Genomic DNA, 487587 nt, shown 5'->3' with positions numbered 1-487587 from the left:
ACCAAGAAACAGAGCCTTGAGGATAGGGGACAAACTGATGGTTATCAGAGGGGAGGTGGGTGGGAGCATGGGTGAAATGACTGATGGGGATTAAGGAGGGCACCCGTCGTGATGAGCACAGGGTGATGTATGGAAGTGTTGAATCACTACATTTTACACCTGAAACTAATATAACACCGTTGGTTAGCGAAACTGGAATTAAAATAGAAGCTTAATCGGGGTGCCTGGGCGGCTCAGTCGGATAAGCACCCGACTCTTGATCTTGGCTCAGGTTATGATCTCGCGGTTCATGAGATAGAGCCCTGCATCGGGCTCTGTACTGATAGCATGAAACCAGCGTCAGATTCTCTCTCTCTCCCACTCTCTCTCCCCACCCCTGCCCTGCCCCGCCCCGCCCCGCCTCGCATATGCGCATGCTCTCTCTGGGCCTCCTGGTTTCCTGCACAGGCTCCAGGCCTCTCCCAAGCCCATCCCCTGGGGGACCCTCATTCCAGGGTGGGTGGGGGAATGGGGACAGTTGGCAGGGCTGTCCTTCAGCCTTTCTCAGAGCAGCCGTCCCAAGCAAGGTGGAAGGAGAGAAACGGCGTGATCAGGGACAACTCACACGACAGCCCTGGGGGAGTCGCCTGCTCTGGCCGGGCCTGACTTCTGCCATTTGGGAAACCAGGATGCTATTCAAGAATGGCGGGGAAAATATATGAGATGGAAAGGAATGGCTTCAGGAAACCAAGCAAAAGGACTTGGAGTGGGTTAACATGGCGGCTTCCGGCCCAGACTGTGCTTTCTTAGCCTTCCGCATTTCTCCTTCTCTGGCCACCGGAATAAGAATAGAGAACACATTTGAGAAATAACACATATAGATTCAAAGACATCTGTGGTGGGGCTTGGGCATGTGTCAGCAATACCATCTGTGATGTTCTTGCCATATAAACAGAGAGGGGAACTTAGAGAAAAGCAGAAGAAATTGTCACCAGACAGGGGCACGGGGGCACAGGTGAGGGACTAAGTAGACAGAAGGGGTGTGTGGAGCAAAGGCTGTCGGGGCTCAACTCCCTGTGCATCATCCCCCCTGCAAGGGCTGGGGGTGACGGAGGTATGGGGATACAGACGGTGCCAACTCCCAACACCTGCTGAAGGCGTGTGAGATGCCCCTGGAGCCGGACGTCTGGAGCTGATGCCACCGCGCAAAGATGTGGGGCTCCGGACCTTCCAAAGTCCTCCAAAGGACTGGACACAAGGCTCCCTCAGGGCCCTGCTGCTTTTTTCTCTCCTCCCTCTTTAACTTTGCTCATTCCTCCTCTCTGCCTTGGTCTCTGATCCCCCCCCCACCCCCCCCCACCCCCACCTCCTGCCCTGTGGCGCAAAGAGGGTGACGTCCTGGGATGCTGGCCTCACGCTCGGGCCAGTTTCCCCAGGGGGCCCAGTCTTTGGGAGGTAACCCAGGTGAGTGCTGACGGCAGGTGCTGATATAAACGGACAGCCCAGGCCTCCCGGATGCTGGACCCAAGACTCGGGGCCCATGCGCTGGTGTTCGGAGGCAGAGAGTGTCCCACGGTCCTGAACCAGCACCACTACCCTCCCCCAGAAACACACATAAATAAGCCAACCCAAACATCCTGTCCTGCTGCGTGTGACACTGAAGAAGAGTACTTCACTCTGGTAAGTTCCAGGATCCTTGCTGCCTTGTATTCTTAAGGGTTCGGCTTGGAGTACCAAGGACCCCCACATCCAGCGAGCATGCTAGAGCCCCAGAGGGTGTGGGCTCCTGTTCCGATAGAGAACTGAACAGGCCTCGAGGCTTACTTTGGTTTGAGGCCATTTGGCCCATTTCCTGTAGAATGAAGGATCCTCCCTGGTGCCCTCCCAGGCCTCCCAGGCCTCCCTGGGCCTCCCAGGCCCTCCCTGGTGCCTCACCGGGATTTGGGATCAAAACCTCAGCAAATGGTAAAACAGGATGATTCCTTCTTCATATTTGTACTTTCAGACCCACACAGAGGGAGTATGGGGCAGTCAGGGTAGGACTCCTCCCCCAAGGCATCACACTGTGATATGATCCCTTGAGCCCCGTGGGAACCTGCAGACGTTCAGCTCTTTTCACTTCACGGTCACCCCGAGACTCCAGCATTTTCCATCAGCACGCTCCTGGACCCTGATACTCCTAGAACCCGAAAGAAACATGGCAACTGCCATTGGTGCGCGTGTCTGTGTTTTGTGTGACGTCAAAGAAGACGGACCTTCTGGGCTTCTTCGAAGGGAAGAGGGACTGTCACAGCTGAGGGGACCCCTGACCGTGCGTCCCATACCCGTTTCCATGATGGAAGGCCTGGAATCTTTAAGGATTTCACTTTGCCACGAGCAGGAGGGGCTCGGCCAGGTCACCTCAACCCTCCTCCCCTTTTCCGCTTCCTGCACCAGCCTGAGCCTCCTAAGCTGGGGTCCGCAAGGGGGTTAGTACACGAGCACCAAAATGTCAGGTTCTGTCCTGCTTCGGGGGGTGAGTGCAAGTGAAGACCGGCTTTGTCTCAGCCTCGTGCTGCGAGCGACGGCTTTTGCTTACAGTAAGACCAAACCCCCCCACCCGAAACAGCCCTCTACCATGTTCCAGGAACTACCCCCCCCCCCCAGACCCCGGGCTCTGGAGGAACCAAGAAGCAAACAAGGCTGCTTGGGGAAGTGCTCACATGTATTTATTTCACAAGGGAGGAATTGGGGGAGGGGGATCACCAATAAGATGCCACCAGATGAGACACTGTGAACCCCAAACCGGGCAACTACGGGATTTGGTTCTGGGCAGGGCTTGGCCCTTGGGGACAGCATGAGGGACAGAGAGGGACCCGGGAGAAGGGACAGCCTTCCATCTGGGGCGCCACATGGGGCCAGGCTGGGCCGCGTCCTCCTGGCCACAGATGCGTGGCCAACCCCCCATGCTTCCGGCAGCCTCGCCCCGATCCAGGTGAGCGACGAAGCGGCAAGCCCGAGGCCACACTCTGACACCCGCTCTATCACACACTCGGAGGCGCACGCCCAGACACACACATGCACGCGCACACGCACACCACGCAGGCACACACACTCGTAGGCATGCACACGCGTCCATATATTAACTCTGATTTACAAGTGCACCCTAACCAGAGGGCAATCGAAAACAATTATTACTCTGCAGAGAGGAATCGACTGCCTTCTCCCCTGTCAGCCAGCAGAGCATGGGGTGAGATGAGATGAACCCGGAGCATTTTCCAGGGTCCTGCCCTCACCCCGCCCCGCCCCCCGTGCTGTGCTGGCCTCAGTCCTAAAGCTCCAGGTGGAGGCTCCCATGGCGGCCTCCCTGGTCATGAGTCAGGGCCCCCTGGTCTCCCGAGGGCAGAGCCGCACTGGCCCGGCTCCAGCCCGGAGGGCCCCTCACAGCCATGACCTCCCTACGTGCTCAGCCTCTTTCTGTCTCTGGCTCCCTGCGGACACGGGCAGAGCAGCTGGCCCCAGAACGCGAGAGCCTAGCGCCCTGGTGACCGTGGAAGCATTAATTCCTTCCAGGCCATCTAAGGGAGGGTCCAGAAAAGTCCAGGGCCGTAGCCGCCAAGGCCGTCTGCCGCTAAGGGTTGGGGTGGAGGCTGCCTCGGGCTGCAAATGGGCATCGGGGCAGAAGCAACCTCCAGGGAAACGGAGTCCCAGGGCCTGACTGCCTCCTCTGAGGAGGGGCAGATAGGACGTGACTGAGCGCCACCCCCCACCTTGCCGAGGGTCGGGGTGGCACTCAGAAGCTGCTGCAGCTGCAAGAGACGAGGACGAGGAGGGGCCCCTGCCGGTCCCAGTCCTGATTGTGGCTGCGAAGACGACGAGGAGGACGTGGGGGGTTCACTCCATGGTACGAGGTCCACATCCAGGCTGCAGAAGACACGGCTCCCGGGTTCCCAGAGAAGGGTCGGGGGGCTTTTCCAGGGGGCACGAGCCTCACGGCAGCTGAGCGCCCACTGGGGACACCAAGTCTCCATCCGGGGCCCCTGGAGAAGCCCCGGAAGGGCTGCTGAGCCCCGGCTGGCTCCTCGCTGTCTCTTCACCAGTGCGGCTGGCCCAGAAGACGGGCAGACCTTGTCCCGGGGGCCAGGCTCCGGGGGCCCCTGCTCCTCCCCGCTACTTGATCGAGTTCTTAATCGTCCACCTCTGTCCCGTGCAGCTGCGGAGGATGAGGTCGATGCCAGCCAGGCCCCGGTTCTCCACCTCGAGGCAGCGCCCCGTGCCCTTATTCATGATGGCTCCGTTCTGGGTAAAAGGCGGAGAGACAGATGGAGACATAGACAGGGAGACATAGAGAGACACAGAGACAGAGACACAGAGAACGGAAACAGATCGGCGGAGACAGAGATATAGAGAATAAGACCGATAGAGAGAGAAAGAGAGGGATCAGACCATGAGAGAAAAAGAGGCCGAAAGGCAGAGAGAGAGAGAGAGAGAGAGAGAGAGAGAGACAGGGACAGAGAGACAGGGAGAGAGACAGAGAAAGAGGCCTGGTGCGTGGCCTCTCCTGGGGAACAGTCCCACCAAAATTGTTTGCCCAGGGGGAGGGACCATCCAGAGACCCCGAAGTCGGAATGGCCATCGGCTTCACCAAGTCCGAATGGCTGAGCCAGGGGACCGGCCCCGATGGGCGACGGTGTGGGAATGCGGAATTTGCAGGGATATTTGAGGTCTGGCTTTCTCAATCGCAGCGGCTGTAGACACTTGGCAGATTTCAAGGACATCGCCCACACTCCCCTCCCGAGATCTGCCGGAGCCCAGCCGGCCTGGTGCTGCCGAAGGGACCCGGAAGCTGTCCCAGGTGGAAGGCCCCCGCCACCGCCAGTTCCCCCCGGACGTGCCCTGGGTTCACGAGGCTGGCCCGGGGCCGGAGACCTTTGGTGTGCTCTTTCCTGGGCACCGTTCCTTGGGGAGGTCGGACTTCCCCGTGGTCTGCAGCAGCCTTACCTGCTCTGGGGTGCTGGCCCTTCCCAGGGGGTACCCACCTGGATGAAATTCCAGCGTTTGAACAGGCTGCTCTTGACTTTGTCACAGTCGAGGAGCTGGGGCAGCCGACTCTTGGAGTTGTCCACCAGGCAGCGGGTGTCAGGGAGGAGCGTGGTGGTCCCCAGGGCTCCCAAGTGCAGGAAGCCCTCCTTGGTGTAGCGGGCAAGCTGGGGAGAGAGCAGACGAGAGGTGGGGAGAGGGGGCTCGGGCCCGCACGTCTCATCCAGGCCTCTGCCAGTGCCGCAGTCCTGGCCACCAAACACGCAATTCACAGGCGAGCCCTGCTCAGGAAGCCCCTTCCCTGGCTGGATCCTGCTCCCCCAGGGCCGGTCTGATTTTCTTCTAAGCATGCCCTCGGTCAGCGTCTCTGGATTCTAGTCTTCTGCTCAGCAACACGGGGGGAGCAGGGATCAGTAAAAGCGCAGGACATCTGATTTCAAAGCTTGGCTCTGCTTCCAGCTGGCGGGGCCCCCTCGAAGCAGTCACTTAACCTCTCTGAGCCCGCGTTTCCTCCCCATTTGTAAATTGGGATTCGTTCATTCATTCCACCCTGCTGTAAAGTGCCCAAAGAGGCAGCTCACCAAAAAAGGAACACATTAAAAAGCATTCAACCGGATAGGTGTCAAAATAAAGAAACTAAAACAGCAACGCGATACCGCATTAAAAAAAAAAAGAACAACAGCAACAACCCTATTCCCGTTTTTTCACGGTTAACAGAAAATGGGCTGGAGCGGGGGTAAGTTGCTACAGCCGGTCAAAAAGGGAATTTCAACATATAGGCTCCATGCTGTTAAAATGTTTTCTTCTCTTGACCCAATAAATTCCCCTTCAGGCATCCATCCCAAGGTGACGATCGCAACTGCAAACTCAAGTTCATGTCTAAGGTCTTTACTGCACCATGATTTACAGTGATGAAAAAGCAGAAGCGTCCTAAATGTGCGACACAGTCCTGGCACTTGCTGCCTGCTCCACGCACAACAACAAATCCTGGGGGATTGTGGCAGATTGCCGAAACAGCCACGTCCTCCACTCCTTCCTTCTATACACCCTGGGCACTGTGACATTTAGAGCCACGTGCATCGGGAAGTGGACTCTATCCCTTGAAAACCGGCGACTTGCTCTGGCCCACAGAACATAGCGGAAGGGAGGATGTGCCACGTGCTGGACTAGCCCTTTAGCCTTGCATGTTTCCACCCTCTTGCTCTTGGAAACCTGCTGCCACCCCGGCAGGAAGTTCTGGATGGCCTGCCGGAGGACGAGAGACAGGTGGCCCAACCAACAGCCAGCCAACCACCGGACAAGTGGATGAGGTTGTCCTAGATTCGGCAGCCCTCGGCCGGCCTCCTGGCTGCCAGGAGATGTGTGAACGAGCCCAGCTGAAGTCAGCCGAGCCTGGTCCAGATCACAGAACCGTCTGGCTGACCTATAGACTCATGGGCAACGATAAACCACTAAGGTTTGGAGTAGTTGTTACGCAGCAAGAGCTGACTGATACACAGATGCTGTTGCCTATCAATCCTTCCCGCGGCGGGGCCCATGCTACTTCAGTGGCCTCCCTCTCCTGCTCGTCCACGTTGTTTATAATCCTGGATACCAACTTTTGAGCAAATGCATCCATCTGTCTTTCTCACTCTTTTGGGGGCCAGAGACTGCGTCTAATTAATTTCATTCCTTGCTGGGGGAAAATGACAGACCAAGTGCTCAAAACGTGTTTGTGGATGTTATCAACGTGGTGAACGACATCATTTAAAAGACGCGGCCATGTCTATTCATTTAAACTCCAACAGGCAAGTTTTGAAGACTTCTCTGTGTGCCCAGCCTGGGAACAGGTTTCTGGGAATGTAAGGACGGGGCTATGTTCCCCCTGAGATAACGCCAATGCAGGCTGGTGAGGGCAATGAGACAGGAAAATACATCTCTCATTTTTGCTCTCATGTCCTAGGAGGTGGGTGGGGGCAGGAGTGAAGATTTAATATACAGCTGGTGCTGAATGAATTAAAAAACAAAATGACCAGCTTGCGTGTATTAAAGGCATACCCTGCACCATTTCTAAGCATCTCGCAGAGGATAAAGAATGTAATTCTTACGACAACTCTGAGATAGGTTTCTACTGCTCTCCGCATTTTAAAGACAAAGAAACTGAGGCATGAGGACATTTGGTCACCTGGCAAGGTCCTGGCCTCTCTCCTTGGGACCCTAGATACCCGATGGTTGGCCGCCCTGGGCCAGAGCTGGGCAGCAGAAGGGCCTCCTCCTACATGACCCTGGGCTCCTCCCGAGAGCCTGGGCATTTCTGGTCAGGAACGGAGCAAGGAGGCAGCTCTGCTCAGGGCCTCTTCTCCAGGGGACGGGATTTTCTGCAGGGGTCCTCATTCCTGAGGACAACCACTCAGAAACCCTTTGCTTTGATCGCCAAAGGAGAGCCCACCTGGTGCCCTCTGAAACAAGTGACAGGGGCTTTATTAAGTGCCCTTGTGAGAGATGCGGGTAACGTGTGCTTTAAACCCAAATTAGTTCCAAATCAGAGTGATTGTTAGAGGCAAAAAGATAAAATCAGAAGCCCTCCTTACCCCTCCCTAAACAATGTCTCTCTGAATATACTCAAATTCACCAAATGCAAAGTGATGAATGACAGCAGGCTGCCTTTATGTTCAGGGGAAAGATATACACAGCTGCTTATTGAAATTATGAATCAATCTATTATCCAGCAGGCAAATGAACAGTGCTAGGAACATTAATTAACTGAGCATATCTGTGACCCAGATGTTTAAAGAGCGAAGCTAAATGCCACCAGGAGTCAGAGGCTCTCTTTTCTGAGGGTCTGGGAGCAAAGGACGAGATCCCAGCCAGTAGGACCTGCAAAGGCCAAGTGCCAGCCCCAAGGGAGTTGGGCAGGGAGGGTTGAGGAGGGTCCTATAGGATTTCCAATCTGGGGGAAGGTGGTTTCCCAAGCCAAAGACCCATACGAGGAGGGCACATGCAGAGGCTCTGCGGACCTGGCCAAGGGGCCAGGGTCGTGGGAAGGGGGCCGTGGTCTGAAAGGACGATGGTACTAAAGTTACGCCAACAGATCTCACACTGCTTCTCATGCACGTGGTGCGTGTCTGGACCTCATGCCGACAACATCCTCCTTCTTGTCTCAGTCCCGGATCACGAGTCTTTGCGGTGTCTTTGGACCACTGTCTAGTCCACCTCCCAGCTCCCCAGACGTGGTATTCCTTCCTTAAGGACCTCTGCTCCCTGTCCTCTACAGGTACAATAGGCTTTTCTGCCTCCAAGGCTTTGCTCCAGCTGTTTCCCTGACTAGAAAAGCTATTTACTGGCCCTCCTCTAGAATATTCTGTCCTCAACTTTCCTAGACTTCAGGGTGGTTCTCTCCATTCCACAGGGTCTTCTGTAACTCTCCCACCCCCACGGCATCTCCTCTCAAGTCTTTGGTGCAACATGATCCTTACGCTCTGGTGTCTCCCTCCAAGGTGGTGTGGGAGTATCTCATTTTCCTCTTGACCATTCTGGGTACCCATGGACCAAGTGATGGATATTTGGGCTTTTTTCTACTTTTTGGCTATCATGAATGATACCACTATGAACATTCCCAGATAAGTTTTTGTGAGGCCTAGGTTTTCAATTCTCTTAACTATATAACTAGAAGTAGAAATGCTAATTGTTGGGTCATATGGTAAATTGGTGCTTCATTTTTCGAGGAGTTGCCAAACTATCTCAAAGCAGCTGTACCAGCTTACATGCCCAGGGTTCCAATTCATCTACATCCTGGCCAACTCTTGTTATTGTCTGGTTTTCTTTCCTTAAAAAAAAAAATTCTAGTCATCGACTGGGTGTGAAGTGGTATCTCATTGTGGTTTTGATTTACATCTCCCTAATAACTAATGCCATCGAGCATTTTTCATGTGCTTACTGGACACTTTGTAGATCTTCTTTGGAGAAATGTCAACTCAGATATTTTGCCCATTTTTTTTTCATGGACAAATTGTCCTTTTATTGTTGAGTTGTAAGAGTTCTTTATATATTCTGGATGCCAGATCTTTTTCAGGTATATGTATGAGTTCATGTATTTTCTCCCATTCTGTGGGTTGGTTTTCCACTTTCTTGAGAGTGTCCTTTGAAGCACAAAAGTTTTTAACTTTGAGGAAGTTCAATTTATCAGTTTTTTTCCTTTGGTTGCTTGTGCTTTTGATATCATGTCCAAGAAACAGTGCCAAACCCAAGGTCATGAAGAGTTACCTCTATGTCTTCTAGGAATTTTAGAGTTTAAGCTCTTACCTTTAGATCTTTGATCCATTTTGAGTTAATTTCAAATATGAGGTAAGGTATGGGTCCAGATTTGTTCTTTTTCAGGTGACTGTTTATTGTCCCAAGATCATTTGTTGAAAAGACTATTCTTCCCTGTTGAATTGTCTTGTCATCCTTGTTAAAAAAATTAACTGATTATAAATGTGAAGGGTTATTCCTGGACTCTCAATTCTGTTCCATTGATCTATGTGCCTATCCTTATGATAGCACCAGAATGGGTTGATTAGTATGGCTTTGTAGTAAGTTTAAGAATTGGAAGCGTGGGGGGGAATCTACCCCCAAAACCAAGAGCACACTGTACACACGGTATGTTAGCCAATTTGACAATAAATTATATTTAAAAAAAAGAATTGGAAGTGTGAGTCTTCTAACTTTGTTCTTTTTCAATATTGTTCTGGCCACTCTGGGTCCCTTGCATTTTCACATGCATCTTAGGATTATCTTTTCCATTTGTGCAAAAAAGGGAGTTGGAATTTTGATAGGTAATGCACTGAATCGGTAGATTAACTCAGGGAGTACTGCCATAACAGCAGTTAAGTCTTTCCATCGAAGACAGTGTATATTTTTTTTATTTAGGTCTTCCATTTTTTTTCCACAATGTTTTGTAGTTTTCAGTGTACAAGACGTATACTTTTTTGGTTAATTTATTCCTAAGTATTTTATCTTTTTTGATGCTACTGTCAATGATATTGTTTTCTTAATTTCCTTTTTGGAATGTCCATTGCTAGTGCAAGCAGGGTCTTTAATATATCTCTGTGAACCACAGGCAGCCACCCTGGTACCTCCTGGTCGCTCAGGACTGCTGGCTGTGCAGGTGCCCTTGGCTCCTGCTTCCACAGGGTCAGGGCCAGGTGCCGACTGCCTGAACCCGCTGTGGACCCATATTCCAATGGTGCCCCAAGTCATCTTATCATTTGCCTCACGTGACTCTGCCAGCCCGCATCCTTCCCATCCCCAGCAAGGTCTAGATTCTTAAAATGTGCCCTTCATCCTAATCTGTAGCGTGGTGTCTTGGGCCCTCACTGGTCAAGGGGATTTTTGCCTCCCACTTTGTGGAGAAGTTACCTTCTCTACCCTTCAATACTTCCCCTCCTTCACATTTGCTCATTTCCTTCAGCTCCGTCTCCTCCTGGCTCCGCAGGTACCTTAAGTCATTATTTCTCCCTTCTCCTTCATTTCTTCCAAGCTGCAAGCATAACCAGATCTTTATGCCCAGAAAATCTCCAGTCACAGCTTTCATTCTCCTTATTTTTTTCTTGGTTTTCTGCTCTCTCTTTCCTTAGTGCCTTGCAATTTGGCTGCTACCACCACTCTGCATTGACATTGCTCTCTTGAAGGTCAACAGGATTCATTAATTACCAACTTCAATTGTTTTTTCTTAGTCTTTCTGTGGGACACCAACTGTGGGCCAGACACTACACAGGGTGCAGGTGAAACCACCTCTCCTGAAGAGCCTGCCATTCTAGGGCCTATCAGTGGCATCTATATGCTAACTTGCCTAATTGCACCAAGTTTCTATCTCCGAACCAAACTTTCTCCTCAATTCCAGATTTGTCTATCTAACTCACCACTGGACATACTTTTGGGGCTCTATTAAACATTTCAGATTTATAGGATCAAAACAGTATTGGTTCTATCTTGGTAATGAGAACTCCATCCTTCCAGTTGCTGGGTCCAAACACTTTGGCCTCGTCCTCGCCTCTTCCCCTGACCCACCATATTCAACCATTAGCAAAATACACTCAGATTTCACCTCCACTGCTACCTCGCTGTACCCAGCCACATTTGTCTCTTGACTAGATTAGTACAGTGGCCTCCTAATTTGTCTCCCAGCTCTCACCCTTTCCTCCCTTGGTCTTTTTTTTCAATATGGCATTGGATTGCCATATTGGCAATCAATGATTGCTTTTAAAATATTACATTATTTAAAATTACGTTATTTCAAGTTGGAGTCAGGTCAACATCCTCCAAAGGCTTCCCATTTCCTTCAAAATAAAAGTCAAATCCTTACAAAGGGCTACAAAGACCCAGTGCAACCTAATAATAGCTGCTTGTGCTCAACTTCTACCACTGTATCATTTGCTGACTCCACTCCAGCCACACTGGCCTCCTTGTTGGTCCATGAACAGGCCATACTTGTTCCTGTTCAGAGTCTTTGCATTGGCCGTTCTTCTCTCTTGAATATTCCTTCCCTGGTATTTGAATGGCTCACTCTCTCACCTCTTCCAAGTTCCTGCTTAAATGTCATCTTCTTGACCATCTTACTTAAAATTTCACCCTCACCATGTATTCTATATCCCTTTTCTTGCTTTATATCCTTCCAAGCACATATTATCTCCTTATAGATGATATCTTCTCCTTATTTATAGGGTTGGTTGTCTGGCTCCATCCAGTAGAATATGAGAGGCGTGAGACAGAAGTTTTGTCTTTTTTGTTCATGGCTCTATCCCCACCTCTTAGAAGGATGCCTACACATAGTAGGCACTTGATAAATGCTGTTGACATCATGAATGAGTGACACTGTGCTCGTCTTCAAGGAGCTCGCAGCTTCCTCAGGGAGGCAGGCAAATAAAGAGGTGAGGATGACAGTGTGACATAATGTGATGAAATATGCTAAGTGGGCTCTTATAGCCAGAGCAGAAGAGGCCCTGATTCAGAAAAGGGAGGTCAGAAAAGGCATCCGAGAAGAAGGGGCATTTGAGTGAAGCTTTGTTGGAGTCAGCCGAACAACTGAGTAGGAGAGGGGAGATCAGATCAGACAAGGTAAGCACATATCCAAAGGCCTAGAGACCAGAAGAAATGCAGTGTTTTGGATGATCTAGGCATAGCTCACCATGAGGGAGCATGATGGCTGTGATGGGGCAGAATCGGGGAGGTGGGAGAGAGTGCAGATGAGACTGCATTATGTGGACACATGGTGCTTAGGGATTGGGGCTTTTTCTTGAGGAGCCACCTGACTTGTGGGAAAACCACACTGGCTGCCAAATGGGCAATGACCTGCCACGGGACATGATGGAAGGCGAAGGGGCTGATGAAGGTCTCAACTCAAGTGGTTGCACTGAAAGAGGGGAGAAGATAACAGATGTGAGAGGAGCACCCAAGCCGAGAAGGATTCTACCATCCTGGTGAGTTTCATTGTCATGAAACAGAACACTTCATTTTTAAGAATCCGTTTCGCGTGGAAGGTGCTTTGTTTAGTTACCCCAGCATCCTGCCCTTTAGAATTGCCTGTTTCCATGCTTTTACTTTCAACCTCTCTCTCCTATGTTTAGATGTGTCTCTTGGAAACAGAGTACTCCTGGATTAAAAAAAAAAAAAAAAAACCAGGGTGACAATCTATGTTTTTTAGCCAAAATGCTTAGTCAATTTGTTTTTATTGCACTTCATGACATATATGGCCTTATTTCTACCATCCTTCTTTGTGCTTTCTGTGCATCCAGCCTTCTCTGTTTCCCTTTTCTCCTTTATTTGCTTTAGTTGGGATTGGTTCAGTTTGATTTGTTGGAATATTATCATATTTCATTGTTCTCCTCTATGGATTTGGAAATTCTATTCATTTCTATTATTTTATGGTTCACTCTTGAAATTTAATATTAACTACGGAGCAAATTATTCAATATTCTAAATTTTATTTTTTTAATGTTTATTCATTTTTGAAAGACAGAGAGAGACAGAGCACAAGCAGGGGTGGGGCAGAGAGAGAGGGGGACACAGAATCTGAGGCAGGCTCCAGGCTCTGAGCTGTCAGCACAGAGATGGACGCAGGGCTCGAACCCATGAACCGTGAGATCATGACCTGAGCCAAAGTCCGATGCTTAACTGACTGAGCCACCCAGGTGCCCTGCAAATTATTCAATATTCAAATGTCTACTCCACTCAATAAAATTCAAGGATGTTAGGACACTAAATTTGATCACCTCCTTTTAACTGCTCAGCCTTTGGTTATATTTCCTTGCCCCAATGTAGACATTATTCTTATTACGTAAGAAACGTTTTTTTTGTTGTTTTTTTTTTTTTAATTTTTAACGTTTATTTATTTTTGAGACAGAGAGAGACAGAGCATGAACAGGAGAGGGGCAGAGAGAGAGGGAGACACAGAATCTGAAATGGGCTCCAGGCTCTGAACTGTCAGCACAGAGCCCGACGCGGGGCTCGAACTCACGGACCGTGAGATCATGACCTGCGCCAAAGTCGGACGCTTAACCAACTGAGCCACCCAGGCGCCCCAAGAAACGTTTCTTTGTATTTACTTGTATGTTTATAAATTTCTTTGTTTATAATTCATTCTTTCCTCAGGACACTCTTCTGAGCTCAATCTCCTTCTACAAGAAGAAGTATTTCCTTTGGTGACTATCTGTCATAGGAAACCCTCTCAGATTCTTTATCTGAAAGTGTCTTGGGGTGATTTGTTAATGCAGCAAATCATTGTAATGGATACAACCATTTTTTGTGCAGCTAGCATGGGTTTAAAATGATATTTGTTGTAGTTGATTTAGCATCTGGTTATGCAGCGGTGGGCAGACCCTTCAAAGTATCTAATCTGCTCTGTCGTTGGAAGCTGTCTTCTCACCTCCTGCCCACATGCTCCCCCACAAAGTCACGGCCAAGCCACTGTCTGTGGGATTTGCCACCTCAGTACGACGCTCACTGCGACGCTCACTGCGACGTTCTAGCGACGCAATCCCACAAAGAGCAGAAGCATGCACTCACCCATCACGTGCTCCACTGAGGAGCCAATGGGTGAAGCTTCCTCCTCTGAGTCGGTAACTGCCCGAAACTTGTTGCCTCTCGCTTCCCCAGTTATGGCCCACAGGCAATCAGCTCCCTGTTATACACCCGTACTCCTGAGCTCTTCCCAGGCTCTAGGTTTGCAACCTTGGGTCATCTTCCCCCCTATGCGCTCTCCCATCCCCAAAGCTACAAGTCTTCCCATTCCCCTCTCCTGTGTTTCCTCCTGATCTCCCACCTCCAGGCCCTTCCAGTTTCTACTTGTCCTTCCTACTCTTGCCGGTTCAAATCCTATCAGTCTCTGCTTCAACCTTCAGTTGCTCTAGTACCCTCTGATTTAAGAATAAACTTTTTTTTTTTTAACCATGATCTTCTATTGTAAGTCCCCAGCTTAGCTTTTCAGCTGTAACTCTTGGTTTCTTGGCTCGGTCCAACAGGTGACTTGAGGTCTCTCAAAAACAGCCAGAAGTCTTCCCTGTGTGGAAAATATCCCCACCCTACCCCTATCGGATCTCCCCTGGTTCCACAAAGCCCCCGCCCAGATGCGATCTCGTTCAGCTTGCCTACTTGTGTGTCCTGTGACATTCCTTGCTATAGCTTTTCGTTGTTGTTGTTGCTGCTACTGTTTTAGGACGGCAGCATCCTACTCGTTTTTATATTGCACAAGGAGTGGAAAGTATCTTGCAGAAAGCAAACGCTCTAGGGGCGCCTGGGTGGCGCAGTCGGTTAAGCGTCCGACTTCAGCCAGGTCACGATCTCACGGTCCGTGAGTTCGAGCCCCACGTCAGGCTCTGGGCTGATGGCTCAGAGCCTGGAGCCTGTTTCCGATTCTGTGTCTCCCTCTCTCTCTGCCCCTCCCCCGTTCATGCTCTGTCTCTCTCTGTCCCAAAAATAAATAAACGTTGAAAAAAAAAAAAAAAAAAAAGAAAGCAAACGCTCTATAAATGCCTTTTGAATTGAATGGGATTATTCTAGGTTTGGCTGCTGGGCCCAAGAGGAGAAACGAATGCCGTTATCCACAACCCTAGTGCATTAGGGGGAAAAAAAAACCCCTCTGAGCTCAAATACAATTAATTCTCATTTAGCAGAGAAAAAGAATTTTCTATTTGAGATGATCTAAGAGGCACACACAACTATTAACCCACATTGAACAGCCTTGAGGGAAAACTGAAATATGCAGGTTATAGCCAAGTAAACAAAAACCAGCCAAATGATTGTGGAATGACTCTGGAGCACAGCACAATCCATCGAATTGTCCATAAAAACATGGCTTGCAATTGCTTTCACATTAAGGGTCTTTCTCGTCATTTTAAAACCAGGCCTAGTCAGTGCAGAAACACACTGTTAAATGAAAAAAATGCATTTTCCCCACCTTCTACTCCGGACACAGGGAGACGGGTTCCATCGATTTGAACCTGCTGTAGGCTGAATGTATTTGTTTGCTGCTTGGCCGAAGGAGTGGTTTCTGGTGATTATGCGTGCATGTGTACATTCTTAAAAACAAACAGACTTTCTCTGTCACTGTCCAGAGTGTGCCTGATCCCAAAATGAATAGGGAAGAAAAATGTCTCCAACTGTATCTCAAGCAGACACATGGTGTTTGGCAGCTGGGGGCGGAGAAAGGGGGCAGGGGGGATCTTTGGGGGAAATGGAAATGTCGCGTAGCTTGATCGGGAAGAGAGATCTGCAGGCACGTACCCTGTCAAAACTCATCCAAGTGTACACTTTAAAGAGATGACGTGTATTGTGCTGATCTTCTACTTCAATAAAGTTGACTTAAAAATCTACCTGGGAGCTTAGAAGGTAGGCAATAGAACCAGATATGTTTTGTGTAGGGAGAGCTAGTTCCTAGGGGACTGGATGGTTCCAAAGGCCTCCCTCTTAAGTCTTCTTCCACCATTAGGACTCATCATGCTTGATGAAAGCATTAGATTTCCAGAAAATGCACCGCTACCAAGAACGAACGGAGAAACACATTCATGCCACAAAACCTTGGGGGTGGTTTTCCTGCAGAGACAGGTTGAGGAGTGGATAGACGAAAGGCATCGCCAGTGGAGGTGGGGGATGGCAGGGTCTGGCCGCCATAACTTTGTGGAGAGAGCTGGGAGCCTTCTGGAATGAGGGCAGCACCAGGATGAGGGTTAGAGGAGCCGAGTGGGAGAGGGGCTGGCAAGCAGGATAGTTCACTCCAATCCTCAGAGATCTGGAGACAACTCCTAAGCATGCCTCCAAAGCTCACCCTGAGTTACAGGAGGCAAAGACTCTATTTTGCAATGAACAGATACATTTCTTTCTTGCCTCTGTGGCGTGACATAGGAAGGTAGGATTGTTATCTGGGTGTAGTGTGGAAATGCCGGCAAACACTTGGCTCCCCTTTTAGCAAGATCTTAATTAAATCTGTCTCACCTTCTCATTTTTGCCAATTGAAACAGGGTTCCTGGCTTTGTGCTGTGTCATCAACGAGGCAGTCTATTATATGGCTAAAGACTTGGACCGTGGAGCCTGCTCTAGAAATCTAAGCTCTGCCAGGTAATGGTTTGATGATCTTAGGCCTTAAGCCCTGTGAGACTTTATTTCCTCATTTTCAAAATGGGGATAATTTTACAATTTAAGTCATAGGGTTGTTGTGGAATTAAGTAAATTAGTGAGAAGAAGGCATGGGGCATAGGAAGCCCTGTATGTTTTGTTGTTCTTATTCCCCCCTGACCTCATGTGCCAGTTGAAAACTGGGCCTTGTTTCTAACTCACCAGACTTCTTTTCTTTCCAATGGGCTCCCACGTGGCCTCATGGGGCCAGCATTTCCTGGCCCCGTTCCTTCCCGGCACTCAGCCACTCCCAGCTTCCTTCCCGTTCTCTGCCTGTTCTCAGAGCTATCTGTCCAAGGGTTGCTGGCCCGAGAGCCCTGACAATACTTCCGGGAAGCCGAGTACCCCCAGGTGGCTACCTGGACCATTGGGTTCTCTCTGCCTAGGTCTGTGGGTAACTTCTAGTTGGATCCCTGATCCGGAGAAGGCTGGATCCCACAGCAGGGTCTCCTGCTACGCTCCTGCCCTTCTCTTTCCCACCCCCCACTTCATTCCCCCAGTTTGATCCAGATCTCACATGCCCTTGCCTGGAGTGGACTTGGAGGGGACTCTCAGAACTCAGCTTTACATCTCTAAAGCCACCCCTTTAGAGGGGCAGCAGCATTAAATGTGGAGCCACGCTAGGGTCTGTCCTAGGATCGGCGCTCTGCTCTCCCTTGGTGCACCCCCCCCCAAAGCCCCATCTGCCTCTCCCGCTCTGTCCTCAGCACCTGGTTGGAATGTTCGGTTGCCTGGAGGACATCACTGTGGGGGTTTCCAAGACCCACCCCCCCCCCCAAACTCACACCGCCCCAAACAGAACTCACATCATCCTCCAAAACCCATGTCTCCAATCTCAACAATGGCACCACTATCTACCTCCTGGTGAAGCCAGGGGAGTATCACCTCCAACCTCCCTCACCCCTTCCCTTGACCTCTCCGCCAATAATTCCAGTCAACTAGACCCCTCAAAAGATGTTTTTTTAAAACTTTTTAGGTCAAAGTCATTTTAGACTTACAAAAAATTTGCAAATATAGTACGGGGAGTTCCAGTATACCTGGCATCCAGCTTACCCGAAAGTTAGTATCTTACATAATCATGGCATGATCACCCAAGCCAGGGAATTCACACTGGTACAATCCTATGGACTAATCCGGAGACCTCCCAGAAATTTCAGCAGTTTCCATCTATGTTTTCTCTTCCAGGATCCCCCACTGCATTCTGTTCTCACGTCTCCTTAATTTCCTCCTATCTGGGATAGCTCCTCAGTCTTCCCTTGTTTTTAATGACCTTGACACTTTTGAAGAGTACCGGGCAATTATTTTGTAGAATGTCCCTCAATTTGGGTTTGTCCGACGTTTTCTCATGATTAAAGTCATAGTTGTGCATTTTTAACAAGACAAACCACAGAGGTGAGGCTGTGCCCTTCTCGGGGCATCAGATCAGGGGTCTGTGAGGTCTCATTACTAGTGACGTTAACCTTGATCACTTGGTTAAGGCGGTGTCTTTTGGGCTTCTCAACTGTGAAGTTACTATTTTCCCTTTATAAAGGGAGATACTCAGAAACTGAAAATATCTCCGTTTTCATCATATTTTCACCCACCAATTTTAGCATCCATTGTTACTTCTGGACTTCAACAGATATTACTGGCATGAATGCCTCGGGGTGATTTGTACTTCCCACATTCCTTCTACATTTGCTAAGCGGACTTCTACTGAAGGAAGAGCTATCCTTTCTCTCCATGAGTTTATGTCACTGTGGACTCATGCATTTTTAAAAAGTCATATGATGGAACCACAAAAGGCCCCGAATAGCCAAAGTAATTTTGAAGAAGAAGACCAAAGCAGGAGGCATCACAATCCCAGACTTTAGCCTCTACTACACAGCTGTAATCATCAAGACAGCATGGTATTGGCACAAAAACAGACACACAGACCAATGGAATAGAATAGAGACCCCAGAATTGGACCCACAAAAGTATGGCCAACTAATCTTTGAAAGAATAACCAATGGAAAAAAGACAGTCTCTTTAACAAACGGTGCTGGGAGAACTGGACAGCAACATGCAGAAGGTTGAAACTAGACCACTTTCTCACACCATTCACAAAAATAAACTCAAAATGGATAAAGGACCTGAATGTGAGACAGGAAACCATCAAAACCCTAGAGGAGAAAGCAGGAAAAGACCTCTCTGACCTCAGCCGTAGCAATCTCTTACTTGACACATCCCCAAAGGCAAGGGAATTAAAAGCAAAAATGAACTACTGGGACCTTATGAAGATGAAAAGCTTCTGCACAGCAAAGGAAACAACCAACAAAACTAAAAGGCACCCAACAGAATGGGAAAAGATATTTGCAAATGACATATCGGACAAAGGGCTAGTATCCAAAATCTATAAAGAGCTCACCAAACTCCACACCCGAAAAACAAATAACCCAGTGAAGAAATGGGCAGAAAACATGAATAGACACTTCTCTAAAGAAGACATCCAGATGGCCAACAGGCACATGAAAAGAGGCTCAACGTTGCTCCTCATCAGGGAAATACAAATCAAAACCATGCTCAGATATCACCTCACGCCAGTCAGAGTGGCCAAAATGAACAAATCAGGAGACTATAGATGCTGGAGAGGATGTGGAGAAATGGGAACCCTTTTGCACTGTTGGTGGGAATGCAAACTGGTACAGCCACTCTGGAAAACAGTGTGGAGGTTCCTCAGAAAATTAAAAATAGACCTACCCTATGACCCAGCAATAGCACTGCTAGGAATTTACCCAAGGGATACAGGAGTGCTGATGCATAGGGGCACTTGTACCCCAATGTTTACAGCAGCACTCTCAACAATAGCCAAATTATGGAAAGAGCCTAAATGTCCATCAACTGATGAATGGATAAAGAAATTGTGGTTTATATACATGATGGAGTACTATATGGCAATGAGAAAGAACAAAATATGGCCCTTTGTAGCAACGTGGATGGAACTGGAGAGTGTGATGCTACGTGAAATAAGCCATACAGAGAAAGACAGATACCATATGGTTTCACTCTTAGGTGGATCCTGAGAAACTTAACAGAAACCCATGGGGGAGGGGAAGGAAAAAAAAAAAAAGAGGTTAGAGTGGGAGACAGCCAAAGCATAAGAGACTCTTAAAGACTGAGAGCAAACTGAGGGTTGATGGGGGGTGGGAGGGAGGGGAGGGTGGGGGATGGGTATTGAGGAGGGTACCTTTTGGGATGAGCACTGGGTGTTGTATGGAAACCAATTTGACAATAAATTTCATATATTGAAAAAAAATAAATTTATGTGCATTCTTAAAAAAAATAAAAAAAATAAAAAGTCATATGAGTGACAATCCAATATTTTATTGTTCCAGCTATATAGTTCCAGCTTTGGACATAAGGAACTCCTTTCGGGGTGGCTCCTACGTTCTATTGAGAAGACAACACCTTTTGAAGAGCACTTCCTTTTATTCTGACACCGCCCACAAGGTTTTCCAGGCTTACCCTGTATTTTCCGCTCCATCCCTGCGGTCATCCAAAATCTGGGTGCTAGATGTGTTCACTGCTACTGGATTGTATTGCTTCTAGACGCTCTCAGAGCTAGGAAATATATGTATGTACACTAACCCATAGGCACATTTGTTTTTATGCCTACATTTTCTACAAATTTATTTCTACACCTCACTCTATGTTTTATACATGTATATTTATATATTTTTACATGCACCTATAAAATAACTTCATCCTGATCCCTCACATTGCAACTCAACATTCATTCTAGCCATACCCTCTCTTTATTTATAACCTCTTTCTCTAACAGCAAGAGACCAGGTTCCCAGTATCCATACTTTCTTTTTCCTTTTTTCTTTTTATCCTCAAGTTAGTTAACACACCGTGTAGTCTTGGCTTCAGGAATAGACTCCAGTGACTCATCAGTTACATATAACACCCAGGGCTCATCCCAACAAGTGCCCTCCTTAATGTCCATTACCCATTTTCCCCACCCTCAACCCCCATCAACCCACATTTTGTTCTCCGTATTTAAGAGTTCTCCATATTTATGGTTTGCCTCCCTCTCTGTTTTCGTCTTATTTTTCCTGCCCTTCCTGTATGAACATCTGTTACGCTTCCCAAATTCCACCTATGAGTGAAATCATGTCCGTTATCCATACTTTATATACTTACTTGTTCACATACAGTAGTTTCAGAATTGTGAACCCAGACTCCTGTGGAAAACAAGCTTACTGACTAGAATGCATTATTGGCAATGGTTCTTTTTTCCTTTAAGTTTCTAGAATCCAGTCAAAACTGTCCAAACCGGTTCCAAGCCATTGAGATTGGCGTTATTCTTCCCCATCCAACAGTGCAGTTATGTTATTCATTTAGTTGGGTGAATTTTTTTTTTTCATTTACTGTTTGCATCCTATTGTGGGTCTTCTTCCTTACATCTTCAAATGTTGAAATTATTATTATTTCTCAGAGATTTTCAATATCACGGTGGTTCTAAGAGTCAGGACTTGACAGAAAACTGTGCTCAGAGGTGTCACTCCCCTTTTATTCCTTATTCTGCTCCCACGTTCTGTCCACCCTGTTCTCACCCACCTCCAGCAGGTAACCAATCTCATCTGTTTCTGGTTTATCCTTCCTGAATCTCTTGCACAGATGAGCAGATAAAGGTATTTACTTTTCAGAGGCCATTTGTCTTAAATAACGGTTAGCATACTAAGCATCTTCCTTTGTACTTTGCCTTTTGCATCTAACTGTATGGGGAAATCACTCAGTATCAGTTCACAGGGATGGCCCATGTTATGCCTACGAATAGGCATTAAAGTGGTTTCCAATGTTTTGCAACTGCAAATAATACAGGAGGGCACATGTGTGTTTTCACATTGTTGGAAATGTATCTTCAGTGTAGATTTTTGCAAGTGGATTGTTAGGTCAAAAAGTAAGCATACTGTAGCTTTGGTAAGGATTGCCAAACTCCCTTCAAAAAAAAAAAAAAAAAGAATGGCCCAATTTGTATTTCTATAGGCAACCTATGAGGCTGGAGTTTTCTCCAGAACCTGGACCATGTTCTCAAATTTTTTAATTTTTGCAAATATGCAAAAATTTGATAAGTAAAAAAAAAATACTGGTGGTTGGACTCAGCCAATCACCAAGCTATTTGATACAATAACACCTTAATTAACTACGAATTCCTAGGCGGTAGGAGTCTCCATGTCTCATCCATCTTTCCGAATAACCCGCTTTCCAGGTAACATTGCCTTGAAGAACTGAACCAAGCTAGAAGTCTAGCTGAATGATGGAAGGCTCATGTGTCCCAAAACCTGAGAACTGGAAGAAACCTTGGATATCACTGGTCCAATCTACTGCTTGCAAGGTATACGAGGATTTGAGGTGCTCAAAGTGCCTGGGGATGTTCAAGTTTTCACTGCTATTTGTTACTGGTTTTTATAGCCTCAAAAAGTAGAATACTGTGTACCTAACTGACTCTTGGAAAACTGAAGCTTTCCCAAGGTCTCACGTTCAGCACCATGGACATCATTTTATATGACATGTGCCGTGGACCTCTTCTAAGAACTTTTCATCGATTAGCTTGTTTAACTGACACAGCATCTCTATGAGGTGGATACTATTATGATATTTACATTACAGAGGAGGAAACTGAAGTACGAGGAGCTTCAGTATCTTGCCCAAGATCACAGCTTAGAAGCCAACCACTGAGGTACCTCTCAGCATCACCATGGAAAAATTAACTTTGATGTGAGATGTGGGTGAAGTATCATTTCCTGATTTCCAGTCTCGCTAAGGTGCAGAGATCAGAGATCTCCACTTAGCCATGCATGGCTCTTGTTAGCTCCTACCCACCTTGGGACTGGAATTAGGAGCCTCATTCCCAACAGAGAATGCCATGACAAAAAGTATCTGGAGTGCGAGCGTGGGCCTTTGGATGACCATACGTCCCCCAGGTTGAAATCTCCTATCCTGTGCATGGCCAAACCAACCATTTAAGTGGGGGATAGTGAGCCCGAGCTGACGAGAACCCACATCCTTGTGTACGAAGCCTTCCTACAAGGCTTCTTGGGAAGGTGTTCAGTTCTTGGCTGGTTGACATTTCCATTTCCATGGAGGGCCACAGATCCAAGCCCTGCAGACATTTCATGTTGGGAGCAGTATCAGGAAGGCAAGATAGGAATCTCTTGAAAAGTAGGCTCCGTCACCTGACACTTGGCCCCTGTAGCTGCAGGAGGAAGCCAGGAGGCCATGCAAGGCAGCACTCTCAGGAAGGGGGTTGGTGATGACACCACCACGGCACAGAGAAATCTGCAAAAGGCCCTTTTCTGGAACCAATGTCAGTGTATATGGCATCCTTGGTGGTCCCCATGTGGGTGGGATTCCAGAAAGTTGTCCCAAACCTGGCACCCCTACCTTCTAAGCCAGGCAGGTGGTAGGACGGTAGATAAGAACAGTCTAGAACATTGTGCTACTGACATTTGGTCTTCTTCTGGCCTTCTCTGATGGGAACTCAGACTTCGGAGGCCCTGACATCTTAGACCAATGGCCTGAGCTGCACTAGCAATAAACTCTTCAGGATCTGCCCTTAACTCTGACTGGCCAGGTTCTCAGACCGTCTCCATTCTGAACAAGCAACATCTTTGAAAATAACCATTCGACAGACATTGCTGTTCCAAAGAAGCGCTGAAACTCTCAGCACTAAATGGCCAGGGGGTGAGGCTACTGTAATGTTTTCCTCTTTCGCCGCTGCACCTGGTAATGCTAAGGCACTGAAGACTTCTTCACCAGTAGGTTCCACTTCCCTCTTCTTGTCCTTCAGAGGAAGGGATGTTATTAATTCAACGATTTGTGAACAGCCTAGGAAGCCAACATACTTCTTTGAAAACGCAAGGGCTGGAAGCCCACCTCGGAAATGATCATAGTTGTTTTAGGATGGCGAGATTATGGATGATTTAAATTTTTTTTTCCAAACTCATTGCAATGCTGTTGCATCTTTTAGTAGAAAAGGAAAAGATTAGCAGTGACTTTCTTTGAATTTAACAGCTCTGGGCAAGGAAGGGAGAAAGGTTCAGTTGAAAATGTGGTCACCATCTGACTACTCAGTGTGAGTTTTCCTTATTCCATACCTACCATTAACACAAAATCTACCTGGATCACTTTTTGTGGCTGGAGAAAAAATCCACTAAACTTCTAAGCAGACATAGAAGTTTTAACTAAGAATCTCTACTGGAGGGGCACCTGGGTGACTCAGTCGTCTGAGCGTCCGACTCTTGATTTCGGCTCAGGTCATGATCCCAGGGTCATGGGATCAAGTCCTGGGTCAGGCTCCATGTTGAGCATGGGGTCTCCTTGAGATTTTCTATCTGTCTCACCCTTTGCCCCTCTCCCTCCCTCAGTCTCTCTCTCTCTCTCTGAAATTGAGAAAGAAAGGAAAAAAGAAAAAAAAAGGATCTCTACTGGAAAAGAATTCTGATTTTCTGTAAAGAATAGTTCATCAACCCATTCTGGCAAGAGAGCAGTAATACAGTAATTCCTCCTTAACCCTGGAGTCCTCCTTAAGCAAGGTAAAATTCATGTGCATTTACTTCCAAATGCCATTTAGGAAATCGGGCATTCCTGCTTCCTGTACGTGGACCTCAAGACCCACTTGTCAGGGGTAATTTAAAAAAGTGAACTGGGGATTGGAAATCAAACAGGGAAGCAAAGCTGAAGCCTCGGGAAAGTCTCAGAAGTGCAAAGCGCATGGAGGTCTACAGAGAAGGTGGGTACCAGGGACGCTCACAAAGGCTGGATGGAGGCAGGGCCTGGAAGGCAGGAGCTAACAACCTGGAAATAATAAAATCAGAAGCAGTTTGAATATTTTGAGAGAAGACGAGTCAGAAGAACAACAACAACAACAACAACAAAAAAAGCACTTAATATTCCTGCTATCTGCAACGAGGCAAAATGAATTTATAAAAGTGTTGCACTGGGACGCAAGGAGAGGGTTTTTAAAAATACCGCACAGGAGATGAGAGATGGAAACGAATGGTACAGAGACTCGGTGGTGTCATATTTCGGATGTGTCCAAGAGCGCTGGCGTTTTCTTTCCCCTCCTCTCTCTTTTCCCTCCTCTTTTTGTCTCTGCAGGTTTCCTTAACATGGGTGGCTGCCCTCCCTCCTCCAACCCGATTTTCCCACAAGGTCTAAAGCTCCCCAGCTCTGGCCTCATGATGCTCTCCAGGAACTGAAAGGGATTCCCGGGCCTGCTTCTTACCAAATGCGAGCGGCCCGTCCCCCAAGTCACAGGTCTGTTTTCTGGGGCAAAGCCATCCTTCCGGGGGTGGTACCTTCAGTGCGCTCTCAGCCCTCAACGGTTCCAGCCCCTGAGCCCCAACGCTTACATGACTTTGCCTGGAAGCCAAGAGGCTGCTTGGATGTCATTAACTCCCGCGTTTTCCGAGTGCCTTCCGCGTGCTAATAGCTGTGGGAGCCCCGTCACTCCAGGGGGGCACCAGCGCCTTCCTGGCACAATGCATCATCGTGACAAGGTGTTTGGATGATGTATCACTTAAAAGATGAAGCCATCAAAGAATAAGTCGAAGATCAGATTAAATTTAATTACAGGATAAAAGAATTCTCATCTGTCATTCTGGTGATGAATTCACCGAGGGCAAGGAATGGGAGCTTCTCTGAAAAGGAGGGGGAGGAAGAATAAAACGTATTGATGGGGGGGGGCAAGCAGAAGAGAGACCTCCGATACCTCCCTGGAGTGCAGGGAGTCACAGGGGCCCTTGGGACAGAGCCTGACACCCCTCTCTGTGATACACACCTCCAAGAATGTTCCGCCACAGCTAGGGGCTGTTTCACGGGGAGCGCCTTGAACGCCCAGGGGACCACCGACTCCAACCTTGTGCTGGCGTGCTGGCTGTGGGCCTCGGCTCAGGGAGGAAACTGTACCAGAACTGTTGCCAGGTGGGCTGTTCCAGGAGGTGAAGTTGGGCCTCAAATTTGGGGACAGAGGGAGGGATTAATCACGAAGGGGCTCAAGGGACTTCTGGAGGTGGCAGGCCTCGATTGAGGTGGGGTGACCTGACGGCATGTGTCAGGGAAACCTTGCAGTTACGCTAACAAGAATGAATTTACCGCAAAAACAACAACAAAAAAAAACCCAACCCCGATTATATAGAAGTATTACTATTATAAGCTGGAAAGAAGAATTCGGTTGGGACACTGGGCCTCATGTCGGGCAAATACATATGTACCTGACCTGTAAGTCACACAGCCTGGCCCGTAATGGACGCCCAACAGACGGTGTTGACTGAGACAGGAAAACACTTGGAGACGACAGCATGCAGATTCTCAGGCCGTAGCTTCAGGAGGTCTGGGGTTGGACTCACGGGCCAGTCGGCTTTCGTGACGCGCTGTTGGTGGCTCACGGCTCTCCGGACCACACCCGAGAGGCTCAGGGGGGAGCCCCGGCCCCTCATCCTGGAACCCAGGGCTCTCAATACCCTGTCCCTACTGGTTGCCCTACAACAACCATATCACTGTCCCCCGAACATGCCATATGCATGTTGTCCCCACCAACCTCCGTGCCTCTGCCCTTACCTCTTGCCTAGCATTGTGTCCGTGCTCAACACAAGTCCTTCCACCATGCCTTCCCGTGGGCTAGCGAACCATGGGGGCTCACTCAAGGGAATGAGACAGGCTCCCCACAACGCACCAGATGCCACAGCCCAGGGTTCACGACCACCTCAATGTTCTCATTTTTGGGAAATCGGGGGTGGAGGGGGTGGGGGACTACCCACCCGGTAGGATTAAACATATCACTAAAAACAGAAATGGGTTTACGGCCAGCATGAACCATTTTTTAATGTTTATTTATTTATTTTGAGAGAGAGAGAGAGAGACAGCACGAGCAGTGGAGGGGCAAAGAGAGAGAGAGAGAGGGCGAGAGAGAATCCCAAGCAGGCTCCACGCTGCCAGCGCAGGGCCCGACACAGGGCTCAAACCCACAGACCGTGAGATCATGACCTGAGCTGAACTCGAGAGTCAGACGCCTAACTGACCGAGCCACCCCGGTGCCCCTATCGCCAGCATTTCTATTCCCTGTCTCCGCCCAGCCATGGCTCTGGCCCAGTGCTCAGGGCTGTGCCATGAAGCTCTGGGCCACAGTCCATTGGGACCTCAGCAACAGCTCAGCGGCAGGGGCTCAAGAGAGCAGCCCAGGGCCATTGGGGCTGTTAAAGGGTAAGAAGGAAGATGCGCATGTGCTTGGGGGCCCCTGGGGGCAGCACTGCCCACCCTTCTCTCTCCTTGACCTTGGTCCTCAAGGGAAATCAGAAGGAGTGGCCGGGGGTGGCTGACAGGTTGACCAGGTGGATGGGGAGGGAGGAGGAAGGGGCTGACAGAAGAGGCCAATCTCATGGCTGATAGGCCTGCAGGGCAACCACCTGACCTGGGCCCAGATCGGCAGCCTGGAGCCGGGTGGGGGAGCCGAGGGCCTCCTTAGCCAAGAACCCCGGCTCTCAATGAGGTCGAGCTGACACCAGAGGCTATTGCTGCATCGTTGACACCCCATTTTTAGGTAAAACTTGAGCTCGAAAAGAAACGGGCATGTGTCCAATCCAAATTAGTAACCGGACAAGAGCGAGGCTGGTCAGCAGCTCGCTGATAGACACTTGTGAGAGAGCAGGCTCTCCGAGTGGCAAGGAACCTTTTCCATTTTGTTGGCAAACACATGTTGGAAGACAGGAGATCACCCTCCTCGGTGCTTATTTTCTCTCTGTTTAATTGCTGTCGGATAATAAATTACGACCGAGAGTCCATTAATTAAGCTCACAATGTCCGTGGAACACCAGTTTCTTCTTCTGGGAGTTGCCTCGTTCCAGGAGCTTTGATTCAGTCTCTGTTTGCCCAAAGCACTTTCCGGAGCGGTTTTAAAAGATGCCAAGGCACGTGACTGGTGGGGAACTCACTCCCAGCGCAGAGGGAGTGGTTTTGCAAGGAGGGGGAGGAAACCTTGATGAGCGACGGTGGCGGGGGGGGGGGGCAGCCTGGCAGCTGGAGAGAAGTACCCAGGGTGCCTTCTCAATTCAGAACATGTGGTAGAACAGAAAACAACATTAGACTTACTTAAAAAAATCAGCTGATGGAAAACAACCATGGTCCCCTCCTAGGTGTTCATCCCAGCGCTGGGGTGCGGGGTGGGGGGGGCGGTCAATGGACAGCCTCCCTTGCTTTTTCATTCTATAATCCGCTAAATGGGAGGAGAATCCATTGGAAAAAGCCCTGTGTGCAGATGGAACCCAGGAAAGATGAATTTCGGAGCCGCACAGGGAAGCCCTCAGATCTCTGGGAGACATTTATTAGACCACCTTGATTCCTTTTCTCATGCCCAGAGGTTGGCCTCACAGGCCAGTTTTTTTGATTATGCAGATATCTAAACATGACAGGGTCTGTTATGCCACAGTTAGCAAGTACTTAGCTCAAATGTTACCTGTTCGGAACACTGGGTGGAGAAAACTGGGAGGTAAGTATTTTTCCAAACGCTACTCCTGGCATCTCCCGAATGACAGTCACATACAGCAGTGTGGCTCAGAAGCTGACATCCCCAGGGCTTAGCGTCCAGGCTCCCGCTACCCTCCCGGCATGATACCACCATGTCCCGATGTCCCCCTCCCCGCCAGCTCACCCAGCACCAGTTGGGCTCGATTGCCAACTTGTCATATGGCCTGTCCCAAGATGCGGCCTCTTAAATGTCTGACTTGACCATCCCCTGCAGGCCACGGCTCCCCACCTCCACTGCCCGGGTCACCAAGGCTTCCAGGGTCCTTGTCACCTCCAGACCCTGAGAGGGAAGAGCTGGAGAGTCAGCAGGGGCCGATGGCCAGGATGCTTCCGTAGCATCCACCCCTCTCTGAACTCCTCCAAGAGTTCAATCTAAGCCTGATCTAAGCCGTCACCACCACCCGCCTGGTGCCCCTGGTGGTTCCCTAGTACCCCCAGAGTCAAGTCCCACACTGCTCAGGCCAGCATCGTGGCATCATCTGAGAACTTGTTAGAAATGCAAAATCTCCCCTCCCACCCCAAGCCCCCTGACTCAGAAGCTCTGGGGGGGGGGGGGCCCAGAAGTTTAGAAGCCAGAAGGCTTTCACAGGCCTTCCAGGTGATTCTGCTGCACCATGAAGGCAAGGACCTGTGTCTTGGAGCATGCCTTCTCTGGCCTTGGGAGACCCACCTCTCCATCCCCTTCTGCATGATCTCCCAGCCAGCCCTCCCCTCTCGCAACTCTGAGCGCCAGCCATGCTGGGCCGCCTTCTGTGTTCCAGCCCCCGGGCTATCTTGTTCTTTCCACACTTCCTATGCTATAGAGTCTCCTGTCTCTTTGTCTCTTCCCTCAAGTGGAGCCCATCTGAGAGCAGGGACCAAAGCAACCCACCGCCATATACACTCGTGACCAGCACCTGCGGTCAGTGAGCGAACTGTTGAGCACCTGCGGTCTGTTGAGCGAACGGATAAATGGACGGAGACACTCCCTGGATTCGTTAGTCCCTAATGCCTTTGCTCGGAGTGCCTCCCTGTGGAGAGCCTGGTCGCTCTCCTGCTCCCCACGCGTGCTTTTAGCCAAGTAAATCATCTTGACGTACATGGGTTGGGTTTGAACGTAGAGCACTTTAGTCAGGCTGGAGGGCATGGGTTCTCGTCTGCTTTGCTCACAGGCACTCGCTCCTCTGTGCCTCAGTTTCCCCATGCTGCCTGTCTACCCCCCAGAAGCAAAGGGCTCAGGATTCGATCTGTCTCGCAGTACCCATTATCCACCTTCAGAGGACCTGTCACACACTGAAGGGATGCTGAGGGTCTGGACTATCAGAACTTCCTGCCATGGGGCAGCCCGCGTGGTTCAGTCGGGTAAATGTCTGGCTCTCAATTTCAGCTCAGGTTCTGATCTCACGGTTCATGGGATTGAGCTCCACGTTGGGCAGCTCAGAGCCTGCTTGGGATTCTCTCTCTCCCTCTCCCCTGCTCGTGCTTGCTCCCTCTCCCTCAAAATAAGTAAGTACACTTAAAAAAAGGGAAAGAACTACCTGTCATGATGGTAGAGAGAACACAATTCCTCTCCTTCCAGGTATTGGCTTAATGGGAAGCAAAAGTGCCAGGAACAGAGGAAACCCATGAGCCATAACGAATGCCTGCCTGAATGTGCGCGCGTGACTCCTGAATGTGAATTGGCAACTGAATGTCTTTGGGTTCACGGAACAAGAGACGGACCAAGGGAGCTGACGGGGCATTTTGTCCAGTGTCTTCCTATTACAGAGGAGCACACTGAGATCCAGAGAGAGGGAATCACTGAGTCTGGCTCAGAATCACCTGTCTGGTGCTCCACGAGGACTGCATCATAAATGTTTTCCCCGTTTGTAGCCTGCCTTTTATTCCTATTAGTTGACATAAAAAAATGTCTTAAACTTTTGTGAATGTCAAGTCTAATGACATTTTTGGGTACGTTTTCTCCCAAATCTCAGAGAATTTCTGCCAAGCTCTTTATTCACACACATGCACACACATACATACGTAAACACACACGTATGCATACATGTGCGCACACACCTTGGGTTAGCACAAAGTTGCCGAGGGAAATTCATTGACTAGGCTCTATTTTCACAATGTTGGTCGAACGTGTTGCCCTTTTTGAGTTATTCTGTGTTTTCCTGAGAAATCGGAGAAGGCGTGTGTTCTCTGAAATGTTACTATCGGCACGTTTCTCTTCCCCAGTTAGCGCTTAGCTCTTGTACTTACAGACCCGGTCACACTTACCACCCAGCTGGTCCTTCGGGATGAACATGTCAGGCATGTTCTCATGAGGAAGTCTGTTATTTCTTTGAAGTACGTGTAAGTGGGCATATTTAGTTATGATTAGAACGTATGCCCATGTGGCAGATACTTACCTAATTGCACATGACTCTGAAATGTATTCACATTCTCTATCCGGTATGCAGTGTGCCCATTGATCCTCTTAATATCTGTGCTGATGCAAACACTCATGAATCTTTTCCCAACTGCTATGCAGGAACAACCAGAATGCACCAACCCCTGCCCTTCTCCTTAAAATCTCAGAACACAGAACAGCTACGAAGTAGAGAACAACAGATGCCCCACAGATCCTCTGGAGGCTGGTGATTTTACTCCCCTCCTGGTCAGAGATGGGCTCCTACCTGGGGTCCCCAGCCATGGCATGGGTACAGTATTGCTGTGTGGTTCTCCAGTGGCCCCTGGTCCAAGCAGACGTCTTTAGCCTTGTTGTTTCGAAGCTGTAGGAATAGGCAAAACATCACCCATCAGAGCTCATCTGGTGGAAATTCCGCTGCCCAACCCTTGTTCCGCCATGACTTGGTTCGGACTTTTCTGTGAGGTGATCATTTTGGCAAGAAAGACAAAGTCCTTCAACGGACGGTGTGGGCATGAGTGCTCTGCCTGCGACACCCCTAGCCCCTGCTGACACACAGCTCCCCCGTCCCCAGCACAGAAGAGAAGCCTAGGGAACATCTGGACATAGGAACACTAGTTACCCACTGGTTATCCAGAGTGGGCCTCGACACCAACACTGCTTTTAATAACCCCGGGAATCATGGGTCAGTTTCTGAAGTCACTGCTGGCATGGAGGCATTAAAACCAGTAATCCCCAAAGCAAACAAAAACCCTGCCGCCGAGCAACAATTTATGTATATATTTCTGTACTTATCTACATATTCAAAAAATACTTACTGGATGCCTAGACGGTGGCAGGTACCATGCTAGGTGTTTGGAACGCATCTGTGGCAGAACGGACCGAAGTCCCCAAGACAAAAGCCCAGAACCTAGCTACGCACATCTCTCTGGGAACACGGAAGAATTTGTCTCGTTGGAACCTAGACTGGTGTCCATCCCACCCGCCATGTTGCAATCTCAAACCGGTGGGAAAAAGTTGTTGGTCTTACACTCGGTCTCCTCCATGGAAACCAAACTAACCAGAGACAAATCAAGAAGGGAGGCAAGGGGCACTTGGCTTCTGTGCTTCCAAACTGTGTTTAGGTTCAGGCAACTGAGCAGAGTTTCACTGCCTTTTTTTTTGTTTGTTTTAAAGATTACAAAAATAACCCCATCCTACTGAGATATCTCGAAAACTGTAGAAGAAAGTAACAATCGCTCACCATCCTTTCCCAAATTTGGTTAATTTTTTTCCCTAATTCTGAGACAATTTCGTTTTGTTCAAGTTGGACTGTAATGAGCAACTGTGTAAAGCTTGTTCACCCTTCAGGTTTTATTAAGAAAATAATCCTAGAACTGCGGTTACGGTAGCAGAAGGTAGAGCTGCCTTAATGTTCTTAAAACCTGCCGTCCAAATCCTTTCCAGGAGCTTCAAACTAATTTCTATTCCCATCCACAAGGTATGTAAATACTTATTAGTCCTGAGTTTCATGCTTTAAAAATATTGTGTTGGTCAAAGTATACAAACATCCAAACTTAGATGCTGGGAACCTAGTGCACAGCATGGTAATCATAGCCAATAATACTGTATCACATACTTGGAAAATCACCCAGCGATTAGATCATCTTAAATGTTCTCATCACCAAAAAAAGAGATGGTAATTAGGGGATGTAACAGAGGTGTTAGCTAACTCTATGGCAATAATCACTTTATAATATGTAAGTGTGTCAAATCAACATGTTGGACCCCTTAAGCTTATATAGCTTTATATGTCAATTATATCTCAATAAAGCTGGAGGGAAAAAAAAGAAAGCTGCTTGGAAGAAAAATTCTAAAGAAACTGGCGGGGGTATTGCTTTAAACCCAAGTTACCAAAAATGTATGCAGAGGGGTAGAAGTGATGAATCAGATATGTTGCACAAAAGGTCCCAAGCAAGAGATCTCTGCTGAGTCACCTTGGAGCCCCGTGCTGTGTTTTAGTTCTTTTGTAGATGCTTTGAGGACACGCTCACTGCCGATGCTTTCAATGAGGCAAAGGATAAATTACGTGGAAAAAAAACCCAAGCAAACTTCTGAGTCAAAAAGTAATTCAGAAGAATTAAGATGTTGAAAGTGATAACATCTACCAAATGTATTTTGCTTATGTCTTTTTTTTAATGTCTACACAAGAGCAATATTATAAAAATGTGTCCAATGGAGTCTAATGAAGCTTTTAAGAGAAGTATAAAATAAAAATTACAGGTGATAGAGAATATTGTTTTGAGAGGTGAGGAAAGACATTCTTGTTTTTATGAATTGACAATTAATAGGAAATTGGAGAGTTTCAAGTGTAGCAATTCTTTCCCTTTTTAAGAATTATCTGCTTATTTCCCCATTGGGATCTCCGGTGGTTTTATTGTAGATTTAGAAGCACTCCTAATATATTAAGGTATTGTTTTTATGGCATATTTGTTCCCTATAATGATTTCAGAATGCCAGGCTTTTCAATTTTGTCTGTAATGTTTATGCAAAGAAATCTATTATTCAGTAACTTAATAAATATTAGGGAGGGCCTCATATGTGCCTGGGACTGTGCTAAGTTCAATGAATGCAAAAATAAACAACACAGTCCTTGCCCTGAAACAGTCCATGGTCTGGAGAGACAGACACAGGAAGAGCTCATGCAAGACTGAATTTTTGCCAGGACAGCAACGAAAACACGTCCCCATTCCATCTGTATATTATTATATTGCTGTATATTATTATGCTGCACCTGTATGCTTTATGCATACCGTATGTGCATGGTCTTTCATATAAATAATGGTAAGAGAATAACAAAGATGAGTAAAATCAAGCAAGGGGCAGAGGCACTTCAGGCCACGAGGGCAGTATGAGCCAACCACAGAATTTTGACCAAAGACCCGGTGAATGTTTTTGTGCTCACTGAGTTGCTTTTACATGTGGAAAAGCAGTACATGGAAGAATCAGGACATAAAGCGGGCACATGTCTTTCTTTAAAAATTATGTTAAGGCAGGGGCGCCTGGGTGGCTCAGTTGGTTGAGCGTCCGACTCAATTTTGGCTCAGGTCATGGTCTCACGGTTCAGTTGATGAGTTCAAGCCCCGCATGGAGCTCCCCGCTGACGGTGCGGAACCTGCTTGGAATTCTCTCTCTCTCTTGTTCTCTCTCTCTTCCCCTCCCCTGCTTGCGCTCTCTGTCTCTCTCAAAATACATTAAAAAATTTAAAAAATCACGTTAAAGCATTCCAGCTAATAGAGGTGAATAGACATTTAAAAAGCAAGGGAAGGTGGCTTACTCTGTAAGTGGGCTTGGGCGCCATCGCTGTGGTCAGGATGAAAAACACTGGGGCTGACACCTGCTCAGACATGTCTGTCTCCCTCTGTCACCATGCTGGGGTCTGGGCATGGCAAACAGGACTGCTAGCAGTAAGTGTTAAAATACAGTTGCCTGAATAATCGTACATCTTGTTACTGAAATGAATTTAACCGTAAAGCTATTCTGAAAGGTATAAAATGGAAATAAAGGAAAAGAATGTTTGTGCCCCAAACCCCAGATAATATTAGCAAAGGCTGAGAAGTTGATGAACTTTCTCAGTCAAGGAGAAAGTGTGTTAACGTTCTTGTGTTACATGCCCCCTGACCCTTCATTTTGGAGACTCGGAGACGAATTAAAAACAAAACAAAACATTAGAGGTAGCGCAGTTGCTGGATCGTAGGGTTGTTCTCGTTTTAAATTTTAAGGAACCGCCATACTGTTTTCCGAAGCGGCTGCGCCAGTTTGCATTCCCACCGACAGTGCAAGAGGGTTCCTCTTTCTCCGCATCCTCAAACATCTGTTGTGTCTTGTGTTGTTGATTTTAGGCCATTCTGACAGGTGTGAGTTGCTATCTCATTGCATTTCCCTGATGATGAGTGAGGTCGAGCATCTTTGCACTACTAGGTACAAAGAATGCAAAAATGCTAATTTAAAGGGGGTACCTGCACTCTGATGTTTACGGCAGCACTATCTGCAACAGCCATATTATGGAAAGAGCCCAAATGTCCATCGAGTGATGAATGGGTAAAGAAGGTGTGGTAAAAAACACACAATGGACTATTATTCAGCCATAAAAAAGAATGAAACCTTGCCATTTGCAACAATGTGGATGGAGCTAGAGGGTATTAAGCTAAGTGAAATCAGTCTGAAAAAGACACACACCATGTGATTTCACTCACATGTGGAGTCTAAGAAACAAAACAACACAGGGAAAAAGAGAGAGAGGCAAACCAAGAAACAGACTCTTCACTATAGAGAACAAAGTGATGCTTACCAGAGGGGAGGGGGATGGGGGGTGGGGGAGGGATGGGGATTAAGAAGGGCACTTGTTGTGATGAGCAACAGGTTCAAAAACTAGAACCACCCCACGATCCAGGAACTGCATTGCTTCTAACGTTTTTTGAAAAAAAAAGAAAAAAATTCATCCCTGAGTCTCCAACATGAAGGGTCAAGTGGAGTGTAATATAACCGGGTCGAATCACTATATTGCACATCTGAAACTAACATTACACTGCCTGTGAACTAACGAGAATTTTTTAAAAATCTTTTATTTATTTTTGAGAGAGAGAGACAGAGACAGAGCATGAGCAGGGGAGGGGCAGAGAGAGGGAGACACAGAATCTGAAGCGGGCTCCGGGCTCCGGGCTCCGAGCTGCCAGCACAGAGCCCGACGCGGGGCTCAAACTCACGAGCTGTGAGATCATCACCTGAGCCCAAGTCAGACGCTTAACCGACCGAGCCACCCAGGCGCCCCTGAACTAACGAGAAGTTAAGTAAAAACTTAACAACAGAACGTTACAGGTTACCAGAATGCAATTAACAACGAGACACAGATAATTCACGTGACGAGGACGTTTTTTTTAAGCCAAGAAACAAGCCCGCTAAAAAATTGGGAAGGAGCAAGGAGCATTAAACCCAGAGATATTCACTGGCCTGGGGAAAGACTCTCAAACAGAATTGTACATGAAAACCGGAGGACATAAATTGCAAATATAGTACGATATTCACTCTGCCTTCTTCTTTTTCCTGTTGCTCGGGGGCCTGGTGTGGTGAAAAGAACCAGTAGGAGGGAGTGTTAGAAATAGAGTTGTCTAAATAATGGTAGATTTTGTTACCAAACTGAATCTGATTAGTTTGACTTCTTTCATTTAATGCTATAGTCCATATGAAATATATTTTAGCATATGTTGAGCTCAGCAAGCCGAGAAGGAGTAATAAAAGCAAATGCCCTAAAATGTTAACAACTGATCATATCTGGGAATTGGGATTTGGAATAACTTTTGTTTCATCTTTATATTTCCTATAGAGTGTATGCACTGAATTTCTTACTTAAAAGAGATAGAGAGATTTGCAAAAACAAAAGCCTCCCCTTTCCCCCAAACCAGTCTATGATTTCCACGTTGACTCCATGGCCACCCCACTGTTCAGCTCCAGAGACATCATTTACATCGTACTTCATGTGAATGACAGGCCCTGGAGCTGTTCAGTGCACAGCCTGTGGAACTGGGCCCTGGCCATCGTCTTTCATTTTCCTGTTTTTATTCCTTATTTTTTAATACTATTTTCCTCCTCATTAGGGTATTATCATATAAACATTAGCAATAATTGGGAACACATGACAAACTACCCTCACAAAAGCTGCCTGTCTCTCCACCCAGAGGTAACTACAACCCGTGTCTCCATTTCCCCATGCTATTTTCTCACTTGCTTTCAATCTAAAATAGTAAGTAGCTAATCCAATTTTATAATCCTGACCTTTTCCTTTTAAGAATTAGACTATCAACATTTCTCTCAAGTCATTAAACTTTTGTACATACCTTTCGACATGGCTGCAAATATTTCAAACGATTAATATGGTATATTTAACTAACCTTCAAGTGAGAGTCAAATTTTTTGATAAAAAAAAAAGTCACGGAGCTGAACAATTACTCTCAAATCTTTGTGCTCATTTCAAAGTATTTGCTTAGGATAAGGGTAGAGATGAGAGTGTGACTATCATTAAGCCTTTTAATCCATGTGGTTCAAACTGCTATTTAAAAAGCTTGTTTCAATTTACACCCTCACCAGAGGATCTGTGATTTTTCATATAACCAAGATCTTACTGGCAGGATGCCCACATGTATTCCAAAAATGAACCTTTGTTTATTTGGCAGAAGCACAAAGCTACCTCAATGCATTTTAATGTCTTCGATGATGAAATCAATGAAAAACGTCCATGTTTTTCAACCATTTGTGTTTTCTCTTATACTTTGTTTTTCTTTGGGGGTGTTTTAGTTTCTTATTTAAATTAATTATTAAGATGTAATTCAGTTTGTGGAGCTCATTAGATATTATTTGCATTGTCCATTCATCTATACTATTCTTGTGGTTTGGCATATTGTTTCTCTATTCAGCTGATGTATAGATTATTTTAATATTTATAAGCTCGGATCCATTACCCTTTACTTTTGCGTTTTCTTCCAAGGCTTTCATTCTTAGGAAGCTCTGGCCCTTTCAGAGACCAGCTGCACATGCATTTCCGTATGGTCCTATTATCATTTCTTTCATTTAACGCTAAAGTTCGTCTGAAATACACTTCAGGATATGGTGAGCTGCAAGGATCTCAATTGTTTTCTTCTCCAAAGAACTAGGCAATTCACCCAATTGTCTTACGAATAATCCGTTTACAGCCTGTTGTTTTTCAATGCCTCCTTTTATTTGACCTTACTTTGATAACCCTAAACCCCCAGACCACACTTTTGTTTTAAAGAAGAAAAGATAAGGCAATTTGCACCTGTTAATAGTCACTGCTGAGTGCCAGCTACTGGTCTAAAAACTCAACATATCCCGGCTCGTCTCACCTTCCCGATAGCCCTGTGCAGTGATTCAGTCTTCACGCGCCCCTAATCACTATATGGACTGTGCCTGCAAGGCACATGCTTCCCATTCCAGATTCTGGCTCCAGAGGGACACCTTGCCCACACCCTGACAGTTTAATCTGGCCCTTATTTACTTCCCATAAAAGGTATCGGGCATGAAGCGGGGAAAATACACAGTTACAGAAAAAGGAAACACTGTAAGTCAAAGAGAGCCTTAGCTTCAGCCGCAAGCAGCTCTGGGAAGCAGCCCGAATACTGGAGCTAGTGGGGGTGTCACCAGTGGGTCTGGTGCATCTGGCGCCCTGCGCCCTGGCCTCACTCTGTGCCTCATCCAAACACACAACGGAAGGAAGTAAAAAGAACATACACAGCATGTTCTCAGCGGTGGTGCTTACGATATTGAAAAAAATAGAAATAACATAAATGTCTGTATTATCGAGCAAAACACGGCACACAAAGGCGGTATCACGCACAGGTATTACTAAGGCTGCAGAAATGACACAGATATTCCTTGTATGTTATGATTTCAAATTATTACACACGTGGACACCATGGCTGCAGCAACACATAGATACAGATGTGTTTGTAAAAATATACATGTGTGTGTATTTTTAGTAAAAAATGCACACACGGACACACACACAAAGACCACACATCAAAATGTACGTATCACCTACGAAGTCAGAATGCCTGTGTCCAAGGCCGGCTTCATGACTTACAGCCTGAGACCTTCGGTAATTATTCAATTCATCCAAGTCTCAGCTTCAGCTTCCTTATCAACAACATGGACATAATACTCATAAAGGGAGGGTAAAATGAGTTCGCAGGTGAAAAGCACTTAGAATAGTGCCTGGTGCATCAAAAGCTCTTGTACGTGTTCGCTGCCCCTTATTAGTATTTTCAATTTTTTCTGAAATGCATACTAATGGCCTTTGTAATAAGAGAAAAGTCTATCTATTTCAATGTTTAGAGAGTTGATGTTATCTCATCATAGAAGATCTAAGAGCGTCTGTCCTTTTGTTGGTGGCAAGGGGTTCTGGCCGCCAGCACTGAGCAGTGGACAGCTCCTGTCACTGCCTGTCTTTATCTCCAACTTCCTGCTCAACGTCCCTCTTACGGGTCCCAGGGGACCTCAAAGTCAAAATGTCCCAAATAGAACTGATCATGCACTCTACACCCCAGACAGAACAGGTTACCAGAGCCTCTGGTCCCCCCATTGTAACATTTATTACATGTGTCCCCCCACCAGCTGGCGAGAGCCTTGCTGCCAGGTCTGTAGCTCCGAAAAACACTCAGTGAATGAATGAATGAATGAATGAATGGATCTGTCCTCTATTTTCCCCCATCAGAGCAATCCCCAGCCTACTGCACAGCCATCCAAGCTGAGGGCATGTGTGGTCTTAATTACCTCCCCATATGCAATGGTGTTATTGTATCTTCTCATTTCTGGGTAAACGTGGTCCAGGTACCACTGGAAATTCCTACACTTTAAACTTTTCCTCAAGGCTCTTCTTTCGGAGACATCACCGATGTCAATTCCTGGATTCTGAAAGTAGAGAGAAGCAAGGGGCATTAGTGACTGGGGAGCTCTGGCCGGAGAAGAAGGTGGGTGGCTTTTGAAGAAAGCCATCAGAGAGAAACCTGATGTCCTGCATCCTTGCTTGGGAAGTAGGTTTAAGGGGACTCATTTGATCCCAGAGCCCCAGGCTAGACTATGGTCCCCTGAGTGCAGTACGCGGCCCCCCAAAGGAGCCGTCCTTATCATCACCACACAAAAGGGATCCTAGGACGCACTGATGTTGACAACCCATGTTCCCAGCATCTTCCCTCGTTTCCTCAGTGACTCTCAGAGCCAGTTATTAGAGGAATTATTTGATTAAGACAGGAAAATAAATGCCTATAACCACCTCCTGTCTTTCTTCTCTATACACGTGTGATTCCCCCCTTTGCTGGCCCTTTGTGAAGTTCATTATACACCGAAGTGAAAATAATTTTCCATTGCAAAGCTTGTAATGATGTTCTAATGAATAATTCACTCTGCTTTTACAGAAATGAACCTGTAATGGGTTCATTACATGCTGACAAGGGAAAATAAACTAGCTGAAATAGGACTCCACAGGCTCCGCCGCAAGATGGCCGCGAACCAGGAGGGACAGGACGCTGTCTCCACAATGGCGGGCAGCCAGGCGGCGGCTCGGGGGCCAGGGGGAGTTCATATTATTTCGTTAAGATTTCTCCTTTCAACAGCCAAATGGTGGTGTTAAAGGAAACCCCCCCTAAATGTGCATCGGAAGATGGCCAGCCGCCTTGAGCGCTTATGACCCTAAGTCACACTGCCACTGTAAATTCACAAACGGGAATAATAATACCGATTGCACTGATTTCACAGGGCTGTGGGGAGAGTCGAGGAAGGACGTGAGTTCACAGCCCTGCCCTGCCATGTGCTACACGTAGGACCTTACGCAAGTCACACGTCACCTCCCAGAGTTTCAGTCTACTCACCTGTAAAATGGACGTCATAACAGGTCCATATCAAGCTAGCATGTATTGAGCCCTTCACAGTTGCTATACTCTAAGCCTTGTTTTTATCTTCACAAGAGCCCCAGGAGATGATGAATGTCAACAATCCCTGCTTTATAGGCAAGGAAACTGAGGCAGAAAGTTCTTCTGTCATGAGGTCGTTACGGGGGCGCTAAGTGAGATACTGCTTAGGGAGTAGGTTTAAGGGGACTCCTTTGATCATACTTCCTGAGTGCCAGGGACATAGCCAGGGCTCAGCAAGGGGTACCTATCTTTATATAAATGACCACATGTCAAATCACTTCTGGTTTAACAGCTACAAAGTGCTATTATGGCCAAAAGGGCTTCAATGCTTGGGAACATTATTTCAATAACTGTAACAACATGATACAAATTCTTCACTTTTACCCTCTTTATCTAGAAATCCTACACACATTCTGTTGCTCTGGGCTCCCGCCTCCTGAAACCTGAAATCTGCCGGTCCTCAGAGGGAACAATTCTAGGCGACTGTCTCAGGGCATGGCTGAGACACCTACAGGTACTCTGACTGAAGAGATAAACCCAACTTTGGGGGGTCACCCCGCTGTGCTGTGGATCTAAGTGCATTACATGCACCTAGATTGATGATTTTGGTACTCTGTACTTAAACTGAGTACTCTAGTACTTAGATGGGGGTACTTTAGTACTTATTACTTAAGCGAGTACTTTAGATTCAGTTCCCCCAGTCACCTTCAGAAGGATTTTCTAGGCAAGGAGCCTCAGGGACGGAGGCAGTAAATGGATTTGTTCAAGACTGCATAGCTGGTAAGCGGCAGAGCAGGGATTCCAACCAAATCAAGGCACAACCATCACACAGTACTCCTGTCAGGCTTTGGCAACACGGGGGTTTTCTTAGGCTGTATTCTGGAAAGAATATGGAGGAGACTTGAAGAGCCATGTAAACTGGTAGGGGTGTATGTCATGGGGCAGGTGGAGCTCCGTGGGAGGGCACAAAGTGAGGGCAAATCATGGAGTCGTTGGTTAAGAAGCTTCCAGAACACCATGGACGTTCAGGAGCAGGGCATCCGGATGACTACAGTATGGCTGGGATTAATTCAATAAGACCCTTCTACTCTTTGTAACTGGATTTCGAGAGTTCCATTGTGCCAGGCCCCACGTAAAGCAGGGTTTCCAACACCTGGAGATCTGTGAACCCCTTCAAAATGCTCTTACAATTTTGCAAGTGTAAGCATCTTTCTGAGGAGACACCATCAGTGACCTGACAGGATCACTGGTCCAGGGTGATGGGGAAGGGCTGCTGGGGCCCTACCTCCAGTGGCAGATTCCACGCTATGTACACGTGAGACTTGTAATCATCCATCCAGACCTCAGCAACCCGGAGAGCATTCCTCTTGGTGTAGAAACCGATGTTGCTGTTGTAGGGTTTCTTCTTCCGCTCAATGTGGGCCACCCGTGAGCAAGGCAGGACCTCCATGCTGCCCCCACAGAGCCATACCTGGAGGAGGGAGGACTTGATCAGCCTGACAGGGAAATCCCTAGAGGTCACTGCCCCTCCCCAAGGCCCAAAGGTAACGGTCAGGGGACGCAGCATGGGTGAGAAGTACATTTTAATGTATTTTGAGGTTGGTCTGTTACTGCAATGTAGACTAACCTAACTAAAACAGGTGTAAAAGAAGGCTTGGGAGACTTTTATAGATAAAATAGTTTAGGATATGAAAATAGAGCTCTGGGTAACTAAGGCCCAGAGCCTTAGTTAGGCGGCTCCTGGTGACACATGGATTTTCTTAAGCTCTTTGTAGCGCACAGTTGGCACCCATGGAGGTTTTCTTTCCCACCTGGCTGAAGTCAGGCCTTGCAGACCTAGAACAGAAAATTCAAACTGAAAAGCAAACCATATTTATTCATATCGGCACCAAGGGCACAACAGGCTACTTACGCATCGTTAATATGCTCTATGGAGTCCTAAGGGCACAGATGCCCAGCCTTCTGGAAGCATCTGCCCCAATGGTATCATGGGCGGGCATCCCTTGTTGTTGCCGGAATTGGAACATGTGGGTGGAAGGCTGATATGGTAGTTGCCTTTGACGGATACAAAAGCCCAAGGAAGTGACACCTGGCATTCTCTGCATGGGCATGGCAGGCATCCAGGCCCAAAAGGCCCTGCTTGTATGGAAAAGCTGAACTGTCCAACTTCTCTCAGTCCCAGGCAGGCAAAGCAAAGCACTCCTCATTGTCAGGAAGGACTACTTTGTGGAAATAAACGTCCTGGTGCTGGTGGGGAGGGTGTGCTGGTGAGCTGACCCGGTCAGCACAGACAATGTATATGCTCACCCCAACCTGGGATACTTCAAGCCCTTCTACCTTTACTTTCCCAGACCCCCTTCTTGAGGATACTGGGACCCTCCTGCAGGTTTGTACACCATCCTTGGATCTTCATTGATTGAATTTGGTGGCAAGATCCATGCGTGTGTGGTCTTCTGTTTCTATTTCCCAACTCTGGCTGCACCATAGGGAAATGATACAGATGGAAAATTCTGCCCATAACCATGAATCCTCACCTTCAAGGAGGAGACTGTAAGCTAAGGGTTTGTTTGGTAGACAGTGAGTGGTCCAGAGGAGCTTGATTTGGGGACCTGACAATTAGGTTCCCCTTGTGTCGTCATGGCAGCTGCTGACAGTGGAAGGAAGCCATGTCAAGGAGGCAAATATAGCCAATGCCTGTAGGGAATGGGGGCAAGAGACCTTACCAGGTAAAACCAGGTAGCTGAATTTCTGGGGTGGGCAATAGGCAAAGATACAGAGTGGCACAGGTATGTGGCATTGCGCAGTTTCAGGATTCAGGGAATGAATGGAAAGACATCCCATATTCATGGATTGGAAGGCCCAATATTGTTAAGACGGCAACACTTTCCAAATTGATTTAAAGACAACACAATCCTCATCCAAACCCCAGATGGCTTCTTTGCAGAAATTAGCAAACTAATCCTAAAATACATGTAGAAATACAAGAGACTCCAGAAACCTTGAAAAGAGCAAAGCTGGAGGACTTCCACCTCTGATTTCAACTTGCCACAAAGCTACTATAATCAAGACAGTGCGGTGCAGGAATAAGGATAGACGACAGGATAGAACTGAGAGTCTAGAAATAAACCCTCACCTCTACAACTGACTGACTTTCAACAAGGGTGCCAAGACAATCCAACGGGGGGAAACAGTCTCTTCAATAAGTTGTGCTGGGACAACATGCCAAAGAATGAATCTGGACCACCACATCACAACATATGCAAAAAGTAACTTGAAATGGATCCAAGACATAAATGTAAGAGCTAAAACTGTAGAACTCTTAGAAGTAAACATAAGGGCAAATTTTCATAACCTACGACTAGGCAAATATTCACCAACTGATAAAAGGATTAACAAAAGATGGTATATCCATACAATGGAATATTATTGAGCAACAAGTAAGTGATACACTGTGGATGAACCTTGAAAACATTATGCTAAGGGAAAGAGGCCAGTCATAAAGGACAGCGTACTCTATGATTGCATTTATGTGAAATGTTCAGTATAAGAAAATCCATACAGACAGAAAGAAAATTAAGGGTTGCCTAGGACTAGGGGTGGGGTTGGAGGAAGGTAGAGTGGGGATGGGGTTTCCTTTTACGGTGATAAAAAAAAATGTGCTAATATCAATTGAGGTGATCACTGAACAACTCCTTGAATATACTAAAAACCATTGAGTCGTGCACTTAATTTTTAAATTTTTTTCATGTTTGTTCATTTATTTTGGGAGAGAGAGAGGGCATGAGCAGAGAAAGGGCAGAGAGAGAGAGAGGGAGGGAGAGAATCCCAAGCAGGTTCCACGCTGTTAGTGCAGAGCCCAACGCGGGGTTGGATCTCACGAACTGTGAGATCATGATTTGAGCTGAAACCAAGAGCTGGGTGCTCAATCGAAGGCGCCTTGGAGTTGTGCACTTTAAATGAGTGAATCATAATGGTATGTCAAGATCTCAACAAAGCGGTGACAAAAATAAACAGATAGATAGAGAAGTAATTCCCCGAGAGATGGGAAAAGAAGATTCAAGGGGTAGATTCCAGTTTGGGAAGCTAAGGAGAAATAATGCAATCCAAAGCAGAGTTGTGTGAAAACCAGTTCCGGAGTAGGGATGACGTGTGCAGGTGTATGAGGGGCCTCAGAAAAAGCCAGAAACCCCGTAACAAGAACGGAGGTTCCAGGCGGGAACAGAACCCACAGGCAGACCAACTTGGTGCCAGTCTTCTGTAAGCAGTCCAGACCAAGGTCAGGATAGACCAAGATCGGGATTGTTCCAATTGTTTCAGGTTGTCCCTAGGGAAAGTTGTTTCAGAGGTCCCTTGCTAGGAGTCGGCTGACAGAGCAGAGGGTCCAGGTCAGACCCCAAGCCTCTTAAACAAGAGTGGGAGATGGTGTGCCAGCTGGGAGGCAGGCCGCACAGCACATCTGTCGTGTGTAGCAGGGACCGTGGCTTCCTCTCTTGGACTCTGTCATGTGGATACCAGTTGGCATACTCATGGACACCAACTCAGAGCCACTTAGGTTTTCCTGTATGGTCTGGGGAGAGGCAAAGGGTTCTCGGACTGTTTAGCATCTTGATGGTACAGAGAGCCCTCTCCTGGGCCCAGCAAACCTGGAGTGAATGACCAGTGTCAGCACTGGCCCGGATGCCTGTAACATCATCACAGACCTCTTCTGCCTGGAACACATTCCTGTTACCATCCTGTGCCAGCCTGGCCTTGGTCTACACCTCAGTCTGTCACCTCTAGTGACTCGGACTGGATTTAGGGTCGTAAGCACGAGCAACTAGCAACAGCAGATCTTGTATGAGACAGAAAATGACAGCACTGAAACACACAGGCTGCAAACTACTCTGGAGATACTGGGCAGAGGAGGTAATTTAAAGTTAGGGAAGAAATAAAGAGAGGAAGGAAGGAAGGAAGGAAGGAAGGAAGGAAGGAAGGAAAGGAGGGAGGAAGGGAGGAAGAGAGAGAGAGAGAGAAGAAAAAGAAGAAGAAGGAGGAGGAGGAGGAGGAGGAGGGAGAGGAAGGAAAAAACAGAAAAGAAAAAGAAGAAGAAAGACACACAAACACCCAGTAGGTGTGGGAGGCAAACTGAGCACAGTCCTTTGGGCCTTGAGGAGCAGCCCTAGCCTCCTCTCTGCTTTATCCTTCCTCCATCCCCCACTTCCACAGACCCTCCACTCACAGAGGTGAGTGTCTTCTCTAGGCCTGCTCCAAAACGTAGGACCAGCCAAATCCTTGCAACCAGGCACCAACACCAAGTACCTCATGAAATCCTCACAGATGAGGAAACCGAGGGTCCAAGAGGTTGATTAAGTTGTTTACAATCCATAGCCAGTAAGTGGGGGACCCAGAACCACAACCTAACCCCGGGCCACACCAACAGGCCAGCCCTTACTCAGTGGGCACCTGCAGCTCTGACCCCACCAATCCAGGGGGAGCGGGCCTGCGGTCATGGATCCTCCAGAATTTCCTCAGCCACAGCTTGCGCCTCTGGACCCGAAGTGGCACCAACGATACCCTCAGGGTTAGGGGTGTCATTGTTAGGGGTGCCAAGGTCAGCCTCCTGCCGCACAAAGCCCTCTCCAGTGCGAGGCAAGGGGAACGGAAGGAGCCGGTGGGTCAAGTGATTCTCAAGTCTTGGGAGGCTCTTCTCCAAGTTGGCAGGAGTGGTCACAGCAGAGCTCATGAGCTGGCCCTAAGTGTTGACAGGGTGACGTGAAGTCTGTCCGTGGTCAAAAGACTGGGTGTTAGATGGTAGAAGTGAAGCCATTCACGGGGGTAGACTGAATACCTTAGAAACAAAGCGACAGGTTAACTAAGGCAGCTGCTGAGGGCTGATCCAGGGGACTGATACTCAGGCAGTTTCCTACTCTACCTGAGAGCTATGAAAGCAAAAAGGTAGCTCCATAAACGGAGCGATCGATTCATCCTTCCGCCAGACATAAGCACTAGCTACACGCGTCCCAAGTACAGCTGCTCCCGAGGAAGTTATCTTTCCTTCCGTTACCGTCTGTTGGCCCAAATGGCGAGGTTCTATGGAGACTGGGGGACATTATACCAAGGGAAATGAATACGTAGGTGGGGATGAAAGGCTGATGGGCACATCTGTGATGCCAGGGAGGAAGCAGAGAGGAAACGACCATCCTGGAATAGCACTCCAGGCCCGGAGGTCCTCCCCAGAGGAGGAGGTAGGCCCTCCAGATGGGCTGGAATGGGCCAGGAAGATAGCACAGCCCAAGCTCGGGGACAAGTCCTGGTGGGATAGAAGCCATAGCAAGGCTCTTGGTGACCCTCTGCCTGGGAAGTGGTGGCCATCAGGAGACGTGCTGACCCCAATAACACATATTAATTAATTCATAGTTATTCATCCAGAAAATTCCACTCAGAGCCTACTTTCCAGCATGGGAATGTCATGGAGAGTGTCGAGGGACAAGTCCTTGCTCTCACGAAGTTGATGATCTTAAAAGGGAAACACATTAATTAAATAATCACAGGCAGATGTGCCTTCTCAGAAGCAGAGCCAATTCCAATGAAGGAAAGCAACACAGTGCTGGAAAAACCAGCATCCAACAAAGGGACAGGCCCTTAGGCTTAGGGAAAGCATCCCTGATGTGGGGCAGGTAAGGTGAAATCAGAAAGCCTAGACTGAGCTAACCTGGCTAAAGAAGTGGGCTAACTGGACAAGAGCCCAAGCCCAGGGGCAGCCAGCACAGATGCAGTGGCCTCGTGGGGGGGGGGGGGGGAAGTCTGGGTTCAAGATGGCTGCAACAATCTCTCCCACGCTCCTTTGCAATGTGGATTTTTTGCTCCTTCCATCAACAAGTTGGATCGACTTTCCCTCCTCTTGGATCTGGGCTCGTCTTCAGACCTGCAGTGGTGAGTAGAATGCGGTAGAAGCTTTTGCACTCTCCAAGGCCAGGCCTTGGGAGGGTTTGCAAGTTTTACTGTCCCCCTCTTGGGATTCTGAGTCCACCACGCTGTGAAGAAGCCGGGAATGAAAGACCATGGGGGCGAAGGGGGTCCAGCCTGGGCTCACTCACGTGCCCGGAGCTTCAGCTGGACGGGGCTCCTCCGGTCAATCCACTGGCTGACCACCCATGCGTGAACGAGCCCACCAATGCTATGAGGGGCACAGGAATCGGCCAGCAGACCCCAGCCTAGACTGCCAGACTCCAGAATCAGGAGCAAATCAATTGTTCTTTTAAGTCACTAAACTGTGGGCTTACACAAACAACTGGCATGAATGGAATATTCAAGGAGTATTCAAGGAACTGAAAGAACAGCCATGCGGCTGCGTCAGGGCAAGGGTGGAAGAGAGGAAAATAGCATGAAATAAAGCTGGGTGGGCAGGCAGGGTTTGCACCAGCCGGGCCTGCAGGCCACGGGAAGGAAACTGATCTTCGTTCTAAATGAGACACCACTGAAAGGTATGAGTTTGAAAACGTGAACTCTGGCTGAAGCGTGGGAAACAGATTAGCAGGAAGGCGAGGGGAGGCAGAGGAGGCAGGAGGGTCTTAACGTCACTGCCGGGAGAAATGCTGGTAGCTTTGGCTAGGGCAATGGAATAGAAGCAGATATGTTGACAGATTTGAGGCTTTTTAGCAGGCAAAATCTTGAGCAACGGGTTGGATATGGCGGAGACAAAGAAGGATCAAGAATGACTCCTAGGGTTTTTGCTTGTGTAGTTGGACGTAGGGTGGTAGCATCGTGCCCTGGGCCAGAAAGCCTGCCCAAGGCTCTGGAAGAAAAAAAGCATCACAAGAGTCTTAGGCGGGACACGTCCTTTCTGCTTAGGACAGTTGATACCCTGGGGGAAGAGGACACTATGGGAGACGGATGTCAAAGGGTGCCATTGATTTCTGAGTTCTCCACCATCACTCCAGGGGGAGAGTCTTCGAGGGTGCGCTGGCTTAATTCCATCTTTTGGTGAATTTCATTCATTCAACTCATATTGTCTAACAAGTATTTTACTAACTCATTAGAGTCTTAAAGATGATGGAAAGTATGTCATCAGACTAGGCAAAAGTTGGTATTTCCGGAATCATGCCTGGATCTCAGCCGGTCTGGCGGTCTCCCTGAATGCCCCCTGTACTTCCCAGAGTCTCCGTCTTCCCTTCAAGGGCAGGACGAGAAGCTGGCCTAGATTGCTGGTTCCCAAACCTGGCTGTTCCTCTGAATCCCCAAGGGATGTTTTAAAATAACAAACGCTTGGATCCCACCCGAGACCTATGAATCACATTCTCTGAGGAGAAGCTGAGGGACTACTGGGTGGTTTAAAAAATCCCCCAGGTGATGGTGATGTGTCCAGGTTTGGGAACCACTGGCCTAAACTCATTTCATGTCTTTTTCTGAGACTGTGGTTTTATGACTGGAGGCAAAGAGAAGGTAGGATGTGCCTGGCCAGAGCTCAGACCACTGGGTGATGGCTCCAGGAACGCTGGGGATCTAAAGTTCCAGGTATTGCCCAGACCATGCTCTCCCTGGTGCCTCCATCACCAAGGAGCTTGGACGGTAAGGGAGCAAAGTCAAGGAGCCGGAAGTCACCGCCTTGGTGGAGGTGAGCAGCCGTGGAGGAGGCCAGGAAACATGGCGGAAGCCAGGAGCTAAAGCCAATGTGGCTGATTCATTTATATCACCTACTGTAGGCAGTGGCCTCTAAACATTTTTGATATATGTTCTCCACCGGAAAAAGAACAGTTGAAGGCCAATATGTTGACTTTATCCATTTAAAAATATATGCCCGTGCTACGTACTGATGTATTTTACACACGATACATTTAAGGGCAGAGACATTTAAAAATTATACTGCCATGGAGGTGCTAATGTATTCCCCTCAGACCCCAGTGGATTATCCTGTGTCCATCCGGCTTTGGAAACCACTATGAGAATTCAAGTATTCGAGGTCTAGGTCCCATTCCACCATTTTTAGAGGGCAGCTGTTGCTCAAAGCAGCAGAAAGTATTGTTCAGGAACGAGTAGGTTTGGAGCCAAAGTAATCTAGTGAGAATTTTCAACCGTGACACTAGAGTGTGAACAGCGAGCGCCATGATAACATGAAAGCTACTTGTCCCGAGATGCCCCAGGTGCCATCTGGGGGCAGCTGTCTCTGGAAAAAGCCCTGGATGGTCTTACAGGGTCTTACAGGGTCTGCACCTCCATCTCCCCCACCCCCTAGTCATTAAGGTTCAACAGGAAGCTGCCGGATCCAGAAAGAAATCCGGGTGTCATGCTCAGCACTCACCTCCCCAGACACTGGTCAGTCCGACACCAAGTCCTGCAGACGAACGCCTCTTAACTGTGGCTGGATTGTAGCCACTTCCCCAAACACCCACCACGACCACCAGACCACCGGCTCCTCCGCCACCACTCCAAGCAGCCACCACCTGGACCGCGGCACCCACGTGCCCATGGCGCCATCCATCTGGCCTCTGCTCAGCAGCCAGAGTGCCGTGATCCGATCACGTCATTCCCCTGAACGCTTCGTGGGCTCCCACTGCTCTGAGAATGAAGTCCAGAATCCTAACATGGCTTTGGAGGACTCCCGTGCCCGCCTCACCCTCGTGTGCAGCTCCCCCACAGCGAGCCTTCTTTCTCTTCTTTCATGTGCCACAGTCCTTCCAGCCTTGGAGCCTTTGCTGAGCCCCCGCCCGGGACACCCTTTCCTTCTCTGCCTGGTTACCTCTTCCTCCAACTTCAGCCTTTAGCTCAACCGCTGCTTCCCCAGGGAAGCCCCCCCATAAAGGCAGAGCCCCCTACTGCAGACTCACGTAGTACTTGTACACACTTGTGCAAGTACAACTTACCGCAGTTGTGATTTTGTGAGTGTGTCATGCACACACACAGTGGGTGTGTGAGAGTATTACTCTCTCTTTTCCTTACTGGGCTGTTAGCTCGTTGAGGACCAGACCCATGTCATCCTGTGTCCCCAGTGCCCAGCGCTGGGTCTGGCACATCAGTCAGCACCTGACAAATTCTTGTTCAATGGGCGAATGTGAACGTACTAATGAATGCAGTGGGGACGGAGGGCGAATTCGTAGGATGGGTCTAGAGAGAGGGCATGTGACGGGGGGAGGGAGGGAGGAAATGGAGGGAAAAAATAGAAACGGTCTAGAGATACAACATAACAGGCACAGAAAGGACAATCAGGTTGACCAAGGGCCTTTATTATAGGACTCAACACCAGGAAGATCTGAGTCTCCCCAACTTTTCGGCCCACAAACCCAAAACCACCCTCGTGCTTCTGGGACTGCGGTTCCTTGGCACCCTGGCTAATAATGCAAAGCTACCCTGGAGTAGTCACCACCAGCCGGCCCAGTCCAGCCTGGACACCACCGGGAGGCATTCTCTAGCACAAGCTGAGAAATACTGAGCAGGTATCTGGTAAAGGAAGCCCACGGGCTCCATTTCTCCCAGAATTTGGGCACACTCACTCTACCCCACCTCACCCCCCAGTTTCCTCATCTATAAACGAGGGGGGGGGGCTACTTCTGAGCCTCTTTTGGCCCTGGTGTTAAGCCTGTGACTCCCTACACCATAGACCACAGGCCCAGGGTTCAGGGTCAGGGTCATCACCAGTGGAGGGCACCAGCTTCCTTATGCTGGCCACCCCAGCGTTGACCTTCTTGGGGAATAATATTGAGACTACCAAGAAGCCCCCAACTAATGAATTCAGGCATGTTATCTAGACCACCAGTTTATCTCTGAATCAGATCTCCAGGCTGCCTTGGTGCACCCTCTATCACAGGCAGCCTCTGGGCACGCACCGAAGCTGGTTTTTTCTCCTCGTGAACTAGTCGACATCCCCCGTGCCACTTACTGAACACATTTCTTGGATGGCACTTCCTTGTATTGGCATAGGGTGTGACACTGACTCTACCAGATCTCAGATCTCAACTAGTGCTGAGTGGGGGCACCTGGGGTGGCTCAGTCAGTTGCGCATCTGACTTTGCAGGGTTTGGTGTGGATATGGGCATATTTTCGTCTCCCTTGGGTATACACCGAGGAGTGGGATTGCAGAGTCGTATGGTAACACCACGTTTAATCTCTCCAGGGGCTGCTAATCTTTTCCAACGTGGCTGCACCGTTGGACATTCCCACCAGCAGTGTCAATTCTCCACATTCTCCCCAACCCTTGCCATTGTCCATCTTTTTGGTTATAGCCATTCTGGTGGGCGTGGAGTAGCCTCTTGTTGTGGTTGTGATATGCATTTCCCTGACGGCTAATGATGTTGAGCATCTTTTCACGGGCTTATGGGCCATCTGTGTCTCTTCTCTGGAGAAATGTCTATTCAGACCCTTCGCCCAATTTGTAACTGGGTTGTTTGTCTTTTCAGTATTAGTAGAGGCCGTGTGGAGGAAATGAAGTTGGCTTCCAGTGTCATTTCACTCCCTCTCCTTGCTTTCCATCATCCAAATGCTCTAGGGTTCAAGGCCTCTCAAATCAGTCCTTCCCTGGGTAGAGCTGCCATGGAGATGGCCATGAGGTGCAGAAAAAGAACTGTGCAGCAGAGGCTGGTGTTCTTTTTTTTAATGTTTACTGAGAGACAGAGTGTGAGTAGGCAAGGAGCAGACAGAGAGGGAGACGCAGAATCCGAAGCAGGCTCCAGGCTCGGAGCTGTGAGCACAGAGCCCGACGCGGGGCTCGAACCCATGAACCGCGAGACCATGACCTGAGCCGAAGTCGGACGCTTCACCGACTGAGCCACCCAGGCGCCTCCAGAGGCCAATATTCTCGTTCTACCTCCTCTGAGGACTAGCTGTGCGATGTTAAACAAGTCCTTTTCTTCTTTCCTCCCAGGCTTAAGGCATCCTCGCCTATAAGATGGGAGTTGTACTACCCACCTGCCTGTACCACAGAGCTGTAATGAGGGCCTACTTGAGGTTATAGAGGTAAAAATGTAGGGACACCGTAGAGCCTTCCAGCCCTTCAAAGGGAGATCAGTGATGTAACTTCTGGGCTTGGACCCAGGTTTCAGACTGCATGCTTCCGTCCCTGGCCCCACTGGTTGTTAGCTGCCCTGGGGCAACTTGTCCCAATGTCCTCCCCTGTGTAGTGAAGGACAATCACAGTCCTTACCTCTCTGGATCGTGGTGATGTTTAAATGAGATGTTAGCACATCTCATTGTCAAGTGCTTAGAGCAGCGCTTGGCTCCAAGAAAGTTCTCCATACACGTCATCTGGGCCATCGTTATTACCATCACTCCAAGTCGAGATTTCTGATCCCCTATTCTCTCTCTGCTCCAGGCACCAACTAAGAAGAGAATGGGCCGGATTGAGTTCCTAGAAGGTTTCTTCCTGATTGAGCACTGGATGCACTGGCAGAACAGGCATGCCGATGAGCTGTGCTGGTTTTTCCAGCCTAACGGTCTCCCCGAAACGTCCAAGTCTGTGTCTGAAGTGTGTGTGTGGCGGGGGGGGGGGGGGGGGGGTTCTGCCCTTCGGGGCCCTCCTCAGATATGTGCCTCTTGGCGTCTCTATCCGTCTCTCCTTGTTCAGGCCCCAAGCACAGCCACTGTAGGAGACCAGAATATGCCACCCTGAAATATGCCTCTTTGTCATAAAGATAATTTTGAGCTGATTATTTTGAGAAACAGCAGACAGAGAAGCTCTGAAAACAGAGCAGAAGTTCCCCTTTGGTAAGGGAAAATTGTATTTATAAAAGATCTCCATTTGCAAGGGTACCTTCTCCTCTGTACCAGGAAGAGAAGGATGCCTCCAAATCATAAGAGACCCATCCGTAGACAAAGCACTGACTTCACTCTGCATAATAAGACTTATCCTTGTTTACAGTACTATTCCCGGTCCTCTTCCCATAACTGGTCCCCTCTTCCTTTGTTTTAGCTAAAGATGGTATTCAAGCCCAAGTTCTTAAAAAAAATTTTTTTTTAAATATGTATTCATTTTTGAGAGACAGAGAGAGACAGAGCACAAGCAGGGGTGGGGCAGAGAGAGAGAGACACGGAATCTGAAGCAGGCTCCAGGCTCGGAGCTGTCAGCACAGAGCCCGGCGTGGGGCTCGAACTCACGAACCATGAGATCATGACCGGAGCTCAAGTCGGACACTTAACCAACTGAGTCACCCAGGTGCCCCTCAAGCCCAAGTTCTAAGCCACCTCTTGAAGTTTTCCCATCCCTGAGTTTCTCCCAGGTATATGTGAGATGTACATGTTAATAGATACCTGTTTGCTTTTCTCCTGCTAATCTGTCTTTTCTTACAGGGGCCCTAGCTAAGAACCTAGAAGAGTTGAAGGGAAGATTTTGTTTTTTCTCTCCTCTACCCCACCCTCATCCCCAGAGTCTGTGCCTGTTCTCAGGGCAACCATGGGTGTCCAGTGCTGTCCATCCCAGTCTGTCAGCCAAAGAGGCAAGCCAACCAAGGCAGCTCTTCAGACCCCAGTCACTCAGTGTCTTTCTCCGGTGTCTTACAAGAGGCTGCTTTTCACAAGTTAGAGTTGGCTTTGTTCTAGAATAGAACGATAAATATCTAGATTCCAATGGGAGAATCTCAAGGGAGTTGACAGGTCAGCCGGCCAGCAATGGGTACAGGAAATAAAATTTCCTTATAAGGCCTCCATTCTGTCTTCAGTAAGCTTTCTCCCCAACTCACGGGCACATATACCTAAAGTAACAGGGGACATCACTGACATCTCTCGGGAGAGAAGAAAACACGATTTTCTCTCTATTTTGTCATGTAGACTTGGAATGTAGGAGGAAAAAAATCTCGCCCCTTGAAAAAAAGGTGGCGGGAGGGGAGTCAAAGAGCCTAGAATTCAATAAACACTGATGTGTTCCTGTGGTTGGTGACCAGCACCTTGAGATTCTGGATACGGCCATCCCCCGAGGAGAGATGGACTTGACTGACCTTCAGCTACAGGATCTCCATCAGCTTGGACTCCTCTCACGGCCAGACCTGTGTATTTGATTCCACAGAACCTAGAAGTCCTAGACTGGGGGCTTCTCCTGTCCCTTCCCCTAGGGAGTCTAGCCCTGCCTCTCTGAAGCTGGTCTTCCTCCTTCCCATGGACACAAATTCTTCCTGGTATCACGCTGAAATCACTGTGGAAGCCATTTAAGCCCATTTACATTGCTAAAAGCAACACTAGAGGAACGTTCAACACAGAAATTATGTAAATAACCCCATTTCGGTAATCCAAATGCAGGCAAATGTTAGCCTTTTGTCTGCTGGTAAAATCTGTTCAAAATAACATAGATTTCTAGCTAAGAGAACTTTTAATTTGTTATTCCCATCCGGCCAATTCTTTTCGGGACTACCTGGGAACCCACCTCCCAAAGACACGGGCTCATCTTCGAAATCCCAGGGGGTGGCCCTGCTCCTCCGTGCTCCCCTCTGCCATCCTGGAGATGGCGAGCTGTCTTTTCGTGGCCGAAATGTCTGTTCTATCCCACTAAAATGGACAGATGCATAATGGCTTTCCTCCTAAAGTCCTTTAACAAAAATTCAATTTCAATCTTCTGCTTGATTTATTACCGTTTCTCAGAAACAGGATTTACAAATATGGACCTGAAGACATATCTCAATTTAAGCACCACAGTGGCAAGAACCTCTAAATACCTGGATTCTATTGCCAGTGGATGCGAGTCATTTCTCTTAATACAAGATGAGGAATTAAAATGAAGCTTGGTAAAATGGCATGTGAGGCAGAGGAGGAGAGAAATGCGTACATTCTGAAAGCAGCTTGACTTATCGAGCATGGAAGGTATGGTGGGAGGGCTCTTTCCTTTTCTTTCCACTTGTGCGGTTGCTGCTTATGTGTTTGAAAGCATAATATTGGGGGGCGGGACAAATAAGACCAGGTCTATGCTCTTACCAGTTTAAAATGTAGCCCAGCCTCGCTGCCCAGCCTGGTAGCATGTCACTGTTGGAGAGGACCCAGGGTTCTGTGTTAGGAAAAGAGCCCCAAACAGCCTCAATCATGCACTTTCAACTCATTCCGCCCCTGCCCTGCGCCTTCCCCACCACTGAGGATCTCCGTACGCGGGTCTTCTCTCATTCTTGTTTCTGTCCTCCCACTGTTCACAGACTCCTTCCCTTGGACAGTCCCTCCTTTTGTAAGAAGCTCCAGGTAAGTCGGTATTAAGCATGTATCCCTCTGCACTCCCAGCCTGATGCTCTCAACTTGTAATAACTGATCTTCTTTGGTCACCCAATTCAATACCATCTACGCGTTTACTAAGACCAGAGCTCAGAGCTAAATGCTGCCAAGGAACTAAAGATAATTTAGATGCACATCTGACACACAGTCTTTGCTCTTTTCTCAGAGCTTAAAATTAGAATTCCAGGAAAGTGTTGAAGATTGCTTTAGAACCTTGGTGTGGAAGCAGCCAGAAGGCGGGTGGGTGCTAACAGCCTTCATTCCCCTCCCTATGCATCCATGTTCTACTATCACTTAGCCTGCAATTTCACTTAGGATAAAAGAGGGGCTGGTAGGGTGCAATTAGAGATCAACTATGCTTCGCCATAGGAGGAAAGTGAATTATATTTAATTCTGTGTCTGTGACACCAGAGGGCTGGAGTTTTATCAAGTACGGTGATCTGGAAGGAGACGGGAATGTCCACATGCTTCAAAGAGTATCCCGTCACCCTGGTTCAAAATGTCCTCAAAGGGTGTCATTGCTCTTTCTAGAGCTCCATAACTGAAACCAACCTGGTCTGGGGTAAATGAAAGGCCTTGCCAATTACCACTCTCAGAAATCTGCAGAAAGGGACAGCGGGTACAGGGTTGCCGGTACTTTGGGGGTGGGGTGGGGTGGGGAGAGGCCAGGACTGACCCACTGACAGCTCCAGCAGATGAAATGGCCCGTCCGCCCCTTAGCTGTCAGATGAACCTCCCGTTCATTATAACGCGACCAGTAAGGCATGTAGTGTGCATGGGAGGGGCAGGTGGGAGATAATGACCCCATGATCGTGGGGAGAGCAAGGGTGGCTGATGCTGGGGCAGGGGACACAGGCCTCACCTTTGGGGCACCATGAGTCTCTTTGTGCACGTTTGGGTTTTGTCCAAGGCACATCTGTTATTGGATGTGGGCTTTCCTATGGCTGGCCCTGCCCTGCCTGGCTGGACAGACCTTCAGCCCCCTGATCCTTCCCCAAGTGGTCAGGCCGGAGCATTTCCTAGGGTGCACCTGCTTTAAAGTGGTGCCGGGTGTTCACGGAGGCTCAGAGGGCACTGGCCCGGAAGTCCACGATGACCTGAGGTTGGTCCTCCTGAGACTGTGGCCACAGATACCACCTGGGAGGTGCAGACAGGGCAGCGCTGGGGGGCTGAGAAGCTGCGGGGTTCCGGGGCCTGGCGGGAAGCCAGCCTGTCGATAACAGGGACTGTCACTGATGCTTTTTCTCTCCAGTTCTCCTAAGAGTGGGATGAATGGGGCGGGTTGGAACTGCAACCTGTTACCCCATCCCCCCCTTTTAAAAATTTTTTTTATGTTTATTATTTTTGAGAGAGAGCGAGAGACAGAGAGAGAGAGAGAGAGAGAGACGGAGAGCAAGTGGGGGAGGGGCAGAGAGCGAGGGAGACACAGAATCGGAAGCAGGCTCCAGGCTGTGAGCTGCCAGCACAGAGCTCAACGTGGGGCTTGAACTCACAAACCACAGGATCGTGACCCGAGCTGAAGTTGGCCGCTTAACCGACTGAGCCGCCCAGGCGCCCCCGTGTCCCCATCCCCGTCACCATCTACAAACAGCAGCTTTGGACGTTCCTGGAGGGACAGCATCACCAAACACACTGGCCTTCCCGGTAAGGGATCGTGAAGACGCACAGTCCGGGTGTAGGAAGGTTTCTATCCCTCCCTCTGCTTCTCCTAGAGCCGAAATGAGGAGCGTAAGCAACTCCCTTCCCCTGGGAACTGGGGGACACACACTCACGTTCCCAGGCTCGGCAAAGAAAAAGAGCGAGCGAGCGAGAGATAACCGTAAGTTAAATTTAAAGAGAAGCGGACTCCACCTCCCACTCGGAAGATATAAAGACACCGAGTCCCTCGCAGGTAGCCGATCAGTTAGCGAGAAGGTTCGTGGCGGGAGCCTGCTGATGCGCTGGGAGCAGCAGTCCTGGTCCTGCCTTCCTGAGCCGGGTCACCCACCGCTTCCTCCAAGGCTGGAGGTTCGCCAGAGCCCTTCCAACGATTCCCTACCAGTCTTTTTCTTTTTGCATACACTGCTAAGAGCATCAAATAGGTTTTAATTTTTTTTAATGTTGGAATTTATCTTTGAGAGAGCGTGCGTGTGTGCGCATGCGCGCGCAAAAGCAGGGAAGGGGCAGAGAGAAAGAGAGAGAGTGCACAGGTGGGGGAGGGGCAGAAAGAGAGAGGGACAGAGGATCTGAAGTGGGCTCCTTGCTGAGAGCAGAGAGCCTGATGCAGGGCTCGAACTCGCAAACTGCAAGATCGTGACCTGAGCTGAAGTCGGACAGGTAACCAACTGAGCCCCCCCAGGCACCCCTGAAATGTTGGACTAAAAATCGGGTTAGAAGCCTGAGATGTCGGGGAACCGTCAGGTCTCTGAAGCTGACGAGGAGCTGGAAGTCAGGAAAAGGTGGAGCGTTGGGCGCAGTAAGTCAGGGACAAAATGCCTGACCCGGTAGTCCGGGGGGACCTGGGTGTGCGTCCTTAGGGACAAGGAAGCTGCCAGCATAGTGGGGTCTGAAGACCAAAAATTACATGCCTTCAGGCCATTCGGTGCTCTGGGGGATGCTGGGTGACTGACAGCCAAGAAAAGGCAAACGGATCTGCTTCACTTGGGTCTAGGCACAAAATGAAACTCAGAACCCTAAGATGACCCTCCTAAGGGTGGCTTGCAACTTGATGAATTACAGCACCAGTAGATTTCACAATCTTGTCAGTTTTTCCGCATAACCGTTAGGATTTTGAGCAGGAAAGAATCCTAACACCTGGAAGGGACTCTCATACTGAGAAAATGATGGAAAGCAGTCCTTTTACTGAATTCCAACCGCTATTCTGGTTCCTAGAAGGACCAGGCAATCACGCGATGTGTCCAGGCTCCCCCGAAGCCAGGGGTCCTACAAGACTCCTCCTTACCAGCGCGGATGAGCCTGGGGAGTCGCGTCACCCAAGGCCTGACAGAATTGCCACTCCTTCTCTCCTGCTGCACAGGGACCTTGGAAGTCGCTCACGGAAGTCACCTGAAGAAGGAGCCGAGGTCCCTGAATGACCTCATTGGAAGGCTACCTGTCAACCTCGAACATCCATCCACAAATGGGCTTTTACGAAGACCTCAGGCAAGCCACCCAGATGAGGCGGTTCGATTTGCTCCAGCGGCGTGGGAATCGCTATCCCCTGTCTGGACTTGGAAGTGTGTAGAGTTTTAAAATGTATACAGGAATCCCATGCTTTGAATGGATTAGACGTCCCGAAGCAGGTGGCCTCACCGAGCGTCCTTCCGATCTGATCATTTTATTTCAGTTTCTCTCCCAGGAAACAATCTATTCCTCAGCTTCCATGGATGCTGGGTATTGTACATGGATATTGAAAATGTCACCAATTTGCCCTCTTCCATTCTATTCTCTGTTCTGCTTGGGGCCAGCTTTGCGTTCTGGAAATTGCTGGAATAGTAGCCAGCAGTGCAGCTGATCAAGGGAAAGGTTCTTTTAAATTTTTAAACCGTCCTTTCTGGCGCTGCTTTGTTCTTGCTCGCCTAACACAATGTCCGGCATATCTGCTAGGCCTGGGGGTCTATTTGAACAATTCTAAAATGTCATGTCCTACCTGCTGACTTCTGCTGCCGCAAGCCGCTTAGCAGCCTGGCTCCCACAGAGCCCGTCGGGCAGACTGTGTGTCAGTACTACGCGTTCACAGAAGGCTCGCTCAGAAAGAAAGCCAACTTGACTAAAATATGTCTCCCCGCTCTCTGGCTCCGAGAAAACACAAGGCTGACATTGTATGATCTTGAATGCACCCTTCTTTTTAACTTTTGTAAAGATGCCGGGGCGTGGGGGGTTGGGTTTTGACACTTCTTAGATAGGGTGCCATTTCAATAGCATTGATCTAGAAACCTTAAAGAACCATCAGCTCAGGGTATGTGTAGAGGCCTCCCCAGCTTTTGTCCTGGAGAATCTGAAGCATGATCCATCCCGTGATTGAAGTTCTTCGTGTGTGACGTTCCCAACGGATGTCACATGCACCCGTATTTTTGGGCCACCCCTGGGTCGTCTGAGGAGTGCTCAGGGAGGAGAAAGAAATCATGTCAGGGACTGAACCCTGTCCCCACCCCCACATTTATACTAACCCCCAGTACCTCAGAATGTGACTATATTTGGAGACAGGGCCTTTAAAGAGGGAATTAAGATTTAATGACCTCTAGACCACTAGAGTGGGTCCTAATCCAACACGACTGGTGGGTGCCCGTATAAAACGAGGAGATTAGGGGCGCCTGGGTGGCTCAGTCGGTTAGGCATCTGACTCTTGATTTCGGCTCATGTCATGATCTCGCGGTCAGGAGATCAAGCCCTGCATCGGGCTCTGTGCTCTCAGCACAGAGCCTGCTTGGGATTCTGCCTCTCTCCCTCTCTCTCTGCTCTTTCTGCACGCACACTCTCTCCCTCAGAATAAATAAAATAAACTTTAAAAAAAAAAAAAAAGAGAGGAGATTAGGGCACAGACACACACAGAGGGAAGACCGTATGAGAGTGCCAAGAAAAGATGGCATCTGTACGAGCCAAGGGGAGACGTGTCAGAAGAAACTGACTCTGCCAACACCTTGATCTCAGATGTCCAGCCTCCAGCCGTGTGAGAAAACTAATTTCTGTTGTGATGCCCACCCCGGCTGTGTGCTTTGTTAGGGCAGTCGGGGCTCACTAATACGATATCCCTCCTACATCTTCCCTGGATTGATGACAGGGTACTGCCTTAGGGGCATCCACCTAAGACAGGCCCATAGAAGGTTCTGGAAAAATCTAGAAGGAAGCCCGTAAAAGAAAACATTCCTGCCAAGCACTTAATCTTGAAAGACGCAAAGCATTTGGCTGCCCACGAAACCGCAGCACCTTCTGTTATTAGCTTGGAGGCCCGCTTCGGGAAACCATTTTAAATCCCCTCTCAGAAACAGAAGAGATTTGTTCCAAGTCCCTCCATGCAGAGGAAAAATAGTTTCTGGCTCGCAGACAGGAAGGGGCTTCTTTGCAGCAAAATGAGACGCTTGGTTTCATACCAAAAGAGGGGGGTGAACCAGGAGTGACATTGGACTCTCGTGGAAGGGGTGTCAGTAGGCAGCCCCAGACTCCCGGTGGCACGTCGGCCCCAGGCTGGAGCCCCCCTAACAGCAGACTGCCACCTCCAGCAGAAATGACCTACCAAGCTTTGGAAGCCAGGTCCTGTTGTCGTGCCACAAGCACCAATTCCCTCGGCAGCCTCGGAATTTCTAGCACCCAAACGAGGCATCATCAGCATCAACAGAAACAACGGCGGCTGACTTTTGACCCGTCCGCCTCCCTGCAAAGTGCTCCCTGTTCGTTATTTTCTTTCTTTCTCCCGACAAGCCTGTGTTGTGGATGAGGACACTGAGGCTCAGGGAGGCCGGGGACCATGCCCCGGCACACACATCTGGAATGAGGGGCCCAGATGTTTTCTCACCACACACACTTCCAGAAGTTAAGAAGACCCTGCCCCTTTGTGAGCAAGCCTCTCATCAGTGCCACCAACCCCAAATTCTGAGTCCTGGTTATTGGGATACAGATGATCTAAGTAAGAGGCTTCGTCTTTTTTTTTTTTTTAATGTTTATTTATTTTTGAGAAAGAGAGCACAAGTGAGGGAAAGGGCAGAGAGAGAGAGAAAGACACAGAATCAGAAGCAGGCTCCAGGCTCTGAGCTGTCAGCACAAAGCCTGACACGGGGCTCAAACCCATGAACTGCGAGATCGTGACCAGAGCGGAAGTCAGATGCTTAACCGACTGAGCCATCCAGGCGTCCCTAAGTCAGAGGTTTCTAAGTAACAGACCTCTGACATGGGCTGGCTGCACTCTCATCATCTGGGGAGTTGTTGTTGTTGTTGTTGTTGTTTTTTTAAGTTTATTTATTTATTTTGAGAGAGAGAGAGGCATAGAGAAAACTAGTTTCCTTTGTAATTCTGTGCATTTTGTTTTATTGAAGCATTTGTATTCTGAGAAGGGCTCCGTAGGCTTCACCAGACTGCACAGGTGTCCGTGGCACAAACGTTTTCAGATCTCTACGAAGCTCCAGATAAGTGGATTCTCTAAGCTCATTAAAATACACATGCCAGGCCCGCCACGCTGTGCGCATGCAGCCTGACGCGGGGCTCGAACCCACGAACCATGAGATCATGACCTGAGCTGAAACGAGAGTTGGATGCTTAACCGACTGAGCCCCCCAGGCGCCCCCATGTGATTCTTTAACACTTTCAGGAGCAAGATCTAGTGTGGGTTTAACGACTATCAGAAATTTGTACGCAGACGGGAGGATTTCAAGACGTCCACAAAGAACTGGGACACGACGTGTACAGGTCTGTGATTAGCGCTGGAGACAATAACCCGGGTTCGGCTGATAGTACGCAGACCTGTAGCACCAGTGCCAGATGGAGATTAGTGAACACAAACAGGTATTTTACATTCCTGACCAAGTTTACAGTCCCCCCTCGATTTTATCACAAGACTCCTCGGAGATGTGTGGACCCCAGGCTAACTGCTCTCGTTTCGGGGTTGTGGCCGCTTATAAAATCTGAGATATGGAGAATATGAATATGAAGAGCCTTCTCTCCACAAACACAGGTGTCACAAGAGGCAAAATCAAGCCGAAGAGATGCTTGATTTCCATTGCCAACGCGAAGCCTGCGTGATCTCTCCTTCCTCGCCAAGGGGCCGGACGAGATGATCGATATAAAAATTAACGATCACTGGTGGAAGAACCACCACAAGAAATCACGTTCATGCAAATCTCGCAGGGGAGAATGGCGCCTGATTTATCTTGTTGTCAGCGTTCTTGTATGCGAAGATGAAAGTTATTTTTTCCCCCCACTCTTGCTTTGTTTTGCACTTATCCTAATTTTCTAAATAACATGGTTTCCAGATTGCGAGAAATGATTATCCTTATTCAGAGCAAATGGTGCTGGAGAGATATTCATGGAAAGGGCTGCGTTCTTCCCCGCAATCAGCCACCCTCTCCTTCGCCTTGTCTGAGCGCGTCCCCCTCTGATGAGATTACCTGAAGGTTCAAACGGATAAAGCAAAAACGAGAAGCTCCACGTTGCAACTAGGAACGATGCTTTATGAGCCCCAGAAAGTTTGGTGCGCCGAGCTCTTGCATAGATACCGGGGATAATAGGATTTTTGTGCACGCTCACGAAGCATTTAAGAGCTTAAAGCATTTCCTTCCTGCTTGCAGTCCCAGTTGTGTGCTGCAGTGTAGGTGAGTCTCAGCGTTCCCAGGCTGCTCACGGTTATTCATCTCCACGGCAGAGGGAATAGGGAGTTCACGTTCACCTGTGGCAGTGAGCCGAGCTGTCCCCAAGGACTTCCTTGGGCAACTACTCTGCGTCAGAGCCTCTGGTGGTGGAACAGACACCAGCCTGAAGAGAAGCATGGACGGATGGCCATCTGGACACCTGTGGGCACAGCCGGGAGGAGAAGGGGAGCCTTTCTCCCAGCTGTGTGCATGGAGATGGGAGTGTGGGACTGTCTCATCAAACTGTCCTGTGTCCACTCAAACCGTTTTTCTGTGGACTCCTCTTAAAGCAATACTCTCCCATCCCATAGCGTCATGGGCCTCGGTACCCAGCATCCAGACTCAGCGGCCTCACTACACACGGAGGGCAGGTACCCACATCAGAATATCAAAAGGTCCATTTCATTCTTTCCATCTGTTACTGTGGCTCACGCCTCCACGTTCAGACTCACCTCCTCCGTTATCCCCATTAGACTTCACCACATGTTCTCCCGTCCGTTCTAACCTCAGTGACCACCCGCCCTGTGCCCATAGCAGAGGCTCCCTCTCCTGTCCTCTCTGCCCATCCAGATCCCACTCACCTTCCGAGGCCCAGGGACCCTCCCCAGAAAGCACCGCCCTGACCCTCCAAGGGAGGGCCAGCCCCCTATCTTCATTTTATAACACTCTGTGCTGGTGCCATTATTTCACAGATGCAGCAGATGGTCCAAAATGCTGGCTGTGCACGGGGACATCGCGTGTGGTTCCCGTTCGTGAGCTGCGTACTGAACCAGCGCGGAGGACTGTCCCCACCTCCTTCTCTCCACTGACCTCCCTGCTCCGCGGCAAGCCCCTGGTCCCACGGTTACACCCGGGCTGCATTCAGAGTGACCCACTCTGACCTCAGGCTTTTTTTTTTTCTCTGCCACTAAACCTGTTCCGGAAAGAGGGCCTCAGGCCGCTTCATGCCTGGGATAATAAAATAATAACAAAGTAACGAGCTAACACTTAACTGTGTTCCACGCACTTGGCATTTACTGACTCATTACTAACTCAATCACATAATGACGCCACGAGCTATGTGCTGTTACGCTGCTCACTTCAGAAACAAAGAAACTGAGGCAAAGAGAGTTTAAGCAAATTGCCCCGGGACACCCAGTGTCTTCACTGTGTTTTCTTAGATCGTGTATCTATTTGGTGTTCGTTAATCACAGAGCCAAACTAACAGCCAGGATCGTTTCCATCTTCACTGCGAACCAGAGCCCTAAACTAGGACCCCCAGCCCTAAATCTCCGGGGGTCAGCTATCGGGGAACCAGGGACAGCCCCTCTGTCCCAAGGCCGGCCTGAGTCATTCAAAGTAGGCAGTCCTCGGCTGAATGTCCTGCCTTGCCCCCTCCGTGGAAACCCAGTCACCCCTCTCTCGGCCTCCTGACCAAACCTGGTGCCTCCTGCTGTGGTCCTGTGTGGAGCGGACAACCTCTCATTCCTGGGGAACTATGAACAGAGTGCACTTCTGCCTCAGTGGCACTGACCTCTCTCTGCGTCATTACGCAGTCTCCTTTACAAATTAAGACCCAGGCGCGAATCGGCGAGCTGGACGATAGCTGAGCTGGGGTCCGAACCCTGGCAGTCTGCCTACACTGTGCCTCCGCCGTTGGCCCTCCCTTGCTCTCCCGGTGCCTCTTCAGCTCACAGGCCCTTCTCTGTCACTTCTTGCAACCTCTGCGCCACGTCCCTTCTTTTGCGTCCTCTTGGCAAAGCCACAATCTTGGAGGGGACCGACGGTCTGCATTCTCTGGACCCATACCCAAACTACTATTGGAGGAAAAGCATACAGACACTGGTTGTCGCCGTAAAGAGGTCCTCAGGAGGACCCCGGATGCTGCCGGAGGAGCTAAGCCTCCCTCTTCGGTCCCCGCTGCCGCAATTGCGAGCTTCCCTGTCTGTTCTCAAACCTCCAACCGCCCCTCACGTTCAGCTGATGACAGCAAACAGAAGCCAACCAGGTGGAAGCCGCCCCACCCTCTGTCACCAAATTAGTTCGCCTCCAGCCCTGCCTGGCTCCCCGCTTCCTCCTGTTATGGAGGGGGGGGGGGTGCGGCTTCCACCTGTATATCGGCCCCTCCAGCCCTGTTCTTCCCGCAGGGCTTTATCTCACTGGTTTTCTCTGCCCCTTACACCTGCAGGGTCTCCCTCTCTCTCTGCTGGATCTTTCTGATCCGTGCGAAATGTGCCCAAGTCTCTATTTCCCTAAAGGCAATACAAAGTAAATCCAAGACCAAAACCATGCAGTCAAGCTTCAGAGCAGTTTACGCTCCCCATCTTTACTCCCCGGTCACCTCGCTCCTGAACGCAGTGCAGCCCTGTCTTACTCCTGAATCCACTGTCCCCAGTGTGACGGATGGCGCCCTGTGCCGAATCCAAGGGCACTCTTAACCCCTTAATCTGTCTGCAGTGCTCAGCCCTATCTCACTCATTCATCTAGGGAGCACCTGCTATGTGTCAGGCACGAGGAAAAAAAAAAAAAAATGCTGACAGGTCCCTGCCCTGTGGAGCTGATATTTCAACAAGGGCAGAGAGACACTAAATGATACACATAAGAAGTAAGTAAGTAAATTATGTAGCACATTGGAAGGTCGTAATAAGTCTATAGACAAAAGAAGCAAAGGGAGGTGGGGGACTCAGCAGGGCTGGGTTATGGGCAGCGGAAGGGAGAGCTGTAACACAAAGGCGGTGAGAAAGAGCTGTGGGAAGAACATTCCAGACACTGGGGGGCGCTAGAGCAAAGGTCCTGTGGCAGAAGCTCAAGGAAAAGCCAGGAGGTCAGTGGGGCTGAAGGAGAGAAGGCGGGAGAATAGCCGGGCAGGTGGTCTGTCCCTGGAGGGTCAGTAGGAGACATTAAGGACTTTAGCTTTTCCTTCCAGTGAAATGGGGAGCTAGTGAAGGTTTTGGAGCAGAAGAGCGCTGTGATCTGACTTAAGTATTAAGAGTATCGACTGCTGTGTCAGGATGGGCTGTGGGGGGCAGGGGCAGGGAAGAGGCAGGGTGAGCAGGGAGGAGGCTCCAGCAGTGATCCAGACAGGAGGTGAAGGCACCCTCACCAAGAAGGGAGCAGGGAGCTGGTAAGAAGTGGCGGGCTTCTTGGTCCTTCCACCATGCTGGCGGCTCCTCCCTGGAGGGCATCTCCCCTGGACTTTATGTGCTGGGGCTCCCCCAGGGCCCCTCTCACCAGCCCCCCGTGGTGGGTGGCTGTGTGCACGCTGCTGACGCCAAGTCCCCAGCTTGTATTTCTCTGCTGAGCTTCTGACCTATAAATCTAACTGGGCTACTCGTCCCTCTGCCTGGATGGGCTGCGGATTTCAGAAACGTATCCGAAACTCACCGTGAAATGTGCTCCTCCCATCTCAGTGAATGGGACTCACCCAGTTGTCCAAAGGAGGAACCTGGGAACTTCCCTCTCCTTTCTTTCTTTATTTTTTAAGTTGTTTATTTATTGTGAGAGAGAGGCAGAGCGAGGGAGAGACAGACTCCCAAGTAGGCTCCACGCTGTCAGCGCAGAGCCCGACGCGGGGCTCAAACTCACGAACTGTGAAATCATGACCTGAGCTGAGATCCAGAGTCAGATGCTCCATCAACCGAGCCACCCAGGCACCCCCTTCCCTCTCCTATCATATCAAAGCTAACTTACGGCTAGGATCTGGTGGTCTTCCCTCTGAAACAGCTTCTAAAAGCACCTGCTTCTTTCTATCTCTGCTGCCACTTTCCTGATCCGCTGTCTTCCTGGGAGGATGGGGGGTGGGGGGTGGGGCTCCTGAGTGGTCTCACTGCATCTCCGTCACCCAACGGATGACGCTCCGTCACTCCGCCAGGATGCACTTTCTAACGTGCAAGTCGTGCCTTGCGCCCCCTTCTTCCATCTGTTCTGTGGCTCCGCGCTGCCCTGAGAAGGCCCACAAGGCCCGTAAGAGTGGGCGTCTGAGGATCTGCTCCCGTCTCCCCGCCACGAACCTCTCCTGCTCCAGCCCCAGGGTGACTGTGTCAGTCCCTGCCGTGGGCTCTGCCACCTGCAATCCCAAATGCCCACAGCACTCCTCACCCACCCCACCACCTCTCCCCCTCATCCTTGGGTCCCATCGCGAGGTCGCTTTCTCTAGAAGCTTCCCTGGCCCTGGATTGGGGCTGCCTGCCCGACACACGTATCCTTACTTCTTCAGCCGTAGCATCTCCATTCTGCTTGCTGTTCACTTGTTCATGTCCCCAGCACGCCATCAAGTCACCCAGGGAAACTTGGCAGTGCCTGCCTCTCTGATCCCTCGTCACAACTCCAGCACACAGACAGCGATGCCTCACACGTTGCGGGCATTTGCCGATTCGCAGAATATTAACTGGTGGGCTCCGGATTCTCAGGAAACCTGGTCTCCGAACATAAAACCGGCTCCTCAAGTCAACTCTACGATCTGCAAGGCCCCCACTGCCGACACGTGACATTGGGATGCCCTTGTTATATGAACGTTACAATCATCTGAAACCTAGGAATTCCATCGCCAATGCGCAAGGCCCGGGACTGGACACTCTGTAGGTTATTTCAGTTAATTCCCACAATTGGAATTTCCACTTCATAACGAAACCCTGCAGCTTTGAGAAGTCAAGCGACGTTTGCTTCGTAGCGAACGAGGCGCAGAATGTGGCCTGCAACTTCAGATTTGGGTGTCCTCGTTCCCCTCTGTGATGTCTTCCCCAAAACGGGGGTGGGGGGTGGGGGGAGGGAGATACCAACTCATGTTTTAATTATTATTACCTGTTGAACTCCTATCCCCCAAATTGCTAGAGCCCCTTCTTGAATACATTTCGCTTCTGGCTTGTCCACACACGTCGCCGTGTAAGGAAATATGCTCTCTGATTGGTCTTCTCCCCTGCGCTTAACGGTGGGGCTTCGCAAGGCAGGAGGGTGGACGTGTGGCACGCGATCCTGGTACCACCAGCCCCCCGGGCTCCCGAGGGAGCTCTAAGTGGGAACAGAGGTCTCCGTCAGCGGCTCCCCTGGCGGTGTTCCTCTGGGCCCGCCCACCTTCGGCCCATCTCACAGAAAGTGACCCAAACTGGGCACCAAAAGAGCCAGGCTGGCCAGTGTGGCTTCAGACCTGCAGCCTCAGGGCACAGACCGGGCCTGCACCTCACCCCGTCACCCCAGGGATGGCGGCTGGGCTGCTGCACAGGGCAGGAAGCAGGCCCTGCTGAAAACAGCATTGGAGGGGGAAAAATTCTGAAAACAGAATTCACTGAAACAATGCTCCTTGTTTATAAAGGGCCACCGAGCGGGGCGCCTGGGGGGCTCGGTCAGTTAAGCGTCCCAGTCTTGGTTTCGGCTCAGGTCACGATCTCACGGTTCGTGGGTTCGAGGCCCGCATCGGGCTCTGTGCTGACAGTGTGGAGCCTGCTTAGGATTCTCTCTCCCTCTCTCTGCCCCTACCCTGCTCGTGCTCTCTCTCTCTCTCTCTCTCTCTCAAAATAAATAAATAAACTTTAAAAAAAAAAAGTCACTGAGTAATGGAGGCCTGAAGACAACTGAGTCTGGCTGCCTCGCCCTAATCCTTGCTGAGGTACCCAGAACATTCTTCCGGAGAAAGCATGGGGAGGGAATGCCCCAGAATCAAAGACATCTGCAAACAATCCCATGGCCTAGAAGGTGTAAGGAGGTGCCAGAGACGACAGAGCCACCAAAGGGGTGGGCCAGCCCAGCCCAGGGGTCTGAGGGAAGCTGGAGAAGACGCAGGGGCCAGTGCCTGGGTGCAGAGGGAAGACCCACTGGTCCAAACAGCCCCCTCCCTAATGCCTCCTCACCCCTGCCCCAGGCCTCACATCCCCCAGGGAGCTGGTCCTCTGTCAAAGTGCGCTCCCTGGGGGGTGGGGATGGGAAGACATGGGATACTCCTCAGGACATAACTCCAGGGGAGCTAGGACCCGGGTGGGGTCTAGGACCAGGGTGGATAGGCCTGGCAGCCTCAGACACAGGCGGGGAGGGGAAGGGGCCTTCTCATAGAGGGTGGGGGGGCTCCACTGTGAGGCAGGTGCCCCCTCTGAGCGGGGTCTGGGCCCTAAGCACAAGCTTCCCCTCCTTTGTCCCTGCCTCGCCCAGCGCTGCTGCCCTCAAAATTCTTGATGCAGCTGAGAGCATATGGCTGCAAATGGAAAGTAAAAATGGGCTTCTTCCTTTGGTCCCCACCTGCCGATGCCAACTGTGCCCGGGATGGGCCATCCGCTGGCTTCCCTCGAGTACGACTCACTTCCTCTGTGGTGTTTCCAGGCGAGCGATTAATGAGCAACCAGAAACAGGACTTCGAAAACAAATTCAGCCAAACAAATGCTCCAAGCAACCTCTCAGGCCCTTCAGCGGGCAATGAGGCATGTTATATGAAGATTAGCAGAGAGAGCGGCCGATCTCCCTAAATAAATAAATAATGAGGTGGCACATACCCACAGCTGCATTCGTTTCCTCGGCCACGGTCCCCTTGAACGCTCCCTGCTGGGTCAAGGAACGGGGTCCCGCTTCGGATGGGTGCTGCTGGGCCCTCCCCAGATGTAACCGGCCAACCGGAGGGGTAAGCCCGGACCTCAGGACGAACCGTCCAGCCTGGCTGTCCCTTCCGTAAGGCGTCGGGTGCATGGGCCACGGTTTCGAAGGCCTCTTGCTATGATGCAAACCTCCCACGTTGCCCGTGGAGGCTGCCGATGGGGAAGCTTTCCCGGTCCAGAGCAGAGCTGCGTCTGGGGCTAGACGAGTGAGGCACTCCCCATACGCAGCGTTCCAAGGGCGCCGTAAAAACCCAGAAGTCGAGAGAAATGATGATTGATGCAGCATTTTAAACATCGAAAAGAATGCCAGAACCCCGGGCAGGGCGCCTCCGCTGCGACGCATGTGCGCACAACTCACCTCGCATGCCTCCCGCGGGGCCCGGCACCTGGAAGCCTGTCCGCCTACCTGAACTTGGCGCCTTGGGCATCCATCCCCACGGCTCCTTCCCACGCGCCACACCCCCTGCCGGGTTGTCGGTGTGTAGCAAGGAGCCAGGTCCTCTCCCCAGCCAGGCCCCCTGTACCCACAGACCCGCAGATCCATCCGGCACGGCTGATGGTGCTGTGCTCCCAACACTGGTCACAGCGACCACCCTTCTGTGCCCTCTTGGCACCCCACCCCCAGCACTGCCTCCCCTCTCCGAGGGCTGGGCCAGATCGTGTTCGATATTCACACCCTGTAGATTTCAGTGGTGAATCAATGAATGCACAGGCGACTCTGATTTGGGGCGGCTCCCAGGATGCATAGCATCCTGGCAGAGGGGCCCTCAGGGCTCACTCACTTCCGGTGACGGGACCTCATATCACCCAAGCAGCCTGTCCTTGCGGGGAGAGCGAGGCTGGACAGAGACACTTCCTCATCTACAGCCCTAATGGTTCTCCTCGTTAAGAGCATCTCTTCAGGTATCTGAAGAAAGGGTTCAGGCCCCCTGTCCCTTTTCTTTCTGTCTTTGGGCTAAACATCTCCAGATCATCTAAAGGATCCCCATCTGACATGCCTCTGGGAGCCCCGCAGAGGGTGCTGGAAGGTTTGCTTCAGGCCCTTAAAATCTTCAACCGGCTGCTGGCTAATTTTTCTCTTCTCCAAAGTCTGTCATCGTCTTCAAGTTGAGTCGAGGCCACCTGATGATTTCTCACCTGGATTATTAACTGCCTAACCGGGCCATTTCTGCTCTTGCCCCACCCACAGTAGAATCCCCACAAGAGCAAAGAGGGATCCTATAGGATGTAAACCAAACACATCACTCCTCTGCTCAAAACCCTCCCATGGCTCCCACCTTACTCAGAGCACACGGCAAACTCAAAGAACGGGCAATGGTCTGCCTCTTCTGTTCCGCCATCTCCTCTCACTCATGCCACTCCAGCCACACTGATCCCCTGCTGTCGCCAACTGGGCCAAGCTTGTTCTTACTACCGGGCCTTTGCACCTGCTGTCCCTTCTGCCTGGAGTAGTCTTCCCCTAGAAGTCCACATGACTTGTCCCTTCACTTCATTCGGGCCTATTACTTAAATACCTCCTTATCCCCCAAACATTCGCCGCCTACGTTACTCAAAACGGTCTTCTCTCCCCCCATCCCCAACCTCTGTCCCCTTATTCCATATTATGTATTTGCGTATCGTCTGCTCCATGAGGGCAGGGACTATGCTGCATTCCCGGTGCCAGCACGGGGCCTGGCATGCATCAGGTGCTCGATGAATATTTGTCGAACAAAGAAACGCACCAGAGATCCGGCTGCTGAGCCCACAGCCTCAGCACTCACACCTGGTATTTGGGGTACAAACCCAACCGTGCGGCCCATAGCAGCTCTGCCTCATTTCTTTACATCCAAAATGGCACCTCCCCCCGGAGTCCCCAGCCCCAACCTCCACCGTTTCTGGATTGTACCAGAAGATCCAAACATTTCATCCTTGCCGTTTTCAACTCTTGCTGAGTTGAGTCCCCTGGCCTGCCTTGCCAGTGTTGCCCCGGTATTTTTAGAAGAGTACTTCTTGTGTGTTTGTGAAGGCCAATTATCCCAGCTGCCTCTCTGGGTACATTTCCACTTGCTGGTTCGTTTTTTTTCAATCCGTACAAACACTGATGAAATTGCCCACTAAATATGTGCCAATCCCCAAAGCGTAATGACATCCCGGTCTCGAGTGGCCTCCGCCACCACAGCTCATCCAGTGGCAGCTCACGGGAAGTGCACGAGGGGATCCACAAGCAGAGGTGGCCTGACAGGGAGAGGTCAGGTGGGGGGGGGGGGAGGGGAAGGAGAACCAGACTGCCCTGGGGGCAGGGAGGTGGTGCGGGGAGAACATCAAGCCCTTGTCCTCACGGGATGTCTAGGGTTTAGTAACTCTGCTCCTCTGGCATAGAAGCCCCGCCAAGAGAAGGGTTTGGCTTTCCCCCCAGATCTCTGGTCAGCACACAGCTGGGATCCACGGACACAGACATAGGGAGGGAAGGAGCTCACCTCGGAAGGAGGGTTCAGAGGGATCAGCTCCACTGTCTGTACCCAGTTCTGAATCTGGAGCCTCCGATGGACCCATGGATGGCAAAACCATCCCCCCAGATTGTTCAGTCTTCGGGAAGGGGGTCCATGGGTGCCATTAGAGTCTCAATCTAGAATCTCCATTAGAATCTGCCTGGCCTCCTCTCCCCCTCGGCCCCCTCCCTCTGCCGGAGCCACACCTCGTCATTCATCTTCACCCATCGGGGCCACCAGCTTCCGACTTGGTGCTTCTGTCCAGGCTGCACCTTCTGCTAAAACACGCTTCTTCCTTCCCCACCAGCCAACTCCCGCTGCTGCTTCGACACCCTTCGGGGATGCCCTCCCCGAGGCCTGTCCCGAGCACCCCTGCTTCTCTCCCCTCACCAGCGTCCCCAGATCAGGGCTCTGCAAAGTGTGGCCCACAGACCACTGCCTGTCCCTGAACGGTCTGCAAAAAAGCTTCGGATGGAAATTGTGAATAAGCTTTGAAGGCATTTATAGTAATTCAGCTGAGTAACTTTCAGTCGGTTGAACTTAATAATAAAAACGTGGGCCTTGTGTTTGTTTCTCCCTACCCCCCCCCCCATTTTATTTTTCTAGACATCCATTTTTATTGTCTTTTATTAAAGTATCAGCTTGTGATCGACTGGAAGAAAAGATGTGGTCTGTTACTACACATCAATGTTTCTTAACCTTCTTTTCATTATTGCCACCGCCTTGCCCCTGCCGCCCCAAATCGGAACATTTGTAGCCATTTTTCTCCCCCTGGCAGCCACCCACTCTTTCTCCCGCCATGAAATTTTATCACCACAGACATTCTGTATGTCTGTTTGCATGCTGTCCCGTTGGGGACCATATCATTCTCAGTAAGCACGCAGGCCACATATGGTTCATGAAGCTCCTCATCAGGGAAATACAAATCAAAACCACACTCAGATATCACCTCACGCCAGTCCGAGTGGCTAAAATGAACAAATCAGGAGAGAATGTGGAGAAACGGGAACCCTCTTGCACTGTTGGTGGGAATGCAAACGGGTGCAGCCCCTCTGGAAAACAGTGTGGAGGTTCCTCAAAAAATTAAAAATAGACCTACCCTATGACCCAGCAATAGCACTGCTAGGAATTTACCCATGGGATACAGGAGTGCTGATGCAGAGGGGCACTTGTACCCCGATGTTTATAGCAGCACTCTCAACAATAGCCAAATTATGGAAAGAGCCTAAATGTCCATCAACTGATGAATGGATGAAGAAATTGTGGTTTATATACACAATGGAGTACTACTTGGCGATGAGAAAGAATGAAATACGGCCTTTTGTAGCAACGTGGATGGAACTGGAGAGTGTGATGCTAAGTGAAATAAGTCACACAGAGAAAGACAGATACCGTATGTCTTCCCTCTTATGTGCATCCTGAGAAACTTAACAGAAGACCATGGGGGAGGGGAAGGGGGAAAAAAAAGTTACAGAGAGAAAAGGAGGCAAACCATAAGAGACTCTTAAAAACCGAGAACAAACTGAGGGTTGATGGGGGGGTGGGAGGGAGGGGAGGGTGGGTGATGGGCATCGAGGAGGGCACCTGCTGGGAGGAGCACTGGCTGTTGCATGGAAACCAATTTGACAATAAATTTCATATTAAAAAAAAAAAAGCAGCAGCATCGCCCTGGTGCTGGGCTGCCGCCAGGGGGGATCTGGAAATGTGTGTGGGGAGGGGGTCTTGTCAGCTGGTAGTTGTGCTGGAGGGTTGAAATATACACATTCTTGCAAATCACCTTTCAATGTCCCTTGTGTGTTATAGTGAGGGTATACACACTGTTTTTTTTTTTTTTAACTATGGATTTTAGCAGGTTCCCTTATCTATAAACTACCTGTTGGGTTTTGTGATTCTTTGGCAGGGGAGGAGGAGGAGGAGGAGGAGGAGGAGGAGGAGATAACAGAGGAGGGAGAGGGGGAAGAGGGGGAGGGGGAGGACGAGGGGGGAGGGGGAGGAAGAGGGAGAGGAAGGGAAGGAGGAGGCAGCCACGGTCATGCATCTGGTTGGTCATGTTCAATATTCTTGCTCCTCTGCCATTTACCCTGTGACCACTCACTGCTCGTCCTCCGGACGTCTCAGGGCAGCCACGGGAGCCCCGTGCAGCATCTGGAGGGGCTGTTCTGGAGTGCACAGCAAGCTTCTCTGCAGAAAGCACCAGTCTGGGAACTGCTTCTCTCTGATACACCTGCAGCACACTCAGCATTGCAAAGAGCTGGGGAGCCATGCCCACTCAGTAGCGAAGCCCCCTTAACTTCCATTTCTGTCAGGATCTTCGAACCCTATTACTTTTGCTTACATATGACTACTTTACTTTTTCAGGACACCTATGACGACCCATGGAACTGGCGTTCCAAGGAACGCACTGTGGGGAGAAAAAAAAAGGAGCCCAAGGTTTTGTTAACTCATGTTCCTTTTCCCCAAGGCCACAGGTCATTGGAAGTCCATCAGTAAAAACCAGAACGTCTCCAGCTGGGCTCACGCAGATCGGCTGGAGGTGCCGACACCAGTGCCCTCACACCCCATCCGCCAGCTTTGAAATCCTGCCTAGAACTGCCCTGGTAGCAAGTCTGAGGAACATCATGGCTCCTACGGTCACCCTCTCTTCCCGAGGCTTAGCACGAGCCTTGGCCGGACACCAAAGACTCAAATTCATTTCCTGATTTCTCCTCAACCGAAGGTAGATTCATTCTACCTTGAAGATGCCTATCATTTCTCACCCTCTCTTCTCTTGGGAGACAAACCAAAGTTACAGAAGCATCACAGACACATTTAGTGCCCAGGCCCCCTGAGCACTCTCTGGAACTGCCCAGATGATGTATTTCTTCAGAAGAATCTTTAGCTTATGTTCATCTTCTCCCAGAGGAGCTGTTTCAAACGCAAAGAATTCAGACCACGTTCAAAGCAATAGCCCGCTGAACACTCGGATGCGGGCTCAGAGAACATCCCGGACGGTGCATTCATGCACGAGGGCTGCCGTAACAAAGTACCACAGACTGGGAGGTTTGAACAACAAAAATCAACTTTCTTGCAGTTCTGGAGGCTAGGAGTCCAAGGTCAAGGTGTTGGCAGGTTGCGTTTCTCCTGAGACCTCTCTCCCTGGCTTGCACATGGATGGCCATTTTTTTCCCTCTGTGCATATTTGTGTCCTTATCTCCTCTTCTTAGAAGAACCCCAGTCAGATTGGATTAGGGCCCACCCCAATGGCTTCATTTGAACTTAGTTACTACTTTAAAGACCCTGTCTCCAAATACAGTCACACTCTGAGATGCTGGGAGTTAGGCGCAAACATATGACTGTCAGGTAGAAATAATTTAGCTCGTAACAGGTGGGAGAACGTAGCTGGCCTTGCTGGTGTCGTCTTTTTTTCAAATTTTTAAAAAATATTTGTTTTTGAGAGAGAGACAGAGTGCAATCGGGGGAGGGGCAGAGAGAGAGGGAGACACAGGATCCGAAGGAGGCTCCAGGGAGCCCGACATGGGGCTCAAACGCATGAGCCCTGAGATCATGACCTGAGCCAAAGTCAGACATTAACCGACTGAGCCACCCAGGCCCCCCTCACTAGTATAAGTCTTAAAGAAACACACGCACTGTCAGAGCTTTGGAGGCCGTTGAACTCACTCATTTCAGAAACTGGAAAAATGAGGTCCAGAAAGGAGAAGTAATGCAGCTCATGGGCCCTGGACTCAAACCCAGGGTTCACAGAGCCCATAATTCCAGGAACCTTCCCGGGCACCCGTCAGACTCCCCCCTCTCTGAACCACTACTCTTGCCCACGCCCCCACCCACAGAAGAAACAAAACACAGAAACGCTAAAAACTTATAAGCAGTTTTAAAAAGAGAGGAGAAAAAATAAGTCTCTAAGGCAAGGCAAATACTTGGACAAAGATTTTTTTGCTTGACTAAACATTAAACAACCTCCTGAACCTGCTCCTGGGCCCCTCTGTACACTTCTTTGGACACTCCAACTCCAGCAAGAGCCCCACTAAGTCAGTTGGCCAAGAACCCCTGATGTGGGTATCTGACCAATCAGGCTCCTCGTCCTCCACCATCCCCCAGGTACTATCTGACATTCTGGCCCATCTTCAGCAAGAGTCCTGTTAGGTGGGTGTGGCCAGAACTCCCTTCACCCCTGGAAATTTCCTCTTAACAATGTCCTGTCCATTGACCCCCCCCCCGCCCCCGCTCCATTGCTGTAAATTCCTACCTGCCCACGCTTGATTCAGAGTGGAGTCCCGTCCCTCTCCCCGACCGAGACCTCCCACTGCACCGGCCCCTGCGCCTGTCATGGTGGTCCTCGATGATGTCTGCTTACCATCTTGCACAGGCGGCACTGAATGTTTCTGTTTCCTTAACAACCTGGAGTCTGGTTTTATAAAGGCTGCAGACCAAAGAAGCAACGCGGAGTTGGTTACGCAGTTCAGCCGCAGTTTTCAAAGTACGCTCCGGGAGACCCCGCGGTCCCTGAGACTTTCCAGGGGCCCCCAAGGTCAGAGTTATACCGAGATGTCATTTACCTTTTTCGCTTTCATTGTCTCACGAGTGGAATCTTCCAAAGGCCCCATCATGTGGGATGATGCCATTGCTCTGACGACTAATGGAATGCGCGAAGCAGGCATGAGAACCACCTGTTGTCTAGTAAGCTGGACATCCAGAGATTTGCAAGACAGCGGAACAATCTCCTTATAGCTTTTTTTTTTTTTTTTTTTTTTTGGAAAATACACTTAGTTTTCATAAACATGTGCTATGTATGTTGCTGTTCTGAATGATTTAATATATATTTTTGAAACTTCCACTTTAGTTTCTAACACAGTAAAAACGGATAGATAGGAGATACATACGTCAAAACCCTTTGAGGGTCCCCCATGATTTTTAGGATTGTGAAGGGGAGCTTACACCAAAGAGTTTGAGAACAAGGCCTCTGGACAACGGATGAAGGTTACTGATGAAATCACAGGTCATTTTCTTTAATTTTTCTTTATGCCATTTTTCCTTCCAGTGGATTTTTTAAAGTTGTTTTTTAAGTTTATTTATTTTGAGAGAGAGAGAGAGAGAGAGAGAGAGCAAGACAGACCAGGACAGAGGCAGAGAGAGAATCCCAAGCAGGCTTCACAATGTCAGTGCAGAGCTCAATGTAGGGCTCGAACTCACGAACCATGAGATCATGAACTGAGCTGAAATCAAGAGTTGGACGCTTAATGGACTGAGTCACCCAGGCATCCCCAGTGGGTTTGTTTTAAGATCTGGTTTAATTCCACCCGCCCCCTGGGCCCTCATTGAGAAGAGAGGCAGCAATTTGTACTGAGAACCCACGAGCACCTTGACCTAAGGGCTGCTCCCACCCCATGCTGACCTCCCCGCGCTCCATGGGAACTGCCTCTGCCATGATAAGAGGGGACCCCAGGATGGCATGTTGACTGCTGGGGCAGCTCCCTAACTCCCCATCGCTCACTTCGTTAGCCTCTGATAAGCCCCATGCCCTTCTCCAGGGAGCTGAGGAGCTCATCTTCTGAAAGAAAGGAGATCCAGGAAGATGGAAAGGGGCAGGTGAAGGGTGTCGGTCAAAAGACACTTAAACTTAGAGGGAGAACTTGGCCTTGAAGAGGCCAAAACGCAGGCGGGAGGAGATGGAGAGGAGGGGGACCAGGGGGGGATGTTAGGAGCAGATGGGCTGTGAGGAAAGTCTAAGCATGAGGACCCCTGGCTCGTCTCCCTTTGGACCCCCCAAAGTCCAGCCCGGGGTCTTGTGAGGAAGACTCCCATTGATACCCAAAAGCCGACTGTCCACTCCCCGCTGCCACAGGGTCTTGGACGTGGCTGGGAGAATCCACATTTACTGAAGAGTCGGCAGCTGGCCTCGGTCCTTGGATCTCCTCCTGCCAGAAGCCGGACCCGAAGGCCAGCCTCCCGGCCTATGAACGGTAGGGGTAAAGCCCCCACTGGACAGAGTCAGGTCAGCTTCTGAGAGAGGCCACATCCAGAAAGAAGCAGATCCCGAAGTGACACAGGGAGAAACCTCAAACTGTACTAGAGCAAGGGCGAGCACCTGCATCCGAGAATAAAGCCTGGCGAAGCTAAGGGAGACACAGGTGTGTGTGAGAAGAGGCCCATGGAGCACTGCAAACAAAGGCCACTCATTCTGGGGACGACAGGACTTCTTCTGAAGACCCAGGGTTCCGGCCGCTCGCGGTAAGTCTTCACGGCCGCTGTGTTCGGCGTTTGAACTGATGCTTCTATCACTTGGGAAAGCAGGCTCTCGTTTTTTATTTCAATGTGTAGTAAAACTATCACTCTGTGCTCAGAGAGCCCCAGGAAAAGAATGCCCAGAAGAGTCGGACGAATACACAGAGCAATCTGACAACGTCAGCCTGCAAAGCAGGACTTCTACCTGCCGAACATCACAGCTGTCGTGTGGCACGCTCCAGGGGCTCCGTTCACGTGCATTCCGTGCTGGGTCCCCCTTCCCCTGCGTGATATGCTCTAATGCCGGCCAGCCTGTGGCCCTGCCCCTCAGGCTCTTTTCCCGTAGGACCATCGTTCCAAAGGACTGAGTGTCGGAAAAATCCCCTGGCAGCAAAGGAGCTGGGCAGACGAACGCTTGGGGTCTACTGGTCCCTCAGCACCAAGGAGTGAACAATAAACAGGTTCTTAGACCTTTACCCGGGAGAGACAGTCTCTTTTCTTATGTTGACCCATTTTAAAAAATGAGCCCCAGAGACCATGATCGAAGAAAAGATAATTTTACTAAACTTCTAAAGGACAAGATCCCTTTCCTAGGGACCCAGTACGTGGCTAATCTGGAAGAGTAGCCAAGAGAGCGCTCTAAGGCACAGTGAAGGTTCTGTTTCCATCTCAGGGTCCTATGGTCTTATCACGGCTTTCAAAAATAGAAGACCGGAAAAGACACTTTTATGCATTTTCCATCCATCCGTCCATCCATCCATCCTTCCATCCATCCATTTCACAAAAATTTGTGAAGGCCTACAACAAGCCAGATACCAGGGGGCGCACTGATAAATAAAATAGATACTGGGGCGCCTGGGTGGCTCAGTCGGTTGAGCGTCCGACTTCAGCCAGGTCACGATCTCGCGGTCCGTGAGTTCGAGCCCCGCATCAGGCTCTGGGCTGATGGCTCAGAGCCTGGAGCCTGTTTCCGATTCTGTGTCTCCCTCTCTCTCTGCCCCTCCCCCGTTCATGCTCTGTCTCTCTCTGTCCCAAAAATAAATAAACGTTGAAAAAAAAAATTAAAAAAAAAAATAGATACAGACCCTTTTCTTAGGGAGTTTGCAATGTAACAGATAAGGATACTGATGAGGCTGTCACAAGTATCAAGTACAATGAGAAGAAAAGAAGATGTTCAGGGTGCTACAAAAGCATGGATATTAGGCAAGGGAGAGAGAGAGAGAGAAAAAAAAAAAAAGCCAGGCATTAAAATGAAAGTGTGTTCACACTGAATGAATACACAGTTGAAACTCTCTCTACCTAAAGATCCAATTAAAATGTGGGAATGTGGTATCTCTCCTATCTGCATTTGAATACATGACTTAAGCCTATAATTAACTGTGTTTCTAAAAAATGCAGCCCAGTGAAATCTGGGACCCAAATCCTGTCTCTTGGGCTATTTACTAAATCCCCAATTAGCAATCAGACAAAGGCCATTGTCCCAAAGGCAGTAATTTGGTCTTCAAGTGTGATCTGAATTTGCAAGCTTATGTGAATTGAGAATCAGAACAAACCTGATATTTATCCAAAGGGGGGGATGTGCTTTCTGATGCCAGAAAAGAAGGACAACCAGAATGCTGAAGAGGTGAGCGGAAACTTGACCCCGGAAAGGCTTCATGCTTCTGACAATCATTCCTTTTCTGTCAAATGGGTTTGGTGCCTTTTCCTATCAATTCTCCCCGTCTTATTTCAAAATTACTCTCTGAGTGAGACGAATGGTCTCGAAAAACTTTCAGAAATTGTGGAAAATGAGCAATGAATTGATGCAAGAGGGAAGCCAAGAGATTCACATTTCCCCGCATATAACAGCAGAAGGAAAGCGATGGGACCTATGTCACTGCACACATCCAACTTTCCCAGGGGAAAGGGGAGAGGGGTGAAACGTCACTTGCCTCCCTTCTTTGGCATCTCAGTCACACTGATGAAAGGACAAAGAGACTGACAAGGGTCCCACTTCCAGCTGCATGCGGGAGTCCCCAGGCGGAAGTGGCTGGAGAGCAAGTGTTTTCTTGGTTGACAGAGGCAACCTTCCACACCCATTCTCCAGAGAGGGACCTGTGGCCCAACGCAAACCTTAGGTACCAGACGCATGGATGCAGTCTCCATTTAAAGTGTAAAGTGTGTGGACAGGTGCCGACAGTCTCTCCTCCCCTTGGCCACTGAGCATGGGCAAAGTTTGACTCTAGTCTATAGGACCATCTGCAGAGAGAATCTCCATGGCTACCGGGAATCTATGAGTCCAGGGTTCTGCCCACGGCAGAGAAGGCCCCCCTCCGTCCATTCCCCAATCAAGGGGGGTCAAGATAACGTTGAGAATGGAGGGTGCATCTTAGGCGACTGGTGCATGATTGGCTACATGTGGGGGTGAGCTCCCATTCTTAAAGGGGGCATGTCGTCTTTTTTTCCCCCCATGGAAAATCTAGGTCTTTTTGCTTTCTGACCTTTAACCCCCTACCAGACAAGTTCAAGAATAGGACATCTTCTTCCAATTAACAGAGAAGGATGATTTTTTTAAATATGAAATTTATCATCAAATTGGTTTCCATACAACACCCAGAGCTCATCCCAACAGGTGCCCTCCTCAATGCCCATCACCCACTTTCCCCTCCCTCCCACCCCCCATCAACCTTCAGTTTATTGTCAGTTTTTAAGAGCCTCTTATGTTTTGGCTTCCTTTCTCTCTTTTTTTTTTTTTTTCCTTCCCCTCCCCCGTGGTCTTCTGTTGAGTTTCTCAGGATCCACATAAGAGGGAAGACATACGGTATCTGTCTTTCTCTGTATGACTTATTTCACTTAGCATCACACTCTCCAGTTCCATCCATGTTGCTACAAAAGGCCAGATTTCATTCTTTCTCATTGCCACGTAGTATTCCGTTGTGTATATAAACCACAACTTCTTTATCCATTCATCAGTGGATGGACATTTAGGCTCTTTCCACAATTTGGCTATTGTTGAGAGTGCTGCTATAAACATTGGGGTACAAGTGCCCCTATGCATCAGCACTCCTGTATCCCTTGGGTAAATTCCTAGCAGTGCTACTGCTGCGTCATAGGGTAGATCTATTTTTAATTTTTTGAGGAACCTCCACACTGCTTTCCAGAGCGGCTGCACCAGTTTGCATTCCCACCAACAGTGCGAGAGGGTTCCCGTTTCTCCACATCCTCTCCAGCATCTATAGTCTCCTGATTTGTTCATTTTAGCCACTCTGACTGGCATAAGGTGATATCGCAGTGTGGTTTTGATTTGTATTTCCCTGATGAGGAGCGATGTTGAGCGTCTTTTTATGTGCCTGTTGGCCATCTGGATGTCTTCTTTAGAGAAGTGTCTATTCATGTTTTCTGCCCATTTCTTCACTGGATTATTTGTTTTTCGGGCGTGGAGTTTGGTGAGTTCTTTATAGATTTTGGATACTAGTCCTTTGTCCGATACGTCATTTGTAAATATCTTTTCCCATTCTGTCGGTTGCCTTTTAGTTTTGTTGATTGTTTCCTTTGCAATGCAGAAGCCTTTTCTCTTCATGAGGCCCCAATAGTTCATTTTTGCTTTTAATTCCCTTGCCTTTGGGGATGTGTCGAGTAAGAAATTGCTGCGGCTGAGGTCAGAGAGGTTTTTTTCCTGCTTTCTCCTCTAGGGTTTTGATGGTTTCCTGTCTCACATTCAGGTCCTTCATCCATTTTGAGTTTATTTTTGTGAATGGTGTGAGAAAGTGGTCTAGTTTCAACCTTCTGCATGTTGCTGTCCAGTTCTCCCAGCACCATTTGTTACAGAGACTTTTTTCCATTGGATGTTCTTTCCTGCTTTGTCAAAGATGAGTTGGCTATACTTTCATGGGTCCAATTCTGGAGTCTCTATTCTGTTCCATTGGTCTGTGTGTCTGTTTTTGTGCCAATACCATGCTGTCTTGATGATTACAGCTTTGTAGTAGAGGCTAAAGCCTGGAATTGTGATGCCTCCCGCTTTGGTCTTCTTCTTCAATATTACTTTGGCTATTTGGGGTCTTTTGTGGTTCCATACAGATTTTAGGATTGCTTGTTCTAGCTTCGAGAAGAATGCTGGTGCAATTTTGATTGGGATTGCACTGAATGGGTAGATAGCTTTGGGTAGTATTGATATTTTAACAATATTTATTCTTCCAACCCATGAGCACGGAATGTTTTTCCATTTCTTTATATCTTCTTCAATTTCCTTCATAAGCTTTTTATAGTTTTCAACATACAGATCTTTTACATTTTTGGTTAGGTTTATTCCTAGGTATTTTATGATTCTTGGTGCAATTGTGAATGGGATCACTTTCTTTATTTGTCTTTCTGTTGCTTCATTATTAGTGTATAAGAATGCAATTGATTTCTGTACTTTGATTTTGTATCCTGCGACTTTGCTGAATTCGTGTATCCGTTCTAGCAGACTTTTGGCGGAGTCTATTGGGTTTTCCATGTATAACGTCACCTGCAAAAAGTGAAAGCTTGACTTCATCCTTGTCAATTTTGATGCCTTTGATTTCCTTTTGTTGTCTGATTGCTGATGCTAGAACTTCCAACACTATGCTAAACAACAGAGGTGAGAGTGGACATCCCTGTCGTGTTCCTGATCTCAGGGGGAAAGCTCAGAGAAGGATGATTAAGCCAAGCTACCTTTTGGCTCTTTCTTGAACTAGAAAGCAGATTCCCTCAGGAGAAGGAGGAGGAGGATAGCAAGGGAAGACCAGAAAGGAGAAAAAGGCCAGGACGGTTCAGGAGGACAAGAACTCAAAATGTTCACACAAAGTCTCTGGTGATTGAAGGGAAGACAGTTCCAGACGAGCCATCCAGAGGAGACAGAGGGAGGAAATCTGAAGGAAGGGGTGGTGGGAGCCCCATTTCCCCATTTCTGGGAGCCAGGAACAGGGGGAGAAAAAAACTGAAGCTAGAAGGGGAGGAGACTGGCCAACTTAAAAGGAGAGGGAAGGGTCGAAGAAAGGAGGACAAGAGCAGCCATCAAGTTCCTGAAGAGAAAGGAGGATAAGGAATCTTGGATTTGGAAGACTTCAAGTTTCTCTTGAGGTACCAGCATGAACTGTCCATCTCAGGCCCCACAAGCATTCCCAGATTCTCGTCCGAGCACCATTCTCGTCTGGTTGAGGCAGAGGCTGGGAGACCACCTTCTGGGCACAGGTGTGCAGATGGTAACAGTTCCCATGGTGCCGCCATATGTATTATCTTGGGGCCTCCCATCCCATCCACCTGTGAGGTCAGCTGAACAGGCACTTGCCCCATTTGGCAGAGGCATGGTGTTGGCCCATCAAGATCCCACATTCAGAACTGGGACCTGGGTTTCAGACTCCGACCTCAGGGCTCTTCCTGCTGCCCTGTGCTGCCCCTGCCCCTGTCAGAGGTGGGAGAGGTGAGGGTGATGCCTCCTGGAATCATCAGAGGAAGCCTCTTTGCTCTCCTCCCACCAAGCCAAGTAGAGGCCACGCCTCTTCTCATGGCCGCATTCATTAGAGTCCACTGGATAGAAAAGAAGTTGGTGTAGAGTAAGCGAGTAAGAAAGCAGGAAACACTCTGCTTCTCAAGAGTAGACAGAAGAGGGAGCCAGAATGCTTGAATCTGCTCCACGGGCTGGAAAAGCCACACCTGTGGCCAACAACCTAGGTGGCCTGGCAGGAGCTGGCCAGTGGACGCAGGGCTGGGAAAACAACAGAATCACAGACCCCAGGACGAGGGGGCAGAACAGGCTAGTGGGTTGGAAGCTAGTCTGGATAAGGTCTTGACTGAACAATTACATCTGAAATTGAATACGACAAACAGTCTGTTCGGTTACATGAAGCACTGGCAATGAGCTAAGCCCTCTGCGGATGCTGTTGCTCCATCACACCCCCCACCCCCCTCCCCCGCCTGGCACCTTCCCTTGGGGGCAATGATCCTCTCCACAAGACACTACCCCGCTAGAAACTACCACGGTGGTGCCGGGAGTTTCTTGCCAGTCACGCTGGTCTTGAAACAAGCTGTCTTGGTAGGAAGCAGTCATCCTTCCCTCCTTAAGGAAAACTAGACGTGTGAGGTTAGAAATGACCCCTGGGGGTGATCTCTTGGCTCTTTCCAGCTGGAAGAGAAACTGGACTTGGCCCCACTTAATAGGTACATACAGACACACAAAAGGGAGATTAAGGGGGCCGTTTTGTTTTGAAATGTTAATTTCGACGGCGATGAGGTTGAACCGTTTTATTGTAAAATCGTGAACCAAGAGGAGCAAACTAAAATGAGTCACAACTCCCAACACCCACCCAGAGAGGTTCAGCGACTTCGCCCAGATCTTACAGTGAGCTAGACCTTAAAAAAAAATCAGGGTTCACGACTGTCTGAAATTCTGTGTTCCGGAGGCAAGCCAGAGAGAGAAGGTTACGAGAAATACCCAGACATAACCATTCAACCAGTGGAGGAGACCATACGTAATGATCTGGAATGCCTCTTCCAGCTCTGGGTCCTTATTGGTCCTCCAAGAAAGCAGAGACAGGACAGATGCTGATCTGGCTGACGCACCTACAGAATGACACTGCTTCCCAGGGCTGGTTAATGCAGACCCTTTGGCATTTTCGCTTTTGATTTCCTTAATATGATTGCTCTGTTTCCTTGCTGTCTGACAAAGGTCAATTTCTATGTGTCCTCTAATAAATGGGCTGCTTAATGCTGGAGCAGAAAAAAAAAAAAAAAAAAAAAAAAGAACAACAGGAAACCCTCAGTGCCATCTACAAATAAAGTAAATCATTTACTATGGTTTCGTCTTTGAACTTCAGAATTTTTATCACATACACATGTACCATCATTAGCCTTCCCTGGCAGCATCTAGCCCTTTATGGAGTTACTGCCTCTCAAAAATGATCATGCTTTTCTGAACATGCTGTATTTTTGGCTGCAGCCTTGAATTACTGGGAATGCAATTGCTTTTTAATTGGAACCAACAACCAGTGCTGGCTTGGATTCAGAGCTGAGCCTCTCTGCATCAAAAATGTCTGCTAGATCCTAGAGATCAGAGAGAGACGGTGGCCAGGTCGTCCACCTTTGGGTTATGACACCCCCCCCCCAGCCCCCCCCCCTCCCCGCCGCCCTCCGGGGAAACTCTGTTTGTCTGTGGGGACTCTCCTGGCTTAGGAAACAGAATTTCCATTCTCTGACCAGAAAGAGAAGTAGCTGCCATTCAGGGGGCCTGGCAAATAGGAGTGGCTCATGTGGGAGCCTTCACCTTGCCCAGCTGATGTCTGCAGATGCGGGACTAAACCAGAAGCTCGGACGAAAGGAAACAAAAGAATCACCAAGGAAAGTTTTAGTCTTCTCTGTCAATGTGCCAGGACAAAAATGTCCCTTTCTTCCCAAAGGGAAGCGTCTGCAGGAATGGGTCCTCTTGCCTTCTGGGAGGGGAATAATCAACATTCTGGAAAGGAAGCCACAGCTTCAGGTTTTCATTCTATCAAGCAATTATTTAGAATTTGCAGCTTATTAATACGAGAGCACATCTCATTGACACAGCAGGCTAGAAAGCTTACACTTAATCAGATATCAGCACAATGGCTTGCTAAACACAATCTCTTTTCCACACATTCTTTTGATTTAACTAATTTTAACTGAACGCACGAAGGGCATGAGCTGAAGGCGAGTCGTCCATACCGAAATGTGGGCAGGGTAATTATGCACGATATAAAGTGACTAATTCTGAGCGCCTCAAGGGCGATTTCCATATGCACAGCCCTTAGGATGGGCTATGTGTTGTACTAGACTTAGCCTCCGTGCAGTGTGGGATGAAAACCAACACAGAGAAAAATCCAAACAATTCAGCCAAATTCTCTCTTCTCCCACTCACACGAACTCAGGTCTGACCTCACTCTCTTAGTCAAGTTTGCAAACAGTAGATAAAGACTTCTACATTGGGGGGGGGGATATTCCATTTGAACTTATAGACATTGTTGAGTCAGCTGAACGTTTTCAAAGAATGTAAGAAACCCTACTTTGGTCTGAATGACACTGGTGGCTTCAATCGCTGATGTTTTACAGATATGAGATTTGGCCCACGTGCCCCAAATTGTGATTGGGGGGTGGCTGTGGGAACCGTCCAAACTCATGTCCTGGGTTCCCCTTTGGGGACTCTCCCCTCAGCTAAGGCAGCCCCTCCATTGTCTTACTTACTTACTCCCTCTCTCTTCTTTGGATCATATCCCTCCAGCCATAAATCCCAGGCCATGAGCTCCTTCACTGTTCCAGGGTTTTCCCTCTGCCAAGCCAGCAACATATCATGGCACCCTGGGTCATTCTACACCATGATCCTCCTCTTTCCCTGAATTCCTGTGGCACTTTCACGGTAATATGGAGTTTCTCCCCTTTTCCCAAGAGTTTAATATATTAACACCAACAAGAGGAACAGCTCTTTGGATGCCTACATCTGCTCTAGGACCTGAGAAGTGTTCTCTGTCACATAGCATGTGTTCGTCTCGTATTTCTGTCCTGAAAGCACTGTGCGGGGGCCCAGCGAGGAAGACGAGGGGCAAAGCAATTCAGGGACATGGAAGAATACGGGAAAGCAGCTTAAAAGCTACCGGGGGAAAAAGACAAGTCAACAGACGCGCGTCGGTCTACAATCTAACACTTTCACACCAACCGTGAGCGAGGCGGGAAGTGTGGGCTGGACTGAACGGTCGGTTACTTGTAAGTTAGAGGTCAGCTGGCACTTGAGCTGGGATCTCGAAATCCAGTGTGTCCGACCGGGGTCCTCCGTGGGAGGGGCCTTGAAGGGCCCACCCACAGAGGACAGATTTCAACCTGACAGCAGTAGGGATACAGTACATGTTTCTCACAGGGGAACAGCAGGCCCGTCCCTGTTTTAGAAAGAGGAGGTTGCTGGAAAATCCCACGTGGGTGGAAACAGGGGACTCCATGAGGGCAGGCAATGGGCACAGAAAGTAGGTATTGCCGGCAGACAGCCTGAGGGTGCCCAGAGGGAACTCCTGGATGAACTGGATGTGGAACAGAGTACAGGGGTGGAGACACACGATTCCTGACCCCTCAGCACCACACATAATTACGGCCATGAAAGCCGCCTACCCTTTGAGCATTACTTGAGCAACATTCCTTGGGGTTCTGACAAGTACTGTTTCCACTTATTATTTTGTTAGCAGCTTTTAAGGATTTTCTTGGTGTTCTCCTTTGACCAACGATGCTGTATTTGGGGCATCTTTAAACACTACATGTTTTAAAGCTTATTTATTTATTTGAGAGAGAGAGAGAGAGAGAGAGAGAGAACGTGTAAGCAGGGGAGGGGCAGAGAGACAGGGAGAGACAATCCTAAGCAGGTTTCACACTGTCAGCATGGAGCCTGACATGGGGCTCGATCCCATGAACTGTGAGATCATGATCTGAGCTGAAATCAAGAGCCGGATGCTTAACTGACTGAGCCACCCAGGTGCCCAGAGAAGGCCAACACTTCTTTCCTCCCGTGCTCTTTTCATTTAATCCCATGTTACCAATTTCTGGTTTGATGATATTGTGATCAGAGAGCCAGATCTGAAACATTTGTGCTTTTTAAGATCTATGACAATTTTGCAGGCTAGGATACGATCAATTTTTTTGTGACGGATTCACGGGCATTTGAAAAGAAGTTCCATTCTCCTTCTCGGAGGTACTCAAGTTCTAAAAATATTTACCTTTATAATTATGTGTGTTCATTTGCTCATTCATCATGTAATTGATGAGTAAGTGTTTGTTAAATATGATTAAGTCTAACTAATTATACCTTTCCTATCAGCTATATAATTTCTTCCTGAAGGCTCTGGCTACTCACAAAGGGACATCTGTGTCGCCACTCCTCCTGCTTCAGGCCTGCTGGTACCTGACCACTCCTCAAATGCTCACTCACTCCGCATCCATAATATCCTTAGGCGAGCCCAGGCAGAAAATTCAGAACAGGCGAACCAATGTCAGCCACAGATATGGAATGGTAATGAAGGCCCTGGAGGCGAGGAGTTAGATAGGTGGCTTTGATCAGGAAGAATAAAGGATGTCCAAGAACTATATATACACAGTTGGGTCAAAAAATGAGATGGTGTTTGGTGTGGACCCAGGCAGGTAGTGTAAAAACACCAGGCAGAGTTTGGGTCCCTTCTGTGGTTATAGCGGATGGGCTCAAATTATGGGACTGTTCTTGGAGACTTCATTATTTTGATGCTGTATCTGTGTAGCTCTTTCCCTTTAATGTCGGATTTGACAAAGGTTATTGTGACAGCGACATTTCCCGCTTGTTGACTCTCCGTGTGCCCGCCTTCGGGTCCTGGCCTCCCTACAGTGAGATGAATAAATCACTGTGATTCCAATGAGCGGTAGGTGCAAACAGCAGGCATCGCACCTGGGCCAAAGCATTTAGGAACACAATCGGCACAAATGTCTCCAGTTTCTCTCTTCTCTGCTGCAGTGACCTGGAAGCCAGTTCCAGATGGTGCAACGATAAGATGACCACGTAACTTAATGCACTCACATGCACATTTCAGGGAGCCAAAGAGGCACTTGCCATAATCATGCCTACATGACTACAGGATTTTCCCGGAGACGCGGTACTGTGGGTGTCCTGGTTGGAAGCAGACTGGGTTCCTAAATGATCCCTTGAAGGCGACTTTCGTGGAGAGTGTCAAAGCTCTTTCTGGACTTTTTATGAGACAAAATTTTTAGGTATTAAAGCAACTCAAGATTCAGGGTGAAGTTGTTACCACCGCAGAGCTTATCCTGCCCTGACTAACACAGTTCTTTGGGAAGGATCGGTGTGGCTCCCAGCGTGTTGACCATCAACAAGGACTGAAGGGCTTTTGTTTGCACTTGGTTGGCTCTGTCGAGAAAGCACTAGAGGAAGGGTGAAATTGAACAGATGGGAGGAGATTCTTCTCGCCCTCTTTTCCTTGGAGAGGTTTCTTTCTCTTTTTCTTTGGGCACTCCTATTCTTCGTCGATTACACCTCTATGTCAGTTGTCTTTTCCCACAATCCTTCGGAAATCTTTCTTGTTTATCTATTTATCTTCTTCAGGGCCCTTTAAAATTTTTTTAGTGCACCCCCCAAAAATAGTTCATGGTCTCTTAGAGTCTTAATTCCATTTTCTTATGGTGTACCACCCTGTCTATGATTAACAGATATAAATCCCCCCTCTACCTTGTTGAGAACGTGTAATAATTGATTTCTAACTTTTCCATTGGTCTCAAGTAAGAAATTATTCCGGTGCAACTTTATGCTCTAATGAGTTTATTCTTTTGTGTTACAAAATATTTCCAGGGCTTTCGATGTTTTTTATTTTTTGTTTTTGTTTTGTTTTGGTTTTGTGTGTGTGTGTGTGTGTGTGTGTGTGTGTGTGTGTTCACATACCTTCTTGAGTTCATGAATTGATGATAACACCCTTTTATTCCTCGGGCAGTACTGGAAGCATTTTTTTTAAGTAAGTTTCATGCCCAGTGCAGACCCTAACGCGGGGCTTGCACTCACCACCCTGAGATCAAGACCTGAGCTGAGATCAAGAGTCAGACACTTAATCGACTGAACCAGCCAGGCACCCCGGTACCGGAAGCATTTTTCATAAGCTTGTCATCCTATCACAGTCTTGGTGACATCAGCTTGTATTTTAATAAGACATCCAAGTTGAGGAGCAGACCCTGTGGGTATGGGCCATTTATTTCTGACCACCAAGTAATTTTGTTGCTTTGCCCTCCCCCCACCTATTTCAAGTTCACCATACTCTCCATCGACACTGCTTGTGGTTTCTTGAGTGTATCAGTCTATTTCACCCTATCGTAGAGACCTGTGATCTAAGATTATAAATCAAGATGGGATCTGTGTGTGCATGCGTGCGCGCGTGTGTGTGTGTGTGTGAATGAGGGTTACAATGGCTAAAGCTAATTGAAGTAAACTCAGCCGAGCCAAGGATCTCCTAAGAAATATTCACCAATCTTACGACCATGTACATAAAGGCAGGACAGGGGATCATGAGGGTGGGTGTCAGGCCAACTGAGAGATGAGACTCCATAAGCAGACCACCAGGACACCACAAGACTTCCTTCAGAAACCGTACGAAAATAGACATGTATCACGACCGCCATGAGATGAGATCAGAGGCTATAAAAGATCAATGAAAAGAGGACATCCCCATGGGGGAAGGAGATGAGAGAAAGGACAATTTCACGAAAAGATAATATTGCTGAGAACTGTGGAGCCTCCTTTACTCTCTTCATACTAAGCGCTGGCCACCTGAGCGCACGGGCCACAAATGGTGACAGGTTTGGAATGGGGTGAGTGACGTGTGAAGGACTGTGTACCATTAGTTGCAGCCCATAAACATTTAAATTGGGAAACGCTTCCAATGTGATTTATACCAACGGGCCTCCCTTGGTCTTGGAATGTTTCCCTTAGGCGGAAGGGATTTCACCTTCCTCGGCACGTGTCCTTTCCTTCTCCTGGAACACCGTTACTCATGTGTGACTTTCAAGGCGTCCTCAGAAGCGCCTCCAGATCCTCCAGCCTTGGAAGTCTCTCCCGTAATCCCAATGATTCCCGGCACAGCTGTATTCTCGTGCTCATCGGGCCCTGTTGTAACTACGGGCGTCTTCTTTTTCTTCCTTGAAAACAGGACCTATGCCTTCTTCATGTGTATATCCCCCAAACTCAGTGCTCTGCTCGAAACCTTAGTAGAACCTCTTCCGCTCTGTCAAGAGTGAAGAAATAAATGGGTAAGGGAATGAATAAGAATGTTGGCACACGGGCGGTCGTCCTGAAGTTTACCTATACAGTGCCAAAGCAGGAGTCAAGTCTGGGCGTGAAGATTGGGGAGAGCTTCCTAGGTATCCCTGATTCATGTCTTGCCAGTGTAGCTTCCGTGATTCATTCGGAAGGGAATTCTCCCAAGCATCCCTTTGCCTGTTGAGAAAACAAGCGGGTTTATCCACTCCATCCACGGCGGGATGTGATCTTGGGTTTTAAGCATAACTTCGAGAACGGGGAACAGGCTGTGCTCTTTGTCCCCACCCCGGTCCCGCTCTTCGCCACATATGAAGAGTCAGCTTCTTCTCTGGGCAACACAAGAGGAGAAGATCCCGGCCAGTAGGATCTTGAAGCGTGAGATTCAAGGAACCAGGGAGGAACTGGGTGTGTTTACCTACATACTCTCTTCCTCCGGCAGTAAAGACTAAAGGGGGCGGAAAGGGGAAGGAGGGGAAGCACGCCTTTGGGTTGAATCAGCCTGAGGAATTTTGCGCAGAAGGGGAATTGAACTCGTCTGCCAGAGTGGCAACGGGCAGCATCAGTACCGCTGCATGAGAGCCACAGGCAGACGTCCTGCTGACACGACAGTGCCATAGACCATAAGGCGATATTGCACAGTGGTTCATTAGGCCTTGGGGTCAGGCTTCCCGTGGCCAAGACCCGGCTCCTGCATTTGCCAGCTCTGTGACTTCCCCTTCTCTGCAATGGTGATCGCGATAACAGCTCGCCGGGCAGTTCTAGGAATGAAGTAAGGTCGCAAGAACTTAGCGATAGGGCCTGGTCAGCGCTCTACGATGCAGGCTGCTAAAAACACGACTTCCAGGGGGTCCGAGTGGTTCAGCAGTAGGACGGGTGCTAGGTGGCAAGCCACCTCGTCGTCAGAGGGATTCAGGCACAGGCTGGCTGCCACCTGACCCGGTTCATGCTCCCATCACAGCAACCTTGAGGTCCCTCCCGACAGAACTCGACGGTGGATCCGGGAGCCCGCCAGTGACCTGGGGACACCTCCCCTCCAACGTGCCCGCAGCTGCTCTGGACCCTTAACAGCTGCAGAGAAAGAGGCAGGAGCGGGCTGTAATCTGCGTGCAAGAACTATTTTGGAGAGAACGACACGTAGAGTCAATTATCATAATTCCATTCCTAATTTGAAATGCTCCAATTACTCTCCGTTACCGTAACTTTTCAAAGTTGAAACACCCAAGAGGCAGCTTCTACCACCTTCGACGAGCAAAGGAGGGTCAGTCTGTTTTGAGGTACGTCCTGGGGGCTTGGAGCTGCCTCCCCGGCAATGGGACCTTCAAACTGGAACCTAAAACCCTTTCTCAGCATAGAGTGAGGATAAAAGAGCTAAAATTCCAACTCGGAGAAGACAGCAATATTTGCCAAAGAGAGAGAGAGAGAGAGAGAGAGAGAGAGAGAGCGAGCATGAAATAGTGTTATTTCTCTGTGTAGATATACAGCTTGGGAGGAAAATACTCTATGCATTTTTTTTTTTTTTTTTTAAATCAGGGATGCTCGCAAAATTCCTTTCCTAAAGATCACGAGCTTAGGACAAGAGCGAGCTCAGTTGAGACAGGCCCCAGAGGGAAGTCAGGAGCCATAGTGATTTACTTGGCGGGTGGGAAAAGAAGCGGCCAAGGCCAGCCTTGCATGGGTCGGCTGGAAAGAATTCAGCGGCCCGGCCCCGCCCACTCCAAACCCACAATGCAGCCACTGAGGCGGAGAGAGACAGAAGGCAGAAGAACCCGGAGAAGGTTGTATTAAGGATTTCACTGAACTCTGAGGCTGCTTCGCTAGCATGCCTCTTGGACTCTTGGCTCCCTCCCTCCCTCCTGGTCTAACCTCTCAATTTTCCATTTTCTGCCCACTCCTTCCCTGCTACCTTGCCTCCCTCTGCTCCCTTCCCAGCCCCCAGGGACTCTCTGGTCCCCCCACGTTCCTGAAAACCCCTCTGATGGGCTTTCGAGGTCATGGTCCTCCACCCCCGGGTTGGCCCTGGCCCACTGCGGTAGAGGGCAGGGTCTCTGGACGCTGTTTATTGTGAATCTGAGTGTGCCTCAGTTTCTCAGCTACGTCAGGGTGCTGCCGTGCACGCTCAAACCACTCGGCCCCATGCGTGGCACGTGATCAGTGATTACTGTTAGCCTTTGCTGTTAGTGATTACTTGGCCCTTCCTGCCGGGCCCTCTGGCTCCCCATTTCGGCCAGGTTTCCGGCTTCCTGGAAAAAAAAACCGTTCTCCCTTGGTCGAGAGCAGTGTTTCTCAATTTTGTTTTTTATTACTGCCCTCCCAAGAAGCCTTCTTAGACATGTTTTGTTTTCAATTGCCTTCCTCTCCCATGCAATTTTAATACCACGGGTACACTATATATCTGTTCACGTACGGTGGCCCTTTGGAGGGCTGTAAACCACTGTCATGTCGACGATTTTCACTCCTCAAGAACCTCCGCTTTTATCACCCGGGGAGCATTTTACCCCGTTGAGAAGGCATGGTCTAAATCAGTGCTTCTCCACCGAGGGCCAGCTCTGATCCCCGCCCCTCCCCACCAGGGACACTCGGCGATACCTGAAGATGTTTTTGGTCATCACAACGTGGCAGTGGTGGTGGGCACCATGGGCATCTGGTGGGCAAAGGCTGGGAATGCTGCCACACATCGTACAACACCAGGACGCCCCCTCCCCCCACAACAAGGAATGGCTCAGCCCAAATCGTCACTAGTGTCTACGCGAGAAATTCTGCTCTAATGGATGACCCTAGGAGCTCGATCAGGCAGAAGAAATATCACGGGTTTAAATTTCCACTGGCCACGGAGCCCCAAATTCTGGCCACTCCTGCCCAAGCCCTTGTCCCCCAGAGACTCAAGGGTCCGACCGCCACAGCGTGGCCTTGACCCGTTAAATATAAGAAAACAAAACCCCTATACACATTTGGTCAGGGCTTTCCCGATGTGATCAGACCAGCCTGCCTCCTCTTAACCCCGTCTCTACTCAAGTCTGTTACAGACCATGTGATTCTTCCTTCAGGGACTTCTCATTAACTCTAGACAAAGTCCCCAGTGAGCCAGGTGGCCTAGGAGACCGTGTAAGACCTGGCCCCTTCCTGCCTTTCCAAACTCGTCTCTGTCAACGTGATCCGTCTGCTCAGCCATGCAGGTTTTCCCCAGGGGCTGGAACCCAACGATTCCATTTGTCTCTGGAGATGTTATCCATCCTGCTCTTTGTCCGGATCACTCTTGGATGCTCCCTGCTGTTCCCTTGCCCCTTCAGGTCTTTTACAATACCACTCCTGAGAGAGGACCTCCCCACCCACAAATGTCCCCAGCACACCACCTTACCCCCCGTCCTTTCTTATCCTGCTCAATTCTCTTCCTTCACATAATTTACCCCAATGCATTACCAGCTATTTGCGCATGCCTCCTTACTTAACGCCTGATCCCCCAACCAGACCATCAACTCTACAACGTGGGAGACCTCCCCATACCCCAGGCCAGCACACAGGAGACGCTTACTAAGTATTTGTTGACTGGCTGAACTATAGGCATTTCCATAGGATTCTGTTCACCTCTCACTGCGTGCGAAAACATTTCTAGAAAGTGGGTTGAGGCACCTCGCTTCTGCAGAGGTATCTCCTAGGACTTTCTGCCTTACATCTACTAAATTAAAAAAGAAGAAGAAAGGCTCCAAACAAACCCAAAAGTCACCCTGGAAACAAAAAACCCCTCCCACCCACTGCAGACAAACGATAAACACAGCTGGTGTATCTTCACATGTGTGAGATCAACAGATACGTTCCGTGTTATCCATATCCCTGCTGACTGAGAAAAGCCAGTGGTCAACTGCAGGACGTCAAGGACCCACTTTGCCGTTGCTGAGGGCGTCAACCAATATCTGGCAGAGAGACCCACCTCTTCTAGAACGTGGACTGTTTCTGCCTTCTGAATTAGAAAACTACATCTCCCTCAGAGTAAGAAATGAGCCCAGGGCGCTAATACAGCTGAGTGTAGGAGACCCACAGGCTCCACCTTGTCATGCGAGGTGATCATGCAGCAACGGGTGTCGGGGGTGGGGGGGCTGACAATGGGGACCCCTTTCGGTCTCCTTGTTCCCCCACATTCTGCTTCCACGTGATGTACAGCAGTAAATCACATCTGGCCTTAGGGGCACGTCTGTCGTGGCCCATCACTAGGACTCCTCTGGGCCGGCAACCTTCTTCTCTGCAGACACAGGGCTTGCCACAAAATTTAGCTCGCTTTCTTGCACACAGGACCCCGAACATGTTTACTGGACAGAATTTAGTTCCTTCTCTGGTGGGGGACCAGACCATGGTTGCAAGGACCGAACGTGGCAGCACAGACATGCCATAAAGGAGATGGCAGAATCAAAAAGCCAAGGGAAGAAGGAGAGACGGTCCCTGCCTCTGCCCTTCGATGGGGCTGTCTAATCCACGCAGGCTGTGGGGTAGAACCTTCTCTAATGTACAGGCTGTATTTTCCACAAATGCTATACCTGTCTATCCCATTCCACACGCACTTTTGGAACGTGACCTGGACATCCTGCCCATCAAGAAGCGGGGTCTTCTCTTCTTGAGCCCAGGGCTTCCCCGAATGGAAACTACGATAGAAATGACACTACGTGATTTCGGTGGCAAGGTCATAAAAGGTGATACAACTTCCACCTGGCTCTTTAAAGATGCTCTTGGAACCCAGCACCACGATGTCAAATGGCCCAGAGGAGCCCATCCAAGAGACCACCCGGAGAAGCCACGTGGAGGTGTTCTACATGACAGCCAAGCTCAGGTTTTAGGTGACAACCAATATCAGCTGCCAGACATGTTAGTGAACATTCCAGATGATTCCAACTCTCATCCTTTAAATCCTTCCAGCAGATGCCCCAACCATCCCGGAACAGAGACAAACTATCCCCACTCTAATTAGTTTCCTTGGATTGCTGTAACAAAGACCTCAAACTGGTGGCTGAAAACAAAAGAAATACGTTGACTCATAGTTCTCTTCCGAATGAGGTCATTTCGTAGGTACTGGGAGTTATGACTTCAACATATCTTTTGCGGGGGGGGGGGGCACAATTCATACCCTGTGTGTCGCTGGATACTCTTCTGGATACCCAGAAGAGATAATAAAATGACTGTTGTTATTTTAAGCCATTTATTTTGGGGCTGTTGGTCATACACTTAGAACTTGAACATCAACCAATTCCCTCCAACCCATCTACCTCTTCTGCCTTCTGGTTCTCAAGAAATTGTGTGTCCCACTTTCCCCCCGGGTGCAGATCTCTTCCCATCTCAACAGCTTTCCTAGAGTTTGTCATGGCTGCTGGGTCTCTTTAAGTAGGCTGAGCATCTTCAGAGCACATCCCCACCCCTCAGAGCAAGCTTCAAAGCTGCCCCTGTGCCCTCTAACGCTGGCAGCCACCCTAATTTGTTCCAGACCCGCGGCATGCCTCTAGGATGACTCTCCCTTGATAACTTCCCCCAAAAAAGAGCTCCGAATTTATCACATCCATTCCAAGCCCGAAGAACTGGCTGATTTTCTGGGTGAGAAAAAAAAAAAGGACAACTTTGGGGGAAAAAAGAGAAGATGATAGCTCTTCCCTGAATGTGCACACTCCTCTTACCTCTTTTACATCAACTGGATGGACCTTTATCATTTCCTACCTGGGTGTCCTTGTGGGGGGCGGGGGGGAATGGAGTTGGAATGCACCTCAAAAAGGTTTAGAAGAGTCTAAATGCAAATTTTGAAAAGTATGCGAGGTTTTAATTCTTTCTATTCCTGTCGCATAGAGGAAGCACGGAGTTGCATTTCTAAGCTTGAGTATTTTAAAATTTATGGAGTTGTCAAATGCACAATATATTTCCCATTTAGATTTTCAAAAGGAGAGAGAATTAATTACAAAATAGTCCAATGGGAAGCCATTTCATACTCTGTGAAGCAGACAGTGGCTACATGTGGCTGTCAGCTAGAAGTGCCCACACACGGGCAAAGGGACAGGCAGTGGCTGCAAAGTTGAGGGTCCCAATTGGCAAATCCATCCACCCTATTTCCACTTAGGCTTCTTTTCCCCAAACGAAGTCATTTAAATAAGAGCTTCCGCAATAATACAGGCCATTTGCATATGCAAAGTTTTCTTGCTGAGCCAGACTGGCGTGTAACGCTTAGGATAAACGACCTTCTAGGAAAAATGGTTTCGATTAGGGAGAGCCCCCAGCACAAACCTTCCAGAGTCAGAATATGATCAAGAGAGGTCAGAGAGGCTTTCATGCCTGAATCTGGATTCCTCAGTGGGGACAACAGCTCAGGGATGAGTTGCCTTATCCTGAGGACCTTTTAAGTGCAGCCAGCCCACCCAAGCACCATACTGCAGAATGCACGGGAAAGCCCTCCCAGGGCACCAGATCTCACCTGCCTCCGGCAGTCCTCCAGGATTTCTCTGTGCATCGCTTGCCCCATCCATCATTTCTCTCTCTGGTCTTTCTGGAACTCCAGTTCTCTGGCTACAAACTCCAGCCCTGATTCCTGCTCACATCCCCTACCTCAACATTTTAGTGAGTATTCAGGCTCTCTTCCCAGTGCCTACTTTCCTGGTCCTGGAAGCAGCCAGATTTTCAGGCCCAAACAGCCTTGGTCCCAGGCAACTGACAAAAGGATGCCCCCGCTTGGCATCCTATCAAGGGAAAAAGGGATGAAACATGGGACATTTCCTAGACAAGCTCTTGTAGATGGATAATGTGGGTCTGCCTAACAGGCCATCCACAGGGCAGCAAATCCCTAAAAAGCCCCCAACTATTCGACCACTTTCCTGCTGAAGCCTTGAAATGTAAGCATTTGCAGTGGTGCTCTCTCAAGGCCGAAGCACATCACGGTGCCCTGGGTATATTTACAGACATCTCGCCCAACTAGGGGACCCAGAGCTGAATGGAGTGGCTCAGGACCCTAGGACTGGCCCTTGAGCCATGGCATTTAACGAGCCCACATGGTACAGGGAACAAATCAGTGACATCCTACGTCGAATGCGGACAGGTTGATTCCCACCCCCCTTTCTGCGGAAATAATGGAAAGTGGCAACAAACACCCCGGGCCAGGATGCCACTTTCCAGTTCCCTGCCCCGGAGACACAGAGCTATAAATCACCCACATGACTGACGTCCCAACTGGAGAGGATGGTGTAAATTCAGGTTCACATTTATAGAGAATCAAATTATTGCTTTATTCCCAGGGAGATGAATGAGAGTGACAGACTTTTCGGAGTTGTAAAAATAGATGGATGCTTCCTATAAAATAACTCACAGACGCCTACAATAATTTACAATAGATCTGGCAGCCTGGGAGCAGGCAAGTGGAATCTTCGGCAGAATACCACACCATTTTCCAGTGGTAGAGTAAATGGTTTGGCTATTATGATAATACATTTCAGCACAGCAAATATATCTCCCCTTAATAGAAATACATTAGACACCATTTATAAAAATATCAACATCGCGGTTCTGTTTCTCGAACTATAACTTAGACATAAATATAACACAATTTATGGATGAGGAAATCCAATTTCATGCTGTTTCAAACACATTTTTGTTTATTACATAACTACACTTCTCTATATATGAGATAGTGTATCACATGAAATAGATGTATGGGCATGGGGTCTATTTGTGTGTCTACATAGGAATTATGGACATCGTATCGACTACGAACGGAATGACTCTCTGATCCGCACTGTATACGGACAGCATTCTGAGCAGCTACTATATGATGACATCGGGGTATAATCTGCAGCTTTCACGGCTACCCAGAGGGTGGATGGATGAGGCTCTGGATGAATAAACACACCAAGCAACAGGTGAGCAAAGCCACAAAGAGCTCTAAAGTCGGATAGATTGGGGTAGAGTTCTGATTCCTCTATGAGCTGTGAGATCTCAGACCAATTAGTTGGCTTCTGCCCATCCTCGGATCATCTGCAGAACGGAATCGATAATGGCTACTTCCCAGATCTGTCATGAAGACTGACTAACCTGATGTTTATAAAGTGCCTAGCACAGTGTCTGGCCCAGTGTTACGCCAATCGACGGCAGGGATGATTTTTAGGTGCTTCCCTCTCCTATGAAAATGCAATGACATTCGTGGAAACCCATTCTCATCTACTACCCCCTTGCTTATCTTCTCAGGCACCATGAATACAGATTAGCTATGGTGCAAACACGCACCACGCGATGAAGGATACGGAGAAGGCCTGTGGGCTTTTCTCCCTGGTGTCCATTCTGTTCCCTCCCTCCACTCACTGATGACAGTCATGCTCTGTTCCCCCTTTTTAGAGCTCCGGGGGCCCTGTTTTAACCCCGGAATGGGCTATTTCTCCTCTCTGACATAGTTCTCGTATGTGAGGATTTAATTTAGCTTTGACAATCAAGAAGATGCTTTGGGGGGGAGGGGCTCAGTGTGCTTTTTATGCCTGGCAGTTCTTGAATTTTTTTCCCAACGCTCTAGCAATAATAATAATGATGATGACAGTGACAGACCTCCCTTCTCATTGGATCCATAAGCTCAGCCACAAGGAAGGTGGGCTGGGGCAGATGTACTAACAAAATGAATCCACGTGAAGTGGCTGTCCCGACTCGCAGCTCCTCTGGCAGTAAGCGTTGCCGGGCACCAGAACCAGAAAGCCCGAGAGGGTGCTGGAGAGAAATCAGCCCGAACACTGTGTTTGGTGCACGCTGCCGTGACTAGACGCAGGACTGCCAAAATTTCGCAGGGGTGTTTAGAGCGCTTTTATTCTTAACCGTCAAAGCTTGGAAACGACCAAGATGTCTTTCTTGAACAAGTAAACTGTGGTACATCCAGACAATGGACTTCTATTCAGCTCTGAAAATAAATTCCGACTCTACGATTCCAACTGCATGTACTATATGTACAATTCCAACTATATGACATTCTGAAAAAGGCAAAACTATGTACAGAGTAAAAAGATCAGTGGTTGCGAGGGACCGGGGGACAAGGGAATAAAGAGGCAGAGCACGGAAGATTTTTAGGGCAGCGAAAATACTCTGTATGATGCTAAATGATGGATACACGTCATTATACATTTGTCCAAACCCACAAAACGTACACCAAGAGAAAATGATGATATAAACAGCAGATTTTGGGCAATAACGATGTATCAATGTAGGTTCGTCAAGGGTAACGGACGTGCCACTCTGGTGAGGGATATTGAAATGGGAGAGGCTATGTATGTGCGGGGGCAGTGGGTATATGGAAAATCTCTGTACCTCTCTGTCAATTTGACTCTGAGCCTAAAGTTGCTGTAAACAAAATTTTCAAGCCAAAACTTTAGGTCAAATGACTCCAACCAACTGATTTGTCAAGGCTAAAAGAGAAAAGCAAGTGAACTTTACTGCCCATTGCCTTACAGTGCTGACATCCTTTATCAAGAATGTGAAAACAAACCACAAAGAAGTATCAAGTTTCACTCAGTTAACTAGCTAGCTGGCATTCTTATTTTGAAACCATTATTTATACAGTTGTAGAACCATGCAAATAAGAAATTACATGAACAGGAACCAAGTCTTTCAGTAAAAGAGAAGTATAAAAGCAAAGACGCAAAAACCCTGTAATCATAAACTTGAATTAGAAATAGGAGCATGAGGGGCACCTGCATAGCTCAGCCAGTTGAACATATGACTGTTGGTTTTGGCTCAGGTCATGGTCTCGCTGTTTCATGAGTTCAAGCCCCGCATCAGGCTCTGCGCTGGCAGCCCTTTTGGGCTCTCTGTCCCCCTCTCTCCCTCTGCCCCTCCCCAACTTGCATTATCTCTATGTCTCTCAGAATAAATAAATAAACAAAAATTCTTAATATTAGTACAAACTCATGATCTACATTTCTCAGTCTATAAAACTCAATATTGTCTAGCTTTGCTCATTGAAAAGGCAACACAGTGATACTCCAACAGCAATGGGCACCCTGACTAATAGGTTGGATACCAAAGTCTTACTATTTCCCATTGGAAGGAAATAGGGCTTCTTGTAGAAATGGCTGATTCCAGGTCAGGGATGAGAAATATACAAAATGAGACCAAAACTGAGAAAGTTCTGCAAAGTGGGTGTTCAAATCTCTTGCTAATTTTCCCTCACGATTTTTAAGATTTGTCATATAGAATCTGGGTAAAATTCCTTTCTCAGATACACACACTGTGAATATTTTCCCCAGTGTGTGGATTTGTTTACGCATTTAAAAAAAATTTTTTTTAATGTTTATTTTTATTTATTTTTGATACAGAGAGAGACAGAGCATGAACAGGGGAGGGGCAGAGAGAGAGGGAGACACAGAATCCGAAACAGGCTCCAGGCTCCGAGCTGCCAGCACAGAGCCCGATGCGGGGCTCGAACTCACGGACCGTGAGATCATGACCTGAGCCGAAGTCGGACACTTAACCGACCAAGCCACCCAGGCGCCCCTTACACATTTTTAATGGTATGCTTTGATTAGCTGACGTTTTATATTTTGATTAAGTCTCACTAATCACTTAAAAAATTGTTAGTGTCTTTTTGTGTCCAGTCCAAAATAGTATTGCCTACCTCAATATATTCTCTTAGGTTTTCTCCAGGGGTTTTATGGCTCATAGACCTAAATGTAAAAGCTGGAACCATAAAGCTTCTAGAAGAAACAGAGCAGAAAGTGGACAAACTACAGATTGGAGAAAAATATTCAGAGTACGTATATACGAAGTTAGTATCCACTATACATATAATGAACCTCTACAAGTAAACAATAAAATAACACAATGTTTTAAAAATGGCTGAAAGAAGATACACAAATTACCCAAAAGCACAAGAAAAGCTGCTCAGTGTCATCAGCCATGAAGGAAATGTAAATTAAAAACACACTGAGGTATGGCTTCAAACCTACTAAATTTGTTAAAATAAACACTGACACCACCAAATACTGATACAGATGTGACACCCCCGAAACTCTCATACAGGGCTGGTGGGAGTGGTAAATGACACTTTGGAGACCTGTTTGGTGGTTTCTTAAAAAGTTCAATATACATCTTCCCTATATTCTAGCTATTCAATTCCTAGGTATCTCCCCAAGACAAACCAGAACATCTGTCCAAAAATGACTTTCTCATGAATAATCATAACAGATGCAAATTGGAAACCAACCCACTATTCCTCAGAAAACAGGAAGGAAATGAATGAAGAAATTTATCATATATTCACACAGTAGATACCTCTCGGCAATAAGAATGAAGGAGTTGCTGACAAATAAAACGGCGAGGAGGAGTGTTAAAAACTTTACTCGCACTGAAAGAGTAAAGTATGTAAGATACAATCCCCTTTATGTGAAGTTCTCAAGACACAAACAAGTCGCAGAAATCAGAAAATGGTTGCCTGGATGATGCGGCGTAGGGTAGCGGTGGGAAATGATAGGAAAGGGGCAAAGGGGGCCTTTTTCAGGCAATGGGAATGTTCGATATCGGGTTCTGGGAGGTGATTATAGGGAGGTATACAACTGTAACATCTATCACACTGCAGACTAAAAATCTGTGTATTTTGGGGTCACTTGGGTGGCTCAGTTGGTTAAGCCTCCAACTTGGGCTCAGGCCATGATCTCATGGTTCTTAGGTTCGAGCCCCCGTGTCGGGTTCTGTGCTGACAGCTCGGAGCCTGGAGCCTGCTTCGGATTCTGTGTCTCCCTCTCTCTCTGCCCCTCCCCTCTCACACTCTGTCTGTCTGTCTCTCTCTCTCAAAAATAAATAAATATTTTTAAAAATTTGTGTATTTTATTGTATTAAATAATACCTCAACAAAAACATATATATAATGGGGAAACAAATCAATAATGACTGTAATGGATTTAGACACATTATATATATCCATAATATTACTGGGGGAAAAAGACCCCACTGGTCATCTTTGGGGGTTGCTATGGCACCAATTCATTATTCTACAAAATGTTTAAATAAAAGGAATGAATTAAGCATTTACCCTGCCCTTCCTATTTGAACTGTATTTCTGAGTATCCAAATAGTTGATGAGGGAAGGTTCCTTTTAAATAGAATTACAGCTAATAAATGCAGAATTAATGCAGAATTTACAAATCACCATTTTGTAGGCCTTAATGAAATAATGGATCTAGGCAATGATCATTACTGGCTACTAAAACCTTTAGGTGAAAGGTTGATGAGGAACTTTTATAATGGATGAATTAGGTTGACGATACACAAAGCCACTGCTGAAACTCAACATCACAAAATGTGATAAAAACTTGATAAAGTTTAATTTATAAATTAGGCGCAGTGAGAGATTAACAGGAAGAACTACTAATAACTTTAATAATTATGATAATATACTGTAATAAAAGTTATGTGAATGTGGTCTCTCTCAAAATATTTGATCGAATGGCACTCACCCTTCTTTCTTGCGAAGATGTGAGATGATAAGATGCCTACGTGATGAGATGAAGTGAGCTGACCGATGTAGGCACTGTGACATAGCGTTCGGCTACTACTGACCTCCTGATGACGACAAGTCAGGAGAGTCACCTGTTCCCGGACCACAGTTGACCATGAATAACAGAATCCACAGAAAGCGAAACCCCAGTTAAGGGGGGACTACCGCACAGCTTAGAGAAAATGGTGGTCAGAAGGAACACATTAAAGGCAATAAGAAGAATCAATCTTCCAAACCCAGATTGTGCAAAACTTTCCTGGACAAAGGACGTGGTGTCTTCAACAAATGAATGATATGAGAATAATAAAGGTAGGGAATGTTCTAGCAACTGTAAGTGTGTGTGTGTGTGTGTGTGTGTGTGTGTGTGGGCGGGGGGGGAGGGTGGCGGACAGAGACATTCTCAACAGAATGTTGAGAAATATTCTTGAGAAACATGGCCTGGGTATTGAATTTTACTAAATGTAATTTTATGTTGAGCCTGTGATGAAAAAGTTCTTTTTATGTTAAGCAATGCACTCTAAAGTTTTTACAGCTGAATGACAAGACGTCTGGGGATTTGCTTTCAGAAAGCTGAGGGGCAGTAACTGAAAAACACATAGCGAGATGTTGATATTTGTTGAAACTAAATGATTAGTACATTTGGATTCATTAGACTGTGCTATTTTTGTGTATGTTTCAAATTTTCCATAATAAAATCTTGAATTAAAATAAAAGAAATTAACATAAAATGTAATGACTGAGTTCTTCATTCTCCAATTTGTTCTGAGGGGGAAAAAAATAGCAAGAGACAAAATAATCAACACCCCCTCATCCGCTCACGGTTGGATTCCCAGCACATACAAAATTAGCGTTAAAAATGTTTAGCAACTCTATGGAGGCCATTTTCTTCTACAACCGACACCACATTGCTGGCTGTCCTTTGGGAGGTCTCTTGTGTCTACGGCCATACCACCCTGAACGCGCCCGATCTCGTCTGGAAGGTCTCTTGAGGTGTGTGTGCATGTACACGTGGGTGTGTGTTTTCAGCTTTCTACATATATGAGCTTATTTTTCATCTTTAAGGGGATGGTGATACATTTGAATAGACATAGCAGAGTGAGCCTGCTATCTAATGCCATAAACTGCTTAACTTAACTTTCTCTTGCTCTTTCCACGCCCTATAAAGCACAATTCTGCCCCATGGTGAGAATATCACCCAGCAGTGATAAGAGCAAGGTGTCATTGCAGATTTTAAATCTTTACAGGTAGGTGGCTCCTTGGCTGTTGCTCTGATAGTTTGTGGGGGCCTCACCATCTCCTTTTGGGAGGTGCCATAGAAACAAGCATGGTGGGACTGGAGGAGAGCCAGGAAACTCATGTACTTGGGTGAAATTAGAGTATGGAGCAGAGATATAAACGCTCTAAACATCCTGAAAAAACTAAAATCTTTTCCCAAAAATACGCAGTTAAAAAAATCTTTCCATGTGTTTGCTGGCCATCTGTATGTCTTCTTTGGAAAAATGTCTATTCAGGTCCTCTGCCCATTTTTTGATCAGATGATTTGCTTTTTTGGTGTTGACTTGTAGGAGTTCTTTATACATGTTGGGTATTAACCTCTTACTGGATATATCGTTTGAAAATACCTTCTCCCATCTAGTAGGTTCTGGCCATTTATAGCCATATGTAATATTATGCCATGACAAGAGGGAATAATGCTAAGTGAACTCAGTCAGTCAGAGACAGAAAGACAAACACTGTGGGATTTCACGCACATGCAGAATTTAAGAAACAAAACAAAATAAAAAAGAGACAGGGGCGCCTGGGTGGCTCAGCTAAGTGACTAACTTAGTTTCGGCTCAGGTCATGATCTCACGGCACATGAGTTCGAGCCCCTCACTGGGCTCTGTGCTGACAGCATGGAGGCTGCTTGGGATTCTCTCTCTCTCTCTCTCTCTCTCTCTCTCTCTCTCTCCCCTTCCCCTTCTTGCCCATGCACATCTGTGTGTGTGCTCGCTCTCTAAATAAATAAATGAATGAATGAATGAATAAATAAATAAATATTTTTAAAAAATAAAAAAGAGACAAACAGAATACCAGACTCTTAAATATAGAGAACAAACTGGGGGCTGCCAGAGGGGAGGTGGGCAGGGGGATGGGCGAAATAGAGAAAGGGGACCAAGAATATACTTATCGTGATGAGCCCTGAGTAATGTATGGAAATTGTTGAATCATTACACGATACACCTGAAATTAATACGACACTGCATGTTAATTGCATTTCAATAAAAACAACAATAGTAACACACTATTTTCCTAACTCTTCGATAAGCCACTGGCTCAAACCACAAAAGGAGTCACCCTGCCCCGGCTCCTGTAGGTCAGCCCACGCCTGAAGCACCTCACAGACCCCGAGGGCCACAGTGAACACCCCGCACTTGTGCTGGAATCTACCTCCCGCCAACCAACTCACACTCTTGGCTGGGACCCCATCCTACTCCCGCGTTCCCTTTGACATCTCACTACCGGGTCACAGGCCGCTGCGTTTTTAAACCCCCAACGTTTTTAATTTTTTTTTTTTCCAACGTTTATTTATTTTTGGGACAGAGAGAGACAGAGCATGAACGGGGGAGGGGCAGAGAGAGAGGGAGACACAGAATTGGAAACAGGCTCCAGGCTCTGAGCCATCAGCCCAGAGCCCGACGCGGGGCTCGAACTCGCGGACCACGAGATCGTGACCTGGCTGAAGTCGGACGCTTAACCGACTGCGCCACCCAGGCGCCCCCCCCCCCAACGTTTTTAAAATGGAACTCCTCGAGTCTCCACCCGCGGACCTTCCTCTGTGCCAGTGTTCACGACGTGAATCCGCCCAGGTGCCGGGAAACCCGGGAAACCTCCTTCAGGCTCGCCTCTCATTCATTCCTAAGGTTCGGCCACCCACCAGGTGCTGTTATACCTCCCCAGTGGTGCTCAGCTCCCCACCTCCTCTCCATGCCTCCTGTCCCTAGGACCAACTCTGGGTGATGACAGGTGGCCTTCTCTCGCCTGCCATGAGCTCACTCTCCCGGCTTCTCTCCTATTCTGTGCCCCCTTCTTAGTCTCCTTTCCAGCTGCTCCTTTCACGCCTTAAATGTTGAATTTTTTTTTTTTTTCTGGACTTCTGTCCTAACCTTTCTTGTCTTTCTCTATACAACCTCTTCCTTCTAGCGACTTCGAATGTGATCCCTGGACCAAAGATGCCCAGGCACCCCCCCCCCACCCACTCAGGCCTAGGCCTCTCTTCCTTGGCGTGATCCCTACAGAGCCAACAACCTGCTGGATGAACTCGAGAGTTTCAGAAACCGAACAGAACGTACTGCCTTTCTGTTTCTCCCAAACCTCCTCCGGTGGTGTTCCTTATGTCAGAGTAGCAAGGGCATTTCCTGGTTGCTCAAGCTAGTAACGTGGGAGTCAGCCCCACCCCCACACTTTCCGCCATTTCCTTCAGATACTCAGCCCTCCTCATACGCTGTCTCTTCTTTCTGAATCTGCCCATTTCTCTCCCACTGCTCCAACCAACCATAGTCCAAGCTCCCGCACTGAGGCTTTCTTCCTCTGAATCTAACTCAGGTTTACAATCCATTTTCCACACGGCAGTCGTAGTGATCCTTTATTAAAAAAAATAGTTGGGTGGCTCAGTCGGTTAAGCGTCCGGCTTTGCTGAGCTCAGGTCATGATCTCGCGGTTCGTGAGTTCAAGCCCCGCGTCGGGCTCTGTGCTGACAGCTCAGAGCCTGGAGCCTGTTTCAGATTCTGTATCTCCCTCTGTCTTTCTGACCCTCCCCCGTTCATGCTCTGTCTATCTCAAAAATAAATAAACGTTTAAAAAAATAGTTGGATGATGTCACTTCCTTTAAATCTCTTCAAAGGAGCTGGGTGATGGGTACGTGGGACCACACACACACACACACACACGTGTGTGTGTATGTGTATGTATATATATCTTTTTTATTTTTCAAAAACATTTTTTTTTCAAAATGTTCACACTGGTCCTTAAAGAAAAGCCAAATTCTTACTTACAAGAGTATTTCCCTCTCAGGATTCCAAACCTTTGCACATACTACTCTAACTAAAATATCATTTCTCTCTGTTAAGTCACTTAATTGAGGTATGACTGACATATAAAAAGCTGTACACATTTAATGTATACAACTTGATGAGTCTGAAGATATGTATATACCTGTGGAACCATCACCACAACCTATGCTAGAAACATATCACCTCCAAAATTTCCTGCCACATTCTTAATTAATTATTACTAATTAATTACTATTATTAATTCTTATTACTGTTAGTATCATGGTTATCATTTTGTGATAAGAACACTTAAATCAGGGGCACCTGCGTGGCTCAGTCGGTTGAGCACCCAACTCTTGGATTTTGACTCAGGTCATGATCTCACGGTTCACGGGATCGAGCCCCGCATCAGGCTCTGTGCTGACAGTGAGAAGTCTGCTTGAGATTCTCTCTCTCCCTCTCTCTCTGCCCCTCCCCAACTCAGGCACAGGTGTGCTCCCTCTCTCTCAAAATAAATAAACTTAAAATAAAAGAATCCTTGGGGTACCTGGTGGGCTCAGTCAGTTAGGTGTCCAACTCCTGATTTCGGCTCAAGTCAAAATCACAGTTCATGGGATCGAGCCCCACGTGTTGAGCTCTGTGTTCTCTCAAAGTAAATAAACATTTAAAAGATAAAAATAAAGTACACAAGGTAAAAAAAAAAAAAAAGAGAACACTTAAATCATACGATCATCAACAGATGCAGAAAAAGTATCTGACCAAACGCTGTTCATGGTAAAAAATCTAAACACATTAGCTACAGAAGAAACGTGCCTCAACATAATAAAGCCTATATATAATAAGCCCACAGCTAATATCATACTCCATAGTGAAAGGTTGAAGTCTTTTCTTCTAAGGGCAGAAACAAGACAAGTGTGCTTAGTCTCACCTCTCCCATTCAACCACTGAAAGTCCCTGCAAAAGCCATCGGTCAAGAAAAAGAAATACAAGGCATCAAAATTGGAAAGGAGGTAGCGAAAGTTTCTCTGTTTGCAGATGACACAATTTTATGTATAGAAAAAACTAAAGACTCCACCAAAAAAAAAAAAATGTTAGATCTAATCAATCAACTCAGTAAAGTTCTAGGATACAGAATTAACAGGGAAGAATGAGTAGAATTTCTATACACTAACAATGAAATCCAAAAAATATAAACAATCCCATTTGCAATAGCATCAAAAGCAATAAAATACTTAGGAATAATCTTAACCAAGGTGGTGAAAGATCTCCACTCTGAAAACTTTAAGACGCTGAGGAAAGAAATCGATGAAGACACGAATAAATGAAGATATAGCCCCCATTCATGGATTGAAAGAATTAATATTGTTAAATTCTTCATACTGCCAGGGGCACCTGGGTGGCTCAGTTGGTTAAGTGTCTGGCTTCAGTTCAGGTCATGATCTCATGGTTTGTGGGTTCGAGCCCCGTGTCAGGCTCTGTGCTGACAGCTCAGAGCCTGGAGCCTGCTTTGCATTCTCTCTCTCAATCTCTCTCTCTCTCTCTCTGCCCCTCCCCCACTTGTTCTCTCTCTCTCTCTCTCTCTCTCTGTCTCTCTCAAAAATTAATAAACATTAAAAAAAATGTTGTTCATACCGCCAAAAGCCATCTATAGAGTCAATGCAATCCCTATCAAGATTCCAATGGCATTTTTTGCAGAAGTAGAAAAAATCATACTAAAATTTATATGGAACCAAAGACCGCAAACAGCCCAAACAATCCTGAGAAAAAAGTTCAGAGAGAAAGCATCACATTTCCTGACTTCAAGCTATGCTATAAAACTATAGCAGTCAAAACAGTGTGATGCTGGCATAAAAACGGACAGATCATGGAAAAGATCGAGAGCCCAGAAATAAACCCCAACATATATAATGACCTAATATTTGACAAGGGAGCCGAGAATACTCAAAAGAGAAAAGATGGTCTCTTTAAATAAATGGTGCTGGGAAAGTTAGATATTCACATGTCATAAAATGGAACTAGCCACCTGGCTTACACCACTCACAAAAATTAACTGAAGATGTAAGCCTCAGAGCCATGAAACTTCTAGAAGAAAACAGAAGAAAAGCTCTCTGACATGGGTCTTGGTAATGATATTTTGGATTTGACGCTTACAGCACAAGGGACACAATAGAAAATAAAGTGGGGCTACATCAAACCAAAAAGCTTCTGCACAGCAAAATAAACAATCAACAAAGTGAAAAGACAACCTACGGAAGTATTTGCAAACTACATATATGATAAGGGGTTAATATCCAAATTTATAAAGAACTCCCACAATTCAATAATAAAAAAATACATCAATAAATGGCAAAAGGCCCGAACAGACATTTTTCCAAAGAAGATACACGAAAGGCCAACAGGTGCATGAAAGGATGATCAACATCACCCGTCATTCGAGAAATGCAAATCAAACCGCAATGAGCTCTCACCTCCTGCCTGTGAGAACGGCCATCATCAAAAAGACAAGAGATAGCAAGTGTTGGCGAGGATGTGGTGAAAAGGGAAGCCCTGTGCACTCCTGGTAGGAAGGTAAATTGGTGCAGCCACTATGGAAAACAGTATGGAGGATGTTCAAAGAAATGAAGAACAGAATGACCATATGATCCCGGCAATTCCACTTTGGGGAATGTATCCAAATGGAATGAAAACACGAACTTGAAGAGATACATGAACCCTCATGGTCACAGCAGCATTACTTACAACAGCCAAGACGTGGAAACAACCTAAGTATTCATCACCAGATAAATGAATAAAGAAGTTGAGATATATATATATATGGAATATTATTCAGCCATTAAAAAAATAATGTGGAAATCCTGCCATTTGTGTCAACATGGATGGACCTTGAGGGCATTATGCTACATAACGTAAGTCAGACAAAGACTGCATGATCTCATTTATATGCAAAATCTGAAAACAAACAAACAAACAAGCAAACAAACTCTTAGAAAAAGAGATCAGATTTGTGGTTACTAGAGGTAGGGGAAGGGGTGAGGGGGAAAGGTGGTCAAAAGGTACAAACTTCCAATGATACGATAAGTATTGGGGGCGCCTGGGTGGCTCAGTGCATGGGGCATCCGACTTTGGCTCAGGTCATGTCTCAAGGTCCGTGAGTTCAGGCCCCGCATCAGAAATGTGTGCTGACAGCTCGGAGCCTGGAGCCTGCTTCAGATTCTGTGTCTCCCCTTCTCTCTGCACCTCCCCTGCTCATGCTCTCTCTCTCTCTCTCTCTAACATTAAAAAAGGTATCAAAATAAAGCTGCATCCAATTATAAGATAAGTATGTACTAGGGATGTAACAAGTCCAGCACGATGACTATAGTCAACACTTCTAGGATTTATATGAAAGTTGTTAGTTCAGGGAGTAAATCCTAAGAGCTCTCAACATGAGGAACTTTTTTTTTTTTTTTTGCTTTCTCTTTTTAGTGTACCTATATGAGATGGTGGATGCTAACTAAATTTAGTGCAGTAATCGTGTCACAAAATATATAATTCAAACTATCATACTGTACAACTTAAATGTATACAGTGACATAGGTCAAGTCTATCTTAATAAAATAAGCTAATTAAATTTAAAAACCCCAAGGTATACCCTCTTAGCAAATACTTAAGTATACAGTACAGTATTTTTTTTAATATTTATTTTTTGAGAGAGAGAAGAGGGAGAGAGAGAGAGAGAGGGAATATAAGCGGGAGAGGAGCAGAGACAGAGAGGGAGACACAGAATCTGAAGCAGGCTCCAGGTTCTGAGCGGTCGGCACAGAGCCCGACGTGGGGCTCGAACTCACAGAGCGCGAGATCATGACCTGAGCCGAAGTCGGACACTTAACTGACTGAGCCACCCAAGCTCCCCAGTATACAACAGAGTATTAACCATAGGCATTATACTGTGCAGTGGCTCTCTAGGACTTACGCATCTCGTCTAACTGAAACTCCCTCGAACATTCTTTCTCCCACACTACACACCCACGCCTTCTTTGCCTATTTCAATTCACCTTAGTTTTAAAGTCTTAAATATCACTCCCTTAGGCAAGCTCTTCCCAATCCCTAGACTAAGTTATATTCCCTTGCTAGATTCTCCCATAGCGTCCTCCCAGCCTGTCTTTTCACACTGATCACACTGGTAGTTACTGAATTTTATCGCAGACACCCTCTAATCCTGCACTACGAAGTCATTTGCATGGCCAGACATGACCAACGCCAGTGGGGAAGCGGGAATAGATTCATACACTCTAAGGATCAGGAAAACTAAATAGAACCATTGGTCTGGTTCCCCCAGGAGTGACCGTTACCCAAATCACAACATTTAATAGATACAGCAGACTTGAGCCCGGGAGGTCCAAATGGGTGACGAGGCAGGTCTTCAGTGTCTTGAGTTCAAGCGGACTGGACTGGGCAAGATGGCGGGGCTGCCAACCTTGGGCCCTTTGGGTCATGACAATGGCATCCAAACTCCTTAGGAAAACGGTGTGGCCCGGGACCATTACGTACTCTGCCACCGGCAACTGTGGCGGCCAGGTCAAACTCTGCTGTTTAAGAACGTTATTGTGACTCTAAGCAAATTAAAATACATCCATCCTTTGCCATCACTCATCGTGATGGGTCTGAATCTCAGCTGCGACCGTTGTGGAGCCTCCTGCAAAAGCTGAACCACAGGGAAGGTTCTAGGCTGGACTGAGTCAGGTAAGAAGATTATCCCAGCTGTGCCTCCCCACACCCTCTAGATCACTGACCTGCATCCGGTCTCACAAATACTTGCCAACCACACACACACACACACACACACACACACACACACAAACAGGAACTCTGCCTTGTATCTACTTCTTGAGCTTCCTGACCAAGGAAAGATGTTTTCCAAGAGCCAGAGGATCTGATCATGTCTTTCTATTGTCTCCCTTTAGGGGCGGCTGTGCCCAACAGGATTCAGTAAACTTGTGTGTCACTCTTTTTTACGAGGCTTCAAAATAAGACAGTGCCTTCTCTTCCCAGAGAAGTCAGACATACTGGAGAAATCTGAAGCCATCTGATTTTTTACACCACTTAAAAGGAATCTAAGTGGTCTTCTCTCCTTGGAGAATTTCTTTGCTCCTACCATTTAGACATGTTACTATAATATGCCTTGTTAATAGTTTCTGATTAATGTTACTCAGAACAAGATGAAACCTTTCAATTTCTCATCTCATTTATTCTCTCAGTCCTGAAGAGCTTCCCCCCACCCCCACCCCTTCCCTGCATCAATCGTTTTGGTCACAGGCAAGCTGCCTTCCACCTGAGCAACGGCCCTGGAGTCAACCCTGCTAGTATCTTTCCCTGAACCACAGTGAGACTTTGCATGCCGATTCTCGTGATTCATCCTTACTCACTTAGGATGGAATGAAAAGGCAACAACAAAAATTTCAAAGAACAGTTAGAAAGATTGCAGGGGGACCTATTTCTTGGCGGAAAAAAAAATCACAAAGAAAGACAGTGTGCTCGTATTAAAATTTTCCTACTTAACTAAAGCACGAGATGCGTCATTTCTTATAGGTCAATGTGTATAACTGTATATGGGCACCAAACGAAAATTCCATACAGGTGTGTGTATATTCAACAAAGCTCTGATTTTCTTTTTCAAGCAGTGGGGATGGCTTTCTTAACAATGTATTTATTATTCACCTAATTCGTTTGTTTTAAATGTTTATTTATTTTGAGAGGGAGACAGAGAGAGAGAATGCCATAGTGCAAGCCGGGGAGGGGCAGGGAGAGAGAGAGGGAGAGACAGAATCCCAAGCAGGCTCCAAGCTGTCAGTACAGAGCCCAACGTGGGGCTCCTGATTCATGAGATCATGACCTGAGCTGAAACCAAGAGTCAGATGCTCAACCAACTGAGCCACCCAGGTGCCCCTTTTTGTCATCTAATTTGTGTTCTTACCAGCATGAAATAGCACAAAATGCAAGAGAATGAACAGAGTTTGTAAAATAGATTACATCGATGACCTCATGTAAAAGGGAGCCCTGTCCTCAAGAACCTTATAGTCACCTGGTCCAGACACCTGCCCTTGAAGTTAAGGACGACTTAAGGTGCTGACAGCTAAGGTGGGCTGGGGGTGAGGGGAGGGGGAAGGGCGCCCTGAGGGCCTGCAGTGGCCGCGAGGGGCACCCAGCCTTGAAAGGTGTGGATCCTCACCCGAGCTACTTTCTGAGAAAAGGCATGTGTTTAACCAGGAAGCTGGCTGAGGCTGCGGTGTAGACCAGCGGCTCTCAAACTTGGGTGTGTAATAGAATCACCTGGATGGTTTGTCGCCAGGTAGGTTGCTGAGCCACACCTCAGGGTGTCTGATTCGGCGGGTGCGAAATGGGGCCTGGGAATCTGCATCTGTAACAAGTCCCCAGATGAGGTCGATGTTGCTTGTCGGGGACCACACCCTGAGAACCACAGAGTACCACGTAGACAGTAACTACGTGGACCCTGAACCCAGGTCTTGGTCTTGGCACTCGACTCCTGCTTTAAGGATTGGCAGAAAACCGGGGCGCCTGGGTGGCTCGGTGGGTTAAGTGTCCGACTTCTACTCAGGTCATGCTCTCACAGTTCGTGGGACTGAGCCCTGCATTGGGCTCTGTGCTGACAGCATGGGGCCCGTCTGGGATTCTCTCTCTCCCTCTCTCTCTGCCCCACTCGTGCTTTTTTTTTCTCTCTCAAAATAAATAAATAAACTTAAAAAAAAAGAATTGGGGGGGGTGGCGCCTGGGTGGCTGAGTCAGTTAAGCGTCCGACTTCAGCTCAGGCCATGATCTCGCGGTTCGTGAGTTCGAGCCCCGCGTCGGGCTCTGGGCTGACAGCTCGGAGCCTGGAGCCTGCTCTGGATTCTGTGTCTCCCTCTCTCTCTGCAACCCGCCCCCCCCAGACTCGCACTCTGTCTCTCTCTCTCTCTCAAAAATAAATAAACATAAAAAAAGAGAACTGGCAGAAAACCAAGGCTTCTGTGGAGTCAGCTCACAACTGGCAGGACGACGTAATCTACGGGAATACGGCATAAACAATCCCACACCTCCAGCGTGGATGCTGGATATGCCTGGGTATACCGTAAGCAGCAGGTAAGTGCACAGGAGGGTGGCATCCATGCCTCGATCCATCTGAAGTGCTCATGAAGACGTGCAGAGAACAGCCAGGAGCTGAACCATAGGGAAGCCAGGACTGGGAGCAGACTCCATGGGCCGTTCACTCTAGCCTGTTCCTGGGGAGTGTGCAGAGTAGGACCCGCTGGCCCCTGGATGGTGGTACAGCCGGCTTTGGTGTCCTGGGCTGTGCTTTGGGGCGGAAGCCGACACACCCCCTGCCCCCTTCATGGCTGGGGCCAGCCACACAGGACCACCATCTCCCCGGAGCCCGGCAGAGCCCCCCACGCTGCCCTCTGCAAGGTCCAAGTCACTGCAAAGCAAATATTTTTGCAAATGTGGGGAGACCAACGTCTTAGCAAGCCTTAGCCCTGAATTCTGCTGTCACAGCCTCTGTTTCCCCCAGAACACAGCAGGCAGTGGCAATCAATCCGGGAGTCCCTCCTGTCCCCATAACTCCTCTACCTATGTGCCTGGTCACATAGGGGCAGTGTTTCCCCCCCATCATCTGGTTCTCCCCTCTCTTGGTGATGTCTTACCCTTCACCGGCTTCCTTCTAACAGCATATAGAGACATTCAAATCTCTCTTATCATAAAGATAAAATTAAAAACAAAAAAAAAAAGGTTAACTTTTTCAAGGCAGGGCTCCCATCAGCTCATTTCCTTTGCAGATAGGTACCTGGAACAAGTTATCACAGATTCCTAACAGACATTCAAGCATTAACCTAAGAGACACCTACCGGGCCATGTGTTAAGCATGGTTCTACATGCATGGAACACAAAGGTGAAAACAGCAAAGATCAGGGCCCCGTAAAGGGCAATCTACTGAGGGCAACGTCGACGAAAACCAACACTCCTAATAAGTAAATTCTATGGCAGGCTAGAGGTCAGTGAGAACTTTAAAACAAAAAAGAAAAGAAAAAACAAAGCAGCAGAACAGAACAAGGAGAAATGGACAGGAACAGGACGGGTAGAGGTTTGAGTTACAGGCCAAGTTCATCGTGCTGGGTCCAGATGTTTTCCTTCAATTAAATTCCAAACGGATGAATGACAAATGTATTCGCTACAATATCATATTCATAGGCTTTTTAATTGCTGGGCTTTACAAAGAAATCCTATGCAAATTCCATCGAGGAAAGAACCCAGCCTGACATTGACAGCACAGGAAGAGTCTGCAGTCTCCAAAAGGGAGCGATTTTAGGATCCAGGGAACATCCTCACCATCCCCTCTCACTCATGTATCCCAGGAGGTCATTATATCATGAGGGCATGACGCCTTTCGTCCCACAAAGGGGGATCCGGTACAGACGAGGGGCTGGTGGAAGGTATTGGGCAGTGAGGGACGAGAGAGTCAAATAGAGAGCAGGCTTTGAGGAGAGTAGGGGATCCAGACTGAGTGTCCGCCTGGTAGAACAAAAACGGGAATGCAGAAGAGGAAAGCAAAGGAAAGTCAATATATTTAAAAACTTCGTATTGTGTCCTGAGCTGTTTCCAACAAGCCTGATTCCCAGGGGCTCAGGCATGAAAAGGGTCAGGACAAAGGACAGTGGACACAGAGGCTCCAGCTAGGGACACAAAGACCACCTGCTCTTTGTGGTATGGAAGAAGACATACCAGTTCAGGGGTTACTGGGTCCTCAAGGAGCCACCCAAGCCAAACCCCTGGCTGGGGCTCATTTGACTTCACTCTAAAACAAAGAGGTCGGAATGCATCAGTGTGTTCAACTTTTATTTTTTTCTACACTGGAATTCGCTTTTCAAAGAAAATCTTGAGCAAAACACAGTACAACTGACCCAACACAGGGGTTCAGGGCACTGACCACCCACCTGCGTGCAAGTTGAAAATCCATGTACAAGCCTTGACTTTCCAGAAACTTAACTACTCACAGCCTACTGCTGAGCGGAAGCCTTACCAATAACGTACACAGCCGATTAACACATATTTTGTGTTATGTGTATTATATACCGTATTCTTACAACAAAGGAAGCCAGAGGGGAAAAAACCTGATTAAGAAACTCCTAAGGCAGAGAAAATACATTTACAACACTGTACTGTATTTATCGAAAGAAGTCTGCATGTAAGTGAACCCGTGCAGCTCAAACCCACGTTGTTGGAGGGTCAACTGTATCCAAAATATCTTAACAGTGAAGCTGATCTGGGTAATGTTCTATCATTACCCTTCCCTAATCTCCCCCTTAGAAGCATTTCTAAGGAAAGGAAGGGTCCCACAGAACATGGTCCTTCTCTCTTCCGGCATCTTATGATTCCATGAGGTACCTGAATTGTCGACATGTATACAATAGGATACTACTTCAGGAGACAGTTGAATTTAAGAAACATTTAAGGGAAGAATCAAAACTGGGTGGATGTGGGAACCAAATTCTGCGGCTCAGGTCCAAGCTGGGTCACCAAGGCGTGAAACACATTGTTCAACCTTTGGAGAAGGGAAAGCCCAGGGTTCCCCACATTCCCCCTGGGACAGCCGGGCTGGCGCACATCCTCAGGAGCGGAGGATGGGTGAACGATCCTGCCACTCACCAGCTAAAGGAGCTTTAAAACACACACGAAGGACGATCAGGCGGCGGTGCTCACAAACACAAATAAACCAGGGGGAAAGGATGCCATGCACAAACCTTGATTCCAAGTTCGATATTTTCTCCTCCATACACATCCATGCCAGGGTCAAGGAGACCGATTTCACCAAAGAACTTCCTGTTGACCACGAAGGAGCAGCCAATCATGGCTGGTGTCCTGCAGGAGAGAGAACGAAGTCACAATCAGCCGACGTATCATTCGGCCATGGGAAAGCGGGAAACGCCGCCATTTGCCACAACGCGGGTGGACCTTGAGGGCATCACGCTAAGTGAGAGAAGTCAGACAGAGAAAGGCAAACACCGTAGGTTGTCTCTTATGTGTGGACTCAGAGGAACCAAGAGTAGAATGGTAGTTGCCAGGGGCTGGGGGTGGGGTGGGGGATATGCTGGTCAAAGGGTCTAAACTCGAAAGATGAGTATGTTCTGGAGATCGAATGCACAGCATTGTGATCAGAGTCAAGCACACTGTACCATATATTTCAAAGATGCTAAGAGATTACATCTTCCATGTTTTCACCACAAAGTGAAATGATAATTACGTGATGTGACAGAGGGGTTGGCTAATGCTCTGGTGGTAATCATATGGCAATATATAATATTGCAATATATATGCAATATACGATGCAGTACATAATATCATATGCAACATATAATATACTGCAACGTATAAATGTATCAAGTCAACATGTACGCTTTACACAGCGTTATATGGTGATTACGTCTCTATGAAGAAAAAAGGGGGAGCTGAAGCCACTCAGGTGACAAAACCAGAAGCCATCACAACAGGTGCTGGATTTCACTCCGGCAAATCAAGTAGCTTCCCTGAAATCCTCGATGCCCACACGCCCTCTTTGCATAAAGCTCTGTTTGAGCTTCAGACCAACTCGGGGATCCAAACCACCTAGCTTCTGGGTGGCTTGCACAGGATGGGCTCCCATGACACGTGGGGTCTGCAAACATGGGAACGATTCTCATGGTATGTCCGGCAACAGCCATGTGACGGGATGCGCATCCCTGGGCAGCTGCGGAGAAGCTCAGAGGTGAGGAACGAGAAGGGAGAAGACTCATCCAGGAGACCACTGGTGCCCACAGAGAGACCGCCTCCGCCCGCCGAGAAGGGGATGCCCAGCAGGAAAGACGAAAAGGATCGGCAGGGTGGCCCGTGACCATAAAGTCCGGAAACAAAGACTCAGTCTTTATTTTTGTATATATTGATCCCCTTCATTCTGTCTTCCAGGGCAGGCCAAAGGCACGAGTTGGCTCACCGAAAATCAGAGACAGGGGCGCCTGGGTGGCACAGTCAGTTAAGCGTCCGACTTCAGCTCAGGTCACGATCTCGCGGTCCGTGAGTTCGAGCCCCGCGTCAGGCTCTGGGCTGATGGCTCAGAGCCTGGAGCCTGTTTCCGATTCTGTGTCTCTCCGTCTCTCTCTGCCCCTCCCCCGTTCATGCTCTCTCTTTGTCCCAAAAATAAATAAACGTTGAAAAAAAAAATTTATAAAAAAAAAAATCAGAGACAGACACCGTCTGAAGCAAAATATCAAGGACGTATGTGCGGAATTGACAGGATTGCGGTATTAATCTACTACGTTCACTGAAGTTCCCCATGGAGCACAGAACCACGCTTTCTTTAAATTTTTTTTTTTCAACGTTTATTTATTTTTGGGACAGAGAGAGACAGAGCATGAACGGGGGAGGGGCAGAGAGAGAGGGAGACACAGAATCGGAAACAGGCTCCAGGCTCTGAGCCATCAGCCCAGAGCCTGACGCGGGGCTCGAACTCACAGACCGCGAGATCGTGACCTGGCTGAGTCAGACACTTAACCGACTGTGCCACCCAGGCGCCCCAGAACCACGCTTTCTAAGGACAGAGAGCATGCCGATATCCATCACATATTGTCTGGTATTATATAGTATTACATCGTGTACTGCGGGGTCATACCAGCCGATCCTGGACTCTGCCCTTTCGCCTCTGCTCCTAGACTTTATGGGTACCCCGTATAATAAATTCACTCGGCAAATATTTTCTCCCACCTACCATATCTAAGGCCTCTTACCAGTGCTGTAGCAGGGAGAGAAAGACACAACAGACTTCCCGTGTTCAAGCAACTCTAAGTCTAATAACAAATTAATATTGTTATATACTAATAATATTACGTAATATGATTAATGTTACTATTTTCGTTACAGCCATTTATTAAGCAATTAAGGAGCCTCAAGCACAAGGGCAAAGCCCTCTTCGGGCACTGTCTCGTTTAAAAACCTCCACAGCCCTGGGAAGAAGGTGGGGCCATCGCCACGGAAGAGCTGAGGCCCGTGGATATTTGGTGACCTGAGTCACGGAGTAGGGCTGAGGACCCATCAAACTTCAAAGCCCTTGACCGTGGCCCTTCTGCTGCACTGTACTCTCCAGAAAAGTCTTCAGAGAGGAGCCGGCAAACGCCCACACTGCCAAAGGCCAGAGATGCTGTTGAGATGCTTTCCTCGAGAAAAGAGACAGGCAGGCAGGTGAAACCCCACTGGGGCCACCAGGAAGTATTAATTCGATGGAATTCTCTTGAGCCGAACCATAAACCTCCATGTCAGATCTTCAGTGGCTCCTGGTTTTGAACCTGACTCTCGCCTTAATGTCCAGATCTCTGACTCCATGGAACATCCCTCGGTTGTTACTCTTTTCATTACAGCCATTTATTAAGCAAACATTTTTTGCTGGAACACTGGAAAAATCAGTGCTCGGAGTTGATCAGCCTGGTGTGAATGTCGGCACCACCCCACTGGAAACCGTACTTATGGGATGTTAACGGAGTGCTCTGGATCCCAGAGAAGTCCTTACAGAGTACTGCTCTGAAGAGATACAGTCGGCATACAGGAGGGGCTCCGTGAATGCTGTTCCTTTGCCCTGTCATTGTGAGGCCCATCCATAATGTTGTCTCCACAAATCATATGCCAATCACACCTCTATATATGGGACGCCACCCTCTGCCATGCCCGCTACACCAGGGAAAGGAAGCACATCACTTGCTAATTTTCTCCCAGCCCCGCGCCCCTCAGAGAGAAGCAGCTGACCGTCCCCCACCCCAGAATGGAAAAGCACTATGCGGGCCCACCCTCCCCGAGCTCAGTGACCTAAACCGGGAATGCGCACCAAACCCCAAACTGGGTCCACCGAATCACGGTGTTCCTGAGACTTGGAATCAGGAGGCTGCTGGCCTCGTTCGTCTGTAGGACTCAGGGCGCCACTTTGGGGCAGCTGCAGGGGCCCCCACGTAAGTGCACGATTGTGCGGAGGCAGGACGCAGACGCCCGGTGGGGGTGTGAGGCCCTGGAGAGGGACTGCCTAATGACTTTGGCCTCCCATCAGCTGACAGGCCCGGGCTCTGCTCGTTGCCCCTGGGTCACGTGGGACCCCCCACGTCATTCTGTTCTACTTCCTTGACTCAAACCGTGTTAGATGGTTTTCCGTTCTTTGCAACCAGTGATGATAACACGGGCTGTCTCCTCCTACTTACCATTGGTGGGGGGGGGGGGGTGGGGGGAAGCAGGGGGGTGGAGGATGTGTTATCACACAGCCAGGAGGGGCAAACTGCAGGGGAGAGTCATTCCGGGAGAGCTAAAAGCCAGGGTCCCCCCCACCCCCCACCAGTGATAGAGAAATGCCAGCAACTTGGAGAAGGGCAGCCAAGTGCAGGGGTCTGCAGAGGAGGGGGACCATGAGGCAGCACCCGGGTCACCTCAATTTTGAGAGCAAGTGCTGAGCACATCAAGAAATTCGGGTATGATGGGGCGCCTGGGTGGCGCAGCCGGTTAAGCGGCCGACTTCGGCTCGGGTCACGATCTCGCGGTCCGTGCGTTTGAGCCCCGCGTCGGGCTCTGGGCTGACAGCTCAGAGCCGGGAGCCTGTTTCAGATTCTGTGTCTCCCTCTCTCTGACCGTCCCCCGTTCACGCTCTGTCTCTCTCTGTCTCAAAAATAAATAAACGTTAAAAAAAAAAAGAAAGAAAAGAAATTTGGGTATGCTAAGGCAATCTCCCCAAAGCCCATGCTCAGCATCGCCAAGTTCCCAACCTTCACAGACACGTGTAATGAACTCCTGCTCCAAGATGCGGTACTTTCTAACCCCTCGAGGGCAAGCAAGGCAGCCGACATCAGATGGCACAGTCAGTCAACAGACACGCTTGGACGGGTGGCTCTGGGCACAGCCCCATGGGCGAAAGAATGTTTCTCTGAGACTGGCCCAGGGGCACCAGCATCACCAGGACGGCTCTTTAGATAAATGCAGATTCTTAGGGCACCTGGGCACCTCAGTCTGTTGAGCGTCTGAGTTAGGCTCAGGTCCCAATCTCACGGTTCGTGACTTCGAGCCCCGAGTCAGGCTCTGTGCTATCAGCATGGAGCCCACTTTCAGATCCTCTGTCCCCCCCTCCCCACCTCCCCTGCTGCACTCACACACTCTCTCTCTCTCTCTTGAAAAAATAAATAAACATTAAAAAAAAGAGAGACAGACGGACAGAAAGAAAGCAAGAAAGAAAATGCAGATCCCTGAGTGTGGCCCAGGATCATGGAACCAGGTTTACAGAGAAGGGACTTAGGAATTTGTGTTGGTGCCAGCAGACCTATCCCGTGGGGCCATCTCCCCCAGAGCCATCAAGTTGTCCCTCTAATTTGTTTGTTCCCAGGACCTACTGCCCTTGCTGGCACAGAGCAGGTGCCCGCTGTCTACTGTTGAATAAACGAATGAATCTAACAGAGCTGAGCCGCCCCTGCTGGGGAAGGGCTCCGTGACATCTCTGGGACATGCTGGCTTGCTAACCTGGACCAGAAGCCGAGGACAGCAGGGGTGTGTGCCACAGCTGGGGCTGACAGGGAGAGGTGCAGAACGGAGAAGACCGAGAGAAGGAGGAAGACACGTAGAGGAAGGAGCGGGGGAGGGCGGGCGTCAAAGCACGAAACGTTCGCTGTCACGGAAGGTAGACGGGCTGCTCGTTCCCTCCAGATCCCTCTCGCATTGCCCTTTGGGAAACATTTTTCCCTGTCAAGCGGCATGATATTTTAGTGTAACTGGCTTTATCTGGATGAGATTTTTCACGCGTGGTGGCAAGGAGGGAATTCACAGTATGAGCCGCTCCGGGGCCCCTCTCTGCTGGTCACAGCTCTGTTCAGCACATTCGGCTAGGTTCTCTACCAGAAGCCCCAGGATCCTTTGCAGCAGAACTGAGAGGTCCCTTAGGGCCTCCTCGCTGAAACCGGGCCAGGGTGGCACCAGGGCCCATGGCCACGGGAAAGCAGGCCTCTGTATGCATCCTGGATGGCTGTCAGAAGCTGAAGGTGAAAGGCAAGGTGACCGGCCCTAAGGAAATGCAGACGTGGAACAAATGTGTGACCATTATCGTTGGTGGCAGCAGGTGGAAAGGTCCCCGAAAGGTCACGGTGAAAAAACTGCTGGTGTGTCAAGAAGAGAGAGCACGCCATTCCATGTCTCAGCTCTGTCGCGAGGTGGCACCTGACAGGACAGTGGACGAGGCAGGCCGGAACCAGAGGCGGCCTCTGCGAAGCAAAGACCACAGTGCTGGGGGCAGCGCAGGACTCCCGGCAGGTGGCCAACATCGAACAGGGTCTCCCCACCCCCCCCCCCCCCCACCCCCCCCCACCCCCCCGCCAGGCAGGCCGGCAATGCTGGTGAGGTCAGTGGGACAACTGCTTTGAGTTCTGGAACAACCCGGGGCGCCTGGGTGGCTCAGCCAGTTAAGCGTCTGACTTCAGCTCAGGTCACGATCTCACGGTTTGTGGGTTCGAGCCCCGCGTCGGGCTCTGTGCTGACAGCTCGGAGCCTGGAGCCCGCTTTGGATTCTGTGTCTCCCTCTCTCTTTCTCTCTCTCTCTGCCCCTCCCCCCACCTCAAAAATAAATAAACATTAAAGGAAAAAAGTTTTAAAACATTGAATTCTGGAACCACCTGGCCGCTGACGAGCCGCTGGGGCCCCGCCCGGGGAGAAGCGGGTCTCTGCTATAGCAGGCCATCTTCCAGCCCCACCTGGGAGCTGCCCCAGGGGTGGCAGGCTTAGCCAGACCCGGCCTTCCACTGAGAACCAAGAGGCAAACTTTGCCCCGCTTCCCCTCTGGTTTCCTCGCCACCTGCCCGGCCTTGCCGGCCACAGCCGACTGCGCTTTGGGGCGGACGGGATCCCGGAACGTGAAGTTCTTCAGACTCAACTGTGATTACCACCATTAGTGCAAACATTTCCATTCAGAATCATTCAAAAATGATAATCATATTAAGGGATCTGCCAAAGTCTAATAGCTCTATTACAGAGGAGAAGAACAGAAATTAAAAATAATCACTTTTATTGTTGCTGTCGCACAGAAGATGTGCAACACATACAACGGTTCCAGCTGAGAGGGAGGCGGAAGGGAGAATGTCCGCCAAATGCAAAGCCTTCTCAGCGTCCACACTTCCTCTCCTCGTAAGGGCCAACGGGTCCGTCTGGGTTGTAGGTATTTCCCCCTCCCCCCACCACACCCCTTCATTGGCTCCCTATTCTCTCCTCGGTTGAGGGCGGGCTCATCCTTCGCTCCCAAGTCCTCCTCGGTACCGTCCCAGCCACATGCCCCACAGATGCGACGGCCTGGCGACTCTGGGCTGTTCGTTGTTCAGACGGTGTGTCCCTTCTTCTGAACTGCCCTCCCTGGGACCACCTCCATCCATCCAAATCCTACCCGCCCTTCAAAGCACATGTCTTTCTTTCTAAAAAAAAAAAAAAAATGAATTTTTTATGTTAGGCGAAGTCCTGAGGACTTCTGTAGGTACTGTCCTAGTGAGCAAGCAAACACGATTTTTCGGTAGTGGGTTCTTAGTAAAAACGTTTCGTGGTTGCAGTCACGGCACCCTTGTTATCATTGGTGAGCGAGGCCACTGGAGGGGGAAGGGCAGGCACCAGGGGTAGAGGCGAAAGAAGGTGCTAGAAAACAGAGACTCTGCTGATCTGTGGCCCGTGGGACTAGGTGATGTGCTGTTTTCAGAAGGAAGGCCCCCACTGGCCAGGGTCTTTCTTCTGCCCCTCGGCCTCCTGATTTGCAGTGACTACTCCTACCAGGGTGCGTGCATGTCATGGCGTGGCTCACGATCTTGGTCACCGCGGAGGGTATTAGAGCTGAGGTATCCGCTCCTGCCTGCCTCATACCCACTGCCGCTTTCATAGGTCCCAGCTGCCCCCTGGCCCCCATCTCTGGTGGCCACGTCTCCAAATTCGTGGCTCATGAGTCAGGGATCCAGGGCTCGCCCTGTTTTCCCCTCTCAGGATTCCAGCTGGCCTGCCTCACCGGGACTCGCTGCCTTCCTCGGTCCTCAGACTCAAACACCTGCCATTTTCCTTGGTCCCAGCTCTGCTTTAGCTGACGGCCAGGTCTGTTTGCTGAGCACCTTCTAACGCCAAGACCCCGTTTGCAGGAAAAGCCTAGAAAACTCTACGCCATCCCTGGGGTTATCCTTCAAAGAATTTCCGCAAATCTCGTTCCCAGGGTACAACCAGCCCTGGGTATTTGGGTGATCTTGTCAACTTCTTCAGCAATAGACAGACCGCTTGCTCAATCACAATGTACTTACTCCAGTGCCTTTCTTTCAAATGACGAGGACTCTGACACCGTTTCCTCACACACAGAAGGGGTGTCTCACGTGGATGTCGCCCTTCCTCGGCCACCCCACGGCACAGATGCCGATGTGCTCAAGTGACCAAAGGACAGAGCAGGGATGGGGGAGGAGAACTGGGCACACCATCCAGGCCAACAACGCCCTGTGCCGAAAAAACGGACGTATCGATGCTGCATTAGCACAATTCAGCTGTCCCTGACCCTCAGAGCAGCTCTCGTTGGTAGATACTACTCGTCCCAGTTTCCAGCCGAGGAATCAGGGGTTAGAGGTCAGGTGAACTGGTCAAGGGCAGACACGTGCACGTTAAGCCCAGAGCCAGGAGCAACCTGGTGGTGTGTCTGACCCCACCCCCTCCTAGGTATCCCGGCTGTCTCCCAAACAAGATCACCAAAAGCAGGCAGCAGCTAAGAGCTCTCGCACTGGGTGGGGTAAGTGGTCCCGCTCGGAAGATTTCTGGGAACTTGCAGCTGCTACGCACTAAAAATACAATTTGGGGGAAGGAGCTGGCTGGCTTGCATAGAATTCTCAACTGGCACAGTACAGTAATTTAATACTCAGAGTTCCATTTGCCTCTGCTATACATACAAATACCAAAAGGGTAAGGACCACGCTGCCTTTTTAAAAAGCAAATGCTGTATCCGGCGCACAGATATCTCACAAGAAAATCGGACCCAGAGGCCAGTGATTCGTCTGTTAAATGGAGGCAGCACTTTTCCCTTTTGTTGCTGAGGAGATAATTCACACCGAAACAACAACTTCTTCCAGATTGGGAAGTGAACTGTCTGGGTATTAAGAGCCTTTCCTTGTGGAGGATAAAGGAAAGGCTCATCTCTCTGGAGTGTGATTTTTCACAGATGCAGAAAATGCCAGCGGGGATTGAAGTTGCCAGTTCCAAAAGCATTTCCTTGGCTGGCTGATTTTGCCCGGGCTTGTTTTATTAAAACAAAGACCACATCAAAACTCTCTAGTAAGATGTTTCCTCCAAGTAATCTTCTCAGCATAACACTTTGGCTCTTTGCTAATCACATTTTCTGTAGGCTTCGGGAAATCGATTTGCAAATAATCCTTTGAAGACAATTTTTGCAAAAGCACAAAGTTTCTAAAGAAGCGGTAACGCATTAAGCCATTATCAGCCATCAACACTTCATATATGTGTGTATTTAAGGGTCTGGTTAGCTACCTTGTGAGATAAAGTACAGGTTGGGTGAATGTTTGGGGAAGAGAAAAAAAGAAGAAAGGTCTAGAACAGAGGTCAGCACATTATACCGCCCGTTTTTGTCCAACCCGAGAGCCAAGAATGCTGTTCATAGATGAACATACGGACGTGCGGGTGAGAACACCGGCAACATGTTACCCCTCCCCCCAACAAAAATTCCATTATCCTCATTAGTAGACATGAACTCCAGAAATTTGTACTCATGATTATTACAGCTTGGATTTCATCGGTAAAATATTTGTGCAAACTGGTTTTTCCTCTTCTTTGTAGGCATCTATGTAATAGCCTTGAATTTGTCTTTTGGATTATAGCCTAATATATTTACTGTTCGGTTCCTTTAGAGAAAAAGTTTACTGAACTCTGTCCTAGAACATGAGGCCTGGAGGGAAGTAGAGACTCCATGTGGGGCCACATGGTACCAGGTGACTGGAAGAAAGGTAACTTTGAAAAGGACAGATAAGGGACTTGGGGAGAGAAAGACTTAAAAGATGGATGAGCATCCCTCCAGACACCGGGGCTGATGTCAGAGCAAATCTGATGAAGGCTTTGGGCCGCACACTCAAAAGTGCACACCCAGGCTGGCAACACACCTTGTTCTGCAAAGAAAGTGAAAGGGCACGTAATTTGCCCGCCCCAAATATGCCTCTTTGGCGCAAGGATTACCTTGAGCTGGTTATCTTTAAGAAACAGCAGACACAGGAGAAGCTCTGAAAACCTATCCTTCGGGAAAGAGAAATCTCCATTTATGAGGGAAAGCTCCATTTGTAAGGGTGTCTCTGTCTCTGTACCAGGAAGAGAAGGAAACTCTTATCAATAGAGAAGACACCCACTTAAATGACCATAATAAACCTTACCCTTGTTTGTGCTTTTTCTGGTACCCCCCCCCACCATTGACAGACCTCCCTTCTCTGCACCATATTTCTTTTGTGTTTAGCTGATGATGGTGTTTAGGGTGGTGGTTTGGGCCATCTTGGGAAGTTACTCGGTTTTCCATGGTCTCTCCCATCTATCTAGAAGGCATACATGTTATTAAACTTACATTTGTTTTTCTCCTATGAATCTTTTTATAACAGGGGGGACCTCAGCCAAGAACCTAGAAGGGTAAAAGGAAAATTATTTTTCCTCCCCTACTAAAGGAAGAGTACTGAGATGCGTGCGTGGTAGAGAATCTTTCTGAGAAGGTTTGAGGCCATCCTATAGAAATGCGGGCACTGTGGGATAAAATACAATTAGAACTAAATGGGGACACAGAGCAAAGGGGAAATGAGCAGAATAAGATAATGCCAAGGGTGAGCTTAACGTACGTAACGTATGCTTAATAAAGGTGTGCCAGAAATGCAGCACAGGCTTTCTGGCAGTCATTGCAAACACAGTTACTGGAATCATCTGCAGTGTCTAAAATATTTTTAAAAGACAAGTACAGACACTTGGCCCCTAAGTCCCCGCCCCCCGCCCCCCCCCCCCCCCGCCCAAATTTCTCCACTGAGGAACTTGGTCAACCGTCCCCTCAAAACACTACTTTAGTAACACCACACGCTCCACAATTCTGTTTCTTAAAACACTCTTCGGCATCGGCCCACAGCATTTATCCAAGTATAATAAGATGAGGACAATTGTTTTCAGGGCCAAAATGAGGTCAAAGTAAGAACATAGCTTTCTGATGGCTTTGTTTGTTTATGGTTAGATTAGCAGTAAAGTAGCTATAAGGAAGCAGGCAAATAAAATACGTATTTTGAAATATATGAGTATGCTTTTCTATTCTGGCTTCACTTTCATCCAGAGGCAGTCATAGCTTCGAGATGAGTAAAGACTGTCAGAACTAAGATGAAAAGAAGCAAAGAAGTGTTAATTTTCAGTTGTGACTGTAAAACTGACTCTTGAAACTAACTTCCGACACAGTCTCGAAATCAGGATTTTAAGTGCGTTAGCCATGCGCTGGAGAAAGATGTTTTCTGAATCTGAACCTCCTTTGAAATATCAGGCAAAGACAAGATGGAGGTTGTGACATGGCCATGGGTCTCAACGCTGGCTCACTTTGGGATCACCTGGGGAGCACTCATAAATGACCTGTGCTTGGGCTCACTTGGATTCAACTGATCTACATCCATATTCGATTCAAAAGGGCGTGCGACCGGGGTCTAGAACCACTGGCAGACGGAATCTTGCCAATCCCAAAGAGAGGCTACTTCTTTGTGGGTTGGGGGCAAAGTCCATAGAGAGTGGAGAAAGGGAGACAGACCTGAAGCCAGGCCTCCTCTGAGCGGTGTTTAGTTTAGTCCTACCACTCGGTTGGGAGTCCGGGTGGGGGAGAGAAACTCTGCAAATAGATTTGAACCTAGGAAAGCAAAAGTTTTGCTTGCTGCCTAAGGGTTAAAGACAGGCTACTCCAAGATGGGCCACTTCAGTGTGATGATTATTTTGAGTCAAAGGCAATAAAAACCCAGCAGATTCAGGAAAAAAAACTTTGCCTCCTTCTCAACTGCCTAAATTTACACTGGAAAAGACAGCCTGTACCAGGATGAGAGCTATTTTTTTATATATATAATTTATTGTCAAATTGGTTTCCAGACAACACCCAGCGCTCATCCCAGCAGGTGCCCTCCTCAATGCCCATCACCCACTTTCCCCTCTCCCCCACCCCCCATCAACCCTCAGTTTGTTCTCAGTATTTAAGAGTCTCTCTGGAAAACAGTGTGGAGATTCCTCAAAACATTAAAGATAGATCTACCCCATGACCCAGCAATAGCACTGCTATGAATTTACCCAAGGGATACAGGAGTACTGATGCATAGGGGCACTTGTAACCCAATGTTTATAGCAGCACTTTCAACAACAGCCAAATGATGGAAAGAGCCTAAATGTCCATCCACTGATGAATGGATAAAGAAGATGTGGTTTATCTATACAATGGAATACCACTTGGCAATGAGAAAGAATGAAATCTGGCCATTTGTAGCAACATGGATGGAACTGGAGGGTATTATGCTAAGTGAAATAAGTCAGGCAGAGAAAGACAGATACCATATGTTTTCACTCATATGTGGATCCTGAGGATGAGAGCTATTAACAGAGATTCCTCCTTACCTAAAACAATGTATCTGCATAATAGGGCAACCTTTGTTTTCCAAACAGCGCCTCTCTCCTTCCTTCTAGTGGTCTTCCTCCCCTTTGTATCCTCAGGCCCCCTACCACTCTCCTTAGCTCATAGAAGCCTCGCGTTGCCTCAGTGTCTTTAGAATTTCGTGTCCTTGTGGATTCCCCATAGGTACAAAACTAAACTTGATTTTCTCCTGTGAATATCTCCTGTTAATTTTGTTCTTAGTCCAGCTAGAAGGACTTTGAAAGGAAAAGAGAATTTCTTCCTCCCAACACTGCCTAGCACTCTGCAGGAGGGAGAATGCCTTGCAGAATACCCAGGCCGTGGGGCAGAGATGGTTGAGTGATGTTTAGGCAGACAGAAGACTTAAAATAGTGTTTCCAGTGCCCACAGCTAGCTCCTGACTTGCCGGAAATGCTGATGCTCCCTCATTTCCCAGAGGAATGGTAGCAAAAGGCTAGATCAAGGGAGTCAGGGAAATGGAGGGCATGGAATATGCAGATATTGTGCCTGGGGTTCAGGACCAGGACCAGGGGTATCAGCAGTGAATAGGGGATAAAACACGTATGAGAGGGATGAGACACGTCAACAAGGCCCAGGAAGGTTACAGAGGAGAGCCTGCAACCCAGACACCTCTCCCCATCACCACGGTGGAGGGCCAGTTCATGCTTGCTCCCAGGAGTTATTCAAGAGGGGAAGCAGGAGAGGAAGACCCTTTGACGGGAAAGAGCAGTGCTTACATAGAACAGCCCGTTCAATCATGATTTAACGGAGCAAATGCCTTCAGAGAATGCAGTTTTAAATTCAAAGAAACTGAATTTCCTTCAGACAACAAGATGAGTTTTCTTTTTCATCACCAGCGACAGCAGGGACTAGAGATCAAGTTGAATTCAAATACAGAAAAACAAAGTCAACGTTTTCCACATCTGACGTGCAACTACAATTTAAAACTTCCTACAGGGGCGCCTGGGTGGCGCAGTCGGTTAAGCGTCCGACTTCAGCCAGGTCACGATCTCGCGGTCCGTGAGTTCGAGCCCCGCGTCGGGCTCTGGGCTGATGGCTCAGAGCCTGGAGCCTGTTTCCGATTCTGTGTCTCCCTCTCTCTCTGCCCCTCCCCTGTTCATGCTCTGTCTCTCTCTGTCCCAAAAATAAATAAACGTTGAAAAAAAAATTAAAATAAATAAATAAATAAATAAATAAATAAATAAATAAAACTTCCTACAGGATTTGGAGCACTTAGAAGAGTGAACGGACTCTAAGACACCAACAGAAAACTAGGAGAGGAAAGAACAAAGGAGTCACATAAGAAAAACAACTTTTCTGGGAAGTAATTTGGCAAAATGTTGCACAAGTCGTCACAGTGTATATGTCTTACGTGTAGAAACCCCATGCCTGTGAATTTATCCCGGAGAGTAATAATGATTTCCGCCTCTGAGAACGTTGGATTACGTGATTTGGACAACTTTCCAACTAAAACCAATGAGAAAACACTGGGTTACAACTTTCGAATTGTAATGAAACCATTACAGATGAACAAGATGTAAAGTATTGAGTTGAGATCTAGCCGAGATTGGAAGAAAGGGAGAGAATCCCAACACTAGGTTTGCTTCTGCCAGAGCTATGTACTAGTACAGAAAGAGGGGCTGCATTTATGGCAGCCTCAAAAGACCAGGGAGTTAAAAGATGGATGTCAGGGCCCACCATGATAGGCAACCTGATAAACCACCTTCTATTTTTGGCCAGGACAATGAAAGGCTGACCTAAGAGTAACTGTCTACTGGAAATCAGCCTGCCCTCCTATATGCTACAAGTCTACTTCATTTCATCTGAGTAGCCCAGAGGACTTCAACTCTTGAATTTTGATTAAAGGAATCAGGATCACTAGTACTCCTGTGCTCCTGACAGAAGTGAACAAAAATTCTGCCTAGAGGCAAGTAATATCACCCTAGGTTTCAAATTCATTCAGTAACAAATTTTTCAAATACACTCTCCAACACATAATCAAAGACAAGCAGAAGCATTAGGGTCAAGATGTCAGACGTCAAGCTCGTAGAAATGAGAGACAACAGAAAGGTTTTAAGCAAGCTTAAAAATTCAGCAGGAAATTGGAAACTATATAAGAAGTGAGACAGCAGGTTTTGAAAAAGAAAAAAAGAGAAAATCTAGAACGGAAAAGTTAACTAAAATTAAGAGCTCAATGGACAGTTTAATAGCGGATTAGACACAAATAAAGAGAGCATTATTAAAGTGGAAGATAGGTCAGAAGAAACCTTCTGGAACAAAGCACAGGGAGACAAAAAGATGAAAAATACATAAAAGAGGGTAGGTTATATCAAGAATACAATAAGGCCTGACACAGGTTTGTGAGATCCTGGAAGAGAAGGAAAAAAGGGCGGAGGCAATACTTGAAGAGGTAATGACTGAGAATATCCCAGAACTGAGGAAAGACATCAATGCACAGAGTTAAAAAGCTCAACAAATCTCAAGCAGAAAAAATAAAAAGAAATCCACACCTAGACACATCACAATGAAATTAAAAAAAGAAAAAATGGAGATATAATCTTATAAGTAGTCTGATGGGGAAAGAAAAAGAAATAATGATTTTTTTCAAAAGTTGTTGTGTAAGAATTTTAATCAAAACATTATTTGTCACAGAGAACAAAAACCTTCTGAATTTCCACCAACAGAGAAACACTTAAATGTATTTCGGCATATGCCCATGATGGAGCTATTAAAACATCATTTAAAAAAAATACCGAATGATGTAGGGAAAGTTACATTTAAAAATATAACACCAGCAACCACTGCTCTCAATTTCAAACTAGGGCAGGACTCATTTGAGTTAGTAGTTATTTTGCATATGTCACATTCTACTTATCCTGTTTTTAAGTACATTAGTTTTATGCACTGAAAGGCGAGAGGGGGCCTTATGTTCAAACATGGTATTAAGTGAGCAGGGGGAGTATACAGCTGAGAATGTCACATATTCTCTTCTAGAGGCTTCTGTGGAGAATCTACCAAGCTTTTCCTCTCCACCTCTTTTTCTGTCCTCCCAGAAAACCCATGTGACAGGATGGGATTCTTTTTCCTCTAAAATTCTCCCAGGACTTTGTCATTTCCCCGTCCCCTACTGGGCCTGGCATATATCAAGCTGGGATGACAGAAAAGGGCTTTTTTTCTAATACAACTCAAGGAGAAAAAGAAATATTTTTTCAGTATACTAAGACATATTAAATCTTATATTATAATCAAATTTACATTAAGATCTGTTCTCATGGTCTTGTAGATGCCAAGGCCAAAGCCTCATGAAGGACCGTGATCCTTCGATCGCCTTCTCAACCCACATGGTCTAATAGCCTCTGGAATTCCACTTAAGAGTCAGATCAACAAAGGATCAGGTGTCCAGAGGGCCGACAGTCCTGGTCAAGCAGGCTGGCGGTGTCAGAACTCACTAGAATAACAGCAAGACCACATTAAACATGAACTGTGTCATCTCTGCCCTCCTGGAAATAATGGCACGAGGAAGGAGTTAAGCATGGAGGGCACATGGTTACCAGAGCTCAGAGGCTGCCAGGGGACTTCACCCAGAACTCCCAGGAGCTCAAAAGCAAAGCGATTTCTTACATACCCTCATTTACTCCCTGGCTCGGAGAAATAAACTGCGAATGTTGTCGGTTACTTCCTTAGAAGGCTGATGAGTTGATAATCACCAGGAGATGTAACATATGTCATTAAGCAAACCTCTACAGGAACAGGACTCTTGCTGCCTTTTTCCTTAATGAAATTGTTCCTTCCTAGCTGTGTTTGTTATGAGGAAGGAGAGACGAGTCGCGGATTCTAAGCACAGGTACACCCGCCGGCTCTGCCTGGGAACATTCTCCAATGCCTCAATTTCAAGGTGTCCCCAACACCTACCTGATGCATTCGAAACTTCTAGGCAGCGCTCCTTCAAGGCTCACTGAGATCTGGCCCTGTCTTAGCTTTCCAGCAGGAAAACTTTTCAACTTCTCTAGAATCTCCTCCCTCTCTGAATCCTCTGCTCCTCGCTCAAAGGCCAAGATTATTTGTGCTTCTTCCCCTGTGTTTAGACAGTCCCCTGCTGTCTTCCACTCAAGTCCTTGTATTTTATGGGGCTAGTTTTGGCCCAGCTGCCTCCATGGATCCTTTGACTAGCTTAGCACAGCAGCTCTCAACCCCTAGAGCCCCTGTTGTCCCTAGCACTCCTTTGGCAAGGGTATTATTCTGTTTTTCATTGTCTTGTGTCTCCCCACCCATACGTCCAGGCCCCAGGACTGGGGAAATGGCCACATTGCTCTTTTCCCCGTCATGGGCATTCAGCAATGGGAGAGCCTGGACAGCACAAATCGGCTGTAGAGCACGCTTTCACCTTTAATAGCTATGGTGACTGCACTGCTTCTCCGCCATCCACACTCATCAAATTGGGTCCAAAAGAGCAGAATAATTCTGTCACTGGGAGATTTGAGAAGAAGCCAAGAGGGAATGAGCTACTAAGAACAGCTTTGACTCATGATGCATTGGGAGCAGCTGGGTGGGAGGAGGGAGCTTGGCAGAGAGAAAGCCGGGGAGATCAGGCACGAGGCTGGCCATTTGTACAGGGCTGGGTTACGCCTGGTACCCCTGCCAGGTTCAGAGTTCAGAAGACAGGGCTCCAAATGTTTTCCAGTGAAGAGATCAGAAAGTCCAAGTGAAGTCAGAGTCAAATCCAGACCCAGAGAGAAGAGTCACAGAATGAAAATCAGAACAGATGCATGTTTATGTAGGACTGACTGGGCAGCTGTGATTTTTATATGGGCCCAGGGGTACCTCTCCCCGTGTGCCCTGTAGCCTCTGCTGCCTGGCTTGAGGGGCAGGGATTCCTGGGCAATTAAATTTACAGTTTTGCCATGAACCCCCTCATAGTTCTGACAGTTCTGTTTTATTGAGTACTTGGGACGTCCTAGATACTGTTCTAAGCGTTTACATACATTATTTCGCTTAATCCATCCAACAGCTTATGGGGAGGTACTATTAATATACCCAACTGAAAGATGGGGAAACTGAGGCACACAGGAGGTAAATCCTTTCCCCAGCAGCAAATCACTAGTAAGTGTGTAACCAAGACCTGAACCCCAAGCTCTCCCAGACAAAGCTCATGGGGTTTTCTCTCCCCCACCAGTCTGTGTCACCTTTGAATGGGTTCTGGCCCTGGCCTTAGGGAGAACCACTCTACTGGCAGTGGTCCACAAGGCCTACGTGGGTCGGGCCTCCCCTGGCACAGGCCAGCCTTCAGGCAGATTCCTCCTGTCCCATCTCAACTTCACAGCCTCCCCGTACTCTAAAGCATGTGTATCTTCCCAGCTCTGGTAGCCTCCATTCTTCCTGCCTCAGCCAGGCCCACTGCCTCCTGTTCTTTCTCTGAGACACTAGCCCTGTGGAGAGTCACAATCTCTGTTTTTGAGTCTGTGCGGTCAGGGCCCTGGGGAGAATGAGGTATATAGGGGAGTCCGGTGCCATGCGGTGGCCAAGCCACAGACCTCCTGGCCTCTGGGTCGGAGTATCCCTCATATCACCCTCAGGTTAAATTACTTACTCACTGGGAAGAGTCACAGGACTCGGTATATGGTCAAAGTCATGGCTATGATTTATTACAGCAAACAGAGAGAAGGAAAAGTCAGCAGAGGGAAGCTGCATGAAACAGAGCCGGAGAAACCAAGCACAAGCCCTCAAGATCCTCTCCCGCTGGAGTCCGACAGGATGTCCCCCAACCGAGTGCTGTGACAGCATGTGTGAAATGCCATCTACCAGGAAGACCCCCCCCCCCCCACAGACTCAGTACCCAGCGTTTTTGTTCACTATGGAGGTACCTTCTGCCTAACAGGTCCCAAAATTCCAGGCTCCCGGAAGGAAGGCAGGGGCTTGGCATAAACCACATTGTTTGTACAGTTTGGGTGAAATAAGCCAGTCTTATGGAGCCACTCCAAGATGCCAGCCAAGGGCCAACCTTCTCATAACCTATTATGTTAACTGTTTTCTGCACATAATCCAAACAGACAATCTAACACCCCAGCAGAGCTGTCCCTCCTTTCCATTTATGCCAGATTCCACACTTCCTAAGCGTGTCCATCTCATTGCAATCTCACGGTAACTTTGTACAGGAGGCAGGTGGGAATCAGTCCCGTCGCAGATGAGCAGGTCAACGGCTGAGGGGATTCTTGGTTCGGAGTCACCGAGAAAATGGCCGCGAAAGCTGAACCCTTAGACCAGCCAGCCTCCTCCCCTGTGACAAAGGAGGGACGGGCGACACGGAACCTAGATAAGCCACGTGCACAAAGCCGTAAGAAAAGGCTGCTCTTGTTGTCGTTTGGAGTAAAACAGGGATGTGTCTCTACCACTCAAGAAAACCCAAGATGAAAAGAACCCCCAGTCTCCATGAACTTCTGACTGTTCCACAGTGCTCTCCATTAAATCAATTCACAGCATATTAGCGCCAGAAGTGTCCTTAAGAAATCACTGTGCACAACTCATTTCTTTATTTGAAAAATAGGGAAAACAATTAGCTTCAGCCCCTATTGCATATGGCTAATAACCTATTGTTTAGAAAAGGCTGGAGAATGGGTAATGAAAGCCATTATGTGAGATAGCTTTTATTGTGCCTTCTTTATCGTTGGAAAATTGCCTTCATTATCAATGAAAACAGTGATGGTCCCTCCTCTTTCAGCTTGGCTTTCTCTCCCGCTGCAGGCTCAAGTCAGGGATGCTGTTCTAAGTTTGAGACAGAATGTAAGAAAAAGAAAAAGATAAAAAAATAAAACCCTCAGCTCTTTTATCGTTTAAGGGCAGGCCAATTTACCCAAATGTGAACAAGTGGGCCCATGAGAGGGTTTCTGAGAGACAGATAATGGCCTGACCATGAAGTAGGGACAGTGCCTCATCCAGCGGTCCATGGCTGATTCTTTCTGGGTCTGAGTTTCTTCACCTCCGCAGTGGGAAGACCGAGAACAGCTACCACGGATGGACTGCTCCCTATACGGTGGGTTCAAGGCCATGACCTTAACATACATTTGTGAGTCCATCTGATTCTCACGGCAACGCTTTTAGACAAGTCATAGTACCTGCTTTCGAGAGTTGGGCACGCTGAAATACAGGAAACGCGGGTGCTTGCTCTAACACAGCGGAGAAGATGCCACGCTGGGTCCCCTCAACTCTCAGCCCAGTGACTGTGTAGACTGTCTGCCTTCAGAGAATCTGCTCAAAGCCCAAATCACAAGGAAACCCAAGGAAACCTGCCTGTCTCCTCTTGAGCTCTGTGCCTGAAACAAGTGTCCTCGGAAAATTCATAATCGCTTGCCCCTAAGAGGGTTTGAGATTTTAACTTATGTTGGCTGCACGGTCAGGAAACACCAAGCCTAGAAATTTGCATGAAACACAGTCCCAGCGTGAAGACACCCAGGAGTGAGTAGCAAAAGCAAAAGTAAAACCTCACTATGTAACGTTGTGTGTCAACTATACTTCGATAAAAAACAAAACACCACAAAACAAAAACCTCACTGGAGAGATCCACATGCAACCCGGAATTCCCACCCAGAAGCTCCACAGAAGGTGAGCTCGCAATCTAAAATTACAAACATACGAGGGAACAATCTACCGTAAGCAAGAATCAGCAAATACAGTGGAATTAGTACCCCCCGAGAACTTGAGATAACAGAACTACCAGAGAGAGAGACCACAAAACTGAAATGTTCCAAATGTTAAAAACCTCAAAATAGGGGTCAAAACCATAAGGATAAGACCCTACGAAAAATAAACAAGCAGATGTGAAAAATAATGAAACAAAACTTCTAGAAATGAAAAGTATAGACTTTGAAATCTAACACACAACAGGCGAGTCAGATGATAACTCATGCCTAGATGAAGAGCGAAACAGAGTGAACAAAGGGATAGATGGATGAAATTACCCTTAGTGCATGTAAAGAGATAGAAAAGAATGCAAAAGGGATTAGAAGATGTAAAAGTTGGATCCTGCCATGGAAACACTGGCCAGCAAGGTCCTGGAGCCTGGGCAACGTCCCTCTGTTGCCAACAGTGGAGATTACTAAGTGTGCTACATTTGAATAAAGTTTTATAATTTATCAATAAAGCTTTCAAGGTTAATGCGTGTAATTCATTTGATCCACAAAGAATCCACGTGATGGAGACGCACGTATTAAATTACCCACTTTACGGATGGAAATGGAAGCTCAGAGACATTTAAGGGGCTTGCACAAAATCATACCGCTAGCTCATCAATGATGAAGCTGAAAGTCAAAGGGGCTCTCTCAAACCTCTTTTATAAGGTCATTCATCACAGCCATAAGGGCTCTGCCTTTATACTTAATCACCTCCCAAAGGCCCGACATCCTAATACCGTCACGTTGGGCAGGAGGATTTCAAGGTATGAATTTGGGCTCTTTGCAGGGAGATACTTTCAGACCCTGGCAGATGCCAACTGGGATGCTAATAGGGTAAACTTTGCAAAATTAACTGACTCTCAGGGTCCACAGGGTTAACTCAACAGCCCCCGGCCAGGACCACAAGGCAACTCTCCTTCCTTGGTGTGGAGAGCCCCCTTTTCCTGCTCAGGCCGAATTAGCCCACAGGTGCAGAGGATAAACGACAGGACAAGGTTGGCTGGCAAAAAGGGGGAAACTGCTCGCCACAGCCCGTTCTCCGAATGAACTCCTGCCACTCTGGACTTGATCATTTTTGGTGGCAGAGAGAGAACGCATCGTTCATTTCCTTCCTATGTTAGGGGGAAATGACCTGGATGGGAAATATACCAGGGTCAGTCTCACAGGCGGGGCACAGAATGAGATACATCCCCAACCACGGGCAGAAAGGTCAACCACAGTCACTGAAACTCTTGGAACAAAGGACAAGGAAAAATGACATTCTTCTGGAGCGTGGGCTCCCTTTTTAAAAGGGCAAGTATTTGCCCCCTGGAGACCCTGGAACCAACTAACTGCTCAGGCATCTCATTCCTGAAAAACCCTCCCACACCAAACAGGCTTGATTTCTCTATTCTGATAGCTCAAATTTATAAGTTATTGGGATTCAACACATCTGCCAGGTGGGATCTTAAATCTGATGAGGCTCTGGATTCATTAACCTTGGCAGAAGGAGCCTGGGTAAATCTGCTTGAAAAATACCTGTGGTATATTTCAATTCTCAAAAGGGCAGGGGGTGTAGAACGCAGATCTGTGTATCCTGCCCCCACTACATCCTTGACAATCTCAATAACATTCTCGAGATTATCATTATCTTTTATTAAAGAAGAACGGCTTCTGCCAGAGACACGGGGCCATCAATGGCCAAGGGAAGTGACGTCTGCCTCCTGCGGCCTCGAAGCAAGCTTTGTTCTGCACCTCTCTCGGGTGTTTAAGGCCCTCCACCTTACCATGCAGTCATTCACCTACATGATCTCATTCTCCTGCTCTAAAACTGTGCCCCTGTTTTAGTCCCCTGGTGTATCATCAACAGCAATTAACACAGTGTCTTCCATTTCGTAAGTACTCCATAAATTCTTATCGGGTAGCAAATGAATGCACGGGCCTGATTAGCACATTCTTTCCTCAGTAACCCTTCTGCTTAAAGAAGTCCTCTCTGAAAAGGGGCCTCCATGTGTATTCATAAGAGAGCAGCAATAATTCAGAAAGAAATTACACGCAAGCCAACAAATGGTCGCATTTGTAATGAGGTTGTCCTTCCCGTCGCGGTTTCAGACTTGCAGTTCGATCGTGTTGGGTTCTCAGGAAGATGTCATGGAAAGGGGCTCTAGTTCATCTCTCCTCACATCCTCGGGGGTGGCGGGGTGGGAAAGAGTAAGCGCAGTGTCCAGATTACACAGAGAGAGGGGGTTATGAATGGGAGCTGTGTGGGTCTAGGAGACCCGAGAACGAACTCTCCATACCACTTGGTGGCAAGTGACCACTGGTCCCTTGGCACAGCTCTGTCCCGTGGCTTCAAGAATCCGGGGCAGGTGAGCGCATAGTGGGGATTCTAAGCAGGAGAGGCAGACCTAATAACGCAGCTATTGACAGGTGTTAGGGGCCAAGAAAGAAAATGGCCCACCGGTGCATGCTGTCTTGATGGGCAGTTCGAACCTCTTTTTCCAGTTGGTGAATTACAATACCATCAAGCTCACGTGATTGAACAGAACACGTCTACTTCTGGGAAACGGGCCCAGAAATAGCAAAGCATACATTTAAGGCTATTGACTATTGCATTTGTTGGAAGAGAAAAAAATAGAAATAACCAAGTGCCCGTCAATAATAGGTCTTGATGAAAATGTCCCACGGGACAGACAGACTCCTCTATCCGTTGTGTGCACTGTTTTAAGCCCAGCACCTAGAACAGCGCTGGCACATGGTAGGTGCTCAGTAAATAATTCTTTTGCAAGATGAACAGGATGGCACTCACCTGCCAAAAAGACGGAGGAGGAACTAAATTCCAGTTAACGATGTGTCCTTGGTGGATTAAGCAAAAAAAAAAAAAAAAACAAGCTGCAAAATAACAGAAATGAGGTACTCCAAGTTTGGCACATCGTAGGTGCCATCAAAATATCTGTCGGAAAAAAGGTTGGTGAATGCACTGCGTTTTGTAGATGTCATGTATATTTACGGGCATACGCACACGCACGGAAACCCGCGCACGCACACACGTATATTGGTAAATGCATAAAGCAAAGCGTCTGGAAGCCTATGTGCCAAACTGTTCAGAGGAAGGGAGGAAGATAAGGGGCTTTTGACTTACGTAATCCTCATATGGGTTGAATTTTTTACGACAAACCTTTTCCTATTTTTACAATTCGAATGGCATTTTTAAAAACTCCGCCTCCAAGAAAACCTCCCAGAGAAAGGGCAGTGCTTGTCCTGTGCTGCTTCCTACGGCCGCTCTGATGCACCGTGAGGCGAGCGATGAGGGACAGATGAGTTTCACGGGCTCAGCTCCCGAGCACTCGGGAGCGAAGAAAAGTGTAGAGACCCTTTACAAAATGAGGGTTAATATGACAGTGGAGAAGCTATTCCCGCCATCACATTACCAAAAAAGGGAGGTTGATAAGGGCGATTGATCATTTTATCTCATCACCTCAAAGGACTAGAAAGATCTTTCATAGGCACTGAACACACTCTCAAGTTTAAAGGCCTTTAAATCAATTTTATTAGGCTAATTGATGATCTCTCCTGTGCACTTGTGTTCTGCAATCTGCCATGTCTTGTCAGGTTGACTGCAGGGCTCAAACTAGAGTTCTCAGTCTCTCATCCCTGCTGGAAGCGGAGGGTATGGATTTGCCCACGTGTGCGGCTGCCTTGTGGGCTCGAAGGCGTACGAGGCGACGTGGTCCTTCACGGACGAGCACCGTGCTTGAGCTCAGATTTCGGGGTTTCAGTCGGACTCATAAAAATGTGGGCAGAAGACACATTCAGAAGTTTCCCTTTTCCGCCGAAATATCTTTAACCGATTAAGTGCTCCAAATACAGAATTATCGATGTTTATTCATTTAACAGCTAAGCTCTGACTCTGTATCAGTCGCTCTATATCCTGGCTCCCTAGGGCTGCCGTAACAAAATGCCACAGACTGAGTGGTTTATATCAGAAATGTATCCTTTCAGGATTCTTTTTATTTTAATATTTATTCATTTTTGAGAGACAGAGAGTGAGGGAGGGGCAGAGAGAGAGGAAGACACAGAATCTGAAGCAGGCTCCAGGCTCTTGAGCTGTCAGCACAGAGCCTAACTTGGGGTTCGAACTCACAAACTGTGAGATCGTGACCTGAGCCGCAGTCGGATGCTTAACCGACGGGGCCACCCAGGTGCCCTACGGATTTTAATTTTTTGTTAATGTTTATTTATTTTTGAGACAGAGGGAGACAGAGCATGACAGGGGGAGGGGCAGAGAGAGAGGGAGACACAGAATCCGAAACAGGCTCCAGGCTCTGAGCTGTCAGCACAGAGCCCGACGCCGGGCTCGAACCCACGAACTGTGAGATCATGACCTGAGCCGAAGTCGGACGCTTAACCGACTGAGCCACCCAGGCGCCCCTGGATTCTTTTTTTTTTTTATTTTAAGTTTATTTTGAGAGACAGACAAAGAGGGAGAGGGGCAGAGAGAGGAGAGAGAGATCTCAAGCAGGCTCTGCACTGACACCACGGGGCTCAAACTCACGAACCATGAGATTATGAGGCATAACTGACTGAGCCACCCAGGCACCCCTCCTCTCAGGATTCTATAGGCCAGATGTCCCAAATCAAGACATAGCCAGGCTGCACCCTTTCCGAAGGCTCCTGTGGAGAGTCCGCCTTTGTGCCTTCCAGCCTCCCGTGGCCCCAGGCGTTCCTTGTCCTGTGGTTCCATAGCTCCAGTCCTGGCCCTTTCCTCTGTGTCCACGACTTTTCTTCCTCTGTCTCCCGTAAGAACACTTGCGGTCCAATCTTGGGCCCACCCAGACAATCCAGGACGGTCTCATCTAGAAATCCGGAACCCACATCTGCCAAGAGCCCCCTTTCCACACAAGGTCACAATCACAGTCTCCGGGGGTCCTATCTTTTGGGGAGGCCACCATTCAATGCACCACCCCATACTAGACACTGAAGGCCAAGGATACACAGGCCACAATTCTCCCCATTGAAGAGCTCGTGGTTTGTTATGTGTAATCAGGTGATACTATGCAATGTAAAATATAAAAGGTGGATGGAGACCACCGTCCTAGAGCTGAGTGTAAAAGTGTAAAAAGGAGAAGGTGTTGGGCTGAGCCTTAAAGAATGAATAAGTAATCACCAGGCAGAGATGCAGTGATATGACAATGGGCGTCCCAGACAGCAGAAGGATCATGGGCTCACGGAGAGGGGGGACGGAGGGGGTTTCAATGGGCAGGGTATGTTCAGGGCCTGCAAAGTAACCCAAGGGGACAGGAGCATAGAGTCCTTGCACGGGTATCTCAAAGAAGGAGGAACCAGAAGACGGGGTTGACCTTGTGGGGTCAGGACGTAAAAGATCTCGTTCTTCCAAGTTCATGTCTTGCCAACCACCTGCCACTACTCACCCCTTCAAGGGCAGACTTAAAGTAACTCCAAGCTTATCCGTATTCGTGCCCAGCCCATTATACAAGAGGCTCCTTCAGGCTGAAAGTCTGTCTCCCCTGCTCCCGCCTGAACGTGAACATGGCTGCGTCCGGGGCTTGGGTAACCTGTGCCAGGTAAAAGGGTAAAGCCCAGACGTAGGGGCCTCCCAAAAGCAGAGTGTTGGGTGTAATCAGCAACCCGGGTGAACACGTCCACTGATGATGTCGAGCCTTCTTAGTTATCTCTGGGGAAAGGAGCTTAGCGAGAAGAGCAGTGACCAAAGTTGATAAACAATCCTTCTTGCTATGCACAGTCACTGATGCTTCGTCTTTAATCTTTGATAGCTAAATGCCCAAATAGACTGATGGTTAAGACAGTCAGTTGAGTCATAAAATGAGCCGTTAAGCTGAAATCATTGATTTTTATTACTAAACAAGCCCCGATAATGGCCTGGCTGGGCCATAACGTAGACACGGCTTCAGCATTACGGTACGCAGAGTCAAACATTCCAACTGCTAGAAATTAAATGCATTTATTTCTACAAATTAAGTTGCCTGGGGGAAATCAGTCTCAGGTGCAGAAGTGCTTAATGTTTACCGACGAATATTCCAATTGCTAAGTAACCCTGTCGGGTCTTGACACTTGGCCCAGAAGTGACATCTGTCTTCTTAATAAGCAGGTAAAATGAAATCATGGCCATGTGACCAAGGGTTTCACGCCCACCGCTCTTCCTAACACAGATGCTTGATCCCAACTCTAGAGACACAGCCAGCGTGGTCATTAGCAGGCCATATGTTAGAAGGGAGCACCACAGAGTGGATGACTTATCGTGCGCGCGATCATCTGTAAATAGCAGCACTTAATGGTCCCCAAATAGAATTTTTGCACACTTTTACTGCACAGGTGAAAATACATGCCCATTAAGGGAAACGCACTCGATTTTACTCAATGGCCCTTCTCTCCCATACAGATATGATCTGGGCTTCCCATCCGTCAGGGAGTATGATCTTGGGTAACCCTTCCGGACAAAGAGATAACAGAAAAGAACAGCATGAGCTCGATTCAGACGTCAGTTGGCGTCTGGCTCGCATCCCCCTCTTGCCACCTTCTCATCAGGTAGCAAGATGGATGAAGACGCCGAAGAAAAGAAAAATTACTAATCGTTCCAAAGCTTGGATTCAGGCCACCTCCTGCCAGAATCTGGCAGAAATATCTGCTCACCACAAGTCAGTAGGGCTGGATAGAGAAACACAAATGTGGCTTCCCTCTTGAAATATCATTCTTGCCCTCTTAAAGGATGATGGGAAGAAAGCTCTATGTCCCTTCCACACTATCTTCCTGCCCTCAGAGATGGAGGGAAACAGACAGCCGGGCAGCCCGGCTCCTCATCACTTTGGGGAGCAAGATGTCGGGTTGGACCATTCTCCCTCTGATGCCTGAAGCACCCGAGAAACTCCCAGGGCTGGGGTACAGAGATGATTCCACCTCAGCCCAGCAGAGCTGCATGAACAACACTCCCAGAAGTACACCTGTGATCTGCGCACATCCTTCTGTCCCCCTGGAATAACGGAAAATGGGCTCTGACAGGCAACTCCAACCCCACGTAATCAATCACCTTGCCTGGCACGTCTCCTGAGGGTGAGCGTCTGCGGAAAAGCTCTGCAGTGCTAGGGAAAGAGACCATCTCGCTGAAGCCTCCAAGAATGAATACAGCTCTGAAGTTATTGGCTTACAGGAACCAGAAATTAAAAAAAAAAAAAAAAGTTTGTCATCAACCACTGCAAGAGACGAGGATATATAGTCTCATGCCTTCCTCCCTGATTTTCTTTTTTTTTTTTTTAAATTTTTTTTTTCAACGTTTATTTATTTTTGGGACAGAGAGAGACAGAGCATGAACGGGGGAGGGGCAGAGAGAGAGGGAGACACAGAATCGGAAACAGGCTCCAGGCTCTGAGCCATCAGCCCAGAGCCCGACGCGGGGCTCGAACTCACGGACCGCAAGATCGTGACCTGGCTGAAGCCGGACGCCTAACCGACTGCGCCACCCAGGCGCCCCCCTCCCTGATTTTCTAAGACGTCACACTTCGTATATGTTTCATGGATTCTGGCAGAAGACGGACACATTTTTGTTCCCATACAGCTTACTAAATCCACAAGCCAGTTTCCTCGTATTGCTAACGTGTGTTGGTCCCGGTCCTCACTCCTTTGCTTTGCGTCCGCGTGAGGACGTTCAAGCCACGGGAGGAACACGCTGGAGAACTATGGATAGGACTGGACCAGCAGAAAAGGCAAGGAGCAGGTTCCTCAGGGCTGTCTCTGGAGCTCCAAGGTCTGCAGAAGGGAGCCCCGAGGCTCATCAGAGAGGAGCCCAATTAGCAAAACGGGGGTGAAGACTCCGTGGAAGGGGCTGGCCACCCCCCCTGTGCATATACACCTGCACACACGTCCTGGCTGAAGCGAATGTGGACATGGACGATGAGTCAAGATTCGGTCCTTCAGATCCAAGCATCCCAGGAGACACTGTCTGACCTGTGCTGTGGAGCTTGGAAAGTGATGACATCATCGACACATTTCGACACACAGAAGTTTCAGAGAAATGCTGATCGCAAAACTCTATGTAGACGTTTTGTCTATTCTCCCCCAGCACCAAGCTTCTAAACCCTGCACTGAGATTCTGGGACAGGGAGTCCCCAAATGACATCTTCCAGACCCTTCTGCCTGATTATATTCTGATTAGATTTCTGATTAGGTTCTGATTAAATTAGGTTCTACAGATTATATGTGCCATAAAATTAGATTCTGCCAATGGGAGACACTGGCAGGAGGCTTGAAGTCAGGCGAAGGAAACAGGATACATCTCCTGCCTTCAAACTGGGTCTACGTCTCTCAAGAAGTGAGGGAAGACAGGGGCGCCTGGGTGGCTCGGTCGGTTACGTGTCCCACTTCGGCTCAGGTCATGATCTCACGGTTCCTGAGTTCGAGCCCCGCGTCGGCCTCGGTGCTGACGGCTCAGCCCAGCCTGCTCTGGATTCTGTGTCTCCCTCTCTCTCTCTCTGCCCCTCCCTTGCTCATGCTCTGTCTCTCTCTCTCTCTCTCTCAAAAATTAATAGACTTAAAAAAAAATTTTTTTTAAGTGAAAAAAAATTTTTTTTTAAGTGAAGGAGGACAGAAGTGCCAAACTCCAGTGGAGATCAGAGGTCCTGGCACCACCCACACTGGTCCGCAGGTGAAATGAGCCCCTGCCGTAATATTTGCTGGAACCGCCCCCCCCCCCCCCCGCCCCAGCCCAGCTTCTGTGTCCCTGAGCAATCCCTGCCCGACCCACTGCCATTAGGAAATACCCTAGAATTTTGTGAGGCTTCAGTGAGTTAATATACGGGAAGTACTTAGCAAACTCGAAAAGCCCAAGAGTCAGATCACATACAAAGAACAGCTATTGTGATTACTGTTACTGCCTCTGTCACTGCTGCTGACTTCTCATCTAGCTCTGCATCAAACGACACAGTGGCAGCCACCAGCCACGTGTAACTATTTGCATTTCAATATACCTCCGCTAAAACAAAATGAAATAAAGAATTGAGTCACTCAGCTGCACGGGCTACGTCTGAAGGGCCCGCGTAGCCACGTGCGGCTACCATGTTGGATGGCGCAGAAATGGAACGTCCCCATCCTCACCGGAAGCTGTGTTGGGCAATGCTGATCCGGATTACTCTGTGCCTAAGAATCAACGAGAGAGCTTGTTAAAAATAAAGCTCCCGCGCTCCTACAAAAGACGCTGATTTCGAAGGTTTGTGCAATCAGTGTTGAGAACAGTGAGCCTCAGGTGCACTCAGGTGCTGTGTGTTCCCGGAGCACACTTTAAGAATAACCGAGGTGGGGAATGGGGTGTTCATCTCCCAACATTCCTCTTAAAAAAGTCTTTAGGAAAACCGAGGCCGTGTGTGTGTCGCACAGACAAACACTGATTGCTGTTAATTCGCGATGAACCAGAATTCTAGAAGTTAACATTTTAGAGATGACGCCATTTTAAGACCAAACCTCGGTCAACCCGGGTGATCAGGAGTTATACGAACTATGCTGAAGGGACGGCAGGGACCCAGGACTTGCCGCCTTCTCAGTGGAACTCTGTCGTTAGGGGACAGGTGACCAGGGAAGTAGGACAAATAGGTAGCCAAGTATCTTTGCTAAGCCAGAAATTATTGTTAATTAGTATTAATTATTGTTAATTATTGTTCCTGTTCACCGTGCTCATCACAAAGCTCGCCATTGAGCAAATGCTTCTAGGTTCGTTATCACAATTAATCTTTATTTCTAAACAAAAGTTTGTTTACATTTTATGCATAATTATGGTTCACAAGCCTTCCATAGAGAAGCCCAAGCGTTAAACTTAACACTTTGGAAACAATGAATTCTTGATGGCACAATTAGCTTTGCAAATCCTCAGGTAAACATAACTAAAATTCGCGGATTATTAATTACCTAGCTGTGACTCGCCTTCCCCTCTTCCAGAGGCGTTGTGCACGGCATGCCTCATCCACCGAGGGTATTATCCCATGCACCACTCAATTCCTTTACGCAAAGAACCAAATGACAGAGCCTTCCTGGAGCCCAGCCCAGAGCTGGGAGAAGTTGTCGCTCATAACGTCTGTTTACACACCTCACTACCACCAAAAGAGAGCTAGGTATTCCATCATTCTATCTTTGCCCTGGCCACCAGGTGGGCCATTTCAATCACTGGCGCATTATATTTCCATGTCATATGTAGCCTTACGTTTTCTTTTACACTCAATCTCGGTTGGTTTGTTTGTTTGTTTGTTTTCACATTCAATCATATATCACGGGGTTTCAATCGTAGGTATCTGTGTTTTTGCTGTTGAGCCTCTTCTCATTTATTTTTTCTGTTGTAAGTTCATCCATCCATCCACCCATCCAGCCAAGCGATCCTTCCTTGCTGTGAGTGACAGCTACCATTTGGTAACTAAGTTCACTAGGGTTCCTAGTTCCCCCCCTGATGCAGTGGAATTATAAAGGGAAATAGATTACATTCATTGAACACAACTGTTCACATCCTTCCCCTTCTGACCATGCTTTCCCGAGGACCTTCCCGCCTCACTGACCATTAGCTTGGTCATGTGACTTGCTTGGACCAATGGCCCGTGGACGGAGTGACGCAGGCCACGTTCAAACGAGATCTTCAAGTGCTCTGGTGCCATTTGGCTGTCTTTGCTCCTGTCCCCTCCATAAGGATAACACATACCACATAATACATAACGACGTACATATAGGTACAATGGCCAAGGTCCCCCAAATAAGAAGACACAGAATGTATGCTCAGTGAACCCACAGCTTTGAGAAGGGTTATGGGGTTGCAGGGTGGCTTCCTACCTGTAGAGGACATGTGACATAAGCGACAACGACCTCTTGTTGGTGAAGCCATTACAATTCAGGGTCAACTGGTTATGCCCCATAACACAGCATAAGCACTATTCTTAATTTCGCTGTTGCTGATGCAAAGGGCAAGACTGGAGCACCGGCCACGTCTGATGGAGCACTCCCAGCTGGGATCAGCTCACAGGACAACCTGACGTGAGGTCAGAGACACGCGTGTGTTACGCTTGTTTAAAACCTTCCAGCAGAGACAACGGAAGTGAGAACTCCCAATGAGGTTCCTAGGTTGCAAGGAGAGTTTATGAATCATTTTCAGGCTCTCTGCCGATTTTGTATCTCCCTGCAGGGACCCTTTGGGCTTGGCACACTTGCCTTGACTACTTAGCCCCCAAAACTCAAGGGAATTTTGGCAAAAACCTTGATTCAGCGATCATATCTCAAAAGTGAAGAAAGATGGGGGCGCCTGGGTGGTGCAGTCAGTTGAGTATGCAACTTCGGCTCAGGTCACGATCTCATGGTGCGTGGGTTCGAGCCCCACGTCGGGCTCTGTGCTGACAGCTCAGAGCCTGGAGCCTGTTTCAGATTCTGTGTCTCCCTCTCTCTCTCTGCCCCTCCCCCACTCACGCCCTGTCTCCCTCTGTCTCAAAAATAAATAAACATTAAAAAAAAATTAAAATCCGTAGGGAACTCTGTCCCTCTCTCTCTCTGACCCTCCCAGCTCATGCTCTGTGTCTCTCTCTCAAAAAATGAATAAACATTAAAAATATTTTTTTTTAATTAATAAAGATGAATAAACAGGGAAGGAGGGTTGTGGTGGGAAATGTGTGTGTGCATGTGTGTGAGCACATAGGAGAAAATAAAGGAAAATTAAGGAGAAAATAAAGGTCTCTTCTTTTTTTTTTTTTTTAATGTTTATTTAGTTTTGAGAGAGAGAGACAGAGCACAAGCGGGGGAGGTACAGAGACAGAGGGAGACACAGAATCCCAAGCAGGCTCCAGGCTCTGAGCTGTCAGCACAGAGCCCGACAGGGGGCTCGAACTCACGAACCGTGCGATCATGACCTGAGCCCAAGTTGGGTGCTTAACCGACCGAGCCACCCCGGCGCCCAAGGTCTCTTCTTATGAAATGCCAAGTTTCTTGTCTCGTGCTTTTTACTGTAGACATTTCGAGATTTTGCAACATTTTAAGATTTGCTATGGATGGAAAATAGTGATTAACAAACCAAGTATAAAACGAGCACAAAATAAGACCAGACAGTTAAAAGTTGACACAAGCCTTGACGACAAGAGTCAAGTGAGCCTTCAGTGACAGCCTGAGGAGGACAGGGTAACAACCAGGCCACAGGAAAGAGGGAAAAGGGATGTCCGTGCAGCTGTGGCTTTGAAATCTCCCGAGCTCCTTTCAATTACCTACCGCGAAACCTAATGGCATTCTCACAGGGCTGGTCTTACATGATCAGGGTTAAAACACCAGTTCCTCACACTTAAACGGTGGTGTTACGGGACGACTTTGTTCCAGTTTTTCTCTTCTGCGGATTTGCATTGCCTAATGACCTATCTGATGGGTTTCTGCAGGAATTTTCTATATCGTGCTGAACTATCTTTAGACCTTCCTTCCCGTTGAGTATGTTACTGAAGGGATGTTTTCACAGATGCTGAATTCACTTCATTCATTTACAGCTTGCTGGCTGTCCCCGACAACAATCATTATCGTTACAGCGACCATGGATGGCATGCCTTTCCTGTGCAATACGTGTTGTGCTAGATACAGGCTGGACCCAAAAATAAACAGATAAACGGGACCAGATTCTACCTTCAAATTCTAATGAGAGAATCTAATAGGGCTCAGACAGCGACAGAAGGGATGGGGACGTGAACTTTCTTAAGAAATAAAGCAGAGAAAATGATCACTGCATCAAGTGAGATGCCACAAGATGAAGGGACCGTGGAGAGATGACACTGAGCTTGGAGATGACCGTGGGCTTCATGGAGGAGGTGGCTGACGCCGCTCCTCTGGGCGTCAGTGGACGAGGAAGGCATCTTAACCAGATGCGACTGTGCTGGTAAAGTCACTGAAGCAGGGCAGTGCCTGGAAATGTTAAAAAGCATGGTGTGGTTGCAGCTTGCAAAAGAATATATTTTGCACTTCAACATGAAAAGTCTCGCCTGGTCCTCTGACGAGGCTTAACCAGTTTGTGAGGACCCGGGTACAGATTCGGGAAAAGATGTCAGCATTTGCGAGAGAGAAGGAAATCGAAATAACCAAGGTCCTGTTTCTATTCCTGGCACCGTGTGCAAGCAGCAGTCACATAAACTCCTTTCGGAGGGGGGAAAAAAAAGTTCAACATCCTAAGAGGAGAATCAAAATGAAGGCAAAGGGGAATATTCTAGACTCAAAGAACTTGTGGCTGGCACTACAATCATCTCAACAGGGAAGTCTGATCATTAGTATAGAGGCGGTTGCAAAAGTAAACGTGACTATTAAATCTTATTCTTCAAAGGGAGCTTAGCTAATGGGAAAATTAATAAGCAGATAATGTCGACCTACAGCCTCAGATTTTATCCATAGAAAAAAGGAAAGAAGAGAGGGAAATGGGGAGCAGGAAACACTGAAATTAGTTAAACACCTTGTATTTAGAGAATTCAACCGACAGAGATATCTTCCTGACTCTGATCGTTTGAAAACGCAGGCTTCGCGAGTTTCTAAAAACACAAAGAAAAGTAATGGAATCAAAAGGGAAATGTGCATTTTCCACAAATCTCCTGAGAAGACAAAAACAAAGACCTGCCCACGTGGGAGGAAAAGAGGGAAAACAAAAGCCAAGGAAGCAAAGAGAAGCTGTAACCCAGGATGCCAAGTAAGGGTGATGGGGCTATTTCTGACAACCGTCCCCGAGCTCAGAACATAAAAACAAAGCCCATCCACACACTGCTTGCAAGCAACAGGCTCAAAACAAAATGACCCACAAAAGTTTCAAAGGTGGGCAAGAGTACACAACAAAAAGCAAGGCCAGGGGCGCCTGGGTGGCTCAGTCGACTGAGTTATCTGACTCTTGATGTTGGCTCAGGTCATGATCTCACAGTTCATCCGGTTAGGGAGGTCGAGCCCCACAACGGGCTCTGCGCTGACAGTGGGAGCCTGCTTGGGATTCTCTCTCTCTTCCTCTCTCTCTCTTCCCCTTCCTCGAGCTCTCTCTCTCTCTCTTTCTCTCTCAAAATAAATAAACTTAAAATTAAAAAAAGCAAGGACTGAGGCGCCCAGGCGGCTCAGTTGGCTGAGCGTCAGACTCTCGATCGCTGCTCAGGTCATGATCTCTCGGTTCGTGAGTTCAAGCCTCGCATCAGGCTCTGAGTGACAGTAGGGAGCCGGCTTGGGATTCTCTCTCTCTGCCCCCATTGCCTCTCTCTCTCTCTCTCTCTCTCTCTCAATATAAATAAATTAAAACTTAAGAAACAAACAAACAAGGACTGTGAGTGGTACAAATATCAGAACAGTGAAAGGTGATGCTCCCTACCTCTCGTCAATCGAAGACGCTCACTGATAAGACTCCCTCTCATTATTCTTTGTGAGATTAACACAGAGAAGTTCTACTCTCCGGAACACGATGACCTCACTTTCTTCAACATCCTTCTCCAAGGGCAGTAACTGCATGTTTCAGTAAATGCCTCCGGTACGCTGCGATCATCTGCTCGGCCAGTTGGAGACCGAGGTCATGTGTGGATTTTGGGGAGAGTACTGTCAGAGCTCCACGGTCCCCTGGATTTGCTGGGCCCAACCCAGGACTTTCCCGGTTGATAGGTCTGGGGGTGGGGCAGACAATCTGCATTTCTAGCAAGTTCCCGGGGGATTCTGATGCTGCTGGTCTAGGGAGCAAGTTTGAGACCAACGACTTAGAGGATTTCTCCCCTTACTCATCCAAATGTGACTCAAGAAGTGACCCCAGGTGAAACCAGATTTCACCAGGTAGGAGGCCTGAAGAACACGGCTAGCGGGTGTGGTCAGTCCACACCAGCAGAGGCCCCAAGAATCACCTGCATCACCTCAGAAAGGGCGTGACGACTGTTTGAAGCTCAGAGAAGGGATTGTGCCGGGAATGTATCAACCCTGTGGGCTTTTTCTGCTTTTTTGTCTCCCAGAGGTGACAAAGCCTGGATCGGGAAGCCCCACAGCGCTGTGCAAAGAACACAGGCCTGAATGGCCTGGGCCCAAATTTCATTCGCTGCTTCATCACGAACTACCCGAGTGACCCTTGGCAAATCACTTAACGTCACCGTACTTCAGGTTTTTTGCTTGTGGGATAAGACATGTGGACGAGAAGCCTCCCAGGGGACCTTACGGTCTCATGTTCTATGACTCCTTCCAGAATCAAGACTTTCGGGGGAGAAAATCTCTACGATTATGGGAATATTCACGCAACAGTTACACGTTTAATATAGACCATCTGTTACTGTTTCAGACGTGTCATAAACGCAACAATGCCATCAGCTGGTAATCTGCATCCTTTCCCTGCAGTATGATGGATGAGATCCCACCTGCCGCCACATGTATCGGGAAGAGACCATTTTCCAAGCAAGCCGGAGTAGCGAAGCGTGCTGGGCTTGGCACCTGGACATGAGAAGCCCACGAAGGAAGAGAGAGGAGCAGACTACATCGGCAGCAGGCCCAGAGCTGGGTTCAGCCACCGTGATCTGATTGAACTACTGTCCCCACCCGCAGCGGAGAGGGAGGCAGCGAGGCCGCCTGGCTGGCACCAGGGCTCTAGAGGTTCCCATGGAGAAGTTACGGGAAGCAACGGTTAACACAAAGATGGGTTCCCAGAGAGGCCCTGGAAGTCTGTGACCCGGACGCCGGGGAAAGATGAGCAGGGGCTTGAGGAGTCTCCCTGGGCGCATGAGCAAGAATGGAGGAAGAAGGCAGCCTTCACATTCGGTGGGCCTGGCTGCTTTGGCCACCTGGAGACAGGTGTGCTAAGCCTGGCCCGCGCCTGACTTGCGAGTACACAAACGCGCAAACATCCAAATGCGTACCAGCCCTAGGACCTGGGTTCGGAAGGACAGAGCCAGCATCTGTCTGAGTGCCCACAGTCATAGCTCTATTGTGCCACAAAGAGGTGCGTGTGACATTCCGGAAGCCCAGAACCCATCATACACAGACACACACACACACACACACACACACACACACACACACCCAGAGTCTTCAGTGGCTCCCATGGCCCTCAGGATTCTCCTCCAGGCAGCTTTGGCTCTCCACCCATGGCTACCTGGAGGTCAGCATCATACTTCAGAGAGTGCTCAAAGATCACACTGAGCCCTTAGCAGACGAGCACAGGTGTCCTGGTGAGACAGGGAGGTGACATCATCCACCACTCGGCAAGTGCAATCCAAGCTCCTGTGCGTCTCTCCTAGTCTCTCGTCCTACGGTCCTTTTGCTGGGCCCCCCCGTCCCTGACCCCATCCTCTCCCGCCCTGCTTGCTCTGACCTCCAGCTCCCATTTCCTGCCCAAGCATGTTTTTGAGAATCACGCTGACCGAGAATAAGGTCCCACCGTTCAGCGGTCTTTCCCACCACCCACTTGAAGCATGCTTCTGTAGCTTTCCACACACCCCATCCTGCCCTTGCCCGTGCTGGTGCCGCTGCCTGCATATCCCTTCCCACCTCCTTTCACATGCAATTCTAGCACTGCTTTCTTCAGGAAGAGTCCTTGGAGAGTCCGCACAGGATCGCAAGGTCCTGGGTCCCCGAGGGACACCATGTACCTACATCGACCATAGTCTGACCCCACTGTACACAACTCCGTATCTAAATCTGTGTCTCTCCCTTGGACTCTGACCACTTTAAGGGCCAAGACTGCATCTTACTGATTTCTCGGAGTCTTATACCAAGCCCTGCACACAGTAAGTGTTCAACAGATGCTCACCGAATGAGTGAATACTGCTGCCTTCTGGTTAGATTAACAGCCCCATTCATTTCTGCCCCCCCCCAGCCCTCCTGCCTCTGCACTTACACAGCACTTAAGCATGCCTCCTTAGAATAGCTGCTACAGCCACTCCCAGATCACACCTCTCCGTTTGTCCTTCTCCCTGAGCCAACCTGCTGGTCCCTCCCAGCTTTATCTGTGCTGAAGCTGCCCCAACCGGCTGCTAACGCTGTCACTGAGAGAACAGAAATATGCCCCCATGATTCTCAACCATGACTCTGGAGAACCCTTGTGATTTCCTGAAGACAAAAGCCAAGGTCTTTCTCTGCTCAACACCCTCCGGGATATCTGGCGGAGGGTATGGTTACAAAATGAATGAATGTGTAGATAAGTGAACGAACTGGCCAATGCTCGCTGATTAAACCGTTTACCTAATCCATGCAAGAGACAGAAAAACAAAACAAAACAAAACAAAAAACCAGGCAGGGAACCATTTACTGGGGCGCGGAGAATCTTCCAATTTCTTTCCAGGCAAAGGTTTTAATCTTGTCTGGCAGTGGGCTTTTAGAAATATGCGCTGTTCAGAACATCCATCTTTTCTCCCTCTACCCCAGGGGCGGCGTGAGAGTATTTCCAAATCATGTTTAGAGAAGGCTGCAAATTTGTGGAGCTATACAGCCATTCTGAAGCTTCCTGGTGACTCACGGAGTGAGGAGGCATTCTGGAAATAACAATCTCAGGCCATATTGATCTTAGGAGCACGCGGTGGGCTGTGTCTCTTGGGTGATTAATGGTATCCTGGTTAAATCTCACAGTGTGTCCAGGACTTTCAGAAATACCATATTCAAAGCATAATGGGTTACGATGATTTTTAACAGATGGCAAACGACCCACCCTGAGTTCCCTGAAGAAAGCCATTTCTGGGTTAGAACTTGGGTCCCGGAGGAAAGGACGAGTGGAAATGACAATGTGAAGATCAAAAAAACTGGCTTCTTCAGAAACCAAGGGAAACAGGAAACGTGCAGAAACAACAGAAGATAGGAGAGGAAATACACACACACACACACACACACACACACACACACACACACACACATTGCCGGTAAGCATTGTGGCACATTGAGGCGATTTTTGTAACCTGGATCAGATCATGCCATGCCCCTGCTCAACACCCTCTCAGTGCTTCTCCTTGAACTAAGAATAAATGCTACCTGCTTGCCCTGGCAGAGAAGGTCTGCACGATCTGGCCCTTGATGCCTTCTCTCCTCCCCCCCTGGCTCCTGCCCACTGCCCACCCTCTCTTTCCCGTGAGGGACCAAGCCTCCCCTGGGATCTTGGACGAGCTGCCCCCTCAGAGATGAGAGCTCCTGGTCCCAACCCTTTCCCAACAGCTGGCTCTTTTTCTCCTTCACTGGAGCAGTGCCCATGCCACCCTAGCATCCCTCTGTTCAATTTCCTACACAACATGTATCACAGGCTTAGGTTTTCCGTTTTTATTTACTTGGGGGCTGACTGGTTTCGTGTCTCTCCCTGCTGTAGTTTTGTAAGCGCCACGAAAGGAGGGGCCCTCTCTACCATTCATCACTGAAATCCTTAAACCTAGTACTGCCCCTGGCGTGTAGCTGCAGGTGGTAAATATTTTTTTCTCAAATGATTGATCCTTATGATCCTATTACCCATCTCGATGTCTTCTACAGAGCGATGTCTGATCTGATAGGAACGGCAGCCACAAAACCGGAAAGAGAATGTAAAGACACGGATGGGCCAGACAGAAGCTTCCACGTTGTGTTATTCCTAAAAACGCGGCACGTGAAAATCAACGAGACAGGCAACACAGCAATACAGCCGGGCCAACGGGGCAACAGGGCTCCCGTCCTGAGGTCTCTGACACCCCTGCGTTACTGTCAGCAGCCCCAGGGGTCAGTTCAGGCCCTGAGGAACAGTGGCCCCGACGGAACAGAAACACCGGCCAAGACGGCATCCATCCCAGGCGGCCCAGGAAACCCCCTGGATGGCGCTGTGCCCGTGCGGCTCGGAGAGACCAAGCATGAGGCCGAGAGGCCGTGGTCGCTTCTGGCTGGGATAAACGTGGCACGTTCGGCCCCGCAGGACGAAAGCCGTCCTCCCAGGCAGAAACTGGGATGAAACAGGGGCTCTGCCGTGGACGACAGAGCGACAAGCAGAAGAGAAGGAAACGTGTGTCAACCGTGGGCTCGGGCCAGCGGGTGGGGCTGGTCCGGGCGGCCTGGGGTAATTCCACACGCTCCCATGTCTCCGTTTCCCCTAAGGAAGCCTACGGCCCCAAGGAGACGTATCCTGCACCCCCTCTGCTCTCTGAAGGAGGCCCGGGGACCTGGCGCCGGGTGCCCAGGAGGCCGGCAAGGAGGTGAAGAAAAACGGCCGTCTCTCCACCTCCCCGGACGGCCATGGGAAAGGAAGGGGTTCTCGACTTGATCCCACAAGGGACACGCGAGGACACACGCCGAGGACAGCAGCTGTGTCACCCGTCCGAAACAGTGACACCCAAGTCCTACCCCTTCTCTGCTACTAGTCCCTGTGGCTTCTGAGCAGTTATCTCATTTCTCGATTACCGAAATGAGAAGGGTACTAGCTCCCCTCCCCCACCCAGGGAAAGCAAAGGCGAAAAAGAAAAGATGAGCCCCTGTGAAGAGGGGTCGGCATTCGCGGATGAGGAGGGAGGGGGCGCCGCCAAGGGCCCCGTCGGAATCTTTGGCGGGGGGGGGGGTGCTCCTCGGAAGCCCGACCTCATTGGGCCCTAGAGGCAGCCCCAGTGAAGTGCCTTCTAGACCATGAAGCCCACCCGTGGAAAAATGGCAGCCGGAGAGAAAGAAGGGAGATCTGGTTTGTTCGCCAACGGCCAAGCTTCAGTAGGCAGTGAGCAGGGACATCTGCCCAGGACTGTCCCGCCAGCCCCCCCAACCTGCCTGCATTCTGCTCGGAGGGGCGGGGGTCTCCTGGATCTAGAGAGCTTTTAATCCACATCAGCTTCTCTTACCAGAATCCCCTTACATGGTCTTCTCTTTAGGAAAAAATAATAACCGAGGGGAGACTGCCCGAGGGCTGCTAACTGCGGAAGCCGGGCGACGGGGGCGTGGAGGTGGGTTATACCGTTCAACTTTTGCACGAGCTTGAAATTTTCCATAATCAAGAAACGAAAATGAAAACAACCCGAAATTGCCAAGGGAAGGATAAGAGACCTAGCATGCAGGGTTCCTTGCTTCCCACGGAACGGCTCAATCTGTAAAATGACAACTCAGCCTTTAGTTACAACAATCCTCCTTGAAAACAGCACCAACAGCCTAATCAACCCGGGGAACATAGAGAAGGCTGTTTGTGAAACTTAATTGCCATTTTAATGTGTTTTAATTGCATAGAAATGCTATTTAATGTACTGTTGCAGTTTCCATTTGCCATTCTGGGAAATCGCAGTGCTCGAAAAGAGGAGACCAGGTTGTTGCTAAAGGAATCTTGGCCCATTAGACAAGAATGAAATATTTCCCTTGACAGGCAACCTGGGCCTCGGGCCTGTTTCTCCCCCACACTCCCCTCCGTCGCTCCCCACCTTTGCCCACACGCAGGGAGCCGAGCCCGCGCTGGCTGTCGGAAGGGACAGGAAGAATAATGCCTAGGGCAGCACTGGGGCTCAGTCACTACTGGCATAAATGTGGCACAGCCAAAGTGGGCCACTTCCCAGGTGGTAGATCTGAGAGCCTCAAAAATCTGCCCAGCCTCCGGCGTCTCTCAGGGGGCCGCCAGGGAAACCGAGGGAGCCAGAAAGCAAAGCTGTCCCCTGAGCCTTTGTGCTGATGACCCGGACAGGCATCTTCTTAAGGGGCATCTCTCTGAGAGGCCGGTGGAGAGACTGCAGACCTCGTGTGAGGCCCGGGCAGCTAGGCTGACCCAGATGCTGAAGTCAGGGGCTGTGCCCACGGGAGACTAGGAGAGAGCCAGAAACACCACCAGCCTAAGTGGCTTCTCCCTGTCAGGCCGCTTCTAACACAGCTGGGCAAGGAAAGCTGACCTCAGTGATGCAGGATGCATCCCATGGTTTGGGAGGCTGGATCCCAAATTAGTTGGTTGTTAGCAGAGAGTCAGTGTTGAGGGAACTCTACTGCAGATAAAAGAAAAAATTCCTTTCCATCCAGGCGATGGGTAGCAGCTGCTACCAAAAATGTCAAGCAGAAGCGGGATTCTGGGATGTCTGACAAGAGAAGGGAACCCTGACTGATCCAAGCAACAGTATCAGAGAAGTTTGTCGTGGGTGGCGGGCAGGGTTGCCCTATACAGTTATGCAGGTTGTGCACTGCCCAACTCTAAGGGGCACAATCATACACAGGTACATTAATTATGATGGTTTTCCAGCAGATGGCACTAAAGTGTCTTGTGCCTTACCCTAATTTGCACAAAGTTCTATTTGGGTGAGCAAGGGTGCTACTGACAGGGTCCGTGTCACTGGACTGGAGTTTAAGGGTTACAGAAACTGGTGGGGTTGGAGAAGGCCAACAGGAATCCAGTGCTAAAGGGCCGAAGTCCTAGGCAAACGGACTAGGAAATCAGAAGGTCACATCCCTTCTTACCAGGCTTCACAGCTTGGCTTCCCCTTGTTTTGGAAGAAAATCCCAACTCCTTACCAAGGTCACCAAGAGCCCTCCTGCAGGATCTGCCTCTCCCACCCTCTCGTCCCTACTTCCTCAGGCCCCCCGCCCCTCACTGCACCCACTCTGGGCCCCGGGCTTCCGGTCGGATCCCTGCAAACTCCCGCTTGCCCTGCTTTGCACCTGGAAGCCTCGTCACCTCCCCGTTCGGGCCCCATGCCCTGACCGTACCCTCTGAAGCTACGTTACTCTCCCACCTGGGAAGAGGACCAGCCAAATGGGACGGACCCGAGGAGCAGAGGCTTTCCACATCAGCCTTCCTGGATCTTGGGAGAAAAGAGGTGATTTAATGGACGGAAGCAGAGAAGATACACGGATGGGTAGAGCACACAGCACCTCGCCGGCATCCCTGAGGCCCTCCCACACCCGCTGCGGCCTCCAGCTCCTAGGCCTCGCGGCCTGGGTGTGCTCTGTGTTCTCTGGGCAGACGCGGGTTGGCCTGGGGGCCTGCACTCTGGGAAGGCTGGACGTGCCAGGGAATCAGCATCAGGAGCGACCCGGCTGATGGGGGACAAAGGCCCCGGCATCGGGCAAATCTAGAGCCAGAAAGTAGACGGAGCGGCTGTCTAGGCTGGGGGGGATGTAGGGACTAGGGGATGATGGTGATGAGGTATGGGGTTTCTTTCGGGGATGACAGAACTACTATAAGATCCACGGTGGTGATGGTTACACAGCACTGTGAATACACTAGAAGCCACTTCGGCAAGCCTTGGGGCCTGATCCCCGGGTGCGCTTCTGGCCCCTGGGTGTCAGGCCAGACAAAGTGCGTCCCTGGGGAAGCACAGTTATTAAAGAAATCCATTGAGGCCCCGGGGAGAGGCAGTGACCCCTTCTGACTCCCAGTACACTGCTCTTTCTGCTTGAGGCTGCCATACAAAAAAAACAAAAACAAAAACATACCCCCAAACGCATACACTTTCACGGTGCTTTTGGGGATCATCCCCCCCCCCACTAAAGCCCTTGCCCCGAATCCTAGTTTCCGGGTCCTTGGGGGCATCCCAGGCAAGGACACAGGCTCTGGTCTGAATCCTAGCTGTGCCACAAACTTGGGAGCTTTGGGCAAGTTGAAGGCTCAGGGAAGCCAAGCGTTTCCTCAGCTACAAAACAGAGATAATTATACCCACTTCATGAACATTCTTGTCTTGTGCGGATTAAATAAGACAGCAAATAGAAACACCCAGAACGGTGCTGAGCACCAGAACTAACAGAGATAGGACAGGCGAGCAGCCGGAAGGTGACGCAGGTGATGGGCTGTCCACGCTCGGGTTCAGGTGCGCACGCACCCACACAGGTGTCCACGGTCTGCCCCCGGGGAACCCCTGACGTTCCGCAACCAGGCAAAGGCTCCGTGGTGGAAAACTGTAAAGCCAGGCCCGTGTCCTGTGGCAGCTTGTGGGTGTGAGGCTCGTCGTGGGGGAGGGACGGGTCCTCTGAAGAGAAGCCGGGAGCCTGTGACACCCCCGGCAGGTTGTTCACCTGCAAAGCCACGGCCACAGCCCCCGCGCCTGGCCAAGGCTGGGATCTGGAGGATCTGGCTCGTCCTGGCGGCTCCGGGACCGACCACCTAAACCAGCAAGGGCAGCGGCTCCCGTGAAACACCAGCGGCTCAGCGGACCTGCCAGGGAAGGGCCGCGCGTGCTCACCTCTCTGGTTTTTAATGACGGTTCCCACTTCGAAGGGGCCAGAAGAGCGGGCGGACGCCGTCACCGTTCGGGTGACGGTGGCCAGGTTTCTGTCTTAAAAAGCCGACTGGAAATTATACGGGATCCCAGGGGCAGAGACGGGAGCGGCAGTTTTTGCATGACAGGATCCTGCTGCCGAACTGCTCTGCTGTTTCCAAGTTGCCGAAACCCCAGACACAGGATTAGCTGGCTTAACATAATTGCAAAAGAGACACAGACGCCTTTTTAAAATATGCTGACGGACGTCACGCCGCTGTGGATTTCATTTACTTTTCCTTTCTTTCTTTCCCTGCCTGGAACCAAGGTCCCCAGTTTCACAAATCACCTAACTTGCTAGCACCTGACAAGTGGGGGGCCACGGGCCCTTGCAAACCGCCCGCCTCACGGCCCGCAGCTCAGCCCCCTTCTCATCAGGACAAAGAAGCTGGGCACGATTAGAAGAGGCAGCTTAATTTCTTTGGGGTGGACTAGTGCGGCTTAAAATAGTTAATATTTTGTTTTATCTTCATTGACTTGTCTAATAATGCAGAAAATATCCTCCTCGGGCATTGAACAAAGGAGATTATCCTGTCACACAAGCTTAGCAAAACCTGTAAGCTGAATGCTGATCCCAGGTGTGTGCGACTTGAAATCCCCTTGCTTAAAACAATTAAGCTTATCATGGAGGAAGATGCTTCCTCTTCCTTCCTCGTCCCTCGTTCAAACACTTCCCGGCCACCCAGACCTGCAGCGTGGCCCGGCTCCTTTCCTCCTGTGGGGAAGCGTGCGTGGTGTTCTGGATCCCTCTTTTATCCGGCAGGTAATAAATAGGTAATCAGGAGATGCAAATTGCTATTGCGTTAAAGGAATACAGCTTAAAGATTAAGCAACACGTCGGCTCGGGGCCCGGATGTGCCCACAGACACAAGCCGGGTGAATTTTCTCGGTGTGTCAAGGCCGGCCCACAAAAGACTCCGACCTCAGGGTCAAAGGGGGACCGAGAATAAGTGTTTGTTCCCAGAGAGGCGCTCCAACGGAGCCATCTCGAAGTTATTCTGGACCCGTGACGACTCTGGACCCACGACGAGGTTTTCTCCAGAAATCACCTAGGCTTATGCATAAACGTCAAGTGTTTTCATCATTCTGGCTGAACGTAATCTTCACTGCAGGACAAAAGAAGTTACCAAGTTCAGGATCGAAACTGTTCAGACAAGGGAGGGCGGGTCTACGCCTAACCGCACGCTGCTGGCACGACACGTGCCTTCTGAGGACTTCCCTCCACACCCCAGCCAGCGTGACTCCTCTTTGGTTTGGATTGTTGGTTTTGCCTTGGCCAAGAGGCAGAAAGACGAAAACCGGAGCAATGGAGTGTGTGGCCTCCCACCTTTGTGGAATCTGTTATTTTATCAAGGAGCTAAGCAAACCTTCGGGTTGAACAAAGGGAGAAGTACTCGATGTCACAGAGCAAGTACTTGCTTCTTTCTCTCTGTCCTCACTTGTTTTGTCAAGTTCTCTGGAGGCAGGCATCTGTGGGGAGCCTTCCAAAGCCTTGTCTTCGGGGATGGGGGTGGGGAATGGGATCAAAGGGAATCACGCAATTCACCAAAGCTGGACGCTCAGAAAGAGAGACGCATGCTAAGGACATATAATGGAGGCATCTGATCTCCTGGAGAACGCCGTGAAGACGCTCTAAGAGAGAGATGAGGAGGAATTAACTGGTGGAAGAGGGGGGGAAAAAAGACATCCCAGCAGAGGAACTAGCATGTGCAAAGGCCCTGTGGTGGTGGTGGGTAGGGGGGTGATGTGGCAGGAAGAAGAGACGGAGGGCTGGTGTGCTAGGGGCAAAGCGAGGCTGAAACTGTTCCAGCCGGGGCTGGTGAGGCACCTGAGGCCAGAGCACCCTGACTCTGGGGCCAAGTAAAGGATTAGACTCCTAGCTCCAAAAGCCAAGGGCAACCATTGCATTACGTCGTGTGGGGGCACTCAAGCGTGCGGGCCGTGATCCAACTTGCATGTTGCCACAAACCCTAAGCGTGCAGTTGGGATAGAAACGAGCAGGGGGTGGAGGTCAACCCATGCAGTGACTGCGCCACAGCGGGAGAGACCAGAGCAATATTCAGGACTTAGCATCGACGGCTGAGTGGGACACAGCGGGTGAGGGATGCGGACGATGCTTCCGGCTGGGTAACCGGCCGGGCGGCAAGACCCCTCACTTTCCTTTTTGGTCAAAGGTCCACGGGTTTCCTCTCTGCTCAAAGGCTGTTCCTTCTTTGTATGTCGGTGCCCTCAGGGCTCTGCACCCTGTCTCCTGTCCTCGCTGTGTAACTACCCGTTTTCCCTCAGTGACCTCTGCAGCCCCGTGGGTCTAAATAACAACACCGAGCTCCCAAAGCTTTCGCTCCAGCCCTGATTTCCGCAGGCTCATAAATCCAGCTGCCTACGAGGCGTTTCCACCCACCTGCATGCTCAACAGGCTTCTCAGACTTAACACGGCCAAAGTGGAGCTCTGCACTCGCCCCCAAGTCTCTGCCACCTAGAAATGGCACCACCACCCTCCACCCCACGGCTCAGGCCAAGGTCTAGGGATCATGCTCAATCCTTCTCGGGCCCTTGTCCCCCGCACTGAATGCCCCCCACAGGTTCTGTTGACTGCAGCTCCAAAACACAGCCCCATTACACCCAGTTCTCCCCACAGCCCGCATCCACCCTCCAGTCTGACCAACTGCCTGTCCTGCCTGGCCTCCTGCGGCAGCCTCCACGCTGGCCTCCTGGCCTCTACGTGTGTCTCTTACAGTCCCTTCTCCACCCAGGAGCTGGAGGGATCTTTTCAAGCCGGATCATGCCACCTCCCTCCTCTACCCCATGGTTTTCACCCCATTTAGGACACAATTCAAGCCCCAGGCCAAACGATCTGGCTGGTGCCTTCCTCTTTGGTCCACCTCCGATCGTCATTCCCTTCACTGTCCCGAGTGTGCAAGGGGATGCGCTGACCTTCCCGCAAATTCCAAGATTTTGTTTCTACTCGGGGTCTTTTCATCACTGTTCTCTCTGCCATGAATGCTCCTCTCCGCCCCCTCTCCACCCCAGTCTCTATGTGGTGGCTCAGTTTTATTTAACAAAAGCTGATTGGGATTATAATTCACAAACCACGATCCGCTTCCTCGGAGCGTGTAAGTCAACAGTTTCCTGTATGGTCACAGAGTTGTGCAACGATCACCACAATTGGGTTTAGAACATATCCTTTACCAGTATTTCATTTCTCATTTGCACAATGGCTCTTTTTATCATTCGTGTCTCTGCCTTCATGTCCTCTCTTCATGACGGCCAGACTGTCTTCGGCGCGTTACCTTTTGTAGAATTGGCTGTCTGGTATTTGTCCCTATCCTTCAATGTGTTTATTTATTTACCTACTTATGCATTTGTCTGCTCCAAATATCTAGAACAAAGGCTCACGAGAGCAAGAACTTTCCCTGTCTTACGCAAAGTCTTGGTAGGACAGCGTCCAAGCGATGACTGAATTTCATGAACCTCGAGGCAGAGCAGGTGGAGAGAGGAGCAGATCACGAGTACAGTTTTGAAATCTTGGCCCTGTTGAATCTGAGGTTAACACTGACGTTCCCAAGAGGGAACTGCCAGCAGGACACTGGAACATATGGGGCAGGAGCCCGGAGAAGATAGAAATTGTGATTCGTCCACAGAAGGGGTTCATAGACATGTGAACCTAGAGTAACTTGCCTAGATGGGGGAGAAGAGAATGGAAACAGAAGAAAGACTAGGCTTGAGTCTTGAACAATTTCTGCATTTAACAGGCACAAAATCATGTATAAAAAGGGAAAAGAGGTAGCCTAGGAAGTAGAAGAAAATCAAGGGAGTCCAGAAGAGGGTTATACGATGGATCCCAATGGAATCTAGCAGTTCAGGGATGGGCGGTCAACAGTGTAGAGGCTAATTGTCCAGAGAGAGAAGGTCTAAGCGATAACCTGCCAGACTTAGCAATATGGTAAGAGCCATTTTAAGCATGTGATGGGGGAAAGGTGGCCTGGGATATTTTAAGAGTTGACTGGGCTAACAAACTACTCCAGAACTGTGGGCTGTAACAGTGTCTTTGCTCATACATTTTGCCTATGAATCTACAATTTGGGCAGGGCTCTGTGGGGATGGCTTTGTCTCTATTCTCCTCGGTGTGAGTTAGGGCAATTCAAAGGCTGGGGGCCTGGAATCATCCAAAGTCTTCCTCATGCCCATGCCTGGTGGTTGAGACTAGGAAAACTTAAATGGCAGGGCTCCTTGGGCATCTCTCTTTGTGTCCATGTGGCCTCACCACATGGCCATCCCAACATGGCAGCTTTGGGGAAGCCAGACTTCTTACATGTTGACTCAAGGCTCCCAAGATGTGTGTTGAGAGAAAGAGAAACACCATGTTGCCTGTTATGACCCAACCTCAGAGGTCGAACAGCAATACTCCACCACATTCTATTGGCTGAGACAGTTCCAAAGGTCTTCCCAGGACCCAACTTCTCAGTGGAGCCACGTCAGTGATACACTGTCAGAAGAGCACAAGAGGTGGGATTTATACTGGTGTGGTTATCTTTGGAAGAGATGATCTGCTACAGGAATGGATAGGAGGTGAGGAAATGGTGAGCAAAAATGAAGAGTTATGGCCATGAGGGACAAGAGAGAGTAGATACCAGCAAATATGACATTGATCTGTGTGGTTAATGGCTTATTTATCTATTTATTTACATTATTTTTTTTTGACAGAGAGAGAGAGCACGAACGTGAGTGAGAGGCAGAGGGAGAGAGAATGAGAATCCCAAGCAGTGTCCACACTCAGCCCAGAGCCTGAAGCAGGGTTTGTTTGATCCCACGACTCTGGGATCATGACCCGAGCTGAAATCAAGAGTTGGACGCTCCAGTGACTGAGCCAGCCACGCACCTCTGTTCTGTTTTTTAACGCAAGAGCTCAGGCATGTTTGACGACCAGTGGGACAGACCTCTTTGCGGGTGGGGGAAGGCTGAATAAAGAGGAAAGGGCTTATTAATAAACAGCACAGAGAGCCTATGAAGACAGGGGATTGCATCCTGAGTGTAGGTGAAGGAACCCACTTAGGAGAAGACAGCGTCCCTCTAGTGTAATAGGAGGGAAGGAGGAGAAGGTGGTGATATTTCTAGAAGTCTGTGTCTGCAGCCATGGAGCCGAGGATATCTTCTGCTTCCTCGGTGACAGAAGATGTGTTCCCTTGGTACATGGGAGAAGGGTGGTCAGAAGTTTGGATTGGGAGGGTGGCCAAACTGAAACACTAACTACGGAGAGTCGGAATCACCCTAACACTGTGGGTTTGGTGATCAGGAGCCCGTCTTCCCTGGAGTAAGGGTCCCTAATACCACCCAGGGCACGAGTCCATCGGGAAGAGACCCATCCAGGGTTGAGCTCTGCCATACGTGTAGGACAAAGAGACGAAGGACCCAGAGCACTTACTGTGTAGTTAACGGCATGACTGATGATGAGCCCTGGAATCTAAAGTAGGGAAGGAGGGGGTGATGGAAGAGGAGCCCCCACAACAGAAAGAAGAGGGGGTGGTGTTCTCCAAGTTCCAATGCCATCAAAGAACGCCCAGAGTGGGAACGCCAGTGGTGCAAGCAACAGTGTATCAGGGGACGCGTGTTTGCATTACTGCTTTGTAGGTTATGACGAGCTCTAGAGGTGTGGCCACAAGAGCGGGGGTATGAAGCCAAGTGCAGGAGGACGGTGGAGAGGAGGAAGCCAAGGATCAGAGAGCCAGTGTGCTAGAAGGGGCAGCCCTGGAGACGCTGAAGTCACCTGCGACGATGGCAGGATGGAGGGACAAAGAGGACCGCCATCCAGGTCAACCTCAGCCAAGTACAAAATCAATGTGCCATAGACAATTACTGCCCACCATCACAGTGGCCTTCAAAACACACAGAGAGTCTCTACTGAATGCCTACCATGTTCACAGCACTTGACTTGACACTGAGGAGACAGAAGCACACAACAATGTTTTCGTAGACATTCAAGAGCGTAATGAGACACAGCACAAAGCGGTGCAGTGAACGGCCGATAATCGCTCCAGGAAATTTATAGGAGAAAGCCATCAATGGGGATGGAGGAGCCAGGGTCGGATTTATAGAGGAAGAATATGAATTTGAAATGGCTCTAGTGGAATAGGTAAAATCTGGAGGGGGGAAAAAGAACTCGGGAGCGCATCTCAAGCAGATGGAGGCCAGAGCAAATGGACTTGTTCGTGACTTGTCCGAGTTTCAGGACGCTTTTCCTGGGACTCTCCAGACCACTCGTCATGAAACGAAAATGCTCCTGTCTGCACTACCTTCTCTTGCCGGTGATCTGAGCCAGCACACGCTTGGACCGGGTTTTGGTTACAAGTCAATCTCTCCCACTTACGAAACAGCCTCCCAGTCACCATCCCCTGAGACCGGAAACGCTCCTGGTCTGAGCAGAACACCTGTCCGTGATCAGCCCATCTGCACACCCGGCCCGAACTGGGAACCCATGACAGGTGATGGTATTAAAATACAGGTAAAGGAAGAATCTGAGACAGAAATGCCATTTCATTAAACGGTAGTGAACGCGGACATGAAGTATACAGATGAAAAAAAATAACGCCCCGCTGTCCTCCTGCCTTCGGATCCCCCTAAAAATACACTTCTGCCGAAAGAGTTGCTATGGAGATGTACGAAGTATTCCAACGTCCTGTGGGTCATCCTTACAGGTAGAGTTGGCACAGGGCAGATTTCAAAGAAAATATCAACAGATGCTCTTAGCATCAAATGTCACCGTGTCCTCAAAGACAGCTCAACTTCGGGCTTTTGCATTTTTACAGAATCACAGACTCTCAGGGTTAGGAGGGACATTAAATGTCATCTTTCAACCCTATTCATCTCTTTGATGCGGTTATCTGCTCTTGCTTGGACATCCATCTACAGGGCTTTCTGAGGCAGCCTGGTAGTTACCTCATGGCTGCTTCATAGCTGTACAGATGGGGTCCCAGCCTCCGCCGTATCCCCATCCTCTCCCGGCCATCCTGACTCTGGGCAAACGTTCATCCCCTCCATTCTCTCTTGGACCCCGTTCTCTCTTGGACCCCAACCCCTAACTCTTGGACCCCAACCCCTAACTCCACACAAAATGGAGGCCAGACTTGAAAATTCCCTGAGCAGACAGAAACCCCTTAAACCACACAAGCAAAAGGGAACCTAGTATTTCACGGACCATAAGTGAAAAACAACTTAGGGTATTTGTCAATGCCTCCGATAAGCATAAAAGAGATTTAAGTCACGGTCCTAAAGACAGTATAAGAAAATCACTTTTAACCAATCCCCTGCCATCTGGAAACCCCCCCCACGTAATGACGAATTATCGTAAAGGTTCAACGACATCCCCATATTCACTCTATAAGCCATCCTGTAACCTCACGCCGCTGAGTTTCCTATCAGTTTTGGGCATGGAAGCTCCCAGTTAGCAAACTGTTCTTATAGGCACAATAAACTTTTACTAAACACTCTTTCATTGATCTGGTGCTTTTAATTTTGGTATTTCTGGACTTTTGACACATTTCAAGTCCTGGCCCAGAAATCCCAATTCCAGTCACTGACTCCCAGCTCCGAGGCAGAGCATTTGCCTTCTCTGGGTCTCCCTTTCCCTTCGTTCATAGCCCTTTCTCTCTTTTATGTTACAAGAGCAATATAAAGTCATCATAGAAGACATGGCAAACACAGGGAAGAACTTCCAGAAATGGCAACCGCCCACCTTCCTGCCCACAAGGATAAACCCCACCGTGGGCTGTGCCCTCAGACATCTTTGCTTGCACAGATACAAGACATGGTCACGCGTGCAAGTGGACACATACATCCTTTTAAAATAGAATCATGCTGTCCTATCTGTTTTGCAAACTGCCTTTTCTCATGGAGTAGAATACATTTTGTGGATGTTCTTCTTCCCCAAAGTCGCAGCCATCTGTAGGACGAGTCGCTGCACAGAGCACCTGCATTCTCGAAGCTGTTCCTACTGAGCCCACAGATGGTGTTCCTGGCACTTCTGGCCTTGCCATCCATCCGTCCGCAGCAACGAGAACACACGTGGGCAGCCGCGGAGGACATCACTAACCCTGGCAGGCTGTTGGTGGCAATCTGAGCCAGCGTTCCAGGAAACCGGCGTGCTTCCCACGGGGCCGCAGTGGGCCACATGTAATGGAGTATTCGGGAGCGAAATTCACGCGGTCTCCTCAAAATCCTTGTTGGAGTCCTTACCCCTGGCACCTCAGCATGGACTGTATTTGGAAACTGGTCTTTAAAGAGGTCATTAAGTTGGGGCGCCTGGGGGGTTCAGTCGGTTAAGCGTCCGATCTCACAGGTCATGATCCCACAGCTCGTGAGTTCGAGCCCCGCGTCGGGCTCTGTGCGAACAGCTCGGAGCCTGGAGCCTGCTTGGGATTCCGTGTCTCCCTCTCTCTCTGCCCCTCCCCCTCTTGCATTCTGTCTCTCTCTCAAAAACAAATATTTTAAATTTTTTTTAAAAATTAAAAAAAAAAAGAGGTAATTAAGTTAAAACAAGGTCATTAGGGTGGGCCCTGATCCAAGGTGGCTGTTGTCCTCATAAGAAGAGGGAATGTGGACACGGACACACAGGAGGGACGACCCTGTGGGGGTACGGGGAGAAGACGGCCATCTCTGCAAGGCAAGGAGGGAGGGCTCAGAGAAAACCAGCCCTGCCCACACCTTGACCTCAGACTTCCAGCCTCCAGAAGTGTGAGAAAATCAGCATCTGTTGCTAGAGTGCCCGCCCCCCCACCCCGCCCCCACCTAGTCTGTAGTAAACTGTCATGGCAGCCTTAGGAGACTAAGACACAGAGGCGGGTTAGCTGCCTGGGACAGAAACATCCGATGATGTATCTAGGCTCTGTTCCCGGTTGGAGGACAGAGATCCGAATTTCCCTCTTGGGACCGTTCGGAACAATGATCTCCTTCTGCCCCAGCCCTCCTACCTTGTACCAGCACAGCTGGAAGAGTCTGGAATAGGAGAGAAGGCCGTGTCGGGCTCCAAAACACCTGCTCTTCCTCACCCTCCTTCTCAGGGACAGGGACAGGAAGGCGGGGCGGGACGGGCCTGGGAGGGGAGGCAGAGAGTGTCTCGTGTCACTGGGGGCGCTCAGTGCTGGGAGGGGGAGGGCAGGGCCTCATGTTGGCTCCCTCGGTTCAAACCGTAGCTAGTGGCCTCACCAACGTGGTGGGCACGAAATGGGCCATGTGGCTTGCAGCTTTCTCTGGGGGAAACGTTCCCCTCTAATGCCGAGGGGCTCCCCACCCTCACCGAAGAGAGGTAGCCACGCGTCCCGCTCGCTCCATCACTGCTTCGTGCCCGCAGACACTCCGGGAAAGGCGGGAAGGCGCGCCGCTGTTGGTCTGCAGCCCCCTGGGCATTCCTGTGGGACCTGCCCCTGCCGCCTCAAAGCCCCTCACCCTTAAGCCCGGAGAGCTTCTTCTATGTGCTTCCATGAACACGAACCCCTTCTGAGTCCTTTCTTTGCTTCCCGGGCACACCACACGTGGCTCCCTCAGCTCTGATGACACGGGCAGCCACTGGGCTTGAGGATTTTACCACTCTCTGGGCCAAGCACAGACACTCCCGGGACCCTCCGACCTCCCACACACTTGAAGAGAGGAGGGAAGGGTGACCATGGGCTGGAGGCGCTCTAGGGTCATTTCCAATTCCAGCAGAGAGGTCACCAGCCTCCAGTGTGACCGTCAAACGTCCTCCAGTGACGGGGGCTGTGCCACGACACGACTCCCTTCCCAAGCCTGCTCAGGACTTGGTGGTTAGGGCCCCACGTGCTGGGGGTCAGACCTCGGCACTACATTCAAATCTGGCCCTGCCACTGCTAGCCGGGGGCAAACGACGCAAGGTCTTTCTGCCTCATCTACAGCCCTCTTTTGAAGAATAGGTTATTAATCTATGGAGGGTGGTTAGCACAGGCCCTGCTGGCACATGGTAACGCGTGCTCAGTAAAGACAGCTATGTCCGTGGTCATTGTTCACCCAGGACCCAGCGTAGGCTCTCCTGGGCTTCTCTCCTCTGCTTCATAAAAAAGCTGATGGACTTCATTCTTCCCTGTGTGTAAACGATGTGAAGTAGAGCCATCAAGGCCATCCATAGTAAAGGTATTTTTTTTAAATGCCCGAGTAATACTCTACTGTGTATCAACCCCATAGTCATCCATTCCTCTATTAGTGGACGCTCTGATAGTTTCCATATCTTGAGTGTTATAAATAATTTATCCTGCAATAAACACAGGGGTGCTTGTTCTTTTCAAATTAGTGTTTCTGTTTCCTTTCGGTAAATAGCCAGCAGTGGAATTACTGCAGCATATAATATTTCTGTTTTTTCATTTTTGTGAGGAGCCTCCATACTGTTTTCCAAATCTTGCCACTCAAGACAACAAGGACGGATTTACCGGGTGTTATGTTAAGTAAAACAAGCCACATAAAGAAAGACAAAGACCCTACGATTTCACTATATGTAGAATCTAAAAAAAACAAAATAAACCACAGCAACAGAAAATAGAAATAGACTCATAAATTCAGAGACCAAACTAGGGGTTGCCAGAGGGGTGAAGGGGTTGGTGAAATAGATAAAGGGATCTGAGAGGTACAAACCTGCAGGTATAAAATAAACGTCACGGAGACAGGAAGCAAGGGAATTGTCCGTGAGATCATGACCTGTGAGATCGGACGCTTAACCGACTGAGCCCCCCAGGGGCCCCAACTTAATGACCTCTTTAAAGACCAGTTTCCAAATACAGTCCATGCTGAGGTGCCAGGGGTAAGCCCGACAAGTCAATACTACTGTAGCAACGACGTTTGGCGATGGATGATGACTATTTATCACGATGAGCACTGAGTAATGTATAGAACTGTCGAATCTCTGTATTGACCACCTGAAACTAACATAACATTGTAGGTCAACCTGACTTCAATAAGAAAGAAAATAGTGAAGGGATGTGTGTGTGTGTGTGTGTGTGTGTGTGTGTGTGTGAAAGAGAGAGAAAGAGGGAAGGAGGGAGGGAGAAGGAACAACCTGACAGATCTAAACAGAAATACTTGCTTTGTTCAGAGAGGAGAGGCAAAGGCATGGAGAGTGTTGCATGATGTGAAGAAGGAAGAAGGGCAGAGAAGGGAGCCAACCAAAGCTCATTTCCTTCTCCTCACCAAGTGCACGTATTTCTTCACCATGAGGGTGAATCAGGGCCCCGTCAAGGACGTCCTGACAGTAGAGGACGCACACATGTGCCCTGGCAGAGGGGCTGAGGGACCCATTTCTGCACTCGGTGCTCAGGTGGAAAAGGCCCCAAGAGAGCCCCAACCAACCCCGGCACGAGTGGGGCTTAGACTGAGCTCCCTGGAGACAAGACTATGCTGCGCTGATCTCTGCACCAACACCCAGCCCAGACACCTGGGACGTGTTCCAAATTTCAGTACAAGCAGTAGCAGAAGTCAGAACTATTTCCTCTGGACACTGACCATTTCCACTAAAATATTTATTTGCTCATGCAATTTGATTGGATCCAAGGGGAAACCGGGGGGCTGAAAGAAACCCATCCATCCACAAGCATGTGAACTAAGGAAGGCTAAAGGGAGACCCTGGCCCCCCATCTCTCCATGTGGGTCATTCCTTCAAGACACGGCTCTTGTTAGGATGTGTTTTGGAAGGAAAAGGGAAAAATGACAATATGGTGTCAAATATAGATGACCCTCCCACAGCGTAGGGGTTAGGGTGCCGGCCTCCTGTGTAGCGGAAAAATCCGAGCACAACTTTTGACTCCGCCAAAACTCAACTACTCATATCCTGTTGAGCAGGAGCCTTACCAACAACATAGTCGATCAGCTCATATTTTGCATGTTATATTTTTGAAATGCCAACTCCTTACCATAAAGTAAGCTAGAGAAAAGAAAGTGTTAAGAAAATCAAAAGGATAAATACCTAACGGTGCAACTGCGGGATCGTAGGGGAGTTCTATTTTTTAGTTTTTTGAGGAACCTCCATACTGTTCTCCACAGTGGCTGGACCAGTTTGCATTCCTACCAACAGTGCAAGGGGGTTCCCCTTTCTCCACATCCTCATCAATGTGATATATACATAGAGATAGATATACAGATATATAAATGTGTATATACAAGTATATGTATATACATACATACATATGTATAATATATATGTATACACACATATATATAAGTATATGTATATATGTATATATACGTATGTATATACATGTATGTGTGTATATATACATACATATATGTGTATGCATATATGTATATATATAAGTATATGTATATGTACTTATACATATGTATATACACATATACACACACACATATATAAGTATATGTATATATGTATATGTACATATGTATATATATGTATATATGTATATATACATACATATATATGTATGTATATATGTATATATATAAGTATATGTATATATACTTATACATATGTATATACACATATACACACATATATATAAGTATATGTATATATGTATATGTACATATGTATATATATGTATATATGTATATATACATACATATATATGTATGCATATATGTATATATATAAGTATACGTATATGTACTTATACATATGCATATACATATATATACGCACACAATGGGGTGTTATCACTGAGCCATCAAAAAGAAGATTTGCCATTTGCAATGACGTGGATGCAGCTAGAGAGTACTAAGCTAAATGAAATAATCAGAGAAAGACAAATACCATATGATTTTACTCATATGTGGAATTTAAGAAACAAAACGTACGAACACAGGGGAAGGGGGGCAAAGAGAGAGGGAGGCAAACCATTAGAAACTCTTAATGATAGAGAACAAACAGGGTTGATGGACGGAGGTGAGTGGGGGATGGGCTAGATGGGCGATGGGCATTAAGGAAGGCACTTGGGATGAGCGCTGGGTGTTATATGTGAGTGATGCGTCAATGAATTCTACTCCTGAAATCGATATTGCGCTGTAGGTTAACTAAATTTTAAATTAAAAAAGAAAAGAAAAGCAAAAAGAGATGGAAATACATCTCCAGTCCTGTACTGTATTAATTGAAAACAATTCATGTGTAAGTGGACCCGTGCAGTTCAAACCCGTGTTGTTCAAGGGTCAGCTGTACTTTGTATTGTACAACTGATTCCTCGCGGCCGTTCCACGAAACTGTATTCTCTCCAGTTTGCAGATTAATGAGTGAGAGGACTGGGGTCACTTACCCACTTTCGTCCCTGGCCCCCGTTCTTTCTGAAGCCAGGTCTATCTGCCACCAAAGGCTCAGTCCTCTCTCTCCCTCTGCTCCACCAGGAAAGAGCCACCCATCAGATCATCCCATGTCTCAGTGAAAAGACGGTTGAATGAGGATGCTGGCTCCGGCCACGGCCCTGAAAGTGACAGCCAGAGGACTGAGGGTTTCCACAGGAGCCAGGGTTGGAAAGTTCTAGAACACGACACACCTGAGGAAGGTGGGTACAAGTGAGAGGCTCCCGGCAGCTCTGTGGGTGGGGAGAGAACCTAAAACAGGCCCAGTTATTGCTGGAGCATGGACACGGTGCCCAGCTCACGCTTTGAGAGGAGAGACTTCAGCATAAATTTCTCCAGGTCAGTGTTTCTCAAAGCGCGACTCCCAGACCAGTGGCATCTGCAGCATCGGGTAACTTGTTAGAAATGCATATCCTCAGGGCTGCCTTAGACCTAATAAATCAGACAATCGTGGGGCTCAGCAGCGTGTGCCCAAACAAGTCCTCCGTACGGCCACTCCGGGTTATCTTCTCCGGACGGCGAGATGGCAATGGGGTCTCCTGCTAAGACCAGTCCACCAAGCCGACCTGCCTGGGCTGATAACGAAACTCTGCCTCTCCCCACAGGCACTGATAGTGGATGAATTTACTAGGGTGTGCAGCTGCCTTAAATCATTCGGGAACAAGGCAGGGAACAAACATATAAATAATGCCGCGTGCTTTGTGGCCATGACGGCCCTCACTACAAATCATAGGCTGTAAAATGCAACTGGTGGAGAAAAGCCATCCGGACAGCTTCTTACATTCCCTGCCTGAGGAAAAATAAAGATCACCTGTACCACTACTCTTACCCCCGAGGCCCACCCTCACCCCCAGCTACTCAATATTACCAGGGAAGTCCGGCAGAACGAGTATGATTCAGAGCCCAGGGGACCAGAAGGCCAAAATTCCGGAGGGACTGGCTCCCTTTGCCCACAGAACCCAAAGCCGGTCATTTAAGATGACGTTCCCCTTCACCTTCATCCCCCCACCACCCCACATGCCCTACAAACACTTATGAAAGGCTTGGGATCATTCCGTCGGCCCATCTAACTCTTCCATCGGGCAATCATTCTGTCTAGTGAGGGCTTGTTCTGGCCAGACTTCACGCTAGCACCTTCCACATCTGATCTCTGGCAATTCTTACCGGAACCCTACCTGATACCTTTTTACAGATGAAGGACCGGGCTCAGAGCAGCAGACTCACTTCCCATAGCGAACATCTGACTCCAAAGTCTATCGATTAAGATCAGCTTGTCTGTTTCGCGTGACTCTCCGACCTTATTTCGGGTTTCTGTCCTGGCTGATAGGAGCTGATCGTGAGTAAGGCATTTCAGAGCTGGTATTCAGGTGTCCGTATCAGGCTCACCTGTCTTCTGGTCTTGCTCTATGTCAGGGTTCTCCAGATCAGCAACATCAGGATTACCTGGGGACATGTCAAAAAAATTGCAACCCCGCGGGCCCCACCCACCTCGGCCTGCTGAATGAAAAAATCTCTGGGCGAGGCGGAGAACTGTTTCAGCAAACCCTCTAGGTGATCCTGATGCCGCTCAAGTTTCAGAACCTGGGCTCCAGCTTGTGTTCCGACGAGTGACAGGGGTTCTGTCTTGCTCCTTGTGCAGAACCTGTCTCTCTTCTGAAAGTTCCCTCACATTCCCCGCAGCAAAGACCGTATGCCTCCCCGGGATTCTGGTCCGATGCGACACTGGGTCTTGCTCTCTGCTGTGACACTCCCTTAGCCTGCCTGCCCAGACACTCTACGATCCCCAGGCCGGCAGGGCCCTTCGCTCTTCCTCACCTGCCCCTCGTTCTGTCTAAGGGCTTGCTTCTTGCTTGGACTCAGCTTAGCTCCCAGCGATTCCCTGGATGGGCTTTCAGTACCTTCACGAAACTTCTGACCCACCGGCTCTGGTTTCCAGATTCTAGTTTCCTCATGGTCTATCTTGTTATCAGTTAAGCGTGGCCGAGGAAGGAGATGACAGACTCGTGTTGTTCATGCTCCAGCAAACTTAGTAGGAGACTGAAAGATGCTTGAGGAGGAGAAACTTGGCCGCCCCCACGGAGACGCAAGCACACGTCCAGGATTGGGCGGAGGAGAAGCTGAACTACGATGCACACAGGACAGGGACCGCAGACGATTGCTGAAGCCAGCCGTCCTACAGAGATGCCCCCAGTCCGGCAAGGGGGTTGGACCTTCGTGCCCCACCCTGAATAGCCTGGGTGGGGCCTTACTTGGGGAGGGGGAGGGAGGAGGGTGGAGGGGAAGAGTGGGGGTGGGGGTGTCGGGTGTGGTGCAGGGATCTGAGCTGCCACCACCATGGGAGCAGTCAAGCCGACTCTGGAAGGCTCTTGTCTCCAAGTCTGATGCTGGAGCTTGAATTCCCCAGGGCGGAGGGTCAGGGAGGGGAGATGATGGATATAAGGAGGAGAAACGAGAACAATCTGGAATCCAGACACGCGCTGAAGCCCAGGCCGACGGACAAACCTTGCCCGGGTGTCTTGCTGTCTCTGGCCTCGGTGGTTTGGGGCTTCCCACAGAAGCCGGGGCCCTTCATCATGGAGCTAAATACTCACATCCGGCGCGAGAGAGCTGGAGAAGCTCTGGAAGCTACCGGAAAAGCAGAGCGGTCACAGAGGGGCTGGCTACCCGTGCCAGCAGATGAGCGACAGCATGTGCGATGCGTACAACGTGGCCGCTGCCTCACCTCCACTCTCATCTCCCCCAGGAGTCTTGTGGGCCACCCCATCGGAAACCTATAGGGAGGGGAATTCTGGGAAGTGTAGTCCAGCCGGGCCCACCGTCACAGCACCAAGCGGCCACACCCAGCTATCCTGCAGACTGTGTCTTCTGGAAGGACTCGTCCCATGGGTGCTTATGAGGGATTCCAAGCTACCTCTTGAGAAAGCGGTACAAAGCTGGGGGGCCACGGTCTAAGGCGACGGGGGGCCACAGGGCCAGGATGTGGGCTGTGTGTTTTCTCATCTTCACGGGCAAACTGCAAAGGCTTTCAAACTCCAGGCTGACCAGCTTGCCGTGAAAGGGCTCATTCAGCAAAATATTGTTGTGGGTTTTTTTTTTTTAACTTTATTAAAGTTAATAAACAAGAGTGTGAGCAGGGGAGAGGCAGAGAGAAGAGAGCGAGACAGAGAGAATCCCAAGCAGGCTCCATGCTGTCAGCACAGGGCCCCACACGGGGCTCGAACCCACAGACGGTGAGATCCCGATTTGAGCCGAAATCAAGAGTCGGATGCTTAACCGACTGAGCACCACCCCACCCCACCAGGCGCCCCGGAAAACACTGGGTTTGAAAGCTCAAAGCCTCAGCACGATAGACACCGGCCCCTTCTGCAATGACGACAGACCAAGTCCTCGGCATCAGGCACCAAAGCACCTCGGGTGAGTGTGGACAGCTGTGTGTCGGGCAGTATGCCACCCACGGGACTGGCATCCGGGGCATCAGAGGAACAGGAGACAGCACAGCAGGAGAGAGAAATGAAAGGATTGTGCGGTAGCCGGGAGGCCTGACCGCAGAGACCCTGCCCGGGAAGAAGCCCCGCCAAATGCTGCAAAAGCCCCGTGAGGGGTCTCCCAAGAGCCACAGATCTGTGACTGCTATCATGGACCGAGCTTTAACATCGGCCCAACTGGCGTAGCACGGCCTGGGAAACACAGGCTTTACGCGCTCAAAGGACAGACACACGCCAGGGGGGCAGAGGGCCTCTTCTCAGCGGAAAGGCCTGCTGGGTCGAGAAGGGGTTCACCTCAAAAGGAGAGAGACTATGGCTCTGTCAGCCTCATGCACGAAGACGTGACACATCTCACAAAGGCAGCTCTGGTGCAACGTCTCCACTTGAACACTTTCTGGAAGAACGGCTTGAGTGGCGACAAAGTGGGCCCTGTAGCCCGAGAATATCAGAGGGATCCTTGACTCAGACCATTAGCAGGTCCTCCAGCCCCGGCCCGTTCAAAGGCAATTTTGTTGTCCAACCGAGCATGAGCCCCGCGCGGCCTCTGCAAACATAATCTTGGATCTCACAGTCTCTGGACAGTTCCGCAGACATTTAAACATGCTTCTGTTTGCAAATGAACGCGTCCCCCCACAAGAGAAAGAAAAGTCCCCCGCGAAGACGGAATTCGGGAGACTTCCTTCTCACTGACCGGCTGAGAAGAAAAGGTCTGCGCTGTTCATCAGCCACAAATTCTCTTGGCCGAATCAATTAGCTACCGGAGCGTCCCCAAGCCGTGCTGACGCTCATCAGGGTGGCTCTCTGAGCCTGTCGCAGCCACGGCTCTGTGGCTTTTCCCGAGAACCCGTTAAGACAGAGCCCACCTGAAGCCGTGCGTGCGGAAGCGACACGGTGAAAAGCTGGGTGGAAAACTCTTTGAACTTTTTGTTTTTACTTTACTTGAGACATTTTTAGAAATCTAAGCATAGAGATTGAGTCAGTCGTGCATCTGGTCGCCATGGGCCATGCAACGCCTCGCTCCTAATGCCAGCGGCCCTGAACTCAACGGTAAAGGACGATTTCTGGTCTTAGACAAGATACTAGCGTGAGTGTTTCCAAAAGCTGCCTAATTAGGGTGGGCGATGCAGAGAAGGAGGGAGCGGTGAAGCTTCGTGTGAGGGTTACGGCATTTCACGGAAATGCAGCAACGCCAAGTGATTTGGTCTCTGAGATAGTTCTGGTGTCCTACTTCTTCTGCATCAGGAGTTTTTCTTTAAATTTTTTTTTTAATGTTTATTTTTGAGAGAGAGAAAGAGAGAGGGAGACAGAGTGAGAGCGGGGGAAGGGCAGAGAGAGAGGGAGACACAGAATCCGAAGCGGGCTCCAGGCTCCGAGCTGTGAGCGCAGAGCCCGACGCGGGGCTCGAACTCACGAACCGCGAGATCATGACCTGAGCCGAAGTCAGACACCCAACCGACTGGGCCACCTGGGCACCCCCAGGAGTTGTTCTGAGTGGCTACCTACAGAACTGACCCTAGCTGATTCGCCTGCACAGGACTTTACCATTGGAGGCCCTCAGCCAAGAGGGGACAAGACACCCCGACAAAAACAGGCACCGGTTTAGCTTTTCAGAGGCTTCTCCTCCCCGTCACGCGAATGGACTTGCTGATACGTCTTTCGATGGCCGTCTTCCCCCATCTCCCCCAGGGGAGTCTGGCTGGGGAAGCTGGTTCTCGCCTCAGACCTGAGCTACAAGGGAGGCGGGGAGGCGAGTTTCCGCTCCGATCTCCGAAAGGCTGGACGGGGGGTGGCATCTCCCCCGAAACAGGAGGAGGGTGGTCACAGGTGCCAGGCAGCCACAGAGAGGAACACAGGATGACAGCGGGGCACCCAGTGTGTGCTTATTTCTGCCGGTCCTCGCCACTTTCTGCGTGGAGGAGGCCAACACGGAAGCTGTGGATTTACTGAAAACTCCAGCTTCTACCATGTGTCCTGAAATTGGATCATCTCAGCTGTAAATGTTATACCCTCTGAACGTTCAGGGCCAACAACAGGGTGGGCTGGTGAATGCCTCGGTAAATAGTCTCAATAAGATCCTCAAATAACCATTCATGATGGTCGGAAACTAAACCAGTTCCTGTCGGAAAGATTTCTCAGACAACGGTTTGAATGAAGCGCCACAGGTTTTTCCGACGGGGTCTGAGGGGACACGCGAGAGGGTCGGCTATGGCGCGGGGGCAGACGGGACGCTGGGCTCCCAAGGGCGCCGTCGCTGCCTGGGAGCTCCGGCGGCCGGACGTGTACTTTTCAGCTACAAAAGAAAAGGATTAAAGCACGCCCGTTATTTTCGAACTTCTGCTGAGTAGCAACAGCACCCAGCTGAAATGCTCAGTCCCAGGCCAACACAGAGGAGAGAGGGGCTGGTGACGCGGTGGCCCCTGGGGACCGCCTCGCACCCCGCACCCCGCCTGCTGTAGCTCCCAGGGCCTGCTCATCCCACCCTGTGGGATCTGAAGGATGTCCTCTGGAAACCACTCAACTTCATGATCTCTAGGGTCCCTCTGGGGGCTCGGATTCTGGGAGTCTGGAACTCTCAGCCCCGGATGCAAGCTTCCCAGCCTCGGCACTGCTAACCTTTAGGGCTGCAAAAGCCCTCACTGAAGGCAATCCTGGGCAAGCAACAGCAGCACCCCTGCCCTCTACCAACCAATGCCAGCGGCACCCCTGGCTGTGCTGACCAAAAATGTCACCATTCACTGCCAAATATCCCCTGGGGGACAAAACCCTCCCCCAACCTCTTTGACAGCCACAGTCCCAGATTAATTCCATACGCTATTAAATGTCACATTCAGTTCTGATCAGCCTATGGTTTTCCCTCCTTCATCCAAAAAAAAAAAAAAAAAAAAAAATTCAATCTCTTTTTAAGCTAGCAATAAGGCAGTTTCGTCTGCTATGCAGGGGGTTCGTGAGCAAGCTTCTTTGTATCCTACTGGTACTCTCCATGACTCTTGTTCCTTGAAAACCACACATCTTTCCATCTAATTATCCTTTTTGCTCTCTGTATCTCCCCAGCAGCTCAGGACATTGAGCTGGGGAGGCTTAGATACTACAAAGCCCATCACCGCCAACACCTGACGCCTTTGCCCTTGAACTTAAGTGCTGAAACACAAATCACAACGAGAACAACCTTCCCCCCACCCCCCAAGCATGATCCCATCGTTCTTTTCCATAGGACATGGGTCCCAGTTAGTCAAGTGAATCACTGGTCCCATCAACACAGCCCACACAGAGACAAGGACCAGCTGGGAACACAAAAACAATGATGGTAATGAATTAGTTGTAGTAAGAGCAGAGTATTAGAGCCGTTGCACCGTGATGCTTCCCACAGATCAGATGCTCCGTGTATGTCCTGAGGACTGTAGACTGTGCAGGTACCCCAGCCCAAGGTTGTCAGGAAGAAATATCCACAGACAGAAATGGGTAAAAGAGATTCCTGGAAATCCCTTCCGCGGTGCTCTGGGTGCGGTCCAGCACGCCCTCCAGGGAGTCCGGGCTTTGGATTGACTTGTTCAGGAGGCTATTTTACACCTCTGAAGTCAGCTCCTGGGGCTGCGGTTACAGATTGCTACATACTTGCTGGCTTAAAGCAACAGAAATTTATGCTCTCTCTCTCTCTCCTTCTGGAGGCCAGAAGTCGGAAATCAGTCAGTTTCACCGGGCTTTGAAATCACGGCATCTGCAGGGCTGTGTTCTCTCCAGACGCCGCATGGGAGAACCCGTTCCTTGCCTCTCCCTCCCTTTGGTAGCTCCTGGCATTCCTTGGTTTGTGGCCGTGTCACTCCACTTAGCATCTGTAGTCACACTGCCTCAGTGTGTGTGTGTGTGTGTGTGTGTGTGTGTGTGTGTGTGTGTGTTTGCCCATTAAGTCTCCCTCTGCTCTTTTCCTAGAAGGATACATGTGATTCCATTTAGGTAGGAACCACCAAGATAATCCAGGATAATCTTTTCATCTCAAGATCTTTAATTTAATCACAGCCGCAAAACCATTTTTCACCATATCAAATAACGGTTACAGGTCCTGGGGGTGAGGATGTGGATATCTTTGGGTGGGGGTGGAGGGTGTTCACCGCAGGAGTAGCTGTTACATTCTAGAGAACAGGCAGGGAACAGGCAAACGTTACCTGTAATGATTTTGTTTTCTGGTAAAGGATATAAATCTCTGTAAATCAAACTTTCATTTGAACTGGACTTAACATCTTATTGATTCTTCTGTGCATTAATAACTTGAATGAAATGTTATGTTTTCACTTTCTATGTGCAGGCAGAGTGCGGTTTTAAATTATGCTTTAGTGACATCAACTCATTAATCTTCGAAACAAGCCCATGAGATGGGTGCTATTGTTTATCCTCATTTTAAAGATGATAAAATTGAGTCCCAGAGAGGTTAGGAGAGTTGTCCAAGGTCACCCAGCTAAGAAGGAAGGTCTGGCTTCAGGGCCCACTGCGCTGTGCCGTCATAACGCGATGGCTGGACCAAGTGACCAGTCATGTCCTATTAAGCTGGCTTTGCCAGGATTCCATAAAAGCCTGTAGTTTGCTTTGGGTAAAACAGTAAACATCAGTAAACATCTTTCACAACAACCCACACAGAAAATGAAGCACTGATCAGGCTCTCTGAGGGTAGACACATGCTGTGCCTGGTTGGGGAGAGGCGGGATATTTTTCAACTACTTCAGAACACAATCATAAAACGCAAACAATAGGATTGAACCAACAGACACATGCAAACCAAAAAACAAATTATCTGTGATAGGAAAGCGTTATCTGTTGTTTATAATTCCCAACTGCAAAGGATGCCGCAGCGAAGGGTCCTTTGTTTGCTAAAAGGGATGATGGACGTGGGAAAAGCGAGATGGGAAAAGCTAAGAGTTACCGTGCTTGGTGTAAGAGAACAGGAAGATACAGGGAGGAGGAGGAGGTGACTGGCAGCCAATGAGGAAACAAAAGGGTAGAATCAGGTATTTCATAGCAATTTTGTTAAATATTGCTGTGGCAGGTGACGTGGTCTTCTCTGCTTCCTCCTGCGTTAATTGCCTGTGCAATCTATTTCACACCAAACATGCTCTGCAGAGCCGAATTTGTTTTTTGAGCATATGGTGCTGAGCCCTACTCCTGGAAGGGTGCGGAGGCTGTTCCCACAGGGGCCCAGTCACGTTGGGATCACAGGTAATTAGAGTTTAAAACTGCACGGACGTTGTTCTAAATGTCCGACGGGTTAGCCGTGGTTTGGGGAATCCGATGGGGCAGGACTTCAGTCCACAGCAGCATCCCAAATAATGAATTTCTATAGGAAAAAAAGTTCTTAAAAACTGGGTGGGGGAAGCAGAGAAAACCAATCAATGATCCCTCTGTATATAAAAAAAAATATGAGCCCGAATATGATTCAATATGCAAAACACACACCCTCACCCTCTGAAATGTGAGCATCAGACAACTGACCCCGTTTGTGATTACTCGTCACCTGTTTGCAGAACTCTGGTGCCCTTGGGTGTCTTAGCTAATTAAGCAAAGTCCAGTCTGTTCATTTTCTGATCTGCTTTAAATCTCTGCTACGGTTTTTACATCATCTCCCTCCTTCTTCTTGGATCAACGTCTCCATTTTCTGATCTGCTTTAAATCTCTGCTATGGTTTTTACATCATCTCCCTCCTTCTTCTTGGATCAACGTCTCCATTTCTAAAAGTTGGCAGTTTAAAAAGAGATTTTTTTCCTTCCGGAGAGAGATGTACAAATACTCTGGATGACCGGCATTGGAAAGGGACATTCAACTCAAAATGCTCCCCTTAATCTGACTTCTACTGGTGTTTCTTCTCCATTCTAGGAGAGTCAAAACATCAACTAACCAACCCAACTAGCCAACGTTCCCCCAAAACTGAATGTTGTATTCATATCTTCTCTCTTAGTTTTGGAAATATATCACTGGCATTCATTTCTGAGCTCGACTACAATATTAACGGAAGGGTACGACACATCTTGGGACCAACATTTTTTTCCAGTGGACCACATCTCCAAGTGCGTGATAAAGCCGCATCGATCCTCTGTTCCCTGGCTGCAGTCTTCAAAGGTAACAGACCCTCTACCAGGAATCGTTCTAGGCGATTGCTACTGCTGTTTGTTTTCTTTGTTTGGCTCTCTTGAGATATCATGGACATACAGCATGGTGTAAATTTAAGACATACAAAACGAGGATCTGATACACGTGTGTTCTTTTTTGTGGCGAGAACATTTAATATCTACTCGCTCAGCAATTTTAAGTATTGTTAACTAGTCATAGTGCTGGCAGCACTGTTCGTTTACAAATGGGGAGTCTGAGGCACAGAAAGTTTAAATAACTTGCCCAAAGCGACACAGTGGAGCCACCATTTGAACCCAGATCTCTGGGACTCCGGAACCTTCTTTTACACAGTTCCTCCGTCCCTCCTCCCTCCAACAACAGCCTCCTAGAGATTCCAGGAATCTGTGATACTGTTTCCCATCCCTGAACCTTCACTGACCATTCCAAGAGCCCAGAACATTCTCCCCCCTCTCTCATTCCTTTGTCTATTGGACTCCTATTATTTGTCATATCTCTACTCCAGTGTCCCCATCATGGGGACAATTTCCCTGATTACCTTCTTACAGCACTACATTCCTTACTGGCAAGCACTTGGCTTACTTTGTCACTGTGAGTTCATCGGTGTGATGACCCAACCAATCTCCAACCTCCTTAAGAAGAAACTTCTATTTTGGCTTATGATTGTGACGCTGAACCCAGCAAGGATTAACAGTTCAGTAAATTGTTACCGGACGACAGAAGAATGAACGAGTGACAGAATAGAAGAAAGATAAGTACAGGAAGGCAAGAAGCCCCAGGACGAGCAATCAAGGTGGCCTGGGCTGGGGCAGATGCTGCCAGTCCAAGGTCAAGATGGGAGGAACACAAACCAATGAGTTTAGGGGAGCCCATCTCTTATATCAACAATGTCCTAGAACACACCTGCACCCTCCCCCACATGCCAATTCATAAAATCCAGACGCAAGGCCCAGCTGGTGTAGAAGCTCCGCCCCAGGACCCCAGTGTACCTATGTAATGTTTCCAGTACACCTTGGGCTCTGAAGATCTTTGGTCCCCATCACTAATTTTCCTCATGTCTGATTTTCCCAGTATTTGGGCTTCAGGTGTCCCTATAGACTTTGAGCTCTTTCTTTGACTATCTATGTTTCCTGCCATCTACAACGGAACTCAGTGGCATGAACCTCGGGTCCCCAGGATCCCAAATTTTCCATCACTAAGCTGGTAGCATACCAGGCCAAGTCCTGCCATGGGAGGGAGGCAGAGAATTAGTATTAAAATGCAGAAATTACTTTTGAGGCCATTTTTTTCAAGCATGCGTCTTTTACATAAAACAAGCTGATGAAAAATAGGGCTCATCACCTTTGTGTTTCTCCATGGATGATCACCATCTTCCAGACATCACTGTGTCCCCCATCGCTCTGAATTAACCCAATAATAATAATAATACAGTCAGCAGTTAATCGCGTATGGATCTTTGACGAATACAAGCATACTTGGGAGACACAGCTGACCCTACTGACGTATAACAACAGTACAGCTGACGTGCAAGTGGCTCCAACGCATTGCAAACTCCACCCCGGTTCCTTGCCAAGGACAGAACTGTCCCTAAGCCTCTTCTTCTTTTTTTTTTATTTTTTAAATGTTTATTCTTTTTTTTTTTTTTTTTTTTTTTTGAGAGAGAGAGAGAGAGAGAGACAGAGACAGAGCGTGAGTGGGGCAGGGGCAGAGAAAGAGAGAGACACACTCCAAAGCAGGCTCCAGGCTCTGAGCTGTCAGCACAGAGTCCGACACAGGGCTTGAACTTGTGAACCACGAGATCGTGACCTGAGCGGAAGCCGAACGCTAAACCGACTGAGCCACCCAGGTGGCCCCTTAAGCCTCTTCTTTACAGCTTCTGTAGCCCCAGCTGCTGTCCTCCCAAGCACTGTGGACAGACATAACTTGAAAGAGTACTAGACCCAAGGAAGGGAGAAAGTAGGCGAGGGTCAGGCCCAGCAGGAGCAAATGCTTTTACTAAAGACTTGACAAAACAAAGAAGCTGTTCTGGAATTTCATTCCCACCAATGTTGGACGTGTGTGGCTTAGACACGGAAGCAGGACACGAAGCTGGGTAGGAAAGCGTCATCTCTTTTGTATGTGGTCTTGCCCTGCAGTCATCTTGTGGGGGGGGGGGGGAGGGAGCAAAGGTGATCAAACCTCCCATAGGAAAAAGCCCACTCTCCAGAGAGCAAGCTGGGTAGTTAAGGTTAAGTTTCTTTAACGTTTTTCTTCCACATGTTACGTTGGAACTCTGGAACTGAAGTGTGTTTAGGAGGCTGGAGCCAACAGCAGTAGGGAAGGGAAACAACCAGAAAAGAAGGCAACCGCCTCTCCGGGCCTCTCCAGCTCCCCAGCACCGGGGTATTAGGGATCCTGATGCAGTGCACAGACCCAGTGGGAGTCACAGATAAGCAACGTGAAAGGATCACCAAGGAGCACTTTAACCCCTGTCCTTTTTGTTTGTGCAAGGAGACAGGAAAGAATGAAAGATCATTTTCCAGCGACTCTTTGTGGTTTGAAGGTTATGCTGGGGGAAGAGAACGGAGGGCCAGTCAACAGCTTTGTTCTGTTTCAGGGCAGCTCCAAAGAAAGCCTGCACCCCACCCCTGTTTATAGCTAGGTGCATCTAGGGCATGGAGGAGAGGGAAAGTAGAAGGGCATCCCTTAATGATGACTCCGTCTTTGACCAAACTTCAGCAAGGCTCCTCTGAGCCCTCTTCTCCACCTGGGACTTCTAGGTCCTTCCTTGACGAGTCTTGTGTTAGCAGGGATCCTGCAAAGTCAGTTTAGAGCAAATCCGCCACTACTGGAATATGATCAGGTTCTTCATCCCCCACCCTGGATGCCTAAGCACTTGGCCTGCCTTTGGGAAGAATCCCGTTAGGCCAGGTTAGCAAGAATCCCCCCACCGGTGATGTTTCCTCTTAGTGATTTTCTATTCACTGACCCCGTCACCCTGCTCCTTGGCTATAAATTCCGATTTGTCCTTGTATTGAGAGTTGAGCTCACTCTCTCCCCTATTACAACAGAGGTAAGCCCTGTTACAATCGTCTTGAATGAAGTCTTCCTGATGATTTTAACAAGAGTCATCCATTTCTTAAACACCCTTTGAATGGAGGGCATGAATGCCTAGGGGTGGGGATAAGTATCCTTGACACGGGAAGGAGGATCAAGGGACTGATTTCTGGTTCTCCACTACAGGGGAGTCCTATGCCCAGGTCCCCACAGCACCCCAACGAGGGGAGAATCCTCCAGATCTCCAGGAGGGGTATATCTGTAAGGCAGAGCGGCTCATATCCCCACCATCACTGAGCGCAAGGTTCTGCTTTTCCTGGGACGCCTGCATCCTTCTCGAAGCAGGTGGGAACAGGAGAGCAGAAGAGCGGCATTCCTGGACATCTAGCCAATTATGTCAATTTTTACTTTATTCAAAACCTAAAGACATGCATTCTTTCTTGTTCCAGGGGGTCATGCGACAAGCCTACAGCAGTTACCTAATAAATAACTCAGACCTGTCGGGACATCTGTGGGACAGGGCGCAGAGATGAGACCAGCCACTGAGAATGACACTCCAGAGCAGGACCATGAAAGGCAGAGAACGTGGAGGGGATCCGCGGGAGACCCCTGACAGGTGGCCCAGCTCAGGGAGGCCCAGCAAGGAGTCAAGCAATCAAATGGAAGCACTTATTTCCTCCTGAGGCTATGTTAATGGAGGTCCCATTTCTGACTTTTTATGTTAATTTAAATGATGTATGTTTATGCCCCACTGGGTAAAAAGGACACTGAATTAACACACCCATGAAAGAAAACCAGCCCTGGGCAATCACTCTCCAGTACTCTTCCACTGCTTTCGGATGAAGGACTATTTTACTCTGCTTGGAAGAAATCCTTCCATTATCACCTCCCTGTTTTGGATGCTTAGCATAGAAGTCATTAAATACTCAGCTTCTTAATGAGAAGATAGTGCAATAGGGCAACAATTTATTTCGGGGCCTTCTGCTTAAGAAAAATGAAAGGCTCACTCCCGCATTCCGTCTCCATTTTTTTCCCCCCTCAAGGTGTTCATCTAACATCCACGAGATGGTATTTCCAGTGTTCACACTTGGCTTTCCCTTGACAAGTCTATGGCGCCTATAGTCTGTAAGACCTAGACAAATGGGGTGGTGATAGTCTGGCCAATACAGCTGTCAGCACAGAGCCGGATGCGGGGCTCGAACTCACAAACCATGAGTTCATGACCTGAGCCGAAGGCAGGCGCTTAACCGACTGAGCCACCCAGGCACCCTGAAAATACCTATTTTAAAACAATGCTGGGAGCATCTGACCTCAAGCAAATTCCCTGGGGTACAAGGTTCCTCTTAAAAATGGAATAGACACCACCCACTCCCCCTCCGGTTTTCCTCAGGAATCTGACAAACAAAATACCTAACTGAAACAGGTAAACCATAAAATTTCTGTTACACAAGGGACAGTATGATCAGTGTGACTCCTCACCCAATGGAATAAAGCCAATCAGGAACGGACAACCCAGCACCTAGAGTTATCACGCCAATAAGGGGAGAACCTGAGAAGGAACGAGGGAGAAGGAACAGGGCTGACCAGGACCCTATAAAACAAAGTCCCTTTCCTATAGTTGCGGGCATTCACTTTCAAACGTCCCCTCTCTATAAAGAGAGCTTTCATACTATTCTTACCTTCTGATCTTCTACTCAAATAAACTTTTGCCTGCTGCCCATTTCATCCTGGGTCCACCTCTCATTCTTCAAAGCGGTGAGACAACGAACCCCAGGTATTGAGGTAAAAAAACCTGCAACAATATCACTGTGGGGGACAGGAATGTGCCACCCCAAAATATGCCGCTCTGGCATAAAGATTATTTCGAGCTGATTATTTTGAGAAACAGTAGACACAGGAGAAGCTCTGGAAACAGAGTAGAAGCTTCCCTTTTGTAAGGGAAATTAACATTCATAAGGGAGATGATCCATTTGTAAGGGTGCCTCTCACTCTGCCAGGAGGAGAAGGAGGGCTCCAAATCGCAAGAGATTCTTATCCACGGAGAAGGCTCTGACTTAAACCCGCGTAACACTCCTTATCCTTGGGGCACCTGGGTGGCTCAATCCGTTAAGCCTCTGAATCTTGATTTCGGCTCAGGTCATTGATGAGAGACTATGGGGCAAATTGAAGGCCAAGCAGAAGCAAGCCTTACCACCACTGCCCCCCACCCGACCCCCGCTCCATGGGATATGTATGACATCCCTTGGACACTCCAGGCTACCCAGAAACAATAAAGGACAAAAAAAAAAAAAAAAAAAAAAATCAAATGGTTAAACTGATAAGAGTCTCTACCATTTTATTAGAAAAAGGTAATCAACTTCAGGAACTCCCTGGGTCCTGTCCCCATGCTTTAATAAAACACCTTTTTGCACCAAAGACATCTTCAAGAATTCTTTCTTGGCTGTCAGCTCCGAACCCCACAAACCCCACCATCACCCTAAAACTTCATCAGTCATGACCTCACAGTTCATGAGATCAAGCTCCACATCGGGCTCTGGGGTAACAGCGTGGAACCTGCTTGGGATTCTCTCTCTCCCCTCCTCTCTGCCCCTCCCCTGCTCATCTCTCCATGTGTCTCTCTCTCTCTCTCTCTCTTTCAAAATAAACATATTAGAAAAAAACACAACCTTATCCTTGCTTACAGTACTTTTCCCAGTCTCCTTCCTGTAAATGCTTTCCTCCACACCCTTCTTACTTTTAGTTGAACAGAACGTGGCATTTAAGCCCAAATTCTAAGCCACCTCTTTGAGCTTACCCATCCTTGAATTTCTCCCAGGTACATATAAGAGATACACATGTTAATAAGCTTCTGTTTTTTAAAACTTTCCCTTGTTATCTTTTGTTACAGGAGCCCTAGCTGACAACCTAGAAGAACAGAAAAGGAGATTTTTCCTCCCCTACAGTTTCTATTTATTTTTATCTGCCATCTGCGACCAAAAACTCTACTTAAGAAATAGAAGTCTCATGGCGGTTTACTACTGCCCCCGTTGCTGTGGTCCAACACTGACATCCTTGCCTATTTGATGGAAATCTCTAGCCCCGCCTGGGTATCTGATGTGCTCATCTACTGCTCCATGCAGCTTTTAATTCGGTGGGAGAGCTCAACTTTCTCTGTTCCTGGAGCAACCAAAGATCAATCAGATGTGCGTCTGCTGGTAGACAGGACCGAGAGTCCCACTACACGTGTGGTGGGAAAGGATCAGCCGGCTACCGAGCCTGGCAGCACGTCTTCAGCAAGCCCTCGTGATGAGCTTTGTTGTGGCGCTCTCTGGCAGGATGGGGGTAGGTGAGAACAGGGGCCGTACTGGGGAGCACAGCATGACTTCACAGAGCGGGGGGGGGGGGGGTGGTGGCTGTGGGCCCTGCCTTCTGTTTCTGCCTGCTGTTGAGATAAAATGTCATCAGCTCCTTTCTACAAAGAGGCTTATTTTAAAATGCCAGCGCAACAGCACAAACATCCCTCCCCTCCCAGGCCCCACACTTGATTTCCAGAGGTGTAGCAAAGAGCTAACAGTGCGCTGGCTCCCACAATACGGCCTACCCTCAGGTAGATGGAGTCACGACACGTCATCTACCTTAACTTTCACGGAAGCCCAAGGGGCCACGATCTCTCCTGAGACTCCTCGTGGGATCTGAGACCCACTGAAATCAACCAGATAGAGAGCTGACAAGTCCTGGGACCAAGGTTTCATCCAGGTCTACTTGGTTCCTACAGTTGACTTATTCTCTTATGCAAACATGATGACCCCTTAAAGAGAAGTCATCACCTGCTCAGGGCTGTGTTTGCCCAATGGGATTGAGGGTCCAGATGGAAAGCTTTCTCCCCAACCCAGACTGGGGAGCATGGACTGCAAGCTCATGAAAGACAGCTGTCTTCTCTGGGAGTGGAGCCATCTTTGGTCCCACAGGGTCTGGTACAGTGCCTTAATCACAGTGAGGTTCACGAAATGTTTGCTGAACGAATAAATGAGATGCATAAAGACTCTCATTAAAACTCAAAACACCCCAAAACACAACCCCCAAACCCAAAAAGTTGTAATACCCCTGGAACTTAGTGTCCTGTGCTCTTTTAGCACTGTAGCATGAATGAATTTACAGGAGATGAGCAAGTCAGTCGCAGAGAGGGTGCAGACAGAAAGAGGGACGTGGAAAGCCCAGTTAGGAGCTGGAACAGAGAAGCTGAAGGAACCAATCAGTGCGCGTCTGCTGACACTGACCGAAGGAATCTGAAGACACTAGGCGTCCACCAGGGATCTGCGGAGAAGGGGAGAGGGCGTTGCGAGAAGAGTTGAAACAGAAACAAAGAGGAGGACAGAACTGCACCCACACCCCGCTTACCTCCTAGCCATTCCACATCCGCTTCCCCCCCCCACCGCCCCCCACCGGGCTATCTTACACGTAAAGGGCAGAGAACAAAAAATGCCAATAGTTTGCACTTTGGAATCAGTGTGCTGATCACCCAGGGTATTACGCTAGACAAAAACAAACAAACAAACAAACCAAACCTGGAATATAAGTATGAATGATGAGTAAATGAAATCTCGTTGGCACAACGCCCCCTCCCCCCCCCCAACCCAGGCAGCCACTCTCAACTTGAACTCGTGCAAAAAAATGTGGGCTTACCACGTTTCAGGCAGGAGTCTGCGCCTTTGAGAGAGGATAATGAACAAGGCGAGCATGACTCTTACCCTTATGGAGTTCACAGTCTGGGGCTCACTGAACCAACAAGAAGAGCAGAGAAAATGATGGCCAGGACGAGTAAGAATACGAGGAGTGACAGAGAATTGAGGGCCAGGGTCTAGGCAGAGTTGGCAATCCTCTTAAAGCACATGGAGGAAAATGGAGAAGCAGCTACCCAGGATTCAGCAGAGTGAGTGCTCTGACTACACTTCATGAAACAGAACTTGCCAGAAAATAAAGAAAAAAAGTGCAAGATGTTTTAGGCTTGTTCCAGAGCCCCTAAGCCGGTGCTGCCCAGAGATCCCCCTTCCCTTGAGACATTGCACGGAAGGCTGACAGAGCATCACCCCTGCTCAGCCCAGATCACACGACTCCTCAGGGGCAAAGTGAGCAGGCAAACACCAATAACTGAGAAATGCATACCAATGTTCTGCCCAATGCATAACACAGCTTCTTTCCCAATAACCATGATAAAAGTTGATCACACAGTAAGCCCTCCTCCAAAACAACCTTCATACTTAAAAAATAAACAAATTAAAAAAAAAAATCACCGCGATGCAGTTAAAGCAAGAAATTCAGCATAAATGTTTACATTTCTAAAATGTAACCACTGGGTTATTAAAAAAAAAAAAAAAGACTTCCAAATAACTCTTAGATCAAAGAGAAAATAAAACCTGAAATTATGCACTATTTAGAAAATAGTGACAATTCTAACACTACATATAAAAACTTATGAGCTGTGGCAAGGTCTGTTCTCAGAGGAAAACACATAACATTAAATGCTTTTGCTATTAAGCAAGACAAAAGGAAAATAAATGAATGGAGATTTCAACTCAAAGGGTAGGAAGCAAGAAACCAAGGGGAAGGGGGAGAGGACAAAACAAGGTGTAGAATTCAAATAGGGGGAAAGAGAGGGACTGTACCTCTGGAGCTGGTTCTTTGAAAAGGCCAACTAAATAGATTATAAAATTAAATCTAATTTTAAAAGGAGAGAAAAAAAAAACCACGTAAGTGCCATTAGGACTTGAAAAGGGCTTTGACCACAAACATAAAGAAGCTTTTACATGTTTTAATGACACATGAATGGAAGAAATGTCAATCCAGAAAGCTTTCTGAGAGAGCTGAAAACTGGCATAGGCCAACCACTTAAAATCCTGGAAAAGTCAGCCAAGATTACTATCCAAAAAGGCATTAGACCTAGATTGTACTACAAGTAAATTCTGTCTTTTTTTTTTTTTTTTTTTTTAGGAATAGAAAAATACCAAGCAATCTGAAGTTGCCCAGAGCATAAAAGAACATGGAAAAGTTTGTCATTTTTTGTGGGGGGCAGAGGAAAGGAGTAAATAATTTCTTTTAAGGGTGATGAGTATGTACTAAAATCATGGTAATGGTCGCACAACTCTGAATAGACGAAAAACTCATTTAATTATACATTTTAAATGGAGAAAACGTAGGCCATGTGAAGTATATTCAAGAAGGCTCTTTTAAAAATTATTTTTATTTTTATTTATTTTCGAGAGAGACAGAGCATGAGTGGGGGAGGGGCAGAGAGAGAGGGAGACACAGAATCAGAAGCAGGCTCCAGGCTCCGAGCTGTCAGCCCAGAGCCCAGCGCGGGGCAGGGCTCAAACTCATGAACCGTGAGATCATGACCTGAGCTGAAGTGGGAAGCTTGACCGACTGAGCCACCAAGGTGCCCCTCAAGAAGGCTTTTGCTTGTTTTTTTAAAGAAATACAGCATATACACAATCAGAAGGAAAAGCTATATACAAGTGTCACTAATCAATTGAGGATTGAAAATTTTAACAAAAAATACTAGCAACTAACACAGCAGTACCAAGTAGAGTTTATTCCAGGAATACAAATATGGCCCTATTTTAGATAATCTATTAATATAATTCCAAAATATTAATAAATCAAGAGAAAAATTAATCACATTGATTAATGCCCAAAGCCAGGTGAAAACATTAAATATGTATTCTCAAGAAAAACTCTTACAAAATTAGAAAGACAATTTCCTGAATCTGTTATCTTCTTAAAACAAACACCCAATATTAGTTATAATGGTAAAAATAATTCAAGCATTTCATTAAGCCATCACCATCAGTATTCAATATTGCTCTGTAGATTTCAACCGAGGCAATAAAAAAGGTAAACATAATGAAAAGAAATAAAAAGGCAAAGCTATGTTTATTTGTTCATAATGTGATGCTCTATCTTGAAAAATAAAATAAAATCAAGAAAGTCAACAAAAATTATTAGAACTTATAAAGACTCCAGACATGTGGCCAGTTGTCATTCCTAATGAAAACTCTTTATCGAAGTAGAACAGACATTTTTTAAAAAGCACACAAATCTCAAGTGTTCAGCCCTGTCACTTTTCAAAAACTGAACACACCCATTTAACCGTCACCCAAGTCAAGAACCAGAAGATGACCAGACTCCCGGAATCTCCCTGTGTGCTCACCTAGTCATTACTCTGTGGTTACCTGCCCCAAGGCTAACTATCTTGAGTTCTAACATTGTGGATTGGTTGTGCTTGATCTTGAAACTTCTATAAAAAGAATACAACAGTGTATACTATTTGGGATCTGGATTCTTTGATTGTACATTATGTCTGAAAGATGCTAGTGCTTTTTTGTTTTGAAAAAATAGCATTGATAGCATCAGATAATTAAGAGAATATATCACATTCATAAAACAAGAACTGGCTGCTGTAGCAAAAGATGAGTTAGAGAACCAGTAAGAACCCTTGAAAATTAAAATACAAAAGCAGAAATAGAAAGTTTAGAAAAGAAGGTTAAGAAAGTTTCCCAGAATGGGTAGTCAAAAGGCCTAAAATGAAAAATAGGAGGGTAAAGATAGAAAAAAAATTAGACAACTGGCCCAGGAGGTATAACACACAAATAAAACAAGTTCCAAAAATGAAGAACAAACACCACCCCCCTCACACACAAATAAAGAACATCAATAATAAACATGAGTTTCCATTGGAAAGTTCTACCAAGCACCCAACACAATTAATGAAAGTAAATCCCAAAGTACATCATCAGGAAATTTCAAAATACCTGGGATAAAAGGATTTCTAAAGAGATAATGACAAGTCACCTTCAAAGAACCAGGGTCAAAATGGCTCTGAACTTCCCAATAGCCATGTTGAAAATTAGAAGGCAGTAGAACACGGCCTTCAAAATCTGAAAGAAAAATCATTCCAAGTGGGAAGCTTGAATCCAGATATTTTTAGACATGCAAGGACTAAAAACTTTACTTGAGGATATGCATCACTAAAATGAAGGAGTAAGCCAAGAAAATAAAGACATGAGATCAGAACACGGGAGAGAGGGGAAGGGAACCCTAGAATCTGTGTTGTATTGCACAGCCAGTCCCAATGGAAAGGGCCAGAGCACTCTTGAGACTTTTCTTCAAACAGATGAACTGGACAGAATATCTAATGTGGCTGAGATGGATTGAGAGGGAATTCAGACAAGAGCCAGAGGGTCTGAAGCTGAATTAGTTTAAAGTATATAGAAAACAAGGTAAACAAATAAATAGAAAGACAATGATTAAGTACAGGAAAAACAAAAAGCTGAGCAGGGGAAATAATCAACGTATACCATGGGGATCAGCAGTATGCTATTACAATAATACAAATATTTTTAAATGAACTGAACAAAATTAGAATGTAACTATAAGGGAGGACGGGGAAGAGATGAGAAGAGATGTAAAATGTGGCAGGGGTAGGTGTGAGTGAGCGATAAAGAGCTTTTATCCTATCCCCCGTAGTGGGAAGTCAAGAAATCATGCCTCAATCTCAAAAAAACAAGTAGGACTGGATGTATGTTATTTAGAGAGAGACAGGTAGACAAAAAGGATCATTTTTAAGAGTAGAGAGTGGTCCCTTTAGAGAGTGAAGAGAGCCTTGCAGAATATAGATCAGACTTCTAAAACACAGACGTATACCATTTCCATAAAACTACAAAATAATTTAAAATATCTAAGACCCTAATGAAACATTCATCATGGTTATCAGCAGGGGTATGATGACGCGTGATTATCTAATTCTTTTTTTTTTTTTGTATTTTTAAGTTTTTACAGTGAATGTTAAATTTACAATGAATACATAATAATACGAATACCAAAAAAAAGAAGTATTTTTACAGGGTGATGTTCAAATTCCCCAGGCTGCTCGCCACTGTCCTTGTTCTTCTCTGCTGGGCTGGAAGACAACATCTGGATTAGAAGCAGAGCAGAAAATGACTCCTATTTCTTCCCCTCCTGAATGCCTATAGACAAATTATAGAGCTCTAATTTCATGGCTGTCAGCCTCTGCTCCTCCCCCCTCATATTCTTTCGAATTTGAAGTCTCTGCAATTTCAAGTTTCTTCAAGCAAAAATTCCCGTTTCGCAGGGATGTCTACAAGCATCAGGGATTTTTTTTTTTTTTTTTTTCTGTGCATACTTTTGAGATACTGTAGGGTTTGGCAGAGGATGGTCACCCCGGTCACGTAAACATTCTCAATCCATCAAGACAACCATTCTTGACCACTTTGAGGCTTGAGAGTATATTCAAAGGGATACACAAAGACGGGGGGGCGGGGTGGAAAGGTCAAGGCGCTCTTTTGGAGTCAAGGAATGGGGTCGTTCCAGCCACAGAAGCCCATAGGTAGACTGGAGAAGTTCAGTCCTTATGGCAAAGTGAGGGTTCCAGCAACTTCCAATCAGAGCTCAGCCGTGGGGTGGCCGGAAATCCAAAGTGAGCCATGGAGCTGGGGCCGGGGGTGCAGGAGGCTAGCCAAGGAACGGGATTCAGAGGTGTGGGTCCAGGCCAGGGAGGCTTGGCAGCAACGATTTCCAGCAGCCTAGGACTCCCAGTGGGAGCAGCCCGGACAGAGAGACTGGACAAAGGAAAGGCCCCTGGCCACCAAGAAGCCAGAGTTCTGGAACAGAGCACACCGGTGGGGCGGAAGGTCTCGATGTGGAGACCCCACTCCAGGAGCCTCAGGAACAACACAGAGGCCTGTGGGAGCAGCGTGCCCTCCCTGGAGGAAGAAGAGTTGCAGGAATGCCCAGAGGCTCAGGGTTCAAGAGGTGAACACTGTTTCTCGGCTCACGCCGTGGGGGCCGGGACCACAGCTGGGGCCTCCGTGTCAGCTGTCAGCCGACCAGAGTGGGGCCGAGGTCTGCAGATGAGAAAGGAGGGCAGGGATCTCAGAGGAGCTGGAGAATAAACAAGCCAGGGAAAGGCAGAGGTCATCACCACTGTCCCCAAGTGTCCTCTAGAACGTGGAGCAGAAGAAGGGCCTCGGGGAAGCTATCCTTCAGAAACACTCCTCTCTTTGCTCCAGAAAAGGCACAGCCTGTGTGCCACAGGTGACAGTTCGGATACTGCCCACGTGCTTTCCTCCTTTGGGTTACGTGACCTTGGCTCCGCTGCTCTAAGCTGCAAGGTGGGCGACTTGGGAGTTTCCTCGGGGCCTTCTCCGCCTCCTGCGGGAGTGACGCTCAGCTCGGAGGAAGCAGGGCACGGGGCTCTCATAACTGGAGGAAAACCCTCTTGCTCCCCTAAAGCCAAGGATGGGGGGCCGGGGCCAAGGAGGAGGAAGATGTTCTCTAAATGAAAGTCCGCGGTTTCCTGCCTATGGTCCCATGGGAAGGAGACAGGGGCAGGACGGCCAGGAGCAGTGACGTGCACCCGGTCTCGGCACAGAGAGAGGGGTGGAAGTGCCGCACGGTGAGGTTGGCACAGAGGGTGTAGGGGGGCCTGTGCCTCCGTTTTCTATGGGGGCTGTGGAAGGAGGCTGTCCCAGGTGGCCCCGTATCCATCTGGGGCCCGCCTCATCAGACGGGTTATGATGGAACAGCGTGGCCGTGGGGCAAGAAGGGGGCGGCTGAGTTGAAATCCAGAAGAGCAGCTGAGGTTCTCTCCTGAAGGCAACATGGGCCGGCAGCTGAGGCTGGGATGGGTAGGGGGAGAGATGACCGAGCTCAGGTATCTGCCACCAGCACAAGTCGAGAGGTCAGATCGCGATTAGGCCGGCCGGAGTCCTCTACCGGCGACAGTGGCCGGGCCAGGAGCTGCCAGGTGGCGCGGGGACACCACCCAAGGGAAGGAGAGACACACAGAGACCCCGAGGCTTCCACTCGGCCACAGGGGGGCTAAGCCCACCGGTGCCACACCTGTCCCCACACCTGTCGCCACACCTGTTCTCCCCAACCCCCACACGCCGTCTGAGACTGAGCGTTCTTCCCGGACAAGGCTGAGCGTTTCCATAAGGACAATAACAGAAACCCAGCGGCTGGTCCCTAGACTTCTGAATTGATGAGCCCGGCGTGTCGCGAGGGCTCAATACATACTTGCTGGTACGTCAATGAAGGATTCCATATTCTGCACTTGTCTGTCCAAGACATTTGAAAGAAACTAAAGACTCTCCCTAACAACTTAATGGCTGGTGTGCTGTTTTATTGCCTGTGTCCACATCAGAGCATTTCATTGAGGCTAGGGTGCCGGGGACGGGGTGGAAAAAAAAAAGGCACGTTAATGGCCTTTCTTTGGCCTCATTGCCTTTTTGATCCATTTGCTTCATAATAACACGTCGGTCCCTGTTGGGAGTGGTACGTATAGAAGTAACAGCAGCTGCTGGATTAATAGTTATTGTCAGTTTGGCCGCCTGGGTGGCTCAGTCGGTCAAGCGTCCAACTCTTGATCTTGGCTCAGGTCATGCTCTCACAGTGTACGGGTTCAAGCCCCGTGCTGGTGTCTGCTTGGGATTCTCCTCCTCCCGCCCCCTCCCCCGCCCCTCCCCAACTTGCTCTCTCTCTCTTTCTCAAAATAAATACATAAACTTAAAAAAAACCCAGCAGAGTAGATGTCCGTATGATCCTCCGTGCAGGCGAAAGCCAACTTGCTGTAAACCTTCCCGAGCGATGGCAAAAAGGTATAAATACGGAAATTCACAAACTTCGCTAAGTTGAGTTACGACGGGAGACGAAGCCAGTGTCCCACGCGAAAAGCTGGGATTGCCCAGAGTGGTTCTCAGAGCCCATCTTTCCACTTGAAACCCCAGATTTGGTTACAGTGCAGGAATGGTTCAACCTACGGCCGGTTCTGTCTGCCAAACCGTCTGCAGCCACCGCGTCCGCCGCCGTCGGAAATTCAACGTTCATAAAAGACACTCGAGGAACATCGCTCTCCTTTCTCCTTCTTAGGCATCTGGGGGTCCACTGAACTTGACGCGCAGAGGCCAAACTCCAAAATACCGACTTGAGCACCCTACCAGGGGTACAAAGGACGCTCCGTGCGGGTGAGATTTACCGGACCTCACACACTGCCCGTTCTCAGAAGGCTTTCGAAAGGGCCACTGCTCCACACACGGCACTCGCACTCTGTTGTCCATAACAGCAGAGCAAGCTTGTCGCAGCTTCTCGGCTGCTATGAGGATGCGTGACCCGAGTGGCTTAACGACCCCGGAGCCCGGACTTGGGGGAGAAAATGAAGCCCGCTGCCCCTGACTTCCCGTGTGCCTGGCTGCAGAAGCTATTTTTAGAGCCACGCTGGCACCAGCGAAGACTTCCACCTCGAACTCCAGAGAGATACGGCGAAGCGTCAACCCGAACTTCCCTACTTTGGGAAGGTCTGGGTAAAACTCCCACAGCCTTGGAAACCGTGCAGGGTCGGCAGGAGGAGGAACCCCTCGGGGCCCACCAAGGTAGCAGGAAATGGTCATTTACGTAGGCTGGACTGCCAGAAGTTCATTACTTGGCCACCACAACTCGGCCATCGGTACTTAACAATTAATTTCCCAGACTAACAGAGGACTCTGCTTGCTTTCTTTCTAATCTAAGAGAAATAAAAGTCACATGTTCCCGTGTTTCCGTAAGAGGGGACAAAAAAACGGATAGGGGCTAGGCTCCACAAGGAGCTGCAAACGTAACAAACACGCAACTGGCAAAGCCTGATCCGCCCTAACCTGTGGTGGAGGAGACGAACTGTGGCCAGTGCACCGGCGAGCTGAGCAAATGGCAAAGGCTGACCGGGCGTGGGAACACGTTAGAGTCTGTACCTTAGTCATCTCGTCCAGAGGACACCCTCAAAAACAGCGGGGAACAATCACACACGGAGGACGGGATGGGCCAGCGTTCTAAACTGCACTGTAGAGAAAACGATGGGGCAGCCGGGAATAAAGGAGGAAAGGGAATTTTCTGCTCTGAACTCAATCCGAGCATCTTCTGTAACTGCTTTTTGGGCTTTGAGGATGGAGTGGAAAAAAGAAATGTGAGAAAGGGCAGGGGAAGGAAATGCAGGAAATGGGCAAGAGAAGGAAAACCTATGCAAGGCCAGAAGATGGCACATTCTGGAGTCATCTAGAAAAGGGGGATTAAAGCTACCAAAATAATGGCTGCAGCCTACCCCTCCCCGCTCCTTCCGCAGTCACACCTCTCCAGCTGCAACCGATCTGAAGGCCCGCCAGATCAATCTGGAAAATTAACGGTACCGCTGCGTCCCTATTTATGTCCGGCAATAATGCAGGAACCGGGCATTTGACTCAGAGGCAAAGCATCTTCTATTTTTAAAGCCTTTACGTTTCAAATGAAACTTATCTGCTCTCTGGCAGCCCAGCACACTGAGCCTCTTTGCAAGGGGGGAGGAAAGCCTTCCCAGCATTATTCAGATTTACCTGCTGGCTGCTATGAGCTGTCATAACACATGTTGGTTGATGGAGGCAGGTCTCTGCTTGTCATCACGGAGAACGGTTACCCTGCAAAGCCTTGCTCTGGCTCCAGGGCACTGCCTGGGAATTTTGCTTCCAAAACCAAGGCAACCAGCAGCGATATCAGCGTGTCATGCCAAGATAAGAACTGATCTACCCAGGCTGGTGTTGAGGGTACACAGGTGATGTCAAGAAAGACCATTTATTTCACCCAAGAGCAGTGTGTTCACCAACGTGCAAGCACACTTCTGTCTTATAATGAACAGCCTCCCGGAAAGGACCGACTTGAAGGCCGTGGGACTCTTCTCTTTCTGGGCAAAAACGCTTTCGTTGAAATTGCCACTTCTTTTGTTAGCGCTCAGGACTCTGCTCTGTTCGTAGGATACCGACTAGGGCTCATCCAATGAGCAGGTCATTTGTCATCATCATTCATAACCATTCAGAGTTGTAGGAAAGGACCAAAAAGAGATTATTACCCTCGTTTACTACTGAAGAATCTAAGGAGCAGAGAGGTAAAGCAGCTTGTCCAAGGTCCCGTCGAATGGGTCTGCAGCACATCTAGCCCTTTTGCAGAGAAGTAAACGGAGGCTCAAAGCCGGTGGTCAAATCTGGCCCCCAAACAGGTCTTGGGACCCTGGGCGATGTTTTCTCCATCCCATCGTGCTGCAGACACACGGAGTCATTGACAAGCGCTCGCTCCTAGCTCTGAGCACCTCGAGAAGGCCGCGGTCACCGGGGGATGGCTAGGCAGAGCAGACGTGTGTCATCCTCTGTTTCCCCGTGGGTGTACCTGCCGTTTTCCCAGGAAGGGACAAAGTTGAGGATGCTGCTGCTTCCTCACAGTCCCGATCAATTGCGATCACTACTAGACATTCTTTCCAGCTAAGCATCTGACCACACAGCAAATTCTGTAAAGAAGTGGCCATGTCTTCCCCTGGATACTCTCACAGGACAAGCGCCCACTCATGGCTTCTCCAGCGATCGTTTTCATTCACTCCATTCTTGTTGGGGGTCTCAAAAATGCACAAGCATGGATGAATTTGCAAAGGACTGAAGCCCAGGTGGAGTAGCCTCTATTCTGCTCTGAACAGAGGTTTATACACAGGAGGAATCTACGAAGGCTCACGAAGCAAAGAGGAGCCAACCCCTAGGCCTGATCATATTCGGAACAATGCTTCCTGCGGAGGGGTGTAAAACCCCACGGTTGACCAGGATTGACCAAACCAACGCCTTCTATCAACTCACTGGGCTCCTCCAGGACTGGCCCCTGAGGAAAGCAAGCCGAGTTTTGTGGAGGGTTGTTATTTTTAACTTGTGAAATGCCTCACGTCTTGCTTCTGTAGTAAAACTCTTCACTGAAACTGATTACCTACAACACCTCCTGCTGGATCATGAGAGCATCAATGAGTGCTTTTCATCAGAGGAGCCCAAAGCTGTGTTATGGAAATTTTCTCCTCCTGGGAAAAACACCTTTACACACTTTACATGGTTTAGGGATGAGAAAATGAAAAGCTCATCTACAGAGGACACAGACCTAATGACACAGACCCTGTTGGTGGCAAAATCGAACAGGTCAGTCCTCTGTTACTGGGAGACTGCAAGGCAGGAAAGGAAGGTAGAACTCTTCCATTGTGATTTTTCTCTTCCTCAACTGGGACGGACTTCAGATGGCCCTGGAACTAGATTCCTTTTATGACTCTCCTTTCCTAGGGAAGGGCTTCCAAAGGGAAGTCCTAAGCACCGTGGTCTTTATTTATTTATTTTTAAAAAAATTTTTTTAAAGAAATTAATTTTTTTTTAACGTTTATTTACTTTTGAGATAGAGAGAGAGACAGAGCATGAATGGGGGAGGGTCAGAGAGAGGGAGACACAGAATCCGAAACAGGCTCCAGGCTCTGAGCTGTCAGCACAGAGCCCAACGCGGGGCTCGAACTCACGGACCGCAAGATCATAACCTGAGCCGAAGTCGGCCGCCCAAACGACTGAGCCACCCAGGCGCCCCAGCACCGTGGTCTTTAATTTGTCCTTGTCCACACATGCTGCAGGACGGCCAGCATCATATACACAGTCCAGATGGGTCAACAAGACGAGGCCCTGGCTCAGTGAGATGGTCACCTTCTGCCCAGGATGTGCCTTGTTTTCTGAAACCCTGCTTGCAACTCGGCCGTGACAGATTCTGCTGCTCTGGGATGTGACCCCAGTTTAATTGCCCGCTGTGCTCGGTGCTGCCCTGCCACTTCCCCCAAAAGGGGGACCACACAAGACGAGGAGGCACGAGTTAATACCCAACTGTCTTCATCTCGTTGCAAGATCAGCCATCTGCTGATGGCCATCAGCTCCTAAGGTGGAATTCACATTCCATTCAATTCATCTATTTAAAGTGCACAATTCAACAGCGCTTGGCATGTTCACAGAGTTGCGCAATCATCTCCAGAATCAATTTTAGGGCATTTTTATCACTCCCCCCCCCCGAAAGCCCTGTACTCATCATCAGTCACTCCTCTCCCTGTCCCTTCCCCAGGCCTAGACAACTGCTCTTACACTTCTTGTCTCCCCGATTAGTGTTTTACCCATCTTTAATCTACCTCATTGGACCACTGGATCGAGTCTGGCCTTCCCTGTTTGGTTTTTAGAACCCTCCATCAAGCGGACTTCCTGTTTTGATCATGTACATGGTCTCCCGTCTTGCCTCTCCTTTTTTTTTTATTTTTTTTATTTTTTTTTATTTTTTTTTATTTTTGGGACAGAGAGAGACAGAGCATGAACGGGGGAGGGGCAGAGAGAGAGGGAGACACAGAATCGGAAACAGGCTCCAGGCTCTGAGCCATCAGCCCAGAGCCCGATGCGGGGCTCGAACTCACGGACCGCAAGATCGTGACCTGGCTGAAGTCGGACGCTCAACCGACTGCGCCACCCAGGCGCCCCTTGCCTCTCCTTTTTAACGCACATTCCCTACCTTTAGCTTCCTCACCGTACCCAAAATACCCAAGCGAATGGTTAACTCAGTGGACTTGGGTTGCCCAAACCTTGCACCTTCCAAAGAAAGAACTGGCTCTTCCCAGGGCCCAGGGAGATAACTAACAAGGCCTTGAGACGTCCTGCCTGATAAGAGTGATTCTGCCTGCCTGAAGCCCTGGACCGTGCTGGTTTAAGCTCCGGCTGTGGGGAGCTGGAGATTGCGTAGCCGAGGTTAGTCACATGGTGCTCCATGACCGACCCCCCACTAAAGACCTTGCAAGCCAAGGCTCAGGTCAACTTCCCCGCCTGACCATGCCTCACACCCGCTGTGACCTCTCACCGCTGGGACACGGAGTACTGTCCACACAACTCCATGGGAGAGGATGTCCGGCAGCTCGCACCTGGTTTCTCCTGGACACCGTCCTATGCATCTGGTCCCTTTACTGATTTTAATCCGTACCCTTTGGCTGTAACAAATCGGTAATCGCGAGCATCACTGCTTTTCTGAGGTTTGCGGGTCCCCAAACACACCCATTTTCACCACCGGGCCTCTAACTGTGTTGTCTCTCGTCTACTGTGCCAGGTTGCAAGGTCCAGAAGGTCCCGTCTTTCCCAGGACAGACAGCACAATGGGCAAGAGTGTAGACTCTGGGTAACCGGACCAGAATCCCAGCTTCATGCCCTACTGAGTGTGTGACCTTGGGCAAAGTGCTTGCCCTCGTGCTTTAGCAGCCCTGCCTGTGAAGTGGAGACCATACTAACACTTACCTCCAAGGGCTAGTATCAGCTGTAAATGGATACCGCGATGTATAAAATGTGTAAAATGCAACGCGTAAAGTGGATGATTAATGCCTGGCGCGTAGAAAATTCCAACATGAGCTATGGTGTCTATGAGCTCCCCCATCCACCCCTCTCACAAAGTTCCTTTCCTCCCATAAATGCACACTCACCGATGCCGAAGGGCAATTGCGCGCACTTGGGTCCTCTGTCTCCAGTCAGCCTATGATCTCCTTCAGGAGGATCATGTCATTTACCAACACCGTCCCCCCAAAAGTTCCTACAACGCTGAGCAGACAATTGATTCCTAAAATATATCTGCTGGTGCACAGGGAAGAGCTCTCTATTTAAAAGTCTAGGAAAATCTGATTCTTCACGTAAGGATTTCCCCCTTGTGTAAGCCAGTCATCTTCCTCTAGGGAGGGACAAAAATAAATAAAACCCTTCTCCTTTATATACATTTGCGTACAGAATTTGAGATACCAGCAACCCCGCATACCCAGGCCAGCCCTTTCAACTAAGAATCTAACAGCCTCTAATGGCTCCTATACCTTATAATCATTATCAAATTATACGTTGGCTTTAAGATTGCTAATTATTAATCATCGGCCTGAATTAGGTATTAATGAGCAATGCCACTAATTGTAGGGTCACCTAACCCCGAGCAGGAAGGCACGACTGACACCTCACAGAGGGTGCCTGACTCAGCCCCAGACAGTGCCCTGGAAGCAATGTGCTGTAAAATGTCCCATCTCTGGTGACACCTCGGACCCTTGCCGGCTGGGAAAAGGCACGGGATTTTACAGATGGAAAGAACTGTAAAGATCAGCACTTCCCAAGCTGTGAGCGACACATCTCTGAAGACTGCTGAGTTAAGCTAGGCTTCCACGAATTCATGGTGCACCCAACTCAGGTGCCTCCAGGCTACATGGGTGATATCCCCGTGTCCTTATTTTTGCTACTATTTTTCACACGTATGTGCCTAATGTTATAGATCATAAAATTCAAGCTTATATCAAAGGACAGCTGAATTCACAGTAGCTTTTTTTGGTCAGGGAAGTCTCACGGAAAGTTTGCTGAATGTATATTCCTGGACCCTCAAGACCGCCGTCAATGACTTCTCTGTTCTTGGTCGGCTCGCCCATTCCTATTCCTTCCGGAAATCATTCCAGAAGCTTTATTGCTTTCCTGTAACCCCCATGCAAGGCCTAGCTCTCACTCTTTTTTTAATTTTTTTTTAATGCTTATATTTATTTTTGAGACAGAGACTGAGCGGGGTGAGGGGCAAAGAGATTGGGAGACACAGAATCCGAAGCAGGCTCATGGCTCTGAGCTGTCAGCACAGAGCCCGACACTGGGCTTGAACTCATGAGCCACAAGATCATGACCTGAGCGGAAGTCGGAGGCTTAACCGACTGAGCCACCCAGGCACCCCGCCTAGCTCTCACTCTTAAGGATGATTTCTCCTCCTCTTTCCTGAAGAAAATGTGGGTCACAAAGCATGAGCTCACTGTGCTTCTCTTCAAGACCAAACCACGGTTCGTGTTCTGGACCTGACCTCCTCGCCGCTCTGCGGGGTCCTTCGTTCCCAACCAGCCCCCCTGCCTCCTTCCGATGCCTTCAGACCTTCCCTCCCCTTGCTCGGTGGCCTCAACTGTTCGTACTGTGTTAAAATAGCACTCTTCGCGTCCTCATTCGGGAAGAGGATGTTCAGACAACAGATGTCATATTCAAGGAGATCAAGCAGGAAGTTCAAGAAACAGCTGACGAGCAAGTGGAGTTTAGGAAGAGGACTGTGTCAGAAGAGGCTCCCTGGAGTGAAGTGCTCCCTGGAGCGAATGGGGATCCTACCATCTGTCCCCAAGCCCGGCGGTGAGTGCTTCTGGCAACAAGAAACATCCTCACTGCCGCCTGACTCAGGCTTAGCAAAGGGAGAGTGGCCTGTGAAGTAGAGGGAGCCTTGTGTGGGGGGAAGTCACCTCTCCCCTCCCATGCAGGACTAAGGTGTGTGAATCCTGGAAACCAGATACGGGACGCAGAAGGAATGCTGGCCTGCGGCCACTTTAAAGGTGGTCATGATTAAAAGTCACTATAAAAAAGAATGAAGAGGGGTGCTCGGGTGGCTCAGTCAGTTAAGCGCCTGACTCTTGATTTTGGCTCAGGTCGTGATGTCACGGTTGGTGAGTTCGAGCCCTGCGTGGTGCTCTGAGATGACGGTGCAGGGTCTGTTTGGGATTCTCGCTCTCTCTCTCTGCCCCTCTCCTGTTCACTCTGTCTCATAAACAAATAAGTGTTTTAAAAATAAGTAAATAAATAAACAAACTACACATCACTTGATCTTTACCCGCCTCCATAGTTTCTACGCCTCACCTCTCTGAGTCTACCCCAAACATCTCAAAAGCATAATCTGCTCTCAAACCCCCCTCCCCCAACTCCTTCATATCCCATTCATTCCTCCATACACGGCCAACTGGCTTCAGACTCCAAGAGTCCCTTAAAATGGTTTCACCAAGGCTGTGATGAGCGGACCCCTTAAACCCAATGGTGTTTCCGGTCTTCTTGGTCTTAAGTCTTGGACTCCACGGATCATCCTCATACCTCTCCGACCATTCATCATCACTTGCTGGTTGCTCTTACGTAGGTTCCCTCCATCCCAGAAATATTGGCGCTCTCCTTGTCTTTCTCTAAGGGACCTGTGGACAATCTCACTCTCTATCTAATCGCTAGCCCTGATCGCTCTTCGGAGCCTCAGATGTCACTCATCCATTCATTCCTTCGCTATAGATTTCCAGCAAACCTACTAAGTGCCAAGGGAGTAATTAGGCACTGGGGATACAACTGTGAACCAGTCACAGTCCTGGCTTCCTAAAGCATATAGTCTCATGGGTGATAAAGAACGGTAAAGAGAGGCTCTCCAACTGGGAGAGCCAAGTAGAAACACCTAGCAGTGGTTCTTAGTAAAAGCCCTGTGGATCATTAAGGCATTCATAAGCTGCATGAAATTGCACGCAAAGTTCTGTCCGCTTGTACGTGTTCAGGGCTGATACGATCTGTGCCTTTCATTAGATGATCCAAGAGGTCTCTGACACGAAAACGTTTAAAATCTGCTGGTCTGATGATAGGTTACTGATGTGACATTGGACTTGATGGCACTTTGGAGAAAAATCGGGGCTTAAGACAGATTTGAGACCCTCCTCTGAGAGGCGAGAGTTGGCTCATGGCTCCTCAAGGTCTTTCACTGGAGAATCTCAGCAGCAGAGGGCAGCGACATATTGGAGGTGACAGCGGGACCTCGCATGGCTTAACTCAAGCTCTAAAACTATGAGTAACACTGTCCCCAAATCCCCCAGTCATGCGGTGCCCACAGCCCCCAGCGTGAGAAGCATGGGCCACAGCTGTCCCGGGAATGATACAGGTCTCCCAGAGCTTTGAAGAAGAGGCATTTTTTTGGCCAACATTTAGAAGCCGGAAGATTTCATGCAATGATCTGGATTTGTGTTTTCTCTTAAAAGTCTGAGGACCCGGGGGCACCTGCGTGGCTCAGGCAGTTAAGCGTCCGACTTTGGCTCAGGTCATGATCTCACAGTCCGTGAGTTCGAGCCCCGCGTCGGGCTCTGTGCTCACAGCTCAGAGCCTGGAGCCTGCTTCAGATTCTGTGTCTCCCCCTCTCCCTCTGCCCCTCTCCCACTTGTGCTCTGTTTCTCTGTCTGAAAAATAAATAAACATTAAAAAAAAATTTTTTTTTTAATTTAGAAAAAGTCTGAGGACCTGACAAAAGCCAGCCTGTGTCCCCATCCCCCAGCCCAGCACCATCCCCCAGGGCGGGGCTAAGAGCAGCTGCCTCCTTATTGGTGAGCCTTCTCTTCAGTCCCCACCTCCCCGCCCCCTCATACACTTGGACTCTGCTCTCTTTCATGGCACCTGTGCTCTCTCCTTGCCCGAAACTTGGGAAATAAACTGTTTACCAGGCAGGAGAAACCACAAAACGAAACAAACAAATATGAAAAAGGGAAAGAAGTTAAACGAAGGATGTACATTTTCTTAATGGAAAAAAGTCTCCTACGTTATGTTGTCTGCTGGGAAGATTCAGTATCCACGGCCTCATCCAGTCTAATGCCATTTGGATTGTGAAAATGTTCTCCTCTGTTCCATCCTTCGCCAGAATAAAATCATTACTATTAAAATATTAGAATCACAGTGGGGAGGGGGAAGCCACCATGTCCCAACATTTAAGAAATCACATCGTGTCTGCCTAACAGCATCAAAGGGTCATAAGAATTCCTTCCTACGATTAAGCATCCCCATCAACTATTAACAAAGTAAGCATTTCGTAAGTTAGGACACATTAACAAGAGATCATCGGTATTGGGTTCTGTTTTGGGCATCAGAGATACATGTAATATTAATGACTCGTGATCACAACTCTATTTTCTTGAGTCTCTTTTAAGTGCGTATTAATCATCTGTTAATGTTACCATAACTCATAAAATACAAGCTACATTTTTGCCTAGCGCCTTTCATCCATGGGGAATAGCTAGGTTTTCAGGGCATGTTACAGCGTTAGGATGCATCCGCTTCTTTCCCTCTTGTGTGGCTAACACCACCGTCACACCTCCGTTCTCTTATCGGTCAAGGCTGGAGGTCAGCCTCCCTGTGGGTCAGGGATGAAGCACCCTTTGTGTTCCGTTCAGTCGTGTTAATTGCATTCAAGTTATCGTGCAACCAGTTTCCAGCACGCTTTTCATCTTGCAAAACTGAAACTCTATAACCATTAAATAACAACTCCCCATCCTGTCTTCTCCCCAGCCCCTGGCAACCCCCATTCTACTGCCCATCTCTATGAATTTGGCCATTCTAGGTACCTTCTATGAGGTATAGTATCCGTCTTTGGTAACTGGTCTATTTCACTTGGCATAATGTCCCCATGGTTCCTCCATGCCATAGCATGCGTCAGAATTTCCTTCCTTGTTTAAGGCTGAATGATATTCCGCTGTAGGTATAGACCACATTGAATCCATCCATTCATCTGTTGGTGGACATCTGGGTTATTTCCCCCTTTCGGCTATTGTGAATCATGCCGCTGTGAACACGGGCGTGCAAATATCTCTTCGAGAGCCTCCTTTCAACTCTTTGGGGTATGTACCCAGATGTGAAAATTACCACATGGTAATTCTACTTTTAATTTTTTGAGGAGCCGTCACGCTGTTTTCCATAGCAGCTACGTGGTTTTGGATTTCCACGAGCAAAGCTCAGGGGTTCCAATTTCTCCGTATCCTTGCCAACACTTGTTTTCTACTCTTTTGTTTATTTCTTTGATAGCCGCCATCCTAATGGATATGAGGTGGTATATCACCCATTAAACTTAAATTATCTCAAAGGTTATGCTTTGCTTCTCGGAAAACGCCTTAGGGATGAGCCTGCATAATTACCTGCAAGGATTCTAAGAGCGTGGCCCCGAAGCATTGCACAAGGACACTGAATGTCTAGGTTGGGATGGAAACTGAGTCACAAGGCATCTCTGGTGGAGGAAGTTACTGGCCCAAAACATCACCAGGCTGTTGCACAAATCTGCCACGGGCAGCTCCACTCTAATGCAATCAATTCTGTACTCTTCCATTGGGGCGGGAAAGTGAAGGAACATGAGGCTTCCCAGTTATTTAGAATGCCACAAGTAAGAACTTCACGACTACTTGGGAGAAGCTTCTCATCCTGTTCCACAATTCCTTCTTGGTACTCCCGCTTTATACCAACAAACACTGCCTTAAAACCAAGCCAAGGTAGGAAAGCCTCTTCCCCCTCTTCTAATGTAAGAAAGAATCGTGACAGTTTCAAGTGGATTTGGCCTTTGGGCGGCACTCACAGAAAGCACCGCACGACAACCAGGCATCATCTGGGTTAAAAATCAGAGCATCTGTGGTGGGCTGAACGATGCCCCCCCCCCCAAAAAAATATCCACACCCTAATCTCCGGCGCCTGTAAACGTTACCTTAAATGGGAAAAAGGACGTCGCAGACGTGATTCACCTTGGGCGGGCGGATTAGCTCAGATTATCCATTCAGACCATAAATGCCATCACAAGGGAGGCAAGAACGCCAAAGGGAGATGATGGGCATGTGACGAAGGCAGTAGGGGAGGAAGAGGGATGTGATGGAGGGATGTGAGGGCCTCTAGAAGCTGGCACAAAATGGACTCTCCCCTACAGCTTCCAGAAGGACCTCCACCCTGCACACGTCTTGAGCCCAGCTCCGTAAAGCTCATTTCGGACTTCGGACCTTCAGAATGGAAGGGAATACATCTGCGGAGCTTCCTGCCACCACACAGATAGAGATTTGCCACAGCGGCCACGGGGCACGAACACGGCATCAAAGTCAACCCACGTCATTCAACATCCTTTAGAGGCGAGCCCCCAACGGCTGCGCCATGGGGTACTGGTCTCCCCATCTCCGGGGGCAGCAGGGTGGGACCCGGGCGAGGGTCACGCGGAGCAGCCCAAGGCCCTCCAGCTGCCCCAGGGTCACACAAAGAGTGTCCGTTTCTACGCATTCCTGCATCGTGCAAAAGGGGAGAGGGAAGGTTGCAGGTACGAGGAAGCCCCAGGAATGGACGCCTCTCGAACTGCACAGCTCCTGGACACAGCTCATCAGACATGAAGAACGAAGGGAGAATAAAGGGAGGGGAACATTCCTATCGTTCCAGTCTCTCCATAGTGCCGTCTGCTGAGCTGCCCTTGAAAACTTAAGCTCAAGAAGCAGTGTCTTTCCTCAGCAAGAAAACCACGATGGGAAGATACCCTGAAGTCCTAAAGCAGCTTCTGTAGGCCGCCGGTCTGCCCCAGGCGGTCCCTCCTAGACGCCCTCCCCCCCCCCCCCGGGGCTCCTGTGTCCCCGGGGATCTGGGGACACGACGGCTCCCAGAGCTTGCCCGCCACAGACCTGATGGGGAGAGAGGGGTCTCCGGCGTCCCACCAGTCTTTCGGGGGGCTGATGTACATGCACCACAGCTCCCAGCTGTAGCCGTGGGCCGAGTTCTCGTAGCGCTGCACCTCGAAGGTGTCCTGTTTGATGTTGTCGATGGACGGGAGGATCACTCGCTTCCGGTTCTCCTGGATTCGGGACAGAACCGGCTCGGCCCTGCAACACAGACAAGTAGATCTAGTTAAGTCTCTCTCCTGAGGCGCGCCCACCCCTCCAACGGGCACAGACTCGGGCACCGCGGAGAAGGAACGGGGAAGTGTGGGCCCCGGGGAGGCTGGGGCTCAGGTGGAAACTGAGGCACGGGAGTGACCTGCCCCGGGTGGGTCGTGCAGCTGTAAGCACGCAGGGCGGCTCGGGCCCTGGCCCAAGGGGGATCCCGGCCTGAGAGGCCCCGAGCAAGATTTCGGAATCTGGGGGGTACCCCCCGGGAAAGCACCAGGCCTCTCTTTTGTGCCGACGACATCAGCCAAGGCAAGGCCTTCTCGGCTACGAGTGAGTTTAGCGTTTCCATCTCCCCCTCGGGGCTCCGGGTGACGCTCCTTGTTTCTTCTGCAGGAGCCGAATTTTCTTCCCCAAAATGGGTCACTTCTGCCCTGGACGGCCTGGTTTTAATAAGCATTTCACTAGCTTCTCGGTGTGCGTGACTATTTCAGTTGGTTTAATTGATTACTTAATTGATTTCTTAAAAGGGATCTAATTGAATTGGTTAGCGATGGCAGGCGAGAACTAATTAAAAGCAAAGGCAGGCAGAATCGTGCCTCCCAGCTAGCCTGTCCCCTCAGGGCTACAGCGGGAGACAGGCAGGGACCTGGTTCCAGGCCCAAGGTGCAGCCCCGCTAGCTTAGGGGAAAGCAAATGGTCAGACTTCCCTGCTCGTGTGCGTCTCCGAGGCAGATGTAGGAAAGGGCCGTTTCCCATGTTCCAGAAGGAAAAGATGGCCCTCGTAAGCCAGGGCATTAATCTCCCTGCTTCGAACAGAGCTAAGGCTTTGGAAAAGAGTCAAGTGAAAATCCCATTCCTCTGCATTATTTGGAAGAATAATGAGAACCCTCGCCCTGCCTCCCATCTCTTTTCATTTCCAAGCTATTGAATTACCTGTTGGCTCATCTCATCTTTCTATTTAAAACGAGCAATAAAATATACCCTGGGCCATTTACTGCCTCCGTTGCTTATGCGCACACCATACAGGCTGAAGCCAACTGGGACTGATTTGCCACGGCTTTCAGATATGCTTCCGAGCTTCACCCCTCCAAGCATCTGCCGACGGCATTCTCCTCCGGGAATGCCCTTGGCCGCTGGCAGGAAGTCTAGTTGCCGGTGGAGTCTTACCAGATCGAGTGCCGCCTCTCCCGAGAAGCCTCCCCTGATTTCTCCCGGAGGGAAAGCTCTCTCCTTCCTCTCAGCTCTTGTACCATCTTGTCCACCTCGTCAAAAGTCACTCTGTCCACACGTTGTCTTTGCTGATCTCGAACACACATTATTTCTCCCACTGGGCTAATGGTAGCTGATGTTTATGGAGCACTTACTACATGCTAGGTACCATTCTAAACATTCCACGCAGGCCAAGCCGGCGGACGGAAATCTCACAACGGTCCTGGGAAGCAGAGAGTATGAGCAGCAGTTGACAAGTCAGGACACTGAGGCCCAGAGAGGTTAAGTCGCTCGCCCCAGGCCACACAGCCAGCCGGTGGCGAAGCCGGGTTTCTAAGCTGGATGGTCTGGCTTCACGCCCTAACTCTAAGCTCCGCTGTGTCCTATGCTGGGCCACGCTTCCTTCAGCTGGTCTGGTGGCCTGGATATGGAAAGAAGCACTCCGGTGAAGGTTACTGGGCACTAGAGTAGAAGACCTTGGTTCTTCTAACGCTTCTGGAACTGCACAGGGGGACCTCCCAGTCTGCGAGGGAAGGTGCACCTGTTCCCAGTTATTCGCACCCCTCACTGGAGACACCCCGCTTTTTACCACCGGGCCCGCAGGGGGGCGCACTCCCTCCCTCAACCCCGTGAACGGTCGGCTTGGCCATGTGACCGACTCTGGCCAATGGGCGATGAGCCGAAGAGATGACGTCACATCCTGCAGAAACATTTAATAGCCGCGGCCAAGGCTCTTCTCCCTGAGCCACAAGAACGGTACATCCTAGACGGGGTCCCGCGTCCTGTCCCGTCAGGCTGCAGAGCTAGGACATGTGTTTCTCATTTCAATATTGATTTGTATGGGAGATTTTAAAATTGTCTGCGTTCTGCCATTTCTGCGGTTTCCAGCCAGAAGCGTATCTCCAGTGAAGCTCAGCAACTAACCATCGATGTGGAGCAGCCGCCGATCCTGTGTCCACGTGACCTGTTACCCTCCCTGTCCCACCCCAGTGCCGAGTAGGGGGAGCAGTCGCTCAAACCCTTGGGCGGCCCTAAATGCTCTGGCTGAAATGCCCACCACCTAGCCATGGTTTTAGATAATAATACAATTATTTTGTGTTCCCCAGACCCGTCGCCCATAACTAAAATTTCCTGGATTTTAAAAACAGGGAGCGAGCGACGAATCCCGGGAATCTACCCCCAAAACCAAGAGCCCACAGTGTGCCCTGTAGGTTAGCTAACTTGACAATACGTTGTATCTTAAAAATAAATAGATAAATATTAGAAAAGAAAAAAAAAAAAAAAAAACCAGGGGGAACTGTAGCATATCTAGGGTGCCACCCGAGCTACCTCGAAGCCATCAACAAACACAGCCTCGGTTTAGCAACGATCAGATTGCTAATCTCCAGATTTTATTTTATCTTTTTCATGTAATTTATTGTCAAACTGGCTAACAGACAGTGTGTGCGGTGCGCCCTTGGTTTTGGGGGTAGATTCCCCCGTGGCCCATCGGTTACACACGACACCCAGTGCTCGTTCCAACCAACTGTTAATCTGCAGGTCTTATTTTTTAAAATTTCGGTTTTCCTTAGGTGGTTGTCTGAACGGTGTTTATTAGCCCAGTAACAAATGCAGACTTAAGTAGTCCAACCACTCCCCTGAGCAATTCCTAGTTTACCCCTTACGGTGAACAGCTTAAGTGCTCTAAGTTTCCACAAGTCCTGATTCAAACCTCTAATATTTTCACATAAAGCAGACTGGCATATAAAATAAAATACATGATTACTCATTTCCTACGTTGTCTCCTATAGTCATATTTCCATTTTATGTATATGAGGTGACAGGCTCTAAAAACTTAAATATCAGTGTTGCCCTCCAAGAAGGGAGAACAAAGTCCAATTTCTTCAACAAAAAGTACTTAGTCTTGGAAGGACTTTGCATAAATGGCCATGTGTGTAATCCGTACAGAATTAAGCCATTTTAGAGTTAGAAATTATAAGCAACTGAACCCAAATGTCCATTCTTTTCTGAACTACGTTCCAGCAAATATTCTAAAACTGATGCCGGTTTTAAAAGCTGCTATTACAGGGGCGCGTGGGTGGCTCAGTCAGTTAAGCGTCTGACTTCGGCTCGGGTCACGATCTCACCGTTGGTGAGTTCGAGCCCCGCGTCGGGCTCTGTGCTGACAGCTCGGAGCCTGGGGCCTGCTTCAGATTCTGTGTCCCCCTCTCTCTCCGCCCCACCTCTGCTTGTGTTCTGTCTCTCTCTGTCTTTCAAAAATGAATAAACATTAAAAAAACTTTTTTTTTTCCTGAATCAATAAAAGTCGCTATTACCAATCCCGTTGACTTTAGCAAGGTACCTAAAGTCACGACAAAGACCTCCTTGGGTCTCAGAATGCAGAGGACGTGTGGAAGCTGAGTGTGAAGGACCACGGCCTCTCTCTCACAGAGACAGTTAGACTACAGACTACCTGAGGGCAGATACCGAATCTTGTCAGATTCTGAACCCCAGCCAGTGACCAACTGTCCCAGCTTGCCCGGGACTGTTCTGGTTTTACCACTAGAAGTCCTGCGTTTTGGGAAATCCCTCAGCACTAGGCCAGTCCGAACAGCTGGTGACCCCGACCCCAGCCTAGGACAGTGCTTGGGACAGTGGTAGGCATCCAGGAAACATCTGTCAAAAGGAGGATTCCGGCAGCCCGCTATTCGTTTAGGGGCATGGTGATGAAGACGGGCGAGCGGAGGTCAAAGCCAAGGGAGAAGGGCAGATGGGCGAAGCAGAAGGGAAGGGCAGCCAGAGCTGGAGGTTGACCGGGTGGGTAACGTGATGGGGAGGGAAGGAGCCAATGAAAGGGACGCGGGAAGAGTCGCCGGTTTTGACAGAAAAGAAACGGGGAGGCAAGGATGTGGCAAATAAAGGCAAGAAGTTCCACATGGAACATTCGAGGGCCTCTGTTCAGAAGGCTTCCAGCTCAATGCTTCTCAAACCTGAGCGAGCCTCAGAGGTCCCTGGAGCACTGGCTAAAACAGAGTGCTGGACCCACACAGAGCTTCTGATTTCACAGGTCTGAGGGGAGCCCCCAACTCTGCCTCTCCAGCAAGTTCCTGATGGCACTGCTGGTCCGGGGAACCACACTCTGACAACCATCACTCTAAGAGATAAACAACCCCGAAGCTTAGAGGAGATCAGGGCTGCAAACCTTCAGCTGTGTGTCACCAGGGTCTAATGGTGGCAGAAAAATCAGGCAGGACACTGGTGTCTGAGACGGCAATGGACAGCCATGTGCGCTTGAACAGGCCAGTGTTACCTGTGACCCCAGGGTCCAGATCGTCACGTGCCCAAGTGATAGCCATTCTCCTTTGGTCCGGCCCTTAAGGGATTCTAAGATGTGTTGCAAATGAAGAACAGATTTTGTAATGTTTAATGGGTAACGGGGCACGGGCTCTTCCGATCTGGTACCACGAAGGGTATTCAAGTTCAAGATCAAGATCAAGTTCAAGATCATATTCAAGATGGTGCCACTGAGTTAACACAGGTTACAAGCAGGGTTTGTGAAATTAAAGACTCTGCTTCTTAGGAAGTAAGCAAACTGAACCCAGGTTATTTCACCTCTGACTCGGTTTCCCATTGGGCAGCCAGCCACAGCCACATGACCGTGCTTTTCAGCCGTAAGCATGCCCACTGGAGGTTTGGGCGTTCTGATGCTTCACGATTCTTGCAGTCCTAAGTCTTCTCCTCTCTGGGTGGCCCCCAGTTTCTCCCAGATTGTTCTTTTCACCTGGGAAAGCATCGGGGCCACATTTGCAGAGATCCACCCTTCCCTTCCTCCAAATGATGTTAAAGATAATCCCTTATGTTCCAGGAGGCTTTACCCGAGTAGGTGGAATTATAAATGGATCTCTTCCCTCCAAATAGCACTCAACCATCCTCGTCAGAAAAGGGAACAAACAAAGTGGGAGAAGAGAAGAGACACGGCTGTCTCGTCCCCTTGGCAAGGATCATCTCGAGTTCCGTCCAATTAGTGTGTCATTTTCACCGGGTATTTTTAAAAAAAAATTTTTTTAACGTTTATTTATTTTTTTGAGGCAGAGAGAGACAAAGCATGAACGGGGGAGGGTCAGAAAGAGGGAGACACAGAATCCGAAACAGGCTCCAGGCTCTGAGCTGTCAGCACAGAGCCCGACGCGGGGCTCGAACTCACGGACCGCGAGATCGTGACCTGAGCCGAAGTCGGCCGCCCAACCGACTGAGCCACCCAGGCGCCCCTTCACCGGGTATTTTGATGACGATGGTGGTGGTGGTTGGTGGAGGCCACAACAACAGAGAACCGAGTAGACAGCAAACTTCTCCCTGCTTCCCAGTTTTATCCCACAGTATGGCTCTCACCTTCTTTGTCAACCAACCCTTCCCCACTGTTCTACTAGCCCCAGAAGGAACAGGCAACGTTTCCACCTCCCAGATTCTAGCTCCTCCCGACCACCCTACTGCAGGTGCCGGGTGCCCCCAGGGTCCAGCTTGTGACCTACCAGCCAGCTGTGAATTCCACGTGGGCATCGAAGAAGCCAGTGACCTGGCCAGTGGCCGCCTTCCAGCCCTCGATGCGAGCTCGGATCAGGCCCTCTCTTTTTTGGTTGCGTACCACCTTCACCAGCCCAGGGTAGCGCTTCTGGACGTACTCTTCCAGCGGGGCCTTCAGCTCCTCTACAAATGACAAAATGCAAGAAGGTCCATAACCGTGTCACTTCAAACGTGTGTCCAACCCGCTGTGATGCCAACAAGATCTCCAGGAAGGCTGGAGACGCGGAAGAGTTGGCACGCTGGTGATCTTAGCAGAAAAGACAACTCAGGCAGCCTGAGAGTCAGAAGACATTGCCGACACCCTGACCTGGGACGACAACGTCCTCCCAGCATCCAAGGTAGACAGCAGGACAGAACCCGTGCCTGGCTGTTACATCCTGACTGCCGCAGGCCACCAGATGTCTCTCGAGGCTTGTTTTCTCGGTGGTCTTTCCTCCTTTCGAGGCCAGCATTCCTGCCCTCCTACTGTCCCCTGGGTCCTGTTTATCAACTTCTGTATGGGTTTCCCCGTTTGCACACACACACTGGCTCTTATAGGACATGGCCTGGGTGGTCCAAACCCACAGTCGCGCATCAGTCGCAAAGTTAACAAGGTTGTTACTTTGGTCTTCAGACGCAAAGTTAACAAGGTTGTTACTTTGGTCTTAGGATAACAAAGTAATCTTTTCCTGGTAGTGCCATGGCAGCAGGAGTAATGCTACCAGAAACTGAATGCTTTCCCTTCTGCAACAAGCAGGTGGTAGAGAGTGCTTTCTTTATATGATCTAAATTAATCCTTACCCCAACCTAGCAGGTAGCTAGATTAATTCCATGAATTCCACCTTGCCAATTAAGAAACACAATTAGGGTGGCTAACGTGTCCCAAGGTCACACACTTAGAAACGGGAGGAGCTGAGACACAGCCAAAGGTGCCTGACATGGCAGACGGGGCGGTTGACGCCTCTCTGTGCAGAGAGTCACCAGGTGGGGGAGGGGGAGGGGGAGGGGCTGCCTGGCAGGGGATTCAGCGACAGGCACACTGCAAGGACCCCCCTCTTGGAGAGACTCATGCTGGAGGTCGCTAGCAGTCCAGATGATTCTGATGCAAACAGTCCGCAAACAATACCTTAAGAGATACCGTTACCCCTGACTTCACTCCAGAGAAACCCCAAAAGGTTGTGTTGATAGACGTCATACAGACGTCTCTCTTCCTAATTACACACGGCACCTTGGGGAGCTTAGAGCCATACTTTTGAGCACAGGTGGAGGCTGAGCTCTCTAGGTCACGGCTGTTGTTCCCTGGGAAGGATGCAGTCATGTGACCCAGGAGGAACTATAGAGCACGGGGTGTGCAGACGGATGGGAACCAGAGAGTCCCCAAGGCACAGAGACACGGAATGGGTCCTGTCAGCCAAATGCACGGACGGTGGAGACACAGGAACGATACGGGTTGAACTGTGTACCCCCCAAATTCATCTGTCAAAACCCTAACCCCCACTTCCTCGGAATATCATCATACTTGCAGATAGGGACTTTAAAGAGCTGATTAATTTTAAGTGAGGTTGGGGGCACCTGGGTGGCTCAGTCAGTTAAGCGTCCGACTCTCGATTTCAGCTCAGGTCATGATCTCATGGTTCGTGAGATCGAGCCCCTTAGGCTCTGTGCTAACCGGGCAGACCTGCTTGGGATTCTCTCTCCGTCCCTTCCCTGCTCATACTCTCTAAAACTACATAAACACTAAAAAAAAAAACCAAAAAACAAACAAACAAAAAAAGGAACTTAATGAGGTTGTTAATATGGCCCTAATTCAATCTGACCGGTGTTCTTGTAAGAAGAGATTTGGAGCCACCAGGGGCCATGCACGCAGAGGACACAGCGGGAAGGTGGCCATCTGAAAGCCAAGGGGAGAGGCCTCAGGAGACACCAGCCCTGCCCACACCTTGATCTTGGACTCGCTGCCTCCAGAAATGTGAGAAAGTAAATTTCTGTTGCTTAAGCCCCCCAGTCTGTGGTCCCTTGTCATGGCAGCCCAAGAAAACTGCTACAGGGGAGTATTAGTTTGGAAAGGAGGGAAACTGGAACCTGAGTGGGGAAGGGGCAGAAACCTCTAAGGAGACATAACGTGCACTTGGGTATTTACACTGGAGTCAGACCGTCGGGGGTTCAGAGCCTAGCGCTGCCATTTATCATCTGAGTGCACCTGGGTGATTCACCCCATCTGTGCGTGCCTCGATTTCCTCATCTGCACAAGGCGATGATAATCAGAGTAAGGACTGCATAGGGTGGTGATGAGGAGTGAACCAGTCAATGTAGACAGAATGCCGGGGCGCCCGGTGGCGTCACTACTTGAGCGTCCGACGGCTCTCAAAGCGGAGGGATCAGCTGGAGGGGCTGAAACGGATTGCTGAGCCCCTCCCCCACAGTTTCATTTTCAGAAGGTCAGGGGTGGGGCCTGAGTGTTTGTGTTTCTTTTTTTCTTCTTTTTTTTTTTAATATTTATTTATTTATTTATTTATTTAGAATCGTATGCTTGATCAATGGGGCCACCTGAGCGCACCATGAGAATCTGTGATTCTAACAAGACCCAGGGGGGGTGCCCATGCTGTGCTATGGGGAACCACTTTGAGAACCGCTAAGTTCAAAATGCACAGGGCTTCCTTGGTGCATGCTTGGCACATCACACACCCTCAAGAAGTTATTTATTGTTGGGGCACCTGGGCGGCACAGTCGGTTAAGCGTCTGACTCTTGGTCCGGGCTCAGGTCATGATCTCCTCGTTCATGGGCTCAAGCCCCACGTCAGGCTCTGTGTTCACAGCGCAGAGCCTGCTTGGGACTCCTCTCACTCTCTCCCTGCCCCTCCTCCACCCGAGCTCTCTCCCCCCTCTCTCTGTCTCTCAATAGATAAATAAACTTAAAAAACAAGTTACTTAGCGTTGACGTCTTCACCAACTGGTCTCACCAGTATCGCTGATATCGGTGCCGTCACCCCAGGGTTGGGGAGGGAGCTGGTGGAGAAGCCGGGCTGTGGGGACCCTCTGCCTCTTCACTCACGGTAAGTGAGAGAAGATGACCAAATACATGGGACTGGGGTGCCCAAAGAGTCCTCGGCTTCTAGAAACCATCTATTGACTGAATGTTGGCTGGATCATCCTGTCTGTTAATTACATTTCTTGGAACAAGAATTCTAGCAAGAAAGTTGGGCAGGCCATGCTTGCTTGGTTTTTCAGTCCTCCTTGCGAGTACCGGGTAGGTGGGCAGGGGATAGAGGGACGTGCCACGGAAGGCGCTGGATCCCGCGTGGGCACTGCACCTACAGAAAGGTATAATGGGAGACCGGCCCGTTTGCTTGGATTGGCCCACGGTGGGAGGAATTCTGGGAATCTCCGTAAGTGCAGGGAGGACGCTCTGAGCGCTGCGTGTTAAGTACCCGCCAGGAGACCCGCAGGCACAGTTACCCTTTGGCTGCCTGGGACCTCACTGTGGCTCTGCCTGGGAACTGGGTGTCAGCTCCCATACATGCCAGTCACTGTGTCCAAATGCCGAGGGGGTTCCTCATTTGCTCAGTGGTTGTGACTACGACTCCAGGGTGGAGAGAATGACGGGACAGTGTCACTCAAGACCACTGGCTTCTACACCTCAAGGCTCCTGAGATACGGGCATTAAAAGGCTTTGAAAAGTATAGAGGGATAATGCCTAGGTACCGGCCCTAGGGCTGTTAAATGAGATGCTACATGAACACATTAATCCTTAGTAGTAAGCATTCAATAAAAGTCACTTCTAACAATAATCGGTCTATTAATATTACCGATAGAGGTCAATTTTATAACTTCCCATGACTGACAGCTTCTCTTTCTAGCTAGTCAATGTCATTTTGAAGTCTGAGGGTCGCCTACGTAGGGGTAGACAGCACCCTCACTTACAAGGTTTGGGGACATGTTGTTCTAAACGCAACAGAAGTGTTGGTATATGGGCTTTTGGGGGATCACAGCAGGATCCGGGAACAAGCTTCTGATCCGGGTCAGGCTTCTTTTCCCAGTCCCTGTACGTGGCTCTGTACTTCAGAAGGTAGTGGCTCCTGCCCTCGCTTGCGTTTAAAAATCGCTTCAGACACGATCTGCTTCCCCCAGGCGCTTACGATCTAGCTAAGCACGTGCGAGGTGTTCCAAAACTGACGGCATTCAGTGTGACAAGAAAAATGGAGTTGATGGCCCAAGACAAATGGCCACAGAAGGAAGTGCTACGAAGAGGGAGACAGTATTTTGGTTGGGGGTGCCCATGAAGAAGGTCGTGTTCGAGTTAAGCGGAAGGTTTGGACATGTGTGCTAACTACCCCAGGATACGTAAACACGCAGTGAAATACGGAAGCACAGAAGCGGTCTTCTTAGGTACCGCGGAATCACTAGTGTCTGGGGGATGGGGAAGATGTCACTAATTAAAAAAGAGATAAAGAAGAAAAGTAGAACAGCCTGGGGACAGGCTGAGGTGCCGGCAGACATTCGGGTAGACGGTTGAACCAAACAAGTGACCCAGAGGTGACAAGAAAGGCACAGAGTGTAGGGGACGCAACGGTGAGATATGACGCCATAGGAGAGACTGCAGATGCCAGGAGATGGAGCGAGGACTTGGAACGGTATGCTGGGACACATGCCCGTTAAGGAGGCAGGAAGGAGAGCTAAGAGGCAAGGCTGGCTCGAACAGCGTCACGGGGGCGGAATCCCGTCAAGGGTGGAGTTTCCGAAAAGGAAGACACGTGTACCCATTGCACAAATACATACAGGGTACCTGCATGGCTGAGGATGACACAGTTCTCATCCTCAAAGAGTAACCCAACATCCAATGTCACGAAAGTCAAATGCATTGGAGAAAATGAGAGCTGAGAATGGCCCAGAGATCTAGACAAACAGTAGGCTCCTGACGGGACCAGAGAGGAAAAGGAATTCCCTTCTGGAAACAGCTGTGCCCTGCAGGGATAGGTTCGCATCAAGAGAAGTGGATGAGCAGGAGAGCTCAGGAGAGTTCCAGAAAGACTAATCCCGGAGGAACACAGTTCTAACAGTCTGAGGCACTGGGGTGTTGAGATTCGGGAATTGCCTTCAAGTGAGAGAGCCTACAAGTCAACCCAAGTAAAATCGAGGCCCCAGGCTCACCAGGGAAGGTGACAATGCTAAGGTGACCCCAACCTGACAGTGCTAAAAAATGTCATCTCCACCACCTAAGATCCTTTATCATCCTTGACAGACGAAACCACGTTTGGATATTATCCTAACAGGAAGAAAAACATTTTACACGTTATTTTTCTCACCAGCAAACGCAGAGAAAAGAAACCAAACCTCACGTCTGCGAAAATAAATGTTTGCCTTCCAGTGTTATAAAATCCACTACTAAATTGGTCCAGAGTCATTTGGGAATCTTTGTGTTTCTTAAGGTTTCAGTAAATAGCATCTGGGGAGGTCAAGAGGGAAGGAGCAGACACCGCCTGTGATCAGAAGGGACCAGAAGAGAGATAAATCTTGTTCTTACCAGTAAAGCAGCACCTGTCATCCAGGCTTAAGGAGTACATATTGGCAACAAGAAAGTTATAAAGACTGAGAACTACAGCGGAAACATTATTACAGAGTTATATCTAGATCCCACACTTTCAGGGATATTAGAAAATAAACCATCTGTCCCGTGTCTAAGCCCTGCTCGGAAGCAAGTGTTGATCTTGCGGACCGTCTCTCCCTGTTCCCGAACACCTCAGTGCCACAGAGATGTAAACTTGGAGGTGGCCAGGTGGCCCAGGGCTGGGCCACGTCTGTGCCTCTCAACCCTCACTCGGTTATTATGTCTTGGCGATGAGACTTACCGAATGTTCTAATTCTCAAGAAAATGGCGACAGGAGAATGAGTCTAAGCTTAGATGAGCGTCTCTCAAGCGTTGACCTGCATCAGAATCACCAGTAGGTCTGGGGCGTGGTCCAAGAACTTGCATTTCTAACAAGTTCCCAAGGGCTATTGCTGCCACCCTCCTGATGAATACGCTTTGGGCGGCTCTGGCTTAGAGGCGACCACCTCTGCAACGCTGTCTGCATGAATCCGTCCCTGTGTGTGCAACAGGACTCATCCGAACTGAGCAGAAGTCCCAGAATCCCAGGGGTGCCACTGCCCATCTCTGCCTTTCTCCCTACCTGAACCTTCTTCTCTTGCCTCATCTGAAAGACTGAGCTCCTTGAAGGTGACCTCAGTCTACACGGCAAGGGTTTGTCTTTCCAAAACTGGATCCCCATTGCCGGTCACCCCTGCGCGGAGCGACCTCACAATTACGTCAGTCCCTTGATGAGGACCTCATGTGTTCCCGGACTCTGGCCTCATTCCCATGACTCCTCTTACTATCGCCACGAGTGCCACAATTCTACCAATATTACATCTGCCACCATCAGTGCCACTGTCATCACCACAGCCACTTATAACCAATGCATCTCCCTGCCAGCAGCTGCTGAGCTTTGGGCATGCCGCTAGCTGGCAATGCATGGGTTGCGACAGCTGTGATGAGAAAACAGCACATATGGCATGTTCCGATTAAGAGCAAAAAAACCCAAAAAGCGCCTGCCTCAAAGCCAGCATTCCTTAGAATGGGGTCCCTACCAAGGAATCACTTGGGAGCTTGTGCAAATGCGGGTCCCCAGGCACACCCGAAGAGTTTCTCATTTAGTTGGCATTAGTAGGGTTGACCGGCGCCCCAGACGATTCTCACACGAACCCAAAACTTCTTGAAAGCACAGATGGGTTCTTTTTCATTGTTTTTATGACAGTAACATGCACATGAGATTGACCATTTTTGCTTATTTTTGAAGTGTTCGATTCAGTAGCATTCCGCGCATTCACGGTGTGGTGCAACCATCACCGCTATCAGGTTCTAGAACTTTCCATGACCCCAAACGTAAACCCTGCACCCACTGAGCTGTCCCTCTCCACTTTCTATCCCCACTTCAGCTTCTGGCACCCACTAATCTGCTTTCCATCTCTAGGAATCTACCTCTTCTGGATATTTCATAAAAATGGAATCCCACAGCATGTGGCCTTTCGGTGTGCAAGCAGGAGTCAACTTGGAAGTTGGGGAAAGAGAGGTGTTTTCAGTGTGAATGTTAACACCTGGCCTCACCGAAGATCTGCTTCTGTATTTTGCTGCCAGTTTGCTTTTCCGACCCTCATCTGGGTCATCTGGCTGGAAGCTTGTTCCCAAAGCAACTCCAGGCTCCGTGAATGGGGTTCTGGCCTCTCTGAGGAGAGGGCCCAGCCCTTGGATCGGTGTCATACCCCTAGAATCTCCTGGCACCAGCCTCCTCTCCATCCCTGATGAAAACTTTCAGCTCACTGCGCTTGGGGGCATTAAGATCACTCAGGGAGAAAACACGGTCTTCAACACAGGGTTTTAGCAGCCATTAGTCACGATGCCCTACATTTCTGCAGTGTCTTTTTTTTAATGAGATTTTTAAAAATCTTGATTTATTTTTGAGAGGGGGAAGGGGCAGAGAAAGAGGGGGACAGAGGATCTGAAGCAGACTCTGCGGACGGCAGCAGGCTGGACGCGGGGCTCCAACCCCTGAGCCGTGAGATCGTGACCTGAGCCGAAGTCGGACGCTTAACGGACTGAGCCACCCAGGTGCCCCCAAATAAGGCATTTAAAAAAAATTTACCTTTAAAGTTAAAAAAGGGAAGGTGGAAAAACCTGGTTGCCTGTCCTGGCCGTGAACTATATACAAGGGCTTCACGTTGGTCAAATGGAGATATTAAGTTCCAGAAACAAATCTGGGTTTTGGAGGACCTAAAGTTTGCAAAATTTGGAAGATCGTCTTTCAGGAAAAGAAAATCTCTCTTTCATACGTTTTCCAAAAACACATGGGCTTTGGGGTGAACACATTGTCAGGGGGACCGAGCCAAGGAGAGGTCCCCAAACATCAGTTTCATTAGCTTCAGAGTTGAGCACACCCTGGCCAGGCCGACTTCACGGATGCAGAGTTCCTTTTCACCAATAATCACGACTTTTCAAACATTTCAAACACCATGCTCATCCATATCTATAATGAAACATCTAGATGCCGAAACTGCTAAGCAAGCTGACTGAGAGCGTCAGCTAATCACGAGATGCTCCCGGGCACTATTCAGATGTGCTCCCCTTGGGTTTTAACATTTATTTGTTTTCAATTTTTGCTTTAACATTTAACACTTCTTGGCACGAACGAAGTTGCATGTACTGTTGTAGCCACTTGGGCTGGATCAACTCTTTTTACCCGCATGATGACTCTGTTATTATCCCCATTTTATGAGTGGGGAAAAGGAGGCACAAAGAGGGTAAAGTCCTTACCGAAAGTCACACAGTGACTGTAAGTGTAAGTGACATGGCCGTGCTCTCTGTCATCCTGCCTCCAATTCCTGTGGATGCGAGGCTGTGAAACCCGACGTTGTTCGTCTGCTCACATGGAAATGCACCTCACGCAAGGCCTTTGAGGCTCCAGGTTCATCCTGGAACTGGCCCTCTCTGTAACTCTGAAGCATCCATTCACTCCCTCTGGGCTTGGTACATGCATTTACCTTTCGAGGCACCTGTCCATGGATGCCGGCCGGCCCTCTCCGGAGAACGAGCCCATGGCTGATGGAGAGCCTCAAAAGGGCTGGGAGGCATCTAGAAGAAACTGCTGAACCCTGAGCTCCTCCAGACAGTCCCACCAGACCCTGAAGGGACAGCAGTGACTCACGGCCCCTTCTCCACTGTCTCTGAAATCCTGGCCTTTACGAACAGCCATGGAGAGAAAGCGAGCATGCGAAAATGCATGCTGAAATAACACAGAAGGCAGCTATGATGTATATTTTACTCTCTGAGCAGCTCTCAGCTTTGTGACTTAAATAATGCATTTTCTGACTATGGGATGGAAGAATAAAAAAAAAAAAAAGAGGCGGGAGCAGAAAACTTCAGCAAGAATGGAGATTAAAAAGAGATGTTTTTGCTGTGTGTGAAAGCGTTTTAAAGGCTATTCCATAGCGAGATCAAAGCAAGGACCAAAGAAAGCAAAAGACGAAAAGAAGCAAGAAAAGGGATGTGAGGCACAAAATACCAAAGTGTTAAACTAAATATATCACACAGAGTTGTGCATTCATGAGGGGCGCTTTGAAAAGGAAAGCCATCCCTGATTTCAATTCCTTTGTTAAGAAATTCCTCTCCACTGCTCCTTCCATTTAAATTTCACCTTAAAAAAAAAAAAAAAAGACAAGTAGCCCAAATAGGAAACATCATAATGCCCATAGATGGTACCTCCAAGTTGCTGCCCCAAATTAAAAGAGCATTCTCCTACCTTGCCCCGTCAAAAGGCAGTCGAAAGTCTGGTATTTGCAGCTGATTCTAATAATAACGTGTGAATTTAAGCGATAAAATTTGTCTACAGGCTGGAGTGTGTTTTTCTTTCATTATGTTTCTTATTTACTGTGATATTGATTCTGAATGCTCTGAAGCCGGCAACAAATTTTTCCTTGAAATAGCAAAAGTCACCGTCATTAAGGGCAGGGGTGGGGCGGGGGGGGGGGGAGAGCAAAACAGAACACAAGAAACACGAAGCCTTGGAGACAACGGGGTCACATCTTGGCGCTTGGTCACTTCGAGTTTTCTTTAAATGCTATTGGCAAGCCCAGGAATGCAATAACTTAGAGCAAGGCATCTGGTCAGCCCCCTCTTCCCTAGCATTTGGGGACTCTGTATTCAGAGCCCTGAATGCTCCAAGGTCAACAGCAGCGCGGATCCTACACACAAGGAAGACGCTCGTGCGTGCTCACAAAACAACGGCGCGTGTTGAAGCGTCACGTAGCACGACAGTGTTTCTGTAAATAGCTTTTGTTAGGGTCCCGAAGGCCTGCAGAACCTCGTGTGTCTCTGATAACCCAGGTGACCATCCAAATGTAGACTACAGGCACTGACCGGGCAGAACAGATATGAGCTGGACTACTGCACAGGAGCATGCTGGCGACACAGGGCAGGGATGTTTTGATGTGGAAAAAGAATGAAAATGGTAAGGTCTCGAGAAGAGGGAGTGCCGTGGGGCCAGACGTATTTGTGTTGCATTTACACTGAGCCAGGGGTACCTGGGGAGGCAGGGCCACGCCCGGTCAGAAGCACTCATCTTGAGCTGCAGAATGACACACTCTGCATTTGTACCAGCCCTTCCGGCGTTCCTGGACATCCCGCGGGGGTGATCTACCAGCAGCTGGTTGTCCTGTCTCGAGCATGAGAAAGGCAGGAAATTGGTGGCCAGTCAGGACCTACCCTCCTGACTCTGAAGGCAGCCATCTTGCCATAAGGACATAAGGGCGAGAGTAAGTAAAGGGTTTGCTCTAGGCTCTCTGCTGGTCTTGGTCACAGGCCTTTCCAGACCCCGTAGCATAGCCTGAGACCAGAGCAAGCAGACCAGAGCTTGGGGCTAAAGTAATCTACAGACACTCGTGTCAATGCCAACTCAAGTACCCAGCTCATTTTTCCAATAAAATATGGTCAAAGCTGGAACGCTGCTCTTGGAGGAACAAAGGTGAAAGTGGCTTTATTTGGTCGCCCTGACAACTATTTCAACCATCCCTGGGCTTCCTTGCTCCACATCTCCACCTGTCCCACCTCTATCCTGGCGGATCCCCAACCCGGGCTGGGCTATTCAAGCAGCCCTTGGCATCCCTCTTGCTCTGAGGCTGCATAGCATTGCTGGAGAACATCAACACTCTCCTTCCTTAATCCTGTGGCTCGGTGAGGCTCTCAATATCTGAGATGCCCTCTCTCTGAAACTCCAGTCCACCCATCAGTTCTTACACGTCAAATCCCATCTACACCCTTCCCTCTGTGTGCCCCAAGCTTCCCTGCCTCTATTTGAGAACGTCTCCCCACTGTATCTTCTTCCTATTTCCATATGTCCCAAATCTCTCTGGAGACGGCCAGTCATTCGCAAACACTTTGAAATGCCTGGGGCCGACTGGCCCCTAGCCCAACCTCACTCTTATCACTGGGGTGCGTCGGACCCTCCAGCATTCTTACTGGGTTCCTATCAGTGTGAACCCAAAGTCTGACCACAAGGCAAACATTTCAACACATATTCTAGATAACTTCTAGTTCTTGTAGAGTGCAACTATCCCCTTTGGCACTATAGTCATGGACACCAAGGTTAAAACAGAAACTTCTCCTCCACGGGAGGCTGGGTTGGAAGATCAAGAGTTAATCGGATTTTGCATGGAGGGGATGTCACCCAAATGGAATAAATGGCCAAAAGAGCTCGTTTGAACCTGCAGGCATCGTAAGACTCAGCAGTTGTGTTCTCGGGCACAGAGACGAATATTGCTTTTTGTACAAACATCTGTATGCAAACACTGATAGCAACTTTATTTGCGAAAACCCCCAAACTGAGACAACCCAAGTGTCCTCCGACGGGCCAGGGGTCAAACAGACTGTGGTGAAGCCGTATCACGGAACTCTGTGCAGAAGTCAAAAGGAATGAACTCACTGCACCCCGCAACGTGGACAGATCTCGGGGGACTCATGCGGCGTGTACAAAGCCAATCACGAAGATTCGATACCGTACGGCTCAACCGAGGGAACAGTCTTGCAACAGCAAAACTATAGGCTGGAGAACAGATCAGTGGTTGTCAGGGGTATCTAAGGAGAGCGTCGGGGAGGGTTGAGGTGCCAGGACAGCTCTGTACCTTAATTGTGTTTGGTTATAGGAATCCACACCTGTGATAAAACTGCACAGAACTGTCTCCACACACACGCACCAACACAGACACACACGCGTGTTCAACTGGTGAAATCAGACTAAGCTCCGTGGATGGTACCCAAGTCAGCACACTTGTTATAAGCCTGCACTAGAGTTCTGCAAGATGGTAACCATTGGGAGAAACTGAGTGGAGACCCATAAAACTTCTCATACATTGTTGCAACCTCTTGCCAATTTATAGTTGTTTCAGAATAGCCAGGGGTTTTTGTCTTAGTAGTGAATTTTAAATCCAGTTAGGGGGCGCCTGGGTGGCTCAGTCGGTTGAGTGTCCGACTTCAGCCCAGGTCATGATCTTGTGGTCCGTGGGTTCGAGCCCTGCATCGGGCTCTGTGCTGATAGCTCGGAGCCCAGAGCCTGTTTCAGATTCTGGGTCTTCCTCTCTCTCTGACCCTCCCCTGTTCATGCTCTGTCTCTCTCTGTCTCAAAAATAAATAAACATTAAAAAATAATTTTTTTTTAAAGCCAGTTAGACTATGAAGCTTTCACTGGGGTTCTTTCACGATCTCCAGTGTAAAGACACACAAACTCTCTTTTTTAAATTTTTTAATGTTTATTTTTCGGGGGGGAGGGGCAGAGAGCGAGGGAGACACAGAATCCGAAGCAGGCTCCAGGCGCTGAGCTGTCAGCACGGAGCCCGACGCGGGGCTCGAACTCACGAACTGCGAGATCATGACCCGAGCCGAAGTCGGATGCTCAACCCCATGAACCACCCAGGTGCCCCTACACTCTCTTTCTTAATCTTTCCCCCTCGTGGCCTGAAAATACATGAGGGGAAATGTAAATACACAACCTAGTTGTGATTACAGACCCACAGAGCAAACGCCGTCACACTGCGGTGATCTGGTAGGGGACAAAACCAAGCATTGTTTCTGATTAGGAAGGCTCTTTACAGGCAAGGGGACAGGCAGGTGACGTTCCAATAAGGAAGCTTGGCCCGGCACGGGGCATGGAGTTGCATGATAACAAGTTGTCTCCTGGCTGCTTGACTCAGAGCCTCAGCCACACAGGGGAAACCGTTATCTTCCAGAAACACAGGACTCCTCCTATCCGCGCAATTATAAACCAGGAAGAAAAGCAAACAATGCCGTCGCGCCGTCTCCAAAATCCCTTCTGGAAGTCCGGAGGGTGTAACCTTCCACGCAGAAAAGTTTTCTAACTCGAAGCACCCTGCTTTCACCCTCTGAATGCGCCACCCAAGAGAAGAGCCTGACCGGGTGGGCTGGTCCCCCAGGGAAGGGGTAGGGACCAGGTGGACAACCGTCCTGATCACCAAGAGATGATTCCCAGAGATGAGTGCTCTCTGAGACCTAGACCACAAGAACCAGAGCATCGAAGCCCAAACACGCACAGCAACGCCGAATGCAGGACCTCCCAGGATGATGTCAGAGGAAGTACAAAAAAGAAAGCTTCGCGCTCGCGCAGTAACTGAACATATTCAGCAATCGCTGTAACTCAGCAGCAGCGTGCGGGGGCCCTGGGAAGGCAGCGCAGAAGGAGCTGTGGTTCTTGTCCTCAAGGGTCTGACCGTCCAGAGATGGGCAAATACGCAAAAGCAAGGCGGCAGGCCAAGTGGGGGGGGGGGCGAACCCCACAGTGATGCCCGGGCAGCGGAGGCGAAGGGCCCCGAACCCTGCCGCAGCTGGGAAATCCGGGAAGGCTTCCCAGGGGAGGTAACCCAGAAGATGAGTGTCCAAGAGTGACCTGGAGCTGGCAAATCCAATAGCACCGCGAGCACCCTCAGTGGGAACATCCTTTGTCATACCTCCCGGGACTTGCACTGTGGGCTTTTGCAAGTATTAACTCTAAAGCTGACAGTTTAAACCCTGCCTCAAAGCCACTGCTCTCCCCAAAGTACTCAACACCGGAAAAGGTAAGTGCCTTGGCCGACACCACACCAGATTCGATTCTGCTTTCTCCTCCACATGCTATGGCTCGATCCCACGACCCTGGGATCATGCCCTAAACCAAAGTCAAGAGCCGGACACTTAACCCCCTGAGCCACCCAGGTGCCCCACCATTGATACGATTTTGATGGGTGAAGTTACCCCACATCTGAGTTTGGAAGGCACAATGAACTTCCACAGGAATTTGCACCTGACATATCCAAAAAGGTCAACTCGGTCCCCCTCCCATACCCACCACTTCTGCCATATCCTTTCAATGTTCATTTATTTTTGAGAGAGACAGAGCATGAGTGGGGGAGGGGCAGAGAGAGAAGGAGGCACAGAATCCGAAGCAGGCCCCAGGCTCTGAGCTGTCACCACAGAGCCCCACGCGGGGCTCGAACTCACAGACCGCGAGATCATGACCTGAGCCGAAGTCAGACGCTTAACTGACTGAGCCACCCAGGTGCCCCTACATTTCCCCCTCTTAACGAGTAGCACCAATACCCATCCTGTGCCCGGAGGCAACACCCCTCCATAACTCCTCCCTCCTCTTCCCCCTCCTCTAAAACCAGTCAGTCCTCATGTGATTCAGCCGCCATGTTTCCACATCTGAAATATGGTAGCATACGAAAATAGGAAATCTCAAATCGGTGCTTAAAGGATAGAGTATTAAATAAATTGAGATAAGCACATGTTGAGACCAGGGTCTCCAGGCTGAAACTCTTATACCTGAACACAAAAATGTGTAATCCACTGGGAATTGATTTTGAAAAAAAAAAACAAAAAGCAAAAAGATTTACCTGTAAGAAAATATGCATGAATATTTGCGCCACCTGAGGCTGATGGGTAACTTTCTCGGGGCGTCACTAAAAGAAAAGACTAATGGATCTGACTATGTAGAAATGTATAATTTATATTTGTCAAAAAATACAATAAACAAATTAAAGTCAAAAGCACAGGTTGGGGAGAAACGCCCCTAAGATGACTGTGAAAAGAAGTTTATTTAATATGTATAAAGTTCTCACAATTCAGTAAAGCGAAGATAAATTCTCCAGGAGAATCAACTGGCAAATCTCTATCAAAATAAAGACAATTAACCATTTGAAAAAGTTCCCGTCATCACTAGGGTTAAAAAAAAATGTAGATTTAAACGTATGTCATTTTTCACTCCTCAGAGCCGTAAAGACAAAAAAGAAATAATGAATCAGTGTCGATGAGGATGCAGAGAAAAAGACACTTTGATATCCTTCTCGTGGGACAGACCACATATCTGGAGAGCAATTTATCAATCCATATTAAAAGTTCTTAAAAACTGGGGTGCCTGGGTGGCTCAGTGGGTTAAGCGTCCGACTTCGGCTCAGGTCACGATCTCGCGGTCCGTGAGTTCAAGCCCCGCGTCAGGCTCTGGGCTGATGGCTCAGAGCCTGGAGCCTGTTTCCGATTCTGTGTCTCCCTCTCTCTCTCTGCCCCCTCCCTCACGCTCTGTCTCTCTCTGACTCTTAAAAAGGAACAAACGTTAAAAATTTTTTTTTAATTATTAAAAATTAATATGGAGGGGCGCCTGGGTGGCGCAGTCGGTTAAGCGTCCGACTTCAGCCGGGTCACGATCTCGCGGTCCGTGAGTTCGAGCCCCGCGTCGGGCTCTGGGCTGATGGCTCAGAGCCTGGAGCCTGTTTCCGATTCTGTGTCTCCCTCTCTCTCTCTGACCCTCCCCCGTTCATGCTCTGTCTCTCTCTGTCCCAAAAATAAATAAACGTTGAAAAAAAAATTAATATGGAATTTTGGGGGGAAGATGAATTTAACTCATGAATGTGACAGGCTTCCCTGAAGCATAAACCCTGAAAACACTGATTTCTTTTTTATTTTTTTTTTTATTATTTTTTTTTCAACGTTTATTTATTTTTGGGACAGAGAGAGACAGAGCATGAACGGGGGAGGGGCAGAGAGAGAGGGAGACACAGAATCGGAAACAGGCTCCAGGCTCCGAGCCATCAGCCCAGAGCCCGACGCGGGGCTCGAACTCACGGACCGCGAGATCGTGACCCGGCTGAAGTCGGACGCTTAACCGACTGCGCCACCCAGGCGCCCCACTGATTTCTTTTTTAATATGAAAGAAACCCACACATGCTTTCCCAGGGTCAGAGAAAACACAAGAGGAGACACCAGTCACCATACCGGGGAAGCTGGAAAGTGGTAGAAAGTGCGCTGAGAGATGTCTAGCAGCCGACCTCCAGCTACCATGGGAAACACTGAGAAACCAATTCAACATACACCGGAGAATCCTCGAGAGATAATGAAGCCAGCAGCACCGGGTACCTCTTGAACTGGGGGGTGACTAAACCGGGGAAACAGAAATGAGGGGCACCAGAAGGAAGGGCCATTCGAAAGGAAACTGATCACTAGATCCCCGTCCCTACCCTATGCTCCAGCCCCTGCGACCCTCTACTGTCAAAACTGGTGGCGATCCTGAGCAGACAGCAGGCTCACCAGACCTCGGCGGGGGGCCTCAGCTCGGGGAGACAGAAACCAAACAGCAAAGAGCAAAAACCGTGTGGAACCAGACTGTGCAGGGAGAAAAACCGAAAACCAAAACAAAAGACGAAATATTATTAATATCCTCCAGGGGATAGGAAAACATATTGCTTCTATTAAATAAGAACAATATGCTATAAAAAGGAACTCTCAGAGAATAAAAATGGGCACTTGGAAGTAAAATCATGATGGCAGAGATAAAAAAAAACCGACTGGAAGGGAAGGAAGATAAAACTCAAGAGAGAGCAAACAAAACTGGGCAAAAATATAAGGAAAGATAAGGTGGCAGAGAAAAAATAAGAAAATTAAAGGCTCCACCCAAGAGGCTTACTAATGGAATAGTGGGAGACGCTGAAATAGAGAAACGAGGAAAATGGGGAGGGATTATCAATGGAATGTTCCAAGAAATTTTCCGAAAACTGACAGACATTAGATTCCAGATTGAAGCCACTAAACTGACCCACACTAAGGCTCATCATCGTGGATTTCAAAACTCTGGGGACAAAATGGAAGATTCCACCAGCTTCCAGAAAGGAGAACACACACACACACACACACACACACACGCACGCACACACACACACACGATCAGAAATCGGAATGCCTTTGGTTCCTTTACAAAACATTGAAAAAAGATAATGAAGCCAAAACATCAAAATCTGAAAGAAGGGAATATCTGTCTCAACCAGGCCATCGATCACACAGAAAATGAGGATAAAGCTTTCTTCAGACACGGATGATCTCAAAAGACTTTATCTTCCTCGTAGTCCCTTAATGAGGCTTCTAGCTGTTATGTTGCACCAAAACAAGCACGTAAACCAAGAAAAGAGAAAAGCCTGGAATTTAGCATAGGAGAGGGGGCAAAGGAGGTCCCCAGGAGGATGGTGAGGAGGGATCCAAGGTGACAATGACCTATAGCCACTGCAGCCAACTGTCCACAGCGGGGCAGCGGGACTTGAGGCGGACACATGGCGAGTTGCCATTACTCTTGCTTCTGCAAACTCACCTCATTTTCGACTGAGGATAGATTGCTTGAATGAGCCCAGAACTTTCAATATGAATTGATAAATTGTTCAGATATGCGGTTCTGTCCCATGAGAAGGATATGAGAGTCTTTTTTCTCTGTATCCTCACCGACACGGACTCTTACTAATCTTTGTCATCTTTGCTGCTCTGATGAGTCAAATGATGTCTGAATGAGGATAGATTGTCCCCATTCTTCCTTATAATGGGATATTCTGACCACAGGCTGACATAGTCTGTGCTCTCTCGCCATGCCCGCTGCCTGGATCAGCGGAGGACATTCATTTCATCCCCCAGACGTGGTCTGCTTCGACCTCCTTCTAAGAGTAGGCAATGCGCCTTGATGAGGTCGCCAGCAGAAAACACAGAGCAGCCATTCCTTCGGTCCCGATTTTTGCCTTATCCCCAGCACCGGTGCACACAACAGCCTGCCAGATGTCCCCACAAGGGTGTGTCCTGTGTTTCCCTGAGCTCGCTCGTGACTTAGCTGTCTTCTCCAGAAGAAGCCTTTGTAAACAATTAAGATAGTACACGGGTCAGTACTCTTGTTCTTGACATGATAGGATATCAGGCATTTCGTAAAAAGTGCACGAAAAGAATAAAGGAGCCAGGAAAACTATGCAAAAAATAAATAAATAAAAGGCATCCAGATTGGAAAGTAAGAAGTAAAATTGTCACTACTTGAAGGTGACGTGACATTACAGGCAGAAAGCTCTGAAGAATACATACACACACACACACACACACACACACATACACACAATCAGAGCTAAGAAACAAGTTTAGCAATGTAGAAGAATCCAAGATCAATATACAAAAATCAGCTGCATGTCTATACGCGAGCAGTGAGTAGTCCAAAAATGAAGTAAAGAAAGCAATTCTACTTACAATTCAACATCAAAAATAATAAAATATCTAGGAATAAATTTAGACAAAGAAGGCAAGACTTGTAGGGGAGCCTCGGTGGCTCAGTCAGTTAAGCATCCGACTCTTGATCGTGGCTCTGGTCATGATCTCAGAGTTGTGGGATCGAGCCCTGCATCAGGATCCATGCTCAGCAGGATTGGGATTCTCTCTCCTTCTGACTCTGCCCCCTCTCCTCATGCATATGTGTGTGCTCTCTCGCTCTCTCTCAAAATAAATAAATAAACAAACATTTTTTTTTAAAAAAAAAACAAGAAGACTTGTATATTGAAAATTATAAAACATTGTTTAAAGAAATTAAAGAAGATCTAAATAAATAGAAAGACCCTCCACGTCATGGTAATCTCTACACCCAACATGGGGCTCCAAATCACAACCCCAAGATCAAGAGTTCGCACACTCTGCTGACTTAGCCAGCCAGGTACCAAAGACATTCCATGTCATGGATTGGAAGTATTAATATTGCTAAGATGACAATACTTCTCAAGTTGACCTATAGATTCAATGCAAAATCCCTGACAAAATTCCAACTGCCTTTTTGAAGAAACGGACAAACGTGTCATATGTCCCATGTAGGACCCAGAGTTCGTATGTCAACACGTGGGACCCAGAATGGACAAAACAATCCTGAAAAAGAAGAATAAGTCTGGAAGACTCACTTCCTGATTCTTAAAACTTGCTATAAGGGGCGCCTGGGTGGCGCAGTCGGTTAAGCGTCCGACTTCAGCCAGGTCACGATCTCGCGGTCCGTGAGTTCGAGCCCCGCGTCGGGCTCTGGGCTGATGGCTCACAGCCTGGAGCCTGTTTCTGATTCTGTGTCTCCCTCTCTCTCTGCCCCTCCCCTGTTCATGCTCTGTCTCTCTCTGTCACAAAAATAAATAAACGTTGAAAAAAAAAAAACTTGCTATAAAGGAAGAGTTATAAAGACAAGGCGGTACTCATACAGGGATAAACACATAAATCAATGACATAGGATTTAAAGTCCAAAAATAAACCCTTACACTTACAAGGCAATTTATTTTTGACATGGATGCCATGACCATTCAATGGGAAAAAGAACAGTTCCTTCAACAAATGGTACTGGGATATTCAACTGAATATCCTCATGGGACAAAAAAATAATAATAATTTGGACCCCTACCTCAAACCATACACAAACATGAATTCACAATGGATATGGAGCTACATGTAGGAGCTAAAACTCCAAGACACTTAGAAGAGAATATAGGTGCAAATCTTTGTGACCTGGGACTAGGCAATGGTTTCCTAGATATGACACCAAAAGCTCAAGCACCCAAAGAAAAAAATAAAAAACTTGACTTTCATGACCATGAAAAGCTTTTGTGCATCAGAGGACACTATCAATAAAGAGAAAAGACAATCCACAGAACGGAAGGAAATATCTGCAAATACATTTGCAAAATTACGTACAGAATCTATTTGATAAGAGTGTGTGCCCAGAAGACATAAGCAATTACAACTCAACACTAAGAAGACAAATAACCCATTTTAAAAATTGGCAAAAGGGGGCGCGAGGGTGGCTCAGTTGGTTAAGCGTTTCACTTCGGCTCAGATCATGATCTCAAAGTTCATGAGTTTGAGCCCTGCGTCGGGCTCTGTGCTGACAGCTCGGAGTCTGGAGCCTGCTTCAGATTCTGTGTCTCCCTCTCTCTCTCTGCCCTTCCCCCACTCGCACTCTCTCTCTCACTCGAAAATAAATAAACAGGGGCGCCTGGGTGGCGCAGTCGGTTAAGCGTCCGGCTTCAGCCAGGTCACGATCTCGCGGTCCGTGAGTTCGAGCCCCGCGTCGGGCTCTGGGCTGATGGCTCAGAGCCTGGAGCCTGTTTCCGATTCTGTGTCTCCCTCTCTCTCTGCCCCTCCCCCATTCATGCTCTGTCTCTCTCTGTCCCAAAAATAAATAAACGTTGAAAAAAAAAATTAAAAAAAAAATAAATAAATAAATAAACATTAAAAAAATAATAAACAAACAAACAAATAAATAAATAAAATTCAAGTTGACAAAAGATTTCAATAGACATTTATCCAAATAAGACAGACTAATGGGGGCACCTGGGTGGCTTAGTTGGTTGAGCATCCTACTCCAGCTTAGGTCATGATCTCACGGTTTGTGGGTTCAAGCCCCGCGTTGGGCTCTGTGCTGACAGCTCAGAGCCTGGAGCCTGCTTCGGACCCTGTGTCTCATTCTCTCTCTGCTCCTCCCCCACTTGTGCTCTGTCTCTCAAAAATAAATAAAAGTAAAAAAAAAAAAAAATTAAAAAAAAAGACAGACTAATGGCAAGCAAGCACACGAAAAGATGCTCAAAATAATCAGTCATTAGAGAAATGCAAATAAAACCGTGAGATACCACCTTACACGCACCACGGTGGCCTTTGTGTGTGTTTTTTTTAAAGGAAAATAACAAATATTGAGGATGTGGCGAAACTGGGACTTCATACATTGCCAATAGGAACGCAAAATGGTGCCGCTCCGGCGAAAAACCGTTGTCGTTGGGGAAAACAGTCTGATGGCTTCTCAAGATATGAACCGTGGAATTATCACAGGACCCAACACTTCCACTCCTAGGTAGGTACCCAAGAGAACTGAAAACATTCCACACGACAACTTTTACGTGAACGTTCCTAGCAGTATTATTCGTAACAACCAAAGAGCAGGAACGCCCCACCTATCCATCAACGGAAGAATAAAGAAAGGTCATGTGCTACCTCCACGCAACCGAATGTCGCTGAGCCACAAAAAGAAATGACGTAAATCCATGCCACCACACGATGAACTGGGGCGACAGTACGTTGCACGAAACAAGACAGACACCGAAAGCTACAGGCTGTACATTTCATTGATAGCAAATGTCCAGGAAAGGCAAATTCATAGAGACAAAAATACTTGGTGGTTGCCCCAGGACCTGGGAGAGATGGCTAAACAGGTCCAGGATCTCTTTAGGGGGGGACGATGAAAATATTCCGGAATTAGATCGTGGTTACAGTTGCAAAACGTCGTGAATATACTGAAAGCCACTGAACTACACACACTTCATAAGGGTGTATTTGATGTTATGTGAATTCTATCTCAATTAGAAGTAAGGGACAAGAGGGACACCTGGACGGTTCAGTCCGTTAAGCATCCAACTCTTGATTTCGGCTCGGGTCATGATCTCAGGTCTTCGTGGGCTTGAGCCCCGCATGGGGCTCTGCGCTGACAGCTCAGAGCCTGTTTGGGATTCTCTCTCTCCCTCTCTCTCTGCTCCTCCCCCACTTGCACTCTCTATCTCAAAAATAAATAAACTTTAAAAAAAAAGTAAGGGAAAATCATAAAGGATGACCGTGACGGGGTGTGGCAAGAGTGATGACTGATACAATTCCGTGCACCTGAATTCCCTCAGCCTCAACCCCTCAAACAATGATCAAAGCGGAAAAATGCTGATGATCTGAACAAAGACCAGTGGCCAGGCGGGATCCCGCTCAAGAGGGACTAAGCAGATGCTGAGAAACAGAGCAGAAAGAGAAAGAAAAGCCTTCTGGTCTTCGGTGACGAGGTAAAGCCCTTCACTGACAGGAGATAACGAGAAGCAGGTCTGCGAGGCCGAGAGGAGAATGCTAAGTTAGTCATGGGACAGACTGAGCTTACGGTTCAGAGGGACCCTGGCCCTTGAGGAGAGAGAGGACGCAGGTCTGGGGCTCAGGGGGGAGGCTGAATTGCTCTGCACTACAGGGATGGATCTGGAGACCATTCACCATATGCCCATGGGAGGAAGCGCCCCGCGTGTCCCGACGCTGAGAATCATGAGTGATCCCCTCGAAGCAGGGAGCCAAGGCAGAGAAGACAGCGGTGCTGGGGTCTCAGGAGGAGACAAGTGCCAGGAAGGAAGCCACCAACAATGTCAGACGTGGCCGGATCAGAGCAGGAAAGTGCCCGCTGGACCGGGTGTGCCGCGATCACTGGTAAATTTTGCCCGAGGGATTTCGGTTTAATGTACAGGAGCACAAAGAATTGCATCTTGCTTGGGTTTAACTTGGGTCAACATCAGTATCCAAGCCGAATGAAACAAATGTAAAAACAAACCTAACAAGTGAAAGACCCTGACTTACCTGTACACCCAGGTCCTGAGCCTTCTGGCTTTATTCACACACTCCCTGGACCAGGTGGTTTTTCTTTCTTTCCTTCCTTCCTTCCTCCCTCCCTCCCTTCCTTCCATCTCTCTCTCTCCTTTTTCCTTTCTTTCTCTGTTTTTTCTTTCTTTCTTTCTTTCTTTCTTTCTTTCTTTCTTTCTTTCCTTCTTCTTTCTTTCTCTCTTTCTTTCCTTCTTCTTTCTTTCTTTCTTTCTTTCTTTCTTTCTTTCTTTCTTTCTTCTTTCTTTCTTTCCTGATAAAGCTTGGTTTTCCTTTAATGGATATGATAACATACAGCTGTGGGATTCTAGTTCCCACCTGAGCCAGGCATGACTGACTTGAGAATGGACCGCTCTACCCTCATGAAAATGATGTTTGCAGATCTTTTTTAATAAAAAGAGAGCTATGATGCTTCACAGTTCAGGGGAGGAAACAGGAAGAATATTAACTTGTTTTTACTATAGGATCTTAACTATGCAACACCTGCATTAAAAAAAAGAAGGGGGTGGGGTGCCTGGGTGGCTCAGTCGATTAAGGGTCCGACTGCGGTTCAGGTCATGATCTCATGGTTCGTGGGTTCAAGCCCCGCATCGGGCTCTGTGCTGACAGCTCAGAGCCTGGAGGCCGCCTCAGATTCTGTGTTTCCCACCCCCCCCACCCCCACTCCTTCCCCGCTCACACTCTGTCTCTCTCTCTCAAAAATAAATAAACATTAAATTTTTTTTTTTTTAAAGAAAGGGAGGGGGAACCCCTGGCTGGCTCAGTTGGTTGAGCATCAGACTTTTGATTTTGGCTCAGGTCATGATCCCAGGGTCGTGGGATCAAGCCCCATGTCAGGCTTTGCACTGAGCATGGAACCTGCTTGAGATCTCTCTCTCTCTCTCTCTCTCTCTCTAATAAAAAAAAAATTTTTAAGAAGGGGAGAACAGGGGGGAAGGAACAGTTGCCTTCAGTTACTCTCTGCGGTATTTGTATTTTCCAGTTACTTTTTGATACATTCAAAGTTTCCTACAAAGAGAGCACGCATTACTTTTAAGATCGGAAAATACAGTAAGGCTGGGGAAAAATGGTTTAATCAAACTTGAGCAGAAGGTAAGCAGGGATAACAATATTAAGGTTAGATGAACTAAATTCGAGGCAAGGAAAAAAGTATGCTTTTAAGATAAAGGGAGTATTACATCAGGGTGATAGCCACCACTAACGATGAAACCACACAGACACGAATCTACAGTTACCAAAGAAACTGACAACAAGATACAGAAATCAAGCATTATTAGGGACATGGGAAGGAAAAGTCATCGTAGGAGGAGATTTGAAAACACCATCATCAAAAAGCCTTAAGGAAATAAACTCGTAGTCTATCTAAATACACAAAATTGATGTCTGGCAGGAATTCAATTCCATGATTACAGTGTGTGTGGGGGGGTCTTTTCAAGTGTATATAGAACATTTACAAAACTCGATAATACCAGTCACAAAGAAAATCTCAACAGAGAAAAAAAATGTTAAGTCCCTCTTGCAGTTAAAGAGAAGGTATTTCTAGCCTGGAGAAAATACAGAAGCTAGAAGGAAGGACAGAAAAGGGGGAAAGAGTGTTAATACAGTCTCCTCCTGGTCCACCGGGATTTGCAGGGTGGGTGGGGGGACAGAGGAGGATGAATGGGAATTAACTTGATGATCAGGCTGAACCGAATATCTCTCCCACCCCGTTTCTCACCCACTGAACAGCTTTATTTAAATGCGAACCCCTGAGATGGGAACTCAGTGGTTCTCAACTGTGTGGTTCCTGTAGGGGCAGGATCAGCACCTCCTGGGAATTTGTAAGACAGGCACATTCTCAGCCCTACTCCAGACCTCCTGGAGCAGAATTTCCTCCAAGGTGGGGCTCCAGGAGGTTCTGAGGGGAAAGCTGAAGAAGGTGCCTCAGTACCCCGGGAGCAGACTGGCTCAGAAGAGGAGTGGGCTTTATACCCCTGGCTCCCGGAGTCCCCCAAGTGGGATTAAGCTGCCTCAGCCACAGGGGCCATCTGCATATCACACCCTTCCTGTCCTACTTCCCCCGAGCCCCTCGAGGTGTTCTCTCCCCCTGGCAAATCAACTAACACACTCAAATCTTTGTCTCAGGGTCTGCTCCTGGGGGAGCCCAAACTAAGACGCCCACCAGAGACCAGAGTTTCCATTCTGGTTGAGACCAGCTTGGACCCCCATTTCTCTCTGGCTGAGCTCCGCCAAGATCTCCTCAGGGGAGGGAGCCCACTGGCCGTGGGTCCTCACCCCAATGCCGTCCGGCACCCGCTTTCTCTGGGTGTGCGAGCTCTTCTCTGCCCCGCCTCCTGCCACAAGGCCACTTAGCCCCCCCCCCCACACACACACACACACTTGCCCTTTGCAAGCCTCGTTCATCTTTGTCACTCAGTCCCAGGCTGGGTGAGACTCACCGAGGGCCGATGCCAGACGGGCCCTGAGAAACCCCGTCCTATCCAGCACCGTGGGAGGCCAGTTGTGCAAGACGGGGAGGTATCACGTGCTACGTGCTGGGTAGGTAGGGTAGTGGGTGCTGGGGGAGCACCCAGCTAGGGCCGTAGGACGGCAGCAAAGGATTCTCTGAGCAGGGCACCCACAGGGGACACCTGGGGAACAAGTGGGTGGGACTCAGCCACCAAATGGAGGGAAGGAGGATCAGGGATGCCCTCTGCTGATGCAAGGGGTCCACGGTGGGCACGCGGCATGCCGCGAGGGGCTCTGGGAGCCACGTCAGGGAGACAGGCTTCGCCAGATGGCTTAGAGGCTCCAAGGAACTGAACTCACCACGTTCTCACAAGAAGACCACCAGGGCCAGTGTTAGCAGAATCTACACCTGACGGAATGGTCAGAGGTAAAAAGAGATGTGAAAAATATAGCCAGTGACCCCTCCGTCCTCCAACTCTGGAGGCCTGGGAGAAGGCGGTACCCGACTGGCATATTGCTGGGCCCAGGTGCACGGGAGCCCTTCGGGGGCCCAGCCAGCCAGTTCAGAAGGGGAAGGGGGACTTCAGTGCCCGGGCCAATGACGTGGCTCAGCCCTGAGCTCCCGGAGATAGCCAGGTGCCACACAGCACCCGTGGCATCGTCCTGGCTCCTGTTCACCCTCTCCTAGCCCGGGAGCACACGCGAGGTAATCTTTCTCCTTCTCTACCCAGCACGCTGAGAGCCAGGGCTTTAGCCTGCCCTAGTCCTCCCGTGGCTCAGAAGATAAGCCTCCTTGGCCTTCAGCGCGCACCCTGGCTGGCTTTCTCCTGTGGCATCAGCTGGTGGGGGTTTCTCCCTGCGGCGAGCGCAGCGCATTACCTTAGGCCAGGAGCCAGCACAAGGGCACGGTTAGCAAGACCCATCCGCCGCCACTTGGACACCAGGCCTCCCCCTGACCCGCCTCCAGGGACCCCGGAGGATTTTTGTTCCTGCTGCCCAATACCTGCCTGTTATATATATATATATATTTTTTTTAAATTGAAACTTTTTTTTAAATTTTTTTTTAACATTTATTTATTTTTGAGACAGAGAGAGACAGAGCATGAACAGGGGAGGGGCAGAGAGAGAGGGAGACACAGAATCCGAAACAGGCTCCAGGCTCTGAGCTGTCAGCACAGAGCCCGACACGGGGCTCGAACTCACGGACCGCGAGATCATGACCTGAGCCGAAGTCGGACACTTAACCGACCGAGCCACCCAGGCGCCCCGCCTGTTTTATATTTTTTAAACTGAGCCACTATTCTAAAGGGAGCCGACCTCCAAAACACCTGTGAACACTGCTCGTTTCTACCTCCAGTCATTTTTGGCTCGGCGGCCCAGAGAGGACTTCGGATGCAAGATGAGTGGTTCCCGTCCCAGGACGGAATTTCACTGTTTTGTTTTTTAAGTTTATTTATTTACTTTGAGAGAGAGACAGAGACAGCTCGAGTGGGGAAGGGGCAGAGAGAGAGGGAGGGAGAGGGGGAGAGAGAGAGAGAGAGAGAGAGAGAGAGAATCCCAAGCACACTCCACCCTACCTGAGCAGAGACCCATGCAGGGCTCGAACTCGCGAAACCTCAAGATCATGACCTGAGCCAAAACCAGGAATTCGGACGCTCAACCGACTGAGCCACCTAGGTGCCCCCAGAATTTCATTTTTATTTTACCTCTTGGGAAAGGACGGTGGCAGTGGGTAGGGCTGGGGCGGGGAGTGGGGAAGAATCTAGGCGCCCCTTGTCATCTACTTTAGGTAATATGAAGAAGGGAAAATGAGTCCATCTATGTGGTCAGTAACTTCTTTTTTTTCTTAATGTTTATTTATTTTGAGAGAGAGCAAGAGAGAGCATAAGCAAGCTGGGGAGGGGCAGGGAGAGAGAGGGACAGAGAGAATCCCAAGCAGGCTCTGTACTATGAGTGCAGGGCCCGACATGGGGCTCGATTCCACGAGCCAAAGCTGAAATCAAGAGCTGGACGCTTAACCGACAGAGCCACCCAGGGTGCCCTGCCAGTCATTTATTCCTAACAGCCCTGCAGGCCTCGAGGTCTAATGGACCAGTGCTCGTGCGCCCAGATGTCTTCCTCTCTGTAGCTATGCCCCAGGGATAGGAGACAAAGACAGGTGGGCTCGTGTTACAATGCAAGTGGCATTTTCCCCCTTGCTGACACGGCGCGCTCCCAGGTTCCCCTCCAAAACACTCGTGCAGCTCGGCGGCCCCCGTACCTTCGTCACTGTTGTCGTCCACCAGGATGATTTCCTTCAGCAGGTGCGTCGGCGTGTGGTTGACCGCGCTGTGGACGGACCGCAGGATCACTGACAGGGCCTCGTTCACGAAGATGAATATGATGGAGATCTGGGGCAGCTCCTTGGAGTACTTCAGCTCCTTGCACCTGGGGGAAGAGAGCCAGCCGAGTAGAGTCAGAGGAAGGCGGAAGGCATGGGTGCTTCGGATGGACACGGCCCACGTGCGCCCAAGGTGTGCGTCACCAGTTCCCTCCGGGGCCCCCTTGGCTGAGAACAAAGACTGGAACCTAAGGAGGAGATCGTTAAGGGGTCCAGCCCCAATTCTCCTCAACCTGCCGCCCCAAAGGAACCAGAAGCAGCAGTCTCGGGGACGTATCTCGCGTCTCCCAGGCGGCCTGGGTGCCCGTTCACACCGCCTGGTCCCACTTCACTGCCCACCTGCCCCACTCCCTACTCGGGCGCCTGCGTTTCCATGCCTGGAGCCTGCTTTGCTGCCGCCCCACCCCCATCTGCTCCCATCCAGAGGCGGCCAGGAGTTGAGGCATGAATACCCCAGCTCGCTCACCCCAGGAGCAGGCTGACTCCAAGGGCAGCGGTGTACAAGGGCTCCCAGGGTCCCCCTAGTGAAACGAGGGAGGGCTCCCCCTCCATCACCCACAGTGGCCATCTGCATACCACACCCTTCAGGGGAGGCCTTCCCTTCCAGGTCCTACTTCCCCACGCCCCTGGTGGTGTTTGCTCTCTCCACCTTCCGAATCAATGGTGCACTCAAATCTTAGTCTTAGGGTCTGCTTCTGGGGGAACCCAAACCAAGCAGCCCGCTCGGGTGGAGCCTGCATTCTAGAATCAGACACGGAAGGCACATGTAAATAATCGTATTCAAGGAAGCGGGTCCTCGGCCTGCATAGGAGCGTGCTGCCGGATACACCCCAACTCTTCTGGCAGGCGTTCCTAGAATCTCCTGGGGGGGGGGGCAGGAGATGGGACCGCCTGCCTTTGAGGTCCTCCCTCCTAAGACCCAGCAGCTCCCCCATCCCTGAAAACTGGAATAAAAGAGACGAGTCCTTTTCACCCAGGCTGGACACAGGGGTGTCGAGCTCTGGCCTCCCTGGAGCTCCCGGTGATGCAAGCTTGATACCCAGAGAACATGCCGTGCGTGGCTCAGTCGTGGGAACACCGCGCTCTGTCCAGGGGAGCACTCACGAATGTGGTCCTCTGCTTAGGCTGAGCCGCATTGGAAATACCAAGCGGAAACCAAATAGCATGGGAGAGGGCGCTAAGGCATTTCAATACATTCTCCTCCTCCTCGTGTGAGATCGGACAATATATAGCGCAGGTGTTAGAGGAGAAAACAAAGGAAACGAGCTGAAGGAACGGAGTGAGGGGGAAGAGCACTGAAGAAAGAGCAAGAAAAACGGCTGTTTTTTATGCGGAACAGCTTGGGCTGTGTCGGGCCGTATTAATCATGCAGGCAATTTTCGGAAGAAAATAAAGTTTTGTTACAAGATACATTTGTGTCTCCTGGAGGAGAACGTCCAGGGATCCATTGATCATGCAGCCTCATTTTTACCACGTCGCTGTAAATTCACTTCTGGGGCTGCCAGGGAGATTAGAATGGTTATTGACGGGCTCCCGGGCAGTCGGCGGGAATCATCTCATTTACTGCATGGGGATCCGAGGGAGGAGGGCACCCCAGAAGGTCCCTCCGAGCCCCCTCGACCATCCTGGGCAGCTTACTCACCAGCCCGTCCCTGTGAGCACACATTCCGGACGCGCCCACCTATTCCCAGCACTCAGCCCCAGGGCTCGTGTCTTTGGTCCTTGGTTTTTAACAGCTTCTGGCGCTTGGAACGCAGAAGCAGAAAGACCAGATTGCGGTGTCCCAACACCTTCTTCTCCACCCACAGGCAACGGGGTCATGATGCAATCAGGACTGAGTTCCGAGTCAAGCCTCTCGGCTAGGGCAGGCAACTCCCGCCCCCAGGGTCAAGTGGGAAATGGGGGAGCCTCAAAGCCCCCACCTTGCCCCTTCATGGGCCAAGGTGGCCATTTGGTAAATCATGGTGGATGGGGGGGGGGGGGGGGGGGACAGGGATTTCAAAAATGAGAAATCGCTCCGTCACACACGGGTTACACTGTTCATAGGTCTTCACCTCTAAAACTGTCGAAATAATCCGCACCACACCTAGCTGTGGTGCCTGCCTGAGACCCTCACAAGGGTCATCTGAGAGCCCCATGACAATGCAACGTACCAACTAATGGAAGGACCCAGTCTGCCCGGCTGCCCCCCCCCAGCCCCCCCTTTCGGCTCCTCCGTTCCCTTCTGTATGCTCCCCATCGCATGGGCCAGGCTTCCAGAGTTTTCACGCAGCCCAGACCCTCCTTGCAGGACCCACCCAGGAGTCTCCTCCCCAGCCTGGCCACCCGGGTCTCTATCCTTGCCCAGCTGACGGTGTACCTCTCCTGGGCCCCATGTCCTCAGGCTTTCCCAATGGGCAGACGAGATGAATACAGTCACTGTCATAAAAATCAGCCTTCTTTCCTTGGTGTGTTTTTTTTTTTTAAGTGTATTTATTTATTCACTGAGGTTTTTAAGCACTGAGGAGTAGGTGCTGACTCATACACACGTTACTTACAGTCACACCCCCGGGGCCAGACAGGGCGGAAGATGAAGGGTGGTTGCTGCGGGGAGAGAGGCTCACTGGCCGTAGAAATGCAGAGGGAAAGAACAGACCACCAGACCACGGCTCCTGCCCGTAGGACTTGACACTGAATTCCCGCCGTGGCCTGATGACCTACAGCCAAGCGTTCCGTCCCCGAGTCCCCGCAGAGCCGAGGAGGCAGAAGGTGCTGAGCACCCCAGTGGCCCCGGTGGCTGGCACGGTGCTCTCGGGGGTGGCCGGGGTGGCGGGGCAGGCCGACTCGGGGAAGGAGAGGTAGGTTTCAGAGCTTGGTTTCCCGCCCCCATCTGTACAGAGTGGAACACACAGAACCCGACGTGTTTTCCTGCCGCCCCGACGGCCTTCCAGCTGCAAAACCCGGGTAGGAGTAGCCTGGAAGGTTTAGGAGGATAAAAGATTCGGGATCTGCGAGGCACCCAGGAATGAGCAGAGGATGCTATGCCACAGCAACTGCCAAGTACTTCCAAATCCACAGCCAGGGTGGGGGGGCGTCCCGTGGGCTTCCTCTAGCAACACGGGCTCGGAACTGGGTCCCAGAAATCACAGGCCTCCTTTCAGAAACGGGTCAGTGAGCAATAAACAATCTTGTCTTAAAGAAGATGGTTGGCAGGCAAGCTGTCTTAAAGTCTGGATAACTTTCTTTTTTTTTTTTTCTTTTTTTTCTTTTTGAGAGACAGAGAGACAGAGCGTTGGGGGGGGGGGGAGGGGCAGAGAGAGAGAGAGAGAGAGAGAGGGAGACACGGAATCCGAAGCAGGCTCCAGGCTTCGAGCTGCCAGCCCAGAGCCCGACGCGGGGCTCGAATCCACGAACTGTGAGATCGTGACCTGAGCCGAAGTCGGACGCTTCACCGACTGAGCCACCCAGGCGCCCATTAAAAAGTCCGGATAATTGTCAATAAACACTTAAGGCCCCATAGAGAGCCTACAAAGCAACTCAAGCCCAGCCCTCTGCTCCGAGGGCTACGAGGAGAACAGTCTCTGGAAAGCCGATCTCACAGAGAAGAGAGAGCAGAGACAAACAACCAACCTCGTGAGATCTGTCAGACACCTTCTATCCATCCTTACGTCTGTCTGTCCATCTCTCCATATGCCTGGGATACTCCCTTGAACTTGGCAGTTCCCCGAGGGTAACTGTCTCCCCTTCTCTCGGCGCCCTCCCAGCAGAGCCACTGGCATTGACTTCATTCAACACCAAAAGTATCGACGACCTCCCTTGGTTGATGCTGAGCGAGGAGTAGAGAGCTGAGGAGAACTGGCCACTTCGGAACCCACCAGGCCTCCAAGCAGGAAATGAAGCCCAAGGAGCTGTCCGTGCCAGGACCTCCTTTTAAGGACAACTTACGTGAGCCCCACGTGGTACATAGATCAGAGGGGCCAAGTGACGCTTGTGACCCAGTTTGCCAACCTGGCAACAAAATGACCCTGAAACATCCCCACTGCACTGCTGTAAGAGAATTGAGACGCAACGTGGGCCAGGAGATCTCAGGACCTTACAGATGAGGATGACGATGATGTTAGCCAACATTTATACAAGTGCAGGCTGTGAGTCGGAAGTTTCTGGAAGCTTCTATGTACTGTTCTGTCTCATTTAACCCTCACAGCAACCTTCTGAGGTAGGCGGTATTATCATCCCCATTTCACAGAGGAGGAAACTGGGGGCCCAGAGAGGTGAAGTCACTTGCCCTGAGTCGCACAAGCTGCCTGAAGACAGCAGAAAGGGTGCCTGGAAGGGAACTTCTTCATCTGATGTCTCCACTCTTCCAAACACGGGATAGCACACGGGGCCAGTTCAGGGCAGGCGCCCACAGGGCCTGCACGCAGGCTCTTCTCCTTATCTCTGGTCCCACTTGGGCATTAATCCCTCAAGTCCTAAGGTGAGGGCTCCCCTTCCAGGGCCTACCCAATCTCTCCCGTCACTCAGCTCACACGGATGGTCACCTCGTGGCCAATCTGCTGGGCCTTCCTGGCTGCTTACCCTGAGCTCTGGCTCTGGGGCGTCTCACTAGGGTGTGGGGACCCGTGACCGAGCACTGCCCGGGCCCCAATCCTGCCGTCAGTAGCCAAGAGTCCTGGGGTTTGCAGCTAAAACACGTTCAACACTTAGAACAAGGCAGCTTGGAATGCAGTGCGGTAAACGCTAAATGCCGAACGGTTGACAAGGGTCCCTTCTGTTTCCCTTCCGGGGCCTTCCAGAAGACATCTAGCTAAGGTTGTTCACAGACGGAGCAGTGGGGAGCCAGGGCTTGGAACCACAGGGTCACAGCCGGCTCTGCAAATTCCCACCAGGCTGATTCATTTTCATTTCCCAAGTGCACCAGACGCATGCATAGGGTCAGAAAGGCCAATTAATAAAGGTTCTTTACAGCGGACGTGGAGCCCATGCCCTCTCAGTGTCGGCAGCCCAGAGCGAAACCAGAGGGAGGAATGTGGGGGGAATCAAACGGAATAGGTAGTTTGAGTCAGGAAACACCACCTCGACTGACCCCAAGCAGCCACAGGCTTGGGGCAGACACACATCATCCCATCCGCTCCTTCCACTGCTGTGGATAGTGGTGGGAGGTGAGGCCTCCTCCTCTATGGCTGCCCGACCTCAGATCCACGTCAAAATGGAGGGTCCGGGTCCTGGAGTGTCTACCTTTCTATTTTTTTTTTTTTTTTTTTTTTTTTTTTTTTCAATGTTTATTTTTTTGGGGACAGAGAGAGACAGAGCATGAACGGGGGAGGGGCAGAGAGAGAGGGAGACACAGAATCGGAAACAGGCTCCAGGCTCTAAGCCATCAGCCCAGAGCCTGACGCGGGGCTCGAACTCACAGACCGCGAGATCGTGACCTGGCTGAAGTCGGACGCTTAACCGACTGCGCCACCCAGGCGCCCCTCTATTTTTTTTTTTTAATGTTTATTTATTTCTGTCTGAGAGACAGAAAGAGAGAGATGAGGGGCAGAGAGAGAGGGAGACAATCCCAAGCAGGCTCGGAGCTATCAGCGCAGAGCCCGACGTGGGGCTCGAACCCGCAAACCGTGAGATCATGACCTGGGCCGAAACCAAGAGTCAGACGCTTCACCGACTGAGCCCTCCAGGCGTCCCTACCTTTCAGTTTCTGAATGCGCTTTACGTACGAGAGAAAGCCTGGAACGTACGTTCCATCCCCTGGGCTTCCAGAACGAGCACACCAGCTCCCGGGACCTGGATGGCCACACGCTTCCTTGGCCTGGGCTCACCCTCCTTGATCCACGGCAGACCCCGCCGTCTCCAACTGAGAGGCAAAAGGGCCCCATCCCCAAGAATGCATTGCTGTGGCCCAGCCACTTAGCAAGGGGATTCATTTTCCAAATAGTGGTGCCCACTTGCCAGATAGAGGTAATCAGAAAGGAAAAGGCAAATGCGTCAGTCACCTCTTTGCCCCTGCCTGAATTCCGTGAGTCCATAAACACTGAAGGCACATCCTTAACCAAAGACATGGCTCGTGTGTGCCAATCTTAGCTATGCCAAGCCATGGGTTATGGGCAATCAAGAACAGAAATGGGACTCCTCTTTGGAAGCCCTATTGCAAGAATTCCCATGCTCCTGAGCCCGGAAAAGGCCATGAACGTTGACACTACGCCTGCCAACTGACACGGAACTTCAGAAAGTTCCACTCACTTCCTGTGTCACATCAACAACGGCAACTTCACTTTCCATCCAGCAAGGAGACAAACCGCTCCCTCCTCTCCCCGGCCCACTGTGGACGCGGGGCCAGATGATGAAGTCAGATCGCAAAGCACATCTAACTGCTTCTAATGCTCAGTTTTATGGGTCAACTTGGCTAGGCCGTGGTCTTTTGGCCACACGTTATTCTGGAGGTTTCTGAAGGTACTTTTTTTTCTCGATGAGACTGACATGTAGATCAGTAGGCCTGGGTTAAAGCAGATTACTCTCCATAATGTGGGTGGGCCTCATCCCATCAGTTGGAAGGTTCGAAGAGAAAAAAAAAGACTGAGGTCCCCCCGGGGGAAAGAGAATTCGGACAGCAGACTGCCTTTGGATCCTCGCTGCAACATGAGTTCCTCACTGGGTCTCCGAGCTGCAGGTGAGCCCTGCAGGTTTTTGGATATGCCAGCCTTCACAATCACGTATGCCAAATTCCTTTAAATAAATGTTTCTCGCTCTCTCTTTAGCTCTCCCTTCCCCCCCTTTCTCTCTCTCTCTCCATCCATCTGTAAATATAATGATATTTGATATAATGATAGAGACAGATAAAGAGAGAACGTCTCACACCTGCAGCTGATGACAAGACAAATCCGAGGTTTCCAGTCTTCACGGCCCTCAGAGGACCTGCCCTGAAGCTTCTCTGGAAGGCAGGTCAAAGCTTCCAACCCTCCCCCGCCTCCCCACTGCTCTCTGCTTTTACCAGCCTCCCCTCTGGCTCATCTCCCTCCTGCAGGGAAGCGTGCCTCTTAATCCACCGAGGAAATCAAGGCCATCAAGGCCATCGGCAGGAATTTCCAAAAGTGGTCACGGGCCTGTAGCATCAGCGTCGGTCAGCATCCCCTGGCAACCGGGCAGACCCTGGGCCCCCATCCCGATCAAGCTCCGCATCGTGGCTCCTCTGCAGGTGCGGATGAGAGAAGCCACGCACATGTAAGGACCCTCTGTCCCTCCTCCCCCGGAGGAAGCAGAGTCAGGAAGCCAGACGCTCAGGTCTCTCCCATTTAAATACAATGCGGGTCTCTCCCACAGCTTTCCTTGATGTCTTTCTTCTCCTTGTCTCCTTCCGTCTCCCATCGGTTCCTCACTCCACTCTCATCCTCTGGCCTCGAGTTACCCTCTTGCACTAAAACCGCTCTTGTTAGTTTCCAATGACATCTGTGTGGCCGGAATCAGCAGATACCTCCCGACCATCATTGCTGCAGGATTTAACGTTGTTGCCTCTCACCTCATATAAATGTGACTCACTCTTGGGTGCCGGCACACCCAGGGTTCCCGGAGTCACACCTCCGCTCTCTCTCCCACCTGATCGGCCCCGGCCCCCTGTTCTTTTTCCCGGGTTGCCCTTTCTGTTCCCGCTCCAAATCCCCAAATTCCTCAAGGCTCCTTCTCTGCCCTTGGCTGACTCTAACTAGGCGACCTCGTCCTAATCTATGGCTCCAACTGTCACGCCCTGCAATTTCCAAACCCGCATCACTAGCCTGGACCTCGGCTCAAGCAACAGCTTCCCACTGGACGTGGCCACCTGGACGCCTCGCAAGCCCAAGGTCAGCACGCCTAAACCCAACACCCGCTCTGTCTGTGCCTTCCTGTCTCCATCGCAGGGGACCGCCCTCTCTTCTCAGGAGGCACGTTAGAATCACGACCCATTCACCTCGTCTGGCCGGTCACCGAATCCTGAAGCTTCTGCCATCTTGAGGTTCTCTTTGTGACACTCGCCCCTCTCCCCCCCGCCATTTGCACTGCCCTGGCTCCACGTCTCAACGCTTCCCTCCTGGATGTCACCAAAAGCCACTTACTGGAGCCCTGCCTCCAGCCGGCCCCCTCTACAGCTCAGCCTCACTCTATCCACCACACTGCTGCCAGCATGTTCTTTCTTTTTAATATTATATTTTTAAGTGATCTCTACTCAACGCAGGGCTCAAACTTACAACCTGGGGATCAAGAGGCCCACGCTGTGCCACCTAGGTGCCCCCAGCGTGACCTTCCTAAAATGCAAATGGGATCAGGACACCCTCCCCCTGTAACTATCTCCTTGCCTTCTCCGTTGTTTTCAGAGTCAGGTTTAAACTCCTTTGCTTGGCACCCAGTTCAGCCCCAGCTCATCCTTCCAACCTCAGCTCCTACCCCGTTCCCCCAGCTACCGTGAAGCAGTCATACTTCCCGCAACCAGGAATGCCCTCTCTCAATGCACACTCTTTCCCCTCTGCCTAAAGCGCCTTTCCTTGGGCCTCACACGCCCCTCCCCTCCAGCCCCACCCCAGGCACGTCCTGGCCCGATGTGAGGTCCCTGTCCTCTGTTGCGTTCTCCCCCTCTGCAAGTTGCCATCCTGATGCCCTTCACTCTCTTCTCTCCCACTTCGGGGCAGCTGGGCTCCCTTTGTCTCCCCAGAGCCCAGCCCAGTCCTTGGCAGATAATGGTTACCGCACGAACCCGTGAAAACCCTCCTACCTTCCCTATTTCTTCTCTCTGCTCTTTTTATGATCAAAGACATCACTTATCGTCTCCCGAATTATAACATCAGTGATGGCACCTCAACACTTAAAAAAGACACCATCCTGAACTCGACTGCCTGCTGTCTCTTTTGATTTACTAATCAGAACTCAAGTTCCGAAAGCCCGTTTGGGTCAAGTGCATTAACCAGGCCCACAGTCCCTCTCTTTCTCCCCTCCTCATCAAGCCTCTCCTATAATCCACGGAAAGAGCGCTATCATTTTTAGCAACAGCAAACCTTGCAAAACAAGACAGGGGGCTGAGCCACTGAGATGCACGAGGCCCCTCTACTGGACCGCTCATTACCAGGGAGAAGGCACACTTTGCTGAGTGGTTTAATTTCCTCAAGTTGAGCTCGGCACTTCATCCAGGAAGGAGCTCCACACCTCATTAGCTCGGTTCCTACGCAGCCAGGCTCTGGGACGAACTGCCTACTTCAGCATCTGAGTTCCTGTGCATCCCGCAGATCAGTCACACTGGGGCGATTTTCATGAATTGAGATGCAGCCTGCTCTATGCCTGAGACGGGGTCCCATCCTGGGGTCCACAGAGCCCCCAGGAAAAGCCTCCCAAATTGAATGCGAGATGTGGTGGGCGTAGGAATTTTTTTTTTTTCCCTGGGGCGAGAATTCACACCTTTTGTGGGCTTCCCACAGAAACACAGAGGAAGGGTACAAACCCAGGGCACATGGCCAGAGGGCACAGTTGTCAGTGACAGGCCAGTGCCCTGCCCACGCCCTGTTTTCAAGCACCAAAGGATCAACAAAGCTCTAGGCCTCCCCTGCCAGCTTGGTTCCTACAAGCATTTCTCTTGGAATATTCCCCAAGCCATTTTTGACTCTTGAGCTGATTACCTACAGGTACCATGGAATCTCCCAGGCTTCCTGGGACGTCTCTTTCTCCGAGTCCTGAAGAGTTGCTTTTCCAAGGACAAGGTCTGAGACTCAGCTGTCCTTGGCCAGGTGGCAGATATGACAGTTTCAAGGTGTGGCAGGAGGTCATGACATGGGCACCGCCTACCTGTGTCTCTTTATCTTTGGAAGGTTTTGTTTTGTTTTGTAAGTGAAAAGGGTTGATTCATCTTCTTTAACCCTCAACTCTGACCACAGGTCCCTGCTTTGTGCAGCATGCTTTTTCTAGAAGGGAAGGGAGGAGCCACACATGGGGGGTGGGGGGAGGGTGGAGAGGATGATGGAGGTGGGGGGGGGGAAGGAAGGGAAGGGTGGGGAGGGGCATCCTTCAGACTCTCAGCTCAACAGATGGATCTCTCCGGGCATGAGGAAGCTAATCTTGTTGTAGCCAACTGACGAGAACAGAAAAAGAAAAGAAAAACCCTGGAGTTTTATTAAGCAATGGCTCAGGAACAGAATTTCTAAAAGCAATTAAGGGTAAATTAATGCAGACAGTTTCAGGCCAGAGCTAAGAAAACCTCAGTGCACTTAAGGCACAAGAAATGCTGCCTAAGTTATTCACACATGGTATTTATCCCATAACCTTCCGAAGGGGAGTGCGATGAATGGGGACCCCCCCGCCCCACGGGCACAGGAGGCCAAAACGCATTAGGAAATGATCCCAACTGGAAATAATAAATAGCCGTGTTCCAAGGCCCAGCAGATCCAAAATGTGGGCAATCTGATCCTTCAGAGAAACGGAAGGGCCCTAAAAGGCTCTGCACTCAGCCGAAGCCTCACTCTCCCACTCCAGCCCCTCCCGGAGCTCCAATCTGGGGCCAAAGTTGTCTTCTAGAACTTCAGTGCGGCAGTGAGAAACATATTACCCAACGGACGACTTTTCCTTTCCTTTCCTTTCCTTGCTCTGGTCAAACTGGCCAGTCCAGCCTGCCTTTTCAGAGACACTGACCACGAAAACACTTATGTTCGTTCCTGTATCTGGGCCACCCTTCCGTCCTTGGTGCTATGGTACCTCCACGCAGAAAGCCGTCCCCAAGGGCAGGCCCTCCACCATGGGACTCAAATCCGACACACCAGCCCCACCCCCCCACCCCCAGCCTCAGTTTAGTGCTAACCTGACGCTGCCTATCTTACTCAATCCGAAAATGCCTTCTCCCTCCCCGAACCGCCAGAGGCTTCAGCAGATTCTGTTTATGTTGTGTGGCAAAAGGCATTAACCCTTCACCCCTCTGTGTGCGCGGCTCCTTTGCCAAGTGACTTCTTCCAGGAGGTTTTTCTCACTGAAGAGGCCAAGTCTATCTCCCCACCCACGGGATCTGGGCGCGGCCACACGATCGGCTTTGACTTTCAGAACAAGGTAAGGGGCTATTGCGGGTCCAAGCGTGAGCCTCTGGGGGTTCTCGTGCCCTTGGCCATCACCTGAGAAGCACTGGGCTGGCCCTCTGCTCCGAGAGGGCAGTGCAGGATGAGTAACAAAAGGTGACCCCCCCCACACCCCGCAAACACACACACGTGTGTGAGCCCAGCTTCTGCAGCCGTGCGTTGGGCCAAGAACCTTCCAGTGTACGCATGATCCCATTACTTTTCACGGTAAGCCAGGAATGTAGGTATACCCATTGTACTGATGAGTAAACTGAGGCCAGAGGCAAGTGAGTAGTAGGCAGAGCTGGACTTCAAACCCAGATCTACGTGACTCCAACGACCTTTGTCTTAGCCTCTGAAAAACAAAACCGTTTCTCCAGGAGGGTCTGAGCAGAGACCTATGTCTTGGCTTTTGTCTACTAAACAAAGCCACAGGCATGATGAAGTCACTAATGCTAAGCCAAGTCACCAAACTGGGGCCGAACACCTAACCTAACTGCAGTTTCCGCCTCCCCCAGAAATGTTGTCTTCACTAGTCAGTCAGGAATTTTCCGGTTGGCTCTGATGAGGTCATTGGTCACAGGAGCCCTTCTCCATCCCCCACAAAGTAAAGTGAGGCAAACCCACCGAAAAAGACCCCCAGCCATCCCCACTAAGGGAAGGTGGCCTTGTCTGAAACAATCCTTCCTTTGGCTAATCACTCCTTGCCCCACCCTCCTTCCAATTTCCTTTGCTTGAATGCTCTTTTTTAACATGCTTATTCCTTGACATTTAACCGTAACCTCCAACGTTCTATACAAATATGTGTTACTTTCATAAGTTAGAAATACTACAAATGGTACTTTTTCAAAGATTTCTATAGAACTAACTTTACCACTTGACAAATAATCCCAACACTGACCGGAAAGAATAAACAGGCAAGAATAAATAACAAAACGGTTGAGGGGAAAAGGGTTGTAAGGAAACCTGGAAACATCCATGATGTTGAAGTCAAATGTCAAGTGAATAGCATCTAATCAAGAACCAGATGATGGACATGTGAAACAGAAGTAAGATGCTAGAAACAGATCCGATCTTGGAGAATTTATGCCGAGAAGTTTCCACAATAAATGATGTTAGGGCTACTCACTCTTTGTCGGGTGAAACAGTGAGAGTCCCCCCTACGAACAAACTAAAAGTAAATTTTATTTTATTTTTTTTTAAGTTTATTTACTTATTTAAGTAATTCTACACCCAACGTGGGGCTTGAACTCACGACCCCAAGATCAAGACTAGAACGCTCCTCCGAATGAGCCAGTCAGGTGCCCCCAAAAAGAACATTTTAAATAAACAAACTGGCTGAGTGCAGAACTCAAAATAAAAGGAAAGCAACATAAAAATGTGAGGGAATATTCACGCAAACTCCGGATATTGAAGAATCTCCAATAGTTTGATAATATTTGTAAACTTCTGATCACAAAAATAAAATTGAAACAGCAAACTCCCCCCACCCAAAATTCACAGCAATTACAAGGGGAGAAGATAATGAGGGCCCAAAGAACCCAGACAAATAAACAAAAAACATGAACAGACAATTCAGAGAATCAAAGAAATAAACACCACGCATATGAAAATAGGCAGACCATCACTAGCAATAAAAAAGACTCAAAACAATAATGAGATGTCATTTTGCCTCTATGTGGTGGAATTGTCAATAACTTTTTCTTGCTTCTTTGTACATTTTCTGGTCTTATTTTTTAGAGTGAGCAAATGTAACACAGAAAAACACATCAGTTTAGATTAACGCACGAATGACTGAGCCATATTGCAGAATTAAAGGGAGTCGCAATGCCGGACTACAAGTTCTTAGATTTTCACACGAGAGCATGACATCAGTTGGCATGAATAAGAAACAGCCATGTCATCCCCACAACATGCCTTCTGAGGCCACAGAGACAGAAGTCTTGAGTCAAAACCAACATCACAACTGTTCCACCCATTGAAATGCAGATGGGGGGAAAAGAATAATGTGGCCTGATCTCACGTTATCCATTCTAGAAAGCAAGCATGCCTACCACTGAAATGGACCTCCACCTTTTTTCTCTACCCAGAAGCTTTTCCAAGAGGGCCTTATATAATAAGGGGTTTATACTATAAAGGTATAATAAACATAAAACCAATCACTGCAATTGTAAGCCTTCCTCTGTTAGTCAACACGTAGCTTTGAAAGGGCAAGAGAAACTTAAATATGAAATAACTGTAATTTTGTTTAAAGGGCAGAGTTAGCTCCAGCCATCTGCCAATTTCTTAAGGTGATGGGAACTGCCCATTTACAATGATGATAATGCTGCACGAGATGTGAGCCCCAGCCTGGGTTTCTTTTACAAAGAAACTGAGCCATCCAACTGAGCCTGCCAGGCAGCTAGTCTAGCCCATTAATAACCATTGATCAAACAACCCCATGACTTCTGCACTAGGACATACTTCTGCTCCGGAGTAGAAGGGCATGAAAAGAAACTTCATTCCTGTTTAAATGCCATTCCCAGTGGTTTCTCGATATCCTATAGAATGTTTCCTGTCACCTTGTACCATCTCTCAGACATGTTAATAACAGGTAATTTTCACAGTTTTCAACCTTCCTCCAGGTAATGCCTTCCTTTCTAAAACCCCACGGGTGGGGCGCCTGGGTGGCGCAGTCGGTTAGGCGTCCGACTTCAGCCAGGTCACGATCTCGCGGTCCGTGAGTTTGAGCCCCGCATCAGGCTCTGGGCTGATGGCTCAGAGCCTGGAGCCTGTTTCCGACTCTGTGTCTCCCTCTCTCTCTGCCCCTCCCCCGTTCATGCTCTGTCTCTCTCTGTCCCAAAAATAAATAAACGTTGAAAAAAAAAATTTTATAAAAAAAAACAAAAAAAACAAAGCACGTGTTCTTTTATTCCCATACCCCTAGGACCAGTGTATCTATGTCACCCGGAAACAACAGGTTGATGGTGACATTTGCACATATTGGACATCGATTATGGACAAGCAAAGTGTTGAAGATCCAGAAAGTTTTTTAAAAACCTCACTGTTACCCGGGAAAAGTTCACAGCCCCATAAGAGAAAAAGCTAGGTAAATCGTAACTACGATTATGGAATGCTACATGTCACAAGGGAAGTTTGCTCAGGATGGTCCGAGATTTCTGCCTTCAAGGAGACAGATGGGGGCCCCACCCAGGGAAGGTTTTGCAGCAGAGAGAAAATGTGCCCTCAGCCATGAAGCATTGGTAGGTAATTTCCAGGTGAGGACCGGTGAAGGGAGAGACAGGACAAAGGGCAAAATTCTCTGAGCAAAGCAAAATGAACAGCGTGTGTAAAAACGGAGGAGAGAAAACGTACAGCGCACCGCCAAGAAGCAGAAATCGGGGTTTTGGGGCGTGTCCGGGATGCGGAAAAGAAACCAACGGTCAACCAGGTTGCTCTGAAGGCAGTTTAGAAAATTCAGACTAAGTCCTCCAGCAGCACGAAGCCATGAAGTCAAGGATTATTGAGCAGGGAAGAGGCATGACAGCACAGGGCATGTGTCTAAATCAAAGAACAGCATCCCTGCAAGAAGGCCAAGATGCGACCTCAGAGGCCAAGTTCTGAGCTCTCGAAAAGACATGGGTGTGTAAGTTCCCTGCCCAACAAGCTCATTCATTCCAGACCGCCCAGATCACAACCCCAGGTCCTCACGGAGCCTTCTCATCTGCTCTACAGATGACCCTGTAGAGACATCTTCCAAAGGTACTCACGCTTGGCTCAGACACTCCGATTCCTCTCCTAGGCCCCAAAGTTCTGGCCTACCCACTAGTTCTCAGGGTGGATCTTTGGCAGGGCCCTCTCTACCCCATCCTGAAGAAAGAATGTAACAAAAAATATTTCCTTGATCTCTTACATAAATTAGCAGCTCACCACGTTGTTGGCAGAAACTAATGTTTTTCAGTTCAAGTCAAAACTGTGAACAAGGCACTTTATCTTACAGGCAGAGCCCTAGAGGGAACGAGCTGACCTCTGAAACTAAACTTGGGAGGAGCTCTGGACCCAGAGGGCTGGTGAGACCCGGCAAAGAAGTGGGCAACTGGCCAGATCTGATTTTTCGATTTCCCAGAGGCCTCTGGCATTAGGGGGCCTCACCCGAACCAGGCCCCACCCCTTACCAGAAAACTCACGTAGCTCAGAGGGGCCCATCAAGAAATCAGCAATAAACATGTCCAACAGAAGGGCATCTCTGCCTACATCCGAGGCCAGTAGACCACACATCACAATGGCAGTCAAGCCAGAACCATCTCCCAGCCCCCACATATAAAGAGAAACCCCTGGGGATTCGAATTTGGCCCCATATCCTTCATCAACTCCGCACTGCCAGCTCAGAGCCCAACACGGGGCGCAGACTCACGAGATCATGAGATCATGACCCGAACGGAAACCAAGAGTGGGACACTTAACCAACTGAGCTACTCAGGCGCCCCTGAAACCACATTTAGAAAGCTACTCCAAAGCAACAAAGAAGAAGTTTTGAAAAGGTGGGGCAAAAGAAGGAGGTAATCAATGAGAAGATAAGTAGAGGCACTTGGCAAAAAACATGAAGGGATCAAGGGTCAGAGAAATATTTCTTTTTGATAAAAGGTATGATTTAGGGGGCGCCTGGGTGGTGCAGTCGGTTAAGCGTCCGACTTCAGCCAGGTCACGATCTCGCGGCCCGTGAGTTCGAGCCCCGCGTCAGGCTCTGGGCTGATGGCTCAGAGCCTGGAGCCTGTTTCCGATTCTGTGTCTCCCTCTCTCTCTGACCCTCCCCTGTTCATGCTCTGTCTTTCTCTGTCCCAAAAATAAATAAACGTTGAAAAAAAAATTTTTTTTAATAAAAAAAAAAAATAAAAAAAAAAAAGGTATGATTTAGGACAATTAAATGGTCATGAATGTATGCACCTGATAGCATGCTTTGAAAACATGCAAAGCAAAAGGTACTGAAAACCTAAGAAGTATGGGGCGCCCGGGTGGCTCAGTCAGTTAAGCATCTGACTTTGGCTCAGGTCGTGATCTCACAGCTCGTGAGTTCGAGCCCCGCATCGGGCTCTGTGCCGACAGCTCAGAGCCTGGAGCCTGCTTCGGATTCTGTGTCTCCCTCTCTCTCTCTCCTCTCCTCCTGCTCATGCTCTGTCTCTCTGTCCCTCAAAAATAAATAAAAACATTAAAAAAAAATTAAAGAAAAGAAAATCCAAGAAGTAAAAGATAAATCCACAGTCATACTGAGAGATATTCACCACATCTCTCTCAGAAATCAAAGGAAACAAAAATATCCAATAAATACATGAAAAGATGATCTATCTCTATAGTAATCAAAGAAATGCATCCAAGAGCTGTAACAAAGTACTTTTTTTTTAATCTTTCGGGTTGGGAAAACAAATTGAAGGCAGATCTTATACAGTCCTGTCAAATGTGAGGAAAGACACCCTCATACGCTGCTGGTTGGAGTATAAGCAGGCAAAATCATTTAAAGAGCAAGTTAGCAGCACCCTGCAAAATTAAAAACGAGCATGCCTGGCACATCCACGCATAAGCAAATGTCAGACAGACACAGGAAGCAGCCACTAGTGGTCACCTTTGTTGAGAAGAGTGAGGTTTGGGTCTGGGGCTTTAGAAGGACTTTGTGTTTTGCTCTATATACATCTACATAATTTATAAGTAATACATTCAACTGTTGTTTGTGGAGTTTCTTTAAATTAGAAAAAGAGCCATGGGGTGGCTCAGTTGGTTAAGCGTCCGACTTCGGCTCGGGTCACGATCTCACGGTTCGTGGGTTCGAGCCCGGCACCGGGCTCTGTGCAGACGGCTCGGAGCCTGGAGCCTGCCTCGGATTCTGTGTCTCCCTCCCTCTCTGTTCCTCTCCTGCTCGCACTCTGTGCTTTCTCTCTCAAAAATAAATGAAGATTGAAAAAACTTGTTTTAATTAAAAAATAAATAAATAAACTGATACATGAATTTAGCAAAGTTCCAGGATACAAAATCAATGTACAGAAATCAGTTGCATTCTTATACACTAACAATGAAGCAACAGAAAGACAAACTGATCCCATTCACAATTGCACCAAGAAGCATAAAATACCTAGGAATAAATCTAACCAAAGATGTACAAGATCTATATGCTGAAAACTATAGAAAGCTTATGAAGGAAATTGAAGAAGACATAAAGAAATGGAAAAACATTCCGTGCTCATGGATTGGAAGAATAAATATTGTCAAAATGTCTATACTACCCAAAGCTATCTACACATTCAATGCAATCCCAATCAAAATTGCAGGAGCATTCTTCTCGAAACCAGAACAAGCAATCCTAAAATTCATATGGAACCACAAAAGGCCCCGAAGAGCCAAAGTAATTTTGAAGAAGAAGACCAAAGCAGGAGGCATCACAATCCCAGACTTTAGCCTCTACTACAAAGCTGTAATCATCAAGACAGCATGGTATTGGCACAAAAACAGACACATAGACCAATGGAATAGAATAGAAACCCCAGAACTAGACCCACAAACATACGGCCAACTAATCTTTGACAAAGCAGGAAAGAATATCCAATGGAAAAAAGACAGTCTCTTTAACAAATGGTGCTGGGAGAACTGGACAGCAACATGCAGAAGATTGAAACTAGACCACTTTCTCACACCATTCACAAAAATAAACTCAAAATGGATAAAGGACCTGAATGTGAGACAGGAAACCATCAAAACCCTAGAGGAGAAAGCAGGAAAAGACCTCTCTGACCTCAGCCGTAGCAATCTCTTACTCGACACATCCCCAAAGGCAAGGGAATTAAAAGCAAAAATGAACTACTGGGACCTTATGAAGATAAAAAGCTTCTGCACAGCAATGGAAACAACCAACAAAACTAAAAGGCACCCAACGGAATGGGAAAAGATATTTGCAAATGACATATCGGACAAAGGGCTAGTATCCAAAATCTATAAAGAGCTCACCAAACTCCACACCCGAAAAACAAATAACCCAGTGAAGAAATGGGCAGAAAACATGAATGGACACTTCTCTAAAGAAGACATCCAGATGGCCAATAGGCACATGAAAAGATGCTCAACATCGCTCCTCATCAGGGAAATACAAATCAAAACCACACTCAGATATCACCTCATGCCAGTCAGAGTGGCCAAAATGAACAAATCAGGAGACTATAGATGCTGGCGACGATGTGGAGAAACGGGAACCCTCTTGCACTGTTGGTGGGAATGCAAATTGGTGCAGCCACTCTGGAAAACAGCGTGGAGGTTCCTCAAAAAAATTAAAAATAGACCTACCCTATGACCCAGCAATAGCACTGCTAGGAATTTACCCAAGGAATACAGGAGTACTGATGCATAAGGGCACTTGTACCCCAATGTTCATAGCAGCACTCTCAACAATAGCCAAATTGTGGAAAGAGCTTAAATGTCCATCAACTGATGAATGGATAAAGAAATTGTGGTTTGTATACACAATGGAGTACTACGTGGCAATGAGAAAGAATGAAATATGGCCCTTTGTAGCAACGTGGATGGAACTGGAGAGTGTGATGCTAAGTGAAATAAGCCATACAGAGAAAGACAGATACCATATGGTTTCACTCTTATGTGGATCCTGAGAAACTAACAGAAACCCATGGGGGAGGGGAAGGAAAAAAAAAAAGAGGTTAGAGTGGAAGAGAGCCAAAGCGTATGAGACTCTTAAAAACTGAGAACAAACTGAGGGTTGATGGGGGGTGGGGGGGGGGGGTGATGGGTATTGAGGAGGGCACCTTTTGGGATGAGCACTGGGTGTTGTATGGAAACCAATTTGACAATAAACTTCATATATTGAAAAAAAATAAAGAATAAACAAATAAATTAAAATAAATAAATAAATAAATAAATAAATAAACTAGAAACACTAGGGGCGCCTGGGTGGCTCAGTCGGTTAAGCGTCCAACTCTTGGTTTTAGCTCAGGTCATGATCTCGTGATTTCGTGAGTTCAAGCCCCGTGTCGGGCTCTGCGTTGACCGTGCAGAGCCTGCTTGGCATCCTATCTTTCCCTCTCTCTCTGCCCCTGCCCCACTCATGCTGTGTCTCTCTGTCTCTCTCAAAATAAATAAATAAACTTAAAATAGAAATTAAAAAAACAAAGTAAATTAGAAAAAGACTTGAAAAATCTATTGGGTATGGCCGTCAGAAACTCATAGGAAACATCTGTATATTTCAATGTCGTGTTTTGTGTGAGGAGTAGTGCGGGGAAGAATAGATATGGTGAATTAAGGCTTCCTCCCAGAGCAAGGGAGGAAAAGGAAAGAGCAGAGAAGCAAGTTTAAAAAGAGGAGTGTTCACTTGGCATTCAGCCCCAGCAAATGAGTCCCTCTGGTCCCGTGTGCCTACATCCTTAAAGAATCTTGTTCCCTATTCTGCCAGCAGGACTGATGGGAGGCAGGAAGCATGTTAAGGTCTAGCAGGCGAAGTAATGGCTTTCTCAAAATGAGTGTCCTGGCACATCTAACTCTTCTCGTCCTAAGACATTTTACTCCCTGACTCTGGATCTGCGTGTGTCTGTGTTTAAAAACTGCCTTAATGAGTAATTGCCAATGGGTTCTAATAAAAAAAAAAAAAAAATACGTGGCAATATGTCTGCAACCCCCCACAAAATCTTCTACTTCGCACACTGGTCCAAACGGATATTTACAGGGGTGCCATCACTTGGCAAAGTGATGTCAAATTGGAAATTCCACTCCCACGTGAACACCTCACAGAAGAGGGGCTGGGACAGGCCTGGGAGGGGTACTAGTGGAGGGCACTGAGTCCTTTGAGGATGACGGCTGGAGCGACAGGCTTCATCAAGATCCCCGCCCCCTCCCCCGGCCCCGAGCCTGCAAAGGAAAAACTTTGGACGAACACCAAGGTCCAAAACGCCAGGAATGGAGGAAGGCGGATCAACACATCTGTGTTCAGGAAGTTAGAAATCAGGATACTGAACCAAAAGTTAGCACCCTGTTTCCACAGCACCGAGCTCAGTGTCCGGGCCAGTCAGGGGCGAGGATGGGGAAGACGGTCTGGCTTAAAAGGTCGGGCGCGAGGCAGACCCCAGCCTCTGCGAAGGTACCCCTGGGCTGCCTCTTCTGTTCTGATGATTGGGGAGCCTCCCTGAAGGAAGAGGTTGGCTCCAGACATCCGTCCTCCTTCTGCTCCAGGTACAGGGGCTGGCGGTGGCCCAGGAGAATTCCATAGCTTTTCTCTGCGTGCACAGTCTCTGTGTCCAGGTAGACGTGTGGCGGTAGGGACAGCACAAAACTACAGAAGATGCAAAATTACTGGCAGCAATGGGGCTTGCTCAGGGTGGAATATCGGAGGGTTTCTGGAGACACAGACAGCCCCAAGTAGCCGCCTTTAAGTACCAGCGAGGGAAATCTGCACGGATGCCAAGAAGAGTGCTGAAGGGTACCTCCCGCTGGGACTTCTTAGGGTGATGTCCGGTCATGGGTAGCAGACTCTCCCAGTCCTGGCTAGTGCTAGGAGGGCCGTGGGCCCGTGGGTGTGCAGAGAAGCAGCCAGGGTGCAAACATGCGTGTGGCAGGTGGAAGAAAGCGCTGAGTGGTTACTCATCAGTCCGGGAGTTCGTGCGCTTTGCCTCCGTACGATTATTCAACAGCCTTTGGGAACCCCTTTGCTGCATTTATCTTGGCTGAAAATTACTGGACATACGGTTCTTTCCGCTGACCTTCCCACGCTGCCCCGGTGGCTTTTAATGACGTTAGATGTAGCAAAGTCCTCGGGCTTGGACAACCGTAGGGCAGCACAGCCTTTCTGCCCCGGGGTATCTGCTCAGTAGGTTCAGCCACCAGAGAAGCACAGGAGATGTGCAAGTCAAGGCATTTGAAGACCACCTCCGACCTCGCCTAGCTAGTGGGGACTCGGCCAGGATGCCTCAGTGGTTGCAAGCTTACTGAGAGTCTGGGTCAGGGTGCCGGTCTCAGACCAGGCTTCTTGGACTCGACGATGTAGGTGAACCACCAGAGAATCTTGTTAAAAAGCGTATTTTGATGCAGTGGGTGTGGAGCGAGGGCCGAGCTCCCGCATTTCTAACAAGTCCCAGCTGATGAGGAGGCCAGAGGTACACGGGCCACCCTTGGCAAGATGGAGAGCAGGACTGACCTTGAATCCTGGGTCTGCCACTTACCAGCTTATGGGCAAGTCATCTATCGGGTCCAGGTGGGGAGCGAGGAATGGGAAGGACCTGGGATGGGGGACGAAGGGCGGACGGTTTGAAATCGGAGAATTCCAAGCGGGGGGATGGCAGTGGGGGCAGGAAGGTCTAGAAGACAAGGAATGGGGAGGTAATGCTGTCCCAAGAAACTGTCTAAAATGGCCGCTGGCATGGGCAGCTGGTGGCTACGGAGTGGGGCCCCCCGGGTGGCTCAGTCAGTTAGCATCCGACGCTTGGTGTCAGTTCAGGCCACGATCTCACAGCTCGTGAGTTCCAGCCCCGCATCGGGCTCTGCGCTGACAGTGTGGAGCCTGCTTAGGATTCTTTCTCTCTCTCCCTCTTTCTCTCCCCTGCTTGTGCTCTCTCTCTCTCTCTATCAAAATAAATAAATAAACTTAAAAAAAAAAAAAAAAAACAGAGGGAACCGGGACATCATATATGTTTGGAGAAGACGTCTCTGCTCCGACCGGCAAAGACTGCCTCACGATTGTTTACCAGCGCCTGGCTCAGCCCAGGGCACACCATCCGTGGTCCAAAATTATTGGGCCTGGAGCAAATTAACACATTAGCAATGGAAGGGAGGTTTGAAGAGTGTTTTGTTCAAGGCCCTGTTTTCACAGTTGCCCAGAGTGGCTGAGATCCAGCCAACACACAACCAGACTACGTTCTTGGGTTGGGACCCGAGCTGCCCTTTCAACAGCCGTAAACGGGTCGCGCTTTGCTTCGGACCCATCGAGGGGGCCGTGACTGGGGACGGGCTGGGTGGAGCGCTTCCTGTAAAAATATACATAAGCCGATCTGTTTTGTTGAGACACGCTTGCCAAGAGAAACGCCCCCCGAATCAGCATCTTGGCCGTAAAAGAAAGCACGAGCAAGTCTTCATGTGAATCGCGCGGCCACGTGGGATGGACTCCCTCAGGCCCACGCGCAAGCTTTGAGGAGGCGAAATGGGATCAATGAGTTTCTTTGTTAATCTTGATATTTGCAGGAAGCAAACAAACCAAGCACTCTGCAAATCACTGGCTTTAATCTTCAGAATTACTTATACTGCCATTTAGGAGAGTTTTGTTTTCTGGGGAGATTTGCACACAGCAGGCGGCAAACATTCTAATTGCCGTTAAGTACATTTGGTGTAATATGTTGGGGGAAATGTACTCGTTGAATCAGTTAAGCATGAACACACAGGCTCACGGGCAGAATGCAAGTTTGCACACAGACCCGCTCACCAAAAGTGTTCTTAGTCACAGAGACAAAAATCTCACGTGGGAAAAGAGCCTGCCCCTTCCAGACGTGAACGGCACCCCGGGGCCCAGCCACAAATGTCCACAACAAATGTCCACGTTGCACTCCACCTTTTCTGCCCCTCTCTCCCCACTCTCTCTCTCCCTGGGTTCATTTATAGCCAAGATGCAATGCTATTTACAACATACATTGTGTCGCCAGGCTTTGCAACCTGACGTGGGAGGCGTTCAATCTATGCAACAAGAGTAAAGCTCAGTGGGAAGTCAATGTCACGGCTATTTTATGCCTCCAAGTATTCCAGCCACACACACCCACTTCTCCCACCAGATTAAAACCTCCTTGCAGTCGGGGCGCCTGGGTGGCGCAGTCGGTTAAGCGTCCGACTTCAGCCAGGTCACGATCTCGCGGTCTGTGAGTTCGAGCCCCTCGTCAGGCTCTGGGCTGACGCTCAGAGCCTGGAGCCTGTTTCCGATTCTGTGTCTCCCTCTCTCTCTGCCCCTCCCCCGTTCATGCTCTGTCTCTCTCTCTCTGTCCCAAAAATAAATTAAAAAAACGTTGAAAAAAAAAATTAAAAAAAAAACAAAAAACAAAAAACCTCCTTGCAGTCAGGGAGCACATCGCATCCATTTCCACATTCCTCAAGCTCTTAGCTCTGTGTCTGCCACACGGTAAAGACACAACTGCCATCTGTTGAATTGAACCAAAGATTCTTCCCAAGCGTAAGAGCGTTCACTCAGGAAAGGAGCGTGAAAAGGAAAGGGAGCGTCAAGGCCATTTGCAGAAACGAAGAATGGAGGCGGTGAGGTTCAAGTGCTAAGGCAGGCTTGCCACGAGAGGCACGCTGATCAAGCTAGTTGACTCCCAACTCCCAACAAAAATGCGAGACCAGTTTTTGAAAAACGATGACCCAAGCCTGGGCCGATTTCCCTTCAAGGTCTTCCAGTCGAGTGTGAAATAATTCATTGAGCCCTTGGTTGCATAAAAAGGAACTGTTTAAAAATCTGACAAGGTGTCGAAGTAAATAATTCACCCATAATAAAGCAAAGAGCATAAAGTGATTACCTGCCTATTCCGACTAACAGGAAGCCAGTAGCTAAACCACACCCAGGGCCAAGTTTCAGAGAACCGAAGTGACAGGCTGCATCCCAGGAAAATTGCCAGTTCTGGGCAAGTGTCGGCAATTTCATATGGGCTCGACCACGCTACAGTGAAGATACACGGAGTCTAACCTAAATCTACTCCAAACAAGGCGATATCCTAGCTGTTGTCTGAAAACTTTTAGTGAACTCGTTTGCTTACAAATTCGTTCGTCTGATCATCCAGTTTTGTTGTGTTTTTTAAGTAGGCTCCAAGGCCAGTGTGGAGCCCCACACAGGGCTTGAACAACCCTGAGATCAAGACCTAAGCCAAGAGCAAGAGTCAGATCCTTTAATAAAGGGCGCCTAGATGGCTCCGTCAGTGAGGCGTCCGACTCTTGATTTCGGCTTAGGTCATGATCTCACGGTTTGGTGCAGTTGGGCTCCGTGCTGACAGTGCAGAGCCTGCTGGGATTCTCTGTCTCCCTCTCTCTGCCCCTCCCCCACTCGTTCATTTTCTCTCTCTCTTTCTCAAAAATAAATAAATAAAACTTAAAAAAAAAAAAAAGTTAGATGCTTCACCGACTCAGCCACCCAGACGCCCTTGATCATCCAGATAGTAAGACCACCAATTCAGATAAGATGTGATCTCTGTTATCTCAACTTGTAAGGAAAAGGAAGAAATGTGATTTCTAGGTCACAGGAGCCAGTGAAGCAAGGATCCCAGAAGGAAGAAGTACTTGGTGATGGAAAAGTCATTTTGCAAGTTCCCAGGAACGTGGCCACGGAACAGCAGCCATCGCTCTAAACCCAGCGGACAGACGAGGCATGGGAAATTGGCCTGAACTGCGTATAACGACAGACACTGAAAAGGCTTTTGGTTTTACTAAATCTCAGATACCAGATTATCATTTGTTCCTCTCTAATAGCAAGGTGTAAAATACAGTATATGGAGAGATTTTTTTTTTTTAACTTTCTGACGGCTATAATTTACATCACGAAATAAATGAACCTGAAAGAACTTACTGGTGACCAATAAGTTCTTGTTGAATGGATACCTAAATGACACGGTGGGGCCCATAAATATCCCATGAGTTACCCCCAAATTCTAGCTTTGCAGTGCTGTGACCAAGCGTAATTGTTCCCGTATCTGACTTTATCATTTTTCCCGCCTACACCAGTGACTCCCAAACTTTAATGAGCAAAGAACCCACTGAGGCGTCCCTTGAAATACAAACTGCTGGGCCTCACTTCTAGGGATTCTAATCCAGTCTACATAGAGTGGAGTCTAAGAAGTCCACCAAGAACCTCATGGGATTTTGATGCAATTGCTTCATCAATGTAGGTCAATATGCTCATCAGTACGAACTTTAAATCCAATTATCTCCCAACTTAAAAACAGCAACGAGAGGGGCATTGGATGGTCCAGTCGGCTAAACATCCCACTTTGGCTCAGGTCATGATCTCCCAGTTCGGGAATTCCAGCCCTGCGTCGGGCTCTTTGCTGACAGCTCAGGGCCTGGAGCCTGCTTCGGATTCCGTGTCTCTCTCTCTGTCTCTGCCCCTACCCTGCTCGTGCTCTGTCTCTCTCTGTCTCTCTCTCTGTCTCTGAAAAATAAACATTAAAAATAAAAAAAAAAAAACCAGCAATGAGAATTTGGGGCTCCCCAAATCCCAATTTCTCACCACGTTTTCCAAAATAGTAATAAATAATGTGTAAAAGAACAAATAAAATTGTAGTGTTACTGCAAGACAAAGAACCCTCAAAACTTCAAATTATCATTAACAGTAGAAAAAGGAAAAAGCAGGGTTCATGATCCCAATACCACCGAAAGTGGATACAAGACAAAAGGCATTAAATGCAATCAATTAACTGGAACACAGGTGATTTTTTTAATGCTAAAAGCCATAATTCACCATGAAGATATAAACATTTTTCATATCTATGCACCAAATAGTGCAGGAACCATCTTTATGAATCAATACACTAGATGCAAGAAAACATAGGCAAGAACCCAGACTGATAAGAAATATTAACACCCCGCTCTTAGCATAAGCAAACCAAAGAGACAAGGAGTAAACATATAGAATGCTTAAATAATACTATCAATATGACAGAATTGATGGTTATTCATCAAACTTCACTCCTAGAAAAAGACAATATACTTTCTTTTCAACCTTGGGAGAAGTTTTAAAAAAATAATCACAAAGGAAACATCAGTACCTATCATAAAACAGAAACATTACAAACAACACTCTCTGATCACAACGCAATAAAATTAAAAATTATTAATAAATATTTTAAAGCCATCAGCCTGGAAACTTTTTAAAAAACTACTAAACAAATCATGAGTCCAGGGTAAGTAGAAACCAAAATTAAAGTACTTCTGAAAAATAATGATAATTATTGAAATAATTATGAAATTATGAAATAATTATGAAAACATCACATAATGTCAGTGGGGAACTTCAAGCCTTAAATAAGAATATTCAAAGCCTTAAAAACTTTTAGCAATAGAGGCACCTGGGTGGCTCAGTCAGTTGAGCGTCTGATATGTGATCATGTGAGGTCATGATCTCACGGTTTCTGGAATCGAGCCACTGACGGTACAGAGCCTGCTTGGTATCCTCTCTCTCTCTCTCTCTCTCTCTCTCTGTCCCTCCCCCACTTGTGTGTGCTCTCTAAGTAAATAAATAAACTTAAAAAACTCTTTTAGCAATAAAAATCCTTGAGTTTCATTACCAGCTCAAAAAGCTAGAAAAAGAACAACAAAGTAAGCCACGAGGAAATACAGAGAAGGCAATAATGAATACAAAAGCAGAAGTCAATGAGCTAGAGAAGGGAAAAACACACTATCTCATCAATAAATCAAAATTCTAGTTTTTAAAAAAGTAATTTACAAAACAAGCCAACCTTTAGCTAGTTTAATCAAAAAAGGAAAAAGCACAAAAATAGAACATAAGAAACCAAAGAGAAAAATCACTACTGAAACAGTTTTCTTTGAAAGAATTATTTGTAGGTGTATACAAATAAATTTAAAAACCTAGATGGACTGGACAATATCCTAGGGAAAGGCAGTTTACCAAGGTTGACCTCATTAGAAACAGAAACCTTTAATAGACCTGTTTCCCAAGGAGAAATAGAAAAAACCGTCAAGGAATTAACACATAAAGCACTCCCAGCACCAGATGGTTTCACAGGTAAACTCTACCAAACGTTCAAAGACTACACAGTCATAATTCTCCATAAATTGTTCCAGAGCATTGGAAAGGGAGAAAACTTCCTAAATCTTTTTTGTAGGTATCGATACCTAAACCTCTCAGGGAGAGCGCAGAGAGAGATAAAGAGAGAATTACGAAGTTTGTTGCAAAAGTTCTAACGTGATATGAGTGAATATCACGTTCAGAAAGTGATACACCATGGCCTAGTGGAATTTATTCCGGGGATGCAAACTTGATTCAGTATTAGAAACTCTAATAACATAATACACAATATGGGGAGAAGAAAATCTACGATCATGTGTAGAGGTATGGAAAATACTGAAAACCGTTCAACAATGTCGACTTAGCCTAATAAAAAAACTCAAGAAAATCGGAATTGTTACTTTCTTAACCAGGCACACAACTTTACTATCATCCTAACAAGGCAACGGAGCCCCCTAGCTCTTACTAATTCAACATTTTACTGGAGGGCTCAGGAAATGTAACTATCAGGCAGACACCAACTTTAACCAAGTGATCAACATTAATGCCACCGGTAATGAAACAAATAGATCCCACACGCGTCCTCATAAGATGTGCTGAGATGAACACATCACTTTTGGGAGTATTCCTGCACAGTAGTATAACCTGAATCTAATTCTGAAGAACAGACGTGTCCAAATTGGGGAACGGTTTTCAAAATAACTGGCCTGCAGTCTTCAAAAATGTCAATGTCAAGGTGCCTGGGTGGCTCAGTCAGCTAAGTGTCTTGACTCTTGTTCAGCTCAGCTCTTGATCTTGAGGTTGTGAATTAGAGCCCCAGCATGGAGCCTACATATGTGTTATATATGTGTTTACATACACATATATAATAAACACATATATGTGTACATATATGGGTTACGTGTACATATTAGGGTTATGTACTATATATATAGTATATACTATATATATAACACATATACGTGTACATATTAGGGTTATACTATATATATAGTATATATATAGTTGCTAGAATTTTAACAAATAAAAAAAATAGAAAATATCAATGTCACGTGGGGCGCCTGGGTGGCTCAGCCGGTTAAGCGTCTGACTTCGGCTCAGGTCATGATCTCACAGCTTGTGAGTTCGAGCCCCACACTGGGCTCTGTGCTGACAGCTCGGAGCCTGGAGCCTGCTTCGGATTCTGTGTCCCCCTCTCCTGCTCACACTCTGTCTCTCTCAAAAAATAAACATTAAAAAAATTTTTTTATTTAATGAGAGAATGTCCTTGTTCTTAGAATACACACGCTGAGGTATTAAGAGGGAAAGGCGCATCGTGTCTGCAACTTATTCTCAAACAGTTCAGGAAAAAATATGTACATATGGAGAGATAGAAATATTAGAAAATGTTAACATCTGAGGAATCTGGGTAAAATTTTTTATACTATTCTTGCTACTTTTCTGTGTGAAGTTATATCATACCAGCCCTCTTGAGTGACCTCAGTCTTGATGGACATCTCTTTGCTGCTGCCTCCAAAGGTATATCCCCAACCCCAACCTCTCATCTGAGCTCCAGATTCAGAAACAGTTCAATCACCTATTTGATATCTCCCATCATAGGATGCTCATCCTATAATTCTACTTAAGATGTCCAAAGTAGAATGCTTACATATCTCCCCAAATCTATTTGGTGTTCGGTCCTCCTTAGCTCAGTAAATGGCACTGCCATCCACCCGTATGGTTCCATCTAAACCCTGGCTGTCTCCCTTGATTACCTCCAACACAAGCCTCTTCTCATTTCTTCACCTCCCTAGGCTCACCTAATCGGAGTTGCTATCATCTCCTGCCTGAACCATCCTCCAAACTGGACTCCTTGCTTCACTCTTGCTCTGTATAGCCCATGCTCCAAAAGAATTCGGAATGATGTTCTAACAGCATAAACCAGATCATGACCCTTCCCTATATCAAAACTCCAGTGACTTCTGTTACTATTAGAATTGGTTTCCTAGAGCTTCCATAAGAAAATGGGTGGCTTAGAACAACAAAAACCATAGTTGTGGAGGCTAGAAGTATGAAATCAAGGTGTTTGGGGCCATGCTCTGAAGTTTCTAGAAAAGAATCCACCCTTGCTTCCTCCTAGCTCCTGGAGATTGCTACATTCTTTGGCTTGTAGATACATTATCACTTCACCCTCTGTCGCTGTCTTCCCACATCCTTCTTCCTTCTGTGTCTGTTTGTGTCTTTGTGTCTCCCCTCCTCTCATAAGGACACCAGTTACCTTGGACTTAGGGCCCACCCTAATCTAGTATGACCTCCTCTTAACTTAGTTTCATTGGCAAAGACCATATTTCTATATGAGGTCACCATCAGAGAGACCTCCTCTCTTTCCCCAGTGGACCTTCCTCTAAAGCACACCCTCATTTCCAGTTACTCTGTAGATCAGCACTCGGTTTATTTACTTCAAAGCACTTACCGCAATCTATATTCATCTCGTCTTTATCTTTCCCAGTTTATCATCTGTCTTTCATTACCATTTCAGCATCCAACCCAGTACCTGGTACATGGGAGCTGATCAATGAGTATTTGCTGAATGAAGAAATACATTCGTGTTTGTGTGTGTGACACCCATCTGTTACAATTCCCACAGAACCTGCCCCTGGCTCTCTACATAGTCCTTGAAAGTGTTTATTGAAATCAATTAGCTAATAAATTCTATCAATTTCCTCCATGCCACAATTTATAGTCAAACAAAGAATTCTCCTGAACAGACTTTGTAAGACAACAACAATGGCTCCAATGCTGCCACCGGGGTTCCAAACATTTATTAAGAATTCTGTATTGGGGCACCTGGGTGGCTCAGTTTGTTGAGCACTCGACTCCTGATTTCGACTCAGGTTGTGATCTCATGGTTCATGGGATTGAGCCCCATGTGGGGCTCTGTGCTGAGTGTGGAACCTCCTTAGAATTCTCTCTCTGTCCCTCTCTCTCTCTCTCTGTCCCTCCCCTGTTTTCTCTCTCTCTCTCTCTCTCTCTCTCTCTCAAAATAAATAAACATTTAAAAAAAAAGAATTCTGGGGGTGCCTGGGTGGTTCAGTTGGTTAGGAATCCAACTTTGGCTCAGGTCATGATCTCAAGGTTCGTGAGTCTGAACCCCATGTTGGGCTCTGTGTGGACAGCTCAGAGCCTGGAGCCTGCTTCAGATTCTATGTCTCCCTCTCTCTCTGCCCTCCCCAACTCGGGCTCTGTCTCTCTCTCAAAGATAAATGAACATTAAAAAATTCAAAATAAAAGAATTCTGTATCTGGCGTAGGGCAGTCCTAGACTCCTCAAACTTCCCGTGATCAGATATTGTGTAAGTGAACCCACACGCAAAGTGGGACAGGATTCACCACGACGAAGATCTAAGACCTTCTTCAAGGTCATGTTATGAATAGGCCTGGGTTACAGAAAATTTCACGTGTGTCCACAAAGCATTTGAGAGCTGTGGAGAGCTCGACGTTATCATCAAGGGTCAAGCGTACAGAAACGTGTTGCCCACAGAGGCACATCCTGCTCCCTCGCCACCGCAACACGTACCATTAAAGGGGTTTTCAAGGAATGGTAATTCGCGGTACGTCTACTTGAAGCAATTTTGTATTTATTTATTCAACTGAATTATTTATGTTCCTCATAATGAAATGCAACTCGACCCGGCATTGGTTCTCTCACGTCTTCTCTTGCTTTCATTTGGTTTGTTGCCTATGACTATTTTTATGCAAATGAGGTTATGATGACATTAAACATTTTCTCCTGATTTTCCAAGAACAAATATGTTCTCTCCATATGCCACAGTCTTCTTTTGCCTGCATCCATCCTCAAAGCTCTGTCGGCTGATCAGAATTTTTTCTAAATTAACTCCAAGGACATTCCATCTGTAATACTGATGAGCCTGTCTCCCTCTGCAGTGTGCACAGAGCACTCCCATTAATACCTGAATTTAGCCCATTTCGCCCATTCCGCCAGAAGCTTCATGCATCCCCCCCCCCCCAGCTCTCACAGCGCTGTAAATCTCACCTTGTTACAGAGCACCGTGGCACTTCCCCGGCTGCCACTTCGGGGGACGTTTACTCACAGAACGAAAACAACCAAGAACTCCACACATTTAAAAAAAAAAAAAAAAAAAAAAAAAAAAAGGCCTGATGATTGCAGAGACATTTGCCTCTATTGATTATATCCAGGGCTGAAAAACAAGTGTTTTCAGGAGAGAATTTCACATAACTAGCCACTAGACAAATCAGAGTGGAATTCGGCAGGCTGCATACACCGGGCTCGTGTAGGCTGGCTTGGGCTTTCTCATGTGGGGTGTGTGTGTGTGTGTGTGTGTGAGAGAGAGAGACAGAGAGAGAGAGGGAATTTGTTTTAACTCAGGTGCACTGCTACGGTGAGAGGCAGTAGGTCTGGGCAGGCAGGAGAATCCCCTAGAAGGACACAGGTTGCAGACTGCCAGAGTCCCCAGGTACAGGTATTGTGGGAATTTCTGAGTATTACTAGAGGTGAGCTGTTTGCCTATGGTTCAGACATGCCTGCAGTCCTGACATACAGCATCAAAGGGCTGCAGAAGCAAGGACAACCACGGCTGTAAATCCCAACGCTGGTTTGACATAAGGTTATAAATCAAGAATTCCATTTCCCATGGTCACATCTACATCTGGGGAACATGCGTTTGGTACTCAATAACCCTGGCCGTTGTAAACACGCCATAGAGCGGATGCATTTGCATAGACAGGACGAGGTTCACGTTGGGTTTCTCTCTGCAGATTTCAAGTTCCCCGTGCAAGCAACTGGAACTGGTCCAGGAAGCTCTCTGGAACCGAAATGGAAGGGAATCTTTCCCGCAACCTCGCTTTAATGCATTTAGATGAGAAGCCTCTCAGGTTCAAATGAAAGATTAAATTAACTTTGCCAATTCATAAATTTTTGGGCAGCCAGGCTGGCACTGCCTCTAGAAGTGGAGTCCTTTCTTAAAAATTAGCTAAATCTTTGACCCCCGTGCTTACGATGCCCTTGGTAGCACAAACAGCATCTCAGCTGTGAATCTGTCTTTCGACCCTAGTTTCTACGTTTGAAACACTGCAGGGTTCTCCACCGTTTCACGGGGGTATAATAAAGTAAAAAAAGGAAGATCATTCAAAATGAGGTTGATTTCTTTTTTTTTTTTTTTTAATATTTAGTGTTTCTTTATTTTTGAGAGAGAGACAGAGCGTGAGCAGGGGAGGGGCAGAGAAAGAAGGAGACACAGAATCCAAAGCAGGCTCCAGGCTCTGAGCTGTCGGCACAGAGCCCGATGCGGGGCTCGAACTCATGAATAGCGAGATCATGAGCTGAGCGGAAGTCAGACACTTAACTGACTGTGCCACCCAGATGCCCCAAAATGAGGTTGATTTCTATTCAGTTTCATTTATCAAATGGATGCTCCGGAGGACATGGGATGGGAGGGAACAGGGGTAGGAGGGAAGGTAAACCAATAAGGAAGGATGAGAACTTCCCCAAGCGTGCAAAGTCCTGCTCTGCCCTGCCCTGCCCCTCGTTTTCTCTTCCACCAACTTTCTCCCATCTCAGAAAATGGTGGGGTCCCAAGATGCTCAAAGTTTTAAAAGTAAGAATCACACAGGTGAAATCACACAGGTGAATCAGCTTGTGAGGATGAAGATTTATAGCTCCCCATTCTAGGGGGCTAACTGGGAGGCGAATCTAACTAGCAGGGCCAAAAACTTGACATGGTTTTTTTTTTAATTAATTTATTTTGAGAGAGAGAGAGAGAGAGAGTGCAAGCAGTGGAGGGGCAGAGAGAGAGGGAGAGAATCCCCAGCAAGCTCCCGAGGTCACCGCAGAGCCTGATGCGGGGCTCGATCCCACAAAACTATGAGATCATGACCTGAGCCGAAATCGAGAGTCAGACGCTTAACGGACTGAGCTGCTCAGGCACCCCAAGACTTCACAGTTTTAACCCGCAGCCTTGGCAAGTCAAATGCAAGGGCCACACTTCCAGAAATGTGATAAGCCTGCTGAGTATCAATCTGATGAGATACTGGGGTAAGTGGGAAGCTTCAACAAAACCCACAAAAAACAATACTGATGCTTGGCCCCACTCCCCGAGATTGTGAGTCGATCGCTGTCGGGGAGCGTATCGGCATCCCAATGGGGAAAGTTCCCCAGGTGATTTCAATGCCTGGTCAAGACTGAGAACTGCCATGTTGGGAGAATCCATGCCTTTAGACAAGCAGGGATGTGAGCCCTAGAGCTTCCACTTTTCACACTTTTACCCAAAGAACATTCCAGAAGACCCCTGTCTGAATAATCACATTTATTCCAAGATTCCACGGTTGCAAAAAAAGGCAGGAAATAATGATGAAAATTGGGCCATCTGCCTCTTGACTGTAACGGTCGGGGATTTTAAGGCAGGAGCATCTGACTGAGGCAACAAAGGTTCTCTCTTTGTGCTGTGCGGACCCCAGACCAGCCTGAAAGATGAGGCAGAACCTCCTTCGCCCTCCCCGCAGCTGCCCCAGGCCAACGGCCAGCCTCAGAGGCCGGGTCAGGCTCCACATTGGAGCGGCTGCACAGAAAGTCTCAAAAATCAAAACTTCACTGAGAACACGAGGCCACAGCGGAACAACACCCAATCTCTTAAAACTCTCTCACCCTCTCAGAGGTTCTCCATATAAGGAAGTAATTCATCGAGAGTGGCCAAGACTTCAGACCAAGGACTCCGTTGAGCCCAGCAACCTACTTCTTTTGCAAGCTCCAAAGAACTTCCTTTGAGAACCATTCTGGGCTTTTCAACATTCAGCCCTTCACACGAAAAAAAAAAATATTTTAACCTGTGGTGAAAGAAATCATTTCAATTTTTGCAAGGGTAAAGAACACAGATTACAACGGATCCTTGAACTGTCTGAATTGGACTCAAGCAGGGTTTGAATTGTGTGAATGCCTCATTCGCGGATTTTTCGCAGAACAGTCCCGTAAATGTGTTTTCTCTTCTTGATGGTTTTCTTAATCGCATCTCCTTTTAGCTCTAGTTTACTTTATGGTAGGAAGGCAACGTATAATGCATGTGACATATACAATATGTGTTAATCAACCGTTTCTGTTACGAGTTAGGCTTCTGGTCGGCAGTAGGTTATTCGTAGTTAAGATTTTAGGGAGCCAAATGTTATAGGCAGATTGTCGCCTCCTAACCCCCACGTCATTCAAGGGCTGACTGTAAACTGTCTTTTTTAGTCAGATTGCTGTCGATGATGGCAAAGCAGGGGCAGGCGGCGGCTGATAGCATCCCGCCGCCTTCTGCTATGCATCCTATGCCCTCAGAACACCCAACTGACCTTCCTTCATACGGAGGCTATGGTAGATCCCAAAGCTGGGCCTTCTGAGTCAGCTGGGAAGATCCTGGGGAAGTCCTTCCCAGGAGCTCATCCCAGCCTGGCATCTGTCTCAGGCTGGGTCCCCTGGATTTTTGTGCCGACTTGACGACGAGAAAATACTCGTTACACTAGATTTGAGTTTTCCAAATTAGAGACATACAGCTGTGCCCTACTCTTCAGGTAGATATTTTCGCAACGATTCTGTCATTACGTGCAAGGTGTTTTAAGGATAAGGGGTATGTACGATGAAGGATCTTTAAGATGTAACGACAGCTAATATTTACGGATCAGGTATCATTCGTATACGAGAAAAGGCTCAGACGGTGGCCTGGTAGATTAGTCTATGGAGCTCCCAAGACATAATCGATTTCCTCCCCACAACAATTCCATGAAGTAAACACCATCACATCACCACCTTACATATGAGGAAACTGAGGCACTGAAAGGTTCAATAACTTGCCCACAGGCGCAGAGCTAGGGAGAGGCAAAGCTAGGCTTGGAACTCAGACAGATTTCCAAGTCCATGCTCTTGACCTCTATAAAAACTCTCGGATCAAGGTTTTGAAGCGATGTAGACACGCTCTTCAGACCCAAGGAACCCACAAAAGTGGGATCAACATTCACCCACAAATACTTTGGGAATGATGGGACATGAAACCAAGGGCACCGCCGTTTGCATATTCCCATCACTGTGGGTGAGGACCAGTTCTAGCCAAAGAAGTTCCTTCCTCTAGAGGAAATCAACTCTATGGTAAGACACTCCCTAAACTGATAAACATCGCGCTCTTCATTTTTTCTGAGTTTTGCCCCCCAAAATACTGTATCCCTTAAAGAGAATTTCAATTATACCACACCACATACGAGGGGGCCTTATGTGTACCACTTAATCAAATTCAAAATGCAGTTTCGTGGTGGGGGAATTTTGTTACAGTTGGAAGGGGTAAAAGGGACGAAGAGAAGCAAACGAAGGAAGTAGACGCACGCTGACACACACACACACACACACACACACACACACACACCTCTCCGAAGAAACTGTCCTGTTCCTCGGACTCAGAATCTCTCTTCCTTCTGACGGTGCCAGCGTGGACTAGAAGGTTCAGAGCACGGCCTGAAGAGGAACCTTGGTGTGCGGGCAAGTGCACAGGCCTCGAAGATGCACACAGAGCTGTGTGTGACTCCAGGCTCCAGCACTTACGGGCTGTGCGACCTCCGGCAGGTTGCTCAACCTCTCCTAACCTCCTTCAACTCATTTATAAAACAGAGAGGGGAACAGCTCCTTCAGAGAGCAGTTAAATTTAAACAAGATCAATAAAACATGCAGCACAGTGACAAAACATAAAAGGCAGTCAATAAAAGGGAATAATTATCGTGGTTAGTGATTCAGAGACACTCCTAAGCATGCACCGATTTATAACGTCGACCAACAAGTATTTATGGGACAGTTACCCTCTGTGCCCACATCTGTGAAAGACAAAGTGTAACACAGGATTCTTGACCTTCTTTAAGGTGCGTTCGCTCTACTAGAAAACCAACCTATGAGACACGGGATATTGATCATCGGAGAAACGATTCAGAAAAAAAAAAAAAAAAAAAAAAAAGCCCAGTCACAGATTCAATAATCAGATGCTTCGTTTTCACAGGGGGCAGAGAACTCGAGTCAGGTAATTATAACACCGTCACCTGCATACACACACAGACTCCGCCCACAATTATACCCCCTGGACTTGGATGCTTCTCAAATCTCCATGGTCAGCCCGGATGTCATTCCCGACCTCCATACCCACACGTGCAGCGGTCCTCTGGATATGACACGAAGACGGTCCACAGACATCCCACGCCAGGTGTGTCCAATGCGGGGACATCGTTGGAACGTAACCGGTTAGAATTTGTGGCAATAAAGGAAAGAGGGGGCTTTCTAAGTGAAGCAAAATGAATTCCAAAGAAACCTGGCATGTGGATTTATAAGCAGGAGGCCAAAGGAGAAATTGAAGATAACAGCAGTAGAAACTGCCCATAAATTACCGACACGATCTGGGAGGAGGAGGCCAGCCATAAAAAGTGTGCAAGGATCTCAGCGGTGGCTTTCGTAAGCACAGACGGATTTCTGTGCTGCTGGGTGGTACCTCCCCGCTATTACCAGATAATCAGGCAAGCAGATCGTTAATACACCACATGATACGATATAGGACGGTAGATCTCCGCAAGGGACAGGAGTGGGGTTTTTAAAGCCTTAGCTGGCTTCTGGTGTCACCAAATGTCACCGCCTCGCGCGCACACACGCTGTCTGTCACGTGATGAACAAAGCTGGCAGATTCGTCTCGTGGTTGCCTCGAGAAAACCCCCCCCCCCGAAGGGAAAACGCGGACAAACAAAACTACCGTCTTTGATGCAAAACACGAGCCTTTGCAGGGCTCTCTCACGGTTAACGAAATCACTTCACGCTGTCTCCCAAGCTAGAAACTTCTGACTGTGCCCACTTCATCCATATCCAATTAATGGCCTCATCTGACCGATTCCCAGAAAGTTTTTCTCAAATCTGCCCGCCCGCTCCATCCCTGCCTGGTTCTTGGTTTGCTACAGAGAAACCATTTCCATAAAAATAGTATGATAATAATAAAACTCTATTATTAGAGGGACAATATCCTCCCCATTGGATAAGGCCTAGCACTCGGTTGGCACTCCACAAATGGGTGGATGGAGAAAAGACTAAATATATTCAGCCAACCTGCTACCAGCCCCCATCTGCTGCAACCTATCCTACGCATTCCTGCCAGAGTTAATCATTATCAAATCAAAAAAAAGGGATTGTACCAAGAGTACCATCTTGCCTCTCGCCCTTCGTCGGCATCCACTGACCATGATAAAGTCCCTGCTGGAACCCAGGCTGGCACATAAGTGCCTCACAATCTGGCCACCTGCCTCCCCTCCCACTTCTCTTTCCGCAATTCACTCTCGAAACTCTGTTCCAGCCCAAAGTGGATGTGCTGTTCCCCGCACCAAGAACTTGCCCAGTCCTCTGGCCCCGGCTGTTTTCTCTTAAATGCCCTGCCTTCTCTTTGGAGGAAAAGCTCCCCCATGGCCAGTATGACCAAGGCTACCTTTGCACTGCTCTCTGACTCCTGCGAACATCCATCTGCCTCCCCACGCTCTCGGATTTCCGAGAGGGCCTGGCTCCTCTCCGTGCTGCCAGCACAGTGCCCGGCAGATTGACTGGAGACTTCCATCAAAAACCATTTTGGGGGCACCTGGGTGGCTCCGTCAGTTAAGCATCCGACTTCAGCTCAGGTCATGATCTCGCGGTTCATGAGTTCGAGCCCGCGTCGGGCTCTGTGCTGACAGCTCAGAGCCTGGAACCTGCTTCGGATTCTGTGTCCCCGCCTCTCTCGGCCCCTCCCCCACTCATGCTACTGTCTCTCTCGCTCGCTCAGAAATAAACATAAAAAATTTTTTAAAAATCATTTTTAATAACTTTTTTGAAAGAAGAAAGGAAAAAAAAAAAAACCATGAGGCCAAAGGAACAGTGTACAACTTAGAAAAGAAGCCCACATATATAAAACATACAAACTGCATTAAACATAGCACCTCCAAACAAGAGTGATTTACAAGTTTTTTGGCAAAAGCTGCTTTGAAAAGAAACGGACAGCCATTTTACACAAAAGATACATACCTGGTACCATATTCTCAAATAAACCCTAGGTGGATAAAAGAGCTAAACAGAAGAGTCACGGAAAAGCAACATGAACAGAATAGAATATTTATTAAGTGTTTCCGAGGGATGGTATCTTTCTCGGCTTCAAAGCAGTGAAGAAATGAAATTGGCAAGATTGACAGTTTGGGATTCGTACAGATTTAAACTATCTGTCCGGTGGAAGAAAAAAAAAAAAACCACACAGAATTGAAATGAAACGGAAAACAACATTTTGGAAGCCATTTGCGGGCAACACAAACAAATGGTTAATCCCACCACTATCTAAAACTTCCTTCACATTTATAAGAAAAACAAATTTCTTAAGCATGGCATGAGAATAAAACAGTAAGAATTAAAGCAACATAAGCTTCTGTACAAAATTTCAGTTGAAACCAGCTGATTTAAATCCCCCACACTTGGGAGGACGTCACAAAAAGGATCTTGCCCATCAAGGGATACTTTCTCCTGGGCTCGGACTGCACGGGAGGAAGGAAAGTACCCCGGCCCCAGACACCTGCCTCCCCTCCACTGACCACGATAAAGTCCCCGCTGGAACCCAGGCGGGCACTTAAGTCCCTCACAATCTGGCCACCTGCCTCCCCTCCAATTTCTCTTTCCGCAGTTCACTCTCGAAGGTCTGTTCCAGCCCAAAGTGGATGTGCTGTTCCCCGCACCCTCAAATCCAAGAACTTGCCCAGTCCTCTGGCCCAGGCTGTCTTCTCTTAAATGCCCTGCGGCACCCCCAGGGCTCAGATGTCAGAGCTTCTACAGGTAAATCCTTTGCCGCTCTTGGATGGCAACGGTTAATCCGCAATTTAGCAAAGGTTAAATTGTAACTTTTGCCGTGGAACCCAGAATTTATTTGCAGTGGTACCTCTGGTTTCCCTATAGGGCCCATGAGCAATCCCTCAAGTTCATCCCCCATTCCACCTTCCAATTCGGCTTCCAGATAGCTGCCAGAACAATCTAAAAAAGGCAAATGTGGTCACGTCACCGAACCTATCTCTTCCTTTCTTCTCCCATACTTTCGCCCTGCCTAGCCTGTGCTCAATGTTTTCCTGGTGTAGATTACACTGAATGCTTCATTAAACTTTCATTTTATGAAAATCAAACCTATACAGTCCCGTCTCCTTTCTGTAATCTCCATGTACCTAAACAACAATGATGACACTACTATTTCTTCATGTTTAAATTTTATATCTTTTCAATTGATTTTCTGTTTCTGCGGATGGAGACTGAATGGCCTGATACACCCCACGCCCCCACACACATTGTGCCCCCCTCCTTCTCCTAACACAGCTATACCATAATTTGCAGGTAAGTAAATATCCAGCGTTTACATTTGCGTGACTATATTGTCCCCAGCTGAGCCAGAGTGTATATACAATTAAAGTTCCTTTCTTAAGAGACTCTTGCTCCCCCCGCCGCGTGGCTAACAATTGCTTTGCTTTGTCAGAAGTTTGGTTTTTTTTTTTTTTTTTTGCCTTCTGTTTCTATCACTAATTCAGTCCCAAACTTTTGAAAAGAATGGTTAAAAAAAAAATCTTGCAAAGACAAGAAATACAAAAATAAACACGTGGGACTACATCAAACTAAAAAGCTTCTGCTCAGCAAAAACCAAAACAAAACAAAGCAAAACACCACCCACAAAATGAAAAGGCAACCTATTAAATGGGAGAAGATATTTGCAAATCATATATCTGAGAAGGGATTAATACTGAAATGTACTACAACTCAATAGCACAAAAACCCATAAACAATCCAATCAGAAAATGGGCAGAAAAGCTGAACAGACATTGTTCCCAAGAAGGCATACAGGGGGCCGAAAGGCACATGGAAAGATGCTCCCCATCACTCATCATAAAGGAAATGCAAATCCAAACCGCAAGATAATACCTCACACGTGGCTGATATCAAAAAGACAAGAATAAGTTTTGGCAAAAATGTGGAGAAAAGGGAACCCCTATGCACCGTTGGCGAGAACGTAAATTGGTGGAAAAGAGCACGGAGGTTCCTCAAAAAAATAAAGAACAGAACTACCATAAGACCCAGCAAATCCACTTTTGGATATTTATCCGAAAAAAGAAATGAAAACACGAATTCAAAAAGATACCTTCTCCTCCATGTTCCCTGCAGTATTATTTACAGTAGTCAAGATACAGAAGCACCGTAAGCATCCATCAGTGGATGAATGGATAAAGAAAATGTCTCTCTCTCTCTCTCTCTCTCTCTCTCTCTCTCACACACACACACACACACGACTACTATTCAGCCATGAAAAAGAATGAGATCTTGCCATTTGTGACAACATGGGTGGACCTGGAGGGCACATTAGGCTAAGTGAAACAATTTGGAGGAAGACAAGCACTGGGTGATTTCACATATATGTGGAATCTGAAAACAAGCTCATTGACAGAAGAGCCTGGTAGTTGCCAGAGGCAGGGGGGTGGGTGAAAGGAATCAAAAGGAAGAAACGGCCCGTAATGAATTAAGTCCTGGGGATGTAATGTACAGCGTGGTGACTACAGTTAGTAATAGTGTATTCACACGTGAAAGTTGCTGAGACAGAAGATCTCAAAAGAAAAAACAACCTGTTACCGATGTGCAGACGTTAACTACACTGGTCAGACTTGCCGCGGTCTATTCACAATGTACACACGCGTCATTATGCTGCACACCTGAAACTAATATAATGTATGTCAATTGCCTCAACAATAATAGCAATAATAATAATTATTATTATTATTCTTGATGTAGTCAAAAACGTTAGGAAATCAAATAATTCTGTCCCCTGGCCTCCCTTGGAGACCTACCGCCTACAGCCCTCCATCCTCCTGTTCCGGCGTGGAATGCCTGCTCTCTTGGCCGGCTACACAGCTGTCACCCTGAAATGTGACTCTGGAACATTCCTTCATCGGCTTCCCGGGATCTGCCTTTAGTACCCTCCTGTCTCTTCAATACTATCACCACTCTCTTTCTCACTTTACTCCCTTGTTTTACTGGAGCATATCCTTGAGAAGCTTCCTGAAAACAGATGCAGGGAAGGGGGCAATTGCGGAGACCCTACAGAAATGCAATACATTTACTCTGGGCTCCCTCTTGGCACAACGAATTCAATGGCTGACCACGGAATTTGAGGTCGAAAGCAGTGTTTTCAACTCCTCTCCTAGAGTGCAGCGTTGCTACTGTGCAATCCAATAGCAACTATTTATTTGATCCACATTTTCTCTCTGAAAGCTTTTAGGACTCTCTCCTCCTCCAAGCTGTTCTGAAATTTTACATTTACATATTTTTTTAATTTGAAGATCTCACTGGCTTTATTAAATGATTCATTCATGAATCAGGCAGCATCCCAGCTAGAAAACAGAGGGGTGATCTAAGGAGTTGTGCAAAAACATTCACATGCCATGATGTGGGTTTAATTTTTCTTTTCAGTGATTCCACAGACATGGGGCGGGACCTTCTAACCTGAAAGCTTATGAACTACAGTCCTGGAAAATTATGCTACATCATTAATCTGACCATTTTCTTCTGTTGTTTTTTTTTAATTTTTTTTTTCAACGTTTATTTATTTTTGGGACAGAGAGAGACAGAGCATGAACGGGGGAGGGGCAGAGAGAGAGGGAGACACAGAATCGGAAACAGGCTCCAGGCTCTGAGCCATCAGCCCAGAGCCCGACGCGGGGCTCGAACTCACGGACCGCGAGATCGTGACCTGGCTGAAGTCGGACGCTTAACCGACCGCGCCACCCAGGCGCCCCTCTTCTGTTTTTTTTTTTTTTTTAATGTTGATGTTTGAGAGAGAGAGAGAGAGAGAGAGAGAGAGGGAGGGAGAGAAGAGCATGAGTGGGGGGAAGGGCAGAGAGAGAGGGAGACACAGAATTCCAAGCAGGCTCCAGGCTCTGAGCTGTCAGCATGGAGCCTGATGCGGGGGGCTCGAACTCATGAACTGTGAGATCATGACCCGAGCTGAAGTCAGATGCTTAACTGACTGAGCCACCCAGGTACCCCTAATCTGACCATTGTCTTCTGTTGTCTCTGTTCTCTTTCCAATATTCCTATTATTTAATGTCTAACCGGCTGGTCTGCCAAAAGTTTTTCTCAAAGCTATCTTCCACTCTTTTAGTGAATTATTTATTTCCATCTTATTTTTAACTTCCCAGGCTTCTCTGTTATTCTCCGATTATTACTTTACCATAGCACTAGGTCTTGTTCCGTGAATAAAACAAGACATTCCAGGATTTGAGCCACCAATTCGAGTTTTCAGGTTTATAGTCTCTTCCTCTTCCAGACGCCTTTTCTATTGTTGTTGCTGTTGTTAAGGCCTTTTGTAACGGAGACTCTCCAGAGACGTCCAGGGATCCTGGCTCTCCTTTCTTATTTCAGACTAAGACAGCTATGTGTAGACAAATGGAGCTTTACAACAGGCACGCCTTACTACTAAGTGAGCTGAACTCTGGGGCGCCTGGGTGGCTCAGTCGGTTAAGTGCCTTACGTCAGGTCAGCTCATGATCTCACGGTTCCTGGGTTCGAGCCCCATATCGGGCTCTGTGCTGACAGCTCAGAGCCTGGAGCCTGCTTCACATTCTGTGTGTGTGTCTCTCTCTCTGCCCCTCCCCTGCTTGTGCTCTGTGTCTCTCTTTCTCAAAAATAAATAAACATTAAATATTTTTTTTAAGAAATTGAGCTGAACTCAGAAATTTGGGGAGGGGAGCCAACTATCGTATCGATCAGCCTGTTTCTTAGCCTGGTTTCCTGAGAATAGATGCTTCAAACTGTACTCATTTACAGGGGTGTGAAAGTCTGCGGGGGGCAATTAATGATGCTGAGGGTGTCCCTAAATGGTATGTGGCCCTATCCTCTGTCCTAGCCTATATCTTATGAGTTCAAGCCCAGAGTTCACCTTTTCTGGAGAGTAGATCTCCCATATTCTTCCAGGCAGGGAAGGGCAGAACCTGGCTGTGTGGTGTGGGGGAAAGAATCTGGGGATACAGCTGCAATCCCCGTTTTCCAATCTACCTCCCAGCCATCAGAAGTACCCAGGGCCTCCAAAGCCTGAGTCTCTGGGGTTCTGAGATGTGACTGGGCTGCATTCTTCGGCTCTTCCCACCCCACCATAGGCAGGAGGCGGGGTCCCAGCCTCATCCAGTTTTCTGTCAGTGACCACTCACCCCTCCTCTTTCGATCTTCCAAAATTGTGTAGGTGTTTCTTCCTTGACGTCATCCCCTAACGTGCTCTGTTGTCCCTTGTAGATTACCATCCTCTCCAGTTCTTTCCGATCATCTTAGTAAATAAAGTTCCAGGAGGGGCCAGATGCAGGTCATATGTTCAAAACACCATGCTAAGTTAACAGAGCGCGATTGAGCTACGCGTCCCCCCCCCCCCCCCGAGCACGCCATGTTTTTCTTTGTGCCCCCAACTCTGCTGTTGTTCCGGTGCCTGGTCCATCCATATCTTTCTCTCTTTGACCCTTCATGGGGTGAAAGGGTCGAGATGAAGTTCAGGCATCACGCTGTGTACGTCGCTGGCTTGACACATACCACACAGACCACAATGTGCCAAATCAATCTGCCTACAAGTTTGCCTCCATCCCCAGAGAAGAAGTAAGTAGGCAAGGACTGTGTCTTTGCCGATATTCTGTCTCTAATATGGGGAAAACCATCTGGCACATAATAGGTGCTCACTAATATCTGTTCAACTGACCCACTTCCAGCAAGCTCCACGTTGGAAACATTTTCATTTCCAAAGGAGTGAGAAAAAAAAAAAACCCACATTGCTCTGTTTATTTGCCAACATCCAAATAAGAAAGGCTAATCAGAGAGCACCAGGAAATGAAAACAGCCAGATGTGTTTGAGAGCAAAAGTCCAGGAACACAAAATAGCTTCCAACAGGGGTGATGTATGTTTTCTTAGCGATTCAAAATGAATATATGTTTATTAGGCAGAGAGAGAGAGATTTAACAGGTTTCTCGGCTAATGCTGCAATTTTAAATCCATTTAAGATAATTTTCTTTATCTTGAATCTATTTCTCTCAGTAACCAGGATACTTAACTGATTTGTACAAAATCCATTTGAAAAAGGAATAATCTACTCTAAGCAAGGACACACTCTAAATGGGAAAAAGGAGACACTACAAATCTAACAGAAAACAAAGAACCCGTTAAGCCACCGTGGACGCCTGCCTAGAAAATAGGTTTTCCTCCAGCATCTTGATTCTATGACCAACCCCTCTTCTCCATTTCCCAAGGAGAAAACAAATGATTCCTGAATCTGAGCCCGCAGAACAAAGGCCCTTCAAGAGACAATCAAGATGCAAACCACTTGTTTACAAGGTAAGACTCAATCAAAACAGTAGAAGTTGAAACAATCATGGAACATATTTTCTCACCCATCAGCTTGGCAAAGCGTCTTTGAAAGGCGAGTACCCAGTCTGGGAAGGGACGGATACTATTCCAACTGCAGTGACGATTGCCATAAACTTTCTAGAGGACAAGGTCCCAAAATGTATCACCAGTCTCCAAACGTAGTCCTATGGTATGCTACAAGGATTATACTTTTGAGAAGTGTGGATTGAGAAAATAAATACCAAATCACGACACACAAAGATTTGAGTGCGTAGACATCCATCAAATTGTTATTTATGAAACTGGTGTTTATGGAAAACTGACGATAAACCAAATTTCCGAAAATGGAAATAATGATGATCATAATGAAGCATAATTAATAACATCAGAGAGTGCTCATGAAATAATATTAAGTGAAAAAAGGACACAAACACTATATCACATAATCATAAATCTGTATAGAAAGCGGACTCAAAGGCAATATACTAACATTTGACAAATTGCAGTCTCTAGGTAGAAATCATGGCGATTTTTGTTTTTTACTTAAAACTGAAGGTTTTAAGGTTGAGGACCTTCCTATATGTTTCTCGGTTCCTTTTATAAAAATTTAAATACTTTATTGGGGGCACCCGGGTGGCTCAGTTGGTTAAGCATCTGACTTCAACTCAGGTCACGATCTTGAGGTTCACGAGGTCATCGGGCCCTCTGCTGTCGGTGCGGAGCTCGCTTTGGATCCTCTGTCCCCCGCCCCCGCCCCCTCCCACCTGTCCTCACTCTCTCTCTCTCAAAAATAAACATTAAAAAAAAAACAAGTAAACAAACAATAATCATAAATTATCTTTAAAAATGTAAATACTTTATTTAGATCATATTTCATGGTCAACAGTACTTGGTCTGTTGACTGTGAAGGAGACTGAGTGAGATCAAAGCTCCTTTGTTAGTTACAAACAACACGAGAACATGTCACAGACTCGGGTCGACACCCAACCCTATGACGTGGCAAGTCGCTCTGAAGGACCCAACCGGAACTTACTTGGTGGGACGATAATCCGGAATGGAACGATCCAGTGAAATTTTTTCACTGAGGTAGGAATTGTAGCCATACTTCTCATGGGGTCCCTTGGCTTTTTCTTCTTCGGCCGGGGAAAGGGTAGCGGGAAGGCCCCCTTTGCCCCGTCCACCATAACCTTCGATGAGCCCAAGGGATTTGGATAAGCCTAGAAAAAGGAGGGAAAAAGAATTATTTGAAAACCACCACATCAGGACACATCACTCAAACTGAGCTATGGCTTTGATGGAAATTCTACCATTACCTGTCACAGAGAAATTTACGTCCCCAATTTATCAATCCAGGACTGTGCCCTGAACGCATTCATATTGAGAGGAAGTTCAGGGCAACTGGGAGTTCTGGGGTTGAGTCTAATTCCCAAGAAGAAGCCTCTCCCTCCTTTGGGGAACAGACTGGATGGAGGTCTACAAAAGGGAAGAGATCATCTAAACTGGGAGCAACGCAGACCAAGAAGGACACACACACAATGGGACAGAACTGAGGCTCAGCCAGGCCGGCTTTCCTTTCTCCGTGGGGCAATTACAAGGCTCCATATTCCACGAGATATGCGTACGACACAGAATGAGAACAGCCAGTAACAGGGAACGGCCAACCCCGCAGGTGTTTTTGCTTCATTTGAACAGAGAATGACATACAGATTGATTTTATCATGAGTTTAAAGTGTGTAACAACCTGACACAGTTCTTTACCTAATGGTTTTATTTAAATTTCATCTAAATGGCAAAAGGAAATACAGAATGTTTGAGAACAAATCATACACAGCAAAACCCCATAAGGGTGATAACTGTGCCAAGCAGAGTAGGAGGCCTCTGTAACAAGCCTCACTGAGCAATTGGAAGTTCCCAGAATGGTGGCAGCTTTATACCTACTGTTCCATTATACGATAAACAGCTTGATGGGCAATTTCGAAATCCAAGAGTTACGGGAGATTTTACTTCAGGCCTAGAAAACTTTTGCTGTTAAGAGCTCTCGTTCCCTTTTGCCATTTCAAATATTCAAGCCACTCAGCATACACTCAGGCATGCTCGCGGGCATGCGTGCGCACACACACACACACACACACACACACCACTTTATCCGTAAGAATCCCATTGCTGCCTCTGGCAGGAAGAGCACAGAGGAGAGATGTCAACCGTGCCCTCAGCTTTCATGATGGGCGGCCCATAAAGCTGAGGAGGATTTGAACCTCCCAGGAAGGCATCCCCAGACCAGTCAAAGGCCAACAAATCTGCTCCGGTCACAGAACGGGGCTCCGTCGCGTAATGGCAAGACTTTCCTGCTTCTCTGAAAACAGAAATGTATTTTCTGTGAGATCAAGATCAAAAAGCAGAGGTCGAGCAAGCATCTCAGACGTGGTCGCAGGTGAACATCATTTTTCTACCTGAGAATCCTTTCCACTGTCCGCTATGATCTCCAGGCACCCTGACATCTTTCCTGCCTGCCATCATCCCAACAGAGGGGCCATCAACAGAGAACTAGATCATCCCAACACTTCCCATGGACTTCCCGATCTTTGAATTCTCACTCCATCATCTGTGTGCCACTAACGTTCCAATAACCTCACCTTCACAATGTTCGAAAATCTCTAAGAATGCCTCCCACGTCAAGTACGAACACCTGTGCTGGGTTTAAAACTCACTCATCGTAGGACATTCCTAGTAGGAATGTGAGGTGGCACAGCTACTTTGGAAACCGGTCGGGCAGTTCTTCAAAATGCTAAAGCATCATTTGACCACGTGACCCAGCAATTCCTGGGTACGGACCGAAGAAAAATGGAAAGATCCGCCCACGCAAAAACTTGGACAGAAATGTTCGTAGGGGCATTATTCCCCTATGTCTGTCCCCATGTCTATCGACTGATGCATGAACACCCAAAATGCAGAACCACACCATGAGATACTACTAAGCAATAAAAAAGGAAGGAAATAGCGATGCACACTACAACACGGATGAACTTTGAAAACATTATGCCAAGTAAACAAGGCTGGTCAGGAACGACCTATGTAGGTATGATTCTGTTCATACGAAATGTACAGAACAGGCAAATCCCCAGAGACAGAAAGTAGGTAAGCATCTGTTTCAGGCTGAGAGCATTGCGGTAGGAAACGGGGAGTGACTGCTAAGGTACGTGGGCTGTCTTTTTGGGTGGGGATGATGTTCTGGAGTTAGATTGTGGTGATATTTGCGTAGACTTGAGAATATACTAGAAGCCACAAAACTGTACCCCTTTAAGTGGATGAAGGATATGGTATGCAAAAAATATCTCAATAAAGCTATAAGAGAAAACCCACTCTGTGATAGGCAATTCTGTTTCCAACAAGATGGAAGGCTAAAACAACATGAAAAGTCTCCCGTAATATACCTAGAAATGCCGAATAAAACCCTTTTAAGAATATTTTAGATGGGGGGGCGCCTGGGTGGCTCTGTCGGTTAGGCATTCAACTTCAGCTCAGGTCATGATCTCACGATTCGTGAGTTCGAGCCCCGCGTCGGGCTCTGTGCTGACAGCTCGGAGCCTGGAGCCTGCTTCGGAGTCTGTGTCTCCCTCTCTCTCTGCCCCTCCCCCGCTCACACTCTGTCTCTGTCTCTCTCAAAAAGAAATAAAACGTGAAAACAAAATTTAAAGAATATTGTAGATGCATCGCTGAGCTTGCAGGAAAGAAAAGCGAACTCCCGGAGGGAAGTCACAATCAGAGCTGAGGCTGTACCTGCTGAGATCGAGAGAAGGATGGACTGCTCACTAACTTGTAGAGCTCTAACCCGCACGGGATATGAGACCTTTTGTACGCCTTAAACGTTTCATCATTTCTAACTATGGAGGTGCTGGGTTCAGTAGTGGACCCCTGAACTGTGAATATGACTTTATTTGGAAAGAGGGACACCGCATGTGTCAACACACTAAGACCCCTGGTATCCTCAAGAGAAGAGAGATACGGAGCTACAGACACAGAGGGAAGAAGGCCATCTGACAAAAGACGCAGATATTGGAGGATGCAAATGTAAGCCAGGGAATGTCAAGGATTGCTAGCAACTCCCAGAAGCTAGGAAGAAGCAAAGAAGGATTCAGAGGGCTGGCCAACACCTTGATATCAAACTTCTAGCCTCCAAGAGTATGAGAGAGGAAATTTCTGTGGTTTTTATGCCACCGAGATTGCAGTCACTTGTTATAGCAACGTCACGAAACTAATGCAATGAATATCAAAAAACAACCGGGGACACCTGGGTGGTTCAGTCGGTTGAGCGTCCGACTTCAGCTCAGGTCACGATCTCGTGGTTCTTGAGTTTGAGCCCTGTGTCAGCTCTGTGCTGACAGCTCGGAGCCCGGAGCCTGCTTCGGATTCTGTGTCTCCCTCTCTCTCTCTCTGCTCCTTCCCCACTCACGCTCTGTTTGTCTCTCTCAAAAATAAATAAACATTCAAAAATCTTTTAAAAAACTTGTAGGATAGTGCTAAAGCAATACTTGGAAAGAACTATATAACCTTAAATGCATATATTGGGGGGGGGGAGTAGACTGATAATTAATGTGGTAAGCATCTAACCTGAGGAGTTAGGAAAATAGAGGCAACCCAAAGAAAGCAATAATAAACAAAAGAACAGAAATAAATGACTGCACACACACAAAAGAAAGACAGCAAGGAAGGAAGGAAAAAGTGGAAGGGAGGCATGGAGAGAGGAAAGGAGGGAAAGAGGAAGGAAGGAAGAAAGGGAAGAGGGGGAGAGAGTGGCAGAGGAAAGGGAAAGGGAAAAACTAAAAGAAAAGGTGGGGGGAGTAATTTCAGCAAGACTAGATCAGGATAGATAATGGATGGATGGATCGATCAATTGATCAATCAGTCAACTGAGAGATAGATAGATAGACGGATGGATGGATGGATGGATGGACGGATAGATAGATAGATGGATGGATGGGTGGATGGATAAATGGATGGATGGATAGATAGATAGATAGATAGATGGATAAATGGATGGATGGATGGATGGATAAATGGATGGATGGATAGATAGATAGATAGATAGATAGATAGAAGGCACATGTACCCTTCACAGAAGATTTATCTATTCATCACAGTAGACACAGAGCCTAGAGTCACTTTTAGGGGCCCAGGAAAATGTTTAAATTTCTTTTAAAATCAAAACAACATAGTTATAAAATAGAATTTCTGATACCATTTTTTTTTTCAACGTTTATTTATTTTTGGGACAGAGAGAGACAGAGCATGAACGGGGGAGGGACAGAGAGAGAGGGAGACACAGAATCGGAAACAGGCTCCAGGCTCTGAGCCATCAGCCCAGAGCCCGACGCGGGGCTCGAACTCACGGACCGCGAGATCGTGACCTGGCTGAAGTCGGACGCTTAACCGACTGCGCCACCCAGGTGCCCCTCTGATACCATTTTTAATGGAGGAAGAAACTCACGAAGGCCAAAGCACCTAGAGCCCACAAACGTCATTTTGTGGCCTTTATTCCCTTGAGGTTAGATTCTTATCTGTAAGTGACGGGGCCTCAAGCATAGAAAAGCAAAGTAACAAGACTAAGGCATAACTTACAAACTTCTCCTAGAAGGTGGATCGCACAAGGACAGACCCCAGTCACGAGCAGTAGGGGCAGCTACCATGGACAGAGGGGCATTTTCCGCGTGCTGGGCACCCTGCTAAGTGCTTTTACATGTACTTTACCACAATCTCTAGACAACTGCATGAGGAAGGTATTATTTAGATCTCTGTTTGACAAAGGAGGTCACTGAGTCTGAGAATGTAGGAACTTTGTCAAAGTTCCATAGTTGGTAATGGAACGCAGACTGGGCTTCTGGATACAGTTAGAGATTCAAGGAAAGCAAAACCTGGCCTCTGCGACAAAGAAGGAGACCAGTTCCAGGGCTCTTGCAGCAGCAGACAAGAGATGGCGGGGACCTCGTTTTACGGCAGTGGTGACAACGATCAAAAGGAGAGGAAAGATTTGGGAGATATTTAAGAGATCCCATCACAGGGCAGGAGACAGCAAGTGTTAGCGCGGGAAAGCGTGGGAAGGAGTGAGGGAGCCCGGCTTCCGGTGCAGGAACCGGGCGGTAACACCACTCACCAAGATGAGCCCCGTACTGCGTTCGCGGTCTCTGGGGCACCCGAGGGACATTCAGATAGACTCAGATGTCCCGTGTGGAGCTGAAACATAGGACCAGGGAAGTTCAGGTGGCAGACAAACCCAAGATATGAACCTGGAAGCCGCCAGCATGATACAGAGGGCAGGGGGGAAAGGCTGGGGGCAGCTATCAAGCAGCAAGAAGGAGAAAGACAGATGATGCTCAGGAACTTCACGATATTAGAGGAGGAATTGCATCCTTCAAAACTTCTATCTTCACCACTCTATATGCTCCCTCACTGAAGGTACACTCCAAGTTCAAGACTTCAAGGAAGCCAGACTTAATGGAACGGAGAAAGATCCCAGTGCGAACCACGTCGTTAAGCTGCTTGCTTGTCTCCATAGATCCATTCGACCACCCTCCCTCCACCTATTAATGATCACTGCTTTGACTTTAATATTTGCAATGGTTTTACATCCATTTCTGCATTAACCAGGCAAGGTTGGTGTTACCAGGATCCCTTGACAGGTGAAGAAATGGAATATCTGAAGGATTAATTATTTGACCTTCCAAAAGTAATGGAGCCTCCAACACACACACACGAATGTTCCATCCAGGAAATTCTTTGGGAAGAAACAACCCACCATGGGAAAGCACGATGGTGACAAAGTAATGGCAGGAACTCATTAAAAGGAATACCGTACAGCTATGAAAATGCACGGATAAATAGATGAATCTCAGACACTCAGTGAAAAGCAAGTGAAAAGCCAACATGAAAAATGCCTATGGGGGCTCCTGGGTGGCTACGTCAGTTGAGCGTCCGACAGCAGCTTGGGTCATTGGTCTCACGGTTCGTGAGTTTGAGCCCCCGCACCGGCTCTGCGCTCACAGAGAGGAGCCTGCTTCGGATCCTCTGTCTCCCTCTCTCTCTGCCCCTCCTAACCATGCTCTCTCTCTCTCAGAAGTAAATAAATGTTAAAAATAATGAGAATTAAAAATAAATTTTAAAAACGCATAGAATTCCAAGGTTTCAAAAGCTAATCAAAACACAGTTCGAAGCTGTAAACTTATTTCGTGAAACTAGAAACAACCGCAAAAAAGAGACGGGGTCCTCCCTGGGTAACGCACCCAAAGGGCCTCAGAGGGCCTGGTAACACCCCACTGGGAAGCGACTAGTATTCATTACAGAATTATTACCTGACGTATACGTGATGTATATAACGGATGACGTCATGCATAATAAAAAAGATGATGAAGGGACTACTGACAGGGGAGTTTTTTTTTTTTCCTCCTTGTTTTGTGCACTTTTGCCCATTCACCCTGGATTTTCCCTTCTTCTCACTAGGCCACCAGCTCGGCCTTTCATGGCTTTTCCTGCCAGCACGGAGCCCAAGGGTCAAGGAGGGAGATAACTGGAATGGGGCACGACTGACCTTCAATCTAACCGAGCAGCTTCAATGGAAAACATCTGATTCTTCCTCTTACGTCATCTGGGTGGTTTGGTTAGCGCATCTTTTTCTTCCCCTGATGATAAAGCATTTCTTTTGTCCATTAAATGCCACCTCCGAGCTAAAATGCATCCCAGCTGTGTTTGCCCCGCATCGTCCATGGCCAGCTTTTCCCAAACAGGCACAAGGGCCAGGGAAGGAATTCATTTTTGACATGGCATAGGAATTAAAGACTAGGAATGCATGTTAATCCCACCAAGAACACAAAGGGAACGACACTTCCCGGTGAAGCCTTTTTCCCCCCCTTTCTGTGGCTTTATTTCTTCCATTGTGAAAGGCACCCACTTAGCAGCCTCGAAAAAGATCATTTTTCACGGTTCAGTGTGACAACTTCGAATTATATATTTTGTGGTCCGTGCGCTCCCATTTTCCCCCCAATTTAATCTGCCAGAAAGGTTCAACAAAGCAGCAAAAATCTTCACTGGCATTTTCACGTGCCTACTTAGCAGGCCCCGGAACGCAGTGGCAAAGATAAATAAGAATTCAAGATCACCGACGAGGCTCGAGTTGGTCCTCACTTAGCCAGGAAAGGTGAGCACTGGAGCAAGGAGGGATGACTCCGTGCATCTGGGAACCTTCTCTTCTCAAAGTGCCTTTGAGATCCGGCCAGAAACACTTACGGCCGCCGCCGACCACAGTGAGCTTGTAGGCACGGAAGTTCCGATGAGCAAAGGGAAGAAGAAGAAAAGAGGGACAGAGGGGTGGGAATAGAGTCGCTGCCTGGCACTCGGCCTGGGAAGACTCATCATTCCCTCCTCCGGGCCCTGCCTTCTGAGTTATTTCAGCTGAAGTCTGCAGAGTCAAGCTAAAGATAAAGGGAGGAAGAGCCAGCTGAGGTCAACCATCCCCCAGCACTTCTACCAAATGATCTTCACGTTTCTCTCCAGATCCACCGTCCACCCTCTTTCCTTGCTTCCTATCCCGGGAGACAGACCGACAGAGACAGCATCAGGGATTCCCCTGCCCTATGGCTTTGGGCCGGAGTCCACCAACAGACACGATGGATGGAAAGAGAGAGAGGTTGGGGTACGTACTCCCCAGCTCCCTCCCGACGGGACAGTGGTTGGATAGAGGCTGCTTTCTCTATGCCGCTGTTGCTACAGGGCAGCCCTGTCCTAGGGTTACCCCCGGGGTTATAGCTAACCCTGTGTTCTGTGAACCGCTCCCTCCTCTCCCCCCCTGCAGGGTTTGGCAGGCCAACAGCTTCCTCCTCTGTGGCGATCCCTAGGTGAGTCAGCATCCCTTGTCAATCTTGTGGATCTCTGAAACTTGGTAAATATTTTGCTAAACTCTCTTCAATCCCTTTTCTGGGTGTGCCATCTGTTTCCTGCTGGGATACGGACAGATAGAGCCTCCCACCTATCCCCGGGGGGTGGCATCTCCCGCGGTGCCACATCTTGGCACTCCCTTGAAGGGCAGGGATGTAGTCACCCCAGTGCCTGACAACCAGGGAGGTCTTAAAAACTGTCGACTATACGGATGAGTAGAGAAAGATCTGGAGATTCAACTCAGAGCCATTTGTGATAAAGTGAACAGTTGATGTCAAGAAAGAACATAACTACGTGTCCATGAGATAACGTCTACTAAGAGAAGAACAATTAAAGCTACTTATTACAGGGGCACCTCGGTGGCTCAGTCAGTTAAGCGTCCGACTCTTAATTTTAGCTCAGGTCACGATCTCACAGTTCGTGAGATCGAGCCATGTATCAGGCTCTGTGGAGAAGCCTGCTTGGGATTCTCTCTCTCCCTCTCTCTGCCCCTCCCCTACTTGAGCTCTCTCTCTCAAAAGTAAATAAACATTTTAAAAAGACTACGTATTACAGTTGTATATACAGTAATAAAGAAGAGAGTCTAGGGGCGCCTGGGTGGCTCAGTCGGTTAAGCATCCGACTCCGGCTCAGGTCTTGATCTCGCGGTCCGTGGGTTCGAGCCCCGCGTGGAGCTCTGTGCTGACAGCTCAGAGTCTGGAGCCTGCTTCGGACTCTGTGTCCCCCTCTCTCTCTGCCCCTCCCCTGCTCACGCTCTCTTTCTCTCAAGAATAAACATTAAAACATTAAAAACAAAACAAGAGAGTCCACGCTGATGAATGTCACAGGGAAGTCGAGCCTGAGAAAGGCCATTGGGTTGACTGTGGAAAAGGCCCTGGTGCCCTTGAAGACTGGCACGTCCGGGAAGTAGGCACCTCCAGGGCGGAGAAGAAAGGGGGCAGGAGGCAATTTCCCTCCTCAGTCGGGACCCCTGAGCTGGAGCCATGTGGAGAGCCATGAGCCATGAGCTCCCGGTGTTTCGCATTCTAGCGATAACCCACTAGAATATATCATGTAAAAAGAATGATATTTATTAAAACGACAAATATGACCATACATCTGGAAATAACTGTAACCAATAGGGAGAAAATTATAAAATTCTAATAAAGGGAATAAAACGAGACATATCTAACTTGGCAGAGAGACGTGCTTTTGAATTAGAAGGTGCGATGCCGTGAAGACCTAAATTTCTCCCCTTTAATGTAGAGGGAACGGAAACTCCAAAATTACCCCAGCAGAACACAGAGGTAAGAAAACTTAGATTTTTTCTGTTTTAAGAAGAAAAGTGGGGAGGGGTGGCCCTATCCAATATTAAGTCAGCAAATAAAAGCAGTAAGAATTCAAGTGGCAGGGTCACGGGGAGGAAATTCTACATAACCACTGGGAAGCCAGCCTCTAAATATTGGATAGTCATCCCATCTTCCAAACATTAAGCCATAAAAATAACCCCGACTTTTAAAATTTGAGAAATTCCCTTCTAGTGCACTTGGGTCAACACCTAACTTGTGGATGACAGAGAAGCCTTGCCCATCTCGCACGGAGCCCGGGGATCCGGAGTGGCAGAGACCCGACGACCGCTCGGAAAAACTCAATTGCTCGGCCCACGTCCGTCTTCGGTTAGGCCCAAGCCACAAAGGCTCCATGGTGGCAGCAAAAATAAAGAGCCACGGCTGTAAATCGAGTCCGAGCCGCCTTCCTACCTCCCCCCGTACGACGGAGGACATAATTTTCTCCAGGGTCACAGTTTAAACTCACGAGTTTACAGGTAACCAGCATTATTCTTCCAGAAGTAGGGATACGGCACTCACAACAGACACACAAACTCAAGGACAGATGGAGTCTGCAGCGAAATACGGTCTGGTGCCTTGTCAATTCGTAAAGCTCCCCAACATCCACGGCACGTGCGTGCCCGTTCACGCACACACACACACGCCAGTCAACGGTGCCACGTAGCCCAGTTGGGTGAGCACGTGCGAGGGGGTCTCTGCAGAGGCTCGGCGCCTCCTGAAGGTCACGGAGTCTCAGGGAGCTCCTCTGCGATGCTACAGCATTTGGAAGTTGTAAACCTTACAATCGGGACGTTGCAGCCATAAACTTCATAGTAAGCAATAATTCCAGGCATATTCCCGGCCAACTTCTCAACAGGGACCACCCCTCAGAAATGCATGAAGAGGGGGCCACGGAGGGGCTTAAAACACACGGAAAATCTCTAATAATTAAGACAGTGAGACAATGGAACAAGAAATGATAGGCCCATGAGCGGAATGGTAAAGCTAGCCCGGGAACATTGTCAAAAGAGAGAGAGAGAGGACAGTACCATCTGGGACACAAATATTAGTGGTAACTACTCAGACTGACAAATGTCCTTTAGATGCAAAGCACTATACCGTACTAAGCATTTCAATTATCAGTATACAATACTTATGTGAAACAAATATGCTAATCGTATCTGTGTTATATATATATATAAATTTTTTTTTTCTTTTTTTAAGTAGGCTTCACGTCCAGAATGGAGCCCAACGTGGGGCTTGAACTCACTACCATGCGATCAAGACATGAGCCGAGATCAAGAGTCGGACGCTGAACGGACTGAGCCACCCAGGCGCCCCATCGCATGCGCATATTATTTCTAATTCGTTACTCCAACGACTCTCGGGACTCGCTCTTGCGTATCTCTTGACCCTGTTCCTCCTCTGCATCCCTGGATTCAAGCCCAAGTCCTCGAGTTATTGCAGTCAACTCCTAACCCAGTCCTCAGAGGGAGACTAAGCCAGGGTGTGAGGCACACCAGGCTGATCACTGCCTGCTTAAAATTCATCAGTGCGTTCCTGCTGCTACGGGAAAAATCCAAACTCTCCATGTAATATACAAAGCCGCTCATTAGCTGACTCCCTGCCCAGCCTCGTCCTCCACCCTTCCCCCTGCCTCATAGTTTCTTCTGAGCTCTCCCACACTCTGCTGACACCTCTAAAAAGTCACTGCCCCTCCATGCCTCCGCCAATCATCCTCGCGACTCGACACAAACCTGCAGACCCTTTCCGAACACCGCCCTGGCCAGAGAGTCAGATGCCGCCTCTTGGTGGAAATCTCAACCAGAGCACGGCTCCTATCATCTTATATATGCCCTTGACGACTCAGTCGCACTTCCTGGGAACAGGAAGACCTCTCTGTGTCTTACACACGCCCTGGCACATAGGAAGCGCTTCGTACATGTTGCACACGTGAACGAATAGCTGAGTGAGCCAAGCCACTGAACGCACGAATAAGTGAGCGAGTGCATTATGAGCTGCGCTGGCCAAATATATTACCACGTATGTTCTAGTGCTGACACAGACATCTCCTGGAGACATGTCAGAAACTGGTAAGCCCTGCTTCACGAACTCCTATCAAATCATTATAAAATCCCCAGCTCATTTATTAGCGTGATGATCTTGACATTTGTTGACATCTGCATTATAATGATCTTGACATTTTCTGTCCCGTATCCTCAGTGCTTCTCAGACATGATGTCCGAAGGTTCTGTGAGTCTTGATATCTTGAACGAACTCACAGAGTTCAACCGTGTCAGCTGCTTCTTGGCAGAAGAGAACGGAATAAATCGTTCCTCTGTCTAACGGCAAGCGTGCCCCCGGGATCCGACACAGAATCCTGAGTTGGAAGGAAGGAAAATTCAGCTGCTTCTCCACACCACCATCCAGCGCGGGACTTCCAGAGAGCTGGCCACCCAGTTTCTGCTATAGTCCTCTAGAAACAAAGAACTCACCACCTTGCAGGGCAGGGCATTCCTGGTTTATCTGTCATGCAAATAAGTACGCTTTCTTGTTATTTTCAGATATTTCAAGACATTATCATGACCTGTCTTCGTATTGTCTTTTTTCCAAGCTAAACATACCCACTCCTCAGTCATGGGATAGGACCATGGTTCCCAATTTTCCATGATGTCTTAGCCTGCTCAGGTCGCTATAACAAAATACCATAGATCGAGAGGCTTAGACCACAGACATTTGTTTCTTAGATTTGGAGGCTGGGAAGTCCAAAAGTAAGGTGCTGGTTCTTTGGTTCTTGGTGAGGGCTCTCTTCCCAGCTTGCAGACAACCGCCTGACTGCTGTGTCCTCGCGTAGCAGAACAAGAGCGAGCTCTGGTGTCTTCTTCTCCTCTTAAGGGTACCAGTGCCATCACGGGGACACCGCTCCCACAGCCTCCTCTAAACCTAACTACCTCCCGAAGGCCTCACCTCCTAATACTATCACATTGAGGGTTGGGGCAGTAACATCTGAATTCGGCAGAAGGGGATACATACATCCACTCCATCACCCATGGTCGTCCGCCGTTGGATTCTATCCTAGAAGACAAAATGATGACTAATAGGTCTTTGGATGTGGCTCCCCCCGGGAGCCCAGAATACTAGAAGTACATTTTTGCCCATTAACCAAACTGTTCATGCAGCATTTGCAATTCCAAGAGATATGAATCATTGTTATGTGCTTGAAGTGCCTTTGGAACAAACTGTCCATAAATTTTCAAACTGCAGTTTTATACAAAATGACATATCGTACATGTATTATGAACTTTATACTCCCTGGAATCTTTTCTACAAAGATTATTTAATTCGATCCTCAGAAGAGCCCTATCCACATTCCGCAGAAAGGAAAAGGGAGGCCCAGTCAGGATTACGAAGGCCCCTCAGACCACAGAGGACAGTCAGAGGTGGAGCCAGAACCTGGGTCGATGTGTTTCAGCTTGCCAGACATGCCTTAAGGAAATGCACTCTCAGATTTCGTGCTTGATAAAGAGGACCAAAAGGGCCCGAATCTCCCTCCTCGTGCCGAGCAGACATTGGCACAAACATCCCCCTGTGTGTGGAGGTGATGAGCACACGCCTCCGGGCTGGCCCAGGCTCTAGCTGATGCATATGTCTGAGCGTGTAGATGAAAAAAACTATTTCTAATAAAATAAAGAAGCGACGCACTTGGCAATCATCGAGATTGCTTAGAGCAGACGGATGAGAGACGCTGGCTGCACGGGTTAGTTGTGTCACTTAGCCTCGCATCACTTATAAAAACTACACAAGGGGGAGAAAAGGCTGACCTAGGGCTGGGTGGGAAATATGCTGAATTGGAGAAAGTCCCCCGCCGTGACCTACAAAATTCGCTGGCGTCAAATGCATGCAAGACATTGCCCACCATGCCATTTGCCACATTCGTCTGGCACCTGCCACTCCTAAGAGGTTTCAGAGCAAATTCCCACTCCTCCCCTCTCATGCCCTGAACCCTCCTCCTAGGGTTCTATTCCTAATGAGAGGGGTTAAAAAGGGAGGGGGAGAAGGCAGTGAACTAACCTTCACCAAACTCTGTAAAAAGCATATACGTTTTCGATACCATTATGTAGAGATCCACAGATTTTTGAGTGATGACGGTGGCCACGTCATAAGGGTAAATTACAAAATCAGAAAAGGGATGAGGAAGAGAAGACAACATAAAAGCGAACCCCTTTAGGGAAGTGTCGCTATCCCCTTCGCTCCTAAAAATCACCAGCATCACCTTCCTTTAATGTGCGCGCGTCTGCAAACACACACACACACACACACACACACACACACACACCCCACTGCTGCCACAATCATCATCCACATCACCATCACCACCGCTACCATGACCATCCCTGCTTCTAGGAACTAGAAATCATAAAACACCCATTCTCAAAGAGCTACTCAGAAACACCACAAGTTTAAAAATGAACAGCCAGGTCCTCATAAAGAGACCCTGTTGGCTAAAGATCCCATTGACTGATAAGTACATTTCCCCTCTAAATGCTTCTCCAACGTGCTACGTTAGATTTCTGTTCAGGAAATACATACTTTCTGCCCCCCACCTCCCTGGGAAGAGTACACATCCCCACCCCACTAATGTTGGGCCTGACCATTTTGCTGGGCAAAGGCTACTTCCCCTCCCTTAATTCTGGGCTTGGCCATGAAGCTTGGCTTGGGTCAACAAGGCACTAGAGGACGTGACCTGACAAGAAGCTTGAAATGTGCTCGCGCTGGCGGCTTTCCCCTCTTCACCTGGTTTCAACATGACAACGGGCTTTGGGTGGCCCATTGGTCCAAGGAGGATGAGACACACACGGAACAGCTGGGTGCCATCTGTAGCTAAAAAGCAAGCCCGGCCAAACTCAGGCTAGATTCGCCTATCTGAAGACACAGGAGAGAAAGAAGGACTCCAGGAAGAGCTCACTTACATTTTTTTACCTGAGCAACAAAGAATTTTGGACGTTGGTGCCATTCAGTAAGATGGAAAACGGGGGGAGGAAAAGATTTTGGATACGAGTGGGCGTGACACAGAGACAAGCATTCCGTTGGGACACACTGAGTTGGAGACGCCCACGAGACGTCCAAATGGAGATGTCAAGCATACAGGGGATGAGGTCAGCTTTAGAGATACAAAATTAGCATTGACCCAAGTGTCCGAAGGGGATTTAAAGACATGGTCCTTGAGTCACCTAGGCAACAGAGATACGCAGAGAACAAGGAAGCCTGAACGCTGAGCCCTGGGCACTCCAACAGGCAGGGGACAGGAAGAGAAGAGCCGTGACAAGAAAATCGGCATGGAGACAGAAAACCCGGAAATGGTGGATTTCGGGAACCGCTCCCTCGGATTTGGTCACGCCGAGGCACCAGGAAATCCTGCAAGACCAGCTTCAGGAAACCAAAACCTGGAGCAGGCTCGAGAGAGAACAAGAGTGAACGAATGAAGGCAGCAGGTACAGGTAATGCTTCCAAGGCGCCTCTGTAAGAAAGAGCAGAGAAATATGGAGCTCCTTCTATTCTCGATCATTCCGGAAAACAGTTACCCTGACAAAAGCATCAATCAATAAATAAGCCTTGGCATGCAGAGGATGTGGTGCTGTGGATCCCAGGGCCCTCTCTGCCCTGGTGGGACGACGGCCTCACGCAAATCCCGGCCACGAAACTCGCACGTGTGAAATGGGGGCTGAAAAGTGTCTGAGACCCCTTGTATTCTCGGATTCCACGCTCCTCTCCGTGCAGCCCCGGTGTGAAAACATATGTGACAGAATGAGGACACGAGCAAGAAAGCTCATCTGTCAGGAAACGAAGGATGTGGAATAACCTGGCGGCATCTGGAGATCAGCAGACTTCCAAAGGCCTTTGTTCCAGGGGTTCCGCGGTTATACGTGCGGCCCGCACAGTGGGCAGCTGTGAGGTCCCAACACCTGACGCAGAGCGTCAGAGCCCCGTGGCATCGCAGTAAACCAGAAGAAGGGAAGCAAGAGGCAAGATCCTTCTGGACCTGGGCGGGCCCAGCTACAGCAACACAGGCGCTAGCTTAGGACTGATCGCTCCGTGGACAAGTGGCAAAATCCAACCTCTTGGGGATTCAATAAATTCAGCAGATGCAAAAGAGCCCCCCCAAATATATGAATCCCCAAATCTCAGGCTTTTAGGCTCATCCAGGGCCACTCCATTCCTCGACCTAATGCAGGATACACCTCCTCCACTGTGCCGCCGGGATGGAATCCAGCCTCAGAATAAACGCCTCCGGAGGTTCAAACTCACACGTGAGCCCCCAAACAGCCTACTCCATTGGGTTCCTTTAAATTTTTTTTAATATCTGTTTTTTTTTTTTTGAGAGAGAGACCAACAGACAGACAGAGCGTGAGCAGGGGAGGGACAGGGAGAAAGGGAGACACAGAATCTGAAACAGTCCCCAGGCTCTGAGTTGTCAGCACAGAGCCCGACACGGGGCTCGAACTCACGAACCGTGAGATCATGACCTGAGCCGAAGTCGGATGCTTAACCGACTGAGCCACCCGGGCGCCCCCACTGGGTTCATTTTAGATGTTCTCTGAATAGGGTTAATATCGGCCTCACCATTTGATATTTCACACGGTGGTCTTAATTCTGCCTGGGAACACACAGAAAAAGGTGGCTTCCTCTGAGCCCCGGAACTATCACTGTAGCCACCATCCCTGGAGCACAAGGCCTCTGTGGCCGGGACAGGTTTCTCCGTCTTTTCTCCTCCTGGATCGTCTCACATGCTCCTGATTCCTCTACGTCCCATGTCACTTTGCTTCCTTCCCTTGCTGGAGCCCCCCACTGAGGAAAACAAACAGCAGGCAGAGCAGAGGTAAGTGTTCCACGGAGAAGCCTACCGCCCTGGTTCTCAGTGCGGCCAACAGCCTCGACCTGGAGGCTGTAGGTTTAGGCAGGTGGAAGAGTCTGGACACTTCACTAAATGGAGATGCAAGTGAATGCAACAGACCAAAAGAAAACACAGTCTCACGCCCCAGCCACTCTCCGCCTCGTAGAAAATGAACTTCATGGCAAGGGTTAGTGGAAACGACCTATGAGAAACACCCCGAATTTATTGCTCCTGGCTTGAGAAGAACCTGGAAGCCTTTTGGGGGAAGTGATGACCCACACAACACATGCATCCTAAGAGACCCCCAACACAGACGTGCCAGTTTCCGCTTCCAAAGAGCTGCAGTGAATGCACGCGGGAAGAGGGCCTCGTGGCCCTTCTTTCTGGTATCGGGGCCACTCCCCCCCCCCCAGCATGTGCCTGTTAACCCCGGGGCAGAGAGAGACAGAAGCAGGCTCCAGGCTCCGAGCTGTCTCAGCACAGAGCCCAACACAGGACTCGAACCCACAAACGGTGAGACCATGACCTGAGCCGAAATCGGACGCTTAACCAACTGAGCCCCCCGGGTGCCCCAATTTTCTGTTCTTCAGGAATAACCAACTACTATAACTTTTCCATCCCCTTGTCTGCAGAGCAATAAACTACACACCCACACTGTCCTTCAGGTGTGTTTTATTTTGCAAAAGTAGAAAAACCCACTGTCCCTATAAGGATGAAGGAGGACATCTGCACCCCCCCCCCCCCCGCCATAGCACCTAATAGCCAAACTTAAATGATCTTTTTCCAACTCCATTAGGGGCGGGAGTTTTTTTCTTTTTCTTTTTTTTTTTTTTTTAATATTTTTTTTCAACGTTTATTTATTTTTGGGACAGAGAGAGACAGAGCATGAACGGGGGAGGGGCAGAGAGAGAGGGAGACACAGAATCGGAAACAGGCTCCAGGCTCTGAGCCATCAGCCCAGAGCCCGACGTGGGGCTCAAACTCACGGACCGCGAGATGGTGACCTGGCTGAAGTCGGACGCTCAACCGACTGCGCCACCCAGGCGCCCCTGCGGGAGTTTTTTTTCAAGTGGACAGCCTCGCGAGCTCTTCGTGAATTTTCCTGACATCTCACATGACAAAATGTCCCCTTTATTCCCTCCCCGAGGCTAACAATTGCAGCAACTCGACCCGTCACATTTAATTTCCTTTTAAAACCAGGTTTCTGAGGGGGCTCGGCATCTACCACAATAGGTGCCCTGGAAGGCTTCCAATAAGCCAGTAACGGCCTCCAACCCAATATGTACTCATTGTTATACAAATTGCCTTCATAGAGAGAAACTCTGAGTCAATATGCATTTTCTCCCCCGACCAGTGTGCTCTCTCCCTAATTAGCTTTCACTGAGCTATGGCTCACCATTTTTTAAGGTCAAAGAGTCTCCTTTGCAAAATATTCACCTGATACATTGAAGATTTTTTTTTTCTGAGGCTGCTTTCATTCTAGATAATTATTCTTTGCTAAAGAGAAACGAGGTCTAGAGCTTGCTGATGTGCTTTTTTTGCACTGGACAGTCGGCCACGACGCAGAAGAACCTCTGCCGCCCAAGGACCATCCTCTCTCAAATTTCAACCTACTGGAGGAGTGTCATTCCAAGTCCTCGGGGAGACACCTGAAGGGAAAAAAGTATCCCCAGGATGCCGCCTGGTCCTCCTGGGATCTACAGTCTGGACCGGAAGCTGAGATACACCCACACCACTTGGAGGGGTAAAAATAAAGACTCCTGAGAGTGATTTGGGGGGTGATTCAGAGCATTCGGTGGTCCGTAAGAGCTTAGAATAATGTTTTCATGCTCCTACGACCCAAGGATGGGAAGACGTAATGGTCCCAGTGCAGTAAGTGGGAAAGTCTACAGCTCTCCCCAGCGTGGACTCTGGATTGGGATTTTAGGTATCTCTCTTTGGGGGAGCCCCTCCTTGCCCAGCCCGCCGAGCACAACCAGTGCACGATCCGCTGTGAGCACGGCTCGGAAGGCGGTGGCCACAGCGAACACGACACGAAGCAACTAATGACACAAGTAATTAAAGTAGGTCAAGGGCAACAGGTGAGGTGTACCGCACGCACATGCCCTGTCACATGTTGCTGGGTGTTGAGTTCCCAACTCCCGGGACCTCAGCATGTAACCCTACTTGGAGAGAGGGTCTCCACCGGGGTGGCGGAGTTCAAATGAGGTTACCACAGGGGCCCCTAAGCCAATCGGACCAGCGTCTTCTTCCACCCCAGGGATGAGCACAGGCAGGAAGACCTCCATGTGGAGAGGGCGTCTGCAAGCCAAGGAGAGAGGCCTTGGGGCAAACCCATCCCGCAGGCAGCCTGATCTTGGACTTCCAGCTTCCAGAACTGTGAGACGATGAACTCCTAAGCCCCCCGCCCCGGTCTGTTATATTATATTATGGCAGCCCCAGCAGACCGATAACACACTCACGGATGACCCTGCCAAATTCTCAAGGGCTTTTTAGCAATGGTGACGTGGAAGGGACGGCCCACACCAAGGTTTTGATCCAGGCAAACAGACAATGATGAAAGTTGACGGGCGGAGGCAGACACAGGGACAGCTGGTGTGGGAAGGTAAGCTATACTCTAGAGTGATGTCCTTTTCTGTCTCCGTGACCGCCAAGGTCCTTCTCGGCTGCAGCGTCTTCTGCTTCCCCCACACAAGGGACCCGTAAGAACAAATGCCCAGCACAGCCATCTACATCCTTAAACGTGAACGCTCCTATCCCTTCGCCGGCCCTTCTCAGGAATTTAAGGAGGCAAGGGAAGACCCTCCCAATTGTGTCCTTGTCATGACTCCACACGGACCAGCTGTGCTACCCTGCGTCATCTCTCCACGGTTCTGGGAGTTTCCTCAGTTACAAATCGCGGACCTCGTCCTAAACCACAGCATCTGATCTGTGCTCCAGGCAAAACAGAAGCGTGAGCTGGGATCCCTCCTCCACTCTCTCGATCTTGTATGTTATTCATCCTCTAACCGCCCCCCCCAAAATTCTTTCTCCATCCACCTTTGTTCTCATTAGCTCAAGTGTTTATTTTTTAAACTCTATTTCACTCAAAAAGTATTCTCTTACCAACCTACTCTTAACACCTGTCTCAAATTTTATTCCTTCTGTTTTGTATTTTTAAAAATTTTAACCTTGTCACTTTCAGCTTATCTCCTTCATCAGAAATCTCAATTTGTGCCTTGTTTTGTTGTCTGGAAACATTTTTACTTTCTTTCTGTTGGCTTACTTGCTTTGAAAACTCCCTTAACCTTCTGCCCTCCTTTTAGGACACCGGTGTTTCTTGAGAATTCATTTCCATATTGGCCAATATGGTCTTGGGAAGGGAAACAGGGGAGGGATTCTTCCCACCCCCTCCCTCAGCTACGCAGAGAGGCTCCCTCACCCCCAGGCCTTCCCAGACCACCTAAGGTAGCTCTCCAGAAATATACCTCCTCGAACGGTCCTACAACCTTCCAGGTAATGCTCCCCGGGTCTAGAGCGTGCAGTTGGCACATCTAAGTTACCAGATGGACGATTCAAGAAACACAGAACTTTCTGCTCCTTCTATGAGGAAGTGACGGTTTGGAAACCAGTACCATTCGACATTGGATGTGGGCCAAACTAGGCCCAAATCCATCACAATGTGGAGGAAGTGGTGAATGGGAAGCCATTCCTGGAGAGAAGAAACCAGGTGACCATTGGCTTTGCCTGTATCCAACCTGTGACCTCTGGGATGCTTATTTCTGAATTGTCCCCCTCCTCCCTCCCTTCTTGGCTGAATTCTGGAAACCTATCCTTGGTGGGGGAGGAGGAGGAAGCAACTTCTCTGAGCTTATGAAGGTTCCAGAGTAGCTGACTGGAGCAGAGCTCAGCCCAACTCCGGCTGCAAAGCCGGACGCTGTGTCTCACAGGGTAGCTCACCCATAATGCGTTGGGGCAAGCGGGACCTACCAAGGATATGGAAACTTGGACCAGAGGTGGGCCATTCTCTCTGCCTGCACTCTGGTGAAATCCTTGGGGTTTAGGGGAGAGCCTGTAACTGGGCTTCCACAACCTCTAGTCTATCCCCCAACCCCCAAAGAGCACATTCGCTTTTCTATGGGGTTTTCAAGCCTGATGGATGATCAAATCTATTTTCAGAGCTAAGTTATTTAACTGTAGTACCTGCGATGAACAGTCTTCGGTTCTCTCCTGATACGTGTCCCCCACTGGTTCGCCGTGTAGGATCCAAGCCAAGGGAGAAACTCCCCTCCTCCTCCCCGCCCAACAGGTTCCTTAGAGCAGCATTTTTCTGACGGTGCCTTTTCATCGTCTCCAGTAGCACACCCTTGGCTCACTCCCTGCGGAGGGGCTTGACCCTCAGGCTATCTCCAGCCATAAGAAGCTTCCTCATCTGGTGGGATCACCAGTGAACCCCACCCCAGCGTGGCTTAGCTGGAAGGCCTGAGCCACATGAGTACTTTGCCAAGCCTACATACACCGCACACCTTTGGGAACGAGGCATCCTCATTGGGTTCGTCAACTTTGCCGAGGGCATGTGGTCCCCTATTCCCATCTCGGCTGACGGACACAACACAGAGTTAACTGGCCAAACAGCAAACCCTCACTCCGGATATTGTCAGGAAGCTTCACTTTCAAGCTCCCTGCTGCTCGGGTTACAGAGAAGGTCAGTAGCAATAAAATAACATCCACAGAGAGGCTTTCCGAAATGAAATACAGGGCGGCCATCCCTCTGAAGACTCGAGAGTTATTTTGGGAATAAATCTAATCAACGCTGAGCTGCACACTGGGTTTGCCTCCTAGAAAACGGGGGTCTACTGGACTGGTGTGTTAGGGGCCTACTGAGGCCGTCCCTCTGAGCTGTCTTCCCAAACCCTTTCTCCTCCGCTCCCACCTCCTTCCTTGCTAACAGAACCTTGACCGGGTGGCAATCGGCCCAGCCCCACAATGATCAAGGTGGCGTAAGCCCATCGCGCCCCACTGCTGGACGCTTCTCCAGCCCTTCTGCTGCTCAGGGGTGTCACGTGACCTTGCTCTGGCCAATATAGGGGAGAGACTCCTAAAGAGCAACTGCTCCTCTCTGATAGAAAGGAAAGCCCTTTGACTCCGCTTGAGATGCCCACCCTCAGGGCATGACATCTGGATCAACCACGAAGCCAGCAGTGCGAGCGATCGGGACTAGAACCACGCACCTGACACCTCAGAGCTCCTAAAGAGCCTGGGACCTTGGACTTCTAGGATTCCTGTTAGGTAGACGGTAAATGTCTTTGTGGTCTCTGACACCACCAGCTCTTCCGGGATTTGCAAACAAACGCAATGAGGCACAATTTGCCTCACGTGCCCTTGAAGACACCGTGATAGGAATCGGGGTTAGCCCACTTCCGGGAACTCTCTTTAGGGTCTCGGCACCAGGCTTGGGTGTGCTGCCCCTGACCCACTTTATCCCGGAGACGAGCTGAGCCACCTGGGTGACATCTCTTCGTCGAAAGCACCAGCGCGGATTCCGGTTCCGTTTCTGGCAAATGCGCGGAACCGAACGCGTAACGCTATTCAAGTTCACGTGGCGCCTAGCTTCCTTCCTGCTGTCCCCTTGTCATGAATTCCCCTCCACCCAGCTGTGACTGCCACTACAATATAACGTTCGATATCCATACGGGTCCTTCTGTCATATGTCATTTTCCTGTGGCCTCAACCATTTTTGAAATCAGTATGGGAATAAATACGAGTAGAAGATACTTTGAGGGGATTTGTGGGGTAAGTGACCCAGTGAAGGTCTCCACAAAGGTAATGGGAACCCAAAGGGAGTGATGGCGCCCTTGCCTTGCAAGGGGCGTGACCAGCTTCCCTAAGGAGGCAACATGAGGATTTCACTCCGAAAAGCATGCATTGTGTGCCAGGCCAAAGAGAGGCGGGAACAGCATGTTCTCAGGGGAAGGAGAGGCATCAACTTCAAATCACAGAAGGAAGAGGCAAGTTCGGGGCAGCAAGAGATGGGAGAGAGGCGAGATGGGAAGGGTGGTAAGGCCGGAGGAACAGACCGGAATCAGATTGCAGAGCCTCATGGGTTTGGGTTTCTGGGTCTCTTTCTCTTTGGGAAAGAGAAAACACGTGACCAGGTCTGCGTGCGATGATACAAAGTGACCCTGACTGACACAAGTCAGAAGAATGACACTGAAGGGAGAAAAGTCCATTTGAAGGTGACCTCAGCTGTCCAAGTCAGACGAAAAAGGACTTGAGCCAAGAGACGCGGTGGGTGGAGAGAGCAGAGAGGAAGGAAAGATTCTCCGGGAGCGGAGCCCAGAGGGCTGGCCAGGCCACCTCCGTACTCCCAAGAGGCGTCGCATCTACTCATTCACGCGCCATGTTTACTAATCTGCAAAGTGTCCGACACTCTGTAGGGTTCTGGGGATACAAGGGGTTCTCAGTCTACTCTGACAGATAGACAAGTTTGCAGGGAGCCTTACAAGGAGCCCACGCTAAATACGTAAGCGCTAAATCAAACGGCGGGGGGGGGGTGGTGTTTAGTACAGAAGTTCAGCAAAATTATATTCTGTATGTGTGTGTATGTGTGTGTGTGTGTCTCCTCCCTGAGAAAAGCATACAGATCTCGTGACATCAGACCCACCGCCTCTTTTGAGAGAGTCCTAGAAAAGGCAGCGCAGAGGCATGAGAGCGGAAACGGAGCAGCCTCGGTGTCGGGACAACCCTCAGAAACACCGGTGAGATCACACACCGCTTCAGTCCCAGGCCCGGCAGCCAGACTGCCCACCTCCGACTGCAATTCAGTCCTTCTCTCTTCCTCTGCACACAGCCTCTGAGGCTCGACAAATGTGAGTCGCCATGACAACAGTGGCACCATTCCTACATAGCAGGCCTTTATGTACTTTCTCCGTCCAGACTTGCCATCTTGCCCCTGGGCTCTCCCCCACGTGACTGCACGCTCCCTAACCCACAGCCTTCAAACCTTCCCCTTCAAACACCCATCACCCTGGATCAGGCTCCACCTGCCCCCGTTCCCGTTTTCTCCCAAAGGCCTCGCCTCAGTCTGGCCCCTTGCGGACAACCACAAACCACATTGGAGTATCCCAATGAAGTGCCCTTTACCATCTCTCAGAGCCAGACAGACGCCTACGCTAAAAGAAGGAAACGCGTCCACCAACGTTCCGTTCCCAAAAAAAAGCTCCAACCCAAACCTACCAACTGCCTGGAGCTTAACTTTAGCTTCTCTTGTCCTGGTTCCTTCTCCCAAGCAGGCTTTGGAGAATACGTCCAAGAAGAATCCCCACTTTGGGGAAGTCTTCCTTGATGGCATCCCCTCCGTGTTCTCCTAAGACCTATCTCCATCGCAACGCACGCATGACGTATTAGAGTTTTCTGTCTGGATGCGTCTCTCCTCCAACAGACCATGAGATTCCTCTTTTAGGGCAGAAACTGGATCCTACTGTCTCTGAGCACCAGCACCTGAGAACATGACGCACCCCCAGGGGAAAGTCACAAAGGTGCTGGGAACCACAGATACCACCTCCCGCCCACCAGATGGCTATGTCAAAAAACAAAAACAAAAAAGAAAGAAAAAACAAAAAAAAAGAAAAAACAAACAAACAAAAAAACCACAAGAAAACACAGAGAAGAACGAGGGTTGATGAGGATGTGGAGACACTGGAACCTCATACACTGTGGGAATGTAAGACAGCGCGGCTGCTATGGAAAATGGTGTGGTGGCTCCCCCCCACCCGCCCAAAAAGTAACAAACAGAATTATCAGACGACCCAGCAATCCGTTTCTAGGTATACACACAAAAGAACTGAAAGCAGGGTCTTCCAAGAGATATTTGCATTCACGAGGCAGAATGTTCACGGCATCACTCACCGCAGCCAAAGGGTGGAAGTAAGTAACACGTCCGTTCATCCAGATGAATGGATAAGCAGAATGGTCTATCCAGACAATGGAATATTATTTGGCCTTAAAAAGGGAGAAAATTCTGACATGTGCTCCAACATGAATGAGCCTGGAGGACATTGTGCTAAGTGAAATAAGTCAGTGACAAAAAAGACGAACGCTGTGTGATGCCATTTATATAAAATCCCTATAGGAGTCAAGTTCACAGAGACAGAAAGGAGAATGATGGCTGCCGAGGGCTGGGGAGAGGCGAGACCGAGGGGTCATTTAACGGATCTAGAGTTTCAATGAATGTACTTAAAACGACCGTATGGCATGCTTACAAATGGTTAAGATGGTAAATTTTATGCAATGTATATTTTACCACAATTTAAAAAAAAATTTTTTTAAGTATAAATCAAATCATGATACTCTCCTGCTTATGACATCCAGTGGTTTTCCAAGGAACCTAGACTATTTAAAAAAAAAAAAAGTTGCGAATGGATTGTTCGGGAACCATCTTCATGGCCAGTTAACAACTAAGATCTCTGCAAGATCCAAAATGTTAGTTAAAACAGAGAAACTCTCCAGTTCCACAGTCAAAGGCGGGGACACCTGATAACCAGCCTGACGTGTCCTTTGCCACTGACCCCATGTGGATCTATGAGGACAGCATCCCGGAGCGGGGCCCCGCTGTGGCCGACTATAGGACATCCACCAAAAAATGGGCACTCTGAGCATAATGGTCGATAGATTTCCTCTTTAAACATGAAGTTAATGTCAGAGAAGACAACAGTTTCCACAAAAGATAGGGCCAGATTTGAAGAACAACTGCTAACAATTTCACTCCTGTGAATTTCCGGGACAGAATCTGCCATCCTGAGGGAAAGAAAAATGTATTCTCCTCGTGGGTCAGCCAGAGAGAAAAGAAAGCAATTGTGGTGCTTTCGCCTGGAGCCAGAATTGATCTGCAATTGAAGGAGAGTCACCGCAGGAAAAAAAAAAAAAGGTAGGGGAAAGATTTGCTAACACAGAAAGTTTCTGTCTGAGCATTTACTAATTTACTAGTCTGGGAAGCAGGAGTTTGAAAAATAAATAAATAAATAAGCCCCTCCCAAGAAACTAGCAAAAATTAAAATGCGCTCGAAGCCTTTTTTTTTTTTTTTTTTTTTTTTTTTGCTCCAAATCGGATTATGTTTGACAGAAGAAAAATAATGAAGTCAGGGATTAAGGTATTTAATTTTAAGAGTCTGTACACCTGTATCTCTATCTACATCTACCTCAATTCCAACCTTATTCTTTTCATTTCCCCACTGTATTAGTGGGCTGGGGCTGCCCTAATGAGACACCACAAAGTGGATGAAATTTATTTTCTTACGGTTCTGGAAGCTGGAAGTCCACACTCAAAGCGCCAATGGGGCTGTCGCTCCTCGGCTTACAGGCTGGATGCCTGTCTTCCCTCTGTGTTTGGTGTCCTACCCTCCTCTTCTTTTAAGAGCGTCAGTCAAATTGGATCAGGACCCACCCTGATGGCCTCATCTTCATTTAATGACCTTTCAAAGGCCCTCTCCCCAAATGCTGTCACATTTGAGGTACTGGGGTTAGGACCTCAACATATTATTTTTAGAGTGACACAATTCAGTCCCTAACACCCAGAGAGGGAAAAATACGACACCTCTAAGTAAAACACTAAACTTTCCGGTAAAACTAGCAACGGATGCTCACGTAGCAGATCATTTTCTAGCAAAAACACCCGGATAGGAAGCACGAACGGAAGCTCTCCAAACGGCAGGTATCCCGTCGGCACAGGTAGGCAAACGTCAGGAATTTGCATCGCGGCACCCCTGCAAACTGAGTGGTGTCTCCCGATCAGACCTTGCTATAGTCCAAGAATGATGCCCTTGACGCGTTTCCTAACAAAAACCCGCATGTAACACTGCTTCATCAAAACCCTCTCCACTTCCAGCGGTTTGCCCATTGATTGAATGTAACCAAACACTTACAGAACTACTCAGGGTCATTAGGTAATTTCCCCAAGGTCATTCAAGCTGCAAAGGGAGACCCAACGCCTGAACCCATGTGGTCGTCCCCTCCCCCATAGCTTCAGTTTCCACCTGCACACTGACGGATCCCTAACCCATCTCTCCATCCCATTTCATTTCATTCAGTTCTAGACCTGTACATGCCGTCATTGACTCTTCCAATAGGGAAGTCAGTATTTTTTCGCCTAACTTCCCTTCCTCTTCTGTGCTTTGTCTTTTTTGCCTATGTAAATTTGTGCCTATGTAATTTTGTTGTCTCTCCAGCACCCCACCTAACACGTCGGAAGAGGGATTGATTTACGTTTTAAGGCACAAATCCTCACGGACGGGGCACGCAGAAAAGGAGGCAATAGGAAGGATTTGGGAGGCTGGCCAGTTTATGGATGAGTGGTAACAAACCAGACAAAAGGGGCAAAGCTGCATCTTGAGCCGACAATGAGGAAAGAGGAGTACCACCTTGGTTCCCTCCACAGGAGCCCTTGAAATACACAAGAAACGAGCCCTTGAAATACACAAGAAACTAAGGCGCCAGGAACAGCAGCTGTGCACATGGGTGCCCGACTCTCCCTTCCAGAAAGAACCTGCCAGTGCACAGCCCCCAGCTGTTAGGACCTTTGGGGTCGGCCTCGTCTTGGGCGCAGTGGCCACGGTCTTCCCGGGCAGCCCCAGCCAGTGACTGAACACGGCCAGGATACTAGCGCCTAATCTTTCCTGCCCGGTGCGCGAAAGACAACCAAGAATCAACCAAGAGCCTGACTCTTGTCAGATCTGTAGCACGGTCTGAGGCTCACCCTGCCCATCCCTAGACGTGTCACATCTTCATTGTCTCTTTCTTTCTCTGTTTCTCTCTGCTTGCTTTCCCTCTCTCTCTCTCTTCCTTTCTTTTCAGATGTAATTTAGTCAAGATGAGGTCGTGCTGAATTAGGATGGGCCCTAAATCCAACAATTGACGTCCTTATAAGAAAAGGACACACACACAGATGAAGAGGTTCGTGTAAAGATGGAACCACCGATTGGAGTGATGCCCCTACAAGACGAGGAACAGTCAGGATGGCCCGCAGCCACCGGGAGCTTTTAGAAAAGGCAAGGAAGGATCCTTCCCTGGAACTTCAGAGGAAGCACGGCCCCGCGGACACCTTGACTTCAGACTTTGAGGCTCCAGAAATCTGAGAGAACAGATGCTCAGTGTTGTAAGCCACCCAGTTTGTGGTCGATGTGTCACCAAAGTCCTGAGAAACTAACACAAGGGTGCAGGTGACCTGGGACAAGTCACTTAACCTCTCTGAGCCTCAGTTTCCTCATCTGTGACTGGGGGATACTAATACTAGGATTAATTCATAGGGTTGTTATGATGGATTGAGTAACAGCGTGGTAGTTACTTCTGTGTGTCAACTGGGCCGGCCACAGGGAGCCCAGATTACACATTCTTTCTGGGGGTGTCTGTGTGGGTGTTGCTGGTGGACCAGTGGACTCTGTTCACCCATCCGTAGGCCGCCCTCCCCAGTGCGGATACCATCACCCAGCTAGAACAACAGGCAGAGGAAGGGGGAATTCAATCCCCTTTTACTTTCTGCCTCGCTGTTGAGCTAGGACAGTTCACCTCATCTTCTCCTACCCTCAGACAGGGATAATGTCATCGGCTCCCCTGCTTCCCAGGCCTTCAGACTCAGACTGAATCATACCACAAGTGCCTTGAGCCAATTGCTACAATAAATACCTTTCTCTCCCTTCCCCCCACCCCCCACCCCAGGACACTAACCTCTCCTGGTTTTTTTCTCCCATCTTATTATCAGTGGCTTCTTTTCAGTCTCCTTTGGAGATTCCTTCTTATTTTCTGGCTTCAAAAGATGGCCCCAGGCTCATCCTCAGCTTGTTTCCTTTCTTTCTCTTCCCTTCTCAGGCTCCCTTCATTGCCTAAGTCCCTAAAGTCAGTCCCGTGCGCTAAACACCCACCACACATAGGTGTTCTGGCCATCCCAAGCTTCTCCCCTCAACTCTAAACTCGGATACCCACCAGTGCCCACAGCATCTCACCCTGGGTGTCCCACAGGCATCCCAAGCTCAGCATCCCAACGCCTAGCTCCCACGGCCCCTCCCAAACTCGCCCCTCCCACGTGCCCCCCATCTCATCCCAGACCAGCTTCAGGTTTCCAGCCACCCTCTGGGGCTCCACACCTGCCCTCAACCCACCAAAGGCCTCAGGAGGCCCTGTCAGCCCTTCCTGTGAAATATACCCAACATTGACCACTTCTTCCCACCACATCACTACCGTGTGCCCCCAAAACCACCTGCTCATCGTCCTCCTTACTATCCCCTGGCTCCTTTTGTACATGCTGCCCCTTCTGCCTAAAGTCCTTCTGTAAGGCTTCCTCCCTTCCTAAATAAAAGCAAACCTCCCGCCATCCTCCATCCCCTACCCGGCCTTATTTTCTTTCCAGCCATCATCGTCACCTTACGGAGTACGTAGACAGTTGCTTCGTCAGTCCCTCCAGATAATAAGCTCCAAGAGGCCAGGGACTTTGCGTTCCCAGAGCCTACACCAGGCCTAGCACTTTGTAAATGCTCAAAAATTATTTGCTGGGTGAAAAAGACCAAATTGAATCCATGAATGAATGAATACCGCTTGAGTTCTGCCGATTCCCTGAAGTAGGAAAGCTGGCCAAAACCAAAGAGCGGGATCTAGGCGTGTTTTGTACAAACAAGCAAGGTACGCTTGAGAGCTGAGCCGGAGAAGTTAGAGTTGAAAGCTTCGCGGACATTCTTGAGGGACACGCTCATTTCATATTTTTGACGGACCCAAATACACACACGTGCTCCCGGAGACACGTGTGGAGAAATAAAAGCCAGCTCTTGCCTACTCTCTCCAGATAACTCTGATGTGGTCGTTTTTAAAATACCTGCCTCACAGCCGCCCCTGAGGAGTTCAGCTCGTATTTGGATCCTGGAGAGACAAATGTTCCAAGTTTTGTTAGATGTCCAGAAAGAGAAATACAAAGGGCTAATCGCAAATGTTCAGGGTCAAGTCTTGCAAGGAATGTGGCTCTTCATCAACTGTAAGGGCGTCTTCTTCAGAGGGGAGGCCAACCTAATCTGAGTCGCGAAGAAACAAAGAGAGTCATTTCCCAATTGGAGAGTATCTGTGAATCGCTCCCGAAGAAGGGATCAATGTGCTAAGTATCCGTAATGACGGTCTTAACAAGAAAGATTAGAATCAGACATCTTTGCAGCGCAAGTCAGAAAAAACACCGTATCTGTATTTGACCATGCTCTCTTTCCCCTCAGGCATCCCAAAGTATATATGAGCGGCGGTTATTAACAGACCCCACCAATTCGGACTCAGGGATCGCTCATGCAGAATGGGCTGGCTAATTTCACTTTGGTGTAATTTATGAAGCAAATGAAAAAAAAAAAACAAAAGCATAGCAATGAAGTGGCACCAAGAAGCCTGGCATGCCTAACCTACAGAAGCCATCTTATTTTTTTTTTTTTTTCAACGTTTATTTTTATTTTTGGGACAGAGAGAGACAGAGCATGAACGGGAGAGAGCAGAGAGAGAGGGAGACACAGAATCGGAAACAGGCTCCAGTCTCTGAGCCATCAGCCCAGAGCCTGACGCAGGGCTCGAACTCACGGACCGCGAGATCGTGACCTGGCTGAAGTCGGACGCTTAACCGACTGCGCCACCCAGGCACCCCGAAGCCATCCTATTTTTAAGGGTCTTAGTATACTAAGTATACTTAGTATACTAATGAAATGAAATATAATGCATGAAAGTTGCTTCTCCTGATCTCAAATGAGTGCCCCGTGTTGAATAAGGCCAGCTCAACAGAATTGCAAGGGAGACAGTTTTCGTTTTTTGTTTTGTTTTGTTTTGAACCGGATGAGTCATGCTATGTTTCTGGAAATAAGAAATTTGGTATAACTAATAAAATCCAGTGAAACAGTATTTCTGGGTTTTCACCAACTCAGCCTGGCTACCTCTCCCCGCTGCGGTAACCTTCCACGCGGTGAAAATACCTCAGCCCGGAAGCAAAGGACAAGACTGTGTGCCCAGAACAATCAAGAGAGGGTACATGTGCGCACACAGCCTTGCACACGTATGCCTGTATCTTTCAATCCCTGAAATTACTGTATAGAGTTCCAAGGTGGCCATTTAACTTAGGGAATGCTCATTTTTGAAACATAAATTTCAGTGTATGTTTAAAAACCCATCTTATGATCATGCTTTGTACCTACTTAGACAATTTTTTTTAAACGTTTATTTTTATTTTTGAGACAGAGAGAGACAGAGCATGAACGGGGGAGGGTCAGAGAGAGAGGAAGACACAGAATCCGAAGCAGGCTCCAGGCTCTGAGCTGTCAGCACAGAGCCCGACACGGGGCTCGAACTCACAGACCGCGAGATCATGACCTGAGCCGAAGTCAGATGCTTAACCGACTGAGCCACCCAGGCACCCCTAGGCTATTTTTAAAGTTACCACCCATAGCAGGTGCCTCACCATCCTCCCCTGGGTAAAGAAAACCAGAAGCTACCAAGAAAAGTTTCATTCAGATGAAAGTTAAATTCTTTTCTCATCTAAGTAGACTCCTTAATTTATCTACCATTTACATTACTCACTGTTTTTTCAACTTTATTTTACCGTGATAACAACACTCAGCATGCGCTCGAACCTCTTAACAAATTTGTAAGTATCCAACATTGCATCGTCAATCGTCAATCGTAGGTACGATGCTGTGCTGCGGACCTCTGCAATGTATCCATTCTGCTTAACTGAAACTTTATGCCTGTAGAAAGACCGCCAAAAGAAGTACAGGCTAACAGGAAACAATGAACAAAATGGCAATAGGAAATCCTTCCCTATCAATAGCTCCTTTAAATGTAAATGGATTCAATATTTGTTTAAAAAAAAAAAAAAACAAGCTTCTGTTACAGCACAACGAACAGCTGATGACAAATTATGGAAAAAAGACCAAGTTCAGTCTCTGAGGTCAGCCTATGCCAGGGGGTGGAGGCAGGGGCTGGAGGCTCGAGGTCAGGGTCAGGTCCCACTCAGGAACACACCGTGTGCACAAGACTGTACACACGGCATCCACGCTGTGAGGAGACGCAGGGGCGGCGGGCATGTGTGGATTCTGGAAATGCCTTTTCTCTTCTTCCCCTTTTAGAAATACCGTGTGCAATTTTTAATTGTGCCTAGCAGCACAATAACGATGTGTGCACAGGGTGTGTAGGGAACCGATGACTTGCCTTCCAAGCTAGGAAGAAGAGCCGTTTCTCACTTATTGGGATCAGAAAATAACCCCCTTCCATTTGTTATCCTGTCCAAGCCCATGAACGTCCAATAGCCAGTGATTTGGAAGAGCTCGGCCATGTTAGCTGTGGCTGGCGGGGAGGGGGGACACAGGACAGGAGACGGGCAGATGTCTCCCTGTTGGCCGGCACGCCGACCTCCGTGCCAGTTTGATTTGTGAATTTAACAAGCCTCCCTATAGGAAGAAAACTTCAAATCCACCTCCTGTCTTTAATGAGAGCACACGTTCCTAAATCATCACAAGGAGCCCCAACTCCCAAGGGTGTTATCAAAACAATTTAAATCATCTCCTTCAAAAGTTTGACTGAATATAGCAGGCATTTTTCCTCCATCAGTGCCAGACGCCAAGGAAGAGCAGACTCTGTGAGGCTGTGACCATGAGGGCGAATCATCCCCCCCCCCAGGGACCTAAACGCACAGACACATGAAGGACACACAGCTCTGCCTGACCACTGCCGTTCGCCCCACCACATGTCATCTCTGTGCTGAACCCTATCGATCCGGCCCCCGGGGAGGCAACAGCCCACGGGGACAGGAGAGTGTGCTCGGGGGCTGGCACACAGCAGGCATCTAGCCAGGGCTGAGGGGAGTCAAAGCGCTGCAAATCCTAAGTCTGCCTAAGCCTCAGTTTCCTTGTCTGTTCAGTGGGGTAGATAACCCCCACCTCACGGGTCTGCTGCGAGGAACTCAAGACGTGACACAGGTCAAGCACCTGGCACATTGGAGGTTACTTCACAAGACGAAGACCAACACGGATCAAAAAAGCATTCCAGAAAAAGCTAATCATAAGACAAGAAAACCCGTCTCCTAGATGAGCCCCCAGCACCCCACAAGCCCTTCAAGTGGCTTGTCTCCGGGGCTCGGGCCTGCTCACCTGTAAGATGACCCAAGGTCCTGTGAGCAGGTGTAACGTTCTCGGCCTGTAGGTGCCCGGAAGGCTCTGCCTCTGGCGTTCACACCCTGCAAGTCAGCTGCACGGGTAGGGACACAGCGTCTGCAAGCCGCTGGGGTGAAAACCCTCACGTGCCCACTCGGGGAGATGTGACAGACCCACAAGTCACACCATCAGCACCGTTACCCTGCCAAGTTCCCACAGGCAGCCACTGTTTTTTTTTTTTTTAAATCATATTCCATATCTTGGGGTTAAAACAGCCTTAGTCTGGCACCTCCGAAACAGGTCTCTCCACCCCCAAAATAGATTTCTATCCATATCCCGTAGAAGGTACAGGCCCATGCACCCATGGCGAACACACACACTGAAATCGCTAGAAATAAAAACGAAGTACAAATCTGATGAAGCCAGGTCTGAACATACCTTTACTTTTGGAAATTGAAAAACCCAGCCACTCGGAACAAAGACAGGAAAGCCGGGCTGTGGCCACCTCCACGGTCAGCTCAGAGGAAAACGCGGGGTCAGAACCAGACAGGGGAGCAGCCTGCCTGTGGTACCAACCCGAGGAGATAGATGCCGACACTCACCTCTGGCCCCTGGGCCAACCCTCAGCTTCAATTTCAGCTGCTTTGTCCATGGATCGTATTGAATTTAGATTAACGTGTTACTTTATTCCCCCGATTTTTTTTTTTGTTTTACATGATACTGATATTTTGAAATTGAGGTGAAATTCACATAACACCCAACGAACCGCTTTAAACTGCACAATTCCGTGGCATGTAGTACATTCAGTGTTGTGCTACCACTGCCTCTAATTCCAAAACGTTTCCATCACCCCTTAAGCAAACTCCACACTCATCATGCATTCTTCTCGCCCCACCCTGCCACCAACAACCACTAATCTGCTTTCCGGATATTTCTCTAAATGGAAGCATGCCATATATAACCTTTTGCCTGGCTCCTTTCACTCAACGTAATATTTTTGAGTTTCATCCACCTTGTAGCCTGTATTAGACTTTCATTCCTTTGGTGGCTGGATAGCATTCCATTCCATGGACGTACCACATTTTGTTTATCCCTTTATCCACTGACGGACATTTGGGTTGTTTCCACCTTCTGGCTCTTTTGTAAACAATGCTGCTATGAACATCCGTGCACAAGTATTTGTTTGAGTATCTGTTTTCAGTTCTTTAGGGTATGTACCCAGGATTGGAACTGCTGGGTCATACAGTTAATTCTATGTTTAACTTTTGGAAGAACCCCCAAACTCTTTTCCACATGGCTGCATCACTTCACCTTCCCACCGGCAAGGCGCAAGGCTTCCAACTTCTTCACATCCTCAAATACTTGTTAGTTTTTGCTTGTTTCACCACAGCCTAGTGGTTATGAAATGGTATCTCATTCCCCCATTTGTTGTTGCAACAACCATGGCCATGTAATTTATTGACATGTAACTTACCGAGATTAAAATACACAGACCCAAAGTTCGACTCACTTCAAAGCGCTGTAAACACCTGATGGGCAACTACGACTCAAGACAAGATCTAGAACATTTCCAGCACGTGATAAGGTCCCCTTATGCCTCCTTCCGGTCTATTGTCCCCTCCTCCAGACATAAACACATGGTGAATTTATCACCAGAGGCCGCTTCTGCTGTTTTGGCACTTCTTATAAATGGAATCCTATTGTAGGGGCTTCCTTTTTTCAACACGATACTTCTTTTAGACTCATCCACTCTATTACTCATATCATTACTTTACGTGACTGGATCATGGATTGGTACAAAGTTCATTCCTTTGTACGGCTGGATGGTCCCCCACAATATGAACACACCAGTCTATACATCCATTCACCCGATAGTTGACACATGGGTGGAACCCAGTCTACGGCTACCATGAGTAAGGCGGCTATGAACATTGGATCCAAATCCCTCTTGTTTTATAAGATCGGTTTTGAGGGGCGCCTGGGTGGCTCCATCGGTGAAGCATCTGACTCTTGATTTGGGCTCAGGGCGTGATCTCGAGGTTCGTGAGATCGAGCCCCCGCATTGGGCTCTGCGCTGACGGTGCAGAGCCTGCTGGAGATTCTCTCTCTCTCTCCCTCTGTCTCTCAAAATAAGTAAACTTAAAAGAATTAATTCATTCGTTAACTAAAAGATCAGTTTTGAGACTGTGGCCTCAGGGAAGATCAAGGCCCAGAGCAGATGTAGCACACCACAGGTGAGACATGGCTTCTCCGGGGTGGGGGAGGAAGAGCCCCGACTGTTTCCACTAAATCCATCTGAACGTAACGAAGTGCGGGCAGTGGGGGTGAGGGAAGGCTTCCCCTTAGTCCGCTAGAGCCACAGTGGCAGAACCTGGGTTAAAGAACTTGGGTTAGGTCCATATCTTTCCTGACATCTGCAGCCTTGGGAGGAGAAATCTACCAATCTACCAGCATGGCAGGTTCATGTGCCACAAGATGGGGGCCGAGTTCAATCCACACGGCAGGAAAAATACATACGTGTGTATATGCACGCGTCTGCGTGTCCACACGTCTATGCCCAATGATATACATCCACCATATTTCAATATATTACGTGTATTATTACATTATATTTATATACGTATTTGTAGTATGTGTTAAAGCTGCCGTATATTACGGTAATATGTTATAATACACACACACCTACACACCCACCCTGGGTCCCAAAGGTCAAGGATTCATTAATCAAAAGCATGCCTGCATGTCTGTGAGGGGAGGGGGTAAGAAATCCTAGACTGGCTCCTACACAATGAGGAATCAAAAGAAAGTACTTCATTCTTGCCTCAGATAAACAGAGATCTATAGGCTCAAGAGCTGCTTCTTAACTTCAAAGAGAATTACTAATGGCAACAAGAAAGACAAACAAAATACTGCCCATGAAGTCAAAGACTGAGAGTGAGGGAACAGTACAAAGTGTGGGGAAGACGTCAAAGGACCTCATAGGACTTACGACTTATAAGCCGACAAAAGGTAAAATTCATAATTAATATAGACTATCATGTCCCGGGGGCGGGGCAGGGGGCAGATAAGAGAATACCAGAATCGTCGGAGACAATGAACAAGACAGCTCTTTCCAGAAACTTCTTTAAATACTTGAAACGTCAAGTTCATAACCACGTAAATAATAACATAAAGCATTTGGAGATATATGACGTTGAATTAACGGACGTATACGTAAATATGTGTATCCTATAAACAGATGCTATGCTCTCACCCCAAGCATCCATGGAACATTTACAACACCCGATCACACATTGGGCCACAAGAAAGAACCTTAAAAAATTTTTCAGAAGCAAAAATTGGCCAGCCCCCATGCAGTCCACAACACAATGAAACAAGATGATAACAATGACCTTTCAAAGAAAAAGAATCCACACTGCATGAAGATTTGAAAACAATCCTGTGATTAACTGCCATGGTCTACACAGACTTGAGACCTTTATAGGCTTCTATAGCCCAGAGTCCGGAGCACCACACTGAAGAGCCTGTTGTCTGCCCTTGCATTCCGTGGCCCCCTACATAGAGTGACACCTTCTTACTGACCCTTTTATTCGGCTGTCCATCTCACTCTCCTAGAGGGAGAACTGGAAAACTAGGAATCCAAAAAGAAAACCAAATCTACCACGATAACTCACTTGAAAATATCTACGATGGAAATAATCCATGTTAGAGTTATATGCATCCGGATCTAGTCAGAGTAAAACTCATGGCCTTAAGTACATTTATTATTAAAGCAAAAAATAGGGGCGCCTGGGTGGCGCAGTTGGTTAAGCGTCCGACTTCAGTCAGGTCACGATCTCGCGGTCTGTGAGTTCGAGCCCCGCGTCGGGCTCTGGGCTGATGGCTCAGAGACTGGAGCCTGTTTCCGATTCTGTGTCTCCCTCTCTCTCTGCCCCTCCCCCGTTCATGCTCTGTCTCTCTCTGTCCCAAAAAAAAATAAATGTTGAAAAAAAAAATTTTTTTAAATGGTAAGAGGGGTTGCTCCAAGATGTTAAAAGCTTGAAGAAAGCTGGAGGGTCTGGGTGGCTCAGTCACTTGAGCGTCTGACTTCGGCTCACGTCACGATTTCACGGTTCATGGGTTCAAGCCCCGCGTCGGGCTCTGTGCTGACCGCTCGGAGCCTGGATCCTGCTTCGGATTCTGTGCCTCCCTCTCTCTCCGCCCCTCCCCTGCTCGTGCCCTGTCTCTGTCTCTCAAAAATAAATAAACGCTAAAAAAAAATTCTCAAGTTTAATAAAGCCACTATAACTAAAATAAGTCAAAATGAAAACCTATTCTAATAAATAAAGGTAATATAAAGATGGTGTTCCAAATTATTTACCAAATGGGGTCGGGACATCGGCTATTTAGGAGTTAATTCTGGACAGATGAGCCAGTTTATAACTGTTACTTTATTAATAAGGATAGGTATATTTATATTAACAGTGTTTGGGGGACACGTAAGCGATGTGCCAGGCATTGTGCCAAAGGATTTGCAGGCATTATCTCATTTAATCCCGACCACGCCTGTAAAGCAGGTGTTATTACTTTCAGATCATCTGTTCCGACCAACTCACTTAGAAACGAGCAAACCAAGGCCCAGAGAAGGTGAGTGACTCAGTCAGGGTCACAGCGCCGGGCAGGGGGCCAAGATGAGCACGCAGGCCAGCGTCGCGCCTGTCCAACCGCACGGGTTCCAATTACCGCCCTGGGTAACGGAACGCGGCTCTCTGGGGTCTGCGCACACGAGCCTGCAGAACAAGAGTAAACCACAGCAGAGAGACTCAGAACAAAACAACACATGCAAAGGGAACAGCGAGGAGGGTTTTCAGAGGCAGAAGCTAAGGATCCAAAGCAGGATGTGACCAGCCAACACTGGTGCCTTTGCCAAAGGTGTCGAGGGAGCTTTTAATAGACCAGACGACCAGGACTGTGGCACGCTGCCTCTCTGCCGACAGTCCCTCTGTAGCTCAGCTCTTTCCTGACGCACTGGCTGTGGCTCACCAGGGCTTGGAAAGCACAGGGGGCTCCACGGGCATCTATTTCCCCCCCAAGTCTGGCCAGGGCCTCCCATCCCCCTCCCCATGCAAGGTCCGCCATGAGACAGAAGGCTTTGCGATCCAGGGCTCGTTCAACAAGCAACACATTCCGGAACATCCTGCCTGGGCAGAAATCTTGCCAAAGACGCTCCTCACGAAGTTGAAAGAGGACACATCCACCTGTAATTCAAGGGCTAATAGCTGTGGGGTTTCTTTCTTTTTTTTTTTTTTTTTTTCCTTAAGCTTGTTTATTGGAGAGAGGGGGGGGGGGCGGCTATCACAGTAGAGGCAGAGAGAGAGGGTAACAGAGGATCCAAAGCGGGTTCTATGCTGACAGCGGAGAGCCCAAAGCAGGGCTTGAACTCACAAACGGGGAGGTCATGACCTGAGCTGAAGTTGGACACTTAACAGACAGAGCCACCCAGGCGCCAAAGCTGTGGGGTGTCTTTCTTTCTTTCTTTTTTTTAAGCTTGTTTATTTGAGAGAGAGAGGGCTAGCAGGGTAGAGGCAGAGAGAGAGGGTAACAGAGGATCCAAAGCAGGTTCTATGCTGACAGCGGAGAGCCCAAAGCAGGGCTTGAACTCACAAACGGGGAGGTCATGACCTGAGCTGAAGTTGGACACTTAACCGACTGAGCCACCCAGGCGCCGAAGGCATGGGGTTTCTTTCGGGACTGATGAAAGCATTCTGGAATTAGACAGTGGTGATAGCTGTATACCACGGAAATACATTAAAATCCACTTTGGTTTAAAGGATGAATTTTATGCTATGTCACTTTTATGATAAAAACATAAAAATTTGGAAAAGGAGGGTTGCCTGGGTGGCTCAGTCAGTTGAGCACCCGACTCTTGATTTCGGCTCAGGTCATGATCCCAGGATTGTGGGATTGAGCCCTGCGTGGGAGCTCAGCGTGGAGCCTGCTTGAGATTTTTCCTCTCTCTCCCTCTGCCCCTCTCCCCTGCTCTTTTTTTTCTCTCTCTCTCTAAAATAAAAAATGTTTTTAAATTGGAAAAGAAAAAAGAAAAAGAAAAGAAGGAAAAAACACTTAAATATAAATATTAAACTATGGGGGCTCCTGGGTGGGTCAGTTGGTTAAGCGTCTGACTCTCAGATTCAGCTCAGGTCGTCATCTCATGGTTTTGTGAGTTCGAGCCTCGCATCGGGCTCTGTGCTGACAGTGCAGAGCCTGCTTGAGATTCTCTCTCTCCCTCTCTCCTAACCACCCATCACTGGACCTCAGTTTCCCCATAGGTAAATAATGGGCACAATGAATTATGTAGTTTACAGTCTTTTTCAATTATATGAACTAAAGCATGTTTCAGCATTATTTAAATACTTTTTTTTTTTAAATATGATGAGAGGTTAGTCTCCTCGAAAGAAATGTATCCAGAACCAGAATGTTCCTGGAGTCCACAATGGACTCCCCTCTCCTGCGCCTTCCGGCTACACTTCTGCCAGCGATGCGTATTGCTCTAACCCGGTTCTGAAACTGTGGGACCCTCTGAACGCCCGGACGCACATGTGCATCAAAGCAGGAGGCAAGGCAGTGGAACCACAGTCAAGAGAACCTGTCCAAAAAGCAGGGCCACCGCACTGCCCTTGGACCCAGGGCACCCACAGCAGCAGCAACAGCCTGCGAGTCGGGGACGTGCTTCTGAAATCCGAGGAGCAGGGAAATCATTTCCACCATGATCCAGCCGGCTCCGGGCTCACATTCCGGAAGAGACACAGTGAGAGAATTTCGGGATGATGCCAGGAAGGAAAAGGTTACCGAAGCAGAGAAATAAGGGAGAGAAAAGCCCCTTTACCGATATTTGGATCTGAGACAAGAGGCAGGAACCCTGCTCTGGACCAAGCAGAGGACAGGGTAGGAAAAGGGCCCGAGGGTCACCTCTAGGAGGTCATCGCTCCTTGACAGATGAGGACACAGGCCAGCTGGAGCCAGCACCGTCATGGGCCTCGGGATGGTGCCCCGTGGTCCCTGCTCACACCTAGATGCCCCCTGCTGCAGGCGGAACCTCCTGACAGACAGATGGGAGCCGCGGCCGGCTCAGAGCGAGCTTCCTCATTTGCACACAGGAATGATACTGGCCCTGTCTAGCTCACAGGGCTGGAGTGGAGTGGAGATAAAATAAAGCCCTGTGATCCCGTGCAAATTGTAAACCACCACACAGATGTTAGGAAATGTAATTATCATTTGGGCAAGTATTCTTAATGCCTATTTCAAGGGAAAAAGAAAAAAAAAACTCTTTTTTTAATTTTAGAGGTCCATTAGAGAAGAGAAAACACCAGGGTGTGCAATCCCAGCTCCCTCACCCGGGAGGGCTTAGTAAATATTCACACTCGGAAGTAATCAACGAATACTGAGCTAGGATTTACCACGAAGCTATTGAATAAGCTTACGCTTCAGGGTCCCTCACGGACACGGGCCCCTGCTAGGCCCTTGAAAGGGTGCTAACAGTGAGTGCACATGGTCAGAGGTTTCTCTAAAATTTGCAAAAGCAAAATATTTTCATCGCAATTGGCTAAGTGCCCTGTCTTCTTTTGTGACAGTTCCCCACCCCCCGCAATAGTGGGGAGGAGTACCAGAAAAGATGGTTATTTGGGATTTGATTTGGGACATTTAAGCTGGGAACACATTTATTTTTAAGGTCAGTGGGATCTGCGTTTGACAGTTCTCCGTCTTTCGTATAATGGTGAGCTTCCCTGGGGTAGGAATAGCTTCCAAGAAGGCTCATAATGTCATCAATTCAAAGTATATTTAATACAAGTGACCACAAAAAAAAAAAAAAAAAAAAAAAAGCAAAAGCCTTGAAATCCTACAGCTCATATAGCAAATGGATAGGAGCCACCCCAAATTCGACAACAATCCTAAAATTTAGAGGACATTGCCAATACTGAGTGGCGAGGCTAAAATTAATTTTCTTAAGTATCAACTCCTTTTTTTAAGTTTATTTATTTATTTGGAGACAGAGAGAAAGAGAGACAGGGAGAAAGGGAGTCCCATGCAGGCTCCACACTGTCAGCACAGAGCCCGATGCAGGGCTCAATCTCACAAACTGCGAGATCATGACCTGAGCCGAAATCAGGAGTGGGACTCTTAACTGACTGAGCCACTCAGATGCCCCAAGCATCAACTCTTTAAAAAAAAGGAGAAGGATCAATCAGCCAAGGATGAGAGACTGAATTACTTCATACCCTCTCAATAGGAAAGGACATTCCAAATTGTTGTCATATGACAAGTCTAATAATAACATGCAGTCAAAAACATAAGAAAAAGGATTATAAAGGTGTATCAGGCAGCTAATAAAAACACTGTTTTCTCAGGCTTTGTGATGTCTGTGATATTTGTCAGCTTTTTTAATTTGGCTTTTTTTTTTTTAAATCTTTTCCCTCATTCTAGATATTTACTTCTGCACCTAATTTCATATTACTAAATTTGCATTCCCTTTTTAAAAATTTTTTTAATCTTTCTATTTATTTTTAAGACAGAGAGAGACAGAGCATGAGTGGGGATGGGGCAGAGAGAGAGGGAGACACAGAATCCAAAGCAGGCTCCAGGCTCTGAGCTGTCGGCACAGAGCCCAACGCGGGGCTCGAACTCACGTACCGTGAGATCATGACCCGAGCCGAAGTCAGATGCTCCACCTACTGAGCCACCCGGGCACCCCTGCATTCCTTTTTTTAAAAAGGGAAGCCAAAATGGTATAAGCTTCAAGCCCCAGTAAACTCTGAATCAGGGTTAGAGCACGTCAGTGCTCTAATGTTTGTTCCTTCGAATAGTTGGCTGAGTGATGAAAAGAAGCTCAGAGTTTCCTTTCATAAAAACAAACGCTTTAATTTTAAAGCATCTCCACCATGGACTGAAAGAAAACGGATTTGAGCAGCAGAGGGTAGAACAGTTTTATGGAAGAGAAAGAACCTTCTAACCATGAAAGCTCACGGAACCCTTTGTCGAGAACCCTGTGAGAAAATACTTTGTCTGGAAGAGATGGAAAAATAATCTTACCCAAGTGCACAATGATGCTGACTCCCAGAGAGGCGAGCCTGGCTTTTCTAACTCAATGAAAAGCCTAACTTTTTTTTTTTTTAACTGATTTATATGCACACACCTACATAGGAGGATAATGTGAAGGCAGCCTGCAGTATAATCAATTAAAATAATTAACCCAAGACAAAAAATAGAAGCACAAATTGTAAGAGCAAGGAAGAGGGAGAAATATGTCCTGGGAACCACACGGTTAAGGCACATCACAGCTGCTTTGCTCACCCAAGTCCGGAGTCCACGTGAGACATTCTCTCCAAGCCCCTCTCCCCCATTTGCACTGCCTTCCTCCTCCTTTGCGCTAGGCTTTCCCTTTGCCATATAAACATGCTGTCCAGTCTGGCTGAGGCCCTTCTGTCCATCCATCCATTCATCCATCCATCCATCCATCCATTCATCCATCCATCCACCCATCCATCCATCCATCGATCCATCCATCCATCCATCCATCCATTCACTCAACCAATATGGAAGGAGCATCCACCAAATGCCTGACACAGTGCTACAGCTCTTTCCCTTCTCCCTAGCACTGCTGTGCCCACATTCTGCTCATGCCCTAGTTCGATCCCTGTCTCTCCCACTGGGCTCAAGGGTCCTCATGGAGCTGTGTCTTGAATCCCACATGTTTGCTAAACCAAGCTGGAAATAAGGTCTCACTCTCGCTGTGGGGGGCGCAAGCACGCCAGTCGCCATTGGGACGAACAGGCTTTTGCCTTTTAGCTCACAGAAGAAAGCATCCCACTGAATGAGTCTGGGATTTCACACAGCAACCTTCACCACGTGGATGCTTCTTGAGTTTATTCCCATGAATGCAAGATTCGGCAAAGACCCAGGAGCCCAGGGAAAGTAGAGTTCTCATTTATCACCCAGGGGAAGCTTGGAAAACCTTGTGAAAGAAACAGGGAGCACTGGGGCGCCTGGGTAGCTCAGTCGGTTGGGTGTCCCACTTCAGCTTAGGTCATGATCTCACAGTTGGTGAGTTCGAGCCCCGTGTTGGGCTCTGGGCTGACAGCTCAGAGCCTGGAGCCTGCTCCGGATTCTGTGTCTCCCTCTCTCTCTGCCCCTAACCCACTTGCATTCTGTCTCTCTCTCTCTCTCTCTCTCAAAAATAAACAGTAAAAAAATTTTTTAAATAAACAGTGAACACATGGGGGACAGCCAGTCCCCTGGACCCTCATGGGAATGAGAAGGAACCAGGTTCGTTCCAGAATAGAATTGGCTCCTGAAGACAGCTCGTCTTCATTCCAGGAGGATAACCTGCAATCTCTGGGTCCCTTTTTTTTTCCCACTACAAATGAATTTTCAAAACACTGAGTAGAAGATTGTCCCCGCACAGGGAGGTGGTTAGGTCAAAATGGATTTTTCTGATATCAGAAAATATATATAATTTTCTCCCAAATTCAGAACTACTGACACAATTTCCAGCATAAGGAAACCGTGGCGCATTGACACGCCAGTTGACTTCAGAAAGGGCTTAATCCGGTGATATGATCAAAAGGAAAAGGTGAAGGGATGGCAAAAGAGCACGAATAAAAGACACAATGCACCGCTACGTGATATTCATTAGTTCAACCGAGAAGCTGCCTCACGGGCCCTGTCATGCTCTGGGCCACCACGGCATGCAGGAGCCAAGTCCAGGCCAGGCCACAGCAGCACGTCTCAAATGACCCGTCTCGGGCCCACGCATCTACATCTGGACATTTTCAGATTCCAGCACGTGGGCTACTTTCCTGTCTGCACTGAGCTGGAGCTCAAGGGGGCCAATTCCTTTGAGCTAAAGGGCATTCTGTCTCCCTCCCTCAGAGGGGCAGCCACATGCTGGCGATCCGAGATGGCCACCTCTCCTCCAACAGCAGGGGAAGGCCATCAGGATCGCCTCGACCTGGGCAAGTCACCAGGCCCACGCTCTAGGGCCCGTGGCGGCACAGGGAATCGGCCAGAGTGTAGAGCCAGGGCAGCTGATGGGTTTCTCCCGAAGTTAACTTTCAAGGGAGGCCTTGAAACGTAATCGATTTGTGTATATATCAAGGCGGAAATGTTCTACTGGCCCATCTATGAACACATTCTCCTTTTTTTGGCCTGGCCGTTGCTCCCCCCACCCCCACCCCCACCCCTCCGCGCCTCCTGCTAAAGACTGAATATTTGCGCCCCCCGCCCCCCACCCCCCGTCTCCCTAAGACTCACAAATGGAAACCCTAGTGTGATGGTAGGGTCTTCGGGAGGTAATGGGGTCACGAGGGGGGGAACCCATGAGGGGATTGATAGTCTTACCAGAAGAATACAGCCAGCCCCGCCTCTCAGCTCTCTGCCAGATGAGGATACGGAGAGGAGGAGGACATATGGGGAGGAGCCACTTCCTGGTATGCTGGTCCTCCCGGGCTGGGAGGAACGAATGTTTGTTGTCTGAGCCCCCCTGGGTCCGTGATATTTTTGTTACAGCAGCCAGCGAGGAGACAGCCTACATCTGGATCCACAGTCCACCCAGACGGTGCCCAGCGTGCTATTTGGCACCGTGGAATAACACCGTGTTCATTTCAGCCCCACCTCCCCTCTGACTGCTTCTCAAACCTGGAGCCCCAGGCTTTCCCAAGAGCTGCTCCTGTGGCTCCAACTTTTCCAACTCTTTTGCATTCATGGGCTGAAGCGATCTCCTCTCATGGTAAGCCCACCACCACCTCCGGGCATCTGTGGCTCTTCCCTGTGCAGCATCCTGACCCCCTTCTAGCGGGAACAGAACTCCTCTCCTCCATGTGAAGGCGCACCCTATGCAGACGAGGGTGACCCTACCCTCCTAAGGCACAAGTGGGCGTGTGATAAAGACCACGCCTATCACAAACCCTAGATCCCCAGCCCCTATCTATGAGCGGTTCAGAGATAGACATGCGCCTCAATCCAGACCAGAGACTTTCCTAAGACTTCTCTGATGGAACTTTCCCAGAGGAGTCCCTTCCTCCAGCTCCCACCTTAGCTCCCAGGTGGAGAAAGCCTGTCTACCAGATAGAAAGGGGGCAGAGTCTTGAAGACATCGCTTGAACGCCTGGATCTGGCCTCATCCCAAGCCAGACGCTACCCTAGACTTCCCAGTTACAGGAGCTAATAAATTCCTGCCTCCTCCTTTTCATGTTTAATCAGGGATAAAGTGGTTTTTCCGTCACTTGGAACCAAGAGGGCCTCGATGACTAGACAAATAGACTTCTAAATCCATGTCCTAACCCTGATTTTTTTTTTCACTTCCGCCCTCGTCTGCCGCCTTCCTGTCCTGGTGGGAGTGGACAGTAGAGGCACGCTGGGACAGTGACCTAACTGCGATGCCACCAATAAGCCACGTGACCACAGGGAGGTTGCTTAACACCTCAACTTCCAAGGCACTAGGAGGATTATTGCCCCTGTGAGGTAGGTACCGTGAAGACCAGAGGAAATTAAGAGCGGGGCTCCCTGGGCCCTCCTGCGCCCTGGCCCCCATTCCCTCCCACAGCCTCAGGGACGCCCCTCCCTATATGTTCCTCCCTCCCATCCAAAGGTAAAAAGCTCCCAACAGGACAGAAAATGCTACTCCCTGTCCTCGTATAAAAACACGCTCGAAACATCACCACCCAGACCAATTAAAAGCACGCCCCGAGATATATTGGCCAAACACAAAGAATTCCAGGTTAATGTCAAAGAGGACTGTGAAATAGACATTAAATGAGTCAGAGAACTCTTTAATTTTGACGAAAGGTACAATCTCCAGCGCAGACACGACAAGGCAAGAAAGCTGACGTGCCAAATAGCACGAAGAACGTTCACAAAGCCAAATGTCACCCGCTGGTGGAAGTTTCTCCCCGCCCCCAGACCCTGTTTTCCCCTGTCTTCCTCTGCTCCTCCAGGCTGGGGCACACCTCCACAGAAGCCTCACGCTGTAGCCTGCACAGGGCATCAGAGAAGACACGGTTCCGAAGTCAGACAGACACACAGGGTTGTAATGGTTGCGGTGTCTCCCCCCCAAATTCATATCCATCAGGAACTTCAGAATGTGACCTCATTTGGAAATGAAGTCTTTGCCGATGTAATTAAGATGAAGTCATGATAGATTAGGATGGGCCCTAAATCCAATAACTGACGTCCTTATAAGAAAAGGACACACACACAGACGAAGAGGTTCGTGTAAAGATGGAACCACCGATTGGAGTGATGCCCCTACAAGACGAGGAACAGTCAGGATGGCCCGCAGCCACCGGGAGCTTTTAGAAAAGGCAAGGAAGGATCCTTCCCTGGAACTTCAGAGGAAGCACGGCCCCGCGGACACCTTGACTTCAGACTTTGAGGCTCCAGAAATCTGAGAGAACAGATGCTCAGTGTTGTAAGCCACCCAGTTTGTGGTCGATGTGTCACCAAAGTCCTGAGAAACTAACACAAGGGTGCAGGTGACCTGGGACAAGTCACTTAACCCCTCTCACTGTTAGGCTAGGACAGCTCACCTCATCACCCCCTACCCTCGGAAGGGGAAAATGTCATCGGCTCCCGTGGTTCCCAGGCCTTCAGACTCAGACTGAAATATACCACTGGCTTTCCTGGGTCTCAAGCCAATTCTTATAATAAATCTTCCTCTTTCAACATATATATATATATATATATATATATATACACACACATACATATATTATATATATATAATACATATATATATATACACATATATATACACACACACAATAATTATAATAATCAAGTTTATTAAGTAATGATAATATCATTATGTATATGTAGCATATTTTATAAGTTTTAATAATGTATTTATAAATGAATATTACATATTCTACATAACATGCATATTAGTTATGTTATACAATATAATACACAATAATATATAATACATAATAGTAATATAAGTATATACATAGTCATTATAAATTATATGTAATTATTACTTGTTATACACTCAATGATTTTATTTTATTTATTATTATATATTATGCTACTACCATAACTTATTGTTGGATCCCTCCTCCCTCCCTCCCCTGGGCACACCTCAAAGGTGAAACGAATTACCTAACTTGACTTTCCCTTAAGTCCCATCAGACAGAATTTCAAAAAAGCGTGCCCAATTATCTCAGGCTCCAAATACCAGCTTTACTCTCAAATTAATTTTTCACACTAAAAAGAACAATGGATTTCAAGTTTCTTTCCCCCTTTGTGTAATTGGCATGTTTTCCTTCAGGGGTGACCACGCAGGGCAGGAAAGCAACATGCAAATAAATGAAAACAGGACCACAGGTGGTGACCCTGGGAAGAGACACCGTACTGGTCGGTATTCCTAAAAGGAGCAATGTCTCCCCTCCCCAGGACTACTTTCTTTCTTCCTTCCCTTCTTTCTTTACAGCTCCACAGAAGTGTAACTAATATACAACCTCCCCACACACATATTTAATGTAAACCATTTGGGAGTCTGGACCCATGCATACATCCCTGAAGCCATCAGCACAACCCAGATAATAAACATATCCATCGCCTCCCAAAGTCTCCCTGGGCTCCTTTGATTTTGGGGTTTTTCTGCAGGGGGGGGGCGTGTGGTACTGGTGTTTAAGTACGTTTAACATGAGATCTACTCTCTTAAATTTTTTAAGCACGCAGTACAGTATTGTTAACTATAGGCACTACGTTGTACAGCAGATGTCCATAACTCATTCATCTTGCCTGTTTGAAAGTTTATACCCATGGAAAACCAAGCTCCCCTCTCCCCGATCCCTTGGCAAACCCCATTCCCCTCTCTGGTCCTACGAGTTGGGTTATTTTAGATATTTCATATAAATGGAATCACGCAGTATTTGTCCTTCCACGAAGGGCTTATTTCACTTAGCATAATGTCCTCCGGGTTCTTCCATATGGCAGGATGTCCTTCATTCACGCTAACATTCCATTGTATTATATAGCAGATTTTCTTTACCTATTCATTTGTTGATGGATATTTCGGGTGTTTCCACCTCTTGGCTATTGTGGATAAGGCTACGAAGAACAGAGAAGTTCAAACATCTCTTTGACATCCTCATTTCAGTCCTTTCGGATACATACCCAGAAGTCGACTGCTAGATCATATGGTAATTCTAGTCCATTCTTTCCATTCTATCTTGAATTTTGTGAGGAAACTCCATACTGTTTTCCATAGCAGAGGCACCTTTGGACATTGCCAGCAACAATGTATAAGGGTTCCAGTTCCTCTCCATCTTCACCAACACTTAGCTTTTCGGGTTTGTTTGGGTTTGTTTGGGTTTTTTAGTTCGGGGTTTTGTTTTGTTTTTTAATAACAGGCATCCTAACATGCATGTGGTGGTAGTTCATTTGAAGTGCATTTCCCTGGTGCTTAGTGAGGTGGAGCAATGTTTCATGTATCTGTTGGCCATCTGTAGGTCTTCTCTGGAGAAAGGCCTATTCAAGTCTTTGCCAGTATTTTAATTGGATCATTTGGGGGGTTATGCTATTGAGTTGTAGGAGTTCCCGATATATGTTGACTAGTAAACCCTTATCTGATATATGGCTTGCAAACATATTCTCCCATTGTGTAGGCTGCCTTTTCATTCTGCTGATTGCTTCCTTTGCTGCATAGATGCTTTTAAGTTTGACACAGTCCCATTTGTCTGTTTTTGCTTTTGTTGTTTGTGCTTTTGGTGTCATATCCAGGAAATCACTGCCAATGTCAAGAAGCTTTTTTAAAAGATTTTATTCTAAGTGTTTCACCTTTTCAGGCCTTACGTTCAAGTCTTTAATCTGTTATGAGCTGGGTTTTTTTAATTAATTTATTTATTTTGAGAGAGAGAGAGAGAGAAGGGGAGGGGCAGAAAGAGAGAAAGAGAGAGAGAATCCTCACTGTCAGCGCTGAGCCTGACATGGGGCTTGAACCCACAAACCGTGAGATCATGACCTGAGCTGAAACCAAGAGTCGGGCATTTAACCGACTAAGTCACCCAGGTGCCCCAGTTTTGAGTTGATTTTTGAGAATGGTGTAAGATGAGGGTCCGATTTGGTTTGGTTTTGCACGTGGACATCCAGTTCCCCCAGCACCATGTGTTGAAGAGACTATCCGTTCCCTATGCTGCATTCCTGACACCCCTCTCAGAGATCGGTTGACGGCAAATATGCGGGTTTATTTCAGAGCTCTCTATTCTCCATCAGTCTATAGGTCTGTCTTTTTTGCTGGGACCATACTATTTTAATTCCCATGGCTTTGTAATCTATTTCAAACTCAGGAAGGGTGATGCCTCCAGTTTTGTTTTGCTCTCTATGTTTTGTTTTTTTTAAGGTTTGTTTTATTTACTTTCGTAAGAGAGAGAGCGCATGAGTGGGTTAGGGTCAGAGAAAGGGAGAGACAGAGTCCCAAGCAGGCTCAGCCCAGGCCAGGGCAGAGCCCAGACGCGAGGCTTGAACGCATGAACTGTGAGATCGTGACCTGAGCCAAAATCAAGAGTCGGATGCTTAACCAACTGGGCCACCCAGGCCTCCCTGCTCTCTGCCTTCTAATGGCCTTTTTCAGTGCTTTCCAGATCATCTAAGAAAGCTCAGACACACTGAGACACAAAACACGTCTCCTTCCATTTGTGAAGTGCCCTGGGCTGTTGTCTCCCACAATTCTCCCTCATCCTCTCGCCCTTGCCATCCACAGACCTTTACGCGTACCTCTACTGCACGCTGGCCACTAGGCTAACGGAGGACACAAAGGCACACCTTTATGGTACTTATAATCTGCTAGGCAAGGGAAACATGAGACAAGTAAACATTATGACCAATGATAAACTTAAGTGCAGCGAGGGATGAGTGTTACGGAGAAAACAAAGCAAGTAAGAGCACGGGGAGTGACGGAAGCTGATGGGTTGAACTGTAGGAAGGGTGGTCCATCGTGCCTTTGTTTCCCCCTCTGCAGCAGGATCAAGTTCTCCTAGGGCTCCGTGAGTCGAGTCAAAGCACCGCGCCCCAACTTAGAGAAGGGAGCTTTGTAAGCTGGGCAACAATAGAATGAGGCAGCCCACACCTGAGAGAGAGGTGCTTCATTGCCTGATCCTGCAAAAGCAACCCTGCTTCCTTCCTCCTCCTGGCCACGCCTTCCCACAAAGTCACCAACAAAGAGCTGGCAGCATTATCTGTCCCCTTCCTCAACCTGCAGACCACCTGAAATGTTTTCTGCCTCCTAGTGCCCCCAGGGGAACCGCGGCTGACGCAGCCTGTGTCAGGCTCCGGGCCAAGTGTTCACATCCACGGCCCCATGATTGCGTGGGTCTCGCACCCAAGCAGGCACTGAGGTCACCTGCAGAGCTCAGTAAGCACTGGCCCATCACTGGACCCACCCCCAGAGCTTCTGGTTCCGGATCTGGAGAGGGCCCCAGGAATCTGCATTACTGCTGTTGCTGATCTGGGCACCCCCATCTGAGAACCCTTGCTATAAAGGAGGGATTATATCTACTTGACCCAGGCAGGAAACTGGGGTTCTAGAGATGAAACCATTCGCCAGGACAGCAGGAGACCAACACCAACCCTTCCTGTTATTTCTGCGTTCGTTTCATGGGGCCCCCCACCACTGACACCACTCAGCGCTTTTCTTGGGGACCCGACTCCTGAGACAGACCTTTGCAGGCTGCATCAGCCCCTCTACAGAGACCAGGGACCAGAAGACAGGGGGTCACGGACCCCCAGAGGTGGGTCTGAGACGGGTCCCCTGCACACCACTACCTCAATAACCAAGCTGTTGGTTGGAAGACTAACTTTTCCTCCAGGAGTTCCGGCCTTCACTTTGAAATGCAAATCAGAAGAAAGCCCCGAACTTTCCCAGTCGCCCAGTACCTGGGGCATCCACGTTTTCCAGTCAAACGAGAATCAGGCAGGTGACATCTGCCAATGTGTTTTAACCTAGTACTGTGTGCACCGATGTGCACTTGACAAACGTCTTCTAAAGGGGATCTGTGGGAAAATGAAGCATGTGAAAGTGGATCACTGACAAAAGCAGAATGCTTCTCGAAATGAATGGTGTGCCGGAGTCGGCTCCGCGAGCAGGCTGTTAAACATTCAGAAACTTTGCAAGCCGGTTGTCAATTACCAGTAGCTTGAAATTGACCATGGCAGGCACATTTGCCAAGGCCCCCAGCCCACCCCGGACACACCAGCTCGGACTGCCTCTGCCAGCACAGCACTGCCTGAAAGTGAACATGAGTGTTTCCGTGCTGTGCTTTGCAGCCAGGCATTGTTCTTGTGGGTTTACATCTCTAAAAAGAGTCTCTGAAATTAAAATAGAGGTCAGTGGAGACCTCGGATTCATTTCTTCTCTCCCTCCCTGCTCCCTCCCCACGCCCCCCCCCCACACACACAATCTCATTAGAGAAAATTTAAAAAAAAATTTTTTTTTCAACGTTTATTTATTTTTGGGACAGAGAGAGACAGAGCATGAACGGGGGAGGGGCAGAGAGAGAGGGAGACACAGAATCGGAAACAGACTCCAGGCTCTGAGCCATCAGCCCAGAGCCCGACGCGGGGCTCGAACTCACGGACCGCGAGATCGTGACCTGGCCAAAGTCGGACGCTTAACCGACTGCGTCACCCAGGCGCCCCAAGAAAATTTTTTAGAAGTGTTGCTTATTGCACTTGACCATCAGTAACCTGATGCATCAGAGAATGCTTGGCCAGAGGCTCTTTTTTTCTGCCCCCTTTTTGCTTCCCAGAAAGAAGTATTTGTTGTCTCCAATGGACAAATAAGAACCAAGCTCTTAATACATTTTGCTCCACACAAACTTTGAACATGATATTCTGGGGCATAGAAGATAGAAACCATGGTCTACCTTCATTCAACTGTTTGCTGACTTTGCTGCCAGAGGGAAAAGGGGTATATACAGCATGAATAATTCAGATCCCCAGAGAGCCCAAAACACGACATTTTAGCCAAACTTTCAACAACAGCCATCACCAGGGGAAAAAATAATCCAGCCTACATTTCATTATATTCCATTCCTCCTGTCTGAACCAACTGAGAATGCCATTGAGCAGTAAAACAAATGGTCCAAAGCGGGGGGGAAAGGAATAATCCACAAACTATATAAACAGCTCCTTTTATGAGCAAGGTCTCCGATCACATTGCAGGGGATTGGTATCTGGGAAGGAAGGTGAGTGATTACAAGAGGTCGTGTTCGCCTGAAGAGAATTTTATATTAAAAATCACAGCAGAACCTGCTGCTTCTACTCCCGGCAGTTTTCTTGGCATTTTCATGGGATTGTATGTGTATAAAATGGTTAAAAATAACAAAGCAGATGAAAACCAGTCCCCTCGACCTTCACTGCTAATAACAGTAACGCTCTACTTCTGTCCTGGGGTTTTAGCCAGCAGCAACCCAATAGCAATAAAAATAATCATGCCCTTCTTTCTTCTGCGGATGACACTTTTCCATTTTCAAGGTTCCTCCTCACTCTCTGGTAGGGTGGGCGAGCCGCCACGATTATCTCCATTTCACAGGAGGGGACAGGCAGTCGCAGGCTATGAGTGATTTGCTGGATGTTGAGGGCACAGTAAGTGGCAGAAAGAGAATTCGGTCCCAGGCTGCCAACACCACGTTCTTCCCACCATGCCCGTTGCCGTGCCCGCCTCGCCAGGCGCTACGCGGCCAATTCCCTCACCAAAGCGCTCACTCACTTCGTGGAGCAAAGTGCACCCGTACCCAGGGGATCCTGCAGGCAACTTCCTCAAGAAAGAGGCTCACGGGAGCAATCACTGAGGCCGGCTTTTAAATAATGCATTCCTATCCTTGCACGTAGAAAACTCGACACACATAACAGAAGGGCTAAAAAGATAACCAGATAATACCAAGTGTCGACAAGGGCAAGGAGCAACTTTTGGGTCACCGGGGGGTCCAGCGATCCCATTTGTACCTCTCTACCCAAAAGAAAGGAAAACATGTTCGCACAAAGACTGCATATGAATCTTTAACAGCAGCTCTATTCATGATTGTCCCACACTGGAAACACCCCAAGTGTCCCTCTATACATTGGACAGCCGCTCAGCATGAAGAAGGAAGGAATGCCTCCTGATACATGCAGCCACACGGCTCGAACCTCAGAAGCACTCTACTGAGTGAAAGAAGCCAGATGCCAAAGGCTACATGCTGTATGATTCTCATTTCTATGGCATTCTAGAAAAAGCAAAACCATAGACGCAGGGGCCAGATCAGTGGCTGCCCGAGAACGGAGTTAGGCTTCCACCATAAGAGGCCACGAGGGAAGCTTTTACGGTGACCAAACAGCTCTGGATCCTCACGGTCTTGACAGATACGTGGCTATCCACTTTGCCAAAACTCACAGAGCTGCACACCCACAAACATGAATTTTATCACCTGAAAATTAGACTTCGATCAATCTCACTTAAAGGAAAAACCTGAATGAGGGCCGGAGGTTTTTCAATTCTCTCCCGGAAGATCAGAATCTTTCAAAAAACGCTACTGGCTCCTAAGCAAAGCCTGGGCACAAGGTCTCCGAGACAGGTCTGAGGCTGAATGCGGGGTGGGTTCGAAAGAGTCATCTCTGACATGACAGCACTGGGGAGAGGGATCTGGGTGGACTGGTTTTTTTTTTTCTGTACTGTGGGTTGTTTTTTTTTTGTTGTTTTTTGGTTTTTTTTTAAGAAAAAAGATGGCACCTTTAGACAGAAAATATTGAAAGTAAATGAACTGGCAGCACATTATTATTCTCAGCTTCTCTAACACATTTGAATGAGTGTGTCTTTAAAAGCCTTTGTCAGCTTGCTTTAGAAATGAAACTTGATATTATTAAGACTATCCAATATGAAACAATTATATAAGTGTAAATGGGAAATTCATTTAAAGGGTCATGATGAAATCCCTGGAAAATGCCTTCCTGATCTCTTTTTTTTTTTTTTTTTGTCTTACTAAATAAGGTCAGATAAGATGAGGACAAAACTAAGTCAGCATGCAGAATTTAAATTACTTGAATTGCTTTCTTTTTTTTTTCTTTTTCTTTTTTTTCCACGCAGCTGAACTTCAGAATGTGGGAGGGGGAATGGCAACTTAAACCGAAGCTAAGCTCTTCGGTTCTGTGTCAAAAGGCAATTACTCCTCACTATTTTTTTTTCATCCGTCCGCTCAGCAAACATCCACCACCTCAAACAAATTTGCTAAAAAAGGCAGAAGAGCGTGGGGTTCGGAGCACAGCCAATAAATGGAGAATAGCCGGAGCTGCGTGAGCGTGTATCGGGTCCATTATATTATTCTCTTTACTTTGTGTGTTTGGAAAATTCTGTCATAAAAAAAAAAAAAACTGAGACAGAGGAGACGGGGAGAGGGAGAAGGAAAGGGAGGGGGCAAAAGAGAAAGAGAAAATGGCTCAAGGAGCCAGAAGGCCAGGGTGCTGGAGAGATCCCTGCTCCTCCACATTTGCTGTATACCCTTAGGTGAGTTTCTTAACCTCTCTGGGCTTCAGCTCCCTCTTTGGAGAATGGCACAGACGGCACCTGATCACGAGATGGCCGTGAGGATTAAATGAGGTTAAAGCACATGTATTAGATGTGTGGGGAAGCAGGGAGACATATTTCTTTTTTTTTTTTTTTTAATGTTTATTTTTTGAGAGAGAGAGACAGAGTGTGAGCGGGGGAGGGGCAGAGAGAGAGAGAGAGAGAGAGAGAGAGAGAGAGAGACACAGAATCCGAAGCAGGCTCCAGGCTCCGAGCCATCAGCCCAGAGCCCGACTCGGGGCTCGAACTCACAAGCTGTGAGATCGTGACCCGAGCCGAAGTCAGACGCTTAACTGACTGAGCCACCCAGGCGCCCCTCAGGGTGACACATTTCTAAGTGCCTACTGTATGCTGGACATTATACGCAGCGATGTGATCACACACACACACACGCATAGTTCCTAAAGCTGCTCAATCAGTACACGTGGTTCGCCGAATATATTAAATCGCCGATCCTGGGTTGATGCCCCGCGCTGTGCTCCAGTCAGCCTTTTTCACAAAGGTGTTGAATGGGCTGAACTCCGTGGGATGAAAAGGCAATGGCTTCGAGGTTCTTCTGTCACTGCCCCAGCCAAGCTCCGCCCGCCCCCTTTCTTGCCCGGTGATCACCTCGGGCGGATTCTTCAGCCTTCCCGTCACTCTCAGTTATAAGAACAAAACATGTCAGGAAATTACGACTCCGTTTTCAGATTTAAAAGGCGCAGCCTGAACGCTTCCATCCACATCCAATTCCCAGCTTGCCCCCCCAACCTCCGCCCAGCCCCCCCCCCCCGCCCCAACACGGGTCAAAGGCCTGCACAGGCTGGGGGACTACCCGCTGGTCCTCCAAGCTTCTTCCTCCTCCAACCCCACCTCCTGACTCCTTGAAGGTGAAGGGGAGAATGGATTAGATAAAGCAAGAGAAGCAAACACCTGTCTGTCAAAGACTTTGCTGCTGAGGTCTGGCAGGCGATCCAAGGTCGGCTCGCCTGCAGGGCACATCTGAGGGGTTCCCCCAGCTGGTGCCGTGAAGACCTCCACAGGACAGGGCCCCCGGATGTGGCAACCCGCTCTCTTGGAAATCTCCCTGGACCTGACCTTGGTCATCTCAGTGCCCGGGGCCTCCCCACAGCAGACCTCCCCGTCCGGCCTGCCTTCCCGCACCACCCCCCACCCCCACCCCGGGCCTCCAAGAGGCCACAGGAGACTTGCACCTGCTTGCCTTGGAGGCAGGGGAGACATTGCAGGGGGTCCGCCCTGCCTGCTCCTGGCTTCCTGCCTTCAGGGACCCCGTGTCCCCGCAGTTGCCCCCCCCCTCCTGAGGACTCCTGTCAATTTCTTCCCCACTCCAGGGCTTCCGGGAACGTTCTCATCAAACTCTGCTCCCATCATGAGAGCTATGATTTGGCAAGCATCCAGCCAGAGGAGACGCCAGACTCCTCTTCTGGAAGGCACCCCCAATCTCTGTGGAATCTGCTTTATTTGGGGGAGTCACTCCCACTGAGGAAAAAGCAAGCACCCCACCTCTCCTCCAACTCTCCTCCATGAACACATCTTGTCCACACAGAGGAGAAGCTGCTGAGGGTGTGGACCAATCCCACCATCTTTGCACAATGGAAAACCCTCTGTTATTGCTCTCAGCTTTGGGACAGGAACCGAAATTCCCAAGCAAAAGGAAAGTCCCCTTCAACATCCCATTTCTTGTTTTTACACAAAGGAATCTACTACTCTCTGTGGCTGTGAGGAATAAGCAGGATAAAAGAGGCTAAGGAAGAGCCAGGACACACAGGCGACAGAACGTTTCAAAATCCATCAGCAAATGAACAGATATTTACTGAAACGGATGCAAGAAATATTATCTCAAGGGAGAGCACGTTTCTGGAAATACCCAGGCAAGTGGCCTTGAAAATTGCTTTCTAATATTTCCAGCTGAATTATCCCTCCTTGACAAATGATTTCCAAGCCATTTTCAGCTATTACATTTATTTACACCCATTTTAAAGACTACATGACATCCTGCAAGATACATGACTTCCTGGAGGGGAGAACACTAAAAAAAAAAATCATAACCAAGGAGATCAAGGTTAACAACTCCGCTCCCATCGTCATTACTGGAAGGTATGGAAAGTGAGAAAGGTGTCCTAGCAACCAGCGGATCTCACGGTTCCTGGCTTCAGCTGCTGCCCATGTGCACCCGAAAGTCTACACACACAAACACAGGAAACTGACGAGACAGAAATCAGAGCCTACAATGCAGCCGCCACCTTGCAAGGGGCTCAAAAAGCTTGCAACCTAAAAAATGTAAAGTAAAGACCGATGCACCAGGCAGCGTGTCGTCTACCAGCAGGAAGCAGGGCACACCGGGGACCTTAGCAGGCATGCTGGGGAGGATTCCTGAGAGTCCTAAGTGGGCCAGGCACAGAAGGACTTGTACTCCTCTTGATTAATGACACCATTGGAAACCCGAGAGGCATCCTAAATGCTTCTTACGCCCTGAGCCTCCGCTACCAAATTCACGCAACTCACGCCAATTTGTTTTCCTCTCCTTCAAGCCCCCGTCCCCTGTCCACCCCCAATGACACCATCTGAGTGTCACACGCCCTTGGGGACCAGCAGAGCTGGGCTTCCACACTGGATTTCTCTCAACTTATTGAGGTGACTTCCAATTCTTCAGCCGCCCTGCAGCAGGCCGAATAATGGCCCCCCAAAGGCGTCCAGTCCTGATCCCCAGAACCTACGAATGTTACCTTACCTGGCAAAACGGTGAGCATTACAGGTGTTAAGTTAGGGATCTTGATCCGGGATCTCATTCTGGATGGTCTGGGCGAGCCCCAGGCCGTAAATAAGGGCAGTAACAGGGCGCCTGAGTGGCTCAGTCAGTTGAGCATCTGACTTTGGCTCAGGTCATAATCTCACAGTTTGGGAGTTCGAGCCCCACCCTGGGCTCACTGCTGTCAGCGCAGAGCCCCCTTCAGATCCTCTGCCTCCTCCCCTCTCTGCCCCTCCCCCACTTGAGCTCTCAAAAATAAAGTTAAGAAACAGTAAAATAACTTTAAAAATAAATGAATAAAATGATAGTAATAAAGAAATACTAAAAACAAGGTTCTTCGTAAGACAGACACACGAGAAGCAATCAGAGGGGCCACGTGACCATAAAAGCTGAGAATCAAATGCCGTCGCGGCGGCCAAGCAATGGCGGCAGACTCTAGAAGCTGCCAGAGGCAAGGGGCAGATGTGAGTCTCCCTTGGAGCTTCCAGAAGGAACACAGCCCTGCCCACACATCGACCTTAGTCCCGTAAGGCTCATTTTGGATTTCTGACCTCGAGAACTGACAAGAGAATGAATGTGTGTTGTTTGAAGCCACAGAGCCTGTAGTCATCTGTTACAGAAACAGCATGAGATACGTGTCCTCATTCCTGAAGATACATCCCAAACTCCCAGTTCCTGGGGGTGGCACCAACCTCTCTCTCCTGCCTCGGCTCCCTCCATGCTCCACCCACAGAACGTCTGCTTCAAGCCACCCTTTGTTCCTCAACCCTTTCCCCAGGAGGCTGGATTGCCGCCAACCCCCATGCCTTTGCATGTGCCACAGTCTCAGACAGGAGCCCCGCACTCCTCTCTGCCGGGAAAATCTCTGCTCCTCGGGCACACCCCAGGTGAGACGCCCCTACGTCGCTCTGTTGAGTCTTCTCTTTCCTCCCTGTGCCAAGCAGCCACTCAGCACTCTGTCCTCACATGGTCTTCAACACAAAGGTCAGCGTTCATGACCTTTTTCCAGTAGCTTTATGAACGCAGCTGCTGGCCTTCTCCATCACCTCCATAACCCCAGGGATCTACGTGCGTCTGTGAGACCGGGACAGAGAGGAACCCTAAAAACATGGACAGAGGGACTCCAAACTGGATAAAGGTTATGCCCTTCTGCTTGGCCAACGAAGAGACCTATGAGAAATGAAGCGTTTACTGCACCCTCAGACCCTGAAGACAGGGTCAGAGGGAGAGAAAGGGGCAGGCGTCGAAACACCAGCTGCCCCGGGCAGGTGAACACAGATGGACCCTCGTCGGTCCCAAAGTCAAAGTATCCAAAAGGCACTTGGAGGGCCGGCCGGGGGCCACCTACCGGTTTGTGATTGTGAGAACGACACTTTCCAAAGTACAGTCTGCAAACCATCAGCCTCCACATCCCCCGGTGTCATGAGGTGAAAGTCTGTGTCCCCCAGAATTCTCGTGTCGAAGCCCTGACCCCAGTGTGATGGTATCTGGAAGCGGAGCCTTTGAGGGGTAATTAGGTCGTGAGGGTGGAGCTCTCGTGAATGGGATGAGTGACCTGGTAAGAAAAGGCCAGAGAGCTGGCCCCTCCCATTCCGCCAGGTGGGGACACAACCCAACATCAGCAACCCATAACCCGGAAGAGGGCTCTCACGAGACCCTGGCCAAACTGGCACCCAGATCTCGGACCTCCAGCCTCCAGACCCGGCACTTGCCAGCAGCCCAAGCCGACAAAGACACCTGGAACGTACTAGAAGCGTAAATTCCCAGGCTCCCCCTGGGACATCGGAGCCTCTGGGGGTGAGGCCCAACAATCTGCTCCGATCAGACCGCGGGGTGTTCTGAAGTCTGCCAAAATTTGAGAACCACCCTTTTAGAGGCAGGAGAAACCCAAGGAACGTCTAAAGGCAGGTTCCAGAAACTGGCGAAGAGGACTCTGTCCCTGATGTGCCGACGTGGGCTACCCGATCAAGGTCACAGACTGGGTGGCTCAAACAATGGAAATATGTGTTCTCACGGTGTCTGGAGGCTGGAGGTCTGAGAACAAGATGTGGGCAGCGTTGGTTTCCTCTGAAGTCCCTCTCCTTGGCTGGTGGATGGCTCCCTTCTCACCGTGTCCTCCCATGGTCTTCCCTCTCTCCATGTCCGTGTCCTAATTTCCTCTTCTCATAAGGACACTAGTCATATGAGATTAGTGCCCACCCTGAAGGCCTCGTTTTAACTCAATTATCTCTTTAAATGCTTTCTCTCCAAATATGGTTATATTCTGAGGTGCTGGGGGGTTAGGACTTCAATGTACGAACTTGGGGGAACACCATTTAGCCTAGAACATTCCTTAGGAATTAAAAACATGCCTTGTGAACACCTGCCAATGAGAAGTGACATGTGACATGTGACATGTGACAAGTGACACCAACAGAACAATTAGTCCTCGCACTCTTCTCCACCACCATCCTGATGCGGAAAAGGCAGAGCTTCCCAGCCCTAAGGTGGGATTCTGGGGGTTGCCCGAGATATTGATCCCCTCTGTGCTCATAGCTCCTGGAACAGGGACCAGGCCTATCACCCCCGGCCCCCGCAGTTGTCACACTTTTACTCCAGTGTGCTCCACAAATGTCATCATTCTCCATGGAAGTGGTAATGTGGAAACGGTGAGGTATTAGTAGTAACCACCACCTATGACTACTTAGAGGAATACATGAAGTTCATGTGCAAAACACCTGGCACAGAGGGCACAGCTACACGGGAGAATGCCCAACTGGTGTTTATCAGGGGTGTCACCATCATCATCATCATGCCATCAACACTGTCACCCTCATCCTCATCGTCACCATCACTGCCATTATCAACATCATTGTCATCGTCATTGTCATCGTCACTGTCATCATCATCCCTGTCCTCATCATCACCAACATCATCATCGCCATCGTCAACACTGTCACCAGCAGCAGCACTGCCATCCTGAACACCGTCACCAGCATTGTCACTGTCATCGTCATCAATGTCATTGTCATCATCATGAACACTGTCATCATCACTGTCATCATCACCATCACCAACATCAACCTCATTGTCATCACTGCCATCATCAATCCACACTGTCACCAGCAGCAGCACTGTCGTCCTGAACACCGTCACCAGCATTGTCACTGTCATCGTCATCAATGTCATTGTCATCATCATGAACACTGTCATCATCACCGTCATCATCACCATCACCAACATCAACCTCACTGTCATCACTGCCATCATCAATCCACACTGTCACCAGCAGCAGCACTGTCGTCCTGAACACCGTCACCAGCATTGTCACTGTCATCGTCATCAATGTCATTGTCATCATCATGAACACCGTCATCATCACTGTCATCATCACCATCACCAACATCAACCTCATTGTCATCACTGCCATCATCAATCCACACTGTCACCAGCAGCAGCACTGTCGTCCTGAACACCGTCACCAGCATTGTCACTGTCATCGTCATCAATGTCATTGTCATCATCATGAACACCGTCATCATCACTGTCATCATCACCATCACCAACATCAACCTCACTGTCATCACTGCCATCATCAATCCACACTGTCACCAGCAGCAGCACTGTCGTCCTGAACACCGTCACCAGCATTGTCACTGTCATCGTCATCAATGTCATTGTCATCATCATGAACACCGTCATCATCACTGTCATCATCACCATCACCAACATCAACCTCATTGTCATCACTGCCATCATCAATCCACACTGTCACCAGCAGCAGCACTGTCGTCCTGAACACCGTCACCAGCATTGTCACTGTCATCGTCATCAATGTCATTGTCATCATCATGAACACCGTCATCATCACTGTCATCATCACCATCACCAACATCAACCTCATTGTCATCACTGCCATCATCAATCCACACTGTCACCAGCAGCAGCACTGTCGTCCTGAACACCGTCACCAGCATTGTCACTGTCATTGTCATCAATGTCATTGTCATCATCATGAACACCGTCATCATCACTGTCATCATCACCATCACCAACATCAACCTCACTGTCATCACTGCCATCATCAATCCACACTGTCACCAGCAGCAGCACTGTCGTCCTGAACACCGTCACCAGCACTGTCACTGTCATCATCAACACGGTCATCATCATCATCACCGGCATCAACACCACAGTGGTCATCGCCACCATCATCAGCACCGTCATCACCATGAATACCATCATGAACACTGTCGTCATCACCATCACCAACGTCACCAACACCATCAACACTGTCATCATCATAGCCAACAGCACCCGAGTGAGCTCCTTTCCAGGAACCAGGTCAAGGACACAACACACATAGAACTGACCTTCTTAGGGGCTCCATCGAGAGGCTCCGAACTTCCCCAAAGTACACAGGTGGCAGGCGTGGGACCTGCAAGCCGCTTTTCTCAATCCCTTTAAGGTCCAAAATGGAACAGAGGCCAAGAGGTCATCCAGGGGGAGTCCAGAATGTATCTTAAACCATGGTTCTCAGACTCGACTGCACATGGGACCACCTGGGAGCTTTAAAAACCTTTGGCACTTGGCCCCACCCAGGGCTTCTGATCCAACCAGTCTGCACATGGCCTGGGTATGGGGATTGTTTTGAACCTTCCCAAGTGAATCCAGATCTCAGGCAAGGCTGAGAACCCCGCTCCGAAGTCAGCTGCCCACTCGGGAGGGGGTATTGTCAGTAGCAGTCAATAGGATGCTGTCTCTCCTGGGTGAAATTTAACACCTGGGTTTTAATCCTTCTGGAATCAAACTGGCTTAAGAGATGAAAAAAGTAAATAATCTAAATAGCACCGCGAGGAGTAAAAATCCTGCGGAATGATAAGGTTTAGCATAAAAGGGGAGGAACAGAGTTTTTCTAGGAAACTGGGTCCCATGAAAGCAAATGCCTTGGCTAAAAATACTTTCCCCATTTTTTTTCTTGGCAAATGGATCCCACACACTGAAATAATGAAGACAAAGGCTGGGTGTCAGTCAGCCACCCTCTCATCTTCTGATGTCTTCACACAGCCTGGCCTCTGTCAGAAGCCAGGGAAGAATGGCAAAATGACAGAAGCGTCAAGAGATTTACAGAAAACCCCAACTGGAAGAGACGTTGCAGATTATCTGGAGGGATCCCCCACCTAGAGAAGGAAGCTCCTCGACGATGCCCCTGCCATGCTCGCCTCTCGTCCAGGGAGTCTGGCTCTTTCTAAATAGCCTGGTGCAGTTTTAAGCAGCACCAGCGGCAAGCGGAAGACTGCCTCAATGCAACTTCTGTCCACTGCCCCCAAGGCCACATGGGCCAAAATGAATCCTTCTTCCGCGCGATGCTCCCGCAAATATTTAATGACAGTGATTCGCACCCACCTACCCGACACACACAGGCCTCCCTGGCATCTTCTCTGCTCCCTTATTGTTCACAGGACAAGACACAGGACAGCAGATCTCCGTCCTCTGCATACACTTTAACTTGTTCATGTCCCTTCTTACATTTGACGCTGTCTACGAAGCACATTCTCTGAATGAGATCTGACCCACCAGACAGGGGCCACTCATTACCGGTGTCCACACGGAAGCCATTGTCTCAGTCCGTTCAGGCTGCCACAACGGAACGTCAAAACCGGGGTGGCCTAAACAGGAAATATTTATTTCTCACGGATCTGGAGTCTGGGAAGTCTCAGATCGAGGCACCAGCAGAATCCATGCCTGACGATGACCCGCTTTCAGGCTCACACACAGCCAGCCGTCTTTCTGCTGTGAGCTCACGCGGTGGAAGGGACAAGGGACCCGTCTGGGACTCTTTTACGATGGCACTCATCCCGTTCATGGGGGCTCCACCATCATGACCTGATCACCTCCCAAAGGCCCCACCTCCAAATATCATCACACTGGGGGTTCGCTCGTGACATATGGATGTGGGGGTGGGGAGGACAAAAACACTCCGTCTCCAGTAGTCATCTAGGATCACGGCTAACACACAGCCTCCAGGAGCACCCAGACCTCTCATTCCGCTACCCCACAAACTCTGTCTAACGGTCAGCAAGGGGCACAACTTCTCACGTGCTCTGACAATACTTTGCTAGACCCTAATGCATAGGACTTTTTTTTAATTTAACGTTTATTTATTTTTGAGACAGAGAGAGACAGAGCATGAATAAGGGAGGGGCAGAGAGAGAGGGAGACACAGAATCCGAAACAGGCTCCAGGCTCTGAGCTGTCAGCACAGAGCCCGACGCGGGGCTCGAACTCACGGACCGCGAAATCGTGACCTGAGCCGAAGTCGGCCGCTTAACCGACTGAGCCACCCAGGCGCCCCCCTAATGCATAGGACTTAAGAAGAAACATAAAGCCATCCCCTCTGCCTTCAAGTATATGTATAATCTATCTGAAGGGTAGAGACAAGCATGTGTGAAACCGGAAAATGCAACTGCCATTCATTCCCGGCTGACACGACCTTCTCCTGTTTTCTCCTCACTGGGGCTCCCTCCTCTTACTCAGGGACCTGCAGCCCTGACCGCTGCCTTCCACACTTCTGGGCATGGGATCTGCCAGACATCCATATTCAGTCACCCCTCCTGAATGGAGGCGCTCCTGCAGGGCTCACGGACATGAGCCCTCATCCGTGAACTCATCCTGGGTCCCCATCCAAGCCCCTCGCTCCTAGTGGGCGCGGCGTGCCAGGCTCGGGGTCTAAGGTGAGTGCGACATCAGGAGATACAATCTGGATGGGCTCCAGCCTCACCCTGTATGTCCGAATACCCTGAGCCTCGGTCTCAAGGAAACACCGCGCCCGGCCCGATGGCCTCTCAAGCCCTAAGCATGGCGTACAACTGTCCTCCCGCCTCAACTTCCCTCCCTGCTCCATTCTGTTTTCAACTTGGCAAACTCCTATGAGTGCATCAAGGCCCAGAAGAAATATCCTCCTGTCCGTGAAGGCTTTCCCAAGCCTCCAAAGTAGATGGGAAGGCTTTCCTCCAGGCTCCCGTGGCATATATTCTGGAGACCTCTCTGATAGTCCTTACTATAGTTATCTGTAACTTTTCTGTACAGGCCTCGGTCAGCAAACTGAGAGCTCCTAAGGGACAGGTCTATGCCTCATCCATCCCTGTATCTTCAGAGTGTAGCACGGCGCTCAGCACACAAAAGGCACTGTGTAAATATTTGCTGAATGGAATCGACTTGTAAGTCAGCATTATCAAAGCTTCATGAAGGAAAGTGTACTTAAGCTAAACCTTATCGGGCTGATACAAGACTGTGGAAGAGTTCACGGAGCATGAAGAGTTCACTCTTGGCCATGAATCAGCATTGCACCTTGGGAGCTCTGAACGCCGCGAGCAGCTTCAGACCCGGGGAAGATCAAATGTTTCCTGTTGACACAGATGATGGGGCGTCAGCCTTCCAGCCCTCGGAGGAGGCCTGGTTCCATGTTCAAGGAAGGAAGAAGCACCAAGGGCAGACACTTCTCCCCAAGGGGGAACTTTCAGGGTCTACATAAGCTTAGGCTTATGTAAGCTCAAGGGCAACCCTGAATCGGGAGGGAATGATGAATGATGACGAATCCCAGCCCAGCTCCTGGGTATCGGCAATGGTGGGACACCAGGGAAGTAGCAGAAGGAAGCGACAATCTGGGCTCATGTGTACAAACAGCCAGCGTGGCAGTCCAACACGGTCGGGCCACTGTGTCACACGGGTCTTCGGGGGAGTCAGACGGGCCTCTCCATGCCCAGGATGCGGTGGGTCTAGAGAGTGATTCATGGAACGCAAGCAGGACACACACCTTACCTACGACAACATGATTCCCTTTGGGAAAAATTCCGAGTACCCCTAAAATTCACAGTGGGACCCAGACAAGACAGGCTGAGGCCCCTGACATTCTCCTCTTGGTGCTTTCCCGCTTCACATCCATCCTTAGCTTTCCCATCATGGACTGCAAGGACGGGGGCTGTTTTCCAGAGACCCCAAAGGGAGCACTGGCTGAATAAGCCAACGTTACTAGCCGCACTAAATCCATAAATATTAGTGGGAAAGTCTAGTGCAGAAGGCTTATAAAAACCATATCAAATCTATAACTTTGGCACAGTAAATTATATTGATAAGTTGTTTCCATTTTCACTTCTACTGTTTCCCCCTTTGATAAATGGGCAGAGACGTACCGGCTGTGCGGGAAAACACGCTCGCCTTTGGAGGAGAAAAATTCATTAGCTAATCCACCTACTTGGAGAATTTATTTCCAAGGCTGAACTTTGGGGAGGTTTTATAATGGAGGCCCTGACTAATGGGAAGCATGAATCTGTTCCAGATGGTTAATTACTTTTTATCATTCCTTTTAATAATAGTTAAGAATAATAAGACAACCAGTCTCTGCGAATGCAGGAGGAATTAAACAGAAGTACCCTGCACCCACTTCCCAAAAAAAAGGCATGCTGAGGTTGTGCCGAGCGCCCTAAAATACCAGGTTTTAAAACGAGTGGAAGTTACACGTTGTGAGCCACGCCAAAGAAATTAATTTCTACCTGAACCCAATAATGTCCCAGAAGTGGTCGCACAGAGGCCACTCCATCACCCACACAGAGATGCCACATAAAGAGCTGCTGGGGAGGGGGGGAGACCCCATGGGGGGAGCATTTTTAGACAAACTCTCATCCCTCCCCTGTTCAAACGGGTTCACTAGCTCCACAGGGGAAATCTATACCCCTCAGCACAGGGTCTGGGATGACAGGACCCCTACCAACTGGGTTGGTTTCTCCCCCACCTTGCTTACTTCCAAGTTAACCCTCCTAACCTTGAGCTGAAATATACCAACACTGAAATATACTAAGATACAGTGACTCTCTCTCACTCTGTCTCTCGCGCTCTCTCAAAAATAAATAAATAAACTTTAAAAAGGGGGGGAGGCGCCTGGGTGGTTCAGTCGGTTAAGCATCTGATTCTTGATCCCTGCTCAGGTCATGACCTCCCGGTCCATGAAACTGAGTCCTGTTGTTGGGCTGCATGCTGACAGCAAGGAGCCTGCTTGGGATTCTCTCTCCCCCGCTCTCTCTCTCTCTCTCTCTCTCTCTCTGCCCCTCCCCCACCTCTCAAAAATAAATAAATCAACCTTAAGATGCAGTGAGACATAGCAAGTCTCCCAGTCAACCTCCATGCCTTTACCCATGCTGTTCCCTCCACCAGAATACCTTCTCCAGGCTAGTTCACCTGAGAAAGTCCTACTCAACCTTCACGTGTCCGCTGAAGAGCTCTTCTTCCGCGGAGCCCATCCTCACCCAGTCTGCAGAGGGAAGAACGGACTCTCCTCTGAGCCTCAAGCAGTTAGCACGCTGGACTGGAATCGTATGCATGCAGCCCGCATACATCCACGTCTGTCCCGCAGCAAACGGAAAACACCTTCAGGGCAGGCGGTAATGAACAGACATTTCACCTTGGCCTCCACAGCCTTAGCGTGACTCTTAGCACAGGATCAAGAAATATGCCGTTGAATGGGTGAGTGAAATGGAAAGGAAGCCATTGACAAAATGTTCTGACTGGAACGTTCCGTGATTCTAGACTCGTCCCACTGGCTGACAATGGCTCTCACAGCTGACGCCGGCGGTGAATGAACCTTCTCTTGGCAGGCGGCCACTGAGATACATGTTCTCCTGGGGATGCTCTGGTTTTAAACCAGACCCAGAATCTTCTCCTCAGGTGGGCAACAGGATGGGATTCAGTGAACGCGGTGCTGGACCGGTCTCATTTCCTGGCTCCAGCTTGCTGGGTGACTTGGGAGCGAGCAACAGCTCCCTTGGGCTTTGCTTTCACTCTCTGTATGCTCAAAAGTGGGGTGCTCAAGAGTGGGATGCACGCACACCAGGGAGAGCCGAAGAATCCACAGGGCCACGCGAAGAGCTTGCAGGGTCACGTCCCCTCTCCAAAACCTTGAGCCCAGCTCGGTTTCAGAATCAGCATGGGGTTGGGGCGGGTTTTATATATATATATATATATATATATATATATATATATATATGACCTAATACTCTTTGATGGGCCCTGACCAGCACCCCAAATAAACACATAAATATTCCTGCAGTATACATAGTAAACACAGTCCCCCTAAATGGGATAAATGCACACCGTGAATGGCCTTATGTTCAGATAGGGTTTAGATTTTACCACCTTTAAAAAAAAATCATTCTTAAAAGATACAAAAACATAAAGATTTTATTTTTCAGAGAAGTTCTAGGTTCACAGCAAAGCTGAGAGGAAGGGACAGACACTTTCCCCGTATCCCCTGTCCGCGCACACGCACAGCCTCCCCCACATCTGTAATAATCGGTGACCCTACATTGAATGCCATTATCACCCAATGTCCACAGTTTACATTAGGGGTCACTCGTGGTGGGGTACGTTCTGTGGGTTCGGATGCCATCTCTCCTTTGCGTCTCAGAACCGCAGAGGAAAGATTACAAGCCTACACTCCAACTTGTTACAGTAATGCTTACTGATCTGAAAACATAAGGATATTGAATCTAACCACATGTAATGCACGCCCTAACGATGGCATCCCACTGGGGGAGATGTCACAGATGGTAAAAAAAGAAAAATAAATCAAATACAATAAAAAAGTCCAGTGGCCCAAGTAAGCCCAGCACTCCCGCAGCTCAGAGGATGCACCAGGGACCCACTCTGCCGGGGGGGCTGGATCACAGCCCAGCGTGGAGCACACGCTTTACACATGTCCACGCGTGGCTGCACCAATTCGAGGGCGGAGCTTTAACAAAATCGGCCTCCATCAAACAGGTGAGAGGCTTCAAGGTTTTCTGCAAAGAACGTGGGCACTGAGGGTGACGGGAGTAGGGTGGACACAAGCTAGCACCCAAACAGGGCACAGCTGACACTCTTCCCCCCCCCCCGCGATGGGAGCTTGTCTTCAGCCACGACATGAGATAAAGCAGTGACAATCTGACACGGAGCCGCTAACAAGAAAAGGAATCACCGAGAAGAGAACTGAAGTACGTGAGCGCATACCCACTATCACAACAGTGACCCTGACCCCAAGCATACATTGTGCCCTGAGCTTTTAGCTAGCCATAGCAGGCGACCATCACACACACTGGAACATTCCAGAAACTGAAGATGAATTCCGGCAACGTTTCCAGCGATAACTAACATCATACTAGACACGATTCAAGTGCCCTCCAGACTTTCCCGGAACCAAATAACAAACATTCTGATTCTCTTTTAAGCTCTCTTACCAGTAGCGAAAGGTAGTAAGCCCTGTTGGAGACACCCTTGTGCTTTCGAACGTAGCAAAACGAGCTGAACTACCACACGCAAAACAATCTGCCCACAAGTTAAATAAACGCACCTCTCTGTGAGCAAATACCCTTGGCAAATGCACTGGAAATGCCAGTGACAATCTGAAGAGGGACACCTGAGGAAGATGTGCGCGGCTGGAGGCTGGCCGTGCTCTGGGGTGAGGGTTCCTCAGCATGGTTCGGTTTGCGGCATTTGCTAGATTCCACCTCCATAATGACACGCATACGGTACTGTTTTGGGGGGGAGTCAATTAACCAAAGATTTACAGTAAATTCATACTCTGAAGTAAATGACTTCCTAAATGAAAACTCTGTTTCAGGAGGAAACTGAACGCAGCTCTTGATGGAATGGTAAACTTTGCCGGGAATAAAAACAAGGGTTGGGGGCTAAGTTAAGAGAGACAGCTGCACAGTGAAATTCATTTACTGCATCGTTCCTGGCACGTGACCATAGCAAAGGCCACCAAGGGCTTGAGGACATCAACTGTGAAGACACAGGATCTTTAAAATGCAGTCATATCCTTACCAAACTTCTGGAATGAGATGGGCAGCGACCTAAATCTTCTGGAACACCCAGCAGTTCCCTGGTTAGCTCCCGTCCAAGAACTTAAGAAGAGTTGCAGATTTAAATTTTTTTTTTTCAACGTTTATTTATTTTTGGGACAGAGAGAGACAGAGCATGAACGGGGGAGGGGCAGAGAGAGAGGGAGACACAGAATCGGAAACAGGCTCCAGGCTCTGAGCCATCAGCCCAGAGCCTGACGCGGGGCTCGAACTCACGGACCGCGAGATCGTGACCTGGCTGAAGTCGGACGCTTAACCGACTGCGCCACCCAGGCGCCCTGAAGAGTTGCAGATTTAAATGAAATGGCGCAGTATTGTTTTTTTAAAGTTCAAACTTTGATGGCCTACTCTTGGGTGCCAGGTGACTATCGAAAGCATATGGCATCCGACAGACATTTTCAGGAAAAATACATATGCTTAATTTGTTCCCTCAAGGTAAAGACGACATTTTAACGATGAATGAGAAAGCAATGCTTTCCAAAAGGAAAAAGAAAAAAGAAAAAAAACTTGTACCACTGGAAAGGCATTTTTGAAAATGGATGTTTGGAAAGGTCTCCATGATTAATGATTTGTGGCCGAAAATGCTGTAATTCAATTTATAAAAACTCATATCTGCACACTTCAAAAACTTGGAAACGGATTTTTCTAGTCTTTTAAATGTCTTTCAAATGAAGAATTTCAGCGGGCTTTGAACCCATTTGTTAAAAATATTGAAATGCAACACCGTTCAGCTACGACGCAAGAACGAGGGACTGACATCATGAGAAATGAAAATTTACTAGCTGAATTTCAACAAAAACCTTTGCATAGCACACGGATGGGATTGAAAAATGAGCATCACAATTTCGTGAGCCCTCCCGCCTACGAGCTTCTCCCACTTGGGTCTACATATCTTCTTTAGGTACCTCTGCCACTACTGAAACCAAAAATAAGTGAATTAAAACCAGATATTTGAATTACCGTACCACAAAGTACCAAGGCAGGATTCTGAAAACGACAAAACATATTCACTAACACGGCTCTCGTTGAAAATATGACCAGTAATGATATTTTAATGAGCACACAAAGGTTTGCTGTGCTATTAAATCAGACGTTATGAAAACTATTTTTTTAAACATTGTTTATTTCATCATACCATCTCATGCTTTCACATACGATCCGTCAGCACTGTGAGCCACACGTATAATTTGTAAGCAAACAAATACGCAAGTATTAGGAGGTGTGCGCTCAAAAAATTTCGCCAGTTAGGGTACGCAATCAAAAAAAGGTTAGAGCCCCTAACCTGCTAAGTGAAGAGACTGCTACGTGAGTGTAACCAAATAAACGAGAGAAAAAATAGCTATGAAAACGCTTTTAAAGAAGGATACAGGGGCGCCTGGGTGGCTCAGTCGGTGAAGCGTCCGACTTCGGCTCAGGTCATGATCTCGCGGTTCGTGAGTTCGAGCCCCGCGTCGGGCTCTGTGCTGATGGCTCAGAGCCTGGAGCCTGCTTCGGATTCTGTGTCTCCCTCTCTCTCTGACCCTCCCCCGTTCATGCTCTGTCTCTCTCTGTCTCAAAAATAAATAAACGTTAAAAAAAAAAAAAAAGAAGGATACAGTGCCAAAGAGAGGCACAGCATCATAAATGAAGAGAGAGGTCCATACTAAAATGAACTGTTATTATTTCTGACTCCACTGGCCGGAAATCTGTGCTATTCTGGCCTCATCCAGGCTGAAAGTGCCCAGTGTTCGTCCTACCATGGCTTTGTTACAGTAAGAAAATCTGTAATCAATGCTGTTATTTAAAGAGGGACCATAAGATTATATTCATTACCATAGAACATGGATCTGGAAGCATTACCTGTAAGCCTTACCCACCATATCCATGAACCTCAAGGTACTAATTCTACCTTTGTTATTTTTTTCTTATTACTTTATTATACAAACAGCATAATGAGGATGGTGATTAGCAGCCAGTGTTTACGGAGTTCCCACGAAATGCCAAGCCCAGAGGGAGCATACGTTACCTCTACAACACTCTTAGAAAAGTGCCAAGAAAGCAGAGGCAGAGCAGACCCAACCGGTTGGTAGTTAAGGGTGTTGCCTTTCACGTCAAACCAACTGGGAAGCCCAACTCTGACATTCCTGCGACGAGCTGTCCAAGCTCACTTGTCTGTAGGCGCTATCCCAAGGCGGGTCGAGGGGAAAACTAAAAGAGCTGACAGATGGACAGACCAAGAACAGAGCCTGGATGGGGGTGGGGAATGAGCTGCTAACCTCATGCAGTATCATCACGCCCGTTGTACAGATGACAAAATGATTCCTTTACATGCTTCCGTGACCAAAGTAGAACTTGACTTTCAGCAGCATTCCCACAACCGAGGTCCGAAAAGGAAACGCGATCGTTTTCACCACACGACCCCATCAAACATTCTCATTTTCCGCATGTCCTTCCAGATTCGCCCTGTTATAGACACACCCCCCCTTTTATGTAGAGATCACAGTACAGATAGCAGCTTACCTTATGCCTGTTTTCACGTATATCACGAAGGGCTGTTCTCTCAGATGGATTCATGCTTCTACGTGCTTTTGGTAATTATAATGAATGAGTGATGCTCTGTGGTTCAATACGCCATAATTTAAGTCACCATTCCAGCCCTGACCTGCCCCTAAGTTTCGCTTCCAAGTGCTTAGTATGAAAACCAACGAGACAAGCAGCATCGTCATGCATGTGGTACTTTGTCCTTCTTTCAGACTGACTGCCCTAGGATACATTCCCAGAAGGGAGATTACCGGTTCAGAAGGTATGAAATATTTCCTCCCTCTCTCTCTCTCTCTGTGACCCTCTTCTCCTCACATCCTGTCTCTCTCTCTGTCTCTCTCAAAAATAAAATAAAAACATTAAAAAAAAAAAAAAGAGCCAATTAAAAAATAAATAAAAGGGGCACCTGGGTGGCTCAGTCAGTTAAGCGTCCGACTTCGCCTCAGGTCTGATCTCACTGTTCGTAGGTTCGAGCCCCGCTTCAGGCTCTGCACTGACAGCTCAGAGCCTGGAGCCCGCTTCAGATTCTGTGTCTCCATCTCCCTCTCTCTCTGTGACCCTCTTCTGCTCACACCCTGTCTCTCTCGCTCAAAAATAAAATAAAAACATTTTAAAAAAAGAGCCAATTAAAGAAGGTATGAAATATTTTTATAGCTCATGATATGTACTTCCAAATGGCTTTCCAAAAGCGTGACTCCGAATTTACAAGGCCACCAGCTAGCTGGAAACCTCTGGGTCCTGGCAAAACCTCAACCGTATCGGGTAGCAAGTTCACTTCTTTGCAAAACAATTCTACCCTCCGCAAGCTTCACGACTCAGGCTCGCCTTCTTGTGTTGGTTCCCCCTGTTTTTATTGAGTGATTTCGGTGCCTTTTTTTTTTTTCTTCAAAATTTCCATCTCCAGAAAGTTAATTTGAAATATTAATTTGCACACGGGTTTCCCTTTAATGATCTCCAGCCTCTGCCCGTCAGTCGGAAAATCTACCCACCCACCCAGTTCAGTCCCCAGCGTCCACAGGGCTGGTCACCTTCGGGGCTCAGGACGAGAAGCTGCACACATGCCTGGGGTGCCTGCAGCATACCCACTCTTCTTTTTAAGTGGTATTTATTTTTTCTCAATTGCTTTAATGTTTATTCATTTTTGAAAGGGAGACAGAGGGTGAGTGGGGGAGGGGCAGAGAGCGGGGGAGACACAGAATCCCAAGAAGGCTCCAGGCTCCCGGCTGTCAGCACAGAGCCCGATGCGGGGCTCGAACCCACGAACCACGAGATTACGACTGGAGCCGAAATCAAGAGTCAAGACGCTTCACCAACTGAGCCGCCCAGGTGCCCCCAAAGCCCCTACTCTCTCACGGCAAAGTCGTGGGTCTCCAACTGCGCTCGGCCAGGTGCCGCTTTACTCTTTCAGCTGCCTCCTTTCCAGCCCAAGGACGACAAATTTTCCCGGAGTGTCACAATTAATGTAGGCTACTTCACACCGGTGCCCTCCTCTATATCCTGGCACTGCAGTGTGCTTCGCAAAATCAAGATGGCTTTGCCATCGCTTGACTTTTTAGCACGCGTTGTCAGCACGGCCCCCGCGGGATACAAGTGTGTGTCTGGGTAGAAAAACCCACAGATCTCGGTCACGTTATTTGTAGGCTGGGACAAAGCTTCCACAGAGTAGGCGGGTGGAAGACAGGAACGACTGGGTGCCCAAGAATTAGAGCGTATGAGCGAATAAACAACACAAGCACAATGGGCCCTTTGGGAGTGTCTAGGGTGGGGCTGTGTGACACAGGTTAATTGCCTTTCCTCAGAAGTATCCATCTGGTCATGGGAGTCCTTCCCAAAAGATGGACGGTTTCATTGGTTGATCGCTTTTTTTTTTTTAATTAATTTATTTACTTATTTTGAGAGTGAGCGCAAACAGGGAAGGGGCAGAGAGAGGGAGGGAGAGAGAGAATCGCAAGCAGGTCCGACGCCTGTACAGCCGGGGGTGGGGCTCGATCTCATGAACCGAGAGATCACGACCTGAGGCAAAACCAAGAGCTGGACGTTTAGTGGACTGAGCCACCCTGGCACCCCCGGTGGCTGATTTCTAATCCCGGGTTAGGCCACGTTAAGGATCCCTGTCTCTGTCTTCATCCTGAGATCATTCCCACAAAGCTCGCAAGCAATCTTTTGTTCCTTACGTTGGCACCTCCATTACCCCCAATTCACAGAGACTGAATAACTGACTGAAGGTCACACAGCTCATAAAAGGCAGAATTAAAGTCCAACCAAACTTAGGTCTGTGTCCCTCCAAAATCTCAGCTCCTGACCACCAAGCTCTTTGTCTCTCTCCAAAGAACGAACAAGCCGCACAATCAATGCCAGAGGGTTAGAAAGCGGGGAATGGCTGGCGGTGCCTGGGCGCTCGGTCAAAGCCAGAATGACCACGGCAAGCTTGTCCTCTATGATGACGGTCCCACGGTGAGCAGGTGGGAGCTCAGGAGGGTGCGCTGAACTAGAACAGCTCCGAGGACGTTAGCAGAGCCAGGAGGAATGCGTCCTGTGCAGGGGTGGGCCGGTGTGGGGGCCGGGGGAGGGCAAGGAGAGACTCGAGGAGGCTACCCTAAAGGAGGATGGTCAGGAAAAGTCACAGGACTGTCCCAGTGTGTGAGAGAAAGCAGGCCAGGCCTTCCACACTCCTCCTTCCTCTCCCAGTTCGCACGGAAACTGCCCCCACAAGCCAACATCACTTGTATCTCCTTTCTCTCCCCACCTAGCCCCCAAGGTTGGCCCCCAAACCATTGCTCCATTCTCATTTCAACCCCCCAGGGCCCCCAGGGCGCTCCTCAACCTAACCCTCCCCTGGACCAAGGCTACAATCCACACCACGCCTCTGGGCCCGTATCACCACGGCTGAAGACCTCCCAAAAGCATCGCACCGCAGTGTGGACTGTCGGTAAGTTCTAGTACCTCAGCTGGGCACCTGGTCAGCCCTACACAGGTCCTTGAGGCTCCCTCTCCTCCACTCACTGGGGCTGTGGCACATCGTCACAAGGCCACTCAAGCGTCCTGTTTAAGCCGCACGCCGGGCTCAGCACACAACCTTGCCTGCTGCTTCATTAACTCCATGAAGTTCATCTCCCTCGGCCCCTGGACCTCTACCTCAGAGCGAACACCTCCAGCACATCTAGCCCCGCTCCCCCTGGTCTCAAAGGATGAACTGCCTGGCCCCTCTGTTCAGAACCGAGCTGCCCAATTTCATCATGGCCGCCCTCCCCAGCCTGCTCTGTCTGCCCGGCTTCTTCACCTTCTCCTCAGTCCCAACTCTCTCTCTGGCCACTAAGCCTGTCATGTCCCTCCTCCGTCATCAGGCTGGGAGCCAGACTGGCCAAGAATGACGCGCAGAAGTTGATGTCAGTGAAGAGTGCACTACAGAGAGGATCTGGAAGATTCTCTCCAAACCTACCGTTCTAATGGCCTAAGCAGCAGTTGGAGGCCACAGACTGAAGAAGGAAGGGGCCTTCTGCGTCCACCTGAGGTGGCTGTCTTTACCTGGGCTGGTGACTTGTTCATCGACTCATGATTCATACCATCCATAGTAGGTCCAGTGACAGGCACCCTGGGAGACATACGGGGCAATGAATTGAGACACGATTTCTGTTGTGTGTGACCGAGACCTGAAGTGACACCGGCTGAAATGAGGCACGTGGCAAGCAGCCTTGTTTGACAAAGTCCTCAGGGGCCCTGGCTCTTCCTCACCATCTCTAGCTTGCCGCCCTCTTCCTTAGGGTCCAAGTTGGCTCAAAACTACACCTGCGTTCCAGCCAGTGGGGGGGTGGGAAAGGGCAGAGGGGCACATTCTCCCTCCCTTTCAATGCACATGGCACTTCTGTTCAAATCCCATTAGATCATATCTCTGCCACCACACCGCAAGGGAGCCTGGCAGATGCAGTGTTCTCCTGGGTGGCCACGTATCCAACGGCAAAGTCCGTGTCTAGGGAAGATGGGCCAACTGACAGTCCTGATCGCAAAGGGTGAAGGACACAACAGAAACAGGGCACCTGTCCCCAAGGAGCCCACTTCCCCCAAACAACTCCCCCATCGGAGCCCTCACCAGAACAGCCAAACCGAGAAGGAGAGAAAGAACAAGAAAGCAAAGAGGCGCCCGAAGGCACTTGTCTCCTGGGGGATTTGGAACGTTGGGAATATGCAAAGAATGATGTCAAAACAAGCCGCTTGCAAAGATCTCACGGACAAGCTCAGAGCCAGGGAAACAGAACGGCCTGATCCCCCAAATGCCGTTAGAAAGTATATTTGGGGTCTGAGAATATGTCTTCTCTAAATATAATTGACAATTCTTCTGGTCTCAGCTAAGGCGGCTGGGGCAACACATGTGTCTCTATCTATTTCAGGCTCTTCCCTGGCCTCTGCGCAGGAGCCCCTTGGTAAGGACCCAAAAGAGTCAGCATGCTCATACTGTTCTATCCTTGGAGGGGAAAAGTGGGAAATGTCACTTCTGTGTAGCTGTGAGGCATTCTTTTATTTCAATATGTCCAAGGTCCCTCAAAACACCCAAATTTCAGAAAACGAAGTTCTAACTCCCAGCGACTCCAATGTAATATAGGACAAGGATGACAGCTTATTTTTCATAAACTCTGCAAACAACCACTTCCTGACTCCAAAGTCACTTATCACTTTGTTCTTGAAAAGTAATAATGTAAAAATCATTTTTCTAGCTACACGCAGTGTTTCCTAAACGGATGGCTGGAATTTCAAAGTGCGAGCTAGTAAAGCTATTTTTAAACCTGTTTGCAGAGCCTAATCACGTGGTCCAGCTCGGCTGTATCCCTAGTCTGGGGACTGGGGTGAAAAAAGAATCCTGGGCTTGGTTTGGCTGAGCTGCTTTCAAACAGGCGGTCTCTTCTCCTTACAAAGAACAGGCCACATGGGGCGCCCGAGTGGCTCTGTCGGTTGGTTAAGCTTCAGCGTCTGACTTCGGATCAGATCAGGATCTCAGGGTTTGTGAGTTCGAGCCCCGCGTCAGGCTCTCTGCTGTTGGTACAGAGCCCGCTTCAGATCCTCTGTCCCCGCCTCTCTCTCTGCCCTTCCCGTGCTCGTGCACACACTCTCTCTCAAAAATAAACAAACAAAGAAGAATTAAAAAAAAAAAAAGCCACGGGGTTAAGATATCCCTAGGCCTTCCTGGTAATGCCACCTGGAGGGCCCTAGCGGAAGGAAGGAGAAGGATTTCTGTTTTAGCTAGCTATCGCTGCATAACAAATTACTCCAAAGTGGGGTGGCTTGAAGTAACATTTATTATCTCAGTTTCTACGGGTTGGAAATCTGCACAGCTTAGAGCTTGGTGCCTCTGGCTCAAGGTCTCTCATTAGGTTGCAATCAAACTGTCAGCTGGGGCTGCTGTCTCATCTGAAGGCTCAACTTGCAGCCTCACTCACATGTTTGCTGTCAGGCCTCCCCCCGCCCCTTGCCACGTGGAACTCTCCACAGGGCTGCCCCATATGGCAGCTGGGTTCTCCCAGCCAAGCGTCCCAAGAGAGTGTGCCCCAGACTGGGAGCCACGCCCTTTTTATAACCTCATCTCAGAACTGTCACAAGTCACTCCTGCTGTACTGTGTTCATTAGAATGACTCACTAGTCCTACCCACACTCATAGGGGGAGGATGACACCCGAGCATAAATGCCCAAGGCAGGGATACTGGGTCCTGCCTATGACTTCCTTGCTTGGATAGAGGATGGGCTTTAACTGCATACAAAGAGGGGCATCACGCATTATTTTACTTGGGACAAGAGCAAACACAGGATCCAAGAGATCACAGGGCTAGGGGAACCTGTATTCCCCCAGCCTTTGGTATTTAACCCACTGATTTAATAAATGGTGGATGGAGCTACCTCTCTCCCTGCCCCCACTCCAGAACGAGACTGACTTGCCTGATTAGGACAGCGGAGACGAAAGTCGTGGCTCTAGCTCGGCCCCTCTGGGGCTCTCTCTCTCGCAGTCTTACCTGCCCAGACAGAGTGTGGCTGATACATCCTCTGCCAGGTGGGACGTGCTGTCTCACAGGGGAGCTGTCCAGCTCCGGTTGTGTTTGCTGGAGAAGTGTCATTGTGGGGTAAAAGTAGGAAACCCACTACGGCCATGGATTGAAGCCACACCCTTCAGAGGCCAGCCTCTATCGCTCATAAAGCTGATAGATTTTCATCCCATTGGCCTGACTACCGTGCCTGTTGTGCAAGTGATTTCAAACTCAGATGGGCTAGAAAGGGGGCTGACAAGTGCCCCTCACCGCAACCACCCCCAAGCCATCTCCCATCACATGCAAAGGATCCAGTGCACATGAGTTTGCAGGGGAATCAACCAAGACACTGAGACATGGGTGGAGCATGGATAAACACCACCCCCCCCCCCAGGCCCCAAACTCCTACTAAGCCACCAACGAGTTATGGGGCACTGCTACATGCCAGGCTCCGTGCTGGAGTCTGAAAAGGAGAGATTTTCACATTCTGTCCCAGGAAAATAACTTGACCTACCTAAGCCTCAATTCTCTCATCTTGGAACCTGTTCCACTCCCATGACTTATGGCCCTACCTCCCACTCTCTACCCCCCGCCCCCCACCCCGCCCCCAACGTGCCAGTACGCCTGTGCATTGCCAGGGAGGCACGAGATTCCCTGGGAGTTCTGGCAAGCCACCCATGAAATTCTGCCAGGGCAGGAACAAACCAAGACCAAGAGCTGAGGCGACCCCTTCAAGGACACTCCGTGAGCATGTAACAAGGACAAAAATAGGGCAGGGTACGGGGCGTTTCCTTCCCCGGCCCGACTTTCTTTCCTTTTCTCTTTCCAATGGCTGAGATGATTATTTTCCCCAGCACGGCCATCAGCTACTACAGCAGGTGCAGTTTTTGTAAACACCCCCACAGAAGTGCTGTGAGTGAGGTCAAGGGCAGGTGCCCCGCTGAGGGCTGGCCTGGATTCCACGTTTCTGGCTATTGTCGCTCTTGTCGCAGATTCCAAGCACAGCCTGGAGGCTTCATCTGGAGCGCTCCAGGAGTTCGTGGTGGCGGAAGGAACACCGGCCCGGCCCTCCCAGGTGGGAGAGCAGGAGCCTTGGGGCCAAACGGTGCAATCGCCCACTCCTTGGAAAAAGAAAACAAAGCCGCCTTACAGGCAGGCAAGTGTGTGTGGTTTGCAGAGCTCGGAGAAAGGACCCGACGAGGAGACCGGGCCCACCCGGCAGCCAGGCTGTGGGAAGTGTGGCCGTATCGCTCAACCTCACGGGCACCGGCCCAGGGATGCGCAACCTGCTTTCTGCCCTACAAAGTCTGCGTTTGCCTGATTCAGACCCTGGATCTCAGCTTTCCACCGTTCACGTTACCCACCTGCGACCACCGCAAGGGAAGTTAGCAAGGAAGCATTAGCCTCCACCGAAACCTCAGTGTGGATGAGCTCGGCCACTCCTTTCCTAAGAAAGCAGATTTGTCCAGGCCAAAGAGAGAACAGGGCGAGGGCGCTGGGACCCAGGGAGAAGAAAGGGTCACCCCAAAGTGAGAACACGGGTGAGGAGAAGAAAAATACCCCTTCATCACGCCCTCCTGTGTTCGGCCCCTGGGAAGGGCTGGACCACATGAAAGTTTGCTTTCATTTGGTGTAAGATCCACTCTCCTTTGCTGGGAGCCTCAAAGGGGTAATGGAAAAGTGATAAAAGCCTGGCTTTTCAGTAAAAATGGAAAGAAATATATGACGATTCATTGTCTTACTCTATTGTGCTTCCTGGCTGTATCAGGACTAATTCTGCACAACGGCGTTTCTGCTGAAAGCCTTCTCCTCTCCTCTCCCTCCCTCTGGCAGCACTGGACAAAGATTTCTCATTTCATACATCATTTATTCCAGCAGTAATTCCATCCAAGTCACCGTAGGTCCTCAGCAAACAAAAACAGCAAAATAAAATTGTGTTGTAGCATGACAACCGGGGACCCTGAGTAACGTGGGATTCGGTGTCGTAAAGCCACAAACCCTGGGCGGAGGGTCGTATTCCCAATGGGGGCAAAACCAAGCGAAGCAGACTGTATTTTTTTTTATCGCGAGGGGCAAAGTCAAACCTCCAGGGATCTCACGACGCAGGAGAAGGCGAGGCGCAGAGAGGCATCTGAGGCCAGGACAAATCTCCTGGTCCCAAACTTGGCAATCAGCATCCGTAACACTGGGACTGGCTTCAAGGGTGGGAATAAAAGCAACCTGGCCCAGTACTGGGGGTTCCCGTTGCAGAAAGTAAGAACAAGGTTAACGAGCACCACGGATGAAGCCAAGATCCATCCCAGAACATCCGACCAGCGTATGAAGGTTGCTTTAGTTATCCTTTTACCCCACCCCCTGCCCTTCACCTCCGGTTTGTCCTCCAAGATCAAATGTCACGTCAGCGCGCACTAGCTCAGAAATCAGCCGTGCAAAGTCACCTGAAAGAGACAGGATGGCTCCCAGACTGCAGCCTGGTTGACAGTGTGAAAACATCTGGAGCAGGACGCCCGGGGCGGGAGGGGGGCGCAGTCAGTTAAGGGTCCGGCTCTTGATCTCGGCTCAGGTCACGATCTCGCGGTTTGTGAGTTCAAGCCCCGCATCTCGCGGTTTGTGAGTTCAAGCCCCGCATCGGGCTCTGCGCTGAAGATGTGGAGCCTGCTTGGGATTCTGTCTCCCCTCTCTGCCTCTCCCCCACTTGTGCGCTCGCTGGCTCGCTCGCTCTCAAAATAAATTAAAATAAACATTAAAAATAAACCATCTGGAGCGAGAAGCATGTGCTCCAGAGACCCACGGGACAGCATGAACCACAGAAGGAGAGCCCCAAAGGCAAGACCACCGCTCCACGAGGCACCACAGGTGTATCTTCTGTCCCAGATCGCTGCTGCCATCACCCACACATTCCTCCAGCTGGTTTGGGTTCTAGGCTCCCAAAGTCAACTTCTGATTCTTCTTTGGCTTTCCATGTGGTCAACAGAGAGCTCTCGTGCCGGTCAAGCCAATGCGAACTTTCTAGGCCTTGTAACAGGCACATCTCTTCCTGCAATTTAACTTACTGGCCTTCTGGGGTCTACTGTTGAATGTGACTTGCCGTGAATGAGTTCCTCACATGGCTTCTTCCACCTTTGCAGCCTTCGGAAGCCAGGACGAGACGCGGATCCGGGGTGCACAGCCTACGTAAGGGGCTCCCCAGTCCGGCTCTGTCCTCTCTCTGATACCACCCCACTTCTGGGAAACGGGACGTAAGCCCAGGAGGTGAGGGGCACTGCCATCTGCGTAACCCCAGCCCCAGGCTGTGGACAGAGCAATCACTTACAGACACCATGCATGGAAAGGAAGGTTAGGGAACAGCGTGTCTGGTGAAGAGGCCACTGGGGTTCTCGGCAGAACACCGAAGGGTTTTTTCTCCCAGTTTTACGGAGGTAGAATTGACATACATCACCGTGTAAGTTTAAGGCGTCCCATTTCATGGTTTGACTTGTGTATTTTTTTTTTAATGTTTATTTTTGAGAGACAGACAGAGCACAAGCAGGGGAGGGGCAGAGAGAGAGAGGGAGGCACAGAATCCGAAGCAGGCTCCAGGCTCTGAGCCGTCAGCACAGAGCCCGACACGGGGCTCAAACCCACGAACTGTGAGATCACGATCTGAGCCGAAGTCGGACGCTTAACCGACCGAGCCACCCCGGCGCCCCTTGACTTGCATGTTTTGTGACATGATTACTGCAGTACCCTTAGCACCACCATCTCACATAGAGACATAAAAAGAGGGGTTTTTTTTCCTCAGTGCTGAGAACTCAGGATTTACTCTGTTAACACCTTTCCTGTGCATCACACACCGGTGTTAGCTACGGTCATCATGTGCACATCACAACACCGAGGGTGTCAAAGCCAGCCTTGCTCCCGGGGGGGGGGGGGGGGGGGGGGGTGGAGCGGACTCCAGCGTTCTGCGCCTCGGTTTCCCCTTCTGTAACACAGAGGGTAACCTCCTTCACAGAGTTGTTCCGACGATTCCGTGACAAGACGTGCGTGAACTTGGAACCTGTGGTGGAAATGCACCCACTCTTCATCACATATAAAACCCCCCTCGCCTTCCATTCTTCCTGCGGCTCTAGCTTCTGTATTCGTGCCTCCTCCCCGCCTCACGAAAATACAAGTCACCCGGGAGCGGTCACTGGAGGCAGAGCATGCTCTGAAAGGCTGTACCCGCCCCAATGACGCTGGCCACCACGGCCCCAAGGGGGAGCCTTCATTCCCGCATGAATGAGACAGGCTGGTTAGGGCCGGGGGACAAACAGTCCAGTCTAGGGCACAGGATATGGAGGCCTCTCCTCGGGGCTTTAGCACACGACCCTGGAGGGCGGGATCCGGCTTCCTCTCGCTTTGCTCCTACCATCCTGGCCCCACGTCCCAAACTCTTAGTGCTGGTGGACACCCACTGAGTATCCCAGGGCTCAGTGGTCTCTGTGGCAATCCGGAATTCTCCAAAGTGAATGGTGACCTTGAGCGTAACTCAGGGAAGGCCGGAACGCTAAAGACCCTCATGTGTCCCAGGCGAGACCAACCACTGCCCAGTCATCATGGACCGAATGTCCGTGCGCCCCCCCAAATCATATGTTGAAGCCCTAACCCCTAAGGCAGTGGTGGGGGGATGGGGGTGAGGATGGAAGTAGGGCCTCCCTCCCCCTCCCCTCCTCTCCCCTGCCCCCTCCTCCCTATGCCTCCCTCTCTCCACACAGCGAGAAGCCAGCCACATCTACAAGCCAGGAAGAGGGCTGTCACCAGAACCCGCCCGTGCTGGCGCCCTGATCTCCAACGTCCCGGCCTCCAAGTCAGTGGTTCTCAAATCTGGGCGTGCACTGGAATCACTTGGGGGGCTTCGCTGGTCCCCCCCCCTAGAGTTTCTGATCCAGTGTGCCTGGGTGGGGCCCAAGAGTTTACTTTTGTAGCAGGTTCCCAGGTGATGCTGACGGTACCCCCTCGGGACCACACTTTGAGAACCAGGCCTATGTGACCTACCTTTGGACACGCCTGTGTCGGGGATCTGCGGAACCCGAAGTTCACATCACCTAAGACATGCCCAGGGGTGGGTCTGGATTCGCCTCCGCCTTCCTTGGCAGCATCCGCTGGTTGTAACGCTCTCTCCCGGCAGGCACCCAAGTTCTCTGGCTGCCCAACCCAGCCTCATTCCCGGCCCCAAAGACGCCGTCCCAGCTTCCCCTGCAACTAAGAGTGGCCGTGTACCAGAGTTCCGACCAAAGGGACAAAGGGAAAGTCTGCCGGAGGTCGGGGGAGCTGAGAAATCTGTTGCTCGCCGGACGCTGTCGCCACCTTCCCTCCCTCTTTCTTGAACGTAGGCAGCGTGCCTGGAGCTGTGGCAGCCTTCTTGCCGCAGGGAGGGAAAGCCCGGCCATTCCGCAGCGGCCCATTCCCACATCCCCGGTCGGGAGGAAAACAAACCCCTCTTCAATGTGCGGTTAGTTGGTGTTCTGTGCCGTGAGGCTGACGGATCTCGACAGATACACGAGGACTCCACCTGAATTTTAACCACTGATCAGTCAGCATCGGTCTCACGGAGGGGAGGGAGAGGCACAGAGCAGAAGCAGCAATAATGATCACGCAAGAAGCACCCTCTGCTTCCTCTTCTCGGGTCCGGGTCCATCCATCCGCTGGGCCCGCTCGCCGTGGCGCCTCTTCCGGCAGCCGTAGTCACGGACTCCAGTTCAGCCCAGCGTCCTCTGCGCTGGGTGATGCCCGAGGCCTGCCCTGCACGTCCCTCCAAGCAAAGCGGCCCGCTGGCTTCTGGCTCAGGCAGTGTGGGCCCATGAGAGATGCACGCTGCCGCTCTCGGCCCCACCCTGCTGTTCGCCATCTGCCTGCGGTGACCTAAGTAGGCATCTGCCCCGCCTTGGGGACAGCTGGTCACAGACGCTGAGCTGAATGACGGGGGTGGGTGGCTCCGTGACTTCTCACACATCCCACGTACGAGGAGGGCCCAGCCACCAGCACAGACCTCATTTGTTGGGTTGAGTTGGGAACGTTTTGCAAAGCCAAGCCATCCTGTACCTCTTTGCCTGGACATCAGAGGCTGCTGGGGACAGCCGGGGGACTTCTCTCCATAGCAAGAATAAGAATGGCTTGGGGCGCCTGGGTGGCTCAGTCAGCGAAGCGTCCAACTTCAGCTCAGGTCATGATCTCGTGGTTTGTGAGTTCGAGCCCCGCGTCGGGCTCTGTGCTGATGGCTCAGAGCCTGGAGCCCGCTTCGGATTCTGTGTCTCCCCTCTCTCTCCACCCCTCCCCTGCTCATGCTCTGTCTCTCTCTGTCTCAAAAATAAATAAAAACATTAAAAAAAAAAAAAAGAATGGCTCGCAGAGGCCCTAACTTTGCCTCACATACATGGATTTCTCTGATTCGATCTTCTCCTGCAGACCCACTGGCTACCAGACGGGAAACCCAGACACAGCCCGGCCTGTGGCCAAGCCACGCGGCCGGCAACTGCTCAGATGTGCTGTGGCTGCCAAAAGAGCCAGAGACACAAGAGAGGCCTCTGGGATCCAGCCTGGGCCTGTCGTGCCCTCGCTCCAAGGCCAGTGGGGTGGGCCGGCCTGTCAGCCAGGGCCGGAGGGCCCTCCCAAGCGAATCCCGAGTCAGCGAACAGCCTTCTGGCTGCAGAGGGACATTGGAGGCGGGCAGTCCTGTGTGGGCTCCGGGTCAGAATCTTCCTGATCCTCCTGGAAATATGCCCATGGTTACAAAACGGCTACAGCACCTCTGAGAATCAAGTCTTCACACAGCAGCCCCCAGAGCAGAAAAGAAGGGCCGAGGAGAAAATCCTGGATGCCCACTTGTTGGCTCGTCCTTTGCCTCGTGAACCAGACCAGCCACACACAGGGGAACAGACTGCAACAGAGGCACTGGCCAAGCAGCATCCAATCGGGGCCTTGGCAAAGAGAAAGAGGAACTGCTGGGGGCTGAAAAATGCCCCAAAGATGGCAGGTCATGATCGCTGGAGCCTGTGAGCGTTACCTTATGTGGGAAAGGGCTCTCAGCAGGCCTGACCAAGTTAAGGATCTTGACATGGGGAGATTATCCTGGATTGTCCACGTGGGCCCTGAAAGCAATCACAAGTGTCCTTATAAGAAGAGGCAGAGGTAGGGGCACCTGGGTGGCTCAGTCAGCGAAGTGTCGACTTCAGCTCAGGTCATGACCTTGCAGTTCGTGGGTTCGAGCCCCGCAGCAGGCTCTGTGCTGACAGCTCAGGGCCTGGAGCCCGCTTCGGATTCTGTGTCTCCCCCTCTCCCTGCCCCTCCCCCACTCGCACTCTGACTCTCTCTCAAAAATAAACTTTAAAAAAATCAATTTAAAAAAAAAAAGAGAGAGGCAAAGGCAGATTCAACCAACACGTACCGGAGAGGAGAAGTCAAGGGGAAGACAGAGCCGGAGAGCTGGCCCGAAAGGCTGGAGCCAGGCAGCCACCAGCCTGCTCGGGGCCACCAGGAGCGGGAAGAGGCAGATTCGCTCCAGAACATCCGGAGGTAGTAAAGCCCTGCTAACACCTTGATGTCGGTCCAGCGGCACTGAGTTTAGACATCTGGCTTCCAGAATCGCGAGAGAATAAATCTGGTGTTTTACACCACTAAGTCCGTGGTGATTTGTTACAGCTGCCACAAGAAACAAACACGAGGGAGAATGGCTTTGGGGTAGGAAACCACCTCTATAATCCCCAGGTTGCTTCACAGAGACTCTGACCTCTCCTTCCCAACCCTGCACCCAACACACACACACACACACACACACACACACACACACACACACGCCAAGCAAGGCCCTCGTAATTCCTTGCCCCGATGTATCCTGATGGCCAGTCCCTGGAGCAAATACCAAGCTGGGGTACTCTGGGACCACCGTCTCCTCCTCTAATGGGCTGAACATTCCCAAATGTTCCCTCTTTGTAACAACGAAAGGGAGCCCTGGGAATAAGGCATCCGATGAGCCGTAACACAGAAGCAAAAGGGGACTGACCAAAACCCACAGCATGAGAAGCCAGGGACCCAAGGCCAGCAGCATCTTGTCTCATGTCTCACTCAGTCCATGTGCTGGAACAAGGATTCAGGCTCACTCAGCCAAGCACAGGATGTTACCATTTGATGTGCTTTTCAGCAAATCACTCATAAAAAATTCATGGCTGCAGCTGACCCTCATTAGAATGTGTTTCATTAAATTAAAACATCAATCCCAGAAATATATGTTTGCTTAACAGGCAGAAATGATTTGGGGACGTCATGCTGCACGCCATCAAATCAAATCAAATGGTGGGAGCAAACGAAATTAAGCCATCAAGCAAAGGGGGCAGGAGGGATAACAGAGGTCTCTTGCCAAAGGAACATAATCACGGCTTATGAGAAGAGCCCAAAGCATCCAAATCGTGTAGCCACGCAAAGCAGAAGAACGGTACGAGGAGGGTGGTCAGACAGGGTGCCCACAGGATGCACACAGGGTGGCCTGGAAAGAACCGGGTTCTCCCCAGAGCTCCAGGACCTGCCATTTGACCTCCAGGGTCTCCCTTCCTGACGGCATGAAGCAAAGTTTCTAAGGAGGGGCTCAAAGGCTGGAGAGGACCTGATGATCCCCCTGCCCTCCCACTTCTTTCCATTCTGATGATGTGTGCTTCCTTAGAAGGCAGCACAGGACGGGGCAGACTCTCCAGCCAAGAAATGTTAAGGGGCAGAGCCAACGTCGCAGCTTCTGTCCCCAACAAGACGTGACAGGACCGCGGAGCCTCTCCGATGACGCTTTCCTGGAGTTTACAAGGTTCTTCCAGGCGCATGACCTCATCCGTGACGACACGGCCGCGAAGCAGAGAAAGCCACTGTCACGGCCCCACGCAACACAGGAGTGGTTCAGACTGGATCACGAAGGTCGGAAATGGAAATTCCCAAATTGGAATCCAGATCCGCTGCTTTTCGTACTCACCGGCGCCGTGCTCTTCTCCAGAGGATGCCCTAACTCCCCCCACCCCAGGCTGCCTGAGCCGAGCGCCCGAGAAGGGCCAGGTGGGGTGGTGGGGAAAACACCCAAGTCACAGCCCCGGAAGGCCTTGCCAGCTCATTAAAGGACCAATTATTGAAGTTGCACCTCATACACGCTTCACCTGTTCAGAAATTTAAGCTCCTGAAGAAGGGTACTGGTGTCGCAAAGCTAATTTTGGCTTTAATTAGCTTTAATACATTACTCACAAGTGCTGTAGGTTTGATTTAGGAAAATTAAAAAATAACCAAAGGGACTTAAAAAATCTACAACAGAGCCGCTAATTTTTATATGCACATAAAACGACGCCTTTTTACAAAAGGCGATCATACGACACGGTGATATAATACGTTTTGTTTTTTTTTTTAAGTTTTTTATGTGTTAGAGAGAGAGAAAGCAAGAGCACCGGGGAGGGGCAGGGAGAGGGGGAGAGAGAGAATCCCAAGCGGGCTATGCACTGTCAGCACAGAGCCCGACGCGGGGCTCGAACTCACGAACCATAAGATCACGGCCTGAGCTGAAACCAAGAGTTGGATGCTTAATTGACTGAGCCACCCACGTGCCCCTAATCTGCTCTTTTTAAGCTAATAGTGCATTATAAGCATCGCGTCATGTCAAAATATACACGGACATCACCGGGTCGTGACTGCATAGCACGCCGTTGTGTGAATGCGCCATAATTTCCTTAACAGAATTGCCTGTTACTGGCCCTTTGCGCCGTACCCAATTTTCTTGGGTAACAACAACACTGCAATAACCCTCCGGCATGTTGTATAAACACATTTACCTACTTACTTCCTCGGGATAATTTCCTAAGAGGTAACTGCCTGGTCAAAAGGCAGACCGTATCATCCACGGCAAGAAGCTGTTTGGGGAAGTTGCTTAGGTGACACAGTACGGGGCTGCTCCGTACGTGGAAACTAAGAGACAGCCCTGCCTACGGACTGGACTTGATTCTAACTTTCTACGAGAATGGCCCCAGGCAGGGAGTTTATGGTCCTAAACACCTCAGTTGTCAAAGAGGCAGCTTCCAGTGTAATCACTGCCCTCATGACAGAGCGGAAAGCGCTCACCAACCTGGAAACGCAAAACAAGATTGCGCTTGCTTCAAAATATTTGCAGATCAACGGAGATCATTCCTATCTCTATTGCATACCCTGCTTGCACATTTGAGGCAATAAAGCGCGATTTCTGCAAGAAAGAGATTCTATTCGTTGAAAGTGAAGTTATCCAAAAATGACACACACACTGGTCTCCACACTAAAAGGAAGTCTTTTGGTTCATGATTTGGATGTCCAAACGGAGGCTGGGTGAGGCTTTCTACAGCAGCAACTCAAACGAAGCCCCAAGGTGCGGGGTCTTCTGGCTTCCTGTCCCCTCCTGGGTTGGCCTCACCCTCGGGCTCTCCGGGGTGACAGCTCCCGACAGCAGCACCTGACTCCCAGTTCACGGTGGCAAAGCGGCTGCGGCAGTTCCGAACCTGATGTTCTAGAACACGGCATCAGCCAACGAAAGGGAGAACGGTTCTTCCGGTTGCTTCTATGGAAGAAAGAGCTAGTCATCCCCCACCCCCCTTCCCAAAAGCCCTAGAAAAGATTTTCTCGTGGTTTGGTGACTCTGACCGGGATGGCACGTGCCAAATGTTTTCAACCAAGCAGGATCCTCTGCTCGAGGTAGGTATAACGTCAGCCACAAGTGCAGCAGACTAAGGATGGGGCGGGAAATTCAGGTTACGGTTTCTGGAAAGACGGAGCCTGGATGCACTCCCTCTAACGGATAGATGTCCACTTCAGAGACTATTTAGGCAACGATGAATATAAATTAAAATAACAGGGGTCCCCACGTGGCTCAGTCAGTTAAGTGTCCGAGTCTTGATTTCGTCTCAGGTCACGATCTCACAGTTCATGAGTTCAAGCCCCACATCATGCTCCGTGCCGATGGTGCAGAACCTGCTTGGGATTCTCTCTCTCTCCTTCTCTCTCTGCCCCCTACCTCTCTTTCTCTCTCTCTCAAAATAAGTAAATAAACTTACCGATAAATAAATAAATAACAATAACATTGTAAGTAACAAAGAAAGCTTTTGTGATCAAAACAGTTTAGAGAAAACACTGAACACATGCTTCTCTGCTTCCTTCTGAAACCTCATCAAAACCGAAGTGAAAGAATTTTAAAAACCTATGAACTGCACAAGATGAGCCTGGAACATCTTGTGGCATCAGAAAGTAAGAAAGTGCTTAAAAAAAAGGTGCGGGGCGCCTGGGTGGCTCAGTCGGTTGAACATCCGACTTTGGCTCAGGTCATGTCTCGTGGTTCACAAGTTCGAGCCCCGCGTCGGGGTCTGTGCTGACAGCTCAGAGCCTGGAGCCTGCTTCCGATTCTGTGTCCCCCTCTCTCTCTGCGCCTCCCTCACTTGCACTCTGTCTCTCTCTGTCTCTCAAGAATAAATAATAAACATTAAAAAAAAAAGTTGGATGCACATCAAAACCACGAAAGAACCAACCTGACCATCTGACAGAGCTCCCGATGGCCAAGGTGAGAACAATCTGAGCAACAAAAGAAATAAACGGAGTACTGGATATGGCCCAAAGAATAAAATCAATATGCCTACATCTATCCCTACTGATATAAATAAATGACTGAATAAACACAGAAATGGGGAGAAGGGACCACTTCTCCTTACAGAATTCCAGTTGGGAGGAGTATGGAAGGAATAGGAGAAACAGAAAATCTCCACCAGAAACCACAGTAATCACTGCTTCCGGAAATGCCCACCAATGAATGCTAAAAATTGGGGGGTAAAAGTTTAAGGAGAAATGGGATGCATGCATAGGTTTCAAGCATCCCCCAAAGGCCCATTGATTACAAAGAAGAAAGCTTTGCCCCCACACTGGAACTTCATGGGCAAGAAACCCAGCAGACACCCCCTTCGCAAGTCATTTCAATGAACATCACCAGTTCTCTCGATCAGGTACCCTAGCCTTGACCTGACGCCCTGGAGGGGCCACATCCCCTCTGTGGTGTCCTTCCCCCCCAGATCCAAAACCCTCGGTCAAATCCTGAGAAAACTTCACATGAGCCCAAATGAAGAGACGTTCTACCAGACCTGACCAATGCTCTCCAGGCACGCGAGGTCATGAAACACAAGGAAATCCTAAGGAATTCTGACTCCTGAGAAAGAGAAAACCTGACAACTGACTTACAGTGTAGGATCCTGGATTGGATCTTGGAACGGAAAAAGGACCTCACTGAAAAACGTGGTATAAACTCTCAATCAAGTCTGTACTCAGTTGCTACGTTTGGTTATTTCGGTTAGGGTAGGATTGTACTGGCATTGGTACCTTAGCTCTGACAGTCACGTCACTGTTCTGTACGATGTCACCACGAAGGAGCTTCCCGTCTTATCTCCGCAACTCCTCTGTAAGTCGACAATTACTTCAAAATGCGAACTTAGCAATGAAGCTTGCACCACAGGCAGCAGCATGGAGAGATGGAAAGAGACAAGGTTCTACATCGGAGTCTTTCACTGCAGAGGGAGATGCCAATTCATGTCCAGGGCCCTGGAAAGGGGGCTCCGGAAGGTCAGAGCAAGGTGTAGGGTTGAAAGAGAGGCACGGGGGGCGCCTGGATGGCTCAGTTGGTTGAGCGTCCGACTTCGGCCCAGGTCATGATCTCACAGTTTGTGAGTTCAAGCCCTGCGTCGGGCTCTGTGCTGACAGCTCGGAGCCTGGAGCCTGCTTCAGATTCTGTAACGCCCTCTCTGCCCCTTCCCCACTCATGCTCTCTCTCTGTCTCTCAAAAATGAATAAATGTTTTAAAAAATTTAAAAAAAAAGAGAGGCACGGCTGCAATTCTATAGAAGGTGCAGCTATGCCCCTGGCCCCCTAACCCCGTCCCACGCCAATCCCACTCGGACAGCTGACTGCCTCTCCCGCAGAGACCCCAGTGGCCAGGCTGTCCCAGGAGGAGGCCAAGGGATCCAGGGGAACAGAGCAAGGTCACGATGGAAGTCTAGTTCCCGCCCCCCCCCCCCGCCCCGAGCCCCATCCTGAGCCACAGATGCTCATGGCGGGCCTCCCACCTGGCAGAAGACGGGGAACTTCTTCTCCAGGAAAACTGAATGGCCCCAGAGGAAAGATCTACAGATGCTGACGGGCAGGCTTCGCCGGGTATATTGGTCTGCTCGGGCTGCCAGAACAGAGGAGCACGGGCTGGGAGGCTCAAACAACAGAAATGCGTTTTCTCGTGCTTCTAGAAGCTGGAAGCCGGAGATCAAGGCGTCAGCACGTTTCTTCTGGGGAAGAGGGTTCTCTCGTGGTTTGGTGGTTCTGACCAGGATGGCGTAGGCCAAATGTTTTGAACCAAGTAGGATCCTGCGCTCCAGTTAGGTATAACGTCAGTTCCAAGTGCGACAGGCTGAGGATGGGGGAGGGAATTCAGGGTTACCGTGTCTGGAAAGGCCAGGACAGGGCGCAAGCCCTCTGACACGTGTCCACGGCAGAGGTTATTGATTTGGACAACAGTGAATATAAATTAAAAAAAAACAGGGGGAGCGGGGTGGAGCTGAGTCTGTTAAGCATCTGACTCTCGATTTCGGCTCAGGTCCTGATCTCACAGTTCATGAGATCGAGGCCCGCCTCAGCTCCAAACTGAGCGTACAGCCTGCTTGGGATTCCCTCTCCCTCTTTCTCTGCCCGTCCCCCATTCATGCGCACACACGTACCCTCCCTCTCAATAAATAAATAACAAAACTAAAAAAAAATAACAATTAACATCAGAAGAAACAAAGAGAATCTCCGTGATCAACAAAGTTTAGGGAAAACATTGCACTGAACATAGGCTTCTGGGCTTCCTACTGAAAACTTCCCAAAACAGAAATAAAAGAATTGTAAAACCTATGAACCATGCGAGTTTGCAGATGACTCTCTCCTTGACTTGCAGATGGCTGCCTGCTCCCTGAGGCTTCACCCGGTCTTGGGGTGTGTGTGTGTGTGTGTGTGTGTGTCCTAAGCTCCACTTCTTGTAAGGACACGGGTCACGTGGGATTAGGACCCACACTAATGACCTCCTTATACCTTAGTTCCCTCTTTAAAGACCCTATCTGCAAACACGGTCACATTCTGAGGTAGGTGGTTAAGACTTCAACATACGAATCTGGGGTGACACATCTGAGTCCGTGACACTCAGTGAAACAGCCATGTCTGCTCGAGTGTCCACCGGTGGGGACCAGCGTTGTTCTACCCCACGGGGGTACAGAAAGTTCCCTAACGCCTCAGCAACTTCCTCCCGGGTAAGAAAGAACAAAGTGTCTTAAGGAAACCAGGCCTTAAGGAAAAATCAACAACGCGAGGACAGGTGCCAAAAAGAACAGATAACACCACGCTTGGAGCGTGAAGCGTGCAGACCCCATGCAGAGCACAAGGGAAACCCCACCATGATCCTCAGAGACTCCAGGGGCAGGTACTGAGCTCACAAAACAGAACCGGGGTATTGAGATGAGAAGAGGAACACTACAGGACAAGAAAACGCTTTAGGGATTAAATAGAACAGAAATTTTGTTTCTTTTTTAACATTTTTTTTAAGTTTTTTTAATGTTTATTTTTGAGAGAGAGAGAGAGAGCATGATCAGGGGAGGGGCAGAGAGAGAGGGAGACACAGAATCCGAAGCAGGCTCCAGGCTCTGAGCTGTCAGCACAGAGCCCGACGCGGGGCTCGAACTCACGAACCGCAAGATCGTGACCTGAGCTGAAGTCGGATGCCCAACTGACTGAGCCACCCAGGCGCCCCAAACAGAACTGAAATTTTAAATTTTTAAGAGAAGAGTCAGGAGACCAAACCTCCTCCCGCCTTCCAAAAAAAAAAAAAAAAAAAAAAAAAAACCGGATGAAAAGACAAAAAGGCAAAAACATAGGAGGGGAATAAGTAAAGCCAGAGAGAGGTTCAATCGAGGAGGTACAACACCTGATGGAGAAGCATTCCAGAAAAGACAGGAGACAAAGATCTCAAATACATATACAGTCGAACCAATGATCCCGAGGGAACAAGTCAAAAAGAGAAAAGCAGCTCCTGGAAACGGCCCCAAGCACAGGAGGAGGCAGAAGGAACCCCAGGAGGAGGGTTCACAGCAGGAACCGCGGGGCCCCAGGAGGACCGTCTCCAAGGAAAGAACACAAACACAACAGAAAATGGAACTCATGTGCTTGGCCATGTGGAAAAAGAGCATCCAGAGGGGTCTATAATTTTGTTGCAGCATATGGGATAGTCACCATAAGCACAAACAAAAAAATATCCAAAAGCAAGGAAAAGGAAAAAAAAAAAGCGAGCCAATTATTAACCCCAAAAGCCATACGAGCTTGAAACGGCGATCACGGCTCCCTGGGTTATCAGGGAACAACACATACACAGTCATACGAAGGTAAATGCTAATTCCGCCAACCACTGTCACATGCAGGTGTCGGGAGAGGGGGAGACAGACAGGGTGTGGTGCAAAGTGCCAGGAGCTGGACAGCAGGCACCGTACAGGCCAGGGGGAGCAAGGACGTGACAGCCATCGGGGCAGCCCATACGGGTGGCCTTCTCCCTTTAGCCACCGTCTTGAAGCGTGAGCGGAAGTCGGTCAGGAATAACCCGCACAGTATATGAATCTGCTAAGAATAACTCACACGAAGTATGTAGAGAAAACGTCTGGCCGGTACTAGCTGCTCAATAAATTGGAGTTGTTATTACTCAGGTTCTTATAAAATTAACGATCCACGAAGAACATGCAGCCGTTTTCCCCGCAAAATACGTGGGCATTATCTACACGATGCCTGGACCCCTGTAGACACTTAATTAAAAGTACAGTTCCCGCTGACCGTCTTGCTCACGGCCTTTTTAATAATCCCTGGCCTTTACATGTCAGAGCAATTACCCGTGCCTCTTCGTTCCATTTATCTACCATGGTATAAGATGGTCCTCCGAACCTAGCATTTTCAAATCACCACCATTTCTTTACTTCCCGTGATCGCTCATGCTTCTGTGGGTTGACTGGGCTCGGCTGATCGGTTCTCCTGCTGGTTTTAGGACTACAGTCAGATGATGGATGGAGCTTCACGATGGCCTCACCCACAGTGTGGCACACTGGCCGGGACGGATAGACGGCAGGGTGCGGCCGGACGCTGGTACAGCCGGCCTTCTCGTCCTCCCTGTGTCCATTTCGTCTCAGGATCTCCCCCGGACACCGGAGCTCTGGGCACACGAGGGCACACAGGCCTTCTTAAGGCTGATGCGCAGAATCATCATGGCCTCACTTAGACCACACCGTGCTGGCCAGAGCAAGTCACTGGCCACATGGATCCAGTGTGGGAGGGATGATTCATCCAGGGTCACCTTTGGAGAGGACCGACCAGCCCTGGGAGGAGAACGGCAGGCAGCAGAGAGGACATATTATATATGAAGTGCCTCCCAGCATGCCCCGCACATTCGAAGCATCCAGCAACCAACAGGCTAGCAAAAGAGGGGCACTTTCCAGTTGGGAAAGAACACACATCCGGGCATAGAGGCACGAGACATCGTGGAGGGATTAGAATATACAAGCTACTGGTAGCTGAGGACAGATTACAAGGAAAGAGGTCTCGTCTGCCTGGGAAAAGAACCCTGTCTCCCCAGTGACTGGCCTTCCCCCTCAGCGTGGAGTCATGAAGATATTTGTCTTACGTGTTGAGGACCGTGGAATCACATGACAAAGAAGTCAAAAGATTATCTCCCAGACACTGGAACATTTAAAAGATGCAAAAACACAGAATCACACAGAAAATACAGGGATTGAGAAATCCTAGTGCAGAAAAAAAAAAAAAAAAAAGAAAAAAAAAAATGAGCAGGTTCCAAAAGATTAAAAACTAAAAAGCCACTGACAAGGCTAAAAGCCAAGCAAAACACTAGAAGCAAATAACTGTGCTTAAATCAAATGTAAGGAAGGATTAATACCTGGAACGTGGGTTGTTTGTGTGTTTTTTATGTTTATTTATTTTGAGAGAGAGAGAGAGCATAGGGGAGGGGCAGAGAGAGAGAGAGAGAGAGAGAGAGAATCTCAAGCAGGCTCTGCATTATCAGGGCAGAGCCTGACGCGGGACTCGGACTCACAAACTGTCAGATCACGAGCTGAGCCGAAATCAAGAGCTGGACGCTAGGGGCGCCTGGGTGGCTCCGCCAGTCGGCCAACTCTTGGTTTCGGCTCAGGTCACCATCTCACGGTTTGTGGGCTCGAGCCCCGTGCGGAGCTCTGAGCTCACAGAGAGCCCGCTTGGGATGCTCTCTCTCCCTCTCTCTCTCTGCCCCTTCCCCCCTGTGCTCTCTCTCTGTCTCCCTCAAAATAGATAACAAAAAAGAGTTGGACACTTAACTGACTGAGTCACCCCAGGCGTCCCACCACCCGGAACTTGTAAACGGCGCCTGCAAACAACCCGATGGAAAAATGGACAAGGGATGAGAACGGAAATCTACTGCTTGGCGCAGCTGTGTTGGGAGAACGCGGCATCCATTACGCTTCAAAATGGACAGTTTTCCATTTGGTATTCCTCTTTCCGGGAGAAACGCCATAAATATCACAAACGGGCTGCAATGAGGCTATTCACGATGGCAGTGGTGCCACAGGAAAACAGGGGAACATCTTAATGCCCATCAAGAGCAGGCCGGCCACGTGAACTCTGGTGCATCTACACCCGCCCACGTAGCATCTACGAGAATGCAGTCAGATACTCCATCAACGTGGACGGATCTCCAAGACATAATGTCAGGTTACAAGACAAAGAAAAAGAAAGCTCGGGGGGGAAAAAAAAAAAAAAACCAGGGTCCACAGCCATTTGTCATTTCTAAAAACCATTTTAAAACCCAAGTATTTACTTTCATTTCAACGACGCGATATTTGCAGATAGGCGCAAAGAAAAGGTTTTGAAAAGGCACATGCTGAGTTGTTGACCTGGAGTGGGGATAAATTCGTGGAAAAGCTTCTGCATTTCTGCTCCCCAGTCACTGAAGTTTCCAATAATAACGTCTGTACCTGTGACTTAGGTGCTTTTATAAAAGTGACAAAGAGGGGCACCTGGGTGGCTCAGTCAAGCGTCCGACTGCAGCTCAGGTCACCATCTCGTAATTCGTGAGTTCGAGCCCCCCCCCCCCCCCCCCCCCCCCCCCCCCCCCCGCATCGGGCTCTGTGCTGACAGCTGGGAGCCTGGAGCCTGCTTTGAATTCGGTGCCTCCCCCTCTCTCTGCCCCTCCCCCACTCACGCTCTGTTTCTCTCTCTTTCAAAAATAAACAAACATTGGGGCGCCTGGGTGGCGCAGTCGGTTAAGCGTCCGACTTCAGCCAGGTCACGATCTTGCGGTCCGTGAGTTCGAGCCCCGCGTCAGGTTCTGGGCTGATGGCTCAGAGCCTGGAGCCTGTTTCCGATTCTGTGTCTCCCTCTCTCTCTGCCCCTCCCCCGTTCATGCTCTGTCTCTCTCTTCCCAAAAATAAATAAACAACAACAAAAAAAAGCAAAAATAAACAAACATGAAAACAAATTAAATAAATAAATAAATAAAACTGACAAAGAAAAGACTAAGAGAGGTAAAAATGAAATAGCGGGAAAACTGGAATGATGTAAGCGATTTTAAATATTAATAGCCCTAGATGCAAGCAATCTGATTGGTCTGACAAGGGAATTCTCCATCTGGAGTAAATCAAGTGCAACAATGTGCTGATTAAGTAAAGCTCACGGAAACTAAGCACACCTAGGGTTAAAATACAAAATATCATTTCCTAAATAAATAAAGATTAAAATCGGGTTAATCAAATGCAGGTGCAGCCTTCTACCCACAAATGAAAAATTTAAGACAAAAATATTAAGTGAAAACAGAAGCAAAAAAGTTAAGAACTAAAACACACACACACACACACACACACACACACACGGGAAGTGTATAAACAACAGAGGACAGAATACACGAACAAAATATTAGTGTTGCATCCCCAAACAATATTGCGGTAATATATATTAAAGGCAAAAAACGTCATAAATTCCAGAAAAATTCTTCTCACAGAAGAAATGGTAACCAAGTGAAAAATTACAATGCTTATTAAGTAAAAGCATTTGAGAAAGTGGAACCAAGTACGTAAAAGCAGGATACAGGAGACACGGAACGTGGGCTTTTCTCAAATGCACACCAGACCTTCTCCAAAACCGGGTCCACCTGTGTGGTCTCAGCTATAACCATGGGTCAATGTCAGCCGCAGTAACGGGGAACAAGCAGACCTCACGTGCCCCCTGATGGGATGCAGTAGGGAACATGGTACAATCTGAAGTCCCCCTGTCCCCACCACCACCCCAAAAAGAGGAATGTGAATGTGCTTCTTTCCAGCGATCTGCGACCTCTGGGAGAACCGCAGAACCTCTCACAGAATCTACAAGATCCAAACTATTTTCTTGATAATAGGAAGACAACAGTTGTCTTTTAAACTCTTCTTCTCTCCCGAGTATACGGTAGTTTCCAGAAGCTGCGTGACACATGATGATGTCCTCTGTGACCACTGGAGAGCAAGCTGAGGTCAACTTGTGTTTTACACATTGCTCAGTTTTAAATGTCTAATATACTTCGTATCAGTAGATACAATCCACGTAAATAAAAGCATTTGGGGTCCTCGATAATTAGTAAGATTGCCAAGGGGTCCTAAGGCCACAATATTGGAGAACACCTGCTCTCAATCCAACTACCAGTTTACAGGAAATACGGGGGTCAGAGGGGCAAAGCCAGGGATCATCATGAGGAAGCACCAGCCACGCCCAGGACTCTGATATGTGACATTGACGGGCGAAATGACGTAACATCTAGGCTTCCCTTGAAAATGCTGCAGGACAGGGGCGCCTGGGTGGCTCAGTGGGTTGAGCGTCCAACTTTGGCTCAGGTCACGATCTCACAGTTTGTGGGTTCAAGCCCTCCATCAGGATCTGTGCTGACAGCTCAGAGCCTGGAGCCTGCTTCAGATTCTGTGTCTCCCTCTCTCTCTGTTCCTCCCCCACTCCTGCTTTCTCTCTCAAAATAAACAAAAATGTGAAAAAAAAAATTGTTTTAAATGCTGCAGGACAACACTGGGTCTGTGGGGTGTGAATAAAATGAGACTAAAAAAAAAAAAAATCATTACTAAAGCCAGGTGGTTACCTACATGAGGTACATGAGAGAACATTTTACAATCCTCTCTTGTCTAGAAGTTTCAGTTTTATTATCACAATATAACCAAGATAAAAATGAATATAATAAAGTTGGAATAGTTCACATACCCACATCAGGGAAATAAGTAAAATACAGTAATAGATCACTTTGAAAAATGATCACAAAAACTTTCCAGCAACGGAAGACAACAAAACAGGCTCTTCCAACTAAAAATACTAATGCAACAGAAAACAACTAAAGCAGAAAAATAAATTTGAACAATATAAAAAGAAAAAAAAAATCAGAAACCCAGGATTGACGAAAATGTATTCCATGCCAGAAGCTCAAAGCCCTGGGGAGCCGGCCAGAGGGGCGGGCTGGGAACGGCACTTTGATCACCAACATGTAACAACTACCAGAATCAAAAATGGCATTCAGGAAACAACTGGCATCTTCTCGTGAAAAGATGAAAGGTGGCATTACAAAAATCAATCAAGATTAAACTGAGGTTTAAAAGAAAACTACAATCGTCTGACTTCGGCTCAGGTCGCGATCCCGTGGTTCATGAGTTCGAGCCCCATGTGGGGCTCTGTGCTGACAGCTCAGAGCCTGGAGCCTGCTTTAGATTCTGTGTGTGTGTGTGTCTCTCTCTCTCTGCCCCTCCCCTGCTCATGCTCTGTCTCTCACTCTCTCAAAAATAAATAAACATTAAAAAAAAAAAAAAGACTACAATAAAATGCTACCAAGCCATAGTGGTTCTGCAAAACATCACATCAATGAAACAATATTCCAGAGAACGGAGGAGACGTAGAGAAATTAGGAGAGACACAGGAATACAAAGGGGAACCTGACCTTCAAGTTGTGAAAAGCGCCTATAAAAGCCGTATCAAAAAATAAAGGAAAACGTGCTCTGGAAGGAGACGGGTTTCCTGGATTGTTTAAAAACTTAGTTTGGAGACCAATGCTGCTCTCGATGTTCCTTCCAGCATCCACAAGCAAGGAGGAAGATCCCAATCTCTCCTAGGAAATGCCTTCCTAATGCACTGAAAAAGGAAAAGAACAAATCGCATCTTAAACAAACAGAACAAATAAGCCTTTTCTCGGAATTCTCATCTTAGACCTCAGCCATACACATAAATCCTCAGAAGTAAAAGCAGAGAATTCCACGCATTGTTTGCCCTGCAAAGCTGTCACTCCAGAGCACCTCCAACAGAAGACCTAAATGTGTCCAACTCCTGAAGGAATTATTTATGGCCCTGATAAATTTCACTTCTGAAATTACTTCAAAGCCGGGACTGAGTTTAAATGCCAACTCCAAAAGATAAACAAAGGACACTAACAGGAAGGGCTGCCGTACTGTGAGGAATAAGAATCAATCCAATCACAGATCAGTGAGAACCAGATAAAGTATGGCATCAAAGACAAAACAAAAACCTCTCTGAGCTTCTCAAAGTTTCTGTGTGTAAAGGAAAAGCTGGGAACTGGGTGCAGGGCCTGGGGGGAGAGGGGGACCCACCTGCTCTCCTTCTACTGAGAGGATCCAAAATTGCGGATTTATTATACTAAGTGAAATAAGCCAGACACAGAAAGAGAAGAAAAAAAAAAAAAAAAAACCTGCATGATCTCACTTCCAAGTGCAATCTTTTTTTTTTTTTTTCAACGTTTATTTATTTTTGGGACAGAGAGAGACAGAGCATGAATGGGGGAGGGGCAGAGAGAGGGAGACACAGAATCGGAAACAGGCTCCAGGCTCTGAGCCATCAGCCCAGAGCCCGACGCGGGGCTCGAACTCACGGACCGTGAGATCGTGACCTGGCTGAAGTTGGACGCTTAACCGACTGCGCCACCCAGGCGCCCCCCAAGTGCAATCTTAAAAAGGTGGCAACACAGAAACACAAAGTAGAATGGTGGTTAAACGGGGGGCAGGGAGGTGGAGAGAAGGACTTTGCTCCAAGGGCGCCAAGTTACAGCTATGCAAGATGAGGAAGTCTAACGTTGTAACGTACAGGATGATGCCTGTAGTTCATACGTTGTACTGAATACTGGAAATTTACTCAGAGAGCAGATTTCAGGTGCTCCCATCAGACACACACAAAAAAATGGTAACTATGTCCAGAAGCAATACGTTAAATTAGCTTGACTATAATAACCATTTCACCATGCCCTGGTATATCAAATCATCATGCTTCAATCAAATCATCACCTTCAATACAAATAAGTGTTATTTAAAATATTTTTAAACCAAAATTATTGGTTTGAGTTAAGTGGTTACAAATTTAATGTTTATTTGTTTATTTTGAGAGCCCGAGAGAGCAAGTGAGTGAGGGAAGGGCAGAGAAAGAGAGGGACAGAGAATCCCAAGCAGGCTCTGAGCTATCAGCAAAGAGCTTGAGATGGGGCTTGAACTCAAGAACCCTGAGATCATGACCTGAGCCGAAATCAAGAGTCCCGAAGCTGAACCGACCAAGCCACCCAGGTGCCCCTAAGTAGTTAAAAACTTAAAGGTATGTACATAGATATAATGCTTGCTGACCAATATGGTTTAGTAATATTACAGTAGAGTCTGGTTATCAGAAAAATAAAATTAATGGGGGGGAGGGGAGAAGAAGAAGGAGGAGGAATACGGCCTTTGAGGAATGGCCAGAATTCTGCAGTCATAATTGGAAAGAAATGTCAAAAGAACTAAAAATATGAAAATAATCATTAGGATGACAGAAGATGATCCAAATGTAATGCCAAATATAAAAGAACTTAATTATTATCCCATGCGGGGGGGAAAAAAGGAGTTCCTGACTGGATTAGTAAGCAAAATCTGTCACACATGAATAAAAAGTCACTATAAAAGGATGTGTACAGATTTTTTAAAAAAAGGAATAAAAGAATTCAAATAAACAAATTCAGAAATGAAGGAGAAGTACTAACCATAGCCACAGAAATACAAAGGACTGTAAGAGAATACTATGAAAAAATATAAACCAACAAGTTGGCCAGCCTTAAAGAAAGGGATAAATTCCTACCAACATATAATCTTCCAAAACTGAGTCAGGAAGAAATAGGAAATCTGAACAGATTGCTTGCTAACAATGAAACTGAATCAGTAATCGAAAAACTCCCAACAAGCAAAAGTCCAGCATCAGAGAGCTTCAGAGGTAAACTCTACCAGACATTTAAAGGGGAGTTCATGCTGATTTATCTTCAAATTATTCCAAAAAATTCAAGAGGAAGAAAGCCTTCCAAATTCATTCTATGAAGCCAGCATTATTACCCTGATATCAAAACCAGATAAAGACACCACAAAAAAAGAAAACTCTAAGGCCAATGTCTCTAATGAACGCAGATTCAAAAGTCTTCAACAAAATATTGGCAAACCAAATCTGACACTACATTAAACACAAAACGAAACAAAAATCATACGCCACAACCAAGTGGGATTTATCCCAGGGATGCAAAGTCCATCCAATATTCTCAAATCGATCAATGCCATACATCCCATTAACAAGAAAAAGGCTGAAACAAGTATGATCGTCTCAATAGATGCAGGAAAAGCATTTGCCAAAGTACAACATCCACGATAACAGCTCTCAACAAAGTAGGTTCCGAGGGAACATCCTTCAACATAATAAAAGGCCAGATAGGAAAAACCCGCAGCTCACATCATCCTCGATGGGGAAAAACTGAGAGCTTTTCCCCTAAGGTCAGGAACAAGACAAGGATGTCCGCTGTCACCATCTTTATTCAACATAGTACTGGAAGTCTTGACACAGCAGTCAGACAAGAAAAAGAAATAAAAGGCATCCAAATTGGTAAGGAGGAAGTCAAACTTTCACTCTTTGCAGATAACATGACACTATATATGGAAAACCCGAAAGACTCCACTAAAACACTACAAGAACTGGTAAGTGAATTCAGTAAAATACGATACAAAATCAGTAGACAGTAACATGTGGCATTTCTATACCCTCATAACGAAGAAGCAGGAAAATAAATTAAGAAGACAATCGCATTTACAACCGCACAAAGCAAACGATAAAAAATACCTAGGTATAAACTTAATCAAGGAATTAAAAGACCTGTACTCTGAAAACCATAAAACATCAGTGAAAGAAACTGAAGACGAAGCAAGCAAATGAGAAGACATTCCGTGCTCAGGGACTGGAAAAATCAGTATTGCTAAAATGTCCATGCTACCCAAAGCCATCTACAGATTTAGTGAAATCCCTAGCAAAATACCAACAATATTTTTCACAGAATTAGAACAATGAATCCTAAAATTTGTATGGAACCATGAAAAAAACACAAAAAACTCAAGCAGCCAAAGCAATCTGGAAGGGTTACTACCCTAGGCTTCAAGATTCACTACAAAGCTGTGGTCATCAAAAGAACAATAGAACAGGAGAGAGAGAGCCCAGAAACAAACCCATGCTTATATGGTCAATTAACCTATGACAAAGGACACAAGAATATACAATGAGCAAAAGACAGTCTCTTTAACACATGGTGTTGGGAAAACTGGACAGCTACATGCAAGAAAATGAAACTGGACCACTTTCTTACACCATACACAAAAATAAACTCAAAACAGATTTAAAGACCTAAATGTGGGACCTGGAACCATAAAATTCCTAGAAGAAAACACAGGCAATAATTTCTTTGACATCAGCTGTAGAAACATGTTTCTAGATATGTCTCCTCAGGCAAAGAAAACAAAAGCAAAATTCAACTATTATGACAACACAAAAATAAAAAGCTTTTGTACAGGGGCACCTGGGTGGCTCAGTCAGTTAAGCGTCCAGCTTGATTTTTGGCTTGGGTCATGATCTCACGGTGGTGAGGTCAAGCCCCACGTCAGGCTCCGTGCTGGGTGTGGAGCCTGCTTGGGATTCTCTCTCTCTCCTGTTCTCTGTCTGTCTCTGTCTCTCAAAAATAAACAAACATTTTTTAAAAAAATTTTAAAAAGCTTCTGCACAGTGAAGGAAACCATCAACAAAACAAAAAGGCAACTTACTGAATGGGAGAAGATATTTGCAAGTGATAGATCTGATAAGAGGATAATACCCAGCATGTATGAAGCACTTCTACAACTCAACACCAAAAAGACAAAAATTCAATTTAATAAATGGGCAGAGGACCGAATAGATATTCTTCCAAAGACTTACAGATGGCCAACAGATGCATAAAAAGATGCTCGACATCACTCATAATCAGGGAAATGCAAATCAAAAGCACAATGGGACATCACTTCACACCTGTCAGAATGGCTAACATCAAAAACACGTGAAATAGCAAGTGTTGGGGACGATGTGGAGACAAAGGAATTCTCATGCACTGTTGGTGGGAATGCAAACCGGTACAGCCACCGTGGAAAACAGTCTGGAGGCTCCTCAAAATATTAAAAATAGAATTACCATATGATCCAGTACGTCCGCTACAGGGTATTTACCCAAAGAAAATAGAAACACTAATTCAAAAAGATACATGCATTTTTATTGAAGCGTTATGTATGTCATACACCTGAAACTCACATAACACTGCTTGTTAATTGTCCTTCAATTAAAAAGGTAAAAATGGATACATTACGGAGTGAGTCAAAATTCACTTAACAAATTACATATGGTCATCATAAACTGTTAAAGGCGAACTAAGAACTGAAAACCAAAGAATGTCGAACAATTTCTCAAATAATAAATGTCAATGAAATACATAAATAAAGACTGATTGCCCAATGTAGAGAACTTGATAAAATCGCCAGACTAGTGATTTACCATAAAGCCACGCTGTTACAATGTGGTAATCTGGTACATTAAAGAGCAATGACATGCATCTGAACAATATAATTAATAGGGCTTAATTAACGGAGAATCAGAACAAATTAAATGAAAACAGAATGTTTCTCCTTTTCAGAGAAGGCAATAGGACAGTAATTTATAATATAGTACGTGCCATTAGGTACAGAAAAGTAACTATTACAGAAGTCAAATTCTCGGATTACAATTGTGTGTTACAATAAAACACACAAAAACGTCTTGGGAATGACAAAAGTAAGAGTTTGCTTTGTTTTGTTTTTTTCAAAACTCTAAAAAAACAGAATCCTCAGGTAAATTTATTTATTTTTTTTAATTTTATTTTAGAGAGAGAGTGCGTGAGAGCAGGGGAGAGGGGCGGGGTGGGGGGGAGAGAGGACTGAGAGAGGGAGAGAATCCTAAGCAGGCTCCACACTTAACGCAGAGCCCAATGCAGGGCTCGAGCCCACAACCCTGGGATCGTGACCTGAGCCCAAATCAAGAGTCGGACACTCAACAGACTGAGCCACCCAGGCGCCCCCTCCTCAGGTAAATATAAACAAGAAATAAACACAAATGTACAACATTACATATGAGAAATAACAATGCATATGATGGAGAAGAGTCATTTGAAAATACTATGCATAGTCATATTGGTATCTCTAGGGTAATTTATAATTTTCTCTCTTGTTTTTTAAATGTTTAATGTTTAAGACATTGAGTAAATAGGGACGTCTGGGGGGCTTGGTCTGTTGAGCATCCGACTCCGGCTCAGGTCATGATCTCACGGTTGGTGGGTTCGAGCCCTGCATCTGGCTCTGTGCTGACAGTTCAGAGCCTGGAGCCTGATTCTGGTTCTGTGTCTCCCTCTCTCTCTGCCCCTCCCCCGTGCTCACTCACACGCTCTCTCTCTCTCTCGAAAATAAATAAACATGAAAAAATAAATAAGCCAATAAAACATTAAACAAATACATGTTAAATAAACATTAAATAAGTAAATAAATTACACGTTCCTAAATAAATTTTATATTTATATAAATATACCTGTATATATTTTTTCTATTAAAGCTTAAAATACCGGGGCACCTGGGTGGTTCAGTCTGTTAAGCATCTGACTCTTGGTTCCGGCTCAGGTCACGATCTCACACTTTGTGAGCTCGAGCACCGTGTGTCAAACTCCAGGCTGACAGTGCAGAGCCTGCTTGGGATTCTGTCTTCCTCTTTTTCTGCCCCTTCCCCGCATGCTCTCTCTGTCTCTCTCAAAATAAAGAAATAAACTTTTAAAAAAATTCGTAAGTTTAAAATACCAAGCCAATGAGAAATAATAAAGTTTAAACAAACCGATTGCTGGAGGAAGATACACAACTACAGAAAGGCAAAAAAAGAAAAAAAAAAAACTAGACACATATGGACACATATACCCACAAAGCCCTCCCAAGTCTGAAAGACCTACAATGAAGTTTAACCAATGTAAGGGTTCCGCTAAGCCCTGCGAAATAATTCTAAACATAGGAAGAGAAGGTGTGTGATATAGTTCATCCTGAAAGAAGTCACCCCAAACATTAGTAAGGACTACATACAAAAGTAAATTCTCCTGCAGTTTAATATTTGAATGTAGGCAAAACACACTGAACAACTTTGCTGGCCCATAAAATATAATCTTTTTTCACCAAAAATAAGTTCATCAAAATAGAATGGGGAGAAAATATTTAGCAGCAGCATGAGTTTTAAACATAGCTATGGGGGTTTTACTTGACTGGAAGTTCAGAATAGTAACAACAGCTCCCATTTAACGTGCCAGCCACTTAGCATATCCCAGCTCATGTAATCCTTTTGACAACTCCCCCATGCAAACAACTATTTTTACTTGCATGTAAAAATGAGGAAACTGAGGCAGAGAGAGAATAAATAACTTGAAGGTCAATGCAACTTCCAAGTAGTGAAGCCAGATTCACGCCTAGACAACTTCTCCTCTCTCCTGTACTAAGTCTGATAAAGACCCAAGAATCATCCCCGGCTTTATTAGTACGTTCTAGCTAGGAAATCTGCTCACTGGCTGAATTACGACATTGTATGACAATTACAAAACGATTGAACTGCCCACTCTCTTCCCCACAACTCTGTAAACTCCTCAAGAACAGGGATTTTTAGGAGCGCCTGGGTGATTCAGTTGGTTATACCTCCAACTCTTGATTTCAACTCAAGTCATGATCCCACCAGGGTAACGCGATTGAGCCCCGCACTGGACTCTGCATTGAGTGTGGAGCCTGCTGAAGATTCTCTCTCCCTCTCTCTCTCTTTCTCTCTCACCCCCCACCCCTCTGCCCCTCTCCCCTGCTCTCACGCTCTCTAAAAAAAAAAAAAGAAGAAAAGAAAAGAACAGGGATGTACAGTTCAACCTAAATTCAGGCAGATCTCAGTTCACTCTGCCATCCCATCATCCATTTTACATGATGACTCCATAACCCTGGGCCACTCAGGAAGCCTCAGTCTCCCTGCCTATAGATAAATATAATTCAGGGTTTTCACGAGAAATTATGGGAGCTGATGCGCGAAAAGTGTGCAGCACAGAACCGAGCACATGGAGTGAGTTATGTCAATCACAGCTATCCAGACAACCCCAACGACCGAGGCCAGAGGGCCAGTAAATTATGGCCCAAGTCCAGCCCATGGCCTGTTCTCGTACAGCCTATAAGCTAAGAAGATTTTTGCATTTTTCCAGGGTGGAAAAAATATCCAGAGAAGAATAATATTTTGTGACACGTGAAAATTATATGAAATTCAAATTTCACGGGCCAAAAATAAAGTTTTATTGGCACACAGCTATATTCATTTGTTTACGCAGTGCCTGTGGCTGCTTTCACACTACAGAGGCAGGGTGTATGGTTCTGACAGAGACCATATGGCCCGCAGAGCTGAAACTGTGTATTCTCCAGGCTTTTTCAGAAGAAGTTTGCCACCCCCTGACCTAATCAATTACTGAACAAAAGTAGCAAGTCGAGTAGTGAGAAATCAATGATTTGTTTCCTGTGAGTATAATGTTATTAACAGAGATTCCATTTCTGGAATTACGTATCATACCATGAAAATACTGAAACTTCTTACACAAGAAAAGAAACAGAAATACCTTATGTGATTTTACGAGCATGGATTACATTAAAACAAACACAACGTGAAAGCCACATCACACCCGCTTCTTTGGGGGGAATCTGTTGTGGGTCAGTCTGGCGGAGGCTTTTTGGTTGCAGGAATCTGTGAGGAGGCTACTTCTCCCCTGATCAATCTCCCTTTGGGAGCAGGTATGTGTTGTTGTTCACGGAACCATCTCGTTTAAATCAAAATTATGGCTCTGCGTCGATCTCATTCCGGAACATACGTCACCGACTCCAAACGTGTGCCTCCGACAAATACCCAGGCAAAAGCAGTGGCCGGAAAACCTTCTTCGGTGAACTTTTGCTCTGCCATTTCAAAGAAATGCTGATGGCGTAGCTCCAATAGCTCGTGGTGACTTCAAGATCAAGTTCACTCGCATCAATATGGCAGGCGAGGCCCCCAAGACCAGTTCACTGGCTGTCTGTTCATCTCTCGCTACTCTCCCTCAAAAGTCTAGGCACTGGTGTCACTTCCTCATGGTGGCATGTCGGTTTTTACCTTGGAAAGCCCTTTCTCGGAGAGTCCACCTGATAGGACATGCCTCCTATCCTATTCCCACCCTCACCCCGACCAGTTTCCATCACCCCTACTATCCATGTTGCCAGATGAAATTCCTTCAGGCCTTAGTGCACATTAGTAGAAGACTTCAATAGGGGATCTACCCTCCATATCGCTACAGAAGATGAAGGTAAATAAAAATTATTCTGATTCCATATCACGGAAGATAGGGAGCAGCTCAATAATATGCCATGTCACGAGTCAAACAACAACAACAAAAATACGGTCTGACAACAAAGGGGCACGGTTTAAACTTACAAGTTCAAACACAGAAAGCCACTGAAACTGGGTCAAAGTCTAAATATAAGTTGCTTACTAAAAACCAGAACACAATTGATCAAAGGCGAAATTCAGAGAAGGGCTCTCTTTAATGGGACAAGGAGAAGGAATCATGATGTTAGGCTGGTAGATTTCAGAGACACTGTACATGTGATCAGTCCCGAGGAGAAGAGCAGAACTTTGCACAGTGCGAACAAAACTAGGAGGCGAAGCATCAGAGCCCAGAGATGGTGTGCATCCTCCAGCCATAAAAATAGAGGACCCCGCCCCAGTGGAGGTCTTCAGCAAGCCTGCTCTGGAAACCCAACCGGTTTGTTGCCCAAACACCACGACCTCTCCCTAGACTTCACACGGGGAAATGGAATCACGTGAGAAAACCCTGCAGATACACGAATGCTAATTTAGAATCAAGGCCGCACGTTGTCTATTTGGTGCTACCTTGAGGGGAATCCCTGGCAAGGAACTTGGGGGAATGAGTCTGTGCCTCCTGGCCCTCGAGGGGCGCTCAAGAAAGCTCCCTTGAATGGAAAAATTGGACAGGGGCCCCAACTCCTACAAGCAGCATCATATAAATAAACAAATGGAGAAATGGTCAACTTCAAAGAAATACAGTATGCGTCTCCTTGTTCTCATGAAATAGACATACTGCTAATTTGAGGAGCTGCAAGGTAACTATACCCATCTATGTAAGAAAGCAAAACTGTAGTAAAATTCACCTAGGCTTCGTTTACATTATGCAATTTGCACACATTCTCAAGCTGGGAAAACAACTTGGCAATTTGCAGAAACACCCATATGTCTATACGTTTTGGCCTAGTGACCTCACTGCGGTGTAATATCCCCAAAAATAATTCTCAATAAGAAAAAGTCGTATGTACTACAACATTTGTTACCATATTATCTGTAACAGCAAAACACTATAAAAACGGCCTAAATACTTAACAAAGGAATTGGTTAGATCAATTATTAAACACGGACTCAACGGAAGAGAGTTTACTGAGCCATGTAAAACAATAATCATTTAAAACATAATAATATGGAGAAATTTGTGATATAAAGTCAAATGGATACATTTAAAATATGAAACTAAAGTTTAGCTAGCATTAAAACCATATAAAACTTCAGATACACTTAAACAGAATTATATACACGCTTCAAAAAATATTACAGGTGACCGTGGGTGATTTTTTTTTTCATTTTATTATCTTTACTACTGTTGTAATATTGTCTGTGTGGCAAATTTTTTTTATTATTGAAATAATATAACTGCCACATAACTGTGTCAGTTTTAGGTGTACGACATAATCATTTTCTAAAAATATGTACATAGCAAATAGATGACTACAGTTATGGGTGATGAATTCCTAAAAAATTAATAATTAACACTCTTCTAAGTATGTCTCCCTGGTAGAGAGGGGAGGGCTGCTCTTAAAAGTACCTTTTGCTCCATAAAGCTTTTCATTCTTTATTTTACTGTTGTACGTAAAATGCAATTAAAAACAGAAAAAAAGGAAAAACACTACTTTTCAGAGGAAAGGGATTAAAAGGAGTTTCTCCATTAAATATCAGAATGCGTTCACAACAAGCATATCATAAACAGTGATAATGGCTCGAAGCCAAGCCACAGATCACTGAGACACAAGAGGCCCCTCAAAGATGACCCAAACTTTTAAGAATTAAATCAACGCGTAAGTGAAAAATACGTAATTGCAAACATTAGGACAGAAACCAAATGACAAAATGGAGACAAACTAGCTGAGATCCATACCTTATCTGAATTTGGTGGCAAAAACCGCTAAATAAAACAAATCAAACCCACCAGAAAAGCTAGAATTAAAAAAAAAAAAAAAAAAATGACACTTGGGTGCCCAGCTGGCTCCTTCAGTGGAGCACATGACTCTTGATCTTGGTGTCATGAGTTCGAATCCTCCGTTGGTGGTAGAGTTTACTTAAATAAAATTCAAGAGTTTTTAAGTCACGGAAACGAAAATACAGCATAAGGAATAAAAAAATTAAAATGTAGTAACAACATCCTTCTCCCAAGTGGCTCTTAAACTTATTATACTAGAAGAGACTTCAAATATCCATCCATTCCATAAATATCTGAGTTCCAAACAGGCAGAACTTGTTATTTTATGTATTTTTATAAAGTCATCAGCTTTTATGAAGCCAAGAAAACCTAATTAAAAAGAAAACATAGCATTGGAAATTTCCAGACATAAGTATTATTAACACACACACACACACACACACACACACACACACACAAAGAGTATATATGTAAACATCTATAACAAAGGAATCACATATCAACAGTCTCCAGCACAAATATGAACACGAGGGTAAACAGAACTCCTTTAGTAAACCAATAACTGAAAAAAGGTTAAATGGTATTAGTAATTAAAGAAGTATAAACCAAAACAGTGGGAATACACTTTAAAATTTATTAAATTGGAGGGGCACCTGGGTGGCTCAGTTGGTTAAGGTCTGACTTCGGCGCAGGTCATGATCTCACGGCTTGTGAGTTCGAGCCCCACATGGGGCTCCAAGCTGAGAGTCTGGAGCCTGCTTCGGGTTCTGTGTCTCCCTCTCTCTCTGTCCCTCCCCTGCTCGCGCTCTGTCTTACTCTCTCTCAAAAATAAATAAAAACATTAAAAGACTTTTTTTAACTTATTAAATTGGAAAAACAAAGAAAAATTACTAAGCTCAATTTTGGCAGGGAGATAATGGGTTCAGTTCCTCGGGAAGAAGGTCTCACACGTTGTATCAAGAGTAATTGAAACTATACCAACACGAACAATAGCCCAGTCGTCGAAATGAATGTAAATAATTCCAAAGAAGAAAGAAAGAGTGTGCCTGGTTTTTTTCTTTCTGTATGTATGTAGATACGAGGCGCAGAAGCATTTAGTTACGTTAAAAAAATAGAAATGACCTAATATCCAGCCATGGAAAATCGAAAAGCAATACAAGCATATTAAACTGTAACTATTACCAAGTCATTATGGCCATGTAGGAGCGAAAAAGAACATTTACCAAATAACGCGAAGTGAGAAAAGCCAAAAAATTGAATATCCATAATGACTACAACCATGTAAAGAGCTCTATTTATTTACATTAAGATGGGACAAGGAGGGGCGCCTGGGTGGCGCAGTCGGTTAAGCGTCCGACTTCAGTCAGGTCACGATCTCGCGGTCCGTGAGTTTGAGCCCCACGTCGGGCTCTGGGCTGATGGCTCAGAGCCTGGAGCCTGTTTCCGATTCTGTGTCTCCCTCTCTCTCTGCCCCTCCCCCGTTCATGCTCTGTCTCTCTCTGTCCCAAAAATAAATAAACGTTGAAAAAAAAAAAGATGGGACGAGGAAAAGAAGAGGTGAAAATAATTCGGATTTTTTTACTGTTTATTTATTTTTGAAAGAGAGAGAGAGGAGAGGGAAGAGAGAGAGAATTCCAAGCAGGCTCCACACTTTCAGCACAGAGCCCAGCGTGGGCCTCGAACTCACAAACCGTGAGACCACGACCTGAGCTGAAACCGAGAGTCGAACACCTAACTGACTGAGCCACCCAGGCGCCCCAATTCAGATATTTCAAGAAAACTTTACAACGCAAATTTCTGACAGTTGGAGCAAAGACACCATCTTAAATCCTTCAGAAATGGCCTGTAAGAACCATTAAAGCAGCGAAAGCCAAAGCGGTCCCTGGTCAAAGAAACCCCAGGAAGATGTTCTAGAATTATTCACAGGGGTGCTCGATCACTGCAAACGCCCCCTTCCCCAACCATCCTGCACAGAGCTGCTGGCTGGGCTTACTGAAACAGACATGGGTCTTTCTGGATAACCTGATACCATGGCAGAGGTTTCTGAAAAGCAGCATCCTAATTCAAAGAAAACCTTTCTGTCATTAACACCCAGAGGCTATGAAAAGCTTCCTTGAACTGCCTTTCCACGTAAGGTATTGAGTTAAAAACATTTATGCCTTTACTTCAAGAAATCAGCAGACTTCTCAAAACATTTTCTGAGGAAATGAAAGCTTGCAGGGAAGTGATGGTATTAATCCAATGGATTCAACTATTAATCGCAACTCACTAGGAAGAAAGAAACGCACATTTTCTCCAGGGAAGACAAGAAAGAGGAGTTTTTATTACCATAAACCTCTTGAGAACAGGAACATCCTCTTATTTTTCTTTATAACTCTACAGCCTACCAGCACATTATGTTGGGTAAAAGGGTGGCTGGCTGGCTGGCTGACTAGCTAGCTGGCTGGCTGGGTGGATAGATGGGTGGATGGACAGGTGGGTGGGTGCATGACTGAGTAGATGAGTTGCTGGGTGGGTAAGCAGATGGATGGACGGATGGATGGCTGATAGATAGGAGGTTTGATGGACTGATGAATGGATGGGTGGCTGGATGGCTGGCTGGATAGGTGAGTGGATGGATGGATGGATGGATGGATGGATGGATGGAATGATGGATGGATGGAATGATGGATGGATGGAATGATGGATGGATGTGTGGGTGGGTGGATGAAATGATGGATGGATGGATGGATGGATGGATGGATGGATGGATGGAATGATGGATGGATGGGTGGGTGGGTGGATGGATGGATGGAATGATGGATGGAATGATGGATGGATGGATGGATGGATGGATGGATGGATGATCGTGAATCCTAATCCACAAGCAGCTGCTCAAACCACTTATATATACCAGTGGGTTACAAAAGTTACAACGGTAGCAATAGTGGTATTCTGAACACAAATCAAACGAGATTACAAACAAGAGACTTGAAACGTCATCTGTGGAAAAAAACATTATTTGTGAGATCATTCAAAGAGAAAATTCAGGGCTTCTTACCCTGTAAATTAGGCTTAAGCCCCTAGGCCATTAATTAGGGTGAACGCAGCATAGTCAGGTGCTTAAATGAGTCACTCTTGACAAACAAGAGAGACGTTCCTTAGCCAGAGCCAGCTATGCTGTAACAGAAGCTGCATCCTCGTAACAGAGCTGCCCAAAGTGTGACGGCCACCAGCAGCAACAGCTGGGAACCATTTAGAAAGGAAACTCTCAGGCCCCACCCAGACCTACGGATCTAAAACTCTGGGGATGGTGCCTGCAATTTGTGCTTTAACAAATGTTCCAGGTGATGCTAAAGCCAGCTGGAGTTCAAGAACCCCTGCAGCCAGTGCATCAACGAAGGGAACTACACACTCAGTTTTGACCCAGATTTCTTTTTTTAGGAGAGCAGAGGGGAGCACACACACGCGAAAAGTCTCCCTGATGGGAAACACGGAGACCTTCTAGATGCAGTGCAGACATAAAAATTCCTTCAATACTGAATTTTTCAGCCACAGCACCTGCAGACCCCAGGAGTACAGGGGCTTCTTTTTTTTTTTTTTTTTTCAACGTTTATTTATTTTTGGGACAGAGAGAGACAGAGCATGAGCGGGGGAGGGGCAGAGAGAGAGGGAGACACAGAATCGGAAACAGGCTCCAGGCTCTGAGCCATCAGCCCAGAGCCCGACGCGGGGCTCGAACTCACGGACCGCGAGATCGTGACCTGGCTGAAGTCGGACGCTTAACCGACTGCGCCACCCAGGCGCCCCGGGGCTTCTTGACCAACGCGAGATCCCCACCTTCCAGAGCTACATAAGCTAGGGGACGGGTAACAGCGAGGTCCTTCATTCTTAGAGTTCTGTGTTGGCATCAGTCATTTACTGCTAGTCAAGACATCCCAGGGAAAATTCGGGGGGTTCCAAGTCTTTTGGCTTCTTCTCACTCTCTGATACAGGGTCAAGTTTAATACGTATATTCCAGATCAACAGAGGGCAAGGAACATGACCCAGTCGATTAAGGAAACGATAATCGGAAACTGAAGATACCTGAAGGTCTTTCCTTTCTGGCAAGCAACGTCCACCTACTCATCACTCATTTTGGTTAACATCACTCAGTTGGTTAGTACTACTCATTTGGATGGGATGGCAGGAAAGAACTAGCATTTGTTGAAGGCTACTAGCTGCGTATTTCTCACTGACCCCAGACCATACCCATTTGAATTGGTATTTTCATCCTGTTTCACAGGGGAGGAATAAGGTTCTACTTTGGCGATAGTCTCCAGGCCACGCAGTATTAAGCAGCATGAGCAGGTTTCAAACTCGGGTGTGTTGAGGACCCCCAAGACCGCCTCCATGCCGATGACTCAGGAGGGGACTCACAGGACCCAGTATATACTAAGTCACATTCATGCTATGACTGATTATAGGGAAAGAATACAAAGCAAAAAATCAGCAAAGGGAAAAGGCACAAGGAACAAGTCCTAGAGAGAACCAGGCAGAGGCTTCCAGAATCCCCTCCCCGTAAAGTCACGCAGGATGCACTTAGCACTGCCAGCAAGGAGTTGTGACAACACACGTGAAAAATGTCCTACCAGGGAAGCTCATCAGAGACCCGGTGCCCACGGTTATGACCGGGGGTTGGTCACAAAGGCCCACCACGTACCTAAGCTCCAGCCTCCCAGCAGGAAAGCAGGGGCGCAGCATAAACCATAGTATTTGCACAGCTTAGGCACCGTGGGCCACTCGTAACAGTTAGGAAAGGGTGGAAACTCTCTCAAAATCCAAGTTCTCAGATGCCAGCCCAGGGCCAACCTGTTAGGTAGATATCTCCGTGAAGACAACGGTCTCTGGTCTGCCAGGTTAAATCTCTTCTGCACACCAGGCTAGGCAGGTGCCAGGCTTCTTCTTGTTCTACGGCTCTGCTACACGAACTTGTTCCTCAAGTATCTCCCCAAAGACCCAAAGACTCTTTGGCAGGTTTTTAAATATATACGTGCCCAGAGTCGCCGATGCCATTCTCCAGTGTCTGGATCTCCTTTCAGGACCATTCTTTGGTCAGCGCCTTGTCACCGCTCCAATGGTACCATAGGATTTTAATTTATGGAAGTGACTGAGCCACAACCGGGGAGGCCAATGCCTTTGAAAGAAGACATTTATTACTTACATTTCCCGAGAGAACGGGGACACACACACGACCACACCACACAGGGCCACCTGGGGACACACGAGGAGTCGTTCAGGAGACAGAAGGAGTTGAGGCAAAAGCTTAGGCCACAGCAAAGCAGGGAAGGTAAACAGCATAGGGTTGGCAGTCTGAATAATTCCGGCACACTTGGGGCAGAGGGGCTGTCCCCAGTTGTCTGCGCACTTGGCCCTGGGTTGATGTAAAGCAGGGGGGGGATACTGACCTGGTGAGTGACAGTTAGATAGAAGGCGGTTCAGAGTATGGGCTCTGGATCACAGGGGAGGAGAAAACACCTCTGGCCGTTAGTTTGGCTCTGCGATGAATGGATGCCAAAGACATAAACACAGAATCTAAGAAGACACGGAACACCAACCCACGGAATGTCCCCTGCCCTAGATCTGGCCCACCCTGCCAACCAACCTTATCCTCACCAACAGCTTCCCAGCCCACGGGCAGTGGTCTGCACAGCGCCTGGCCAAGAGCAAGCATCGAGAAATATCGGCTTATCGATATTGTTATTATGATGCTACTCATGAAATAATGGTTGAGATCGTCGGCTCCAGATTGAACAACCGAGGTCCAAACCCCTCCTCTGTCATCTTAGGTGTGTTATTACTTAAAGGTTTTAGGGTGCGCTCATTCGTAAAATGGCATTAATCACAGCATCCACCCATTAGAGTTGTTCTAAGGATACATTATAAGGTAATGTATGTAAAGTTCTCAGCAGGTGCCAAACACAGACCGTGTGCTCAATACACGTCAGCTACTAATGCATCCCCATTTAGCCCCTCCACCCCAGGCCGAGGGCCAGGCAAACACCTGTCTAGGTCAACTCACATCCCTGGGACCTAAAGGTGGGTGTAACACTCAGAAGCTGTGGCCAGAGGCCATTGTAGCGTCTCCAGACACAGGGACAGACAGCTCTTAGCCATCTCTTTGTTCCCTTTAATTCCTTAAAGACCTTGTTACAACAGGACCATACAAATCTGAGACCGCACTGGAACACCGACCGGTGCTGGTGTGTGGTTCACAACTTTACCAAGGCATCACTGTTGGATTGAAAGGGGTAACGAAAATGGAGGACACCGAAGTTGCTCTAAGTAATGAGTAAAATTTAGAGCTGGAGGGGAGAAAGATCACATCCAAGGATCCGATTTTCTCGAGGAGAGAACAGAGGTACAGGGAGATTCAACGATGACAGCCAGGGATGCAGGGCTAATCAAACTCCTCCTCAACACCCAGGCTATTGCCCCCATCACCTCGTGTCCCCACCAGTCAGCCACAACGCCAGGGGTAGGCTCCATTTCATCGCGTGGCTGAATCTCTAGAAAAAGTTCTCTTCTCCCAAATCTACCTCACCCTTCTCCTTCCTCTAATTCCAATATCAGACCTTCCTGGGAATACCATTATTTGAACTTGAGGACCCAGAAGTTTTTTTGCTTGTTTTTTTTTTTTTTTTTTCTTAAGATGCCAAATCCTCACCCTCGGGGTGGGGAAAAAAATATTTACTGAAGTATCTCATGAAACACCAAGTAATTTGCAATTTCAAATACCCACTCAAGTAGGACCACCGTCCAAGCTAAGTGACCTTAGGCATGTTACTACATTCCTTTTTTCTGTTGCACCTGGACCAAAACCACATTATTTTATTATTTACTTGCTATTTCTGTAGCTAATTTCCCAGCGTTTATTCTTCCCTTTTAGAAAAGCAAAAAAAAAAAAAAAAAAAAAAGGAAATCAATGGAATAAAAATACTGCTATTTTCTGATACAAATTAAACTCCACATCCAAACACAAACAGAATCACCAGCAGCAGATGGGTCTGTTTTCTCCATCTTTCCCCTCACCCCCAGGGAAAATCAACCATATGGCAGGAAGGAATCAACTGGGTGTTTCGATAAACGATGACCAGCCCGGTCTTAAAGCTCTAAGCATGACATTTGTAAAACCAGAAATGACGTCATTGCTAACACCCTTCTCCCAGCTCTACTCCACCAACCGAACCAAGGAAGGGGATATTTTACACCAAAGAAGACACAGGGATGTCGGTGTCAAATCTGATTCATGGGGACGATGAAAGGAGATGATGATTAAAGACCAAAATACATTCTGTCAAGGGCTGAATATACCCCTGCCACTCACTCATCCAGATTCTATGTAAAGAGAAGCTATTAAATGCTTGGAAGGTTGATCATAGGAAGAAGCGTGGTCTTCCCAGCCACCTCAGAAATAACTCCGAAAAAACAACTCCTAGGATGGAACCGTATCAGTCGAGGATTCACGGCACGATGAGACACGACCCCGCACCCACGACAACCACCGAAATGAAAAAAGACGGACGACGCCAAATGTTGGCAAGGATGAGGAGCACCCGGAACTCTCATACGTTGTTGACAGAAGTATAAATTGGTACAACGACTTCGCAGAACTGGTACTTTTTTTTTTTTTAATTTTTTTTTTTCAACATTTATTTATTTTTGGGACAGAGAGAGACAGAGCATGAATGGGGGAGGGGCAGAGAGAGAGGGAGACACAGAATCGGAAACAGGCTCCAGGCTCTGAGCCATCAGCCCAGAGCCCAACGCGGGGCTCAAACTCACGGGCCGCGAGATCGTGACCTGGCTGAAGTCGGACGCTTAACCGACTGCGCCACCCAGGCGCCCCGAACTGGTACTTTTTTTAAGAATGGAACATACGCCTACCCTATATGACAGTGGGGTGTGACCGTAATCACACTCCAGGGTTTTTGTATAAGAGGAATCAGAATTTAGGCTCATGAACGTCTTCACACAAAAACATTCATAGTAGCTTTATTCATAATAGCCACAAACTGGAAACGGCCTGGGTGTCCATCAACAGAGGTTTGAATAAATTGTGATATATTCACACGTGGAATACTTCTCATAAGTAATTAAAAAAAATTTGTTAAACAGACATAGAGCAAGGGTCAGCAAATTCCACCTGTGGAATGGCCACCTGTTTTTGTAAATAAAGTTTTATTGAAACAGAGCAGTGACCAGTCATTTGCATATCGTCAGAGACTTAACCATTGTGGGGCCTAAAATAATCACTATTGGTTTCTTTAAGGAAAAGTCGATAGACCTCTGACAAAAATAAGTGCAGAAAGGTTACGCTGAGTGAAGAAGAAGAAAAAAACCAGAAACAGGAGTATGTACTTGATGATTTCATTTCTGTTAAGTACCGGAATAGGCAAATCCAATCTACGGTGAAAATACCAGAATAGTGCTTGTTTCTGGTGGATGGAGAATGACTGGGAAGGGGGGTAAGAGCACCTTCTAGAGTGATGGCATTGGTCTATATATTGGTGTTACACGAATGCAACTGATCAAACTGATCAAAGTTGTACAGTTAAAACCTGTTACATTTCACTCCAGGTGTACATGAAACATCGATCTAGAAATCCAAAAAACCACAAAAAACCTTTTATTTTTTTCTTCAAGAAACACAAGGGTAGGAGCTGACCCCCAAACTAGGCTGTCTTTCTCTTAGACTCTGCATTCTTCACTTTACATTTGAAATTCAAGTTCGAGCCCATCTTGTACAGCTGCTCCTTCTTAATGACCAGCTGTTCCTAATGACCAAGCCTCAGGCCCCTTGGGATTCCTCCAAAGTGGTTTTCAATCTTATTTCATCTACAGTCTTTGTTCAAACAGTCCTGCGGGACAGGCCCAATATGTGAGAAGTTCAAAGCAAAGACACTCCGGTTGAAGGACAGCGGAGGCCAGGCCAACCCTTCTCCTGCCCCCCCACCCATGAGATCCCTACAGGGGCTTCCTCAGAGGATGGCCACAGCGTCAATGACCCACATCCTAGCTCTCCCCTTGCCCTAACCACTGGATCACACTGACTTGTCAGCCCTCATGGCCAAGATCGCTCCCACCTCCCCCACTCCTTCCCTTGATAGCCCATCCTCTCCAGGGACTGGGACTGCAGACCAGCTCTGATCAGTGGCTCTGGCCCATACGCATCATGCACGCGACCCCACGGCCCCTGCTGGCAGAAACAACTGCCGAGAGAAGGAAGGGCCATGAGAAAGGCTGCCTTCCAAGGAGCATCCGATCTTTTTGCCATCTTCCTCTCTTTCTTGTATGGAAACCTCATTCAAGAGCGGTGGGGCATGAATCAAAACACACACACTTAACCTACCCAGGTGTATTTTACATTTACGCTGAGCTACTGCCGCAAAAAGACACAACCAAACCTTCCCTGTATCCTCACTCTCCCTGGGGCCCATTTCTGGTGAGATACGCTTGGGTCCAGTGACCCGGTGATGTGTCCGAAGCTTTGCAGCAGACATTTCACTGTATCAAGTGGCCTGGCTGAACAGGCAGCACCACACCCCGGACATCTTGTAGGTTACCTACCACAAGGTCAGCATCTCTCTCCTCTTAAGCACAAACTCTCCTCTCGAGAACAAAGAATCCCACCATGGAAAATGGACAAGGCGGGAGACAAAATAACGTTAGGAAGCCATTTCTTTTTGTGGCTTCTCTCAAAAGAAAACCACCTACCCACACTAACCACAGTATCAGCTGTCAATACACAAAGCAGACAAAAGTCGGCAAAACTCAGGAGAGCTTTCTACCCGCCCCTCGAAAAAATTTCACCGCGTCTTGATCCCAGACCCTCTTGGTGGACTGGTCGTTTTAAGGCAGGTGTCCTTGCCTCTTGGCGGTTAGTCCTTCTTACCCTGTGGCCTCGACCATCTGTCAGAGATGTTAAGCTTTGCTTTTAAATGCAAAATCCAGAGAAAACAGGAAGGAAATCTGGGGAGCAGAGGTGAGGGCGGTGATCTGCCTGTATGTTTACCATTGAGGAGAAAAAAGAGAAAATACGAGAAACACGGGCCCAGTCCCGAGGGAAGTTGCTACCTGCTGCAGGCTCAGGCTTTTCTGCCTTAGGGAAAATATTTATTTTCCCAATATAGCATCCGCCTTGACTTACAGGACCAGGGAGCTAAGTGTGCTCCAAACCCATTCTCATTTTGGTACTGGCTAGAGAAATAATGGCCGCTAAGACCCTTTTGTTTGGCAACTGAGTTTGGAGTGCTGATGATAGTAGGCTAATAACCTCTCCTTTCCGTCCGTGCTCATGAGGTCGGTCAGACCCCAAGGGCCATGGCAAACTTGAAGTGCAACCTGGCTGATGCACGGGTTGAGGATCAAGCTCTACAAGTCTCTCTACTAAGCCCAAACCCAAAATGCAAGCTTTTCCACGCGCCACTTACGCTATGAAGGCAATGAAATGCCCACAGGAGCCGAGCAAAAACGGAAAGAGAGTTGGGCTGATCCAGGAGGTGGGGCCCTGCTCAGTTTAGGGCCGCAGCACGGACGAGACAAAGCCAAAGAGCCCACGCTCCCATGCACAGGGTGTTCACAAGCTACGGCCCACCTCACCAGAAACGGGGGTCCTCGATTCTAACCCAAACAGGAAAGAGCTCCTTTCTCTTGGAGAGGAGCAAGGGAGAAGGGAAATTAGGGAGAAATGCAGTTCCACCTTCTAGTTTTTTTGTTTTTAATGGTTTTTTTTTTTTTTTTTTTGGTTTTTGGTTTTTTGTTTTTTGTTTTTGTTTTTTTTCAACGTTTATTTATTTTTGGGACAGAGAGAGACAGAGCATGAACGGGGGAGGGGCAGAGAGAGAGGGAGACACAGAATCGGAAACAGGCTCCAGGCTCTGAGCCATCAGCCCAGAGCCTGACGCGGGGCTCGAACTCACGGACCGCAAGATGGTGACCTGGCTGAAGTCGGACGCTCAACCGACTGCGCCACCCAGGCGCCCCTGTTTTTAATGTTTATTTATTTATCTAGAGAGAGAGGGAAAGAATGGGAGCAAGTGGGGGAGGGGCAGAGAGAATCCCAAGCACTGACAGCACAGAGCCCGGTGTGGGGCTCGATCCCACAAACCATGAGGTCATGACCTGAGCCGAAATCAAGAGTCGGACGCTCAACGCACAGAGCCACCCAGGCGCCCCACCTAACTTCTAGTTTCAAATAACAAAAGGAAATTAACCCGGAACTATAAATCTAAGGACTCACCGATTCACAAAAAAAGCAGAATTCGCTTTGTTCAAAAATCAGCCACATGCACAGTTTCTTTACGTGGATTACCATTTTTGGAGAGCCTGTATAGAGTAACTTATGCTCCACATAAAGATCATAAGCACCATTATTTAGTGTATCCGACAGAGCAGATTTCTATTGATTTAGAGGGCACGTCGGAGTCTCGAATTATCTTGGAGGTCCTTACCACGAAAGTCGTATTTCTAACAGCTAAGCAACCATTCCTGAGTGTTCGCTCCAGAGAGCTTCGGCTTCATATGTTGTATCTCTACGCTGCACGACACCCCATGACTGACGGCGATTCTCACCCCCATCTTGTAGATATACAGACACTGAGTTGTAGACAATTAGATAATGCCCCCAAGCCCCACAGTTCGTAAGGCAGGCTGATTCCAGATTCAGAACTCATATGCACTGCCCTAAACTCCCTCTATCATTTCCCATACAATTTTTAGTGCTGCTGTGAGAGTTACCTTAGAAATCCATTTAATGCCAGGGCGCCTGGGCGGCTCAGTCAGTCCAATGTCCCGACTTCAGCTCAAGTCATGATCTCGCAGTTCAAGAGTTCGAGACCCCCTATCGGGCTCTGTGCTGACAGCTCGGAGCCTGGAGCCTGCTTCGGATTCTGTGTCTCCCTCTCTCTCTGCCCCTCCCTTCTCGTGCTGTCTCTGTCTGTCTCTCAAAAATTAACAAACATTAAAATAATTTAAAAAAAAAAGAATTGTTTAATGCCAACTTGGTAGCTACGCACAGAACAATGTAAAATGGGCCTTTAATAACACCCACCATGCCACAAAACCAGGAAGGGAAATACGCGGACAGCCCTTTTAAGGCCACTAGCTGTTTTCCATCTCGAGTGAGGGAAGGGAAGTCGGAAAGCTGGGCCTGGGAGCTGGAAAACTTAGCCAGAGAGGGCCTCCTGGGCCCATCCTCAGAGGGTAAGTCTCTCAGATGGCGGGGCTGAGATGGGAAGGACTGACGTGAGGTGAAGTGTGTCAACAGGGACAGCAGCAGACGGGCTGGGTGTGATGAGAACTTTCTACAGAGGCCTGAGAGACAGAACTGGGGCGACGCCACGATTCGGCCACGGCACCCAAGCTCAGAGAAGGGATACATCATCTGGCAGATCTGGGTTACTTCAACAGTTGCCTGGGGGCCGGGCCGGGGGGTGGGGGGTGGGGGGCTTACACAACAAAAATGGATTCTCTCAGCTCGGGGACCGGAAGTCTGAGATCAAGATGTGGGCAGAGTGGATTTCTTCGGGAAGGAAGGAAGCCGCTCGCCTTGGCTTGCAGGTGGCTGCATTTTTGCTGGGTCCAAATCTCCCCTTTTCCAAGGACTCCAGTCACATGGTCTGAGGGCCCACCCTGAGGACCCCATTTTAACTTCTTTACTTCTTTCAAGATCTTATCTCCAAACACGGTTACCCTCTGAGGCACTGGGGGCTGGGACCTCCATATATGACTTTGTGGGGGCACAGCTCGGCCCCTAACACGCTGTGAGGCAGCTCTCAGCGAAGACAGGGCTGTTGCTGCCATTTCTTTTAGTTGTTGGTTTTCACAGACACGCAGGGGCACCAGACTCAAGCTTGGGGTGGGGAGGGGGTTGGTTCTTGAAGGGGTCAGACTTCAGGGTCCTGGTGAGCAATGCCCAGAATCAACTTTCACCCGGGGAAGCCGCTAAGGAAAGGAAAATCCCTTCGGAGGAGGAATTCAGTCCCCCTGGTAAGGCCCCTGGCTCTCAAAAACTGTGGGAGTGGGGGCTTTGTAAGACTCATCCCCTCGGAGCGGGAAAACCTCAATGTGTGGAGGGCATGCCAGCCCCAGGACAGTGGTATGTGCCCGCGACGATTCGTCTTGTCTTCCGAGCTTCACTGGGAGGAATGAGGTATAGCAAAGCCATCAGTGCCGTCAGACCAGATGGGTGAAATGGTTACACGTCCAGGTAGAGAGTGGACGTGCTCCCAAGTGCTCAGGCTCAGTCCTTGCCATGAACTGGCGCTAAATGGGAAAAAAAGAAAAAGGCCGAACCCCGTCACTTTGCACAGCTGGGTCTTCAAATCCTCAAAGAATCCGCAAACCCCTCCGGTCCACAACACGCCCGCAGCCCTGCACTGGCACGAAATGCACACGGTTTGTTCTAAGAAACAATTCCCCTCTGCCTCCGAAGGCCCCACTCGCAAAGCCTGAGCACGCCAGGTGCCTCCTTCACAGAAACATTCTCTTCTTTGCAAGCCAAGCAGAAACTCAAGAAGACCCCTGACAAATTGGGAGGAATGCCCAGGATGCCCTACCTGAGGACACATGAAGTCAGGATTCCGCAAACGAGCTAATGAGCAGAACGCCATCCCAGGAGTGCCTCCCAATCGGTCTGCGGCCGGAGCCAGCCGGCTCTGTCCTTCCCAGGACCCAGGAGCTTCTGTAACGTTCGGAAAGCCCTCTCGTTGGCTCCCCGAGAACTTGTGGCAGAACACACAGTGCTCTCAAAATGTTACCCGAGAGGCTCCCGAAACAAGGCTCCGGAATTGACGGGAGGTCATAAAGTAGATTTCTTGCAAATGTTAAATCGTGATTCATGATCCCAAAGACACCTCGCTGACTGTCAATCCCAGCAGACAAAACCGAGAGGAAAACATTCCTCTACAGTCAGCCCCGAAGCGTAAAGGGCAGACAGCAGAATTCATAACCGTTCTCTTGACTTTGACTTTGAGCCGTTGGTTCCCAAAGTGTGGGGCCCTGTGCCAGCAGCGTGTGCGTGACTGGTTAGAAATGCAAATTGGGGGAGCGCCCTCCGGACCCACAGACCCAGGAATTGCCTTCCAGATGATTCTGATGCGCATACAAGCTACGGAGGTGGTAATTTAGGGGCTTGTAAGCAAGCTTCTACCCCGTCTCCCTTCTCCCCCACCGCCATCTGCTTTATTTCAACCAACATTCACTGGGCACTTCTGCAGTGAAAGGGCACAGGCATCACGAAGGAGCAGTCTACCCTGGACCCTTCTGCTTTTCTCTTTTACAACCATCTCCTATTTCCCCGTAGTCCTTCCTTCGTAAAGGCTCTACTGTTTTCTTCTCGCTTCCGCAACCACGTTCATCACGCTACACCAGCCTATGGCACGACGCGTCCCAAACCAGGCTCCCTGCCTGTTTCTCCCTGAGGCCCGCACACCGCCACCCACTGGCCCCAGGACTCCTCTGCTCGAACACTGCCCTGTTCCCCGCCGCACCCCACATCGGGTCCAAACGCCTCTATTTAACTTCCACAGTCTCCCCCTTTGCGGCCCCAGACTCACCTGGCCCTGTTCTGAGCGGTTTCCTCTCCCCGCTCGAAATAAAACTGAACTCCCGAAGACAGGGCCACAATTTATGGGTCTCGGAATCACAGGGGGGTAGTGGTGTGAGGGAGCACGGAGGGTATCGTGAAAAGGCCACGTCACTGAACACGTCACCTCAATGTCTCATCTGCAGAAGGGTGACATTAAGAGCCACAGTCCATTCACTAGGGCGTCTTCGTTCCGCAACAAAGGACCAGAGGCTGGGTGGCTCAAACAACAAACATTCCCTTCTCACAGTTCTGGACGCTGGGATACCCAAGACCACGGTGCCGGCAGATCCAACGTCCGGTGAAGACCCGCTTCCTGGTTGGCATCCTGACGTTGCAGAGCGGAGAAGAGGAAGCCCTCCTGCCTCTTCTGATCCAGGCGCTAATCCCATTCACAAGGGTTCCACCCTCATCACCCAAGCACCGGCCAGAGACCCCACCTCCAAATACCATCACATCCGGGGTTAGGATCTCAACATATGAACTGGGGTAGGGGGCGGGGTAGGGGGTCGGGGAGGAGGGGGGAATGGGGAAACAAACATTCAGTCCATAACCCAGGAACATTATGAAGACCAAAATGAGACACTGCATCGGAAAGCAATGTGCAAAATACAAGACATTAACGAGCCCTGTTTGCCCCACCACTCATTTAATATGATCTCTTAAAAAAATTCAAAAACCTACTGTTATCTTGATCGTAGTGACGGTACCAAGAGCACAAACTTACATTAAAACTTACAAAGGTGTATATTTTATTTATTTTTGTTTAAGATCTTATTCTCCAGTAATCTCTACACCCTGCATGGGGCTCGAATTCACAACCCCAAGATCAAGAGTCACCCGCTCCACCGACAGAGCCAGACAGGTGCCCCGAAAGTTGTATATTTTAAATACATACAGTTTCGGGGCACCTGGGTGGCTCAGTCGGTTAAGCGTCCGACTTCAGCTCAGGTCATGATCTCACAGTTCGTGGGTTCAAGCCCCGCATCAGGCTCTGTGTTGACAGCTCAGAGCCTGGAGCCTGCTTCGGATTCTGTGTCTCCCTCTCTCTCTGCCCCTCCCCTGCTCAAACTCTGTCTCTAAAAAATAAATAAACATTAACAAAAATTTTTAAAAATACATACATACATACAGTTTATTTGATATCAATTATACCTCAATGAGCCCATAAAAAAACAATCTCAGGGTTGACCCAGCTTCCAGTACAGAATAGCTTCTACAAACTCAGCCTTCAGCAGGTAACAATGATGAAATCCAGACAAAAATGTAATTGAAAAAAAAAAAAGGAATTTAAAGATATTGGAGAGGGACCAAAAAAGCAGGCTGAACCTGCACAGGACTTGGCCTTTGAAAGACAACTGCAAAAAGTAAAATTGGTTACTTTGTAGCAGCCTTTTAGCTGAAGGCACTCTCCAATTTGCACACACCTGCCACGGAAGAAAACCACAGCCTTCACTGGCTTGTTATGGGAGGGAAACTTGGGGGCTGGAAGAACAGCCAGAAAGTTAGAGGTGAAATCCTGGAAGGGAGGCAACAGCAGATGGGGTGAGCCCACAAAAATCTGTATATAAAATCCACCCAGATCCCCGGCTGATTACCAAACTACACACAGATATGAGAGACCATGGTGGGGGCGGGGGGGGGGGGGGGTAAAAAAAAAAAAAGCAGCTGGAAACTGAAAGAAATAAGTGGAGATGTCAGGTGCCCTAGCGTAAGGGTGCAAGGGACTGAGCTTGGAGTTTAAGTCCAGCCAAGTTACCTGTCCGTGAGAACAAAACTCCTATTTAAAAAAAAATAAAATAAAATAAAATAAAATAAAATAAAATATCCTATTGAAAAGAACTTAGCAGGATCCAGAGCCTCTATAGCATATATTTATTTTTTTAGTTTTTTGTAATGTTTATTTATTTTTGAGAGAGAGAGCAAAAGGGAAGGGGCACAGAATCCGAAGCAGGCTCCAGGCTCCGAGCTGTCAGCACAGAGCCCGACGCGGGGCTCGAACTCACAAACTGCGAGATCATGACCTGAGCCGAAGTCAGATGCTTAACCGACCGAGCCACCCAGGTGCCCCTGTAACATATATTTAATAATGCCCAGGAATTCATCCAAAATCACTAGACATACAAAGAAAAAATATAATCCCTTTCTGAGACAAAAGAATAATTTTTTCAATGAATTCCAAGATGATCCAGAAATTCAAATTAGCACACAAAGACTTTGGAGCAGCTCTTATACACATGTCCAAGAATTTTTGAATGAAAATATATACATAACGGATGCACAGGTGGGGGGAATCTCAGCCCCAAAATGAAATGTGATGAAGAAAGAACCAAATGGGAATTCTAGGAGTAAAAAGTACAACTGGAATGGGATTAATAGCTCAGGGATAGAGTCTCTGACCCTCAAGAAAGATCAACAGAAACTATGCAATCTGAAGAACAGAGAGGGGGAAACGGCTGAAGAAAAATGAACGGAGCCTTAGAGACCTGTATGACAGTATCAATCAGTTCAACTTAATATCTGGAGTAGAGGAAACAGAGAAGAGGCAGGAAAAAAAAAAATAATGAAGAAGTTTAATCGGCTTAAAACTTCCACTTTAGTAAAGGCAAGCATAGACTCACAAAATTCAACCAAACCTAAAGTAGAATAAATACTTTAACATTTACACCTAAGCAGGGTATCCTGGGTGGTTCAGTGGGTTAAGCATCCGACTCTTGGTTGCAACTCAGGTCGTGATCTCGCAGTTTGTGAGATTGAGCCCCGAGTCAGGCTCTGTGCTGACAGCTCGGAGCCTGGAGCCTGCTTGGGATTCTCTCTCCCTCTCTCTCTGCCCCTCCCCTGCTCATGCTCTCTCTCTCCCTCCAAAATAAATAACCATTAAAAAAAAAAAAAAAAGGAAAAAAAATTGACATCTAGGCAAACTGCTGAAACACAAAGTTCAAATCTTGAAAATAGCCAGAGAAGAATGACACATCACATCCATCAGAGAATAATACAAATGAGGGTGTACTTCTCATCAGAAACCACGGAGGCCAAAAGACAGTGTAACAATATTTTAATATGCTGAACAAAAAACTGTAAACCCAGAATTCATTACACAGCAAAAACCATCCTTCGAAAATGAAAAGGCAATAAAGACACTCTCAAATAAACAAACCAGAGAATTTATCACAAGCAGATCTGCTGTACAAGAAATCCTAAAGGAAGTTCTCCAGCCTGAAGAAAATGGACTAGGGGCGCCTGTGTGGTCCATCAGTTTAGCGTCTGACTTCAGCTCAGGTCATGACCTCGCGGTCCGTGGGTTCGAGCCCCACGTCGGGCTCTGGGCGGACAGCTCAGATTCTGGAGCCTGCTTCAGATTCTGTGTCTCCCTCTCTCTCTGCCCTTCCCCCACTTGTGCTCTCTCTTTCTCTCAAAAATAAATAAAATTAAAAGAGAGAGAGAGAGAGAGAGAGAGAGAGAGAAAGAAAGGAAGAAAGGGAAAGGGAAAGGGAAAGGAACAGGAAAAGGAAAAGGAAGCAAAAGACAAAGGACTATAGATGGTAACTCAAATCTACAGGAAGGCTTGAATGTTACTGGAAATAAAATGTATGAAGTGGTCTCCGAATTAGAAATGGAGGGTTACTGGAAAATACACATTCCAGAAGATTACCTGAATCTTCAGGCAAGCACACTTCACCTTCCTGGTTTTTCCTAACCTTAACAGGAATAAATGTACGTTCCGTATCAAACTCGAGAATTGGTTTTAAAATGTGAGAACTCTTTCCAAAATATTTCACAACTTTTGACTAAGTCAAACTGTTCCCAATTTGCCGACTCTGTTCAAAGACCCTCCGGTGTAGATTCAGCGGGAGGGTTCTACTCAGGTTTCTGGATAAAAGCAAATGTCTGCATCTAGGCAGGAGGAAATACGAACTAATTTTAACAAGAATGTCAAGACACAAATAAAGGAAAAGGGCCCCACACAAACTGTATGCATGCTCCTATCAGGATATCACTGATAAAAATCATTTAGAATTGGGGCGTCTGAGTGGCTCGGTCAGTTAAGCGTCCGACTTCAGCTCAGGTCATGACTTCACGGTTGGTGGCTTCAAGCCCCGGGTCGGGCTCTGTGCTGACAGCTCGGAGCCTGGAGCCTGCTTCGGATTCTGTGTCTCCCTCTCTCTCTGCCCCTCCCCTGCTCACACTCTGTCTCTCAAAAGTAAATAAAATGTTTAAAAAAATTTTTTTAAATCATTTAGAATAAAACACACCTCTGTCCTGTTCCCTGCTTTGTTTTTCTTTTCAAGCTGGGACTCTAACTGGAATGTTCTTTCCATCATCTCCATCATCTCTGTCAATCCAGCTTTTTCTGACTTCCAAAGCAGAGCTCAAATGCCCTCTCCTCAAATAAACTTGCCCTCTTCTCCCCAGGCAGAAGTGTTCCCTCCCTCCATGGAACTTTTTTCAGCATTTCAGGGCTTTCTACCTTGAATTATAGTCCTTTGTGTACAAGCTACAGGGAATCAGATTTTTCAGTCAGGGTTTTCAGAATAAATAGTGTCAGAACCACCCAAGCAGGATGATACTAAATCAGAGTCCAGACCCGGGAAGCTGGGGTTGGGGGGTGGTTCCCAGGGAAGCAGGCTTTCTGGGACACCGGATGACTGGAGACAGCAATGCTGGGCAGGGTCGTCTGGAAACCGGCTCTGCCTTCTGCCCCAGGGGCAGAGGGAGGGGATATAATCTAGTTGGTGCTGAGATTTACTTAGGGACCAAGAGAGCCGTAAGGGGGATAAACGGCCCATAACTTGTGAGTATGGAGGCTGGGCCTCCCTCTCCTCTGGGGCAGAATCTTTTGTCCTGCATACGAGAGGTGCTCAATAAATACCTGCTAGATGAATTCAGTAAGTCCTGGGTCCTGACCCGACTCCACTGAAGGAAGCAGGTGCTGAGGGCCATGGCATTCCCAGCCAGCAGGGAGGCCAGGAAACCCCACTCAGCCCAAAGCTACCAGAAAACAACTAGAAAACTCAAGTTCTCTGTTCCCAGGATAATGCTATGCTTGTAGGTCAGTCGTTTATGACACTGTTCTGATGCGGGATTTACTAACAAATCAAGGGGACCCCAAATCAAACTCTTTCCTCATCATCCCCCCTTTATTGGCACAGCCTGTCCCTCTACCCACGATGCCCTTTCTGTGAATGATCCCCCCTCACCCTAGAGGTCTGAATGTGAGCTCAGATTCTTTGCACTTCCTCTCTCCCCACATCCAAATACAAATCCCGCCATTTCGGTCCCTGGACAGACTGTGTTTTCCAAAAGTGGCCAAAAGCAGTATCTCGAGACCCACACGCTCTTCTAGAATCTTGCCACTCCTCATCAAGTGGTGGGGACTATTGTCTCTCCTCTTGCACTTGAGACTGCCCTGATGACCAGAATGTGACCAAAGCACTGGGATGTGACCTTGGAGGCCACACCATAAAATTTACTATCATTCCAACTAGTGTCCTCATTCTCTCTCTCTCTCTCTCTCTCTCTCTCTCTCGATACTCACCCTTATAATCTACACATTCTTCACATATTATGAAGAATCCCAGCCACATGGTGAGAGCACATCTAGGTGTCCAAATAAGATCTTGGCCAAGAGCCAACCTAATGTCAGTGACTGAGGCTTCAGATGATTCTAGAACCCTGATCTTGAGCCATTACAGGTGGCAATGGGTAGACCAGAAAGAAAGCAGCCCTGCCCAAATTGCAGATTCATAAGCAAAATTAATACTGTCACTATTTTAAGCCACTTAATTCTGTGACAATCTGTTACAGAGCCATAATCACTGGAATAGCCTCATAAACATCTCTGAGCCCTCTGCCCTCCAACCCAGTTATCAAACCTGGGCCACCATCAAGGCCACTGTCAAGTCTCATCTCAACAATTTCAACGGACTCAAGGAGTCTTTCCAAATTCCACTCCCTTCCTTCTCTATTTCATCCTCCCTGTTCTTCCCAGAGGGGCTCCTCTGAAACAAATCACTCCCTTGCTTAAAATCCTACAGACAACCGACAGCTTAGGATGGATGGACAGACAGACAGATGGACAGGTGAGATATAAAAAAATGGACACGAGCAGAGCACCTGGGTGGCTCAGTCAGTTGGGCGTCTGCCTTTTGATTTCAGCTCAGATATCACGGTCTGTGAGATCAAACCTCGAGATCAAACCCCAAGATCAAACCACACTGACAGCACGGAGCCTGTGTGGGAGTCTCTCTCTCTCCCTCTCTCTCCGTCCCTCCCCCGCTTGTGCGCACGCGCATATGCGTGTGTGTGTGCACGTGCGCTCTCCCAAAATAAATAAATAAGCTTAAAACAAAAAAGAAAGATGGCTAGAGCAAATATGGAAAAACCTGAATTGTAGTATCTAGGGGTTGAGCGTAGGGTTATCATACGCTGTCCTTCCTGCCTTTACACAGTGTTTGAAATGTTTCGCCCGAAAGGTTTGTGGAAAACAACAATAAACCTCCGGTTACTTCTCACAGATGGAAATCCAAATTCCCAAGCACAACACACAGGCCTCTTCTTCATGTGGCTTCGCTGAAATTCTGGTCCATGCCTGGAGCCCCCCTCCCCCCAGAAGCTCCGGGGGTTCAGACACACCTAACCATGCGCACATCCCTGATGGGGTCAAGGTCTCACACCCTGGTACCTGTGCTCTGACATGGCCTCTGCATAAAGGAACCCCTCCGGCTTCTTTCCCTGCCATCCTATGCAGGTATCAACACCAGTGTTGATGGACTCAGAGGTCCCCTCTGGGAGGCCCTCCCTGACCCCGGAGATCCTACCAGGATTCCCCCGCCGCACCTGCCGCGGACCGCCCCCCGCCCCCGGCAGTCCTATGGCTACAGCTTCCTTGCCGCCAGAACTCTCCTTCTTAAGTGAGAGCTCCCCAAGGGCAGGGCTGGGCCTTACCCATCTGTCTAATCAGTGCCTAGCACATGGTAAGCACTGAAGAATCTCTTCCGTTGCCTCAGAGAAAAGATCGCCAATAGCAACAGGTTCAAGCACAAGGGCATTCGGTCCTCCTCTCCTTCCCTGACCCCCGTGCGTTGCACTTATGCCGTCCAAAAATTCAACTATATCTACGGGGTGCCTAGGTATTGAGAGGTATACTGCTCCAGGTATATTGAAAATACAGCGTGAGTAAAGCAGACAAAGGCCCTGAGCGCGTGTGGCTTACTTTTAAAAGGAAAGATAATAATAATATTAGAAAGTTAAATATTCAGTCATGTCGTTGGACTTAACACGCTCCTCCTCCATGAAGCATCGATACACGTCACCTTATCAAAACACGCACAGGCCAGGAGGTCAAGTCTATCATCACACCGGGACCCCAGGAACGCAGGTCCGCCATCTTGTTTCCTGGTTTGGGATGCCGGAACCCATATCCAGAACCATTCTGCCAAGCCCTGGGGATTCCGGAGGGCCCTACGCACACTACCACATCCGAGGCTCATGGAAACAACCAAATTATTGCCCATCGCCCCCGCTGGTCCTCCTGGAATGGGTGTGACAGTGTCAAGGGCCAGTGGCCAGCAGCTACACCATGCACTGTGTTGTGATACGAAAAAAAAAAGATCAGTCATAATCATGACAGCAAAAACTACACAGTCACTGTGCCAGGACATAAAACCTAAACCCTCCTCTAGCGTCTGCTCTTGCCTGGCCCCATCTCCTTCCCCGGGTTTTTCTTTCCTTGCCACCAGTTCATCCATAATTGCTCTTCTCCTCACCTTTAGGACACAACAATATCCTCGTTTCAAACCAAAGAGGAAGCTGCCAGGACATTTCAAACCACTCTATACTGCTGATCTCAGTAATCAGGTTATTCTTGTTATTAAAAAAAAAAGTCATGAAGTGTGGTGCAATTTCAGGGCTCAGGGATTTTGATTTACTCAGTAAACATTTACTAAGCTACTATTATGTGCAAGGCAAGGCAGAAACTGGGAGATGGTGACACATTTGCCCTCAGGTAGCTTTCACTCTAGAGGGTTTGGCCTTTGTGGGGGCTTCAGTCCTTCTAAAGAGCAGTCCAAGATACCGTCTAACCATTGCTGTGGGGATAACCAAGACTCTTAGATAAGACTCGAGACGGGGGTGCCTGGGTGGCTCAGTCGATGAAGGGCTGGACTTCGGCTCAGGTCATGATCTCGTAGTTCGTGAGCTCGAGCCCCACATCGGGCTCTGTGCTGACGGCTCAGAGCCTGCAGCCTGCTTCAGATTCCGTGTCTCCCCTTCTCTGTATCCCTCCCCTACTCGTGCTCTGTCTCAATCTCTCTCAAAAATAAATAAACATTTTTAAAAATTTTAATAGACCAGAAGGATTATTTCAGGGCTCTTACAATCCACTCTTCAACCTGGCTAAGTTCATCAACAGTTCTGATAAACACGTATGCCGTAATCTCTCTGTTTTGCTTCTTCGCCCTCTTCCGGAATCCTTCTACCATGTTTTCTTCCGTCCTATGTGTTTTTCTCTTACCGAGTCCTCAAATCCCTTGCCTTCCCTACAACCACTCTCCCTTTAGCACACCCAGGTGCCCCCAAGGGCCAAAAAGAGTCAAGCAAAAGATCGGAAGAGTGGACAGTGGATTGGGGGAGGGTGTGTCTTTTCCCAAAAAGAAATCTGCACCAAGTGGAAAATTGAAAACAGTCAAGGAAAACCCTCTAGAAACTTTCATTCGAGTTGTTCTAACGGTAAAAACTCCCATCACCCCACCGTCTTCACGTGATTGCCAGTCTCTTTACAAATGTGATCACAACTACTTAAAGAAAAGCCATACCCGGCCCCGCAATGACTCTGGGAATGACTCACAACATATGCAGCTATGCTTCCACATTCAACCACATTGCGTGTATTTCTAATATAGTTTCAAGCAATTCCCAGTTGTCTTTGGCAACGTCCCAGAACCTTTTTCAAATAAAGCAAAAGCAAATAGCACAAAAACTTCAGAATCAAAAAATCCTTTGGCACTAGCCAGCAAATTCCATTACAGCGGGATGCAAGTTTCCAAATTGTTCAAATACATTAAAAACCCAGTCTGCCTTTGCTTTGCATTTTGCATTCTGCCACAGCTACAAGCACCAATCGCGGAGAACCGAGCAAAGTGCATGGCAGAAATAATGAGTAAATGCACTTCTCCAAATTAGTAACTTACGAGTCATTGGAAATCAAAAATTTCTGATGAGAATATTTCTGAGACCATAGATCTTCTCTCTAAAATAGTGGCTTCACAGAGATAAGACACAAAATTCCCACAGAGGCTTCCTTTTGATCACATATTTTGGCAATTCTGCCCTTATCCCATTCAGCGACCTGAGCGAAATAAGGAAATGAATTATACAGCCCAGATTATATAGCTATAAAGCATAATGGCATTTGTTTCATAAACTTTCATTAAAGAGCTCAGGACCATACGGCCCCAGACCTGTATCTCCTGGAGAGAAATTCACCATGAGTTATTTGGGGGCCAATCTAACTTCCAATTAGCCATCCTTTCACAGTGTTAAAACACCAAGCACCCCGTCACCATGGCACCCGTGCGTGCACATGAACACACACCCGAAATTCCAAATAAGCTAAATTTTGAATAAAGCCTCACCCTTCACACAGCACATATCCTTTGCTGATCTGCTTCTTTGAAGGGGGAAGGGAAAAACAGCAACCTATGTATCCCTATGGAAATGGAAAATTTCATTTACTCTCAATTCACTTTTTTAGGATATAAACAAACATTTGCTACCAGAGCAAGATGTAAATAAAACTCAGTCATAATCCTATAGTCTAATTTGACTGGGGTCAAATGGAAAAGAGAAACGATTAAAAACAAAACAAGGGCACCTGGCTGGCTCAGTCGGTGGAGCATGTGACTCTTGATCTCAGGGTTATGGGTTCGAGCCCCACCCTGGGCGTAGAGAGTCCTTAAAAATAAAATCTTAAAAGGGAGCCTGGACGGCCCAGTCGGGTAAGTGTCCAACTTCAGCTCAGGTCATGATCTCGCGGTTCGTGAGTTCGGGCCCCACGTCAGGATCTGGGCTGACAGCTCGGAGTCTGGAGCCTGCTTCAGATGCTGTGTCTCCCCGTCTCTCTGCCCCTCCCTTGCTCACGCTCTCTTTCTCTCAGAAATGAATAAACATTAAAAAATTTTTCAAAATATAAAGTCTTAAAAATAAGATAATTAAAATAAAGAAAGAAATAAAAACGATGACCACAGTTGAGACAAGGTGTTATAAATTGAAGACAAAGGAAGGAGGACTCTGGATGGAAAGAACCTGTACTCCCATACAGAAGGCCAGACAGCCTGGCTAGGGCAAGACCCCATCTAGAAACCAGACCAAACAACGTAAGAAAACATCATGTAAAACTCACGAGACTGACTTCTACTTCCCAGATGGAGTAACTCCAAGATGGAGAAATTTACTCTCCCACCTGAAATCACCAAAACGTATTAAATGTTTATTGATTGAGAGAGAGAGAGAGAGAAAGACTGGGGGTGGGGCAGAGAGAGAATCCCAAGCAGGCTCTGTACTGTCAGCTCAGAGCCTGACATGGGGCTCGAACTCACCAACCATGAGATCACGACCTGAGCCGAAATCAGGAGACAGACGCTTAACCGACTGAGCCACGCTGACGCCCTCACAAAATGTATTTAAAAAAAAAGTTTTCAAGACACTGGACGTCAGGCAACAAAGCACAAGGATCGCCAAAAGAGAGGAACCAAATGAGGTGTGCCACCACCTTGAGAGTTTCCCAGCCACGTTACAGGAAGAAGGAACCTAGGCAAAGGCCAGCAGCCTTCCTGAGTTGGAGGGATAGAGATGAGGGTCCAGGGAGACGGAGACAGCTGGAATTCACAGGACAAAGCACTGGGGAGGGTGACTGCACAGAGAGAACATCCCAGAGGTCTACACAGGGGCACCCTCCGACATCATCGGAATACTGATTAAGGCATTGGTGTGAGGAAAGGAGCCAAGGCTGGGGAAAGAACCATCCAGAAGGACGAGAGGTTAACAGTGGCCAGGACTCACACTGGGCGAGGAGTCGTGTCTGTTGCCACCAGCCAACAGACACAGAGATGCAGAAATTCTAAACACAATTCAACAATGCATTTAAAAGATGGCCAACTGGAGTGGATCCCCACCTGCAGAAACTGATTCCAAAATGCATATGGAAATACAAAGGACCTAGAACAGCCAAAACAACATTCAGAAAACAAGTACAAAGTTAGGGGCTTAATACTCTCCATTTTAGGACTCAGTACAAAACTATAGGAATCGGGTAGTGTGGTATTATTGTAAACACAGACACGCGCATAACAGGGAGAACAGAAACAGACCCACAAATACGTGGTCAACAGATTTTTGACAAATGTACAAAAAGGCAATTTGTGGGAGAAGGGGAGGGTTTCCAACAAACGATCAAACGGTTGGATATCCACATATGAGAAGGCAAAACAATACACTTCCATCCATAACTTGCACCATATACAAAAATGAACCCAATGGGGATCAGAGATCTCAATGTGAAACCAGAACTTAAAATGTATAAAATAGGGGCGCCTGGGTGGCTCAGTCGGTTAAGCTTCCGACTTCAGCTCAGGTCACGATCTCACGGTCCGTGAGTTCGAGCCCCGCGTCGGGCTCTGGGCTGATGGCTCAGAGCCTGGAGCCTGCTTCCGATTCTGTGTCTCGCTCTCTCTCTGCCCCTCCCCCGTTCATGCTCTGTCTCTCTCTGTCTCAAAAATAAATAAATGTTAAAAAAAAAAATTAAAAAAAAAATACTTTCTTAAGTATCTACCTGCTACATGATCTAGCCAGTCTGCGCCTGGGTATTTACTGAAGAAAAACAAAAGCCCATATCCATACGAAGACTTTTACATGAATGCTCATAGCAGTCTTATTTGGAAAAGCCAAAATTTGGAAATAACCCAAATGCCCATCTATGAGAGAATGAATAAACTAACTGCAGGCTACTCACATAATGGAAGATACTCGGCAATAAAAAGGAATGAATTATTGATACACAGCACAACATCGATGAGCCTCAAAACAATTATGCTGGGGGAAAGAAGTCAGCCAGAAAAGACTACACACTATATTATCCCCTCCCCATTACGTAAAACTAGGGAAAGATTCAAACTAATCTATAGTGCCGGAAGGCATATCAGTGGTTGTCTAGAGAAAGGCAGGTGGGAGGGGCGGTAAGCATTATTACAAAGGTGCACAAGAAAACTGGGGGGTGATGAATGCATACATTTGCTTGATGGTGGCAATTTCTCTAGAACGTGCATATTTCAAACCTTATCCGATTGTACCCTTTAAACAAGTAGAATCTATTGTGTGTTCTTTATACCTCAGTAAAGCTGTTAAAAAAAACTTTTTAATATTGCAATATTGGTTTCAGGAGTAGAATTCAGTGATTCATCACTTACATACAACACCCAGGGCTCATCACAACGAGTGCCGTCCTTAATGCCCATCGCCCATCTAGCCCATCCCCCCACCCATCTCCCTCCATCAACCCTCTTCATCATTAAGAGTCTCTTGAGGTTTGTTTCCAAGTCCAAGTAAGTATAAAGAAATGGAGAATTCTGAACAAATCCGATGGGTGTTGTTATCTCCATTCCGGTCAGGAGGAAATTCAGTTATTTGCCAGGTAAAGGGAAAACTTGACTTGGGTTCTACAGGGCTGCTCTATGCTGAGCACCAACATTCATTTGCAAAAGAAAAATCAACAGATGCGCACACTGAATTTGAACTATAAAGTCAATGCAATGCTGCAAAAGACAACTCTTCAGAAAGCAGGAACTTCACCGCCCTGAATATTTATCCATCGTGTGGTAAATGACTCCCTGCTCAGAGGGCCCCCAAAGCAGGAGAGTTTCGGGCAGGGAAAGTGGCTTTCCCTGAAGTCCTTGGCCACCTAGTCCAGGAGGGCTGTATGTCCTTTCTGTAGAGGCACTCGTTCCCCATACTCTGCCCCTCCACGCGAAGGCTCTTAGCTTGGTCTGAACTCCTAAATTCCTTGCACATTGTTTGACCTAAAAAAATTTATCAGCCTTAATTTTAACATTCGAGTCAAGCCAAGTCAACTTCATTTGCAATGCAAAGGAAAACAGTTTTAAGAGTGCCAATGAAAACACAGATCTGAAATAAACTAATCAGCAGCACCAGAACCCAAACCTAAATCGGAATCCAAGCCTGGTCTTCCTCCCCATACCTCTGGGCTGCCCCAACACGGTGCCAGCCCAGCCTTACTCAATTCTGGATAAGCCTGTCTTTACTTTTCTTTTTTTTAATTTTTATTTATTTACTTGCACGCGCGCGCGCACACACACGTGCCGGCGAGAACAGGGGAGGGGCAGAGAAAGAGGGAGAGAGAAAATCCCAAGCAGGCTCCATGCTGTCAGCGCAGAGCCCGATGTGGTGCTCGATCTCATGAACTGAGATCATGATCTGAGCTGAAATCAAGAGTCCAACGCTTAACCAACTGAGCCACACAGGCACCCTGTGGAAACACCTGTCTTTCCGTTAGGCTTCCCTGTTATTTTGCGCTTCCATCCATCAATGTGAAGCGAATTATTTTTCAAGCTTTTCCTATTTTAAATATTCATCCTCTTGAAGTAGGTCACTCTTTCATGAGCCTCAGCTTCTCTTTGAACTGATTCCCTTTTGCTCCGTATCTCCCCTAATAGGGACGTGTAATGCATTCCAAGTGTGAAATCCAATTCCAGTTAATTTTATTGATTCCTTTCCCAGCCTCCTTATTTCTTATGCTAATTCATGTTTATTTCAAAAAGAGAAAACAAAACAGCCTTTTGGAGAGAATGTCTTCAAAATCTGTAGAGCCACCGCATTTTCATTCAATTATAAATGAGCTATACAATATTTAAATCACTCACTGGAAATAAAGGCAGGTTTTAATCCATTCCGGAACACAGCAAATGGCCTCAGAGAACAACTTCTTTGAAAGTGAGCAAATGGGATAATGATAAAATGCATACCTTGTCACACCCACACACTCACACTCACCAGGTTACCCGGTTGACTAAAATGATCTTCTCTGTTGTCCCTGTCTGCTCACCGAGTTTCAGACAGGAGACAGAATACACATGGCAAGTCCCACGTAAGTGTACTTCTCTGGTATTTCCTTTCTCTGCAAAAATCGCTCTTAATTTTGAAAGGGGGCGAGGACGTGCTGTGTGTCCCTGCATAGTTTACCATCATGCCTAGGCATAGCCACATATTGGCAGAACTGTCTCACAAGGTCAGATGAGAATGGCCTGGATGGGACCCACTGGCTCTTCCCTGAATCTGAAAATGTTCTGTTTCAGTTCCAAATTCACTGATTCTAGAAAGCCCCGCTTTCCCCCTAGTAATAGATCAATCCCATTGTAATGAATTCTATGAGCAAAGCTGGGATTCTAAAATGTGCTGAGTGTTATAAGCGAATTGATCTTGGACTTCCTTCCAAAATCATGACTGCCTGAACCCAACCCAGAGAAGGTAATCACTGCATCGTTTTTGACGCGCATCAATACTTTAGGCGTGTCCCCTGGAAGAGGTAATTTACTACCCAGCCTCCATCTAACACGCCTTCAGAATTGGTGTTTCTGAAAGAAGTCATTTCCTCCTAAATCATTAATAATGCAACATTTAAGTGGCAGCGATTCTCTCTTCTTCATAAATAAATATCAAGAAATTACCTTCATCATCTCCTGCAAAAAAATGTGAACCAGACTGGCTCTCTCCAAAAGAAAGAGACATGACTCCATATTCCAGAACCCCTGTCTGGTTAATGAATGAGGGGGAAAGAGCCTTAAAAGTGGGTCAATGTCATTTTCTTAACCTGTTTCCTCCTCCTCTGTGTCTCGAGCAGGTTAGTCAGAATAGTTAAAGTCAAAAACACAAGAAATAACAAGTCTTGGCGAGGATGTAGAGAAAAAGGAGCCTTCATGAGCTGTTGGTGGGAATGCAAACTGGTGCAGCCGCTGCAGAAAACAGTATGGAGGGTCCTCAAAAAATTAAAAACAGAACTACCATATGATCTAGTAATTCCACTACTGGGTATCTACCCAGAGAAAACAAAAACATTAATTCGAAAAGATATATGCACCTTTACGTTTATTGCAGCATTATTTACAATAGCCAAGATATGGAAGCAACCCGTGTCCATTCATAGATGAATGGATAAAGAAGATGTGGTATATATGTATATAAATATTACTCAGCCATAAAAAAAAATATGAGATCCTGCCATCTGCAACAAAATGGATGGAACTAGAAGGTACGATGCTAAGGGAAATAAGTCAGTCAGAGAAAGACAAACACCATATGATTTCACTCCTATGTAGGGTTTAAGAAACAAAATGAATGAACAGAGAAAAATAAAAGGGGCAAACAAAAAACCAGACTCTTTAATACAGAGAACAAACGGGTGGTTGCCTTGTGGGGGGGGGGAGGGATGGATAAATCAGATAAAGGGGATTAAGGAGAGCACCTGTCATGATGAGCACTGAGAAATGTACAGAATTGTTGAATCATTACGTTGTACAACGGAAACTAATATAACACTGTATGTTAATTACACCCGAATAAAAAATAACAATAAAAAACATTTTCTTGCCAGTTCCTTGCTTCTCTTCACTTCTCCAGCCACCTCCTGGGCAAAACCTTTTCCCCCTCTCTTAGATCAAGCCGAGATCCGGAACCGCATATCGAACTGTCTACTCGACATCTCCACCTGGATGTCTTGTTTGTTTGTCTTTATTTTAGAAAGACAGAGAGCATGGAAGTGGGGGAGAGGAGCAGAGGGAGAGAGAGCATCTTAAGCACTGAGCGTGGAGCCCGACACAGGGCTCGATCCCACGACCCTGGGATCATGACCTGAGCAGAAATCAAGAGTCGGACGTTCAACGGACCGGGCCACCGGGTGCCCCTCCGCCTGGATGTTTAATAGGCATCCCAAATTCAAGGTGTCCAAAGTTGGATGCATCATCCCCTCCCAAACCTGCCCTCCTACGTGTCTTCCCATCTTAGCGAATGGCAACTCCATTCTCTAACTGATTAGAGTGAAATCAGAGTCCTCTTTAACTGCTCTCTTTCTCTCCTACCTCGTATCTATTGCATCCACAGATCGTCACAGTGCTATCTTCCAAATACACCTGGGATGTGAAACCTCCTACCACCTCCACTATTTCCAAACAGGTCCAAGGCACCACTTTCACCTCCCCTGGCCTGGAATGCTGCAATGGCCTTCCAATCGCTTCCACTCCTGCTTTCACACCGTCCCCTACAACGTCATTGGCACACAGCAAGGTGATCTCTTGAAAACATCTGAATTGGGGCATGCCGCCCACCAGCCGAAGCTCAAAACTCTCCGAAGGTTCCCAGCATCACGCAGAACAAAAGCCTTGGAACACCAGTAAAAGGACCATCTCCTCCAGAAGCCTTCTCCGGCAACTAGGTCTGGCGGAGTTCTCTCTCCTCTGTGCATCCACAATAGGCCGGGCACACCTCCATCAGGTATGGACAACGCTGCATCTCAGTGGCCTATGTTCCCCCCACCACCGGACTGTACCTTGGCTCTTTCCCTGAGAGCACACAACACGTAGCGCGGGCTCCGTAAGCGCCCGTGAAATCAAAAAGCCCTGAACTTAAAGGGCCTTGCACTTGGTTTAATGTCCTGCCGTCGCCATCTTGAAATTGTTCATGATTGGTGAACAGGGTACTTTGCATTTTCATGTTGCAGCGGGCGCTGCAAATTATACAGCTGGTCCTAGATGGATAGATGGATGGATCCATGGATCAGTGGATGGCCGGACAGACGGACTCAACTTCTGCAGTGCAGTACTAACTATCAGAATAAAATGCCACAGCTTGCAGAGAAAAGACTCCAAGAAAGAAATGCTGTACTTAAGGCACACATGTGTAAAAGCCAAGGAAAAATATAAAACGAGATTTCTGAAAATCTGTCATCCACACACCTTTCCCTCAGGAATGTTACTGGTCGGCGAAAGACTGACAAAATTAGGAATTCCAGTACGTGGATGTTGTGACCAAAAAGAGGCATGGCAATAAGCATCTAAGGACAAAAAGACGAACAGAAGATAAATGATGAGGACTAGTATGATCGCATTCATTAATACAACCTGGTACTGATTCAAGTCGAGACACGACATTCGCAGAACAGACATGTCAGAAACGTTATTCTTTTGTATATAACAGTTGAGACCAGGACAAAGGAGAAGCATGTGTCAGTGGGAAAGTCAACCAATGGGACTGAAATAACTAAAGTAAGTGGAAAAGATCAAGCTAGAACTTCAACTACCAAGTATAATCCCCCAGCATAATTCCCAAGTATATTTTTAGTGATAAGCTAAAAATTCAACTTAACTTTTTAAATAAAGCCAGAAAAAATACAGGCGAGTATTTTTTTTCAAACCCCGAATCAAAGACAACTTGTGAAGTTAAATGTTCCAGGAAAATGTGAAGCCACTACATCCCATCCAAAGAAAGCATCGACATTAAAAGGTAAGCGAGGAGTTTGGAAAGCACATGTGTGATAAATACTGAAGACAAAGATAATTTCTTCACCACATAAAAAATGCATGCAAATCAACAATTCCATTAATCAACAGATAAATTCTGTTTTTAACAGATCAAGCAGAGCTTCAAATTCCACGCAGAGCAAATGCAAATAAATCATATTTGGAAAAATATTCAATCTCACTACCAATCGAGACAGTGGAAGCTAAAAGGAGAAGATGTGACTGTTTATCCAATCAGCAAGGTTTTCGAAACTGTACCGTCTCTTCATTGTGAAAGCAGACAAAGGTAATGCAAGGACTCTCACACACTGCTGCGAAATATAAACTCATACAAACCTAATGGGAAACCAGTTTGGCAAAATATATCAAAAGTCTTTAAAAAGCCCATACATTTTGGTCTACCGATTCCACATGAGACTATTTCTATCAGATGCTGGATATAAAGTTCTATATATAAAGATGTTCATCACACCGTTATGTATAACAAAAATTTGAAAGCAATTGTGAGATCACAGAAAATATATATTTGGTCTCTGGCCCCAGCTCCTGGCACAGAGCTCCTAAAACTCTTGTAATTTCCTGAGTGATAAGAGCACTGAGAGCATCTTTTGTTCTATAGTGATCGCTGACCCTGGTTCCTGACACAGGGCTCCTAAAGCCCTTGGAAATTCCTGGGTCATAAGAGGGTCTTGTTCTAACGCAGTGACTCTAGGTGGCACCAGACAGACTGGGCCATGATTAGAAGCTTGGAACTTTCAGCCTCGCCCCCCATTCTCCTTGGAAAAGAGAAGGGGTATAAATGGAGTTAATGATCCATCGTGCCTCTACGACAAAGCCTCCGTAAAATCCCAAAAGGATGGCGTTCCGAGAGCTTCGGGTTCCTGAGCGCATCAGGGGGCTGGGAGAGTGCAGTGCCCCAAATGGGCATGGATGCCCCCATGTTCCAGCCCTACACATCCTTTCCATCTGGATATTCAACTGTATCATTTACCATATCCTTTTAGAAGAAACCCATAAAGGTAAGTAAGAAAGTTTCTGTGTTCTGTGAGTCACTCTAGAAAATCAATCGAACCTGAGGAGGGGGTCCCTGGAAACTCTGATCTAGAGCCAGCTGGTCAGAAGCTCAGGTGACAACACGGGCTTGTGACGGACATCTGAATTGCGGGGGACAGGAGGGGGGTAGTCTTGTGAAACTGAGTCCTTAACCTACGGCATCTGATGTTCTCCCCAGGTAGACAGCATCAGAATCGAGTTGCATTATAGACCCCTCAGCTGGAGGCACAGAGAATTGCTTGGTGGGGAAAACCCACAACATTTGGTGACCAGAAGCGTCAGAAGTGAAGTGTTCTCTGTGAGTAATAAAGGAGACACACAGGACAGAAACAGGAGGAAAGAACTGGGGTTTTTTTCCCCACAGAGGAAGGAAAAAACCTGAGTTTTTTCTAATGCTGTAATCTGTATCTCTGCCTATATGGAAGGGACAGAGAGAGACTTACGGTAAAAACCGTTGCATGAAAATACTGTATCATAACCAAAATTAATGTTTATGAAGTGCTTAGTAGCACGGGGAAGTATGTGTATAAAAATGTTAAGAGAAAGCATAGGACGCAAACATTTCTATGCAAGCATGATCTTAAAGATGTTAAGAATGTTAACAGGGAAGGAAGAAGAGGCTCTTATCTTAATGCTACAGAGCTGTAAGTCTTATTTTCTCATTTCTGATGTTCCCCGCTTCCTGACTTATCACAGTGAACAAACCATAGATGCTCTCTAAGTGACACGCAGACAGCCTGGCCACCACCCCTCCATCACCTCCGTGGAGCCGGATGCAGACAGGTGCCAGCGTGCGGTTGACCAGGCTGGGGGGCACCCCCCCCACCTCTGCTTCTGCCCTTACCAGTTGAGTTGTATACCTGCCAACAGCCCCTTGTGTTTTTCCCAAACCCCTTTGCACCAGCCACGCTTGTTACCGGAATGACACAATTCTATTAAATTACATAAATGGGTGGCATTATGAGTGAGAACCAAGTTCAACGCTTTCGAAAGACTCAAGGGGAAAATTTAAAAAGGCTACGTAAAGGCATGTGCAATTAGATGTGGGCAAGACAACCATACAGGATCAGGAAAGAAATCATAAGCTGTGGAAAGTTTCCGCACACTGCAGAAACCTGTCTTCTCGGAGACTAAGATATCAGGTCCAAACAGACTCCCATCACGCTCAGGAGCTCTGAGATGACAGGTCGCCTTCTTCAGGGAAGGCGCCTTCGTGCTAAGGGAAGACAAGCATTGCCAGGGGGCACAGAACAAAACCCGGGTGAACCGGGACACCTGGGTGGCTCAGTGGGTTAAGCATCTGGCTGGAATTTGGCTCGGGTCATGATCTCACACTTCGGTTTGTGAGTTCGAGCCCCGCATCGGGCTCTCTGCGGTCAGGGCAGAGCTCACTTCAGATCTTCTGTCTCCCTGTCTCCCTGCCCCTACCCTGCTCGTTCTCTAAATAAATAAATAAATAAATAAACTTAAAAAAAAAAAAAAACAGGCAACCAGAGCACAGGGAGTGGCCTGATCCGAACTTTGGCTGGGGACACCGCAGTGGTGGCAAAGTGCAACACAGACTTCCAGGAGCAGAGCTCGGAGATGGAAACCTTCCAGAGTCAATTCCCAAGTCCTCGGTCAAACATGGGGCCACACCAGGCACAGGGAGCAGAAAGCGACAGAAGAGACGGGAGAGCTCTCACGAGTCTGCTGAAGGTAGCTACCGTTGTCTATGAACAGATTGAAGGCAGAGGCTTGTAAAACCAGAAGGTCAATACCACGGTCAACTGAGTTAGCAAACATCAGAGGACAAGTAGGTTTTACAGAAAAAGATAAAACTGTACTCCCAGCAAACAGAATGAAGTCTATTCACCCGGGGGTGCGCCTGGGTGGCTCAGTCGGTTGAGCATCTGACTTCAGCTCAGGTCATGATTTCACAGTTCATGAGTTCGAGCCCCGGGTCAGGCTCTGTGCTGACGGCTCAGAGCCTGGAGCCTGCTTCCGATTCTGTGTCTGTCTCCCTCTGCCCCTCCCCTGCTCGTATTCTGTCTGTCTGTCTGTCTCTCTCTCAAAAATAAACATTAAAAAAAAATTTAAGAAATACATTCACCCAGATCCAGCTTACCCAACAAAAGACACCCAGGTGGCATGAGATGTGGGTGTGGCGTGGGCAGAACAGAGGTGCCGTGAGCCCCAAAAGGAGGCGCCACCTGCCTGGGTCACAGCAACACCTGTTGATCGGGAGGGCAGGTCTCATGTGAAGCGTTCTTACAATAAGAAAAAGAAAAGAGCAGCTTTGAAGGCACGTTTCGAAATCGTGAAATGAAGAGGCAAATGCTGGCAGTCACGTTAATTGCGTTTGAAAGTTAAAAAAGCAAAATCTACCAGAAGCCAGGAACGTATCAAACATCCCATGCGAGTAAAACTCATCTAAGCTTCCCAACAGCCCGGTGGAATCGATGATATTTTTACAGATGCAGACACTGAAACCAGGGGTGATACCTGCTCTCCAAGAAGCAGTCTGCAGGTATGAAGGCGGGAAAGGTTTTGCCGTGAGGAAAGGACTCAGAAGCACTTCAAAGCACAGGCGGCAACCGTCTCGGTGCCTCCCAGCTGCGCATCAGAATCACCTACTGAGCTTTTGAAAAATAAGGATTTCCAGAGCCATGTCTGACCGGAATCTGCAAAATGTGAACTTCTGGGTTGAGGGATCTGGGAGCTGGTACTTTGGTACTTCCCCAAAGGTCCCCAAGTGCATATGAACTTCGGACAAGCATGAGAACCACTGGTCTGTGGCGTCCCCTGGTCTTCAGTGAAGGGCTAAAGCCGTAGGCATCGTCTGTCCTAGTTTGGACTGAAATGAAACACTCTCACTCTGGGAAAAGTGAGATGGTGATGCGTTTCCTCGTTATAAGACCATAGTCCACTCATGAAGATAAAAAGCTTCTGCACAGCAAAGGAAACCATCAACAAAACTAAAAGGCAACCGACGGAATGGGAAAAGATATTTGCAAATGACATATCGGACAAAGGGCTAGTATCCAAAATCTATAAAGAGCTCACCAAACTCCACACCCAAAAAACAAATAATCCAGTGAAGAAATGGGCAGAAAACATGAATGGACACTTCTCTGAAGAAGACATCCAGATGGCCAACAGGCACATGAAAAGATGCTCAACGTTGCTCCTCATCAGGGAAATACAAATAAAACCACACTGAGATATCACCTCACGCCAGTCAGAGTGGCTAAAATGAACAAATCAGGAGACTATAGACGCTGGAGAGGATGTGGAGAAACGGGAACCCTCTTGCACTGTTGGTGGGAATGCAAACTGGTGCAGCCGCTCTGGAAAACAGTGTGAAGGTTCCTCAAAACATTAAAAATAGACCTACCCTATGACCCAGCAGTAGCACTGCTAGGAATTTACCCAAGGGATACAGGAGTACTGATGCGTAGGGGCACTTGTACCCCAATGTTTATAGCAGCACTTTCAACAGTAGCCAAATTATGGAAAGAGCCTAAATGTCCATCAACATGAGCGGATAAAGAAATTGTGGTTTATATACACAACGGAGTACTACATGGCAATGAGAAAGAACGAAATATGGCCCTTTGTAGCAACGTGGATGGAACTGAAGAGTGTGATGCTAAGTGAAATAAGCCATACAGAGAAAGACAGATACCATATGTTTTCTCTCTTATGTGGATCCTGAGAAACTTAACAGGAACCCATGGGGGAAGGGAAGGAAAAAAAAAAAGAGAGGTTAGAGTGGGAGAGAGCCAAAGCATAAGAGACTTAAAAACTGAGAACAAACTGAGGGTTGATGGGGGTGAGGGGGGGAAGGGTAGGTGATGGGCATTGAAGAGGGCATCTTTTGGGATGAGCACTGGGTGTTGTATGGAAACCAATTTGACAATAAATTTCATATATTAGAAAAAAAAAAAAAAAGACCATAGTCCAGACAAGCCCCCAACTTCTCAGTCTGCTTAAGTAGAAGAAAAAAAGCTTAAGGGACTTATTTTAACTTCTGGTGAAGAAGAGGGTAGGTTTGCAAGACTACAGTGGGATGTCAGGAACTTTGGCGTGAGAGTCTGTGAGTCCAGACACGCTGCTCAAGGTCAGCGAAGGGAGACGCCCTCGCGGGAAGGAGCTGCCGCAGAAAAGCCACGCTTCCTTGTCCTGCCTCAGCACCCCAAGGGCGCACGCGTGTCCTGGCCGAGTCAGGAACTTGGCGAAAAGATGTCTGAAATTCTTGGCCAACCTGACCCCCCCTGCGATAATCACGCTGCAACCCACAGCCTATCGGTGGCATATAAACCCAAGACTTAAGAAAAAAAATTCATTTCCCACCTTTATGTCCCTATAAAGTCTTTAGAACAGTATTGGGCACTTGAAGCACATGCACAGTAAATGTTAGCTACTGTCATAGTTATTACTGTTAGCATCATCACTGTCACCATCATCATCAGGAATCTCCTATTTCTTTAATGTTTATTTTCTTGATTTTGAGAGGGGTGGGGCAGAGCAAGAGAGGGAGAGAGAATCCCAAGCAGGCTCCAAACTCTCAGCATGGATCCCGATGCGGGGCTCGATCCCACGACGGTGAGATCGTGACCCGAGCCGACATCAAGAGTTGAGATCGACTCTCAGATGCTCAACCCCTGGGCCAACCAGGCAGCCCAGGAATCTGTTTCTTGTGGTTAAGAAGAAAAAGAACACCTTATTGAGCACAGAGGTACTGGCCCAGCGTTCCAGTTATTTCTTGCTGTTTAACAAACCACCCAAAAAGTTACTGGCTTAAAACCACAACTCCATGTAATTTTGCTCATGAAGCAGAACTTGGGGGTGGGGACGGCTCCTCTCAGCTCCAGCTGGTATCAGCTAGGGAGGCTTGAAGGCCAAGGTGGTGTCGGGTAGGGGAATAGGTGGGGAGGAGGGATAGGTGGGGAAGGGAGAGAAGTGGGGGGTGAAGCCTAGAGAGGGGTGAGAGGTGGGAAGGGGCGGATAGGTCGGGAAGGGTGGTGGGGGTGGGGTAGGTTGAAGCACACTCACTCACACATCTGGCACCTGCTCTGGGAAGACAGAAACAGCTGGGAGCTGGAACAGCTGAGACTCTTTCCCCCCCCCCCACTCCCCTTCCCTTCCCCTTCTTCCCCCCCCCCCACCCCGGGGGTCTCTCTCCAGCACAGCGGCTTCAGGTCAGCCTGATTTCTGACAGGTGGCTCAAGGCTTCAAAGGGGCACATCCGCAGAGACAGCACCTGCTAGAAACTCTATGGTCCTTTACCACCCAGCCTAGGAAGTCCTGCGACATCATTTCCATTGAATTCTAGCCTCTCAAAGGCAGTCACTAAGGCCAGCCGATGACGATCGATGGGAGGGGAAGCACTCCACCTTTTGCGAGGAAGAGGGACGAAAAAAAATTGCAGACACATTTTGAAACCACCACACGTTAGAGAAACCCTTCCTCGGTCCTTTGGACTGAACTTTTTATTGCTGCCAAAAAATGCAGATCTGACCAATGCTGACCAACCGCTGTCTACAGGAAAAGACGCCTTTGAATCACTGACTCTACCTGTGTGATCCACACAATTACAGAACTTGAACACACTTTAGAGCCCATCTAGATTTCGCTGGGGAGAAAAACAGTCCCAGAGGGGCCAGGCCATCTTGTTCCAGAGAGCGATAATGGCTCTGACCCCCCCTGCGGCAGTATTAACTGAATCATTCATCAATATTCTCCTATTTACAGACATGCCACAACGTATTTGACAGATGTCATCTCATCCGGTCTTTATCATACTCACAGGACGAGCTGCTGTTTTTCCCGACGGGTAAACTGAGGCTCAGCAACACGGAGCTGCCCAAAACCCAAGGTTGGGTCTGGCTTTGTTACGTAGCCAAGAGGAAGTTCGAGAAAAATCTGTCAAACGCGAAAGCTCATGCTCAGTCCACCGAATGGCCCCCCTGGAGATCAGCTGGCTAGGGAAGCAGCTGGAGGGGCCGGGGTCACCCATCTGGCTCTTGTCCAGAATTCAGGGGCATCGAACAGTCTCTACTAAGATGAGGCTTTCAACAGAACCGTCCCTGAGAGGTAACCATGAACTCACGTTCTGACAAAATTGTGCACCGTTAACACGAGATCTTTTCTCGTGGGGAAGGAGGACAGATGTGGGTTCTCGCAGCCCTAAAGAGGAAGCTGGGACACCCACCTAGCAGTGAGGCTGGGAGGGGAGGGACCACAAGCCCATCACCAGCTGCTGTTGTGCAAAGTTGGCCTCTGAGTCAGGAGGAGGAGGAGGGGGAAGAGGAGGGGGAGAAGGAACACATAGGGCAGTCTACTTTTCCCCAAGGGTCACGGAACACAAGTTCCTGAAGAGCAGCAGAAGACTTTTGACTCAAAGCATCCATTTGGTAACCGCTGTGTGACTTTTGTCTTCTCCCCAAACCACTTTGTGCAACTAAACACAGCCCGGGGGTGCTTACATCTTCCCGAGTGCTCCCCTTCGGCTGATGAAGGAAGAGACGGAGCTCCTGAAAAGGTACGTTATAAGAGTTGTGTATTTTACTATTAGTTTCAGCCCCGTTCCTCAAATCTTCTGGAATCAGTTCAATTGTGGGAAGACGGGGAGGCAGGGGAAAAAAAAAAAGGAAAGTGGATTTTAGAACAACTTGGCAAATTAGCAAAGTTTGTAACATCATTAGAGGGCTCTTAAATATTCTTCCCTGAACTCCATTTTTATCTTGTGAATGCATTTCAGTAATTGCTCTAAAAGAGATTGTGGAACTTTGGCACAAACATAAATGTTTGCATGATTTAAAATGCAGCGGCAGCAAAGATCATGATTTTTTAAATTGCTAATTCTTAAGCTAACCTTTGCAGTTTGTCTCCTCTTGAAAAATGCCAGTTCCTATCAGCAGAAGCCGTAATAAAGACAATGCATATATTATTTAGTTCTTTATAATTGCAAACAGCTTAGCTATATTTCAATACTTATCCCTCAGCTCCAACATGGAGCATAAGCAGGGGATGATTACAATCATTCCATCATTCTGTAAATAGAACACCGGGACACTAAGGAACAAGACTCTTTTCTTAAAGCCAAGAGATCAGACAGAGAGAAGCTAGTCCAGAACCAGATAGATTTCAATCCGACCACCTTGCCCCACCCCCCACTCACTGTTCAACCCAATCAGTACATGTTGATCATGTTGGTCAAGGACAGAGACCCAGAGTCTCTGGGTCTAGCCTCCGGACTCGTGTTGTAGGCCTACCTAATGGAATTAGGATAATTAACACTGGCTGCTGTAACAGAGAAGCTCCACGATCTCAAGGGCTTAAAACAATGGTCCGATGCACGAGGGCATCAAGAGAGAGCTGTGGAGGATGGTGCTCTGTTCCACATGGTCATTCAGGGACTAAGGATCCGTCCACCTTACAGTCCACCGAGAGGTGGACTCCAAGGCCACCACTAGCAGGTAATGACATAAAGTGTGGACTCCACAGGGGATTTTGTGGACCAGGCCTACCGGCGACGAACATCCCTTCTACCCACCTTCTATCGAGAACTCAGTCACATGGCCCCACTTAACTGCAGGCCAGGCTTTCTGAAGATCAGCTGTGTGCCCAAGAGGAGAGGAAAATGCCTTGGCGAACAAAGGCGTTAGCTCTGCCTCCCCAGCTAGAGGCAAGGAAAGTTCTGGGCTGCCTGACGTCCGTTTCCCTAATGCAGACCCTGATCTGGTATAAACAGTGTCGTCAAAAAGACTTGTCCCTCCCTTCCAGGAGCTCCCAACTGAAGTTCTGCACCACATACTCAACCTCAAGTCTCCAGCACAGATCAGGATGGTGAATGGGAAGGAGAAGAAGGGTGCACTGAAGCCAAAGGGACTCCCTTCCGGACTCAAGAGAACCGCGGACCAGCTCGTGGCACCAGCTTCTCAGGAGGAGGTGTCTACACACTTCTGGGTCCGGGGCCCTCGGCTGGATGGTGTGGCTACTACTCAAGACTTGGTTTCCATTGAAGAATGCCCCTCACAGGATCACGCCGAGCTTGCCCAATTAAAGCCACCATGAAGGGGCGCCTGGGTGGCGCAGTCGGTTAAGCGTCCGACTTCAGCCAGGTCACGATCTCACGGTCCGTGAGTTCGAGCCCCGCGTCGGGCTCTGGGCTGATGGCTCAGAGCCTGGAGCCTGTTTCCGATTCTGTGTCTCCCTCTCTCTCTGCCCCTCCCCCGTTCATGCTCTGTCTCTCTCTGTCCCAAAAATAAATAAACGTTGAAAAAAAAATAAAAAAAATAAAAAAAATTAAAAAGCCACCATGAATACCAATAAACTGGAGACCAGACTGTAGAGAGGGCACGGGGCAGAAGCCAAGGACAGAGCTTGCCCCACGCCTGCCGGAGGTTGCCCAACACGAAGAAGAAACTAACAATGTGCACTTGTCAGCACTCTTGTGGCGCTAATTTCCTTGCAAATATAAGCAAAGCCTTTTAATTAACTTAATATCAATTTCACTTTTCTCACATTTTGTTCTAATTATGGGCTGGATTTGAAGCTCTCACAGCATAATTGAGAGCCCTAGAACTAACAGCTTTACAACTTTACACGCTGGTAACTGCAAAACCTGAGGGTAGGAAGGTTCCCCGCCACCGCTGTGTCACTGCACCCCCAGGCCCGCCACTCCGCAATCCCCCGTCCGGCCACCGACGCTGATCAGGACTGGGTCACACATCCAGGGGTCGGCGAGTACTGACCTCAGCACAAAGGGAGACACAGGGAGGCGCCTCCGGACAACTCACTTACTTCTCAAAGTTTCGGCTTCCTCATTGGTAAAACGGGCATCATGGTGTAAGAAGATCTGATGTACCATCAAGTAACACAAAACACTTGATACGTACTACGTGCCCAATAAAAATCCTTTGTAGGGTAAACTACGGTACACACATATACAAATACTTGACATTCCCCAAATCTACGACGCCTTCAACTCTAAACTGTTTTTTTTTACCATGTTTGTGTACTCGCAGAGGAAAAAATGCTACCAATGAAACTATGACACGTGACTGACCGTAAAATGAATCTCTGTTTCAGAGACACGTAAATGTGCACCTTAGCAGTGACCAAACAGGGCTACGCGAGGTCGTTTTCAATCGGTGAGATGTCTTCAAGGCAAATCCAAGCTAACCCTAGGATCTGAGTATTCTAGTTCACGGACGTTTAGTTAGCAAAGACTCGCTTCATTTTAATATTCACTGAAAATGCACTGGGGCTGTGGAGGGGCTGACAGTCACCACGGCTTCACAATGCAAATGCGATGCTCTCTTTCCTCTTTTGCCTCCGCCATACTCTCTCTGGAAAGCAACTATTCTCTGGAAGGGAGGGAGATTCCCCTGCTGAGGGCGGAGCTCCTTGTTGGCCCTCATCAAAGGCCATCCCTTAGAGATCTCTAGTTGGCTCTCTGGGACTTCTGAGTCCCATCTTCTAGTCCCTTAAAGCAAAGGCCGGTCACGTGACCACTTTCTGGCCCACACGCAGAGCACGCCAGAGGCACTTCCGGAAAAGATTTTCTTTCCTGATTCAACAGCAGGAGCAGACGTGGCCCCTTCCTTCTTTGTACGGAGAGGCAATGACTGGAATTGCAGCAGCCATCTTGTCACCACGAAGACCAAGAGAAATACAATTAGCTCCGACATTACGTCATCATGACGACCTCATGATGCCAAACCAAGCCACTACTTCTGGCCTTGCGAAGAGAGAACAAGTCACCTGATGGCCAATTGATTCCCAAACGACCTAGAGAAGGATTTTTAGAAACAAAGAAAATGTATTCTCTTGCAAACTCTTGGGTCCGCCGTACACACAATTCATTATGATGCGAGGCAGAGATGAACAGGGGCTAAAAGCAGACCCATGCAAAGAGAAGGAAGAGAAGGGTGTGACCCATAATCCCATAATGAGAGTTAAAGTCATGTAACTCTCATTTACACATGCATAGACTTTGGTCCCTAGAAAGACCGGCAGAACGAGAACCCGGGTCTCCCGTTAGTTCAGTGTTCTTTCTACAGGGAGGTACAGCACCTAACAAGGCGTGGATGGCCATTAGACATCCCTCAGTAAACACTAATCACACAATTAGCCACCGTGTCTGGGGCCAGGATGGAAGGAGGCACTTGGAGAATCCTGCCCCCTATTAACCGTCAGCTCGCTCATGTGTCGGTGTCTGGATGTGGCCGCCTGTCATGATGGCAGCGGTTTATTTTTCATGCATGGCAAGGCTGAGGCTCCGCAGTTAGCAATGACAGGGACATTATTAAAAGGGAGAACTTCTCTATCAGTGGCTAAGCCAATTGCCATCCATATGTCAGAACAGTCTAAAGACCTACGAGGAGCAATAGTTAAGGCGGAAGAAGGTCCTTCCACCAAGCGAGTGCAACAGGGCATCAGGAAAGCAGGGAGGGAGAGAAAGTTCCTTGCTGAGGCAGGGAGCTTCTGTCCCCCCCGCCTCCCCCGTCAAAGGCCATCCCTCTGAGAGCTGGCTCTCCTGCACTTCTGGGTTCCATCTCTCGGTCCCCTGGGGCCCAGGCAGGGAAGCAGGTTCAGCCCTGCAACAGGGCACTCCGCGGGGTGGCAGGGCCCAGAGGCCGGGTGGTGGCCTCGGGAGGCAGGCCCGGGGGACCGTTGTCGTAGCAGCCACAGCTGAGACAAAGCCAGACAGCTGCAGGGGGAGGGCAAGACTGGGCTTGGAGCAGAGAACTCCCCAGCCCCTCATCCCCACCATGACCCTTCGCAGAGTCCCCCAGCCCCTAGGCTGCCTCTTGGCCGGGGAAACAGAAAGGTATGTGGTATGTGGAACAGAAGTGCCAGACAAGCTGCGCCTCCCCCCCCCACCCCTCCCACCATAAGACTGCACGGTGTGCGTCCTAAGGGTGCCACCCCTCGCCGTGGTGGGACTTTTCCCCGGGGAATAAGCTGATTCAGGATGAGGGGGACAACAGGTAAACAGAGCAGAGGACACAGAGATCAGGCACCAGAAGGATTCCCGACAGGCTCGCCAGGGGAGTGGCCCTGCAGGCTGGATGCGGAAGGATGGTGCCGGCAGGGAGCTGAGCTGGAGAAGACTGGAGGGAGGCGGAGGGGGCTGGGAGGTTCCACAAGGAGAGCAGCAGGGGAGGCGAGGGGAGAGCAAGCTCAAGGGGAGCGCGCAGGGCTCCGAGCTGAGGAAGGCTTCGGAGTTTCCGGAGGGGGCAATTCCAGGTGTTGGCTCTTGGCACAGGATGTGGCCAAGGACAGGGCTCCAAAGTGAGGAGCACCCCGGCCTCTGAAGCTCGGAGGGCCAGCTGCGTCTTGTAGCAGAGGCACCTCATACCCACCACTGGATCTTAACCCACTTTCCCACCTATTTGGCACTGAACCGCGACATCAGTTCCCTTACGTCGCCGCGGTGCCCCGGGTCACCCAGTCCCCCTCCCACCCCCCATGTCTACAGAATTAAGTCCAAGCCAGCCTGGGGCTCAAAGCAGTCTCCACCTGGCCCTCCGAACCAGCTCCCCCGCCACGCAGCCTGCCTTAGATCCCCGCACGCGTGCACCTCTACACTGCTCCCCACGCCAGCCCCCCTGCGGATTCCCGCTCCCGGGCCCGGACTGTCTTCTGTGACTTGCTTCCACCTCAGGCCCCGGGGTGCTCTCCCCACCTGCGTCCTCGGGTCCCCGTGTCCCAAGTTTCTGAGTTCTCCTGTTCACGCTGAGCCCTGGCCGGCTAAGCACCTCCCGTGGGCGAGTCCGGGCCTCCGTCCTTCCACACTTGTGCCAACACTCTTCCAGAACCTAGTGCGTGCACCTGTTAAAACCACAAACGCACCTTTCCAAGGAGACCATGGACGTCTGCCCCTCTCTGTGTGCTGGCCTCCCGCCCACGCCCGGCGGTGAGGCAGCGCCCCTCACACATGTGAAGGACCAGCATGTTCTACAACGGGATCTGAGGCACACAGATCTCCTAGGCCTCAAGCGCGTCACCCAAAGGCATCATCTGTAGAAGGAGAAGAGGGAGAGGAAGAAAGGAGGAGGAAGAAGGAAACGGAATGCGGCCTCCGACAAACACCGGAAGAGAGAAGGAGTCCAATTAAATCAGAGACCAAGCAAGTGAGACGGCAAAGGACCTCCTTTTACCCCTTTTGAGCCTTACGTCACAGATAACTGTGACCACGCTCTGCCACAGAGCACGGCTAGCGGTTCACTCGTTCGGGCCACAAATATCTGCTGAGCACTGATGAGGGGCCGGTGCAGTTCCCACCATCAGGGATGTGGGGGGCGGGGCGGGGGACCGGCCAGCAGGGTCCCTTCCCTCCAGGTGTCTGTGTTCTCCCAGGTGCCACACACGGGGCCCCAGGGCTCGGGCCGCACCTTCCAAATTCCATTTCATCCCGACTCACAAGGGCCCCATTTCACAGCCGAGAGGTGAAGTGATTTGTCCAAGGTCACACAGCTAACACGGGACGGAATCGGTAAGCCAGTGCAGTCTGCCTGATGCCCCAGTGAACACACTTTCTTCCGATTTTGTATTTTTTTTTTCATGTTTTTAAACGTTTATTTATTTTTAAGACAGAGACAGAGCGTGACCGCGGGAGGGGCACAGAGAGAGGGAGACACAGAATCGGAAGCAGGCTCCGGGCTCCGAGCGGTCAGCACAGAGCCCGACGCAGGGCTCGATCTCACGAACTTTGAGATCATGACCTGAGCCCAAGTTGGACACTCGACCGACTGAGCTACCCAGGTGCCCCGTTCCAATTTTGTATCTTAAAAAAAAAAAAAAAAAAAAAAAGACTTGCAGGTTCTCCGATCTCAGAGTTTCTTCATTTGACACACGCCTTACTAGGTCCCCGCTCCTTCCTCTCATCGTCAAGTCTGGCTCTAATTACCGAGCCTTCTTCCTGTCCACAAAGGACACTCCAGATTTGGCAACAGCAAAGGTCAGGAGGTTGGATTTCTTCCTCGAGAATAACACGGCGGCCTCTTCCCCGCTACCTCTGGGCCGGGCAGGCAGCAGCTGAACCTCCTGGCAAGCTGCCTGTCGCACAGACCGGTCAGCACACTTGTGCCCGCGTCTGAGGGCGGCCCAAGAGCGGGCTCCCCGTGTCTCCAGGAGGGGCTGGCTGCAGCAGACGCTTCTTGGCCATCGGAGGGAAAGGGACTGAGCCTTCCCCCCTGTGCACGGAGCTGGGGCCCCTGCCTGCCACAGAGGCCTTCCTGCAGGCAGCCCACGAAGGCTCCAGCTGCCTCCGCTTTCCTCCTGACACTCATCGCAGTGAGTGATTTTTAACACAAACGTTGGCCCTCTCCTCCTTCCCCCCTACCTCCTTCCCACAGCAAACGCCGGTCCCATCCAGTGCTGGGGGTCCACACGCGCCCATCCGTATCCTGGCAGCACAGGGGAAACAGCTCCGGGCTGGCTCTGGCATCCTTGAAGACATGCCTTCAAAATGCCAGCCTCTCTTGCTGTCACCCCCCCCCCCCCCCCGTGGAGGCCTATGAGGGCAAATCTCCACCCCTGTCCCTCCGGCTGGGTCGCGCTCGGGTGACCGAGAACCTGTTGGTGGGTTCCACAGCTCGGTCTGCCTCCTGGGGCTTGGGGGCAGGACTCGGTTAGGTAATTTTGACTTCCCTCTGTTCCCGCAAAGATTTTCAATTTCTTCAAGCAACCCTGCTTCTGCTCAATATCCTTCTGAAAATCTAAATTTGGAACCTACCCGGAATCGATTGCATTTCCTCCGATGACAGAGCTGCCCCGGGCTTAGTGGAGAGTGACACGCGCCCTTCCGTCTCACTGCACAGGGGCGTGATGAGGGAGGGGGTGCCCAGCCAGAGCCCGGTGCTTGCATGGGGGGGAAGGGGGGGGCAAGTGAAACATCACACCCGTCCTCCCTCTTCACCCTGACTCCTCGGGAGGGCGCTGGGCTGGAGACAAGTACCGTGATATTCATGAAATCTTGGCTCTGCCCTTCTCCGCCTATGTCATCGCGGCCAAGTCGCACAGTATCTCTATTTCTCACCCTTTGCTCAGCTCTAAAATGGGAGAAGCAGATAATTTCCTCACAAGGTGACAAGAAAGTCCCAAGTCAAGTACAGAGCTCCAGGAGAATTCTAACAAGAAATCTGTCCATCCCTAGGTCCATTTTTCCTAATGCTGGTACCAAGCCGCCATTTCTTAAGATACTTTAAACACAGCATTATTGTCTTTCATGCAAGTCTTTTAGATTTTCCAAGTCTCCACAATAAACACGAATTAATTTTCTCCTACAAAAAAAAAAAAAAAAAAAAGGGATATAAACCCGAAAACATACCGAAAGGCGTTGCTGTCTATTCTACACAACTGCTTGACTTCCAAGTCCTTCTGAAGGATCTGGAGCCCTTCGGGCAGGCGGGGGAAGGACCAGAGCAGCCTCAAGATGGCCCAGGCAAGATGGCGCAGACAAGATGGCGGCAGGGAGATGCCAGAGGCAAGATGGTTTCCTCACGCTCAGTCTCCCCCCGCCATGTCTTTCCAGCCCCTTCCCCCTCACCACATCCACGCAGCCCAATCCAGCCACGACAGCGTCCAGACTGTTTCCTCTGTGTCTACTGTTCACCTCCTATGTATACCCACCGCCCAATTAATCAGCCCGTAAACCTTAGGTGCCCGCATCCCGTGCTGCAGGAGATGCTTGAAGGCTATAAGTGGTACTAAAAAGTCCAAAATATGGTTCAAGCCCTGAAAAAGCCTACCATCCAGTTCTGGACTCAAAAGATAAACCCACGTAGGCACAAGAATATAAGCCAGGGGTACCAAGCAGTGCTGACAAGGAAGCCTCAAGCAATTCGCAGCAGGAAGAGCTCAGACGTGTGGCCTGGCACGACCCCACTCCCACCACCAGGGCAAGGACCGTGAGCCAAACTTTCAAGGATAGAGGACTATAGAAAGGGAGCAGGGACGGCACACCCAGACAACTTCTCGAAGGCTGGGGCTGCAATGTGGAGGCTACGATCCTAAGGCAAATGTGGGGCATCCCAGCAAGCAGGTCAGTCTGGCCGGAAGCGGCGGAAGGTACTGGGCAAGGGTGGGAGCGTGGGACATGCTGGTTGGGGCGGTGGCGGCCCCCAGGCTTGCCCGTGATTCCTGAGGAAACAGAAAGCCACCGGAAGCTGGGTCCTCGGGAAGGGGTGCTTTCCAATCAGGTAGCTGGAGCCACGTGTGCTGGGTGGAAGGCGGGCCAAGAGACCAAGGGCAGGGCCCTGGGCAGAGGGTACGGCCGCAACATCAGGGGGCAGCAGTGGGGCCCTCGCGGAAAGAAATGGGAACACAGGTGCAAGACAGAGCCTGGAGGGGAACAAACGAGCTCCTCTCTCTCTCTGTGAGCTTCCCCTCCATACCAGCATCTCGGCCTTCTCTTTAAAGTGTCCTTCTCGGGGCGCCTGGGTGGCTCAGCCAGTTGAGCGCCCGACTTCGCTCAGGTCACGATGTCGCAGTTCACGGGTTCAAGCCCCGCGTCGAGCTCTGTGCTGGCAGCTCGGAGCCTAGACCCTGCTTCGGATTCTGTGTCTCCCTCTCTCTCTGCCCCTCACCCACTCACACTCTGTCTCTCTCTCTCTCTCTCTCAAAAAGAAATAAGCATTAAAAAATAAATAAATAAAGTGTCCTTCTCAGCCTGTAGGAAGGATAACAACCTGTAACCGTTTTTTGCAAAAGGCAGGACTCGGGACTTGGACACTTGGCTTCTGAGGAAGCCTGGGTCACCCTGGCCGCCCAGCCCAGCGGGCCCCCTCTCGGGATGCGGAACAAACCTGTCCCAAGGGTGAGTAACCCCTAGGGGTATCGGTGCTCACGGCCGGGGGAAGGCGGAGCCATCCCTGAGTCCCTCCTGTCGGAACCTCATAGGAGTCCAGGGGAAGGTTTCAGAAAGCTCAGCAACCTTGAAAATGCCAGCTCCCACCTCATACCCAAAGGGCTGGACCCAAGTGGCCTTGGTCCTATGCTGTGCCCGGTGCCAGGCTCCCAGAGGCCCCCGTTAATTCCTGAGGAATAAAGGGCTTGCACCCCTAAGCCCCCGGGGAATTGCTAACAAGACAGAAGAGCACACGGGCAAAGAAGCCAGGCTCCCAGCCCGTCTGAAGCAGGCTCCTGGCTCCTCAGAAGTTCCTCCCCCCTCCCCCACCCAGCTGGACCCAAGTGGCCTCGGGAGAATGGATTTTCCTCTTTGCTTGCTCAGTGTAGGGAGTGGGCCACGGTCCAGGCCACATCTAGTCGAGATGCAAAGTCTCAGGCCCCCACCCCCGGCCTACTGAATCAGAGGCTCTGGGGGTGAGGCCTAGAAACCTATGTCTTTTTTTTTTTTCTTTTTTAATGTTTATTTACTTTGAGAGAGACAGAGAGAGAGAGAGAGAGAGCAGGAGAGGGGCACAGAGACACACAGAGAGAGAGAGAGAGAGAGAGAGAGAGAATTCCACGTAGGCTCCGCACCATCAGCTCAGAGCCTGATGTGGGGCTCGATCCCATGAACCGTGAGGTCATGACCTGGGCCGAAATCAAAAGTCTGACGCTCAGCCGACTGAGCTGCCCAGGCACCCTTGAAACCCGTGTCTTAATGAGCCCTCCATCTGACTCTGACACGTGCCAAAAACTGAGGCAGGCTGATGTAGCAGCTAAGAACCTCAATTCTGGAACAGACCGTCCAAGTTCACCCCCTGACTGTGACCAAGCTCCTTAGCGGGCAGTATCAGCTACTACCTCCTAGGATTGCTATAAAGGCTTAATGAGTCCCTGCATGTCTGTGCACTTAGTAAGTACCATTTCGAAGTTTATTATTCCTCTCTGAGGCATTTGGGGGTGTAGCTATACCATATTTTGTTTCCTAACTGAAACCAATACTAAAATAATTTGTGTCCCTAAGTGCAGCCTGACGGCGAGACCCAGGCTTTCTGGCACTCTCTCTTTTGGGTCCTCCGGGTGGGTCTATAGCAGGTATCCGTGCAGAATCATAAGGAGCACACCATACGCTCCTACTTTGTCCGGAAACGAACTGGGGACTGCAGCTCCCCAGGGCAGATACAAGTTCAAAGCACCCCCTGGATACTTGTTACAGGACATTAAGAAGACCACAGGGTTACGTCAAAGGGCGCGCAGAGATCTGACCACAGCCCACCTAGAAGGACCCAGCAGGGATCTCCCTGGGGTGCAGGGAGAGAACTATCTGATACCCTCCTTCTTTTGCAATGACTTGTCGTTCTGGAACTCTTATGAGAACATGAGTTAGAAGCTCCGGAAGGGGGGTGGCAGCCTTGGGTCTGCCTTGGATACCAGCCCTGTGGACCCTGGAGAGCTGCTTGCACTCCGGGTAGGTAATACTCTGACCTCGGGGACGGCAAGTGTCCAGTGACCCATCAGTCCCTGGACCAGGTGTGACCAGGGCACATTAAGTCTTCCCCTGCTCGCCGAGCGCTGAAGAGAACATTTTAGATGGGGCAGATTCTGACAACTGTCATTAACTGCTACGCTCTGAAACGCTGCCTCCCCGACCCACCAGCGAACTGTAACATTCGCCCTCGGGCAGCCCTGGGCGAGAAACGGGGTGTGTTTTTAACAGCAGCCTCCACCAAGGCAGCAGGAAGGGAGGAGTCCTCCGTATTCGCTGTGCACCCCGCCTCTCGCAGAGATGACATATTCATCCAACTTACTACCGAAGCGCATTAGCTCCAGACCTGAGGCCTTGACTTTGCAGACATTTAAGCCCGCCAACGTCCCTCCCTGTCTGACCCCACCAAACGCTAAAAGCTGCAAGAGCTATTTTCTCCAAGTCGGCCTGCGCCTCCGGTCCCAGTTGGCCGCGCGACTAGTTTCTGCACTCGGGCTGGAGTCGCCAGGTAATGATTCCCGCACGCGGGGACCCGGAGCCAGCTGTACTGACATGTTTCCACAATAAAAGCAAACTTACAGCTGGGGCACAGTAGAAGCAGGTAATTCTTTCCAGCAGCCCCGGCCTCCCGGCCAAGACAGGGCAGGAAGGGGTGAGAGGGAGCCTGCGGGAGCCAGGAGGCGCCGGCTCTCCCCCACCGCGCGAAGGGCCCCAGGGGTTCACCGGTGCCCGGCCCGCCCGCGCAGAGCCCCCGTAGGCGCCGGCGCACCTCCTTACCATTCAGTTGCCGGTAGACGATGTCCTCGAGCAGCGAGAGGCGCTTCAAGACCGCATCCTGGATGGGGCTGGCGCTGTGCGCGCTAAGGTTGGCCGCCTCGGCGCGCGGCCGGATCTCGTGGAAGGCGTCTCCGCTGCGCACCGCGATGGGCCGGCACTTGGCCAGGAAGAGCACGAAGCCGGCCACCGCGATCAAGTTCAACACCAGCAGCACTTTGACTCTTCTCAGTGAAGCCATCAAACACGCCCGGCCGGCCCGCGCCCCGGACCCGCGCCCCCTCGGGCTCCCGCGAGGTGCGGAGCTGCCGGGGAGCCGTGCGAGCCTCACACTCCCGACTGCCGGCGGGGAGCCCCGCGGCTCCCGGCCCCACAGCGCGGATGCTCCGGCAGCGGAGACGGTTGGGAGGACCGGGCGGTCAGGGGGAGAGCGAAATCGCTCCCATGGAAGCCCTCGGTGTGCAGAAGTGCTCCCGGAGACGCCTGCTCAGTTCACGGCTCGCGGCCCCTTCCGGGCGCCTCGGCTTCTCGGCGAAGGGCCGGGGGCCGTGGGTCTCTCCGCGGCACCAGCAAGTGGCTCGCGGCTGTTCCTCGGGCCGCCGGGAGCGAAGCCCGGGAGTGGCGCGCAGGTGCCGGGCTCAGGGTTTGCCGCCCGCCCGCGGGGGAGCGCGCCGCGCCTCGGGCCACACGGCCACCACCCTCGTCCGCAGGCGGCCGTCGCGGCGCGCGGCCCGCGGTCTTCAGCCCAGGACCCGCTCCCCGGGGCGGGCGCCTTTGTTCCGCTCAGCGACCCGCTCCATCGCGCCGGGCAGAGGGAAAGCCCGCGCCCGGAGCCCGCATCCTCGCGGCTCCGCAGTCACGCTCAAGTCTCAATTACTCTCAAAGTGGGGGCAGCACTAGGGGGCGGACCAAGGGGCAGAGCGCGACGTCCTCTCCGCCCCTCGCGCCGGGGATACCCCACCCCGCCACCAAACTCACCAGCGCGCACAGCGCCGCGGGCGCCCGGACGCGTTCCAAGCCCCAACCTCACGCAGTGAGCCTTCGGGGCCTGCCGGTCACACTGGCCTCGCTCCGAGCTGGCGCGTCGCGAGGCCGGCCGGAAGGAGGAGTAGGACCTCAAAAGTCACAGCAGTTCTCTACCCCCGCCGAAAACGTCGCGGGGAGCGCGGCGGCAGGGACGCGCGCCGGCGCCCCCTCCGCTCGCCAGAACGGGCAGCTCAGCTCGTCCCGCGCGCCACGGAGCCAAACGCCGAGTGTCCTAATTGGCGGACGCAGTGATACGGCCGCTGCGGCACCGACAGCCCACGCGGCCCTGGCCCGGGGGTTAGAGAGCCCGGAGGAGACGCGCAGGTGGCGGCGGAGGGCGGGGCGCGGCCCGAGGGGACCGGCTGCAACGCCAGCTCCTCCTCCGCCGCCCCTGGCCACCCCTCTCCCCGCGAGCCTGTCGGCCGCCGCCACCCGCAGGCTGCCAGGCGCACAGCTCCCCGGCTCGCCCGCTCGTGCGCGCGCACCCGGAAAGGGTGGGGGCTCCCGGAGAGTAGGGACTGCGCGGGATGGGGGCAGTCAAGTCATGTTGGCTGTTGGGGGCGTCGGAGGGACCCTCTGGTTCTCAGCACTCCCCGAGCAGGCGGGTTTGTTCCATCCTGGGAGGCGATGAAGACATCCCTTTCTGTGTGCTCGCAGCTCCGCTTTGCGTGGCCGGGAATGGCTAGAGGGAAAATCTGGCCTGGAGACTCGGATTGTGTTACTTTGGGAGCCAGGCCGCGCGTTAGCGGGCTGGGTGGGTTCTCTCCGAGTGAAAATTCTAGTCGTCCGAGTCACGGTTTCTGTGTCCACCCTCATTTTATCCTAAGAAGCCCATCTGGGCTACTGGATTTCCAGGATCTCTTCCTCTTCCCCAAGCCAGGAGCTGGAAAGGCTGGAATTCAAAGACCCTTCTTGATCCACTTAATTCCTTGGGCCTAAAAAAAGAAAGGAGGCTGCCGAACAAATAAGGCTGGGCAGTAGAGGGCCATGAATCTGGTGGTTTCCACCTCACCATTTCTATCGCACTGAAGTTATTTCTTTTTTACTACTGGGTCTTTGGTGTGCGGGCTTGCTTTGTTGCTTATTTATTATTTTAGATACCAATTTTTAACAGAAGGGTGCCTGAAAAATATAACAAATTTTTAAACTTTCATTCCCTTGGAACTCTGTGCCCGAGTTCAATTGGATCTTGTTGGTTTTGCTTTATATCACCTACAGAAAGTGAACACAAAGCAGTTCGATGAAAAAGCCACGTCCAGAAGCCCCAAGGGACCATTTCTTGCCACCGGTGTTGGGCATGAAAGGAACAGAGAGGGTAGAAACCTGAGTTACTGAGCAGCTGTGTGACATGACAGGCACTGGGGCAGGCAGGGTCCCCACTGTACCTGTCCCTGAGTACCCAGAGGGAAGCTGGCACAGTCAGTGGAAGCTTCTGCAAAGCTAATTTTCCGACATTTACTCAGCTGCAAGACGGAAGCTAGGGAGGCCGAGGCACTGGGCTAGGGTCCCGCGGAGGTAAGTGGCTCTAAACCCAGGTGGGTCAGGCTCCCAAGCAGGTGCCTGTTTGGGAGTAGGAGACAGGAAGCAAAGTAGCAGCAGAACCCTGGCTCGGAGCAACGGAGACGTTTCCAGGCAAGATTCAACTTCAGAGAGACTTCTTTTCTCCCTCTGAAGCTGGAGAGATCCCTGGCGCAAATTAACCAATGATCTTATCACGCAGCAGACAGGCTTCTCTCCTCACCTTCCGCGTGCATACATTCGTCAATGACATCCAACACCCTAGACTCCGTGAGAGATCCGCTGTCAGGCTCACATCCTAAGCACTGTCTTCCCAGAGAAGTGCTCCATTCCTGCAGTCCTGCTCGGAAATTTCCCACTCACCATCCCAAACGAATATTCTCTCCAGACACCAGCAACCCTTCTCTCCCTTCCAAGTATCTAAGCGCTGCCATCCCCTCCTGAGTTCCTTCTCTACCCTTCCTGGTTGTTCTTTCGTTCTGGTTACTTGTATACTACAAACACATTCCCAGTGGTGGCCACAGTTCACACATCCTCATATATACATATTCTCCCACTGCCCCCAGCCCAGCAATACCTGACCTCTGAATCAGGCTCACCATCTCCTTTCTCGCACCCATGCACCCAAGCAAGAGAGCGTGTTTAGGGAAAACGACGTTACCCAAAGCTGGGAGACATTACCAGTTGGTAGGTATCTAACTTGAACTGGATCCTTAGTTCTTTTAAAATTTTTTGTTTATTTATTAGTATGGAGAGACAGAAAGAGGCAGAACACGAGCAGGGAGGGGCAGAGAGAGGCGGAGACACAGAATCGGAAGCAGACTCCAGGCTCTGAGCTGTCAGCACAGAGCCTGACGCGGGGCTCAACCTCACAAACTGCGAGATCATGACCCGAGCCGAAGTCTTAACTGACTGAGCCACCCAGATGCTCCTGGATCCTTAATTCTTTATTCCATGAACCTAACCAGCTTCTCCCCCCAAGAGGTGCCCAGGAAAGACTTCAGAAAGTCCATAAACACAAAACAATACAAAAATTTGTGCGTGGGGGGTGGGGGGTTGCCCATGTGGCTCAGTCGGTTAAGTGTCAGACTCTTGATTTCCGCTCAGGTCATGATCTTGCGGTTCGTGAGTTCAAGCCCTGCAACAGGCTCTGTGCTGACAGTGCAGAGCCTGCTTGGGATTCTCTCCCTCTCTGCCCCTCCCCCACTCACATATTTTCTCTCTCTCTCTCAAAACAAATAAACTTAAAAAAAAAATGTGCATGTGTGTCATATGGATGTTTTTCTGGGGACAAGAGCCCTAACTTCTATCAGATTCTCAATGTGGTCAGTGACACCAAAAAGTCAAAATCCTGCCTGGATATGCAAAAACCGTAATCAGTTCCATATTTATTGTATGCCTGCTGCTTACGAAATCAGATGGCACCAAGGCACTCCAGGTTGGTGGAACTCTTTAGTGGCTTGCATATCTTGATAGAAGAAAGGACACTCTGCGGGGCACCTGGGTGGCTCAGTTGGTTGGGCGTCCGACTTCAGCTCAGGTCATGATCTCACGGCTCGTGAGTTCGAGCCCCGCGTCGGGCTCTGTGCCGACAGCTCAGAGCCTGGAGCCTGCTTCCGATTCTGTGTCTCCCTCTCTCTCTGCCCCTCCCCTGCTCATGCTCTGTCTCTCTCTGTCTCAGAAATAAATAAATAAATAACATAAAAAAAATTGTTTAAAAGAAAGGACACTCTGGACAAAGTCCAGCAGCTTGTACAAATGATGGAACTGAATTGAAGAGGGTTCTTCCTGCTGAGTAAATTCTCAGGCCCGGAAGGAACCCACCTGGCCATTTTTTTTTTTTTTTAATTTTTTTTTCAACGTTTATTTATTTTTGGGACAGAGAGAGACAGAGCATGAATGGGGGAGGGGCAGAGAGAGAGGGAGACACAGAATCGGAAACAGGCTCCAGGCTCTGAGCCATCAGCCCAGAGCCCGATGCGGGGCTCGAACTCACGGACCGCGGGATCGTGACCTGGCTGAAGTCGGACGCTTAACCGACTGCGCCACCCAGGCGCCCCCCCACCTGGCCATTTAAACCACAGACACAAAGACTGAAGGACCCATTTACGGAGTCATCCATTGCCCGGTAAACAGAGGCTCCCAGAGGGGTGGGCGACCTCCCTCCCTCAATCAGCGACTGCCATCTGTCTACCCGCCACTTGCCCCAGTCCAGCTTGTAACACCAACAAAACTACACCTCTGAGGCTGTGTGGCCAGCTCACCAGGAGATCCTGGCTCTATTCCACTTGTTACCAAGAAGCAAATCGGTTCTTGACTTTAAAATAAGAAACTCCTCTGGGGCGTCTGGGTGGCTCAGTCGGTTAAGCATCCAACTTCTGCTCAGGCCATGATCTCACGGTCCGTGGGTTCGAGCCCCGCAGCCGGCTCTGTGCTGACCGCTCAGAGCCTGGAGCCTGCTTCGGATTCTGTGTCTCCTTCTCTCTCTGCCCCTCCCTCGCTTTGTTTCCCTAACTCTCAAAACAATAAACATTGAAATTTAAAAAGAATAAATAAGAAATCCCTCTTGGATGGCTCCAAAAATCTTTCCTAATCATAAAACTCAGTGAAACCACAAACATTTTTTGATAGTTTACCAAACGTTTCGTTGGTATTTTTGTCTTTGTGTAGCACACCGAAAGGAAGGAGATGAATGCATTTCTGTCCGTGGTTAATGAAGGATTTCGACTCCACATACAGTTTTCACTCATCAGCCATTGTTCCTGCTGTGTCACCTTTCCTGGCCTGTTAAGAATATCTCACATCTCACCCTGGCCTATCACAGAAGTGAGAAACAGTTGGAGGTCATCAAGAAAACCAGGGGCTCATGTCTCTACAGAGGTTTGGCCAAGCTACTCTCTCTTGCTGGAAGCAGGGAGATGGGGCCTTCATTCCCATAAAATCTTGAGCAGCACAAACTGGGGGTTTCATTTGATTTTTTTTTTAATGAGATATAATGGGCATATATCAGTATATTAGTTGCAGGTGATGATTTGAGATTTGTTTACCTTGTGAAATGACCAGCACGGTAAGTCTAGGTAACACCTGTCACCGTACAGTTCTTTATTCGTGTGATGAGAGCTTTTACGACCTACCCCCTCCGCGACTTACAAATAAGTTGTGTGCCTTTCGATCTCCCTCACCCGTTTGGCCAGCCTACCCCTCCCAGTCCCCCCACCCCACCTCAGGCAGCCACCGACCAATTGGTCCCCTGTATCTGCGAGTTTGGTTTTTTTGTTTTTGTTTTAGATTCCACATGGCAATGAGATCATACAGTGTTTGTCTTTCTCCGCCTGACTTATTTCACTGGAAGGTTTGCTTTGTTTGAGGAGGAAAAAAACAAAGTCACGGATCTACCCTCTTCCCCTTCGAGAATTCACGGCACATTGTAAGGGGGAGAGGGTAAGATTGTAATGGGGGGGGGAGGATAAGAGGCGGGTTAAGTAGAGGGGGAGAGACCAAGCTGCGTTGTGTGCCTATCGTATCAGCCCTAGGTGTACCTCTTCTTAGCTGTGTGACCGTGAACAAGTTACCTAACTTCTCTGGGGCATCACCTGCCTCCCCAGCTATGGACAGGAATAATAGCCACTATACTACGTCATGAAGAATAAATAGCTAATTCGTGTAAATCCCTCAGCCAGTGCGAGGCATATAGTAAGCATTGTGGAAATAAGCAAAGACTACCCGCGGAGGACAAGCTGAGGCTGTTTATTCAGAGTTTGCTGCTGCGAGAGAGTCAGCCGCCATCACTTGGTTTGGCAGAGATTCAAAGGCAGACAGAGAAAAGAGTTTTATAGTAGAAGAGGCAGGGGACGCTTCAGATAAGCCCTGATTGCGGGCTGTTGGTCTAGGAAGCTAAAGGCAGGCTCACTAGAAGTGGGGCATTCTATGTGATTGAATAAGGGAGCATATTCGACTTTCTTTGGTTGGTCCTAAGTTGGAGGCAGGGACCAAAATCAGGGAAGCCGGCAGTGACGGAGCACGTCCTCACCATCTATAGCCACTTTCGGAGAGGCTGCGGTGGGCTTCTCAGGCTGGATGCTGCAGAGGTTGAGATGATCAGAGACCCCCCCGCCCCATACGGTCTGGACATCGTTTGTATTTCAGCCTGTCAACCCTCGGTATATGCTGGTTATTATCGTTTGTTATTAAAATCCCTAGAATGGAGAAAGGCTAGTCGCTGGTAGAAACCCGCATCAAAACCAGATCCACCTGTCCAAGAGACGTAGGCCGCACCCCAAACCCAGGGCCTTCTCTTCCGACCATAATCTCATCAGCCAGTAGCATGTGGGCACGGAAGGCAACCCACTGGGGCATGGGAAGAAAATATTAGAGCTTCTGTTTACTGTTATCCACAAGAAGAAAGAAATCAAAATTGACTGATATTTAATACATGCAACGAGAGTCGCCCATGGATATAATTTCTATATCGCTGCACGTATGATGGCCATGCATGTTTCACATCTTTTCCTCGTAGCGTCCACCATTCAAACGCAATCGTTGCCTGTTGGCCAACTTGCATGCAAGTCCTGGGGTTATATTTTCACCAAAATCTTTCCCTTCTACTAGAAGTTGGATTCCTTTTAAACTCAAAGTCCCTTTTAAGGCCCAGCTTAGCATCCCAGGCTTCCGGGAAGCCATGGGGGAGAACCCCTAACATATGGAGCTTTTTATCTACAAATTATCCATAGATTTATCTACCAAGTACCTATTCATTGATTTATTCATTAATTGAGCACTTCTCTAGTACTCTCCATGTGCCTGTTGTGGGGCAGGAGAGGTAAGCAACGGGTAAATCAGAACACCAAATTATTGAATTGCTCTTAGGAGAAACAACTCGGCCTAACCGTGGGGCACTGGTGGGCTGGGCCTGTTTGTTCAGAGTCACAGAGTTCCGAGTTCAGAGGCCTCAGGGCAACTGGCTTCTCTGCGACTCCCTTTCCCACCTCTCTGCCCCTGGACCCCTTCTCATTTTCACTCAAGGACCCCCCCGCCCCCGCACTCCTCCCAAGGATAGCTCCCTTGGGAATGCCACAATATGGAAACATCTCAGATGTAGATGAACCTCACACCAGTCCTTTGTGTGCCCAAGCTTCTCTTTTATTTATACATGCAACTCGTTTTTATTATGGTTGACGCACAATGTTACATTAGTTTCAGGTATACAGCAGAGTGGCCGGATGAGTTTCTACGTTACGTTACGTTCACCGCAAGCGTAGCGTTCCATAACCGGAAGCCTGTATCTCCCAGTCCCTTTGACCCATTTTGCCTATCCCTGCCCCCCTCCTCCTCCCAGCAATCATCGGTTTGTTGTCTGTATTTATGGCTCTGATTCTGCTTTCTGTTGTTTCTTCATTTGGGTTGTTTTCAGATTCCACATATGAGTGAAGTCATAGAATGTTTGTCATTCTCAGTCTGACTTATTTCATTTAGCACAAGACCCCTAGGTCCACCTGACTTGTGGCAAATGGCACAATCTCATCCTGTATATGGCTGCGTAGTATTCCATTGTATATGCCCACCACATCTTCCTTATCCGCTCGTCTGTCAATGGACACGCGGGTTGCTTCCATATTTAGGCTGTTGTGAATAATGCTGCAGCAAATAGGGCATGTATCTTTTCGAATTAGTGTTTTCTTTGGATAAATGCCCCGTAGTGGAATTCGTTGATCATTCGGCATTTCTGTTTTCAATTTTTTGAAGAACCACCAGACTGTATATGCAACTTTCTGAATTGAATGAACATTTATAACAACCAAAAGATTGTCTGTCGCTGATTCTAAGTGACAACAAAAAAGAGGGAGAGAGAAAAGTGCGAATAAGGAACTCGAAAGTGACTTTTCACTGCCTGTTTGTTGCCTGGTGTTCCACTGAATTAAAGCCCTTCTTGGACCCTTGTTGGCTTTGGCTTTGGGGTAAGTATGGTATGTGCAAGAGAGGCCCAGACACTAGGCTTTCCCCACGATGGGTCACATGGATGCCGTGTGATGATGCTCAGAAGGGCTCTGGCCTGACCGGATGAGGAAGCTCGCAAAAGAAGTAGGTGGCCAGAGGCTCCAACCATCCATGAGAGGGACAGTCGTGGAGGCTCTCCACCCTGCAGTGCTTCGGGCCCCACTCCCTGACCCCCACTCAGCGCCATGCCAGCTCTAGTCCAACCTGGTTAGACCGGCTCCAAGAACAGATGTCAGAGGTGGGTGAGCTGGAGGCATTTGTTAAACCACTGACCTCCTGCCTTTTTTTCCAGGATGAAAACTCTGCTTCTGGGTGTTCTAGACACATCTTCCTTTGTTCACAACCTGCTACCTACTAACTGATGCACCAGAGCATATGAAATGCATGTCGACATACCCCATGAGGACTCGCTCATTATATATTCAATGGCCAATGAAGGACAACAACTTTTCTATAATGGGTGGTAGTTTGGGCTCAAGACTCGCTCAGCTGGGTGGTTTCACGAAGCTCCAGGAGGTGGCCTTTGAAACCAGAGTTTCCTGGGCCGTTTTGCTTGAATGCAGCAGCTCATTTGGAGAAAATTCTTAGGAAAGCGTGTTTTTTTGATAGTCCACGTGGAACAGCCCAAAATACTCTGCAAGTACTCAGAAAACGAGCAAGTACTCGGAAAACGAGCAAGGCTACTGGAATCCTCATGATGCAGGTAGAATTTCCAGGATGGATAGAAGTCGGTGGGATTTTGCCTTGGCTATCGTCCACTTACTTCATGGTCCAGGACGTGTAAACTGACTGTCCCCAGGTTTCCCCGGGCCCCTGGGTCACCCTTTCCTTTAAATCCTCCATTGTTGTTGCTCTGAGAAGCCTAACGTCCTCCCCAAGTGCTTCGAAGGGTAAGATTCTCCGGGGTTGCTCACCTTAGCCTGGCTGTCCGTGTCCCCTCATGCTCATGGCCCTTGGATTTCCAGTCAGTATTTTTCCCATGTCTCCATGCTTCCTCCTTCACCATTTCTTCCAAACCAAGGACACAAGTTCCGGTATTAACTATGAAAAATTGCCACGAACTTAGAGGCTTAAAACAACAGAAGTTGATCTTGTAATTCTATAGATCAGAAGTCTGGCATGGATCTCACGGGGCTAAGATCAAGGTGTTTGGCAGGCTGCACTCCTTTCTGGGGCTTCGAGGGAAGAATCCATTTCCTTGCTTTTTCTGGCTTCTAAAGGCTGCCCACATCCCTTGCCTCATGGCCCCCTTTCTCCGTCCTGAAGCCAATCAGTTCAGGCTGAATTCATCCTGCCACATTAGCTCTCTGAAGGCAGCCAGAAAAGATACTCTGTTTATAAGGACTCATAGGGTTACAGGGCGCCTGGGTGGCTCAGTCGTTTGAGAGTCCAACTCTTGATTTCTGCTCAGGTCATGATCCCAGGGTCATGGGATTGAGTCCCAAGTAGGGCTCTATGCTGAGCATGGAAACCGTTTAAGATTCTCTCTCCCTCTCTCTCTCCTTTCTCCCTCTTCCCTTCTCCTCCACTCTCAATCTCTCTCTCTAAGAAAAAAAAAAAAAAGAACTCATAGTATTAGAGTGGACCCACCTAGAAACTCCAGTCTAATTTCCCTTCTGAAGGTCTTTTAAATTTTTTGAAATGTTTTTATTTTTGAGCGAGAGAGAAAGACAGAGACAGAGCACGAGCAGGGGAGGGGCAGAGAGAGTGGGAGACACAGAATCTGAAAGCAGACTCCAGGCTCCGAACTGTCAGCACGGAGCCCGATGTAGCACTCAAGCCCATGAACCACAAGTTATGACCAGGGCCGAAGTCAGACCCTTAACCAACTGAGCCACCCAGGCGCCCCTCCCTTCTCAAGGTCTTTAATCTTCTAAGTTTATTTATTCGGGGGGTGTGGGGGACAGGGGCAGAGAAAGAGAAAGAATCCCAAGCAGGCTCCACATTGTTAGCTCAGAGCCCAATGAAGGGCTCAGACTCACTAACCTTAACCTGAGCCCAAATCATGGGTCCAACGCTTAGGGGACTGAGCCACCCGGGTGCCCCTCGAGGTCTTTAAATCTTAACCACACCTGCAAAGTCCCTTTGCCACGTAAATCAATACATTCGTAGGTTCTGGGGATTAGGGTGATGACACCTTGGTGGGTCATCTGCCCATCACCGTCCCATCCTTCACACTTCAGGCACCTCCAACTCAAGGCCGTTCTGTGTAACAGATCTTCCATAAGCGTCGAGCGTATCATGGGAATTACAATGCAGAAGAGGAAAAAGTAAAGCTCAGTGTTAAATGGCAGGGGGCCTAAAACTCACCGACCCTTCCCTGTCACCGGGAACCCCTTGACTGCAATCTTGCTCCTCGGTCCTAGCCCCAAGAAGAATCCTGCCAGTAACCCCAAGGGCAGTGTTTCCCACACGTCAACCGTTCACACTGAGAGTCAGCTAGCTGTCCGTCAAAACCTGGGACGCAGCAACCCAGTGCTTCCCAGTCTCCCTTCCAGTCAGCTGTGAACACGTGAGTAAGTTTTAGCCAACAGGGGTGGCCCCTCCCGGGCCAGGGACTTCAAGACAGCTGGGACCTTCTTCCCCCATTATGTGCTAGAACCTCAAGGTGGCCACCCGCCCTTGCCATGAAGGTAATGGGGAGGCTCACAGGGCCGGGAGAGCCTCAAGACGGAAGGACTCTCCCAGACACCACATGGTGCAAAACCACCTGCTAACTGGAAACATCTACCCTGTACTATTTGCAACATAGTACCTTTCTTGTCTTGAAGCCATTGAATTTGGGGGTTCTGTTCATTACAGTCACCCCAACCTTCCGCCCTGTGGATATATTCAGCAATGTTTTGTTTGTTTGTTTTTTGTTTGTTTTATTGAGTGAAAGTGGGGGGGGGGGCAGAGGGAGCAGGAGAATTTTTTTTAATGTTTATTTGTTTTGAGACAGAGAGAGAGAGCAGGGGAGGGGCAGAGAGAGAGGGAGACAGAGAATCTCAAGGAGACCCTGTGCTGTCCCCGCAGAGTCTGAGGCAGGGCTCCACCCCACCGACCGTGAGATCATGACCTGAGTCAAAATACAAGAGTCGCTCACTTAACCGACAGAACCACCCACACTCACTAATGTTTTAATGTTTAAGTACCAACTGTATCATTATCTATAGAACTTTTGCATTTAATTTTTTTTTTTTAACATTTATTTATTTTTGAGACAGAGAGAGACAGAGCATGAACGGGGGAGGGGCAGAGAGAGAGAGGGAGACACAGAATCTGAAACAGGCTCCAGGCTCTGAGCAGTCAGCACAGAGCCCGACGCAGGGCTCGAACTCACGGACTGTGAGATCGTGACCTGAGCCAAGTGGGACGCTTAACCGACTGAGCCCCCCAGGCGCCCCTGAACTTTTGCATTTAAACGAACCCACTTCTCTTTTCAATTAGCTACGTGTGAGAAAGTAATATCCACAAAATAATAAAGCAAATTTTATCAGGTGCTTACGGTGGGTCGTGTTTTTAATTTACTTAATGTTTTCCTGATGTGACTGATTAATGTTTTACATGCATTAACTCAGTTTAGTCCAAACGGGAACCCTATAAGGTGGGTACTGTCATTATCATGCCCGTGTAACAAATGAGGACACCGAGGCACAGAGAAATTTACTAATTTGTTCAGTCTCAACAGCGCGTAAGGCTAAGAGCCAGGATTTGAACCAAGTAGTCTAACTCGAGAGTTCATGCTTTGAACCCTTACAGGCTGCTGCCTTTTTTCACCTTTGTTTTGTAAGCTGTATATGCTTATAATGCACATTAAGTGATTCCCTTTCTCACAAAATACGCCCATCCATAGGCCACCGCCTGGTTCTCAGGTTCCACCAGAGGGATTTGCAAATGACTTTAACAAACCCTGCCCCAGCGCTGACCCTTGCAAAAGACTACTTCTTTTTTTCTTTTTTTTTTTTTTAACGTTTATTTTTGAGAGAGAGAGAGAGAGCAAGCAGGGGAGGGGGCAGAGAGAGAGGGAGACAGAGGTTCTGCAGCAGGCTCCTCGATGATAGTGGAAAGCCCGATGCGGGGCTCTGAGCCAAAATCGGATGCTTAACCGACTGTGCACGTTTTATTTTTTTTTAAGTTTATTTATTTATTTTGAGAGAGACAGAGACAGCGCGAGCGGGGGAGGGGCAGAGAGAGAGAGAGAGAGAGAGAGAGGAGACAGAGAATCCCAAGCAGGCTGTGCACTGTCAGTGCAAAGGCAGACACGGGGCTCGAACTCAGGAAACCTCGAGATCTTGATCTGACCTGAAACCAAGAATTGGATGCTTCACCGACGGAGCCACCCAGGGTCCCCTAAGAAATCTTTTTTTTTTTTTAATGTTTATTTTTGAGAGACAGCGAAGAAGGTGCGGAGAGAGAGGAGGACGGAGGATCCAAAGCGGGCTCCGCGCCTACAACAGAGAGCCGGACGTGGGCCTCGAACTCACGAACCGTGAGATCGTGACCTCGGCCGAAGTCGGACGCCTAACGGGCTCAGCCACCCAGGCGCCCCTGCGAGTGACTACTTTTCATCTTCGCTACACCTCCATGCAGGTAGATAGCAAAACCCCACAACTAGAAGGAAGGCAGAGAAGGCAGTGGCGGAATCGGTGCCTCCACTCTCTCGCTACACGGTCAGCCCCAGAGTGCTCTGTTATTAACCTTGTTGGCAGTGCGTTTTCAGAATGTCACTGCAAAGTTTGCAAATGACATCTTTTCTTATTGATCTTTTTGCCTAGGAGGACAAGCAGGTAGAGGTATCCAAAGAGAGAGGGGGGAAAAGGCAGAAAGAATAAAAATCAAGAATGATGTAACAGGGGTGCCTGCGGGGGGCTGGGGGGCTCAGGCAGTTAAACAAGCATCTGACTCTTGACTTCGGCTCAGGTCATGACCTCAAGGTTCGTGAGATGGAGCCCCGAGTCAGGCTCTGCCCTGATAGCACGGAGCCTGCTTGGGATTCTTTCTCTTCCCCTCTCTGCCCCTCCCCCACTCACACACTGTCTCAAATAAGAAATAAATAAAGTTAAAAAAAAAAAGAATGACGTAACCAGATCCCAGCATCCTGTGGATTTGGGGGAAATGTATCCGTACAATTGAATAATGGCAATCAATAAGCACGTCCACACACATTAATAAGTAAGGTGAATGAATAAATTATACCAGAGTGCTATCTTCTTCATACCCAGAAGATGGCTTATACCTTAGCGGGGTGAAGGAAATAAGATTGCCGATCTTTTTCAGCCCAGAGCTGGAGATACTCTATAAACAACTTTCCTCATTTTTTGGTTATTTTCAGCCTTAAATGGATCTAGGAGAAATCCACAGATGAGATCTTCACATGGATTGTTTAAGGGAAGGGATTTCTCACCAAACTGGCCCTCGACACCTCTGTGCGGTAAGTATGCCTCAGTGTTTACATGTGCCTGGGGTGTGGGTGGGTGCAAAATCCTTCCTAGTTCCCTAGATTGTGTGACTTACTCCCTTGTCTGAATTCTCACAGCTCCGCGAACACTCACCTCGATGATTACGTTACATCAGAATTATTTGTTCACATGTCTGTCCCCAAACGGACTGTGAGAGACAATGTCAGAAACATGGTCTCTCGGACACTCTGCACGCAGAAGCTGCAAAATGAATACTGTCTAAGTGAGTGAATTGATGAACTGAAAGCATAAGTGAACGGCTGCTGGTCTGAATGGGTCGTGCTGGTGACACCCCTTTTTGCTGGCCCTTGTTTATGTCCTTCAGCCTGAAATATGCAGAATTCCCACTGAGATATGATTCGTGTTTGTGGTTGTACATCCAGAGTTTTATTCCCGTGAAAAGGAATAATGGAGATATTTGAATCTGATAGGAGGTGAAAGCCTATTTGTGTCCAACACACAGGAGAGTTTCTTTGTGGGTATCCGTAAAACCAACATCAGAACATCTGCCCTGGGCTTTCCAGACCCATGATAGCATCCCTAAGCTTAGAATATTCATGTCTCCAAGCCTATCAGAGCAGGTTAGCTGACATTCTCTGAGCTCAGAAAACTGATTTCCCATTACCTTCTGCCACTTACAGGTAACCTGGCTTTACGCAGCATGATAGATGCGATTTTATGTAGAGCTACCTGCCCACTGTCTGGTTTTCAATCTTCACCAGCCACACCACTATTTTAGTTGCAGAAACAAAACCGTGTGCACACTACAATGGCGGGAAAATTCTGCTGGGAAAAAATCCGTCTCAAAGAAACACCAAAAACTTCCTACTTGGCACCACTGATTTGCCTTCCTACTGCGAGTTTTAGCTCTAGCTCCCCCAGGGTAATTCCTCATTTTCACTGAGGTGTAAATGACATACACCAAAAGGTATCAGTTTTACGTGTATATTTCAGTGAGTTTTAACACATCCGTTTAGTCATGTAACAACCATCACTTTCTAGACAGAGAATACTTTCTTTTATTTAGCCAGTTGCCTATTTACTTTTTGTTCTTTGACAAAAATTGTATATATTTAGGCGAACAACATGATTTAATATGCATATACACAGTGAAATAATTACTACAGTCTAGCTAATCAACATATCTGCTCACATAGTTACTTTTTCGTGTGATAAAAGCACCTGAAATCTACTCTTTTTTTTTTTTTTTTTGCAAATTTCCAGTATTCAATGCAGTATTATTAACTCCAATCACCATGCTCTACATCTCTAGACGTACTCATCCTACTTAACTGTAACTTTATATCCTTGGACCAACATCACCTCCTTTTCCCTACCTCCTGCCCTTATTAACTGCTATTTTTATCTCTCCTTCTACGTATTTCACTTTTTTGGATTGCACATATAAGTGAGATCATGCAGTTGTTTATATCTCTGTGTCTGGCTTGTTTCATTTAGCATAATGTTCTCCAGGTTTATCCATGTCGTTGCAAGTGTCAGGATCTCCTTCCAAGATAGGGAATATTTTCATCACCCCCAGAAAGTTCCCTCATACCCCTCTGTGGTCAATTTCTTCTAACTCCAGCCCCAGGAAGACATTCATTTGCTTTCTTTATAATAAAGTTATACAATACACAGTCTTTTTTTTTTTTTTTTCTTTTTTGGTCTGGCTCGCTTCTTTCACAGAGAATAATTATTTTTAGATTCATTCATATTGGAGCATGTATCAATAATTCATTCCTTTTTCTTGCTGAGTAATATTCCACTGTATGCAGATACTCCAATTTATGTATCTATTCATCTGTTGCTGGAAATCAGGTTGTTTCCAGTTTTTGCTAATATAAAGAAACTGCTATAAACACCCATATATAAGTCTTCGCGTGGACAAATTGTTTATCTCTCTTGGGTAAATACCTAGAAGGAGAATCACTGGCAGATAAGGTAAATGTATGTTTAAATCCATCAAAAACTGCCAAACTGGCTTCGAGAGGGGTTGTTCCACTTTATATCCTCATCAGCAACATATGAGAGATTAAGGTCAATATCCTACCAGTGCTTTGGTATGTCAAGCCTTTTTCCTCTTAGCCATTTTAGTGGGTGTGAAATTGTATGTCATTGCAACTTTAATTTGCCACATGACAAAAGTCAGTAAACATCTTTTAATATGCTCGTAAGTCATTCGTAAATCTTCTTTCCTGAAATATTTGTTCAAATCTTTTTCCTATTTTTAAGTGTATTTACTTTGAAAAAGAGAGAGACAGTGAGCTGGGGAGGGACAAAGAAAGGGAGAAAGAGAGAGTCCCAAGCAGGCTCCATGCTGTCAGCACAGAGCCTGACGGCGGGGCTCACTTTCACAAACCATGAGATTATGACCTGTGTGGAAATCATGTGTCGAATGCTTAACTGGCGGAGCCACCCAGGCGTCCCTCAAGTTAACAAATTAAACATTCTTTGACCTGGGCCAGCTTTCTGCCTTAGGGGTTCTACCAAGTCCAGAAAACGGAATGTCCGTCCTGGTACCTACTGATTCATGGGAGGGGAGACCGTGCCTCATTCTTTTACAATGATCCCTCCAGGTCTCACCTACCTCCTTTTAACCAAATTGTGACCACCAATCAAAGGTAGAAAACAGAAATAGAAAGACTCCACAAGTTGTGGGTCTTTTGTCAGGCTGCCTTAGTCTTATCAAGGGGAGCCACCATGGCACCCAATACATCTGGGTGTCCAACCCGGGGCAGCAGGAAGAGGGATGTTTTTCTTTTCTCGTAGCATCTGGCCGAGACTCACTGCACTCAACAGAGCTATAAAGAAGACGGGATGTAGTAACTTCACCCTCCAAGAAAGGGATTAACCCATTTGGAGACCTCAGATTTATTCTAATCCAACTAATCCCCTGGACCAAATGGGAAAGGAGAAGGGGTGGTAATATGGGGAGAGAATGGGGGCCACAAAGAGGAAGAATATGGACGAGACAGGTTTTAAGTTGAGGTTTGCTGGCCATTTTCAGCTTAAAAAAAAATTCTAATGTTGACTTATTTATTATTTTTTTAGAGACAGAGAGACAAAGAGATGGGGCATGAGCCGAGGGAGGGGCAGAGAGAGAGGGAGACACAGAATCCAAAGCGGGCTCCAGGCTCCGAGCTGTCTGCTCAGAGCCAGCCGCAGGGCTTGAACTCACCGACCGTGAGATCATGACCTGAGCCGAAATCAGAAGCTTAACCAACTGAGCCACCCGGGCTCCCATTTGCAACTTTTTGTTTCAGCACCAGCCCCAAGGTATCACACGGAGAATTTGGGGGTAGGTGGATCAGGAGGTCCTGAAGCAGGGAGGTGCAGGGGCATCGTGGAAAGACGGTGTCTATTCATTGTCAGCATATCACACATCAGTAGCCACCTGGTTCCAAATCATTAAGTCCAAAGAGCTCGGCTTCCCTGCAGCAGGACTCTCTATCCCATCCCTGCTACAAACCCCTCTGTTCCTCTTGCAAAATGTCCCTGTGCTGCAGAGCTCAGGAGCCAGGGAGGGGAAGTCGCAGAGACAACAGCACATTGTCGAATATCTCGCGGTACAATTCCTGCCAGGCCCACGTCTTCCAGAGTCTTTGGCCTCCTCTGTGAATGAGCGCACGTTCTAAGACTCTGCAGGTAAACAATAGCTGACTTTCGTTGTCTCATGGCACCCTCCAGAAACCCTCAGGAGAGGACTTACCATCTTACACACCAGAAAGCCGAGGCTCACAGAGCTTATGTGCTTTGCCCAAGGTCACCCAGTAAGTGGAAGAATCTGAATCTGACTCTCCGTCTCGAGTTCAGAGACCCAGAAATTCATCACTTGGTTACTAACTTGATGGGTTGGTTGCTTGCTTGCTTCGTTGAAGAGAATCTGCCTTATTCCAGAAACAAACTAACAAAGAAGCAAAAAAACTTGAACCTTCCACCAGTTTGTGCCATAAAACAAAATGCAAGGAACAACATGGAAATCAAGGCCTCTAGGAACACACAGTTAACCTAATTCTGGTTCCCCAATTTGAGAAATTCCTCAAGTGTCTCTGCTTCAAATTGAATAATTTTCCAATTTCTTTCTTAAGGTAATTTTTTAAACTACTGATTTTTATGGGCTTGAGCATGTGAAAAGCCGACTACTGTATGTCTTTTTAATTAGATCTTTACATGATAATTAAAATCTCTCTTTGCATCATAGCTATTCTTAAACTCCGCAGTAATGTTCCTCTGGCTGGAAGTTAGCTGACCATCTGGAAGCAATAAAATATCTTAACCTTAAAATGCAAACTATCAGTTAGAGATCCCACAAATTAGACCTACTCGTCATTGCTTTAATGGGTAAATGCCAGGCTTCATCCTTCATTCTGTCTAATCAGAAAACTGCAGGATCTCGCAGTTGGAACAGGGATTTTGAAAGTCAAATAGTCCCCTTTCCTTTGTCTTTTTGGAACCAGTCCTGACCGGGCCTCCCATCGAATGGCCCCCGGGGTACACAGGCATGTGGTCCGCCCTAAAGAAATTCTGAGGCCCTTTTTAGAAACCTCTTCCAAAGTTCATTCATTGTTTGGGACTGGAGACCAAGTCCTGCCTTGGCGGTCTAAAGAGGGAATGAATTCTGGCTAGAAGCTTGGGAAGGGTTGGTATGCAGAGGGATTGTAAGCAGGAACCGGGGGCACCTGGGTGGGTGCAGTCGGTTACGCGCTTCGGTCAGGTCATGATCTTGCAGTCCGTGGGTTCGAGCCCCGCGGCGGGCTCCGTGCTGGCAGCCCGCAGCCTGCTTCAGGTTCTGTGTCTCCCTCTCTCTTGCCCCTCACCCGCTCAAGCTCTGTCTCTCTCTCTCTCAAAAGACAAATAAATACTTAAAAAAAAGTTTTTTAACAATTAAAAAAATTTTTTTAATTGTTGTCTCTTGTGGAAATAAACAAAGACCAATCAAGTGGGAAAAAGCAAAGGCTGTGCGTTCAGAACTTGCGATTGCCCCGGGGGGGTCAGCCACCATCACGTGGGCTTGGCCGAGACTCAAAGGCAGGCAGGGGGTGGGAGAGCTTTGTGGGGGTGGGTAGAGGCCTTCAGGGCCCTGAGGGAAGGCTGTCCGCCTGGGGAAGTCGTAGTGGGATCCTCTGCAGGAGGCATGCCACACCATTCATTGGCTTGGAGAGTGTATTTCACTTTTGTCTGATTGATCCTGAGCCCAAGTGGGGACAAAAATTAGGGAAGCTGTTGGTGTTTGCATCGGATCCTGGTCATTTGGGGCCAACTTGTATTGTTGGTTATTGTTTAGCGTCCTGGGCCAGTTGCTGGAAGCGAGCTGTCTGACTTCCTGCAAGAGATAGAAGCTTGATTCTTGGCCGGCTACCCGGCTACTCTGCTGATTGGTTGGTTTCCTCGGCTGGTTGCTGCAGACTGTGGGTCCTAGCTCTGTTTTTATATATGGTCTGGCCATTGTCTGTCGTATACTCAGGCACTCACACTTAGTTTAATCCTATATATGTTTTTTTTTTTTTAATTTTTTTTTAACGTTTTTTATTTATTTTTGAGACAGAGAGAGACAGAGCATGAACGGGGGAGGGTCAGAGAGAGAGAGACACAGAATCTGAAACAGGCTCCAGGCTCTGAGCTGTCAGCACAGAGCCCGACGCGGGGCTCAAACTCACGGACCGCGAGATCGTGACCTGAGCTGAAGTCGGCCGCTTAACCGACTGAGCCACCCAGGCGCCCTCTATATATGTTTTAAACTGCGTAATACGTTGTTGTTTTGCCGTATCCAATACCATTATTCATCTCTAAATCTCCATTTATTTTTTTTTTTAATTTTTTTTTCAACATTTATTTATTTTTGGGACAGAGAGAGACAGAGCATGAACGGGGGAGGGGCAGAGAGAGAGGGAGACACAGAATCGGAAACAGGCTCCAGGCTCTGAGCCATCAGCCCAGAGCCCGACGCGGGGCTCGAACTCACGGACCGCGAGATCGTGACCTGGCTGAAGTCGGACGCTTAACCGACTGCGCCACCCAGGCGCCCCTCTAAATCTCCATTTAAAATTTTTTTTTTTTTCAACGTTTATTTATTTTTGGGACAGAGAGAGAGCATGAACGGGGGAGGGGCAGAGAGAGAGGGAGACACAGAATCGGAAACAGGCTCCAGGCTCTGAGCCATCAGCCCAGAGCCTGACGCGGGGCTCGAACTCACAGACCGCGAGATCGTGACCTGGCTGAAGTCGGACGCTTAACCGACTGCGCCACCCAGGCGCCCCTCTAAATCTCCATTTAGAAGACAACATAGCCTGTTGGTTAAGGCTATGGGTCTGGCCACATGGTTCAAAGTCCAGCTCTACCACTATTGGCTGTATGCTCTTGAGCTAACCGCCTAACTTCTCTGGTCCTCAGTGTCATTGTCTGTAGAGATAGAAATAGTACCTACCTTAGAGACTTATTTTGAGGATTAAATGGGTTAATAATATCCATGTAATACACTTAGGCCTCGTCACATAGTAAGCACTACGTAGGTGTTTGCCGTTCTTAAAAATTAAATAAAGAAAGACACAAAAAATTACAGTAATATGCAACATCCTTCAAAGTCCAAGATTTACCAGGATATTACTCCCGATGAGTTTCCCGTGCTATCATATACACACTTCAAGAAATGTAAAAAAACCATTAGTCCATGGAAAGATTCTGCATCAAAAGTTTTAAAATCTAATACAAGTGGCTTCTCAGAAAGCCATGAATACATAAAAATCTATATTCTTCCTACAATGAATCATATCAGCAATACCTAAATCTGTGCAGGTTTTCTCCTGAAGCCGATAACGAATGGCATTTATGTTCACATTCTTAGGAAACAACTCGCGCAGCGCGAGCCTCTGGGGAGCAGCAGAGCCAATTATTCTCTGTTTAACCCTTTTAAAAGCTCATGAACGGCAACACGTCTACAGAAATGTTTACAAATCAAAAACGGGCAGCTCAACACAGAGCAGCTGCTTGCATAACCACCGCCCTAGTGAGGAAAGAGGACTTCAGCATCCAGGACCCCCCCCCCAGCACTCTTGCCCATCACTATCCTCCTGTCCCCCACTTTTGTGGTGTCAGAGATAAGCAAAGCCAGATATTAACTGAAGACTGATAAAGGACAGATTTTGAACAGTAATATACTACTGCAGTAGGGAAGAGGTCCACACTGAACTGAACCGAACTGAAATGAACTCTCATTTGTGCAGAGGTGACTGGGTATTTTAACAGGAGAACAAGGAATTGGGGAGGGGGATGAGTAAGGGTCAGTAGAGTCAGGGAAGTGAGAAGTTACCAAGGGTTGCTTAGTGTAAATGTTGATTACATCAGCTCTGTCTGTTGCTGGCAACTCTCAGAGTTAGGATGCTTTCCTCCTACGGAGATTGGGAGACAGAGACCCTACCTTTCCAAGGATTATATTTTAAAGGAATGGCTTTCGGGTCCTTGACAAAGATACTCTGGAGTTGTAGGCTGTTGTATGTATACATCTCAAAGGGACAGAGGGAAGTTTCAGAATTGTAAGACCTTTTTAGTGAATGTTCTAAGAAAGGTGGTTAGGGATGTATGTTCAGGTATTGCCTGTAACAGTCCATGCTAAGCTTTTCCTTGTTTTGTCTTAGTTTTACTACCTACCCACACATCCCTACTCGTGTTTCATCCCACAAGCTAATAGATTACTCCCTGTGTATGCTTAACATAACTTAGCAGTTTCACCCAAGCCTCTTACTTTCTTGCTTCTGTAGGAGTGTTAAATATTCTCCGATAACACACAAAAAGGGGCCACGCTGAGGATTTCCTCCACACACAAGTCTTCTTTACACATTCCCTATGAATTCCTATGGATTTTTAGTGTTTCTGTAGTATGGGTTCCTTCCTAGGCTCCCTGCCGTCTTATGAACAACTCCATTACCAGCCCAACCACAGTAATGGCCAGTAAGCACAAGGACTGGAAGGTCATCGCCTGCTTTTCTGGAAAGAGTAACTGTGGGGAATCCCATCTGCTTACAGCCAAAGCCAAAGTTCCATTCTATCTGACTGAGGCAGAAGTAAGCATGTGCCTCATGGTCTAGGCACAGACAAAACCCGACCATGCTTCCAATGAAGATCCCCTGGAACCAAGGGTCGGAGCTCCCCCAAACTACCTGGCAAAACAAGCAACTAGTAAAGAAGCACACACTGAGTCAGGCAGCAGAGCCCTCACCATTGACCCGACGGAAGCTGATGGGACAACTGCATTGGCCAATTTTGAATGTTCAACCAACCTTGCATTCCTGGAATAACACAATCTAATGGCGATATAGTATCCTTTTTTATATATTCATGGGTTTGGTTTGTTAATGTTCTGGGTAGGATTTTTGCATGGTGGTCATGAGTAAGATGGGCCTGTCATTTTTCCTTACTGCAATGCCTGGTCAGATTTTATAACAGTTTAATTGATATATAATTAATACACTGTAAAGTTTACCCATTATAATAAGCATATGGTACAATGGCTGTTAGTAAGTTCACTCAGCTGTGCAATCATCACCACAATGTAGTTTCAGGACATTTTCATTACCCTTAAAAGCTCCTTTATGCCCATTTATAGTAAAATATTACCCCTCTTCCTAGCCCCAGATAATCAATGGGATGATCTGCTTTCTGTGTCTAGAGATTTCTTTTCTAGAATTTTCCTATAAATATAGTTTTAAAATATGTGTAGTTTTTGTATCTGGCTTCTTTTCTTAGCATACCTTTTCTGAGGTTCAATCAAGTTGTAACATGTACAAATAGTGTGTTCCTTTTTATTGCTGAGGAACATTCTATTGCATGCAAACCTCACATTTTGTTTATTTGTTCACCGGTTGATGGATAATTTGGTTGCTTCCAGTTTCTGGTTATTATGCGTAATGCTACCATGAACATTCACGTATAGGTCTTTTTGTGGGAACAGATTTTCATTTCTCTTCATACATCCCTAAGAGTGAGATTATTGGGTTATATCATTAAGTGTTGGTTTAACTATTTAAGAAACTGCCAAATTGTTTTTCCAAAGTGGTTGTGCCTTCTTTACGTTCCCTCTACCATAAGGTTTCCAGTTTCTCTACACGCTCACTGAACTTATTAATGTCAATCTTTTTTATTAGAGTCCTTCTAGTGGGTAAGAAGGTGTGATGTGGTATTTATTATATTGTGGTTTTCATTTGCATTTATATATAAATTAAAAGATATAAATGACTAATAAGAAAAAGAAAACTGGAATTGAAGAGCACTGAAATGAAAAATTCATCAGAGGAGCTCAAAAGCAGATCAGATGTGAGCTGGCAGAAGGAACAATCCATGAACTCGAAAACACCCATAGAAATTATCTAATTGGAAGAACAGGAAGAAAAAAGGAAGGAAAGGTCCTCAGAGACCTGTAGGAAACCAGATCAGATAAGAAAGGGAAAGGGGCAGAAAAAATACGCAAAGAAATAATGGATGAAACCTTCTCAAATTTCATGAGAAAATAGTCTACACGTACATCCAAGAAGTTCAGTAAACTCTAACTACTGTAAATTTAGAGAGATCTACACATACGTATATTGTAGTGAGAGACATTCCGTAAAGATACATCCCATGTTCATATGTTGTTAAGATAGCAGTTCTCCCAAGTTGAGCAATACATTCAATGCAATTCTCATCGAAATCCATAACTGAAATGATTTTGAACAAGAACAAATTTTCAGAACTCCCAATAGCAGATTTCAAAGAATAGGTATATATATTCATTAAACAGAATAGAACGTCCAGAAATAAACCTTTTCATTTATGAGGGATTAATTTTGACAAAGCCTTCAAGGCAAGTCAGTGGGGTAAAAGAGGGTCTCTTCAACAGATAATGCTGGAAAACTGGATATCCATATTTAAAATAAGGAACTCAGAACTTCTTTTCGAACCATGTATAAAAATTAACTGAAAATGGATCGTAGGCTTAAATTAAGAGAAAATTATAAAACTTCTTGATGAAAACAAACCTAGGAGAAATGTTTCTAACCTTGAGTTAAGTAAAAAATTTTTAGAATAATACTAAAAATGTTATTTTTAAGAAAAGAATGAATAAACTGAACTTCTTTAAAATTAAAAAGTTTGCCCTTCTTGTTTCTCACTCCACCACTTTGGAAGTTCCTGTCCTCCCCACTCCTTCCTTTCTTCCCTTTAAATATTATATTTTTAAGTTCCAGGGTGGTATTTCATTGATAAAGATTCTATTTATTTCTTGAAATTTTATCTTTGCATCCATTTTTGTCTAGATTTTATTTTTTTTAAACATATCTATAACAATTATTAATGTTTTTAATGTTTTTAATTTGTTTTTGAGAAAGAGAGAGAAACAGTACAAGTGGGGGAGGGGCAGAGAGAGAGGGAGACGCAGAATCCAAAGAAGGATCCAGTCTCTGAGCTGTCAGCACAGAGCCCGACACAGGGCTCAAAATCATGAACTGCGAGATCATGACCTGAGCTGAAGCCGGATGCTTAACCGACTGAGCCACCCAGATGCCCCTATACAATTATTTTTAAGTCCTCTGCTAATTTTATTTTATTTTTTTTAATTTTTTTTTTCAACGTTTATTTATTTTTGGGACAGAGAGAGACAGAGCATGAACGGGGGAGGGGCAGAGAGAGAGGGAGACACAGAATCGGAAACAGGCTCCAGGCTCTGAGCCATCAGCCCAGAGCCTGACGCGGGGCTCGAACTCATGGACCGCGAGATCGTGACCTGGCTGAAGTCGGACGCTTAACCGACTGCGCCACCCAGGCGCCCCTATTTCTCACTTTTAATAATATGATCCAGAAATTTGAATGGCAAGACTTTCTTCCCATAAGTAGGAAAAATGCCACACACATATATACATATACATGATACTCATACACATATATGTAACATTTATGTTCAAATATAAATGCACAAAGTAGCATGAGTCATAGTCTCCTGAAAAGCTCTTCATTCTTTATTTCGTGCCAGATAATGTGCATTAAAAAAGGCAGAGGCTGAGGCTAATGCTATTTTCCCCCAGATGAAACATGCTTTTTTTTCTCTGTCAGTGAATTGAGCTGCACTGGGGCTGGGTTTCAGTGTCACTTTTAGTTTCCCTTTGTTTTCAAGCATATTGAAGGTGAGATTTTTCGTGTCTATGTCAGGGCTTCCCCCAGGGGTTATCCTTTTCAAGAACCAGATTACAGGGACTCTTCCTCTGCTTTTTTAGCCAAGTTCTACTCTTTTTTTTTTTTTTAATTAATGTTTATTTATTTTTGAGAGAGAGAGCAACCGAGGGAGCACAAGTTAGGGAGGGGCAGAGAAAGAGGGAGACACAGAATCCAAAGCAGTCTCCAGGCTCTGAGCCATCAGCAGAACCCAACGTGGGGTTCGAACCCACGAACCGCAAGATCATGACCTGAGCCGAAGTTGGAGGCTTAACTGACCAAGCCAGCCGGGTGCCCCCCAAGCTCTATTTTTAATCACAGCCACAGCACTCATTAACAGTTATGTGATCAGGGGCCCCTGGGTGGCTTAATCGGCTAAGCATCCAACTTCGGTCCAGGTCATGATCTCACAGTTTGTGAGTTCAAGCCTCACATCGGGGTTTGAGCTGACACCCTGGAGCCTGTTTCAGATACTGTGTCTCCCTCTCTCTCTCTGCCCCTCCCCTACATGTGCATTCTCCCTCTCTCTCTCTCTCTTTTCCTGTTTCTGTCTCATAAATAAACATTTTTTGTAAAAAGTTGTGTGATCAGAAACTGACAGGTAGGAAAAACCATCTTCCATTTCTTCATGCCAGTCCACAAGGTCACTAAAAATCACAATGGTGTCTCTTTCCCTCATGGAGTTCTCTGCCTACGGTAAGCCTGAATCTCTGCTTGTGCCCAAATTTGGCAAATGCCCCTAGGAAGGAAGCTGGCTGATCTCTAGGTGAGATCTCTGCCTCCCCTAGAAAGGACTCTCTCCTCTCTGGAATTTATTCCCTTAAACTTATTTGCACAACTCTCTGGTATATTTAAAAATACATGAAATTTGGGGGCACCTGGGCGGCTCAGGCAGTTGAGCATCCGACTCGATTTCAGCTCAGGTCTTGGTCTCAGAGTCATGAGTGTAAGTAGCACATTGGGCTCCGGATGGGGCACGAAGTCTACTTTTAAAAAAATAATAAATAAAGTAAATAAAGAAAAATATGTGAAATTTCATTTATCCAGCTATCTTTGAGTCATTAACACAAGAGTAATAATCAGCCATGACATTCTATATCCTAACGATAGAGGAACTCAGTGTCATCAATTTAAAAGTACTGTTGGGGCACCTGGGTGGCTCAGTGGGGCGTCTGACTTCCGCTCAGGTCGTGATCTCATCGTTCGTGAGTTCGAGCCCCGCGTCGGGCTCTGTGCTGAACGCTTGCTCAGAGCCTGGAGCCTGCTTCGGATTCTGTGTCTCCTTCTCTCTCTGCCCTTCTCCCACTTGTGCTCGGACTCTCTCTGTCTCTCAAAAATAAATAAATGTAAACAAACAAAAAGTATTGTTGGTTTTTGCTGTATTTTGTTTAAATTTAATTTTAATATTTATTTTGATTTTGTAGCTTCGGAGCTATAAAAACCTAAGGAATTTATGCCTTGTTTAATGTTTGAATATGTTTTTGTAACAAATAAAAATGACTTGAGTCAACGCTCGAGGTATGGTAAGAGGATTTTTTTTCCTCCTTTTAAAAGCGATTCTTGGGGCGCCTGGGTGGCGCAGTCGGTTAAACGTCCGACTTCAGCCAGGTCACGATCTCGCGGTCCGTGAGTTCGAGCCCCGCGTCGGGCTCTGGGCTGATGGCTCAGAGCCTGGAGCCTGTTTCCGATTCTGTGTCTCCCTCTCTCTCTGCCCCTCCCCCGTTCATGCTCTGTCTCTCTCTGTCCCAAAAATAAATAAACGTTGAAAAAAAAAATTTTTTAAACAAATAAATAAAAAAATAAAAGCGATTCTTTACTTAAAATTGAAAAATGCTTTGCTACACTAAGCTGTCTCTCTATTTACTACTCAAACCTGTCACAGAAATTATTTCAACGCAGTTTTATAATAACACTGATGCTGGCATAATGGCAGGTTACGACATCTGGCCAAGTGCAGAATTCAGATAGCCAAAAAAATAAAACCTCCAAACCCAAACAAAGACATTTCGGTCTATCTCTCAAAAAAAATTCCTGATGAATTCCAGAAATGTGTATCTCAAAGGTGTTGGTAGCAGTTGATGGCAAGAAAAACATTCTAGGGAGTTGGCCGTTTCCCATGAGAGGCTATGTGGGCCTTTAGGTAGAGCCATATTTTAGTTGTAAGAAATTAGAGTCATTACCAAGGCACCCTCTTTATTTTCTTGATGTTTATTTATTCATTTTGACAGAGAGAGAGAGCGTGTGTGAGCTGGGGAGGGGCAGAGAGAGAGGGTGAGGAAGAATCCCAAGCAGGCTCTGTGCTATCAGCGTGGATCCCAGCACGGGGCTTGAGTTCATGAACCACGAGATCACGATCAGAGCTGAAACCTAGAGTCAGAAGTTTAACCGCTGAGCAGCCACCTGCATCGGGTACCCTATTTTAGAAACTTCCCAGCCTCTACCACCAGAGGGTACATGATGTGAGTGAAAGAGAGGATGTAACTTGATCGCACGAAAACAAGCTAATTCTTGTACGCGTGCAATTAATCTACAAGTCCGCACTCCTGCAAAGCCTTGTCCTTTACATCCTCGAGCCATTGCCTTGTTTACTTAAAGTTTCTTTCTGACGTTGACTTTAACAATTTTAACTCGATGTGTTTCATTTTAGGCAGATGTTGAGGAAAGCACACAGAAGGCTTTTGCCTACCTAAGGTAAGCCCTCTCAAGATGGCCTTGGATCCCACACACGCGAGCAAATAGGTCACAGAGTTACATCCTCTCGCCCTCCCTCCCTCCAGATCTTTTTTCAGTTTTTACCCCATTTTCTCATCCAAGCCACTGCCTTTGCCTAGATTCAGCGGCATAGGGTTGCCTTCCAAGCTTTGGCACTTTTAGCCAAGGCTACAATTTGATAGTAAACGAAGGTGCCTGGGTGGCTTAGTCATTTAAGCCGCCGACTCTTGATTTCAGCTCAGGTCGTGGTCTCACGGTTTGCGAGTTTGAGCCCCAAGTCGGGCTCTGTGCTGACAGTGTGGATCCTGCTTTGGATTCTCTCTCTCTCCCTCTCTCTCTCTCTCCCTCTCTCTTCACCCCTCCCAGCTTGTGCTTCTCTCTCTCTCTCTCTCTCTCTCAAAATAAATAAATAAACAAAAAAACAAAAACAAAAAAACAATAACCTCTGACTCTATTGGTAGTGCTGGTCTTGCAAGAAGAGAGTTCTATGCTGTTCCAGGGACTGGCTCAGATTCAAATGTGAAAAGCCATTTTTATGAGGGATAGGTTTATGACAGTTGACTTACAAGTTAACGGGTTTTCCCTCAAGCTTTTAATAATACGATCCAGAAATTTGGGTAGCGAGACTTTCTTTCTATAACATTTCTTCTAGTTATGAATAGAAAGAAAGTCTTGCTACCCATACCTATGAATGTATATGTGTGCATACGTAATGTAAATATGGAATACGCACATACATATGTATCAGATTTATGTCGAGCCATAAATGTACAAAGTGGCATATCTAGGGGAGCACAACTTAACAGGATCGAGTTATTGTTCCGCACAGACTCCAGACCTGTGCAAGGACACCCCCAGGGAGGGGTGGTATTATACAGTCTTACTTGCCTGCGGAGAAAGGTAGACAAATAAAAACAGCATCAACTTGGGGCCCTGCTCGTCTCAGAAGCCGGCACAGACGCTTGACTGGTTGTGGGGCTCTGGGTAAATTATTCAACCCATCTGAAATCGCGTTTCTGCCTGTCTAAACTGGCGATACTCGTACCTTCTTCACCAAGTGTGTATTGGGATTAGGATGGTACCCGGATGGTATTTCAGTACCTGGCCCAGCGAACTCTTGTGATCCAAGATACCCGTCTGCAACCTGCCCGTTCCTCCGTTACAAAAGAAAGACAAGTGTTGTGGCCGCGAAGGACGGAGGGTCTCTGCCGTAGTTCTCGTGTGTGGGCCTCTTGGGGGCACTGGGAGGCCAGATCCAGCTTCCCCGGGGCTTGTGCCAGTGCCAGGCCACTTACCAATGCCAGTGTCGCCCTGCAGTGCTGCTTGCCGGGGACACGTCCCAGAGCGGGGACCATGCCAGGCAGCCACTCTCAGGGGGTTCTTTCGCCAAAACAGGCCCATGCAAAGAATGCCCAAGGAAGGGCAAGGTGGGTGTCCCTTGCCCTGGGTTTTTGCCAGGCCTTCCCAGCCCTCCCTGTCTCTGTTCGCTCTAGATTGGGGCATCACCGTTTGCCTGTTGCTGCTCGAAGGGCCCCCTCAGCTCCCAGCAACGCCATTCTTCCTTCCTCGAAGGCCTGACCGCTCACTCACTCTCATTCATTCAAAAATATCCATTAAGCATCAACTCTGTGTCAGGTGTTGCATAGGCACCACAGATACACTGGTTGAGTGGGAGAGAGTGATTTCCACCCGGTAGAATTTACAACCTGGTGAGTCATTTTCAGCTAGCCCTTGCCTTCCTGCTCCTTTGACTTTTTTTTTTTTTTTTTTTTTTTTTTTTTTTTTAGAGAGAGAGGAGAGAGGAACAGAGGGGGAGAGAGAATTTTAATCAGGCTCCACAGCAGGGCTTGATAACATGACCCTGGGATTATGACCAGAGTCGAAATCAAGAGTCAGACTCTCAGCTGACTGAGTCACCCAGGCACCCCTCCTCTCTGACTTTTTATTTTTTATTTTATTTTATTTTATTAAAAAAAATTTTTTTAATGTTTATTTATTTTTGAGACAGAGAGAGAGAGCATGAACAGGGGAGGGTCAGAGAGAGAGGGAGACACAGAATCCGAAACAGGCTCCAGGCTCTGAGCTGTCAGCACAGAGCCCGACGCCGGGCTCGAACTCACGGACTGTGAGATCATGACCTGAGCCGAAGTCGGACGCTTAACCGACTGAGCCACCCAGGTGCCCCTCTCTCTGACTTTTTAAATTGTGCTTGTGTGTGTGGGGGGCGGGGGTGCTGTTGGAATTTTTAAACCATGGTTTGAATTCAGATTTGGCGAATGGATGGGTGGATGGGGATCCTTAATTTATTTCTAGGTCTTCAAAGGTCAGTCGGTATTTTCCACTCTATGCAGCTCTCAACATAATACACAGCTTAAAAAGCAGATTCACATACTCAAGTCATCCCAAACATACTTTTAAAATTCCCAATAACTGAAGAGCGCATTCGTGCAAACACTTAAAAATGAATTCATGAAAACTAAGCAAACGTGAACATTCACTTCTCCAGTCACACTGGCCACGTTCCAAGGGCTCCCATGCAGCAGGGGGCCGCCATATTGGATTGCGGCTGTGGCGTTAGCCTTGAGCTGAAAGAAAACACAGAAGATACAGTCAACTGACACCGTGAGGAAATAATCAGGCACATTCAGAGTACACTGCACGGACTCTTTGGGCCCTTTGAAGAACTCAGGCTTTACAAAAGTTAACCTCATGAAAAATTAAAGCACAAGGTAAGAGACTAAAGAGACATAATAATCAAACGCAGTGCTTCACCCTAGACTGGATCCTGAATGAAGAAAAAAAACCCCATACAGCTGACATAAAAGGCATCTCAAGGAGAGTTGGAGAGATTTGGATTTCATATTGGATGACAATATGGAATTAGTCATTTTCTTAATTATGATATTGATACTATGTAGCAAAACGTCATTATTCTTAGAAAGTGCATGAGGAAGGCTTGCGGAGTCAACTGCCACGATGTCTGAAACTTATTCCAAATGTTAAGGGAAAATGCGTGCATGTGTGTATGAGCGTGAAGAAAGAGAGGAAGATAATGTATCACGTTAACATTCAACGAAACCATGTAAAGTGTATGTACTAGTCCTTCAGCTTTTCTGGAGACTTGAAATTTTTCAAACTACAATGTAACTATTCTTTTTTAACATTTACTTATTTTGAGAGAGAGAACACGAGTTAGGAGGGGCAGAGAGAGAGAGGGAGAGAGAGAATCCCTGCAGGCACTGCTCTGTGAGCACAGAACCTGACATGGGGCTTGAACTCATGAACCGTGAGATCTTGACCGGAGCTGAAATCAAGAGTCAGACGTTTAACTGACTGAGCCATCCAGGCACCCCCAACTTAACTGTTCTCATGAAGATTATGTTTTCAAGAAAGGCGGAAAGTTAACCATCGAGCAAATGCAGGAACAAAATAATTTTAGACTATCACTTATTACTAGTGCTCAGACGTGGGTAAAAGACATCGTTGACATAGGGAATGATGCTTGGGTAGGGGTGGGGGATGCTTTATGTTAACTGGTCGAAGTTGGCCCCTCAAAGAAGTGACAGTTGCTTCAATCCCTGAATGACAAGAAGGTAATAACCATGGGGAGATTTGGGCAAAGAAACTTCTGGGCAGAGGCTCCCTGTTTCAGACACTGAAGGAGGCCACTGTGGCCAGAACCCAGGACAGAGGAGCGGAGCGAATGAGGGACAGGGCTGGAGCTCAGAGCCTGGCCAGCTCCTGTAGAATCCAGTAGGGAACGCTAAGGAAGTTGAACCTTATTTTTTGTGTGATGGGGAACCACTGGAAGGCATTAGGCAGAGGAGGATCAGGTCATTGCACAGTAAAACCTTGGATTGCAAATAACTTGCTCTGCGAGTGTTCCGCAAGACAAGCAAACACGTCTAACAAATTTTAACTTGATAAACAGGCAATGTCTTGTAATATCAGTGGGATGTGACACTGAACGTCACATGATCACAGCTGAGCCAATGGTTCTTCTCTCTCTGTCTCTCTTTCGCTGTGGGATTGTCGGTGATTGTCTCCCGTACTTGGATGCTCCGTCTCAGGCGGTGTTTAGCGGGAATCAGTGAGGTTTCAGAACGTTGGAAGGTGCCCTCAACTGGCACTCGTGTATTTTTTGTCCCTTCCACGCACCTGTGGACAGTCCTTTGCTTTTCCAGACAAGAGGAAGCTTAGGAATGCTTTGCTTCATTCTAGGTCAGGCTGCCTGCAGATAGAGACCCTTTCCTCTGCCGCCTGATTGCCAGTTACATTAAACACAGTATATGACAAGAGTTTATTAATTAATACTGTCCTCTAGTCAACATCCACGTGAACGTATACAATGGTCCCAGGCAGAAAGAGATTCCACTGAGCCAACAGATAGCTGTGATTCCGTTAGTGGTCGTGAAAGTCGTCCTACACAACAACCCTCCTCTCTCTTGTCTCCCTCACACCGACCACGAAGGTTTTCAAAGGTGAGTGCAGGTTCATTTGTTTATTTGTCTTTCTACTTTTTATTCTCTTTAGTATTTCGTATGGTATTACAGTATTATAATCATTTTTCGATGAATCTTTTCAGGTTGTGGGATGAATCCTCCGGGTTTCCGTTATTTCTTTATCTCAAAAACATCTTTTTAAATGTTTACTTATTTTTGAGAGACAGAGAGAGACAGAGCGTGAGTGGGTCAGGGGCAGAGAGAGGGAAACACAGGATCCGAAGCGGGCTCCTGGCTCTGAGCTCTGAACACAGAGCCTGATGCGGGCACTAATCCACGAACGTGGAATCGTGACCTGAGCCGAAGTCGGACGCTTAACCAACTGAGCCACCCAGGTGCCTCTAATTATTTCTTATGGGGAAACGCACTTTGAATATACAAGCGCTTCGGATTACAAGCGTGTTTCTGGGATGAATTATGCTCGCAAACCAAGGTTTTATGGTATTCTTTTAACATCATTCAGACTGCAGCATGGAGAGTGGTGAGAGCATACAGAGGAAATAGGGATCAGTGAGGAGCCTTGCTCGGTGGTCCAGGAGAGGTGGCGGTGGCTTGCGTCCTGGGGAGCAATGTTTTGGAGGGAGAGAGCAAAGGCACTTGTTACTGGAGCAAGTCTGGAAGACAAGGAAATGAAATTGTCTGGGTGGCTCAGTCGGTGGAGCGTCCGACTTGGGCTCAGGTCACGATCTCACGGTTCGTGAGTTCGAGCCCCGCGTCGGGCTCTGTGCTGACCGCTCAGAGCCTGGAGCCTGCTTTGGATTCTGTGTCTCCCTCTCTTCCTGCCCCTCCCCCACTTGTGCTCTGTCTGTCTGTCTCTCTCTCTCTCTCTCTCAAAAATAAATAAACATTAAAAAAAAAAAGAATGACTTGTAGGTTTTGCCTAAGCCATAGGGAAGACTGAGGTTGGGGTTGTGCACACTAATTTGATGTGCCTTTTAGACCTTCCTCTAAGCGGTGATATGATCCCAGCCATCAGCTCTACCAGCAGAGACATATATTTGGGTGTCAACAGCATACAGATTATGTTTAAATCCAAGAGCCCAGAGCCCATAATTTACTAACCAGCATCCTTTTTAGGAACATATAGGTCGTTTCTAATTTTTCACATTATTATTAGTAATGCACCATAAACATCTTTTGTATTTTTTAACTTGTTTTTTAATGTTTGTTTGTTTGTTTGTTTGTTTATTTATTTATTTTTATTTTTTTGTTTTTTAATTTTATTTTATTTTTTTTTTAATTTTTTTTTTCAACGTTTATTTATTTTTGGGACAGAGAGAGACAGAGCATGAACGGGGGAGGGGCAGAGAGAGAGGGAGACACAGAATCGGAAACAGGCTCCAGGCTCTGAGCCATCAGCCCAGAGCCTGACGCGGGGCTCGAACTCACGGACCGTGAGATCGTGACCTGGCTGAAGTCGGATGCTTAACCGACTGCGCCACCCAGGCGCCCCTTTAATTTTATTTTTTATTTTTTAAAATTTACATCCAAATTAGTTAGCATATAGTGAAACAATGATTTCAGGAGTAGATTCCTTAATGCCCCTTACCCATTTAGCCCAATGTTTATTTATTTTTGAGACCGAGGCAGAGCGTGAGCAGGGAAGGGGCAAAGAGAGGGGCGGGGGGGACACAGAATCCGAAGCAGGCTCCAGGCTCTGAGCTGTCAGCATAGAGCCCAATGCGGGGCTCAAACTCATGAATTGCGAGATCATGACCTGAGCTGAAGTCGGACGCTCAACCAACTGAGCCACCCAGGCGCCTCACAAATTTTTTTAAATGTTTATTTATTTTTGAGAGAGAGAGAGACAGAGTGTGAATGGGGGAGGGACAGAGAAAGAGAGAGAGACACAGAATTTGAAGCACGCTGTAGGCTCTGGGCTGGCAGCACAGAGTCCGACCTGGGGCTTGAACCCACGAACCGTGAGATCATGACCTGAGCTGAAGTCGGACGCCCAACCGACTGAGCCACCCAGGTGCCCCATGCCCCACATCTTTTGTATTTCTTTAAGAATGTTTGCCAGAAAAGAAACTCCAGGGGGCTTTCTCCCAGTGTATGGATATTTTTTAATTGCAACTTGAAATAATTTTGGACTGACAGAAAAGTTGCAAAAATAGTACACAGGGTTCCTATAAACCTTTCATCTAGCTTCTCCTAATGTTAGCCTCTTGAAATTTAGAAATTAGAAGAATGTTATTAACTAAATTATAGACTGTATCCAAATTTCATGAGTATTTTCAATAATGTCCTTTTTATGGTCCAGGATCCAGTCTAGGGTTACATATTATATTTAGTTATCATATTTTTCTGTGGACAGGAATCTGTGACAGTTCCTCAGTCTTTCTTTGCTGTTCATGACCTTGAGGCCTTTTGAAGAGCACTGGTCAGGTGTTTTGTAGAATGTCCCTAAATGTGAGTTTGCCCCATGGTTTCTCATGATTAGATCGAGGTTATGCATTTGTTGGGAAGAAAAATCACAGAAGTGACATTGTATCCTTCCCGGTGCATCACATCAGGAGGCTCCTAAGGCTGATGAGTCTTCTTTTGGGTGATGTTGACCCTGGTCACTCGGTTAAGGTGATGTCTGCCTGCCAGTTTTCTCCACGGTGCAGTTACTATTTTTGCCTTTGTAATGAATAAATATTTGGATGATGGGAGACTTTTTAACATTATGCAAATATCCTGTTTCTTCTCAAAATTTATTTATTTTTTAAATGTTTATTTATTAGATGTTTTAGAGAGAGAGGGGGAGACAGAGCATCTGTGGTGAGCTCTGTGCTGACGGCAGAGAGCCCAGTTCAGGGCTCAAACTCATGAACTGCAAGATCACGACCTGACCTGAGTGGAAGTCAGATGCTTAAATGACCGAGTCACCCCTCTCTATCTATCTATCATCAATTTATTTATGTATATTGCGGTTGGAACAACACCATGTAGGGGCACCTGGGTGGCTCAGTCGGTTAAGCATCCGACTTCAACGCAGGTCATGATCTCACGGTTCATATATATATATATATATATTTTTTTTTTTTTAGAGAGAGCAAGAGAATGCAAGTGGAAGAAAGGGACAGTGAGAGACAGAGAGACAGAGAGGGGAAAAAAATCCTAAGCAGCCTCCACACTCAGCGTGGAGCCCAATGCAGGGCTCAATCCCATGATTCAGGGCTTGCTCCCACGACCTTGGGATCATGACTTGAGACAAAATCAAAAGTCTGATGTTCAACCGACAGAGCCACCCAGGTGCCCCTGGTACTTCTATTTTTAATTTTTGGAGGAACCTTCATACTGTTTTCCAGAGCAGTTGCACCATTCTGCAATCCTACCAATAAGCGTGAAAGGGTCCCAATTTCTCCACATGCTTGCCATCACGTGTTCTTTTCTGGGTGTTTGTCATTGTTGTTGTCGTTTATAGTAGGCATCCTAAAGGGTGTGAGGTGATATCTCGGTGTGGTTTTATTTTCCTGACGACTAGTAACGTTGAGAATCTTTTCATGTGCTTATCGGTTATTTGTACACCATCTTTGGAGAAATGTATATACATGAGTGCTTTGCCCATTTGTTAATTAGGCTATTTGATTCTTTTGTTGTTGATTTGTAGAAGTTCTTTATATATTCTGGACACGAACCCCTTATCAGATATATGGTTTGCAAATAATTTCTCCACTTCTGCAGGTTGCATTTTCATTCCGTTGAGTGCGTCCTTGGCGATGAGGAGTTTCTTCAGCGTTGGCTCCTATGCCCTTCTGACGCACCCCCTTTCTTTTGCCAGCACTTCATTAATTTCTGGCAACACAAAATGCTCCAGGCTCATCATCCGCTTCTCCAAGAAGTCTTGATTCTAGTTATTGGGAGTGACTTAGAAATAAAGATCTGGTTGCTGAGTGTCCTCATTGCTTCCGGACCCTCTCGATTGACACAGCTAGAAAATGCATGTATGGATAACGGTCCACAAACGCAAACCCCTCTATGTTTATTTCTGCATTTTTCTACTGAAAACTAGGAGCTCCTGTTGATATCTCCAATTGCAACTCAAAACCACAGGGTAAGTTTTTTTTACTTTCCCCTTCTCCCTGTTTCTTTTCTTTTCTTTTTTTTTTAATTTTATTTATTTATTTTGAGAGAGAGCACGGGAGGGGAAGGGCAGAGAGAGAAGAAGAGAGAGAATCCCAGCCAAGCTCTGCACTGTCAACGCAGAGCCCGGGGTGGGGCTCGAACTCACTAACCCTGAGATCATGACCTGAGCCAAAACCAAGAGTTGGATGCTTAACCAACTGAGCCACCCAGCCTCTCCCACCCCGCTTTCCCTGTTTCTAACTTCTTTCTCTGACAGTGAGAAACCCTGCAGATATTATCTACAATTCATTCATTCATTCATTCATTCATTCCTAATTGTGCACGTAAAGTCATCTCAGAGTTGTTAGCCCATACCCCTGCTAGAAATACATTTACTAGCCTGAGCGCAGTATTTTATACTTTTTTTTTTTTTTGTCTTTGGTCTTGCAGTAAGTAGTCAAAACCCTATTTTCCAACGTTACTAAGGTTAGTTCTTTTCTTCTCCACCACTATCAGTGAGGTTAATCATTTTTTCCACAATTAGGTTCAGTTGTTGCTATCTGTATTCTAGTCTGGGTTTTTCCATACCTTGGCTGATTTAAATTATTCATTTATTTTGAGGGGGTCTGTTTCTAAATCTCAGAACTAAACAGTTTATATTGAACCAAAGACAGACTTTGAACATTCTTCTCAAAAGTAACATCTTAGGATTGCTTGGCGTTTAAATTCAGAGAAGTGTCATTCCCTGTCTCTCCTTATGATTCCCTCTCCTTTTCCTCTTCTGCATATGCCTCCCCACGCCTCCATAACCAGTTTTTTTTCAGTATATACTTCCTGCGGTGTGTTTTTGTCTTGTTTTTTTGCATAAATGAGCAAGGCTTGGGTATTTTTTTAAAAAGTTGTTTTTTATGTTTATTCATTTTTGAGAGAAAGAGACAGAGCATGAGCGGAAGAGGGGCAGAGAGAGAGGGAGACACAGAATCCGAAGCAGGCTCCAGGCTCCGAGCTGTCAGCACAGAGCCCGACGTGGGGCTCGAACTCACAGACCGTGAAATCATGACCTGAGCTGAAGTTGGATGCTTAACCAGGGGGATGCCAGGAGCCCCAAGGCATGGATGTTTTTAATTCTCTTTTTTACACATTGGCAACTTGCTTTCCAGAAAGGCGACTTTCAATGAGCCTTCCCACAAGGATATAATATTTCCTGTTTCACTGTAACCTGAACGATAGATGGTTTATCATTTCAATCTTTAGGGATTTGATAGGTAAAATGAACTTCTGGTCCTAGTCTGCATTCCTCTGATTTCCTTCAAGCTTATATATGTTTCAAATGTTCCTTTGCTGATTGTATGTCCTCCTTTGTGAGCTCTCTGTGTTTGGCTCATACATCTATTAGAGACTTCACAGATTTTTAGAGGCCCTTTATACAATGAGGATATTAACTCTTTATCCCCCGTCACTGTTTTGTACGTTCCTTTAGAGCACCTACAGATCCTTCTTTGTGTGTCCCTGAATTGCTTTCCCCAGTGGAGCGGCTAAGATTACCCTTCTCATTCCACAGCAACCCATATCTGACTTTAACTGGGTGGGGAACAAGAGGTCACTGAATCCAATGACCTCTTGAGAAGCAGAGCAGGGAACATTTCTTCTGTTTGCTTGCACATACAGCGTTTACAAAGCTTATGAGTTTTCTTTGAAATGAATGAGTGATCTCGAGCTTGGTTTCACATACACACATTAGTTTGAACGGCACACCCACACTCCAAGCCCTCCTAAGATGTTACTTTGGAGAGGAATGTACAAAGTCTGTCTTTGGTTCAAGATAAACTGTTTAGTTACATGTTAATTATAGTTCTAGTGAGCACCGTGAAGTTTTGATGCGAAAAAGTGACTTTTGAGCTTGGCTGCGTATAAACTGTTTATTACACCGTTTATTTTTTTTATTATTTATTTATTTATTTAAAAATTTTTCAACGTTTACTCATTTTTTGAGAGACAGAGAGACACAGAGCACAAGCAGGGGTGGGGCAAAAAGAGAAAGCAGGGGTGGGGCAGAGAGAGACGGAGACCCAGAATCGGAAGCGGGCTCCAGGCTCTGAGCTGTGAGCAGAGAGCCCGACGTGGGGCTCAAACTCACAAACCGTAAGACCTTGACCTGAGCCGAAGTTGGATGCTTAACCAACTGAGCCACCCAGGAGCCCCAACACAGTTTTTTTAAATGTTTATTTATTTTTGAGAGAGAGAAAGAGAGAGAGAGAGAGAGAGTGCAAGTGGGAGAGGAGCGTAGAAAGAGGGTGACACAGAATCCAAAGCAGGCTCCAGGCTCTGAGCTGTCAGCACAGAGCCCAATTTGGGGCTTGAACCCACGAACCATGAAATCACGACCTGAGCCGAAGTCAGACGCCCAACCGGTTGATCCACCCAGACACCCCGGCATAAACTGTTTAGCATCAACCAGAACTCGCGTTAATGCCCTGTAAGCGATTGGCTTCAAGAAGGATGATAGATTCTGAGCTTAACATGAACTGCTTCGTTTTGTCTCAATTTCCTCACATTTCACTCCCGTTACCAATGCCATTTCCTGGTTGTACCTGCTTGTTTCCCTTAGCCGGTTTCAACTTGTGAACCGAAACATCTGAAGTGGAGTCAGGAATGTCAAGGGACCCTAAAATGGAGCCAGGAGGCAATGGGGAAAGCTGGTCTTACATACAGCCACGCCCGGATGGAACTTGAACTTGACTGTGCCAACCACAAACGGCTACATCCTGTTGCAATTCTCAGAAAGAGGCTGATTTCCCTGAACTCCAGCCTAGCAGCATGAAGCTTTAAAGAAGAAAGTAACACCTGTTTTGCAAGTTTCCATGAGTGAGTCTGGAAGAGGACGGCCACGTCATGACTGCCCCCTGGCTGGCAGTGACGGAAAGACACATCCCAACTTCCCAGGTGCTGAACTGTGACCCACAAAGGCGTGACGGCGAATTTAGTTGAGTAGAACTGTCCGTCTTTGGTGATGGGGAGTACAAAGATAGGACAAATCAAGAATCTCTCCCAGGTTGCTGGCTTGGACTGATGCACCCACTCTATGGTCATGTATATATTTTTTCACCGCTTTAATTGTTTCACCACAAATATCCCTGACGGTAAAGTTCTATGAGACTGCCTGGTCACCTCCTGCAGGTACATTCCTAGAATTTGGTAAATTTAAAAAGCGGATTGCGTTGCCGCTTCAACCTGCATTTTCGCGGTGATATCGAACTCGCTTTTCTGAACTCCCGGGTCGCTCGTGTTTCTCTTCTTGCAAGTTGCCTGTTCCTCCAAC

At 48.2% G+C, this 487587-nt stretch overlaps 1 protein-coding gene and 2 long non-coding RNA genes across 4 annotated transcripts; 2 read left to right on the top strand and 1 right to left on the bottom strand.

The window, feature by feature from the left end:
• Positions 1–2665: 2665 nt before the first annotated feature.
• GALNT17 (polypeptide N-acetylgalactosaminyltransferase 17) lies at positions 2666–449558 on the bottom strand. 2 transcript variants are annotated; one of them, XM_045461501.1, is made up of 11 exons: positions 447851–449558; positions 287765–287948; positions 242433–242599; positions 215424–215598; positions 209503–209700; positions 116764–116881; positions 41291–41476; positions 38870–39007; positions 30816–30911; positions 4998–5165; positions 2666–4257 (listed from the first exon to the last, which is right to left on the bottom strand). In XM_045461501.1, the coding sequence occupies exons 1-11, from the start codon at positions 448086–448088 to the stop codon at positions 4129–4131; spliced, it is 1797 nt and encodes a 598-aa protein (XP_045317457.1). In that variant the 5' UTR covers positions 448089–449558; the 3' UTR covers positions 2666–4128. The 2 variants fall into 2 exon arrangements, with proteins under 2 accessions (XP_045317457.1, XP_045317458.1); XM_045461502.1 differs by lacking the exons at positions 287765–287948; positions 447851–449558 and adding an exon at positions 248528–248681.
• Positions 102253–104749, top strand: LOC123589430. Its single transcript, XR_006708336.1, has 2 exons — positions 102253–103888; positions 103943–104749. It is a non-coding gene; the product is annotated as an uncharacterized LOC123589430 (long non-coding RNA).
• LOC123589429 lies at positions 248809–250684 on the top strand. Its single transcript, XR_006708335.1, has 2 exons — positions 248809–249201; positions 249362–250684. It is a non-coding gene; the product is annotated as an uncharacterized LOC123589429 (long non-coding RNA).
• Positions 449559–487587: the final 38029 nt, after the last annotated feature.

Source organism: Leopardus geoffroyi, chromosome E3, assembly GCF_018350155.1.
Source record: "Leopardus geoffroyi isolate Oge1 chromosome E3, O.geoffroyi_Oge1_pat1.0, whole genome shotgun sequence".
In the NCBI taxonomy this organism is placed as follows: domain Eukaryota; kingdom Metazoa; phylum Chordata; class Mammalia; order Carnivora; family Felidae; genus Leopardus; species Leopardus geoffroyi.
The sequence above is the reverse complement of the archived record's forward strand: the minus strand, read 5'-3'. Positions and strand labels throughout refer to the sequence as shown.

What these genes read in the sequence shown, in the direction of transcription:
- GALNT17 (XM_045461501.1), bottom strand. Translation starts at nt 448,088, where the DNA reads ATGGCTTCACTGAGAAGAGTCAAAGTGCTGCTGGTGTTGAACTTGATC. An exon ending in CCGGATTATCGTCCCACCAA is followed by an intron (nt 242,600 to 287,764) that starts GTAAGTTCCGGT and finishes CTCTTCCCCCAG; the next exon opens with GTGCAAGGAGCTGAAGTACT. An exon ending in GACCCCTCTCTCCCCATCAG is followed by an intron (nt 116,882 to 209,502) that starts GTCTGTGGCGGG and finishes TCTCTCCTGCAG; the next exon opens with GACACCAGCCATGATTGGCT.